Source organism: Daphnia pulex, chromosome 10 (assembly GCF_021134715.1).
Source record: "Daphnia pulex isolate KAP4 chromosome 10, ASM2113471v1".
NCBI lineage: Eukaryota > Metazoa > Arthropoda > Branchiopoda > Diplostraca > Daphniidae > Daphnia > Daphnia pulex.
Window position 1 is genome coordinate 11,710,145 of NC_060026.1, and position 489,691 is coordinate 12,199,835.

Genomic DNA, 489,691 nt, shown 5'->3' on the forward strand with positions numbered 1-489,691 from the left:
TACTATAAAACCCAGTTGGAATAGAGCTAGACGAACCATTAACAAACTGTGAACGTTTCCAACATCTTATAGGTATTAGACCATGTCTTTGCTTCGTTTTTTAATGATTTTGTTGTTGCTGGCCAATAACTTCTCCCCAATGACTGCCAATTCTTTGCCGACTCTGAATAAGAAAAGCACGGGCCTGAACGGCGTCCATTTGAAGTTAGGAGCCATTCATGTAAGTTGGTTGTCTTTTAGTCATTACGAGTTGATGACTAATTACTTGATTTATTTTTCTGTGCCTGGCAAGATGCCACCCTTTGATGTATTGACTTTGCGTCCAGACGGGAACTACACTCACACTGGCAGCAGCAAAGTGCTGTATGATTGGGTCGCAGAAAAGCTCAATTTTACGTATGATTTCATCTTTGTTTACTCAGAATTCATTTATGTTTTTTAGACTGACAGATTTTTATTGCCCATTTTTATTTTCTGGGTTTCACATAAATTTACGTCTAGGTTTTCTTATTATTTTGTACCTAATAAATTAATTAAAGCCAGGTACGGAAACATTAGCGACATTGCAACAATTATTATCCTTTTCATCGACAAAGTGAGCTATAGTAACTGATGACACGTAGCTGGTTTAAAATTAAGCAAAACACCCCAACATTTATATCTTATACAACTCTTCTATTATAGGAAATTGACTTGTCGGCTATGGGTATGATCGCAACTCCCGATAGAAAAAAGCTGGTGGACTTGGTGTACGCGATTTGGACGGAAGCGTACGTTATGGTGGTGCCTGCACCAGGCGAAGAGCCTCGACTCTTTGCGTTCATTCTGCCATTTCAGTCCACGGTATTCAAATAGTTCATTTGTACATTGTGTGGCGAACATTTTTAAGTGTACCCCAAATCTTTTAATTTTCCGAATTTTGTGGTTGTCTTCCCACCGCCATAGGTGTGGCTACTCATCTTAATTACTATGATCACCATGGTAGCCATAATGTAATCGTTCTCAAAAATTTACTTGAAATTCTTCGCAAAAGTCAACGCTGGCCATAATAATCTCCATCCGATTACTAGCAGAGAGGAAACCTCATTCAGGTGGATCATTCATTATGCCATATACATAATCAACACCATGACAAATCAAGGTATTTAATTGCGTATTAGCTTACATTATTACTGCGGTGCATGTTTTTAATTTTATTCCTTTTAAATATAGGGGGAGGAATCGCAATCGCTCGGCTCTCGTTTCGCATTCTTGTCGGGGCGTGGCTGTTGATCGCCATGGTCTTGGTCAACAGTTATTCGGGCACTGTCATTTCTTACTTGCCAGTTCCGAAAATGAAACAACCCATCAACAATTTAGAGGATCTAGCCAGAAGTGAAGATGTTGGGCTCATATTACTGGCAAGACTAGGCCATTTCTTGAGTATCCTTATACCATTTTGCTAAGCGTCGGCGTTTGTGGAAACAACGAAAACTTTGTGTCAACTTTCCAAGGATGCCGAAACCGGTGTACTCAAAGTTCTTGGTGACCAAGTTCGGAGCAACCCAGATCGAATAGCTAGCAGCGTACCGAAACTTTACAGTCGTTTAGAATCTGGGAATTTCGCTTTTCCATTCGTGAGTTTTCATCGTATAAATAGTATAGGAATTTGCATACGATTCTAAAAATTCTAATCTTCGTTTCCAGTTAAAAACATTTTGCCAAAATTTTGTATTGTACGATTTAAAAAAAGATGGCAAGTGTCGTTTTAAATTCACGGATCCTATCAACATTTTCGGACTTTGGTCTCTGCCTATTCAAAAGGACAGCAAATCCGTACGAAACTTTTAGCTTAAAATTTTACTGTTAGCTAATAACCGCTAATAACAGCTCACGCGGTGCTAGGCTAAAAAATCAAACCTTTTATCATGCTGCAAATACCTCAAAATTTGTCATCTCAAAATAATTCCCCTTTTTTTTAGCAGATATCACCTTTTATTTTCCAAGCTATAGGTCGTTTTCTTATCTTGCTTGAAAAAATAAACCTTAAAACTAGCTAGAATTCCCCCCCCCCCTTAAATATATTTCCTAACTGTAAGCTAATTCCACTATGGAAATTTTAATCTAGGGTTTCACTCCACTTTTTTTAGCAGATTTCAGCTTTTATTTTCCAAGCTAGGGTGTTTTCTGATCTTGCTTGAAATAATTAACCTTAAAATCAGCTAGAAATTTTCCCCCCTAATATATATGGGCGTTGTCACGCGAAGTTCCCATTCAATTAGCTGACCTGATGGGAGCCTTCTTCATGTTGGGCATCATTTTCACATTTCTTCATTTTGGCTTTCCTCGTCGAAATCATTTTTAACTACAGGGACCTCAGATCTCGACGCAAGAAAACTACTGTGCAAAAGCAAAACAGTCAATAGAAAGAATTGCTAATTAAGTAGGACAGGCTCTTACCCAAGCTTTGTCATGTATAGCCCTAAGAAATATATAATGTTTTGTTAGTTCGCTTGCTTATCGCCGAAACCTAGGCCTATAATTCCTTATAGTTGTAACTGGTTGTAAGCTCCAGTCAAACATTGGCGTACCAGCACCAGCTCCACGTTTAGTATCAGCCCCAGCTCCGCCTCCAGCATTATCTCAAGCTCAGTGTCCAGAGCCAACTTAAGCTCTACAGGAGCCACCTCTACAGGAGTCACGAGCCAACAGCAGATGCAGCGGCTCCATCCAAGCCGGCAGTTGGTCAAGGCAATGGAGCAGCGACTCCAAGAAACCTCCCGACCATGCCAAGTGAGGAGGCAACAGCAGCAGCGGCAGCGGCTCCAACCAAGCCAGCAATCGGCCCAGTCAACGAAAGTGAAGACGAGTGGAAGGTAGCCGTGCAGCGGCTCTAAGAACTCGCTAAACCCAGCCGGTCGAAGAGGACGAGCTCCTAATCTACCGGATAAGTTTGTGTGACTCGTCGAAAGACTCCATATCTACGGACGAAGACCAACGCGGATTCAACCGGGAATGGGAACGGAATTCAGCCTTCGTCGCAGCTTACACCAGAGCAGAAGAGGCTAGAGTTTCTTGAGGCCGCTTCAACGCGCGACCAGGCCTGTGCTGGAGCAGGAAGTACACCAGGGGGAGAGATACCAGGTCGGCGTAAGAATATTAATACCAACATTGTATTCTTTGGAGATGGAAGCGATAAAAGCTGTAAAATACATTTGGTAAAAATAAACATGCATCCGCGTTCTATCCTTCTTCAAAAAAAACCTTTCTTGTATAAGGAGTCCGAGTAATCGGTGTATTCAACAACAAAAAAAACTTTCTTGCATATGGAGCCTGAGAAATCGGTGTCTACAAAAAAACCTTTTGTTTGGCCTCAGTATATGGAACCACCGCACTTGGCGCGAGACCTATAGAGGGCACTCAACAGTAACCCAAGACGAACTGAATGCTGCGGTTGCAGACCAGGCGGAATGCGACGCGAAGACTGACATTACGTTCCAACGCAAGACGAAATATTAACCGCCAAAGCAATCATCAAGTTGAAACGCCAGAAATGGCTAGACACGTTGAAGAAAAAAGAAAAAGAAGAAAAGAAATAGGAGCAAAGAGAAGAGGACAGAGGCAAAATAATCCTAGCCTCATCCAACAACAAGCAATGAATCAGGCAGCGACACAACAACTCGTGACATAATCGCGCAGGTGATCGCCACCATACCGATCACTCCAGCACCAGTGGTAAACCGTAATCGCAGCAGCTCCGTCACACAATCAATGAAATTGTCACAGAGACAAATTAAACACTTCAAGGGGGAAATTTTGGAATGGACCCAATTTTGGGAATCTTCAATGCAACGGTTCACTCCTCAACCCTCACCAACGTCCAAAAGTTTGATTATCTCAAAGAGTATTTGAAAGGCGTAGCCTATTTAATTGTTAATAATCTTGAGTTAACAGGTCAAACCCAACACCTGGAAGTTCAGTTCCGGATCCCGAACGTACCGGCCAACAAAACCAAAAAACTATAATTATTAATAAAGAAAAATCCTTCTACAGAAGCATTCAAAAGATAACAGAGAAAGAGTCTTAGTCTAAGACTAAGTCTCATATGACTTACAGATAGTGACTTACGGGTGTCCTATTTCTTGAAAAACTCTAACTTCACAATAATGGGAAAGTTTGACTCAAGTGTCACGTTTGATGGCGGTTTCATTCCAATTTTAAAAGCCTTTGAAAAGTCATCACTTGAGACACTTTCCGTAGCCTATTTCCGTGATGTCAACATTCAAGTAGTCTTTCAGCTTTGCCCAAACCTTCAAATAATGACCTCTTTGAGAATTCTTATCATTTCACTGCAAAATTCGATAGAGGATGGGTAGAGACTGATCCTCAAATATTGATGCATCTGGAGAAGTTTACACTGTCAGGTGATTGTATTCTAAGAGAACATTTGATTTCGTTGTTGTCTTCGCCTACATTAGTGAAAATAGACATTATAATGATGTACTATGCTCAACGACAACATACTACACATTGTTGTTAGAATTCACAAATTCAATTGTCTTAAACAGTTAAACATTTGCAGATGCCACAGCGTGACCGACAAAGGAATAGATGTATTCATGAATGCTAATAACTCGCTCTTAAGGAGATCTCGATTTATTGGTGTGTTTTGGAAAGTAATTTTGAATGTTGGGAGAAACTAGCTAAAGAGAAAATTTGGCAGTTCTCCATTTACTTTTGAGAAAAGGCTTAGATATTTCCCTATTTTTCCCATACTTTAATTTAGTCATGACCTTTGCTGAACTGTGTCACTTTGTCTTTTATTTTTGCCATGACGACAATGCTTTCTTTCCGTTTTACAACTAATCTGCTATGTAGTCCCAATGACCAGTAATAAAATCAGAACCTAGATTTATACCGATTATTTGTTTTACTAAAATTTGCAGGAAATCACAGCTTTAGCCTGAATTATTTATCTGGTTGACTATACGATAATGTTACTTTTTATTTGCATTCGACATGATAGTCTGTTTTCAAAAACAGGTTGTGCTGGGCAATGTGTGGTGTGTGTGTCTGAACTGTAGGCCGGATGGATGATGATGAGGTTGACGCCATATTGTGGCATTGGCTTGGCTCTTCGGCGTGTAGGAGAAAGGCGAGTCGGGTGATGTCGGTCTACTATTACCGGAGCTACCGGAGTGATTGGTTCTTCTTTTTCTAAGTATCTTGCAGGTAAAATACATTATGATAAATGTCAAGTATTTAAAAATTACCAGTTTTATCCCAGATTCATACCCAACAACCCAAGTTCTAGTTTTCCTGATCCGAATGTAAAAAGTATGAAAAAAAGTTAAAACCAAATAAAGAATTCATAAGTTGATTGATATTTTTTATTCCAAGTGTCAGTTTTGTCGTGATCCCAGAACACTTGTCATTATCTACACTTGTCTTCAATAAGAAGTGGGAAAATAGCAAATTGTGATGGTTCACTGGGGAAATGGATTTTGAAAATGTTACATGCAATACAATTGATGGGCCAAAGAGAAAACACCATAGAGGCTTATACAGATCATTAATGTGCTGTGTGTTTCATCAAAATTTAACTTAGAAGAAAATTTTTGATTTGCCCCCAGCTAAAAAAGAACTTCAGTTTAACTGTAGTTTAACTATAGTTTCCATTACTAGAGTAATTTGGCCGCAAAACTATAGTTTTTTTAGTTAAATAACTGTAGTTTTTCTTTAAAAAAAATGCAGTTTTATTACTACCATTGATAAAAAACTTCGACAAAAAAAGATTCGACGTGGGCCAGGATCGAACCTTCAATTCTGGAGTTGGCAACTCATCTCGCTAACCACTAGACCAATTGACTTATTCAATTGGTAGACATCTATGAAGTAGGTTATGATTTTTGTTTTCTATAACCTATGGACTTGGAAAGTTTTCTAGTCTTTGTTAGTTTAGAAAACAGGAGTAAGAAGGTAGCGGGCGTGTTTGTCGAAAACACTCACAAATACAATTATAGTACTTAGACTTAACATTATAGGTTAGACTACTTACGTTTTAAGAAATTGGTAAAATTATAAGCAAGGGGAGATACATAAAAATATTTCAAGTTGGAAAATGTGATGTATGGCTAAGTGCAAATGAAAATTGATCTACTTGACTAAATAGGCCTAAAGTGGTTAATGGATATACTATAAACTATTAAATAGACTTTAAATAATTCTGTACCGCTGCTGCATATAGAGAAAAACTAAACTTGTCAAGTCAAGAAACATTAATCTCGTTAATTTTATGAAGATTATTGTCCCAGAATCATTTCGGGAACGGGTTTTTTTAATGAGTTAGTCATTTGTCCCAAATAATTGTAGATTTGAAATGGATTAAATGTGTTCCTGCTGTATAAAATTTAATAATTTTTTTTTCACTGTCAATTTTATAACTGCCAAGTCATATGTGTATGTGAACAATTCCTATTAAATGTATTGTTCACGTACAATTTCATATTCGTTTAACTATTTTTATAAATCAAACAACTGTTTAAACTGCAGTATTACAGATATATAGTAATTAAAACTGGAGTAAATTTTGCTGAACTGCAGTTTTTAAAATTTATACTACAGTAAACTAAACATAGTAATAAAAAACTAAAATACATTTTGCTGAACTGCAGTTTTTAAAATTTATACTACAGTTTAATAAAAAAAACTGCAGTTGTTTTAATTTTGGAAAAACAGACTTGGTAAAACTACAGTTTTACAAGGATAAACTACAGTAAAATAAATATAGTAATGGAAAACTAAAGTAAATGTAGAATAACTACATTTTTTTTGCAAAATACTGCAGTTTTCGGCAAAATACTGCAGTTCTTTTTCAGCTGGGCCACTTTGAAAGGAAGACACACTGAAAACTTCTTCATAATCGTCATTGATGAAAAAATTGTTTTGGTCAGAAATCTATTCTAAATTTTGTTGAAAACAAAGACAAGGGGAAAGTTGGCTATCATTTTTAGTTGGAGTAAATTCAATCCGAATTTGTTCTAGTGGAGATGTTAGCAGACCAAGTTCCTCTAGTTGTGCATTTACGGCAGCCATTAAATGCATTATGATTTTTTATATGTAATAAAAAGCAGTTGCCGAGGAATCACAAGATATTCCACTAATGGAAATGTAAACAGTTTTGTCTTCATACTGAATGCCGCGCCTGCATAAATCAGCAACTTCTTCTTTGAAGGCACAGAGGAACTGGTTCACGGCACCGGGTTTACCTGGTCCATGATAAATGCCGCCAAAATACGTTATACCACCCTAGAGAAAAATAATTAACGTGGATTTATTTTGATCAATTTACATAGAGGTAGTAAAATCGATTAAAAATGCTAATTACTACCAAGAATTCTAAAAAGAATCGGTCAGAATTCTGATGTTATACTCTTTCTCATTGGAATTCCATCCACGTTGAGTAAAAGCTTCAACTCAAGAGGGATTTGTATTCCTTTCGACTCTAACACTGTAGGGGGCTGCCTCTACACCAAAATGGTAGTATTTTCCTGGTGAAACATCAATAAACAGGTGTTTTCCTCGCTTGGAATGTAGTAGAGTACTCCCACAGAGTATTAGATCAGTTAATTCAGATTTGCTGTTCAGCAATTTTAGTAAACTTGAAACCTGTGTTGAGGAATGCGGGAGTCAATTGCCTAATTACGTAAACTGGCTCAAACAATTTCTTGTGAATCTGTCTTTTCTGTTGATGTATTATTACTGTTGATCAGCATCTTTTACAGTGTTGTTGTTCTCCCAGTATCCGGCATCGTCATTCTTGATTATTATCGTCGAATCTTTTTCCTCCAACAGGATAATTTCTACGTCGAATGAAATGGTCCGTTTGTCACTTGCTGCTGCAAGAAACGGGTCGGTAGTTGATATATACTGAACCAATCATCGCAACATGTATTACGTTATTCAACGAGCTATTTTTAAGTATTAAAAAAAATGCCGAAGTCGAAGAAACTCCAAGTTCAGCCCGCTCAAGCACCGAACAAAGTTGCACCGAAGAATGGTTTAAAGCAGCCAAAACCGACTCATCTGATTTCAATACCTGTACCACGATCACATCACTTGCTGGCAGTGATTCGTAGAATTCCATATTTTCCCCTATTGGGTCCACTCAAGACCAAAACGATGAAAACTGCGTACATTCAGATGCACCTTTTTCACTTGATTACATTGGGTTGGCATAAACTTTTGTGCGGCAAGGGGAAAGCGATTGCTACCGACCAAAACATCGACAGCCAACTTCTGTTGCAAGAATTCAAGAAAGAGAACAGCAAAGCCGACCCGCTGTAGAATTCTTTCCAATTGCAATATCTGATAGTGACATACAAAAATTCATTAACATACGCAACAATACTGCGCATCTGGATCTCAACGCAATAGACCAAACGTCGATGAATGACCTACCATCATTGGTACTTTTGAACCGCAGCGTCAATCAACCTTGTGTAGGAGTAGAAATACCAAACAATTATCAACCAAATGAAGGCCAGCAACTTTGATGGCCTGGTGAAGTTTACCTTCACTTTTACAACTGCGTTTAGTTTCAAAAAGGCCTTTGGTCTGTCGCAGATTGTATACGGAGTGATACTTGAGTTCCTAGCCGAGCCGATGCGGAATTTTTTAGGTACTGAAACTTAATCTGGCTAATATTACCATCTATGTCTTTGCAAACATGATAAAGTAAACAGCGTTTTCGATGTCAAAAGATCGCTCATCGTGTTATGATCCAGAAATCTTGGAGAGGCTGGATTCAGGAAAAGGAATTTAAACGAAAGAGTCGACGTAAGATAACGTCGAGTGGACGATGGAGGGTGGTCAACGAGTGGAAAGAAAACGGGAAGTGCGGGGCACGACGGCAACAGGAACGGTCGAGGGAAGAGAGCTGTTGGACCTGGTCTATGGGCTGTACTGGGCCGAGCGTAACAATCGTTTCAAGTTAAACGCTCAGAACATCTCAAAAAGGACTTGGAAAAAAGGAAGATCGTTATGATTTACATATAATATCAGTAGTAACCTGTGACAAAAACTGCATAATGTCTGTAAGTTTAACCAAAGATCATCAAGACCAATCGATACCAGTGCTATTCAACCAATAATTGGACAACAGGAAACTGATTAACTGAAGAATGTGCATTTTTTAACTTTTTCGCATAACTTAACTTAACATAATGTCTTTATCCAACATAAAATTAAACGTACTCCGTTTCATTGCAGTATTTTTATTACTTAAATACAATATGATACAGCAAAAAATGTTACTATTAGTAGTGAGACATCGAATAATAAATAACGAAAGCAGATATTAGGAAAATATTGGAAAATCATAACATACAAATCCGTTGTCTTCCGATTCCGCAAGATATTTATCGATGTAACAGGCAAACAATAATAAATTATTCGTCGTGAAAACATATTAACCATAAAGCCATCCAGGAAATCTATTTCTCTGTAGTGCGCTCTGAGATTCAACGTCACCAATGAATCTGGCTTGGCGATTTTTAATAATGGGGTAGCTTTCCGTGTACTGATTCTGCGATGAAACTATTAGTACGCAAACGGCAAAGAAGACAACAAGAATAAAGATGACCTGTAAGTGCCCTACTAACACAGCGATGTACAATGGATATGACTGCAGCGTACTCCCAAGGATAAGGGAGATACAAACAGCATATCCATGGAATGCTTCATGTTGATCCTTATTTCCCCTTCCCCGCACGTACCATTTGTATGTCCCTTGAATATACCGGTTTGTGTATACACAGGATCCTTAAATAACATCCATCTTTGGATAGGATTTCTGTTAGAAAAAAAAAGATAAAAGTCTCACCCCAGATTTGAACTACTGACCTTCAATTCCGTAGCTCAGCTCCCTGACCCCTTGGCCACCTATTCTTTCAAATGAGGGACAAAGGTTTGGGTGTAATGGAAATCGATATATTTTTTAGCTTTTTCGTTCACTGTGTACCTAAATGGTTATACTGTGATGCACATTCTGTGTATGTACCAAATGGTATCACAACAAAATCATACCCCCGGGTATATTACTTTGACGTACAATCAGTATATTAATGAATATACGCTGGTGGATCTACGATGAATATTCTTTATTTGATCCCATCCTAGATCCGTATAAATTTATACCTACGCTATACTACCGCCCCCCAATTGCGACCTGGATCTCTATTCATCCCATATTTACCTACATCTTACATTAAGTGGATGGGCCGTGTTAGTAGGGTGATGATAAAATTATAAGTTATCGTTAACAATAACGCAACAATTATAAAATTTTGCTGAAAAATGTCATCATCGATCCACCACTCAATAAGGCCTAAATCCCGGCACGAATTCCAGATCTAAATCTCAAAATAACCGTAAAAATATATTTTTTTAAAAATATCTCCTGTAGTCAACAGAAGCTCTTATCTCTTTGCTTTCTCTTGGCGAGTTGAAAAAATGTAATCTAGAATCTGATCATACTTTAAGCAAATTTTAACCATAAATGTCTCCTGAACGGGGGTGTGGGGATTTCTTTGTTCTGTAAACGCAGGCCAATCTGGCGTGCACTGGTGCACAGAAGAATTCTTGAAAACATATATTTTTTAAAAACCCCTTGAGATTAAGATCAGGAAAGACACCCCAGAATTTCAGCCCACTTGATGGTTAAACGATGGGTTTAAATGTAAAAGTTTTTGATAATCATACCTTGTTCATGTTGAAAAGTTTTTGATTATTTCTTCTATATTATTGATCCGCCGTATTTTTGAAGCCAAGTGTCGTCTGATGAAAAGCGAAATGGTTTGTCCTTTATATACTCAGCTGTCAAAGAACACCTGTGCAAAACTTTCTCATTTTCAGCAATAGTTATACGATTTTTCTTAAGATCTGGAATTTCCCAGCTAGTTGAAGGACAATGGTATTCCCCAACAAATAAAGTCATCATATCTGTATCTCGTTTTGGCAATATTGTGACGTTGAGATTAAATTAGTCCTTGTATCAGATCAAGCCGTTAAAATTTATTTATCCAGTTTTGTTTTATACTTATTTTAAAGAGTGACCCACTTATTTGGGTTTTCCCAAATTGCTGTATTAAAAACAGTAAGAACTACTTTCACGGTTTTTTCAAGTTAAACAATTGGCTCAAGGGGGAAATGGAAAGACGAAGGATTGTATATAATGCAAGACCTACTTGTTTCTTCCCCTTGTTTTTGTATTAAATTGATAGTTTTTGAAACCACGATTAGGGGAGACTGGAGTAAGCAGGGACGGTTTTCGTTTTCCCCCTTATCTCCCAAACTAATCATTTAATTTATTTAAAATTTTGTTTTTATGTATTCCATACTGTAATGTACCCCCCATATTTTTTGTATAATTCAATAATAAACCATTTTCCCATGGAAGACCTTCAAAATTTTCTAAAATTTTTGGAAGCAGCCTATTTTTAGGGGTAAGTGAGGACGCTGGGGTGGGTGGTGAGGAACGTTTTCGCCTTAAAATTCATTAAACATGTAAAAATTGAAATTGCGTTCCGCTGCCCTGCTTGCCCTGCTCCTTTCGGCGAGCTCCGGAAGCTTTACCTTACTTGGCGGTAGGGGCGGTCCTGAAGGGGGAGAACAACTGGGAAATGCTTCCGGAGCTCGCCGAAAGGAGCAGAGCAGTCGAAAAGGAGATAGAGGGGGGAAAAGTCGACAGCTGGACTTTACACAGAGTGGCCCATCTCCTTATCTCTGAGAAATACCTTGAAAAAAAAGAAGAAATATGGGAAACTCTGTCATGATTTGATTTACTGACTGTCTGAAATCTACTTCTACGATGGACAAAATAATTAGCTATTGATAGCATGTAACTATCGATTACCAAAAAACTCCTCCCTTATTGCAGCTAAAGCCAACCCCCATAACACAAAAGGAAAATTTTGAAGAAAAAAAGTTTAAAACTATTTTTAGAATTGTAACATATTATTTTCAATAAATGTTACACATTACCCGACGCGAAATGTAATTCTTAATGAAATGACCATAATAACTTTTAAAAAATTTAATTATTTTAGGATAAAAAAGAAATTTCTTGAGCTGTCCATAGTAACCCCGTGAGGTTTTAGTGTTCAACAAATAAAGGTCTTTATTTAGACGATTTGCAAGAAAATTGTGTATTGTGCAAAAACATATTTTAAAAATATCTTTAAATAGAGGACATGATAAGGTTTAAGATGAATACAACAAGTTTAATGATATTTTATTTTTAAAACGAGAAAAAAATTCGTTAGTTTTTTGGTCCCATATAGCCCCGGTCTCCCCTACCATCTTTTTAAAAAGATAGGAAACACTTACGTATTGGTATTAGCATGGTGGAAGAGATGAATGGTGGAGCCACGGGATAGGGATCTGGCCTGTCAAACTGAAGCGTATGCTGAGGCAGACCACTACGGCGCCACCGTCGTTTCTCCCGGTTTCAAGAGCTCTTATGGCACATTTACATGCAAAGGGATTTGAAATATTTATTTTTTAAAATTCTTAGACAGGTATGATGGTAAATGTACTTAACAAAAAGTAAGTTTATTTATAGTGCAGTATTTTAAAATTATCACAAAAAGATGTTCTCCAAGTCATAATGCAGAAATTTAAGTTTGAAATGTCGACGTTCAAGGCAGTAATTGAAGGGATGCTGTTTACAATATTCAAAATAAAGGATGTCAATTTCATATCGTGTGAACGTGCGGAGTGTGTTATCAATTTATTGACATAAAACTTCACATCATTAGGATATCAGAAATGTTATATCTCATAATGCAATATAAAAAATATGTCAAATACGTATCATGTATAAGATGTCTAAAAAAATCATGTCAGTTATGTGCCGAAAGCATGACATGGATGTGGAAATGGCATAAGAATATGAAAATGACATCAAAATTATATCAAATGCTACCTAGGGTCGTGCAAACAAATTAACCATAAAGCCATCCAGGAAATCTATTTCTCTGTAGCGCGCTCTGAGATTCAACGTCACGAATGAATCTAGCTTGGCGATATTTAATAACGGGGTAGCTTTCCGTGTACTGATGCTGCGATGAAACTATTAGGACGCATACGGCAACGAAGACAGCAAGAATAAAGATGACCTGTAAGTGTTGATCAAATTATAATTTCTCGTTAACAATAACGCAACAACCACAAATCTTCTAAAAAAGGATGTAATCATCTATCCACCACTTAATAAGGCCTAAATCCCGGCACGAATTACAGATCTAAATCTGAAAATAAACTTAAAAATATTTTTTAAATGTCTCCTGCAGTCAACGGAAGCTCTTATCTTTTTCCTTTGTTTTGGCGAGTTACAAAAATTTAATGTAGAATCTGATCATATGGGAAAAAAACGATTTCTAAGAGAAGAACGAGGGGAGAGAATTTCGTTGTTCTGTAAACGCCGGCCAATCTGAGACGAATTATTGAAAACATATTTTTAAGCCCCATTGATATTAAGATCTGGAAAGGCACGCCAGAATTTTAGCCCACTTGATGGTCAAACGATAGGTTTAAAAGTAAAAATTTTGATAATCATACCTTGTTCATGTTGAAAAGATTTTTATTATTTTCTTCTATATTATTGATTGAAGCCAAATGCCGTCTGATGAAAATCAACATGGTATGCCCTTTATATACTCCGCCGTCAAAGAACACCTGTGAAAAACTTTCTCGCTTTCAGCAATAGTTCAAAAAAATAGTATAGTCGTCTTCTGTATCTCGTTTTGGCAAAATTGCGACGTAGAGATGAAATTCGTCTTGTTTCAGATCAAGGCATAAAAAATTCTTTTTCCAGCTTTCTTTCAAACTTCTTTTAAAGAGTGGCCCACTTATTTGGGTTTTCCCAAATTTCTTAACAGTAAGAACTACTTTCGTGGTTCTTTCAGGTTTAACAGTTGGCTCAAGGGAAAAATGGAAAGACGAAGGTTTGTAGAAAATGCAGGACCTATTACCTCTTTCTTCGCTCTGTTTTTTGTAATAAATTGTTAGTTTTTGAGACCACGATTAAATCCGTTCCAACTACCATTTTATACGAAATCAAATAACAATTATAAAAATTTTAAAATGGTAGTATAGGTATAATAAAAGTATAAAATAATAATAATTTATTTCTATAAGGGTATAAAACCAGAAGTGGCAGAGATCGAATATAACTAAGAATGTCAGGAAAAAAAGAGGCAGTAAGGTGATCGTGTTTTCGTTTGAAACTGAGATCGTCTGGCATACCAAAATTATTATCGCAATAACAAAAAAACGTAGAAATACAAACAAAGCTCATTAGGATTTCTGTGTTCTTAATGTCTTTTTTGACTGATTGAGATCTAGCACGATCATTTCTATATGGTCAGGAAGACATACACATGTTTCAATTAAACAATACATTTCGACTATGCCACGGTACAAATACGCAAAACAAAAATGAAAACTCAACGTTTAAAATTTCAGTGATTAGGTTAATAAGTAGGGGAGAGGGGGTTATATAGTCTGTCGTACTATGTGAAACAGCAAGTTAAAAAATATCAAATTTAGTTAGAAAATTCTATAATTTTTACATGATGTTGTTCATAGGTATCTACTTCCCAAAAAAAACATTACTTTTGTACTAATAATAAAAAAAGCTCTCTAAAATTCTTAAAAAAAAACACAGGATTTTTTGGAATTTACTCAAAATTTTAAAAGAAAAGTGAGATAGCAAAAGTTTTGACATACCTTTTTCTTTAATCAAAAAAAATAAAATTTTTTACTTGTGTTTTATAATTCATGTTTTCCCAAAAGCGTTTTTGGGGGGATATTTGGGACGAAAAAGTGGGGTAGACTGGACCCAAAAGAGAGTCTGCAATGGGCGGAGCTTAGCTCAGTGGTAAACCTGCAAAAATAATAATTCTTAAAAAATGTATTTTCTTAATTTAGCAATAACCTAAAAACATAGCGAAAAACAAACACTAGGTTAATTAATTTAGAACAATATTTTAGTGCTAAATTAAGAGTGTTTCGCCCTGTCCCATATGACCCCCGAATTTTTCCACGCCCCCTTTTTTTCTACAACTTTAAAAATCGGTAGCGGGTAAGCTAACGACTCTAAAATAAAATAAAAATTACGATAGATAGAAAAAAGTAAGACAAGTACAATACAACATTTATTTTACAGATCGGATGATTAGGAAAGGCCCTACACGAGAAAAATCAAAACAGGTCCAAATAACCCCAGTCTCCCCTAAAGTGGCAAATATTATATTTCCAAAACGGATATAAATTTAAGAATTGATGGTTTCAGTAAACTATAGCGCCATAAAAATTTTGCTGTAGTCAAATTGAACAAAAATTTTGTGATCTACGTGAAATTTGGGGTCAATAATGTGAATTTCAAACGAAATCCAAAATTTTGTCAAAATCGAGAATTTTCTTGGACGTAAGGAAAAAATCATATCCCGGGTGCATGTCACTAGAAGGGAAGACCGTTCCCACTTTGTACACCTTTGGTTTTTACCCATTACCTCCCATCCCCTGAATACAATTTTATTTATTTTTTGGAAAATAAATCATTTTTGTCCTCCTCACCTCCTATTTTTTTTTGTTTCTGTAAAATAAGAATTGCCGAAGTTATAGTGATTTTAATTTTTGGGTGTTCTTTTCCTGTACCGGGGTGACTTTAGACAGACGCTTGTGGCCTGTTCCACTTTAGACGGGTTCGGGAAATGGGGAAGGGTCCATTATAAAATTCACAGAAAATTGCGCTATAAGCTATTTATGTAAGGAAAAATTAACATAATTTCTAAAAGAAATATTGTTTAATAAAAAAATTTGCTTATGCATGAAGTTTTCATTGTAGATACAAGAGAACAGAGGGAGTTTAACTTATATCAATCTTTTACGTAGAGTTTTCTTTTAAATCGATTTTGAACCATAGTCTTGATTGCGCTTTGATTTTTTTTTTTTTTTTGTTTGGGGGAGGGGTATCCCCCAAACACACCCACTTATTGTCCAAACTCACCCCTCGTTTGTATAACGAAACTGTCTGTATAACGAAACTAAAGTGGTATAACTTGACCTCGAAAAAAATAAAAAATTCGCAAAATCATGATTGCGAATAAACTTGAAGGAGTAAATACAGTAGGCACCAAAAGTGTCTCAAAAGAGCTCCGAAAGCTTTACCTTACTTGGCGGTAGGGGCGGTCCTGAAGGGGGAGAACAACTGGGAAATGCTTCCGGAGCTCGCCGAAAGGAGCAGGGCAGTCGAAAAGGAGGAGGAGGGGGAAAAAGTCGACTGCTGGACTTTACACAGAGTGGCCCATCTCCTTATCTCTGACTAAACACCTTTGTTTCAGAAAAACGTGGGGGAGAGTCAATTCCGTAGACCCGGCAGCAGTGCACGGCTCTCAGAAGTGGAATTCTTCACGAAATCAATTTTGAGGGTAGGTAGGGAAAGAACAGTAATTGTTTTAAAAAATCGTGATTCACGGGTGCCATAGAAGAAACGCAGATCTTTTTTTTAAGACCGTTTGCGTTTCTCTAGCATTTCCCAGTGAGTTACAATTGGAACCTAAAGTAAGCCCATTTACATATGGGTCTCACTACTGTCCGGACACTTTTAGGTTCGCCAAAAACCTACCCTTCCCATTATTTTAAAATTCTGAAAAAAATTAGGATTGTTCCTGGCACCCGAGAGAACCTACAGAAAAATTTTCATTCAAATCGAATGAAAATTTGATCACTTTTTCGCCTTGCGAAAACAGCGGTTTCCCATGAGGTTCTCTCGGGTGTCCGGACACTTTTGGTGCCTACTGTATTTGTAATCCTTTTGAGGCATTAATAATCAATGGCAAGACTAGAGTTTTACAATAGTTTCAACTGAATAGCTGTATAATAAAAATGAAAATTTACACCGAGAAGAGAGAAAATTTTTAAAATTTTACAGCTGTATTGCCTATGGAGAGACTCTCTATAGTCTATACCAATGTTTAATCTAATAAACATGATCTCTAAAACAGCCATGCGATATGAGTTGAGTAGAAGCGATGAGATTAATAGAAGTTCATTTAATATGTCCAAATTGTATTTAACTACTTATTTATCATTAATTGGTAAAAGCTGTAAAAATTAAGTAGCTAACTTCACCCTTGTCTTTCTTCTCCATTAACTAAATGAAAGAATCCTCTTGTTCGTAACTACAATATACGGCGAAGTTTAAAATAAGATTAAATGTTTGACTGATTTATTTTTTATTAGTTTATAACTAAAATGGGCGCAAACAAGTTCTGTGCCCTTTTATTTCTTTGCAGCACACCCATACAGTTTATTGAGCTCGGCCAAATCAAGCTAAAGAAAAAAGGAAAAAGTATTAATTACTTACATTATAACTTCTTTCATAACTGTTAAAAGCGTTTTTATTACTTCACTAAATCCATCTCGTTGACCAATCGAAACTCCGTCGGGTACGATAATAGTTGGAATGGAAGGATCAACAGCAAAAGCGTACGCTGAGTAGTGCATGACAGATCCTTTGGAATAATTGTCATGTAAAATACACAAATTTTAATGTGGGAAATTATACCACAATCCGAATACATAACAATCACGTTATTGATTATGCCTACCGTAATCATAAGGAAATCCTTGATCTGTGATTACGTCTGTGCCGTAGCTTTGGAAGTTGTTTTCATAACCTATGTACATCGTATATATAAATATTAAACTTGTTAGTTGACTGCACACTGCTGGTTTCCACTACTTAATGTACACCCTTTAACAAATAAAATTACTTAAATCTTATTATATATAGATGTGCATTGCCTTAACACTTATTAACAAACGTGAACGAAATGAATGCATCATTCGCATTACGCTACCAGGCTGAATGTTGTCGTAGTTAATAGTAACGTAATCATCACGATCCGTCCTGCTCTGCTCGTGATAGAAACCAAGGGCGTGTAAAAATTCATGTTGCGGTGTTCCTGGTTTGCATCCGGAGACTGTGCAACGGAAGCAGCCTGCGTCGAGAGACAAAGTCTGTGGCTGCAAAATTCTTGGCCGTCTACCAATGTAGCTGTAGCATCTTTATTGACGAGATCCACACGGAGCATTATATTAATCAACTGATGATTATACGAAAGTTTACGTTAAAAATATTGACCTACCCGCCACCAGTCTTTTCAACGGAGACATAATATTCTTCGGTTGTACGCTGGACAAATCTGATGCAAGAATTTGCTTCATAAATGGCAAAGGCTTCCATAAGGGTGGCTAGCTCTTGCGCAGCTACACACAATTAAAACCAATAATATTCTGTTACTTCAGAATAAAATTCAAACACTTTCATAGTGGATTAATTGATAATTTGTTCTTACTAAATGCGGGCTCATCTACGGTGTAATAAACAATGCCATTAGGCCAGAGCAAAGTGGGATCAACGACGGCACTCCTTGGCTGCCCATGAAAAAAAAATAATTATAAGTGCGAAAAGTCACGTTTCTATTGCCAAAATTGTACTTGTTCCCCTGGGGCAACACCCATGATGTCTCCTTCAAACAGGTCCAAATTGTACTCCGGATCTCTTTCTCCTAGGGCCTTACCTAATAATTTGATTAATCAAAATATTAGCTGTTTAGTAAATTGTTTGAAATATTAATATTTTTTTAATTAAATTTTACCAATAGGAGTGGCCCATCCCAAGGTAACTGCAAAGCAGAGGAGAACGAAGGAAGTCAGACGCAGCATTTTCGATGTTTGACTGAATGTCTGTGAGTAGTTTACTGCGCATTTTATATATACGACACCAAAGTTCAATGCCAAACATAGATTGGCTGCAATTACATAGGCTATCTTTAGTGCATCTTGATGCTACCTTACATTTATGATCAAAAGTCGTTGGTATCTATCCTAGCCGTAACGTTTTTGTACTGCATGCACCAGTGAATTTTAGATTCTCACGTCAAAATTTGGAAACGGATTTCAATTCAACAAGGATATCGAATGTTTTTTTTACGCAATGTATGTATGCAATATAAGAATAGGCTGGCTTGTTGCTGTCAAAATTTTATCGGCAACGACGCTATAGCTGTCAACAATCATCGGATGGATCCGGACAAAACAAGGACTTCTCGCCAGATAACGCGAGACAACAAATGACGTGTGCTATTTTATATCAATACAAGAAGGAACATGGTCTAAACTAGTCTTTAATCCCGCTTAGCTGCATCCGGGAGTTCAATAACTTAAGTTTTACTTAAGCCTATGTATGCGCGGTTAACATCGGGTTATTAGTCCTTACGGCATAACTTAAACTTAAAAAAAACTGCTAGCAACCAGATCAAACCAGAGTATGCGATAAAAGAAAAGAACGTAATTAAAAAAGATTTCGTGTTTATTTCACTATTATGTAGACGGAAACTGTCAAAGTATGAATTAGACATTTTAAGATGAAGTTAGTTGAAAAGGTTAGTTTTGTTGTTCATCAGAGAGAGACAGGTTTTTTTTTATTTTTTTATATTTAAATATGTATAGGATTCGTCAAAAAGATTTAACTAGACCGAAAAAATGCCTCGTAGAAAGCGCGGAAGAAGGCCAGTTTAGCTTCGAGAACTTCGGGAGTGTCCTGAACGAACTGCGCCGGCGCACCCCAGTTAACTTGGGGAAAGAAACTGGGTAGACCCAATATGAATCCGTTTGTAGCCGAAGCCACCGAGTTCGCCAGATTTTGATTGGCGAGAAGAATAGGCTGCTGCTGAGACTGAGAAACAGCACTGGCGGTAGCAAAAGCGTGAGCAGCCGTATGGGCCTGGCGAGCAGCGGCTACTTCGGGAGTCTCTTGAACTTGTTGAGGAACTTTCCAGGTCCAGGGCACCGAGGAATACCGGGCAGGCAGTAGGTTGGCAATCACTCCGTTTGCGGCAGCTGCGGCATTGTACGCACGATAATGTTCAATTGTCGCGGCCTTTACTTCCGGTGTGTCCTCGACGTTACGTTTGGCTCGGGCGCTGACATGAGAAGTGCGAGCTTCGGCTAAATGTTTTGCAGTGTAGGGATAAGAAAGCAAGGGGCTGTAGTTCCAACCGGTCGGATACTGAGCAGAGACAGTACAGACTGCTATCAAGATAAAACATATGACAGAAGCCACCTTCGGAGAAATTGCATATAATTAATAGAAGCAATAAGATAAAGAAAACCAAAAAAATTAGTTACTGAGTTATTCATGTCGATTCGCTGAAAATTTGATGTTGTTCGCTGCGAAAGAGAAGGAGTTGAATTGTTTGGAAATGAGCCAGGCTATGGCTTTTATAGCAACCTTATTGTGTTGTTCTTGCTGTTAGATTTGCAACACCTTCAATTTAAAGTCCTTGTGGGCATACAGTCATGCGTTTCACCAAAAACGCTGTCCTCTTCCGCATCAGAGGGGAAAAAAATTATCGGAAGGAGGAAATGAGTTTAGCGTTGTATGTCCCAGCACTCTGCATACTTTTACTTTTTCATACAAAAACGATTCATTGTTATATAGATAGTCAAGACTGTGGTTTAGGCTAGTTTTCCATCTGTCCTCCATTTGATCCGTGCGGCTGTGGAATTTGAATGGCTGATGGTTAACCTTCATTTGCGTTTTGCAACGGGCTGTTAACGGTAATGAGAGTACACGGTCGTACACGGTATATCCTTGAAGAACAAGCCTCGATTTGCCACTACCAAGATATGGTCCAGCGATCGTGATTGATGTAAAAAAGCAAACGCAAAATTTAATTACTTTCTATTGGTGTCAATTTGTGGGAGACAATCGAGAATGACATGACCACAGTAAACTCACTCAACAGCAGTATCAAACTTGAATTTGATCCAGTTCATTTGAATTTTAATTGCTATCTACGCACTAGTGAAAACACGAGCAGCCCAAAAATGTGATATCAAATAGTGTTATGATATAGAATATGTGTGTATTGTAAACCTCATGAAAGTTATGCTTTAGGATATGCAAAGTCATATGTTTAATCCAGTTAAACAAATCAGGGGGAAAGAAATTCGATTGATTGATGAACGAGTCCGGGTCCGGCCTATTTTTTCTATGATTTTTTCGGATTTTTTTCACATACGTAGGACAAAGATAAATGTGTCAATTAATTATTGTTCCTTTTTTGAAAAATTTGTATTATTAATCAAAATAATTTGAGTACCTGGTTTTTAGCAGCGCATCCGTACAAGGTGTTCACTTCGAATATATCAACCTGTAAAAAGAATTTTAAACGTTTGTTTTATCGCTGATGGCTTCTACATAGTTGCATGTTGTGTAAAGTTTAAATACCTCGCTAAAACCTTCTCTCTGTCCAATGGAGACGCCGTCTGGTACGATAATAGTCGGAATGCTGGGATCAACGGCGAAAGCGTATGCTGAATAGTGCAACACGGAACCTTAATTTTCCAAACAAAAAAATAAACAAAGAAAATTTAATCAAATAACAGAAATTTTTGAAGATCTCAAACACACAATACCATAGTCATATGGAGCTCCCAAATGTTGGATCTCGAGTTGGCTGTAGCTCTTAAAGTTGTTTTCCTTGCCTGTGTCAACGAATCAATTTGAGTAAATTATTTCAATAGCCTTTATAAAATGCAACTGTGAATTTATTTCTTCACATACCAGGCTGAATATTGTCGTAGTTGATAGTTACGTAATCGTCACGATCCGACCGGCTTTGCTCGTGATGGAATCCAAGGGCGTGTAAGAATTCATGTTGCGGTGTTCCCGTTTTGCATCCGGTGGCTGTGCAACGGAAACAACTTGCGTCTAGTGAGAGAGTCTGAGCTCCACCGGTCCTACCGACGTAGCTGTAGCACCTTTTTGTCACGTTCAAGAAGAGTTAGAATAATATTAGACGAAATATAGAAAAGAATTCAATTTACCCGCCACCAGTCTTTTGAACGGAGACGTAATCTCTCTGGTTCGTTCGCTCTACAAAAGTGATGCAGGTGTTTGCTTCGTAGAGGGCGAAGGCCTCGTCAAGAGTTGCACGTTCTTCGGCACCTGAGTTTAATAAATACAAAGGAAATCGTCGATTTAAAAGTAAAATAAGGGAGTCGCAAAAATTGACAGAATTAAAATGAAACTTACTGAATCCCAAGCCGACGGTGTAGTAGACAACACCGTTGGGCCAAAGCAAATCGGGATCACGAACTGCGTTCCTCGGCTGCTCATTGATGTACAAAATACAATGAAAAAGACGTCTTTATAATATTACCGCAAAACTGAAAAATCAATTTGCTTTAAGCTAGCGATTACCTGGTCTCCGGGTAACACACCCATAATGTCTCCCTCAAACAGGTCCGGGTTGTACTCCGGATCCCTTTCGACAAGGGCCTTTCCTGTTTATGGGTAAAAAATTTATTCATCGGTAATTAATGTTGTCTTTCTTAAAACCAAATATGGAATTAATTAAATAATACCTATAGGGCCGGCCCATCCTAGGGTGACTGCCAAAGAAAAAAGAAGAGCGAATGTGGCTAGACGTGTCTGCATTTTCACTTGACTCGACGAGTGTATTTGGTTACCGGTCGAATTTTATAGCAAACGCTCGCCAATCAATGTTTTATTATTTGTTTCCATTTTTTAATCTCTAGCCAAAATGGTGGTACTCCTCGCTTTTGATTAGCTATTACCAAACGTGTTGGTGCCGTGCGCACCACCTCCTAATTATAAAACTGTCGTGTCCAGCATGCAAGCAGAGCATGCTTGGTTTTTATTGTTAACGCGCATGTTTGTAAAGCTAAAAAGATAGGCCATAGACTTTGATTACTCATCACTGTCAAGTGTCAAAACATTAACAGCAGTCAGCAACGTTTTGCAGTCTGGTGCGAGTAAACTTACTGATGACAACAGAATGACGGACGAGATAACTGATCGTGTTTGACTTTTATATCTATTTACTCTATTTACAGAATAACAATCCAGAACGACCTTCAAGTTGCAGCACACGATTTATCTTTTTTTTTTATTGATAACCAGTATTGAAAAAAAAAAGAAAAAAACTGCGACAAACAAGTTTATATAATAGCAGAAATAATAAGGTGATGTGCATATGATTAGTCAAATAAATTTGGATCAACCCCAGCTGCTCTAAAGTTTCACGGCTATAATTTTAGGCCACGTTGCATTTGTAAAGGGCATTCAGTTTGAATAAGTCCACCTGAAATCAAAATAAGAAAATAGTTGCATTTTGTGTTGATTAATTCTCAATTGTTTTTTTTATTTTGTTTTTTAATAAGAAAGGACTTGAGAGAAAAATTTATACTTCACTGAATCCTCTTCTCTGCCCGATTTCAACACCCGGCTGTCGAGTAATGATGGTCGGAGTACTGGGATCGATACCAAAGCTGTAAGCTCCATAATGCATAACGGAACCTTGATAATGAGCGCCAAAATCCCACGAAACATAAATAAAGGTTCGCATTAAAATAAAGATAAGCGTTTTTATTTATACCGTAGTCGTATGAGGCTCCCAGATATTGAATAACGTCAGGACCATAAGAAAGGAAATTCGCTTCAGTACCTATAGAGTGTTCAACAGCATTTTTCAATTATAATTGCATTAAATTACTTATCATTAAAAATTTTATACCAGGTTGAATGTTGGAGTAGTTGATGATGACGTAATCATCACGATCAGTGCGGCTCTGTTCGTGAAAGAAACCCAAGGCATGCAATAGCTCGTGTATGGCAGTACCTGGAAGCCCACCGCTTAAGCAGCCGCTGTCCAGTGAGACCGTCTGTGCCACACCGATTCGGCCGATATAGCTGTAACATCTGAGAGAGCAAATCATTTCAATAAGTGCTCCTTAGTGTTGGACGAAATGTTTCATTTTATTACCCGGCGCCAGTTTTCTCGATGTAAACATAGTCCGGCTGGTCCGTTCGTGGTACAAATCTAATGCAACTTTTCGTCTCATACTCGTTTATCGCTTGAGCAATTATGTCGAGTTCTACGGCAGCTGTTAGAAAAGACAGGATTGAATTATTTTAAAAATGTGTTTTGTATAAGAATATTAGCCCGTATACTGTAGTTGTCTGCTATGCTGTAATAGACTATGCCGTTGGGCCAAAGTAGATTTTCGTACACTATGGCATTCCTTGGCTATCTCAAGCAAATCCCTTGACGTTAGTAAACAAATTTGATTTTATTACTAATGTAAATGGAATAACCTCTTGGCCAGCTAATACATCAAGGCCATTAATGCCGGCAATGTCTCCTTCGAATAAGTTGAGTTCGGAATCCGTCGATTCTAGCGAGGCAAATTCTATTTCATTTGTTTTATCTGTCTGACAAAAATAATTATTAGGGTTGAATTTAATGTTAGCATAATTGACAAAAATGTTCTCATTCACATACCCAGAGGTTTTGCCCATGTTATCAAAGGAACCGTGCAATGGAGCACCAAACAAAAGGCAGTTAGAAAGAACATGACTCTGATAATCCAAACAAAACTGTATGGGTGATTTAAAAGACTGCTGTGTGAAGCTGGACGCTTGATTGTAGGTTTGGACTTTTCAAAACAAAACGTTTAGCTTTTCTTTTATCAAGTATTGACATAGCTAGACGTCATCACTATTAATCGTTGTTTAAGTAGAAGAAGTTTGAAAAGAAGATAGCAATACGACATAGCAGTTTATCGAACGAATTTGGCCAGATGACAAAAATCAGTAGGAAATGATTTTTTAAAAAAAGAACTAAATTGATACTAAAGATATCCTGCCACAAACTTTAAACATAACGTAACAAAAAGACTCGATAGTCAATCCTACGTAGTTTATTACAAGAAAAAGTCATCCAGAAATGTCCCAGAAATGTCACAAATACATTTTTCAATTTTCAAGTAAGTCGCTCAACGGCTAGTGCAGGTTCCATCGTATTCTCACCGGACATTGAGCTACTAGGAGCTGAAAATCTACTTTCCGATTTCATTGTGTATCTTTCTTTCGTCGGCGGGAAATCGCGTGTTCTGCGGGCGTGGAATTCTCCACCTCGACCTCCTCTTCGGTACCCTCCGCGTCCATTTTGCCGTTGGTTGTCTACGTTGGGTCCATCCCACAACTCTTGATCCAGTTGGGAAACCCAATTCGCTTTACCGTTGTCGAACCGACTCCGTTTCCAATCACCTCGATTCTGATTTTGGCGTGGAGCTGAATGGAACGACTCCTGAGGTGGATATCGTTTCCTGTTGAAGGATGAATGTCGGTGGTGGTGGTTTTGCTGATTGACGTGTTGTTCGTCATATTCTTTCCTAAAATCAATGGGCTGCACCGGAATTGAGCGTTGAGACATGGGTTGATTCATCAAAGGATCTTGTCTGACGAAATGCCCGTTATTCGCCCTACGTTTAAAATGAAATTAATAATATTTGCACAATTCCAAAGTTTGGCGAATAACAAATTTACCTATCAGTTACATGAAGTAGATTTTCTTGAGTTTGCGCTTGAACTGGAGCAACTTTATCAGCAATTTTGGGCTCAGACATGACATTGACGGTGCTTTTCAATTTGACGGCCGAAGTTTGAAGCATGTGCCGCACTCTCTCCCTCTGTTCCTCAAGTTGCTCCTGCCCAACCTGCTGGTATTTCTTAAGTAGTTTGGCGCGCAAATTTCGCTCTTCTTCTTCCAGCTTCAATTGACGTCTAGCCTCCTTGTCCTTAAAAGAAAATGAGTCATGAAATCAAGTGTTCCAAGAGAAAATCATCAAACTAGCAAGTTACCTTCTTTAAAGACTTATCTTTCTTCCTGGAAAGGTCTTTTTTGCGCCTTTCTTTCTCTTCAAGTGCAGCCTGAATAAATGTGCTCACAGAAAAATGATTTCTTTAAAAGATTCTATTTAAAATACCTTAACCCGCTCGAAAACCGCGTCCAGCAACCGTAAACTCTCCAGCCTTCTTTGGACAAGCACCAACTTGCGCTCCTCGAGCACGACCCTGGCCTCCTCTTCAGCCTTTCTCTTTCTGGCGGACTCCTCTTCCTCTTTTAGTCGTTCTTCTGTCTGCTGACGTCTACGAAGAAAAGCGTCAACGTCATGTTGCAGTCGATGTCTTGTGATAACTCTTTGAGAGTTTTTTTTTGTTTGTTTGTTTGTTTTATGGCAATCAGCCTGACCTGCTCTCTTCGTGTTTGAGATTTTCCAGTTCCCTTCGAACTTTGTCGGCCCTCTCTTTGTCAATTTCTTCCTGGATTAATCTTTCCCTGGCAATCCTCCGGAATTTTAGAGATCTTTCGCTTTGGTGTCGAGTGCGATCAAAGTCAACCTAGAAATGAGGTAACACAGTAAGGCCATGTAAATGCTACTCACCTTTGGATGGGATCTATCACCTGTACAAGAGCTGTCCAAGCTCTGTTCCCTTCTTTGTAAAGTAGTTTCATGCCTCTGAAGGCTGTCATACATTTAAGAAATCCAACATACTCCTGGTACTGAACGAATGCTTCAAATAGTCCATCTTGTCCGAATGCAAAAGTATTTGGGGGATTAGAAACCATTTTTGGCCTGTATGGGTCCAACATGGGAATGTCAACAGTGCGAAGAGGTCCAAACACTTCAAAAATGGCCCTGAGCATAGATTCACTTGGCTTCATCTTGAAACAGTTTGTCTCCAATCTATTGGGGAGGAATTCAAAACCAAATAAAGAAACAATTTCATGTTTTCTGCTTCACATGAAATTCATTAATCATTACCCGCTTGACTGAGGGACCATAAACCATTGGCATGGCAGCAGACTGATGTGAACAGTATCGGGCCGTTCTCCTGGTTTGAGCTCATTCATATTTTTGCTTTGTTGAAAGTATGTGTCCCAGTCATGTCTTGATGGGTAGATTAGTTTGGATTCACAAGCTCTCATTTTCAGTGGTTCCGGGAAGCCGTTCAATCTTAGGATGCCTCTGTCAAGCCGGTGAAGAACTCCTGCTATCTAAAGAGTAAGTTTGTCGTTACATTTAACTTGTGATGCATATGTAGAGTTAAGTTGCTCTTACCTGATGTCTACTGTCAAGGTGAGCTTCAAATCGCACATATTGCAGCGTGCTTTTCAATACCTTAGAAACATAGATGGCATTTTTTTTCTGGAATACAAGGTTTGTATTTGTTAACAATGTTTCGAAAATTCTATACTTTCATCCCAATGATTTCATCGGGTTTTGCGGCCGTTTTGATTTTATCCATTATTTCCAAAGTGGAGACGGATTTCCCCGCGGTTTTTAGCATGTCGGCTGGCAACTGGACCGAAATGCTGATACAAGAAAGTGGTTTCAAATACAAATTCTGAGATGTGTTGATGACGACGGCATCCCTCCAGTCTTCACAGGGAAATATAGATGTCATTTTAACTAAGCCAAAATACTTTCATGTACAAAAAGCTATCGTTTAAGAACGTCAACAAAACACGTTAAGTTACTCCATTTCTTTCCTGCTTACGTCTACCAAAGGAAACCAATTGCCAACGTAGGCAATACATGCAATTTCAGACTCTACTCACAGGTGGCTCTGCCGTCAAGGCGGGTTTTACGAAATGATAAATCGTGTACCAGTGGAAAAAAGAAAAATGAGAAAGTTGGATTGCGCGTCAAGTCCAGTAAAAATTCCGTTATTAGGTAAATAATCAAGTAAGACAGGAAATTCGAATGAAGAAATTTTAATGTAAAGGCATCCGGCTGGAGTGGAGACGAAAAAAACAAATTCCTTTCTCAGACTTCGCCAGCTTTATTATCTGCTAAAACACTGTGCGACGGACGGGAATTCATTTAGTGGTCGTTTATCTAGTCGCCGTGGAAGTCATTATTCAACGAAGGTTACAGCCAGGAATTTCACCGAGATATCATCCAACAACGAAAGAAAATGGCTAGATTGAAAAAATCTAATGCTGGCGCATGTGCATCAAACCTTCCGATTACAAGGTCACAAACTGTGGTGTCTAGAGCTTCGATTGTGGGGGCTAAAGCTAAAACCCCGGCGCAAGCTCCGCCGAAATCTTCGAGTTTTCGTGACTCTGCTGGCAAGAAACGTTACAGGCCAGGATCGAAAGCTCTCAAAGAGATTCGTCATTATCAAAGAGGTATATAATATATGCGCTACATTATTCCTTTCTAAATCCTCTTCGTGATTTTCCCATTTAAGAATAGAAAAATGATGTTTTGTGTTTTTTTAATAATGCAGTGTGTTTTATGATGTTTATATAGGGACGGGGTTATTAATTCCACGATCGCCTTTTACGCGAGTCATTAAACAGATCAGCCAAGAATTGACGGGGAACTCTGCGTTTCGGTATAATAGTAACCCAATATATACTATAGAGCTTAACAGCCCCAACAGCACATAATTCATAGTCCACTTATACGTCTAAGGTTTACGAGCGAGGCGCTGGAATGCCTGCAAGTGGCATCCGAAGCCATGGTGATTCAGTTATTCGAAGATTCAGTGTGGACCATGGTCAACGCCAAACGGCTGACTCTAATGGTATCTACTATTTCTTCGTTTCTTAGAGTTAATTAAATTATCCTTTTTTTAAATATTAGGTGCAGGACATTCAGCTGGTCAGGCGCATTCGCGGAAATCTTTAAACTTAACTTCTCAACACTCAAATTCAATTTGAAAATCTTTCTAATCACCAAATTCACCAAATCTGTTCAAATCACTTTGTTAAATTATTTTTAAATGTTTGAAATTTGATCTCGAGGAAAATACAAAATTTGAATTTTTTTTTAACTGAATGGTGTCTTGTGTGTTCAATTCAGGTTTCAAATTCGATTGACCCAGCTGACTGTATACGTGTTATATCCCCTTATTTACTTGAATGACCATTTAGATGGAGATATGAAAGTGTGCCCAGTTGTATAATGCAAAAACTGTCCAAGTATTTCTTTGAACCCAAAAAACCAATAGCATTCAACCCGTGTGTTTCGTTGGAAGATATACCCTCTCGACTGCTGGTGGGATTCATTATCTTGTCTCCATGAATAATGTACGACGCATAACTTTTGTGCTGAGAAAAAAAAAATGTATTTTTCTTCTTCTTCTTCTTCATTCCGTTTCTTCGTCTCGATTCGATTCCACACAGCGCCCCGCATTTCCTATAGAGAGTTCAAACAAAAACCACATGTTCATTTGAAAGTCAATTTCATTTCAAATTCCTCTTCGAATTTTTTGGAGGTTCGTCCCAACTGTGGAAATCAAACCGATTTAAAGATCATCGCAACTTTGTTTTTTTTTTTTCTTTTCCGGCTGGGGGGCGATGGTGGTGCTGATGCTGGTATGTGTCTAGTACGTAACCTCTTTTCACCGCGGGATCGGTATCACGCCATGCATGCATTTTCCATGTCCAGTACACAGAGCCAAATTGTGCACGCGCATGTGTCCTTGGGGTTAACGGGAAACCCAATCTAGGAAGAATCATTCACCTAATCCATTAAATGCGCCCATTACCGCGCAAATGTCGCATCCAAGTAGAAAACCAAGAAAGAAAAAAACAACAAAAAGACACGAAAACAAGGAAGTTAAAAAGCTTCCAGATTTGACCAGAAGCAGCTAGCAGCAGCCAGCAGCCGGGAAGCGCAGAGGGTAAACGTTTTATGCGCATATGTACACGGCGTATTATATACGCGCTGATTGCAAAGTATCGGGCGCAATCTCTCCTTCTTCGACATGCTGGTTAACATGTCCGCGAGGATTATTATCTAAGTCTTTTTTGTTGTTGAATTATTTATTTCCTCCCCCCGCGCGACCCACCAGCAGCAACACCAAAGTTTCCAGCGCGCATAACGCCATAAACTCCACATTTTTATTTGAACACCATCTGCGTCGAAAAGGAGAAGAAACTCTCTCTAGCGCAGCGCTCTCGACTCTCTCGTGGTAATAATTTCAAGTTCTGATGAATAAAAATACACACAGGAAATATCATGACATTCCCCGGGTGGCAGTGCAATGTGTCTACAAGTATATTAGATAGACTCTATCGCTGTCGAAAGTGTCGTCTCTCTCTCTCTCTCTATAATAAATAAACCAGAATTCCTATTTCGAGATATATACGCGCAGCTCGGAAAAGGATATACAAATGCCCCGGCGACAAGCGAAACAGATTGCGTCGTCTTTTTTTTCCATCGAATTTTTTTGCGTAATGAAGACGAGAAGTTTATTTTGTTTTGTCTCGAAACGGCCATCGCTGATGGGGACCCAGTCAAACGAGAAATTGTGACAGGGCACCACATTTTATGTATATATCCATACAACAACTACAGCTAAACGCACCATGAAGGTTATACACACACACACACACACACTCGGCATTTTGGGTTTACCTCATGGGGAGGGTTCGCTGATGGAGAGAGAAAGAGAGGAGGGATTTCACCAAGGGAAATAACACACACACACACAGAGCAGTCTAAAGGAGAGAGAATAGGTGGAATATATAAAGGCGAGTTGTGATGTCGGACGATGGCAGCAGCAGCAGCAGCAGTCAGCCAGCCAGCTGGTGTGTGTGTAGCTATAGGTAGTGTTGGTGTAGAAGGTGTCGGTCTAGTGTCGGTGGGTTAGCTCCCGAACACACACAGTTCTTAAGAGGACGTTAGCCGCACCGCACCATCAACTTTGCTCTCTCTCTCACTCGGCTCCTCTTTTTTAGAACATTTTTCATTTCTTGGTGTGATTTTGTGAAATTTTTTTGCTTGTTGGGGGTCAATTTCAGTGCGTGAATTTTGGAGTGTACCCCGCCAATTTTTTGAAATTTTGAAAAAAATTGTGTGGAGGGAAATTTGAAAAAAACAAACCGGAAAAAGGAAAATTCGCCGCCCGGAATTAGTCAGAAAAAACAGGAGCACTTGAATCTTTTTGGGGGGTTGGTTGTGATATGGTTTTGCGTGGGGGCGGATCATGTCTCCGCAGCTCGGGCCGACCACTCTCCTCTCACTTGCCCGGCACTGGCACGTCCTCTTGCTCATCTCTCTCATCACGCCGATCGGACCTTTTTCCAGCAGGTAAAAAATAAATTTCTCTCCCCTTCAACTTTTTTCCTGTTGGACGTATGTACATATTTTATCCAAACATGTCGCCTCCGTTTATTTATTACGAGTGAACCCTTAGGGAGAATGAACAAAAAAGCTAATACCTCTCTACAACTAATACTACTAAAAACAAAACAACATCCAACACACACACTCACCATTTTTCGCCATTAAACCCTGCCCCACAGCAGCGAGCGCTGAGCATAAATCATTGTAATCTTTTCGCTGTTCTCGCTAAAAAGTCGACTCGTTTTTCGCCCCGGCTTTATAGTAGTAGTATATAGTATAGATTCGGATAAGAATAGAAAGAAATAAAACACACACACAAACGCACAATCTCATTAACATACGCTAATGGTCGAGCTGCTGCTATAGCCCAGCAGTCCTCGGTAGTCGTCGTCGGTGGTTGTTCCACTTTGTCGTTCCTTTTTTTTTTGTTTTGTCTTTTGTTTTGTTTCGGGAATATTTGAAAGGAAACAAAACTGGGAAACAAGAAGTATACAGTAGAAGAAGAAGAAAATGAAAGAGAAAAGGTTTATGGGACGGAGAAGAAGGCCCCCTGCTGGCCCTGGCCCTGGTTTATCAGTGATCAATGTCGTCCAAAACGGTGGAGAGAGAGACGAACGCTTTCGCTCGATGATGGCGCGTGCTGGCTGGCTGCTAACTGGCTGCTGCCGCTATGTGTGTACAAATGCTATACGTGACTGTTGAGGACCCGGGTCGGCCGGCCGGCCCGCCGTGTGTTCCATCTCCTTCTTTGGATGATGTAAGAGAGGAACGGATGGTTCGTTTGAGTGCTTTTCCCAATTCGATCGGACAGCCCTCAGGATGGATTCAATTAGATATATCAAATCGACAGTTGTCGACGGGCAACTGCTGTTCGCTGCTGCTGCTGCTGCTGCCGAGAGTTGGACTGGAGTTGGAGCCCCCCAATAACACAGTAGGACGGGCCGGCTCTCTTCACTTTTTCTTCATGACAAGGCGGACAACACCTGCCCAGCAGCCAAAAAAAAAAGAAAAAAAGTCGCAGACACACAAAGGGCAACTACTAAAATCAGGCGCAGTTATTATACGGTCGTGCAATAAATAACCGAATCGTCACCGGTCGAAACACCCTCAATAGCTGTGTGCCCAGTGTTTCTTAGTGGGAGGTCGACCCTATTGGGAGAAACAAAAAAAGAAAAAAAGAAAAATGGGGGGGCCGCACCAAAACACGAGAGGAATATAACCGTAAGAGGTCCCATTAAGAGCCCAAGAGCTCCTCTCCGAAGAGAGCGCAGTAGTTGTCAAGTTCGACTAATGAGCCGATCGATTTCCTCTTCGGTCTTTTCTCTTTAACTATTTCTTCTTTTTTTAAAATTTTATTTTCTGGTGGGGGGGTGGAAGGAAAGAAGAAATATAACGCCACCTGGATGTATAATATAACTGATGACAGAATAGGCCGCCGAAAAGGAACCGCTTCATCACTTATTTTTTTTTGTTGGTTGGTCTTTTTTTTTTTCAACATAGAAAATGGCCTTTTCGATAGTTCTTTTTTAAGATTTTTGTTTTATTATTATTATTTTCACCGTGACCAATGAGAAGAGAAAGAACATCACGCGAACATAAAGAAACCAAATTATATACCCAGTCGGAGCGCGGGGTTTTGTGTCTGTATGTGCATGTGAACATCACAAACAGAGCCCGCGATATACGTACTAAACCGTGCTGTGTACACCTGATCAGGTAAAGCACCACCACCACCACCACCACACCAATTTTCGACCACATCAAAGCGTATACATTTTTTTTTTTTTTTTCTTTTCGGGTGTTATATTTTCTCCTCGACGTGAGAACTGCTGTTATCTTCTTCGAGTTGAAGAAGGGGGGGTTCAACTCTCCCAAACAGTCGGAGAAAAGAAAAACCCCCCTCCTGCTGTGAGACATAATATAGCTTGGCTGGCTGACCTCTTCTCTTATTTTTTTATCCTTTTCTTTTCTTTTTTTTAAGTTTTTTTCTTTTTTTTTACCAATGGGGGGAGCACGCCCAACTCATCAGTCGGTGCGCGAGCAATAAGACATTTTTTTCTTCTTGTTATTTTTACCTTGTTCGTGCGGGTTTATTTCGTTTTTTCCCTTGTTTCTTTCGAAAAAAAGAAAAGAAATAACACTAAAGTCTTTTCGGGTTATTCCTCTACAAGGAGAGAAATACAAGCGGTCGAAAAACTTGAAAGAAGCTAAGAAAAAAAGGCCTTTTTTCTGTTTTGTTTTTATTTTTTGAGTTTCCTGAAAAAATGATTAGAATTGCCTAGGGGCTAAGTCATTTCACACCTGATTAGAATGCAACCCTCTCGTTCGACACCCACTTCCAGATTTTTTGTTGTTTTCTTTCAAAAAAATAAAATAAAAGAGAAAACTCCAATCAGCATCCTGTCAATGTTTTGTTTTTTTCTCTCTTTCCTCTTTTATCTGCTTTTTTGTTTTGTTGTTGGTTAAATTATCGATCGAGAAACAAAACAAAACAAAAAATTCTTTTCTATATCTCCTTTATATCTTAACCCCATTTGAAATCTTCTCCTCGCGATTGAACTGTCCAATAAATTCAAACTGCGCGCGGGGAGGGATAAAAGCCCGGGTGATTTGAACGCGCGCGCGCGCGCTTGGCATTCCACGAAATTCTTTTCTCTCTTCTCTCTAGTTCTGTCTCACTCTAGGCAAATGCAATTAAAACAAACGTGACTTTGGTTCTAATAAAATGACGTTTAGAGCAACAAGTTGTGTGTGTGTGACAGGAAATCCCGTTGAGGTTGAAAGAAAAAAGAAAACTAAATTTTTTTGTTTTACATTTCTGAAAACTTTTTTTTCGTGTGTGATGGGTGTCACCTGGGAAAAAAAAAGCCCTGCGACAAAAGAAGTGTCGGCCCTGGTCACGTACCTACGAGGTACCGGGAGTCATAAAAAGAAAATACGTTTAAAGCTTTCACGTGACCGTATCTCTGAACCCAAAGCTGCTGGGCTGATGACATTCTTCTTCTTCTTCTTCTTATTTCATCGTTCCATTTGACTTTTTGGTTAATTCGTCGTTTGTTTTTCTTTTTTTTTTGCCTTCTCTCCCAGGTCGGTGATGGCTTTGAGCGCTGACCTGATATGCGGCAAGATACCGGGATTGACGTACAAGCAGCGGCTGCTCTGCGCCGCCAAGCCCGACGCCATGGTGGCCATCAGCAACGGAGCCAAACTGGGACTAGCCGAGTGTCAGGAGCAATTCAAGTACCACCGATGGAATTGCACGGCCATCGGCAGCCGAAACGGATTCGGTCACGTCGTCGTTGTCGGTAAAATAAGAAAAACTAACAGAAAAACGTTTTTAACCAAATTTCTTCTCATTTCGTCGACTCAGACTTCCCCTTTAAATTTCTCATTTGGTGTAAAAACAAACCGCCGAACGCGGTGCCCAGCAGAGAGAAAAGACAAAACGACAAAACATTTCTAACCGAAAAATCCCGGGCGTTCAATTATAATTTAAAGACGGGCGGGCGGGCGGTAGAAGGACATAGTAGTCTGCGGCTTCTTTTTGGGGTTATGTTAAGTAAATGAGGACAATCTAAAGGAGGGAAGAAGAAATCGAAACGTCTGGGCAGCCTCCTACTATAGCTGTGGTCACCGCTGAAATGTAATTCAAATGTTTTGTGTCTCTCCCGGTGTATTACGCTCGAGTGACAAACACGGTAAGTATAAACCGCAGCTCGGCTCGGGTTCATACAGTCGAGAGAAATAGAAAGAAAAAATAAATACAAGTTTGGTCATGGCAACTGAGAGCTCGGTACTATTATATAGCGTATGTCTACACCGCGCCCAATCTAACTGGGCGGGTGGCCCGTCGTGAAAAAACATTTTCGTCGCTGAAAAAGAAACGGTCGCCGAGAATTTTCTACCGGATGAAAAAGAATTTGAATAAACCAACCGAAAATGTTTGCGCAATTTAAAAATGCCTATCAACAAACAGACGAAATTGCAATGAATTATATCGTCTCCCATATTTGTCAAGCCCAAAAGGGGAATTTTGTTTTATTTCGGCATAGAAAATAAAAATTTTCTCTTCTATTCAAATATCTAACATAACATAATAACATACCCGGCGAAGAAAGTCTGGCTAGTCCCGGTGCCCGTCCTCGATTGAAACGACGCTGGGCGACGCTCAGCGGGGAGACGCAGAGGAACATACATATCTATAAGTTGCGAATTCGCCTTTTGAATCAGATAGGGTCGTCCAATGAAATACCCAAGAGTAAATAATCTAGACGCAGCACACAATACCGCCGCTTTCGCCTTTTTTGGGCCGTCTTCTAAGAAGAAATAAAATATCTCTCTCTCAGCTCTTACTCTGTGTGCTGTGCAGTATCTAAATTGTATAAAATAAAAGCCACAACTTTATATTTTCCTTTGCGCCAGCCAATGGCAATTTTCCAATGTAAAAAAACAAAAAATCGTTTGGTGGATTCTCCTTTTTGATCTGATTATCATTACCAACACCGTCGTGGATCCTTTTTGTTTCTTTTTCTTACAGGAAGCCGAGAAGCGGCTTATCTGTATGCAGTGTGGAGCTCCGGCCTGACGTACGCTATCGCCCAGGCGTGCAGCCAAGGAGCTATCAGCTCTTGCGGTTGCGATCCGACCAAACGGGGCGGCAAGGACCTGGTCAGATCCATGCGCAGGTCCCATCGGGCGCGCAACGCCGCCAACGGAGCTAATACCAACGCAGGTAATGGAGGAGGTCCTGTGGCTGCCGGCGGAAACGGATGGAAATGGGGCGGCTGTTCGGCCGACGTCCGATCGGGAGCCTCGCTGGCCAAACGATTCGCCGACTCGAGAGAAACCGAAGGAGACGATAGGAGCTTGATGAATCTGCACAATAATAAAGCCGGTAGAAAAGTGAGTCTTAAAATATCTTATCACTTCTTTATTCAGACTGTTTCCTGGAAATGATTATAATATATACCTTCTTTTCTTTTTTGTTCCTTTATCATTTGTGTGTATCTAGATTGTCAAATCGATGTTGAAGAAGGAATGCAAATGCCACGGAGTCAGCGGCAGTTGCTCACTCAAAACCTGTTGGGAGAAATTGCCGGCCTTCAGGGACATTGGCGATGCCCTGATGAAGCAGTAAATCATCGTTTTTGAATAGTTTTGTTAAACACATTATGATATGCCCATCAGCGCTGACTCGTTTTGATGTTGAATGTGTGGTGACAGGTACCGTGAAGCCAAGGCCGTCGTCGCCAAAGAGAGTCGCAGCGGCAACGACAGCAAGCCACGCAAACTGTTGACGCTGCAGTTGCGTAGGAAGCCGCACAACAAGCCCCGTCTCTCGGAGCTGGTGTTTCTCAACTCTTCGCCAAACTACTGCGAGGCGAACCCGTCGACGGGGTCGCTGGGTGTCGTCGGCAGGAGGTGTAATCGAACCTCAACAGGTAACTGGCAAATCAACATCAATAAAAGGAGATTTAGGAGTTGCTGTACATGGTCTGGAGAACAAGTAGTGGTGGCTTACAAACCTTGTTCTCTCTATTCTGTAATAGGTGCTGATGGCTGCAACCTGCTCTGCTGTGGACGGGGGTACAACACCCACCAGTTCAACCACGTCTCCCATCAGTGCAACTGCAAATTCCACTGGTGCTGCGAAGTCAAGTGCCAGACTTGCACCATCAAGAGCGAAGAGTACACCTGCAAATAAAAATGAGAGAATTGTTCACTCGTAGACTGTACAATCTAGGACTGATAAATTTATGATAATGTGTTCGATGGGCTTGGAACGTTGAAATCTGATATGATGGATGTAGGCCTACAGTAATGATCAAGAGATTGATTCAGAGTCGTTTTTTAAATATGTATCCGAAATGTAATAACTCATCTGCACTGACCTCGTTGGAAGAAATTAATTGCCCCCAATGTTGTTATATTTTAAGATTTCAAAAAATTGCTTCATCATCGTATTTTGGACGTGCCATTTCGGAATGTGCCGATCAACTTGACGTATTGAGGTTCAAGAATATTGAGAATCATTTCCCATTGTTTTCACTGGTCATCCAAATCTCGCTGCTTTCTATTTTTTAATTTGAGATTTTCCTTTTTTTTTTTCCCTTGAAACATAATAAAACAATAACAAACCATTTTTGAATCTTGCAGCAGACGAAATTCTGTCCGAAACGAAAAGAGAGGGAGTTTCGAACGATTTTTTGAATTTTGTTATTTCCTTGATAAATAATAAAAATAAAAAGATTAAAAAAACAAAACATTCAAGACCAAACTGTTTTTAATTATTATATGGGTTAATACTGAGTGTATTTCTTTTTCTTTTTGTTCTTATATGCGGGGAGGTGTACAATTTGTGTTTTCTTTTTTTTTTGTTCTGATGGACGAGGAATTTCGAAGTGATCATGACGTCACTTCGTTTTTTTTTGTAATGTAATAAGTTTTAACTTCTTCTTCTTTTTTTGTGTTTTATTCTTTTTTTTTCTTTTCTTGCATGTTGCTTTTCTCCCCATTCGTCTGTTTGTAATTTCTGGAGACAACGAACAAAAATAATTGAACAAAAACCCCCAATTGATAAAATAATATCAAAATGTCAAATAATGTCAAAGGGCGTGGTGAAAGAAAAAAAACACAGAGAATCGCATGTTTTCGTCGTTTGGCTTGTTGAAAGAGGAAACATAATAATTAATTTAAAAAAGAGAGCGGAACGAATACAAAAAAAAATCCTAAAAAATAATCGATTCAATCAATCAAATTTTGGCGCTCTCACACACACACACACACACACGCACAGATACACACCGGCAGCGTATACACAATTACAAAAAGGCGAGTATTGGCGCGAACGGGAGAAAAAAATGATCGAATTCATGATTTTAAAAATAAAACACGGCGATGAAAAAATTGTTTAGCCCCTCAAAATTAGAAACCGACAATAATCGAAGAAAAAAAAACACACGAAAAATTTCCACAAATTAAAAAAAAGAATCGATATTTTTCTGTCCCCCCCCCTTCTCAAAAATATTAAAGCGACACTCACACACGAAAAAAAAAAGAAATTGAAAAAATCACGTGATATTTATAATACACATCGAATATAAATGGCGAAACAAAAAAATTAGAAACAGTGATGACAAATAATAATTATTCAAAACTGAAATGGTGGATTATGTAGCCAGGTAGAAAATTCAAAACGAAATTGGTAATTATCGAGTGAGAGAAAAGAACCAAAAAAAGTTGATATAATAAAATGGTATTTGTTTTGTGTTTCAATTTTTCTTTTTTTCTTTTAAGAGTTATTTTAGAGAATTGGGAAGGATTTTTATAGCTGGTTGTGTTTGTCGTCGTTATTCATTTGTCTGTTGCCCCACGCCAATAACTGTCGTTTTCAATTACTTGCAGGTGTGAATGTCGACCGTTTTGATGCAAGTCTTGCACTCGACGTGACAGCACCAGTGGAATTTGCACTTGCAACGCTCTTTGACCGTCGTCTTGAGCGTGTTGTAACCTCGTCCGCAGCACATGAGATTGCAGCCGTCCATCCCGGCAGACGTCCGGTTGCACGGCCTGCCGTAAGTACCTGGAAAAAAATTCAAAATGATTTCAAAATTTAATTTTAAAACTATTAAATTATTCTGAATGAATACCGAAAGATCCGATTGTTTTGTTGCGGAGGCAGTAATCCGGCGACTCGTCCAGGTAAACCAAATCGTTAGCTGTCGGCAAATTGTACTGGGCATTTTTCACTTGGAGGCGGCCTCGTTTGTTCACTCTCACTTCGGTGGCTCCGTCGTACTTGTCTTTCATGAAATCACCTGCAATCAAAAAAGAAATTTGTTGCCATTATTATTATCATTATTATTATTATGGCCGAACTTAAACGTGATGTGAAATTGGGTAATAAATTTAACAAATGATGATTATTATTTTCGAATTTCATTTCGAAAAATAATAAAATAAAATAAATGAACAAAATGACATTATGAATTTGCTTTCTCAATCGTTAGATGGCGTGCGACGAGGCCGTTACAAAAATCCCGCGTCCGTCGGGTCTCTCCCCGCGTCAAATGTTCGACGGACACGCGATGCGAGCGGCACTCGAAAGGACGACCGACGAAAAAAAAAATAGAAAATAAGAAGAAATCTCATGGAACAACTGCAATTGACGTTTCCCTCTCTCGTATCCATTAATCTCGAGATGACGCAAAGACATGGAAAGTTGCCCGCCACCAAAAAAGAATAAAAATGAGAAGCTCCACGTCGTGTTGTGTATAATTACCGATTTCTCTGAACGACGCCAGTTGCTGCCAGCACGTTACCAACGAGCCTATACGTCGAAAAGAAAAAGAAAAAATGAATAACATTTTAAAACAAGTTTTTTCTTTTCTTTTTGGCCATTTATTTTTTAAAATGAGCCGGTGAACTGCTACAAAGGAGTCAAAGGAAAGTACATAAAAGAGCGCAAGGATGTAACGAAAGAAAAAGAAAGAAAAAAGCTAATCATAATTCGTCTTACATGAGCCGGAGACTCCATGGCATTTGCATGTGACACGCGCTTTCTTAATCACGGCCTTTTGAAGACGTCGCCAACAGGAGGAGGAGCAGCAGCAGCAGCGGGAGCGGGAGTAGCGGACAATAACGTGAATTGAAAAATCATGTTCCAAAAGAAAAAAAAATGTTAAGACACGCTGAAAAAAAGATTGAAACATCACCAGAAAAAGCGCCAAAAATCCCCTTTCTTTTGTGGAAAGAGATACGACAATGTTATACGACATGACACGACATAAACGACCCGACAAAACGGTCATTTCGTATACATAATCATTTTCTCTTTTAAAAAAATAAAAAAAAAGGGGTAGAAAATATTTTTTTGACTGGAAAGGATTGGAAAAATATCTCTCTCCGGATGACATGGGCGGAGTAAAAAATTTTTCTCAGGTAACACAGAGATACATATATATATTTATTGTACCCCCCTATTTTTTGGGGGGGAAAAAAACCCACCCGCTGAGATAATCACGTGTTTAAAAATGAAATAGCGGCGGGTTAAATATACATAGGAGAGAAGAGATAGAACCGCTGTCATTCTCTTTCTCCCCCCTGATTTTATTTTATTTAATAAATGAGTCGGAAATGAAACGCTATATAGCACACACAAAAAAGGGGTGGGTGAGGGGCAGGGGGGACAACTACGCGCGGGCATATCTCAATTTAAAAAGGACACACGAAAAAAAAGTTCAAAGAGAAACCGGCTCCTACTTTTTGTTTTCAATTGGTCCTTATCGCTAATTATTCCGCCCATTTTTGGACAGTACACCCCCCTCTTTCCTTTTCTCTTTATATGTACTTCCTATAGATGTGTATACGTAAAAAGATACAAATTTAAATTTCAGAATATCTCCCTCTTTTTCATTCTTCATTTGAATTTGTTTGACTAAACGTGACACGGTCAGCTGTGGGGGGAAATGATGGGAGGGCGGTTATAACCCCCCAATACCCTCAAAAAATAAAATTTAACATCAAATGTGTTACATCAAGGAAGGAAGAGAGAAATCTAAACATACCCGACGTCCGGCTTCGTTATTGTGTAGGTTCATCAAGCTGCGTCCTTGTTCGCGTGATCCTCGCTTGTAGTTCTTCTCACGTTCGCGGACGTCGACGAAGCCTTGCGTGAATCTTTAGAGATTCCGTCAAGAAGGAATTTGTGTGTCGGCGAGAAAAATTCGAGGAAATAGAAATCAATTTCTTTTTCTTTTTCTTTTTCTTTTTCTTTTTTTGATTGATTGGATTTGATTTTTGTTGATTGGACTTACTTGTATCCATATTCAATGTTATCGCCGCAGCCGCCCCAAATCCATTCCTGGTTGAGATTCTTGGGTCGGAGGGCTCGGGAGCAGCCGCAAGACGAGAGTTGACCTTCTCGGCAGGCCCGTGAAATCGAGTGGACGACACCGGCGGCGGCGATCGAATGGGCGAACGCCGCTTCACGGCTCCCTATTTTTCATTTTTTTTTTAAATTCGAATCATGTCCGAAGAATTAATGATTGTAATCAAAACCCACGAATGGAAAGTAACAAAAAATATAAAAATATTCAATTATATATAGACACGGAAAATGCAATCAAATTCAATCAGACATTTTTCTTTCTCTTGGATACAGCATTCCGTGTCTAAAGAAACTCCGGGGAAACAATCAAGGCGGGTCCGTCCCTCCTATGCAAATGATCTCGTCCATCATTTGCAATGACAAACCGAATCTTTTTTTTCTTCTTCTCGCATTTTCATAATCAAGCGAGTCTGATTATATTCAATCAAATAATTTTACAAACGTGCATAATATGGAGCGCGCCCCAATCTGTTACGGCCATTAAGAATATAATACGACCGAAAACCGTCATCCTCTTCACAAAAAGTTATATAAGAAGAGAGAAAAATAAAATTCTAAAAAAGGTCTGATTGTTTCCGATTCGGCGAGTAGATGTAGTCTGTCTGTCTGTCTGTGTGCTGGAAACTCATTCCTCCTCCTACCCGTTCCATTTCTATGCTAATGACCCACTCGACAATCGGAGAGAAACAGCAGCAGCAGCAGCTCTCCGATTCTCTCTCGTGATATCTTTTTGATATCATCCCGACTATATAGTCTAAATATAGAAAGAGGAGAGAAAAAAGATCTAGACAATCATTTGATGTACAGACACGAGTATCGGGTCATCATCAGTTTGGCTTTTGATCGATGGAGCGCGCTGCCAGCCAGCCAGCCAGCGTGCGCTGGGGGTGATGAATAGATGACGATATATAATATGTTATATGCGCTGCACGATATCGCAATGCCGGAAAAATCGACGGGGGCATATACTATACTGTATAGTGTATATACTATATACGGAAATATCTATTCATTGGCCCTTTTTTTTTATTATTATTATTTTCACCCGATCCCCCCCCATTGATACGTTCAGTGGCTCTGCCAGATGACGTCCCTTATCCCCCCAAACTCCTGACTGATGTCTTTCAAAAGAAAAAAAAAAGGCAATTTTGAGCGACCATATGCTCTTGTGTAACACACGGCATCTGTTACGAAATCCAAAAAAATTTGCCTGGCCGTCCGTACCAATTTGTAAGACGGGTCCAAAGACGGTGGAATCTTCGACGGTGGAACAATTCCACCTCCTGTAGCGGAACTGCCACTGGCACTCGGCGATGCCGGCCCTGGCCCCGCGACCCACCGAGCTCATGTGATCCTGGTAGAGTTGGCACAATTTGGCCTGGCCAGGCGACAGCCCAGGGATTTGCGTGCACAGCGGCTGGGCTCCCACCATGTAGAGCTGAGGATTCCGCCACACCTCGTAGCCCTGGACGCCGAGATTCCTGACAGGGGAAAAAAATAGAAAATAGAAAAGAGAAAAAGACGTTTTATTTTTAACAACTTTTTCGGGAAGAAGTTAGTGAGCGAGAGGTGAAAAGAGCCAGTCGAGTCGACGAGAAACACGTCGCAAAAGAGGTCATCGTTAACATTTCAGAAAGAAAAAGAAGAAAAAAAGGGGAAACAACATTCTTATATAGTAGCTGATGGCCATGGCCGCGTCTGGCAGTGTGTCTAGCTGTTGTTGTTGTTACAAGAAGAAGTGGAGGAATGAATCAAAGAGTGTATATATATATGTGTGCTGGGGAGAGCAAACTTTTTCAGCAGCAGAAAAGAATATAAACAAGAGTCACACACACAGCACACACAAGCAGTTGCACATAAATCTCCGTGCAACTGCGGACGAGGGGGGAAAAATAAATTCTGGGCAAGAAAATAATAAAAATAAATAATATTCGAAATTAAAGTTGATGTGGAATTTTTTGGTGAATGCTGACGTCATTATAAGTTAGATTCTATTTTTTGGGAGTATATAAGGAACTTTGTCTCTTTTTTTTTCCCAGAAAAAACAATGGAGACTGATGTTGTTTTATTTTGTTTGTTTTTTTTGTGTACATTTCGCTGATTTCAATCAGGTTATTTCTCTGCTGGCTTATCTCTGTTGGACCATCTCTCTTTCCCAATGTTTTTGTCTTTGCGTCTCTCTGATACACAAATAGCTATACATACGAACAATCAATAACAGCCAAACAAAATGTCCTTCTCGATTTTCTTTTCTTTTTTGTGCGACTCCGATGGAATTTTCGATTTGTTTTTTTGTTTTGAAAAAGGAAATTTTTCTGTGGTTTTGTAAGTTTTTAACTTTTACAAATAAAGCTATTACACGTTGACAAAAGAGAGAGAAAGAAAGGTGTGTGTGTTTTTTTATTCACTTTTATAACATCTCAGTCCCGCGGAATTACTGCTACACAACACACATACACACAAGGTGAGAGATCCTTGGACATTTTTCTTTATTATATGGAGAGAGAGAGACCGAAGACAAGCGCTCAGACTCTCTCTCTTTCTTTCTTTCTCTCTATAGGGTGATGGTGGTTGGGAAGCAGTTAAGTCGTAAAATATAAATAAATTTCTTCTTCTTCTTCTTATTTTTTGAAATAAGAAAAAGCTGTGCCTTCTCACCATATCCGGATGACTCCTATATACTCGGGAACCCCGAAGGTGCCGAGTCAAAAAATACAGAAATTTTGAATGAAAAATTTTGTGTTTTTTTTTTCTTTTGTGTGCGTGCTAGAGATGCAACAGCAGCAGCAGCAGAAGCTTCTGCTCTTTTGTCTCATTTTTGTTACTTTTGTGTGGTGGTGTCTGTTTTTGTATATTTCACTGCCATAGGGAGGGAAGAAGAAGAAGAGAAAGAACAGATAACACCAACTGGGAAAATGTTGAATATCATGGTCGAGTCATTTGTCTGATGTTTCTCCGTTTCTTTTGAGGGCCTCTTGGAGAGAGGCCTCCAGCAGGAGGAATCCCAGAGTTCAATTGGAATAATAAGACAACTGGGAATAGCGCATCTATACATGTATATGTATATACCATGTGTGTGTGTGTGTGTCTATAGCAATTGTAAAAAAAAAAGGGTCAACTCAGTTCGTTCTTTTAAAAATAAAAAGCTATCGTCATTTTCACCTGATAGGGCTATACAAAAAAATTTTCTTATTTCTTTTTTTTTACAATTAAACTTGTTTTTTTTTTTAACTCATTTTACCCTTCACGTATTCATTCCCTCCCCGCTGTTTTTTTTCGCACTCGAGCGGGCGGCAGCGGCGGCGGCCGACAGTCAGCCGCCGCACCTTTTCTCATCTACCGCCGACACGAAAATTTGAAAAACCCGGCGGGGCCGCTCGCCACCGCGCCACCATCACCGCACCACCGGCCGCCGCCACGCCATCTCATCTCTCAAACAAAAATTAAAAAATCAAAAGAAGAAAGAAAAGGAAAAAAATCAAATTTGATCAGAAAAGCGCGTGCCGTCATGGACGACTGACAAATTGATTTTTCCGAATAAGATGAAAATTTTTTGGAAAAAATGTATAATCACACCCATTTTAGATTGAAAAATATCTAAATAGGACGCCAGACGAGCGAATAATAAAAAAAAGGGGAACGAGAAACGTCATTTCCGCCGACAGCAGCAAATGATTATTACAGCAGTTCTTGATTCTTTTTTCTTTCGGTTGTTGTTGTTGTTGTTAGGTTTTTTTCTTCTTTTTATTGCGTTCGGATTATTTGTACCCACTTTGAAATGAGGTGGGTATATATATAAAAAGTGGGAGGAGCAAATGGCAGAAGCAATTTTCAACCGCCGCCGCTTTGCCTGTATATTTTTTTTTCACGCCCGATCCCTCCTCCCACCTTTAAAAAAGAATTTAAAAAAATGAAATAAAATAGAATTTTCTCTTCGAATGATATGCTTCTTATTTTATTTTTATTTTTAAAACTTCGCGGTAGGTCCCCCCCCCCCCCATCACCTTCTTCCTCTATGTATGTAATTCAAGGAAAAGAAACTTTTACCATATCTTCCCCCTTTTTCTTTCTTAATTTACTGTCGTGTGTGTTGGCTAATTAGAGCCGCGGGTGGTTTGATACTATACTACACGAGGACAATTAACATCCTTTTTTTTCTCTTTTTCTTTTATTTTCTCGTCTTTTTTTATTGCGTTTCAAATCAAATCAAATGAAACAAAAAAATAAAGAAAAAAAGAGGGGGGATATCACACGCATGGGGGGTGATGTGGAGCGACCCGATATACCACATTACGCAATAACCGACGGTGCTGTGTGTGTGTAGTTGTGTACTTCTTCTTTGCTTTCTGCGGTTTTCGGTTTGAGAAAAAGTAAATAAATTTCACGCAGTAAAGAAAAAAAGAAAAAAAAATTTTGGTGGAAAACGGACGCATAAATTCAATTGTTTGTGATTTCTCCCGGGCAATATATCAAACAACTCCCAACCCTCGACTGTGTAAATATACAAGGATCAATAGCGGTGTTGTGTATATACGTAATATATATCGGTTACGAACGTTCAAGTCGACTTTCAACAACAACCAAAAATCGAGGTGATTATTCGATATGAAAATCAAATCGAGGCGCTATCAAAGTCGGAAATATTTTATTAAAAAATAAAAAATAAAATTTCCTTGTTTTATCCCCCCCCCCCCTCCACTCTAGACACTTTCATCGAGGATGAAAAGAGATGGAAACGATGGGTTTTCTTTCTTTTTTTTTCTCACACACACAGAGAGCAATACAGCATCATCAGAAGAGATTGAGGCGGCGGCACACACACATAGGAGAGAGAGAGAGAGGGACAATTCCGAAAAGAAAATTCCAACTCTCTCTTTCGAAAAAAGAAAATAGGAGGGATATCGGATATGTACGGTAGAAGAAGAGGCCTAGTATATCTTTTAGCTTTTGGCGCTTAATGGATGAGGGGGGTATATGCTGGAAGGTTTTTTTTTTTTCTTTTTCATGTTATTTACCACCAGCCTCTCTCGGGTCCTCTAAGATATATCTGAGCTAGAGAACTTCCTCCCCCTTATTTTTTTACCCACTCAGAAATGTAAAAATTTTTAAATAATTTAAACTATGGAAATTATTTTTCTTTTTTTGGTTTCGAAACCGGACAGAGTCATCGGAGATTTGTGTTATCGAAGGCAATGAATTTCTTGGTCTTTCTTTTATTTTCTATCGCACAAAATAATTTAATGGCCTATCAATATAAAATTTCACTTTAGACGTCTATACAGAGCTAGGGGAAATTTCAATGGAATGACACGAAAACCTTTCACCCCTCCCGCAAAAGGTATATAGACTATAAGTGTCTTTGTTTTTTTGTTTTTTTATCCATCCAAATTTGGGAGAATAGATTGATATTTTCTATTTACTTTTTATAAATTCAAACCCAAAATGAAGGAATTTACGTAACTAACTTTTTGTTTTCTCGCCGAATCTTTTGTCTCTTTTTACGGTTAAACGAATAACAACACGACGCGGATAACCGGCCAACAAACAAAGGAAATAAACGACATTGAATTTGTCTGATAAATCTCCTTTTTGACCAAATTTTCCCTTTTTTTTTCTTCTTCTTTGAACTGAGAGTGAGACAATCGGCGGGATTTTGGTGTAATGAAAAGGTTGGAAAGGGAAAAATCGCCATCACTTCCAAGTCGAGTGAAATTGACGACAACAACAACGGCGCTTAAAGGGAAATGGCCTTATTTGTGCTCTTGCGGTATCTTATTATATGTGTGTTTGTGTGTGGGTGCCTGTTGTTTTGTTTTTTTCCTCTTTAATTCCACGATCGCGTAATAAAATAAAAAGTCGTTGAAATTCTCATTTCGCTAAAGTTCATTGTTCTATAAAAAAAAGGAAGATAGAGAAAGTCTTCAATCGGTTTACACATCAAATAGAAAATTTCTCCACCCGAAAAAAACCCCGCCAAATTCAAATTGAAAAAAATCAAATAGGAAATGGGATTTGATTTGCGCAACTATCGGGACCAGTATATCGATGGCCTCCAGCAGACCCTGACGGTTTTATTTTGTGTACATCAGATGAATGTTGATGATGGCCCTGAAAGAAAAAGAAACAGACGCGACACATCAGGAGAGAATATAAAGGGACAGCCGCGCTGACTGAAAAGAAATAAGGGAGGATATAATCTCATTCACGGATGAACAACGGCCCGGGCAAATACACAACCAAGAAGAAGAATGAAACAGACAACAAATTCTTCTTCTTCTTCTCCTCATAACAGTTGATAGAGAGAAAAGGGACCCCCAAATAACCCATCATCACAGTCCTTTTTGTGTGTGAGTGCGGAGAGACACACACACAGCGCGCCCAGTCCGTGTGTGTGTGCTGTGTGTCAGTTGGGAAAATATATAAAAGAGACCAGAAGACATCAGTCTCTTTCTCTCTTCTCTTTTGTCTTGTTGTTGTTGTGGTGGTGGTGGTCGTAATAATATATCGAGACAACAACAACACGACGACAACGACACAATATAACATTTTGGAATCTCACCCGACCGGTCCCTTTATTTTATTTTATTTTTTATTTCGATGGGGATGTTGAATGTACGTGTCAATGAAAAAAGAAGAGAAAAGTGTGAAATGAATAAAAATTTCTTTAAAAAAATTATTATTTTTTCAAGAAAAATAAAAAGGAGGACGGACTTCCATTCTCTTCCAGGTCATTGAGCGTTTTCGAAACACCATTCCATTTTGATTTTTGGCCCTATATAGACACACACACACCCGGCCTATTATATAAGGGTGGCTAATTGGTTATAACCCAAAAGCAGATGCGTTTTTTTCTTCTAACAAATAATAAATAAAACTGGTGGGGGAAAAAAAATGATGGTTTTTGATTTTATAATTACATCCAGTTGCCGATGGCCGTGCTGGAAGAGGCTGGAGCGCTCGCGATCAGCAGCAGGATCGTCCAGGAGAATAGTAATAAGGAAGAAGAAGTAGAAGACGACGGCGAGCAAGAAGGGGTCCGACAGTTTGGAGCTGCTTCATCTGCTACTCTTCTCTGACACTGTTGTTGTTGTTGTTGTTGTGGTTGCACTCTAGGAGACTGTTCACTGTCCGTCGTCAATTCCTGGTTCCTCTTCTGCGGTCGAGTCATTTTTTGTAAGTCAAAAAAATTTGTTTCTTGGTTTTTGTAGAATTATTTCCGTCGGTTTGAAAAATGACAAATGTCCGGTTATATATTTTTTTTCCGGTTGGATGAAGTTATTCAAGATGAAGATGTTGTTGAACAGTCGATCACTTTTCGACACTGCACTGAAAACGAATAGACGTCGGTCGGGGCATTTTGTCTAATGTCACTGCACGTAGCGAAGCGAAGAGTAATAACATGTCAATTCCAATCTGCGATGAAGTCACTCTGTTGAAATTCAAAAATCCAAAAAGTCCATTTATTAGATAAATTCTTACGTTACTATCGATTTGAGATGATTCGCAACACGTAAAGATTTGATACCTGCAAATAATTATCAAAAACCAAAATTTCACTTCATCAAACAACACGATTCGAAAAAATAATCCACAAATTTCATATAGGCCTACACGATCAACAATTTTGTTTTTTACTATTTGAATTTCGCACTTTAGAAAAATTCGCTCACTTTATTTTTTTCGATGTAATAAATCCACAAAAAATAAATTCCACCAATCTAAAAGAAAAATTTTAAATTTTCTTTTAAAAAAATTTTCAAATCGAAAGAACAAAAATAACTGGCAAACACGGAGCGCGTAGTGCGGAGATGCGGCTCGTTCGGTGGCCCGTTTGCGACTGAAGCCACGGCTAGCAACTCTGTGCCGTGTATATACGTTCCAAGTTTTCTTCTTCTTCTTCTTGTCTATATAGCTCCCCTCTCTTTCTCTCTCCCTGGGAAATGTCTGTGTGGAGGGTCTGGCTTGATTCTTCTCATCGGTTACCCTTGGCAACGGTTGTCCTTATACTACACAGGCCTATATATACCTGGTCGTCTCTCCCTCTCTCTCTCTGCCCATCCATCCGTCCATCCCTTTTGGTTAGATTTATGTACTATATCTCGGCAACTGATATATTCTTTGACACAAAATAGACGATGAGAATAATATCATACAAGAGAGCCTTCTTCTTCTTCTTCTTCTGTCGTCATCTCGGAGGGTTCTTAGACACAATCACCTTTTATTGTGTGCTGTCCCCCCGCCTGGTAAATAATAATAGACGCAGGGGCCTGTATATCTACGCGCCGATGCGATTGAATTCTATTTTTTCATCGCTTCCTTCCTTTCTTCTAAACGTCTGCTGTTTGCTTGATGTCCTGGCAATATAGATACAACAATACCGGTAGATATATACACAATTAAATCTTTATATATATATATAAAATAAGCTCAAAATGTAATATAGCTACTTAATCTCTTTTTCTTTCTTCCGCTCTCTTCTTATATAATCGACAAGAAAAAAAATAAGGATCGTCCAGATAACAAAACTCTGGCCCTGTACTCTATTACCTGCGTCTAGATATATATTGGCTGTATATATATGCGATTCAATCGTCTTTTTGTGTACGTAATTTAATATAGAGAAGAAGGGCCAATTTATAGATATAAAAAATCGTCAACTTTTCATGTTCTATCGGAGCTGTGTAGTGTGTACCTATGTAATAATATAGTGAGCAGATGTGTCGTTAATGCCCTAGAGGCATTCCTTTATATTTCCTTTCACCATTCCGCTTTTTTCCCTACTTGCAACACTTAAAAATATGTGCGTATATAGGCGCGGACGTTGATAGATATAGAACCCCTATAAATATTTTGTCGTGTTCAATCAATTGGGAAAAAAATTAATTGTTTTTCGACTGGAAAAAAATCAAATTTCGGTTTCCACTTTGTGTTGAAATTTCGTGAGATGATTGGCCGTACACACAAAAAAACCGCCTCACCGAATTTTGACATTCCAATAAAACTAGTCGTTAAAGGACCGCAATTGCTAATGATTTATTAGTATAAATATAAGTATTTATTGTTTATTCAGTTTTTTATTTGTTGTCATATTAAATTAATTGATTTTAAAAATCTTGATAGTGAACTTCGTTGTTATCAATAGTAAAAAATTGAAAACCAAAGTACGGTGCATAGTTCAATTAACTTGTATCTTACGCTATATATGTTAGCCGCACGATTTCACCAACGTCAATTCTTAATCTCTTCTATTCTTAGTATGGTTAATAATATATTTAAAAAATTAAGTCATGTCAGAAGAAGGAAAGTCGGATTAAAGATTTATTTCTTCATTGATCTCGATTCTTGATTCCTTCTTCAACGTACCCCGCATCGGATAATTATAATAATCTTAATAAAAGCTGAAAATAAATACGTGAGCTATTTGAACCAAGTTGGTAAAATATCATTAATAAAATATCTTCGCTCAGTGAGCATATATAACTAAAGACGATTAGATCAATACTCAACGTCTATCCAATGCAAGTTAAATCAAGTTCACATGTTAGGTTCGCATTTGTGATTTAAAAAATCGTAGAAAATGACCCCGACTAAGATAACCAGGCAATTGTTCGACGAACCATGCTTACACGTGATGCACTACAAGAGGAACAGCACACGGCTGGCTGATGCTAATGATTTCTTAGTTTAAATCGGTTTAAATATATATTGTCTATACAGTCTTTTCATTTGTTATCAACTTGAATAATTAAAATTTTAAAGATATTGATAGTGAACTGCGTTTTTATTAATTGTATGGACTTGAAAACAAGAGTGCGGCGTATAGTTCAATTAACTTGTATCTACCGCTATATGTGTAAGTGCTACGATTTCACTATCGTCAGATTTCATTCGAGACTAATTAAAGTGTGGTTAATTTTGCTAATTAAATTCAGATAATTCTTCAGTGTAGAAAAAGTATTCATTGAACGAAAAAAGCTATGAAAACTGACAAATTTTCAAAAGTATTTCCGGATCAATGTTCGCCGACACTGGGAAGTCAAGTTGTTGTCAATGAAAGTAAATATTTTTAAATACGCGAGCTCATTGAACTCAGTTGGTATGTCACCATTACTAAACTGACTTCGCTTTGTGATCGTATGCCACTAAAGATGGGTAAATTGGTCTCTTTCCTAGATCCAATGCAAGGTGAATCCAGTTCACATGGTAGATTCGCATTTTTTATCAAATCACGATAGATACAACAATACCGGTAGATATACACAATTAAATCTTTATATAAGACTCAAAATGTAATATAGCTACTTAATATCTTTTTCTTATTTTTTCCGTTCTCTTCTTCTATAATCGACAAGCAAAAAAAATAAGGATCGTCCCGATAACAAAACTCTGGCCCTGTACTCTATTACCTGCGTCTAGATATATATTGGCTGTATATATGCGAATCGTCTTTTTGTGTACGTAATTTAATATAGAGAAGACGGGCAAATTTATAGATATCGAAAATCCTTTTCATGTTCTATCGTAGCGCATCGATATATCTGTGTGTGTACGTATGTAATAATATAGTGTTGTTAATGCCCCGAAGGCATTCCTTTATATTTCCTTTCACCATTCCGCTTTTTTTTTTCCTTCTTGCAACACTTAAAAATATGTGCGTGTATAGACGCGGACGTTGATAGATATAGAACCCCTATAAATATTTTGTTTTTTTTTCGACTGAAAAAAAAATCAAATTTCGGTTTCCCCTTTGTGTTGAAATTTCGTGAGATGATTGGCCGTGCACACAAAAAAACCGCCTCACCGAATTTTGACATATTCCAATAAAACTAGTCGACACGCAAGAAAATGTAATAGTAATAATAATATAATAACATTTAGTATCCCCCTTTTTTTTCAATGTCAAGCGTCATCACCGCCATAAGGAAATATTATTTGACAGGCCCAAACCCCTAAAACTCTCCCTTTTTTTATTTAATGCATTTAAAGCTTATACAGCATATAAACAGCAGCTGTGCAGCGCTACAAAAGCGTCGACACTCGATCTACATAGTCACGCTTATTATCAATCGGCTCTTGTATACAATTTTTGTTGAAAAACTTCCGTTTGATTATTATTTACACACAGTACTAATACAAATCATTTACCGAAATGCAATTCACTTGACTGTTACCCGATCTCTCAGCTATAATAAACCATCAGATTATGGAAGAACAAAAGAGGACAGTCTATCTTTTCCTATGTACATAAATCCCTCGCTCATTGAAACACTATACACATCCGAGAGAGTCTGAAATGGAGAATAGATGTTAAAAGCTCTGGCCTTTTATGAAATAAAAGCAAAAAAAAAAATTGAGACAAAAGTGGAGGGGGGAAACTACTAAAAAACTATACAATTTTTTTTCCCTATACATACGTTTTCAAGGGCTGGCTGGCTGGCTGCTGTACTACTTTCAACTACACAACGTCGAGTGCAGGAACAACAACATATCTGGAGAGGGGGGTCTCGATACAAAAGCCTCCGCATTTATGTACAGAGTGTACATATACACATCATCCATTGAATTCGGCTCCGCAAAAGTTTCTTTACAAAATAATCTATTAGAACCGGGTGGATGAGCGAGGGGGAGTGTGCTGAGAGTTTTTCTTTTTTTTTCTTCTTTCTCCAGCAGACTAAAGAGGATACATGTACTAACCATCAGGGGGTTGTATAAGTATAACATGGAGGGGCTAATCACGGACGCATATCTATATTTTTCAAGAATATAAGAGGGGGGATATGAATAAAGTAGCTACTGTTGTAGAGATGTGACCCCCTCCATGTTTGATTCGCCCACCCAGAAAGTACACACACACACAAACTAGAGGGATAATACTCAACAAGGAAATGTGAGGTACAGACGTGAGCGCTAGATAGTCCGGTGAACTGTGACGACAGCAGTGTGTGTACTGTACCTATATTGGCACTTTTTGAAACATTATTATAATAGCCCAAGGCGGCCCAAGGGGCGGGAGAAGAAGACTATTCTACTACATCTGACATTTTCACAGAAAAGATATTTTTTGGGGGGAAATATTGTATAAAACGCGCATATTTATATTTACTAACTTTTAACTTTTTGGCTTCCGTTTTTTCTTCTTTCCCCCTTTCAAGTTTTCTAAACGATTTCGGGTGAACAAAAAGAAAAAAATTCGAAAGACAAAGAAAATAATGTACACGAGAGTCTCTCTCTATACTAATATAACAAGCAGCTACTTATTATACGTGCTGAGCTGCACAAACACATTATATATTGTAACCCGAGCGTAAAAAAAAAGAAAAAAGTTCAAAAAGAAAAAATAAAGGTTGCTGGCGCGCACAATAAGGAACAAAAAAAAACTAAACTCTTTGATCTCTTCTTTTGATGGTACACATATTATAACAGCAAAGAGAGGCTATATGTATTTCTCCGGTATTTCTCCTCAGCTCTTGTTGTCCTATATAACCAGGCAATTGTTCGACGAACCATGCTTATACGGGATGTACTACAAGAGGAACAGCACACACGCATATATAGGAGACTATATACATCCGTGTATAGGCGATATATTTATAGGTCGATGTTTCGATTGGCCGCCAAACATGACTTTATTGACGCAAAACCAATGGAGACAAAAGGGGATCGACTAGACGATGTGTTGGTGTTATAGGACCGCAATTGCTAATGATTTCTTAGTATAAATATTTTTAGTTTATACAGTTTTTTATTTGTTGTCAAATTAAATAAATTAATTTTAAAAATCTTGATAGTGAACTGCGTTGTTATCAATAGTAAAAAATTGAAAACCAAAGTACGGTGCATAGTTCAATTATCTTGTAGCTTACGCTAAATATGTTATCCGCGCGATTTCATCGTCAAGTCTAAAGCGCTTCTACTTTTAGGATGGTTAATATTGTTGTACTTCAAGTCACGTTACCAGTTGACAGGTGAAATTTCATAGGAATTTTGAAGAAACGAGATTGGATCCAGTCGAATCATCACTTTAAAATTTTCAATGTTATTTACACCTTAACTGGAACATTAAATTCATACTCAATAAAAGTTTTAGATGTATACGCGAGCTATATGAACTAAGTTGGTAAAATACCATTAATAAGATTACTTTGTATAGTGAGCATATATAACCAAAGATGATAAGATCAATCCTCAACGTCGTTACAATGCAAGTTAAATCAAGTTCACATGTTAGATTCGCATTTTTGATCATAAAAATCGTAGAAAATGAGGAGAAAGTGCATAGGAAAATGACCCCGACTAAGATACCCAGGCAATTTTTCGACGAACCATGCTTATGCGGGATGTACTACAAGAGGAACAGCACACGGCAGGCTGATTGATGCTAATGATTTCTAAGAGACTATATACATCCGTGTATAGGCGATATATTTATAGGTCGATGTTTCGATTGGCAGCCAAACATGACTTTATTGACGCAAAACCAATAGAGACAAAAGGGGATCGACTAGACGACGTGCTGGTGTTATAGGACCGCAATTGCTAATGATTTCTTAGTATAAATATAATTCTTTTTATACAGTTTTTTATTTGTTGTCAAATTATATAAATTAATTTTAAATATCTTGATAGTGAACTGCGTTGTTATTAATAGTAAAAAAATGAAAAACCTAAGTATGGTGCATAGTTCAATTACCTTGTATCTTACGCTAAATATTTTAGTCGCGCGATTTCACCATCATCAAGTCGAAATCGCTTCTACTCTTAGCATGGTTAATATTTAAGGACTTTAAGACTTTAAGTCACACTTCCGATTGACAGGATTTGATGAAATTCATTAGAAACGGTGGTAATGATATTGATTATCATTGTCCTCAACAAGTTTTAATGAAAATTTCACCTTCATCGGAATGTCAAATCAATACTCAATTAAAGTCGAAAATATATACGCGAGCTATTTGAATTAAGTTGGTATAATACCATTAATAAGATTACTTCACTTAGTGAGCGTATATAACTAAAGATGATTAGATCAATCCTTTACGTCGATCTAATGCAAGGTGAATCCAGTCCACATGGTAGATTCGCAATTGTGATCAGAAACCGTAGCAAACGAGGACGAAATTGTATAGGAAAATGACCCTGTTTTTATTGCGCAGTTTCGTATCACAAGATAAACCCCCAAAGCTATTGCATAAAATTACATCATCGACGACTAGGGCTACGACGGACACCATTTTTTATTTAAATATTTCATTTGGTGTTACACTACTAAATATCTGAACAACGAACTGTTTTTCCAACATAAGTGGGTTTATGCACAGAATCAATCACCGAACAATATTGACGCCCACGATTTAATGTTGATGATTATCATTTATCGATTACATTATCGTAAAGTTGTATTAATCTAAGCTTTATATTTTGGTAAATTAATTTTCTAACCTGAAGTTCCGGCTTCGGGTACCACCGTAACGGCAATTACATTACACTCATTCTAGAATCTTTCAACTATATATCTTTAGGGCAATATTGATTACTACTTATGAAATAATCAGGGCGACTACTTTAAAACATAAATCCCAACATTTAATTAGAAATTGATCAACATCCGACTGTGCCAATCTCATTAGAGGAACTTTATCAGCGTTACTCGACGCTTGCATAAATCATAAATGGCCATTAAATTACTTAAATCGGATATCTTAAAAAAACTCTTTGATCTTTCTGTTAGATGATCAATACACAGAGATGATATGTGTATTTTTCCCCAGTTCTTATTGTCCTATACAACCAGGCAATTGTTCGACGAAGCATGCTTCTTTATATATAATACGTGGGAAGTACTACAAGAGGAACAGCACACACGCATCTATAAGGGACTATATACAACCATGTACTATAGGCGATATTTATAGGTCGTTTTTTCGATTGGCCGCCAAACATGTCGTTATTGACGCAAAACCAATAGAGACAAAGAGGGATCGACTCTCTATAACACAACAGACGACGTGCTGCTGGTGGTATACGCGACCGCCATCGTATTACTCTCTACCAGACGTGCGTCAATGATATTATAGAGCTCGCTTTTATCCCTCAATTCTCAAGGAACGCTCTAAGAAGCTTTTCACATATGTCGGCATCTTTTTTTCTTCTCCCCTTCCGATCTTGACAAAAATAAAAGATTACATGGTATATAGAAGGAGAGAGAGGCCAGCCTATATGTCATTATTCCAGCTCTCTCCGCTAGTTTTTCCCTCTATCATCAAGGAGAGAAAATATATCTAAGCCGTCAAGTGCCGCCGACGCCACCACCCAGTCTCTCTCTCTTTTTATATAATAGGCGGCTTATCTTTCTTTTTTATATATTATTAGATAGATATTTTCTATATAGGCCTATACACATCTCTATATACTATTACGATATCACATTTTGAGACCGCAATAGATTTACCAGGATTTGACATCGGGGAATGTGCTGTCTGCTGTGTGTGTTGGATATGTGCGCTTCTATATACCCCCTATGCGCGCGTGAATGATTTATAGTTGTCCGCTGCATGTATTACATTAGATTTTTCCCTTTTCCCACATACTTTGTGTTACGGATGGCCTCTGCTCGCGCGGTGTAAGGGCTATTAGCGATAAGCTATAGAGAAGAAAGTGCGTATAGATGGCTTGCTGGAGCTGGCTGGGTGGTAATGATGATGTTGAATCATCACGTCTACACAAGATCAGAAATGATGACATGTCGGAGCTAGGATCATTGTGTGAAAAATGTTATTTTATAAAAGAAAAGGGGGGGGGATATATTCGTAATGGATATTTATGTATAATACCGGAGAGCAACCTAAATATATACGGAAAGAAAATAAAATAAAAATTGTTTCCCTCTATTACCAAAATTGACTGCTGCGGATCTGCTGGTCAAACTTGATTTTATTGTAACATTACATCTTATAGCTATGTATATAATGGCGATGAGAGAGCGATTTGTTCAATATATATTTTATCCATTCCGGAGATGAAACCACTTGAGATAGATAGGCACGTTCTGTAAAGCGTGTGTATATACACACATATCCGAAATTGTCTATGCATCACGCGCGCGAATCGAAATTCCGATCACGCCGATGTGTGCTGTGCTGGTGCTGGGCTGTTGGCTGAGGGACGCGCGATTTGCTGGGTGCAATATAAAGCGACGGTGTGTTCCGCTATAGCTGTCGTCGCTTTTCCCCCCTTTTATACTAATCGACAAAGATGGTGATGTGTGTGTATACAATACACGGCACTATATATACTATACACTGTGTCTTGTTTTCTCTCTCGTCTGTTTTTCTTATCTCTCTGTTTCCTATTCAGCGCAGACAAAGCGAAATTACAACGCGCGGTCCAACAAAACATTCCGAAAGCTTCTCAGCACAGACACTTTTCCGCGTATTCCCTTTGATTCGCTTTCGTTCGCTTTGATTCTCTCTCTCCGCTTGATATAAAATATTATGCCGAATAGTTTAAACGAATGCCCACCTGCTGGCGTATATCCGTGTGTAATGTAGGTGAGAGGGCGAGGTCTAATCGGGTGAATAGATATCGAGGCATAAGGTGCGATGATTAATAATATACACACGTAATTCGGCGCGCGTGTCATTCTAATAATATGAATTTGATTCACAATAATTTCTATTCGCCGTGAAATATTTCGGATATTTGACTGCGTGTAGATGTCGAGGAATGATGGCAATCAAGACGTTGTTTAATAATGTACATCAGATGATCAAAGGAAGACATTCTCTCTGCTGTGTGTAATATAGGCAGGAGAGAGAGAGAGATATTGAACGTGCTGGAAACTGTTGTTTGAAATTGAAAATGCAATTATCCGCATAGTTTCTCATCTCTTCATCGAATGGTATATGTACTATAAAGGCGAAACCAGAGAGAGAGAGAGAGTAGCAGAGAGCTTCGGGAAAGACGTCAGGATTCCACACGCCCTAAAAAAATAAGAAGGGGGGGGGCTCCCTTCCCATATATATATATATTATACTACATATAATCCAATTCCCGATTTCATGTCGCCCTGTGCGCACGTGGTATGTATTCCTTATATACCGTCGTCGCTTAGAAAGTTGCCAGACACAGCACACATGGGATGGTTGGCAAAGCCCAGCTATATAGATAGTCTGAGACTCCGTGATGAGCATATTATTACATCGTCGGCAAAAGGAATCTTGAATAATATATTTTATACCTATAGGCTATTTAGCTTATCTACAGACATTTGAATTGCATATGCGTGGAGTCGTACAGTTCAAATTTGTGAAAAATTTAATTGTTGGATTTTTTGAGCGATCAAATTTCCGCAATGGCTTTTGGAATTTGTGTCGATGAATTGGCCTGTTTTTATTAGCGCAATTTATAATAAGAGGACTTTGTTGATTCATAAAAAAAATTATTTAAAATTAATTGATGGAATGTAGGGCACCTTATATAAATAAACTCTCGGGAAATCACACAGGCGCCGGCAGTCGATTTGGAGCGCACCGTGAAATATATGTCCAGTTGGCCAACTGCGCTTCTCGGTATATTTATGAAATACAGTATCGTCCAAAAAAATCCGAACACCATGGTCTCTTTCTTTATTTAAAAAAAATATTTGTGCATTTTATTCTTAATTCTAATAAATGAACTTTGTAAAACAATTAATTCTACACATAATATGAAGTCTTGAATGTTAAAAACAAAGAATCTACATTAAACTGGGCTTTTGAAAAAGAAGTGCGTTTGGATTTTTTTGGACGATACTGTACGATATTGAGATAGCCGATAGCTGAGCTGCCAGCTCTGTTGTGTGCATCAGCACACGGCGTAATTATTTATTTTTTATTTCGTGATAAAAAAAATACCCACACGCGGGATATTATTAAGTTAGTGCGTAATAAAGGCTGCAGGCTGCTGCAATTGCGTAAGCCTCTCTCGCGATACGCACCGCTCTATAGCTATAGCGTGCCCAGTCGCTTTTCAACGGCATATTAAATTGCGAAACGCATTAATAAAAATTAAACGAATAAATAAAATTGCCCCGACAAATTATATCTCCATTTTTCCCGTTATAACTCGAAAATATTTATCTTCGAGAAATTCCACCCAAGTTTATTTCTTGTGTAAAATAAATTCATAGAAAAAAAAAGAGTCGGGGTTCAGATTTCTTTACATAATACAGTCAGCCCGATAAAAGATAAACAGTTGTACAAATTCAGAGAAAAAAGGAAAACAAAATAGAAGAATAAGCATCTCACAAGAATTATGTTGCGTCTTGTATAAATCTCTACAAAGAAAGTTCATCAGAAGGCCAACAACACAAACTCTTTTTTTTTTATCTTTCCCTTTTTCTTATATTCCTCAACCTCATTATATAATAAAGAATACATCAGAATATATCGAATGAAATAAAAGTCCGCCAGGTAAAAACGAAAATGGAAAAATAAAACGGGACTGATAATAAAAACAAGAAAAAGAAAAAAAAAAGAAAACCCTAATCGACCGTGATAGTCTTATAGCAGTAGTAGTATAGTAAGTCTCGAGAGATATTATTATCATTATAATAAATATACAAAGACGAAAATGGCGCGCTGTGAATGTTCATGTTGGCTGGTTTTCTCGGTTTGTAACGAAAAGATGTTTTTTTCTTTTCCATCTTGAATTTTCGTTTTTTTTTTTAGCTATGCCGGTCACGAACGACCTTGCTCCCGCCATTGTTTTAAACATTTCGTGAGCCAATCTGAAGTCGTCGAGATGTTCCCAACTGAGACGAAAGGAGCTGGGCTTTTGCAGATGTTCATTTTAGGCAATAAGAGAAAACTAATGACTGCTGTGAACTTCTCCTCATATAGGTCTACACACGGCAGCCATATAGCAGCTAGCAGCAGCAGCCGTTCAGAATCGGCACGATACGGCGCATTGTTCAAGGTGTCGCTGATACACAAGGAAACATTTCTCTATATGCTGCGCTGCATATCGTTATGGGGTTAGAGAGTTTCTAACATTTACAAAGAACTGGCTGATGTGTGTGTGTGTCTGTGTGTGTAGACATACCAGGCGAAAAAAATAAAATAAAATAAATACCAACACGAAAACATTTTTCTTTCTATTTTATATATTATTATCTAGACTTTTCACAGGGAGCTGCTGCTGCTGCTGTACATATTAGCCAACCAGATGCTGCCCAGTCCATCTATAGCCTGCTGATGGCGGAGAGCGACGTGACCCACCGGCATAATATCGGTTAGTATATAATCAGACAAACTATTAATATTGGATGTGTATAGTTATAATATACATTTCTATATGTATATGTGCAGCAGCCAAAAGGGCAGCAACCGGTTTCTCCGACGTGCTGGCCCCTATTAACATTTTTTGAAGAGAAGAAGAAGTCAGGGACAGCAGCAGCACAGAGGGCTCTAATTTTCTATTTTCTACCTAACAATTCTTTACGACGTATCTCGTATCTCCACAAATGAGCGGAGGGTGCTGATGGCTATCCAGCGCTCCCAGAGAGACGGACATATATACTACTATATACCCAACAATATTCATTTGCATTATATCTTTTCCTTCGGAGCCCCCTCTCTCTCCCTCTCGCATGCAACATTTCCTCATGGCATAAATTATATTCATCATCTTCTTTCTTGTCCGTCTAGGACCTCACAAGGACTATTTCACCGACTGACTGACTTTTCGTGCTCCTTCTCTCCAAAGTCGTCTTTCTTTCTTTTGCTCGTCAGTAGACATCAGTCCGCCCCCTTTATATATAGCCAGCCACAAGGCCCCCTTTGCTCTCGTCTCTGCTGTGTGCATGTTTTGTATAGGCTAAGACACATAGCTCGTCGCGCTATATAGCTGTATACCAGTGCTGTGTATAGATCTATCGGATGATGCATGTCTGCCTTCCAGCCCCCCGCATCTTTTTTTTTTATCTGAGCGGCGGCGAGCACAGGTCGTCTCGCGTCTCCATCCGTCAATTAACTTTCAACGGATGAGAGACGAAACTGAAGTCAAATTTACTTTTTTTTTTCTTAGAGAAAATTTTTTCGCTGGAGGAATTTTCTCTCTCACAAAGTTAATACGCGCGTTATCTCGGGGAATGCGAAGAGTGAAAGGGCGATTGACCTGATGAAATTTTTCGAAAATTTCAAAAAGCCCGCGCGCGGTTTCCCTTTGAATTTTTGAAAACCGCATAGCAAATCATCCCAGGTGAAAACAAATTTCCTTCCCAAACAACAACGAAAAAAAGAAGGGTAGTAAATTGTATTATTTCTTTCCTCCTTTCTAGAAATATAATTCACTCGTCGACTCTGCTGCTGCTGCTGGCCCGGCTACAAAAAATAAAAAACAAAAATGTTTGTTTTGTGTGTGTTCTGCCTTATCCTATTATTTCCCTTGCGACATGCCCATGCTATTAAAATGGCAATATAACCAGCGCTGGCCAGGGCCAGGAATGGTGAACAAACATAAACGCCGATTCCTCCTTATTCCTTTTTTTCTTTCCCAATGTGACGACAACTCGGTAAAAGAAAAAAAAGAGACAAGAAAAACTTTGCCGACCATTTTATATATATTTTTGTTTCTAAATTTTTCTTTTATTTCAATTCCGCAGGAGAAATTTCATCCGATAGTATACAGCACGAGAAAGCTCTTACTAAATCCTTGATATCCCTTTTTAACGATCCATCTGCATCATGAGCTGCCCACCGTTGATGGCGGATGCTGCGATGCTGTTACAATAAATCGGGAGCGGTCCCCCTTTAAAATTTTCGAACCCGCAATATTTTAATGAGGACTCGTGAGATCGTCGAGCTGGCGAACAAGGAGAGAGAGAGAGAGTTCATCTGCTGTGCATACAGTATATAGCTATATTATTATAAGCTGATGAGGATATTACGATTCCAGTCGACCGCGAATAATGAAAAGGAATTAAAGAAACAAAAAAAGGTTAGATGGATTTTAGACAAATAAGGAAAATCAACCGCTGAACTTTTTAGTTTCGGCGCACCGCAAATTGATTTTTCCACGATTAATAATTGGGTTTTTTTCTTTTCTGAAATACCCAAACGAACTTGCGCGTGCATGTATAAATAACCCCGGTGTAAAAAACAATAAAACACTTGAACCCCTCTGATATTTTTCCCATAATTTTTTTTTTCGTCGTTAAGAAATTAGCGGAACATAAAAAATCATTTTATTTGAATAAAAAATTATTATTCTCCTTTTTTTCTTTCTTTTTCAAACGCTGATTATTGTCTTGTATAACGAGCTGCAAGCGCGGCAGCCTAGAGTTGTTAGCTTATTCTTGGCTATATAATATACCAGCCGGAATCAATTTTCTCACGGTCTCCGCGCCGTCTTATCCTGTAAAAATGGCGGTTCTTTCTGTTTCTCTCGAGGCTTTTCTTAAAAAAAAATAAGTATTTTACACGAAAAAACAAAAAAATTAAAAGAGAAAATGGCGCGGCTTCACACACAGCACACACAGCCTTTGCAACATTCGTCTTGTGTCTTTCGGCCCTCACCAAATAAACACAGAAATGTTGGCTTGTAATTTAAGTATATATGTGTACACATTTCCATATAATTGGTTTGTGCCTTAAAAAAAAAAAAACACAACAGCAACTGTGTGGTGGTGGTGCTGGTGCTGCGGTTGTTCTTTTATTTTTCGCCATATAGCCAGAAAAGAAAAAAAAGATCCTTTGCTTTCCAAAGAGGGGGCACCCAAGAGTCATCATCTTGTATAGTCATGATTCCCATCCTAACAACGCACGCCACACGGTCCATACATCAAAACATGGGAGAGTAGAAGAAGAAGAAAAAATATACAAGTGGGCGCTGTTGATTACAGGTCGGTATGTATATAGTTATACTACATTCCCTCCCAAGTTCTTTCTTTCTTTCTCTCTTTCCTGTTTTTTTTTTTTTTTAATTCTTTCAAATGTTCAGAACCCCCCCTCTCCATGATGGAAGGAGCGCGCATTAACTCTCTCTCTCTCAGGAGCGCAGTTGGGTTGAAACAATCGTTGGAGGCTAGACAAAAATCATAAATAAAATGAAATAAAAAAGAATATTTATGGGCGAGCTCCTAGTTGGAAAAAAAAAGGAAAGACCAGTGGTGAGTAGCTAGTCCTTAATTCTTCTTTAAAAGTTATATGTGTCCGTAGGGCGTGTGCAATGATGGTGTATATAGACTGTAAGGTCATACACAGCACAAAAGACAGAACCAGTTTTCCTTACATATTTAGTGTAACCCGCTTGTTATATTATTATAAGCCCCTCTTCTAGGATTAAAACAAAAAACAAAATGAATGAAATTCAAAAAAAAATATTTAACAATTTGGCGCCTATACGTAAGACGACACGAACGAAAGAAGAAAAGGGGTTTAAGCAGAAATATATATATAGCCAGGCGTCGTAGGGATATTATGTAATGCATTAACGATCGGTCGCTGTATTATAATCTGCGAGGAAGAGAGAGAGAGAAGAGGAGAAGGTAAAGGGGGGAAAGAACACGATAAAGGCGGGGTTAGCGATGTATTTAATAAAATAACAACCGGCAAAAATGTCTATAACCGGACCGATGGGCTTCTTAAGTTACCTTTCAAATGCGCCCTCGTCTGTCCATTTTAGAGCTGGTACACAGGACAGGACAGACTTATATATGTGATGTTGGAAAACCTATACGGAATCGTCGGCATCACCGTTTCGATGATCGGCTTATCCATAAAACCCAGAAAAATGTACTAAAAGGGGGGGAGAGACACTTTTTCTTTTTTTAAATAGATTAAATATTTAAAGCCTATATAAAGTGACATGTCTAACAATGATGGGAAACGTTCCTTTTTTTCTGTGTGGATTGTGGGATCTAATTGCATTCACCGAATGCTTTGTCTTTTACAAACGCCGTACTAAATTTTATATTCAAATGTTTAGTTCGACCGGCGGTGACGTACGGTGATGACTATATTTAATTTATTCAACTGCTGTTGAAATCGGTTGAAATGAGTGAGAATCTTTTTTGTGGGACGCACAACCTTTAATCAGTTTTTGATAGAAAGAAAATTGTCACATCTGCTTTGACAGCAGAATATGAATTTGAAGCGATAATAATTGATGTAAAACATCCACTCAATAGAGGATGTAACTAAAGAACTGTCTTTCTTACACAGTTGACGAGTGATAACCACAAGATCTGTCACGAATTTGATGTTAGCACAGGTATAGACTAACATTTATGGAATTCAAGATAACCATCGTTGTTTCTCGAGGTTCTCAGTTTATATTCAGAGTACTCCTTCTCATTAAAATATTACGTCAACTTCAAGTGAATGAATGCTTCATTTCAGTAATGGGGAGTGCTCGCCGCAGTACTGCAATTAAGCTTAAATCATTGACTTTTACCGGACATCTGAAATCAAAATTGAAATTTAAGTTCAATAAGAAATTTGTTAGGTACTAGTTATAGCTAGTGTGAATACCTTGCCCGGAACAGCTCTGTTGAAGGGTACTCACATTTTCCAAGTAAAATACCATTGTGTATAATTGCATCATGCGTAGACAAACATAGCTCGCTAAAATGAATCTCAATAGCGACGAGGCAGTAAAGCCAAACGATAAAATTCAGAAGACAAATCACCCTTTCTGGAAATGCAGTCAGATTCGGTCAGATTCCATGCTCTATCTTTGAGTTAACTATCGACAGGTTCGGATGTAAATGATTTAAACTGGAGACGATTTATTTTTATTGAGTAGAGGAACGGTGGAACGCGTAGTCTACCTATCATAAAGGATAATTATATCGGATAATTATTTCCTTAACAATGCATTTTTAGTAGGACTGGAATATTTGTTGTCTATCAAACATATATGTTGATCATTGTCAATAAACCAGATTTTTTTTAAATCTTGATAGTGAGCGTCGTTTATAACAATTGTATGGACATTTAAACAAAAGTTTTATTAATCATTCAATTGCAGTAAATTTTACGCAGATAAAAAATGATTATCAATTTCATCATTATCAGCCTCCAACCGTTATCCCTTAAGATTAGAAATTTTCTATTCATTTATTAAGTAAGAGTCGGTGAATCACATTTGTTTGATCTTCTGCTTGTTTGCGAGCCAACGTCAAGGAAACAGGCAACTCAAACAACATGTCTGATGTCAAGACTCTCTTACAATCTAATTAACACCACATAAAAGGTGAATAATAAATGAACGAAATCATTGAACTTGATTGGTGAAATTGATTTTATTTAAGTTACTATGCTGAGTGGTGTATGCAAATGTAGACGTTCAAATAGATCTCTTTCGTCGATTCAATGCAAGATGAATCCAGTTCGCAATTAAATATTGGCATTTGTGCTCATTAACCGTCAAACGAGGATAATATTGCATAGGTAAGTGACGTTATCTTTTTACGCAGCCTCGTTTCACAAGAACTTCTCCCCCCAAGCCTTTGGTATAAAATTACAACATGGGCGATTACACGGAAATCGTTTCTTAAAGTGACATGTCTATAACGGTCTATAAAAATGATAGGAAACGTTCTTTTTTTCTGTGTGGATTGTAACTTGCATTCACCGAATGCTCGCATTTTAGATCAGAATCCGTAGCAATCGAGGACAACGGTTTATTACGAAGTCTTTACGAAGTCTCGTTTCACTACAAAACCCCCCAAGCCTATTGCATAAAATTACAATATCAGCGATTAGGGCTACGACGGAAAGCGTTTATTATTTCAATGTTTCATTTTGGGTTACAATAATGAACTATCTGTAAATGAGTTGTGTTTACAATGTCTTTTGCCTTGTGCACACAATAAGCTACATAAACAATGATGGTTCCACTGAAAGAGTGAGTGTGAAACCATCTTTTGATTTCATAGTCGTAATGATATATCTCTTAATACTTTATATTTTGGCAATTAAACCAATGTCAGCAGATCTATTCAAGGACAACTCTTTCCATTAAAGATATTTAAAAAATATTCATCCCAATATTTTAGTAGCTCGCCGCCTTGGCTAGAGATGTCTCGAATACAAATTAAATTAACAAAAACGTGTTTATAAGAAGGGAAAGCGATTATGTATAGTGATTATACCATCGACGTTCAAGTAGCAGTTACTGTATGCTTGACTCGAGTGATAACGACAATTCCACAACCTCTGTTTAAAATCTGCATCGAATTAAAAAAAGTTCACTGTTTCAAAATTAAAAAGAATCGTTCCCAAATACAGCAGAAATCGGAAAAAATTAAAATTGGCTTTAACGGCCCCAAAATTTTGTCCGCTTGTTGCTTCGAGCAATCGGCCCGCACTGAACGGGTCTATCGCAATCGATCGCAATCTTTTTTTCCGGTTTTAACATCAATCAAATATTTTAATAGTGCAACGCTATGAAACCTATGAAATCAATAGTTACACTGCTACGCTTACGGTTTGAAGTTTATATTCGCTGTTATGTATGGGGTTATTTCTCCTAAAAATAATATAACCCAAAGACAAAGGCGGAGCGATGACAAACTGTTCAAAAGGATACATATATTTCGAGTACTGGCCAGCAGCAAGAAAGAGACAGAGAAACTTGTGAAAGAAGAAAGCTGGGAAATTGTACCACAGCTGTAATTACCCTCTATTTTTCTTTCTTATTAGTGCCCGGTGTACTTATATAATACTCTCAGCACATCATCTCCCCCCCCCCCCCCCTTTTCTTGTACTGTTAAATCGCCTTGGGTGACTCGCTCGACAAATAGTTGATTCCACATTTTCAGTGGCCATTTTACATCACAAAAAAAGGAAACAAAAGAAAAAGAGAATAACCACGTCGTAAGTCTTGAGACTCTGTCCAACTCGCCGCTTCCGTCGTTTTCATTCTTTATACGTTCGCCCTATTTTTCCGGATAATATTGATGGGCACCACTTAATTCCCTGCGTCGACTTGATGTATATCAACCAGTCAACAGTCTCCCCGTGCTTATATTTCTCTCTGAAAAGAAAAAGAAAAAAAAGAATCTCTTTGTGTTAGTTGTCCGGTTGACAAATGGAGCACCTGACTATCGCCCACTTCTATGAATCCTGCGGTGCGGAATAAATCGCTTCTTTATATCGCGCAACAACTCATTCAGCGTGCAGAACCCGGCAGAACCCCCGTCACCGTCACCCGATGAACTGCAACCACCGAACAGATGATCCCGCTCACGCAGACCGGGGTGCGCGGGGGCCGTCCGATTGACAAATTTCTGGCTGCTGTTCCCCCACTGATAACAAATACAGCGCGGGCTGTCATTTCACAAAAAAAAAAATGTAAACGCCACACCCGCTAACATGTTATATAAGACTTCCCAAGAGAATTGATTTCGTCTATTAAAAGACTGACCGAGGTGATTATTAAACAAAATTCGGTAGAGCGCGGGAGTTTAAACTGGCTGGGGGCCGCGGAGACGTGACGCCTTTGAATTTACATTTTTTTCGTGATACTATTCGTCACGACGAGTGACGGATGGCCCCCGACGTCGGGGCACCCAATTTAAGCCGCTTTCGTTTAGATCAGCGCACGCCCCCCTCCTCGTCCACATACATACATACATCCTGCTTTCTCTGCCGGATTATTAGGCGCCTGGCCTGGCGTCGACGTCGCCAAAACAACTGGGCTACAGCCCCTTAGAGATTGACTGGTGTGGCTGGTGGCTCTCAGAGAGCGGGAAACAACGTCGAACCGGAGTCGCTTTACATCCGTCGAATTTTTGTTTTTTTGTGTGTGCTTCCAGGGGACTAATTTACAGCCCGTCAAACTACTCCCGATCCAGCTGTAAATCACCTTAGATCCAATCCTTCCACCTACCTCCCCCTCTGTTTTCATTTTGTAATTCTTTTTTTTTCTGGTTTGAAATCTCAACTGCGATTTGAACGCCATCTGTCAATCGATATTTGAAATTATTTTGGTTTGTAAATGACACCGCTAGATGGCGAGTAGATCGCTTTGAAAAGACCCAATTGTTTGGATTTTCGGTGCATTATTCAAGAAAAAAGCTAATTGAAATTGATCGTGACTTTCTAATGTTCTAGAATAATCTGCGCTTGTATATGTTGCTGGAACTCCGTGAGATCCATTTACTAAAATCTCGGATTTTAACGTTTTTTGATCCGACGTTTCCGATATAATTTTTCCGCTCCAAAGACCTCCCTATCCCCCCCGGCAAGCAAGGACCCGGTACAATACAAAATGAATCTCTCCATTTTCATTTCATCTCTTATCGTTTCGCTCTTCAAAATGTGTTTGATTTCATTATCTGGAGAGCACTTAACAATTATCTAACGTTATCTCCCTCCTCTACAACCTCAAACAACTTTTAATGTCTTATTGTCTTAAGCCCCCCTAATTTTGAACGAAAAATCCGAATTTTTTCGTGAGAGTATTAAAATTTTCCCCACGATAAAATAAAATTTTGATTAGTTAAAGTTGATGAAAATTAAGAACACGAAAAAAAAGTACGTACACAGGATGGAGATGATGGAAAAACGAAACGCGGTGAAAAGAGAAGGGAGGGGAGAGAGACCTTGGAAACCCGAACGTCGCTGGCCATTGGCTGGGTGGGAAAGGGAAGGGGGGGGGGAGAAGAGAAGAAGTATAAAAGAAAAAGGAGGGGGGAAGAAAGACTCGGATGAAACTAGAGAAAATGAAAGAGAGGAAGAGAAATTGAGGACGGGTGGAGAATGGGGGGGAGGGGAGGTGGATCGGGAGGGTTGGAAAAATAAAAAGAACCTGCTGCTGCGAGTGTGTGTAAGGTGCTGGTGCTACTATCGAATGTTTCTCAACTGCATTTTGTTTGTTACTTTTTCATCCAAAAAATCAAAACGTACTACGAAAACCGAATGCATTTCAATTCGCCCAATAACACAGTCTAGCATCTAATTAAACGAATTATTAAATAAGAAAAGTCGTGAAATAAAAGCGCAAGATGAAAGAGCGAAGCCCAAATTGGATCAATTGCGAGTTGCGTGGCGGCGGTGGATATTGAATTGAAATAGCGCCTCTAGTGGCGGCCATTGCGAACTGCAAGAATCCACCGCCAGAGGAAGTTGTGTGTAGCTCAGGGTGGGTGGTATACATTGGGGAGGGGAGAGAAGAAAAGAAGGAAGAAGAAGGAGAAGAAGATGATGAAAAAGAAAAGGCAGTTGGCTCTGGTTCTCGCCATGGTGAACATGTGCACGTCTCGATGAGAGACGCCACCGTTTCTTCTATTTCTCCACACAACTTCAGACGAACTGAAAGGGAAAAAAACAACACAACAACAACAAAATGGAGGCGACAGAGTTGTACGCCCCAAACTATCACCGAAAACAGTTGAAAGTGCACGACAACAGCAGTGTGGGAGCAGCCTGTCCCGATCAAACGACGACAACAACCGAGGAAGAAGACGAGTTGTTGTTGCTGCAACAACAACAAGATGACAGGACCCACATCAGTCGGCTCTACCCAGAGATCCTGGCCATCATTTTCGGCATGTTGGAAGTGAGGGATCGCGGGCGGGCGGCCCAGGTTTGCCAGACGTGGAAGGAGGCGGCCTATCACCGCTCGGTTTGGCGATCCTGCGAGCCGAAATTGCATTTGAGACGGGCCAATCCGTCACTGTTTCCCAGTCTGGTCCGCCGGGGCATCCGCCGAGTGCAGATCCTCTCGCTGAGGAGGAGCCTCAGGGACGTGACGCAGGGACTGCCCAACATCGAGTCCCTGGACTTGAGCGGCTGCTTCAACGTCACAGACATTGGCATCGCTCACGCCTTGACGGCCGACGTGCCCACCCTGAAACGGCTCAATTTGAGTCTCTGCAAGCAGATCACCGACTCGAGTCTCAGCAAATTGGCCCAGTACTGCCGACAGCTCCAGGAGCTCGACCTGGGCGGATGTTGCAATGTCACCAATGCGGGTCTTTTGCTCATCGCCTGGGGTCTCAAATCCCTCAAGAGCCTCAACTTGAGATCCTGCTGGCACGTTTCCGATCTCGGCATCGCCAGTCTGGCCGGACTCGGCTCAGACGCTGAAGGCAATTTGGCCCTCGAACACCTCGGACTTCAGGTACCTGTTTTTTGTTTGTTTTCCCAGGTTTTTCTTTTCTATTTGGTGTTTGTGTTGTTTTGCTGGAAAGGGAAAGGGAAAAAAGAGGGAGGGGGAAGGTCGAAAACAACCGAAACTGGTTGGCCCATGTTTTTGACGTAACAATAATAGCAGACGACGCGTGACGCCCGCAGCACCGCTAGCGGCTTTAATCGACAACTCGGTTTAATTATTCGCTCGGTTTTTTATTATTCGTTTATTTGATCTACCCCCCGGGGAAATGATTTCATAGTCTATTTTGAAACAATCAAACGCCTGGTTTTTATTTAGAAAGTCTATTTTTATTTTTAAATTTTGAGATGATTAAATTACAGCCAGTAGGGCATGAATAAAGCGTAAACTAATATTTGAATTTCTTTTTTACATAAACAGGATTGTCAGAAATTGACTGATGATGCGTTAATGCACGTCTCGACTGGTCTGAAACAACTCAAATCCATCAACTTGAGTTTCTGCCTGTCCATCAGCGACAGCGGGCTCAAGTATTTGGCCAAAATGCCGTCACTGGCCGAGTTGAACCTACGATCCTGCGACAACATTTCCGACGTCGGAATGGCCTACCTGGCCGAAGGAGGATCGAGGATCACATCCCTGGACGTTTCGTTCTGCGACAGGATCGACGACCAGGCCGTCGTTCATGTAGCCCAGGGACTGGTCCATTTAAAGCAATTATCTTTGAGCGCCTGTCACGTTTCGGATGAGGGTCTCATCCGGGTGGCCCTGTCACTCCTCGACCTCCAGACGCTCAACATTGGCCAGTGCAGCCGCATTACGGATCGGTCCATCCAGGCCGTCGCCGATCATTTACGCAAATTGCGATGCATAGGTAACGTTTTGATTGATATTTTAAGGTTTTTATTTGAATTTGATATTTAACGTTTAATTGAATCGTTTTTCAGATCTCTACGGGTGCACGAAAATCACCACTTCCGGATTGGAAAAAATCATGAAACTTCCAGAGCTCAGCGTCCTCAACCTCGGACTGTGGCACATTCGATGACAATTTGGCCAATTTTTTTGGAAATTTTAGGAACGAAAACAAAAATTATTTTGATGCATTTCCATTCGAGTTGGAAATGCTTTATGTGATACCAGGAAAACAAAATGGGGGATAAGACAAAATTCGGTCGATTTAGTTTTTTTTTTAGTTTTTTTAAAAACTATTTTAAATCCCCTTCTCCCAGACTTTATACGACTAAATTTCCCTCTCTATTTTTTCCAAAATTTCACGCCATTTTTTGCTGATTGCGGGAAAACAACAACAAAATAGTGCGAGTGAGACACGGCCAACTATTTACCACGTGATAATGATAATGGGTAATAATTAATTAATTATTTTTGGTGGGACGTCTGGGAGAGGATCAATTGAATCGTTTTTTTTTTTATTATTACTATTATTAATTTTGAACTATTTTTTTATTTTGTTTCTTCGATTGTCCTGTTTTTTTTTCGTGCTCGTTTCAAATTTTTGGTCAACTTTTCCTGATTGCAATGAAAAGAAAACTGTTTTTGATTTTTTTCTCACCGATTCGAAAAAAAATTGGAAAAACAAGAAATTGTTTCGCTCAAGAGAGAAAATAGGCAAATATGAAATCTAAAAATAATAATGAAAAACAAACAAAAAAAACAAACGGTATAAATAAAACAATCGACTTCTTATCCAGTAGAGACGAAATATATTTCACCTGTCATTCGAAATTTGATTCTTGTTTTTCTCTTCTTTTTTTATTTATTTTTTTTTTTTTAGTATATTCATCCGAAATATCTAGAAGATAAAAAATTTAGTTTTTTCTCTCTCTCTTTAGGGTATAGAGTCTTAAGTACTTTCAAAATCTCCAAGTGATTGTAAAACTATGTGCGCATTAGAAAAAGAAAATCCGCCAAAAGGACCTGGTCCCCCCCATGTCTCGGAAATAAGGGGGGTTTTGGACAATGTGAAATAGAGGGTCAGAGTTTGAACATTTTCTTATATTTTATATTGTCCAGCAGCTCAAAGAAGAGGAAATAAAATAATAAAAGAAGCTTTTAGGAATTCAAAAAAAAAGAGACGGCAAAATGGAACTGTGAAAGAAGAACCCGGGGGCTGGCGGCGGCGCCATCCGGCGGAGTAGAAAAAGGAAGAGGAGGAACCCAACCCGAATCATTTTTTTTTTCCTTTTCAAACGAAATCCGAGAGAGATTTGAAATTCGAATGCTCTCCCCCCTCCTCATCCTCCACCCACATATAATACCAAGTCCTTTCTCTCTGCTGTTCTACTTTTCCCTTCGAGCTCGCCATGTATCAAAACTTCTTATTTTTCACTCGATTGGACGCCATCATTTTCTGGCAAACTTTTTATCAAATGCTGTACACATCGAAGATAATAACGTCTCAAAAGTTGGTCAATGACACATGACGGAGGGAAAGGTATATTTATTATTTATTAAAATTTCATGCAGGAATGAAATTTAACTTGTTTGAGTTTGAAGTTGTAAAATAAAGTAAACTCAAGACTTGAAATAAGAGACAGGATGGTAGTTTGGGAGAAAGAAATTTTTTTTTCTTTTAGAAAACCTTAGTCGACAATATGTTCCATTGAAAAAAAGAAGAAGGGACGGATGGATTCAATGGATGTTCAAACTGCAATCCGACCTTTTTTCCCTCCGTCCTTCCCGGTGAACAAGTGAGTCCCTTTTGGGCATTCACTAAGAACTATGCTGATTTATTTCATTTGGTCCCAAAAAAAAATTTCTACGGCCTTCACTAAAAGAAATTCCATTCCATTATAACTCAATCTCGGCAAACATTTTCCAGATTTTTTTTTCGAAAAAAAAAGGGGCTCATGGAACCAAGTCGGATTGCTGACCACTAGATGGCCGTAGCCGCCGATCAACTTTCCGGGAAAATTCAAAATAGAAGAAAAAGCCCAAAAACAAAAAGGAAACGTTCATCAAGTTGCAGATATGAAACAAAAGTGGACAAACGGCCAGCGGGGATTTCACGGTATTGATTCATTATTCATTCCCGGGTAGAAGGAGGATTTCATCACGAATGAATACACACAATATAAAATGATCTCCAACCAGTATTATATGCACCACCAAGTCTCGGGAACCCAATAAAGGAAACGAGTTCTGTCAGACTAAGTCCCGCTCATATTTAATGGTCGACCCACCACACAAAGTTTAAACCAAAATCCGTGGGCCGCCGTAAAACTTTGTGTCTATCCCCCCACCATTTCCATGAATGGGTAAAATATCAAACAAAAGGAAGAACAAGATTTTCTCCCCGGATGTCACTTTTTTTCTTCCTTCTTTTTCAAAAAATATTTAATACCTAATACAATCCACAGGCTGGTTGGGTATATATTATTCATAATCTAAGAGTTATACGATGATGACGATGATGATGATCCATTTTTCATTGGGCGTTCCAGATTGGTTTGTTCCGTGTTTTTCATCTTTTCGTCTTTTTGTTTTTTTGTTCCCATAAACAAAAATAAAAATTCGTCCAACTCTTTTTTGTGTGTGTTGTTGTTGATGTTGTTTTATGTTTCATTTGTATATGTATCTATCCAATTCCATCTTTGCTTCCCACTCGACTCTTTTGTGAAACTGATTGACGTGCCCTCTCTCTCCCCCAAGGTTCCCTCCTCCTCCGATCCGGATTCCGGTTCAAAAAAAAAAAGGAACGGGAGTGGAACATTGCGTGTGCGTGTGGGGTCGATCTGTGACTGCTGTGCTGCTTGCGTATAGAGCTCGAGCTGCTGTATTTTGTATTTTTTCCCCCCAAACTCTTTTTATTAAAAAAGTAAAAAAGAAAGAAACGAACTCTCTCATTAATTCAACCGTCGAAAAATCCGGGTGGGCTTGTCTCCATAGCTCCTTGACGTTTTTCCTTCTTCTTCTTCTTCCTTTTATATTGTCTATCTGCTGCTGCTGCTGAGCGCTGGGTGCAACATATGAGCATGAGCTGCTGTGTGCTGCCTGCCCATCAACAAGTTCAACTTTGTCACGACAGTTTTTTTGTTTCTTTATTCTTTGTATGTCCGTGGAAAAAATAAAAGGATAAACTCAAAAGAAAACGAGCTATAGCTTCTATATAGTTTCCCTTCAGACCGCATCAGTCGAGTTGATATTTTCTTTGAGGTCGTGTTCTCTCTAATTTTATTTAAAACAAAAACCAAACAAAAAAGCAGATTGATATGAGTGTCGACCTTGATAGAATCACACACGGCTGGCCGGAGGTAAAATAATGAAATACAAAGTCGTTCTTTTTGGGGTTTTTTTCAAACACGAAATTCGAACGGCAACTGGTTCAAGACCATATCAACTTAACACGTCGTCCATTTAGTTCATTCGGTCAGTTATTCTTTTTTGTTTTTTGGTTAGTCAAATTAAATGAGAGATTTGCTATTGCTGGGTTATAGTCTCGTTAAATTTATGCAGAAATGACTTGATTTCTCTCACAAAAGAGAACACAAAAATAATCAAAATCAGGCACGCAGCACGACGACGAGCGGAGAGACTGCGCTGTCCGCGTGCGTAGAAAACTTTTTTATCATTGTGAATAATTCCAAAGTTTTTCAAACGGAATGGCGCTCGTCTGCCCATGGGCAGAGAGAGAGAGAGAGAAAAAAAAAACAAGACGAGCTCCAGCCATCTCTCGTCCTATATGTGACACGTCTACTATATATCCATACAATATGGAGAGATAGAAATAAGATCTAGGGAAAGTGATAGTGACAGAACGTTTTGTAAAGCTCTCAAACTGTTTTGTGTTTCGGCTACTATTTATGGACAAGAGTGCTTCACCTTTAAGAATTTCTTTTATACAATACAAAAGAGGAGGATACCAACAATAAAATAAAAAAAATATATTTCTTTCTTTATCATTTGTTATTTTTTCACGACCCTCCATATTTTTTTCCCGCGTTCAGAAAAATCGAAACGAAAATATTTTTCAACAACAACAACAACAACAACAAAAAAAGGGAAAAAGAGAACTATCCCCCGTTGATTGAAAGGGAGTTGTTACAAGACATATTGAAATGAAATACATCAGGCCCGGCGGTTAATGGGAAGGCGTGTGGTTCGAATAAATTAGCATATTACACTATAGGGGGAGAGAAAAAAAAAGAAGGTAAGTGAGTGTATAGATAAAAAGAAGAAGAAGAAAAAAAGCTTGCCCGGTGGTTTTTCTTTATATTCCCCTTCTTTCTGACCGCGGCCACACACAGCTCACGATCGACACTCTCCGCGTGGTGAATATTGATGGAGCCATATCTATCTATCTGCCACAGGCCCCGTCAATATTATATTTTTCATCATGGCATAGAGACATATATGTGTATGTGTGTGTGTGTATAGTCCAGATGAGTATACAGGACGAATTGATTGAAAATTCCGATCTGCACATTCCACACATCGAGAGTCTTATATCCATTTTTCTGACCGACCAAATAATGTAAAGAAAAAAAATCGATCGATACTGTACGTCTTCTTAAATAATATCGACCAACTGGAATTTATTTCATTTTATTTTTCTCGATTATGTAAAAAGAAAATAAGAAAACAAAAATCCAATCCAAATCGGAAAATAGGGAGCAATCAATCGATCCCAATAGGTAAAAGTCAGACAAACCAATTACTCTTGCGTGTACATCAACCCCTATTCTCTTAGCCCTGGATGTAAATAATCGTCTAGCGGTAAAATAAAATTTCCACACACACACAAAGGATCGATGTGATTATATTTTTGTTGGGTAAAAATATTGAAAAATTCCTTTCATTTCTGGATTAGAAATGTGTTCTTATTTATCTTTGTCTTTCTTTTCGAAACAAAACAAAAAATGTGGAAGAAGTATAGCGGAGACAGGTGTTTCTACCAGGTTATATATATATGTAGTTCCCCCCCCCTTCCCCTTCGCCGCCCTTCTGATGTGGGATGCTTGCGTAAAAAGTATGTTTATCCATTTGATTTCAATTTAAAAGCGAAACGAAATAACAGAATCTAAAGTGAGGGACTAGCGAGAAGAGAGCTGGAACCGGTATGCGTCTCTTATAAACAACGACAACACACACACACAAAGTTGTTGTTGTTGTTGTTGTCGGTTGTTAGATAAAAATAATTCTTGTAGAGAAAGGAGAGAATTCTTTTCCTGATTCCTCGTTTGAAAATAATAATGAAAAAAAGAAAAAGAAAACGACCGTGTAGAAGAATTGGAATTGTTCGAAAGGGTGGGTTAGACATGTGTCAACCAGCGCCTCTCTCTCTCTCTCTCTCTCCCACAGACTTTAATTTACTTAAAGACTTTTAAAAAGAGCGGCAGGAAAAACAATGGCATTTTATTGCCCTTTGTAAAATAGAGAGAAAACAAATCCCTTTTGGAGTTGAGTTTGAAAAAAAGAAAAGATTTTCGGACGTGTTCATCAACCGCTGCGATTCACATCGTCGGCGATAAATACAATCAAACGTAGTGCTACATAACACACAGCCCCCCTACTACCCAGTATATACGACTACCATCTGATAAAGTTAATTGAATACGCAGTTGTGTGGCGTAGTCTATCCAGAAAGAAAGAGAGAAAATGCCAAGAGCAATAACATTTACAGATTTTCCTTTTTGTTTCTTTTTCTTTTTTAGGAATCAATTCTAATGGATATCTGACGTTTGAAATCTAAGAGCGCGCCACTGCATGGGCTGGGCTCAAATCCATCCATCATTGGGCGGGAGAGTTAGAAGAGTCTAATATTATACGCTCACCGAGCCGCGATAAATAGAGCTACCGCTCCTGAACTGTTACAGTAGTAGTAGCCTAGTAGATATATGACTATCCTACCGTCTATTATGCCTATTATACCTTTTGGCAGCATGTCGTTAAAAGGAGAAAAAAAAAAACCGTTTCTTTATTATCTTTGGCACACGCGTCTAGACTCCGCCAAATACAGAAACACCTGAGCCTTGTTTAGGCAAATCTTTTATAACAGGTTGCACGGGATTTATAGCAACAGTCGTAGATTATAGTCTATATGGAAAATCGCTAATGACATAAATATGTGCTGGGGCAACGATGATGCCTGCTGGAGATTTGAAATAAAGATTGTTGATCGTGAGCCATAAAATTCAATTGATATCTTTTATCTCTTGAACATGTCAACGAAGAGAAATACCACACATGATGATGGTCGACCGTCTGTCGCCCATCATCGCGCATTTGACGATATTATTTGGTATGCATAACACACTTGGCTGCCTTCCCAAAAACAAAAAATAAATATCCAGTCCGGAAACAACAACCAACAAACAAAGTCAGCACGAAAATAAATAAAAGAATTTCCCCCACACAAAAACAAAAATATAAAAGGGCGTAGAGTTCTTACCGTTTAAAAACCGCACGGCTCTGGTAATAATCCGGAATAATCGTTTGAAACAAAACGATGTTATTGTTCTTCCACTTGTTGTTGCTGCTGCACCATTGCCCCCAAAATATATCACGGTCACCTTGTTCCTTTTTCAAAGTCCGGCAGCCGAGCAGAGACACATGATTATTTCAAAACACCGAAAAATATTCCCGAAATTAATTTTCCACAGTTCTTTTCTTTGCTTTTCTTTGATCTAACGGAATGACGAAACTTGAGCCGAAGAACTGCCGAAAAAGGCAAGCGGAAAATCAAAACTAAAACTTTCACGAGAAAACACACATGGAAACGAAAACGCACAGAAGTTATTTGTTGGCAAATCAAAGATGGAAAAACAACGCGGAACGAACGAACGAACGAAGTTGATGAGCGAAGGATTCGTGCGACCGCCGGCCTAGACGGCAGCCAACTTTCTGATGTTCAGTCCCGAGCACACAATATAATAGTAGCTCTCTGCTGTGTGGTGCAAGGGCAACTCTATAGCCACCTCCAGACATGCCCAGACCCCAGTCCCTTTCGTTCGTCCATATCACCGCGATATATATATAATAGACGAACAACCACAGAACCGAAGAAAAAGCCCCAGAAATTCTTTTCCGATAGGAATTGGAATAGGCTAAATAGTTTTGTTTTCAAACTTTTCCTCGACGGCCAGGGGATAAGAGACTATGTCATAAATAAAAAAAAAAAAAAAAATGGGGAAATACTACCACACTACTACACAGCAGACAGACACACACACGTATGTATATAAATTCCCGAACGTCACGGATGTTATTTTCTTCCTGGAGAAGGGATCAGGAGAGAGGCTAATCATTTACGAATGATTTTTTTCTTATATGTATTGTGTATTTCTTTTTCTCTCTCTCTATAATATATCCCGGCGCGCTTGTTTATACTATTTACACCACATTTGCATAAGTGTATAGAAAGTGGGTGGGTCCGCGTCTATACCCGGACCTTGATCAATCTCGTCGAAAAGGAGTCGCGCTGTCTGGTTGCTCTTTTTTGGCTTTTCCACAATAAATTGGGATTTCGATTAGCGGGAATTTAATAATCAAACGCAAGAAAGAAGAAGAAGAAGATGGACGGTTATATTGTGTGGGTGGGGGTGTAGAGATCCTATTAAATATACCAACATGTCTAATTTGTTGTCCAACATGGGCTCTGCTGTGTGCTCTCGGCTGTGCTGGGGCTTTTTAGATATTTCACCGCGGCTGATATTTAGTCGGAGATGTATAATATGTTGAGGTTATATCGAAAATAGGAAAGAAACAAAAGGGGGACGTATAATGTAGGCTGAACCAGAGATTTTGGAAGGAAAGTCGAAAGACCATATGGACGCCGGGCCATCGCCTTTCTTAATATGGACAAGGGAATTCCAACATTTTGGTATATATATAACTTGTCTTCTTCTATATAATACAATGACTTTCATTGAGTTTAAGGAGAAAAATATCTTCTCCGTTTAGCCAATTGAAAAAAAATTAAAAAAAAGGGAAACTATACAAGAAAAAGAAAACCACTCAAAGTGGGGATATCATCGGGACAAAAGGCTCATCACCATCCGTTTTTTGAAAAACAAAATAGCACGTATTTCAAATCAACGTGAATCTTTTTATAGCTACATTTTAAAAAGGAAAAAAATCCTCAAAAAAACGGGACTGTAATAATACAATAATGCGTCATTGAAATCTATAGAGAAAACGCGCTTATATGTGATGTGTTCTTTGGTATCATTAGGTATGCGTGCCAAGTATATCTCTCTCTTTCTCTCTATCCCGGCGCATAACTTAAATAATTTTTTTTTTTCATTTTCTTCCTTTCACAGCACAGATGACTATTTGGTCTCTAACAAACAGTTTGAGCGCAAGTAGGCCCCTATAGCGCGCTCGCGCGCGCCCTGTCTATATTTATATGGCTCTTCTTCTTTTTTGTCTCGTATCGAGATTTGTGCGCTGCCGTGTGTTGCTCAGAAATGAGTAGAAAATCAGGCATTCCGCGTTCGCCGAGTCCTTATTTTTGGATAAATAGGATGTATAAGAGACGACACACTATATAAGCGCGCCACTCGGATCGGCCGCACTTTGCTGCATCCATTATTCATCCGCGCTCAGAAGCATTCTGCGCGTGTCTCTTGCCGGATTCAAAAAAATAAGTCGAAACTTTCCTTTTTTTAAGACAATTTTTGTTTAGGGGGGTTCTATTCGATATTCTATTACATCGGCGTTTGAATAATATCCCTACAATATGCAATTGTATTTATATAGGCCTATTCTGTTTATTTTGTATATAGCGCTGGGGCAAGTTTATATTTTCTTGTCAAGTTGAGACTTTCTCGAGGAGAGTTGATGACGAGGTTGTTTTTTTCAACAGACGATCTTTCCTTCGAGAGTGTTTGTCCGTTTTTTCTTTTTCTGGGTGTTGCTGGTTCATTTCCTTTGAGATTTGTGTCGATGGGCCCCCTGTTTTGTTTCGCCTTTTATATTCGTGTGAGAATTAACGGGTCGACACGTTTAGATTGCCCTTTATATGTATATACGAGCGAGAAAGCTTTGTTTAGATATTTGCCCAGTCATTAACAAACAAATTTATCGCGACGATTATTAGAAAGAAATGTGCTGCTGGGATGTCCTTTTTGTATATTTTTGGTGTGCGTGTGTGTGTGTGTGGTTCGACCAAAATAAGATAAGAGCTGGAATACATCAAACAATAAATAAAATATCTGCGCTCCGTTTTGGCCGGTTTTGGCGAAGATGAGGTCAGCATCAGTGTGGAGAAAGAAGGAGAGAGAGAGAGATAGATGCACGCGGGCGCACGTATACTATAATAATAATCGATTGCAGCGTGATGGATGTGCAAGTCCAATCCATCATAAATGTCATATGCCCGCTGCGCAAAGCGGCTTTTGTATAAATCTCCGCACCGCGACTTTCTATAAACCCAATGGCCCTTTTTTATTTCATTTTCTTTTCTATTCTTTTTTTGCCCTCTCAAAAACAACATCTTTGTCTCTCTCTCTCTATTTTTCTACCTTGCACTCACTTTAGGAGACCAACAAAACAAAAAAGAAAATGAAGAACAAGAAGAACTGCATTTTAAAGTGGCATAAAGATAATAGAAGGAAAAGAAAAACGAAAGAAAGAGAGAAAAGAATTCACGGAATAATGGAGTCGTCGTATATTATATTCAAAAGAAAAAAACAAAACCTAAAAAAGAGAGTCGGAGGAATTCCACGGTCCTCAAAAAATCTTTTTTTTCTTCTTCACTTCACGGTCGTCCCGCTCGTCTTTAGCAGCAGCCAGCCAGCAGTCAAGAATATCAGAATAAATAATAAGTGCTGATTCAGCCAGGTTGATTCGGAGAGGCCCGTAGTATAGCTCCGCTTATATATGTATGCATGTTGACTCTGACCAAACAATAAGTTCCAACCATCAGCTGCTCGTTTTCGTATTATTATTATATCATCACCTATGACTTCTTCTTATATGTGTGCTATGCTCGAGCTATTATTCTCATCATTTACATATTTTCGTGGGGGGGGGGGATAAGGAATAGTTTGCGCCTGCGTCTTGAATAGGTGCCAAGTTATTCTGGATAAGAGCTAGAAAAAAATACTTGAAGAAACTTTCATCGTATCCTCTTCTCGTCCACCTGTGTTACAGGGCTGCTTATATTTTACACGCGTCATCGGTTTCCCTCATCTTATAGACGTACATGTTTTCAAATTTTGGCGCCCGCGCTCTACACAGCTGGTGATGGGCGTGTGTATGTAGATAGTCTCATTGCTGTCGTCACGTGAATACATCACGCATCAGTGGAGAAAATCCGCGCGCGGTATAATGCGACACGTTTGAAATGAATTATAATGCGCGTGATCGATCGAGAAACAAAAAAACAAAAGAAATAAAAAGGATATTTTGATCTTTCAATTGATATTTCCGAGAAATATTGAAGTAGAATGGGCGCGACTTGTCCATTTCAATTTAAAATTTCAAATGGAAAAAAGGTGTTTTTTTCTTTATAAATAAACCGCGCGTGAATTCGAACCTGCCCATATCTGGATTCATCCGCAATTGCGCAGCACTGGCGATGATACTATATGTAAAGAATAAATCATTAGTCATGTTCTTTTTTTTAATAAGAAATATACTTAACACGTAAACGCTTATCAATGAATCGCATATATATAGAGGCGATGACAGTGTACCACATTTTGACAATCAAATGTACACACATCCGAGAAGCATAATACATTTAGATAAGGCAAAGTATAAAAAAGGAATGAACAAGAAATGTCTTTGCTGGTCTATATGTGACCCAAATATGGTCGACGTTGGTGCTGCATGCAGGTCGCCGCCTAATAAAAATGAATAAAACAGCCAAAAAAATCTCTGAATATCATTAAGAGGGAACAAATAATAATAAATACATAGTCGACAAACGCGAACAAATTTGCCGGTTCAGTTATGTCGGCTATATACTACTATATTATAATATTGCGTCATTTGCAAATGTTTTTGGACGGTTCAGCACACGTCCATTGGGCGTTATTGAGGTAATCACGAACGACCGTAAAAAAACCTCTTATGTATTCAAGTATATAGAAAAGTGGCCAAGTTTGTTTTTTTAACCTTTTCCATTTGATGCGGTGGGCGACTGCATCTGATTTCAAGTGCTCAAAAGTCATGGAATGTGTTTGTTTGTTTGTTTCATTATTACATTTTCTCCGCATTATGTTTATGACTTTTTATATACTATGTGTGCTTTTTGTGATTTCATCGATTCCGTGACTGGGTCAAAAAGAGCTGACGGATGTAATTCCGCACCGGAGAAACTTATGCGCGTTGTTTTATTATTTATTGAGTACAAATCGCGTGTCACGCAACGCCAAAAGTCGCACAAATTTCCGACCGACCGAAAAAAACCGACCCGACCAACAAACCAACAACCGCTGGTCGTTAGCGATAGTTATGGTAAAACGCACGTGATGCACTTGACGGTCCGTCAGGATAAAACCAAAAGGGACGAGAAAAACAAAACAAAAAAAGGGAAACGAAATAATATGCTGGAAAACAGCTGGTTGACCCTAATGAACTGAAAAGACTGGTTTTTTTGTCTATATTATTTGGTTCTCTCCGCGCGCTGACTCTCTGGACGACAATCTTTTAGCCGTCATTATAATTAGACAGATTTAGTACTGCTGATATATAGCGCGCGCATTTATACGAGCCGGGCAGCAGCAGTGTGGGCTGTATCACGGTCGCATGATTCCCGCGAGGCCATGACAAATAGGTTGAGACATACACAACAAACGTCTAGTCGATTTATCGAAATTTAGGAGTTCAAGTTTTTGTAGATGTCCAATTTTGTTGTCCATTCAAGTTGTTTTTTTTTCCTTTGTTTTTTTTTTTATTCTCCTTGTGATGAATGTCTGATCGCCCTCCCCACCCGTGCTGCCGGTTATTTATTTCCATTGTTTTTTTTGTTTTTCTGGTTGTCTTTTTCAAAAGTTGGACAGAGTGCTCTGCCATTTGCATATCAGTTTTCTAAAGTCGATCTTAACTGTATATACAACCGCGCGCCATCCACATCAGTTGTTGAGACCTCCCTGAGCTATTATAGACTCACTCAATAGGTTCAAAAGTGTTTCCTATACATTTATATAAAATAGTTGAAAATACCTAAAACGGAATCGCGGCAGTCAGCAGCGGTGCTGGCGCACGTTTTCTCCAACCGACCCGCGGAGTAGGATATCGTGCAGTTCAACCGTATACACACAGCATTATAAACTATACACCGCAGTCGATTAAATTTTTGTTTTTTCCATTTTAAAATGTTTTCTTATATTTCCCATCTCGTGGACTAAGTGACCTACCTATACCTGACCGATCCGTTACTATTGAGACGGTTTACAATTACAAATTATTATGTATTATATGTATATATACTAGACAACGACCCAACTGGCCTCTGAAGAGTCTCGTATAAATATCGGATGACTCTAGCTTTTTTTTCTCTTTAGCTTTTTCGAGTGTTGTCTCGTCGTGAGTTCCATTTTGGAAGTTCACTCGAGTCGGAGGTTACATAACTGCGTTCTTTCGTCAGTATAATAATGTTTTAAGAAGCTGTTGCTAGGCGCATTACTTTTTTTTATAATTCTAGGAAAATTGTTAAATTTATTAGAAACAGTAATTTTGTTTCGGATTTTTTAAAAGATAATTTAAGTATAATTCTGGGATTTATTATATTGAAGGTAAATCAATAAAGAAAATGAAAGCTCGATTCAGGATTTATTGATGTCAATTTAATTTCAAAAAGATTGTGAAGGTTTTCTTTACACATTTCCTATGGCGCCACATTTGAACTATTGAAAATGTGGGAAAATTTCTCGTCAAACAAAATGCGCCAATGTACACAAATTTACACCATCATCATGGCCAGCACTTGCGAAACGTTAAGTAAACAATGAAAACAATTCTCCACCAACTCAAGGACGATATGATTTGCAAAAATTAAAAATTTTTTTATCCTGCAGCCAGCACGTACACGCGTATACGAATTCGTCCTTAATACCATATAAGTATGAATCCTTTTTTTTAATAAAAAAAAATCAAAAATCAAATAAAACAAAATTTATACTGTTGTTATTCAACATCTCCTGTTACGTTCGGACGAAACAAATATTGACAAAATAAATAAACTCCGACTACATTATAAAAACATGTTGAAAATTTGATTCCCGAATTTATAGCTATACAACTTTTTTTTGTTTCTGGGAAATAACATTCCTCTCACTTTTTAGATCTCCACAGCAGCTCGGCAGCAGCAACAGCAGCTGGTGAAATGTAATCTGTTGCATTGCAACATGCCATTTACCAGTTTTTCTTTGTAATGAAACCCCCAAAACCCCTATTGTACACCCATATCTAGAAGAAAGATTGATTGGGTTCATGTAGTAGTCGTCTCGCCTCATCTAGCTGGCCAGCCAAGCACGTCCAGTGGGTACATCCCACTGGACGACGCACATTATAATAATGCTACCACTAAAAATGAGGTAGTCGAAAAAATGTGACTTTCACCTATCTTGCTGGATGGATCGATATGAGTCGAGATATATAGCATTTTCGCTGCCTAGATACCGACGAGAGGAGACGACTGGATGAGCATTTGGAATTCTTTGTGCTTGGCCGCGGCCAGCATATCATGCTGACATGTTGTTGTCACATGTCAGAGCCGGGCAGCCATGAGAAAAAGGTCTCCATAGAGTTTCTTGCGTGTTTGTGTCTAGTATATAGTATGGATTCCCAAACTGGCTATAGGAAGAAGAGAAAGCTCCAAAAGTCAGCACATCGTCATTAATTCAACCTGCTAACACATTTTTATTCTCTTATATAGGCGCTTAAAAGTAACTTTGGGCTGATGTATCCAACTCCAATTTAGCGGAAAACCTATTATATCATATACTTAAATCATTTGATCATCTCCGATTTGATTTTGAAATGATTTCAGGCTCAATCGACGCTCAACCCTTACTGAGCGATTTGCGAAATTTAAGTCATTAAGATCAAAACAAAATAAACTTTCATGTCCGTATATACTGTTTCAACGTTGTAAGCGGTTCCTTGTGACACTCTGTACAGTCGCTCTAAGCATTTCTCTCTCCTTATATTTTTGCTATAAATAAGTGACCGCCCACGGCGTCGTCTATAAAGCATTTTGGCCACGGTGCTGGCGGAACATGTCAGTTGTTAAACACGGAACGGTTACGGGGCGTTAAGACAACGCCAAAAAGGACCTCTAGATACATTCAAGTCATTGCCCTGATGACATCTCCCCTTCACCGCGAGCTGTAGAGCGCAAGTTATACATGGCAGTGAGTCAGGTAAATCTTACAAAATAGCAGCATGGTATAGACACAAAGTTCTTGTATACTCTCACAAAAATAAAAAAAAAAGGAAAAAAAAAAGGGTCCAAGACAAGGCTAAAAAGACAGTTTAGATATATAGAACTCGTGCTGTGAGGTCTTTCTGGAGTCACTCTGGCCATCGTAAATCTTATTCACAATCTCAGTCGAGTGAATGGGCCATTTTGGGTGTCGTGAATGGTGTGACGCATTCCCAGCTCTCGACGCCAATAGATAAGAATTCCGAGAGTGTTGATTGTTGAACGATCGTATATATTTATATATATAAGAGTCGATTGTGTCATAACACACATATATCCTACGTCGCTTGCACGTGTAGTCCATTAAGGAACGCGTTTTCGTCACAACAAGCCATTGCTTGATTAACATCGTTAAATGAGCTATATATTTTTCATTTGAATCGAATAGGAATTTGATTTCCATTTCGTATAGAATTGACATCGTCAACTTGGGACTCCGCCCTTATTTTAATATATACGTGTCTACTAGATTCATGAGCGTGATAGGTTGTGTACGTGTTTTCACCAAAATTCACGTTCTGTGTGCGCCTTAGCGCGATGGGTTTATACGCAAACATGTCGCTGAAATATAAAAATCCGGGAGAAAACTTCATATCATTTTCGAGCTTTTGGCAGGTCACACTGCAGCAACTGAACATATACATTTATTATTTGAGAAAATATGTCTGTATATATGTATATTTCAAGGATCTCGCTAATACCCAAGTTTTGCCGTGCCAGTTGGACAACCGCACAGAACTTGTTTGTTCAACTTTAAACGGGCATGGTGAGAGGTGTTGGTTTGTGCTTTTGTCGCGTTGATCATTTTTTTTTTGTTCTTCTATAAATTTAATTTGATGGCCGATGGAAATATTTGATGAATGCCGTCGAGAACCAACAAACTTGTTACTCATCTTCTCAGACGAGAGATATAAATCCAATGAAAACTTGTTTTGAACTTTTGGGATGACCACATCGCCCTGCTGATGATGTGGCCTGGAATTGGGAAGATTTTTTGTTTTGTTTATCTATTCATCTCTTGTAGATTCTTGTTCCCTTGAGAATCCTCCCCATCATGTTCAGAGATATTCCTAACTAATCAGTTTTACATGCGCAACTCTATATATGTTATTTATAAAATGTGTAACATTTTGTGGGGAGGTTTATTATAAGGCGATTTGGGTTGAACCATTTTTGGTTCCTTTTTATCTTAAATGAACCGAAGAAGAATCGTTCGTATATACGTCGATGTGATAATAATAATAGATATATCTATAAGGGAATAAAACCAGATGTGGCTGAGATGGATGGATATGTTAATTCAGAATAAAATTAATAAATTCAGCTCTTGGACCTGTTTTCAGTGTTAACGTCTGACGAATTTATAAGGGTCCTTTATAATTTGTCTTATTTCCATTCCATTGATTCACATGACATTCTATTGATTAATTGAACTCGATTGATTTCCTTCCATCTAACGGGTGGAAAAACTGGAGTGATGATTGTCGTAAGAAAATTTTGATTTCATTATTTACGTTAGGCTACGTTACGTACACAGTTACCCGATAGATTTTCATCTTATTATGCGACGATTATCACCAAATTGAACACGTAATTCAGACTACATTGAATTCAAATTTTTTAAAAATTTGGTTTTCTTGGCCTACATTTCCGCTTTACTGGCATTTGTAATGAACAAACATCTGTGGGTTACTCTGTTTAAAAAAAAAGCCGCAATTACTCTTTATCAGCATGGCACCACCTAGTAGAGAAATTACGTACTGCTTTAACGAATTTTGACTGCTTGTGCTTGTCGTTTGCGTCATACCTCATGCTGCTTAATTAAAACATACTAATTTTTAAATATGAATGGTGTTGCCGTGTTGGTAATTTTAATATTTGGGGAGAGTGGGGCAATTGGAGTAGTGTGCAAGTTGGCACCCACTGTTTTTCGTCCTCTTGTGATCGAGGGATTGGATTTCAAAAATTACCAATTATAGTCTTTAATAAAATGCGCATTTTTAAAAATAGTTATTAAACCGTAGTTATTAAACTATACTTTAATTAATTGTATAGTGATACTAGACTCTATGGCAATAAAGTATTCAGTGGTCGATCCACACGGTTTTGGGTTTTACCTTCAAGCATATGACTGCCGCATTAATTGGATTCAGTCTTTGTTTTTCCCAGTTCTTTTCGAGCTAGAAATTTTCTCAATCTTGGTATGACAACGATAGAAGAGCAACTTATCTTGATGAAATCTAGCAGTTAGACCAACGATCGGTAGTTGCAAACCAAGAGAAAATCATAATCCACCAACAATCTTGTAAGGCACAAACTGTATTAATTAAGGTCTGATGGCACACCCCTTTAGCTTAAACATGCTTCATATCAACAAACGGGAATGTAAAAGCAAAATACAATGAGAAGCAAGCTGCTTCGATTTTTTGGGAGAAAACAGGAAAATAAATGTTAATCATCAAACAAAAACGTTTAGCAACATTTTCAAATTTAAACTTCATCTATCCCGGCTTTGTTCCAGCGCAATAATGCGGTTTGGTTGAACCGTTCAAACGTCCAGCGCTGTGTCGGGGACTCACTGTTACAAGTAGCAACAAAAAGCTCTTTGCGTCCGGGATCACAATCCAGGCAACGAGGATTTCCACCATGAATCAATTGCAGAGTTTCCTTCATAAAAAAATTTCGTATTTTTTAAATAAAAGATTTGTAAAATAAATTGAATTCAAATTCCTACCGGATCGTAACGCCAAAGTTGATTTCCTTGGGAACCATGACAACCCCAAAGTAGAACGGGCGCCTGAGCATCAAGGCTTGAAACGTCCCAACACATGGTTCTCTTGTGCGGTCGAATATCTTTGTGCCACGTCAAAGCAAATTGCTAAAAGACACGGAGCTCAGTTGACATCCGACTTCATTTTCTTTTTATTGGAATAAACTTTTAAAATATTTACCTGTTCACCTGATCTCCCAGAACCATCTTTAACGCACTGCTCTAAATTAAAGCGCTCGTTTTCCTTTTTGAATTGAGTGTCCACACACAAAGTGGAATCGGCTTTGCTTCGAATCTAGAACCAATAAAACTTGATGAATTTCGGCTCAACAATAGTTTCCCTTTAAATTTAATAAAAAACCTCTCCGGAAGCGAAATCTGGAGGTTCGATGGGCGGATATTTCTTGGGCAAATCGAAGGCAATGTGGTTCATGAACCACTTGAATGACTGAAATGTCAAACGAAATTCATTACATCGTTGCGTCTCGTTACACACATGAAGAACATGAGAATCGTCTACCTTGCAATGAAGACGCTCACGAATTTCGGTCTGGGATGATAAATCACCGACTTCTAGGTTGCGGTATTGGGGACGACGCTTGTACAAATATTCTTTGTACTCGTCCATCCAGACTTCGGCCACGCGTTTGTAATTCTGAAAACCGAACCAAAACCGCAAGATTAACAGATCTGTTGGGATCCCATCAATTATAAATGCATCTACTGCAACATACCCTGCCAACGAAATCGCCTTTGGCGCTGTTTGGAAAGGGAGCATATTTCCGGTAAATGTGCCCGATTCTAGAACAAGGGGCGTCAAACATCTGACCACCGCACTGCCATATCTGATAGTTTGGAATAAATAGTTAGCAGCTTGAAAGAGCAAGTGATCAACCACAAAAAGAAAAGAAAAAAACAGACGGGAAAAATAAACAAATCGCATTACTTTGAAAGAAAGTTCGTATTGTTCGCCGCCCCAAATTTCCAAGCCTTCGTCGTAACCGCCCAGTTCGAAAAAGAATTTCTTGCTTATGGCAAAGAGTCCGCCAGCCATGACAGGGCTTTTGAACGGTCGTGCAGGATGTTTCAAATCATCTGGGAGCAACGGCAGTCGTTTGTAAAAAAATTCCCAGTCGAAAGCTCCACGGGCCCCTTCATCTTGAGCTCTGGCATTGAATTACAATATATACTGTTATATTATTTCCGTGGAACCAACTGTAATGATGAGAAACGGCTCCTATTTGTACCTGTAGGCGAATGTTTCAAAATCGATAACGTCTATAAAAGGGCAGACGACCGTCCGGTAGTCTTCAGCAATAGGATCTAAATCAATATTCCAAAATCGATCCATCAATTCACAATACGGAGGGGTGGGAGAAGGAGTAATTGGGCGATTACCTAATAAAGGAGGAAGCCAATTGACATTCGCCTCCGAATGGGAATCGAGAAAAATGATGACGTCGCCTTTTGCGCGACGAGCTCCTGCCATTCGAGCGCGGATAAGACCGGATCTTTCGGCCAGATGAATGACCCTTACTCTGGGCATGTGCTGGGTGACGTAGTCATCCAAAGGTTTTTTACTGTGCTCTGTAGAAATGAATAAATCATTAACTACTATATATGGAGGCTCATTAATAAATTTTGCTGGGGAAAAAAAATAGACGGTATACCTTTAGTAGATGCGTCGTCAACTAAAATGACTTCCAAAAGATTGGCAGGAGCTCGGTTCAATGCGCTGTACGCCGTCCGAAGCAATACTGAAAAGTGTTCATTATGGAATGGTACGACAATACTTGCAGTTGGGAGATCTTCTAAATAATTTTGCGCTTTGCAACTGTTAAAAACAAATAATATCTATTTAATATAACCAAAATATACCAAGCCAACAAATGAAGAGAAAGTATACATACTCTGGATGTCTGATGTCTTTCAATGTTCGGTTGAGATTGATTCTATCACTGACAAGTGCATTGAAGCCATTGACCTTGTACAAAGAGTCTTTGATTTTTTCATCTTCAGGTGAAAGGTAGAAGGCCAGTCCTTGTTCTCCAGGGCCTAGAATTAAGACATTGGTTAGAAATGTACAATTTTGAAACGATTCTGCAATTTATACCAGTCTGTTTGGATTCTTGTTCAATTTGCTTGTGGTTGTGCCAGTCAATTTTTTTCGAGGAATGTGTTTTCTACAAATTAAAAAACAAGTGGTTATTTGAACATGCTGCGTAAATAAATGATGCTTAGACAATTTACCTGCCAAAATTCTCTAGTATCCTCCTGATATATGGGCAAGTTGGCTATCGAGTCTTTGAGCCAGGCAGCTTTACCTTCGATATCAACCTTATTGACAACATCTCCCCCTTTCGAAAGTACAAAGACCAACACAAGCCCAGATGCCACACAGAAGAGTAAAATTCGAATGGCCAAGCGATGATGTCTTCTCGAAAATGTGATGGCGGGCATTCTCTACCTGAGACGAGTTAGACTACAGCCGGCGCATAAAGACCCGAGAGTCAGACAGGTTTCGACAACACACTGGGCTGGAGAAGTCTAAACTGTCACTAAGCTTACGTGTATTTTACGACAAATATTCAGCTGGTCTCCAGACACGCAACTGCGGTGCACATCCCCCCCTCAATTTTCGTTTTAAGATCACGGTCGCAGATAACAGACATACACACACAGCGACGATGTGAACAGGAAAGTCTAGAATACACAAACACACACACCAAGTTACGAATATCAACAGAAACAGGTTTTTATATTGTTGGGCAGAGGAATGGAGTACAGTTCATTGACTGGCCGCTAGGCTACCATGACAACAAAATAGAAATGAGAAAAGAAGTTCCTTTTTCAACTGGTGCTGCACTTGTCGCCCACTTTCACTCAGGTTTTATTGAAAAAATGGATGATTAAGCAAGTTACGAGCCGTTTCCGCAATTAACTGTATATCCTTTACTTACTACTAAGAGCCACAGCTGCAGTTGCGGTTTACCAATGGAACACGTTCACACGTTCAAAAGGGAAAACGGTGCGATTTTTATTGACCGTGAAGTGTTCGAACCTAGTCACACCTCATACAACGTGCTGGTTGCTTATACTTATATCATCTGTTTTATTGCGTGATATTTTCTCATCCACGATACAAAAAAAGATTCGCATATTTTTTCTTCCAAGAACATAATAAAAGTTAAGGCCAAATAGTTTGGAAAACAAAAAAAAAAGGCACACCATCACCACATTTTCAAAAAAATTCAAAACACAAATGAAACAAAACGGCGAAATAAAGTTTCCAGCTCCACTCCCCGATGATTCCAATCGCCACACGTACGGCAACAAAATTTTTAAAAAATTATAACAATTGATAAAGATAAATCCTGACTCGCACTGTGAGCGGATTAAATCGTCCAGAGGTATAATAAAGGAGAGATATTACAACACTTATTATTTTCTTTTGTTTGTTTAAAAAAGACACATCGTGATGGATTTAAAATAAAAAAAATTATTTGGTTAAGACTGCTAACTGCAATCTTGACACACGAGATATAATATGACGACGGGGGAGGAGAAAAATATAAAGATATTTTCGAAATTGTTGTGGATAATAAAAACCAGAAAAATATGTGAATATAATAAGACACTTGGGAGATAATGCGGGACAACTTTGTCGGGGTTATAACACAAGTGAATGCGGTTGTTCATGGAACTTACCGAACGCAATATATCATAGATATATGGGACACAGAAAAATCGCCCATTCTGAAACAGTCGATGCCCCCCGACATCTAAGCAAACGACAATCGATTCTCTCCCGTGACAAACTTGCGCAAATCGACCGATCAGATTCACCCACCCCGAGCTGCCGATGGAAGTAAACACCAGCGCTACAAAAAGGGGGGAAAACGTGCGGAAGAAATGGGCCTATAGTCACGAGATAATAACGAATGGATGACGTTCAAAATAGAATTGGGGGTAACGAAACGGTCAGTAACCGGGCAACAATTTAAAAAAAAAAAAATCTGGAAACACGACACACAGACGAGACAGAAAAGGGAATTCGGCGACGACGACGCGGGACAAAAACGAGGAAGTTGTTTCAAACAAGAGATGGAAATTACCTTCCACCTGGACAAACGAACGGGTTCAAAATAACAATTGAGGGCATATTTTGTTTTGCAAAATTTTAAGAGCGCAACACAATTTCTTCTCTTTTTAAGGGAAAAAGAGAAACCAGACGAGCAGACGACAACCAGATCTTTGAAAAAATAAAATCAAGAAACGAACTAAAAATTTTGTAAACCGCTGGTAATCTTTAACTGTCAAACGAGTTAAAGAGCGGTACAAAAAATCTAATTAAAACTACACGTAAAAATGGAACCCTGGTTGTTTTCTCTCTATCTCGTCTTGGTTTTATCGTGCGTGAATTTTTGTTTTTTTAGAGAGCGTAAGGCTGGCAGAACTGGTAGACGAGTCTCTGCGACCGCTCCGTCTTTTTCATGATGCCTTTACGATAGTATTGGCGGATGGAGCGGCTGAGCTTGTCGTAGTTCATGGCCGGCCGGTTTTTACGCTTGCCCCACAATTTGGCAACCCGAACGCTGTCCTCGATTTTGAACACGCCCCTCTGTCGGTCCAGCCAGCGAATGGCTGAGCCGTGAACGGTCGGCTGCGACAGCAATTCTTTTAGAAACTGCCACAGGTGAATGTGCGAACCGTTGGGAGATGGCGCTGGCGCAGTGGCTTGTCCCGTCCGGCACGAAGCCGATGATCCTGCCCGTTCCTCGTCGTCTTCCTCGTCTTCAATTTCCTCCACTAATTTCATTTATAAAAATTTAATTAATTTCAATTTAATTTAATTTTTTATAAAAGTCAAATTTTTTAAAAGTCAAATTTTTTCGACGTACTTTCAGAGGCCATGTCTTCCGAGCCGGAATGCGTGTGATCCGAATAGGGAGAAAGGGCTCCGCGTTGAGATGAGGTCGATGCTGGACTGGGAACGGCCAGCAGGTGCTGTCCGACCGAGAGCATGTTGTTGTTGCCGGAAGAGCATTGCTGCGGTTGTTGGAGATCCTGCGTGGTGTTGATCCAGCACGCCAGCAGGTCGCTCATATCCGCACAGGGTTCGTCCACCTGGATTGTTGGCACGCCCATGGGGGTCGATGGGGTGGCGGCCGCTTTGGCCGCCGCAGCCGCCGCCGCCGATCGCTGGTTCCAAGCCGAGCGCCAAATGTCCAATTTGGCGTAGAGAGTGTCTCCACCTTGTGGCGCTCTGGAACGGAATTCTTCCTCCGTCAATGCCACCAGCACGGCTCCTTCCATGTGGAAACGTTCCAGCGGGAAAGGGCCCAAGGCGCACTGTCTAGACGTCCACAACAGCCAAGCTCTGACATCATCCACCGACCACTGGCTCGGATCTATTTCATTCAAAAATTAATCAAATAATTATTTCACCGCTAGATGGCAATATCGTACAGACTAGGATGGGATTTTTAAAAAATAAAATATCCGAGGGGCGTGAATAACCGCTGCGGATAACCGACGGCACGTCGCCTAGGGGGCGTTTATATTCTGTAGCTACGAATCTCTTTTTTGTTTTCGGGGGGTTTTTCCGAACGTTATGTCGAAAACAGACGATGACGACATGGTTAAAACGAGGAGAAAAAGAGAGAAGGGAGCGGTTCTAGAATTTAATTTGTTTGCCCATTTGTGTGTGTGTTACGTAGAATGAAAAAAGACAAAAAAAGCCTTGACTCGTTCATGCCGTGTAAGGCCTCGCAAACGTAGCGCGCAAAAAAGAAAAAGGGACCGACCAGTCACGGCCATGCGCGCGTATTTTCAAAAGTAGCCCCAAAAAATTATTATTTGAAAAAACCCATCAACCTTGGGATAGATAAATTTCAATAAAATTCAAATCACATCCCACAGCCACACAAATAAAGAACCAGTTTTTGTTTTTCTTATTCGAGGGGAGAGTGGGTGAGAGAGCTGTGCAAGTGGGCGTTGCTTTTTTTTTTATTTTTTTGCACGCGACTATCCCCTTTTGCAGACACCATTTTTTCTGTTTTATTCACTATAGACCGCCGGGAGCGCTTCCATCTTTTTTTTTCGCCGTGAAGAAGATGGACAATCTAACCGAGCGTGAATTTTGAACGAAGAAAACAAAAAAATCTGAATCTTTTATTTTTTTTTTTTTTTTGTTCTGTGCTGATGAATTATTCAAAAGTCGAACGAGGGCGGTTTCGTGAGCCAAAAAATATAAATCTGTTCACTTTTGGGTTCGTTGGTTGGCTGGCTGGTTGGTTGGTTTCACGCATCTGATTGACCTTCCCTTTGGGCGCCCTTTTGTTTCGTTCGAAAAAGGAGAGAAGAAGAAGAAAAAGACGAAAGAATAAAAAGGGGGTTCCCGCACGGAACGCAAGGCGATTGAGTTTTTTGGCCGCGGGATATACAGGACCTTGGCCCGCCATCAAACGCCAAAAAGACTCGAGGGCGTTTGCAAAGATTTTGATCAAAAAAACAGAATAATAATAAAAACTCGTTTACCAGGAGAATCAAAGTGAACGCAGAGAAGAAGAAGAATTGAACGAAAAATGAAAATAATAAAACTTACTGGGAGAAACGCCGAGGATCTCGCAGGTGGAACGGACTTCCTCGTTGACCTGTTCCATGACCAGACTGAGAACAGAAGCCAATCCCTGGGCCGTGTTGGGATTGCCGTTGGGCCAATAGCTGCCGCCGCCACTGTTGCCGTTGCCGCTGGCCGGAGAAGATTTCTCCGTTTTGATGCTCAACATCTCCTGTTGTTGTTGATGTTGTTGTTGTTGTGGCAGAGCTGCGATGGCCGATCCGATCTGATTGAGGAATTGCAAATGGCAGCGCTGCTGGTAATCGTCGGCGGCCGGGCGGAGGCACTGGCGCAACAGGGCGTGACCTTGGCTGCTGGCCTCTTCCTGCTTGATGATGATGGGCTTACTGATGTGCTGCTGATGGCTGATGGCGCTGCTGGCCGTCTCCAGACTCTCCTGGATGTCGCTGCTGTAGTAATCGAACGTGTAGTCGTCGAGCAATTCCTCCAGCGACGAATCGGCCACCGTTTCGTCCACCTGGTGGCATCCGACCGGCTCGCTCTTGATGACCAGAGGCGGTGACCGGTTGTAATTATTATCCGACCAGTACGACGGAGGCGAGTAATTCCACGTCGAGAATGTCGGCGACGAAGGCACCGTCTGACCGCCGGCCGTAGCGTAAGGCACTTCCAGGAACGAAGTGGAATTTTGTTGTTGATGGATCTGGTGAGTGTTGTTAAAATCCGCCAATGTTGTTGTCGTCGTTGCCTGATGGTTGATGCTGGCGGCACCGGAATTGAGCGGCTGCTGCATCAGAGGCTGCGGGAAAGTGGAGCTGCAAGGCACCAACTGAGCCATCTGTTAGCCGTCAACATTCCATATAAAGCCAACAACCAATTTTTGCACAATCAAATTGACCAAAACTGATTTATACGATCCCCTTTGATTTGCCAACGTTTAAAAAAATTCTTTTCTTTTCCAAACTTTTGATTTTCAACTTGTCTACGCCCACCACGAGGAACCAAGAACTTTGGTCCTCAACAACAAGATAAAAACATCAAAAACGGGGTGGTGGTGGTGGTTGGGGGGGAATAAGACAATTCTAAAAGAAGGGGGGAAGTAGTAAAGAGAAAGTGGGTCGCTGTTGACGTCAGAATCGGAGAAATAACACCGAAAAAAGCTACACAAAATAAAAAACCTCTCCACTAACCCCCCCAAAGGCTTTCTTTTTGAACAGGAGAAAGCTTCACCTGTAGCTGCATCAGCGATGAGAAAAAATTTTCACATGGACATTCCAGTTAAACAAGTTTGAGACTTGCCAAAAAATAAATAAAAACCCCCAAAAGAATTTTTAAAAAATACAAAAAAACTTACCGAATCTGATGGGCTGTGAGGATAGACGAGCATTTTTCGTGAGCAATCACCAATAAGAAATCACGAGATGGGCGAAAAATTGTCTTTTTTTGAAGTTCGATTGAATTTCAAAATGGTGCGGAGAAATGTGTAGTAATCCACGATTGATTCAAAGGTGAATAATCTGTCTCGTATATAGATTCGTTTGGTGGTGGAGTAAATATTAGAAATGTGTACTATAAAGGAGAGAGAGATTTGAAGCGACCTGCGCTCATGACGATCCAAACTCGACTGACGTCACGGTGGGCGGCAGCCAGCAACTAAAAGCTAACTCTGGAGAAAAAAAAATTCTCTCTCTCTTTGATATATTAGTGCCCTCCCATTTTCTAACTATACACAGTGTAGTGCCTGGTGCCTGGTGGTCAGGGGTACCAAGTTGTGGGCCGGCGGCTAAAACGCCCGTCGAGTTAAAACATTTTTTTTATATGTATAAAAAGAAGTTTTTAACGTCTATAACAACCGGAAAAAAAAAATTTATAATTTTGAACTTTGATCTTGTGTGTGAAGGATTTGGGTTATATTATACCAACAGGTGCCGATATGAAGTCAAAAGAATTTTCTTTTTTCTTCCAAATACATGAACCATTGGTATATGCAATATTGATCGGATATAATACATAATCCAGTCCCGAGATTTCCATATATTGCACGATACAGACGCAACACATCTGCACAGTCTAGCAGACCTTTTTAAAAACGACATCTAAGCAAGGACATAAGCCCCCCCCCCCCTTCCTAAAAACGTTATGTGTTCACCTCCCCAGCCGTCCTCCCTGGACGTCTGTTTGTTTGTCTTTTCACCCACTGGGCGGACAAGTGTTTTCCTCGCCTGCAGACGCCATGAATAAAAACAAAAAAAAAAGGCGTTCATGTTTAGACATTCTTTTCATTTTATTCTCAACACGAGAAAAAAATCGGCGAAAAATAAAATGTTTTCTAACTCCCGACCGAAGCCCAAATCATTTTACAAACAAACTCCTGTGTGTGTATATATCCAAAAGGGTCACGCGCGCGCGGACCGATTGGTGTGTTTATACGTACAGATTGTGGGCCATCTAATATAAAAGGAAAGAAAAACTTTTGAACCCCAGGATAAATTTTTTTTCGTTTCGTTTCAGATATTATTGTTGACGTCAAACTATTTTCAACTGATGTTTATGTGTGTGTAAAGATTAATAGCCACACGTAGGCAGGGTCTCTAATCAATGTGTTGCTGCTGCTGGGCTAGGGCTGCTATCTTGCCCCATGTGTACTTTCGTACAGTGGCCCTATGTGTGTATTTGATTAAAATGCAACGTGCGACCTTTCGATTAATAACACGTTGTTGCGCCATCCTTTTTCGATCGGAGACATTTTCACATTTTCTAAGGGAAAAAGAGAAGCGCATCAGGTTGGAAATGAATTCGGGTTTGAAGCGATTTTCCTTGGCAGTGAATCAAATGTTGGCGTCCAGCTCACACACACACACGTTTGACTGGATAGACACACACACACAGCACACACACAAATACTGAAATACCTATCAGGTGTGTTCATCATGGCCGCCATTTGCACACACAGCGCAAGTTACCGTTGGTCGCCCAGCTTTCTAAAACTCAAATTTTCTAACTTTAATGATAATTTCGACGTGGGTTTTTTCCACCCTTATGAATGTTTAATGGCCACAACTTCCCTCGTACGCCGACTACTCCCCTACTTAAAATCATTAAATAATAATACTGAACTGGATGTGCGTACGGGGTCTGAGTATAACCTGTACCCATTTTCACTTTCCTTTGTGGGTGAGTATATTACATGTTGGACGGAAATGTCGGGATGATATCGCCTCAGGTCCTCAAAAATTAAATTATTCAATATTTTTAAAAAAATTTTTACCTTTTCCTTTCCGTATTTTTTTGTCATGCGTATTACTTTATAGAGTGTCTTCCGGGCGAATATTTATACATAAGAAGCGCCGATGTAATATTACAATAAAGTCAGATGACTCGGCGTGTTTTTGATTCTTTTTTTTTTATTATTATTTATCAAAAAATCTGGCGTGACTAATTCATCGCACAAAAGGACAAATTATTTAGGGTATTTTCGCATTCTTCTCTTACGAATAATAATACAAAATAAAAATTTTTATTTTTCCGGCGAAAATGAATTTGTCATTTTTCCACGAGATTTTTTTTATTTTTTTTCAATCGTAATCATCGTGGTGTTAATAATATGTGTAACTGTACAACGACTCCGGATCTTTTGAAAAAAAAATAAAATAAAAAAATCTAACCAAATAAAATATTTTGTTATTTCGATAATCCTGAATTTCTTTATTATAAATTGAAATCCGGACTCCTACGCAAACACCAGAAGTGAGCTGTATGTACCCTCTGTGCTGCTGTTGTTGTTGTTGTTGTGTGCGTACATTGCGGTTTTACTACGACAAGTCGCTGTGCTGTGGACGGCGCGTCACTTCCCTTGGAAACTACACAGGCGAGAAAACCGAAGTATATAGAAACCGCAAGGTTTTTCATAATAACAACTTTGTTGAATTGTTGCTCTTATGATTCTTCGGAAGGCCTGTATGGTGAAATTGGAATGTGTTTTTTCCCAAAAGGAGTAAGTTGTCGACCCTGTCCTGAATTCGTCCACTTGGGTTTACGCAACTTCGCCAGCATTTTGAACACAAATGGCGATGTTATATGGACGCCAGCAGCAGGGAATTGGGTCCGTCGTTGTAGAGTTGAAGGCATGCACACAATCCAAAGAAATAAAAAATAATATACAATAGAACATAGCCAGAGCCTTTGTGAGTATCAGCTGGTTTTGCAAATTGTGTCAACACAGACTTATTAGACCAACTGGTTGCCAAGGTAAACAAGCTACTATACCTGCAATCAACGGGTTGTACAGCAGTCCCAAATTGGGGTGATTGAACGTTTTTTTACCTTCGTCTGTGTATAGTGTTGGCGGCTGGATATTAGGTATAATTATTTCATTCCAAAGTCATTCCAAAATTAACCTAGATTTGTTTCGATACATAAAATTTCAAAATAATTTATTCCACCCACACACACACGAGCGCTCGTCGTCACAGCGTCTATACGGTCACGCCAGCCAGTTTTGCCTGTTAAAATATTTAAGTAGGCCAGGAAAAGTTTTTTAAAAAAATTATTTGCGCAACACTACTGCTGCTGCTGCTGCCGCCGTGTGCAACCAGCGAAATAATAAAATATATAAAGAGAGAGTTCTCTTTTGCTTTGTTAACAAAAGGTGCGCTCTCGTGATCTTTCGTGGAAGAAAGCCAATTATCGTACATTAAAAAGCTTTAACTATATATTATACTAGATCCCCCACACACAGCACACACACAACCGGTCAATACTATACGGATGAACCGAGAGCTCTAGGAGAGAGAATTTAGGTCAAGATGCGTAGTAAAAAGAAAAAGGACTTTCTCAATCAATGTGTTAATCTTCTTTGTTGAGCGGTTGGCACATAGCATCAGCGTACGGAAAACGATGGTGACATCCCCCGGGCCCCTTTTTGATTTGGCTGTGGCGCCATGTAGCCCATAGAAGAAGAAAATTTTTGGCAATAATAATAATTATGTTGATGTCAGCTAGAAGAAGCGGCAGATGAACGAATGACTATTATCAGATGACCAGCAGGTAGCAGTTTTGTCGGTTCTTTTCAAATCATTTTTTTCTTCCAGTTTTATACAGACGAGGATATGCCGATAATATAAAAGCGTCTCCGGGTTCAGTTCATCACGGGTAACACATTCCGCAGTAGTTAAATTATATATCCTAGCGTCTCTTATCTTATATTTTAAAAAATAAAGATGAACGGGATTTTCCTCGTTCGCGGCTTATATTCCCACCTTTTGAAAAATTCAAATCTCATTTTTTTTATTTTGTCAGAAAATTGAGTCAATAACAATTAAAATAAATTTTAATTAGATTCCAATACAAATTATATGCGGGCGGATAGCAGCTAGTCTGTTATTAAAATCTAATCAGATATAACATATTATTTTTTAAATTTTTTTTGGCTTGGAAAATAAAATAAATAAATTTGGTTAAATCCCTTCTGGCAGGTTTGTTATATCTGATGGCCATCAGACCAAAAAAAAAAAAGAAAAATGTCTTAAAGCTCTCTCCGACTGGTTGTGAAATTATTCACACCAGGTAGCTATATAACAAGCTCAAACACCCTGTCTCTCGGCGGATGCATTCGCATTCTTTTCGATTAAAAAGACATATAATAATCTTCTAAAAATATACAAGACAGTCATTTTAATGCTCTCGGAGAGATGAAAAAGAGTCCGCTTCTTTTCTTTTTTATTACTCCCCGAAAAAATATCTAAAGCGAACGTCTATTTTCTTTTTCGAGCTGGGCAAAAGAATTAAAAGGAAAGACCAAATTTTTGACCTTGCTGGAAAAGGAATGACTGCGAAAGAGCTCGTTTCAATGCCACGTCCTTGTCCTCTGCCAAACTTCTTCTTCTTTCCGCTCTTGTCCTATTGGATTCCTCCGTTTTCGAGTTGTCGTAGCTAGCGCATTATCTCCAAGAGCTGATAAGTATGTCGAAACATCGCATTTATCACCGTGTCCGATGGCATCTGCCCAAATGATCGTCTGTTTTATATTTTTTCACCATCGCTCGTCGCCCATATCCTGATTAAGGAAAAACCATTTTCGAAAAGTAAAAAAGAAACGAGAAAAATCGATTGATATTCAGGTGACGCAAATGTCAATGTCCAACTGAATTCATTTATTTTTTTCAAATTCGAATTGCATCAGCGTAAAATTGTTTTTTACATTGATCAGATAACATGAGGTAGTATCATGTACTCTATACCCTTGTTATCTCTAAATCTCACCAGATAAAAAAATTAAAAATTTCAGACAGTTTCACATGTGTGCGAACACAATTTCGGCTTTTGTTTCATCTTGTATATATAGCTCGTGAGCACACATAAAAAATCAGCCAAAAGAAAACCGGTTGAAACGGGTTTAACCTGAGGGGTATTATATTTTATACATGTGCAGCAAGCACCAAGGTGCGGTTGCGATCGAATAAAAAACAGATCACGTGACGACGGCGAGAGAGACTTGGAAGACTTTTGGTTATCTGACCAGAAAAAAAGGAGAATATCAGGCGATCTTTTTTTATCAAAATGCCAAGGACACACTGTCGGTTCTATTGCAACATTTTTTGAAAAAAACATTCTATAACATTACATACCTGGTGTAAAATAATAATCTAACGCGTAGATTATGTGTATACATAGTATAGTATAGCTAACCAAATAAGAACTTGGGCGATGATGAAGTGTCTCATTTTTCTTTCGGGGGGGAAATGATTTTATCCGGCTGGATGGGCAGCAGCAGAAGCAGCACCACACACACAATAAGGAGGAGATTTAATAGATCTTTTTTAAGTGCATAAAATAATAATAAACGGTGATTACGGCGGCGCACCTGCGTGTCAATAAAAATAAAAAGCTGTCCGCACATGTAGCGGACGAATGTGGCGGTCACGTTGAAGCCGACATTGTTACATGTGTATCAACGTGACTCGCAAAATAAACAAATTTAATTTTCTCCTTTTTTCTTTTTTCTTTCCAAAAAATGACGTCAGCTTTAATTACAAATGCCGACGAGATTTTTTTTTTCTTTGATTCCGTCGCACATGCATATATATAGTTACGCCTTTTTCGTCTACATCAAGGGCAAACGAGATTGTGGTTTGGCGAAATAGAAATGGCGCCATGTTGGAAGAGAATTTGAATTTTTTCGCGTCTCGTTGGTGATTTTCGAGTGTCCTGGACTGTTCACTCGTCTGGCCAGGATCAAAACAAGCGAATCGCATTCGCAGACACGACCCGCTCGTAATATTAACAGGAAAATAAAATAAAATAAAAAAGCTCTTGAATAGCAAAAAAAAAAAAGTTCAAACGTTTTTTTTTTTCAAATTCTTTATAAGGAAAAAGTCAACAACAACCAAAAAGAACCAGAAATACCCCCACTCGGAAAAGCTTTTAAAACTATCGCCTGTAGAATAATGCCCTTTCGAGACATTTGGCCAAGAAATCATTTAATTGGCAATTCTTGGAAAGAAAAAAAAAAATTCATTGTTTACTTTCTGAACGTAATGTAATGTCGGCACGCTCTGTGTGAGACGGCAAACAAAAAAGGGACCCTTCTCCAAAGTCTAGCAACTCATCCTATATACAGTGCTGTATCCATCTGTTACTGTACAGCCATAAAAAAACGAGAAAAAGAAGAAAAAAAGTGGAGAACTTTAATGTCAAATTTTTTGTTTCGTTCGTTCCACAGACACACAGTGTGTGTGTGTGTGTATATGCGCCGTGAACAGCGTCTACCTTGGCAACGAGAAAATTTATAGACTCGCGAGAGAGGAGGAAAAAAGATAGCTCCGGGCGTTACACTCGCGGGAACGTGATGATGCAATCCAGCAAAAAATCAAAAAAATTTGTGAAAAAACAAAAGAATATCACCAGTTTACCACAACCATAAGTTGTTATACACTGATTATGAATAAACAATTTCCTGGTGCATATTTGATTTCACGCTCACGTATAGACCTATTGTTGTTTGAAAGCTTGACTTTAACGACCGCAAACACCTCCCTTTTGATTTTTCTCTTGCCAAACGTGTAAAAAACAAAAACGAAGTGCGTCATCCATTGAAAATGACTGAATTTTCTCCGGCGGATGCATGTGTACGGTTTCCTGTGCGGTTCTCTTTTATTTTTTTAAAAAATAAGACAAACGAATAGAATTTTATTTCCTACTTTTTTGTTAAACCACTTCAAAAAGTCCATAACTGAAGAAGAGAAAGATGGATCGGATGTTTATCGCATTCCTATGACCCCGTCAACGCGAACTGCGTTTCATTTTTCTTCTTTTTCAAAGAAAAATCTAAAAAAAACATTTCCAATAAATCGTTGGGTAGGAATCCAACAGATGGCATTGAAACTCGCCATGTTTTTAATGCGCAATTTTCTTGGCATTGGCAATCGAAAATGATCGCCAGTGGGGGGGAAACAACAAAAAAGAAATGGAAGAAAGGGAATGATCAAAAGAATGTCAGTAGCGTTCAAATCAGAAAAGGCTTGAGGCGCACGCACCAACTCGCGCTGAGTCATCACCCGCAAACGCATTCTTCCCCGTCGACCGGAATTTAAAATGTAAAACATTTCTGTATTGAGAAATAATGCTCCGAGCGTTCGCATTGCCTCACTCTGTGGCATCCGCGCACCCAGCAAATCAACTTTGACGTTTACAACACACACGTACACAAAAGAGTGTCAAAAAACACCCCACAAAATCGGATGGAGGGAAAAGAATCATGATCAACCGCAACAACAACAAGTTGTTGCGGTTCCAACCCCCCATGAAAATGCTAATTAGAAAAAAGAAGATTGTGTTTTTAAACATGATGGGCAATTAATATAACGGGCGATCGAGGCACAGACGCACTTAAAACATTTGTAAATTGTTTAGTTTGGTTTTTTTAGAACCACAAACCTCCGTCGTCATCCTCATCACGGGATGAATTTGGGCGGTTCGAGTGGTGACGACTACGACCTTTGTTATTGGCGCTGGCAGCAACGGGTTGGTCATCGCGAATTTCACCTTCTTCCTCCGACTCGCTGACTTGCAAATCGTCGCGAATGTCCTCGTCTTTACTGGGCCCGCACGAAAAGAATTCCGCTTCCGGATCGTAATTGGCGTCCACGTCCACCACGTCCATGGCGACCTCTTCCAACTCTTCGTCGTCGTCATCCTCGTCTTCGTCCTCCTCTTTTTCACTGGCCGAGTACTGAAGGTCGTCCAGCACGTCGGTTGCCTTCCGCTTAGATCCGCGTGGAGACGAGAAACTGACCCGCGGAGAATTTCCCTTTGGAGTCGGTGACCTGTTGATAAAAATGACATTAATTGATGACAAATAATTCCGGATGAGAAAATATGATACCCTTTGTTTTTGGCTGGACGGCCTCGCTTGCCCTTGGGTTTCACTGCGCCGGAAGGCCCAGGTTGAGCGAAATTATTCGAGGCCGATTTCCTGCTTTTCTTAGTCGGCCGGACAGGCGATTCGGCTTCGGGATCCCATTCGTCCTCACCGGGACGATCTGGCGTTTCCATCATGTCCATCGACTCCATCATGTACTCATCCTCGTAACCTTCTTCACCCACGTCGAGGAAATCGTTTTCGGCTTGCTCCATGGCCTTCTTCTGAGCAATGCGGATATTACTCTCCAATTGAGTCAGGTGGTCGTCGTACTGCGACGTAATAAAATAGAAAGGGAAAATTAGCATTTCTTGAAAAGAACCAAAATGGATGACATTACCTCTTCGAGAGTATCTCGACAAATACGTCCAAGGGCACGGGCCTTCTCTGTAAACTGCGACTCCTCTCCGTTGTAGGCGATGCTGTTCTCCAGGATCAGGTCGACGTCGTAGAGGAACTCTTCGCGGTTGTGGTACTTGTGCGCTTTGACTTTCTTGGCCACCGTTTCCAAATCCATCGGATTTTTGACGATGGTGTAGTAATCTTTGACGAATTTCTTGTTGACGGGCTTGAGGAACGGCCAGGCCTCTGGCAGAGGCTTCAACTTTCCGTTGATGATGTTGTCGAGGACGTAGGAAAAGGCCACCTGATCGTCGTCATCCAGCAACGGATTGATGGCCTTTTCCAGCCTCATGAACCTCTCTTCCTTCTGGGAAAGCCTTTCGATGCAGAGATCCAGCATCCGCTTGGCAGCTGTGGTCAAAATGCTTTTATCTCCATTATACAACGTGGAATTCTCCAGGATGAGGTTGACGTCGGACAGGAAATCCTCACGGCTCTGGTATCGTTTTTGCCGGATGTTTTCCCGGATCGTCTGAAGGTCCATAGGTCGAGTAACGATCCGGTAATAATCCGGCACTGTTTTGCTGCTCACCGGGAACAGGAAAGGCTGGACATCGGGTAATTCCCTCATCTCATTGAGGATTTCCTCCAACATGGTGGAAAGTGTCACGACAGGGTCAGTCCTTCGTCGATTGGCCGTCTTAGTTGTATGTCTGCTCAGGTAGTCGCAATGCGTCACTGTACCTGCTCGCCTTCTCTTTCGACCCGACATGGCTTCCTTGGGCACTGTGAACAATCAAAAATCAATGTCAGGTAATCCCCCCCAAATATAAAATCAATAATAAACAAACCTTTAAGAACTAGCGAACGTCGCTTGATTTCCTCGGCGTGTTTGACCAGCTTGCCGGACAATTTCACTTTGGTACCGTCGACATTGACCAATTCTTCATCTTCGCTAAAGATTTGCTTTTCAATTTCCTCCTCTTGATCCTCCGTCATGGCCACAACCATCGGTGGCAACGGGGTGGTGTTTTGATAGAGCGGGCAAGCTTTATTGGTCCTCATGTGACCCACCTATCGATACATTAGCATAATTAATAAACAGAAACAAGGCCGTTAATTACAAGGAAAGTTACCTGTCCGCAGGCACCGCATTTCATTTTCAAATCGGGCTTCATCTTGACTTTACGACGGCGATTGTTAACGATGCCTAATTTCTCTTTTTCTTGATTGCGTTTGAGTCGTCTGAGTTGCTCCTGGATTCGACGTTTCTCACGTTTCATTTCCTCCTTTTGGTGCTCGTCGGGCGTGGCAAACTGTTTGATGAAGGCGTCATCTTTGGTCGTTCGTATTCGGACGTAAGTGTCGATGATGGCCGGTTTGCGAACCAATTCAACGCGGGTGTAGTCTTTGCCCTCGGCGTTTTTGAAGGTCCGGAAAATTTTGAGCACTCGACCGGCCTGTCCGGCTCCTGCCAGCGGCGGTTGAGATGAACTGTCTTCTTCGTCCAGTCCTACACGGCTCTTATCTTTCTTCATGGAGCCCGATCCTTCGCCGAGGATCATCTTTTGCAATTCACGACGCTCCTGTTCTTCCCGCTCTCGGCTCAACTGGCTGGACGTCTTTTTATTGGCCAGCATGTTTTCAATGTTTTTACCCATTTCTTCGATATCAGAAATGTCTTCCTCCTCTTCGCTTTCGCCTTCGTCGGTGGACAAAACTTCGTTCGAGGCCAGGACTCGGTTTTGAAGATCAAAAATGCGTTGACACTCCTCCTTGTATCGCTCCTGATGCTCGGCAATGGAGAAGCGATTACCACGGGAGAATTTGTCCATGCCTTCCTCGCCGGCCTTGGCCTTTTCGGTGGAAAGTGTTCGGACGACGTCAATAACTTCCCAGCGGGAGAGTTTCTTGATTTCCTCCTCAGGTACGCCGTGTTTCCTCAAAATTGCTTTTGCGTTGTTGAGTGACAATCGACGCAAATCGGCGTCGGTGCCCGTCACAATACGTTTAGGTTGAGATTCCAGCTCTTCCTTGTTGATGGTCGGTTTGTTGGGAACGCGGACGTAGGAGAAACCTTCGCCACAACCGGTAGGATCTGCCGGACCTGTTAATTGCAGGAGACATTTGTTTTTCATGGCCTGGACGTAGGCGCGGGTGGTGTTCCATGGGGCTACTTTGACTTCGTCGTCCATTTTCAGTTGCTGGTCTTCGTCGTCATCCTGCTCAGGTGCGAAAAGGAATTTCTCACCGTAACCGGCGTCTTTCAAACGCTGTTCGGCCGCGATCATACTGAAATAGGCGCAACATTGCTCCGGCGACACTAACGCTCGAAGCTCTTCTTCCGAAGGTAACCGGAAATCCGGCCGCAATACCCACCTGTTGAATTTGTCGGTAACCAAAAATGAGCAATTTGGACATCCGTTGGAGTATGAATTATTATACTACGAAATACCAATTGGAGTCGACTCCTGTTCGCTTAAAGTCCGCGCATAGTTTCAACCGTTTGCGGATACTGCTTTCGGAATGTGCTGGGAAAGCTCGTTTAATGTCATCCATGCGGATACGACGTGGAGTGTCGGGGCTCTTCCAAAACAGTCGGTAGATAAAGACCTGAATTAAAATAAACATTTTGTTTGGATGTTTCATAGAAGACTATTAGAATGACTTTAGTTGAATACTTGTAGGAAATCGCGGGTAAAGTTGTTGGCTCTTTTAGAATTCGGACCGGGCACTTCGTACAGTGGACATTCCTGACCGACAGTGTAGAATGCATCGACTTCACGGACATGGTACGTTGTCCGCGTTCGAATTACTAGGAAATCCGTCGACGGCAATTGATGTTCGTAGATTGGTGCACGGTACATGTTGTTTTCAATAGCCTGGATGGACTGGCCCGGATGGAGGGTACCCAAAAACGGTGAGGTGTGAGCGTAAGCTGTTTCACCGTATTTGTATTGAGGCGGCCCTGTGTCTTTGACAGCCCTGTGAAATAAATTAAATTTAAGTCTCTCGATCAAATTCCGTTTTAAAAATGAAAACTCACTTCCGTTTGTAATAATTTTTCAGCCTGGAGGACATGCCCACTTGACTGATTAACGGCGGGTGTTCTTCGCAGTATTCCAGGAGAATGAGATCACCATCTTTACCGCTGAGATCATCCGGTGTTCGCATGAAAAAGATATCACCACCACCGGCAGCCATTCGCTCGAGTTCACGCTGTTTGGCCATTTTTCTGATGTGGCGTAGGAGCGGGTGGACAGGATGAGGGCCAGGTGTCGATAACGGTCCATGGGAGTAGCGTTTGAGCGGTGGTCGATGGAAACTGCGCAGTTTCATTATCGACAGGTGCGTGGGAATGAAAGGTGCCTGGAGTTCCACCACGGGCGTTGAATGTTGAATGATATTTCCACCCGTGCTGACTGTAATATTCCATAAATTCCAATTAATTAAGTTTTTAAAATTTAGTTGTGATGGATTAATTTACCTTTGATAGCCGCCTCGGTCGCTTTGGCTGCATAATATTCGTCATTGGAGATATTGTAAGGATCTTTATCGTTATTTTCCGACGGTGGAGGAGGTGAATCGTCTTCCAATACGTTAATGACACCGGCTTTTCCCAAGAGTAACTTGGATTTTCGGACGTGAGGATGAGGAATCTTGACTTTGACAGGCTGTTGAACGTATGCTTGTTTTGTGGCAGGATCAATGTCATCAGGAATGGTCAAAATGACGTTTTCATCGTTAGTGTCTAGTGTCAATATCTTGGGTTTGGGCATCTCCTTCATGTTTTCGCTGTCCCAGATGATGTCATCTTCCCACTGGCCAAACACCAACTCGTCGTTTTCGACTGGGAAAATCGAATGCCAAACGTCGTCGGCTGCCTCTTCGACGGCTGCAGCAGCAGCAGCCGCAGCGGCGGCGGCAGCGGCTGCTGCGGCCGCTCCTCCGGGTTTGTTTGCAGCCGATTTTGCGCCACCTTTAGCTCCAGGAGTTGCTGCTTTACCGGTGGCTGGAGTGGCAGCAGGGGTGGCTTTCTGTGTAGCCAAGCGATTGGTAGCCGTCGGGAGCCATCCTGAGGCTAAGCCACCTTTTGCATTCAATTTTTGCATTACTTTGTGCTTGATATCGTCGCCATTCCAGACCACGTCGTCTTCCCAATTTAACTGCGTGATCATGTGAAAGGCCTCGTCTGGAAATTTGAACCCGGGCAGGTCTTTGCCATCTTCGTCAACATTATTAGGATCTTTCCGTTTCACTTTGAAACCGTAATCAAACTCTTCTCCTATAAAAAGCAAGGAAACGTTAATCAAGTTCAAATAAATAATTAATTAATTGTTATACCTGATTCTGGAACTCCAAGGATGTCATACCAAAGCTGAGCCGGCCCAAACCTCCAATCCGCTACATTGGGTCCTTTGTCATCATCAGAGTTCTTGATATTATTGAGAGCATTAGGATCTTCTAGAGGCTTTAAGAAACGTTCTTCGTCATCTGGTCTGCATTTTTCCGGAGGAGGAGGTGGGCCGAATTTGAAAGTGATTTCTACATGTTCAATTTCCTCTTCAACATAGTCTTCTGAATCTGGAGATTTCTTCTTCTTTCTCTTCTTCTTTACACCTCTCCAGATTTGAGGAAGACTACTGGGTTTTCCAGGCCCAAAGAGTCTGGAAAAGCACAAGACTTTGTCAGGCCGAAAGTCTGGGAATAGCTCTCTCACATCTATGTTAGCGTATTTGGAAGGAAGCATGGCTGCCAAAGGCGTTTCCAATCGTTTCTTTGCCTCACTTGCCGAAAGGCTCTTGGATGTTGGTGTAGGTGGTGGTGGCATGAGGATTGAGTCATCAAGATATGGTCCTCCTTCGTCTTCTGCCAGTTCGTTGATGTCAGAATAGTCTTCAGCAGTTGGAGATTTTGCTCCATCATCTTCAGAATCTGTACTTTGATCTTTGCTTACAGAATCGTCTTCTCTAATGACATTTTGAAGTATTGACATCAAGCCAAATCGTCCAAGGGTGCCCAGCTGACGTTTAGATTCCTCATCAAGGATATCTGCTTCAAGTTTACCCTCTTTGTCAATATTACCAAAGAGGAACCCAGTAAGGTTTAATCCTGATGTTCTTCTACCTCCTCCACCTCCGTCTTCTTGAGATGATTGCGAATCGTCATCATTATTATCGGGGCTATTACTCAAATCTCCATCATCATCACTACTGTGATTTTCGTTTTCTTCATCACTGCTTGGCATTTTGGATGTTTTAAAATCCTAGCTTTAGAAGAATCACGCAATCATAACAAACACAAATTTAGTTTTACTTTTTTTCGGTCATCAAATCAACACAAACAGGCTGACGGGAAGCCGAAAATTGTCTTGATGGTAAATATGAACAGCGTTGCCAGGTTTAGTTTCAACTCAATTTCAACTTGATTATTTTATTTAAGAATTGTTAAATGACTAAATAATTCCAGAAAAGATCATTGAATTGTTTACATAAATAATTAAGAGAAATAACTGGCCAAACTACGTGACAAGATTCCGTGTGAATTCAGATGACGTCATTCCATAGAGAAATATGTAGGTTATACGGCCCAGTCGAGTTGGCAACTATCCATCAAACTTTCCATTTTTGGTTTCATCCAGATTTTTTTACCCTTTACAACTGAATTCATTTTATGCATTTTCGGGAATTCATTCATTTCGCAATATCGATGAGATGAGATAATTACATAATTCTTGATTACATCAATCGGGTTCATATAGGGTCATTAGGGTCGAAGTACACCCCAATGGGGATTCCTCCCCCTATTTGATAATCTTCTAACATAAAAAAAGTAAAAGGCGCCAAAAGGGCGGCATTTTCCTATCCCCGTCACGTGAAAATGCCTAAGGCACTTGTAAAATCCGTTACTAACGGATTTTTGGATTGGTCCTTAGAAAAATCGAAGTCCCAGTAGATTGGCGAAGGCCTTTCATATAAGCTAACTGAAGTGAATTGATCACAGGTGGCGTTGCACAAAACTACATTCAATTTTAATTAAAAACTGCAAATAACTGAAAAATTACATTTGTAAAATTCTCTTGAAAATAGCACATTATTATTAAGGCAGAGAAATGGTCAATTAAGGTTCAAGAAGTGAAGAAATGATATTGTAAATTATGATCAATTCCGACCTAGCGGTCATGACTGGAAACTTGATTAAATGCGCAATCTCAATCGAGTTGACAGGCCTTTGAATTGTGGCCGTAACCAAGGCACCTTAGAGGGCACCACTGAATTGTTAAAAGACCGAAGGTAGAAACTCAGAGACCAGACTCGTACTCTTCCCTTTCGTGCTCGAAGTCTCAACACGTGCACAATCTGCCCGGCTCTCCCATCGTTTCTGCTTGTTGAAAAAAACCACTGAAAATGTCTGGTAAAACCGCTGATCCTCTGTCCTTTGCCAAGGACTTTATCGCTGGTGGTGTTTCGGCTGCCGTTTCCAAGACGGCCGTCGCCCCAATTGAACGAGTTAAGCTGCTCCTTCAGGTTCAACATGCCTCCAAACAGATCACGGCCGACAAGCAGTACAAGGGTAAGATGGCTGAATCCCCTCCCCCCCCCCTTCTCTAGTTACTTAATCGGGAGAGATATTCTACCGTTGGTTCCGAACCGGCTCACGCCGGCACGGCGCCATGTTGGATCACAAAAAATCCTTAAGTTTTTCTCGCAAAGTTTAAAAGATATTTTTACATTGTTCTTGTATGCTCAGCTAGTATGTTCGTTCGCCTCATGGGCTTTTGATCATGTAAACCAGTTTTTGCTAGTTCTGGAATTGAATGTGTGTGACTTGAAAAGATAAGATTTTGGATTGTGAAAGTAACCATATATGAGTTTTACATGAGACTCATAATTGGGTCAACACCTAGTATCTATATCTTGTGTGAACTGGGTTTTTACAATAATTTATGTTTCTTTTTCCAGGTATTGTGGATGCCTTTGTCCGTATCCCCAAAGAACAGGGCATGACAGCCTTCTGGCGTGGTAACCTTGCCAATGTTATCCGTTACTTCCCCACTCAGGCCCTCAACTTTGCCTTCAAGGATGTCTACAAGAACATCTTCATGAAGGGAGTTGACAAGAAGACCCAGTTCTGGGCCTGGTTTGCCGCTAACTTGGCATCTGGTGGTGCTGCAGGAGCTACCTCTCTTTGCTTCGTCTACCCCTTGGACTTCGCCCGTACCCGGTATTATACAGAATCATACGTAAAAACTAAAAGTACAAAATATGCTAACTAATTGCTTTATTGACTAGTTTGGGTGCTGATGTCGGCAAAGGAGCTGCCGAGCGCGAGTACAGTGGTTTGGTTAACTGCCTAACCAAGACCGTCAAGACTGACGGTATTGTTGGTCTGTACCGTGGATTCAACGTCTCCGTGCAGGGCATCATCATCTACCGTGCTGCCTACTTCGGTCTCTACGATTCTGCCAGTGGCATGTTGCCCGACCCCAAGAAAACTCCACTCTTGATCAAGTGGATGATCGCCCAGGTTGTGACCACCGCTTCCGGTATCATCTCTTACCCCTTCGACACTGTCCGTCGTCGTATGATGATGCAGTCTGGACGTGCTAAGGCCGACATCATGTACAAGAACACCATCGACTGCTGGGCCAAGATCTACAAAGCTGAGGGAGGCAAAGCTTTCTTCAAGGGAGCTCTTTCCAACGTCCTCCGAGGCACTGGCGGTGCTCTCGTGCTCGTCTTTTACGATGAGGTCAAGGCCCTGCTTGGTTAAACACATCAACTCTTGGCTTGTTCATTTTTTTTTTTCGTAGACAAAACTTCCCTAACATCTGTGCAAAATATTCCCATAAAGGAATACGGAATACGAGACCCAATTAGAATGTTATCAAGCTCTGTAATAAGTAAAAAAGAAGAATTCCATCAGCTGTGTCCATTACACGATCGTTGACATCCACCTCAGCATTTGCGAATCTATTTTTCATTTCCTGACTCAAATTTGTTTGTGAAACATAATGAATGGGGAAAAAAAGTACAACTAAAATATAAGGTTCACTGCCCTGCTCTGTTGAATATGTGCAACCCAAGGGCTGGTTAACCGAGATTTTTAACGAATGGCGGCCTTGTAAGACCGGAAAACGTTATAAAAATCAATACAATAGGCAAGAATTAGTGTACATATTTGTTTGGTATCGTGTCTTTTTCTGGTCTTATTCCAAATTTTCTATCCATATGAAAAGTGAGTGACCACACGCCGAATTGGTGTTTGGCAGGTGAACAAAATGGGGTTTTATTCTTAGGTTTGACCGATTCTGCACTTTTTCGAGCTGAGCTTCTCGTTTTTACAGTCTCGGAATAACACGGTAGGGGCATGTGATTATTTTAGTTTCTATTTTTAAATTTGTTTGGAAGGAGCTGCACTCCCTCTGACGTCTTGGGAGTTTGTCGGAGTCGAAGACATTCGACATTTTGGCTTCACACGGTCCATCTTGAATGGAAAAGATGAGGGCCCGAATATCTCCAGCCGAGTTACATTTAGCCGTAAGAATTCAGTCAGAGTGTGTGTGTGTGTATTCAGTTAGAGCGACCACATATTTTATTATCTATCTGATTTTATTTTCTAGGTCAGAGTCGGACAGGTCGAGCACGTCAAAAGTCTTTTTTCATCGGGAGCCGATCCCAACGCCATCTATAGAGGGATGACCCTTTTAGGAATGGCCATATCCTCTCAAGACAAAGCTCTTGTCCAAGTGATTTTAAGCGCAGGCGCGGACGTTTGGTGAGTTCGATTTTTATTCTTTCCTTTTTTTCTTTCCTTTTTTGCAATGGTGTCAAGTATTTATGCAAGTCAGCGAACACTTACTCCGTCTGCATCGATTTTGGATTAGTACAGTCTCCCGAGCCATGGCTCCAATGGCCGGCTCGAACCACCCCTCTACACCGCGTGCAGGTTAGTTTTTTTGCGACAAGGTGCACGAGTACTAAAAAAGTTTCCACATTGATTTCACAATTGGGAAGCTTGACATTGTGACATGCACAGGCTGAAAGACGACGAATTGGCAGAGCTTCTCATAAGATCGGGAGCGAATTTGAACTCGACCGACTTCTATGGGCACACCCCGCTATGGTATATATACTACGCCATTGGCCAGCCAAATTACCGACTTGCATGTTACCTCTGATTTTTGTTTTCTCTATATGCACGTCATTTTGTAGGGTGGCCACAAAAGGACAAAGGCCATTGCTCGTCGCCAAGTTGTTGGCTGCTGGATCGCGCGTCGGCTCCGTCGACGACTATCCGTGGAGCCAATGTCCTTTATATCTGGCGGTAAATTAAATTCATTAATTGATTGAACTAATTTTTATTTTATAAATTTTATTATTATTTTTTTTCCAAAAAAATAGACGAAATATCTTGGATATAGAGGGCGGCATCAGTTGGCCATGTTCCTGATGGCTGCCGGTGCCGATCCAACGCGAATGGATTCCAAGGGGAGAAGTGCCATTTATTGGAGTTTGAGAAATCGAGATCACGACCTGTTTGCTTTCATGATTGATTCGTTTAATCCTCGTTGTTGGGATTCCATGCTTCAGAAACGGGTGGAAGAATTAATTGGGGAATTGCCGGAAACTCATTTGAAGACACTTCAGAATCAGTTGTATAATCCGCCAAGTTTGGCCAAGCAATGTCGACTGGTGATTCGATTGCATTTGCTACAAAAATTCAACTACCGTTCGCTGTTCCTACTCGTTCCTCGGCTTCCACTTCCGGTTCTTATTCAACGATTTCTACTTGTAATTAATTACAATTAATGATTAATATGTGGGATTTTAATTTGTTATTTTTGAATATAATTTCAGTTGGATCAAGAACTGCCCGACGAAGAAACAACACCTTGCTACATGAAAGACATAAGTATCAAAACTTAGACGAGCAAATATTAGTGATTTTTAGAGAAAAATCCAATTCCAAGTGTCGAGATGTAATGCAATATTTTGTACGAACACTGCCAATGAAATACAAAATTTACAATATTAATGGAATGGAATTTATAACTAAATATCTGAACGTTATCGAAACTTTCACAAGATTTTATTCTGCAAATTCAAGTGAAAAAATGTATTGTGCTGTAAGTTCTTTTCGGTAAGAAGTAACAAATAAGCATTTCTCAAGACAAAAAATTTAACTGCTGGTTAATGCAGTCCGGAATTGCGTCAGTCTGAGTAAGCGGAGTCATACAGGTTAAAATTCATTAGGAATTTAAATTTGACTCGATTTTTATTTTATTAACGAATTCATTTTCACTGCCAGAAAAGAAAGAAAGTACGTAGAAGTACAGTATTTTTAAAATTTTCCGTTGCATTCTACTTTAATTTTATAAGTTGATAATCAACATTACTTTATTTTTATTTTCGACGTCTAAATTTTTTACAGATGGAAATATTCAAAATGCACGCATCTGCTGAAAACCAACAAAAAATGAAACACTTCGTCTTTTGTAACATTAAACATTTTTAAAAGTAAAAGGCGGTCAAAGGAAACAGTGAAAATTTCTTCAGACCAAGTAGATATAGGGCAATGTATTCTTAACATTTTCGTGTTTAACAAGTTTGTGATTTTAAATTGCAACAGGCGACAAATTTGAAAAAGAAATTCTTTCTTGATTTTCTTTGGTAAATCTGGCAATCAAAACGGGTTTTTCGTAACAAATTGCCTTATTTTGGGAAATAGACATGCAAATTTCTGTGATTATTATCATTACAGCTCCAATTAAATACAAATTTTTGTAGAGAAATTCCCAGCCCTTAATGAATTACATTCGAATAAGTTTATTCCTTCCATTTTCTTACTTTTTTACGTTATCCAATTCAACAATTCATTTTATTCCAACTGTCTGCTGATTATTGTCGTGAGCATTTTTTAAATGATCAATACAAAATCTCAAAGGGACGCCACAATGTTCTCTTCCAACATGAAACCTGTAAAATGACTGAAGTGGTTTTCTCTGTCTTCGAGCAGATATACATCGTTTGACGAGGCATAAATCTGCAACCAGACTTTATCGCCATTATCCAAGTTCAACGTCGACTGGAATGACAACGGGCCCCGCTTATTACTATGATAATAGGAACTCCCCTCTTCAGTAAAATCCCCTCCGATACGAACAACCCCGTTCAAAAAAAGCCCAATGTACATGAAAACTTGATTTTTATGTAAATGTGAATACTCTGCTATTCCCGAAAACGAAAAGAAATAAGTTCCCGGTCGCGGTGCTGTGAACTCCCCGGATGTCAAATTCATGGCATTTCCTTCGTTTACCCTCGCGAAGTGGAACGGAATCGGAGTGTATTTTGTGTTAAATGAAGAATTTCTCTGGACGTAGAAATGGACGGGGTCTGATTTGACGTCGGCGTATCCAATCCGTTTCTCGAAACCTGATTAAAAATTAGTTCCATAAAACAAGTAGTAGTTAATGAATGAATAGTAAAATTAAGTACTCTATAGACTCTATACTCTATACCGTTTTCATTGGGCCGTCTGTTGAAATCACAGTAGAGACTTTCGATGCTTTTACTTCCCTTTACAGCAAAAATTCCATTCAGGGTGTGTCCCATTCTCCATAAGTCTTCACACGACTTGGGCATTCCCTCATTTTTTGCCTTTCCTTCACACTCTATTTTTCCCAGCGTGTGCTGAAGGGATCCTTTTAAGGTGCCGCCAAAATTTAGACGATTAAGAATTTGTTGATAATTCACCAATCTTCCTATACCAATAAATATATTTGTATAAAAGCAGACAGAAATACTTGGTCACATAAAAAAAACTTTTATTTTGTAAATTATATTTACCTGTGTCTTGTGTTCGACTAGAGTCACAGTTTGTCAACCAGTCTGAAAATGTTTGCTTTCCATCGCTCTTCTTGCTTTTAGTATTGTACCAAGAGTACTCAACACCACCGACATTTAACGGCGCATTATTGCAATTGATCTATATAAGTGCCATGCATTAGCGCATTCAATAACAAATTCATAAATTATTCAAAACAGTTGCAATATTCGAGAAAAAAATATTCAGATTCAAAACGTCATGTCTCATGTGCTAAAAGAAAATAACGTACCAAAATCCTTTGACTGCAATTATTGGACAATCCGATCAAAGATTCAATTTGCCTATCTGTTGCGTAATAATTGATTTTCCTGGAATAACATCCAGGCTCGGCGCATTTTCCGACATCTATTTTCGATTCACTGTCGTGTCCAATCAACGTTTTGCCTAATATAAAAAAAAAAATTAAATCAAGTAATACTTAATGTTTTATCTTTAATACTATGGGCTTACCTGATTTCATATCACAAAAGACATGGATAGCATCATCGCCGACTCCTTGGCCGTCAGGATCAATCCAATACATGCCGGACTCCAACAGCGGATTTGATGAGCGAAGCTCTTGACATGTCCTAAAGATGGCGTTTCGTTTATAATTTTGATTCAATTCAACACTCATCGTAAACTTCTTGGTTGAAGAACTCTGGTCTTTCTCTCTTTCCTTCAATATCAAGGCAGCGATTTGCGATTCTTGTTGTTCCACTTTGGCCTCTAGTCGAGCCACTTTAGTTTCTAAAGTCACAACTTTAGCCTCCAAAGCTTCTTTGACATTCACCTTGAAAATATTACAGAATACAATTGTTACGAACGATTGTAAGAGGTTATTATAATAAAGTGGAAATCCTACTCACGAAATTTTTTTCAAACTGCAAAAATCTGCCTTCCAAATCCGTTCCAGCCGTCAAACAGATGTAATAAGCCAAAAGAAAAAAACACACTTGAATAACTGCTGAATAATAAGCCATTCTTTCCTACTCTCATCCGAGCACGGTCAATTCTCGACTAATATAGAAAAGAGTTGCCTGACTTGAACTAAGGTTGACTTCCTCTTGGTTTTCCCCAGAGATAAAAGAGTAACATGAAACGCTGAACCAGTGATAATGATATTACAAGCAAATAAATTTCCGGGAATTTCACTATTAGCTACATTTTCAAATATTTTCCTATTTTTTAAATCCAGTATTTTTTTTTTTTCATTCTTACTTTTTGCTCTTTTTGCTTTTTGCTCATTTTGCTACATCGCTTATTTGATGTAGTTTTAACAATCCCATGCAGACATAAATTCGATTTTATTATTATTTTTTTCAAATAAATAGACGAAATATCTTGGATATAGAGGGCGGCATCAGTTGGCCATGTTCCTGATGGCTGCCGGTGCCGATCCAACGCGAATGGATTCCAAGGGGAGAAGTGCCATTTATTGGAGTTTGAGAAATCGAGATCACGACCTGTTTGCTTTCATGATTGATTCGTTTAATCCTCGTTGTTGGGATTCCATGCTTCAGAAACGGGTGGAAGAATTAATTGGGGAACTGCCGGAAACTCATTTGAAGACGCTTCAGAATCAGTTGTATAATCCGCCGAGTTTGACCAAGCTTGGCGGGTTGGCATACTTTTCGGGTTGTTAGATGTTGCTCTACTAATTGAGGTACAAGACATTTGACTCGCCTAAATATTTTATTTCGTTAATTTTTATTACATCATTTTGCAGAGCTAAAAAAAAACGAAATCAGAAAACAGTATTCTAACATTTATTTTTTTTATTATCCGCTGTATATTAATTCATTTTATGTCTGACAATCAAATTTTTTTTTAATTTCCAAAAAATATGGGAAAAAAATCCCATCCTCAGCTGAAATCCCGCGAAAAGCAAATAATTCGTAATTTATATTTTGCCAAAATAAGTTAAAAGAAATTGTGAAAACATTTGGCTCAAATAAAGGAGAAAGTGAAAAATATAATCTCGTTTTATGTTTTAATTTTTTGTCGTTGTTATAAATGTATTTAAAAAATCTATTTGGATAAATATACACAGTAAAATATTTCAAAGAAATTCCCGTCCGTTAATGAATTAGAATTGGAGGAATTATCTACCAATCCCTCTTCTAAATAAACTCGAAAGAAAAATGTCTGGTTCGACGATCGTTTTGCGTATTTTGAATGTTCAACACCAAATCTCAAAGGGACGCGACAATTTCCTCCTCCAACATGAAACCCGTGAAATGAGTGAAGGGGTTAACGTTGTCAAACAAATACACCCCCGGTGACATGCCATATATCTGCACCCAGAGTTGATCGCCTGTTTTCAAGTTCAGCGTCGACTGAAGGGTCAACGGACTCCATTGACCAGCGACGGTGTTTGACTCACTTAAGTAACCTATCTCGACAAATTTGTTGTTCAAATAAAAATCAACTTCTAATAATAGAACAGTTGATGATGAAGATGGAAATCGCGCATGCCCCGCAAATGAGAAGAAATAAATTCCATTGCACGGTGCCGTGAATATCCCTGATGTCAAATTCATGGCATTGCCCTCGTTCACCCGCGCCAAATCGAACGGAATCGGAATTCCAGTTGAGTTAAAGGAAGAATTTCTATGGACGTAGAAATGGACGGGCGCTGATTTGACGTCGGCGTATCCAATCCATTTCTGAAAACCTTTTCCCCAATTATATAATTAATGTTAATAATTGAATTGAATTGAATAATTCGTAAAAATAAACATTACCGTCATTGCCAGGGAGTTTAGTGAAATCACAGTAAACAGATTCCATCATCGCCGATCCCATGACGGAATAAAATCCATTGAGGGTGTGGCCGACTAACCAAAGATCCTCGCAAGACGTGGGCATTCTGGTCAGGGCGACCGTTCCGGTACATTCGAATTTGCCTAGCGTGTGGATGCCTGACGAAGTTTCGAGCTGAGTTCGCCCGAAATTCAGGCGAGTGACCGGCAGAATATTTTTGTTAGTGATGACTCCTGTAGAAGTAGGGATAGAATAGAGATTATTATTCAAAGAAGACTTCGATCATTTTTTTCAGTTCATAATTTCTGAAGATTTTCAAAAGGACAAATTGTTGATGCATTCTCTTATTTATAGATCGTATTATTGATTATATCGCCATAATACTTACCATCATCGACTAATTGCGCGTAAACAGCCGCATCGCAATTGCACTTTGCGTAATTATCGACACAATTTCCGTCAATTCCACACTGACAAGTGTGATTTTCCTCCGTGTTATCTCCAGCCCAAAAGTATTGGGGATTTCCGTCTCTGTCGTTCCACCAGGCGTAGGGGATGGCATTAAACTCGAACGGGGCGTAGTAACAATCGTACTTATAAATAATAATTGTTGTTATTAAATTAAAGTGCAGATTAAAATATCCAATGACAGACTTTAATCGGTTGGTGACATTCAAACGATAATTCGGCCAAAGCTCTAATCTGCCCGATAGATGCGTTGTATTTGATGGATCGTGAATAACATCCGGGATCGGCGCAGTGTCCCACGTTGATGGCAGATTCGCTATCATGTAGAATTGAAGTCGATCCTAACATAATATATTTAGAAATAAAAACTTTTTCCTCGTTTCCATTTAGGGAAAAAAATTAATTAAAATCTGATTATACCTGACGTCATGTCGCAGTAAACGTTGATTGGGTTTTCGCCTACGCCTTGGCCGTCCGGATCGATGGAATACATTCCGGATGGAAGTGACGGATCAATTACGCGGAGTTCCTTGCATGTCCTTGGGGTTCCACTCTTACTACTACCAGTCGATTGAACTGGAATTTTAAGATTATTTGGAACTGATAATGAATCAGCTATTGGAACTGGGCGATTGCTGGTTTTTCGCAGCAGGTAATTTAAAAGTTTTTCCTGCTCTTGTATCTTAAATTCCAGTTGAACATTTTTATCCTCCAATTTTGTTACTTGAAACTTCAAATTATTTCTTATTTCGTTCTGGTATACAAAAAACAAAATGTTACGATTTTTTTTTTTTTTTTTTTTAATGTTGTCAATGCCAAATTGATGCAAGTTGATGAGACTTACATTTAGTTCAAGTTGAGCCTCTAGTTGGGACACCTTTTCTTCAACTTGGACACTTCTGGCCTCTGTCGTCTCTAGTCGCAATTCTAAATCTCGAAATTTTTCTTCCAATGTAAGAGCAGCAGCGGAGCAATTCGTCCAACGGCAACTCATCAAAATTAATAATAAACCTATAAAGGCAATGAAATGTCGAACCATTTTTGCTCTTATTTGCTCCGAATGTCTTCGAACTGCCGTCGACCTCGATCTGTTTCACAATAGGAAGAGCTTCGCAATTGATATCTTGGGAGTAACGATGATTTAAAAATACATTTGGAGCTGTTATCTTTTCGCTGCTTTGATAAACGAGTTTATATATCAACGAACGTTGTGTGCTGGTATGAGACATTTTCTGAATGGATATAATAAAAAATTACATTTGATTACTGTTGTCAAGGTCAATGGCCATCTTTTGTCTTTCAAATGGTGCAATGAATCACACATCACAATTATATAATAGTAATTGATAATTGGCAATTATCATGTCGGAATATTCAGATCACTTATTTAGATAACTGTCGCTGCTTTACACGTGTGCTGCTAGCAGTGCTAGGCTATTTTTATATTCTTGTCCGGTGTAGCCCCAGAAATATTTCAGCTGCGAGCGGGATCGCACTGATGCCGTTCTTATTTCAAAATGCGACAGGAGAAAAATTTAAAAATACTAATACATTTTTTCTGTAAACTATGAAATCAAATCAGGTTTTTCTTTTCATGTCTCCAACCTTATTTTTACGAATAGACATGCGAGTTTTTGTGCGACAATGCCATACGCATGTAACTGCGAAAATAATTTTTGAAAATCTTAATCCATATCTGAATTAGACGTGAAAGAATTTTCTTCCAATTCTAGTCCTACCAGCATTTCGTATAAATCCGGCAATCAAAATCAGATAATTACTTACCGTTTATATTTTTTCACATAAAATATTTCTGTATTCAATAAATCTATTTGCATACACAGTCAAATTTTTGTAGAGAAATTAGCGCACCCCTATTAATTATATCCTTTTACAATCTTATCAGTAAATTAATTTTCGTGACATATTGCGCATTCCGGATCATTAACACTCAAAGTGACGCGACAATTTCCTCCTCCAACAGGAAACCTGTAAAATGGATGTTGTGGTTATTGTTGTCATACAATTTCACTCCGGGTGTTACATAAACAATCGCCACCCAGACTCGATCGCCTTTTTTCAAGTTCAGCATTGACTGGAGAGTGACTTGTTCGTCTTGATCGTCTACTGTGTTTCCCTCTTTAACCCAACTCAACCCGATTCGACCCCCGTTTAGGTAAAGATAAACTCCTAAAAAAACACGATTTTGTGATGAAGATGAATTTGGAAACTTGGCCAGTCCGGTGAACGAGAAGAAATAAGTCCCCGGTCGTGGTGCCGTGAATATCCCTGACGTCAAATTAAAGGCATTTCCCTCGTTCACTCGGATCAACTCGAACGGAATGGGGGTGTTGAGTGTGTCGAATGAAGAATTTCTCTGAACGTAGAAATGGACGGACGCTGATTTGACGTCGGCATTTCCGATCCATTTCTGCAAATCTGTGCAAATAAAAGAATTAGGCAATCAATAAACAGGAAAAGTAGACATGGAATGTCGTACCGTTTTTATCCCTATTTTTATTAGGATAAAAGTTGCAGTAAACCATTTCTATCTTCTTCGATCCTTTCACCAAAAAGAATCCGTTGACTTTTTGTCCCATTTGCTGCAGATCTGCACAGGAGGTTGGCATTTGACCGATGTCAACTAATTCACTCGTTCGGGCTGTTAAATTCCAATTCCTTTATTTCTCTCTTATGAATTAAAAGTTTAAAAAAAAATAATTTTACCATTTAATTTGGTCGCTAAATCCGCAACGGCAGACTTCGTACTGCCCAATTCCGTTCTCGTTGAGGCCAAATTAGTTTTTGTGGTTTCCAAATGACTTAAAGTTGCTGAACCACTTTATTCGATTAAAATTTAACCAATTTCAAATATTAAAAAAAAAATATTTATACCTCTCAAATCTTTTTTTAGATTTTCTTCAGCGACTTTTAATTCGATATTTGTTTTTAACAAGTTGTTCACGGTTGTGTTTAAGAGCTCAGTAGTGGCTGAAATTCAGTAATTTAATACAATAATTTAATAATAAATATATTTTTAATTTTTTTTTTTCAAAATTCGTTTTGAACCTTTGAGTTCTTCCTTCAAATTGTCCCATTCGTTAATGACAGTCAATTCTGCATGTTCCACAAATTTAAGGGGCGCCGACAATTCAGCGTTCGTGTAACGGACACGGACATTGCGATCCTGAAAGGATTGAGAGTCGCGAAATTTGCCCAAATTGATTCTGCTCAGTTGCAGGGGTTTTGGTACGAATTTCTCTCCATCCCATTGGACATGGTCTCTACTTCCTTGTAATAACATTAACACGTCGTCTTTCAAAACTTCTACCTGGCGAGAACTGTCGGAATCGTTTGCTATTTTCTTTGAAATTTGTAAACTTATTCTGTCCACGTAAACCCAACTACTTGAGTCGTAATTATGTTGGATAATCTCCTTCTTTTCTAAGTTTCTATTTTGTTCAGCATTCGAATTATTCTTTGCAATAAGGTTCCATTTCTGGGCGGTGTATTGTTCCTTATCCGCTTCTTGTGTTTTTTCTACCATTTCTGATTGCCCCTCCGCTTTTTGAAACAAATCCGCCAGTTTCTTTTGAGTTTCCGGGTCCAGTTTTTTAATGATTCCATTCAAAGTTTTCGTCGTTTTGTCCGGTCGGTAATTGTCCTCATTCCAGAAAACAGAGTCCCACGTCTTGTCGCTTTGCTCTTTTATGGTCGTCCTAGAAGTGACTAACAAATCCTTTAAAATATTATAAATTTGAAATTCCGTCTCCGGAGTCACGACCTCCGAGTCATCGAATGTGTCCATTCGGATGTTGGTGGCCGTTTCCATCAACATTTTCTTCTCGTCGTTGGCCGTCAGGAAAAATTCGTTTTTGTCTCTGAATTTCTGTAAAAGAGTAGTGACCATTTGACCGGAAGTGACACTGTCGATGGTGATGGTCGTCTGTTTGGTTTGCGACTTCTGCGATGACAAACTGTAGAGGACATTAAAGTGGTAAAAATGTTTTGGATCAGATCGCATTTCATCTGCCAGTTCGTCACAGACTTCCCGGTCATAACAAGACAGGTGAAACCACAGGGTTTTTGTCTTGTCATAATTCGTCCACTCCGGCGATATCGAATAATCTGCTGTGGGTCTTTTGCTGACGAGAATGACCTTTTCGAAAGGTAAGACTCTCACGTTATCGGATTGTATTTCTTGACTGGCGATTTTGTTTAAATGTCTGACAACTTCATTTTCGACTTTGTCGTTCCACATTTCCACACGGAATCTCATCTCCGATTGTTTCGTTACCCTATTGTATGTGCTAATGGCACTTTTGTGATCCAATAGCGCAATGGGAGAGTAGAAATATTTTTTTCTGGCTGTCAGTTGTCGTGGCCTTGTGATTGTTAACATGTTCATAAATTTCAATGAGAAAGTTCCCATACTTCATAGAACTTAAAGTATCCGGTGAGATTTGTAGTTTCGTCCAAGAAGAACAACCGCCAGGATTCTCTGATTGGCAATTACGACAAACGGCAAATAAAGCCAAAAAGTGAATGAAGATTGACCTCATCGGAATCGCAGCCATTTCAATTCAGTATAGCTGTGTAAATTAGTTATAGGGAAATGGAGATATTATATGTGTTTTTAATATTAACAACTGTAGGAATAGACTTTTTCAATAAACTTTACAAAAAATATGTAGCAAATAGACCCTTCTATAGTAGATGAAAATAAATGAGGACAGATACCCGTCGGTGAGACGATATTTAACGATATATTGGCTGTATAATTTTGAGACACGACTGTGTACAAGACTGTTGACTACACGACTGTTGACTGTATTTATGGAGAGATATGAAGACCGACTCTCGCTCATTCGAATTGGGTTTTTCCAGAGTATCGCCAGTGCATACGTGTTGGTTTGACATACTATGAAAACATGAAGTCCAGCATGGAGTGGACGATAAAACCCAAGCGTAATTTGATATTCCTATCGATTAAATGTTTGCGGGTGGATGGCAACTCCAGTAAAAAAAAGAGACCGGATGCATGGGATGCATAGCATATCGCGTTGTTTTCCGGACATAAGTATACTTTAAAAAAAAAATGTTTGCTGTTCTCCTTCCTTTCTTCCCGAAAAACTAAAATAATATTTCAGAAATCTCGAATGACAGATATTTCAATATCAAACTTGAATTATAATAAGTAACTAATAATCACCAATTATTCATTTATTTGTTTATTGTCAAAATCTGGCAAAGTTTTTGTTTCCTTTTTTCCGCTAGATGTCGTCTATTCAAACTGTTACTTTCTTTTCACTTTTCAATTTTCATTTTGTACACAAACCAAAATAAGAATTTATAGCCCGCCCTACCCAAACTTAAGTATGGATGATAAAGTAAACAATATGATTTTATATTCTAATCTAATGGATAAAAAATTAAAAATACAACTCAAAAGAGAATGATTGGCATCATCAGTGTGTTTCTCTGCGTGTAAGAGCGATGTGCCGTTGGCCCTGGGACGCTTGACAGATTTCGCCAATTTGGACTGAAAGGAGCTATTCTTTTTATTATAGAGCTGGATGAAAAAGGTTTTTCCCCTAGGTTTTCCCCGATAGGATTTCCCCCCTAAATGTTCTTTATTAAAACAACCATGTTGAAAAGGGAAAGGTTTGCCCTTGACGTCCCGAATAGAATTTTTAAAGTACAACAATAATCGTCGGGCTACGTAAGTTAAATCGAAATGAATTTACAGAATGAAGTCTACAGTTTCACATGAGTCTACAAAATGCTTACTTTCTCTTGAAAGCAAGGGAAATTCAACTGAGCAAACGGTATAAAAACGAATGGTGCTGACGATTTAAAAGCACAGTTGACCATCGTTCTCGGTGTCAGTTAGTAAACTACTCTTTCAGCATGGTTAAGGTACTAACACAATAACTATACTGATATTCTCAATGCTAAAAGCCTAAAACTTACATTTTATTTATGTTTTGAAATGTAGGTTGATATGATTTCGTTTAAATGTTTTGTGCTGCTCGGCTTAGCGCTAGTCCATGGCACTGATGCGACCAAAGGAAAAGGACGAGGTTGGTCTAAACTGCCCTTTCACACAAGAATTGATTTGCATAAAGTTAGACTATTATTCAGATTACAATCTTTGAACAATTTTAATTAGGCGGAGGCTACGGCGGAGGTATGAGTCACGGTGGAGGCGGATACGGCGCTGCTCCTCAGCAAATCATTTACGTTCCCGCACCACAGCCGGTGATGGTCTATTCACCACCACCTGTCCATCGCCCACCAGCACCAAGACCAATTCCTGCTCCCGCTCCTTCTTACGGTGGAGGAGGTGGAAGCTATGGCGGAAGCCACGGGCCATCAGCAGGAGGCCCTGGTTACGGAGGATCTTCAGGAGGTGCGCCAGTCCACATTCATGTTCATTCAGCACCTGCTCAATCGCATCCGCAATCGATTCCATCATCTCCGTACGGAGGGGGACATGGAGGTAATAGCCAAGCTGGGGGCTATGGAGGATCGAGCGGGGGTCATCATGCTCCTGCTCCGATGGCGCAATCTTATCATCAGCCAGCCCCAGCTGCCCAGTCCTATCAACAGCCGATCCCAATGTCTTCTTTCGGAGGATATGCTCCTCCTATGGCGCAATCTCACCAGCCAGCCCCAATGCTGGCCTCTTATGGCGCCCCTCCTCAGTCTGCTGGAGGTTATTAGAACTCCCAATTTATCCAACATATCTTTAATGAATATTGACAAAATGTATTCTTTTAGGAAATATACTACTTTCGATCAAACATTTATTTTCATTGTAGTCGATTTGTGTTGTCACCATTATTATATGCATCGGCATTCTGCAATGTATAGGAATCTCTTTCTAAGGGGCACCATTGATACTACTTGCCTCACCTAGAAAAACATTAAACGTATAACCGCATTTTATTTGATTTATATTTTGCGGCACTGAAATTCAAAAAAAAAAAAAACAACTAGCTAACATTTCATGCGTTAAAGTATTAAAGCAACTATAGGTCGCACGGGTATTTGGTGTTTTACGTAAACAAAAGTTTAACAAGACAGAAACGGATAGTACAATATGGAAAACATAATAGTCCTATCCAAATCTCAAATGTTGCTTATTCAAAGTCGACGAAAAGTACGAATGGTAATCAGATCACATCGTTCCACTACGAAATTAAGACAAAAAACCAGAACCTCTTTGGAATTGTCTCGTTAATAACAGATAAATATTAATTACTGTATTAAGTTATAAAGACCAAAATGAAATTGTATCACTGTCGACTGTCTACTTCTCTTGGTAATCCAAGCAGAATCCAGTGTTGTGTGTATCAGCTGGCGCCGGAAGAATATTCGTTCCGGTAACCACCGCGCCTTCCGTCCCATCCGTCCGGTAACTTATCTTGAACGGCCTAATCAAAGCTGAACAAAATAATATCTCTCATTGGTCAAATTATTATTTTACTGTCAAACAAATCTAACAACGTCAAACTTACTACAAACTTGGACGTTTGTCGACAAAGGGTTGGCGGCTGGATTCAGGGCGTTCCCACAGTAACGATCGGCTTCATCATTAGCAGCGTCTCGGGCACCGGCGATGACAAGAAAATCATAAAGGCAGGTGGCCATGTTAACTCCATTCACCGGGGCACTTATGCCCACACCAGAGAGAGAAGCGGCCGTAGCAGTCGCTGTAGCGAAAGTAGTTTGGGCGGCTGAAAGGGCCGCTTGACTGTCTCTCACGGCGGTGTTTGCATTGATAACGGCCAGGTACTGGGCTGCCGTTGGTAAAAGTGGATTAATACCGGCCTGGGTAACAGCTAGCTGAGCTTGGGCAGCTGCGAGATTTGCTGTGGCTGTAGTAACAGCAATGGCGGCCAGAGCGGCTGCAGTGCTGGTGGGTGTAGTAATAGAAAATGCGTCCCCGTTCGAGACCGAGCAGACTGAAAAGCACATCTGGGCCGCTCTCTGTCTCACCTCAATCAAATAAAAAATGTTTTGAATATGAAACTCGATAAATTTGTGCTTTGTAAATAATAACCTTTAATGAGACAAGTTCAGTTCTGAAGCAGATGTTGTAATGTTGGTTGTTTAGTTGACGGGTTGCACTAACAGGGACGTCTTGCCAATTAAAAGACGTGACTCTTCCAGTAGGATCAGTGAAATACTGAAGACAATCCACGGGAGCTATAGCAACCAAATAAATAAAATAATCATTAGCAATTAAAATTTGTTTGATTATTTGAATGAATACTGGTTTACCGAGGTAGGAGGCGCCACAGGGGAGCATCGCAATTTTGATGTTCCATGAACGGGTACCTGTCACAGCTCCAAAACTGAACATGAGCTGGACATTGCTAGGAGTAAGGGCCGACGATGGAAGGTCGAGGTACACTGAAATATAATAAAAGGTGATTCAATAAAATGCGTTCGTAAGTATTTCAAGTAGCATTTTATTGATATCTGTGCTTACTGTGCTGTCCAGTGTTGTCGCCACAAATAATGGGTGCCACTGTTGTGGCCCCGCCAACTTGAAAAGTGTCCGTGCACGTTCCAGCTGTCGGCTGGGCGGTATTGAATGATACAAAATCCAAACTAATGGTAAAATGATATTAGTAGTTGGATTTTTTTGTTCAGGACAGCGAAATCAAAAAGGACTTACCGAATTTGACAAATTGGCTTTTTCATTTGTTCCGCGAGCTTGTAATCTGTTCTCACGGTCAGTGCGCAAGTTGAGTAATCAGATATGGGCGTGGTTGGAGAATGCCAATACGTGTTATTGAGTGTGACAGCTCCACCACATTTGTTGACCGTATCTATCAAAAGGGAAGAATTAGAAACACAAAATATGAAAACGGAAAAGAAAAATTGGTATTCTTACTGATGCAACAAATTTTGCCTAAGGGGCAAGACCCGATTGGCCGACCACTAAAAAGGGAACAAACGGATCCTGGTACACAGATTCCCGCATCACCACTCGGACTCGGTGACGTACAGGAATCAAAGGTTTCGAAAGAATTTTCCATGTTAGGGTTGTAGGTAATTGAAATTCGATTAGAGAGGCCGCCGAAGGGTCTCCATTTACTTCCGGGTAAAAATCGATTATTGAAAATACCGGTATTGAACGTACCCAAACTACCGAGGGAAAAACGGCTTTCTGGTGACTGATCGTTATCTTCTTTAATACAAAAACACAATTATTGTTAGCTTATTATTTTAGCTGCGTGAAATGGTATTTTAAACGAAATCATCACTACTCACTTTCATTGGGTGCTGCCACAGCATTATTGGCGATGGACTGCTGCCTGTTGATAGTTCGACCTTCGTACGAGCTGGAATTATCTGTAGAAGATCAATAAACCCACAAACAAATTTTTAATAAGGTTCAAATCAGAAAATTCAAAACGAATACCTAGAACTGGAGCTCTAGGCTGATAGTAAAATGCGTTCCACGGAGAAGGCAAGAATCCGATCGCATTGACAAAATACTCGTCTGAATCTTGTCTGTAAAAATCTTCTTCGCTACTAAAGGACCGACTCAGTTGTAACATTAGCCAAACAGAAAGAAGTAAAACTTTTGTCATCTTCTCGTCGAAAAAGCTTCAGCAGTGGTGTCACTAGTCGGATACCCTACCGATGTCTTCTGAAAGATTGTCCGAATGACGTCGTCTTATATACTGCACACAATTTCTGGATGTTGGACTTTTGGCAATTCCGCATTTCCCTTAAAATAGTAGAAAAGTGGTTAGAACAAAAGCGCATAAGTCACGTACGCGCATCGTGTACCTCCAAGTGCAATTCAATCTACATCCGAGTTGAAAGAGTTCAGCTGGGGTGATTGAACAAATATAAAAGAGAACCCGTTTTATTACCGGCTAAATTGTTTGGGAAGATTCGGCGCAATCTTGAATGTCGGATGCATTTTCCTCTGATGCAAACGCTGGCGCAATACACAAAAACATCAAGGGTTTACGAAAATGTCCGTATCAGGACTAGTAGTAAAAAATTCGCAATATCAGAGGGATTTCGAGAGCCAACACCTAATCTACTGATAATAAAGAACACCAACAAGTCAATAAACGTAAAGGACTGGCATGTCTAAGGTACCGTGAACTGCAGCTGTAGGCTATATAATTGCCGCTCTTGTAGAGAATTTCAACGATCAGTTATCGTACGATCGCCTATACCGTGCGACAAGATTTTCCCCTAATGGATAATGGTAGTATCTGTTTTAATGAAATTCTGGTTTTACGTTTAATAATAAAAAGGGTTGTTTAATGCACTCCCTCGACGTGACCGTTTCACCTTGTCCTGCTTCTTCCTTGCCAATTTAAACCGCTTACATTCTGCTGCAGGTTGTCAGTGATGCATTTATCTTGGGTCGAACTGATTCACTAAAATGGTCTCAATAAATAACTTGAAATCAAAACAAGTAAAAACAACATTTGTAATTTGCATTTTACCGACTAACTGAACCTGTTCAGGAACGTCACACAACCGTGATAACTGCTGTCTGCTACACCGGCTACACGCCGGCTACACTTCAGGTGCTTGTAAATACATCTGTATGAGCAAGAAAAAGAGTTTATCGCGTCTGTTATTTCCATTGGAAAATTACGATGAAATATTAGCCAAACGAGGAGGCAAAAGTGACTTTCGTCGAGTTGAATAGCAAATGAGAGATTAAGAATTAACATGTAAATTTAGTTGCTCCTGCTCCGATGGCCAAATCTTATCATCGGCTGATCCCAATGTCTTCTTTTCGGAGGATATGCTCTTCCTATGGCGCAATCTCACCAGCCAGCCCCAATGGGCTCTTATGGTGCCCCTCCTCAGTCTGCTGGAGGTTATTAGAATTCCCATTTATCCTAGAAATCTTCAATGAAATTGACAAAATGTATTCTTTTGGAAAATATACTACTTTCGATCAAGCATTTTCATTGTAGTCCATTTGTGATATACCATGGGAATGATATGGCATTATTATTCATTATCATTTTTTATAACTGATCTTCATTGAATAATGCTGATAAAAAACAGACCCTGAATCTATATGCCTCCCTGAAGCTCGTGCACCAAGCGGAATTTCAGGGAACCATAAAAGTTTTATGTCCATGACTATTCTGCTCTTATGGCGTTTGTCTACCTCTCCTGGTAGACCGTGGATGAAGCCTGTAGCCTACTAGCCTTGCAGGAATTAGATTCTTATTAAAAACTTGACGCACCCTAGGGGGAAAGGGAAAGGGCCTAACCTTATAAAAAGACCAGCTGCTGCGTTTCATCTTCAGTTTCTCATAACTTGTATCATAAAAGCGGAGTCGTAACATACAGTCCGGCAGTCCGCTATCTTGATTTTTTTAAGTTTTTAATACAGACTAGATCGCGTAGTTGAATCAAGTAACTGTCGATATGCCACGATTAAAGAAGATTGAAAATATTTTATGTATAATATTAAGAATTTGGAAAATATACTACTTTCGATCAAACGTTTTCCTTGTAGTAATGGTAGAGCCATTTGAACATTGACGCCCACAAAATATTATGCATCTGCATTCTGCAATGTATAATCTCGTTTCTATGGGTGTACCATCGATTCCGACTTACCTCACCACCTAGAAAAAGGTTACACGTATAACCGCATTTTATTTGATTTATTTATGTAGCACTCAAAATTAAAATTGGCAAAAAACAAAAACTAACATTTCATGCAAAGTATATGACGGTTATTCGGTGTTTTACGTACTGTAAAAAACAGTTTAACAACACAAAAACGGATAGTACAAAATGACAAACACGGAAAAACAGACTATCCAAATCTGAAATGTGGTTCTAATTATTCAAAATGGACCAAATATTATTCAAAGTCGGTGAGACGATAATATTTCCTAGTACTGTAAAATATTTAGACACGACTGTTGTTTGAAACTGAATAGGAACTCAAAATCTACTGTGTATTTATAGAGAGATATGAAGACCGACTCTCGCTCATTCGAATTGGGTGTTTCCAGAGTGTCGCCAGTGTATATATGAAGTGCTGGTTTAGCATGTATGAAGTCCAGCATGGAGTGGACGATAAAACCCAAGTGTAATTTGATATTCCTTGCGCTTCTCAATTAAATGTTTGCCGGATGACAACTCCATACCGCATACACAATCGCGTTGTTTACCGGACAGCGGACACAAGTGAGAAGTGACAAGTCGTTTATTTTAAACTATATGCAACAAAAATAAATTATTTTCTTCTCCTAGATCTCGAATGGCAGATATTCCAATTTCAAAATAATATTATAATAATAGCTAATCACCATTCACCAATTATTCATTTATTTGTTTATTGTCAATTGTCAAAATCTGGCAAAGTTTTTGTTTCCTTCTTTTCCGCTAGATGTCGTCTATTCAAACTGTTACTTTCTTTTCTTTTCGCTTTTCATTTTGTACACAAACCAAAAATTCATAGCCCGCCCTACCCAAGAGTAAGATGACATTTTCCACGGTTTTTCCCATTGCATATTGCACGTTTGTTATTACACTGAGTGGGTTTACAATGTGGAAGGTGATGTGGTCCGTATCAACCATTCAGTCATCAAGCGAAAATGATAGTCAGCCTGGCCAAGGTCTTTTCTTTCCTATGTGGCTAAATGCGGGTTTAGTTGCATTATTTGTTGCTCAGCACAGTTATTTGAAAACTAGTCAAATTGGAGATTACTTGCGTCGACACCGTATCACTTCGTCTATTTCAAGAAGTATTTATGTCATCCTCACTTCGGTGGCTCTTCAGGTTGTGAACTTTTTTAAGTCACTACTTACAGCTAGTTTAAACTAATATTCATTATTTTTAGATCATCATGGCATTGTGGACTCCAATTACCTCATATAGTTTGTGGCGGCTAAATACTGATGGCTCACTACTTTGGTGGATCTTTGCTACAATTCATGTTTTGTCATGGGCTAGTATATATGGAGGTTCAGTACTCCTTGATCTTCCAGATCTGATTGGCATCAGACAAGTAAGTACATTTTATTAACTGTGTTTTTCTATACTATATTACATCAAACTATGCATTTCTGTTTCAGATTTACTATTTCTGCCTTAATCTGGCTGAGACTTCAGATCTGAAATCAACTGAACTTCAACGCCTCTACAAACACAAACGTCATCCAGGGTTTATGAGCATTGTAGTTCTGCTTTGGATCACTCCTTTTATGAGGTACTGTATATTGTATACTACCGTTTTTGTTATTACCAACAATTACACCTATATTATTACCCCTTATATGATTTGGCATTTTGTTTTTAGTTTGGACAGATTCCTTTTAGCTTTGGCTTTCACTGTTTACATGGCTGTAGCTTGGGAGCCAACAGTGGATGACAGACGCTATCATCAAAGACAGCTCGAACGCAAACAACATGAAATATCGTACAGTAACCGAAGGAAACAAATGCAAAACTCTGAGTTTAGAAATTTCAGAGGTTAATGGCGTGAACAAATCAAATAATTGCAGTGATTCATATGTCTGAAAACATGATCAAATTCCTAATAATTGAGATACCCTAACCTTAAATAATCTAGCACACTAAGCCATAAGATCCGTGTCTACCTGATTAATGCTTTTTTCTTTTCGAAATTATTTATAAAAACCACAGAATATTATTTTGTCCTTCATCCAAAGATGGTAAACTTTCAACAAGCGCTACAATAACTAATTTATAAATTCTATTTCATTCTGTTTAGTCTTAAGGGAAATGTTTCCAGTACTAACACCTTTAAAAGGATCTCTTCACTGTTCCTCAAATCAAATAACTCCTTGTGTAACTATTTTTTTTTTCCAACTTGCTATGCATGTCATGAATACTGAATTCGTCCATCCTTTTTGATTACTTAATTGAAATACAGCAAACTCGTTTTCAACAAAAACACTCGTGGTCTATTTGGTCCGTTATTACATTTCCTTCATCCATTTCTCGAATTTCTCCTCTTTCAATTTCTTTCTCGACTGAACTGAATGATCCCCCAAAAGTATCGAAATTATCTGGGAATTTAAAATATTTAATTATTCTTTTATTTTCTTTAAAGAAAAATATACAGGTCTGTCTATATTAAAAATTTGCAACGCAATGAATCGAGTGTCGGGTTAAAAGTTGATTTATAAAAATGGTTATGTATTCACAGACGCGCATGGTATAGTGGTTAGCGCGTCGGTTAAACTATATGAGGATTCGTAAAATAGAGATGGATGGAACCAGTGAGAAAGTCATCACTGCCTAACACAAGGGATACGACATATCAGGTGTGGATTGATCCCACATTGTGGAATATGTCATTATAACATGTATCATGTGAAGGAACCCGTTGGGAGTGAAGCGGGAGCCTACTATGAGGATAGCAGGACCCAGTAGTAACTTGAGTGAGAAACCACTTAAGAGGGAAGTCTCCCAACGCTCGCAAAAAGCAAGAGCTTGTCTTCGAATCCATCTTCGAGTCCATCACTCTGTATATTTGATTGAAAATTTATTTTCAAATTAATTTATTTATTGCCAATATCATAGATAAAGACAATATTTTTAATTTGAGTTTTATTTGCCCAGATCTAATAATATGCAAATCAAAACCTACTGTACTGTCCGGAAAATGGATCAATCCTGGTTTCATGCATAACTTTTTAAAGCCGTAATTAATTTAACAACTCTGACTTTTAATGATGGCCGTCCATTGGTGGATCTTCCTTCGCAAGTGCGCAAGTCTGAACATGCAGCGAGCCGTTCCAGGAAATGTCATAGTACTTTTCTCCGAAAAAAAAAAAAAAATAACCGTGGCGTTCGAGCGTACGAGTGGCCAGAAGTTGAGCTGGCGGAACTAGTCTGCTTCCTATTTCGTCAAGGGTCACATGTATCAGACGTGATGATGATGAAGGAGGACCACTAGGAAATTACAAAAGGAATTACGATTGAATGCACATAAAAAATATTTGACATTTGATTCGTGCTAATAGTCTACTGCTGTGATCTTTAAAAATATGTCTATAATGTTTCAATTAATCTGTCGAAACATTTAGAAATGAACAAATTAATAGGAATAGGTTTTTACTGCGAAAGCTAGCCTAGGCGAGTATACGCCTTTTGGTAAGTCAAGTTCATGTAGATTAATGGATAAGTGCGCATGGGCTACAGGGCACAGGCGTATGCCACTCGAGATATGTCCGGAAAACATATGACTGCCTACCGCGTAGAATGAGAGAGGCTAGTTGCGTTTTTTAAAATTTTGGATAGATAAATGTTTTATAGAGTCGACAGTGCAGTTTGAGAGCTACTACCAGCAGATATTGTAAAATGATTTGGTTTATCATCGTTGATTTGCGTAACAATCAGTTTGTACTGAACGCCATATTTCACTTTTAAATACACTAAATGTTATTGAATGCAGATTGTATTCAAATCCAAAACTAGATACAATTGATGTATTTATTTCGATAAGGCAGATCATATTAGTGACCATCCTGTCAAGTCTAGACAGGGTTTGAATAAATCAGAATATATGTTGACGAGGTCGAGGCCTGGCTGATTGCCTGATTTATTGGCTTATTATAATTCGGTATATCTACTTGGCTTTATTTGCAATAACAGTTCGTCTTTGTGGTTTCATTTTCTCTTCTGTGGGGGTCCCATTTGGACAGTAATAATAATAGCCCGTGCTCATTACATCTTTGCTGTCCTCCACTTATGAATGATGATTAGTCCAAGTCTGGCGCGTCGTAGACACTTCTCGGTATAGAAGAACTGCAAAGAATCGATCTAGCGCTATGGTTTGGAAAATCGATGTTCTTCGAGGATACATTTGGCACCAGCGTCTGCATTTATTACAAGACTACTGGTGGTGGATGGGAGACGAGGAGCTAGCGCAGTTGTAGGTGGGGGAGAAGAAGGATATCTTTGGGTCTTGTAATCCAGCCAAGTTCAGTCGTCCACCGTTACTCCCGACCTATCGACGTTGGCCTATCCAGTGGGCGGTTTCTGGCGGCAACTTCCAACAGTGGCTCGTTATATCGCCATACAGGGCACATATATATTGACGGTCGCCTCTAGTATTTCTTTCAGTTGTGATCATACTAGCTGACGTGAATTATCTCAGTTTGCTGGCGTCCGTCAAGTTACCAAAAAGCGACGGTTGTTTGTTTTTTAAGTTTGAAATAAATTGACTAGAAAAAAAAAAACATGAACTCCGGACTTTCCAGCGGACCCCATGGAGGGGATGACAGCACTGACAGGGAGAAAAACGCACTTTACGTAAGTTTTGAAATTGAAATGATTTATTGCACATCAAAGTTTTATCTGTCGCTATTTTATGGCTGTCAGCGCGCGCTGCGCTGTCAGTTGTTTCAACTGATTGAATCACGCGTTTGTAGTTTGGCGTGATTAAAGCAATGCGCTCGATCTAATATTTTAATTGACGACGACCTGGAACTAATTAATGCACGCTACAAAACTTTGACAAAGAAAACCGAATTAACGGCAATTTCCTGCTGTATTAATTACAGTTTGGAATATGATATCTCTAATGTCTAACGTTTTATGACTGCCAATAGATGAAAGGTCCTTTCATTTAGACGTGGCGAATAAGTAAGTCGGATTTATTCTTCCGGCAAAAGTGGTCTATTTATGAAAATCTACCAAGAGCAGAGTCAGTCAACAGTAAAAGAAACATGGCCCGATAGCAGCAGCAGCAGCGGGTCTTGGATGTGGACGAGTGCCAGAACGCGTCGAACGTTGGCCATGTATAAGAACCACTCTCTATCATGTTCTTCCGTTTCCACTAGAAAGTTAAGCTATATAAAGCCTCAAAAAAGAGGAACGTCAGGCACGCCCTTTCCCTTTTCATCGGAATCCAAACAAAGCTTAACTATTGATCGCCCTTATAATTAAAAAAGGTTCTTTTGGGAGGAATTGCAAATCAGTATAAAAACATATACTATAGACATATACTATAACATCTATAGTGCTGTGTTGTGTGTGGATCCAATGTAACTTGAGACTGTGCTGATTAAGTGACGGGTAACTCAATAAGTTAATAAAAACTCTTTTGCAGAAATTGCGTTGGTTCCGCGAGCGTGATTATTCGGGAGCGCAAGGAAATGTATACGCCGCTATACTTCCCTAAGGACGTGGATGCACTAAGAATAATTAATTTGACGTTAATTTGTTTGGCCAAGACATTCTAACGCAAAACACGACCAGAACTTATACCTGTGTCTGTACATCAAAGTCGTAAGACCTTCCATAGCAAATAAGTCCAGTTTGCGTTAAACATTATGCGAAGAAGTTTTATCGATTGGTTTTATATGGAAATGTAGAACTATATATAACGAATAGTTGACTTAAACATTATACTACACGCGATTGTATTCAGGTACACTTATATGGACGTCAATAAGTTTTCAGTCGGTCAATTGATTGAGCGACGTGTATAGTATACAGTTGAACACGGTACGGGCTTGTACCGTATTGTTTGGCGAATGTAGGCTACATAGAAATAGTATACCCTATTCTATTGTGTGAAGACCATCCAACAATGTGCGAAACAAAAGGTATATATAGCAACTGTCTAGTATTGCAGAATTGAATCTTGATAACTTACATAAATAGTGGCTGACTTTATCTTTGGACTTGTGTGTAGTGTACGTATCTTTCAATGTTAGATTAACAATGAAATTCACTGGCGAAAATGTTATATGGATTTTCTTTTGTCTCTTCCATATCCTGACGAGATACTATTATATGTACGTTTTCTTCTTAAAAGATGTATATCACTATATCCTACTCTTGTTTAAACATAAATGATAGCTAACAAGTCAGGAGATCCGGGTTAACGATCTCATGAATACACTATTCATGAATCAGCAGCTCGGCGTTATACTACAAAGAACAAAGTGACGACTGCGCATCATTCAGTGTGTATGCTATAAGAGTGGTGCAGTAAGTATAGAACAGCCTACAACCATTACATAGGAATACTTAAAAAAAGGAGAAAAAAGCCCAGACTCTATATATGTTGTTTTCATGAAAGGACGCCATTTTTCCGCCCAAAAGCTGCTGCTGTAGTCTATATTGCATCGTCAAAGTTTTGTATTCCTTTCAACGGCAACTCAAAGCCGTTCCGCGTATACATGAACATGAACGAAAGTATAGGATTTTTTAGTTATTTTTAAACTAGCTATATCTTGCACCACCACCACCAGCAGGCGTTCTTTTTTGAACAGTCAGAAACCGTCAGAAACGTCATAATGTTACCTAGGCTACACACAACACTCTCAGTATAGAGAGACGTTTCTATCTCAGCACAGACTATAAGCGAAGAGCTTGTTGTTTTTTTCTATTCTGAAAGAAGAAAAACATTTTCAAATAGCGCGCTATCATGTAAGCTTTCTATAAACGGACGGCTGGGCTCGATGGTTTGGCCAGATTTGATCGCTAAACATGGGCCAATTCCCACAAGACCATCCACTTGACAGCGATTTTATTACACGCTTCCATCCCATCCAGCTGAACCCGGAACCCGGAAAACTTTCTTTCCCCATTTTCTTGTGATGCACAAATCATAGCCACATAATCGAAAAAACTGTAGCGACAGGAAGACGATCAAATCCACCAATGTTGCACAAATTTCGTATTTTCTGAGCATATAGGATCTTATTTAAGTCGACATTTTCGAAAGTCAAGTTAACTGTAACTGGAATAAAATTCAAACGTTTCAAAAATGAATTGAATGATGCGCTTGATGCGGAGTAGAAATATGAATTCTGACTTTAAAGTAGATTGAAAAGTTCTTCTTTTTTTCGAATGTTTCATCACGTCAGGAAAAAGAGTTTGCCAGATTAATAACGTGACGACGTTCAAGGGAAAAAGCCCGCCCGTAATAAATTTTGTTTGGACATACTAAATCTTTTGAAAACAAACTTTTATATAATGCCCGCGCAAAAATGTTGCGCAGCAGCAGGGTGAGTTTATTTGTCTACAAGTTGCCTGCTGTCATATTTGCACAAGCGTTAGTCAAATCTTAAAAGAAAATTTTTTCTTCGTTGTATATAAAAGGACTAACATTTTTCCTTCTATGCGACGTGGCCTTTTTTTTTAACTTTCACTTGGTATTCAAAAGCCGAATTTCTTCTTTTTTCTTTGTTTAGTAGCTCTCGAGCACTTGAATTCTCAAGTTTTATGCTTCATTTACCTTTTATTTAAATGCACATTCACTCAATCAAATATTCAAGTTGTATAACACAGCACACACACATTCAGCAGCTCTCGTGTTTTAATGACGTTGTGTCTTAGTGCGCACCATTTCAACTGACGGGTCGATCCGTAATAGTAGCTCATTGTTTTCAATCTCCGACACATCTCCAGCAGCAGCTAATACGCGCGTATATTGATTGTCATTCGAGCGTGACGTCCGAGCTTTCCATCGGGAAATCGTCACAGTCAGAAACGGACCCCATCGCCCTGCGTATTACTTTGGCGAGAAGCACAGCATTGCGTCGGTGGCGTACACACACACACACCCGCACCATATATTTGTGCTGCTGGATTTACTACTGAAAATATCACCGTCGCCAAGCCAAGATCGGAAGGCAGGTTAAGATGACGCGGGACGAATTGTACACGCTGCGTCAACAAGGAAACGAATCCGATTGCTGTGAGATGGGGGAGAAAAGGGGGATCCCATCGATCCTTAGTTCCGACCGGTCGTATTAGAGTTCTTATACAAAAGACTGGTGATCCAAGAGAGCTACCAGTTTCTTCCATCTTTTCTGTGTAGTGTGAAATTCGCATAAAAAGTTGTTCCTGGCAACACCCCACCACACGTGAAACGGAGGCCAAATTTTTAAGTGACAGGATCGTGTTTCTAAAGTTTTCAGCGTTCTGTCAAAATGGCTGCCATGGGTGAAGAGGCAAAATTCTATGCTGAAGAGGTACACAGCACTTTTACCCACGTCAATATTATTATTTTTTTGTCTGCTAAGATCCATCAGAAGCTAAAAAATATTCGAAATAAATTGCAAATTGTGATGAGAGTAAATCTTACTACAATTGCAATACCTGTACTATATAGTCGTCTAAAAAGTAGACGTGTGGGAAAATGGGTTTTGTGCATTATTATTGTCATTGTGTTATTCCTACAAGTTAAACATGAACGTTGTTCGGACTGAAATTTTCTTCGAATAATTTCCTTCGAATTCCAAAGTAGAAAATTGCCTGTTTCGGAAGGGCATAGCTTTTGGCCTCAAATATATACAACACGAGCAAAAAGCATTGACGTGTAACGTAAGCAGAGTTACTATAATCGGACTCGTCGGGGCCACTGCTCTTCGCGTATATCGTAAACATTGGACGACTGGACGAGGAATCGATAGTTCCATGACATCGCATACTATGCATGGCTCTCTTGGTATTTCGTGCCGCTAATGATACTATGTTATGCTGCAAAACGATAGCTTTATATTGGATGATACAATTTCGTGAAATTACTTTTAGCCAAATTCGATTGTATTCAAAGAGTTATTCCGTACATTTCTATGACCGAATATTCTCAATTAAAACTAATTAATAAGTTAGACGAAATATAGGTAGGATCAAATAAGTGAGCGCGCAACATTCGCCCACCCACTTTTCTAATTACAAAAATGTCGGCTGTAACTAAGATATACGACTGTGTGGACTGTGTCTAGTTGTATTAGTACTATCTAAAAGAAAAAAGAATAAAAGCGGAAACCCTTTTTTTTGTGAGTGCTTAATAATCATACATCAAGTCGTGATAGATGTTATTATTTTTTTTTTCTCGTTCAATAGGAATTGGTGGCGTCAGCTCCCAGTCGGAAAAACTGGAAAGGGATGCTTATTGCTATCTGTGTCATATTTGCTATTCTCGGTACGTGAACAAAATTCCACACGAATTGGTGTTGAAGATTAAATTTAAAAAAAATCGTTTTTATCCGTGATACACTCCAGGTTGCATTTTGGCTTCCGTGATTGTCATGACTCCTGTAGATGACGGACCTCGTGTAAAAGGTAAGATTAGAATTTCCATATGCATAAAGCGCGTCCATATAGATATATATTCCGTTTCTTCCTTTATAACCGACAAAAGAGCCCCGATTTGAATTTCACATGAATCTCAATAGCAAATGCAATAAAATCCCTTTTGATCAAAGTTGTGCGCATTGCGTACAATTTTGGTTTCCTATATATAGTCCGTTATATAGCTTTTAAGTTTTGTTGCCTTCACCAATGTCTGCTGGCATATCTTCGTTGATATGCGCTGGCATACATTAGTTCAGAGTAGTTAAGATGCACTAAATGAGAACAATGCTCGAACAATGTACTTGATCCTTGAATGGGAGAAGATGAGGTTAACACCGGATGTGAGACATTGGAGCGGTGCCAATGTCAACTTCTTGCCAAAGGACGCCGACAGCTGCAATGATTGAGGATTAGTTGTTTGCCGCAATTAATCGTGGTTGCCGATGACAGAATTTCTAATTAATTAGCGGTTTCATTATTATACCGAAATTCTATTGCAATATACATACAGCGCCATAAATTTATTAGAAAGGATTAATTTTCTCTAATTAATTTCAGGCTCGAGATTCTCTTTGGAGGATGTGCTGGGCGATAAATTCCAACCGCTGAAATTCAACGGGTCCTGGTTGAAAAACAACCAACTCTTGATTACCGACGGAAATGATAACCTGCAAATATTGGATGCTCCTAGTGGGACTCTTCAGCCACTCTTGTACAACGAGTCTATTGTGAGTCAAACAAAATTGCTATTAACTTTTAGAATTAATGGATCAAATATATTTGTTCTTGTTTTATTGCTCAATTTTACCATCAACAGCCGGTGCCACCAGGATCAACATATTCTTTATCGCCAGACAATCGATTTCTCCTTCTCACAACTGATTACAGAAAGGTTGGTTGATCAAGTTAACCGAGTAAGATTTAAATGAATATAATCTTACTCTTATCGTAGAGACCCGGAAGCATCGAGGAATTTGAGGCGAAAGTTTACGACCTTTCCACAGGGTAATGATTAGACTTTTGGGCTGGCGACGTTAATTACATCGCGTGGTGGTGATATTGAGCAATAATTTAACGCCACACTTTCTTAACACCAACAGAATCGTTTACCCCATACCCTCCGCCTCTCCGGATGAACGTGTGCCGATTCAGGCCGTCATGTGGAGTCCCTCCCCCCGTAATGGCGCACTTGTGTACTGCCACCAGAATGACATTTATTACATTCCGGATATTACTATTGATCAAACCGAGAGAATAACTTCAGATGGATCTTTTAATAGCATTTCTAATGGGGTGCCAGACTGGACCTATAGAGGTTAATACCACATATATACTCTTATAGAGAGTTAAATACTTTTTGATGGAATATCACTCAAAGGCTATATTGGTTTCTTTTAGCAATGGCAAAGCAACCAGCAATGTGGTTCTCTGAGACCGGTGATCGCCTGTCATACATCGCATTCAATGACACCGCCATACCGGAGATCAAACTTTCGATTTACAGCGAACCTGATTCTTTTGAATTGTACACTGAGCAAGTTCTCATACGCTATCCAACGGTAAGTTCAAAATCCTATTTTAAAAATATTCACTTTTGAAAATCACTTTTTAAATATTTAATTGTTCTATTGCATAGCCTTCGTCACCGATCCCCAGAGTCAGTTTGCGCGTTGTTGATTTGATGGAAAAAGATATCGTCAAAGAATTGCGGCCGCCATTAAGCATAAGAGACCAGTAATTTTGAATTAATTTTAATTTTAAACTGCCAGATGATTAAATTTATTTTCCATTTTTATAGGGAGTATTATCTAACAATGGTCAAATGGGTTAACGACCAAAGAATATGCGCCATTTGGACTTTACGCTCGCAGAACGTTTCTCTGATTTCTTTTTGCGATGCCGGACCGTGGCATTGTCAAACGGTAATATTTTTTAAAAATTCATTTTTTAAGTTAAAGGAGGCTTAGAGAAAAATCGATCGATATAGGTATCTACCATTGAAAGTGGTTTGGAAGGATGGCTTGATGTGGGTGCTGATATGCTTTTCCATCCCAACGGAAACTCCTTCCTTCACTTGGCGCCAGTTCAAATAGACCACACGCAAGATTATTTCACCAACATCATTATGGTTGACGCCGTCAAGAGACATTCGTGGCCTGTCACCCAATACAAATCAGAAATCCATCACCTGCTCGGATGGGATACGAACAATGGGCGAAACCTTGTGTGAGTGCGATAGAGAGACAAAGCACATCTGTACTTTTCTTGTATCTATTTTCATCCCATTTCATTCAATAGGTATTACTCGGCTTCAGCCGAAGGTGGCCGATCGAAAAGACAAGTCTACAGGGTTGAAATCAACGGCCAAAAAGCCGATCAGAACACCGTCGAGTGTCTGACGTGCTCTGTCCAGGCTCGTCATCTGGCCGAGCAGTCCTCACATTCAGTTACTTCCTCTACTTCCGGTTCTTCTTCTTCTTCGTCCAAATCTCAAGCGAAAAATTCGACTCCTTTGAATTTCACGAGTTCGCATCCGAACCAGTACCACTCGAACTCTACGTGCCGTTATTCCAACGCCATACTGAGTCCGAGCCTCGAGTACTACGTGCACGAATGCCTAGGACCTACTATACCCTATGTTGAAGTTCGATCGCTGCCGACCAACAAATTGGTCAAATTGATTCAAGTCAATCGACAGTTGCAGTTGGATTCGATGGACAAAGCATTCCCCAGAAAGATACAACTCAAAGTCCCGTTGCTCGTCGACAACACTCCTTGGAAGAGGAGTCAACCTGATTATGTGGCCGTTGAACTTTATTTACCACCCGGCTTAAAAGAGGAAGAATCGACAGTTTACCCATTACTGGTTTGGACGTAAGAAATTATCCGATTTCGTTCTATATTTTTGGATCTGAAAATGTTTTATTCATGACTGGTTGTTCCGCTGACAGAACCGACGAACCGGCAACGGTCAGTGTCACAGATGAATGGAAAATGGACTGGGTAAATGGCATTTTGAAGGATCAGCAATTTTTTTTAAATAATTCTAAAGAAAATCATTTTTCGGTTCAGGCAACTTACATGGCTTCAGGCCGGGACGTGATCGTAGCGAAAATTGACTTGCACGGATCGCAAGGAAGTGGTCATCTGCTCCGGAATTCCATTTACCGGCAGCCCGGGGTTTTGGAGGCGGTAGATTTAATTCAAACAACAAAGTATGTTCCATCTAACACGTTCGTATAGGATAACATTTAATCGTGATTTCTATTTTGCGGTTGACAGAATATTGCAAGAAACATTTGCGTTCATCAGTCCGATTAAAACCGCATTAATTGGCTCTCACTATGGTGGATTCCTTTCTCTTTATACTCTGGCCAACGACCCAGGGGCAGTTTTTGGCTGCGGGATTGCAATATCACCCGTTTCGTCCTGGAAGACACTAAGTAATTTGCGCTAAAATCAATTCCAAGTTAAAATAATTTTGTAATTATTTAATTAATTGCTAGCCGCTCCTTACGCCGAACGTTACCTCGGCCTTCTCAGTGAACGCGAAGGACAGCGCCACTATTTCGAAGCTGATTTGACTACCTGCACCAAGAATTTACACGCTAAAAAAGTCTTCCTTTTGCACGGAACTTTGGAGGAAAAGTACCACGTAACTCATTCGATGCTGATCGCCAAGAGTTTGATCGAGAAACGGTTTTCATTTCAGCAACAGGTAATTTTCTCGAATGAACTCCCGTTAAAACCTCATTACGAATTCCTTATTTTTCCTCATAGTTGTATCCGGATGCCAACTACCAGATGATGTTGCGTAACGCCCAGATGTACGAGAGCATAGACATATTTTTGAACGGCTGCTACGACGGAAGAGAAATGCCTGAACTAGATAACACACTCCACAAGGGAGATTAACATTCGACTATCTTGAAAGAAAGATTTAAAAAAAAAATACTCTTGATAGTACATCATCAATACTAGTCATTCTATAATTACTTTTAATTGAACTTACAATTGCACTATATTATTCTTCCATAACTTATTCTTGATCTCACGACGTCACAATTAAGTGATCCTTTTTTAACACTCCATCAAGACATGACAATTAACCAAATAGCCTAAATATAATTGACGACGCACAAAACTATTCATAAAAGCTCTCGATACCAAATATTTTAGTTTGAAATTTGTTTTGACAAATCTAATAATCACGTTATCCCTAGACAAGAAAACATTTCGCCGATAACAGTATATACGTGTATATCTATTTCGTTTGTATTTATTACATTGTTATTGGTTTTACCTTATAATTCTGATTATACCCTTGCATATAATGCCCCCCAAGGACTCTTGGTACAAACTCTGTGGAATTATACGTTCAAACTTTAAACCCATTGAATTTGTTCATTTTAGAACGGTATTTTTTTTATTATTATTTGTCATGTACAATTATTTGTTCAAGGAGGAGGGAGCATCTTAAGTAGTGGCTCGTACACCAATTTTGAGGCTTGAGTGGACATGAAAAAATCGCCGTGACTAAAGACCGGAGCGTTCACCTCGACGGACCCTTTCAAATTCCCTAATCGCATTGCCAACCATTCGATATCCTAGATAAAAAAAATGTTTCGTAAATATATTAAGCATGTAAATGCGGGCGGCAGTCTATTAGTGAGCACTAATAGAAAGACGCCGACTCATTTGTAAATAAAATACCCGAGGGGTTGAAACCGGATCCGTTTTCGACCACAGCAGATAGGTAGGAGCAGTGACTAGTTCCATCTGGTATTTGGGAGCTTCGGCTGTTCCATAGCGTTCCAAGTTACCACTTTCGCCGTAGTCAAAACGCGTAAAATTTCCGCCTAAAATAATAACACCAAAACATAATTAATGTCAACACGAATTTCATCAGAATTATTAGAAAATACCCGAGTTGTAATTGTCGAAGAACTGTAACATTGTCTTTGGAGATCCTCCGGCGGGGTAATGCCCGACTAATACATGGACCAAAGACTAAAAAACGTGAACATTATGCAGCTCAAGCATCGATACATTAATTTGAGAATGAAAGAGAAATCATACCAAATCGGTTGTTTCCGAATACCCAAAAACATAAAAGTTTATAGTTTGACAAGTGGCGCTTCCAATTTGACTGGAATTGCACACGAACCGTAGAAAGCGACTTGATAGTCCGTCGCTGGGAAGGAATAATCCGGTTTTAGTCCACTGCATCACATACTGGAAAAAAAGAAACTCAAATATAAACTTTTGCCGATGGAATGATATGTGCAATCATAGGTGAAAGTATCTCTTTCAAAACTGCTCTATTTATCACTGTGGAAGAGCAGTCCTGAGGTGATGGCTCTATTCTCCAAAACAGCATCAATCCAAATGGAAAAGCTTTGCTTTAAGACCAACACCGGTTATCGTACACACTTTCACCATGAATTGAGCACGAATTATATGCGTTTCAATTTTCCTTAAAACAAAAAATTCATGTACGTAAATTTACTTTAAGTGGATTACTCAACGGTGCGACAAGTTTAAAAGCGTTGTCCAAAACTTGGACAGTGGATGTTGGAGCTAATCCAATCATCACTTCAATCTTGTCGTTTAGTTCCGGTCTGAGGTTAGCGCCAACGTAGAAAATGGCGCAACCGAGCGAGTAACCGACGTACGACACTTTTTGTTGGCCAGTTACTTTCAGGACGTAATCAATCGAATTCGGGAGATCATATTGGCCAAGTTCTTCCCATCTATAAAATGGATAAAAATTTTAATACCAAATAAAAGTTACATAACAGTCAAATTTACGTAACAGTCAAACTTACGTGAAATCCCAGTATTTTTCAGAATCAGGATCCAAAATTTTATGTTTCCTAGAGTACGTGTTGCCTCTTGAATTTCCCATCCACACATCTAAAAATTTAAATTCAAAAGAATTTATAAAAGTGAAAAATATGCTGATCAATCAAAAGAACTACCGTAGCCGTGATCCGCCAAGATGTAAGCTGAACAAATTTGCAAAATATTTTGTTAAAACGTCAAATCAATTCAACCGACTGACATTAATCGAATACCTAGAGAGCCGTTGGACGGTCCGACAGCCCACACAAAGTCAGTCGCGAAGATGCCATGCTGTAGAAAGACGGGCTTCTTTTTATGTGTGCTTTCCGTGTTGACGGGCTCGTTGACTGATCCAGGGATCCGATGCAGCTCAAGGATGTAACCGTCTTCCGTAGTCACGTGATGAATTTCTACCGGATAACCTCGACTTTGAATAATTTCCGGCTAGAAATGAATTCGAATATTTTTTAACAAAATATTTGAGTTATAAATAAACACAACAGCCATATTCTAATATAGAAATATAACGGTAGTTTTGCTTACAACTGTCATAAAAGTCTCGGGTGGCGCTCTCACGCTACCGTCCAGCTGCGAATAGAAAACGAGCCTTTGAAATTGGTTGACTGCGATGTCCATCGGATCGTATTCCACCAATTGAAAATGGTTGAGCGTCATCCATGCTAGCAACACGGTGACCACAGCATTGGCAACCAGAATTACAGTCGCCATGATGATGGTAGCTAAAAAATGATACCGGGGTCCGAAAGTGGTGGAATTTTTGGCTCGCACCGAGAAAAGCGCGGCACAGACACGGTAGACAACACACAACACCTGCAAGAAACAGACTGAAGAGCGCACCCAAGTTACCTGTTGCCTATATCTCCACCTCTACGCTCCTCCTCCTCCTTTCCCGTCCTCCTCCATCTGTTATTTCAAATTTTCTTTCTTACTTCATGCGCCTTTGAATACGGTCAAAGACCTTGACTGAGCCCTGCTGCGCTTTTTCTACGAGAAAGAGAAAGCGCGTCATCTATATGGTGTTTAGGTATCACCGCCGGAATATATTTCCCTTTTTTTTTAATTTCGTGTTCAATGGGAAACAAAAAACCCCCCCAAGGCTGTAGAGGGTATATTGAGTCAGGTCATCGAAAACTCCCCCGACGAAAAGTGTTTTCCTCCTTTCTTTTCTTGCTTTGATTCACTAACCTTTATGGGATGAAAGTCTTTAGGTAGACATCGAAGGTCATCCATTCATCACCAATTAGTTACCTAGAAAAAATAATTCAAATTAATTTCCTGTTGTTTTATTTTTTCAAAATAAAAGAAAAGTGACTTACGTTTTTGATTGACAATCGTCCGACGCAAATGTCATTGGCCTTTTCGGCTACCACCAATTTATGTGGGGCATTCAACTGTGTCACAGGAAGCGACAGCAGCAGCAAGACAGCAGACCGCGAAGAAATTCCAAAGCGCTCACGACGCCATCTAAGGCTACTAAAACCACACACACCCAATAGAAACTCGGGGGCTTCGATGAGACTGACGGGCGGAAAAGACAATCGGAATTCAGGTTATCGTCTGGTTTGAGAGCGCAACTACTAGACTGTGAAACCCATATGATTTTGACAAGACATTCACATTGACCCAGCAGGGAATTTTTTTTTCTTCAATTTGGGCACATGTGTATTACAATCATATAAACAAATTTGTTTGGATGATTTTCCGTCCACGGTTCTTTTGATACTCCAAGAAGAAGAAATTTTTTTCAAAACTAAGGATTTGAAATATCCTTTTTTTTTCCATTTGTAACATTGAATTAACGTGAAAAAAATAAATTGGGGAGAAAGGGATCACTGCATCTGCATGTTGCCGGGTCCACCTTGACCCATTGCAGGGCCGATGGTGTTGTTAATAGGCATTCCCATGACGGGTGTCATTGGGTTGGCGCTCATCGGTGCCTGGCCATAAGGACTGTGGATTGGCATACTGACTTGACCCTGAGTTTGAACTTGTTGCGGTAGCCCTCCACCCATCGACATGGGACCGGCTTGCATCTGCATCGGATTGATTGGCGTTCCGGGACCCATGTTGGCCATTCCAGGACCGCTTCCCAAACCCATTGGCACCATTTGATTGGGTTGTTGTTGCTGCTGCTGCTGGAGCTCGACAGGGTTTCCGGCGCCTACAGCCATAGCGGGAGGCTCGTTGGGCAGTGTCAAATTGGCAAGGAGATATCGAACAGCTAAGTAGATGGAACACTCGCCCGGTTGCAGGCCCATCATGTGACTGCATTCGCCAAACCGTTTGAGCATCACGCTTGCGGTGTTGGTCACAGGGCCTAACCCTCCCATGTTACCAGCAGCCGGGTCACGACGCTCTGCTAATTGCGTGACGTTATTGATGGAGTCGTAGACAAGAGGCAGCACTAATGAAGCCCCTTCAGCTTCTGGCAACATCCCAAGGCGTCTAAATTTACAAAGAAAAAACAAGACAGATCAATCACACAATTCTCATTCAATTAGTTAATCCGCCTCTTCAGCTTACCTGATGTAGAGGAAAAAGAGCATTTTGTTACGAGCTGTCAAAACAGAGGAGGCACCAACCGGCACGATGGAAGGGGCTGAAGGAGGGACAGTCAGGCAAAATTGAACACTCCATTTGAAGGTCTGCTGGCCGAAAGCGTTGGGCATAAGTTCAAGCTTCATCAGTTGAACCAGATCGCGGAGGATGTGATGAGATGCGTTCAGCAGGCGACAAAAAGCGTGGATCGCCATCGGCTTGAACGGGATGGCCATGACACGGACTTCAAAGAAGCGTTCAAGCACCTGCAGTTCCTCGAGCGCCCACTGCTCGCGGTACTCGGGCCCACTGGGGCTCAGCTTCAGTATCAAGCTTTGCATGTGCATGGGGTTGACTGTTACGCGGCCATGTAGTGATTCACACCTGGACGCGATAATAAAACAAAAGGGTTGCGTGAAAATAAAATTCCCTAAAAAACAACAGGATAATAAAATGAAAGTACCGGAAAGCAATGACTCCGGGCTCGGTAATGGGTAGCGCGGACGGGCAATCTTGTGAATCTTGAATGATACGTTGTAAACTTCTTCTCATGGAGATGCAACCCAGAAAGCGTTCAAGTGGCGCCATCATACTTCCAGCAGAGAAAGTCTCATCCATTTCACCTGCGGCAACAAAAATGTGTCGATTAGTAAAAAATCGTTTCGTCTTTCATTCAATTGAAATACCTGGGAGAGTACTTGGAGTACACAGGACGTCAAAAGCTTCGTGAGTCAAGATTGTCGGGACAGCTCCAGCCCAGGAGCGTTGCGGTAGGACACGAGAAACGAATGAGCCACCAAAACCACCGCCAGCAGAGCCGGACGGTCCTCCATGGGGGCTATGATGACTGGCAGCTGCAGACGGAGGGCCTCCCGGTCGGGCGGGTGAAGGGCGCGGCATTCCAGGCGATCCGGGCCAATTATTAGGAGCTGGCGAAGCTAAACTTTGCGGTGGGAATGGGCTGCTTTCGATATTATGACAACCACCACCCATGCCGGCTGGATTAGGTGAAGGAGTGGGCAGCATACCGGCTGGACTGGGAGCGTGAAGCGGATTGGGAAGTGGAGAGCTGGCAATGCCGAAGGCACTTCCGGGGCCCACGGGTGACGGATGAGGCAGCATTGAAGGTGATGGATTGACTCCACCGGAAGGTGGAATAGAGGGTGGTGAAGCCAAAGAAAAAGAAGACGTAGCTGGACTAGAACCAAATCCATGCTGTCCTTGTGACTGAACTTGTTGCTGCAACATAAACGCATAAGGTTAAAATCAATTGATAAAACATACATGTCTAATTAGATTCTTACCTGCGTGATATTGCCCATGTGAGGGCTGGCCGGAGTGTGCGGATTGCTGGTTCCCGAAGGAGTCAACGGAGTCTGGAATCGAAGTCCAGCAAGATCTCCTCGTTGCTGACCCGCAGGCGAAGCTCCGGCTGCTCCGGAAGACCTCGAATGTCCAAGAAAATGTGACGGTTCATTGGTATGTTCCATGATGGGCGAAGGTGGATGGTCGTCTTCAGATTGAGACCGTCTTCGTGACAACGCCGCTTCGTCAACATATTTGGAGAGGAAAGCCTACGAAATTAAAATTAAATAAACCGATTGAACTGATTTCGGGTATAAATTGATTTACCTTGAGACCCTGAGTTGGGCCAAATTCTTCGATGACTTTACTCTTGTCAAAAACGCTAAAGGCTCCATCTCGGATTGAAACCTGTCCGTCCGACTGAAGGTGAATGTCTAGACAGTAGAGGTTGCAATACGCCAATCGAATATGTGTTGGCGAATGAGCCATGACAGTGAACGTCTGAACGGGAATAGGAGGCTTGGTCGATAGGAGACCCACTTGTAGAGTTGAGGGAAGTTTGGCAATGGATGCAAGTGGTTCGTACGTCTCGTGAAGAACGCGGGCCAAGTAACCGCAACTGCGTTCCTTATTGAGGAAAAATTCCAATTGCTCCCGAAGTGGGCTGTGAGGATTGGAGCCCAACTGGCCGGAACAACCCAGTCCCAAATGGAACCGACGTTCGTGGGATTTCCAAGTGACGGCAGCCGTGGCCATACGAGCTGGACCATAACCCAGAACGAGCTTCTTAAAGTTGTAGCTCTTGACGCTAAAATGTTGTCTCTCTTCTCTTGTTTGCATCACGCTGGCTAAGCTCAGGACGGAGGCGTACAAGTTGGCAATGTGAGCCCAGTCCTGCAGGATGGCATCCACAGTTCGACCAGCATCTTCAGCCGTTGTAACGTCGTAGGACAGGTAAACGGGAAATCGTGATCCTTGTTCGGTGGGTGAAACCGAGCCGAGTGGCGAACCGTGGAAGAGAAATTCCAGCATCCAGGCACGCGATCCTTTGACTTGCATCCGAATTGTGGCCGTCAACATGCGACGGTTCAGGTCGTTAAATGCTTCACGGCTTACACCTTCTACTGGAGGCAGACTAACCAGCTTGAGAGATAGCCCGGCTCCTAGTGCTTCAACTGTCAATCCCTGGTGAAGGATGTCTCGTTTAGTCAGCTGACTGGCAAGAGAAGCGAAGGGGATTCGCTCGTCACACAGAGCCACCACGTGCGAAAGATCCGGCAACAAGTACGCCGGGTGTTTGCTGCGTTTGCAAGGTCCGGGAGTCGAATCACGGGCTACTTCTAGAGCACCACCTTCTCTCTTACGTTTGTTGGTTACGGCAACTTCCTGGGTCTCAATAGCTGTGCAAGGGCCGTGAGTCAGCAAAAACATGTCTAACTCATTCACTTCCATCACCTAGACAATTGAAATCACAAATTAATGAAGAATAATTTTTTTAATTAAATTAATTTTTCACAAACCTTGTAGTACATCTTTGGTAAGTCAATAGGAGTCTCATCTGTAGGCATACTCTCTTCAATAGGTACAGGCTTGACGATTACCAAATGACAGACATAATCAATGTCTTTCGCTTTTTCCTGAATATCGACCAAGTTTAGTTAGATTTCAAACATGTGAATTTCAATTGAATAATGAATATACCTTAAATTCAACTACGATCCATGAGTTGGGATGTTTGTGAAGTCGAAGAAAGAATTTGTGCTTGCTCAAGCGGGTCATTGGACTGTCGGCCGCAAACATGATTGGCAATTTGTCGTAGACAGAGACGGGCAAATGTTGGAGGGTTTTCTGACAGCGACGCTGAGTGATCCAGAATCGAAGTTCTCCAATGGCTGCTTCAAAGCGACTCTTGTCTCCATTTAATGTGTTTTGTAATTCATTCATGAGCGGTGCTGGTGGATCGTCCTGTGAGAAAAAACAATTTCCTTACAATAAAATTTAGAAAATGCAGATGATTTAGAAATTTATTACCTGGGGGATGTGAGCTTGTAGGCTGCCAGTGCGTGTATCGACAGTGATGAGTAGCTGCTCGGACCGAAGGCAAGGCGATAGAATAGGAAGATGGAGGACTGGAGGTGATCCCTGAACAACGCAGTCTGTCTGCTGATGTCCCAATTTGGGTTGCAACTCCACTTTGAGCTCGGAAAGGCGAGTACGTGTTCTCATATAAATGGTGTGAGTTAAAAGCTTTTCCAGTGAGAGGTGATCGGAACGGATCGACTGTTCGGCCATTTCAGAGTCCTTGGTTGACAGCGGTGGATTATGGAGGATCTGCAGAGGTTTGCCAATCACTTCCGAGCCACCCGAATGCGAAGTGCATACTTGGGCTGTCACCCTGTAACCCAAATCCGACTTTAACTCGCGACTTGCGAGATCCTTCCAATAAGAAATGGTCAGGCTACGCCCTGTCACGTATTCCTCGACGCGAATCAATTCGCCCAGGCGCTCCTGGCACAGTCGTTTCGTTTGGGAATGGAGCACCTCCAACTGAAGAGACTGGCTAAATGTGTGTAAAACTGTGTACAGTTCGAGCAGGGGATTGTCGCAGTCCCTGAGGCGAGACTGGAGAAGTTCGTGGATAAATTGAACTTGAAATTGATGCACAAGACTTTTCCCATCTCCCGTTTCCTTGTCTTCCACCAGGATGTTGATGTCTAGCAAGCTCCAGGGAACATTAGGCCCATCACCCATGAGAGTCAGAGTAGCCTCGAATTCGTGGTCCACCGTAAATTTGACACGACCATTCTCAATCTTGTTTTTGCGCATTTGGGTCGGCAAAGTCGTGGTGGCAAGTCGATATTCAATCACCTGATAAAAAACAAAAACATTAAGTAGGCTAATACAGCAAATAAATTTTTACGTTCTGGATTTACATACCTGACTGAGTCTTGATAGAGTGTTTTTCTTCTCTACTGCTGTTATTGGATCTGGTGGGATGATTTTGTCACGAATTACTAGTGGCAGGCGAGAGTAAGTCCCAAGAGTCAGCACCTCAACAGCTGCTGGCAAGTGGAAGTTGGGTAGCCTGGCATGGACAAGTGTTTCTCTGGCCATTCTTGATAGTGCATCAGCAGTCTCAATGAAGATCATAGACTGCTTATCAAGAAAAGCCATGATGTTTGCTGATTTGTCAACTTTAGACACACTGGCTGCCCATTTGACGAGAGCCAGTAGCCTGACGAATAACTGTCTTGTCCGAGAAGCAAACTGGTAGATTTCAATTTTCCTTTCCATGTCAGTTTTCCTGGGAAGCAATTCGGCGAGCACAGAGAGTTCATGGTAAGTCCTTTGGATAATAAAGTCTATCAACACGGTCAACGAGATGGATCCGCCAGGTCCTCCTCCACCACCACCTTGGCCGGCAGGAACCATCATCCCGGCCATTTGATGACCTTCCAGAGGCGAAGGTATGGGTGCCATGTTATGAAACTAGTTCACGATTTAAAAAAAAACGTTCCCATCGACGGTAAACTATATGGCGTGTTTAATTGGGTGATAATAAAAACAAGTGATACCCAACGAGCCGCGCGATTTCGTCAACTATTCGACCGCCATGACAGCAGCCGTTTGGTACACACTCGCGCGACAGCCATCTGCCGGATGGCGGGAGACTTTCTAAAAAGCATGGCCTACTATAGTCACGGCCCATCATCGTACGCTTCTGTGTGGGACCAATTTTGGGTTCCCTGCCCCTTTCCTGTTGCCATAGTACATAGCCAGAGGGTCGTAAGTATCGGTTTTTGTTCCACGTTTCCGCAGATTCTGTGTCTGGCTTGCATAGTGCTATGGTCAGAGTCGATCGAAAGCAAACGATTGTTAGTCTAGTTGTTATAGCTGTGGATTCCCACCAGAGAAGTGTTAGGTTCAAATTTATGCAAGTCATAATCAATTTTCATAATTTTTCCTTGTTTTTTCTATATTTTTAAAGCAAATTAGATGGAATGCCTAGATTGTGTAAAAAATGCGAGTTTTTTTCACATTTTTTAAAACAAAATCTGAATTTGTTTTCTTTGGCAAGGACTTAGAAAAAAAAGCAAATTCAGATTTTGTTGAAAATAATGTGAAAAAACTCGCATTTTTTACACAATCTAGGCATTCCATCTAATTCGCTTTAAAAATAAAGAAAAAACAAGGAAAAATAATGAAAAATTGATTATTACTTGCATAGATTTGAACCTAATACCACTCTAGTGGGGATCTACCGCTTTAACCACTAGACTGTCAATCGCTTGCTTTCAATCGACTCTGACCATAGCACTATGCAAGCCAGACACAGAATCTGCGGAAACGTGGAACAAAAACCGATACTTACGACCCTCTGGCTATGTACTATGGCAACAGGAAAGGGGCAGGGAACCCAAAATTGGTCCCACACAGAAGCGTACGATGATGGGCCGTGACTATAGTAGGCCATGCTAAAAAGAAACCAAAGCTATGGTCAATAGAGTAGTCTAACGTCCGAAGTTGCCAGTTCGCTGAAATTGTGAAAAATCGATTGGGCACGTAAAAGTAAAATGTCTTGCATGGCGGCTTATGGAGTTTCGCCCGTTTTAGTTTTAGTTTTTAATTTTCCCATTTCAGTCGTCTTCAGTTGCTATTCTTAATTAGATAACTACATTCCTTAGTTATCAGGCAATCTTTTAAGATTTAATTCCCCTCGATAGTCATTGTAGTTTATTTATTATGAATTTGCGTTTAAAACAGCCCCTACAGAATCCCTGATCTTTCTCTCCAATCTGCTTCCTCTTGACCTCAGAATTCTTGAAATTTCCACCTTGCGTCTCCTCTCGAGTTCGACTGATCTGTGCTTCTCCAAATCATCGCGCAATTTCATTTCCCAGCGTCTCCCCTTCATGAGCAAAGGCTACACGTTGTCTCGTACCAGTCTCCCTTCTCTTACCAACTATCCACCATGGAGAATTCTCCTCTACAACTCTCCACTTTTTTCTACGGTTGTTCCTCTACATCAGCTTGTCCCCAGCACACTCCATTGTTTATTTGTGTCTACCACAAGCGTGGTATAGCTGGCTTTTGCGTTGTGTTCACCGACTCGTGTGCTGTTCTAGATATCCTTAATCTCTCATTCCCTCCATCAATATCAGCCCGCACCGCTATGAGCCTTGCCTTTTCGGCAGCCCTGGAGAGAGTGAGCGAGTTTAGGCAGTCGTTCTCTGCGTGTGACATCTTTGTTTCTGAAATGCTGGCATTCGTACAACCAGCCACTTCGCTCAGTTCGACCGAAGCGAGCAACCTCACCCAGCTACTGGAATATGGCAGTTTCTGTCATGTTTTTACGGCCACAAATGGTCAATCTCTGGGTCTTGATTTGGCTCGACACTGGGCTCAATCACCCTCTCTACTCATTACTTTATCCGTGCCTTTCTCTTCAAACCATGTAAAGCATATGATCAGGTCGAAAGTATGGAGCACCTGGAATGATGAGTGGTCCTCCTTGTCTACTAATGCGTGTGCCAAAGCTTTTTTCCCGTCAGTATGGTCTGCCAAAGCACTCTTGAACCGAAGGACCAATGCAACTACCACCCAAATAATCACTGGCCACTGCTACTTAAACTCGCATCAATTTCGTTTTGGATTCTCCCTCTCAGCCTCATGCCAATGCGGCGCCCCGGTGGAGTCTATTCATCACTTCATTGTTCACTGCCCCACCTACTCCTCTTTCAGGCTAAATTTAGTCAGCGCGGTCTCTTCTAGCGGCCACCCATGGCCCCCCAATTTCGAAATATTCTCACAGTGCAACCTTCTCTGGAACGCGTTAGTCGATTTTCTTCTCTGCACTAAGCGCCTATCTCGCAAGACGAGCAAAATCGAACAAAAAAATCGTAATTCTCTTATTTACATGAATGTAGGCCACTAGTTTCTCTGTATTTTATTTCTGCTCGGTCATACGGCTTGGGCCCAGAAACGCCTGTTTCTGCTCTGGCCTCAGCCCGCGGACGGACAGACACCGTTCTCACTGCACTTGCGGCACTGCTCCCGCACACAGACCGGCACTGTGTCAACGGGATGCCGTCGCATTTTTACTTCTCCGAATTTGCTTTTAAACATTTCTCCACGGCCAACCCTCCGCTGTGGCCACGTTCCGTCCTTCCGATCCGTTTACTCTCCAAACATAATAGATGTGTCAGGACGGGGCTTCGGTAACTGCAGCCGTGGTCACCTAGGGGGTACTGTAGCTATGCCGGCGACGACCGGCCGGTGGTCTTGAAGGTTCAACCAAGCCGGACAGGTACGCCTTCTGTACATCCTGGTGTTGCCACCGGTCTGCCTGACCCGAAGCTGCCGTCAGGCCCTTTTTCCTCACAACAATGTATATGTATTATTACTTCGACGATCACCCCATGTACAAATGTAAAAACTGCTTGAACCGGGTGCAATACACTGGGCAATACTCGGCCTCCTAGTCCATGCCCTTTATAAAAAAAAAAAAAAAAAAAAAATCGAGCAGACAAATCACAAAATCTGGAATCTTCAGTTTGACAGTTTAATTTTTGTTACGCAGCCTAATAAGAGGCTTATTTCAAGAAGGCATTCAAATAAAGTTATTAATGGCAGGTTTAACTCCTAAATCGGGGGGTTTGCTAACGAAAATTTTGTATTGTTAAATGGGACCTACTGGGATTCGAGAGAAAATAGAAGGGGCGTCAAAGTCCACGCCTGGCTGTTTGAATTCGCAAATATTCTCCTCGAATGGATAGGAAATCGAAAGACCACTTGGACAGGAAGTCACTTGGATCCAAATACAAACAAGTGGGGAACTAAGAGTGTACTCCTTTCGCAGAAAGGTCCACTTGAAATTATAAGATATTCCGATAACAATGCAAAGCTTTTCCTGTCAGCCAAACAATTAAAAAATCCGAAATTCCTGAGAAGTATTTATGTTCATTTTAGCAGAATAATAGTTATCAGGAATGAAACTACACACAATTGTATCAAAGACACCCAACCTTTGTTGGATTTACTAGACTCATAAAGAAGATTTGCCAGTAAGTATTAAAATTTCATAACCTATTGAGACTGAAGTTGAAAGAACTATGTCGGTCTTTATTAGATTTTCATCAAAAGCGCGTCAGCGTGATTTTGCTGCTAGATGTACAGCAGAATCTCGAAACGCAACCCAACTTTACGCTGATTTATAATGAAGAAACAATGCCAGAACTAAAACTGCCGATTTCCGCATCATAGAAAGTCACTTAAGAAAATTTAATTATCGAGGGGAATGTGATGTGCTTCTGGCACGGTAAATAGTTTCTATAATATATAATGTTCAACATATTATACAATGTTGTTGGTTTAATTTGAGGTTTCTGAATTATAAATATTTCCAAAGAAATGGAAAATGTCTAACAGGTGTTACTACAATGCGCGTGATTCGATTAGAATAATTGTCACTGGAATGAATGGATACTTTGGATAGACCATTAGACCTAAAGCGGGCTGTTTTTTAAATAATTTATAAAGTAGAATTGTATATTGATAATGAGTAGATTCTTTTTTATTTTTAAGTCAGTAAATTAATTGTGAGTACAAAAATGGTGATTGTTTTGAAATGATTCATTTGAATGCCTAAATACATGTAAAACCATCACAGATTCAAAGCTATCAATTTCTGTAAAATTTCTAAGCGTTGTCGTAAAATCTAGAGATGGGAATCACGGCTCCGAGAAATATTTGTGTTTCAAAATGAGAGGTGAAACACTTTTAAGATAAGGTCCTACGTTGTGTATTTTTAAGATGAATTCGCTAGGTTAGAACAATCTGAAATTGAGAGCTCAGAAATGTGCGACTGATCGTTGTCGAAACGAGGGTGCGGACTGAACAATTAGGGGGGGAGAAGAAGGGGTTGAGAAAGGACTCGACGTGTTGAACGTCCAGACAAGACTGATAAGACAAGTTCAGACAAGGTGGTGACAAACGTTTAGACAATAAAACAAAAGACAGGCGAATCTGTTATAGCTAGAGGGTGTTGAAGACAAAGGAGGGGGTTGAGCAACACGGAAGGAGAGGGGTGAATCAAGAGGGATTAAAGTTAAGTTAAATGAAGTTAAGTGGGGAGAATATTATTTGACATGAAATACGGAAAAATTCGCAAACCAAGAAAGCCTGGTATCAGTAAAAGCCTTCTGGTGACAAATCTAGCCGCCAGATCTCCTCATAATAATAATTTTTAAAAAAACGTGTTACCATAGTTAAGCTTCTAGCAAATCCCTCAGACTAAGTTCCGCATCCACTCCAAAGAAAGCTATCCATGCGAGTGCTAGTGAGTGCAGCGAGTGCTGCAGGTGAGTTATGATCTCCAGGAGAGAACTCGGGTACCCAAAGTGCCCCGATCACTAATCAGCGCCTTATTCGACTCACCCACCTGCTCCCCCCTCCAGCAGCAGTTCTATAGTCAACAATCACCTCCGGTCTATCAACACAAACAAAAACACAAGCACAAACTCAGAAAGAAAGAACGCTGTTGCACTCCCTCCTTCCATAACGGCATAACGAGATCAAACACGCGACTAACGTCCAGAGCCCAGACGACGACAATCGGATATCATACCCAGCCCCAGGTTCCACCCTCAGCCACCAGAGGCGGGCCTTCCAGCCCTCTTGACTTCCTGTCATTTTCATCTCATAATTTTTAATTTAATTTAATCTCATCAACTACCCCAACAAGAAAAAAGAAAAAAATCAAAGCTAACTCACATTTGCCAGTGCAAGAGGATCTGCGAAAACGACACCTGCTACCCGCGACACTGGCTACCTGGGGGGTCGACACTGGCTACCCCGACACTGGCTACCCGACACTGGCTACCCATAAGGCCGACACTCGCTACCCCCCATTTGCTACCCCTGGAAAACGGTAGTTAAACAGAATGCTCTCCTGACCTTATGTGTTGTGGCTGGTGGCTTGTGTGTCCGTGGCCCCACATGAATTTTAGCTAGAGGAAATAATTTTATGTATTTGAAGTCCGTCTTTCCACAACTTCCATGGTGTAGTGGTTATAGTACGCGGCTGGTAGTACATGTTGAGCAAGCATATTCCGAGTTTGATTCCGGTGGCGGGCAAAAATTTTTCGAAAAAAGGCTCTCAGGTACCTCGAAATAAAATAGGGGTGATCCCTCAAGGGACGAGGGGTGGGCTCAGGGGTGCGCAAAGGGGCGGCCAAGGACGCTACGGAAGCCCGGTAAACCAAAAACTTTAAAGTCGATTTACTCAGGGATGCGTTCATTTGCACAAACTTTCCCATACACCATTCGAATCGGCTTAACGAGCTCTATCGAATGGCGTTATAATTAGATGGAGATGATTAGATTGGAGATTCCGTGCCACTCTAGGCCACTGCCGCACTTTGTATTGGGAAAACACAGTTTCAGCCGATACAGACAACCAAAACAACCTACTACAATGGCGGACATCGAAACAATTGACTCGCGAAACCGCGAGGTGAATAGCCTCTATTTTAACCGGTACCGGGAACAAATTGCATCACGAGATTTTTTTTTTCGTGAACTTCGTTATTTTTAATTATCTATATTTGTAGTAAAAACCCTCCTGTGAAATGTTAATGTTTACTGTTTAAAAATTTCAAAACAAAATGTAAAAATTAGACAATGTAATTAAATTGAGTGAATGTACGGAAATATAATTGTTTTGAATGCAACGAAATGTTCCTCATATTTTTATTAATCATACTGCTAAGTTTGAACATGATAGCATTAACGATGTTCTAATAATAAAAATAACTGCGAACTGCGATGGACTAGGCCTAAAATTTAAATTTCATCAAGTTACCAAAAGGCGCCAAAGCCCAAAAGGTGTTTACAAGGGACTTTATGGCGGATAGTCCCTCCGTAAATTCATTATACAATATAGTAATGGAATGGTCCTAAATTTTTTATTTTTTTTTACAAAAATTTTTAAGATAATAATTTACAAGAATTTAAAAGTTGCTTGCCAATTTGTTTAATAGTTCTAAAGTTAGGCCTATTCAGCTTTTAAATTCGCAAAAAAAAAATTTTTGCCACTATGGTTCACAAAAAGGCCGCCGCATACACATGGCGTTAGTCTGTTTGTTTTGTTTACGAAACGTCATTTAACGCTGCGGCTTGTTGCGATCAGTGCACCCATGTTAAACACTTGCGTGCTTGCGTGATGATCTTATCCAGAAATGTTGGAAAGTGAGCCAGAGAAGCGAATTACATCTACAGATGTCACTCAGCAACTCAAACCAACCAAAGTAACTAAATGTTAATAAACATATTACAAGAGTTTAGACCAAACACTGTTTTCTAAACTTTTCAGATGTCAATCTTCAATAAAGATACCTATCCAAGTGTTGAAGAAATCAAATTACTGATTCAGGAAGGAATGGATATTAACTTAGTAGATGAAAAAGGACTGACTCCACTTCTACATTTGGCAGATCCGGAAAAGAATGGCAATGAAAATTTGGTGGAAATAGTTCGCATACTAATCCAGAATGGGGCTGACGTCAATTCTAAGAACAAAGACGGAAAGAATGTTCTGCATTTATTATGTGGACATTATCAAAAAGAAGATCTAATTGATTTGATAATCCTTTTAATTGAAAACGGAATAGATATCGATTCGAAATCATTTAATTCAGAGAATGCACTCTTTTATCTATTTAAAAGTGACGTAAAAAACGTCGTACGAGATGAAATTGTAAAACTGTTACTTCGCCATGGGATTCAGTTCAGTGAGAAATACTATAAAATGCTACGAAAAAGCGGAATGGAGAAAAGACACGATCAATTGAATGTGCTTAAATACATGGCCAAAGATGGAATAACTTTTGGATGGCATCCTAATTGTGGCAGCTGTTGTTATATTCTGTAAGAAACCAAGAGAACCAGCATAAAAATAACTCTTGTTGTCATTTTTAACCATGATTTTTATTTTTTATACATAGGTCAATTGAGGAAAGTTATCGAAAACAAGTGATACACCACACAATGCGTGAGGACACGTTCATAGCCTACCATATGATACTAGGGCATTTAGAAAAATGGGAGAAATCCAATGAAAAATCTGCTCCAACTCATCAGGAAGTACAAAATACAGCAAAAAGATTATGTGAAAAGGCTGAAAAACACTTTCTTGCCCCTGAAGATAAAGAATGCTTCAAGACAATGATACAAATTTCAAAAGAAGTTAAAACAAAAGAGACAAATCTTTTTCAATGCGACCAGTATGAGCATTACATGAGAAGTTTGAATCATATCGCTGGTTTACTCGGAGCTGAAATATCAAAGAAACAAATTGATTTTTATTATCTTCTTACATTTGATTACCCATTGTTGCTGCCCCTAGATAAAAAGGATAACCCTGTTTTTGAAAAAGCACTAAGGGAATGGGATCAAATACCTTTCACTTGGATGCACAAGCCAGGAGATGTCTACAGGGGAAAAGAATTAAAAGAAGTTTGTATGATGGGCCTTTATTCACCATTGAATGATTCTCTAAATTGTCACGGGCAACAACAGAAAAATTTAAACAAACTAACAGTGAATTAGAATGAAAAATACTGTTAGGGATGTTAAGCTTGATTTAATGTGCCCTGTTGAAATTGTTTTGAGAGTTTTGGGAAGAAGGAAAATTTGGGGTTATAAAATACATTTATTTTATTTCTCATTTCATATTTAACAATAATTTGATTTTTTTGCATTCATCCACAAGATTTATTAGTGCTACCTGATGTCAATTCAAACAACTGATCATTGAATTCTTTCTAGCAGACAAAATGGGGATTGTACAAAATTAGACAACCAATGTGAAAATTGAGCATGTTTATTGCAATAGTGAAATTACATTATAAGGAATGAATCAAGCTGGTATGAGCAAACTAGTGTCGGCACTCCAGAATTGCAGTAAAACCTAAACCCCGGCTTTTCGCTAGTCCAGAAGGTTCAGTGGTCGTCTAAGGAAATTGAAGGGCTGACTGCTCTGTGCTCTTGTCATTGTCAAGTATGAGCGAATCGAGTTAAACTATCCAAGGGCGGAAGAAGCACAAGAATACGCAGAAATAGTAACTCTTTTCCTACAACGAGCCGCGCGATTTCCTCTACTATTCGACTGATTCGACATGACAGCTCAGTCGTTTCGTACACACTCGCGCGAGAGCCATCTGCCGGGTGGCGGGAGACTTACTTTAAAAAAATATTAGACCTATGATGCAATTGCTGTTATCACATAAAAATAGTGCCCTCGAGGTCTTCTCCTAGGTTTTTTTAACATCGAAGGACATTGGGGGGATGATGTTGAACCCAAAAGGGGTCCCAGTCCCTTCTTTACGATTTCACGAGAATAATATAAACGCAAAGGAGTCGTCGAGTCAATTCTGTTCCGTCATAAAATAAATAAATGTAAGAGTCCATAAATCTCCGTCTCGTCCATTACTTAACTTGCGATAACGTCGCATTGCATGGTATGGGGTGGTTTCGTGTTTGCGGGCGATCGCGAATTTCGTTCGCATTGAGGCTTATTAGAAAGGAGATATTGGTAAATGCGGCTCTTTCCGTCAACCCGCGATGACGGCAGGTAGACACACACGTGCCAGTTAGCTAGCTTTGTTTATGATTACACCAAGCGGTCAATCACACTTGTGGCCTGTCCATTATCTCATAGTTGGTTGGTCGATAATTACAGCAACGTCAGCAGCGAAAGCGGGCATCAGTTAATAACCTCAATCTGGAATTTTGGCCTTGGAGGAAGAAGAACAATATCGTATAAACAGAGTTAAAGCTAGAAACTAACCAATGTGCGCAAGCCACCTAGTTTCGAAGACCGAGAGAACCCACTTTCCCTTTCGTTATTATTATTATATTTATTTATCCTTTATTTTTCTATTTTTTATTTTTTTCTTTCTTTCTTCTTGTGAGTGTTTGGTCTTGTTTGTTGCAAGCCCAGGCGGCCAAGAGTGGCGTTTTCTTTACCAAGAAGAATGTATGCGGGGTACGGTGCACCCATGGAGTCCCCGAGATTCGTGGCTCCTTGCCCACTTTCACTTCAGCCTTGAAAAACAAAATTCAGAACTACTATAATATTTATAGGGATTTCGTCAGTTCAATTCAACCTATTATTGCGTCGATTCAACGCCTTTATTTAGTAGCTCATGGGAGAACAGGATATTGATGAAATAACACGCCGTTTCATCGATGTTTCTGGAGAAAAAAAATTTTTTTTCCTTGTTAATTAAGAGGAACGAAGGACACGAAACGACAATATTTGCTCATGACGGTGTTGTTTTTCAAGGGGTTCGCAACTCAAATTTACTCAATAAAAAAGGAAGAAAAGCAAAGAAAATTGAATAATGGAAAGAAGAAATGGAAATTTACATTAAAGGCTAAAAGAAGGGAGGCGCGTGAACGACTCTTCACCTTCCTCCTCATCCCTATACTCTTAACCTTCCTTACCTTTTATTTTTGCTTGAAGGAATAAAGCCTATCTCAAAATTAAAAAAAGAAAAAAAATTAACAAATAAAAACAAAAAGCAAATTTGAGTTGCGGACCTCTTGTGTTTTTTCTCCCTTGATAATCGGTACGTTCTATTACGCAATAATATTGATACCCGATATCTTTATATCTGGCTGCTGTATTTTAGGTGCGTATAAGGCATTATAGTGTTCACTGATAGTGTTCATTACTTTCCATACAAATTTACTAAAATACCATCAGGTGAGATGACCTCGCCCTCATTTGCGTGCATACGGACTAGAGGAGCAGCACAGGCCGGCACAGGCTTGGTTGCGAGAAGACAAAGGGGAGGAGAAAAAAAGGGGGAGGATATCTCAGGTGGTTGGTTTAACCGTTTTTTTTCTCTCTCTCTCTCTCTCTCCACGGCACATGCCTCTCTGCAAGAATTCTCGTATATATAGATATTAAGTAAGTAAGAGTGTTTCCAGTCTCAAAAAAATCACTTCGTGGCCAGCAGTAGTCTAGGCGAGAGTCTATACACAAGTCTTGATCTTATTGGGCTGGAAGCCTGTGCTGGAACATTTGTATCGTCGAGGAAGTTGTTACGTAACATTTTGTGTTCGTTTTAATTTTTGAAAATGAAGAATTCGAAAACTTCGACATTTTTCCAATCTCTTGCGAGTTTTATGGTTGTGTACTGTTTCTTGACTCTTGACACCCGCACTATTTTGTCGCCCTTTATCAATAACCCCTTGACGCAAATCAAAGAAATGTTCCAGCACATCCTCCACCCCTCGCTGGAGCGCAGCGTGATCAAAGAACCAGAGTGCTTCATGACAACAGTAAAAACAAATAACTTCTTTTCATTACGAGGCTTTAATTTGTGTTGATTGAATGAATAGTAAAAGTTTATTTGCTTTCTAAATTGCAGCCAGAAATCATTGCCTATCGAGGCTATCCCATAGAAATCCATCACGTTGTCACCGATGATGGGTACATCCTTGAACTCCATCGTATTCCTTTCGGAAAACGGGAAACTCGATTCGAAAACAGCACAATTCACCGAAAACCCGTGTTCCTCCAGCACGGCATGATGGCCACAGATCATTTCTGGCTGTTGAGCGCGTCCAACAATTCACTAGGCAAGTCCCCCTTTTTAAACCTATTACATAATTAAGCTGCTGTATCTTCTTAAAGTATTTTCAAATGTGACTTGATCAAAATTTCACCATCTAGCCTACATTCTGGCCGATCACGGATATGGTAATTTATTTATGATGATTTGATAATTCGAATACTAGTAATTAAATTTGTTATGTAACTTTATCGTTAAGATGTATGGTTGGGAAACAGCAGAGGAAACGTTTATTCTAGGAAACACATTTCTCTGAATCCGGACACTGACAGAGAATTCTGGAACTATTCGTAAGTTGCTAGTCAATAATTCGCCGATAGTTTTATTCTAATTCGGTTCTAAAAAAACATCATGTCATAGTTGGGATGAAATGGGTAAGTATGACATCCCTGCCAGCATCGATTACGTCTTGAATGCAACAGGACAAGAAAAATTGGCCGCCTATTTTGGATATTCGCTGGGCGTTAGCGCGTTTTTCATGGGCGCCATCGAACATCCGCAATTGAACGACAAAGTGGAAGTCATGTTTGGGCTCGGGCCAACTGTCAGTGTTGCCCATTTAAGTAACTTTTTTCGATTCATGGCGCCATTCGTAAAGCCCTATCAAGTAAGTTCTACACACAATGCATTCAATTTTTTTCGTACACCCCGTTTGTGCAGTGTCATAGAAGTTTGTGTTAGTTAAACACGAGTCCGACCTTGGCTAAAGGAAAGCTCATGTTGTAACGTTTGACCGCAGTTTTTTCAGCAGCTGCTGGGAATTGGTGAGGTCCACAGGAACGACGGTTTTGTACACCAAGTGACTCGTCTCATCGGAGAGACTTCTCACTTCGGTATCGAATTCGGCAGACATATTCTCTTCCAGATATTCGGCTACTCGGAGCTGTACAAAGAGGTCTGTTTCGCAAAATAGAAAAAATGGTCAGGTAACGAAATTTTTTAAAATTTCTCACGGGGTTCTTCTTTTGGTTATGTGTTGCAGGCTGACGTCTTTCGGTTGGCGGGACATTACCCAGCCGGTGGTTCAGCCAATACCATGGCCCATTTCTTTCAAAATTATAACTCCGGTACAGAATTGTTATTTTTGTAATAGCCAATCCGATTTCTTTTAATCTCGATTTCTGTTTTATTTCTTACAGGGGAATCATTCCTTTACTTCGACTACGGACCAGCGGAAAATTTGGAGCGGTACGGAACGACTTACCCGCCCGAGTACAATCTCACCCAAGTGACCGTGCCCGTCTATTTGGTTCACGCCGACAATGACCCGTTTGCGCCAAATGAGGTATGTGTTGCAAATTTTATTTTCTATCGATTATATTACAGCAAATTTTGATTTCATTATTTTTTAAACAGGACGTGGCTTGGTTGATCCCGAGATTGGGTAACTTGAAAGCCGCTATTCGGGTGGACAGTCCTACGTTCAGTCACGGAGATTTTATATGGTCACCTCGCCTGGCTGAATTGGTTCACCTTCCGGTTATCGATTTGTTACCGTCACCTTTCGCCTACAAGAAATCCGTTCAGATGAAGTAGAATGCGAATTACCTCATTTTGGGAATCACTCGATTGCGAATTGCTCGTCACCTCGAGAATTCGGCAGTCGCATCTAAATTTCCCCCCATATCTCTTGTTGCTTTTACATACGCGTATCAAATTTTATCAAATCTAAATGTTCTGCTTCTCGAGTCTTTATTAGAAACGTCTATGTAACAAAGCCAATCATATGAATGAAATTATGCAATCAAATCAAATAAATTCTGATTAAAAATATCTGATTTGCACATTTGTTTGGTAATTCTTTTTTTTACATTAAATTGTAGATGTCATTCAAGCGGGAGATCATCGAAAAAAAATGAACAGTTTTGACTGCGTGCAACGTTATTCGGCTTAAATGGCTTCAGAAACCCGTAAGATTGTATCGCAACGGGAATTCTAATTCGTTTTGACTTGCTTCTATATAGGTGTGAAATTCGTTTCAAAACCGCATTCACAAATATTACGCCAGGCACATATCTCCTGTAATAAATGGCCATTGGCTTCTGTGCCAATATAGTTATAAAGATGTGAAAGCATACCATTACTTGTGTGTATGGCCTTTTCTTTTCACGTTGTAATTCTATGTTGTTGGTAATGTGCTCATCGATCATTTCTCGTCTTCATGGAAGTGTGTCGACGTCTATTATGCTGCGATATCATCACTTCTACTTAATCGACGAGCTAATAGGAGCGGCTGGAACCGGTCTAGACGGTTGGAGGACTAGTTCTCGATGCATAACATTAGGTTATAGTATAGTGGTTCTACTTGTATACATAAAAAGAAAATTTCTACTCAACGTTGACAAACCAAATTCGAATTTAACTCGAATCTCCCTTCAAGGTTCGTTACATTTTGTGAATGCATTCGAAAATCTCTTGGGTAACACAACATATGAACATGAGAAAATAACACGATTTGTTGTCCTAGAACCATTGTCTTTTGTAGCGCTAAATTGGCAATACATAATCGAGCTATGCTGTCTGTGTTCAAAAAATTGTAATAGCTGTAATCATCCCGGCAGATTTATTCCGTACCTGGTACAGTCTAGTCCCGGATGTACGGTAAACCCTAGCCTTAAAACGCTCACATAATTCTTTCATGCCTTATTCCAAGCGTGAAAACCCACCAGTGAAATATCGAGGAAATCCCAAAGCCCCCCCCCCCCCCCCCATCATGGCCCATGCCAAAACAGCAGGGAAATTATTTTTGAAGGTTATCCGTGTTTTTTTTTTCAGATTCCTTGATAAGATAACAAAATTGATTATTTACGCGCAGCTATTGACATCCATCTTACACCGTTACTAGGACGTCACCCGTTTCGAATTTCTATCATGAGTTGAGCTAAAAAATAAAAAACCTCGACCGCATTTTCGATTTTATTCAAAAAGATTGAATTCTTAATTAGTAGAAAATACCAGTGGGGCCTTGATTGAAAGTTATTTTGAAATAATATAGACTGCACTTCTTAATAGGGGTTTGCTGCAACGGAGTGCATCGTGCTTTATGTGTGTCAATGTAGAATATACACACATGTGTGGACTAACCGACCTCAGAACTATGCCCGAAGGAGAAATATGAGCGCTAAATTTGAAATGGAAAGATGAACACGCAATTTTTCCACGTCCCGGACCAACCACTTTCTACTTAAGAAATATGTGAATAGCGATTATTTCACGCGATGATGACTGACCGCTACTCAGAAATAAATATGTAGCTCAACTTGCGATATTTTGCGACATTTTTTTGCTTAACATGCGCAATAGTTTACTTGACGCGCTTGTTTTGTAATTTATGTGCAGCAGTTATTTGCCTTACGGCTATATTCTTACACTTTATTCGTCGTTAGTTTACCCAGAAAACATTGTCGAAACAAAAAAAGGAAAACCCCAAGGTATTGTACACTATTTGCCTTGCTATTTGCCAATTTTAAATTTTTGTTTAAATCGATTACACCTTTCAGATAATCAAAAGTTGACACTGTGCAGTTATTGCGGCAAATTTGATCGATTGTTTTATTATGAACCCAATTAAATCAAACCGCGATTTAGCCAAAATGTGTTTAGAATTTTCTTGGCACCGCCAGAAAAGAATATCTATCACGTCATGTTGCATGATTTATGGAGGAGACATACCGCATCAAGCCACCTTTGGTATTCCACAGTATGACGAAATGTATATAACCTTCAAAAACATTTTCGGGACGGATTGCACTTTCGATAACCAAAATCAGCGTTTCGGTTCCGACCGTACTCCAGCGAGTGAAAGCGGCGGGGTCTCTTCAGTCCGTCAATAGCTAAACATAACAGAACAGCTGTTGTCTGTTAGTTGTTTACTGCACATAGTAACGTGATGATATTTGGTTATTGATAGTCCCGTTGTACTACTTTTGGCTGTTCCACTCTCGACTGCGTTGCAGCACGTAATTTACGTTGCCAAATAGCTATTAGGCTATGCGGTGCAGATCACAATGCTTGAACGTCGTTAAGATTCGTGAAACTTCAATTCATCGCCTGCACAAGCGATGAGTTTATTCATTCTTTTTGAATTCCCCCAGCCAATAATTAATCAGAATGTGCCGAGCTGTATATTTTCAAATTTGTTAAAAATCGCTTGACTTTGTACGAAGACGAATTACACATTGTTGAAATCACTCTCAAACGATTAGGGGAAATTAATGCGCGCTAAAATTAATGAATTAAGACAATAAGAATTTTTTATTTATAATAAATGACTTTTGTTCTAGCGAAAATTCAATGTCAAAATGAATGAATGGTGAATCCTTCAGACGAAATTTTATGCGAATCACCCATGGTAGCTTACCATTCCCTATTAATAACTATACATGCGAATTCGTTCCGTTATCTGTTTTCACCTACATCCGCGCTATACCGTTACGTACCACTTAAAATTATGTGATTGAGCGTTTCAAACTAAAAAGGTAATGGACGTACAGAGTAAGTTGATGAACCTATATACTGTGTTGTTTAATAAAAGTCTAAAAGATCACGTTAAAAGATTACAATATCTCAGTCAAGGTAAAGTATGAAAGTCGCCTCTGCACAGCGAAGCATAAAAAGAGATTGAAAGAAAGTGGCGACAGATGAAACGTACTTTCAAAAAGAAGTCTCTACTGTGGGTATATACTTATGCACTGTCCAGCTTAAGGGCAAAGACATTTCAAGTACGAGAGTTGTATAACCATGGAGAGTTGGGAATTGATGGAGGAACTGGGTACGTATGGAAATCGCGGACTTTGCATATTGCATAGCTGGAAGCAAGAGAGGCTATATTTATCTATATATTTAACCGTGTTTTATTCCCAGATTGCACAACCACATTCGCCATTAAGGTCTGGTAAGTAATAAAATATTTGCTCATAGCCATACCTCGCAGAATGTTCATCAAAACTAACGGGAAAATCTGCATAACCCAGGAAGGTAAACTCGGGCAAGTTAATAACGGTTTGGTCTTCTCGAGGGAAGAATAAGAATCTTAGTTCACATATGAAGTATAGACGTTGAAGTAACCAGTCGCAGTTTGACCAAAGAGCTTGTATCCTATATTGAAGGAAAAAATGAAGAAAGATGTTCTCGCATTTGTAGGGACGTAATTTGGCTAATGCCTAGACAGGGCCATTTGAAAGGTTCCATTCGGGTGGACAACCCTACGTTCACTCATGGCGACTTTATTTGGTCATCTCATCTGGCTGAATTAGTTAATCTCCCTATTATTGATCTGCTACCATCTCCTTTTGTAGTTTAAGTTTAACGTGCACATACAGCAGCAATTTGTTAAATGGCAAAGGATACGCTTACCCAATAGGTTACCCTGTCAATAAATTAAGGTTACATTTCAAAACATTTTAATGCATTCACTACAAACAATTCGAAACAAAATAGAGGGTCAGACATTAAAATTAACTTCAATTGCTACATACCTACATTATGCAGTATAGGCCTACATACACAGAATTGGAACTTAATTTTATACTGCAATTAATAATTATTTAAATATTAGAAAGCAATACAAAAAAGGCAAAGTAAGAAAGTTTTTGCAGCTAACCTACAGTATAAAAAGGATGAATAAGAGAAATGAGGGGAAAATGAAAATGAAATCGCTGTTGGAAACTCAGCCAGGGGACAGAGAAATTTGTAAAATTAATTCTTAAAATTTTAACTTGAAGAAGAAATTTGTAAAAAAATAGGCACGAGCTACCAAGTAATTGAATGTAACTTCTACAACTGAAATGTAACTCCCCTCGAAACTTAAAGGAACCATATTTTAAATTATTAAACCCTATAAATGTAAAACGAATATCGACAAGCAGCGTTCACTACGGAAAAGAGGAGATTACTTGACGAATACGTAACGGTACGTGATGTGGTTTACACTTTCCAGGCAGATGAGCTCGAATGATGAGCGAATGCGAGCGAATGATATAAGGCAGTAACGTGGTTTTGTCTGCAGGGAAAGAAATGTAGGCGAAATCGGGCGCAGGTATAATTTCTGTTGGTGCATGCGAGTTAATGCGCTTTGTAAATAATTTCTACCTTGCTTCACATGCAACAAGAACGTGATACTCATCAGTCGATTCATTATTTGGAGCAATTGTGACTGCAGTGAAGGAAGTTATGTATGCATCCACAAAAGATGTTCTCATTGTTTCGATTGTCTGTTACATTTTAGCCTCTCATGGCAATGAAGAAAAAGTGATCAACTTTGTTACCAATTCGTTCAAACTAATCACGGACCTAATTCAACATACACTCCAACCTAGGATTGAGCGCAACGTGTTCCAACAGCCGGAAAGCTTCATGACCACGGTAACAATAACACTCATTTTTCTTTTGGCCTTATTGGCTTAAGGTGCAGCAAGTTCACTTGAATCCAAACGTATCTGATCACACAGCCAGAAATCATTGCCTATCGAGGCTATCCCATAGAAATCCATCACGTTGTCACCGATGATGGGTACATCCTTGAACTCCATCGTATTCCTTTCGGAAGTTGTGAAACTTGCTTCAAAAACAGAACAATACGGCGAAAGCCTGTGTTCCTGCAGCACGGGATGATGACAACAGACCATACCTGGCTTTTTAGTTCGTCCAACAATTCACTAGGCAAATTTTATTATTTGTTGTATTGTTTCATTAATTTGTGCAACTTTTATAATATGTTTTCCTACTCATTAAAACACTCAGCTTACATTTTGGCGGACAACGGATACGGTAATTAAAATTATTAAATTATTCCAATACCATTATTTTCCTATCAAATATCATTCAGACGTATGGTTGGGAAACAGCAGAGGGAACGTTTATTCCAGGAAACATGTTTCTCTGAATCCCGACGCTGACAGAGAATACTGGAACTATTCGTAAGTTACTACTTTATAGCTCGTCTACATTTTATTCTAATTCGATACTAAAACTATATGTCATAGATGGGATGAAATGGGCAAGTATGACATCCCGGCCAGTATCGATTACGTTCTGAATACAACAGAAGAAAACAAATTGGCCGCCTATTTTGGATATTCTCTTGGCGTCGGCACATTTTTAATGGGTGCAATCCAGCATTCGGAATTAAACGACAAAGTGGAAGTCATGATTGGACTTGGACCGACTGTCAATGTGGCCCATTTAAATAATTTTTTCCGGTACATGGCGCCGTTTGTTAAAATCTATCAAGTGAGCACTACACATATATTTGGGATGATTCTGACCTTTAAAAGTCTACCCGTTACTGGGGTGCATTTTAATTTCTGTTTTGTAGTTTTTGCAGGAACTATTGGGAATCGGTGAAGTTCATAGGACTGATGGTCTTTTTCACTTATTGACTCGCCTTTTATGTGAAACTTCTCATTTTGGTGTAGAAATCGGGAAGCATATGCTCTTCCAGATATTTGGCTACTCCGAAACTTATGAAAAGGTTTTATTAGTTAACAAAATATTTGCTATTAAAGGACAGTTATTAACATTTGTAACATCTTTAGAATTTCGCGTTTCGCTCCAGCGGTCATTATCCGGGCGGTGGGTCAGCGAATACTATGGCCCATTTTTTCCAAAACATAAACTCTGGTAAAACAATAATAGATAAGTTGACATGCGTTTCAAAATTGCTCAAATAACCACTTACAAAGTTCGACGAAGGATTAAATTGGTAACGTTTGATTCAGGTGATTCATTTCTTCACTTCGACTACGGATCAGCTGAAAATTTGAAGCGGTACGGAACGACTTACCCACCCGAGTACAATCTCACTAAAGTGACCGTACCCGTCTATTTGGTCTATGGCGACAATGACCCGTTTGCGCCAATTGAGGTGTGTTGTATATTATTAATCCATACATTTATTGTGGCAAACAAACTTTAGCGAATTATTATTTTATTTCATTAATAAAGGACTTGTCTTGGCTGATAGAAAGATTGAGCTGCTTGAAAGCCGCTATTCGGGTGGACAGCCCTGGGTTTACCCATGGCGACTTTATATGGTCAACTCGTCTCGCTGAATTAGTAAATCTTCCTGTTATCGACCTAATACCATCTAATTTTCACTGAACAACCCCAGAGGCTGTGACACGATTCCAAAAAATAAAAATTGTTTAAAGAATTGCATTCGAGATGCAAATCTGAACATTTATTGCGTTCGAAATTGCACGATAAATTGTATAGTTGAACCGCACCATAAAATATACAAATACCCATACGTGAAAGATCAACTTCAAGTGGATCAACTAACCACAATCACCAAAAATAATTCATAAGACAAATTGCGCGTAGGTTAACAATATTCACTGAAGAGAGGAATAATTTTTTTTCTTAACTGGTATACTTACGACTGCGTATGATAACTAGACAAAGAACCAACAAGGAAATAATCCAAGCAATGCTTATTAAAATTCCAGCGTAGACATCAGGTCGTTCAATACCCCAGCCGCGAGCGAAAATGGATCTTAAAGATTCGATGGCATACGTCACCGGCATGGAGTAGGCAATATTGCGGAGATAAAAAGGCATCCCTATTAATAATTTAAAATTTTAAAAAAATTAAATAACAAGTTTCAAAATACAGGTAAGTCAATAAAAATATCAACCTTCGATGGGCCAGCAAATCCCTCCCATAACTAAAAGCGGAATAAAACTGGCTTGTGAAAGATTGAGAGCTGTGGCTTCGTTGTCGCATATAGTGGTTATTAGTAAACCTAAAATTGTTAAAACGTTTAAAACTATGATGAAATTTGGAAAGAAATTTGAAAAAAATTACCAAAGCACATGCCGACAAATCCTTGAAGAAAAGTAATAAAGACAGCCAGGGCCAGATTGCCTTGGCAAGGAATATTGAAGATCAACAACATGCACACGAAAACCAGGGCAGTTTGGCCAATGATTATGGTAAACATGTTGAACGAATGACCGATAAATATTTCGGTCATCGTTACACCTAATGCAAAAAAGTGGACCATGAATTATCCAAAGAAATTGGTCACAATATCGATGAACGCACCAGCCACTAAACTTCGGTCTAGAAGACCTTGCTTCCGTTCGGCAACGAAGACTCCGGCGGTTAACGAAACAGCCATAAAATACACAATCCTTGGGTAATGAAATTAAAATTCAATTAAAGGTTTTTTTTATGAGATTATCAGACTGGAATAATTAATAAAGTTAAGACATTTTACGAAATAATAAGGCCGGGAGCCATAAATTCTGTGAATGGAGTATCTTTCTTTCCGTATACAGGATCAAGGAACTGAAAAGAATTTTGATTTTTGAAACCGGTTAGATTACCATGTAGCTCTAAACACCTAAAAAAAATTACCACGACAGGGATGTAACCAGCCTCTGGCTCATGCTGGCAAGATTTCATAAAATCTCTAAAGAAGTCCCTGAAGGCCTCCAAAAGCCATTTCTCGATGAAAATATCAATTTGATGGTCTTAATGAGACATCAAAATTGCCGCGTTATTTATTATACGTTCCCTGAAACAAATTTAGAAATATTTCTCAACTCACTGGAGGAATCAACGTTGACGCTAATTCGACTGCGGATAATGTTGTCGACATTTGTCGAATCTCCTTCAGTCTGGCGAATCTCAAATTCTTCCGTGAAATTATGTCCGAAGTGGATCACGCCCCAGACTTGGCCATTTCTTCCCGCTTCCATTGCATCCGGCAAACTTTGATAAGGGACCTGCATTCACCAATACAATTAAGATTTATATTCTCTTCTAACTTAACAAATTAGCGAAACAAAATAACAAACTTGAACTATGTTGTCCTTAATGTATCGTAAGTAGCGGCAGCTGAGCATCGAATACGCGCAGTCCGTCGTGTAGTTGCAGACGCGGCCCTGGGTTGGATCCAGCTCTTCATTGACGATGGCCATTTTCAGGCCCTTAGGTTCGTGTCCGAGTGTAACATTAAAGACCGTCGCTTGGAAGGCGGGCAACAAGTAGATGAATACAAATATCCTTTTAAAGCCAAACAGTACAATTTGCTAAAGAGAAACAGCCGGTAAAATTAGAAAATGTATGTACCCAATGTTCCGAAAGGATATCAAGTAATTTTTCCGAATGAGCGCACCAAGGCGATGAAGAGACGGAATTTTCAAAGGATGACCTTGGCGTTTTCGTTTCACAACACTGGCAGTTCCGGTAGGCTCCCGGGTGTTGCTCGTTTCACTGATGCAATTCATCATGTTGTTGGCCCCACGAGCGTTCTGCATCACAAATTAAAGAGAAAAAAAAAACTTCATAAAATATAGATTGGATGTTGAAAAACCAAGTGATTGAATTTACATGGTCAAGTATAGCAATTGGGGGCTTTCTTACTGAGGAAAGGTCGACCGGAGTTACGGGGGATTCATTAGAGTTTATGCGATTTCGACGTTGAACATCATTTTCAGGCAGATCGACTTCGTTGACGCTGTAGTCAAAAGCCACATTTTCATGTTCTCCAGCCTGCTGCTGAGTGCGAGGTACAATTTGATGCGTCTCATTCGAAAGGCTGACGTTTGCCATGATCTCGAGTTGTTCGACTCCTTTATTAACACCTTGATTGATGCAAAGCTTGAGGAAAACGTCTTCCAAGGAAGACAAGTTGTAGTGCGCTAACAGTTTGTCGGGAGAATCTTCCGCCAACAGACGGCCGGAGCGCATCATTCCGATCTAATGCAGAAAACAAAAATTCAGATAAAACGTACGATTCATTTCTCCTTCTTAATGTTTATTATAATACTGTATTAGCCTGTCTGGCTTCTTCAATGTAGTGGGTAGTTACTATGACAGTCCTCCCATGGTCGACACTCTGACGAATAAGGTGATCCCAAATACTAGGAATAAAAAAATTAGGATTAGAAGTTTTGTTCGACGTTCCATCGCCACTAAATCGAGTGAAAAGGTTCCAAGAAACTTATTAAAATTCTTGCGAAGTCACCTGCGCCGGAGTAAAGGATCAACGCCAACAGTTGGTTCGTCCAAGATGAGCAATTCGGGCTCGTGGAACAAGGCGACGGCGAACGAGACGCGCCGCTGCTGACCGCCGCTCAGCGTCTTGACGTAACGATCGCTGGCAGGCAGGTCCAACAATTTGGTCAGAAACGCTAACTGCGAGTTGACAAAGGCGGCCCGCAAATTGTAGATACGACCAAAATACTGGAGAGTCTCCTTGATGGTGAAGTCGCTGTACAAGGCCAACTCTTGTGGCATGTAACCAACTCGCGGACCAGGTACGCCGCTCTCCGGAGTGCCCGGCTCGTGGCCAAGGATCAGTACCTCTCCGCTGTTTAGGCTTCGACGACCAACCAGACAACTTAACAGGGTGGTCTTGCCACAACCGCTCGACCCGAGCAATCCATATCTGTCGAAACATTGGACCATTAATTTCTAAATTACTTTTGGAAGGCCAACTTATTTTTCTAATGTCTAAATTGTTGTTTCGAATGTGAATTACAAATACAAATAAAAGCAGCGCAATACAAAGTTATTTTGGTATTTATTTTTCTTACATGCTTCCCCTATTAACTGTCATGTCCAATCCTTTAAGCACGGCGGAGTGGTTGCTTCCAGCTCCGTAAGATTTAGTTGCGTTGCGGACGAGAACCGCCTGACCAACACCTGCTCCATTATTCGTTTCGACATTATGCGTCGAAACAATCACTTCTGATCCTCCAACACTTTTGCCCATCATTTCGGATTCACGAGATCAACTTTGCTATAAAAAATTTAAACAAACAAACAGCAGATGGTTTGTCTCGGGACACAGGTAAGAAAAACAAGTCAACAAGTTTTGAATGCTAGACTCTGAATGACGGACTGATACTGTGAATTGGGCGTATGGGAATAGAAACACTGCCCCAAACTGGAAATACTTGCTAGATAACCTTGCCAGAAGCGGCAAAGCCATGTAAAAAAAAAAAAGGAAAAACACTTTTTTTTTTGTCTGGTTCTCCAAGGCCAGATAACATTCTGCGGATATATGAGAATTGGTTTTTTTTGGGGGGTTCAAACGGTTCAAAGGGAAGGTTTCCGCATTTGTCTTCCGCGCCCTCCGCATTTCGATTTTTGTTTTTGTCCCCTCCGTGATGGCCCAACCCTCGTACCTTTATTTTCAAAATATCTCTCAACGCATTTTAGGCGACTGTTAGTCGTTTTGGTTAAGGTTATTCAATACGAGCCTTATATATAAAAAGAAGAATACCGAGAACACAAATTTCTCTTTTTTCCAGCTGGCTGCTTTCACTGTATTTGCATGTTAGTGAAATTGGTGGATGCGCTATTATGTAACAATCGCCATTCACACACGACCATACCTCTAGCGGCGGGTCTAGCCATCTATGAAAGGATGATAACATCACGATTTGCTTTTCTGATGAGCGCTTCCTCTTTCCGAATGAAAAGGCAAGGTTAAATGTTGATCACTTAATAACGTCATACGTGTGACATAAATTTTGCAAAACGAAATGATAAAGTTATCGAAAACAGACTTGGGAAGGTGCAATCAAACATAAAATTACAAGGTTTTTTTGCAATCATAGCAAAGAACAAAATAGTTAAAAAATTCGATGCAGAAATAGGCGTTGTCTACTAACGTGCCTCGGGAAGGAAAGCACAAGCAGAGCGCAAGCAATAGTGTACTAGCAAATATAGGGCGTCGCAAATCACTTGTTACGCAATCATAATATTGGTGCGCAATTTGTGGAAACCTCAGTAATATTGAGTTTCAAGGTTTTCGTTCAGAGCAATGCGCATTGCTGCACTAGTTTTTGAAATTCTCGAAACCGCTACTTCGGTATATCGTGCGTTCTGCATTTTTCTCTAACGAAATTTCAAGAAATCTGATGGATTTCTCAATACGCCTTTCTTTTCCCACAATCTATCGAGCGGGCGATTAAAGACAAGAAAAGAGTCGATTCGTCATGAAACACGCTTGTTTATAGATTAGTTGTTACCAAAGGCTATACCACTTTCCAGATAGGGTGTGCTTTAAACCCACACATACTGCTGTGTGTTGAACTATGACAAAATCTCATCTCTTCAAATTAAAAAAAGGGGTTAGTTATAAGGCGTACGTAAGCGACACATTTGCAAATTTGGGAAGCAGAGAAAATGAAAGAATCAAATGAAGCTTCACTAATTGCGAAAGTCGTTACTTCATCAGAGGCTACTATGCTGTCTGGGCTGTCTGGAAACAATGCGGTAAAATGAGAAAACGTACGTAAGAAATCTGGTTGATGAAATTTATTCTGGCTGACTAAACCAACAAACCAGAAAGGGATTGTAATAGTCATGTAAAAAAACCAACACCAATGGTTAAAGGAGGAAAGAGAGTAGTTATAATTGAATACAGCAGGAGTAAAATATGTCATGAAATAGAATAGTAGGGTTGTAAAGAGTGCATAGAAGGCAGCAATATAGGAGAGTTACTTGACTAATTTGCAACACTGTTCCATGGGCAAGTCCAAAGTTCGTTTCAAGGTCCAGAGAATGTCGAAGGGGGTTTCCATATCGTCCGTTGGGTTGGATGATCAAATTGAGTTATCTCGATTTAATCACGGACATGAATGGGACGAGAGCCGATAATGTCGCCCAATTCGCGAGAATTGAAAGAGGCGACCAGTTTGCGCTCGCCGCTGAATCGCGGAAGGAACTTGTGGGCGAAGCTGATCATCTCTCCCGGTTTCACGTCACTGGCGAATAAAAGAAAAGAAAAAATTAATAATTTAAATCAATCGTCTCTCATTTGATAAGTGATGACTCACCGATATTTGACAGTCTGAGCGCGAACCAGACCGGGTCCTTCGAACGTGAACTCGCACTCGGTTAGAGTGACGGAAATGGGGTTCATGAAACTGAACGTGGCAAAGCAATCCTGGCCCACCTGCGGGTTTCCTCGGATCTGCAAAGAGCAATTTGATGTAATTCAGAACGTAATTGCAAATTGCTAATCGTATTCTGATTTCTAGCTATACCTGAACGTCCAATTTGGGTTTCTCGAGCTGGAAGTCGTCCTCTTCGCTCCACGACTGCTTAGTCTCTTGCACGGACGCCATGGCAAAGATCTTGATGTGGCCGTAGTCGACGATTTTGTCGCGGTATTCGTCCCAGCTGATGCGCACTTGCAGAGTTTCGCCTATTATTGCGTTACAAATGACAAGGAAAGGTGTCGGTAAGAAATGGAATGGTGAATAAGCTACTGGTGAATAAGACAAAACTCAAACGTACGGCCTCCGGGTTGAAGAACAAATTGACGATCGCTGCGACCAAGACGACGAGCGGTGACTCCGGTGTAGTAAACAGAGTTGGCCGACAGGATAGTCGTGATGGTCCTCATTTCTTGGGAACGGTTCTGAGATGATAAATCGGACCAGTCAGTACGTTTATAATTCAATCAAAAGACGAAATTTAAAAATGTTTATAAAGAAATTAAAAATTACCTGAATGAGAAATTGGAGATTGAAGGGCTGTCCCCAGGCAACTTTCTCTTGCTCAATCAAGTCGAAGTAAACATCTTCGTTGACGGGACGGTTGTCGAACATTGGCTGAGTTCGTTCGACGCTGCGAGCCGCGTTCATGGCCGAAACGCGTTCCGCCGCCGAACTGCCCGAGTCGTTGGGGTGACGCGACTCATCGTACCAGGGTTTGCGGTTGACGTCGTTGATGCTCAAACGGCGCACTGATGCTCCTGGGTAATGCATCATGTCCCTGTTTTCTCTCAAATCTCCTCCTCTCATGTCTCTCCTTTCCAGATAGGGTGACGACATTCCCTGGTCTTTTACATGAACGAGTCGCCGTTAGAAATCAATAGTTCTAATATGCTAAATGGATTCAAATTGTCTAGGGCATATTACTGAAGTGGTAGTTGAAGTCGCCTTGCTTCTGGTAGCGGGACATGCCATCGGGGTTCTTGTAAAGACTAGTGATATCCTCGGCGTCGGCATCGCTGACGTCATCGTCCGCTCCCGGTCGCTTGGTCAAGATCATGCGGCCGACCCTGTTATGTAATCAACTTTATATAGGTCTGAAAGTGAAACTGTAAAATGTTGTTTAATTACTGGTAGTTGTTGACGTGAATCTTCCTGAATCCCCAGTGAGAAGTTTCGTCCTCCTGGAAGTGACTGACTTCAGCGTTGACTTCGGCAAACAGCTGAAAATGGTTGTTGGTTATTGTTCAAATCGCCAGTTTCTTATAGTAAAATGATTTCAACTGAAATCTTACGTATGGGGTATCGAAGGCGAATCCGATGTCACCACGACGAACGGACTCGACGGAAGAGGGGCCACGACGGAAGGCTTCAACGGCCAAAGGTCCACGGCTCTTTTGGTCACCTGAATGAATTGAAAAATGAATTAATCCGCGTTTCTATATAGATGGGGGATTCGTAGTTTATTTTTAAAAAATATACCTCCGGAGTTCTTCTGCCAGAAATGGGGTGGGGGAGTGGGGTCAATTGCTTGCCATCCATTGCAGTTGGCTTGGAGATCGGGTCGGGACATCCAAACTTCAGACCTTCTCAGTCAATGTCGTATAAATGATTGTGTTATCCTGGCGCAATTTATAAAAATGTTTTTAAAATTCAAAATTCATACCAAGCGTGGAAGTTCCAAATGGCATCCTGATTGTCGCCATCTGGGCCACCCTTCATCTCATCTCCGAAGATGTCAAAGTACTTGTCGACGGACAGGGTGTGGTTGGTATCGCGTGCGGAAACGAAGTTGGTCACGGGACGAGATGGAATACCCAAAGCGCGGAAGACTGTCGAAATGTATCAAGTGGATGATTATTTTCGATATTTTAATTGTCATTTAAAAATAAGAATTACTGGAAGTAGCGACGGCGGCAAAGACCCAGCATTGTCCGTATTTGACTGGCTTGGATCCGTTGCGCAAGTAGTGCTCGAAGATTTTGGAGCTTCCAGTCCAGACCCACGGGCAAACTCCATCCTCGAACGAGCCCTCCCATTTGCCTTCCAACAGACCAAAGCCTTCGTTGGCGTTGATCTGTGTGTCGTAATTACAAAATGGTCAAGAAAATGCTTTATTAAAAGTAATTTCAACGACGTTATATTTGAAAATTACGATGGAAGCAATGGCGCGGACGACTTGGACGGGGTTGCCTCTCTCCGTTGGGTTGAGACCGGACTGTTCCAGCAAAAGTTGAGCTGCTGGCAAGGCTACGTCAGAGAACTGTCCGTAGACCCAACGGCGGCCTTTGGGGCGATGGTGAGTGCCCACGAAGACTTTGCCAGTCTCGTTCATGAGGTACTCCCTGCGGAGCTCCTCGTTGTCCAAGTAAACTGGGTCGTCTGTTTGAAAATAATTTGGCGTGTAAAACATGAAATGTTTTGAATAGCCGATCATTTGACATTGAAAAGGTAATATATTGGCTTGGAGAACAACGTACCGCGGCAGAAGGGGTTGAACAAGATGTAAATGTCATCCTTGAAACGGAATTCGTCGACGCGGGCGCCTGGCGTCGTCGTGGTCGTTTCAATGTTCACTCGCCATAATCCGACCAAAGCGTTGGCGGGAATGTGAACCTATATACAAATTCATTTTTGTTTAAATAGTCTCCGTGATTAAATAATTGAATTTCGAATGATTATACTTGGAAAGTGATGTTGAATCCCTCCTGCTGATGGAGACGCATATCCCACTTTTGCGGGGCCCGGCTGAATTCGCGCTGAGTCATGCGGAAAGGCAAAACCACTTTGGTTCCCTTGGTCACCTGAGGATTCGGGCCTAAAAATAATAGTAATATCTACAGTTATTTCTGACTATCCCTTTCGTAATTCTCTGTATAACATACCAAAAGTGAACGATGCCCTCAAGATGTCCCGGCGAGGATCAAAGTTACGATCCTTCATGCGCACAGCAAAGAAGAAAGGCTGGCCACGACGAAGAACGGTTGTCGACGGAGCGCAAGATGAACGGTAGTCCATCGACAACATTGGCGACATCGACGACATGGAAGCCATGTTGGTCATCGACCTGGACATCATCATCGATGACGGGGATCCAATCTCCTAATTAACGTTTGAAAAATACGAAAAATAAGTTTTTTGTGGGCGAAATGGAATCGGAATCAAAATTCTAATGAGTTGTATTTACACGGCCGTTGTCGAAAACCATTTCGTAGCGATCAGTGCGATGCTCACGGGCGTTGTCTCGGGGGAACAGCTCAACAGACTCGATCTTCAAGTTATCTGATGGCACTTTTTGAAGAAAAAAAATGTTATTCGAAATAGTTACAATTGTTTAGCGGAAAATATGAAATCAAATGTACTACTTCCGTCGGTACGGATCTCTTCGACAGCTCGCTCGGCGCGGCGACGTCTATCCAAATCTTCGGCGTAGTGCGAGACCAATGAGGCGCGGTACGCCGCGTTGTTGCCACCGGGACTGACTCCGACGTTGTTGCCCATTCCGTCGCGGTCGTTGTTGCGACGAACGAAACTTCCGGAATGGGACAGATTGTTCAATCCGGAGCTGCCGCTCATTGAGCGACGCAACATGACTATGAAAGATATTGTAATTTTTAATTCAATATAGCGCTTAATTCATTGAATTCTTAAAAACTGTATACCTGGTGATCCTTGTTGACCCATATTCGAACGACGCAACATGCCTAAATAAACAATTTCAATGAGTTTTAATGCTTCTTGGTTATTTCTAAAATTCACAATTTATTACCTGGAGATCCTGGTTGATTCAATGGAGAACTCATTGTGCCTGTAATAATGCGAAATTCAAAAAAAATTAGTTGGTGACAAGAAACCGTTACTTTCAATACAAAATTTTAAAAATTGGTCCCAAGGGGGAAGATTGAACCCCCAAAATTCATGAATTCGCCTCAATCATCAATATACTTTGACTCGGAAAAATGTTGCCCCCAAGAAAAATAAACCTACCAAGTTCAAATTTGTTTCTTTGGTCGAAATCAGAAAGAACGCAGCAAGATAGACCGGAGCCCGTGGTTTAACAAAACGTGTCTACCTTTTTGGGGAAGACAGATCAGCGCAAATTATGTCTCAAGTCTAAGGAGACGAATAGGCTGAATGGATTTGGGGATATAGACTCGACGTTCCCGCGACCAACGATGTGTTTGCGCAACGACTGCAAAACCAACACGAATTCATTGGCTCTTTCGGCTCGCTATTTATGCTCATTGCACGCATCGTTGCTTGTGGACTCGCACTCGTCTCGTGGCTGTCGTGAGGCGCGAGGAGTTGGAACAAAAGCGGATGGGATTACTCCACTACTATTGCCTTTCCTACTTGTGATACAATTTTACCATAGACGACTTTAAACACTATTCAAAACTATTGCCTTTCCATTGCATGTGTAGAGTTGGATATTCAATTTCACGGTCACACTCTATGCTCCGTACATTGACTACACTTGCGCTGGGATTATGCTTGACAGTGCCGAACGAAAGCGAAACTTAGGCTAAACTTAGTTTTTAGGATGATTAAAATATGTTTTTGGAGTTTTAGAAAAGGGTGAATTTGGGTACACACTGCTATTGCATACATCAACGTACTCTAATATTTGATATGTTAAAACTATTTCACTGGGTCGTTAACTTATTAGTATTACAGTCTTCTATAGTTTGAAATATAGGATGATGACTATTTAACTATACTTCTTCTGTATTTTTGTCTTTACTTGTTAATGATGGTTCAGATAATTATAGGATTTTTCAGAACTAGAGAATTAAACCTGCAATTTTAAAATGTAAGTCTTTGCTCCAGGCGAGGCTCGAACTCGCGACCTCGGCATATCTCAACAGTTTATATCAATTCTATACTGTCCATGAATACTGTCTTATAAGTACCATGCGCTAGCCAACTGCGCCACTGGAGCGGACTTTGCGTAACAAAAGTGCATTATTAATCAACAAAATGGTTTTCTGCGAAGATTGCGTCCGTTCGAAGTGCTTGTTAGTAGCAATTCATTACAAGTAATTCATTTACAATACGTGTACCTTCAATAAGTAAATTCAAAATCATTACTGCTCCAGGCGAGGCTCGAACTCGCGACCTCGGCATTACTTCAGCGAATCAGGTTTTATTCATAAATACTGTCATATAAGTACCATGCGCTAACCAACTGCGCCACTGGAGCTGAAATTTTGGGGCTCTATTAATCGGTATATTCTATTAGCATTTTATTATTCTTTAATGTTGCTATTTTAACTTCATGTTAGACTTATTAGCCAGTTGAGAGTCAAGCCGACAAGAGAGGAGGTTTAAAAAAGTTTGATGCATATATGTCTCGACGTTCGCGATATCCGATATTTTAATTTTAATAATGCAACTGAAAACGCATCCTTTTCCGAAAGGTATTAGTTGTTACACTGCCCGACACGGGCGAAGTCACCTGTGGAAGTAGGAAAGGCAATAGTAGTGGAGTAATCCCATCCGCTTTTGTTCCAACTCCTTGCGCCTCACGACAGCCACGAGACGAGTGCGAGTCCACAAGCAACGATGCGTGCAATGAGCATAAATAGCGAGCCGAAAGAGCCAATGAATTCGTGTTGGTTTTGCAGTCGTTGCGCAAACACATCGTTGGTCGCGGGAACGTCGAGTCTATATCCCCAAATCCATTCAGCCTATTCGTCTCCTTAGACTTGAGACATAATTTGCGCTGATCTGTCTTCCCCAAAAAGGTAGACACGTTTTGTTAAACCACGGGCTCCGGTCTATCTTGCTGCGTTCTTTCTGATTTCGACCAAAGAAACAAATTTGAACTTGGTAGGTTTATTTTTCTTGGGGGCAACATTTTTCCGAGTCAAAGTATATTGATGATTGAGGCGAATTCATGAATTTTGGGGGTTCAATCTTCCCCCTTGGGACCAATTTTTAAAATTTTGTATTGAAAGTAACGGTTTCTTGTCACCAACTAATTTTTTTTGAATTTCGCATTATTACAGGCACAATGAGTTCTCCATTGAATCAACCAGGATCTCCAGGTAATAAATTGTGAATTTTAGAAATAACCAAGAAGCATTAAAACTCATTGAAATTGTTTATTTAGGCATGTTGCGTCGTTCGAATATGGGTCAACAAGGATCACCAGGTATACAGTTTTTAAGAATTCAATGAATTAAGCGCTATATTGAATTAAAAATTACAATATCTTTCATAGTCATGTTGCGTCGCTCAATGAGCGGCAGCTCCGGATTGAACAATCTGTCCCATTCCGGAAGTTTCGTTCGTCGCAACAACGACCGCGACGGAATGGGCAACAACGTCGGAGTCAGTCCCGGTGGCAACAACGCGGCGTACCGCGCCTCATTGGTCTCGCACTACGCCGAAGATTTGGATAGACGTCGCCGCGCCGAGCGAGCTGTCGAAGAGATCCGTACCGACGGAAGTAGTACATTTGATTTCATATTTTCCGCTAAACAATTGTAACTATTTCGAATAACATTTTTTTTCTTCAAAAAGTGCCATCAGATAACTTGAAGATCGAGTCTGTTGAGCTGTTCCCCCGAGACAACGCCCGTGAGCATCGCACTGATCGCTACGAAATGGTTTTCGACAACGGCCGTGTAAATACAACTCATTAGAATTTTGATTCCGATTCCATTTCGCCCACAAAAAACTTATTTTTCGTATTTTTCAAACGTTAATTAGGAGATTGGATCCTCGTCCTCGATGATGATGTCCAGGTCGATGACCAACATGGCTTCCATGTCGTCGATGTCGCCAATGTTGTCGATGGACTACCGTTCATCTTGCGCTCCGTCGACAACCGTTCTTCGTCGTGGCCAGCCTTTCTTCTTTGCTGTGCGCATGAAGGATCGTAACTTTGATCCTCGCCGGGACATCTTGAGGGCATCGTTCACTTTTGGTATGTTATACAGAGAATTACGAAAGGGATAGTCAGAAATAACCATAGATATTATTTTTATTTTTAGGCCCGAATCCTCAGGTGACCAAGGGAACCAAAGTGGTTTTGCCTTTCCGCATGACTCAGCGCGAATTCAGCCGGGCCCCGCAAAAGTGGGATATGCGTCTCCATCAGCAGGAGGGATTCAACATCACTTTCCAAGTATAATCATTCGAAATTCAATTATTTAATCACGGAGACTATTTAAACAAAAATGAATTTATGTATAGGTTCACATTCCCGCCAACGCTTTGGTCGGATTATGGCGAGTGAACATTGAAACGACCACGACGACGCCAGGCGCCCGCGTCGACGAATTCCGTTTCAAGGATGACATTTACATCTTGTTCAACCCCTTCTGCCGCGGTACGTTGTTCTCCAAGCCAATTTACCTTTTCAATGTCAAATGATCGGTTATTCAACATGTCATGTTTTACACGCCAAACTATTTTCAAACAGACGACCCAGTTTACTTGGACAACGAGGAGCTCCGCAGGGAGTACCTCATGAACGAGACTGGCAAAGTCTTCGTGGGCACTCACCATCGCCCCAAAGGCCGCCGTTGGGTCTACGGACAGTTCTCTGACGTAGCCTTGCCAGCAGCTCAACTTTTGCTGGAACAGTCCGGTCTCAACCCAACGGAGAGAGGCAACCCCGTCCAAGTCGTCCGCGCCATTGCTTCCATCGTAATTTTCAAATATAACGTCGTTGAAATTTCTCTTAATAAAGCATTTTCTTGACCATTTTGTAATTACGACACACAGATCAACGCCAACGAAGGCTTTGGTCTGTTGGAAGGCAAATGGGAGGGCTCGTTCGAGGATGGAGTTTGCCCGTGGGTCTGGACTGGAAGCTCCAAAATCTTCGAGCACTACTTGCGCAACGGATCCAAGCCAGTCAAATACGGACAATGCTGGGTCTTTGCCGCCGTCGCTACTTCCAGTAATTCTTATTTTTAAATGACAATTGAAATATCGAAAATAATCATCCACTTGATACATTTTGACAGTCTTCCGCGCTTTGGGTATTCCATCTCGTCCCGTGACCAACTTCGTTTCCGCACGCGATACCAACCACACCCTGTCCGTCGACAAGTACTTTGACATCTTCGGAGATGAGATGAAGGGTGGCCCAGATGGCGACAATCAGGATGCCATTTGGAACTTCCACGCTTGGTATGAATTTTGAATTTTAAAAATATTTTTATAAATTGCGCCAGGATAACACAATTATTTACACGACATTGACTGAGAAGGTCTGAAGTTTGGATGTCCCGACCCGATCTCCAAGCCAACTGCAATGGATGGCAAGCAATTGACCCCACTCCCCCACCCCATTTCTGGCAGAAGAACTCCGGTGGTATATTTTTTAAAAATAAACTACGAATCGCTTATCTATATAGAAACGCGGATTAATTCATTTTTCAATTCATTCAGGTGACCAAAAGAGCCGTGGACCTTTGGCCGTTGAAGCCTTCCGTCGTGGCCCCTCTTCCGTCGAGTCCGTTCGTCGTGGTGACATCGGATTCGCCTTCGATACCCCATACGTAAGATTTCAGTTGAAATCATTTTACTATAAGAAACTGGCGATTTGAACAATAACCAACAACCATTTTCAGCTGTTTGCCGAAGTCAACGCTGAAGTCAGTCACTTCCAGGAGGACGAAACTTCTCACTGGGGATTCAGGAAGATTCACGTCAACAACTACCAGTAATTAAACAACATTTTACAGTTTCACTTTCAGACCTATATAAAGTTGATTACATAACAGGGTCGGCCGCATGATCTTGACCAAGCGACCGGGAGCGGACGATGACGTCAGCGATGCCGACGCCGAGGATATCACTAGTCTTTACAAGAACCCCGATGGCATGTCCCGCTACCAGAAGCAAGGCGACTTCAACTACCACTTCAGTAATATGCCCTAGACAATTTGAATCCATTTAGCATATTAGAACTATTGATTTCTAACGGCGACTCGTTCATGTAAAAGACCAGGGAATGTCGTCACCCTATCTGGAAAGGAGAGACATGAGAGGAGGAGATTTGAGAGAAAACAGGGACATGATGCATTACCCAGGAGCATCAGTGCGCCGTTTGAGCATCAACGACGTCAACCGCAAACCCTGGTACGATGAGTCGCGTCACCCCAACGACTCGGGCAGTTCGGCGGCGGAACGCGTTTCGGCCATGAACGCGGCTCGCAGCGTCGAACGAACTCAGCCAATGTTCGACAACCGTCCCGTCAACGAAGATGTTTACTTCGACTTGATTGAGCAAGAGAAAGTTGCCTGGGGACAGCCCTTCAATCTCCAATTTCTCATTCAGGTAATTTTGAATTTCTTTTTAAACATTTAGAATTTCGTCTTTTGATTGAATTATAAACGTACTGACTGGTTTGATTTATCATCTCAGAACCGTTCCCAAGAAATGAGGACCATCACGACTATCCTGTCGGCCAACTCTGTTTACTACACCGGAGTCACCGCTCGTCGTCTTGGTCGCAGCGATCGTCAATTTGTTCTTCAACCCGGAGGCCGTACGTTTGAGTTTTGTCTTATTCACCTGACACATTTCTAACCGACACATTTCCTTGTCATTTGTAACGCAATAATAGGCGAAACTCTGCAAGTGCGCATCAGCTGGGACGAATACCGCGACAAAATCGTCGACTACGGCCACATCAAGATCTTTGCCATGGCGTCCGTGCAAGAGACTAAGCAGTCGTGGAGCGAAGAGGACGACTTCCAGCTCGAGAAACCCAAATTGGACGTTCAGGTATAGTTAGAAATCAGAATACGCTGAGTGATTTGCGATGACGTCCTGAATTAAATCAAATGGCTATTTGCAGATCCGAGGAAACCCGCAGGTGGGCCAGGATTGCTTTGCCACGTTCAGTTTCATGAACCCCATTTCCGTCACTCTAACCGAGTGCGAGTTCACATTCGAAGGACCCGGTCTGGTTCGCGCTCAGACTGTCAAATACCGGTGAGTCATCACTTATCAAATGAGAGACGATTGATTTAAATTATTAATTTTTTCTTTCTTTTATTCGCCAGTGACGTGAAACCGGGAGAGATGATCAGCTTCGCCCACAAGTTCCTTCCGCGATTCAGCGGCGAGCGAAAACTGGTCGCCTCTTTCAATTCTCGCGAATTGGGCGACATTATCGGCTCTCGTCCCATTCATGTCCGTGATTAAATCGAGATAACTCAATTTGATCATCCAACCCAACGGACGACATGGAAACCCCCTCGACATTCTCTGGACCTTGAAACGAACTTTGGACTTGCCCATGGAACAGTGTTGCAAATTAGTCAAGTAACTCTCTTATATTGCTGCCTTCTATGCACTCTTTACAACCCTACTATTTCATGACATATTTTACTCCTGCTGTATTCAATTATAACTACTCTCTTTCCTCCTTTAACCATTGGTGTTGGTTTTTTTTACATGACTATTATAATCCTTTTCTGGTTTGTTGGTTTAGTCAGCCGGAATAAATTTCATCAACCAGATTTCTTACGTTTTCTCATTTTACCGCATTTTACCAGTTTGTACAGCAGCCTCTGATGAATCAGTGACTTTCGCAACCTTGGAATTTTCCAAAATAGATTATTCCATGTCTTCTACTTTTTTTTAACCAAAACTAACCTTGCTCTTGCTGCGCACGTTTACAGAACATGTTTTGTGCATCTATCGCGCGCTTCATCCCGAATGACGTAACAATCAAAAAGAAAAAAGAGAAAAACCTATTTTAAGTTAAACTTTAATTTGCAAATTCTAGTCCTTTGTCTTCATCAGTTATTTATAATATTGTCCAAATTTGACATATTTTACGGAGAAGAAAAGCGCGTTTAGTTAATTATCAAATGCTTGGATTTTCGCTTTAGAAAATGTAGTAGTTAATTGAGTAAAATAGATAGATTAGAAAAATAGGATGTGAAATAGTTGATTCACAGGATATCTTTATTTACGGAAAAAATAAGGCAATCAATTACTAACTAAGTTTTCGTGCGAGTGCGCTTCAACAAGGCCTGTCATTACATACCAATAGGATATGCCAGTATATACATGTATCCATTAAAATAAAAATTCCCATTTCCAATTTCGCAAAGCTAAAAATTAAACTTTTTTTTTCTAAATAAAAAGCAAATAAAAGTCTAAGCAATGCATATTGTAAAGGCAATGTGTCATATAATGTACCGAGAACAAAACAACTGAGCGCCGTCTGCTGCTGATTAAAAAAAAAAATAATAATACGGACAAAGTTATGAATCTTAATGTTCTTTTCCTTCCGGAATGATTTCGCAAAACGCTTTCTCTTCCGACTTCATATCTTCCAAAGTGTACTGACTATCTTCCAAGGAGAACGGATGGGAGCCGTCTCCTGTTCGACGAGCTCGACTGCGAATAATTCTTTCCGGAACGGTCTTCAGGTCGTACGCCCAGCCAATCCAGGCGAAGAAATCGATAACCGCTTTCGTCGTGTTCATGTTGTAATTTCCCAATTCGGCTGCTTTGTAATCCCATGGGAAAACGTGGTGATAGTTGTGCCATCCTTCACCGGAAGTCAGGAAGGCCACCACTCGGTTTTCGGCCGGATTGATCTCCCTGTTGTAAACAAGTCAATTCACATTAACGGCGGTTCTAATTGGAAACGACAAACAACAATTTATAAATTGTGAAAACTGACTTGTCGTAGGGATGGTTTCCCCAAATGTGGGCGGCGCTATTGACGAGCCAGGTAACATTCAGTGTGAACACGTATCGGAAGATGGAGGCGACGAAAAAAGCTGTTTTGAATGACTCTCCCCAAAAGTACCAGGGAACGAGCGCTGGCATCGCAAAGGAGAGTGTCAGAACCAAAGGAATGTAGTACCTTGAACAGAAAACGAAACAAATTATACTATCACTCTTCACTTTTTTACATGGGGAATGAACTCACTTTCGTTGGAAAATGACGACCGGGTCTTGCAGAACATCGCTCATGTCGACGGTTTTTCCGCGCCGTTTGACTTCGGGATGCTTCTTGCACAACAGCCATCCGACGTGGGCGAAAAAGAAACCGCGGCGGGCGTTGTGCGGATCAGCGTCCGTCTCGCTAAATTTGTGGTGGACGCGGTGATCTCGGCTCCATTCGTAAATGTCGTTCTTTTTTGTGTGGGAGGAACAAATAAAGCGCATCATTATATGTCGTCTTACTATAGCTATTTGTCTAGTTGGCCATGTTGGCGGATAATAACCGTTATATATTCTCACCTGGACAGAGATTGTTTGCCCAATGGCGGCGAAGACGCGGAGAGGCCATTTGGCTTTGTAAGCGCGATGCGCCCAAAGTCGGTGAGCTCCGCCCGTTATTCCGAATCCGCCAAAGATAAACAAGGCGAAAGCTAAATATTACAAAATCAACAATATAGTAGGCCAAAACGCGGGATTTGAATGTATAGTATAGCGGACGCTAATCAAATCAACTTACACCAGCTGAGAGTCGCTAATTTGGCCGCCGCGAAGCAGAGATAGAAGCCGTAGAGGGCGGCTGCATGAAGGTAAACGAAAATCAAGACGTTTCGCCAGACAATCTGCAACGGTGGTTCTTTATTGCTATCATCGACAGCAGCCGGGCTGTTGCTGATGCTGTCCTTTAGAGGTGCGGAATGTGACACGCTCACGGCTTCAGGTGCCGTCACCCGACTGGTCACAGCGGCAGCTTTACGACGTAGGAGAGACGCTTGTTGCTTGGAGTCATTGTCCTTCTCCGTCACCACTCCGAGAATCGACAAACCAACCAAATCCGCACTGGGATCCGCCGTGGTCCACATACTGCGGAAAAATCCGGAATAACACACATATATAAATATATAAATAATTTCGGTGAATAGATTTACAACGTCGTTATATACTCGAGCAAAAGAAAATTGAGGAAAAACAACAAAAGGAGGGAATCATAATTGTATACAGAATTAACAAGCGAAAAAAACAATTGTCAACCATTGCCAGTTTTATTATTATGCTTCCAACTCTCCCAGACTGTAAAAGGAAAACAACCAACTAGATTGTCTATCGAGATTGTCAGAGCGTGATGCATGCGATAGAATAGACGCCGGGTATAGTTGTGTATACTATACGGTCAAAGTTGTAAAAAATGAAAAGAAGGATATTATGAAAGAAGTATGAGGACAATCGTCCCCCCTGCACCCGCATTGAATTAATAAACAGTTTCCATTAAAATATTTAAAGGAAAATGTTCATTTGAATTTTTTAACGGGCACAGGCATAGGCCGTAACGTCGAGGCTATAGAGTACAATGCAGTTGAACCAACTAATTCACTAGAAACAACTTAACTCGATACTATAATTTATTCTATGACTAAATAAGCTCAATCCCGTTTGACGAGAGAACTTTCTGTCCGTTCGCGAAAACACCATAAATCTTAGAAATTCACTTGGGAGAAATGAACGCAAAATCGGTACCTGATAATCGATTGAGTTTCGATTGTTTTTGTTTAGTTAGTTCCCGGAAGATAGACAATCAATGTCTACTTTAGCCCTTTCACCGACGGCGGTCAATATAGTCGATAACAGGTATAGAAAAACAAAACTTGCAACCAACACGCTGGGCGCTTTAAGAGAACACGAACGAGACGCTTCCAGACCAGTAATGATAACTTGGTTCGGGACTATTCCCGTTTTATATATTTCCACCTCCTACATCACGAGTGGGTTTTTTCGGGGATCCGGGTTCTGTTGAATCCAGTACAAGGAGGTAGGACCTTAGAGTATACACGAAGTCCCAGCTGTGTGGCGTAATGGTACTACACAGTAGGGGGATTGGGTGGGAGAGAGAGAGAGACTGTTCGGGCGTAGGATAGAAGCAAATAGAAAAAAGAGAAAAAGAAAAAAAAAGAACTGGGAAACTGTCCCGCTTTGTAGAGGTTAACGCCGTGCCTTTCGGCTATTCGGCTGATAGTCGCACACGGTCGGTCCAGCAGCTTTATTAGTATTTCCACTTGTATTTGTAATACAACATGCGCGTTCCGCTTTTGGACCGCGCGCTTCTCTCCCCTGTAATTAACTACTACCCCCTTCTTTCTCTCTCTCGTCTTCCCTTTCGTCATTTTTAGTTTCGTTTCGCACCGTTATCCCAGGAGTGAACGCACCTTAAGTAGGCCTATATTTTCTTCTTTTCTCTTTTTTGTTTTGTGGACCACATCAGCAATGAGACTTTTGTTGGAGACCAAAGCAATGGACCGTTCACCTCTCTTGTATCGGTAAAACTGGTGTATTAGCCCGTCATTGTTTTCCCATTTGCTTCAATAGATAAAATGTAACTGGTATTGTGGTATGCTGGACTTATAGATATTTAAGCTAGAGTCATGCGCTGTAGGCTAAACTAGATTCCGAAACGGTTTTTTTTGGCAATCACTTTCTTTGTTAGTCATTCCCCAGTTCAATTTTAGGATTTAACAAAAGGATTGTACCTGGCCTTTTGACCTCTATTTGACTGTTTCAAAACGGTTGAAAATCTGGGACGCAATATGCAAGTTCACCTAGACAACAAAGACAGAGAGACCGTGATAAAGGGCTTCGGGGGCCGTTTTCGAACTTTGGTACGACTTTTGTTGTGCATCGGGTTTTTTTATTTTTTCACAGTCGGCCTGTATGAGTGCGCTGTGACTGAGAATACATCTATGGATGTCATGGCTACACGCGCTCCCCAAAACGAATTCACCAAATAATAATTTAACCTTATTATCTGCTGAGGCGATTCAGCAATAATGGAAGAAATGGCAATTCTCCAATGGTATTTTTAGATGTACCCTACGCAGCACAGGTGTCGGTCATATTTCTTTTTAATCTGCCCAATCAGTTAGTTGAACGAGCTGAGCGCCCGTTAACTTGCATTCCACCCATTTGTTAAGTCAATTCATCCATTCAGGCTTTTGTTACAGATATTTCACATTGTTATTCTTAATCATCTGCGGATGACTGGCCTCCTAGCGCGATTAACTTTTTCTGCTTGTCTACACTCCCCAGCGATCGGCTTCCAATCTCCAATGATCTCCAATAAAATAGAAGCGGAGAACCGAGAAAAAGAACGACTAAAGCCGTTATCTTTTAAAAGTCCTATTCAAAATTCTAGGCAATAAAAATCGAATAACATGGTAATCTTTTGTGACCAGAGGGCGACCATATAGGCGTATACTGTAGATCTTGGCAAAGGCTTTTAAAAGGCTTTGTTTAGTACACCATCCACTGATTATAGATATTAAAAGGGAGGCGACAAGAAGTGTAAACCCAAAACTGGAAAAAGGCACCCATATACAGACCTTAGGTTTGTAGCGCATATAGCCTATATAAGAGAATTGAGTAAAAACATTAACCTTAATTCCGTTTCCAGCGGAGGCATTTAGCTTCAACATGTGTTATTTACAGTTCCTTAGAAAATAATGGAATCGTTCCTATTTCTATCAGGTACAGCTTTTGTGTGGCACACAATGCGGCACTCTGCCACCTAACAGCTAAACACACCCTTCTTTTTTTTTTAAGAGGAAGACAAAAATGTTACTACTACCTTTGGAAAATTCTCGGATGGCCAACTTTCATTTAGCACAAAAACGTCAAAACGGAAGCGTCTTTTCTTTTTGCCACGCAATTATGTTTCTCTTTCGGGAGGGAAAAAAAAGTTTTCTTCAAAAAATATCCTACCTGTGCTGATTGCTGACTATTATTGTCGGTTGGCAGAAGGAAATCAAAGCTTTTTTATGGCTTTGAGTTGACTGTCTTCAAAGATTTAGGTGAACGACAAAAAAGAGCACACTAAAAATACATCTAGGCTAGCTTAGCGATGATTTCAGTCTGAAGTTTCAACGCTTTATACGCGCATGAATCCACCAAATCGTGAAGGTATAATTCTCTTGGTCGGCCTGAGTTTGTATTGGCTATTTCTGTAATTTTTTTTTTGGTAAGAAAAAGAAAGGAAGAAAAAAAAACCCACAAATGGGGTGTACTGTGGTGTGGAATTAGCCATATGTGATCACGGTCGTACCCTTCGGAATCGTAAAAGTCTGCAGGATGTAAAGAGTTAGAGTCAAATAAATTTCGCCGCATTTCTGATGGCAACAACCGGTGGACCTTGTCGTTTTCACATATGGCTTAACAGTCTATCGCTTTATAGTTTTATTCGCTTACAATCATCGCCAGAATCCATGCCATGACGACAAGTCCAAAGATAAGATGACATCCTTTCTTTCTTGTTGGATTGTGAACCGAATTTTAGAAAACGGAAATGACGTCAGCCACGGATTTCAGGTTTCAGCCGGTTTCAGCAGATGAGTAATATTATTTTCTTTGTAGTACAGTTCAAGAAACGTGTTATTCTTGTACAGAACTTTCCCTTTCTTCATGGCCAACATTTGTTTCTTTATTTTCCGGTACACGGCCATAGCTATACCGAAAAAGAAAAAAGGGAATTCGGGAGTCCCCAAGCTAATAACAATGGGAAATATGAGACCGCAGAAAAATACGACAGGCTTGCTCTAAGCTTAAGCTTCATCAAACATTAAAATTTTAAAAATGTTCCTTTTTCATTTCCTGTTGTTTGCCCTTGAGCGAAATCGATAGATCAATACCCAATTTATGGGAAAAAAAGGTAGGCCACAAAAGAACGAACATCACATTGACAAAGGCTGGTAATGAAGTAATTCTGAATAGTCGGATTTTTTTAAATGTAAGCACAACTTTTAAAGCGACCTGTCTTTGTTTTGTTTGCTATTATAAATCCAACAACGCAGTGATTCTGTCTATTTACTATATACAGATAACACAGCAATTTTTCTAATGTTGGGACACCATTCACCTACGAGTGCTGACTAAATTTCAAAGAAAATTCGGCTTAATTGATTCGGATAAAAAAATGTCTGAAATTTCTAAGCTGAGTTTAAAGGCAGCATACTCTTATTGTTAATTGGTGAGATTATTCCGATGTTTTGGCTAGCAAACGACTAGTTTGAGTGCATGATACTTCTTAGATCAATATTATAATATTAATAAAGAATGTGATAGAATTACCTGCACAAAGAATGAGATGATATTTGAAGAGGTATTTTAATCTCGTAGTCAGGGTAGGTTCAGCTAAACATTCCTCAGTCCTCAATGAGGAATGTTGATGGCATGGTTAGTGACTTGGGTTGATGACTTGGCAACTTTTACACTTAGAATTATAAACCATTCTCTCTTGAAACCTCATGATAAGAGGTAAAATTGTCTAGCTATTCATATTCAAAGTTGTATTCTGAATAATACAAATGTTTATTATTTCATATTTATATGTTGTGACGTGTCATGTATGATAGAAGACACTCTAGTCTAATTACCTTTGAAAGATGGTATGGTTTTAGTTTTTTTAGTTCTTTGTAAAGTTCTGGGCAAGATATACAAGCAATCCATTCTTCACTGCTACCTAATCTCGAAGCATCTCTGGCAAGAATGGAAAAAATTTAGGTCATCATACCAGAATTGGACAAGTAACTCAGTTGCTAATTATTCAATAAATGATTAATAAATAATCCACTAAATTCAAGAGATCATCGCGACTTGCCTCATCTTCTTCTCAATTTCCCAAAGAACTTTCGTCGAGAATTTGACTTACTTCAATATCAGCTGATGTGACCGTAGGTGTTCTTCTCTCTTTTTCTTTAAAATTAAAATAAGGTAGCAAGAGTTGAAAGAAAATTCCATTCATCATCACCGTCGTCGTATTTTTAATTACCTTCTCTTCAATAGATAATTTGAGCGAAACGGAAACTAAATCTAAACTATACAAGTTTACAACTGACATTTGTCTCATTTGACACATGTTGTAGTGTTGTTTTACTTTGGTAGCAGTTCGTCTGCTTCATTTTATTTTCTGCATAGACCAATCAAGAAGATCTTTCGTTGAATTAACTCTGCGCCAGCAAAACTTGCAGCAAAGCCCCGCCACGGTGCGCATTATAGTCGAGAAGTAGGCAAGTAGCACAACTTTTGGCTCTGCGGATTCGTTGTGGTTGTAACTTTCAAAAGCACTGTTGTTATCACACTGACACTGTTTATCTTGTAAGCTCTGTTACTATATCTCTCTAGTTTGATGTTATGTCTGATAATATGAATATCTGTTATAAATATATTTCGGAGAAGTCTGTTCTCTGGTGTGTTAGGACTTTTCAAATGGCTGTCGTGACCCGCGTTGTTAGCGGTTGTTATAGTCGTCATGTAGGTAGTAGGTCTCATCGATCTCATGTGTCATTCTCCTCAGCCAGTACCGGTAGCCTTATAGATGTTACATACGTCATATGTGCCACAGTAGACCAGAGTAATAGATATTTATTTTGTTTTTGTAGATTTGGCAATGAAATCAGGTTTTTCCGGGTTTTTCATGTTTCCTGCCCTTATGTTATATGTTATACTTGTTTTTTACTTTTCACGTCTACATTTTTGCAGATAAAAAAATTGGAAATTGGCTTATGTATTCATTAAGTTCATTTCGCGTACACATTCAAATTTTTGTAGAGAAATCCCCACCCCTTAATGAATTAGAACCGAATTAATTTCTTTCCATTCCCCTTTAAAAATACAATGAAAAAATTCATTTTTGTGTCAATTGCCACCAGACGATTATCATTTTGCGCATTACGGTTGAGCAAGAGCGAGCAAGAGCAACACTCAAAGAGAGGCGATAATTTCCTCCTCCAACATGATACCCGTAAAATGGGTGAAGTGGAGAACGCTGTTAACCAGATACGCCTCTTCCGTAAATGGAAAATCAATCGTCACCCAGACTTTATCGCCTTTTTCCAACTTTCGCGACGAATGGAAGGCCAACAGACGAAATTCATTAGCGACGGTGTTTGCCCCCTGAACGATATCACTAGTGAATGAAAACTGGTTCACATGAAGTTCTACTTCTAAATAAAATCCAGGTGATGACCTTGGAAATAACAACATTGCCGTGAATGAGAAGAAATAGATTCCCGGCCGTGGGGCCGTGAATATTCCAGATGATATATCCATGGCGTTTCCCTCGTTCACCAGCTCCAAATTGAACGGAATCGGAGTGGCAGTTTTTTTGAAATCAGAATTTCTCTGGACGTAGAAATGGACTGGCGCTGATTTGACGTCGGCGTATCCGATCCATTTCTGCAAATCTGCAAATAAAAAAAATTAGGCAATCAATAAACAGGAAACGTGATCATCGAACGTTATAATATGTATAACCAGCATTTTGATTTGAGTAAAAGTTGCAGTCCACCACTTCCATCATCTTCTCCGATCCTTTCACCAAGAAAAATCCGTTGACTTCGTGCCCCATTCGCTTCAGATCTGCACAGGAGGTTGGCATCTTACAAAATTCCGCTCTCGATGTGTTTAAATGTGTTGTTTTAGTTTCCAAATGATTTAAAGTTTCTGGACCATTTCGTTCGATTAAAATAATTTCACACTTTTTAACACGAATTTTTAAAATACCTTTGCGATTTTTTTTCAGATTTTCTTCAGCGGTTTCTTGTCTGTCACCTAATCCTTGTAATTTAGCTGAATCTAATCTCAGAAAAGAGAAAAACAAATTTATCCTTCACAAATTTTTAACATAGGCCTATGTAAACCGAATAAAAATAAAATTTAGTCTAAGAGTGGGGGTCTACTATGTTTTTATTTAGATAGTCCTGCAATTTCAAAAATATTTTTATAAAGATATAAATCTAGTTGTTCTAAAATCTCAGCAACGTCTTATATTACTCTTATTAACCTTTGAGCTCCGATGACGACGAATTTCCAGCTATGATCGTCATTTCTGCCAATTTATTTTCCGTAGCTAAATCAAATAAAAAATATACCTAATACTTTTTAAACGTTTTCGAATATTTCAGTATAAGAATGAAATACCATTTAATTTTCCTGATAAATCATCGACGGTTTTGCTAAAATCGGACATTGTTTTCTCCAACTCGATTTTTGTTTTCACCAACTCCTGTCTAGTCCCTGTGTTTAATCACATCATAATTTTGTTTAATTAGCGGCCATATTTTTGTCCAATTTTCAAATTTTTTAATTGAAATTACCTTCTAGTTTATTAGCCAAATCGATTTTCGTATTGGTGAAATCACTCTTCACATTACTCAGTTCGGTACTCGTTTCCGTCAACTTCATCACAGTTGTGTTTAAGAGTTCTCTAGTGTCTGCAACGAAATGGCAATTATTTAGTTTTAATCAAATGTTTTGTTAATCACAGAAATTGTGTAAAACCTTTGAGTTCGTCCTTCAGTTTGTGCCATTCGTCAACGACCATCAATTCTGCATGTTCCACAAATTTAATGGGCGCCGACAATTCAGCGGTCGTGTAACGGACACGGACATTGCGATCCTGAAAGGATTGAGAGTCGCGAAATTGGCCCAAATTAATTCCGCCCAGCTGCATGGGTTTGGGCACGAATTTCGCTCCGTCCCATTGGACGTGATTTCTGCTTTCTTGTAATAACTTTACTACGTCGTCGTTCATAACCTCTACCCGGCGAGAACTATCTGAATCGTTTGCTATTTTCTCTGAAATTTCTGAGCTTATTCTGTCCACATCAACCCAACTGTTTGAGTCGTTATGTTGAATTCTCTCTTTATTCTCCAAGCTTCTATTTCGTTCATCCGAATTATTCTTTGCAAGTTCCCATTTCTCGTTTATGGAATGTTCTTTATCCAATCCGGGTGATTTTTCTATTATTTCCGATTGCCCCTCCACTTTTTGAAACATATCCGCCAGTTTCTTTTTGGTTTCTTCGTCCAATTTGTTGATGATTTCATTCAAAGTTTTCGTCGTCCTGTCCGGTCGGTTATTGTCCTCATTCCAGAAAACAGATTTCCACATCTTGTCGCTTTGCTCTTTAATGGTCGTCCTGGACGTGACCAGCAAATCCTTTAAAGCATTATAAATTTGAAGTTCCGTGTCCGGAGACCCCACCTCGAATTCATCAAATGTATCCATTCGGATGTTGGTGGTAATTTCCACCAACATTTTCTTCTCGTCGTTGGCCGTCAGGAAAACTTCTTTTTTATCTCTGAATTTCTGTAAAAGAGAAGTGATCATTTGTCCGGAAGTGACACTGTCGATGGTGATGGTCGTCTGTTTGGTTTGCGACTTCTGCGATGACAAACTGTAGAGGAGTTTCAAATGGTCGAATTGTTCGGGGTTGGATCGCATTTCATTGGCCAGTCCGTCGCAGACTTTCTGGTCATAACACGACAGAGAAAGCCTCAGGGTTTTGCTTCTGTCATAATTCGTCCACACTGGCGATAGCGAATAATCGGCTGTGGGTATGTTACTGGAGAGGATGACTTCTCCAAGGGAATGACTCTCACTGTATGGGATTTAATTTCATGGCCGACGATATCATTCAAATGTTTGACTACTTCATACTGGACTTTGTCGTTCCACATTTCAATGCGAAATCTCATCTCTGGCTGTTTCGTTACGTTGTTATATGAACTAACAGCACTATTGTGGTCCAATATCGCAATTGGGGAATAAAAATATTTTTTCTCGTTTGGAGTTGTCGTTGTCTTGCGATTATTGGCGTGTTCGTAAATTTCAACGAGAAAATTGCCGTACTCGATGGAACTTAACGCATCCGGTGAGATTTGCAGTTTCTCGCAAGAAGAAGAAGCGCTGATGGGGTTGTCTGATTGGCAGTTGCAACAAACGGCAAAAACCAAAAAGATTGCGATGAGGGTGTGCTGTGTAATCGTAGCCATTTTCATTCAAAATAACTTACTTTATCTTTTGAAGGAAATATAATAAATTAGTTTATGGTTGTTATTCGACTGAAAGCTATTAGAATTTTCCTACCTTATCTGTAGATGATAAAAATATACGGTGACAGTATATACACAGACACAATTATAGCCGTTCCATAGACGATATTTGCTATTTTAGGCCTACTATGATGTATAATTTTATTGACACTACTGCAGAGTACAGATGTATGTTTGAAACTGAATAGGATCTCACAGTTTACTGCGTATTATTACCGAAATCTGAAGACAGACTCATTCGAATTTCGTTTTTCCAGACAGAGTCTCGCCAGTGCATGCACGTACAAGTTTGTTGAGTTGGCAAAAGTCCAGCACCAAGTGGGCGATAAAATATATAGACTAGTGCCATTTGATATCACTGCTGGCACTTGTTGATGAAATGTATACGGGTCGAGGCAGATCATATTCATTCCGGATATACTGACAAATTTACCAACTATTTTAAACCGCATTTCGAGCAAGTAAAATTTAAAAATTCTAATGGCCACAGCAAATTTCAAATTAAATTTTTTGCGACACAGTAAAACAATATCTAATAATGCATTATTGCTGCGGCAGGGTTCTGTTGCTGTCAACAATATTATTGTTCCTTCCAAATAGTTGGCTGGCCATATCTGGCGGCCTAAAACTGGCGCAGTGCCGCAGTCTATGGCGTGTGGATCGAATTCTACGGCTCGTCTCAATTCAATTCGAATTCTCTCTCGTGTGGTTGGTCTCAAGAAGGCTTTAACGTCCAAGATTTTCTTTAATGTGGTCATAATATAATAACTTATGCGCATATACGCCAGCGACCCCTCTCGGAGCTGAAACATTCTGACGTTAATACAGCATCGGACAAGAAAATTAAAATAGAACACACGTGTAAAACACCGAAAGCTATCTAAATAGGACAGCATCATGTGTAATAACGAACGATAACGAATATAATCTGACATGATAATAGGTGCGTCAACTGTCAATCAAATAGTCATGATACATTCATTGCGCCATTTGGAAGAAAAAAAAAATCGGGGATTTACCTTTTAGAACATGTCTCGCACCATATGACGTTATCGTTGATTAAACTCGTAACTTATCAATAACAACAAAAGATAGCCTCCAAATGTATTTGAAATCATAATTACACTCCCATATAAATTGCGAAGCTCTTCCATTGTGAAAAACAGATCAAGTTCACGGCAGTTCGAAGACCTTCGAAGCAAGTAAGAGCGAGTAAGAGCAAAAATGGTTCGTCATTTTAGTTTCTGTATAGGTTTATTAATAATTTTGACGAGTTGCCGTTGGACGAATTGCTCCGCTGCTGCTCTTTTATTGGAAGACAAATTTCGAGAATTAGAATTGCGACTAGAGACGACAGAGGCCAGAAGTGTCCAAGTTGAAGAAAAGGTGTCCCAACTAGAGGCTCAACTTGAACTAAATGTAAGTCTCATTAATTTGCATCAATTTGGCATTGACTACATTTAAAAAAAAAATCGTAAAATTTTGTTTTTTGTACACCAGAATGAAATAAGAAATAATTTGAAGTTTCAAGTAACAAAATTGGAGGCTAAAAATGTTCAACTAGAATTTAAGATACAAGAGCAGGAAAAACTTTTAAATTACCTGTTGCGACAAACCAATCGCCCGGTTCCAGTAGCTGATTCATTATCAGTTCCAAATAATCTTAAAAGTCCAGTTCAATCGACTGATAGTAATAAGAGTGGAACTCCAAGGACATGCAAGGAACTCCGGGTGATTGATCCGTCACTTCCATCCGGAATGTATTCCATCGATCCGGACGGCCAAGGCGTAGGCGAAAACCCAATCTACGTTTACTGCGACATGACGTCAGGTATAATCAAATTTTAATAATTTTTTCTTCCCTAAAAAACGAGGAAAAGGTTTTTATTTCTAAATATATTATATTAGGATCGACTTCCATTCTACATGATAGCGAATCTGCCATCAACGTGGGTCACTGCGCCGATCCTGGATGTTATTCACGATCCATCAAATACAATGCATCTATCGGGCAGATTAAAGCTTTGGCGGAATTGTCGTTTGAATGTCACCAGTCGATTAAAGTCAGTTGGGATATTTTAATCTGCACTTTAGTTTAATAACAAAAATGATTCTTAATTAATAGTACGATTGTTACTACGCCCCGTTCGAGTTAAGTGGCTACGCTTACTCCTGGTGGAATGACAGAGACGGAAATGCGCAATACTTTTGGGCTGGCGATAACACGGAGGGAATTCACACTTGCCAGTGCGGAATTGACGGAAATTGTGTCGATAATTACGCAAAGTGCAATTGCGATGCGGCTGTTTACGCGCAATTATTCGATGATGGTAATATAGGCCTAGGGCGATACAATCTAAGAGAATGCATCAACACTTTATCCTTTTGAAAATCTTCAGATATTCTTAACTGAAAAACAATCGAACAATATGTCTACTTATTAGTTATTTTGTATGTATATTCTTATTCTTTCCCTACTTCTACAGGAGTAATCACTAACAAAAATGTTCTGCCGGTCACTCGCCTGAATTTCGGGCGAACTCAGCTCCCAACTTCGTCAGGCATCCACACGCTAGGCAGATTCGAATGTACTGGAACGGTCGCCCTGACCAGGATGCCCACGTCTTGCGAGGATCTTTGGTTAGTCGGCCACATCCTTAATGGATTTTATTCCGTCATGGGATCAGCGATGATGGAATCCGTTTACTGCGATTTCACTAAACTCCCTGGCAATGATGGTAAAAGTTTATTTTTACGAAAAATTCAATTGCAATTATTATATCCATTATATAAATTCCATACTAATTGTTGAAAAGGTTTCCAGAAATGGATCGGATACGCTGACGTCAAATCAGTGCCCGTCCATTTCTACGTCCAAAGAACTTCGAATTTTAACACGACTAACATTCCGATTCCGTTCGATTTGGCGCTGGTGAACAAGGGGAATGCCATGGATTTGACGTCGGGGATATTCACGGCACCGCGGCAGGGAACTTACTACTTCTCCTTCACGGGACTGGCGCAATTTTCAGCTTCTTCATATACACTTGCGTTACAAGTTGCACTTAATTTAAATGGGGGTATAATCGGAAAGGGTCATGTCGATATGTCAAGTACCGCCACAACTCGATGGAATCAGTTGACCCTCCAGTCGACGCTGAGCTTAAAATCAGGCGATCAAGTTTGGGTGGATATTACTAGCGCATCATCAGGGGTGGCTTTGCATGACAACGGTAACCACTACACCCATTTCACGGGTTTTGTGTTGGAGGAGGATATTGTCGCGTCCCTTTGAGTGTTGATGATCCGTAATGCGCAAAATGATAATCGTCTGGTAATTGACGCGTGAACTAGTAGTGAAAAAGTTGGATGTGAATTTGTTTTATATCGGGTAATATAAGGAGAAATAGAATGAAATGCATTTGCCTCTAAATCATTAAGAGGTGGGGATTTATGAAAATTATATTGTGTATTATGCAAATGGACTTGCTTTGATAAACACATTTTCAAGTTTCTATTTGGAAAAATGTAGACGTAATACGATAACACGATAATTCATTCGCGTCTAATCTTTTTTGCTTTTTTACCTTTTTTATTGTAGTAAATTTGAGTTGCGGAGACCCCTTCGTCTAATTCAGTTTTGGATTGGAATTTACAAAATATTTTTAAGCTGTAACATGCGCATTACCACTGGGCATTTCTTCTCAAAAACTCGCATGTCTATCTCGTGTCTATCTGCAAAAATAAGGTCAGGAGACGTAAAAAATCCGATTTGATTAACAAATTTATTCAAATGAAATTATACATATATTTTTTTTCAATTTGTCTCTTGTCGCAGTTTAATCATGAAAAAATTCAAACATAAAAATGAAATTAGATTTTCCACACATTTCCTTTATTTAAGCTTAATGTCTTTCACAATTCCCTTTTATTTCATTTGACAATTAATTACTAACTACGAAGGAAATCAGCCTCGGATTTGGTTTAACTAGATGTATATTTTGTTTTCTTTCCTGTTAGTACGTGCCATTTTGTACAGAACTTTCATTTTCTTTCATGGCCATCATTTGTGTCCTTTTACCGGAATCAGCTCTACTGATTTTTTGAAAAAATAAATTTAATCCAATAGGTCCCATTTTAAAAAAGGAGAAAATGTGACCATAGAGAAAGGCGAACCACGGCTTGCGCTTGCCTTTGGGCTCCATACATTCCAAATTTAAAATTTCTCCTTATTTTATTTTGCCCTTGAAAGAAATCGATAGGGCAGTGGGTAGGGTTCACAAACGGACAAGTATGGGAAGTAACAAAGGGAGGAAGTCATTTTGAATAGTAGTCAGATTTCTTTTCAAATGCGACCACAACTTTTACCTACAACCTTTCCATGTCTCGTTTATTTTTAGAAATCCAAACACGCAGTGATTCTGTCTACATTTTATTGTACATTCATTCCAAACGCATCCATTTGCTACATACAGGTGTATAGCGGACGACCCATATATCGGCCGATATGGGGGGGGGGGGGGGTACCTGCGTGATGATTAAATTTCAATTACACTCTTTCTTTTTAAATGTTCAACTGTCCCCCAACTTATCCCGCATACCGCAATACAGCTCAACCACAAAAAGAAAAAGTGTAGGAAATGCCAATTCACAAACTAAAAAAAAGACAATATTTACCATAATAAGAAAGTGCGTCGTCAATGATAGGTATAATATTGCACTAGAGTATAATTATACCAAAAAATATCAGGCCACCACGACATCATAATTCGGGGAAATTCAAAAATAAAACACGCGGTAAACAGTAACGTTTTTGCACGAACCGAAAACAAAATTATCCAATCGACTTGGATGAACGAAATACATCCACCCTCTCCGGTGGGGAACTTATAAACGCAGTTTTGCATGTACGGAGGTTTAAGGTTTTAACTGGCGTATTTGCGGACTCGTATGATTATCAAACACATAGTCAACAGGGCGAAAATCCAAGCTATGCTGATCAAAATTCCCGCGTAAACGTCGAGTCGTTCTATGCCCCACCCTCGCGAGAAAATCGATCTCAACGATTCGATGGCGTAAGTCAGCGGCATGGAGTAGGCGATGCTCCGGAAGTAAAACGGCATGCCTTCAATCGGCCAGCACACTCCACTGATAACCGTGAACGGTAGAAAACTGGCCTGAGACAGTAACAGGGCGCTGTTTTCATTATCGCATAGAGTGGCAATCAACAGACCTGTAAATTTTTTTTAAAACAAAATTTTTTTATATAAGATAAAAAATAAGGTAGTAGTAATAATTACCGAAACACATGCCGACAAGACCCTGGAGAAGTGTAATGAATATAGCTAGGACCAGATTTCCGTGACAGGGGATGTTGAAGAGCAAAAGCATGCACATGAAAACCAAGGCCGTTTGGCCCATCATCACTGTACACTGGTTAACCAAATGGCCGATCAAAACTTCAGTCATCTGCACGCCTGTATAATAGAGGAAATAAAATAATTAATAAATTATAATTCAATTATTTAAAAAAAGATAACGATGAATTTTACCAGCCACTAAACTACGATCGAGGAGACCTTGCTGCCTTTCAGAGACGAAGACTCCGGCAGTTAGCGAGACGGCCATGAAGTACACGATCCTTTTTATTGGAGGCGGGAAATAAATTTATTATACGGGGTTATTATTGAGTTGTGGTCCGTCACGACATTATTTCGTGAAAACACTTACGAGATAATAAGACCAGGGGCCATAAATTCAGTGTACGGAGTGTCCTTCTGTCCATATACTGGGTCTAAAAACTGTTGGAAAATTTTTAAGGAATGCGCGATATGAAATGAAATTCTTGGCTGTTGTATATACGCACCACTACGGGAAGGTATCCCGCTTCCGGCTCAAACATGCAGGCCTTCATGAAATCTTTGAAAAAATTACCGTAGGCTTCCAACAGCCATTTTTCGACATACACATCAATTTGTTGATCTGAATTTAAAATTTAAAAAAACATCGTGCGTAGATTTTAAAAAATAATTTGTTTAGATATAACTTAAATTGTGTTTGATAACTCACTGGAAGAGTCCATGTTGATGCTGATTCGACTGCGCATGATGTTTTCTAAATTGGCCGCATCTCCCTCCGTCTGGCGAACCTCAAATTCCTCGGTGAAATTTCGCCCAAAGTGGATCACACCCCAGACGTGGCCTTTTTTGCCCGCTTCCAAAGCGTCCGGCACACTTTCGTAAGGGACCTACATTCGCCAAAAATTAACCCATTTCTCGACATCAAATTACCCGTTCATATAGTCTCGTATATAAAAATCAGCAATAGCAAAAAGCCCAATCCAACCTGAACGATGTTGTCCTTAATGTATCGCAGGTAGCGACAGCTGAGCATCGAATAGGAGCAATCAGTCGAGTAATTGCAAATGCGTCCCTGGTTGGGGTTGATCTCCTCGTTGACGATGGCCATTTTCAGGCCGGTGGGTTCGTGTCCGAGGGTCACGTTGAAGACGGTCGCTTGGAAAGCGGGCAAAAAGTAGAGCAGCACAAAGATCCTTCATCATCGGTGAGAGAGAATCAACAATCAGACCGTCATCATCACAGTAATAATAATACACAGCAACGCATTTGCTACGGTATTGGAAAGTAGTATTTCAAACCGCACCCAATGTTCCGAAACGTTAGCAGAAAGTTCTTCCGAATGAGCGCGCCGAGCCGGTGCGACGATGGTAAGGCCACTCGGAAGGTGTGCGAACGACTTTTGCGGCCCGTCGTGCGGCCCCCCGATGCTGATGCCATAGCAGCAGCAACACTTCCCGGTTGTTGACTCATAGTGATGTCCGCTTCGCTAAGGTGGGTCGTGTTGCTCGTGCTGCTGATCAATTCGACGTTGACTGGTGGTTCCTATCATTTGGCGCAAATGAGATATGAGCGTTATAAAAGGGACACTTGAATTCAGTTGTGTGGATTTCTTACTACTGAGGAATTGGTTGGCGAGGCGGGGAATTGGGGGTGTTCTACTTCCGAGACACTGATCTGACTGATGGAATCATCAAACGCCATATTAACGTGGTCTACTGAAGGCTGTTGAGGTCGGGCCGCAGTTTGGCACGTCACAACGGGGCCAGTGGTGCTGGTGGTGTCCGCCACGACCCCAATTCGTTGTTCGACTCGCTTTTTGACGCCGTCCCTTATGCAGATCTTCAAAAAGACGGCCTCCAATGAAGGCAGTCGGTAGGAATTCAGTAAATTTTCGGGCGACTCTTCCACCAACAAGCGACCGGAGCGCATCATTCCAATCTATAATGCGAAAATTAAAAATTAGTGAAATTAAAATGTAAAATAAAGGTGCGGTTTTTTTAAATCGTTTGATACCGTGTTGGCCTGTCTGGCTTCTTCGATGTAGTGGGTGGTTACTATGACTGTTCTTCCATGGTCGACACTCTGGCGAATAAGGTGATTCCAAATGCTGTATCATATAATTATAAATGGGAAAATTAAGTCAATATAACCGAGAGATGCGCCCAGGCAAGATATTAATTCAGCGACGAAGGACCAAAATAAAATGGCCTTTGCAACTTTTGTAAACACGCACAAGTATAAATAATAATACAGAGAGAGAGAGAGAAACACGTCTAAGAAAAGGCTGAAAAGCTATTCGAGATTCACCGATTAAAGCTTAGGCAACTTTCATTATTCTTTGAACAAATAAAGAAAAATGTAAAACGAGCCAATAAAAAAGGCAGTCCCCTACTTAAGATTCGAGGCCATTGATAGAGAAAAGCATCCGCCGGCATCAATGAAAATACAACAGCAGCAGCATGCAGATAGAAACTCTCACCTGTGTCTGAGTAGAGGGTCGACTCCCACCGTAGGTTCGTCCAAGATGAGCAATTCGGGCTCGTGGAACAAGGCGACGGCGAAGGAGACGCGCCGCTGTTGTCCACCGCTCAGCGTCTTGACGTAACGATCGCTGGCAGGCAGGTCCAACAATTTGGTCAGAAACTCTAACTGCGAGTCGACAAAGGCGGCCCGCAAATTGTAGATGCGACCAAAATACTGGAGAGTCTCCTTGATGGTGAAGTCGCCGAACAAGGCCAGCTCCTGTGGCATGTAGCCAACGCGCGGGCCGGGCACGCCGCTCTCCGGAGTGCCCGGCTCGTTGCCAAGGACCAGTATCTCGCCGCTGTTCAAACTGCGACGGCCAACCAGACAGCTGAGCAAAGTCGTTTTCCCGCACCCGCTGGCTCCGAGCAACCCGTATCTGTGAACGAATTATAGAGTAGTTGGAAATTTTAGCTATAACGGTTAACGTGTCTATAACGATGAGATCAAGACTCATTCAGGAATGGAGAGGGTTCAATCAAATTCCTCGAAAACTAAGCGTCTTGGAACGAGTTTTCATCGTGTCTGGGTCACACGCACGAATCAAATAACTTTTGAATTAAAGAATTCAACGTCTAAAACCACATGTCTATGAATTTAACGCTAATTCAATTTTCTTTAAGAGTAGGACTGTGGATTATTTGCATGTCCAAAAATTTAAATTAAATTAAATAAGTGAAAGTATAATCGTTAAATAATAGTTAATTGACTTACATGTCTCCTTTTTTGATCGTCATGTTCAATCCTTCGAGGACCGCGCATCGATTTTTGCCAGATCCGTACACTTTAGTCGCATTCCGGACGACGACCGCCCGAGCGGATGCTGATGACGAACCACCTGCTGATCCGTTGTTCATCTCGTCACTAGTCGTCAGACGATGTGGTTCCACAATCACCTCCGATCCTCCGACATTATCTTCTTTCATTTTTATTTTTATTTCAAATTCCCACTTTCGGATTTTTGTTTTAAATTTTCCAAATCGAAAACGGAACAATCCGAGTCGAAAACAGCGGGTGAACTTTTTTCGATGCACTTTTCGGAGCAAAAAACCAATTAACCCACAAAATAAAAAAAAAAATAAACCAAAACAAGTTGAGATGTTTACGGGAGAGGCAGATCTAATAGAGGACTGGGTTTGTAGCTGGGCTACGAGTGACTACATTGTGTTTGGCTCGTGGAAAAGAACATATAATACATGTAGTCCATCGCCCGGAGCGTTACACCGCTCCGAAGCCGTCTTCACTCTATGGTATTCCCTCTCACTGCTCCTGGTGGTGGTGTTTGCTGCCGCTCCATCCAGGAGGAGTCTCTAGGCACTATATAGGCAGTACACTCCCTTCCGTAATCAGGTAGACTTTACCCTCTTCCATCTCAAAGGCAATATTGCTGCGGCATGATGGCCGCAGGCAATGGGCTACATCTTTGTGGCCACGGGGGCTTTGTGCGTGTTGGTGTATATACACAGGTGAGAAGTAGGCCTAAAAGTCTGGAAAGGAGTTGTTTTCTTTTTCTATCGATTTTCTCTTTCCTTTCTATGTATACCTGGGCGCTAGTGGTGGTGGGGTGATGGCAGCAGCAGCCAACAACCTGCAAGCTCCACGGCGGATCTACCTGTTAGTTCGTATCTCCCGCATCCCAAGGCCGAGCACACATACCGTAAAATTTTAAAAAAATATCTAATAGAAAGAAGATATAGTGACAGCTGTTTTTTGTCACCATGATGAGCCCCGGGAACGTATCTGTATATATATACATGGGCGCCCGACATCGAAAACTTTTTTTTCCCTTTCTATTGTTGTTATATATGTATATGCCTAACCTTCACCGGCTGGCTTGACTGGCTTCCTTAACAATACTCACCTCGATGGAGAAGACCGAAAGAAAGTTTCTTCTCCGATGGATCACATGATGGAGGGGGGACCTTGGAATACCAGACATTCAAAAAAGAAAATGCCTATGCCTATAGTTGTTGATTAGTCTCCCCCAAGAAGGGCAATGCACTCTTTTGATGGATCTCAACAGGTAGATCGCTATGAAGATGTTCGATATACATAGGGACACACAAAAGAAAAAAAAGCTTGGCGCTCACCTGCGTACCGCATTATCAATCCCTCGCTCTGTACGGTCCCTCGCGGAGAAAATGGAGTGCAGCAGGGGAAATTCGATTTTCTGTTTCACACAGTTTCGCAGCGATGCGCCATTGAATTGAATTGTGATGAACTGATTGAGGTACATCGACTGGTCGATTTTGAGGCTGCATTACTCTTTCTTTGCGGTTGGAATCAGCAGACCCCAATACCGTGATGGTTAATAATTTGTAAAAGTTTTGATTGTCAAAACTTCCCCATACATTAAACAGGTGAAAGCTAAAGTGCTGTATTTCATCATTCCCCAGAATATACAGCTTTCCATTTGCGTTCTGCCGGATATGGCAATATTCAAGGTAAATGTATATGCAAGGTAAATTCCGACTCATCAATAGGTTCCAACATATTTTTTGGCCATGTTTTGCGTTCGCCATATAAAGTTTTTTTGTTTTTTATTTTCACAGCATATGCTGACTATTGTTTACGAAATTTTCCCCCTTCACGTGTCAGGGTCGCATCACGAGAATGATTTATAACGATGTGAATTGGAATTACTCGGCGGAATGAATTGATGGTGCTTTTTTATCCGTTATTATTTTTTTTTTGAAACCTTCTACCTTGTTGATCTCTGGAATATAAGTATGCGCCCTTTTCTTGATCTACCCAGGAAAAAACCAAAAGAATTTCCGTGTTTTTGAAATGATGATTATGTGCGTGTTGTGAAGGTGACCGATAAGCACGTCCAGGTTGGGGCGTGCTCAACACCAAATACCATCAAAAAATTTTTCCTGCAGGGATTACGAAGACAAGATAGCGGTACTTCATAGACCCCCCTCCATTTTTAAAAGATTATAGAAATATATAAAAAAAAAGTGAATGGGGTAACTTAATTTTTAATAATATTTTTAAATACGCTATTTAAACACACAAAAGCTTTTAAATGTCCGCTTAGCTCATTGGCTAGAGCGGTCGGACCTATACGCGCTCAGCTGATGTGATAGTTTTGAATGAGAGCACAACTGGTAGGAGACTGAGAGTAGGACTTATTTGTCGACAATGCGCTGAATTCCAACCCAGACATTGATTCCATTTTGCTAAAAATTTGCATTTTTATACATTTGTTTGATAATAATCTTGAAAAGAAAATGTTCAGACTCCAGCGTAGGCTATACCATATTCAACTGTGTCAATGGTTCAATTTATTGAACACGCAAAAATTTTCCCGTTAGTAATAGTTAAGTAATCAACACTGCTGTTGGACGGTGAAGTGAAGAGAGTATGGCGATGAGTATATTGATACAACCTTTAACAGCATTCCATTTTCCCAAGCATGAGGCATTTAAAGCTTTGACTTTAAGCTGCGTTATAATGATTGACAGTGACCTAACAGATAACAGATCCTACCTAATAATATGCTAATAATAGTTATACTGCTGGTGTGAGTTTCCTTCGAGATAAGTGTATGCGCTTATAGAAACCACCATTTGAAAAATTTAAATATGTTTAAATAGCCGTTGAAATTTTGACTAACGAGAATCTTCACACGACTAGCCAGTGCTAAACGATCCATGACGAAAAGAAATGAGACGCAGTGCGACGCAACTGACTAAGAAAATGAAAAATGAAATTTTCTTCTGCGTCTCAATGCCTGTTTGTTAACGAAATCCGAATCCCGCCGAAATGTGCGGGGAGATGAATCGCTCCAACCAACCTGCAACCGAGGACGCGTCAATTTTACGAGCGCTCAACAGTCGTGGAGAAGGGCGACAACTTGCGTGAAGGTCGAAAACATTCTGGGACCTAGCCGTTTGATCGTTTGGAAATCGCTAAATAGTTTGTGTGGGCGAGGTATGCTCGGCCTCGAAAAGAAAAAGACGTTGAAACGTTTAGCCATTATCTTTTCAGCCTGCACGTCCGCCAAACATCAAATGGTGAAAGGAAGACGGACTGTGCTGTGCTCTTTGAAACGGCAGTCAAACCGTCAGCCATTTGTGCTGGTCTGTAAATCACGCACTCCACCGCTTCGGTAACGCTGGAGGAACACCTGACTTTTTTGTTTTTATCGGATAGAGTTTCCTTACGCGTTTTTTATACGCGATAGCAGGGAGATCACATTTGCATTTGGCGTCGCTTTGAAAAGTTTCCAGCTGGGCGAACCCGTCGTCACTATGCGGCCAAAAAGGACTTTGCAAAATGTTGGATAAGATTCACGAAAGATGTCACTCAGGTTGCTCGTCGTCACTCGAAGGCGGTAAATTTCAATTTGTTTAAACAATTGACCACAAATTGATATCGACACCAATTCCAAGAGTTCACTGAACTTCGATTAATCACGGCCGAGAAGCGCTTGAGTGATTCGGTGTGATTGTCTGGCATTCTGTGTAAAAAGGAAACTATTTATGAAATCGTTTAATTGTATTGTTATGAGAATACAAGGGACAACTTTACGTGTGTCTTGGAAAGGTTTAATACAAACACACGCAAACACAGGACAACCCAGTGACCAACCGTCTGATTAACGAGAATACGAATATTATGCGTTCAATTGGCTAAATCAAATTGCGACAACTTACGAGCTCCAATGTGTAAAAATACATAAATAAAATACCATAAAATTTTTACAAATAACAAGAATAAAATGCCAATAATACTCGAGTCATCATAAAACGTAAAATCCATTACCCTATAATGTTCAAAAATTCTACACATAGATCTACATCTCAATACCCAGCCATAAATATTTCCACGTAAGAAAAAGTTCATATAAAACTCAAATGTAGAAATTAAGCTGTTTGATGAGGAACGATAACTTAAAAAAAAATCAGGTACGTCAAATTTATCGCGCATACTTGCGGATGCGCAAAACAATCAGGCACAGAATTAACAAGGCCAAAATCCAAGCTAAGCTGATAATAATTCCCAGGTAGACGTCAGGTCGTTCTATGCCCCACCCTCGTGCGAAAACGCACCTCAAAGCCTCGATGGCGTACGTCAGTGGCATTGAATAAGCAATTTTCCGAAGGTAAGGCGGCATGCCTTCAATCGGCCAACACACACCGCTGATAACCGTGAACGGTAGAAAACTGGCCTGAGACAGTAACAGGGCGCTGTTTTCATTATCGCAGAAGGTGGCTATTAGCAGACCTGTAGGCGTAATTTAAAATCACATTAAAATCCGAATAAAACGAATGCAATCAAAAATGACGTGCTCACCGAAACACATTCCAACAAAGCCTTGAAGAAAGGTGATGAATACAGCTAGCGCCAGGTTGCCATGGCAGGGAATGTTGAAGGCCAATAACATGCACAAGAAAACCAAAGTGGTTTGACCAATCAATATAGAAAATTGGTTGATCAATTGCCCAATCAAAATTTCGGTCATCGTTACACCTGAAAACAAATGGTCGATCTTATTCAAGAAAACAAAAAGGACCATTTAACACATTTTGTTTAAACCTACCAGCCACTAGGCAACGATCGAGGAGTCCTTGTTTTCTTTCAGAGACGAAGACGCCAGCAGTCAAAGAGACGGCCATAAAGTACACGATCCTTGAAAAATAATTTATTGTGGGTTAGTTGAATGATGTATAGAATTTTTATGTATGGGCGATTGGGCGTTTCCATTTTTACAACAGTATCTTACGAGATAATAAGACCGGGGGCCATGAATTCAGTAAACGGAGTATCTTTTTTGCCGTAAACTGGATCGAGAAACTAAATAATGGGTAAAATACAGAAACATTAAATTTTGAATTAGCGAATAATTATGAAAACCAATTTAAAAATATTGTATACCTCGACAGGGATGTAACCCGCTTCTGGCTCGTGTTGGCAAGCTCTCATAAAATCTTTGAAGAAGTCACCGAAAGCTTCCAAAAGCCACTTTTGAATAAAAACATCAATCTGTTGATCTAATAGTGTGAGAATTTAATCAAAACGCGCATGATATTAATAATTTAGAAACATATTTTATAGATTATTTTCATCGACTATTCTTACTGGAGGAATCCATGTTGATACTGATTCGACTGCGTATAATATTGTTTAAATTGGCCGAGTCTCCTTCAGATTGGCGCACCTCAAACTCCTCGGTGAAATTATGTCCGAAATGGATCACACCCCAGACGTGGCCTTTTTTTCCCGCAACCAAAGCGTCCGATATGTTATCGTATGGGATCTGAATTAACAGAATTATTCGTGAATGCCAAAAACAAAATGTTACTTGGATATTTTTTTAAATTCAAAATAAACAACCCGCTCTGTGAAATTTATGAAACCTGAATGATGTTGTCTTTAACGTAGCGAAGGTATCGACAGCTGAGCATCGAATAGGAACAATCCGTCGTGTAATTGCAAATTCGGCCTTGACTCGGATCCAGCTCGTCGTTAACGACGCCAATTTTAAGGCCTTTCGGTTCGTGTCCGAGAGTAACATTGAAGACGGTGGCTTGGAAGGCTGGCATCAAATAGATGAACACGAATATCCTTTGATAAATAAAAAAAAAAAAAATCAAACAACTGTTATTGGATTTACAATCTAGATGAAATATATCTAACCCAAGGTTGCGAAATGTCATCAAGTAATTTTTGCGGATGAGGGCCCCGAGGCGATGAATTGACGGCAACGATAATTTCAAACTGTGATTTTTGCGCTTGCGTATTTTTGCGCCTGTGGTGTCGCTGATGCCGAGATTAAACGTCGTACTCTATAGAGATAATATTTATGAACAAATTTCCTTAATTGATTTAATTATAATAAAATTTTGATAAGCAGAATTTTTTTCTTACGGAGGAACTGGTCGTTGAATCAATCGAACCACGGCTAGTACTGTGACGTTGACGATGTACGCTCGTTTCAGTAACATCCGTTTGACTTACGACGCCCTCCGCATAGTCCACACTATCTCCCTGAGGTTGTTGTTGTTGGGCCTCTTCTGTGTTCTGGATCGTCGCATTTGAAATGGAAGCGTTTACCATCGACTCGGTCTGCTGTTCGTCCATGCAGAGTTTCAAAAAGGCATCCTCTAAGGATGGACGTCTGAAATTTCTCATCAGATTGTTGGGCGACTCTTCCGCAAGCAAACGACCGGAGCGCATCATTCCAATCTATTATTTTGGCAAAAAGAAAATTCACTTTCACGTAAAACGGTAATACATTCTCGCTTTTCCAATGTTGCGCATAATACCGTTGTTGCCTGTCTGGCTTCTTCAATGTAGTGGGTAGTCACTATAACGGTTCTTCCATGGTCGACACTCTGCCGGATAAGATGATCCCAAATACTACGACAATAATCAAATGAACATAATTATTTCAGGTTGATGACTTAATAAATATAAAGAAATTTAGACAATCGAATAATTTAAATTTTGAAGTCACCTGCGTCGGAGTAAAGGATCAACGCCAACAGTTGGTTCGTCCAAGATGAGCAATTCGGGCTCGTGGAACAAGGCGACGGCGAAGGAGACGCGCCGCTGTTGTCCGCCGCTCAGCGTCTTGACGTAACGATCGCTCGGAGGCAGGTCTAAAAAACTGGACAAGAATTCCAACTGGGAGTCGACAAAGGCCGTTCGCAGATTGTAGATGCGGCCAAAGTACTGGAGCGTTTCTTTGATTGTAAAGTCGCCGTACAGCGCCAACTCTTGCGGCATGTAACCAATTCGGGGACCGGGCACGCCGCTCTCCGGAGTGCCCGGCTCGTTGCCAAGGACCAGTATCTCACCGCTGTTTAAACTGCGACGGCCGACAATACAACTTAAAAGAGTGGTTTTACCGCATCCACTGGCACCCAGTAATCCATATCTGTTCAACAAATTGGCATTCATTAAAAATTTGTCCAGTTGAAAAAAAGTCTAAAAACATTTTTATCAAATCGTGCTTTTTGTCTTAAGTCAGCATAAGAACACTATAAATGAAGTCTTACATGCTTCCTCTTTTAACTGTCATGTCCAATCCTTCGAGAATAGCGCAGCGGTTTTTCCCAACTCCGTAAGATTTATTGGCGTTCCGGACGAGAACCGCTTGATCAATCCGACGAGAGCTGCCGCTCGGATTGACGTTCGTTTCACTTTCGTGTCGGCGATGAGATGAAATGGAAACCGTAAACTCTTCCACGTCTTTCTCCATTACGTCGAAGTGTATAATTGTCTCGCGATGGTGGGGAAATTTACGCAATTGCTTTTGAAAAACGTTCGGTTAACGAGGTCGATCTTTAGCCGCACGCTCCGAACACAGCACAGAAATAAATACAAGTCAGAGAAAGTGGGAGATGGTAAGACTTAGTCTGCGGCTGAGGAACAAGTGACAATTTTCTGCTTTTGGGTGTCGTAGAAAAAGCAAATCTGTGGGGGGATCTAACCATAATGGAGAGTGAGTATATCGGAGCCACAACCCACAAGCGGCAGGGTGAAGCAAAAAAAAAAAGGCGCACAATCATGTAATCGTGCGCTCATGCTGTGCTGGTTTTCTCAAGGCTATAGCGAAATATACCACTTGCGCAATTTTTTTTTTTTTTTTTTCAAAAACCCATTTGTGATGAGTTTGTTCAGGAGTTTCAGGGTTTTTTCTCCAGTATAGGCAAGTGTCCTTCTTTGTTACATACCCCAACTGCGCGTTTCAACCGACTAGAGGCCGTTCAAGAACAAATGATAAACCCGGGAAATATAAAGCGCGCTAAAGAATAAAGAATTTACCGAATTTACTATTTCACCATCGGGACACGCGCAATACGTAATAGGACAGTGAAAAAAGATCTTTTTTTTTCTTTCTTTCTTTCTGGGTCAAGATCGTGACTTGGCGTGAATCTTGGTGCAAATATACGATGCTAGTGTCAAAGTCTTTGTCTTGATTTGTTCTTTTTTTAGCCGTGGCCGCCAACAGAACGCGCACAGTCATTAGAGCCTTACTCGTATCGTCCTCGAATAAATTCTCTGGAACATCTCAAATTGTTCGATATCCTTTTTTTCTTTTATACAATAAAGTTTGATGCGTGGGATAACTGGTATTTATAAAAATTGTAATTAACATTTTGTTACCTGAATTATTTAACGAAAATAACGACTGAATTATTATAACGCTAGAGTGTTATTGATTCTATACTCGTCATCGAGAAAAATTTGCGCATGATATTTAAAATTTCTTTTTTATTAGAAAACTTAGCTTACCCTTATCAGAGTAGCGAAAAATTTAACTTAATGAAAATCGAATGCCGTCTTTGAGATTTGAACCTTGGACACCAATATGTCTTTTCAAGCCTCTACCACTGAGCTACTAGATAAGGTCAATAGAAAAGAAAAATTTGTATATTATATAAGCCAATACTGTTTTAGGATATGATCTACTTCCGGAAATAGTAAGGACCGGATATGCGGCCATGGTATAATGAATATAGCATCTAGCGTTGTATGAAAATGTCCCGTGTTCGATTCCCACTTCCTCCACATTGTTGTCCCTCATATCGCCCATTCGCCCTGTATAATATAACTATAACTATGCATGTACTAACCCTAACTACTTAACCCTAACTCTCAACGACTAATACTAACTTCTAACTACTTAACCCTAACTCTCAACGACTAATACTAACTTCTAACACTAATAACGACTAAATAACTAACACTAACAATAACTGAATCACTAACTAACACTAACTATACTAACAACTTATATGCGCGGCCGCGGCATATAAAAAAAACATGAGATAAATTCGTTGGGGCAAGTCAGATCGATTATCATTGTAAGACGTGGGACAATCTTGTACGCCGCAGTACTCGAATGTTGGCTACTGCTGTAATAGACCGGTATGAGAGATGACGAACCCTGAACGACAAAACCTTTTTTTTTTTCTTTTTGAACGACGACATTAATGACACCTTTAACTAATTCGGAAGAGGAGATGCGCTGGGAGGTTTATTAATGATGATGACGACGCTAAAGGCTGGCGTTGTCCCATTACCCATTTAGCCCATTTTTTCATTCTATAATTTCTCCTCTGGCTTTCATCTAATTAGCGCTAATTAGAAAATAAGAAATAGGGAAAAAATCGCTATGAAAGTAAATGCGAGAGCCAGAGAATAAAACTCCGACCGTGTATAAGAATATATAGAGGAAAAGACGAACAGGATACATATATCTCGGACACAAAAGAGCAACAAGCGGCAAAAAGTTCTGGCCATTTTTCTGGACTTCCTCCGGTTTTCTTATACAGAGGAAACCTAGATAGAAAGTAACGCTATGTTATTTGTTCCGGTGTTTATTAGAAGGTCTGTAACAAAATAATATTTCAACAGCTGGGGAACTCAGGAGTGTCAACACGGTCGTTTTCTTCCGCATTTGTTCAGTTCCCCAGTTTTAATGGTGGTCCGAATGCAAAGGAAAATCCTCGCCGTAAAGGACAATGAAACCTTGACGGTGTAAAACGTTATTGAGAGGCTTGAACGCTTTTATCGGCGCCATTAAAAGTCTCTACGCGGTTTATTCATTTCACTTTTAAAGGTCAATTAAAATTCGAATTTTGCACTAACATTGATTGGGTATAAGGAAACAATTCCATCGCGCCTTATTGCCTAAGAATAACGTAAGCGATTTTCCGTTTCAAGGATTCAGTTACCAATAAATAAGGGAAAATTTTCTTTAAAGCGAGAAGAATGAAGCTGAACAAAAGAGAACGAACAAACAGCTGTGCCATGCGCAGTCTAAAAAAAAAAATAAAAATAAATACACAGTCACTAATTTAATATGTGGAACGCACTCTGGCTTAATTGAATATTATTATCTGCTGTAGTATACCTGCCAAGGTTTCTCTTAGCGATCGACAGAGTGGAAATATCGTCTTTGAGAATAAACCTCCGAGTGCCCAAAACGTAAACGTCGAAATACTTTTTCCATTCGATTTCGCGAACATCAAAGTAAAATATTTTCCGATCCTGGTCGGACATTTCTTCCATCAAGGGGATGTAGTTGTTGCTGAGAAACCGCCACTGATGCGTCGTGAAGAATTCAAACGGGAAAAAAGCTTGCGATGCCTTAGCGTACAGACGAACCTACAATAATACAAATATGCGGGAAAATAATTCAAAAAAATTAGCGCTAATATAATAGCTTATTTCGTTTAACGTTTCCCGCATCTCCTTTTTCCCCCAAAAGAATTAATAAATTTTGTTGGGGAATCATACCCATTTAGTTCGTTTGCCCGTCACCGAGTTGAACAAATCCATCAAGCGGGCCGGCAGGTCATGAAACAAAACTTGGTTAACTTTTAGTGAAACCTTGCCGACAGTCATATGGCAGCTGGGATACCACATCATGTCTTTTGTAGGGTATTTTAACCAAGACTCCATTGTTAAACGTTTGAGAAGACCCCAAGTAAGTGGATTTTGATGGCTGGTTGTGCAGCTGTAAACTTGAACGCCAGACTGCCTGAGAAAACGGGAATAATAACCATTTTCATTCGACCAACATGTCGTTACGCACTTTTGAGTTTTACTTTAATAAATACGATTTAAATAAAATCGTATTACCTTCGAGTGGCTTTGTACCAAGCCACAGCGATCATCAAATTAATTGGATAGTCGACGGGTATTATATCGCTGACTAGATCCTCGTTGGTTTTTATGATTCGAAAGAAGCCTTTCCCCACCCCAGCGATCGTTCCTATATAACAAATGACATTCGTCACATCTTAATGAATACAATTAATTAATGCAAGGCTAATAGGAATAGTTTTACCTGTCGTTCCGTTCATGTTGTCAACCCATCCGGGTACAGGTTCGCTCAGTGCTCCGGTAACAATAGATGGCCGGACAATCGCTAGAGGAATGTTTCCGCATTTCTCTTCGAGCAACTGCTCGGCCAAGGCTTTGGTGTAGGTATAAGTGTTTGGACAATTCCCAATAAGTCTAATTTAAAAAAAAAAAATAATATAAATTTTTAAAAGTGGACCTTGCAAATCTTTAAATCATATCATTACTGCGCTTCAATATTCTTCACTGCGTCGTCATCAAGGCTGTCGAGCAGTTCAATGAGTTTGAGTGGATCAACTTTCGGATTCACGTAAATTTCTTCCTTTATTTCGTCCCGGTCGAGATTGTTAAAGGCAGTCGATACGTGGACAACAACCTATTTTTCATCGCGATTGTTGTAAGAGAATAAATAAGAATAGTTTATGATTCAATGAGTTTTGGTAATGCGTTATGCAAGTTAGGGCAAAGGCAAACCTCAAGACGTTTCATCTGGCGACAAACTTCGAGTAAATGCATCGGTCCCTTGACGTTCATCTCCATGGCCGCTTTGAGCTCTTCATTGAATTTGATAGTGGCTGCCGTGTGAAAAACAACTGAAACATTTTCAATCAACAACTGCAAATCGGACGGGGAGAGTCCGAATCCCGGTGAAGTGACATCGCCCGTTACGGCCGTGAATTTGGCCATCGCTTCTGGTTGCTTTTGTCTCACATTGTCGAATATCTGCGTTAGAATGTGTCATTGAATAAATGAACTAACCCAAATTACAAGTTGAATAATTGTTCGTATAATATACCTGATTGCTGATTAGTCCCTGAAGACGGCTTAGAACACTTTGGTCCTTAAACGGCCTCATCAGCAGATAGAGATGCTCAATACCGGGGCATGAGCGCAACAGCTTCTCCACCAACACCTTGCCCATGAAACCGGTTGCACCCGTCACAAAAACCGAACGACCCTTGTAGTATTCAACGATGCTTGAATGCTCCATGTTATAGATTTAAAGGCGCAGATCGCCTTTGCGAACACCAATTGTCTATATAGTAAAACTGCGTCTGGCGAGATTTTTTTTTCTTACGGGTTCCAACGTTTTTATATTTCTCATCCTATATATTCCGTTAGCTTATGACATCCGGACGCTAATTGGTGAAATTCTGGCGAGACCCAAAAGTCAAATTTCAAGCCACGCCTTGTTATCTTCTGTTACTTAACTAGACACTACACAGTCGACTGGGGCGGCCGTTCAAAGAAGATAACAACCCCCTGGAACACAGCCGATAAGAAGCGAAAATATCATAAATTTCTCATTTTTTTGTGGCCACTTGCTTATGGGTTTAAGATGACCGTTATTAACTTATTGCGTGGTGGCAGTGTGAAAAATAATTTTTTCGGAGATTATGCTGTTTGTGGGGGAGATATCTTGAGTAATATACTCATCAGAAATAAGCCAGGGGGTATTTAAGTTTTTTTTTTTAAGGCTTGGGCAAGATTGTGCTGGTTAGGTATAAGCCAGTCCGACAGCCGATGAAATCGAAGTCAGAAAATGTGTTTTTTTGATCCAGTGTTTTTCTTGATCCAGTGAACACGACGTACTGATGGTAAATCGGCGTAAATCCAGCCATAAATTTTCCACGCGAACTTGTTGGGTTAAAAAATGATTTAAAATGAGAATGCACCCAGAAGGAAAATTGTGCGTTGAATTTGTGTTGTTTTCATAATGGGAAATTTCAGGGTCTCGGAAGTCGCAACTGGCAAGATGACGCATATAAGCCACAATTTTCACGATCAAACGCTCACGCTTGGACGCGCCTGTTTTTTCGGCTTTTTAAAAGAGTTGACCACTAGAGCCACTAGGTGACTGCACTCGTACGATAAGCTGTGGGTTACTTTCTCTTTTTCACGGTCATGGCCATTAAATTTCTCACGTTCCAAAGAGTCTAGACTTCCCCATAACGCGATGTAGGCTGGTTGAATATGAAATTAATTTTAATGCAGTAAATAATTACACGCCCAGTAGTTTTTGATTAATCCGGTCTGTCAGTCCATTACATTTTTTCCAAACTGTGCAACTTTGTTTTGCTGAAATGCAAACATGATGAATTCCCTTTTACGTCATATGTTCTCCTATTTGCGGAAATCGACCAGGTTAATTGATACAAGTGTAAAATACCGCTGTATATTGCACTTTGCATTATAAACGTTTGCACTGGGGCGATTGATACAGTACCGGTTGTGTGAAGAAGCCAACATTCTATCAGGTAATAACAGAAAGAAGGCGTTTTGTGGAGCTTCTTTTTGTCTAGTAGGACGATGTTGCCATGTTGGATGGAGTGGGTGAGCGGACGTCCTTGTGTCAGTAACCCAGTGAGACTGTATATCTGTCACCCATCATGCGTTGGTATGCGTCATCCGTTTTTTTTTTTAAGCGGCAGACATTAGTTTGGGAGTAGTTTTATTTTTTTCGATTTTTTTTTATGGAAATTTTTGTTTAAAATGTTGGCCGTACCAAACCGGGAAATGCGCATGGAAATTCTTTCGGGGAAAAGTAACTAAACAGCCGTATATTTCGACAACGCTGTATTATCACAAATGAATTAAATTTAAGTTTTTAGTTAGTATAGATGTTATTCCAACCAAAAAGTATTAGTCGAGCAAAAAGTCGTGCGCAGTTTTCGCCGATGCGCACCACTGCGGCCGATAGCAGAACGAAAATTTTTATTACGCTTAACAGATGACGTAGGTACAATCCTTTGTTCGAGAAGCAGACGGTTCATGAACAAAGGATTGTACCTACGTTCGATACATCATCTTAATTTATCGATGGGGATTCCCCGGGAGGGACGATGACGCAATGAATGATGGCTGAACTCATTAGTTCTAAGTGTGAGTTAGGTTAGACTATAGGCTATTCATATACAATTCAATTCAATTCAATTTAAAAAATTGTGGGTAGCCAATCATCAATTAATAATCTACTAGGACTTCCGGAACTCGACACTTTCCAACCAGAAGGTCATGTAATAACAAAATTATTCCATTTTCAATTTCTATTCTAATTTTATTAGCATTTAATAGGAGTCCAATCGAGAACCGAACGGGCCAAGAGCCGTTCATCAAGGCCGTTTGCATAAAGTCACCAACTGCTGGGCGACGGGCGATCGGATTCGTCTGCTGGAACAGAGCGACGCCGTCATCTTCCACGGCGGCCTGGACTACGCCGTCTACTTCTCTGATTATATTTGAAGCTGCTGGACCAGAACGCGGCCCTCTACCTCAAATACTCGGAAAAAGGACTACGACATGCTGAGGGGTCCGCTGGATGGCTGGTGCGACCTGTGCGATAAGCTCAACGATCCAGCAGAGCCGGCCAGAGTTTCTATCCACGTTACGCCAGTATGGCTCTGTTATCCCGAAGAATCTTTGATCAAAACTCAGAAGTGCTGGTGGTCGGTAACTTTGTTGACTGAGAGTTCATCGCACCCATCAAAAGAAACATTCAAAAGAACAAACGGCGTGCGTCTCTTATTTCTACCTCGCATCAATTTATTCAATTCAACATTTTTTCCGCATATTGTCTTAAAAAATCATTCTCGCATGTTGAGTGTAATGTTTGAAAAAATTAGTAAATTTTTCCTTCTTCATCCTTTATTCCATATATTCCTTTCGATAATAAAGACATAAGTTCAAACAATTAAGTCTTAATCTGTAGTTACAAAAAAAATTGGATTGAGAAAGGAAATTGAGACGGATATAAAATTCGAAATAAAAATTTCTTTAGAGCAGGAATTACATTGCATGATATAGAATACTGTTGTTTACCACATATCAATCAGGTCACCTCCCAGTTAAACCAAAATACAAAATGTGGCGGGGCAAGATCAATTATATTAGAACGATAAACGAGGTTCTAATCGTTGGATTTCCAACTAAAGCAGGCCTGCAACTTTAACTCGCGTATTTGCGAACGCGGATAACAATCAAGCACAGAATTAACAGTGTCAAAATCCAAGCTATGCTGATCAAAACTCCCGCGTAAACGTCGGTTTTTTCGACACCCCACCCTCGTGAGAAAATCGATCTCAAAGATTCAATGGCGTACGTCAGTGGCATTGCATAGGCAATATTACGGAGATAAAAAGGCATACCTGAATACAAAATGTTTTCAAACATTCAAACAATTGAAAACTTAATTTAAATTATCTACCTTCGATTGGCCAGCATACTCCACTGATAACGGTGAATGGCAGAAAGCTGGCCTGAGATAGTAACAGGGCACTGATTTCAGTATCGCAAATAGTAGCAATCAGCAGGCCTAATAAGAAAATGATATTCAAATAGAATGAAAATTGAAATAACAAAATTTGTTCAACAATTACCGAAACACATCCCGACTAAACCTTGAAGGAAAGTGATAAAAACAGCAAGCGCTAAATTTCCTTGACACGAGATGTTGAAGATCAATAACATGCACATGAAAACCAGCGCTGTTTGGCCGGCCATCACGAAGAATTGGCTGATTAATTGACCGAACAAAATTTCTGTCATTTTTACCCCTGTGAAAGAAAGTCACGTAATTAATTGATTATTTGGTTTTTTCTGAGGTTTAAGTTTTCACTTGAACGTACCAGCCACTAAGCAACGATCGAGAAGACCTTGCTTTCTTTCCGAGACGAATACACCAGCGGTTAACGATACCGCCATGAAGTATACAATTCTAAAACACAGAAAAGATAATAAACCACAATTAAATTTCTAATGTAAGCGCATTAGCGTTTTTTCCCCCCTGTAGAGCGAATAAGTAACTTACGAAATGATAAGACCAGGAGCCATGAATTCGGTGTACGGAGTATCTTTCTGGCCGTAAACTGGGTCGAGAAACTGTTGGAAAATAAAATAAAGATTCAAAGCAAACGAAAATAGATTAGAAATGGAATTCGTACCACAACAGGGATGTAACCCGCTTCCGGCTCGAACTGGCACGATCTCATGAAATCTTTGAAGAAATCACCGTAAGCTTCCAGCAGCCATTTTTGGATGAACACATCAATCTGCTGGTCTATATAAGAAACGCACGAGGATTCAGCTCAAAAATGAATTCACTTATTCGTCACGTTTGGTGTAACCTACTGGAAGAATCCACGTTGACGCCTATTTGGCTGCGAAGAATGTTGTCGATATTTGCGGAATCGCCAATAGACTGGCGTATCTCAAACTCTTCCGTGAAATTATGTCCGAAGTGAATCACGCCCCAAACATGGCCGTTTTTCCCCGCTTCCAAAGCGTTCGACATACTTTCATACGGGACCTAAATAAAATTAAGAATCCCAACTTATTATTATATTTTAATGGTGCAAAAATCAACTATCAACTAAATAAAATGTCAAAATACCTGAACGATGTTGTCTTTGATGTATCGTAAGAAACGACAGCTGAGCATCGAATAGGAACAATCGGTCGAGTAATTGCAAATGCGTCCCTGGTTGGGGTTGATCTCCTCGTTGACGATGGCCATTTTCAGGCCGGTGGGTTCGTGTCCGAGGGTCACGTTAAAGACGATGGCTTGGAAAGCGGGCATGAAGTAGATGAAGATAAATATTCTGCGCCAAAGAAATATAATAACAATGAAATATTTTCCATCCACAAGTTACGCGTTTAAGAGGGAAAGCGTGAAAACCTCACCCGAAATTGCGAAACGTCAGCAGGAAATTTTTGCGGATGAGCGCCCCGAGGCGATGCAGAGATGGGAGGACCGTTGGAAAATTGCGACTGGACTTGTTACGCTTGCCGCTTCGTGTCGCTGTGGTGTCGTCGAAATGAGTTGGGCTTGTGCTACTGACGCCAAGATTCAATAGAGCATTCTGGAGAATCAGAAAATGTTATAAGATGATGTTGGAAGAAAGAAATAGATCAGATTTATGTGTTACTCCGAAGCGATCAGCAGGGGAAGCAGAGAATTCACGGCTATTGCTGCGATTTTGACGGGTAATTCCTGTCTCAGAGACATCAAGTTGGCTGGTGCTGTGGTTAAAGGCCGGATTGACATAACTTCCTGGCAACTGTGCTGTTCGAGCCGCGTGAAGCGTCACAGGTCTAACGGGGGTTGCGGTTGCCACGATTTCAGTGCGATCTTCATCTCGATTTTCAACGTCGTCCTTCATGCAAAGCTTGAGGAAGACATCTTCCAAAGTAGGCAAGTTGTAATTTGCTAGCAGCGTGTCAGGAGACTCTTCCGCCAACAGACGTCCGGAGCGCATCATTCCAATCTATTGCAGAAAACAAAAATCCAGATCAACGTAAGAATAATTCATCTTTCTTAATGTTTATTATATTACCGTGTTAGCCTGTCTGGCTTCTTCAATGTAGTGGGTAGTCACTATGACAGTTCTTCCATGGTCGACACTCTGCCGGATAAGGTGATCCCAAATACTATCACAATAATAAAATGAGCATGTTAGTTTTAGGTTTGATGATTTAAAAAAATAAAAAATAAATTTAGACATTAGAATCATTGAAATTTTAAAGTTACCTGCTTCGAAGTAAAGGATCAACGCCAACGGTTGGTTCATCCAAGATGAGCAATTCCGGTTCGTGGAACAAGGCGACGGCGAACGAGACGCGCCGCTGTTGTCCACCGCTCAGCGTATGGACGTAACGATCGCTCGGAGGCAGGTCCAACAATTTGGACAAAAACTCCAACTGCGCTTTAACAAAGCTCGCCCGTAAATTGTAGATGCGACCAAAGTACTGGAGGGTCTCCTTGATGGTGAAAAAGCCGTACAGCGCCAACTCTTGCGGCATGTAACCAACTCGCGGACCGGGCACGCCGCTCTCCGGAGTGCCCGGTTTGTGGCCCAGCACCAAAACCTCTCCGCTGTTGAAGCTCCGGCGACCGACAATACAACTCAAAAGTGTAGTCTTACCGCACCCACTAGCCCCGAGCAGTCCGTATCTAAAAAAAAAGATTAATCAAAATTAGAAAATAAATGTTAAAATCATTTGGTAAAAGATTCATGGAAATTAGAAACTAAATGAAATCGTTTGTGTTGTCAGACACGCAAAAATCAACGGTATGATGTCAGTCTATTTATGTCGAATGTGTTAGTACGGTGTCAAAAATGACGTTCAGCACTGACTCGTCTGAAAGGAAACAACCATTGTGAGCGAGCCACGCCTTGACGTCAACTTTAATTGACACATAATGCTCAATAGAAAGTTTTATGTCTGAGCCCCCGCCACCGCAATAAAACAAACAGTTTCTCTTTTTTTTCTTTCTTTCAATTCAATTTTACCGCGCTCAGACTTGAACTGAATATTTGTTAAATCAGACTGATTCAATCAGAAAATAATTCCATTCAATAATTGACAGTTTAATACTTACATGGTTCCTTTTTTGACGTGCATGTCCAAAGCTTCCAGTACGGCATGGCGGTTTTTTCGCACTCCGTAGCTTTTGGTTGCGCTGCGGACGAGGACGGCCTCAGCCGGGCAAACGTCACCCGCGGCCGTTCCGTTGGTTTCACCACTGACCCGGTGCTGGGGAGACGAATCGAATGTCTCCGGTCTTCTGGCATTTTTCTTCATCTTTGGAATTCACGTGTTTCGATTGGCGAATCACAACAGACGGTTGCAGAGGGAAAACGAACTTTGGTGTTGCACTTTTTTGGAGAGAGATATAAGAAATGAGAGACAGAGACAACATCAGAGCTGGTCAGCAGCTGGGCTACAAGTGGCAATGTTGTGAAGCGCGGTCGACAAAGAATGAGGTAACTTCAAAAGAGGCTACAAGTTAACTGTCGAATAAGAAAACTTCTCTTCCTACGGGACCAGAACGATTACAGAGTAAAACGGCCGGGCGGTGAGTTTGTTAGTGTGTTGTGTTGGGGGGAGATATCGTCACAGTCTCTCCGCCTTTTCCACGGGTTCGGCAACCGTCGAGGAGTTCGTAGTAATAAAAATTCGCAACCCTCTCTAGTAGAACCGAGAAAACAGACTGAAAAAAACTCTTCGTGTTTACGTAATAACCCGAAAGCGGCGGCTATAACACAGAGAGATGTGAACCCCCCTCCTCGCTTTCACACGGCACGTAACGAGACAAAACGGGAGGAGGTGGTGGTGGTGGTGGGCTGGGAGTGAAAAGATCCAAGTGAAAGCGAAACGAAAGGAAAAGTTCGAAAAACCAAAATTCTTTTAAAAATCCCCTTTTTTTTTATTTGGCCTCGGGTGGAATTGTGTCGCTTCCTAACTCATTTTCATTCTTAACACAAAGATTTGTGTGTGTGTGTGGAGGCCCTCGGTCTATACACGTGAAAGAAACATTTAAAAAACAGCCTCCGGAGAGACATAACAATTTTTAAAGGACTGAAAGGGAAAAGAATAGCAGCAGCTCTCATCAGCCAGCAGCCAACCCGGAAAGCCTTTCATTTTCATTGTGTCCTACTTGCGTGAAAGTTTTTTTGTCCGTGCGCTTGTGTGAGCATCACCTGCGACTATTAGAGAATAGAGATCGGTGCATGTGCTGGCAACCACCAGACGAATCCGGTATATAAATAATAAGCGAAATCTTCCTTCCACCTCTAGTCAGTTTTTTTGGCGAACGGACAAATGGAAATTTCCTGTTGCGACATACGTACGCGGTAGATGACCTACTTGGGTTTCTCCCTTTTCCCCTCGACATTAAGACACGTGCAAATGAAGAGTTATATTGCTAGGTCCGTGAACAAAATTTATTGCTGGATATTAGATAGAACTGTAAAAACATAAAGAATTTCCTTTGAATGTCGATCTCTGTGCGCACATATTTAAATCCTGACCTATAATACTTTAAAATTTTTTGCGTAATTCACGGGTGTGGGCGATGGCCTCTCGTCTTCTTTTGGGCAAGTGACTTGTAGGTTACGTCATTGCTAACTTTATCGTGCATTGTCTTGTTACAAGTTGAACGGAGACAAGGTTATTCGTGAATAATTTGGCAATCTTCTTGTCGCATTCGGTCAGAGAAATCAATTAGACAAGCTGATAGATGTACCCGTCATTCCTGTAAGCGTGACCAGCTGGACACGGAACATGTCGATTGTCAAAGGCGTCAAACATCACACGCCACTCGTCTTCACGCCCCATCATAACGAACAGTCCACCGCAACTGAAATATTCCAGCAGGAAATGCGTACTTCATCTGACAAAAATTCAATTCGTTTTTTTTTTTCCACCGGCAAGGTGGAATAGTGAAAGTGTTTATTTCTTTATTTCTTTTCGAGTCGAGCGCTAGGCCTTATCACGATATGTCTTTCGAGTTAAAAAATGTACCGAAAGAGCGTGTAAAACTTTCCCTTTTTTCTTTCTCATGGCCAGCCCTTTATGTCGGTACTATTTCTGACGACGGCGTGACGAAATGGTTTCTCCCATCCTCGATACACTTAGGATAGGAAACCTTGAACCTCTTCTCGAAACAGCGTCGGGGAAAAAATCCTCACCAATTCTCTGAATGTCTGGAGAGATGCCGTCACCATTATTATGTAGAGGTCGAACGTCGAATCTCTATGCATCGTAGACGAACATCCATCGACTGCAAGTAATCGTTAAAAGAAAAACCCCAAAATGAATAATGGGGTTTCCAGTCAACTATGTGTAGCTATCCTAGCTAATAAAGTAATAAATACGAAATACCGATGCGGATAATATATGGACGCTCTTTCGTCTGGGCCAGTCTGGGCATTTTTTTTTGCGCATTTTTCAGTCCGCGGACCGGGCGTCCTTGTGTTGGTGACGAAAGTATTTTGGCATAATATAATTCTATTGACCTCTTCAAGGAAAAAAAAAGAGAGAAAGAGCACTTTGAGACGGAATTTCCATTTAATATGGTATAATGTTATGCAGGATTGCAGGTTGATGGCATCCCGATTCCCGCTATATAGCCTAGTTCTTGTGCAGATGGCGAACAATCATTTATAAATCGGTCATAATAAATCAAGAAATGGTCTCACCTTGAATTGGTCGCATAACTTTTACAAACCAAAGCGACCCTATTTTGAAGCACTAAAAATCGGCCAGGCAAATCACTTTTCCTCTCGACATCCACAAGCCAAAAATTTGACTCTGGGCGTACAATTCTCACGTGTTAGTCAAATCGTTTACGCAATAATAACGGTAAATTTTCTCATCAATTACAAGTTTACGATATGAAACCGTTATTTGACTTTCTCGTGACCCACCGTGATTTCGGCAAGATATTTTTAAAAATATAATCCGCAGCATTTGTTCAGTTATATGAAAGAATTTGGTATTACGACCTCTTTTTGGTATTGTGGAATAACAGGACGCTCCTCTGTATGGCGAACTTTCTTGTAGTTAAAAAATTCGCCTATATTTTGCTGAATCCCAAATAGAGGGAATATACGTAACGGTTCGGATTGTTATCCCTTTCTCGCATATTAAATTTTGTAATATGTATTTTTAAATTTGCAGAGAAAGCGCGCTTTAAAAAAAATAATAAAATACGAACCTGTGTGAAGAATTTTCTGCGAAATAGCTATTTAGGCTCCCACACAAAGGAATGAGGCTGTATAATATCAACGCGAACGTTCAACTTTGCGACCCCAATAATTTGACATTTCGCTCCTTTCATTTCTTTCGCAACATATCGCGGAATATTAAAAAGAAAGTGAAATTCAACTCGCAAATGAATATAGATTTATCAGCCAAAATTTAAACTTTGATTTTTTCTTTTTTCTCCAGAGGACACTCTGCTGAGAAATGTGATTTTATTGTTTGACGATCATCGAAAATGTTTGAACTTTCTCTTTTCATGGCCAGCTCCGGCCATGGCCTGCTCGTATAGGTTTTTGTCGGTCGACACAGCTCGCTCAAATAAGGGAACTTCCCTGCGTCTTTAGCTTCGCCCTGGCTGTGTATACCATGCTGGCCCTTGCAGGCCGGCTTCTATGTGTACACTTTGCCCTTGAGTCATGGTGGGGGGATTGGGAGAATAGCGTTTTAGACGTCTTCTGTTATAGCTGGTGCGCTCGTGAGATTTGTCCGCTCTGCCTTCAGTTCGAATTCGGGTGCAGCTGACGGAAGATATCCTTTTGTGTTTCGGAGCTGCGCTCAGTTATATCATTATTTTTTCTCAACGAGATGAAGGAACTTCATTCCACTTTTGTTAAAACTGTCATCAGTTTGGCCGTGGTTTTCTCGTTTTATCCGCCCGATAACTTGAGAGAATTGTGGTCTCCGTACAATCCTGTCGACCAACTTCAGGAGTGGTTCCTGCAGACCATCAAGCCCAACATTGAGCGTCATATTACCCAAGACCCAGAGACTTTCATGACAACGGTAACGCTTTAAATGATTATGAACATTAATTAAATAATGTTTCTTGACTTGTGATTATTATTATTTCATTTATTTATTTATTTATTTAAATTCTACACAGCCGGAGATTATTGCTAATCGAGGGTATCCGGTGGAAATCCACCAGGTTGTTACTGATGATGGATACATTCTCGAGCTCCATCGAATCCCGTACGGACAACGGGACGGGCATTCGCACAACAGCACATTCCAGCGAAGAGCCGTTTTCCTCCAGCATGGGATGATGGGGACGGATCACTTCTGGTTGGTCGGCTCCACCAACTCATCCTTGGGCAAGTGTTAAAGTAAAAATTGTATTGGCGATTAATTCATTTTCTTATTTGATTGCACAGCCTTTATCCTGGCAGATCATGGATTCGGTAATTATCGAAAATAAAACAACAGCTAAATTCGACATGATAATATGATTATTTAATTTGAAATTAAAAATTTTATTCAGACGTGTGGCTTGGAAATGCCAGAGGAAACACGTACTCACGCAAACACGTCAGCTTCAATCCCGATCAAGACGAAGCATTTTGGGATTTCTCGTATGATTACATAAATTATTAAATTATTTGAAATTTCTATTTTATTTTGGATTTAAAAAAAATGAACCAGGTGGGACGAAATGGGCCAATACGACATTCCGGCCAGTATCGATTACGTCCTCAATGCAACCGGACAAGAGAAACTGGCGGCTTATTTCGGTTACTCGCTTGGCTGCAGCGTGTTTTTCATGGGCGCTTCCCAATACCCACGCATAAACGATCAGGTGGACATCATGATCGGTCTCGGTCCGACGGTCAGCGTTGCGCACCTGAATAATTATTTCCGCTACATGGCGCCATTCGTCAATATCTATCAAGTACGTAAATAACTTCAGAATAAATTAATCATTCGTTTTTAAGAGAGAAGGTATAGTTTAAAATTTTTAAACCTAGCTATTTCAACGATTATTCGGCATCGGAGAAGTTCACACGAACGACGGAGTTTTACACTCTGTCACTCGTTTGATCTGCGAGACTAGCGAATTCGGAGCGAAATTCGGCCGACTGTGGCTCTCTCAAATTTTCGGCTACTCTGACGTATTTGACCAGGTTTGAACAGATTTGAATTATCCACTCATGGCTGATTAATAGATCCTTAATAATAATACGCAATCTGCAGTTGGAATATTATCGCTTACTGGGACATTATCCAGCTGGTGGCTCAGCCAATACCATGACCCACCTTCTACAAAACTACAACTTTGGTCAGTCTTTTTTTTTTTTAATCATAAGAGATCAAAATTAACTGAGATAGAAGCGTTTTACAGGTGAATCGTTTCTCCGTTTCGATTTTGGCGCCGAAAAAAATATGGTCCGGTATGGCACAGCTTACCCGCCCGAATACAATCTGACCAAGGTGACCACACCCGTGTTTTTAATTCACGCAGACAGTGACCCATTCGCTCCACCAGAGGTATAAGTTAATTATTTTATTTTAAATATTATAACAGTATTATTAATTAAGTTGGCTTGTTTTTCTCTCTCTCAAGGATGTGGCCTGGTTGAAGGAAAGACTTGGAAATTTGAAGGGCTCTTTGCGGGTCGAGAGTCCGTCGTTCACTCACGGCGATTTCGTTTGGTCGCCCAGGGTGGCCGAGCTCGTTCATTTTCCCGCCGTCGATCTTCTGCCCTCGCCTTTTCTATACAAGAAAAATTACGCTCAACTACAGCCTCATTTACACTGAGCTTTTGTAAACGGGTTCTGCAACGCTCATCATGTTGAGTGCTCGTTATTTTAATACCGGCTCATTATTTGCTCTTGGCCATGCACCCGCCGGTTGGAATCGATTACAAGAGAACGATTATTATTTTATTACAGAGTACCATAGGGGATTTTAATAGGGAACATGTAAGAGATGTTCTAAATTGTATTTTGAACGCTGTTGACTGTAGCCTTAGATCTGTTCATTTTACAGCATTTAAAAAAAAGGTCGTTATATGTTGTTACTATTCTGCGTGCACTCCTAATATAGACTATGTGTAACGCGTACAAATTTAATATACATCAAACTGCGCATATATTTTACAGTCATATTTATGAATTTCGCGAACGTGTACAATTATGTTGATAATTCCATAATAAAATGCAGGTGTAAAAAAAAAATAACGAATAATCTATGCGAAATTTTCTCTTGCGAATTTTTTTTTTCCAAACGAAGTTTCAACAGCGAAATGATCAACGAAAATAAAAGTCACACTGACGAGGCGAAATATCCTTTTATTCCATTCTTTTTCACAGGTGAACGTACCCTCTTAGTCTCATACTGGCTGCGAGTGAAAGTAGGCGACTGTATTGTTGTCGTGTGGACAGCAGCAGCAGCAGCAGTTTTGGTGAAGCAATATTTGCCAAATCAGGTAATGTTGGCGTCGCAGGCGCCCAGCAATATACTCGAGTACCGATTTCGAAAATTTGTTACTTTCTGTTCGCAGCTTTCGTTTGATTGAGGCTAATATCTTTTTTTACTCTGCCCTTTCTGTTTTGTTCACCGCCAGTTATTTGAGATGAAGAAATTATACTGTTTCTCCGGTATAAAAGCCAAATTATATTGATTTTGTGGTGTATACAATAATGTTAAATTAAATCCAATGTGAATTAGACAACCCCAACTCTTCGTCGTCACAAGAACAAGATTGCCGATCGCCCACGTACGCCCTATAAACCGTTAATCGGCACGCAGACAAGGACACGAGTCCTTTTATAGTTCATAACCTCTCCTTTGAGGATACCGTATACAAGCATATGCAAAGTATGCATATATTGTACAGCTATAAAACAAAGAGTCCTTGGCCCAGACTAGCTGAGAGGCCAACAGACATAGCATAGCTAGCATAACAGACTAGGCAAACTTTCCTCATGTATTATGTTTTAACTAGGATCTAACATTTTTATTCACTTAGACTGCTATGTTATATAGCTAGAAGTTGTTTTATTAATCTCGTTCCATTCAGCATGGAACGCGTGACCCGCCGTCTGTGCTCCATCTGGGACTTTCTCCTTTTACGCGCCCTTGAATGTTTCCTTGGCTGTTTGAAATCAAAAGGAAGGCTTTGGGTCACGAGTTAGGAGTTGGTATCGCTTGCGTAATGTCACTTTGTGGGCGTTAACTTCTGCTAGGATATACTGGTGTGATTTCAAGGTCAAGACTAACGTTTCAATTTCAGGTTTTTCAACTAATGCCATTCAAACAAACACTTTGAATAATGAAAATGCCGAAAGAAAAACCTGAAACCGGATTGCTGATAACGTGCTGATGGAGAGCGCAAGATAGTTAATGGAAATCCCAAGTTATATCCTTTGATAGCGTTGGCTAGTATTATGTATGTACTAAATTTTATTCCATATCTTTGGAAAGAAAAAGGTGGGGGGTCGCTGTTTGGATGTTTTAGCCGGACTTTACGGATGAAGAAGAATTCTGTCATTTTCCCTACACATTAACAAAAACTTCGGATATTCTTTGTTGATTTAAATCATCATCCGCACCGATCCTCGCTTGGCCGATTGATTTCAACCACTTGGATTGTATTACCGCAATTTGCGGGTTTCGCGCTTATCATCTTATCATGTAATGTGGCTTGCGTTTTCATAGGGTTCTTACCGTGTACCTATACCTTCCCAGTTCCCACAATCCGTTATTTCTCCTCTGAAGAATTGAAATTATAATTCAGAAGCTAACACGACGATTATGCGGAATGCGGTGTACAAAGCTTGTATTAAAGAAGATGTTTTTCCAGTTTCATCCATTTTGACACGAAGTGATATGATAATCCTTTTGAAAAGACAATAATATTGTGTTTTTTTCCGTTATAATTCCAGTTATAATAAATCGTAATAACTCAAGATCTACATTTCTTTGACACGGGTTCATGACGTTTAAGTAAACATACGTTTACATGATTTAGTTTCACATTAAGCAAGAAATGCGCTCATTAAGTCATTTTCCCTTTGAAAAATGTGTAAGCCTTTTATTGGGTTGTTGGCAGATCAAGGCTTTGATAATTCAGATGAAAAACGCAACGCAAATATTTCGAATCAGAATTCCGGCAATCAGGCATTTTGTGATGAGAAATTCCTGAGGAAAAAAAAGTAATTCGAGAAAACATCAATCGCTCATCCACCAAAAGGACCCATAAGGGAGTATTGGGTTCGTTATTAATTGACGAGCCTCTATTATTGGCCCAAAAATGCTTATCTCAGATTTGAAACGTCCACCGTTTGATATTTTCTGGTTTATATGCTGATTTCAACAATTTTAAATAAATGACAAGAATCAAAAGCCCCAGGGCATCCATTCAAGTTCGCCTCTTTGCAATTGAATGGCATCTCTGCGCTTTTGTGCATGCAGCAGAGAGAAGAAGCAGTGATGAATGGTGAGCACATTTATAATTAGGAACGTCGACTTCATCATCATCTGATGCTGTGAAGGAGAACGAATAACTTGTTTTTCAATTTCCAGGCAATGTGGAGGAGGGAACGTCTGAATTCGCTGCTGGTCGACATGTACATGATCGGATTATAAATGGAATGAAACAGGAAGAAATCGCGGACAAAAGACCCGACACTCAGAACGACCGCACAATCACCCTCCAGGCGGATGCACCAGTACATGGCGATCGCGTGAACAGAAACTGGAAATGTGCACAGCCAAAACGGCAGGACGTTGACGGACATGCTAAGGGCCGCCCGCACTTCTAGACGGTTGACGTTATTGGAGTGATGCCGTTGAATCGTCCAAGGAAAACATTCGGTCGAATCGATATTTTCTTGGGCGGCGAATGAAGCGATTGGACCACCGGTGTTTTTATTTCTGACAGCTACTGATGAATTATTTCCAGCGTAATCGACGAAAACTCTTTTGGCCGAATGCGAAGTGTCGTCCATCGTCAAAGTCGGTCCTTCTAATGATATGAAAAATACAATTTTGACGAGGTTATAATTATGCGATCTTTCATAGAGAAAATAAACAAATGCACATTTGCCGAAAACCATTAAATTCCAAGTTGTTATGAGGCTCTTACAACTTACACATTACGCATGGAAATGTGCGAGCCATTAAATAAGCCGATAATCGGCCATTCAAATTCATGAGCAGAATTTTGAGAGATTCGTGCAACACGCAACAACTCTGTGCGCTAATGGATTACTGATTTCAAATGTAAGCTTATTTGCCTGTAGTAAAACCCAACGTTAGCATTTATGTTCAACAAGCGATTCGTGCTTCTCTTCCTGCCAGGCGGATTATTATTATACTGTGCAATAGAAATTCAAAAAACGCTATACAAATACAATTTTAATACCAGCCAGATCCGTGATGGATGGTTGAATCGTTGAGTGGTTGATGAACCTGACGGTCATGGGCTCCCGGCGGTAACTCGACTTGTACTGTCGGATGAGATTCTTGGACTCGACAAAGATTTTGAAGTGGAGGATGACGCAGAGAATGCCCAGGCACAAGTCCTAGGCGAAAACATAGTAGACGTGAGCCAAATTGACGGTGCAGGTGTGGATGGAGAGATAGCCGGTCCAAAACGGGCCGGTGACAATGACGAACGTCAGGAGCGAGGCCAGGGAGAGCAACCAAACCACTCCGCCAACGGTGACGCTTTTCTTGTACCATTCGTAGCGAACGATGGACAAGTAGCGATCAAATGCGGCCAGCGACAGGCAGACCAACAGGATGGAGTAGTCGACGGAAGCTAACAGGACAAACACTCGGCAGGCTGATTGGTTTTTATAGACGATGACGGCCAGTTCGAGGACGCACTCGGCCAAGAAGAGGCACTCGAACAGAGAAATGGCGGCCCAGAAGACGTGACGTGGGTAGCGCAATTGTCGCGATCCGCTCACCACCAGAACGACGAGGGTATTCAGAAACAATCCAACGACGACCACCAACATACGGAAGCGCTCCTGAGCTACGCTGACGTCCTGCCTCATGATGGGCAGGTCGAATGTCTTCCAGAGGGTGTCGTTGACCGAGGGAGATGAATAGAGTTCGTCCATCTTACGAGGTGCAGTAGTCGGGGCAGACTAAAAGGGCCGAGAGTCTAGGTGTAAAAATGCTGGGTCGTCATCAGCGGATGGGAATACTCGATTTTTACTTCTCTGTCATGCGCGCAGCAGATTGGATTACGCATTCAAACGAAAGTAGCTATATAGCTCAATCGACTCGGCTAACAGGTGGCGATGCCACAGTTGCTTTTTCTCAAGTTTCAGCTTGAAAAAAGAAGAAATTTGAGACTCGATTTGCGCATATGATGATTGTAACGTTATTTTTTAAAAAATTTCATTGCGTATTAGACTTACTATTTTTAGAGAAATCAAAGGAAACAAAATGAATTGATGATTTGAATAATCACCAGGGCAATTTCGGTCGGGAGCTTCCAGAGAAAAATGCTTGTATGCGAGGATAACAAAGACGAACCGACTAGTCTATCGATCACTCTTTTTTTAAATTGTACACAGTGAACCGCGAAGAAGAGGGGCCCTACTTTCCTTATATTCATCGCGAAATTTTGTTCGGTGCCGCATATTGGAGTAAAAGCAGCACGGCTCTTTGTGCGCAAAGCTCTCAAGCGCTGTCAAGTGGATTCTTTATTGCATACGCTACAATATTTCATGGACTAGATTTTGTTTTTTCGTTGAAGAGAAAACGTGATGTTCTTGAACTGTGTAACCCGGGAAAAAAATATGTGAGGGGATTTCAGGTGGTCTCGATGGAATTAAGATAGATTTTCAAGAAAATTGCAATAGTTCGCTATACAGGTATTGGTTGTAACTTTTGTTTCAAAGTTATTTCAGAGCTACACGGTAAATTTCCCTAGTGATCTATAACTAGGTTATTGACGTGAGAGAGGTTCCAGAAGTGCACGACTGCATTTACCAGATTAAACTGGTAATGTATAGCGCGACTTTTAGCTATGACCGTTATATGACATTGATATTATATTAAAAATAACTGAATTATAGTCCTGGTTCCTATAGGAAGGCCGATGAAGCTCCTGTGATTTGATTTCAAGAAAATAAGACGCAGGCCTTTTAGAAAATGGAGTTGGGTAATAATGTAGCGAGATGTATCGCTTTGCTGTCTTGCTGTACGACTACGGTGAAGAGAGAGCGAGATAAAGCCATAACTTTTCAGTCTCCCATGAGGTGCGAAACAACTGCATTTTGTATGGGGTGCGGAATGAACACTTTTTCCAAAAAAAATGTTCAATAATCGATTACCATATTTGATGTGAAAACAAATTGATAATCGATTTGAATATTGAAATCAAGTTGAAAATATATTCAAAAATTGAAAATCTTTTGAAAACGATTTCATAAATTGAAAATGATTTTGAAAAATGAAAATGATTTCGAAAAACTAAAAATGAATTTGAAAAACTAAAATGATTTCGAAAAATGAAAACGAATTTGAAAAATGAAAATGAACTTGAAAAATGAAAATGAACTTGAATATCCATACAATTTCGGGAGTGCGATATGACACCACCCTACTCTATCCCCAGCTCTCTCCGGATGCTATAGCCACCCCGAGACAACCGACTAGCCATTGATGGCTATGTCGCTGATTCCAGCCAGCTAGGCCGTCAGCGATACTGTCAGCCCTTGCCGGGCGGTGCTGGCCACCGCTGCCGCCACAACGGCAGCCGCTAAAGTCTCTCTCGACCGCAGGCCGAGTATTACCCTACACAAAAATAGATTACACGATCCAACGTGAAAAGTTTCATGTTCCTGCAGTAAATGACACACAGCCTACCCAGCAACGATGAAGACGGAACGGCCGAATGGGTGGCTTTCACCTGAGAAAAGTTCCAGTCACGCCTCCGACGGTATGACGTTCTCGCGAAGTTCTCGTCATTCCACTAACTGCCAACTGCCCGGAAAGAAGTGTTCTGGTACGTTTCGCTGGATAGGCCTATGCGTCTTGTACTGCTGCGATACTCTGCCGTTCAATCCGACGAGAAGAAGAAGGCGGACACGCCTTCTTGCTGACGTGGATCCTCATGTTGGTGCTGGCCCTGCTGGAAATTATCCGCTATCTAAGCGGATTGGGAAGCTGGACTTCTCTATTGTCTCTACGTCTTTGCCATGTGGTCCACTTGCGCCGGAAGTGTTACCTACCCGATACTCTACGGCATTTATATAAAATTGGGCCATTCCAAGGAAGAGTTCATTGGAAGGATGGCTCTGTCTCAGCTGCAGCGACGGATTGAACACCAAAAATTGGCGCAACGTCTATCTTTTCTACCATAATGGAGGCAGCGGACATGGCGGTGGAGGCCAAAGAAGAGGATCCAAATGGTCATGTTGCCCATGTCCGTTTCAACAGAAAAGCTTTTTTTTTTCATGGCCGGCCTCAAATAAAAGTAGTCGTATAGGAACATGAAACTTTTCACGTTGGATCGTGTAATCTATTTTTGTGTAGGGTAATACTCGGCCTGCGGTCGAGAGAGACTTTAGCGGCTGCCGTTGTGGCGGCAGCGGTGGCCAGCACCGCCCAGCAAGGGCTGACAGTATCGCTGACGGCCTAGCTGGCTGGAATCAGCGACATAGCCATCAATGGCTAGTCGGTTGTCTCGGGGTGGCTATAGCATCCGGAGAGAGCTGGGGATAGAGTAGGGTGGTGTCATATCGCACTCCCGAAATTGTATGGATATTCAAGTTCATTTTCATTTTTCAAGTTCATTTTCATTTTTCAAATTCGTTTTCATTTTTCGAAATCATTTTAGTTTTTCAAATTCATTTTAGTTTTTCTAAATCATTTTCATTTTTCAAAATCATTTTCAATTTATGAAATCGTTTTCAAAAGATTTTCAATTTTTGAATATATTTTCAACTTGATTTCAATATTCAAATCGATTATCAATTTGTTTTCACATCAAATATGGTAATCGATTATTGAACATTTTTTTTGGAAAAAGTGTTCAATCCGCACCCCATAATTTTGCATGTCGCTCCTAATATTTTTTCTCTATACTTTTTACGACAAAGGCCAATGCACTCGACATTTTTGAAAATGTACAGAGGTCGTCTGCGTCAGTCTGTTCATTTCCCTTTTTGAACCATCTCATGCCTGATAGATGGATCATCAAAGTCTATTTTATAGACAGGATTGTGATTTGATCAAGGATGATATGATAGATGACGAGTTGAGAGAGTTGAGTCTTGATCATCAAGGCTCAACTACAAGTAGGCCTATGGCCTATGCATCCACTCCAGTCTACTCCAGTGCTCTCACTCTCACACTATTCAAATCCACAATAAAATTTATTCTCAAATTATGCAGCAGTATATAGATGCTGAATATTTACCATCAAAGGAAGTGAAACTGAACAAACAAAAATTACCAAATAATATTTTGGGAAGAAACTGCTTTCATCTTAAAAACGAAGTCAAATTTAAAACCTACATGTCCACAAATTATGGAATTATAAGTGGTGTTTGAAGAAGACTGTATACTAAAAAAGAAAATTAATACATATGTATTTTCTTTTTTAGACTATAGTCTAAAGAACCAATTTTTTCTTGCTGAGAAAGGTTAAAGGTATCGAGCGAAAAAAAAACTATTTGCTAGTTAGCCATTGATCGATCCGGATCGATCGGTCTGTATAATAGTACAGAGGCCCCGAATCAACCCAAAGTCTATTTTATAGGCAGGATTGTGATTTGATGTTTTCTTCAAAAGTAGAAGTAAGAGTTCCACTTCCACCCTTTTCAACTCCCTCTCTCTCCTGTCTCAACCTCACAATCTACGCATTTTTTGGAGAAACCGAGTCCTAGATATTTCTTATTGTCAGAAAGACGTCACTCTAAGCAGCAATAGACTACTGCATCTCGTTTCCATGTTATCGCTTCTCATTTCCGCTTGGCACAGCATTCACGTGAAATCATCTTCAAGGGGGAATATGACGTAACTCTGAAGAAGTAGATCCGAGAAAACTTAAATTAGGTGTAGGCGTGAGCGGCACAACTTTCACACGTTAATTGCTAGCGTTGTATATGGTGCATGAACCTTGTGTGCTTGACGGAATTGTTTCTAGTTTTTTTTTCTGCCGACACTTCTTAAAATGACGATGTTACAAGCTGAAATGAATATAACTCAATCCGCGTTCCTATCGCAATAATCGATAAACAGCAACTCGGTACTCGGAGCTGAAAAGGTCACGCCGGAGACTGTATGAACCCACATTCAATCAAGACAGAAGACAGAAGTTTGAAAGTCAAGAGTCAAGACTGTATTAAACAATAAGTTTGATACTGCTGACTCAATAGAACACAGCTGAACCCAGGGTAATTGACTTTTTACCTTTGAATGATGCAGCTACCGGCTATACTTGAAAGGGAAAAACTCGCGCGATGCGCTTATAATCAGTCGACGCATGCAATTTCCTCCGAGTAGAATAAGATGTTTGACTCATAATGCGGCTCTTGTCTTCTATCCGGCGGGTCTGAACCACCTGTCATCCCCATAAAATAACAGTCGAGAAAGTCACAAACCGGCGAAGCGTGTAGATTGTGTGCAGATTGGGAGGTCTTCAGCAACGAGACAATCTCTCCGTCATTCGCAGCGCTATATATGTTGTCGTTGGCATGTTGCCAACCAGTATATAACTCAAGTCGTCAGGGGAATGCACAATGTTTAGTTTTTTACTCGGCTGCTACATTTCAGACTTGACAGTAGCCCAGCAGAATAGTTGGCAATCCACACGGTACATTTTCCGCGCTTAAAGAAGAAGTTTGAACTCGATGACTTTTGATGAAATTTGCCGTTTACCTTCGAATGTTTGGGTGTGAAGGAATAAAATGATTCGTTATTTTATTTTATTGCGCCACGATTTACATTTCCTTTTGCCATTAAATTCAAAGTAAAACAGGGACATATTGATTTGTCTTGCAGCGCCGTGGAAACATTTTGTTAGACGACTCTCTCTCTTTATTGATTAATTTTATTGATTTTCAGGCAAACTAAGTCAGTTGTACTTGTTGTACTTCTGATTTTTTATTTTTATTTTGCGCATTGAGTGATTTACTATTCGTCTCTAATAATCTAGAAGTTTCTAATACCTAATACAAAATCACAGGAAATAATAAGCAACTACCTACCTCTACTTAAGAGAGTTGGTCGTTACTTTGACCGACAACGGAAATGCGCAGAATAAAGGAACACCAACGAGGATAGAGGAATCCATTAAAAGTATAAGCACCTGTAAAAGAAACAACACATCCAACGTAATAAATAATTTCATGGGATGTCACAATCGATAGAGAGAAGAAAGGTCAGTGTTCCCAAGATTTTAACGTTCCATATTAGACAGAGAGCGGGAACTCTTTATCAAACACACCGGCAGCTGCTGGTGGAGGAAGGTAATAAATAATTTAACAAAGTTAAAAGGAAATTTAGTCCCCTGACACTTATATGTAAAAAAAAAAAGTCTTATTGCACGCTGGGGGAAGCTACATAAGACGGAGCAATTCGAAGAAGCTTTCAGGTCTTTACCAATATTTGACCAGCTTTCTACGCTTGAAAGAAACGCAAGTCGATTAACAATTTTTTAAAAAAGGAGAAAAGATGCTGAAACTCTGCCTAACACTTTCGGTCGCTTTTGTGCTACAAGGCAGTCGCGCTTGTGAGGAGCAACTACCAATATTCAGAAAATTCATCCCAGATAACTGGAATTATGGGAAATCCTTTTACTATCAACCGAATTTGGTTGTTCCAGGTATTTGAAAAAGCAAAATTTAATTCCAGACGAAGTTAGTAAATTATGTGAGCTGAATTTGATCGATTGTATTTTAAATTAATAGAACATGCCGGTCGATACGAGTGGCAGACTCCACTAAACAATCACGGATCGCCCTTCGTAAACCCGTTTCTGGAATATTATTACAGTGAGTAGCGCAATTGTAATTTTCCCATATCTATTTCTAAATTATTGGTGGTAAAAGTACGACTTCAATTTAAATAGACGGAGAGAGAAACCGAAATCGATTTGCCAATATCTACGGCGTGAATTCGTATGAAGAAGAGAGTCTAGAGGGACGTGCAAAAAAGCCGTTATCCAGCAGCATCAATTCTCTTCAGAAATATTTTGTCAACAGTGAGTAAACCGCTAATGTATTTCATTAATTTTATTATTCCAGTATTACCTACGTCCAGAAAAACATTCTGAGCCATTACGTCATAATTTTAAATGTCGTTCTTCTTCATTATTCTGTAATTCACTTTTTAGAGAATGTGGTAGACGAAGAGGAGGTAAACCAAGCGGAAAGCGAAAGCCGCTTCATTTCAGGCAACGGAATATTCAATGATCAATTGAGGCCAGGAAACAAGCTCGGGTTTCTTTTCAATCTGGCCAACCGGATTCCATTTTCAATAATTCCTAATTCTGGACGCCCATTCGATGCCTGCACGACGCAGAATGGAGACACCGGAATCTGCACTTCAGGTTTCGTTTGCTCACTGTTCGGTGGTCGACCTAGCGGTTCCTGCTTCTTAGGGAACATTTGTTGCGTCAGTAAGACAAATAAATTTTTTTAAAATTGCGATGGGCAAAGGTTTTTAACAGCGGTTATACTCACAACAGATACGGTAAATCAGTGCGGTGGTACGGTCACACTTAACAATACATATTGGCAATCGCCAACTGTTGCGATAAAATCTCCTACCATATGCGCACTGAATATCAAACTGGACACCAACTATGTGGAACAGCTAGGGAAACCCATTTGCCAAATCCGGTAAGTTGTTTTGCTATAAAATTATTTCACGTTAAGTAAATTGTCCATTTTCTTCGCTTTTGCTGTGTCTATAGATTGGATTTCGTTTCGTTCTCCATCGCCCAGCCGTCAGGCGGAACTTGCACCGACAGTTTTCAAGTTGGTGGGGCAACTACCGTGGCTCCCATTATCTGCGGTGACAACAGTGGGCAGCACAGTATGTATTCACAAATTTTGTTTCTACTTCTAAAACTAATATTTGATTCATTTTAGTGTACCTGGATGTCCCATCGTCAGACGTTACATCCACCGATGTTCAGCTGATGTTTAGTTTTGCCACTGGAACCGCTGCTCCAAGTTCACGTTCATGGAATATCAAAATTGCTCTACTGCCCTGCGGCGCGGACTATCTTGGTATAGAAAAATAATTATCTTTTTTTATCAACTACTTAATTAAAAACATTTAAAACACCCTGTTTTATATTGAACTTAAGCACCAGTCGACTGCCTCCAGTACTTCACGGCTCCCACAGGAAGAGTCAGCTCGTTTAATTGGAGAGATGTCCCAGTTAGTGCTATTCGCCAACTCAACAATCAGAATTACAACATTTGTTTCAGGACTGAACTTGTCGACCGCCAGGTTTATTATTTCTCTTTCTCCTGCATATCGATTTCAAATAATCTGACCTATTTTGTATTAAACTGCTCGGTGATTAATTCACGAGTTAGAAAGCAACCCAAATCTGTTTATCAGTTTGCGCGACGTCCAACGCTGGGGCCGGCTATTCAATAACCACCAATGCCGTAAACGCCGGTAACTCTTTGCTAGGAGTTGGTAATAGTGCTAACGGTTATTGCACTTACGACTTTCTTGCTATCGTTGGAGCAACTGATCTCTCAACCGGCCTTGTGGGAGACCGTTTCTGTGGAGAGAAATTGAGTACAGCACGGGCACCGGGTGTGGCGGTCAACGGTCAACTGTGCAGTAAGTTGACAAACTCTCTGAAGTATTAATTTCTCTCCGTTGATAATATGTTGCTATAACGATGTAGCCAAGATTATGCCATTCAAACTTATCTACGGAACCGATGGTACCGAAGCGGAAGTGGGTGCTCCGGCATTGGTGTCAACGCCTGCTGACACCAATAACGTCGGATTCTGTCTTGATTACCAAGAAAGAGCTAACTGAGTTGATGGGGGGAAACTTATTTCTGCAAATTAATGTTAACAAAAATTGAGTAATATTTAGAGACCAACAATAATTCCCCAGAAAAAATTTTTAGCTTTTAGTATGACTGTTATTGGTTGGCTGGTTTTGTGTAAACGCCGTAAGATGACTGAATAAATATTATGAGTTTATGACCCAACTTTAAAATTATAAATTGTGATATTAGATTAGGTTTTTTAACCAACTGAAATGGCGACCGAATACTATAGTAAGAAAAGTAGCAATTTCACGGTTTGGATAACGAACAACACCGAATAAAAGAATAAATAATTTAAAATAAAGAATAAAAATATTGTGCGATTGATAATGATTTATATTCAAATGACTCAATATGGTACATAAGTTGAGCATCTGAGAAACTACAAGGTCAACAGACTCGTGCTATTGGATATAAAAGTAAGAATAAGTGTTGATAGCTGGGTCTTTCTATACCTCAGTCCTTAATGTTTGAAAAATTATAAGGACGAATTAGGACTGCAGTTCCTTGTCATACAGGAAGACACCTAGACCATCTCCAACACGGACCAAGTTGGTGTGGTGTTTGGCCAACTTGTTGATAGACTCCACTTGTTCATCCAAGAAATGCTCCTCCAAATAGTTGGTAAGATGGGGGTCTTCATGGCTACTAGCCACCTTGTGCAAATCTAGCAGAGACTAGAAAAGAAAAAAAAACATTCAGTCCCTTAATTCTGAAATAAAATCTATAGTGTGAAAAATGTAATACCTGGTTGACTTGTTTTTCCAGATTGAGAACAAATTCAATTGCGACTAGAGGAGTTGCCCATTCTTGTTGAGCTGGACGGTTAATAGCAGAAAATACAACTCGTCCTCCACGAAGATTCTGATATTTCATGAGTTTTTCAGCATGTTCGTGTTCTTCTTCAGAACTTTCTTTGAAAAATTTGGCAAATCCTTTGAGAGCTACGTCGTCACGATCGTAATAGGACGCCTATAGAGAAAGAAATGGTTGATTGAAAATGTAAAGACGCAAAAAAGAAGAACGCAGTTTTGATAACTTACCAGAGCCATGTACTGGTAATGAGCATTGAGCTCAATGTTGATCTGCTTGTTGATGCAGGCTTCAGACTCCTCATGGTAGTTTTGACGAACTTTGTTGGCCATTTTTTCTTGAGTTTGAAGAAATTGGGTCGCTTAATTGGAAAATATTGTAAAAGAGAGTTGGAAATCCTGCTTGTTCGTGCACTGACGAAGCTAAACAGACGAATGACAGGAGATGCGTCAAAGCAGCCTTATATACTACATCCCTTCGATGTTGCCAAGCAATCGATAGCGCGGGCGTTGGGTTTCTTTTGAAAACGCCAACTCACGCTCACTTGCAACTACTGCGCTGAAATACGTCATTCGTATTGCACGTGATAGCTATGCTGTGTACACGTCGCAGAACGCGTATAGAACCGGCTTCAACTAGTTTTTAATTTCGTTTAACTTTTTTTCATTTATTTGCAGCGCATTTGAGTAGAGTTGTTAATTTTACTTGATTTTTATTTTTCACAAACAGACTGTGTTATGTCTTCTAAAAATTCAGCCATCTATAATATGATGAAAAAAGTAAAGCGAAAAAATGATGCAAAAAACTGGCAAATTGCGCAGAATGTGTACGTGACGTTTCAACACTTTTGCCCAGTTCAGTTTCGAGATAACAAGCTCGTATCCTTTACCACCGAGTTTGTCACCGTTCAAACAGTCTCACATTTAACATTTTTCCCATGATATTGCGCCATAAAGCAATATGCTGCTTGAATACGTCAATCAACGGAAATCCAAGCAAACAGACGCATTTGGCATTTCGACCTGAAACAACAACAGGGCTGACGGTAAGTCGACGAAAGATAATCGTGTTTTGACGTTTAAATTTATTATTTTATTATGTACTTAATTCGTGGCGGTTATATTGTCAGTCAAATTTTGAAAAAGTAAAAATTAACAAAATTCTGCATTTTGATAACTGATTTTATTTTAATGCCCCACTTTATTTAATGATTCTCAATTGTATTTTGCGAGATTCTACTATACATTTAACACACACCGACGAGAATTTCGACTTTTTATCTGCAATAAGTTTTACATCGTTAATCCATCAACAGATTCAGTCGTATTATTGCCATCAGTCATAATAATAGGCTAGGCCTAGTTAACTGACTTTAATTTATTGATTTCAGTTTAACAATGCAGTTCCTTGTCATAGAGGAACACTCCGACGCCATCTCCCAAACGGACTAAGTTGGTGTGATGTTTGGCCAGCTCGTTAATAGACTCTACCTGATCCTTCAAAAATTCACCTTCAAGATAGTGGCAAAGGTGAGGATCGTTGCGCTTGGATCCCATAGCGTGCAAGTCCAATAGTGACTGCACATTTAAACACATTTATGACATTTAACCGTTACAAAGTTTAAACGTTACAAGTTGGGTTATAATTGACTAGACACTCAATAGTGACTTACTTGATTGACTTTCTTTTCTAAATTGAGGGCGAATTCGATGGCTGCCAGAGGAGATGGCCATTCTTGTTCAGCGGGAGGGCCAACTTCGTTCAAAACCACACGCCCTCCTCGAAGATTCTGATACTGGATCAGCTTCTGAGCGTGCTCATTTTCCTCTTCGGCAATTTTCTTGAAGAATTTTGAAAAGCCGCTCAAAGCTACATCATCACGACCGTAAAATGCGCCCTGTATTAATTTGAATTAGTAAGATTTTTAAGACTTGAAGTTGAATGACTTAATTAGGATTTCAACTCACCAAGGCCAAATATTGGTAGTAAGCGTTCAGCTCGACGTTGATCTGCCTATTCACGAGAGCTTCAGACTCTTCGTGATAGTTTTGGCGACTTTTACTGGACATTTTCTTGTAGAAATTTGTTTCAAATGTGGATGTCAAGCTTTATTATTTAAGTTCTGCTCGTTCACTCACTGGCGATGCAAAACAGATGAAATCATGACAAACGGTATTGCTTATATGTGTGTTTCAAATGCCATCGTCATGGAAGCCGCTAGGATCACACCATTTATTATAGATGGAAGTACCTAAAGTCTCCTTGTCGCCATGGGAGCTGCGTTTAAATTTGAACGACAACAAACGACAATAGTTCGGCTATTGGTATCCAATGGCCATTTAAAAGCAAACAAAATGTTTGTTTTATCAGCCATTATTACTTTTAACCTTTCCAAGAAACAACAGCAGTTTAAACTAGGCATAATCAAATAGCTAAAAGCGATTTGTGAACATCATCAAAACTAACTGATAATACCATTCGGAAATCGGAAGCACGAACACCAAACATTTAAATAAAACATTCAATTGTCCCAGCAACTCTTATTCGTTTGCTCTCAAAATGCATCGTCACTGCAAACCCTTGAACCCAGATTTCAGAATATAATTTCTCGACCAGGAAAAACTTTCAGGCCATTTCCCAACTTCGCAGTTGCGCTGATGATCTCATTTCTGCTCCCGCCAACATTTTTCGGGCGTAGTTGGCCGTTGACTCGTGATGCATTGCAAATTCCAATCACGTTGTTTAATTACCTGCTGTCAAAACTAGTTGTTGTATCCCGTATATAAGTATATGAAACTGCCGACATAAATGTTTTACGCACTCGCCTATACCTGAATCCTGATAAAGAGCAGCTTAAAATTTTGAGCTATAATACTTTCATTTGACTAAACTTAAATCAACCCGTCCAGAGCCATTACATTTCACGCCACGTAAGACAATGACATTATACCTACGTGAGATTTTTGTAAAATCAAGGCGAGACGTAGACCACGTAGACACTTTGATGCATTAAAACAGAAAGTTTATACTCTCGAATTCGAGAAGTATCAACCCAGATAAGGTATATTTCAACACACAGTGGTTATTTCGTCACGCGCTTGAACAACCGCTACGTACATAATAGATAACAAATATATTCAGCGCAATCCTTGATCTTTTTCGGCCATAAGAATTCTTTTCGTTTAAATTTATTTAGACATGTATACCATAAACGATGCACGGTAGCTTCCATCTGAATCTGCATTCAACTCGCAACACGATTTGCAATGGGAATATGAAACGCCTCCGACGCCACTGATGTTCGGGAAGAAAACTGCTCGGCAGAGCAGAGCACATTCAACCAAAACGCATCAAGCTGAATGTTTTAGCAAATAGCGCGAAAAAGACTATTATATCGTCATATTGAATGTAAGGCGTGAATGATGACGCAACTCTGCCGCTCCCTCGAAAGGATATGAGTAACCCATTGGATCGACGTAATAAAATAACAGCACTCTAACTGTGCAATTACCGACGCCTATAGGTGCTACACTTGGTGCTACATAGCGTGACTGTTTTCATGTCGGAGAAGTTAAATAAAAGCTATCAGTTATAGAGTGCTTAGTGTTTGTCGAAGAAGATGCGCTTCCTTAGGTCTGACTCAATATTCCCGACCATTAAGGCCGAGCGTGTGTGTGTTTGATAGCCGACGAACATTTTGCTGAAAGTGCTTTTTAACTTAACGCAACACTTTTCGGCCATCACAGATATACTTTAACAGCTGTTGTAAAGCGAAGTTGTTTGTATGGCTATCGATTGACAAGCCTTTTTGGCAATTTGGGACTATATAGTTCTCGTCCGCTTTTATTTGCCTTACATTAAGCATTTGGCCTATAATTTACTTGTAGGCAACCAATAATTCAGACAGAATATTGAGAACAAGTTTATTTGATTATTCTTTCTGCATGTTGAAATAATAGATTTACTGTTCCAGGATTATGGACGAACAAATGCGGAAAAGAATTGTAAAGTAAAGGCAGCGGTGGATAGATCGTACCATAAGTATAGTACAAGACATGTCCTCGACCCGTATACGGCATTTTATTGCTACCGCAGTAGATTTCGCTTTATTTGTCAACATCTGCTAAGGTCCGAATTTGTTCCTGATGCTGGCTGTCGGCTGTACGCTAGTAAAATGGAGATGTGTATTACAACAGACGGCGACATGGGTTGTTTTCTATACCTGCTTCCAGGGTCGGATTAGGTTTTCTCAAAAGGGACAATGAACCACGATGAACTGCTAACGCTTTATTGCAACAACTGAAGATGGGCCTTTTTGGGCATGCCATTTCTCTCCAAAGAGAATAACAAGAACGTCTTCATTGTCTTGAACAATGCAGACTCTCCTTATCTTCTGGTTCTGCGGCTGGCCATCGGTGCATACGTATCGCTCTGATATATACGAAACAAAGTTAAAGACAACAGTTTAGTACTTCAGGATCTAGTATATAGCTGTAAGAAATGAAGTGCAAAGGTTGCCATTAGAATTTCGCAAGGCAGCTTGAATGACCGCGGCCAGACTTTTCCATAGACAAACGGTTGAATAAAAATGGTTTTATTACCTCTTTCTTATAGGCTTGTACGAGTCGTTTCAGTACTATGTACAATTGAAATAAAAAGAAAGAACACGTGCGTGTAGACGGCAATGAACGCGGCACTTCTTTTTATGTGAGGCTGAATCTAGTGGTGCGTCTGAATGGCTCTCGAGTCTAGACCGATTTTTACCGCGTCCACTTACTAATGTATTGCGCAGGTTTAGCATATGTACTGTGTCACGTATACACTCTCAGTCGTAAACTGGCGTTTTGGTCTCTTTCCAATAATGCAGCGCAGGCAGCCGAATGCGTTAAGTGGAATGCTGATGTTGGCTTGGAATGTATGCAAGCAACGATATTTACATTGATCAGCTCACGGTCTTCTTATTTTGTTACTAGAGTTGGTTCCTGAAAGTAGAAAGAATACAAAGTAACTGCGTTTGTGGGAGCATTTTATTATTCAGATAGGAGAGCGAAGCTTTATATTGGTTTTTGCCGTGATAACGGGAATTTAGCTAATGTCCCGGTAGTCTGGTTTACGGTAACTTATTCCCTATTCGTTTCCAACAGGGGTTCTGGAGGATCTTATTGTGGTGTTTTCGTTCTTTAAAAAGTAGTTATCTGCGGGATACGTGCAAATTATGTTTTGGCCTATCGTGGTGGAGGCTTGTTGAGACGAACTAATTTTATTCTAAAATAATCCCCATCCGTTCAGTGGCTGTCAAGCGCGCGAGCGAGAAAACCGCTTTTATCGTTTTTGCGGTTTGGATTGGAAGGGAAGGGGTTTGGTTTGTCAAAAACAGCTGGTAGAAGAAAATTGTCGTCTGCATTTGTTTTGTTAAAAAATCATAGTGAAATGGATTCATTCGAAATTCAGCTGAAGGTAAAATTCAATTTGAAATGGTTAAACTTTAAAAATGTATCGCTATTATTGCAATTTTATGTTTTTTTCGGAAAGTAATAATGTGGAAATGCGAAAACATCTTGTGCAAACCCAAAATTTTCTATTTGTTTTTTTTTTTTTGTGTTTAGAGATTCAAGTTAAAGCATATTTATTGAAAATCATTTTAACAATCCAAGCTGTGAAACAAATTTAAGTTCTTTGTCAGCAAATCATTCCAGTGTTGTTGTTTGCAGGAAAATAATAAGTTTGTGCATGGGAAATGATCATCAAAATGTTGATATTAGAAACTTGGGAAGCATAAAGTGTCATATTTTCCTGCAAATTTTCCTGAACTGTTTCATGCTGCATGAAGTTAACATGAGTCAAAAGTTTTACTTTCTAAACATATTGATTGTGATTGTGATTGTTTTGATTTTCCTTCAAGGAAAAACATTCTGGAATGATTTGCTGTCAAATAACCTATGTTTTGCTATTTAGATTTTTTATTTCTTTTAGCTATGCGCCAAAGAAACGAGAAATAGTCCGTATATTAGGGTCAGACGGTCACAGTTCACAAATTTCAAGGGCGAGAAACGCGAAAAAAAAAACAACAATAAGCATGATTTCGCAATCACTTAAGTAGTTACTTCATAAAGCGAGAAATGCGTGGATACAAGGGTAATAACCTAACCAGGAAACAAGTAAAACCCCTTAATAATAGCTGGTTCCAAAAAACTCCTCCTATAACAGGTCAAAGTCCAACCTCCGGAGTGTAAGCTACATAAGACGGAACAATCCGGGAGATCTTCCACAATGGTTCACGACAAGTTCAGCATCTAAGACATTGAAAAAACTATTCCCAACAGCCTGCGCGGTCAACAGCGAAGATGTTGAAATTTTTTCTAACCCTTCTTTCCATCTTTTTAATACTTTGCAGCGCATGTGATAACAACAACGATGAGCAACCACCAGCAATTGCGAGAGAGGATTCAGAGGACTACTTCGACAAATCCCACGAAATACTTCTTGACACTTGGAATTATGGTAAACCTCTTTACTATGAACCAAGCGCACTTCTTTCAGGTAAAGTTTAAAATTTCAAAAATTCAATTTCTTTCTTATTTCTATTGATATTTAATCAAATAGCTGAGCCACCTTCATTTTTTTTTCTAACAGTGTATGACAGCTTGAATCGCCATCCAGAGGGAAGAACTCTTTCCAACACGCACCAACCCTTTATTAACCCATTTACAAATTATTTCCTTAGCAGTAAGTAGCTATAATTGCTGCGTGTGAATTCATTTAATTTAATATTCTCCCATATTTCATAATGAAAGAGCAGTTATTTATTCAAAATTGAAATTCATTCAGGGAGAAACTATCAAGTGAAAAACCAGCATGTTGAAAGCCGATTCGTCCTCGGTAATTTGATGAACACAGCTTTCTTCAACAATAGATTTAGTCCCGCCAACACGTTCAGACCCTTTGGCCGCTTTTCCGTTCGTCAGCCTTTGCTCGATTCCTGTTTAACGTCTAGCGGCGACTCCGGAATCTGTGCACCAGGTTCCGTTTGCTCACTATTTGGTGGCCGACCAAGTGGTTCCTGTTCTCTAGGGAAAACCTGTTGTATCAGTAAGACAAAACATTTAAAAGTTTTACCTGTAATTAATTGCTGGCACATTCTTTAGATGCAATCAATACATGTGGAGCCACAGTCACCCTTAACAATACATATTGGCAGTCACCATCCGTGGCAGTTAATGCACCTACAATTTGTGCACTGAATATCAAACTGGACAATAATTTTGTGGAACAGTTAGGGAAACCCATTTGCCAAATCCGGTAAGTGGCTTTGATAAATGAAAAGCAAATTCATGTTCATTTTCTTCTCTCTATAGATTGGATTTTGTTTCGTTCACCATCGCACAGCCGACAGCCGGAACTTGCACCGATACTTTTCAAGTTGGTGGGGCAACTACCGTGGCTCCCATTATCTGCGGTGACAACAGCGGGCAGCACAGTATGTATTCACAAATTTTGTTTCTACTTCTAAAAATGTAATAATTTATAACCTTTTCATTTCAGTGTACCTTGATGTCCCATCGTCAGACGTTACATCCACCGATGTTCAGCTGATGTTTAATTTTGCCACTGGAACCGCTACTCCAAGTTCCCGTTCATGGAATATAAAAATTGCTCTACTACCCTGTGGCGCGGACTATCTCGGTAACAGAATAATGATTTTCTTATTTTATAAACGATTTAATGTTAATGGTAACTTGTTTTCTTATTGATCTTCAGCACCAGTTGACTGTCTCCAGTACTTCACGGCTCCCACAGGAAGAGTCAGCTCGTTTAATTGGAGAGATGTCCCAGTTAGTGCTATTCGCCAACTCAACAATCAGAATTACAATATCTGTTTCAGGACTGAACTAATCGACCGCCAGGTACGAATATAAATTTCGAATTTTCACCCTTTCTTTGTCATTTCCTTATAAGAAACCATCGAAATCTTCTTGTTGGTATTTTTTTTTTTCAAATCCGCGAGACAGACTGGAACTCAGATGTGTTTTTCAGTTTGCGCGACGACCAACGCTGGCGCCGGCTATTCAATAACCACAAACGAGGCCATTCCCGGTAATTCCCTTTTAGGAGTTGGGAACAATGCTCAGGGTTATTGCACTTACGACTATCTTGGAATTGGTTCTGCAACTGATTTGGCAACTGGTCTTATGGGAGACCGTTTTTGCGGAGAAAAACTTAACACGGCACGAGCACCTGGTTTTAATTCCAGCATTCAATTGTGTAGTAAGTTTTCAGACAACGCTAAACTATTATACGTACCCTACCGTTATACATCTCTCTAACGACGGATATTATTTTGCAGCCAAGAGTAAACCATTTAAGGTTAATTTTGTAACCGATGGGACCGAAGCAGCAGTTGTTGCTCCGGCCTTGGTGATGGTGCCGACCGACACCAATAACGTTGGATTCTGCCTTGATTATCAAGAGAGAGCCAATTAAGCAGAGAAGACTCAAGGACTGATTTGATGGAACGCGTTCCTCCAAGCGTATTTACTTCCAAAATGTTTTTATGTAACCGTCCATCAGCCGTTGTTAGAATTATTTGTGACGCCATGCTATAGGTCTCTTGATTCTGCAGAGAGCATTCTTTTTGAGACTATTGGCTTTTTTCTACCGCGCTGTTCATTATCCAATTTAAAATTCCACACTTTTTCATGTTACTAATTTACTCGTTTTGTTGTAATCATGATAACTTGGAGGATAACTCGAAGTGGGTAGCTTCGAAAAATTGCTCAAAATCAAATTACCTTGACAATTAGAAAATCAGTCATATCATAGTATGTGTTTTCGAATAATGAGCTACACCCGAATGCAAATTAATTCACCGGGAAGTACATGTCTAAATTCGTCTAAATTACGTTCATGTTTTAAATACATAAGCTATATGTAAACATTTTGTATTTTCACTATCCGTTCAGAAATTTAACTCCAATAACATAACATATTACTTCTTAGATTTAATTTAGCGTGTATAATAAAGCCATAAAGGCGAACACACGGGATAAGACACCGTCACAACGAACAACATGATAACACTAGATTCGTAGTACCTTTGGTAATAATTAATAAGTAGGAAACAGACCGAATTCATTCACCTCAGATGAAAATAGAATATAATAGAAATGATGTCAGTCAAAACTTATGGTAACAGACGATCCTGTCATTTTAGCCCCATAATGTCCAGCCCACAATTGACGATCAGTTCCTCCGTGATAAAATTTTATGAAACGTACATTGTCTGGATATTCACTGAAGCAATGTCCTACCTGAAAAATGATTGTATTTATTACTAAAATATAGCTATCACACCAGCTAGCTATCAATACTATATTTAATGTAGCCCTAGAAAATTTAAGGATAAAGAGGAATTCTGACCTTATGCCATTCCCTGCCTTCCCACTGATTAATGGTGGAACGAAATTTAAATTCACCAATAACATTTTTGGACTCATCTAGAAGTGAAAAAACACATTCATAAACACATCCACAATCAAAGCGACCAGCATACCTGAAATGTAAGGCAATTAATGGTATACAATATAATGCATTCACAAAGTCTATGTTAAATGAGTTTTACCAATCTTTCATATGAATCTTTGGCTTGCATTGTTTGATGACTTCAGGGGGAATTCTCAAAGCTGATAAATCAATTATTTGCTCTTTAGAACAAGAATGATATGATGTTGCAAAACAAGCATTTTCAACTAATTTGCTTTCATTTTGAGCTTCGACAGGGACTTCGTTAGAGCCAACAGGAGGACTTTCATAAGCAAATCCATCACCACCCTTACTGAGGACTATCCAATGTTTTAATTTGTCTGGGTTCAAAATTCAACAAGAAAATACCTTTCCATATAAGATTGAACAGTTAAAACATTTGAAAAGTAAACATACCTCTTCCACTGGGATTTAGAATTAAGTTTCTACCAATAGGATTGTCAAGGTAAACACTGGCATAGAAACTCCATGGAATATGTTCATTACGTGGAACATTGGGCCATTTCTTATTTTCTGATGCAGTTTTGTGCTTCCAAAACAGCGGATCTGTAATAATCGAATTCCATTGTTTACAAACAAGTCGGCAGCTGCCAATTGTTGTTCTGTAATCGACGTGCAATAGAATAAATGACACTAGCTCTTTTGCGATGTATAGATCACGAAAATACAACCCGTTGCAATCTGCACTTATGCAAACGGCATCGGTAACGCTCATTTTGAATTAACGTCTTCAAAACGTCTTCAGGTAATGACTTCTGAGTTCGGACCAGTTGAATGACAAGTACAGGTGTACTCAAATGCGCGGGTGTGTCTAAAATGCGCGTGCGCGCATGCGCGATTTGTGGGCACTAAAGTGCGCGGAATTTTTCTTGCGCGCAAAAAAACAAAATGCTTGTCGAAAATTTCTTTAGTTTTTGCTGGTTTTCCGGTTTTTCCGAGCGAAGCTATTAATATGCGCGCACGGCAAAGGAAAAATGTGCGAAAATTCCTTTCTGTTATTGCGCAATGTCTAACAAAACGATTCGTTTCTCGTTTTCACTTAAAGTTCACATTCATTTCATTGTTTAACTTGCCTGTTGCCTCAAAGGCTCAAACAGAGACGACTTGCACTATTATTTATAAAATGGCATTTTGGATTGTTGTATACATATTGTGGATTTTATAGCCTAACTTAGACATGAAATTAAAGGACTAAATATTGGAATCATGTTTCTATGACACAAGGAACTAAGAATATAATCATTTTGCTTGATATCTGTGTAATTGAGTTGCCATGTATCTGTCTTCCTATTTTACACTGATTTGGACTCTGACTAGTTTTGATAACGGTTATACATTCAAATTGGAAAATTGAAGTTGAACGATCAGCCAACGACCAATGAATTAATTAAAGACGAAGTTTATGATTTGAATTGGCGATTTCATACGTGGTTCATTGTCAAACAGCACAACAACGCTTGCTAGAGTAAAAATATTAAAATAATTCAAGTGTCTATAACAAAATTGAACATATCTAACACTTGAAAACTTCAATTAAGTATTTGAAAATATTGGTTAATTGACTTTCTTGGAGCCGATCTAGAAATGCACATAGCTAACCTATGATTGGCTATAGTAAATTGCAGGAAAGTGTCCCCCTTTGTCCATTTAACTTAGTTGACGGGTAGGAAACATTTCCTGCAACATACTGTACGACGTTCTTGAGACATTGTGTGCTCACTAGCACAGGCAAAAGTGATTGACCGTGGGCTTGTCAAGTTGGCCCCGCCTCCCGCGTCGTCGTCGTTTCCTGTAAACAAATAAATCAAATCTCGTCATCGTAGTAATCGACGGTTCACCCCCCAACGACTTGAAAAACAAAATCTTAGATTGCTCTAGTTAGTTCTTCACAGTGCCACCACCCCTTAATTTTGGTGGAAAAAACTGGTTTTGTAATCTCCATTTGGATTTATTGGTATCAAGTATTGCCCAGTGTATGGGGTAGTACGCATTAGTTGAAAAATGTTCATCAAAGTTTAACTGCCGTTGGCCTTAATAATCACGTCCTCTGATACGGGATGCCACGTAATATTTCTCTGTACAGTTTCTTCGGCTGCCGGATACTCTCGTCCAATCTCCTTAACCTTGAAAACAAATTCAATCGCAAATAACATCCGCAAACGAAAAACGCTTATTTTTTTCTCTTACTGCGCACCGTTCACGGGAATCCGGGGCACAGAAACATGAGGAAGTCGGATTACTACGCGTCATGAAAGAGGTCGCTAACATTTAAGAAACGGTCCAGAAATTTCTTTTCACGAAAAAGCCATTTAAAATAAAAACGGGCAAAATAAAAATAAAATAGCAGAAAAAGGATTTGACCCGGGTACGCATGCTTCGTCTGGCCGCTTGCTCGAAATAGTCGTGTTGACGACGAACGAACGATATTTTTGCAATAGAGTTAGACAGCAAAAAAGAGAAAAGCGCAGACAAACACGATGAGTAATCTTGTAAAACACGAAACATCAGCACTATCCACCAGCAGCGCCAAAACTGAATCCGTAAAAAAAGAAAAATGTGTTGGTGCCCGTTTATTAAGCGCCGGCTACGAGTTCTTGGATATGATTCGGCTTGGCTCAAAAGGCGAACTTCGAATGAATATGTCACTAGTTCACAGAGCCTCGAAAGAGTTCACAGCTACCCATATCTTGATGTACACTCTGTTAACCTTCTCGCACTTTCATCGCGAAACAGCATGCATGTCTTCAATCAAATTCAATTGATCCGATGAATCAAAAGTTCGGTTGTAGGGTCAAGAAAGCCAGCGAAGCTTTCAACAAAATTTCAAACTAACGTGAGTAAAAGGCAATAGGCTAGAAGGCTATCCCAGAGTAATGTGCAAGATATTCAATACGCACACTTTATCGTTACTGCGCTACCCATTTTCTTTTTTGTGAGACACATTTTTTTGGAAGTAAACAATCAAAAGGTCACTGACTATTTTGAAATTTTTGAATGATTTCATCTCAATTGGCGTCATTAACTTAATTCTGTGAAAAGTCATCATACGAAATGATATCCACTGCATCGATTACTCGAATTGAGAACACGGTCGTTTATTTAACAACGTCACATTTTTTTTTTTGTATTCAGTTGAAACGAAATGAAAAACAAACGAAAGATGGCAATTTTTCAAATTAAACTAAATACTTATTTTTTACGAATCTTTTCCAACATTACACCTGTCACAAAATACATGCTGCGTGATCTACCTGATCAACTGTTGGTTTTTCAAACTAAGTAGGCAAAAATGTCAGCGTACCGCCATTTCCATCGTTAATAAAGATACATTTTCAAAATAGTTTTGATATAGATATATAATATTATTTATATATATGTATACGAGAGAATTTGTTTCGTTTCCTAGGAGTCTAAGCAGCTGCAACAATTTCCACCGTGTCTTCCAGTATGAGAGAATTATCTGTTTAAAAAAAAATGGTGAAATTAAACAATCAAAATCTTTATAAGCTAGATATTTAATTACCGTCTTGATGAGTATCGTTGTTGAAAGGGCAAAAGACAATTTCCATTCGTTGGTTGGCCTTGCCCCTGACGAGGTAAAATCCGCTGAGTGAATGTCCAGCGTGCTGGAGGTCTTGACAGGACTTTGGTCTCTTCTCCTTGGACTCTGCTCGCCTGCCGTCAATTTGTTGACTTGTCGAATCCGCCGGAATCTGGATCGCCTCATCTTCTTCTCCCTGTTGACCTCTCAATCGCCCTTGTAGATCTTGAATAGCCTCCATCATTTCTTGCCTGACTTTCTTGCCTTGTGCTATCTCAGCCATTATGTCAGCGACCATCTTGAGAATTGCGGCACTGGCAAACTCCTTCCGGGTGGCCTTTATTTTTTAAAACAAATACCAAAACAGGATTACACCCCGTTGCCCTCGCACCGAACAAAAACCCACTGCACTCGCCAACTGCCAAACATTGCTGTCTACGTGCGATAATAAGATCTCAACTTACCACGGCTTCCTCCAGACTGATGGAATAATCTTCAGGAAACTCGTAAGGAACGCCGGAACTATAACTGTCCTCGGCAACAGTCTGACCCATGGGCTCCTGTGTAGTCAAAACGAGTGGAGCGGCGTCGATCGCAGCAATCACAAAACAGCTGGCCAGCCAGCCGAGATAGACGACGCCAATAGTAGAAGGCCATCTCTTCGTCGTTGGGCGGTGGTGGGACATGACTTTGGGGGGGCTCTTCAGTCTGTGATGGTCTCAATCGGACGACTGGAGAACTGCTACTGTTGCCGGCTTCGGCACACTCCTACCGATTTCTAGGAACTGACTTCCCTTTACAACACACACACACACTCAAGCCAAGGCAGAGGCACCTCCCCAATTTATATACAGTCATCCCCGAATTACGACACATTTGATTCTCTACCCCTCGCCTTGGCATGGAAACGAGTGAGAGAGAACGTTTCAAAAACAAAACCCAAAAACTAAACTCAGCTCTCCCACAAAGTTGACCTAAACATCCGACTGCCCGGGCTAGAGAGGTCAACATCTTTGGATTTCCCCTTGCCCCTGATGATCAAGACAAATCACGTGAACAATTCATGACCAAACACGCCGCTTTCTTCTTTTTCTTCGCTCCAAGAAAAGAACACATTTCTTTTTCTCACGTTGTTTCCATGCGCGGCGCGTTAATAGAAAAAAAAAATGGCAATCGAAATAAGAAAATGTGAACAAAACAACCAATTGATAGGAAGCATTCTTGTATTTGTTTTGTTTGTTTGTTTTGTTTTTATCCTCGCTGAAATTTCATGACGACAACGGAAACGTGTAGGACTTCGTCGTCGTCTACACACTAAGAGCAATTTTGCTTAGTACAAGAAAGGGCGGCCTTCGACGTACAATAATTTTTTTTTTTTTTTTTTCCGTTATAAGAAAATGGTACAATACGAATGACAGAAAATGTGTGTTCTGCGCAGAGGAGCAAGAAGGGGAAGAGAGAAATTAACCATTAAAGAGATATGCAACGGGATTGAAGGGAGAAAAAAAAAACCAAGAATGTAACGTGGGAAGGAGTTACAAATCGTAATGAGGGGAAATTCAAAAGAAAAAAAAATTAATGAAAAAAATAATGTGTGAAAGAGATGCATCGTACCGCACTGCGCCTAAAAAAGACTTGACTTTGGCAGAGAATAGTTATTTTCTTTTCTTTTACTTCTTCATATCGAGAGCTTGGACCAGAGAGAAAATTTAAAAATAAATGTGTGACAACACGGTGGAGGAAGATGGGGGAAAAAACTCATTTCCTTATTGTGTTCAGCAGTTTTTTTTAATCGAGTCTTCCGCCGAGCCATAGAGCCTTCTTCCAGCTACGAATGAAATTCTTTTTTGAAATCTTTTTAAATAGGCAAAAGGGAAAAAGAAAATAGTATCAAAAACGAAAGGCGGGGATAGAGAGAGAGAAATAGTGAAAGATGGGAGATGGCGAGAAAAAAAATGAAGGAAGGAAACGTACAACCCGTTTTGGAAGGACACGCTTTGGCGTCGGCGGCGGATGAGAAAAATATTCTTGTGTTTTCAATTAATTACTAAGAGAAAAAAAAAATTGAATTAAAAAGGAAAATCATTTTCTTTTTTTGTTTTACTGGTCTATGAAAGAGCGTTACTTGTTCGACGAGGCACTGGGGCACCCAAGACGGCCGTACCACAGGTATCAACATGAAAGGAAACCCCGTACAAACCCCCTCATCGTGTCTATTGTGTGTGTGTGTAATCATCGCGTGGGCACGGCCCGCAATGTCACATCATCATTTATCCTGAAAGACGTTTGTCAACTAAAACTTTTAGAGATCAGACGCTCGTTGAAGACGAGAGGACGAGTGGAACGAACAAACATGTTTCGACGACCGGCGCTCAGGAGGAGGACGAGTAAATAGAGCGGGTTTTCTAGATCCTCCACATCAAATTTTTTCTCATTTGTTACGCTGATATCTTCAGAGGGAATTGTTTTAAAAAAGAGAAGACACGAGAGAACACAACCGACGAATTAACACACCAACCCACAAGTGCACTGGCAACCGAATACTCTCCTCCCCCACAAAGACAGGAAAAACAACAAACCCATAACCAAAATAAACAAAAAAAAATTGTTAAGTTGGAAAAAAAAACGGGAAATTGAGAAATTTAACCTCCCTAATGTTTTTTGGCAGTTCGTTACGTTTGATTCTCTCACAAATTGTTATGGAAAAGATTAAATAAACCCACGACTTTCGCAAATTTAAATTATTTCCTAAAACCCCAAAAACCCGATTTTGGTTCTTTTTTCCCACACAAATTTGCCTTTTCAATAATCTCATCAGATTTCGTTCAAAAATAGCGAGACAAACGAGGATGGAAACGCACGGAACGATAAGAGAACAAAAAGTGGGCGTGCGGGATTGATTGTTTCTTTTAATTAGGGCCTACTAGCTGCAAAGAAAAAAACTCGACGAAAGACTGGAACCTGCCCAGCAAAGAAGAAAAACGAAAAACAGATTGTTTTCTTTCGAGGGGGGAGTGTGTGCTTCAGTTAAGTTAATCGGGAAAAAGAAACTACACAACAGGGTTTTTTTTTCGATGAGACTAGACTTTTGCGTGAGGGATTGAGAGGGAAGGGGTTTTGGTTGGAACCGCGCGAAATTCAATCTTTCGAATCGACAGAAGGCAAAAAATCACTTCCATTCCCGTTGCTATGATAAAAAAGATGAAAAATTCAATTCGTCTTCTTAAAAAATTGAGAAAAAAAAAACATCCTCAAGAAGCGCGCAAAAAGTGTGTGCCGATTGAATTTCATTCGTTAAAATAAACAAGTCCCTTCGACATTTCCCTAAATATAAGTGTATGGTCGTCAGCAGAGCTTTGGAATGCGAACAGGCAACTACATTTCCTTTCCTCAATCAATCAGTTTAACTTGACACTTTCATATTTCGCTTTCAAGATTAGCAATTGTTTCTTCCTCAATCAAACAAAAAAAAAACGATTTACTATATTTGGAAAAATTGGGGATGGGGATGAGTTTCAATGTGAAATCATCCTTTAAGTGTGTGAGGGAAGGTGAGGAGGATTTGTGGCATGTGGGGCCGAAAATGAGGGGGCAAAAAGAAAAATGCTCACATAAACGCAGCGCGACCTGTGTGTGTGTACCCGGTATAACAAGTCTCTCCCTTTTTCTCGCATTTACACTGTCGTGCCCGACGTATCACAGCAGTTTGGTTTTGTATTCTTTTTGTATCTTCTTCCTCAACGAAAAAAGAAATTAAAAAAGACCACAAAAAAAAAAGAAAAATATAGTTTCTTCTTCTTTCCTCGTCTCTGATTGGGCAACAATGAAACAACAACTTGGCCTTTGGGAAAATTTTGTGTGTGTAAAAAACAACATCTTGTTAAGTTTACATTAGGCAAAATTTGTTTGATGAGAACGCTTAGAAATTTCGCGGTCTCGGGGTTGTTTCGACAGAACAAATTCGAGGGAGTAGTTACTAAAGCTGAAATTCAAACACAAAGAGAGAAAGATCTATAATATGGACGCGAGGCGACGATTGGGAATAAGACACAAACGATATTGTATTCACCCACCCAAAAAAACACCCAGCCCTGGCCTTTCTCAACTTTTCGCTTCTAGGCACGACACCCGTGGTACACAATGTGCTTCGTCTCGTTAAAAAAAAAAAAAAATAATAAATTTATTAATTATTTCCCCTATAGTAGTAGTAGTAGTTTGTCGCTTTCTTTTTTAACAGCCGTCTTGATCTCAAAAAATCTGAGAAAAGCCCATCAGTGGTCGAAACTGCAACTCGTCTCTTTCAAGGAAAAAAAAAATTATATATAGAAGAAAAAAGTTTGAAAACCTTGACGATATTAACTGGGATTCAACATCTGCTGTGTGCCAAAATCAAAATAAATTGAATAATTACGAAGTAAGGGAGAGGGAGTGGAGAATATAAGGAGGTATGGTGGGAGGGACTGAGCGTATCCATCCTCAACTAATCTTTTGTTGTCAAGGACGTCACGTGGGGCGAGTAATGCCATCATTGTGCAGAGGGTATCACACGCGGACATCCACCTGAAGGGACGGCAAAAAGAGAGCAGAGCGGCGGCGTACGATACATTTGTTTTAGAATAATTTGTTTGCTTAAAAAAAATTCGGGAGAGAAAAAAGATGGTGCTGAAAAATAGGGAGGCTATTACGAGTACAAAAAAAAAACACATTGAGGAAACAGGAGATAAAGGAGAGTGAGAAAAAAAGGACAAAATAGTTCTAAATCACTACCAACGTCGAAGTTGTTTTTTTTTGTTTGAGAAAAGCATTTTTCTCGGCTTTTTAGACCAACCTCATTTCCATCGTCGCTTTGGGGAGAGAAAGATAATCCAATGGTGTATCTTGGGGATTTCAACACCTTGAAGTCGCCGCCGAGGATTTCTTTGTCTCCCGTGAATCATCTACTGGCCCCACCAATCTGGAGCGGAGTGATGAGGGGGTGCGTAGCCGTAACCACTTGGAGCATAACCGCCATATCCTCCTGTGAAAATGGGCATAGAAGGCATGGGCGCCATCCGAACGACTGTGATTAAGATAAAAGAAAAAGACAAAAAATCCCAGTCTTATTTGCTTAACGCTGGTCCCGCCGACAACAAAAAAAGTAAAAGTAAAACAAAACCGTTTCATCATATTGTTAGAGCATTATTGGGGTGGGTGGTAAGGAGCCTTCGTACAAAGGCTCCCACCTAGTGCAGGCAACATCAAAGATCAGTGGGTGCAGAGCGTTTCGAAATAAAAATAACGCCCTGAACCCGCTGAATATTTTTCCGCTCCAGACAGTCAAAGAAATGTATAAAACGCCACAAAACCCAATAAAGATAACTGAAAATCAAGGGGTGATGGAAAGGTTTTGGTGATTTTTTTTTGTTGTTTTCGAACGGGCCGCATTAGCAAAAGAAATAGGGAAGCGTGCAGAAGGCAACAACAACGAAAAGTAACAAAGAAAACACTTGGATTTGAACCAAAAGTATAGCCAAGGAGTTTTGTTTCTTTTTTTTTGTTTTGTACCGTGAGTTGGAGGTGGAGCGCTGTAGTTGGGGTAGGATCCACCGCCGCTTGTGCGTGGACCACCGACCGAGCCGCCAGGACGAGTGCTGCCGCCGCTGCCCGATGTAGAAGTACGGTAATCTCGGGAACCGAATCCGCCAGAGAATCGTCTTTTGAAACAAGGAATTCGATTAACACAACGGCTCCAATCTAAATTTGTCGTTTCGATCCACTTACCCTCCGCCACGACCACCACCACCGCGACGACTTACACCGCCAGACTGGTGCTTGATGTCCATGGCCATGCCTTCGAGCCAAGAGGGAAGTTCTTGCTTCGTTTCGATAATCAATTCAACTAAATCGCGGATGAGATTGCGGTTCTTTTCATTAAAGAACGACGTTGCAACACCTGGAATAACATCATGAGATTTAGTTTCATCCAAAAAACCGTTGGTACGGTCTAGTAACTTAGGCAATTAATCAGATAAATATTTCCACATAATATAATGATACACTTTTCTCAGCAGGAACCATTGAATTGTTTGTTACATCATTTAATTAAACTACATTGGAGGCGACTGATGAAATTGAACTTACCGAGATTGCCCATACGTCCGGTACGACCAATTCGATGAACGTATTCTTCAACGTCAGAGGGAAGGTCAAAATTGATGACGTGCTTGACGTGAGGGATATCAAGACCACGAGCAGCAACGGCCGTAGCCACCAAAATGGGTGTTTTGCCCGAACGGAACCGTTTAAGAGCGTCTTCGCGCTCCCGTTGGCTGCGATCTCCGTGGATGGAAGTCACCGGATAGCCGTCGCGGTACAAGAACTCCTCCAGAGCGTCGGCTCCGCGCTTTGTTTCGACGAACACCAGGGTCAGCTGCTCATGCTCAGTGGACTCGGTTTCAACTTGACTGTTGAACTTATTGAGACCCGAAGCATTGAGCAGATCGAGAAGGAAAGAACGCTTGTCGTGTTCCTCTACCCAAACGATCTTTTGCGTAATGTTTTCTGAAGTAGATCCAACACGACCGACTGCCAAGAAAATGTAGTTCTCCAAAAAGTCACGGGCCAGCATCTAGTCATTACAAAAACAAAACCGAAGAGTTAGACAACACGTCCTTTTATAATTCAAGACGAATAAAAAATACTGACCTGAATTTCCTTAGGAAACGTGGCAGAGAACATGAGCGTCTGACGGTCTCCAGTTTTAGGCATCGTATCTTGTTCAACAATGCGGCGGATTTGGGGTTCGAAACCCATGTCTAACATTCTATCTGCTTCGTCTAACACCAAAAAGCTGGACAAAAAAATTATATTTAAATACATTACGTAAGAGTCTGAAGGTTGAGACTTTGCGCTTTCACTTACTTGCAGTGCTCGAGGCCAATCTTGCCACGTTCCAACATGTCGACAAGACGTCCGGGTGTGGCAACCAATAAATGGCATCCCCGTTCCAAATCCTGCATCTGTTGGCGGACATCCGCACCACCATAACTAGATGTCGGAAAATTTAAAGTTTAGTCAGAAGTTCTGCAGTATTAAAAAGCTTAATTAAACTAGTTTATGGAAAGAGCTCAGTAAGATATAGTGTCCACCCAGTAAAATTCAGGTTTCAAATGTCTGTAAAAACATCATTGCAAAAAAGAAAGGCACTTGACAACAGGAGTAAATTTAGTTGAAACTTACACGACGCATGGGCGGACACGAGAGCGGTATGCGAACTTCTTGGCTTCGTCGTAGATTTGTGTGGCCAACTCACGAGTAGGTGCTAAAACTAAGGCCAACGGATACTGCTTGCGACGTCCGTACGAACGTTGTCCAGCTGACTGGTTCACAACGGGCCCACGCTCAAATAATTGGTTCAATATCGGAACCAAGAATGCTGCGGTCTTTCCCGAGCCTGTCTGAGCGCAAGCCATTACGTCTCGTCGAGCCAGAATAATCGGAATGGCGTATTTCTGAACTGGCGTTGGCTTGTCATAGCGAGTCAAAGCGATATTCGAACGAATGATCTCAGTCAACTTCACGTCTTCAAACTAATAAGATAAAAAAACAAAAAATATATGAAGTTTCATTCATAAACCACTGATGCAGTTACATAACTCAATAATTGAATCAGATAAATATTTCCACATGATATAATGATACACTTTTCTCAGCAGGAACCATTGAATTGTTTGTTACATCATTTATGCAAATCTAAATTAAGAGTGATAGAAGATTTATGCTTACCGTGTTGATGTGAGCTGGCACGTCATTGCCCGTCGCCTCCACGGGAATATCTTCATATTTATCGAAGTTAATACCGGAGTTGCCCGTGCCAAACATTTCCAATTCAAGTCTATCGTCTTTAGCAGTAAGTGTGGTCCAATCAGATTCACTCGATTCTTTCCAGCGAGCATTTCCTCCGTAACCACCGCCGCGACTATCCGTTGTCGCCGAGCGCCTTTGGGGTTCTTTCCAGCGATCGTTGGCAACCCATTGACCGGCCGGAGGAGGAGGCTCTTGCCAACGTTCATTTTGAATGACAGGTGGTGGAGCATCAGCATTCCATTGTGGTGGCTGAGGACCTCCATTCCATCCTCCACCATTTTCATACTCTCCCTCCCATCTCTGTGGAGGACAAGCAGCATAGCTCCCACCACCACCACCTCCATTAAATCCTCCCCGCCTGGGGTAACCACCACCAGTGCTGGGCACTCCACGTTGGGCACTACCACCTCTGTAGGAATTTGTTGCTTGGGTAAAACCCCTTCCAGCGTCTCTGTTAAAATCACGATCGTTCGGAAAATCTGCTAGTAAAATCCGATAAAAAGAATGATTAGGTGGTAATTACACAATATATTACGTAATCAATAATACCTCTTTCTTGTGGGACAGGGAACGGTTTCTCTTCAGATCCTGGACCTCGGGTAGATCTCAGGTGAGGAGGCACATAGCGACTATATGAAAAAAAATTATTTTAACGAAACTGTTCTCAACTTATGTGACAGAATGACTCTTACCTTCCTCCAGGAGCAATAAATTGACCGCCTTGCTGCTTCAAGTCCAGACCAGCAAACTGAAAGAAAAGTCACAAGAACAGAACATGAGTATGGTGAGGTAGATGACTCATAATCAAAGAAATAGTACACAAAAAGTTAAGCCGACATAGATTTTACTGTATCAAAAAATATATAATTACTTGCTGCTCTAGACCCGTTCCATTCTGAATCTGTACACTACTCATAGTACGCTTGCAGATATCGAATAAAAGCTTCCTTTTTCCGCGATGCGAAAAAACCTTGCAACACTTCTCGTCTCACAAAGAAAAGTATGGCAGCAGGAAGCGCAGTGGTGCCACCTACGAATAACGGCGATTTTTTCCAGCCATCTTAGCCACTCCCTAAATACTCTATTTTCATTTTTTATCTTAATATTACTTTATGTAATGAAAACTTATATAAGCTAAATACTGAAGAAAAACCATAGTTTTTAATAATGAAAATCGTGTATAATATGCAATATACAATTTTCAAAAGTTAAAATTTGATTATAATGCAACGCATTCAGCGATGCACTTAGTAGCTACAAAAACAAAATGAATAGAGTAAAGGTCTTATGTACTCGATAATTCGTATGATACAATAGTAAAGCATTCATAAGTAAAATGAATTTAAGAACATAGCCGGTGAGATTGAATTCAACTTCGCTAGCTCTTTCTTCCTAGCGCTATTTTTTGTTATGAAGTAAGCCAACTACATGTACAATTTGAAAAATGTCGTGTTATTTCATTCTAAATTATTTTCAATTCTGTAACTCAGTTACAAGACGATAAGAACGGACTTTTAAATTAAATTTGAAGAAGTTTAGTTAATGTGTTTAAGGATTCAACTTAATATCGATGCGTAATTGAATCGATCCTCGATGAAGGAAGGCAACGTAGCCAGCTCCATCTGTCTTCTTCTAGCTCTCGTTGGAAAGGTTGCGGCATTTTGGTGAGTAAAATTTGTTTCTGAATCCAAGTAAATGTTAAACATCTATTTCTAGACATTGCGAGAAAGAATTCTAAAAGATTCGTCTTGCTCTCAACTCGTTGATCGCATTGAAATAATATAGGTTGTCTTTTTTAATTTGACAGGCTGAATTTACTTCGCCGCTTGTAACCTTCAACATATAAAACCAAGATGGGTCGTGTTATTCGTGCCCAACGTAAAGGTGCCGGAGGTATTTTCAAGTCCCATACGAAGCATCGTAAGGGAGCACCCAAGTTTCGCCCTGAAGATTTCGCTGAACGTCATGGATACATCAAGGGAGTCGTCAAGGTATGTTTCTTGGATCAGAAATGAGTTTGACAATGTGGGGGGAAAGCAGTGATGTAAACATATAATCCAATGCTGAGGGGCTATGATATTCATTCATCTAGAGGTTGTTTCTGAGAACTCTATTTAACTTGAAACTTTTACTGTCAGTTCTGACAAGTGGTTAACGAAAAACATTTTCTAAATTAGGATATCATCCATGATCCTGGTCGTGGAGCTCCCCTAGCTGTGGTCCACTTCCGTGACCCCTACAGGTACAAGACCAGGAAAGAGAACTTCTTGGCTGTTGAGGGCATGTACACTGGTCAATTCATCTACTGCGGCAAGAAAGGTATGCATAACACCTTGGTTTTTAAAATATGGGAACACAGTGATGTAAACTTAATATCCAATGCTGAGGGTCTATGATAATCATTCATCTAGAGGTTGTTTCTGAGAAAATTAAATACTTTTATTTTTAGTGTTTGTCTGAAAGGAAAAGAGTAAATTTGTTTTTTATCTTAATACAGCTACCCTCCAGATTGGCAATGTTTTACCTGTTGGCACCATGCCTGAAGGTACTATTGTCTGCAACGTTGAGGAGCAACACGGTGACCGAGGTACCCTTGCCCGTACATCTGGTAACTACGCCACCGTTATTGGACACAACACTGACACGAAAAAGACCCGTGTCAAGCTGCCTTCTGGAGCTAAGAAAGTCGTTTCTTCCAGCAACCGTGCCATGGTTGGTAAGTTGAATTCGAAAAACGCGTTATAAATACTTGGGCTATGATGAAATGCAATTCATCCATCTATGAGAATAATGATCTTTAACTAGAGGCTGTTACTGAGCAGATCAAAATATTATTAGTCTTGATCTTTTCAAGACCAATTCTTAATCACTTTCTGTTTTCTCGGTAGGTATTGTTGCTGGTGGTGGACGTATCGACAAGCCCATCTTGAAGGCTGGACGTGCCTACCATAAGTACAAGGCTAAGCGTAACTGCTGGCCAATTGTCAGAGGTGTAGCCATGAACCCCGTTGAGCATCCCCACGGAGGTGGTAACCATCAACACATTGGTAAAGCTTCCACCGTCAAGAGGAGTACTCCTGCTGGTCGCAAAGTTGGTCTTATCGCTGCCAGGCGAACTGGTCGTATTCGTGGTGGCAAAGTTGAAATTAAGGGTGATGATTAAACATGTTGTCATCTTGTACCTCCTACCAATACACGTCGGAGCAGACCAAAATATTTTGTTAAATTTCATTCGCATCTGATACATTACATTCGTTGAAAGAAAAATACTGAAGTCAAACGTTAAGTTATGTTGTATTCATTCATCCAATTTAAGAGTTGGTTCATAGTTCTTATTGAAACTTAACTTGAGGACAAGAGTACAAGACATGTTTTTCCAATAGCGAAAAACTTTATTTACAAAAATCATCGCGCAGCAAACCAATGTCTTATCGAAAATTCAGTTAGGCAATTGGGAAAACCAGTTTAATTTTAAGGAAGCAAACTCGAATTAAACTAGGCCACATATGTATACACTTTCCTATAAAAATATGTAAAAAATTTTTTTAGCTCAAGTCTTTTTGATAAAATAAAATGTTTCTTATAGCACCTGTCCTCAGGAGTGCGAGCCAAGTATTCACGTTCAATTAAGCCTTCAATTCGTTTCTTAATAATAACTGGCGAAGGCAGAAACCGGCTTTTCAATTGTTCAGTAACTTCGCTTACCAACAAGTTGTGCTAATAACAATAAAAGTCAGCGACCCATCCCATTTCAAATTTTACGGTGTAGTTTACCTGCATAGATTTTCTTGCTTTCATAATGCGTACAATGGCTGCTTCAATTTCGTGTTTTCGGTCTTCGTCGACCTTGGAACGCGTCTCTTTTCTTTCAGGCTCTGATTCTCCCTTGGCTGCGACTGTCTGGATCTTCACTCTGCAATTCAATATTGTTGGTCGTCAAATAATAAATTTTCTAGATCAATTGTAAAACAAACCTGTGGAGTTTTGACGTGAAACTATCGTTGACGGCAAAGATAGAACTCGGGAGGATGTCTTTACCCTTGGGACTTTTGACAAGAACGCGTTGAGTCGGTTTGCCCATCGCAAGCGATTGCAATGCACGATCCAGATCTTTTTTCGGAACGTCAGTTTCATTCATGATATCCTATAAACAGCATCAAATATGATGAATAAGAAATCATTAAGTTCTACGTGCTCTTACTTCGTAAGTTAGCCTATCTCGGGTGTTAAACAGCATAAGAATACACATCTGATAGGTTGAAACGGAGATTATGTGTTTTCGCGGTCCATTAGCTGATGACGAGGGTGTTGACGAGCTGGGGCCATCACTTCATGGAATCAATCGAAACATTCGATAAGATATGCTCAGTATATAGAGACAACATATAAATGTTCTTACGTTTTTTCTTTTGTCTCAGACTCCTCTCGTCTAGGTCCATAAAAGATTGCGCTCAGATCAGCCGACCCTAGAGCGGGTTGTAGCGTCAACTGTCGCCCACTGTGCTTTGCTAAATAAAATCGGCGAAAGACCTCAAAAGCGTTGCGTGGTGCCAATGGTAGTGTACAAGTAGCTGACGATTGTGTTGGCCAGAATCCAGTTGTTAGTACGCGAACACTCAAGTCCACTCCGTAAAGGGAGGTCTAATCAATAATCGATGGTTGGAAGGCCGTTTTATAATTGCATTTTTTTACTGGATATTTCTTACCCCAGAAGTTTGAATGTGATTTTTGAAGTCTTCCATGAGCATGTTGGAGATAGACATATCCTTGAACATGCCCTCTAATTTCGAGGTAAATTGACACCCACATTCAGTCTAACAAAGTAATTAAAATGTTAGTACGAGCTCAATAAATTGGAAATGAATAAATTACCTTCAGCTTAGAAATCATGTTCTTCTCGCTATCATCGCTAACAGATTTGTTCAGCAGCAGGCGCTTGGCCAAATGTTGTTTATAATAACGCTCGAAAATATCCTTTTCCTGGAGAAAACGGAACAAAACCATGGTTTTGTCGAGCACCAGTTCTATGTCCTGCTCTGTCATTCCTTTAACGCCCTTCTTGAGCTTGTCATCGATAAAGAGTGATAGATATTCGGGAGATTTCAAATTCAAATTAAGAAAATATTCAAAATCTGAAGAGATCATTTTCTTAAAGATTGGATCGTTTACGAAGGATTTTCCCAGAAATGTATCATAGCGATCCTTAAGATCTAATAGACTCTATAGTGTCATTAGAAATCAAAATGAAAGAAATCATTATTACAGAGAGAAAAAAAGGTAAATTTTAATAAAAATACCTGGACAAAATTCAATGCATTGGCACCGGATTCGTCGACATTAACCAGTGCTTTGCCTTCTTCTCGTAAATGCGCGCTGACACAACTAGCCATGGTTCGCAAACCATCCGCTACACGACCCAACAACTTGTACATACAGTGTAAGTCGTCAGTTTTCTGGCATTTTAACATGTGTACTACACCAGAATTTTCCATCTAGTGTGAAAACAAGAATTATTTTTCTGTATAGCATTTTTTAAAACACACTAATCTAAGTTTTACACACCTCAACAATCGTTTTCATGTGTTTCTGTATAAGTTCCTCTTCAACTACTGCAACAATACGCTGCTCGGTCGACTCATCCAAATAATGTTTGGCTCTTTCCGATTCTTCATTAATGCGCGCCTCGACTTTCTTTATGTAAACTGAAGCTGAATTCTCCCCTAAAAACCGCTGACTCTCAGACTGTGAAAGCAAAGTAAAAAAATAATTAAATAAATTGTAGAAAAATTAACAACCAAGTTTTTGTACCCTGTAGAATTCTGCAGATTGAGAAAGAAAAGGTCTTTCAAAATCCTCTTCATAGACAGCTCGACTGTCTATACCCAGCACCATGAGCATTTGACAAGCTGCTCTAACAGAAAGCTTATCTGCAACTTCTCCTTTACGCTCTCTGACAACCATTTCCAAAAGAATATGCCTTAGGTGGTCACGAATGCCTCCATAACGAACAACCTTATAGAAAGTTCAATTAAAATCAAATCCAACAATAAACTATTGAATTAGGCACTTACTTGATCACGAAAAATAATCAATCCAAGATTGTAAACATTATCAACATTATTTTGTTGAACATAAACTCTGTCCATGTACATGAGGATGTCACGAATCATAACCATAGATGTTTGATGATCACTCCATGCTTGATTTAGAATGTGAAGGAAATTGTTGTTCAAGGAAGAAAGCACATCTTGACGAACCTATGTGAAAGTGATCAGGCAAAATCTTTAGTAAAATTGAAAATTTTTTGAGCAAGAAAGATATTACTTTAGATTCTAAATGATGAGTAACAACTTCTCTAAGGCCATTGTACAATCTCTCTCCATGTTTGTGTAGAACCATTGTGTATGCATTTCGGTAAAGTTCTTCAAAACTAAGACCAGAGTTATTCTTCTTCTGAATTTCTTGAATGGCATTCTTCAGTAAACTCCAAATATTTTCCACATACCTCTCGTCCATCGTCATCTTTATTGAGAAAAACAAGAAAACAATAACAAAGATATTCTAATGCCAGAATGAAGTGTTATAATAAACTTTACAGGGAATGCACGAATTCGCATTTTTCCTTCTTTCTTTGAACCGCCGCCGAGACCACCTTTCATCATCGTGAAACTCACTCAAATTTAAATAACGAAACGAAAAAAATACAAGTATCGGCCAAATATTGATAGTTCCGAAACCTTTAAAACGTTTCCATCAAACTAGTTGGCCCCCCTTGTAAGCAAAAAAAACAGGGCAACCTAAAGGCTAACCTCTCTTTCCTTCTCTTCCTCAGAAAACTCAACGTTGTATTTTGCCATCTAGCGGCTAAATTGAAACACATCCATCTGAAGGACAATGAAAAATGGAAATCACCTCCACGCATTTTTTATTCTTTTTAAAATACGCATCGACATTGGCCACTCGCAAGAAAAAGACTTTATTAAATATCATTGATAAAAAAATTATTCGTTTGTTTCATTTCCGTTCAAAAAATGCTCATAATAATAGCTAGGGTTAAGGGTTGGCAGAAAATTGTGTTGAATATTTAAAAAAAAGGCACTAAAAGTAAAAAGTCACATTCACTGGAGAACTCGTAATGAATTATGCGCTTTGAGTCAGACAGTAGCATGCTCCTTGCTAATTTTACTAATATAAATGTATTTATGCATATCTGTGCCTGCCACAGCGCCGTGCGCATTGTCGTATTCTTAGGGAAATCTTAGCTCTTATCTCTTATTAAAAAAGAAAGGACTTAGGAAGGACTTACATAATTCGTTGTAATCTCGGATTCAAATTCTCTCAGCTTCGTTTCATTGAAACCCAATATCGCAAATAAATTAAGAAGGATTTATGCTTAGCCACCACGACAACGTCCAAAGACTTATTTATATTCTGAATAAACTATTATATAAGGAAAGCTATAATCAGGAGCTTTGTTTAACTTTAGCCAGTTTACTGTTGTTTTAAAACCAAGAATATCCATAGACTAGAGGTTTTTATTTACTAAAATGGAATGAAGAATGGAGGATGGGGGAAAAAGTGTTAGATTGTCATTCATGTTCTTATACAAAGCACTTGTGTAGGTAAACATCCGATCGCTTCCAGTAGTTTCCACTACTTTTTAAAGGAATCATCATATCTACAAAGGCTAAAGACTCAAACAAGATGTAACAATTAACACCACACCACACAGCACACATTATGAATCCAAGCTTAGTTGGGGGCTAGCCATATTCAGATGGTTATCAATCATCTGAAAAAGTTCAGGGGGTTGAGGAACTCTACCAGTTTCCATTTTAGACCAAAGTGGAACATCTGTAACAAAAATAATGATAAGTAGGTAAGTTAATAGGGAAGTAATGAATTCAATGAAATCTCACCATTTAATGTGATTTCAAATGCTCCAGTTGAAATTAATTGGCCCTCAACAGCATTGCATAGAAAGAAAGTCATCAAGCACGCATAAAATTTGTTCTGCTGAGTCCACTCCCAAACTGAGGGAGTTTGCACACCTAAATGCTCAAAAATATTGGTTCCCGACACCACTACAAGGATGAGCAGTATTTTCAAAATTCCCTGAAACAAGCAATTATATCATGATAAAGAAGGGAGTTTGTTAACTGTATGTTTAAAACAGACATACCAAAATAGATGCAATCTTTTGGTTTAAATAGGGTGGAGGATGGTTCTCTCCTTCGATTGCCAAAGATGGGTATTTCTGTTGCAGAATTACAGCATACTGCTCAAATACCTTGCGGTAACCTCAGGAAGAACTGTTAAAGTTGATTATTAATTTATGAACATGAATAACAGAAAAATTCACATTATTTTTACCAAAAGGTGAACTTTATTGAAGGCCCAGCGAATCGATTAAAATGCAAGCTTGGAATTTCTTTAGATTGCACCGAATTTTCTTCTGGCTGCACATCAGCCGGGAGAAAAAAATCTTTCATTGCAAATGCAATGAGTAGAACTCCCAAGCCAATAATTGGCGCACGACTTCGATCAGCCATTTTTTTTAGCTGAAAGAAAAGAGTTTCTTTTATTAAAAGATGATTCGCTTCGTTATAAGACCATAATCCCACTGATTGAATGTATGACTGCCACACGCTGATTAGGCTCTCGTTGTCGTAACTCGCACTAACTTGCTAGTCATTGTGTCAATAAAATACCGGACGACCAGTGGAACGTCGTAACGGCGGCGCGTGGTAAGTAGTGACATCTATAATTTTGGTTTGCATCCATAATTAAATTTCACGCAATAGTAAATAACGCATAAAAGTCAGCTTTTAATGTATGTAGAAAGTTTTGTGTGGCTAAATAAACAGAGAAAATAATGGTGTTAGTTTCTATAAATCGTCCTTGTCGCCCTGTCCATCAATTTAAAGGTTTTTAAGTTGCGCTTTTCTCATTAGCCAATAACCGGTCAGCTGCTCGTGTGCCAAAAAATTGGTGTCGTTGATAATATGTTTGATAGATTGAAAACGGGCGCTTGCCGGTTGGGTCTCGAGATGGTATAGGATAGTGACACAGTTGATTTATGGACATTAATGGACCAATATTGAAGATTAGCGGTCTTGTTCAATATAGGCTAAGCTGTAAGTAAAGTGAATAATTAATGCGTCAAACAAAATGAGTTTTCAACGTCGTGCTTATTTCTATCAAAATTCAAATTTAGCGAAAAAGTCTGCGCTGATTCTCATCACCTCAAGTAAGTCAATAATCTTTCGTGTTCCGAATCTTCCGTGCTCTAACAGAATCAAAGGCTTATTACTATAATAATTACCAGTGAATATCATTCAATTTTAAATAACTTTTCATTACATTTATCGTCTACTATACCGAATTTTTGAAACACTCAGTATGCTTGTCATTTGGAGTAGCCGCGCCACCGCCGAAACCATCGTTGCCTAACAATTTAGAAGATCATAGAATCAGTGAAAAACCATTCACAATCAATTGTATAAGTCACGATACCAGCTTCACTTGTCCGATAAATTTCAATCTGGAAATCAAGGTAAAAAAAAATAACACTAAGACTCTTTCAAAAAAGAACCTGCGTTATTGTCTAGCTTGATCATTACAAACAGAATAAATCCCACAACGGTCGTTTTTTGGTTAGCATTAAAAAAATTAATGGTATCTTCAATGTCAACTTGGCAGTACAAAAAGGAAGCTATTTAAACACGGGGTCGTATAGTTGCCGAACAAAGACGTCAAATCATTACATTTACATTTTAGTTGAAGGTATAAAATATTCCTTTACTATACTTAAAATGTATTATATCCTTGATTGACTCAGAAGTAAGCAGAGACACTTATTTTGTTAGATCCGTATCATTTGTTTCCAACCATGAAACCTGTTTACCAAATTGATGGGGTTGAATCCGTAATTCCGTGCAAGCCGACACATCCGGTCGTCAGGATTCAGTTACTCCAAAAGATTTTCCTGAAAAACACGACGGACTTGAACACGGTAAGTTCATCTTCAAACATCATCTGATATTCAGCGGCACTTTCGTCCTAAACAGCTAATCGAAAGTTTAAGTGGAACAAAAACATCGTGTTGTTGTTCGTGAAATGTGTAACCTGTTGCATGTTTTTCGGCACTCAGACGAGGATCGTCTGCCCGCCTAAGGAAAAGCAGGATGCCAAAGATAAGAATGACCGAATTTCGACACATGATGCGCTTCAGGGATTCCGTTTATTGGACCCAGCTCAAATAGCGAATGTTGAGGGTATCTATGAATGTCGGGCGGAAAAACGATCATTTAACGTGTCAGAAATTCAATGGGGTGTACGATTTAAAATCATCCCCTGTCCAGACGACGGTATAAACGAACCTATTTTGTATATTGTATCAAATCCTTCCCAACCTATCTGAGCAATCTACTTTTATTTTTAGAACGACCTCCCGCAACAGAATCGGAAACGGGCAATTTTCAATTTTCGACGTCGTTTATTCTTTCTTCAACAATTGCATTTCTTGGATTTATTACTCTGTTTAGCTTGGCGATAGTTCTGATCAAGGTGCAATAAAGAATTTTTTCTTATTCAAATTAAATCAAACATTTTACGGGAAAATTAATAACATTTAATGAATTAAAGATTAAATTAGAATCGCGAGAAAAAGAAACGGCTGAAGACCCTCGCTGGGAATTCCCTCGATGTCGTTTGAAATTACGTAAGTGAAATTGTATACTTAATTTTCGTCGTTTTGCTTTAATTTTTTTAATTGGAGTATTATAACTAATTTTAATGAATAATTCAACAGAATCTCAATTGGATGTCGGTTGCTTCGGACGCATCCTGAAAGCAGAAGCAAAAGGGATCGTACCCAATGAACCCGTGACTACAGTGGCGGTAAAAACTGTTCATTCAAATGACGACTTCAAAGCTAAACACGGTCTGCTAGAGGAATTCAAAATTTTGTCCCAACTTGGACGTCACCTCAACATCGTCCATCTTCTAGGCGCCTGCACAAAATACACGAATAAAGGTGAAGCATATAATTATTGACAAAATAACAACTTTTGAAAATAATAAAATCATTCCTGATTTGATTTCGCAGAACCTTTGTTGATCGTCTTCGAGTATTGCCCGTTCAGTAATTTGCGTGCACATCTGATAACTTTCCGTCACAGATTTTTCAGCGAATTGAACGAATCCAGGAATCTGATTCCTCGGAATCATTTTCACGGTCAAAATAATACCGAGAACCGCACTTTCAGCACTCGCAATCTCATTTACTGGGCATATCAAATTTCTCGCGCTATGGCATATCTTGTTGTCAAAAAGGTATTACACTTAAGTCGTTAATATGTCAAACAGTAAATGATTGTTGAAAACGTAGGTTTTACATAGAGATTTAGCGTTACGTAATATCCTTCTTACCGCTAATAACATTGTTAAAGTGTCGGATTTCGGCATGTCACTACAAACTCATTCCGGCATCGAATCACGAAATAACGAAGTATGTAGCACTGCTATTTTCAGTATATTCTTAATTCAAAATTGTCATATTACTTAACCAGGAATTGTTACCAATTAAATGGATGGCGATTGAATCGCTGAAAGATGGGCTATTCAGCCACCAGTCTGACGTGTGGTCCTTTGGTGTGGTTCTGTGGGAACTGTTCACCTTGGGGGAAACACCATATACCGTGTACGCCAAGGCGAACAAAGATTTCTTGGTACGAATTTTGTTGATGGGGAGGCGACTCAAAAAACCCACAAACGCACCCGAGTTTGTCAGCGCGATCATGTATTCCTGTTGGCGCTCGGAACCTCTACAACGACCCATTTTCCACGAGCTGGAAAAGATGTTTTACGCCCAACTGGAACCTCATGCCGTGCTCGAGCTAATGAAATTGGATGAAAATTACATCAAAATGAGCAGGGAACGAGATATGGAAACGGATACTCCCTGTTGCATTACCGTGGCCAAACATGATTCAAATTGTTTTGATTGATTGTAATTGAACACCGAAGCTGGATCTTGGTTTTCTCTTTCTTCTCTTATTTGAGCTTATTGCATACCATATTACGTTACATGCAGATATCTTTTTTTATTTCATTTTTAACAACACCTTATATGATTTCTTATATAACGTTTTATTGATTCCCTATCTACGTATATAACCCTAGTTTTCAACTTGCTTTACATAATTCCATTATCTGATTTTCAATTATTAAGTTCTTATCAACCAATGCAATCTTACGAACAAATTATACTTTACGGACGATTTACTGGTATAGAACTTATACAAGTGACTTCAGACGACCACAAATATAGAAACCATTTAATATCGGACGATCCTAGAAGTTCAGTGCCAGTCAGTGACTTTGAATAAACTAATTGCAATTATTTCTTCTTAAACCCCAGTGGAAAAAATAGTGCCATACAACTGCAGATAAATGTAAGTAAGTCATAAGTTAAGTTTATTGCGAATATTTTCCAATTTATTTTTCTGCGCAGGTCGGGATCGTACGGTTACTGACCTATGGAACGATTGGGAACGTTGACCTTTTGCGGATGCTGACCTGCCGAACGCTGACCTATTTTTAGACCGTTTATTTTCCAGAACCTCATTGACCTATCTCAACCATGCAGATCACTATCTTGTCTGGTTTCCAGTGCAAAAGGGGAACCTTTTAGGATCTATGTCTATTCAGTCAAAAACTTAACATAAAAGGTCGCCCATATACCTTACAAATATCAAGCCGAACGTGTGGACTCCAGTCGCGTTTGTGTAAATGATCTTGTTGAAGAACGCGAGTCTTACTTCTTAAGAGCGAGCGGATTGTCCGCGAAACATATAGTACCTGTGGTATAAAAGGATAGAGAGTCAGTCGCAAGTGTCCTTCCCAAGAACACTATAGCAGAAGTAAAAGCTCGTTAAGACTTAGTGCGCTGCAATCCCATTTTAAAATGGCCAACAATTCCAACTTGCGAACCGCGGGTTTCGTTCTATTGTTCGTGTTGCTGCTGATTGTGACTAATTCAGAAGGAGCAGTTATTAAATCCATCGATTCCAACAAAAGTATAATGACACAATCAGTTGAATTGTTACAGCGGTTTTATAGAATTGTATTTTTTATTTCAGATTCTTTATTGGTAAAACATGGCGAGAAAACCAGTAAAGATCCACTGGCAATTGAAAATAAAGCGGCCTCTGAGGTCCTTGGCATAACCGATCCTACTTTAGCCTCAGCAAGCGATATGGCAGAGTTTCTTCTATCGATTGTTGCCAACGTATTGACAATCTGGGGATTCGGACAACAGCAAGATTCTAACAGGCAAGCAGCCATCGACAAAGAAACGGAAGAAACTCAAACCACTAAATTAGTTGGAAAATGGAACTCTACTCTGGATGATCTAAACACTCGGATGGACGATATTAAACGGTCATTGCGGGAATTGAATTGCCGTTTGGAAGCACCCCAAGCGATCAAAACTAAAGGCGTCGTCAGTCAAGAGTGTTTGCCATTTGTTCAACCACTTGTTTCACCATCGACTAGAATCCTGTTGGCGCCGAAGCAAACAAGTTTGTTAAAGAAAACCGATATTCTGTCAACGCCTCAATATTGGTTAGGACTGAGGAAATGATTTCAGTTTATTTAGAATGACTTTAACTATTAAATACTATTTGCATCTAATGTGTAATGCAGTCGTGGAAGTTATTTCTTTGGTGAAAATATACGAAACGAATTTTAAAAATGTAATACAAAACTGAAAACTCAAATCAATTCTTGGCGCTTTTTTCTTTTTACAGTTTAAATTCAATACTAGATGGCGCTGAACGCACTGCAACATGTAAACAAACTGATGCAACCATCACAGTGATGACGATAAGTTGTGTTAAAACTTAAAATCATTTTGTCAGTGTGTATGCTGCCCAAAAGACTAAAACACTCACACACACGTTGAATGATACTCGTTTAGTTATAACTGCCGGAACGATATCGTCTTTCAAATCCGAGAAATGGCAAGACAACGGAGAGGAATCGAAATGGGTGTGTTGTTACTCATGTGGCAACTGCTCAACACTGGGCTGGAAACATTTCCACCAGTTACAATTTTAGTGGTGGCGGGCCAGGTAATGGTTTATTGATTGCATAATTACATTTGGTTGATTAATATTGTTACCTCTTTTATTTCAGGTTTGCTTATATATGGGTTTGATACCGGTTTCATGGGATGCTGGTGGGGTCTGCCTTAGTGCCCAGGCTGTTTTGAAATGGAGGGAGTATGAACGTCTAGTGCTGTCTGCCTTGGAGCATGCTGATGATCTTCATCTCTACTACAATATGCTCTCATTCCTGTCGAAAGGTAGATCATTGGAGAGGCACTTCGGAAGCCCCTACTTTGCTTACCTCCTGAGTGTGTTCACAGTGCTGACTAGCGTCACCTATGTGGGACTAGAAGTGCTATTAAGTGAATTGCTTCATGACAAACAGCACTATAAAACATGTGCCATTGGATTTTCTGGAGTCATATTTGCCCTTAAAGTCTTGACGACATCTTATTGGGAAAGCGGGTATCGTAGGTACTTTGGTATCCGCGTCTCTGGGAAGTACGCTGTATGGGTGGAATTGATTGCAATTCAGCTGATGGTTCCCAACACCTCGTTTGTGGGCCACTTGGCCGGCATTTTAGTGGGCGTTGCCTACACTCAAGGGCCTTTAAAGTTCATCATGGATCTTCCCATTCACGCCATTGGATTTGTGAGTGGCCCGCAAATGGCTCAGCCGCGTAGTTACAGTGATTGGGGTTCGGGAGTGAGTGGATACGGAGCTGCTCAGCCGAGTACTTATGGGTGGAGAGTTGGGAGTGACATCAACGATGCCGATTATGATGAAGCAATGAGACGAAGCTACGAGACTCTTCAAAATGAAGACACACCCAGAACTTTCAACCCGGATGATATGCAACCAGATCAAGATGAGATCAGAAGACGAAGGTTAAATCGTTTTAATGTCTTATAATTAATTTTATCATTATTTAGGCGCGTACACTCAGCTGGTCTAAACTGTTTGATTGATGTGATCTGTAATATTTGTTTCTTCCATCCTGTATACTAATTGAGCCAATACATTTGTGATAATTGCAAAACAAGTTTTTATTTAAATATCAGAACAGGACATTAGTTTTCTTCCAGTATTATCATAGCAGTTAACATAGTGATAAATCCTTAAAATATTAGAGGTCATCGTGATAAAAGGAAATTGTTGGAAGCAATCTTAGATAATATTTGTAGTCGCTTCTCGTTGAGCTTCTCGAACTTCCATCTGGAATGGCACTACCGCAACGTACTGAAAGTCGCCATCGGTAGAAAATGTTGAAGTGAAATCATTTCTAGATGTAAAGGTCGTAGAACATGACTCGTAATTTCCAGTAGTTTTGGACTGGGCTGACGATTTGCTTTTTGATTCCATCGGTCGGCTCTCTGACTTGCCAAGACCAAAACATTTCAGCCACAGTTTACGTGCAGATGGATCCCTACCAACATAGAGGACGAAGATGATGAAGCCCTGCAGAGATGATGTTATACAAAACAAATAGGAGAAAATCACGGCATTGGTTGCGCCGATAGCGAAAAATCCAAAAATCCAATTGAGTCCCAACAAAACAAAATTCAGGAAGGAAGCCAAAAGTTTATCTCTCATCAGTTTACTTTCGGTTTGATTGGTGCGCAGTCCACGTCCGGCGGCGATAATGCTCCTAACCACCAAGACGAATATGGTCAGATTTATTAACATGAGAAAAACAAGAGGGCCCAGCACTGCCGAATAAAAGGCGATTGGGTGACTTAACCAACAATACTCTTCGCTTCCTGTGTACGAATCCACGTCATAAACAAGAACAGAAGCGACGGGAATAATTGGAAAACCCCATGCTACGATTGACGCTTTTAACAAAAAACGAGGCATGTAAGACCCAAACACTTTGACGAATCGCTGATATTGATGATAAGCTTCAACCGTCATCCAGCAAAAGCCAGACAACAGGAAGTAGTGCAAGAATATGCCAACTAATCGGCAAACGTCAACGTTTTTGACTGAATTTACACCGAAGAATGTCAAGAGTAAAAATATTAAGGCTGCTGATAATTGAAACAGGATTTTGTGACCCAAAGGTTTCCGCCATGACGGGAATAAGATGAATGTCGCCAAAATGAGTGACAGTCCTAATATAGAAGCTGAAGAACCGATAATAGTTATGATATTTAAGATTCCTCCATGAACAGTGCACTGCAGTTCTTTCTCCGAGCGACTGATGAGAAGAGTGAAGGTGGACAAGTGATTGCAAAGACAAATTTCCATGCCGTTTTGATTTGTGCCATTGTACCAACATCCGTCGGTGGACCAACCACCCTTTCTTAAATCCATTTGATTGTCCCAATACACGCAGCGGAGGAGGTGTTTGTCTTCTTCCGGAGTCGAACAATTCGGCTTGAATAAAATTTTAATCGGTTTATCTAGTCGGGCTGGAGCAGGATTCAGACAAACTTGAACCATCCCGCCATTTCCAGTATACAAATCCTCACTTCGCGACCATCCGTCTCGTTGAGATGCATCAGGTGTAAAAACTTTGGATTTAAATTCTCCGGTCGCTGCTGCAGCGTCAACTAATCGGGTGTTGGGATAAGCGATGAACGTAACTTGTTCCTTTTCATAAATTTCTTGGAATGGAAGATAGACAACAGCGTTTGATTTCTCGATCTCTTCATTTGTCGGATATGACGAAAGAATCCTTGCTTCAACAATGGTCTTTTTGATGGTTGTCACAGTAAATCCGATAACGTCGCTATCGTTCACACGATTCCACGATCCTGCCGCTATGCATGGCTCTTTCACTGGGAAATTTCGCTGTGATGTAGTACTTTCGACTGAATCTGTCACGTCGATTGTAGCCAGCATTTTTTCGGTCGCTTGAGCCAAATTCGAAGAAAATGGAGACGACTTTTGAGCTCCAATTAGGATATCCGTCTTTACATCGTTTATCTATAATTAAATGCAAAAATATACGTTGATTGTGGGAATTCCTAAAAGTTAAATACACACAATGTTGCTAAAACTTTACTTCCTTAATGATGGCTATCATGTTGCGGAGGTTATCTTCTTTTGGGTCCTCACTAATGTAAGAACAGCTTTGCACTAAAGTTTTCCCAAGTAAATCTACTTCAGCTACAATGGGATTCCAATCGCTGATGTTTTGACGAATGATCTCTAGAGTTTGACTTGAGTTATTCGTGTTAATGTTAGCAAGTATCTGGAAAAATCCTGAGGTTTCAACACATAGTGATCCATTTGCATCCGACTAAAATAAACAAAGTTAAAGACAAATGTATAAATCTTTGTTTGGAATTTATGAAGTAGGCTAAAAACCTTATTTGTATTCCTTTCTAGCGATTCCCAATAAAGGCCACTGGAACGATCACCAAGGCATCGCCGTCTTAGCATGAGCCCGTCCCGAGTGACACAATGTGGAGCTGAAGCGACTCTGGACCCCACAGTTGATTGCGGCCAATGAAGTTCGTCAGTCCAGTTCCGCGGTTGACCTGAAAATCCAATTAATTCCCCTTTTGTCGACGTTATTTCTCCATGGCAGAAATCTGTCGATCGCACGCTAAGAAAATCGAGATCGGCTCCGGGTGGTCTAACATCACTACTGCTGTTGAACTTTTCAGAAAAGAACTTGCGAACATCCTCCATAATAGTTGCCTCGTCGTCGGGTGACCAAGGATTACCATGCCCGTCCATTCTTCCCATTAAGGAATTCAGATTTATGAGAATGCGATACTTGACAAATAAATGCTGGTTGGGAAAAGGTTCAGATTCAAATGCCACGGGTTCAGAAGCAGAGAGTAAACTATCCGTGTAAAGAGGATAGAGTTTGACGAATTCTCGGACGAACATGTCATGTAAGGATCGTTTGAATGCTGCCCTTTGACTGCTACTAGCTTCAAAAGTTGCGTCGTGAATTTCACTTGAGTAATTTACAGTTCGATGTCGTAGCCACACAATTAGAGAAGAAAAAGATTCGTTTCCGTATGGATTGCCAGAGATAATCCATGAAGCACGTATAGTTTCAGGTGACCATTCGTCCCAGGTTTCGCAACTAATTTCTGCCGTTTGCCATTCCATAGCGTCAGGAATATCAGACTCGTTTATTTTGTGATTGATCACGGCGTCGCTAGAATTGAATATATCTGTTGAGATGGAATTGTCAAAGAAACAAATTACCCCGGATGGAGCGGATTCAGACGAGGTTTTGTTTATTTCACTTATTTCTATCGGTGGAGATTCAATTGGATTTTTATCTTCGGTATTGAGTAAATCCTTTTCCTTGTTCAGCATTTCAGGCCGATACGTTTTGTCCAGACGAATTTCAGGAACTTTTTCTTGCAGGGGAATTATTTCCTTTTGGCAAATAAACGCATTAAGGTGAGCCTCAACGGGCCAGACTTTCCACTTGATCCTAGAAGATGTGTGGATCTCATTGGCAGCAATCTCCGGCAAAACTATTAAAGAGACTCCGTAAGTGTCGTTATAAAGGCTTGCATTTCCAATATCCAGTCCAGTTTCTTTCCCGTAATTCCAATCAGATTGATCTATCCATTTGAATCCGTTGTCGCTCCTCTTTAATCCAATCCAAAAATCGGACGTTTGAATAAGATCGTCGATAGAGAAGATGTTGAATAAAACTGCTAGTGCCGATGGCTGACTGGCTGTAGCAAGTCGCGCACCGTGATGTTTTTCACATTCAGTTTCAGCTTCGTCGAATGTTGAATTTGTTTCGGAGCTGTTAAATATTTTATAACACAAATTCCTGTCGGAAATTAACGAAGAAGTTAACCAGCCCGACGGGCACTGGCCGCGCAATGCAAAATTCCTGTTCGACTCTTGGAAATGAGATTCGTTCCATTTCATTTTGGGTCTCACGCAAATCATAGGGAAGGCGTTCTGGCAAGAGACGCTTTTCAACGATTTGGTTTCGGTGTCTAATGCCAAACAAGATAGCGAAGCATTGAGCTGGCTCCAATCAGCCTGCAATCCCGAACGATTGACAATCGATTTCATTTCATCACCCCACGAGCTTCCTTGAAGACCTGATACAATTAATACGCCAAATTAATTACTGGATATAGTAAATAATATTTTTAGCATTATTATGAAGGCTACTTGTAAAATTCCAGGGCCAAACAGGCCAAAGCGGTCCAAGAGTCGTCCTTCTTTGCACCGGAAGCCACAATTCTTTAAATTTTATGGTCGAATACTTGCTGAGGTGTTTGTTCTGGTCCAGCCAATCAAGTGAGAACTTTATCCAACCCAATAAATCCCACGAAACGTCCGTTTCGTCATTTTGGTAATCAGCTGTGCATTGAGTAATACTCTTGGAGAAATGCTGGGGAGGAATTATTTTAACACATCGTTTCTTGTACTTGTCAAAAGGAGTCATGCAGCTAACAAAATTCTAATTTTGGTCCATTAAATAATAATTACATTACACATATGCATAAATAAGGTAAAACAAAAAGTGACTTACTATAGCGGCCTGTTTCCTGTCATTAACCATAGACATTGTAATGTTCGTAATCCAGTCAAAAGTTTGTTTTTCTGATTCGTCGATAAAGTCGATATTCCTTAGTAAATAGGTGGGCAAATGTTGAGGAATATCGTCTTCGCCCTTGCGTTAAAATAAATGTCGTATGCAGCGTTACAATCACAAATTTAATATAATTTAGTTTTAGCGCTACAGCTACCAGAGGTCCGATTCGAGCATAGAAACGGAATGTGTCGATAAAACTGTTGTTAACATGCGGAACGAATTGCGGTAGGTCAATATGAATAGATGGTACCACTTTACTTATTGAATATTGATCTTTCAGCTAAACATGAATCCGGGTTAATGTGGACAACATACAATGGACAAAAAATTAATTTAGATATTGCAGAAATGTATGAAAAAATACAAATAATAATTTAAAAAAAAATACCCGATTCTTCATTTTATTTTTTATGAATATTTTGGCCTGCGCAAAATCCATAAGAATAATAGACCTATTCGTAATCAATTCGATTCGTACGGTAAGAAATTGTCGTGAAGACAAAATAATTTCTTCTGATCGGCATGTTTTCCCCGTAGAAAAACAAAAGATTTCACAGGCTACTTTTCCGAGCCAGTTCACAATCAAAGTATTGTTATCTGTGCGTGCTAAAGTCTCTTCGCCAAACAAATACTGGAACGAGGATTGAAAAATATGTTGTAGGAACAATACATAATAATTAATAAACAATAAAAATGTACCTAAAGTAAAATACTATATATAGATAGAACTACTCGATACCTTTTTTCCATCACCATCTGGTTTGTAGGCTCCGTTTTTAAGCCAACGGTAGTGCGTCTTTGAACATTTTGCCAGCGTATCGTTTGATACTGTACAGTGCAAATTGAAATTGGATTCGCTTGATGGCTCGATTAAAAATAAATCCGAATGTTTAATCCTCGAAAATTCTCCCATCGGAAGCAATTCAGGCAAAGTATTATTTATTTCTGTACGTATCACAAAAATTAGATGTTAGAAAAATCAATTATTCAAAAAATCGGACACAATTAAAACTCAATAAATTTGACAAATATCTATACCTAGTAAAGTCGTATTTTTCGGAAAGTATTCCTCGTTGACTGTTAACGGCCTGAGGCAGATAAAATTGAGTCGTGATGAACAGTTCATTAACTTGAGGGAGTTGTCTTTATTTTGCGTGTAGCAAAATTGGCCCTCAAAGCTTTTCGTTTTCAAGTATTTAGTTTCCTCACTAATTGCGGTTATGTTTGTTTCTTCATCTAAAGCAGGACGAGAAAATATTAAATAACAAGAAGTCCTCATTCAAATAGGTATTATATGAAATTACGTGGGACATGAGTCATCCACTGAAGCCGACTTTCTACCCATCCCAAACCTATCCACAATCTTGTTGATGAAGACGGGGAACTACGAATTAACTAAAATATACCAAACAAATTGCTATTTCGATAATGCGAAAAAAGTAGCCTAATCAAATAATAACGAAACAATTTAACCTTGAAATCGTTTGAATGACTTAGACCTCCACTGCGCTGGAAGCAGTATGCGGAAGCTTCGTGCCAAGAAAGACGCATTGGAGGAATCAAGAAGCAAAGATCCGTTCCTGTTGAACAATTCCAAGGTTGAGCCACTTCCAGCGGTTCTGCCGCACTAGAGATTACGATGAATGCGATAATGTAGCAGAACAGATCCAGATTAAGATGATTCATTTTTTTTTTCAAATTCTAGCAACTAGGATTGTTATTGAATTAAGTAAAGTAGTAAACTGTTACTGGCGAAAGTTTTTGAACAACTGTTCACAATTACGGAATGGTTTCTCATTTTGTCTGTTTGTTTCTTGGCTTTGATTAAGTAAATCTTTGGATAGTTCCTTGATGTCAGTTATCAAGACCACATCCTTCCGCTTCTAATGTTTAATAAAAATCAACCTTCACGACCAGATTTTATTAGAGCAAGGTCTCCGTTTTAAACAACATGAAATAAAAATTCTATAACACAGCGGCAGAGTAAATTACAATTAACCTATTAATACTAGATCTGTATTCAGGCGCGTTCTATTATCTTGAGTGGTATCAGCGGGCAGCGGCGTCTACACGTAAAATTGCAGAAATTCAATGTATGATTCAAGACACACAGTAGTTTTGGCATGAATACAAAATTTTGTTGAATGTTAATTACATCAGTTTGCATTCTTTGTTGGTTGTCGTTGAGCTACTCGAACTTCAATGCTACAAGGGACTGCCATAACGTGTTGAAAATCAGAAAAAGATGTTCTCAGTGGAGAAGTTGGACAATTTTCTGTTGTGGTAGTAGTAAGACCAGATTCGGACGTTACATCATAGTAGAAGGCACTATTTCCAAATTTTGAATCAGGGGATTTGGCTTGGAGGATATTCGACCAATTCCTAGACTTTGACGCGATAACTCCGATACACATAAACCAATGTTTACGTGCAGATGGATCCCTACCAACATAGAGGACGAAGATGATGAAGCCCTGCAAAGATGATGTTACACAAAACAAGTAGGAGAAAATCACGGCATTGGTTGCGCCGATAGCGAAAAATCCGAAAATCCAAGTTAGCCCCAACAAAACAAAATTCAGGAAAGAAGCCAAAAGTTTCTCTCGGATCTGTTTACTTTCGGACTGATTGGTGCGCAGTCCACGTCCGGCTGCGATAATGCTCCTAACCACCAAAACGAATATGGTGAGGTTTATTAACATGAGAAAAACAAGAGGGCCCAGCACTGCCGAATAAAAGGCGGTTGGATGACTTAACCAACAATACCCTTCGCTTCCTTTGTACGAATCCACGTCACAAATAAGAACAGAAGTGACGGGAATAATTGGAAAACCCCACGCTACGATTGACGCTTTTAACAAAAAACGAGGCATGTAAGACCCAAACACTATAACAAGACGTCGATATTGATAATAAGCTTCGACCGTCATCCAGGAAAAGCAAGACACCAGAAAGTAGTGCAAAAATATGCCAACTAATCGGCAAGCGTTAACGTTATCGACGGAATCCACACCAAAGAATGTCAAGAGTAAAAATATTAAGGCTGCTGATAATTGAAACAGGATTTTGTGACCCAGAGGCTTCCGCCATGACGGGAATAAGATGAATGTAGCCAAAATGAGTGACAGTCCTAAAATGGAAGCTAACGAACCGATAATAGTTATGATATTTAAGATTCCTCCATGAACAGTAGACTGCAGTTCTTTCTCCGAGCGACAGACAAGAAGGGTGAAGGTGGATAAGTGATTGCACAGACAAATTGCCATGCCGTTTTGATCGGTGCCTTCGTACCAGCATCCGTCGGTAGACCAACCACCATTCCCTGAATCCATTTGTTCGTTCCAAAACACACAGCGGAGGAGGTGTTTAGTTTCTTCCGTAGTTTTAGATTTCGGTCGGAATAAAATTTTGATGGGTTTATGCAGTCGTGGTGGAGCAGGATTTAGACGAACTTGAATCATTCCGCCATTCCCAGTGTACAAATCCTCACTTCGCGACCATCCATCCGGTTGAGATAAGTCATATGCGAAAATCGGAGAAGAAAACTTTCCGGATGCTGCCGAAGCGTCAATTAATCGGGTGTCAGGACAAGCGGTAAACGTTATTTGCTCCTTTCCAGTATCGAACTGTTGAAATGGGAGGAAGGTAGCGACGTTGGAATCTTGAATATCTGCATAACTCGTTGACGAAGTCAAAACAGTCGATTTAATAATAGCGTTGTTGTTTGTTGTGATGGTAAATCCCATAATGGTCTCATTCTCATTCCAACGATCCCACGATGCCGCCGACATAAACGGCAATTCTAATTTGGTTCTTTGAGATGTCATCTCTCTATCAAATGGGTTGTTGACTTTATTCGTATTGATTCGGGCAAATAGATTTTCAATTGCCCCCGCCAAATTCGAAGAGAAGGAAGGAGAATGCTGAGCTCGAATCAGTGTGCCCGTGTCCAAATTGTTAATCTATTTAGATATTGGAATTAGTATAGATGGAATTAATCTATTTTATTGTTTTACTTGTTGAATGATGATTTCGAGATTCAAGAGATCTTCTTCGTTGAGATCGCCCTCTATGTAGTGAACGCTTCTGAATAAGGACTGAACCAAAAGATCAATTTCTGCTATACTGGGATTCCAATCGGTGATGTAATGCCGAATATCATGCAAAATCTGGCTCGAGTTTTCCATGATCATCGAAGCAAGAAGCTGTTTGAAAAGCAAAATTTTTATTTGGACTATCGTCTTCCTTGAGACAGTAGTTAAGCATAACCGCACTGATATTTTTAAACAATCCCTTAAAATCGTCACGTCCTTTGTTATGAAAGTTAATCCAATAATTGATTGGACTGAGAAGGCTTATGCTCCTCAAAAACGTATTCAAACGGAGAGTTCCTTGTGGGTCCTACAGATCGATAACTTTGATTAAGTGAAGAATAGAAATAGGAGTAATATACGACATAATATACAGCGTACCATGTTGGCCAAATGAGCATAGAAACTGAAGCTTTTAGTAGAACTTTCAGGATGAGAAAGAAATGGTAGAGAATCTAGTTGAAAATGTGGTACTTGTGAAATAGTTGTTCTATTTCGAAGCTAAAAAATTGATACCGAATGACATTACTCAATAGATAGTAATCGGCGCTCCAATAACATAGATACCTCTGAATGAATGACTTTCTGGAAAAAATTATGCGCCACGGAGAAATCGATAACGGAGTTGAATTGAAATTCCACGCGTAGACTAACAGATTCACGCAAAATTAAAATTGCTTCTTTAGATCTGTACGCTTTTCCTGAAGAAGAGCAAAATACTTCACAAGCAACTTTCCCAAGCCAATTCAATATCCAAGATTTTCTTCCTTCTAGTGAAATCTCTCCAGAATCTGAAATTCTCTGTATGAAATGATTATTAGTACGCAAAAAAATATTTTTCGTTTTTTGTCACTACTATATACCCTATATCCATAAACTTCCGGTTGATAGGCTCCATTTTTCAGCCATCGGTAGCGAGTTGAAGAGCAGTTTGTATTTGTAGGAACGTTACAAAACAAATCAAAATATATCTCTGTCGACGGTTCGACTACCAAGAACGGGGAATGAGTCTTGAATTTTCCAGAAGGGATCAATTCTGGTACAATCGCACCTAATATCAAAACTCCGTTATTTCGCTGTGATGCTTCTTGTGCTATGAAATTGTAATAACCCGAAGCCATTTGAACTTCTGGAAATTCTTCTCCCACGCTTCTCTTCGCCGGCACGAGTGCTGGCATGATGCACATGTAGTGAAGTTTTTGCTTACAGAAACCCTCAGTAACAATTCCGTTCCGGTTCATAAAATAGCATAAATTAGCAGGATCGACTCGTCTTCGAGCATAAAAGGTAGTTACGTTGATATTGGTTTCCTCGTCTAAAACAGTAGCGCGAACCATTGAAGAACAATGCTTAGCTATTTAAAAATTTAAATTACGTGGTATATGAGACATCCATTGGAGCCGTCCATCTACCCACCCCAAACCTGTCCACACCAACATTTCTGATGAAAACCAAATCGAGGAATGAAGGATCAGCTATTATATGCAGAAAAATTACAAGTCTTAATCAATATAATCCCAAATAAAAACTTAATCAATCAAAGTAATACCTCGAAATGGTCCGAATGAGCAAGTCCTCCATGGCGTTGGTAGCAGTGATCGGAAGCGTCGTGCCAAGAACGGCGCTCTTCAGAAATCAAGATGCAAAAACCCGTACCAGTTGAGCAGTTCCATGATTGCGGAGCCGCATGCGGCGCACCAGCAAAATAGATTAGCAGCAATTTAAAAAAATTGGCGATTAGATCCATTTTGGCCATAAGATGACTTACAGACGACCGACGGTAAGTCACTAGTATTTTTCGGAAAACGACGGTTACTTTAACCACCAACGTTCCCAAAACAGATTAAAATTTACTTCGTACTACGTTGCATTATCCAAAAACAAACAATGAGAACCACAATTATCAGCACACAGTCATTCCCACATCCTTAATAAAACTATGCATTACAACTGTAACCAAAATAGGTAGAAGAAACCATAGCCTAGAGCGCAAACCACAAGTCAAGGTTGCGAAATGGGTACTATAGGATAGATAAATATATGGTTTTTTACTAAGGTAGGCTTAATGTTTTCCATTTGAAAATCAGAAACTTCCATTTTTACTTGCACTTTGCACACTGTACACAATGGATGAGTATGGAATTCGATGGATTAGGGCTTTCGATTCGCCTCACAAGGTCGAACAGACAACCCAGAATCTGATTCCTCCACCACCATGCCTAGATCTTCTAACAGGGAAGGCTGGACTACTCCTTGCCGAGTCATGGAGCCGATCACTTCTTGATTTGCAATATTCTTCTCACACAAATTTCGAATTGCCAGGATTGACCATTGTTGAATGAAAGGGTTTCGGGCGTCCAAGTTGCAGCACTCTAGAAGTGGGGCGATGGCTTCGAGTTCACGGATTCGATCTTGAGCAGAAGGATTCTTGTAGCTTAAGTTGCCGAGTAAACGAACCAAATTACATTTGAAATTCAAGGCGGGATGAGGTTCGACCGATCCAAAATGATCATTGATAGTCGTAAAATAGTTTGATCCTGATTGGCCCAGACTATGTATGCTCCGTAGTAAGTCTGACAAAGCGAAAAGAATATTATTCTTACGACAATTTTAAAGGAGTTATAAGTTATACCAATAGTTGTAACTAAGAGATCGTCATCCAGAAAAAGTTCTCGATGACAAACATCACCAGAAGAAGATTTAGCTAGGATTTCAACAAGACTGGTCGCTTCCATGGCTTCCAGATCCAACGAGGGATTCTCGCAAGTTCGCAAAATTAGGCTAGCTCTTTCTAAAAAAAAAATTAATAATTTAAAATTGTGTAACCAAGAGGTAGATTTCCTTCAAACCTTGAAATAATCGGCTGAAAAATTGCCAATTTTGAACGTCCATGTCTTCGCATTCTGGAGAGAATTCTGAAATCTGGTGAAGAAGTAAGAGTCTTGTATGTATTTCTTGAAAGTTATACATATTTTCCAACATGTTTTGGTCACACATGAAGAGTTTGATTGCAAATTGTCTGTAAAAAAATGTAACCGATATTTATTAATGTTTAACAAAAATGTTGAAACTGTTTTACTCTTACGAATAAAGAATTCCTTTATGAGAAGACAAAATCAACTCAGCTGTCAGATCTCTCCACTTGTGGTTTGTTAACTCTTCTCTAATGGTGAGGGAATTTCTCAGCACACCGAACATGACAGAAGATGAGTATAAGCTTATTTTTTCATCTTCATGGGAAAGCAATTTACTACAGATAATCTGAAATCATATATCTAGATAGAATAATTTTGTTTTTCATAAGTCATACCTTAAATTAGATTGAAAACTTTCCCATATGATGTGGGATAAATTTGTATGTGTGTTCAATATGTTTCCAACACATTGAAGAATTACACGGGCAAGGACAATCTCTTCCACTGGAAACTCTTTTAATATGAAGCTTTCTAGTAGCTGATTGCATTTACTGAGCAACTGATTCCAAGTGTCAGGAAAGCTTTCCCAGTTTTTCCCACAACAATTTCTGAGAATGCGGGCACATTCAAGCACCAAGGGAACACCTACTGGTCTCTGGATGATTTTCAACAAAAGCTGCAAAATTTCATTTGGGATTGAAGACCTAAACTTATTTAACCAAAAATCAATCAAACAGTTAAGATGTGAGTATGATAAGACTTAATACCTAAAGTCATCTTCAACTGTCTGCTGAGTTAATGCCTGTAACTGGTTAAGTATGGGCTGATGATCGGTAGGGGACGAATTAAGATTAGCTAACCCTTCTTTTAACTTGAATTCTAATTCAGTCCAAAATGAATCTTTTGAGGAATTGCTCATATCGATTTTTTGGTTTTGCAGTAATGAGAGCAGCCGAAACCAATTTTTATGAAATCAAAATAAACACTTGTTGTGTTGAATTCCAACGTTGCCAACTGGTTGCCAATTTCACTCCTAATGCACAAGCAGCGCTTGAAATTTTGGTGCGAAATTTGAATTCGAGTGATTCGAGTACTTATTTTAATTAACTAAAGTAATTTCATAACCTTCGGACAAGTCCAAAGTTTAAAAGAGATGGGTAAACAAACTGTAAGCTACGCTTATGCGTGAGTGTGCAATAAACTGAAAGGAATTACTAGCCAAAGTAACCTCGAATGGGTCGTCTTTAATACCCACTCATTTTTCTATATCGATTACGAATTACTAAACAGTAACAATATTTGACTGGCTGTTCTCAGAATTATATACTGATGAATGAACTGATACGTACCCGGAACCCCATACGGCCATACATCGATTCACTATATATAGCGATCAACTATGGGAACTATAGTGAGTTTAACGACCGAGCAGAGCAGTTAGTTATACATTGCATCAAGGGTTGCATTTCAATGTACCTGTTCACTTTGTTGACTCTTTCCCAAACTTACCAAAAGGCTGAACGCTAAAAAATTTGTTGATACAATAGTCAATCCCAAATTCCCAACGTCGCGATAAACTGTATTTCAGGATATCTGACTAATATTTACAGTATGTTGCGTAACTCCACTATTAAAGCAAAAAGGAAATTAATGAAAAAAATTTGAATGTGGTAAATGTTCAAAGGAAATTACTCCAAGATAACGCTGAAGTATAATATATTTTGATTATTTTGAATCAGAAGCAGTTATGTTAATAAAATGCCAAATTAATATAACAGTAAACGCAATAACAAAGATAAATATTGCACTTTTTGGGATCGTTAGTCTTATTTTATGTAACCCAACATTGATCTGCAATAAATTAATCGAATTTCAAACATTTAACCTCGCTAATACAATTTAGGGCTTAGCCAGTTATGGAGGTTGTAGATATTGGTGTGCTGGTCTAATTCAATACTTATGTGTTAGTGTGTTGATGAAGGAATGGCTCCCAGCTCTCTGTTTAGCAGTATACAAAGTCGAACAATGATGGTATTCGCCAATTTATGTAAATCTGCCAGCAGATGCACTTATCTGAAAATATTTGTTACAACAGTGTCACTAAATAATCAGAAAATATTTCCTAGTAAGTAACCGACATGTTCACGAAGGGCTGTTGTCGTGTTTTGTCTCAGGCGACGATGGAATATTCCGACGGACCGCTGAATTTTCATCGGTTTTCTCGTTTTTCAGATCCACTGAAATTTGGTAAATTTCTTCCGGCGGAATATTATCAATTACTTTATGGAATGGCAGCAAATGTCCGCGTTTCTTGAAGGAATACGAAGCGAAGAAACTCCATCTGTGCAATTTTTTTTAAGTGAATATTTTTATACATGTATGAATTATGGTTAAAAGGAATTAAATCAGGATTACCCTGCACAGATAGCGGAAAAGGAGATACAGACGAGAATGCCAAATGTCTGTGGCCAAGGACAAGCGATGACTAGAAGAAATTTGACTGTGTCGAAGATCATATTCATTGAGCTTTGTACTCCGTTGATTGATCCACGAATCTGGTCATCCACTTGCTGCAACACTTGATTCACGCTCAAATCAGCTACCCACAAGCCTGAATAAGAAATTAAATGATATAACATTTTTCGAAAAACAATTAACTTAATAGCACAAGCTATTACCAAATCGAGCTAAAATGATGCCAGCCATCAATAGAATCACGGAAGTGTATGACTCCGGGCCAACTTCATAGGATCCAGCAGTTGAGTTTCTACTGGAATTTTTTAAGGCAAACGGATTGTCGATGTTGGATATCGATACAGAGACAGGATCGAAAGGTGTGCCAGGGGCCCAGACGGAAGCAACGCACAACGTGAGACAGGTTATTTCCAGAGAAAATCCATACAATCCTGTTCGTATAGACAACAGTTGATAAGAAATTCACCCAAATTACATCGATGATGTAAGAATAATTACCTGTCCGCTCGACGCCCATGAATCGAACGAAAAAAGGGAATGCAACACTTCCTAGAAGTCCTACTGCGGCTCCCGCAGCCAAAAGGACGCCCAGAATACTTTCGGGGACACCTTGTGAGTAAGCAAATCCCACGGTAATGGAATCAAAGCCGAGGACTGTCATGTAGAGACAAGCCAATCCGATTCCGGCGTTTCGCACTTCATGGCTGAAGTAAATTTCCCAACTCTTTAGGAATCCTCCGAAGCGTTTCGCGAAAAAGCCATTCCCGGATTCTTGAAAAAGTGAATTGGTCAATTTAATTTTAATCAAGTTAATTTCAAATTGAATCCATACCTATTTTAACATTTGCGTCATCGGCTGTCGGTTGATCTCCTGGTTCTGATTCTTTCTCCCCCGATTCTAAAACTAAAAAACAAAAATCATATAATAACATACACTTAAATTGAAATTGATACGTGAGGTATACCAGTATACCTTGTAATGGTTGCTTTTCACAGGCTGAAGTCTTTACAGCCAAATTAGGGAACTCCTTGTAAATTCTCCACAATAAAAAGCACTCAATGAAAAAGGACAAAACATTCCACGAAGCGATTGTGACAGCTGCTACGATGTGCGAAAGAAAATACATGACCTGTCCAACCGCTATGGGAGCGATCATGTTGGTAGCCAAATCAATCGAGCGACAGGTTGAATTCATGCCTAAATTCAATAACATGTTAAAATGTTGAAAACTTTGAAAAAAAGTTCAAATTGAACTTACGCGCCAGTGTTTGACTGTCCCCTCCTGCAATAATGGCAATCCAGTCTTTGAAGACGGCTATTGATGTACCAACAGAAGCCAAATGCGCCACGGTGCCCAGAATGACTATAACACTGCAAGCGGCCGTTAAACCCCATCCATCAGCTGTGAAATTATAAGTTTTCGCTTAGAAAAATTCAAGTTCATGATCGATGATGCGCATTGCGCAGTAGCAGTAGTATACCTTCCGCCACAAGTCGCTCCTTGAAATAAAACGTTACCGCAACACAAACTGCACAAATGACCACCAGAACATTTTGCGCAGCAAGTGATATATGGGCCGCTGTGAAAATAAGAGCTATGTATCAGCACTGAAACATTTAGTTTTTAAAATTTATCGAACCGTTCCATCGAGATGTACGGTCAATCCAGCGACCGATGCTCGAACCCAAAATAACAACAGCCAGCGACTTTGTTAGTCCGTAGATAGCCGGCCATTTCAGCGATCCTGACGGTGACAACTCTACCTGTAAATAATTAATATAATGGCGTGAAATTTCTACAATACTGATTGAATAAAATCAAGCGGAAAACCATAAACAAGCCGACGGCAAACATCCACATGCGATCGCCCCATGCTGATATCATCCGGCTCGAGTAGATTTTCCACGGAACATCTTGGAAGCAAGACGCCATTTATTCTACAGTGTTCCTAGAAACGATTGTAGCCTAAACAGCCTGTCGAACGGCAAACAAACGATTTAAAGCACTACAACAGCCAACAGTGAATGAAAAGTAATGCTTGAAATACATGCAGTGATATATTGCGTACGCCTGGACACAAGTGGCCCAAATTCTAACTGTTGACTGGCGTATCTATAGCTACCGTGTTATTGCTATGACAACTAGCATTGCGATAGACATCACAACAACATGCACGCTTTAATATTTCAAACGACCTGGCATTTTTGTGTTCACCTTAAGATTTGGTTTTAAAACTCAGGTATAATTTCGTTTAAATGCTGAGGTCTAGAATGGATTTTACCGGATTTTACACAGCGTTCACGCAATACTAATTAAATTCAATTATGTATATGTATTTTTCGATTTGGTCGATATTCCACTAACTTGTAATAAGTTACGTCTTCAGTTTCTGTGGCTTTCATAATGTTGTGTGAACCAAACATCGTAGTATAAAGATGGATACTGCAAACTGTATAGTAGCCACCAGATATAGCACCATCACAACTTGATTTTTCTTCTTTTTGCCGACTTTCCGTTGCCAAATTGGCGAAATTGCCACTTATTGCCATTAGCTTATTATTACTTCAAGCTTCAAGGACAGCACCGCTTGGCTGCTCCCCAGTTCTAACGAAGTTTGTCCATGAGTTTGTCTGCAATGCGAATAATTTAGATGTTAAAAATGTCGGTCTCTGATTTTGAAACTCAATGACAATCACTTGATGGTCGTCTTTTTCACACGGAGCAAATAGATGGCCCATTTCATGAGGGGCCACCGCCACCACATTCCGAGTGGCCGGCAGCCACGGGTAGACCGGTAGACTCGTGAAATTCACATTTTATTTAATTAAACCGGAACAGTGGAAAATATTCATTAAAACTAAACAAAATACGCAGGGAATATAGGTGTTTCATTTTCGTGTAGATTTTCTGTGATTTTGTTTGATAAATCTGGCAATCAAAGCGCGGGTTTTTCATGTCCCCTTATTTCAATTTTCAGCCTTATTTAACAGAATAGACATGCCAGTTTCTGCAGCATATGCACAACTGTAATGCGTATGCAACAGTAGCAAGTTTGTTTATTTTTTCAAATCCGATCCGTAAATGAATTAAAAACGAACGAATTTTCTTCCATTTCTATCAGATTTTAACCTGGCAATCAAAATCAGTTTTTTATACTTGTGTCACGTCTACATTTTCGCTGATGACACTTACAAATTTGTTTGTGTATTCACTATTCAGTAAGTCTACTTACATAAGCCAAATTTTTTAAAAGAAATTCCCACCCTATAGGCTAATGAATTATTTTCCATTCTCCTCTACATTATCCAATGAAAAAATTTATTTTTGGGCCGACGATCATTTTGTGCATTTTAATGTTCAACACAAAACCTCAAAATGACGTCACAACTTCCTCCTCCAACATGAAACCCGTGAAATGCGTGTAGTGCTGGGAACCATCTTCATACAAATAAAAACTCGCGGTTGCACCAGAATAATTAATCGTCACCCAGACTTGATCGCCTTTTATCAAGTTCAGCGTCGACTGGAGGGTCACCGGAGTCCTTTGATTAGCGACGCTGTATGCATGGTCAATGCGACCCCTCCCGATTAGATTCCCGTTTAATATAAGACTAGAATAAAAAGAAGAAGACGATGCAAAATGCGCCGATCCTGTGAATGAGAAATAATAAATTCCAGGTCGTGGTGCCGTGAATTTCCCCGATGTCAAATTCATGGCGTTTCCCTCGTTCACCCGCGCCAACTCGAACGGAATCGGAGTTGATTCTATGTGAAATGTAGAATTTCTTTGGACGTAGAAATAGACGTTCGCTGATTTGACGTTGGTGTATCCGATCCATTTTTGTTTGTCTTTGTTTGTGTAAATCAAAATTAATACATCAATAATCATTTGCAAAAGTAAAATAAGTCCTACCATTTTGATTAGGATAAAAGTTGCAGAAAACAGTTTCTATCTTTTTCGATCCTTTAACAGAAAAGAATCCACTCAGTTTGTGTCCCATTCGCTCCAGATCGGCACAAGAGGTTGGCATTTTACCAATGTCAACTATTTCACTCGTTCGGACTGTTGAAAGGAAATTCTTTTTTTCTTCTTTTTACTGCCGACAATAAATGATGTAGAATTTTACCATTAAATTTTGTTGCCAAATCCGTAAGGGCGGACTTCGTGCTGCCCAATTCCGTTCTTGTTGAGGCCAAAATTGTTTTTGTCGTTTCCAAATCATTTGAGGTTGCTGAACCATTACATTTGATGAAAATTATGTGAAATAAAATTATATGATTCATACATGAAAAACTAATTTCATATATTTAAAAAAATTAATCTTTATCTAAAGGTTAAAATTGTAACGGGAATGGGTTTTAAATTTTAATTGATTTAAAATATTTTTTTGTTCGAATTTTTTAAAATTTTTCAATATAGAAATAAAATACCGTTTAATTTTGTGGATAAATTATTAACATTGGTCCTCGTTTTCTCTATTTCGATTTTACTTTTCTCCAACTCCTTTTTAGTCCCTGTACATCCAACCACTCCTTTTTCAAATCAGTTTTCGTCAATTCTTGAGTGATTCAAAATACCTTCTAATTTATTAGTTAAATCGATTCTCGAGTTAGTTGAAGCATCCTTCACCTTACTTAACTCAGTATTCGTTTTCACCAAGTTGTTCACGGTAGTGCTCAAGAGCTCTGTAGTGGCTGCAATTCAATCCAAATTATTTGTTTATCAATTAATTAGCTAAATGTCTCGTTTTTCACAGAAATTGTTGTAAACCTTTGAGTTCGTCCTTCAGATTGTTCCATTCGTTAACAACAGTCAATTCTGCGTGTTCCATTAGTTTGATCGGTGTTGACAGTTCGGCGTGCATGTAACGGACACGGACGTTACGATCCTGAAAGGATTGAGAGTCGCGAAATTTGTCCAAATTGATTCTGCTCAGTTGGATGGGTCTTGGCACGAATTTCTGTCCGTCCCATTGGACGTGGTTTCTACTTTTTTGTAATAATTTTTTTACGTCTTCCTTCAAAATTTCGACCTGGCTAAAACTACCGGAATCGTTTGCCATTTTCCCTGAAATAACTGAACTGATTCTGTCTAGGTTATCCCAATTATTTGGAAAGTAATTGTGTTGAAATTTTTCTTTATTTGCTAAATTAATATTTTGGTCATCCGAGTGATTCTTGGCAAGTTCCCATTTCTCTATCTGATTACGGCTGGATTGCTCTTGATCCGTTGACTGGGATCTCCTCATTTCATTTAAATCTGCATCTTTCGGTTGATTTTCGCAACGAAGTTGTTCCTCTTGTCTTTTCTCTTTATTACCCGAAGTTAATTTTTCTATTATTTCTGATTGCTTCTCCGCTTTCTGAAACAGATCCGCCAGTTTCTTTTGAGTTTCCTTGTCCAGTTTGTTGATGATTTCATTCAAAGCTTTTGTCGTTTTGTCCGGTCGGTAATTTTCCTCATTCCAGAAAACAGAATCCCACATTTTTTTGCTATGTTCTTTTATTGTCGTCCTAGATTCGACCAGCAGATCCTTTAAAATATTTGAAATTTGAAACTCCGTGTCTGGAGATCCCACATCGAAGTCATCAAATGTGTCCATTCGGATGTTGGTGGCCATTTCCGCCAACATTTCCTTCTCGTCGTTGGCCGTCAGGAAAACTTCTTCTCTGTCTCTGAATTTCCGTAAAAGAGTAGTGGCCATTTGGCTGGAAGTGACACTGTCGAAGCTGATGTTCACCTGTTGTGTTTGCCACGTCTGTGTTGAAAAACTGTAAAGAAGTTTTAAATGGTCTAAATGTTTGGGATCGGATCGCATTTCACTGGCCAGTTCGTCGCAAATATTTTTTTCAAAACACGACAGAGAAAACCAAAGGGTTTGGCTTTTGTCATAATTCTTCCACAGTGGAGAAATCGAATAATCATCCGTGGGTGAGTTGCTCCTGATAATGACCTTCTCAAAGGGAATGACTCTCACTTTATCAGATTTAATTTCATGGCGAACGATTTCAATCAAATGTTTTTTCACTTCATTTTCGACTTTGTCGTTCCACATTTCAATGCGGAATCTCATCTCTGGCTGTTTCGTAAACCTGTTATAAGTACTAACGGCACTCATGTGGTCCAGTAGCGCAATAGGAGCGTAGAAATACTTTTTGTCGCTGGCAGTTGTCGATGCTTTTTTATTATTGACGTGTTCGTAAATTTCAATGCGAAAGTTCCCATACCTCATAGAACTAAATGCATCCGGTGCGATTTGTAGTTTCGTCCAAGAAGAAGAAATCTCGATGTTGTCTGATTGGCAACAACAGCAAACGACAAAAGCCAAGAAGACAGTGAACGATTTTATTGGAATTGTAGCCATTTCGCACAAAACCTATCTATTGGCGGATTCGTATTCAAAACTGCAATAATTGAAAGGTACCGGAATAGAATAATAGAAAGAATAGAATAAAAATGAAATTCAGGATACCTTATATGTAGACAATAAAAATATGTGGACACAGATACAATTGAAACGTAACGATTGGCGTAAGTTTGAAACTGAATAGGGAATCACAATTTACTAGGCTACTTATTTATGCAGAAATGTGAAGGAGGACAGAAAAACCCAGAATTTCTGGGTTTTTCTTGGGGTTTTTCCAACAGCTTTTGCATTGGCGCGCATAGAGTCCAACGTCGAGTAAACGATATAAAACAGGAAGTGTCATCTGATATTCCGGCCAAGGTTGTATATAAAAGGAACAGGGAGTATACAAACAAGTTCTCGATTCTGAAACAAACAGATTAAAAGAAGAAACAAAAATGAAAGATATAGAGAAATCTCGAATCGACGTAAACTGACATCCACCAACTGTTATTACGCTCAATATTTCAGAGCAGTTTGGTGCTGTCGCGCAATTCGCCAGCAAAAGAAACGGTCTACAGCATTCATCACTTTTCCACAGTCGGTTTGAGAATATCTAGAAATGACCAATGAATGGCAGTTTTCTTATTAATTCTATATAATTTTGCTAAAAATCCCCATGTAAACGGATACATGTTGTACGTCACGTCCCGCAGCATCCTGGTTGTTTCGTAGCCGTGTTTTTTACCGGCGTTTTTTTTTTGCAAGACTGGATTGCTTTCGAGTTGCACGCAGATAGGCTATGCGGAGGCTACTACGGCGATACCAACACTAGATGACGTTCAGATTTAATCATTCAGAAACAGGAACCCATCTGGGTCAGAAATGAATTATCAACTTTAAGTATTACTTGTCCACGGTTTTACCGACGAAATCACACTAGCCACGTCACTTTGGTGAGTTCATATCGTGACTGATCAGACGTCATAACAAATTCGCTATAACCGTCTGCATTGAATGGATTTCCATTACACTTTAATGGGCTTAAATAAAATCAACTTAATGTTCCTATCGACATGCGTGCGTTGAATCGTTCATGTTGAAAAAAGGCGAATTGAACAAAACAAAATTTAAAAGAGTTCAGTTTTGAGTTGGACATTCATATTATATTTCTACATTATTTGGTGTACATTATAGGGTGAATAGTGCGGAGGAAATGGTTATTTTCAATATTCAGATAGGAAAACATCCTAGGTTTTTTTTGTATTGATATATTTATAAGCAAGGGTTACATATAGATAGAAAAAGTGGTATAAAAACTTGCTGTTGTTCGACATATTGGTATTAAAGGAGCTGCTTTCACGCTACTGGTGCCGATGGAATATTCCGACGGACCACCTCACCCTCGTCATTTTTAGGATTTTTTACTTCCATTTTGATTTGATGAATTTCTTCCGGTGGAATGTTGTTAACAACTTTATGGAATGGTAGCAAATGTCCGCGCTTCATGAAGGAATATGAAGCGAAGAAACCCCATCTGCAAAATTTTGAGAATCGACATTATAGGTGTCGGGTGTATGATTAAAAGAAATCGACTCAGTATACCCTGAAAAGACAGCCGAGAAGGAGATACAGACGAGAATGCCAAATGTCTGTGGCCAAGGACAAGCGATGACTAGAAGAAATTTGACTGTGTCGAAGATCATATTCATTGAGCTTTGTACTCCGTTGATTGATCCACGAATCTGGTCATCCACTTGCTGCAATAGCTGATTGACGCTCAAATCAGCTACCCACAAGCCTGAATAAGAATCATTCAAATCAAGTTGAATCATTTCACCGGAAAATAAAAACAAAATAGCACAAGCTACAAACTATTACCAAATCGAGCTAAAATGATGCCAGTCAACAAAAGGATCACAGAAGTGTAGGACTCGGGGCTATTTTCATAGGATCCGGTTGAATTTGTACTGGAATTATTAAAGGCAAACGGATCGGCGATTGAGGACACCGATACAGAAGCAAGATCGAAAGGTGTTCCAGGTGCCCAGACAGAAGCAACGCACAACGTGAGACAGGCTACTTCTAGAGAAAATCCATACAATCCTGCAGATATCCAAAAAATTTAAACACATTCTTGGCAATAGTTAAAGAATGCATGAAAGCATAAATTTGTCGGAGAAATCACCTGTTCGTTCGACGCCCATGCAACGAACGAGGAAAGGGAAAACGACACTTCCCAGAAGACCTACTGCAGCTCCCACCGCAAGTAGGATACCCAAGATACTTTCTGGCACACCTTGCGAATACGCATAACCCATGGTGATGGAATCAAAGCCGAGGACTGTCATGTAGAGACAACCCAATCCGATTCCGGCGTTCCGCACTTCATGACTGAAGTAAATTTTCCAACTCTTTAGGAATCCTCCGAAGCGTTTCGCGAAAAAGCCATTCCCGGATTCTTGAAAAAGTAAATTGGTCAATTTAATTTTTATCAAGTTAATTTCAAATTGAATCCATACCTATTTTAACATTTGCGTCATCGGCTGTCGGTTGATCTCCTGGTTTTAAATCTTTCTCACCCGATTCTAAAACTAAAAAACAGAAATCAAATAAGAGACACTTAAATTGAAATTGAAACGTGAGGTATTATACCTTGTAGTGGTTGCTTTTCACTGGTTGAAGTCTTTACAGCCAAATTAGGAAACTCCTTGTAAATTCTCCACCACAAAAAGTACTCAATGAAAAAGGACAAAACATTCCACGAAGCGATTGTGACAGCTGCTACGATGTGCGAAAGGAAATACATGACCTGTCCAACCGCTATGGGAGCGATCATGTTGGTAGCCAAATCAATCGAGCGACAGGTAGAATTCATACCTAATGAAAAATAGGATTTAGTTGAAAATTAGCTGACAACAGTTTATTGTACCCAACGTTTAACTCCGACTTACGTGCCAGTGTTTGACTATCTCCTTCCGCAATAATGGCAATCCAGTCTTTGTAAACGACAATTGATGAACCTACGGAAGCCAAATGTGCCAAGGTACCCAAAATGACTATAACACTGCAAGCGGCCGTTAGACCCCACCCGTCAACTGTAAAAATGAATCTAACAATGAACACGAAGGATGTTTAATTAACGAACGGATGGGTAAATAATATACCTTCCGCTACAAGTGTTTCTTTGAAGTAGAATGTTACCGCAACGCAGACAGAACAGGTGACCACCAGCAGATTTTGCACTGACAGAGATACCCGAGCGGCTGTTGCGATAGGCGAGGGGAAAAAAATAAGTTAATCCTTCAACTAAAAGTAATTATTATTCATAGAACCTTTCCATCGAGGTGAGCGATCGACCCAGCGACCGATTACAGAACCCGTAAAAACGACGGTAAGAGACTGCGTCAGACCGTAAATAGCCGGCCATTTTAGCGATCCTGGTGACAGCTCTATCTGCAGAAAAAAAAATTTCATATAATTAAATTTTAAAAGTGAAAGTAGTGAGTGGATAACAAACAGAGCTAACCATGAACAAGCCGACGGCAAACATCCACATACGATCGCCCCAAGCTGAAATCATCCGACTCAAGTAGATTTTCCACGGAACATCTTGGAAGCAAGACGCCATTTTATGCTAGAGTGTCCCTAGAAACGACTATAGCCTTCAAAAGCCTAGTCGTTTCGTGAGCAAAAATTATTTAGGCAATGGTAAGTCAATATTGAATGAAGTTTGTTGTAAACCGAACAAAGGGTTTTATGACTATGCAACAAATCCGCGCTTGATGACTATGCAACAGCTTTGCGCTCTATGCCCATTTTGAATGCCGGACTTTCTACCCCTAGGGTATTACCAAGTTTTCTATGATAATGTACAGCACACGGTAAATTTAAAGATAAATTAAAGTACGGTATTTGAATGATAAGTTGTTTTTTTCAAATATCGGCGCATGTTGCAGCATCAGCTGTGATGCGAGTTATCCGGCCAACGAATGAAAGAAAACCTTCATAGATTTTTTAACGGACTGAATTACGTGGGCCTATGGGTTGCGACAGATTGCCTGCGGCGTCTTCAAACGACAACGAAAATTCATTGCGATAAGTAAAAACTTTGTGAACAAATAGAAAATGTCTACGTGAACATGAAAACGTATCGAAAATTCATTTCTGTAAAAAAAGATAAAGTTTCCTTATCCATTAAAATAGTAAACATTTAAACAATTAACTCACCTCTTGCTGCGGTAAGTTTAGCTTACCTCCACGAACAAAATCCAAGCCACACTAAACGCATACGGACGTACCGTGCGAACTTTATGTCGTATGGTAACGGTAGAAACGTGCCGCCCTTAGAGATGCAAACATTGTGTTGAAATCCCAATCAGCTGATTTCATTCACGCTACTACAAAGTCGGTAGCAGAAACACGAGATGGCGCGAACGAGAAATTTAGGAATTTTTGACGTCTAACATCTAACCAGAGAATTGCTATGAAGGATACAATAGGAAATTAGTAAATTAGTTGAGAGCGACTGGCGTAACTTAAGAAAAGTCATTCATTTAGTTTTATTTTCAAATTCTTTTAACACGACGCAATCGAGAGCAATTTATGTCTCCATTTCATCGTCGTCGTCTTCTTCTTCTTCGTCATCTGACGCTTCATCCTCATCTTCGTCCGTATCTTCAACACTCTTAATAGCAGCAACGGTTCGCTTTTGAGCGGTACCGCCTAATGCTAAAAGGTACTGCAGGGTGTAGCGATTGTGTTGGCATAACTTGGAGATATCCTCAAACTTGCGACCCACCGTCTTCTGGATGGATCGCAGGACCGAAACAGTGGAGGGTGTCCTTTTCTGCAGCACGGTGCCGTGTTCGTAGAGGATGGCAACGATCCACTTCAGATGGAATTCGATATGAGGCGAGGTGTCCATTTGATGGACGATGAAACTCAAAACGCGCTCGACGAACGAAGTGGACAGTGTCTGAACGACAACGGCAACTGAATCGGGAGGGATCGTCTCGTACACCTCTCTCGTCAACTTGGACTCGTTGAGTTTCAGAGCCATAACAAATGCGCGGCTGTAATCTTTCGACTTCAACATATTCCGGATAGTCTTAGGAGTGATGTCCTCTGACAGATCAAAAGGCTCGAAAACCAAGTTATTGTCGAGCGAGTAGACAAGTAATCCTTCGGTGGTCGTAGCCGCGAAAGCTCGTCCTAGAATACATAAAAACTTACAATTAAACTACTGTAACTTACAAAGTTGATCGTTAAATAAAAAATTTACCGTTTGGCGAAAATTGCAAATGTGAAACCCGCACTTCTGGCTTGAAGGATCGAGAAGCCATGTCCCCTGATCGAACGCCAGGGAGTCGTAGTGTCACTGGGCCATTACGGCTGTCTTCACGTTCCTCAACCAAAGCCATATTGCCGAATTCCGTCATCTTCTTCCGATTAACGATGTCGTCCATAGCATCAAGAGACCGATTTTGTGTGATTTCGTATTTCTTAACCAACATTTTCTCAGACACCTGGCGCCAAAAAATCAAAATGAATTTCTATCCAAATTATACGTCTCAACTCAAATAACAATACCTGATAGATGCAAATATTTTTAGACTGACCGGCAGCTAGAAGACACTGGCCGTCGGCCGTGTAGCAGAGTGTGTTGAAGGCTTTTCCTTGCAAATTTTTTTTTGCAGTAACCAAATCAGTGTCTCCTCTTCCACTTCCCAAATCGTTACGTCCTTCAATGGTCGATAATTGAGTACCCTGCATAACAAATTGACGTTAATGAAATATAAACGGGAAGGATTCATTATAAAGATACGTACTTGATGCGGATCAAAGATGGATATGTGTCCATCTAATGAAGCTACAGCCACTTGTTGGCCGTCAGGTCTAAAGCAAACTGCTAATCCATCAGATGTCAAGTTGATGGCCTCTCGAGTAAGAGAAGCGGCTGAAGACACAGCGTCCCAAATCCGCAAAGTTTTGTCCCACGACACACTGACCAACAAACTGCTCAGTGGACTTGGACTAAAATTCAAACTGCTAACTGGTCCTTCATGGCCACTAAATAAAAATACCAACACTGTCAAGTCAATAAATGGCAAGATAAACTTCATTAAGGAAAAATTTTATACCTCAACACTTCCAGTAATCGGCCAGTTTGAAGAGACCAGAGGTAAACATCGAAAGTGTCTTGAGCGCCGGCTGCGACCAAGTCACCACTAACGTCAATAGATAAACAGGAAAACTGGGCGGGTTTGGGCGAAGTAAATGTCCTGAAATTTCGGTATCGAGCCATGTCGAACGCCCTAACGGTGCCGTCCAACGAAGACGAGAGCAGGGCGCGACCCGTCTGAGTGAACGCCACACCAGTGACGGTTGAAGTGTGCTCAGTAAACGTCACGAAGGAAAATCCAGTATTCGTGTCCCACACTACATTATGAATGTAAAAAGAAATTAATATCAATCGGTTACTAATGACAAACAAAAGATATACCTTTGACTTTGGAATCTCGACCCCCAGTTGCCAAATAGGAACCGTCGGGAGAGTAGGCAACTGAACTCATTGTGTCAAAATGGCCCTGCTGCTTCATAACGTATGTCTCGCTCTGCCATTCCCACACCAAGAGTTGGCCCATATCGGCGCATCCGAGTGCAATCCAATCACCAGTTGGATTGACGGCTATGGAGCTGATGAGTTGCTTGGATATTTTCAGTGAATGGATGAGGTTGACTTCGGGCATCTCGTGCAGTAAAAAAGCGCCATGGCTGAAACCTGTGACTAACAATTTAGTGGACGGCATGTAGGCGGTCGAGGTCACAGTGATGTTGTATACTGAAACGCCTTTCTCTCCTTTGAATGAGTCTGCTAGAAAGTGTTTGCCCAGTCGCTTGTAGAAAAGATTTTTTGATTCTGCCGTCTCTTCTTCTTTTTCTTCAACTTCTTTGGGTTCTTTACTGGGGTCCTCAGGATCCTCTTCAAAGTCATCCTCTTCCATTGGCTCAGAATCATTCATAGGTTTAAAAACTTTCTTCTTTTTATCTAAAGAGTAAATAACATTATTGAAAATTGTTTAAATGATTTAATTGATTGAAAATACCTTCAACTTTAATGAGATTTTCTATATCTTCACTGAATTCCCATGTAGAGACGGTTCCATTCTTGGCAACTGTGTAGGCATCCATGGAGTCCCGTTCAAAGAAGCAACCAACAATGGCATCAGTATTCCCACCCAAAAGAAACTTCTTGAAGTGCAAAATCTTATCTAAAGCGTAGACACGTACAGACATATCTTTGGAACCAGCCATCAGGAATCTAGAGTCTGAAGACCAATCGAGGCAGGTGGTTTCATCAAAGAAGCCATGGAAAACCCTTTCCAGTGTGAAGGGATTGTATTCCCTTTTGCTTCCAGGTGATCGGTAAACAAACACGGAATTCTCCTTTGTGAGTGCAAAGAATTTGCCATTGGGACTAAACTTGACTGCCAAAATAGGCCGATTGAAGCGGAATTTGTGTATGACAGTCTTACTGAGCAGGCTGATTACATCGGCTTCACCGTCTTCGTTAATAGCTATAAGAATTACACCATTGGGTGACAGCGCGATGGCTGTGTAATTGTAGCGACTCTCAACTGACAGAGTTTCTGATTTGTTGTTTTTTAAATCGTAGACGGATATCTTGTTGCCAACAGGAGCGATGACACTGTCTCCATTCTTGGAAAATATGATGTTGCCTTTACGATACACTGTTCCCAATAATTGGGAGAAATTATATGAGAAACGCATGTTTCGTGTTATTTCTCCCTCTAAAACCACGTGCTGTCAAAATTCACAATCGTCTGCTAGAACGAACGTAGCGGAAGGCCTGCCAACTACACAGTGGTTAACGCCATCTATAAACAAGTTAGCCAAGGCCTTCAAAATTGTATTGAGCCTCTGCAGTCGTGAAAAAATCACTCACAATCCACTCCACCTGATGCAGTTTCAATTTCTTAGACTTAGATTTTTAAAAAATTGACATGAGAAAACTTCTCGACATTTTTTGGGGGGAAACAAGGGGAAGAGCTAGAGAAAGCATCTTTTTACACACAAAAACCTCGAGTCACGAGAAGAGTAAGATCGTTACTAAAGAATTATTAACGCTGAGATGGACAGAGAGTCGGAGCGAAGAAAAGTCGAACCGAAAAATACAGCTCATCGATGGCGACGTTTGTAGACTCTTTGATTCGAATCGCGGAGACGGAAAGAGACGAAGGAAGCGAGACGGCAGAGTTTTGAGTGGATCGAATCAGGCGATCGCGGTTGAACGAGTCAGACGGCTATTACTACTCGGCTGATTCCTCTGTGTGTGGGGATGGATGGGAAATCATTGAAGATCAAAACCATGATGCCGAAAGCGAAAGCCACGTGTGTCGAATGTGAACGAGTTGTGTAAAGCGACAACTTTATGAGACCCATGTAAGAATAATAACACAATTGTGATCCCCAAAATCAAAAAGTATAGATCGAAAGCGAACAACATTTTCTATAACTACAACAATTCAGTTGGAATTCACTTGGCTAAACGAAATCCAAATGGGGGATGGTGAGAGATCGGCCTGGAACATTCAATTTCGTCGCACTAGCAATTTCAATTTGCTCACGGTATTAGATTTAAGGTTTTTACAGAAAAGCGGATGATGGAGGGGTTGAGCTCAATGGTCGCTCACGCTCCAACGAGTTTTACTTCATCCATTCCATTTTCGTCCCCCAGCAAAAAAAGAGTAAAGTATGTAACGATGAGTTGATGTATTCCATTCTGCGGGGAGTCTCGTGCGAGTTCATCTATACATCAATGACCGCAGGAGTGAAATCAATGAAACATCCAAGATTTCTCTCAATGGCTCTGCTGATTGGTCTACATGGCGGAAGTCGAAGCTGAAAATAAAATAAAATGAAAAAACGATTGTTGATTTTTAAAAAATTAAGACCAAAGACATGATGAACGTCTTGAACACACACACACACACACACGTGAGACGCAGGCGTCGTAGCAGCCAGCAGAGGATCAAAGGAATATATATAGAATGCTCCAATCCTGGCAGTATATACTACATACCCAGTCAAAGGTAGTGACTCCAGCTGATGGAGCGGGTATCCCCAACAGTCGACATCGGTCCGCACTCTGGGTAACAACTCTGTCGCAAACCAAAATCCAATGGAGTGACACTTATTGCACGAAACGTGTGTGTCGTGTTGTTGTTGTTAGGACAATGGCCGGTGCTGATCAGCGGCAGGCGGAGGCTTCTTCTTCCGGCGGCCGCTTTTACTGCCTCCTCCCACTACTGTTGGGCTGTTTGGTTTTTTTGAATTCATTAGGCGGGGATTTCGTGCACGACGATTTGAGTGCCGTCAGGTACAACGAAGATGTCACGGCCGGCAGCGATGCTGACGGAAGAAGTAAAAGCGGAAGCATTTGGTCCAACGATTTCTGGGGTACGGCCCTCTCCGATGTCAAAAGCCACAAATCCTACAGGCCTCTCACCGTCCTCTCGTTCAGGTACGAATTTAACAAACCCTGTGAAAAAATGATTGAATAATTATAATAATAAAAGATGAGAACACATTCTTTTCTTTTCAAGGTGGAATTACTTGGTCGGCGGGTTCAATCCTGTCGGGTATCACCTCGTTAACGTCGCACTCCACGGCGCCGTTGTAATTATCTTCGCCCAGATTTGCCGGGATCGACTCAAAAGTAGTCTGAGAACTAGTTTGATCAGCGCCAGTCTCTTCGCCATCCATTCCATCCACACCGAAGCCGTAATTAACTGATGAAAATCCAAGAGAGATATAATAAATCATTATATAGCGAGCGTCTCCCATTTCATTGCTGATTGAATTCGTTTTTTTGTTTGTTTTTTTCCAGGTAGCGGGAATCGTTGGCCGGGCTGATATCCTGGCCACTCTCTTTTTCCTCCTCTCCTTCTCTTCCTATCACAGGTGTGTATGTCTACGTGTGACATGTCTATTATAATATATGAAAAGGAGGGAGACTGAACACTCTTATTACCAAGAGTGAAAATCGAAAGTCAAATTGAATTTCTTCTCTCCATGGCGACGTCTGTCGTTTGGCCTCGAGCCGATTTTTATATCTCCCGCCCCCCTACTCCCTGTAGTAGCACATTGGATAATGTGCGGTTTTTAGCGCTGAGCGCATCGATTTCTTTTTCCGACTTGCGTAACTCGATTATATTGTTCCCTGTGCGTATATATAAATGTGTCTATAGATTGATGGAGGAAAGCGAGGAGCGTGTCGGACGGCAATGCTTTCGCTGGGCGTCGAGCGTCGTTCTAGCCTGGGCATCGTTGACGGCCAAAGAGCACGGCATCGCCACTCTACCCGTCGCCGTTCTTTTTGACGTCACCAGCACTTTTCACGTCAAGTCAGCTTTATTTCCTCAAGTTCCCCTTTTTTTCTCTTTTTTCCCCAACTGCTCTTGCTGCTGCTGCCTCTATTGTATTTTTAAACGAAGCTTTGAAATTTTTATTTTTTGTGTTCAACTTTTTTTCTCACGATCAAATTGTTTCACGACGAAGCTGAAAATTGATTTTTTTTTTTTTTTTCATTTTTACTTTTTCCGGTTGGGTTGTTTGAAATCCGATCATATAGGCATATTAGATTGGCGGATAAACGAGTTCACCGTGTCGGAGATTTGTCGCCTTCGGCATCGCCCAAGAAAGTCAACCAATTTCACCGAATCGTCGGCACGAGCCTGGCGGTAAATAAAAGTCGATTCGATCTGCATTTATTTAAAAAAAAAAAAAAAGCTTAAAGTCAAAGATTCTGGTTGGAGATTTCATATCTCTTTATAAAACTATAGTTAAATAATTCAATGTGTACCATTATTATTGATGTGTTACGTACAGCCTCAAAGAATTCGATTCCCCCCACTGTTATTTGATCGTTTGTTCTCTTCTTACTATTACACAGGTCGTTTCGATGACTCTCTGGAGACTTTTGATATTGAACGGACAACTACCCACATTTTCTGACCAGGATAATCCGCTGGCTCTTTCTCATCATCTTTTAACAAGGTGACATGAACGCGGTTTTTCGTGTAGTACCGTATACTATATCCACATGTCAACCCAAAAGTCCAGACTTTTCTTATTCTGACAGATATTGCTTTTCTGTTACAAAACGCACATAGGGTCTTAAGTCTTCTCTATCTGCCGGCTGTCAATATGGGACTACTCTTGGCTCCCGTCAGTCTCAGCTACGACTGGCAGACGGGCTCCATTCCGGCCATCGTGACATGGACCGATGGGCGCAATGCCGTTTCATTTTTATTTTACGTCTCACTCGCCGCAATCGCAATTGTCGGATTCATCCGGACCAACGTGCGGTTCAATTCCGATAACTTTATTTTAAAAATGAAAACATTTAACAAAATGAATTTCGTTTAACTTTTAAAATAGAAAATCGTCATTTGGAGCGTGTTGGTGATGATTATTCCCATGGTGCCGTGCTCCAATCTCTTTTACGCCGTTGGATTCGTCGTGGCAGAGCGACTGCTCTACATGCCGAGGTATATTTTTCTTTCTTTTTTTGGAAAAGGAACTTGAGAAAAGTCAAAAGTTTAATTGACATTTGAAACTTTTGACCCGAGTGAAGTTTGGGGTTCTGTTTGCTGGTCGGTCACGGACTGGACAACTTGCTAATCATCTTGGCGACTGCTGGCGGAGACCAGCAGCAGCAGTCGGCCAATAATAATCAAGGGACTGTACTGCTGCGGACGGGATTCAATCACAAGATCAAACGATCCAAAACAGAAGCCGGCGAATGTTCCTGGCCGAAGCTAATGAGGCGATTGATCCTCATCTCGACTGTGGTCACGGCCACTTCGTTACTAACCAAAACACTTGTCCGCAATGAGGAATGGAGTTCCAGGAAGACACTTTTCTCGTAAGTTTCACGGGCATTCGTATTATAAAACAGCCGGGCTAAAACATCATTCACCCTGGATAATTATTTAACGAAACGTTGGCCACCGATGAGAGCCTTCCTACCCATAGAAACGACATTGATTTGTTTAACAAACATCACGGTTTGTTATTTATTTATAGGTCGGGATTACGGACGATGCCAAACAATGCCAAAATTCACTACAACTACGCCAATCTCCAAAGAGATATGGGAGACTGGGACCAGGCCGTCTACCACTACCGTCAAGCCCTCCAGTATATAATAAAACTTTCAATTATTTACTGCGCGGTTGGTTGGGGGCCATTTATAATGATTTAATCATTAATCGCTTTTCGGGATGGAATAATAAATGAATGGGCTTTAGACGGCCATGAGCTATAATAGAATTTTAGATGAAGAAAAAAATATATTGACCATCTTTTTTGTTGTTGTTGGAGGGAGGGATCATGTAATATAACGTCTGAAAAAATTACCAGGTTATGGCCGAGCTATTCGAGCGCTCACAACAACTTGGGCACGCTGCTACTGGGTCGGTCGGCCGGTCCGGCAGTTGAGGCGGAACGTAATCGCCTGGTCGATGAAGCGGAGAGACACTTCCGTCAAGCGCTGGCCGTCCATTTCAAACACGTTCACGCCAGATACAATTTGGCCGTCATCAGCATGTAATATTAACCCTAATAGAATTAAATCGTTTTTCTCCCACCCACCCATCGCGCTCATTTTGCGGATTGATGTGCATCTAATTCCATTATAATTTCCACTTTTTCCCTCAATTTATAGCTGCCATCGACACGATTTGGATCAAGCCGTGTCGCTGTTGATCGACTGCCTGGCACTCGATCCTCAACATAAACCGGCCAAGAAACTACTGAACTTTTTAACGGTCGGTCGTTATCGATCACCTCCCATTCACGACAATCAAAGTATATAAGGATTTAGCGATTGACGCAACACACAACTCTGTCGAATTACGTCTTTTCATTAAAAAGGCATTGGTTTTTCTTCTTCATATTCATGGATTTTATTTGTCTTTTTATTAGACAGCCAAGGCCGTCAAATGAACGAGACCGTGGAAGAAGGGCGTGGCGGTGATTTGCGTCAGAAGAATCCCATCACTATGGACGATCTTCTCCTGATTCTCCTGGAGAACTAAAAAAAACGACGTTTCACATCTACCTTTTTCCTGTTGTGTGTTTTCTTTTGTAAAATAAAATAATAAAATAAAAAAAAAAAGAATCGCCGAGAGAATAAATCGATAGAGAAGCCCGAGCTCGACTTTCGTGCGGTATCCAGAGTATACTATACGCACAATGTTCTTTAATTCTTTATCGACTTTCGTCTACTCGTCGGACTCGGTATAAAAAAAAATGGGTAAAATATTCCGCACTCGTGTCGAGTCAATAGGTACAGGATTCCAACCATCTTCGACTATAAGTTGACATCTATTTTTCGAGAACTGAAAATTTCACAGCCGAAATGACAGACTGGCTATCCAGCACGCGGCCCCGCGACCTAACTTTTTTCTCTTTTCCCCAACATAGAATGGCTTTCGTCGCCGATTTTCTAGTCCCCAGTATTAGACCCATGCCTCCTCTCTCTACACACAGTATAAATGTATAAAGTCCTTTACAAATTCAGCCTCTAAAAACTTTTTTTCGTCCGTAGTAAATATCGCGTCAATCAAAAAAGTTTTGCCCCACTTTTTTTTTCAGTTTGGCTGGAGTTTTACCCGGTGGCATTTAAAAAACTAACTTTTTTTTTTTAGCCTCAGCATTCATGTCCGACTGTCTCATATCTGTACGAAGCAGCAGACTTTAAAAAAAAAAAGTACTCCCTCTCCTTATTTCAACGAGGAGTCCTCCCATTATCCATCCTGGCGTCTCGTCTTGCGCGTCGCAATTTCACTTTTTTAATGAGATGAATAAGAAAGCCAAAAAATAGAAAACTGGGGGGACTCTGCTGTATAGAGCGAGCAGAAGTTTCGATCGCAAAAGAGAAGCTAGAGTTCTCTTTGTAACATCAAACCCGGCAGAAGGCCATAGCATATGCTACTACGTCACACACCATCCCGTGCATAGGAAAGGGGTTGGATCGTATCGAACTATATGGCGCACGTGGGAGTGTCTATTTAAGGTACTTGAAATGAAGAGAAGTGATCACATCATTATTTCGATGCTGGCTGGATTACCTTGGCGCCTCCTCTTGCTTTCTTCCCTTCATCTCGTTAAAAGCGGAATTAAGGCGAAATGATGAACAAGAAAGAGCAGAGTCATCTCGTAAAATTTGACTATATGCGATAACAATCGAATTCCTTGGCTGCTTTTGTACCATTTAATTAGCGGCGAAGATGGAAGGGTCGGGGATTGAAGAGTGAACGAGGAATGGAAAACTGATCTAATTACCTTATCAGAAAAGCTAGACGGATGATACACGACACACGGCGACGATGAACTTCGATGCCGAGGTAATATTAATACGATTCCTCAGTGTGTGTGTGTGTTATCCATCCGCTGGATGGAAATATGCAATACCCCCCTCTCGTATTTTGAACATCTGGTGGGAGGAGGATAAAAACAAAAGTTGACGTGACGACCAAAGACAATATGATATGTATGCGCTCGGTATTCCGATTACTTGCCGAGATTACTTGCGAGGTGAAGTAGAGACACCGTTCGGTTCCGGATGGAATCTTTAGGTATGAGAGATGAGAAAGGTATGAAGGTTATCTAGCGGATTCAAAGTGGAACGTTTATTAAAAAGGGAAAGACGATCGATATAGGTTCCCCCCGAGAAACCAAACGTTAGAAGGTCCTCCGAATCTTGTTACGTCTTGTTTGTAAATGATTCTCAGACTGTCGTTATCGGAACAAATTCAGACGTCAATGTTTTTTAACAGAAAAGATAAGATTTGCTGAACTGTCAGTTAACAGATTCACCCGGCGGTTCGACGAACTGCTATCGCTAGATCTTTTCGTTCGGCGCGTCATAATTTATTCAGTTTCCGATCTATCGGATGTGGTTGACGCCCTTCCATCGCATTTTCGAATTTCTTTTTTTTTTCTTTTCTAATTATTTGGGTAGCGCGTGGCAAAAGAACCGATTCCCACCTTGGCTCTGTTTAAAATTAGACGGCGAAATTAGACTTGCAAAGTCGGTTGACAGACTAGAGGAAGTGAGTAGGACGAAAATGAACTCATTTCAAACATCGAAGTGAAAATGGGCCTAGAGCTGCCAGTCGTACAAGCAAAAAAAATGATTACTTGAGCGCTCTTGGCTTATAACTGGTTGTCAAGACTCGGCGGGACGAGCTTATGCAAATTAGCAGATTCTAACTCCTTACGGGACGTCGCTACTAGTCGAGACTTTGGACGATAACGAGCGAGCGCGTCTTCAGAACCAGGAAAATAATCCGACAACAATTTTTTCGGATCTGGCTCCCGAGAATGGGGAATCATTTTTTTATTTCTCGCTTCCCAGTTTTCAGAAATAATTGAGGCGCTTATTCCAATTGAAAAGATTCTCAACAGCATTTATTTCTTTATTCTTTTTAAATCTCACAACTCTCTCACTCTGCATTTTAATTACACGATATCACGGTCGTCTAAAATCTGTCAAAAAGTCTGTTTTTAAAATTTTTTTCCCATTTAATTAAATTTCAAAAAAATTTGACAAACATTTTTATCACCAATGCACATGTGTGTGTGTGTGTTTTGTGTTCAACATTAATTACCAAAATCACTACTGGGGGGAGAGAGACTACATGAATCGAATAAAATCATAATAATAATTTTATAAGGAAGCGCTATTTTTTAAAAACCACACTTTTTTGTTACAGTGATGTGGTACGTGTGTGTGTGTATGCATCAAACGCATGTGTGTATGCATTTCTTTTCAAGTTGAGCGATGTTTGAAATCGGAGGCTACAGATCGTTAGACGACGACCAGCTGATTTCGACGGAAGAAAAAATAATCCGACGAACAATTAGGAAAAAAAAAACACGCAACTTTTGAAACTAAAGTCTACGATTGATATCGACCGGGATTTGTTTTTTTCTTGGTAGAGAAGAGAGTAGAGAGAAAAGCTGGAACCCACAGTATAGGAAGGGGGAGACATATGTTTAGGCCGCTAACACGGAAAAAGGAATTCTAAGTCAACCCATCATAAAGGCAACCGAGAAATGATTTCTCTACAAGCGGACGACTAAGAAATATGCAATCAGCTCGTTAAAGGCATGTAATATCATACATCATTATCGTGCTGGGTGGGTGGACTTTTTTGAAAATTGGCACGACTCACAACGTCCAAGACTAAAAATTGTAATTTTCTATGGCGCCTTGAATCGACACGAACAAACGGAAACCAAAAAAAAAAAAAAAAAAAAACCTAAAGATTAGGAATTTATGTGCGACTATGTATATAATTAAATTCCCCCACACCTAGAATTATGGACTTTTGATAGATATGTAATGAAGCAGATCTGCCAAATAAAATTTCTTCCGTTTTTTTCTCTTCAAATTTTGGGCTTTGAATTGTTTTTCTGTGACTGCGCCGCATAAATATAAATTCGCTATGCATCAAAAACTTATAGAAAACTTTTTAAGAGATTGCCACACCCCCCTTAAATGAATTACCTACGAGTCCTGACAAGAGGAAAAAATTAAACAAGTATTTTACAATTTAACAAAAATTAAGCGTTTTCCAAGGCGAGAGATAATGGCTGGACGTTGACAATGTAACAGGATGTTTTTACATGTTTTTCCGTTTTTAGTGAGCTGATCGGAAGACGGGCAATTCCTTCAAAGCGTTTTGACAAATGTCGAACGTGGCGAAACTGATACCGACGGCGATCGGACCTTTGATCCAGTTCATGGACAAGCCCTTGTAAAGGCCACCGATGATCCCTTCCGTCCTAAACGACGAGGCGGAGAGATCAGTTTACGGCAACAACAATGAAAGTAAAATGTCAAGTTGGGGAGTTTCCTACCTGTAGACGTAGTGAATGGTTCCTCGAATGGTGTCGTACGGATAATTGCAGCCGTTGAGACCTGACGTTTGCATCCGCCTTCTGACGATATCCAGTGGATAGGAAGCTGTCTGTCCGAGAAGGCCGGCTAGCGCCCCAAAGAGCAATCTCTCGAGGGGATTGGGGGCTGATTTTCCCGTCAGTTCTGCAAATAAAAGAAAAACATTGTGAAGGACGACGAAAGGTAAAAAAATGTTGATGACGATGACTTACCTTTATGTTTGTGTTTTAAAGTTTCGAAGGTACAGAAACTGACACCGGCATAAGGGACCACTCCCAGCATGGTGGGAGTGAATCCTTTATAAAAGGCTTTGGGTCTTTCAGCACGCCACATTTTGACGAAGACCTTTTTGGATTGAAATGGAAAACAATAACAATGTTAAATTCTTATTTATATTAGTTCTTTGCATGTTTCATAGATATACCTGGACGATGGAACCGTACATGTCACGGTGAGTTACAGCCATTCTGAATCATACAGGGAATTCGAAAGACAAGGATTAACTTAAAAGAACTTGACATTGTGGTCATCATCTGTAACATCATAAGTTTACAAACGGTGTGTTTACCTGGCTCGCGCTAAATCTAGCGGATATGTGATGGACTGGGCCGTTACTCCGGCCAGAGAACCAGCCAAAAAACGCATCCCCGTCGATGACGAGCTATTTATGAAAAAGAACAATCGTGAATCGTGGAATTCATTTTGACATGTGTCAAAAACGACTTACTCTGGTCTATCTGTGTGTAAAAAATGTTTCCACTGTTCGTGCGCCGTGAATTGGATGGCGGCGTACGGAACGATTCGGGCCATGGTTGCCGAATTTCCTCGCCATAAGCTAAGCAAACCTGAAACGAAAATTACAAAACGAGAATTGAGGCACATGTTTGAAAGCTAGGGAGGCGGAGCATCTTCATACCGGCTTCCTTGTAGCTTTTTACTAAGAAGTGAAGTGCCCCTCGGGCGCTGAATGACATCTTTGTCACCTTTAAAAAACGAAAAAAACAGGTTTTTAAGTAAAAACAAAAATGAAACTGCGCATTTACCCCCAAATTTTAATTTATACCTGAAAAATAATTTTTGTTCGATCTAGTGGAGCAATCACCGTCTTTGCAAGGGCACCCGCCATGGCTCCGGCGGTTAAACTTGCCAAAATCGCAGGACTAGCCGTTTTGATCTATAAATACAATTTTCAAAAGGTATTGAGGTCAAGTTATTTCATTCAAGATCCTTGAGAAGATATGAACAGACAAGGGGTTGTTGTGTGTATAGGATTTGATAAGAACGAGATGAGAAAAAACAATCTAAGCTGGGTTTTTTCTTTTATGATAACAAATAATAGTGTGCATGTTCTAAACACAAAGGTTAGTTTACAAGCTATGCAATCACAGTTATCGTTGAAATAAATACAATATTACCAGTAGGGGATTTGGTGTGTTCTCTGTCGTTGTGTTTGATTTTGTATGTTGGGATGAGGATTCCATCGCTCTGATTCTTTGGAGTGTATGTGCAGGGTTACTAATACGCAAGTCCACTTCCATTGACCTGCTCATAGCAGCAAAATTCCGAGCAGTATGCTCTGCTGCCTGTGAGTTTGGAAAAGACGACATGTGAATTGATACTTTTGATAAGAAACATGAAGATAAATATGAATGACAAAATAATAAAAATAATCAATGGCTGAATCAAAACAGATTACGGAAGCTAAAATCATTAAAATGAAAGTCATAAACTTGCATAAACTTGTGTAGTTATCACTGTGTAGGTCATTGGGTATGAAAATTCAGGAAATGATTGACACTAAGAACTTAAAATAAGAAAGAATATTAAAAGATATACCATTTTGTCAATGCAAAATTGTCTGCTTTAAGATGGTTGAAGTTAATAAATGAACACCAGGAAGTAAGCTATATTGCACTTTTGAAGAGCGACAGAAGAAACGCATACGATCCAACACGTTGTTTACGAAAAACTGCGCTGTTTCAAGGCTTTTCTACGTATTAGACTTTGGGATATATCCTACCTGATGCCCAGAGGCAACTTTTCTGTTTACCAACAGATATTTGGTCGTGCTGCGGGCTTATCATTCGCTTCGTGGTCTTGTCTCATTCCTGGTTTTTGGACCGCCCTCTTTGAATTCCAATTGATGTTTTCCACAGCCGGCGTTCGTGCGTTCGTTACTATCTAGCGTGACCTTCGGTTATTCGCAACTTCTTTTTTTTTTTGCTTCGTCAGAACAGCTCGGCAAACGGACGACGGAAAAGATGAGAAGTAAACAGTAAATAGCTCCGGGCTAGACTTTAGGACAGGCTAAACAGTAAGACAGAACACGGTCTGGGAAGCGCATACTCTCTAACCTAATAATTAACTCCCGTTCCCGGCGCCCTGTCTTGTCGTTCCAGATCGTTCATGGCCTTGGGAAATCGAAATAGAAACAATTTTGAAATAACAAAGTTGGAAATTGGAATGTTTTGGCGCTAACGCCAAAAATGTTATGTCACTGCATCAGAGATTCAGAGTAAACAGGATTTAATTTTTAGTCGTTTTCTTATTAGACGACATAACTGGTATACGTGCTAATAAGAAATGCGTAGACTGTGCGATAAAGTTCCGAGAAAAATTAAACAGATAATACAATGTCCTTGGTCAGTGGTTTTGATTTTCACGGAGTGAATGATAACAAGTTAACAACATTTTGAAATATTAGATATTTGCTTATGTTAAATATAAATTAGTAAAACTCTTCATCTCTAGTTGAGTTTGTACAAGCTGGACTTGCATGGACAGTATTGTTGCTATTATTAATCTTTGTAAATTCAAAAACGTTAAAAAGCGTGTGATGTACGTATGGGAAAACATCTTTTTGCATTGTTTCATAGCTGGGTTAAGACGGAAGATTCCAGCGTAGCGTAGCGGGCAGCCATGGAGTCGTAGAGCTATATAGTAAAAGAACAATGGGAAATTCATTTTTAACAATTGAAAACGAATGTATTCCTAAGCACATAGTACCTGAGCTGCTTCAAGTCTAGGACGGCAGAGGAGAGAAAAATTTGGCCGACGATCAGCCATGAACTCGTTGAATGGAATGAACACGTCAGATTCTTTCACAGCCAATCCATGGGCTGCCCGGTAGGCCGAACCCAGACATGTTGAATTGGCCGTATCCTAAAAAAAAAGTAAACTTGAATGTAAATTATTTGTGCTGAAATGTCTCTATTCTGATCAAATTACCTGAGTGTAAACATGTGCATTGAACACGTCGCTTAAAACTTGTAAAATGGACTTGTTGTTTGATGCACCACCCGTGACGAACACTCGACAGCTTTCACCTTGAATAAATTACGGATGAATTCACATTGTCACGCTGAGCTGGTCAAATTCATTCACCTGTACTGAATCCCAGTCGTTCGGCGTGAACCCGTTTAGCCAAGAGTTGTCCCTCAACGAGAGCCCGAACTTCCGTGGCGGGTTCTTCGAATGCGTTGATTCTTTGATCGGATGCGTTGAACCGGAATGTCCCTTGAATCTTGGGCGTGATCTCTTTCTCGTCGAAAAACATGCCAACGTAACCGTGATTCCCTGGTGGCGTGCAAGCCAGCAAAGCGTCAAATTGATCCCACGATCGGTTTGCGTAGACATTTCGGATCCTCTCGCGAGTCAACGAGCCGTTTTTGAAACTGCGTAATCAACACAGGAAATTACGTACTTAAGTATTTTGTTTTGTTTTCAATGGTTAAACACTGTTTTCCTACCACAACAAGGCCATGTATGCATCTGGATCAACAGGGTTGCAAAAGACGTGGCCCTCCAGCGAAGGTGTAGGTTTCCCGCTGAGCCAGAGAAAGACTGTATCACTCGTTCCCAGGCTAATGGCGATGTCTCCCGCTTCCAAACACATTCCTAGCAATAATTAGAAGACACAGAGTTGTTAAAAAAACAAAACAAAAAAAAAAACAGACCAGTTTAACTGTTTTCTGAAAATGATTTCAATTACCGGCTAGGGAAGCAGGATTATCTCCCGTAAAGGCTACGACCTGGCAACTTGGGTCGAAGCTATACCGCTCAACAAAGTAGGATGAAATGGGTCCAAGACATGTATGGGCAACGACTGGTTTGTCCAGTTTCTCCTTTAAATCAGGAGCACACATCTGCAAAAAAAAAATCGTTAAAAAAGAAGCTGAATTTACCCATTAACCCTGGGCTTATTAAGCAAATTATGCATGTAATAATAATAACATACGTGAAGGCACTGCGAATCCCAGTCTTTTGAACTGATGTCCAGTAAGTTCATTCCTGACGCATCAGACCAATCGATGGGGCTGTAAGATCCCAGAAAAAGGGAGCATCCGAAACTGCTGACTAAAGAAATTCGCTAAACATATTAAAATTAAAAATGGGGAAAACAAAATGATATACTAAAAAATTAAAAAAATTAATTAAGTGGTTTATACCTCTGTATTGAAGTAAAGTTCTGCTTTCTCAGTCAAAACTTTCGCAATTTGATGCCCCGTGAATCTTTCGTAAGCCCTCGAACCAGTCAGGTCAGCCAATTTCTGTAAAAATCAATTGAAAGTTAGTAGGGGATACATAACACAGAAATTTACTAAAGTCACCTGAGGGCCACCAAGCTTTTTTTCCATTGTCTCACAATAACTTTGAGTACTAGAGTCCATCCATACTGGTGAGTCTTGCACACTGAAGCAGTTGGCCAATTGAAGGAACATGAATTTAGTGGGGTCTAAAGTACTCAAAACCTTCTCAGCTCCCTTTCGCCAATAAACACTTCCATGTTGCTAAAATCCAAATAAGAAAATTATTAGCCATCCAAATATGACAATATTTCATTTTTTAATCATACTTGACCAGCTCCAGAGATTGCTGAGATATCTTGAAAATCCAAACCAGTAATTTTCAATTGATCCATCAACAAATCAAGTGCTTTTACCCACATGACTGTTGGGGCGGTGATGGTTGATCCATTTTTCTTAACTCCGCCACTTGTCCTGATTAATTAGGAACAATTATAACAATGACTCCACTTTAAGAATAAAACATTAAATTTTTTTTTATCTAACCTGTATTCAGGTAGGTTTCGGTCAAAATTGACAGCTGCTTCATGAAGGACTTTTAGCTTCTCATCGACTACAACTGCTTTCAACTGTGAGACAAAAGCAATAAATAAGCCAGTTGGCAACCAGAGAAATGGAGTGAAAAAAAAAGTATGAATTCTCTACCACCTGTTGAGTGCTGAAATCTAAACCGAGGAAATAGTTTCTCCTGGGTGCGACTTCAGACAAAATATCTGGCACGCCCGACATTATTTTTGTGGTGAGCTTTTATTAGCACTACAGCTGCTCGACTCTTAAGCAAGTCTCTCGGAGCGTGACAGGATGATGACGACGTACGGAAGTTCATGATAAAGAAGACGACTCACCGCACGCATCAGGAAAAACTGCTTACCTTTGTTTATGTTTTTTTTTTTTCTAGGTGTGTTTCGTCCGCCGTTGCCATGTCGCTTCTTCACGACGTTTTTGTCGTTCGTCCGTTCAAAATTTAAACGCAGAAAAATTCAAAATTTATGTTTCGACACAAAAATAATTGCTCAATACATCATTTTTTATAAGTTAAATAAATAACTCTTATTTTTGTGTGTGAACCCAACTGGAAATTTCACATAAATTCAACTTTAAGTCGCAAACAATTTTCCATTTTTCATCAGCTATGAATAAAAATGGAATTTCAATCAAAGTTCCTCATGAACATTTCGTATCGTATCATGGAGCGTGGGTGGATGAAAATAAACCAAAGATTATAACAGAATATCGCACAAATAGCAATCGCTAAAATGTGAAACTGACACCAATGCGAGTTCTACAGAAATATTGGAATAAAAAGAGTTCTCATCAACAACGAATTCAATTTAACCAAATTTTTGGAAAATTCTCTAAGGGCACCTCCACCAGTTGAGGTTGTAGCGCTTGCACCGATCCAAAAAAGCAAATAGTTTTTTATTGGATCACAGCAAGCGCTATCGGAGAAGCCATCGGAGATACAAGTAATGAAATTAAAATTACATTCACGAGGGATTAGTTAAAAGATAATTTCCTCTTATCTTAATATGTACATAGAATACGATCGCGTTGACGTGTACGGTAGTTGTCTTAAAAATAAACCAATCCAATCCGAGCCGGCAGTGTTTTATTTGTCTAGTCGATATTATCGGCATATTGGAAATCCCAACTGGGTGCTGTAATCTCGATACTCCAGTCCTTGAGGGGGGGGGGGGATCGTTATGTGAGATCGCCTTTACTGTGTCGTTCGTCTAGTCAGCACATTGCGTAAAACAAAAGAAATAACAAGAGTGTAGTACTTAAACTCATAGGCGCTTTTGTAACAACAAGGCGTCGAAATGGTTAAATTTCCGTTTAGCTTTCGGTATTTGTAAATGGCGCCACACGAACTCTTAAAAGTTTCATAGGGTACGAAATCGAGAGTTTCAAATGTTTTCTCAATCAGAGAAATTCCTTGTTCGCTTTCCCTCGCTGCGATTTAACGACCCAATAAAAATCTCAATTAAATTCTCTTGCCCAACCGCATTTTCATTTTTCTTTCGTACATTATTCCGCAAGTTACGTAAAGAAATAAATTTCTAGTAGCCCAATAGGATAGAGGTCTCTCGATAAAATTCCTGATCGGAAATGATTGGAAAAAAAGGTGAACGAACCCCCGCCAAGACATCCGGGAACTTGTCATCCAATACTCACGCGAACTCATAATTCATCATGCTTAAAGATACGTACACATTTCCATAAGAGATTTTCTTGTCGTCCATTCGTGTACACTATATCACGCAGTGTAGATAGATACCACAGCAGACGGTTACGCCAGACATAACACGGACTTGTTGTTTTGTTTCGAATGCAAATCTATCCAATGACACGCGTCGGCCATGCGGGATTTTACCATATTCCGATAACAAGGTATAGCACGCATATGTGCCTAATGAGATATTGATATTATATAGTTCCGGTATAGGGATGATATATGTGGCTGTCTGGGTTTATTCATGTCAATTGTATACTAGTATATACTGGATTCATATCTTTTGTGGGCTCACGCGTGTCTGTCGAGAAGATCACGTTGGTGGACTTATTCCTGACCTTCACGTATAGGAATGAAATGATGAAATGATATCTGGGTTTTTCCTTATGACTCCTTATGACTCCAGAGGGAATTGGATATCACATTTTAATAATAATTATCTCGTTTTTTGTTTAAAGTGGTGACCTATTAAATTTAAGAGGAAAATGACATTCTCCTTGCTCAACTAGGTAATTAATTCAAAGCTCGACCTGTCGTAGACTCGTTTCTTGGAAATTGAAATAATCATTGCGATATGTCGAGTTGCATAATAATGCTGAAATCGTGCAAGGATGATGACAAGTGGATCACGCCGTTATAAAGCTTAAGTGGTCGAAATAGTATTATATTATTCCTCTGAAAAATTGTAAATTCTAGCGCGATTTTATGGAAATAAGCGATTGGGGGAAAAAAAGGCCATTTGCCGACTGATTTTACGTTGCCACTGCCATGTCAACGTTAAAGGTTTAATATTTGACGGCCACGTGATTACCATCACATACAACTAATATTAGAAATGGCGTGATCCTCTTTTGTATGCTATACGGCCGCTTTTGCCAAAGAAAAAAAGTTTCAGGTTACTTGGTATGAGGGGGACGCGGTTCTATTTTTCTCTGAATTCATCAAAATAAAAATAATGCGCGCTTTCGTTTGCTATTTGCAAATAAGAAACGATCTATATTCAACACCAGCGTCGCTGATAAACCCTGTAAACAAGATAGAAACTGTATATAATCTTCTTCTCCATCAAACATGTAGGCTGACGTTCAGATTAGAGAGAACATGTCGCCGAAATAATGGCGAAACATATACGTAAACATTCGAGTCTCGGTCATGCAGCTTTGCAGTCCTCCCATCTTAATCGCATACCTAATTACTTTTCAAAAGAAAGTAACTGGACTTGTAATCTTGCCGAATGCTAATAATAATTCCAAATACGGCAGGCTCGTCACGGACCCAGCAGATGATGCGCAAATACATGCCCAACCGAATCTCCGTTCTGAAAACGAAGAAGACTTCCGCATTTGAATTCTGTTGAAAAAATAAATTACAGATTATTTAGTTCTCTCTATGCCGTCATCAAAAAACAGTTTTGCGACGTTCCCACGACGGCCTTGCATGTCCTTCGCGGAATGGAAATATGCTGGTAGGAGGGGCGTACGATTTCTTATAGTCACATTTTAACGACACCGTATACGCAAATGAACGCGCCTTTAAAGGGAAGGTGGAAAATTGGCCAATATGGTAATACGGCCATGGTGATATAAGAACATAAGGACGTTCTATTTAGTTTTGCCAGTTGAATTTAAAAAAAAAAATAATAATAATAACAGCGGGTCCTTTTTTTAAAATGAAATGTCGAATAGCTTCACTGCTGATTAGCATACGCTCTGCGTCGTAGTATCCTATGGCTTGGGGCTATATTTTCCTACGTCGGCCTTTTTAGTCTTCTACGTAACATTTTTTAAATTTTAAATGAAGAAGAAATGCATATTAATATTCACCTTAACCCCACAGTATATTCATTAGAACCAGTTGAAACTGGATGGGAAATAGAAAACAATAACTTGTGTTTTTTAAAAGTTGAGTTGCCAGGAGCAATCCATCCAACAGGTAAAGATGGAAAGAACATTTATTCGTGAGGGTTGATACACCAGCACGGCCGGTGCCTACGTGTTCGTTTTTTTTTTTTCTCGGCACCAAAAAAAGAATGTTTGTACATGGCGCCACGCGTCCGGAGACAGAGAGAAGTGGGAGGAGTGAAGAGGGAGCCTGGGAGGAGGGATCTGACTGTATAAATGTGGACTAGTTGGATAGGTTACCCTTCATTAGGCACCATTGCATCGTTGAGTGACAGCTGCAGTTTCTGGGTTGTCGAATCGAAGCAAACATTTTGTCTTTGACCACTGCACAAATTCCCTTTGTGAATATTTTTAAAATCCACTACGTGATTGTCATTCCCTCACAAGTGTCTTATTTTGTCTGATCTTTGAATTTTTAAAAAGCAAAAGAGAAACAAAACAAAGTAGAGAATATCACATCATGGCGTACAATGTAGCCACGTTGGACGAGCTCATCGCCGAGTTACACAAAGCGTTCGAAAGTGACTCGGTGGACGTGGATCACGTCACGCAGCTCATGCAATCCTACAAGAGCAATCCGGCTGATTGGGGGAAATTCGCTAAATTCGATCGCTACCGGTAAATATCCAGCAATTTAATATATTTTTTTTATTTTGTCAAAATGATTGAATCAACAAAAATGGTCCCATCTCAATTTCCTACGCTCCCAATTCAATTTTCTGTTGAAAAACAAGTTATAAAAACAAATGTCTGCTGCGTCAGCTTTAATATATAGTCCCCCAATTTCTCAGAACTAGAAATTTCACTCATTAACAAGTTCTGTCCCATCGCTGACCTTTAAAGAAAAAACCCACATATGTTTTTGCCAAAACTTTCTCTATCCTCCCCACATTCTTTTGGCATCTTTTTCTTTTTTATCACATTGACCCGAGCAGCCGAGCTTTTATTCTTATATTTTACCAGCCTCCCCACGATAAAAACATATATTTTTGGGTTTCGTAGCTGTGTCTGAACTACTACACTTGGTGTGTAGTAGTTTTGAACCAAAATCTTTTATCAACCCCACACCCACACCGGGACGTGTGTGTCCGATAATGTGCCAACCGCATTAGTATGGCAGTGCCAGACCTTTTTTGATTTTTAAAAGGTTTTGTGGTTTTTATCATTTTTTTATTTCAAGGTTCTAGAAGATTTCGCACCTGATGTTGTTGTTGTTGTTGCATTGTTCAAATGTGAACTTTATCGATAAGTTGTACTCTACCCACTTGTTTGTTTACCGTCTTAGTGTAAATTGTATGTTGAACTGCGCAATCAAAAAAAGTTCTGGAACTATACGTCACATGTGGACGGAACCGGTTCGAGCCGAAGTTGTGACACATTAGCCCGCGTAGCCTGTCAACAACTGATACGAATATGCTAATTAATAACATTAAAATTTATTTTTATTTTGCAGATACACTCGAAATTTAGTGGACGAAGGTAACGGCAAATTCAATTTGATGCTGCTCTGCTGGGGTGAGGGTCACAGTTCGGCCGTTCACGATCACGCCGACGCTCATTGCTTCATGAAAATGCTGGACGGCACGCTCAAAGAAGTCCGCTTCGCCTGGCCGTCTGATGGCAACAACAGCAGCCCAGCAACAACCGAAAGCGGTGCCGGAGACGCCCAAGAACTCCAAACCACCGGTTCCACGCTGCTGGAAGTGAACGGCGTCTGCTACATTAATGGTAAAAAAACATTTATAATCCCGCTTCCAACATTTCGTTGAAGGTTGAAGGCCTTTTTACCTTTCAAATAGAGAATGTATCGAAACTTTTGTAGATTTAATCTTCCAATCTAAATCTCGACCGTGTCGACATTTTTATGAAATAACAACCGAAACTTTTGGTTGTTTGTCGTCTCTCCAGGGCAGGGTTATCTGTTTGTCGGTCACGTTAATATTTGTATGATTTTAGAGAGACACTTTCTTATCTCGATTTTGTTCGCCCATAACATGCTAAGTAGTCAAGAGCGTGTGGGGTGATCGGAAGATGTTACGGGGGGGCCATTCAAGGCTCCCGTCTTGTTGCTATGGGTGACGTCAACGCGTGAATCCATGGCCAGCGGCGAATAATATGGAAACAAATAAGGAAAAGAAAAATAGTACGTACGATAACGACACGATAAAAACTAGCTTTATTTGCATTATGGCGGACGACGAGGGGAAGTAAATGTTTAGACTGAAAAGTGACGACTCAACATGTTATTGAGCGAATGCGCGTCTCACGTTGCCCGATTTCTCTCATTTCGTTTAGATTCGCTCGGATTGCATCGAGTGGAGAACCCGAGTCACGTGGACCGCTCCGTGTCGCTGCACCTGTACAGCCCGCCTTTCGACACCTGTCACATGTTCGACCAGCGGACGGGCAAAAAGACGGCGGCCAAAGTCACGTTCTGGAGCAAATTCGGCGAGCGCGTTCCATCGGTAAAATTTCGAAAAAAAATTAATAAATTATAATCAATTTTTGTTTTTAATTTGATTAAATTTTCTTAGACGGTGGTTCCTCATTCGTGCTCGATTCCGAAGGTGACCGAAGGATCTTCCGCCACGGCGGCAACCACCAATTGAAAATCATTTCGTGAATTAGAAGCAGCAGAACGCGCCGTCGGCACCCAGCATCCGTTAAAAAGCTAACGAGAGAGACCTGATTACAATTAAAACTCCCAAAAGCCATCGCCTTATCATCCAAAAGAATTTTTTTTTTACAGTAGCTAGTATCGAATCGAAACCATTATTATGATTGTTATCCTTTTACGTAAGATGAGAAGTTCTTTTTTCTCGACGTGTCTGTCGCTGACTCGGATATTAATTTTCCTTCTACAAATTTTACTACAGGTGTCTGTGTATGTTAGCAACAGAGACCCAGAATGAGTATAGCAGCGCCATACATATATATATATATCCGTGTACACTTACATATAATCTTCAACTTCCAGTCTAATAATTTTATATCAAAAGAAATTTTTTTTTACTATCTGAATATATAAACGACAACGACGACCAAACAATCGTCGGCATTGATTCACATTTTTTTTATTTTCTTTTTAAATCAAATTTTACTGATGATTGTATAACGTGGCGACAAATCTGTTCAAACTGGCATTTATTGGAGAATGTGATGGAACTAAATATAAATGACTGATCTGCGGGTGCTGGGCACTGGACCGGCGCAATAAAAATTGTACAAATTGGAAAATAAACGACACTTGAAAAATATTCTCTGTTTGTTGCGTTCTAATATTTGATTGGAATTTAGTCGAATCCATTGTTGAGACTTGAGATATTGTTTGTCCAGAAGGGATTATTATTACATGATTCACGATGTCTATTACGTATCGACATTTAGTCGCGGTGAGGATGTTGTATAATAAAATGCGGTTATAGAATTTGATCGTCACATTTCTTATCTGTTCAAAATTTAAACATGTTGTTTTTCTCTTCTTTTTGTTGTTTCGTCATTTTTCGAATTGATGTTCCAGCCTAGTTTTTTTTTTCTCTCGTGGACGTAGTTGGCTCCTCCCTTTTTGGCTACCATGAGAGCATCGACATCTATACACCATCTGGGAACTACATGTATCAATATTTTCAATTAAATGACACTAGGAAGCGTTTATTTTAAAGAGGGAATTTTGAATGGAAAGTCAGCGGTCGACAGCCAAGTGGCAAGCAAGCCGCAAACACCGTTGAGCGGTGTAGATTATTGGGACGTTCAAACTTAATACTTGGTACTAACCCATTAATGAATTTATAAATGAGTGATGTTAAGGCAATATGCAAGTTAATTTTCTAATTATCAAAATTAATTGTTTACCGCCTAGCCTTCTTTTCATTCCCGATTTATAGGGACCTAATTTATCAAGATGTAATGAATTTTGGGAATTTGAAAATAAAAAAATTTCAATCATCCCTTTTTGAAAATTGCGCCTGGAAAAACATTGCATATTTTTTTTTAAATTACATTAATCAACCTAAGAATTCATTAGGTTCATAATTCATTAACCAACCCCACCGACACTTATTATTAGTACGAGGGTGACGATTATATTAATTGTATTTCTAATATTTGGCGAATGACACTGCTGTCGCTTAAATTTCGACAGCTAAGTCAATCTTAAGACTTGAAGTCTTAACAGCCGTGTCTAGCTGTCTATCTACCATGTATACTAGCGGCTTACAATTATAAGTGACGTGATCGCGCCTTTGTAGGCTATATATTGTGGCCGCCCTTGTGCAAAGAACAATAGTTACATTATACCGTATAGGTTACTTGATGTGGGGGTGTCGGTTTTTTCTAAGAACTAAATTTCATAAATAAATCTAAAGGTGAGGTTTTGTTATTTGCAAAGAGGTCTTTCGACTCCGCACCATAGCTCCGTCACCGCTGATAATAGACCCACAGTAAAGTGTAAATAAGATAGAGATATTTTCGTTGTCACCCCAAAAGATAGACTGACGTGAGGGTCGCCGAATAAATATAGTAAAACATATGAACAGTCGAGTCGCCCATTATGAATTGCCTCATCTTAATCACGTCAACATAACAGCTATATTGACTCTCCAAAAGCCATTTTGAACGAAATGATGAAACATTTATACGCACAATCTCTCCCCCCCCCCCCCCCTTTGAAAATCTCCAAGTTGCTTTCCAAGAATTACAACGCCGCTGTCCAACACGATTTTATATGGAGATAATCAACGCAATAAAGGGGGTGAACAGAGACATTTGCTGAAAAATGAGATAGGTAACCCATGGTTACCCGAGTTACCCTTCATTATATAGGCAACATCGCAGTTTGAGTAACAGCAGCAGTTCGATAGCTGAATCGAAAACATCTCCACTGAACACAATTTCTTTGCAGTTGGGGTGAATATCGGTGAATATTTAATCTGCGCCTTGATTCAGTCCAATTTAAATTTTGCTATTCTAAAAACAGAATCGTCATGGCTGGCAACACGTTGAACGAGCTCAAAGCAAATTTACACGAAGCGTTCCAGAGCGACCCGGTGGACATGGATCACGTCAAGGATCTCATGGAACGCTACAGTAGCAATCCGGCTGATTGGGGGCAATTCGCTATATTTGATAGCACCCAGTAAATATTAAATTTTTTTTTCAATCAAGAAACAAAAATACTCTTTTTTCAATTTCTTATTTGCTCAAAATTGATTTTGTGTGAGAAAACAAAAGTTTAGAAGACCTATAGAAGACTTATAGGGCTACCCAATTTTTCGTAAAGCTTTGGGGAATTTTTCATTAAAACATTTTTTAATGGAATTATGGAGGGAAAACTTAAACTGTCCCAAAAGCCACACCTTTTCCGACTTGTGTGTAACTTTGAAGTTTGAATTTTGAACCAAATGTTTCACCACAACCCCGCCCACACCAGGACTTGGTAAATAAACCGCATCAGCACGACGGCGATATACAAAGTTGAGAATATTTCTAGTTTAATCGTTACTATATTTTTGAAAAAAGATTGTGCATCTGAAGTAATTTTTTTAAACGTGAACTTGGTGTGTAATATAGACGGAACCGGTTCGAGCCAAATTTGCGACACGTCAGCAACTGACTCAAATATCGAGTGTTATCACAAAATTGTTAATTAACGTTTTGATTTGTTCAAGTTACACCCGAATTTTGGTGGACGAAGGTAATGGCAAATTCAATGTGATACTCCTCTGCTGGGGACCGGGTCAAGGTTCGCCCATTCACGATCACGCCGACGCTCATTGCTTCATGAAAATGCTGGATGGCGAGCTGAAAGAAGTCCGCTTCGACTGGCCCTCCGGTAGCAACGCACAAGAATTGCACGAAACGAGTTCTACGGTGCTGAAAGTGAATGAAGTTAGCTACATTAATGGTAAGAAGCTTATATTTTTCAGAATATGGTAATAGTATTCAGAATATACGGTACGATTCAAAGCTCCCGCCATTGTTGCTATGAGTGACGTCAACGCGTGAATTTATAGCCAGCGGCGCAAATATTAAAAAAAAAGGAGAACACTATAAGTGCACGATAAAGGCAAGATAAGAACTAGCTTTGTTTGAAACTTCGAATGTTTAGGTTGAAATGTAACACCGGATGACTTTACTTTAACACAATGTTACTATAAGAAGGAATTTCATTTTCACGACACTCAATGGCTCTTTTTTATTCCGTTCAGATTCAATCGGATTGCATCAAGTGGGAAATACAAGTGACAAAGGGGCAGTTTCGTTGCACTTGTACAGCCCACCTTACAGCAAATGTCACACGTTCAAGCCTCAGACGGGCGAAAAGTCTGAGGCCAACATTACGTTCTGGAGCAAGGTTGGCGAGCGCGTCGTTCCACCAGTAAAATTTTTAAAAATAATTGATCAATTCGAAAAATTAGTGAATTCAATGAAAATATTGATTTCTCAGACGACGACTCATCAATCGTGTTGGAGCCCGGCGGCGACCAACTGCGACGGCTGCAAATAGGAATCATTACGTAAGAGAAGAACGCGCCGTCAACACCCAGCATCAGTTGAAACTAACGAGTGACCTTTTACTACTACAATTTTTAATTTGTGGACCAAGCCTTTATCATAAAAAAGAAATTTTTAGTAGCTATTAGTGAATCGAAACCATTTGATTGTTATCCTTTTTTTTGTCTTACAATCAATGATTTTCTTTTATTTTAAAATTTGCTGGTGTTTGTCATGGTGTTTTTAGCGTGGCGAAAAATTGCGGGTGTTGGGCAATGGACAGGCGCAATAAAAGTAGAACAAATTAAAATAAACGACCCTTGAAAAAAAAATACTTCACTTTTTCTTACGCTAAAAAATTGGATTGGACACGTTCAAGGTGAAATATACAGTCTAATCCGTTGTTGAGATATTGTTTGATCAAAAGGGTATTATTACATGATACGCGATGTCCATATTGCTTATCGAAACAATCGGTGAGGATGTTCTATAATAAAATACAGATATATTTAATATTTGTTCGTCACACTCGCATTTCTTATGTCGTTCGTATCTTTACAAGCAGAAAAATATAAAACGTCGTTTTCCTGTTCTATTTAAAGTTGTGTCATTTTTTTAATCAACGGAGTATGCACACGTTATTACTTTGAATCGAAAGTGTCGGTTCCTGATTTTAAAATCAAGTGCGAGTCTCATCGTCCGTCTCAAAAGTCCGTCAGTTGGAAAAATAAAGTAGTAGTTTTTCGAGTCGAAAAAGTCAAGAGTCATTCGTGTCACATAATACTATAATAATAATTGTATTGCGTTTATCGTAATTCCAGGATTAAGCTCTGTGATGGTTTGAAAATTTAAATGAAAAGACGAGGGAAATTAAAAGCGACGAGGATTGCGTGAATGAAGTTTTACGTTTTTCTGTTGGAAATGAAACCAAAAAAGAAAAACAAAATTTAGTCGGAAAATATGTGTTAGTAACTCCCGCCCATTTCCTCACACGGCCAGCGTGGGAGAATAAACATCGAATTAATTTCGATGAGTGGGAGGAATAACTGAAAATATTTTCTTTGCGGGTTTTTTTGTTTCGATCGAATGGTGTAGATGCGGATTAATCAGGAAAAGGGTCTGCGACAATCGTGGCATATGTTTTTTGTACACACGTTAACCTACTTATTCACGGGATGGGGCGGGGGGAGAGAATCTGAACTGATGAGAAAATTGTACACGAAACAAAATTCGTTGGTCAAAAAAAGGAGGACAGTATGACACAGAAAAGGCACAGAGTGGCGCATGCGTACGTCTTTTTTAACGGTCTACTACGTAACAGAGTCAATACCATTTCTGGAATTATTTCAAACATAAAAAAAAAAAAATTAAAATAAAAAATCCGTTACGGGTTACGGTAATCTTGATTGACGTCGGCAAAGTCCCTAAAGTTGGAAAAGAAGTCATCGTCGTTGAAGAACGAGCTCGGGAAATTGGGAAGGTTGGCGTAGTTGTTGTTGTTGTTGTTAATCGACGGCTTGACGGGCGGTACGAAAGCTCCGAACTGATCGCCAATCTGCGGTGGTGGTGGTGACGGATAGTTGGACGGGAAGAAGGGCTGATGAGGCCGGAATGTGTCCTGGATGATTGGCGACGGTGTCGGAGAGCTGGCCGGGAAGTACTGCGGCTGACTGTTGACGTACGGCCGCTGGTAGTCGTTCGTGTCGCGGAAGACTCCGCCACCGAGAATGTCGAAATTGCCCGAACCCAAAAGGCTATTCTCCCCGTCGACGAATTCGTTGAAATTATCGGCCACGTAGGGCGTCCGTTGATTCTGTCGGTTGTTCTTGGTGGAAAAGGAACCGACGGATGACGGCCGACGGGAACGGAACGACGAAGGGCCCGGCAGTGGAGGACTGGGCGCCACCGTTGGGCTGACTCGTGTGCCATAAGGGCCGCTGTTGGGCAGGAAAGAAGGGCTGAAACGCTGCTCCTCTCCGACAGAATCGGCGATGATGTCGGCAATGTCGGTCGGCTGATGATGGCTGCCGGATCTGTTGACGGGCGAAAAATCCGGTTCCAGCATCGCTTCGTCATCCTCCAAAACGATGGGCTTCTCTTTCTTGTTCTTCAGCAATCGCTTCGATGAATTCTTCGACGTCAGAGTCTCTTCGGTCAAGTTGCCACTCGCTCGTTTGTTTTTCTACGTTCAAGGAAAAATACCCGCGAAATTTGAATTCAATAAATATATTTGAAAAAACACAATTGATTAAATAGTTAAGAAAAGCGCGAAAAAGCCTCGACGATTTTGGAATTAACAAAAGAAAAATGGACAAAACAAAACGTCCAAAAAATCAGCGAAATGTTTACAACAGCAGCAGCAGTAAGATAAAAAGTTAGAAGTAGGTAATAAACTTACCTCTGTGATCAGTCAGTCAGTTTGTTTTTGCTTCGTTATTTTATTTCGTTCTCTTTCTCTATTCGTGTCTTTTTTTTTTAAGGTAGGGGGGTCCGCCGTTTGTTTGGGTTTGTGCGTGTTACAATTGTATGCTCGTGTGTTAAGTCATCACTTAGTCGACAGTAGTAGTGGTAGTAGTAGTAGTAGTGCCATAAATAGTCTCGTCGGTCATGGGTATGAAAGTGGGGGTCAGTCGCAGTTCGTCCGTTTTTTTTAAAGGTTTTTCAACATTTTTAAATTATCTTTTTTTTTTTAAACATGGAACGATAAAATAACTAATAAGCGGAGGAAAAAAAAACTCGATGCGTAAAGACATGGATAATAAGAATAGGAAAAACTTCTTCATTTCAATTTCAAATTTGAATTCCAATCAATGGAGTCGTCGTGAGTTGGAGAGTCCGGGACAGTACGAATGTTGTTGTTGTTGTTGTTCTGTGTGTTTTGTTTGTGTGTGTGTGTATGTGTGTTTTTTTAATCTTTGGGCAAGGGGTTTAATTGTTTTTTTAGCTGGAGTTTGTAATTTTTTTTAATTGGCTTGTTGCCGGAACTGCAAAAAAGAAACACACACAAAGTCAAAGAAAAAAATATAGTCAATATTCAAATATTTAAATTTTCTGTTGGTCTTACTAAAAATGATTACTTTTTTTTAAATTACGTTTTTTCTAATAACTACTGAAATTACTAACGAAAAAATCAATTATAGCGGGATGATTTGATTATACTGCTGCTGCTGTCAGTCGAAAGTCTATTCCAGTCAGTTTCCAATGTTTCCAAGAGCTAACTAAATTTATTACGTTTCTGATGATTCTCGTCAATTTCGTAGTTTTTAATTTACAAGTCAATTTTTCGTATTTTACAAGTCAAGTAATGTGGAGTCGTTGAGTCTAAACTTCCGTATCTAGTGACTAAGAGTCTCTCTCATCCCTACCTAACATTACGTTTCGTTTTTGATTAAAATTATTTTCTTACCTGAGCGCTGGGTCGGGCAGGTCGGTTCTGGGCTGGTCTCTTGGCTGGGGCATCTGCTTGTCCAATCAAATCGAATTACAATCTGAGTCTAAACGAATGTGATTTTTTTGGGAGGTGTTGTGGTGTCAATTACCTTCACGGCCAGCCTCGGGGAAAGCGTCGAATCCGCCCAAAGCTTTCAAGTTGGGGAAATCGTTGAGAGCGCTATCCATGAATCCTTCGCTCTTGGAGTCGGGCTCTGAAAATGTCCCACAAGGATTCCTTCATTAATCCATTCGTAATTCACCAAACAGTTGAGATTCTACCTGGCATGCGTCCCTGGAAGTCGAAGGAAGGAAGTCCGCTGGTGAAACCGGAAGGGAATCCACCGGTGAATTCGGGTTGCCTTTGGGGACGCTCAGCGGATGATCCAGCGGAAGGGCGGGCTGGGCGCTGGGCTGGTTGCTGGCGAGCGGGTCTCTCGACTGGGCGTTCAACTGGACGTTCGATGGCATCCCTGGATGGGGCGAAGATCTCCGATGGAGTGGATGAAGGACCGAAAGATGGCGGAGCTCCACCACGGGTGGAAGGATCGATTTCCTGCTCCTGTTGGGGACGCTCCTGAGCAGGGCGTTGATCCGGTTGAGCGCGCTCCTGGGTACGTTGAGCCTGAGGGCGACGCAATTCAGTTGGAGGAGAAGCGCGGAAAGCATGCTGGAGAGGTACGCCGGCTGGCTGCTGTCTGGCGGATGGTCCGGCACTGGGGCGGTTTCCAGCATCGAAATCCACCTGTCGCTTCTGTTGGTTGACGTTCCTCTTGTTGGGGAAAACTGGGACTTGCATCGGCTTGCCGACTACCACGCCGCTGCCTGTGAATTCAACCCATTAAAAGATAATCGAAATTAGAAGGGGCATAGTAATTATGATAACACAAAATTTGAACAAAGGAAACAGTTGTGTCCCTGTGACCCCGATGGCGATCGGAGCGCAACCGGAGAACGGCGAAATTCTTTTTCTTTTTGGTCAAAAAGTTCTATTCATAATAGCGCACATGTTGTATAGCTTGAAGGCGTATGTAAACCTTTCTCCTGTCAGTTGTAAGGGAAAAAGTAAACAAAAATACAATCGACACTGACCTTCCGACAATTTCTAATTGTTTGGCCACCGCACAAGAAAGGAAATGCAACCTCCGGAAAAAAGAAAAAAAAGACAAAAAAATCTTACCATCGTTCACAATCAACGAAATGAAAAGTTCTTTTATTTTAGAAATCTAAAAAAGTTTCACCAAAGATTAAGAGAGAGAGAGACGATTGGAGCCCAGCGGATTCAAGACTTTCATCGCCTTCGGTGTAGCGCCCAATGGTTTGTTGTTCTTACTGCCAAATGATTGCGGGCATGATGGGTTTTTAGTCGGCGTGTGGATGAGCGATCATGTACATAATACTGCGCATGTGAACCAGTTTCCTTTGTCTTCAGGGGGAAAACTATATGGCGGAAGAGGGAAATTCAAAAAAAAATCTGCTTTGCCAAAGGAGGAAAATGCTGTTTCACATTTTGGTCAGAAAACGGACGGAGGGGGGGTGAAAGTTAGACGATCTGTCGTTACGCATCAACACGGATAACGTTCGCAGTTCCTTTTGAGGACTTTCTCTCGAGAATTCTCTTTAAAAAAATCAGAAGAAAGAGAGTCGAGGCGACAAAAGAATTTTCTTGGAGGGGGACAAGACAAAATCACAAAACTTTTACTCTCTAGTGTTACGACCTCCCTGTGAACATGTCGACTAACTCCGAGAGAAAGAATTCGTCGTGTCACGCAAACATCTTCAGAATAGAAATTTCTTTACGACCTGCACGTACACTCAAAAGGTGACAAGCCCCTTGTTGAATCAAATTCGAGCAGCGAATTAAATAAAAATAAAAATTTGTGGAATAAAACTTACGTCGTCTAAGGTAATCGACTTCAGATGTAGCGGAGATGACGGCGACCAGGCACATCAGGATCACAACGGATTTCATTTTGGTTTCGAATGGAACTGTGCTGTCTTGTATATAATAAAAATGTAATGCGTCACTCGAATCGAATCGGAGGAGAGAATTGGAGGTGTTACTCGTTGGAAGAGTAGCTGGAAAGTGATGTCGTTTACAGCGGCTGCTCACCTCTTTTTATATGAAATTTTTTCCGTTCGGGAATACAGGGCAGGCCCAGTTGGCCCCTTGTGCGAGTGCACAGCGCAAGGAGGGGGAAATAATCCACCAGAAAAAAAAATTCACCGCTTTTTTTCGCCATGTTAAAAAAAAAAACCCTCCTCCTTGTCTATACTTTTAGCCTACTTCTGCGCCAAAGCGCGTCGAGAGTCCGCCTATTGCCCCCTCCCACCTGGAAGCTAGTATCATTTCGGGCTGCAGCAACAACCGCATTTGCGCTTTCTACCGCCCCTTTTGCCTTTTCTCTCTCTATCTGCTTCAACCCGTCTCCTTTGTTGTTGTTGTTGATATTTTGGTTGGGGTAGATGTTTTGCCGATGTATGAGTTACCAAATGGTGGCGCTAAACACGTGACTGGATCCACGGGATCCCAGGTGTTGGACGAGCTGTCTCGGGTCGGTCACTCACATTACACACCTTAATAGATCGCCCGTGTTTCATCTTCTCCTTTGTTGAATGGTCTCTCTTCTTCTTCTTTCTCACACGTCATTGAACACGAATAACTGTCCCCGCCATTTTCTATTTTTTTAAGGACTGCCTAATAAAAAAATGGGAGATATTATGTGACAAATAGAAAATCTAAAAGAAGAAGAAGAAGTATACCGCGACATTATTTTAGTTCTTGTGGTCTCGGGTGTGTGTTTGAGGTCATCTGGGCTTCCTATATTCGGGCTCCGTTATTATCTCAGCGAGCAGCTAGAGGTCCTTGGTCCTTTGGCCACCTGAAAATAAACACACGACGTCCGTACCAGTATATTTTCACCCGCCAAGTTCACCTGATTTTTTCTTCTTTTCCTTCCTTACTCGGTAGAGGTGTACATACTGCGAATTGATTGCCGTGCAGAGTGCCCAGACGGTTCAGGTTATTAGGGCGACCCCTGTTCTCGTTTCGGTTCCGTTTCCTACACACATACACACACACAAGGCAAGTCAGCCCATTATTTATGACTTTGCCGCCACGGCACGACGGCCACCTTCTTCTTCTTCGTGCTGGCGTCAGCCCATTTTGTCTCCTTTTTTCCTTAAGTAATACGTTTATGACTTAAGACTCATAAAATTACAGGGGCGAATAAAAAATAAAAAAATCTCGCGAATCGAAACGGAGAAATTTTCGAATTTCTTTTTTTTTTATACTCCCGCCAATTTCTAATTGTTCGCCATTTCGATGTATACAATTTAAAGACCGGCTTCATTTGGCCGCTGCACGTTATTTTCATAAAGATTAAAAATGAAAAAAAAAAAAAAAAAAAAAAAAAAAAGTTCAACGGACCACCACCAATCTGATCACGCGGAAAAGACACGCAATGTAATTCGGGAAGAGTGCCTTGCTCCACATCCGCGAGCGTGAATCATCCCATCGTTGCTCGTCTATGAGTAACGGGCATCTATTAAGAATTCAGCAATTTTTTGTTTTCTCATCCACCGCCCTATCTCTCTTTCTCTCTATCTCGTGTGTGTGTGTGTTGAAAGATGACACGCTAAGTGGGGCCGAAAGCAGCAATCTGCCCTGGCGGCCAATTGTTCCAATAGTCTGCTGTGCCACTTATTTCGTGAAAGAAGAAAAGAAATGGAATAAACATTTTGTACGGCAGTAAATATGTAGCTAAAGCGGATGAGAATGTCTGGTTTATTAGTAAATTATCAAAAAACAAAAACTGGTTCGATAATACTCAATTTTCTTTTTTAATTATTTGGCCAAGTCAGAAATGAAAAAAAAAAAGATAAGGCGAGGCAAATTTAGGATCTGTGTCGTCCCGCGCGAGGTATTAAAAAAAAAACACTATTCTCCCGGTCCACCACCCCGCCCGCCTCCCACTCTGCGAGGGGACGGGACAGTAAAGAAATAAAAAAACGTATATATACACGTGAAATAGAAATCGTCTTCTTCTTTCTTTCTTCTGGGTATCTGAATCAGAACGAGGTAAATAATCCCTATAAATAATTCTTCATGCATAAAGAAGAAGCCAAGAAGAAAAAAAGAAGAATAAACGAACATGTTTACGATCAAGTCGATTTTGGATTTTCTTGGCCGAGGTAGGAAAACGAACGGGGATAAGAGACAATGAGCAACCGCTCAACAATAATACATGAAATTACGTAAGAACGTGTTAACTTGAAGGGTCGAGACGGAACGGTGACGGCACACATTTTTTTCCCCCCTTTAGCCACGAAAAACTAAAAAAACTTTGTTCGAACAAAAGGACGTACTAAATGCGCTTAAGAACATGAAAAACCATGCCAGGTCGCGACTGTAACATGTTCATCCTATTCCCGACTTGTTCTCGATTCTTTTCTCACGAGCTCTTATAATTCTAATTCAACGACAACGATTCACGTTAACCACGTCGTTTATCATTCTCAAGACTTTCCATCAAAGCAAACACAAATAATCCCCGCAATCAAAACTATCAAGTCTCACCGTGAATGGCTCACGTCATCTCTTCTTTCTCTCTTTTGAAGCCAATCTTAATTCCCACATTTGGCGTTCATCATCAAAGTCGAGGTGCGTTCTACATAAAGGTCACGGTTAAAGCTTGAGAAAACCGCGCGAAATTCAAAATGATTATTATTTTAGTATTTTTTTTAAACCCCCCCCGGAAACCAAACATGTTGTTGCCCTTCAAGTGCCCTACCGTGTTCGGGGCAGTCACGTTCTGCATAAACCGTTGGAGCGTGAAGGAGACCGACGCCGAAGTTTTAACACAGCCAAACTTATAAAAATTGCAACTGTACTATTTCGCGAACCCCTCCCATTTTGTAACCCCCTGTCGTTAGTCACGGAACAATCTCACGTGGAAAAAAAAAGAGAGAAGTTTTTAAATGTTTCTTTTATAATAAGCCCGCAAAAAGAAAAAAAGAAGGTATAGATACCGGGGAAGTAGATGATAATAACAAGGTAGAATGGAACAGTTAAAAGACCAACGGGAAAGAGAAAAGGAGTGGGGGTTCAATTGAGGAAGTTTTTAACGCAACAACAACAACAAAACAGCAGTCGCCGTTCGGTTTGTGTGTTGGCTAATGAAATGTTGAAACACACGATGTCGCCGGTAGAAAAAAAAAATCCCACTTTGGGAACTAGACAGCGCAAGTGCGCACGCATAAAGCAATAATTGGACGATAGCGAGTTGGATCGAAACGGGGAGAAAGCCATCGCATCTTGAGGCCATTTGGAATTCTTTTTTTTCGAGCAGACCCAGCTTTCACGGTCTGAATTGAGAGAAGAAAAGGAAGAAAAAAAATAATAACGAGCTAACGCTCGATGCCCCGATCTAAAACGATGGCGGTATAGTGGTGGAATGAGGCTTGAAGACGCGTTCTATCTCTGTCCCCCTCTAGACGCTCATGCAAAACTACCGTACGACTATATGCCGTTGCCGCGTGTCGGGGAGCGAAAATGAGGTCAGTGGCGATAACAACATTTTCGAAAATTTTGTAAATTTTGTTTTTTTAACGGGGGAAATTGAAAATGAGAGAAATTTTTTTTTGTCTTTAGGCTCGTCGGTGCGTCATTTTTTTGTAGGCCGACAAAATAAACGGGAGGAGGTGGTCGGTCAATTTAAAAATTGCGCTCCCATGGTTCTCGATAAGTCAATTTGAGATGATGGAAGACGTCTTGCTCTGTTTGAGCTGCTATCCAGCGGTTCTGTGAATCGTTACCAAGAATGGCTGATTTAAGATTATCGAATGTGTGCGCAATGCATGGATGCCACCCACCTGGCCATTGTCGTGCAGGCCCATGCTGCTCAAAGAGTAGTTGAGGCTATCCTTGGCGTACTGCCGAAGACTGCGGTTGTACTGTTTACTGCCCGTCCAGCCGACCTGAGCATAGGGATACTGCGCATTCGTTGACCCGACTAGATCCACTCGTATAGCGCGCCATTGTCGGTTCAAATTCGCCAACTGGAAAGGTCCTAAATTTCTCTCACCTAACACAAGGAAACTGATACGTAGGCAAAACAAATGTGGCACAAGTCGTCAAAAAAAAAACATACCAGAAAAGTCGCGCCGTTCGAATTCATCGAATCGATCGTCAAGCGGGTACTTAAAAATGATCATCGTCGTCGGCAAATGTTCGTTTGTCGAACCAGAGGAAAGTGGGCTGGAAATAATTTCGATAACTTTCCGTGGCCCGTCTGTGTGCGTGGCTCGTGACCAAACGACCAGACCTTTCTTGTTCAATTCGTCTAGAACGGCTGCAATTAAACCGTAATCGCCATCCTCGCGCTCCGGATACGAAAATAGCACATCCAGATCGTGACCAGAAGATTTCCCGCTAACATGAATTCCCCGAGAGGAAAGAAACGCGTCGTTATTTATACTTTTCGTTTGTCATCTTTAGTTGGGATCGTATTAAAGGGATATCAATCTCAATCTTACCGGCGAAATCCTCCGTTCATGCTAGTCACGACAGACGGCAGGATGAGCTTTGCTAAATCTGTGATGTATTTGTACGTATTTTCGGCCTCCGCCCGCAACAGCGGTCGATTCAAATCGTCGTAGAAAGCCACTCCTATATAAAATATGAAATTAACAGGCGCCATGTATAAAACGCTTGACTAACAGTGAACAATCCCAGGAAAACGGTACCGTGTGCTATCATGTCGTTATTGGCAATGTCGTGTTGATCAAGTTTCTTTACGTCTTCAACCGTGCGTAGACCCTGGGCATACCATTTCTCAGCAATAGATGGGCCAACTCCGTAGACTTTACAAAATATCTGGAAAAAAATACACATTAAAAAATTTCAACAATGCAACAATCGCATGGGAAACAGTGGCGAAAGACAAAAAACCTGGAGTGAGAGAAATTTCTTATCGTTTCTCTTTTCTTCCACTTCCGGACAATATCCAGATTCGAGAATTTGGGTTGCAACTCGCAGCGCATGACCATTTCCGAGACCTTTAATCCCTTTTAACTGAATGAAAACATAATTAAGTTAGTGATTCGAAAGAAAACATGCACCAATACTGCGAATTGTCATTCAGTAAGCTTCTAACGCTTTACCATAATAATATTACCTGTTGTGAGTTAGTTGCCTTGAAGGGTAAGCATTTTATGGCAGCGGCAGCTCGTGCGAAAGCAAGAGCACGATTTTCGTCAGTTTTCGTTTGATGACAAATTTCCCAATATTCACTTAGTAAATCAAGGGCTGCCTGTAATATATCATGAGATAATTAAGTGTGTCATTGTGTCAATAGGATTCTTTAAATTCTGCATTCCTCATTGTTGTGCACCGGCACAGACACAACAACAGAGTGATGATTCAGACTCATTTTTCTTAAATGCAACCATGCATTGGAAAATGCTAAAATGGTATACAAATACATAATAATCTTACTGCTATTTCTTTGTTCTGGTGATCCAAGATAGCTTTTCTTTCAGGGATGCATTCATTAAATGCCTTCAAGTCAAATTCTGGAATTGGGTACAAAGGAATCTCTTCATGTGGGACAACATCGTCAGCTTTCTTTTCATGAGAAGGTATGGAAGGTAGCAGGAACCCAGTTTCTGATACCAAAGAATGACATCTGTGCAAGAAAAATATGTTGCACCAAAACAAACTTGCTAGATAATTTTAATTATTTCCATACCTGACACATTCAGCAAGCCATTTAGCATGTAATATATAACCTTTCCAGGATTTGAATTTCGAGAATTCTTTGCTTTCCAAGACATCCTCTTTAGTTTCAAGTTCTGATAAGACATGAGTTACATTGGCTCTATAGATATAAATTGAACATTAATGAAAATTGGTGACACAATTTTAAATTCTTGAGTAGTAAAATTATCAATAATACGTCATTCTGGTTGATAGTGTAAGGCCCATTTTGTTAACAGACTTCTCCATAATTTCAAGTCTTCTGGGTCCAATACAATCAGGGAGAATGTAAATTATTTGTTTGTTATTGATACTAGTAGAAACAATTTTAGTTGGTCTTGAATCTTCTTCATCTTCATGCAGCTTTCTTTTCTTCATTGAAATCGACATTTTCGGTGTCTTTTATAGCAATTAACCGAAGAAATTTACAGAAGCTTATGATAAAATATATGTGGGAAGCCTGTAAGGTATTTGAAAACAGATATTCAGATTTAGAATTCAGACGTTTTGTTTGCATGAAATCGGGTTTCCAATTTTCCATCGGCGAACAGCTGATAAACGCACGTGGGATTGTTTTTACTGATGAAGTGGTTTTACTGATATCCCGACTTCGTTCACACCCTCTATGTTCTATGAACAACATCACAAAATGTTTGATAGCGTCATCTACACAAAAACCAACCAACTAAATTATTTTGAATTTTCAGAGGGAATTGAAAACAAAATTCATGTTAATGTATTTTTATATAATTCAACGATTAGCAATTAGATAGCCCATGAGATAATCGCTTCCACAGATCGAACATATCATCTTCCTTGATCTCATGCACTGCAGCTAGCTTTGCCATAGCACAGGTATCACGTATTTTTTCAATTTTTGGACGACTGTTCGAAAATTGGGGGTAATGGTGGTGCTCTATGTTAGGCAGATTATTAGCTATCATCCCAGTGATGAAAATATCCTCCAGTTTGAAAAACGTTTCATTCAACGCAGCTCGATAAAGTTGCTCGGCGATATCGCTAGTCAGGACGTAAGCGGGCCCCGTGTGGAAGTTGGGGTATTTTGACTCACTGAATTGAGTTTTGGAGATGTAGTACGGGGAATGAATGTCACGAGACGGTCTCCAGCCCTTTGCCAAATGACCCAGGATAGTTTGACGGCGATTGACGACCTCGTCCAGAATAGCTAATAACACCGGCATGTGAATGTAGACATCATCGTCCGTCTTCAACACGTATTTGACACGATTGCAGTAAGTCCAACTCCATTCCAGTGCCGATATCGTTTTCAGTGTTAGGTTGTTATACGTGTCGACGAACATACCCTTTTCACAGAAATGTATATAATACAAGTTTTAAAAAATGTGATGAACTTAATTATTTTTACCTAAATTATATCGCCGTAGAGGAGGTTCTCTCGTTCAATTTGTTCATTTATCGAACTGTTTTTAGAAATGCCTAGCATGAAAGCCAAGCCAATATCTTGGTGGAAGGCAACATTTCCCCAAGTGGAACGTACAGTGTTACGTCGTGAAACGTGACTAGTAGCAGAAGTCACCAAAATCATCAACTTCATTCCCTCACCTTGCTGTGGACATACGTCATTAAATGGCATATAATGTCCAGTTTGATACAAGATACTGGTTGTTATAGTAGGATTTTCTTCTCCAGAATTTTCTTAAATTTATATTGGTGAGATATTTTGTAATTAAAATAAATTAAGCATATAAGATGGATCGTTATTTATGATTTCATACCATAGTGGTCGAGATTGCTGTTCTTCATTGGACGCGAGACCCTTGCGTTCCGTCGGTTCAGACAGACTATTGCTGCAACTAGTATTAGAAACCATAAAGAAAAGAGCACACATGCTATTTTTTTGTCTTCCCGTGTGGGGGATTTAATCTTGCATAATGAACGGCAAAGTCTCATATCTATAAATAGAACACCAAATTAAGAATGAATAGATTATAATTGACATGATATAATAAACGTTACTGTTTTAAATAAAAGCTATTTGGATTTTTGAATAATAATATGATGCTGATTCGAAATGAATTACGCGCGGTGCGGTTTATTTAAGATTTCACCTAATAATAATGTTGCGGTCAAATTTAATAATATTTTGTGTGGCGTTTTACCTGTTGAAGCTTAGTTAAGGCCTATAGGATAGCGAAAAGGAGTTTTGCAGGAAATAATGTCGGTATTTACATTGGAGAAAATCGGGAATGAAGTTTCGATACTCGATCGATATAGTTGAAAACGTTGCTGCCCATTTGCCTAATAAATCCTAGGCTGTGTTAAAATTCGTGCAGTCTCGTTAATTGTTGCCACTGATAAGTCAAGTTTGTCGAACAAATGCAGGATACTGAGGTTTTGCTTCACTTTCTCTTATCAGGACAGTTAAAAAAAGTAACGCATTGTATGTATGACCACATCATATGTCTCGCGCATATAGCTTATCTCTCACATTCGAAAAGCGAACCATAACCTAGATCTAACCGTTATCTACAGCAAATATTTATCCGTTTCTGCGGGAGCCCATGCCCCATGCTGACGCTGGAAAATATTTTATTATGCGGACCATGGAATAACCATGATTGAATTTCAGGATCCATCACTAGATTTTCTTCAAGTAACACATTTGGTTGACGTGGAGACAATTGACAGCCGATCAAACAATAATTATGGAGAGTAAAGTAAATAATGTCGTGTCGTCTGAAGTTAAAGTGATAACAGCCATCTGTTAGTGACGAGATCAACAAATAAATTTTTAAACAGAAATTTTGAATTTCGCGGCTATTTTATGGGATAATTTCCTCTCTCCAACTTCATTTGTTAGAACTTAGAAATAGTTTTTAAGTTATTATTTTAGCTTTGATATAATGGTAGGATCGACTTATTCTCGAACAGCTTCACTATACACCTAATCATCACGTCAGAGATCAATTTCAAATTTACTTTTGAAATACCGGTAAGCAATTAAGGTGTTCCCCGTTTTCCCTTTCCGCCATATAGAGTCAATCCATCAACTTCCTTGTAATCAATCGTCGATTATTAGCATTATATAACCGTTCTTGAAAGGAAAACAATACAGGCTATATCCGTAGTTTCACTATAGTTTCCTGTACTACAGCTTATAAGCTGTAGTATATGACACACACGCTTTATTTTACTTATTACGAATTTACGGTATTATTTTTTATCTACATTTCACTAGCCTATTGTAAAATTTTACTATTCGGACCAGAGTAGCCAAATATTGCTGTAAATTTGTTATGTTGCTCGGGAGTGTGTTATACATACACTGTTACTACGCAAATCAATTGGATTTATAGATTTTTCACACGCCCCTTTTAGTACCGACTTTCATATCCATTTCTATATATGTATTAATACATATGCTGTGGCATTACTGATGCGCTTTTGACTTCCGAGTTTCAGTAAAAAATGTACCACATAAAAGACTTGCTGTGTTCCACGTTTACGTACCATTTAGTTGTCGCTCTTCCTCGCCAATAGTTGACGCTTTTTTGTCTTTCATCATCAAATTGTCGATTTGATTTTCTCACAAAGGCGAAGGATATAGAGGCCATCACTATGAATTGCGTGAAATGTTTTCTGTTGTGCGGATTGTTCTTCGTTCATGGTATTGAAGCATTCAAAGGAAAAGGTTGGTTCGTTTGCTTTCAATATTAAGGCGTATAAAATTATTTCATAATATTATTGACTCAAAATTTTAAGGCGGAGGTTACGGCCCATCTCAACGAGTTATCTACGTTCCAACGTCCCAGCACCCAGTATTCTATCCAGGCCCAGCTCAGGGCGGCTATGGAGGATTTGCAGGGGGCCCTCCAGTTCATGTTCAATATTATTCACCTACTGTTGGTCCAATTCCATTACCGTATCAATCATTTTCAATGCCCTTTTACGGTGGATTTACGGAATTTAGACAGCAGCATGCACCATATTGTCATCTTTCCTCAGTTGGAGCCTTTGGTCCTCCTCCTCATAAAATTAAGGGGGTTTTGGAAAAGTTCAAAATGGCGTGGTTTTGCAAGTTGTCTCAACTCCTGTTTTAGACATGGGCCAACGAATGTTGTGTATAGTTTTCAAATTTTACCGCCCATCGCTTGAAACGTACACACAGAACTGAACCCTTCTTATATTCTCCTTAAATAAAAATTTCCTTCTTTAATTATTAAAACATTTAGTAGCCTAGCGTCCTAATTATTATACTGAGCATCAAGTTATTATAACATTCGCAAAATGTATGCTGATTGATATTTCACAGCGAAATAAATTCAAACAACTATATGAAAATATTTTTTTAATCGCGAGCACCGGTGAATTCAAAAATGTCGCCCTGTATTACAGCATTCGTTATTAGAAAACGTTATTTTCCTAGAGATTTTCTGTCATGTAAAAGCTCAACTTTCAAAATTTTTTCTAAAATTTATTCTTCTTAATAGTTGTATCGCCGTAAGCCTTATCTCCAACTCCAACTACAGCATATCCGCTGTCTTTCATTTGATCATGTCTTTGCGCACCTTGTATTTTGTTGTTTATCTTTTATATCGTCTTTATCGATGCATATAATCATCAGAACATCTACAACAGTCAGGTTTTTTCCCGACTAAGTAATTTGTAATTGCTCGACCCAAATTTCCCTTGCCGTTTCATTTTAAGAAATGTGAAATTTTGAAGTGAAGCATGTTTGTGGAAGGCTGGTTGGGCATATGGACTGGGACAATCGCGGGGTTTATACGCACACAGCTGGTGAAAGGGAACAGTCGCAGTCGGTAGTGTTTACTAATAACTTGATCGCGTTTAAGTTGCGGAATATCCCTGTGTAAGTGCCGGGAAATCCTAGGGAAAAAGAAAAGAAAATGTGATGTAAACATATCGCAAATAACTTTCATCTTTTTTTTTGTAATGTTTTATAACGAAACATTTTTCAGCTGTAACCTATATATAAGAACACAGCACGTAGCGCTGAACAGCAGTTGTTATTAATCGTTGTCGGTGCCAGCTTCTATACAGCATACATTCCGTTTCAACATGATAAAGGTGAGTTATGTACATACTCTCCATATACGTATGTGGTAGTAGACCAAGTCGTATATTTATGCAGTAACTTTCATCCCAATCTAACCGCCCATTATTCTTGATGTACCTAAAAGTTTTTGCAGATTTGTGTTCTGACCATTGGTTCACTGCTATTACTTGCGAAACTTGAACATAATAGCGTTGAAGCAACTAAATCAAACAAAAGTGAAAAAGGTGAGGAGGCTGAGTTTTCGAATGTACTATTGATTAATCCACATTACAAAAATTAATTTAAATCAGGGTTTGATTACGACGGTAAAGAAAACGGAGGTGAATCTGATGTTGGAAAAGGTAAGCTTGAGTAACTTAATGCCATTTATATACGCTGATTACGAAGTCACTAATATTATTGTAGCTTATTATATATGAACAACGTTGTTTGTGAACTTTCAATCGATTACAGGTCAGCATCACAAAATCTTGTTTCAAGAGCCAAAGAAATACCTATTATTAACCAGAGACCACATTAGAGAAGCCACTGCTTACGGAGCTGGCGGGGGTTATTCCCTTCAAATACAAGTTGCAGTTCCGTTACAGACACCATATTCATCAAAAAGAGGTGGTTCCGGAGGTTACGAGGGATCAGCATCAGCAGGAGACAGTGAAGTTCCTATTCCTGTGCCTGTTTAATTTGAAATACGAATCTCTCCTTAAAATCTTATAAGGAGTATAGGCTAAATTCAACCATTATTACAGTTTACGTATAGGCCTTCTACGCCTTCTATATACTCTAAACTCTATCAGTCACATCCTTTTGCCAATTTCGACGTCCTTTTGGTCCTTTTTCACATGTGTTACATATCTTCGCATATCTTTTCATTGTTTCTTTATATACGAAACATTATTTTCTAAAAGTTATAGAGCATGTTATCAAGCGGAGCTATTGTTCTTGATTTTGTTGTAGTATTTTTGTGGATATATTTTTCACCTTTGAATCGCGAAATACATTCACAATTCCATCAGTGATACCGATTTGAGGCTTGCTTTTGCTTTTACTTCTTTGTTGATGTTACCCTTTTCCGCAGGCGCCGCACACGGCAACTCTTCCCATAAACATACAATTCGATCATCAATTTTCTAAAAAAAAAAGTCAACTTTCTTTACATTGACGCAGCTTCTAGTAGCTACGGCTTGCTGGGAATCTCAGAACCTATAAATGGGCACGATATATAACAAACAGAAATGTATTTCTACTCTAAAAACGATGTAACATGACTGAGCACCTTCTCTTTACATGACGTAACGCACTTCTTGTCTTTTTAACAACCATAGCTATACATCGATATTTATATGTCAGTCATTTAAGCGACATGGGGGCTAGTCTTGGTCTTCGTCGTCATCACAACCGAAACTATAAGAAAAATGTTGTCACTTGGCTGCTTAAGTGCTTAGCTATAAAATAAATACAAAAGAAAATGAGAGAAAGTCTTTTTCTGTCTTGAGATGATAGAAACATCTCTGTGGGAATAAGATTGTTAATAAATAAGCGGATTGATTCAACTGCGGTTGACTGCGCGGTCAACTGATGGTCATGTACTATTAATTTCTTATATTTGGCATAATATAATGTTTTCTCTATTTTGGGCACGATCGTCACATTCCTCAGCTATAGACTATATTATACAGTGCGCTTTAACATAGTTAATGGTAATATAACTCAGCAGCATCCCATTGAACCGGAAAATCTCTGATTTCCTGACATTAGGCTACTACCTCATATAGGTGTAAACCCCTGCTGCAGCTTAGTTGCCCGGTCTATAAATCAGCCAAAGTGTTGGCTTTTGTAGCTTTACTATTATGCATCATTATAAACTTACTTGAAAGTTGTTTAAATCACGCACAGCTATTAACGTCGATGGAGTTGATGAAAAATTAGCATTAGATTGAAAGCGTTTATACGACAGTTTGGACTCGTTCACAACATTTCAGCAGAAACTTCGCTGACATTCTAGATCTTATATCTTATCTGCTTTTTATTACCCACGATTTAACACTAATTAGTAGACAGTTTTCACAATAAATCCTTACTTCAAAACACTATATAGTATGATAATCATTTAAAATTTTGCGAGAGAAACCTTTTTGTTGAAGTCGTCTCCGGTCGTCTCTTATAGTTTTGTGTAAAAGGCTTTAATTGTTTTATTTCGTTATTAATAAGAAAAACGTCTTGCGTTAACGTCATTTTCTCATTACTTGCTGAAAAAAAACTCTTAGCATTCCTCCCAAATGAAACCACGATCAGAATGACGAGGAATACTGTAACTGTGTTACTAGCCTATTTACTATAAGACGGCACCCTTAAAAGAGTTGAAGACGTTAAAGAAAGAAAGATGTGAGTCATGCAGTTTGCCAGATGCTTACTCGGCAAAATAAACTTTTCGGTGCCAATATGGTTCTTTTTGTTATCAATGTCTGGAAGCGCAGGCTACCTTTCTCTCATCCGAACGATTTACGCTCTCTAAGTTACGATTTCACTTTCGTAGGATAATCTTCTGGATTGTTTACCGTAAAATATATATATTTCTCCATTAGTAGCTATTTTAACTTATGTAGGCCTACAAATCTACAATATCGAATTAATGTTAAAAATAAATTGTGCTGGCAGCAGTCCTAACACATATATTTATGTATATGTATACGACATAACTTTATAGATGTTTGCCACTCTGTATTTAAATGGAGAGATATTCGAACCTCAGCTTATTTTGGCGTGTCTTGAATAAAATGCTAATGTCATGTTCCACCGTCCATCAACGACGCACACCGCAGCGCTTCTTGAGTGAGGTCCAGTACTGCATGACTTGAAGGGCCAAAAAATTCTAAAGAAAAAGAGAAATGATGTCAAGTGTCAACTTATTCGACAAAGATTCGCTTATACCTACTTTTCACTGGACTGAGTCGGGTCCACTTTCTTTCCTTTCACTCACATTCACGATAACACGAGGAGATTTCTTCTTTTGCCCATCCTGTTCCATCCTATATTCGCCTATAGCAGTAGCCTACTGTAGCACTCATTAACACCTTGTGGGTTTTCCGTCACGTGACTCTGCAGCTCACGTTTAAAAAGCGAGCGCTCTGCTACCTATAATCAGCAGTGTTGGCGTTTCAGTGTAGTAAGAAACATCTTCCATCAGGTAAATCAAAGAACACATTTGCGAAAGGTTTAATTTAAAAAGATAAAAATGAATTTATTATTGCTGTGTTTAACTTTTCATAAAGTTTTCCAGACAAACTTACATGTTTACTTGATTTGTACAGATAATTCTGCGTCAATCAACTGCCAAGAGAAATTGGGGATTTAGAGGACCTATCATAATATTTATACAGCAATGAAGGCAGTCGTAAGTTTCTAAATTCTAATTTTCGGTGGTCAGAATAGCATTTAACGAGATTGTATTTCACCACGGTATTAGGCCATCATCCCATTTTTAGTTGCAGCAGCATTTGCTGCCCCGCAATATGGATCAACTCCAGAATATGGATCTGCTCCACAGGCGGTTGACACAACTAACCAAGTCTCACTTGAACAGTGGGCAACTCAAAACTCAGCGTCGGCATCGGCCTTTGCTTCTTCTCATGCCCAGTTTCAACCTGCTGCTCAAAAATGGCCGGAGCAGACAGCATCCCATCAGATCTCCACTGGACATGGATCATCATCAGTCAATCTCAATATCCAACCGAGGCCACAAATTGAGGAAATCCAAAGACAATGGGAACAATTCCTTGTGTAAGATTCAGCACCAATTTTTTATTTTGATTTTAATAAACTTACAAATTGATTCACGGATTTTCACAGACACCTTCCATGGCTGAACGGTCCTCCTGGTCCACCTGGTCCACCCGGATCTGCTGGTGCACAAGGAAGTGGTTTTGCCAGCCAACCCCAACCAACAACTGTTGTCGGACCCCCTGGAGCACCTGGAGCCCCTGGATTACCTGGACCTAAAGGAGAAGCTGGAAATCCAGGCAGTCCAGGATTTCCTGGAGGTCCTGGGCCACAAGGGGCAGCTGGACTTAATGGCGCACCTGGTAGTCCTGGACCGGCTGGAGAGCGTGGCTTGAACGGAGCTCCCGGCGCTCCTGGAGGACCCGGATTCCCTGGAGCCAAGGGGGCTGCTGGGCTTAATGGCGCACCTGGTCTCAATGGAGCCCCAGGAACACCTGGCCGAGATGGATTCAACGGATCACCCGGAGCTCCTGGACCCAAAGGACAACCTGGCGCCCCAGGACAAACTGTTGCTTCAAGCGGCACTGGCCCCGCCGGTCCACCGGGAACACCTGGAAGAGATGGGGCTCCTGGCACTCCTGGTAGCCCTGGAACGGCTGGCCCAGTTGGACCTGTTGGTAAATGAAATAATATAATGTGTGAATAACAATATGAAAAATTCAATATTGTTTTGCAGGGCCAGTTGGCCCAGCTGGCAGACCCGGAAACAATGGATTATCCGGTACTCCTGGCCCTAAAGGTGAAGCTGGAACTCCTGGATTTCCTGGAGGACCGGGCAAAGATGGACGCCCTGGTGCACCAGGAAATTCAGGACCAGCCGGTTCGGCAGGTAAAGTCTCATAATTTTCTACGTGGAAAAAAACATTCATCATCATGATTTTTTTAACATCCCTTCTTTTTTTCTTAATATTACTTATTTATTTTTAGGCCCAGTTGGACCTCCAGGCACTCCCGGAGGTCCCGGCAGAGATGGTTTTCCTGGCGGACCAGGTGCTCCAGGAAAAGACGGATTCCCAGGTGGACCTGGATTACCAGGTATAGATTCATTACGGAAATAATTGTGTTACATGCTGTATATCAAAGTCTCATTTCAATTATAGGTGGTCCTGGACAACCAGGTAAACCAGGAAGAGATGGTCTTAACGGAGGTCCTGGAGCTCCAGGTTCTCCTGGTGGGCCGGGATCTGCTGGACCTCAAGGAAAACCAGGCGCCCCAGGATTTCCAGGTGGACCTGGCGGCCCAGGTCCTGCGGGACAAATAGGAAACCCGGGACCTCAAGGCCAACCTGGAAATCCAGGTTTCCCTGGAGGCCCCGGCCCTGTTGGGCCCCAAGGAAGACCAGGCCCTCAAGGTGGCCCTGGACCCGCAGGTCAACCAGGAACACCAGGTAGTCCAGGACCTGCTGGACCGGCTGGACAAGCCGGAATTGCCGGAACTGTGACGCCAGTTCATGCCCCGGCATACGAAGTACCTGTTCATCAACCTGCACCAGTTGATCAGCCATCTTACCAACAACCAACTCAAGCACCATTTTGGGCAGCTCCGACTCAACCGTCGTGGTCGACTCCTGTCCAGCCCTCATTCCAACAGCCGCAGCAATCGGCCTACGGACGATGAACTCTACCCGCATTCTTGAAACAACAACTACACTGAAAAGAAAAACTTTCCACGGTGAAAGTCGCTTCAAGATGACAAAAGAAGATAACACACCTCTATTTTCGATTATTCATTTTATAAATTCCTCATCTTCGCAACATGGTGATTTCCAATTATATACTTATATTTTAATTCACAGTGCTATATAAATAAACTGCTTTATTACAAAATTCAAATTATACCACCCACATTGACTTACTTGCGCTACCTCTCTCAAACTCATGGAAGCGGTGTTTCACAGTTCCTATGATAAAAAGAACTGAACGAGATGTAGGGAAAACGGAATCTGTATTTAGACGTTACCATCGGCCATAGTAGAGCACAAGAGACTGATTGACAAAGGGGGCTTAAGGGCCGAATTAGATTCTGTAAGGGGATAGGAGCTGTGATGCCAGATGGCATCATTACAGTTCCTGGAAGATATTCTCGGGGAGTTTCTATGAGCCATTTTTTTCTAAAACTATTCCTTCATGATTTGTATTATGAATTCATTGATTCAATGAACTTGAAATGGTGTATTGTACAGTACCCTACAAAACAATCCAACAGAGATTTTTTTTCAAAGAGCCCCCTATGTAGACTGCGGGGAACTGTGTTTGTATTTAAGCCTAATATATGAATTCATAATAAAAATGAAGAAGGAATTGTTTTGGAAAAAAGGGTTCATGTGAAATATTCCAGGAACTGTGAAACACCACGTCAATCAGTTCGAAAATTGATTGTTTCTCGAATACAAAAACTTTCTTTCTCACAGGATATGTAAATCGATGTCTAATACACCATTTCTAGTCAATTGAATCAATGAATTCATAATACAAATGATGAAGGAATAGTTTTAGAAAAAACGGTTCATGGAAACTCTTTCAGGAACTGTGAAACACTACTTCAATGAGTTTCAAATTGCTATATTGATTGTTTTACGAATAAAAAACATTTCTTTATTACAGGATGTTTTTATTATAGATGTCTAATGCACCATTTGCAGTACATTTAATCAATGAACTCATAATACAAATCATGAAGGAATAGTTTAAGCAAAATAAAAGGCGGGGTTCATAGAATCTCTTTCAGGAACTGTGAAACACTACTTCAATGAGTTTGAAGTTGCTATTATATTGATTGTTTCACGAATACAAAACATTTCTTTCTTACAGGACATGTTAATCGATGTCTAATACACCATTTCTAGTCCATTGAATCAATAAATTCATAATACAAATGATGAAGGAATAGTTTTAGACAAAACGGTTCATGGAGACTCTTTCAGGAACTGCGAAACACTACTTCAATGAGTTTCAAATTGCTATATTGATTGTTTCACGAATAAAAAAACATTTCTTAATTACAGGATATGTTAATCGATGTCTAATACACCAGTAAAAGTCCTTTGAATCAATTAATCCCTGAGGTATATTTATATACGAAGGTCCTTAACAATATAGGGTGTAGGGTATAGGGGGTAGGGTAGTAGTAGCTAGTAGTGAAATTCAGAGGGTTTAATGTCCATTTTGTAATCCTTTATACGTTTCTTCCCTGAATGACCAATCGTCACCAAATTTTGTACATAATTCTGTCAAAATTTGATACATTGCGTAACGGGGTTTTCATTTGTTTTTATTACTGTTTTATAAATTTAATTTGCGTATTTGTTACCTAGCTGGTTGCCGAATCCTAGTTAGTGAATTCGCTTTTTTTGCGTAACCTTCCAACTGTCAGTGCATGCTCAGCAGTGTAAACAAAAAGAAAAAAAAAGATTGGATCTTCCCTAGCAAGACAAGTTTTCTGCTATGGGAGTGGAGAGTATTAATTATTTTATTTGGTTTTTATGTTCAATTTCGATTTTGTCTTTATTCTTCTTTTTACTTTGTATTTTCCCACTCTTATTTTTTTAATCCTTTTTGTTTTATTATTACCTCTTTTTGTTTACTATTTTTTATCTTGATTTTAATAAATTTGGTTGTCCAAGTAAAATTTCTATGCCTCCTTTTTTAACAAGTTAGTCATCAACCAAGAAGTTGAGGAACATTTTAAAAATGTTAGATTATATTCATTTTGAAGCTCTGGGTCATCTCTCTCTTCTTCCTCTGTCCTCTCCTCGGTCATCAAGATCTGCTTGCGGTCGTGAAGAGTTACCACCGATCTTCCACTTCCATTAACCTCCGAAAGCTTATTAAGAGGAATTTTTCAAAAATTACAAACTTATTTTCCTTTCCGACCTGATAGAGATTCGAACCGCGAACCATGCGATTGGCAGCCTGGGTTGGTGACCATTAGACTATCATTGTTATCTGATTGGAAGGGAAAAAATAAGTCGCACAAAGTCGCAAAAGAAACCTAAGTCGCACCACACATAATATTGAAAGATTATTAGTCAATTAGTTAATAAGAATCAAATCATTTAAGAGAATAAAGGGAAACAGAATTTTCCAAACATAATAGTATGTATACTATTTACTTTCTACTATTTAACCTTTATTGTCTGTCTCTTTAACGTTTAAAAAAATTCCCGAAGGACATTACCGAAGGAATCTTGTTCACAATACAAATGATGAAGTAATAGTTTTAGAAAAAATGGTTCACATTTTTTAATTTCATTCCACATTTACATCGAAAATACTTGCGCTACCTAAAGTTTGGGAACGCGCGAGACAACCTTATGGAAAAATGCGTTTTTCTCGGCGTTCCCAAAAATAAAAATTTTCGTCGAAATTCAACGAATTTTTGTTGAGTCATTAGGGTTGAAGATGGGCTTATTTTTTTTTTGAACTTTTAATTCACGGGAAGGGTAGCTTTTTGGGAACGCTCTGTAGACACCCTTTTTTTCCCTATGCGAATCACTTAAAAGCCAACATGGCGGATTCCGCAGGAGTCCGTTCACAAACCAGGGGGGGGGGATGTAGGGGAGACCGGGGCTATGTGGGACATTTTTTTTTCTTTACGCTGCCATTTATATAAAAATAAGAATTATGAAAAAATAAAAGTATAGGGGTGATTCCCTGGCATTTATTTACATTTGGTAATTTTTTTAAATTTTTTTCGTTGTTACGTTTAAGAGTTATGTGATGAAATGCCAACATGAAAAAATTCCGAAAAAACAAAAAAATTAGGGTTAAACGGAACAGAGCCAGGGGTAAAATTGAACATCGTTTTTCTCAGCAAAGGCTTAATTATATTTATTAAATCATGCACTGGTGAAAAGGGAATTCCTTTCCCTTTCAGAAGTGCTGAATTTTTATTTATTTTATAAAGTAGAAGTGGCGATACTATCAAAAAAGTTTTTTCGATCATTTTTCCTTTGTTTTTGTTGCCAGGGGGCGTTTTTCTGGAAATAACGTTGATCTGGCAATACCTGTTTTACCCCGTTTTCCATGTCCCGTTTAACCCGAAGCCAAACAACATTAAATAAACTAAAATATGAATTACTAAGGAACCCATTACAAAAAAAAATATATACCACCTTAAACTAGAATAAAATTGCTATAAAATAGCGAATACAGTACGATTCGGCCAGAAAATATTTGGCCGAATGCAACAAAAATTATTTGTATGATTCGGCCGCTGTCCGAATGTTACAGAAAAATTTGTATGTTTCGGCCAGTGGCCGAATTACACATAAAAATTTATATGATTCGGCCATCCTTTTTCTTCGGCCAGCACAAGTTTTTCGGCCAAAAAAATAATTTTCGGGGACGTTGAAAAAATGTAACTGGCCGAATCGTATATTAAAATTTTTATGATTCGGCCGGATTCGGCTTGTGGCTGGGATCCACGCCACTCGCGGATGGTGTTGGAACCATAGGTATATGGGAGGTATTAGAGGCCAGGATAAGGGCAAATAACAGGGAACGAATAAGTTGAAAGTGAAAAAGTTAGCCATTAAGTGATTACAGTCTTACACTTATCGCTATATTTGTAAGTGGAAAATACAATGAGTATTACATTTCATTCATGGCCAACTTTATTTAATTAAAATTTATTTCGGCTGTACATATTTCGGCTCAATTGTTTGTAGGGTGGATAGTCCAAAACATGGACAAACAGTGTATAATCTACATCCAAATGTGGCCAGGGTAAAATTTCAAACGCGTCCACATCTTGTCCATTTGGATATCCTATAAAAGTAAAAAGTTTACGTAGAATGATGTGACATTAGGATAGACATTCAACGTACCATGGATGACCCAAATGTATATCCAATCGTCCAATATGGATAGAAGGGTACGTTGTTGAGATGTAAGCGTGCTAGCAGGGATGCCTCAAAAGGTTGGAGGCATACACACAGCCGTAGCCGTATAGCCAGCGTCAAGCTCAAGAAAGACACAAATACGACAAGTTAAAAAACGGGGAACGAGCAGGCCAGTAGCAGGTCGAATAAACGGCCTGACACTTGACTCGCCAAAGGGTGTCAATCAACACTAGACTGGGTGAACAGCCTAGCATTGACTAAAGAAGAACTGCAATTGATGGGGTTTTATACGACAAACAAAGCCAACGCGATCACCAACGCAGGGTGAGCGTAATGAAAGGATGGAAAGGAAATGACTTGTTTCCAGAAAAGAGGGGGAGGATATTTTTTCAAGAAAGAAGTAAGGAAGAAAGAAAAAAAGACGAAAATATTCCGTAATTTTGCCCCATATAAGGCTTTATGAAAGAAAAATCACTCACTGATCCATACCCTTTAAAATTATTGTGAGAGGGGCATTTTTCCCATGAACACCTCCCTGGTGTTCTGGTTGCCATACAGGATGCCCATTCCACCATTCATGTGGGCCACCAACTTTCTGTGGTATGATATGGTGAAATTGATGGTGCATCGGTTCCCCTGTCTTGGGGTTCGGTGTCGTCGGCCAAGGGCGATCATAATGCTCTGACCATTCTTTTTTGAGCCTTTCTTTTACAGCCGGTGTGTAGCCATCCTTATGCAGTTGTTTTGCCTCCCCTTCCAATTTTCTGTACTTATTTTGTTGCAGGTTTTGTTTCAAAAGTCGGCTGTGCTCGGGTCTCATCGATATCCCAGAACGTGCCTCTACATCCCTCATGCAAGCCCTGGCATCTCTCGAAAAGGCCGTCGTCAGCAACCCGGAAGAATTTACCACCGTGGTCTCCACATTTCTACCTCCTTTTTGGAGGTGCCCGTTTTTTTCATAGGCAGCAGTTAGTTGGTTGACGCTGACGCTGGAAGTTAAGCTCGTACTTGCTCCTGGTTTTGGGGGGACAAAAGGGGGCGTTTGTTTTAGTTTCAACGGAGGCAATGATGGAGGCGTGCGTTTTGGAATTACCCCGGAACTGGGCTCTGCGGATTTCGCTTTTCTTTTTGGAAGGGGCGGAGGCGCTTGTTTAGGTTCGGCGATTTTTTTAAGAGCGGGGGTCGTTGCGCTTCTTATTTGTCTGGTGAGGAGCTTGCGGCCACCTCGAACCATGAGAACACCCGCCGTAAGCTCCAAAAATTCTCCGATTGTGGGGCTCAACGCGTAAGCCTTGTTGAGAACAGCTTCTGTCGCTGCACCAGCGGTTTGATCCAGCGCGTTCGCCCCGATTATGCCCAAAACCCCGCCCGCAATAGCCCCAGGAGGACCACCAAGGATTCCCCCCACAGCCACACCCGTAGCCGTTGCTTCCGCATATCCCCAGAGACAAAGGCCTGTGCCCACAATCCACAAAATCTCGTTTTTAGCCCGAGAGACAAAAGACGCCGTGTCGGGATATTCACGCGCAAACCGCCCGTAAGCCCGGCCCAACATCCCTTGTGCCACCACCACGTCTTCATACGCCGCTTGCACTTTCATCTCAGTCGTCACCCTGGATACACCGGAAACTGTCACTTCAGGCGTTCTTGAGGAATCTGTATTGGGGACAGAGATGGTTTGTGCTGGAGAAGGTCTTGGGTGAAGAGTGCCAGCTGAGGGGCTTCCCTGAGACGCTTTAACAACACGGGTTGGCTTTGAAGGAGCTGGAGACCTCTCTTGAAAGTGGCGCGCCTCTGCTTCCACCCGTGCTTCAATCAGCAGGCGTTTGGCCCGAACCACAGTATGAAGCGCTTCTTTCACCTCTGCATCAGCCATAAACATCTTCACGGATGCTTCTGCTTGCGCTTTCTCCTGAACACTCAAAGGTTCTCTCTGTGGTTCATTGAGGGTTTCTGAGATGATTTTCTTGCTCGTCTCTTCCGCCTCAGCACGTACAATGCGTTCTTGAATTGAACTCAGTTTCTCCCGAATCCACATTCCATCCGAAACCATCCCTCCAATCGTACTCAGGGGAATCGAAAAAGCGGTGTGGTCCTCTCTGTCAAATTCCTCGAGTTTTTCGTGGGTTTCTTGCGTGACGGTCAGATGCGTGCTTGCCTGGGTTGTGGCATCAGATGTGAGGCTTGTCTGCGCTGTTTCAGCGTCCAGCGTTCCAATCCCTGTCTCCTGGCCAATCGTGCGGAGCTTCTGGATTCGCCCTGTCAGTGGATGAACACTGAAGATCCCTGCACCAAGTGTTTGAATGCGCCGGCAATGGCTCTTCTTCTCTTGTTGAGCCGAAAGGGCTGTCGCAGCTGTAAAAGCGGCTTGGGAACCAACGTAGGAGACGGGATTAAGCGAGAGATTCACAGAGAATCCCGAGCTTTCTCTCTCTTCATGGTGCTCCCCACACACGCCTTGAAAGACCATCTCCCCAATTTCTGCACGTCCTCTGTGCGTTTGAATCTCAAAGCCTACGAGGTCCATCTGAGGCGCTGCTAAATCCAGCTTCTCGAGCCTGAGCGTGCTCAAGCTGGGGAATTTCTGCGACCTGGAGCCCTGACCCTGATTGCGTCCAATGCCTACGCCTCCAAAGGGGTTGATACTCATTGTCCGGGAAGAGCTGGTCTGGACGTGCTGCCCCTCATCCAGACTGAAGGTGCCTTGAAACTGCTTTGTCCGCAAATACCAATTGTGCCCCGTAATGTGACCCTGCAATTTTACAAACGTGTTGTTGGTGATGCGGGCATTCTTGATCTCTAATTGCGAGGGAATAGAAGATTGTTGATTAAAACTGTTGCTTGATTTCTGCTTCCCAAAGGTGGTCGTTCCGTAACGTTGAAGAAAAATCTGAGAGATTGAAAGTGCGGGAGAGAGAATTCCCTTACTTCCTGCTTTCAAAACGTCAAGAATCTGACTCGCTGCTTGCACAACGCCAAAAGCAGCGTGGAGAATTTCGGCGCTTGCAACCGCTTGAAGGAACGGATGTGCGTCGCTGTTTCTATTTTGAAGCGCACTCGCCAACGGTTCTGCTTGAAAAGGACCACCCACCAGACCGGACGTTGTGGCCATCTCGTTGCCCCAAGCTCCTTGCGTCGCGTCGCGAACCGTCAGTGCCGCATCTTTGAGGTCAAGGCGTTCGATTTTTCCACATACCCCTTCTAAAACAAGGACCCCGGTCGTATTTCTGGGTACGTCTCGGACCCAGTTTCCTATCTGAGGCCTCGGTTGTAAAAGCGTGTCAATGCCCCCCTCCTGGATCACCTCACGGTCTTGCAGCAATTTGGAAGACTCATAATGCCGTTCGATTGTATTTTTAGTTTTTGCCGTCAGAATCTGCGTACCGTCACGCGTCGTATCCTGAACAGTTCCGGGAATCTGGATAACAGAGCCCGAGAAAATGGCACCTTGTCCTTTGAGATTCAAGTCGTTGGTCTCAAGAATCGCTGGAACGAGGCGATGCTCAACCTTCCGCTCGCTCCCTGAACTATTGGAGAAGGTGCCACTCTTGTCCCAGGAATCAACAGACGACTGCACGTTGATCGCATGCAGCAGGTGAACAGGCCCTTCTCCTCCATCCAACGTGAGGAAAGACGTCTTGATCTGTGGGGCCACCAGCGTAGACCCTTTCGCTCCTGCAACATAAACGGCCGTCTCATTTGCGAGCTGACAGGGCATCTCCAAGGTCGTCTCCATCACGTTGGTTTCTGTTATCCATCCTCCGCCCACTCCTCCACGTTTGTGACTTTTCACTGTGGCGATTTTGTCGTGAAGTGTCTGTGTCTCAACGCGCATTTCCCCTTCTGTGCTCCGGAGAAAAATGTGTTTTTTTGTAGCAAAAAGCGTCGCTGCCTGGGTGTGAAGCCTCTGGGTCTCCACAATCGCTCCCCCATAAGGCGCCAAGAAACCACTAGGTTGATCCAGAATTTCCGAGATGCGCACACCATTCGAGAGTGCGTGCGTTTCACTGTGCGTTGCCGCACGGACGTTGGCTGTTCCACTCTGTACTCTAATGGCGTCTTCTGCTTCCCCTTCTGTTGCGACCACGACACCCTCAAAATCAGTGTGTTCTTGAACAGTGATGTGCGCATGCTCTTTGCCGTACAGAACTGTCGTTGCGGAAGATTTTCCTGCCTGTATCAGATTTTGTTGATGAGGAGAAGGCTGAAGCCACACATCACGTCCCTGCGTAAACAGGAAACTGCCAAAATTTGCGGCCACGCGTTGCAAATCGACGCAAGACGGAAGTGCGAGAGAGGTTTCCTCGCCAACAGTTTTTTCAGCAGCTGTTGACCCTGGAGGCAGCGCTTCGAGACCTTCGCGTGCAGCTTGCTGTCCGTTGTTCGCCAACTGGTCTAAATTTTCTGGCATGAGCGCATCGAGCCCCAGATAACCGACCAGATGCGGCATGAGGAATCGCATCAAAGAGGGTGCAAGACTGATGGACGTCTCAGAATGTCCGAGCCACGCCAAAGTTGGGAGTTTCGTTTCGTCACCCCAGGGAATCGTCAAACGCACTGTGTCTGTATCGTCAATGGTTACAAAACCAGGAAATTTCTTACATGCAAAATCGTTTAAGTTAAGGGCTTGGGTTTCGACGTTCTCTCGACGTCCCGAACGTCCAATTAAATTGCGCACATTGATGTCTAGGAGGACTCCGCCCACAAGGGCACCATCTACCCGAAAATCGTCAATATTAAAAGAGACGTTCTGACCTCCTGTAATCTGAGAGACTTCAGCGCTTTGAGCACCACTGGTCCCGTACACAAGAATTGTTGAGCCTTTTCCATGATGCTCGACACCGTTAACGTTGAGATTGCATCCTGCTAGAATTTTTGAGCTTTCGACGCAGCCGTTTATGAGTCCCACAACCTTGCAGTTTCCTCTGATCTGCAGTGTGCTTGCTTCTGACCGGTCATGGGGTGAGGAGCCGCTTACAAATGTCCGGTGCCATTTCCATCTCCCTCCACAGAACGCCTCCACATAGCCGCGGTAAGGACTCCAGTAGAGCTGATCACGAACAATCCGCAGTACTGGCGTCTCAATCAGGGCTTCTTGAGCCATTACGTTTGTGGCGATACACTGAAATTCCTGGGCTTGCAGCGATAAAAGAGCCTCACTCGCCAAAGTTCCGTAATTGGCCCGCACAGCTCCTGCGGGTGTACGCAACGTCAATGGCCCCTGGCTCGAAAATCCCCCTCCATTGCTTTGGCCACCTTGATACGTAATCGGGAAGCACAAGAGTATGCCATCTAAATTCGTTCCTGTTCTGGTGCGGTTGCTCGTTGAATGTGCGCTTCTTAGAGGGCCAGGCATATAATCTCCGACAAGAATATCCCCTTGTTCAACAACCACCTCCAAGCTTCCCTGCACCGTAATCTTTCCCCAGCGGCTATTGACAAGCTCCCGGACGCAAAAAAGCATTCCTCCTTCACTTTGAACCGTTGTTTTTAAGGAAACAGGTGACCGTATAGGTAAGGAAGTCGGAGGATAGACAGGCTGAGCACACAGTTTCGTTCTCTCAACGCCAAAAACGGGTTCGGCGGCCCTTTCAGTGCGCTCTCTGTAAGGCGCATTTGACGGCACAAGACCATTGATGAAACGCAGACCGTTGAAGGTGAAGACGCTGTCGGATCCAACACCTTGCATAGCTCCACAATGGGTGAATGCTTCAGCTTTGAGCTGATGGGTACCATAGGTTGTAAACAAAGCGTTGTTTAGGAAATGGTCTGTGATCCTCCACTCTCCTGACCCAAACAAATCCCTGTCGTTTTGAAGACGCTGACATTTCAATTTTTTACTGCAGGTGAAACTGCCTGTGTTGAGAACCGTGCGCCCCGAACCCTTCAAAGTCTCCACTTGTAAAACCCCGATGTTCTCGAGATGAGCCTCCAAGGTAAGTTTCCCAATCGATAAATCAAACGCCCCAACTCGAACAGGTTTGAATTCTCCAGGCGTTTCTTGAAGCGTCATGTGCTCCACATACCAGCGGCCTGTCTTCAAGAATTCTGGGAGGTGTGGCGAACTAAAAGGAGGGAAATGGAAGGTTCCACCACCTGTGCACCTCAGAAAAGAGACAGGAGAGCAGCTCAAAAAGACCTCTCCACTGTTTTCGATCTCATTGGCCTCCACCCGGGATAGATGTGCCTTTCCAAGGTTCAGAAGTCTTTTAACACGCAAATTTTCTACAAACAGGGCACCGTCGTTGCAGATTTCTTTCCCGGGACTCGCAAGAATTTCGGCCCGCAATTCCCCGGTGTTTTCGACCCCATGATCACGAAGGGTGAGAGTTTTTGCTTCGAGAGTCCCGGAATTCTGAAGAAGGATTTTCTCGGCACTAACATCTTCCAGAACCGCCCGTCCCGCATTTGTGAAAGCTTCAGAGCCATAAAGGCATGTAACGCAGAGCGTCTCAAAATTAATGAAAGAACCACCCAGTTTCAGAAAAAACTCTGGAGCTTCTTTCCAAGGTGCGATACTTCCACGGTTGATGGAGACTCCTTCCAAAACAATTTTACCCGATCCCATCCAGTTGCCCGTGTTCTCAAAGTTTTGAATCACCAACCGATCAAGTTTTTGGGCTCTGATCTCTCCCGCGTTCTGACAGGTAGAAAGTGTTCCGCCCCAGCCTTCAAGCACTATTTTCCCGCGGTTGAGAAGCCTGAGTTCATCCACCTTCCAAAGGGCTTGCCCTTCAAAAACCCCTGTTTCTTCCTGGCTGAAAACTCCTGGGCCGGTCCATGTTTGAGGTCCCAGAAGACCCCAAACACCCACGTTTGTTATCTGCGCCTTACCTAAGCGCACAAATCCATTCTCGAGGCCACGCACGGTTCCGTGATTTTCTAGCGAGACTTCCTTTGCGAACGCCAGGTTTCGGTAAATAAGAACAGCGCCCGGAGCAACGCTCACTTTGGAAGCAGTCTGGGTACCTTCTAAAAAGGAGATGGTTTCAAATTGGGCGTCTTCCACCAACGTCTGCCCCAGAAAAGTGGTTTCGGAAACAGTCGTGGACAATCTGGCCAGATTCAGACCCACTAAACTCAGCAGCAAGGCTCCCTCCACCACCAGATGATGGGGCTCTTTGAGCTTTCCTTCGAGATGAAGCCGGAAAAATTCCCCTTCTTGAGTCCAGAGAGCGCTCAAGCCTTGGGTTTTATCTGCTCCGTGAAGGAGAATTTTTTTACCTATGGCGAGATACTGCCGCGTCGTCCCTTGCAGAGGGCTCCGGAGGGGACTTTGTGTTGAACCGTCCGTGTCAGAGGCGAGGTCGTCTCCAAAGGAACTCTTCGAAGAGCCGCTGGCAGAGAGTTTTCGGGAGGAAAAAGGGGAATTTGAGAGGGAGCCATCACCAGAATCCTCTGATAAATATATAAAATATTTATGGTAAGGTCTTCTATTTAAGTCGTCATCGACTTTTTGAATCGGGTAGAATGTGGTGGCGGGAATGAGGACGCAAATCAACTGCTGTTGCGGCCTGGGATGGGCTGGCTCGACCCCGCCCGCCATATTTGCGCTCCAGCAGCTCGATCTGCTTGTCCAGCAGGTTCTGCGACTTCTCGTACATGCGTAATAATAAAAACAAATACAAATATTTCAATCTCATTTTCAATTTCAAATTAATTATATTAAATGAAACTCAAAAAATTTGAAAATGACAAATGTCATAGAGCTAACAAAGCTCTTTATTTTGCATTTGTTGGCGTCTTTATAGGGTTATTTTTTTTCTATTTAGAGAGCGGCAAAGTAGCCACTTTTTAATACGCTTCTACAGCGTGTTTCCAAACTTTTACATCCATTTGTAGATGCCCCCCTAAATATAAAAATCTGAAAAAAATTCAAGAAGTAGCCAACTATTATGGCTACTTCCAAAAAAAATTTCAATACTCTCCGTGAAAAACCTGATTTTTGGGAACGCGGCGAAAATCGGCTTTTTACATAAGCTTCTCTCTAGCGTTTCCAAACTTCTGGTAGGTACTGTATATACAGTTTTTTTTTCTTGTGAGCATTGTTTTTATCATAAAAAATTTAACAATATAGTTATGATTTAACAAGCAATCCACCACTCAACCGCACCAAATCCATGGACCCCACTTTTTTTCCCATTCCGCTATGGGACCAAGAAATCTGAAATAATTCAGGCATATTCAGTTTTTTACTCCGGATTCACCTGTGTTTGCAGAATTTAAATATTCCCTGCCGTTCGGGAGATATTTAATGTTAAAGTTTTAGTTTATTCAAATTTTAACAATTTTAGGGGGTCTTTGGCATCGCTTTTTGGGTAAATCCTAACCTTTAAAAAAAAACTAATTGAACCAAAAGTTTGCTCGACCATCCCTTAATACCAATCCAAAAGGAATTTACATTCCGAATTAGATTGGCCGAGTTATTTCTAATCTACTAAAGTGTAATTTTGACCAGTTTCCCACCCAGCCTAGTCGCCATTTTTTATGACTCTCCCTCGCGTTCCTAGCGGATGACAGACGAAGCTACGCTTTCCTGGCCTTCACTTTAGACCGGGGGACGTACTGTAGGCCTTTTCATATAGTCTAGTGGCCGGCAATATGAAGCCCGAGGTGTAGAGAACTCGTATGCTTCGTCTGTCATCCGCTAGGAACGCGAGGGAGAGTCATAAATAATGGCGACTAGGCTGGGTGGGAAACTGGTCAAAATTACACTTTACTAGATTGGAAATAACTCGGCCAATCTAATTCGGAATGTAAATTCCTTTTGGATTGGTATTAAAGGATGGCCGAGCAAACTTTTGGTTGAATTTGTTTTTTTTTAAAGGTTAGGATTTACCCAAAAAGCGATGCCAAAGACCCCCTAAAATTGTTAAAATTTGAAAAAACTCAAACTTTACCATTAAATATCTCCCGAACAGCAGGGAATATTTAAATTCTGCAAACACAGGTGAATCCGGAGTAAAAAACTGGATATGCCTGAATTATTTCAGATTTTTTGGTCCCATAGCGGAATGGGAAAAAAAAGTGGGGTCCATGGATTTGGTGCGGTTGAGTGGTGGATTGCTTGTTAAAAATTCCTGGTCACCCATCCAACTACTTCTTTCATCGATACTGCTGCACTTTTATTTATTCGCCACATCTTCATCTGATGTGGCACTTGTACAATGAATAGAATAATGACCTAGTTCTTATATGTGCACTTAGTAATAAAGTTCTAGATTGAGTTATTGCAACAATATTTTAAGGAGGAAAGAATATTAAATATGGAATAAAGCGAAGATTTTATTTCAATATAATATTTACAAAAATTAATGTATTTGTTATAATTACAAAGAAATCATATCGTAGATTTACAAATAATTAAGTTAAAATAATGTTTTATTAATTACTTCACCGCTCATCTCCAATATGATATTTATAGACTTTATCATGTATGGATTATATACGGTGGGAACTGGGAAGGTAGATGGATGTCAACAGAACATTCAATATTTATTGTCCTAAATGCGTCCAACTTTTACGTCCTTAGGACGTAAAAATTGGACGTCTATTTGACGACCAAGAAAAATAATCCTATAGATATCCCTAGTTGTTCCCAAAGGGACGTGACGTCCCTTGGATGAAGGGACTAACATAGGAAGTCCTAGGATATCTTATGCTAGCAGGGTAGTTGAAATAAAAGATGTTAAGCAATATAAAATGGTAGGAAATCGTTCATTCTATAAGTGCCCAAATTTTGGTGCAGTTATGTAGAGATTTAGTATTTAAACAAAATTAAACGTAAAACCCATTTTTTTCTGCGCTAAAAAGGTTTTCTGTTTTATTACACAGCGGCTTATGGGAAAAATGGGTTTTTTAAAAACATTATTTCCATTACATCTTAGCACATAGAAATCCGCCCTTGGGTTCATTCGATAGCTAAATAATCATTCTATCACTATCATTCGTATTTTCAAAAAGGGGGCATCCCTGGTAGCACACTCACATCCATCGTCTATCATATAGATGTCTTAATGTCTAAATCAAATCTTATCTAGCTACAACCTAAATTGGATATCACATGGATAATCAATTTACTACGGCCTTATGCTATCTTCGTATAGATGTACTATAGATGTACGTTTATCATACGATCACGGACATCCATTTGTACTAGAAATCAGACGCTTAACAGACAGACGTAACATGACGTCTGTGAAATGTCCAAATTATCTGTCCACAGGATAGATGATTTTAACAACGATTTTTCAACACGACAAGGACTTTAAATTTTCATAATTTTAACTGCTAATATTAATTTAGAGCCTTTGAACCAAATACAGTTGAAAGTATTAGAATGTGGTGTAGTGGGTAGAGTACTGGAGTACCACTCTAAAGAACGTGGTTTCGCGCCCACCGAGGAACGTTTCTTTTTTTTTCTTTTTGCTTAAATTTAAGTATTTTGAAGACGGCTGTAAGCCGTACCCATTTGGATGTCTTACAGCGCGACATTAGTATAGACATAGGCAATCCTATGGACGTCGGGTTAAGATATCTCACTCGGCTGAAAAGATGGGCGACGTATATCCTATAGATAGAGGCGTGCTACCAGGGATTCGTTTAGAAGTTATAACCGATATTCTAGGCCCAAATTTTGCATATTTTCCCAAGTGTTTTGCATTAGTGAGTAACACACCCGCTTGGTGGTGATTAGCACAGCCGCTACCCGCTAGAAGGGGCTAGAAGAGCAGCACTCCAAGACGGGACGGGACGGGACGGGACGGGACGGGACGGGACGGGACGGGACGGGACGGGACGGGACGGGACGGGACGGGACGGGACGGGACGGGACGGGACGGGACGGGACGGGACGGGACGGGACGGGACGGGACGGGACGGGACGGGACGGGACGGGACGGGACGGGACGGGACGGGACGGGACGGGACGGGACGGGACGGGACGGGACGGGACGGGACGGGACGGGACGGGACGGGACGGGACGGGACGGGACGGGACGGGACGGGACGGGACGGGACGGGACGGGACGGGACGGGACGGGACGGGACGGGACGGGACGGGACTCTTCACCTATCTCGCCGTTTTAAAGCTAGTCGGGTGGGGTTTTTTCATTAGATAATTACTGGAAAACATCAATAAATGTAGTTTTTTCGCTGATTCCAACTATGTTTACGAATCTAAGTAAAATAAGAAAATTAAGAAGGTATTGTAGTTTTACTTTCGGCAGGAGTGGTAATAAGTAAAAACACCAGTGCCATCTAGCAACCAAGCACTCTAAGCTCTTAGGAATATACGTTACAAGGTTATAGTATAGTAATTTTAGCCGAAAAAGGGGGTGTACCTCAAACAATTAGTAATGAGAAGTTTTATTAATGAGCACTATTTCTACATACTTTTTAAGTAAGTGTGTAAAAAAATTCAAAAATCGTACTTAGGGATCACATATAAATTTTCAATTAAAAATCAGAAAATAAGAAATGGGGGTCTAATTTTAAATATCTTTTTGTTTTTATTACATGTAATCAAACTGTATGTGTTAATAAACGTGTGTTTCTAATTTAAATGTTTTTTGAGTAGATTTACTATTTTTTTCTTAACTTTAAAGTTACTGAAATTGGTTTCCGCGTCGAAATTTTTTCGCCGTGTTTAACACGGCGCTTATGGCGCTACGCGTCTTGTTAAAATTGATGCTACATAAAAACTAAATAACCTAAAAATCCCAAAATAGTCTAGTTTTGTAGCCAATATAACCTAGTTTACTTTGTATTAATTATATCTTATGAATATAGCACAGTAGAAAAGTTATAACCATTACCAAAAAAACTACCCTTTTTTAGGTTTTTCCAAATTCCGCAAAATTCAAGTTGCTTTTACAACACACCCGCCAGGGTGACATTTTCGGGGGGGGGCGCTGCAGGCTGCAACTTTTAATTGACTACAACTCTACAATTGATTGTTATTGTTATTGATATCAAAATGTGTCTGCTAGCATTTTGAATTTTTTGATAACAATAACAATAGGTTTCAATTATAGAGTTGTAGTCGATTAAAAGTTGCAGCGCCCCCCCCCCAAAAAAAAATGTCACCCTGGCGGGTGTGTTGTAAAAGCAACTTGAATTTTGCGGAATTTGGAAAAACCTAAAAAAGGGTAGTTTTTTTGGTAATGGTTATAACTTTTCTACTGTGCTATATTCATAAGATATAATTAATACAAAGTAAACTAGGTTATATTGGCTACAAAACTAGACTATTTTGGGATTTTTAGGTTATTTAGTTTTTATGTAGCATCAATTTTAACAAGACGCGTAGCGCCATAAGCGCCGTGTTAAACACGGCGAAAAAATTTCGACGCGGAAACCAATTTCAGTAACTTTAAAATTAAGAAGAAAATAGTAAATCTACACAAAAAACATTTAAATTAGAAACACACGTTTATTAACACATACAGCTTGATTACATGTAATAAAAAAAAAAAAATATTTAAAATTAGACCCCCATTTCTTATTTTCTAATTTTTAATTGAAAATTTATATGTGATCCCTACGTACGATTTTTGAATTTTTTTACAAACTTACTTAAAAAGTATGTAGAAATAGTGCTCATTAATAAAACTTCTCATTACTAATTGTTTGAGGTACAACAGCTATAATGACTATACTATTAAAGATAGTTAGGCAGCTATGTCAGAAGACTAGAGATAAGAGAGTGGTCTCTCTTACTCTAGGCATGTATCTGCTTGCAAACTCAAAAAACTTTCGAAAAGATAACATTCTTACAAGAACCAAACCAGGAATGCTGAAGTGGCACAAACACAAGTCCCGGGCTGTCACCAGAATCCTATTTAGACTACGAACAAACCAAAACAGGCTCAAAGCCAATCTAGCAAGATTTGACACCGAGATCAACCCCACTTGCCGAGACTGCGACGAAAATGACGAGACAACTCAACACATACTACTAGAATGCCCAGCACTAAATTCTGAGAGAGAAGAAATCAGCAATTATCTTGCTTACAGCACACAACTTAGAGCTCAACTTACGAAACCTCCTTGGACTCAACCCAAAACTCAACAGCAGCACACAGCATGAAATCCAAAGATGGCTATTAAGATACCTAAAAGAAACGCAGCTCATCAGCAAAATGTGAACCAAAACAACCAAACCCTACCCACCAATCAGCTTAATAACAGCAAAATAAGCAACACAAGAAAAAAGAAAACCTCCAAGACGCTAACACCACGCTTATAGATACCAAACGAAGTAATGAGACGGAAAACAAAAGAATGACGCAAGAACAAAGGGCCAATCCACGCCCATCACCTGGTGACAAATCCCAAATCTGGCCGCCAGATGTCCTCACCAGTGCCTTATAATCAACAACAAACAAAAAAAATCACATTGCTTCTACTAGTATAGACAACGTTAGGATGCTGAGTTGCCAGGTCTGGAAAAGGTCGAAAATCTCGATTAGGGACAACATGCCTGAAATTAACGCAGCCCTCTTATGGAGCTTCATTTTCGATTACATAATACAAAGTGAAAGAACAGGTTGTTTTATTGTTTTATATTCTTAAAGGATTTTTCATCATCTGGCAAGTTACTTATTGTTTTCTGACTTCACTTGACATTGTAGTTTATTTATTATTAATTTTTTTGTAAACGTTCTAATCGTATTTACAAAAAAATATCGCCATTTCCTGCCCCAAGGGAAGAATGGAAAGAAGAGACGAAGGAAGAAACTAAGAGGGGACAAAGGGGTGGCGCGGGGTTCTCTTTCCTCGGGGCAGGATATAGTCTTTGATAACAAAATGCCTTATGTTGCAATCTGCTCAGCCGACGAGCGGATTCGACCAATCAGATTGTTTACGTTACACGAATAAGTAACTACACGACAAATAAATTAGGGTGCTTACACGAATATATTACTCACAAGAAACACGATACACGCGATGGAGCCAGGTATTTAGCCAAAGCTCTCTCTTAAACTTGCTTACGACAGTAAGGCTTACAGAGACACACACTTGTCTCAACTGCTACACCAGGTCTGACTCACTAGTCACTTTCTCGTGCGCCGGCCGTCTTACATGACAGTCGCGCCCACTGACGGTCACAATCACATTCAGAATGACAAGGGCCCTCAGGGCACCCAAACAATACAAAAAGGAGCTCATAGGTGGAGTAAGGAGACAGACGGGGCCGTCTGCAACACTTACAAATTATAATAAATTAACTGCAATGACTATCGAGGTGAAATAAAAATTAAAAGATTACCTGATAACTAAGGAATGTAGTTATCTAATTAAGAATAGCAACTGAAGACGACTGAAATGGGAAACATTAAACTAATACTGACACCGGTAAAACTCCATAAGCCGCCATGAAAAAACTGTTACTAGTTCACGTCCAATTTTTTCTTCACAATTTCAGCGAACTGGCAACTTCGGACGATAGTGCGTTTTAATGAACTAATAAGTTCATTAAAGCTCGTTAGCAAACAAATGTTCTGTCGAAGCAGCCTGATCTAGATGTTTTCCCCGTTTTCCCAAAGTATTGAAAATTGAAATTCCACGTTGACTACTTCAACGACATAACACATAAGATATCGATGGCATTATTAGCAAAAACGAAAAATCCGAAAAAATCGAGCAGATGATTCAGTCTATTACACACAACTTCAAGAATCAAACCCAAAAATCTGGACTTTGACATTTTGGTAACTTCGAATTTGTGATTTTATTTTTTATTTTTGAGTTTTCAATTGTTTTCTTTGATATATATATAAGTAAGTGAATGATTTATATAACTGAACTTTGAATTTATTTTTCAATTTCAACCGAGCTCTGCCAGACAGTTGTTGAGTTCGATTTCCAGGGCCGAGTACCGGCTGCGCTCTTTGCGCAACTCCTCCTGAGCCATGTCCACTTTGGATTTGAGCAAATAGTTGCCCTTTTTCAGTGTATTGAGCGTGTTGTCATGGTGACGTAATCGGTCGTTATACTTGTCCATCCTCGTCTCCATTTCGTCGCTCTCCGTATCTTCATCACTTTCTTCTTCTTCCACCTGCCGGTCGAGAAATCAGAGATCAATCAAAAGATAACATTTAAAAGGCTCGACAAATTAACGTACATCTTCGATATCGTCGTCGTCGTCGTCCTCTTCTTCTTCATCATCTTCATCTTCTTCCTCTTCTTCTTCGCTGTCCGTCACTTCGACTTCTTCGACGACAAATTCTACTTTTTCATCTTCGCCGACTTCGTTCATCATAACGGCCATGCCGTCGACCTCCTTCTTCAACCCGACGTACCTAGGACCAATCGATCATTCATTTGAGTTTGACGCGTCACACGACATCAAAAGAATTTCAAGATAACAAAACAAAAAATAAAACAAAGAATTCTACCAACTTCTTTTTCTCGTCCTTCAAGTCGATGCGGAATTTCTTCAACTGGAGATGAAGGGCGATTCGCTCATTCCGCACATTCTTCTCCTTGTCCTTGGTTGAACGCAATCGAGATGCCAACAAGGCCAGTTCTCGTTTTTGGGCCTTGAGATAAGCGGCCGCTTCGTCCTCTTCTTCTTCTTCCTCTTCCTCTTCTTCACTATCCACTGGATTGTTGTTGGCCGAACTGACGTTGCTTCCGCGCGAGTCCTGCCGAGACATTTGCTTGCGCAGGTCACGTTTACTATGCGATCGAGATGGCCGGCTCTCGACAACTGGAGGCGGCGGTTCTATCGGGTCCGTTTGGGTACCGAAATCGCGTAATTCCGCCTCTTCCGGCTCTCCGCCGCCGTTCATTTCCTGGGCTTTGCGGAGTTTCTTCTTTAAAACGGCCACTTTCATTTCCAAATCTTCCATCTCGGCCTGAGTCGTCACCAATTGATTGGCCGTTTCCTTGTAACGGTTTTCGAATTCTTCGGCAGTCTTACGGGCCAATTCGGCCTGTCCTCTCAGGGCGTTCATTTCTTCTTCTACCGCGTCCAGATCGCCGAAATCCTCGTCTGAATCTTCGTCTTCATCGCTCGAATCCTTTTTGGCTGATTTTTTATTCTTGTTCATCATCATCATTTTTGAAGTGGATTTCTTCAGTATCGAAGAAGTTTCCGGTGCGAAGTGGTTGGTCGAGGAAGATCTTCTAGTCGAGCCGTAAGAGGGAGCCACAGAGGATGAAGATTTCAGACCACCACCACCACCACTGGCAAGTTCTTCCTTCAATCGGCGGATCTCTTTCTGTAGGTTGGCATTTTCTTCGTCGATTTTACGACGATTAACCAACTCAATTTCGAGTAGCTGCTTGGTGGATTGCAAATCGTCCCGGACTTTGTCAATATCGTCGTAATCGGCCTCTGGTTCAATCAAAGGAGTTGTCGGTTCGGCTGGATCCACTTCCACGGTGCTCACTTGTCTCCGGAACACTCCCAGACCTGATTGATCAAACGTAATTTTAATAGTTTGACCTATATAGAATGAAGGGAACAAATTAATAATAGACCGTTTAAAATGGGTCTCGATCGGTCGTTGCATTTTGTCTTCTTCAGTCGAACACCTTTCTGGATTTCCAACAGGATCTGGTTGGCTACATTATCGCTGGCTGGCTTTTCTGATTCGTAGACGAACTAATTTGTGACAATCCAAAGTACGGGTTATACTCATTTGTTCAAAATAACATCGTGGAATTCCACCGCAAAAAAAAAGATATTCACACAATTTTTAATTTTTTAGAAGTCAAAGAAGGTAAATGTACAAAAGTAATTGAAGTGCGATCACGGGATATCATGCGAATATAATTACAGGTGACAGGTGCACTAATCACTAATTAAAAAATGGAAAATGCATTCTGCCAGCAGACGATACCAAGCGGTTCAAAATTACCATCTCCGACTGCGCGCGTATACTTGAAACACATTCATGAATTACTCGAAGCTTTACTTAATTTTTTTTTTATATAGCCAAAGTGAATCAGTTCTAGAAATAATTTCAATTCAGGTGAGAGAGCGGCATTCACAACTAAATGTGGTGCGATTGTGGTTGGTGGAGGTCTCTCCCTCGATTGTTGCTTTGAAATTTTGTTGCTAATGCTGCTCGGTTATAATTTAATTTGAAAGGATTTTGTCTTTTTTGTGTGTGTTGCATAAACGAGCCGAGATTGGTTATTTACCACTTCTTTCGTGTTTGCTTCGTCGTCTGGGCAGGTGATGGGCGTAAACGTTTGACCGGGAAGTACCTTTCCTTTGGCTTTGGCTTGGGGCAAGATGGGCCGGCTCCGGTCGTTGGTCTGCACCCGTTTCAGTTGTTTACCTACTTCAATCTCTTTCATCATCGACGCCCAATCGGGCCGTTTCCGAGGCGTCTTCTTGTACTTTTCCAGTTTGACTGCGACATGTTCGGGTACTTCCCGCTCTTGAATTTTTCAAATCCGGCCGGAAGGAAGGCGTGAAATGTCAAATGTATCAACACCGCACATTTGGATGAAGACAGCAACAACACAAAAAAGGAAGACTTACTCTGAACTGCTGGAGCTGGTGGTGGTGGCGGTGGAGGAGGTGGTGGCGGAGCCATGGCTGATGGCGGAGGAGGCGGAGGTGGAATTATAAGACGAAGTCTTGTGGAATCCATTGCGTTATTTTCCTGTCGAGACACTCTACGCCAAGGCGGAACGACGGGCTCAGTACTGGCCGGCTGCTGCGGTTGACCAACGCCGCTGCCTGTGTTTCGGCTACTGCCGGGCCGAGACAGCGATAAGCTCGCAGTGGATGTCGGCATCTGTCCAATTCAGACGAGAAAGCAAAATGAGAAGTTTTCCTTTTTTTTTTTCTTTTGAAAAAAGCTTTGACATTTTCTACCCTATGTTTTTCACGACAACAAATCGCAGCTTGGCATTGGCAGAAATTTTTATGAACGACTGCCAGGAAAAATTGTTTTTTGCCCCGTCTACCCTTTTTCTTTCTGTACTACGGGAGGGAGGTTTGTAGAAGCCAAAATGGTTTGGCCTAACGTCTCAAAATGATAGCCGACCGTTTTTTTTTTCTGTGATGTCATTGCCGTGTTCTCTGTGATAGGGATGCGCTCAAAATGCAGCGCCGCACAGAAGATGAGTTGCCGGGAGTGGGTGGGGTGGGGCGACGGCCGGTATAGTGGGGGGAAGCATTCTAAGTTTAGCTCACAGCAAAGCGGGCAGCGAGTTATACTCGTTGGGCATTTTTTGTTTCTTTTTCATTAACTCTTACCTTCTTTTTTTAAAACTTGGTCTTTTTTTTGGTTTTTTCTTCTTCCGCTGGCCGACTGACTGGCGCTCCACAACAACCTATTTTCTTTTCTTTTTTCCTATTTGCTGGCTGCCTTCTTATAACTCTCGGCCGCACGTGTTTACAGATGACGTCACCAGCATCGACGGGCGCGGCGCAAACGGCCAGTTGTGTGATTGATGCGAAGTTTAATGGCGTCTCGACTTCTCTAGTCACCTACGAAACTACTTTTAACGTCTGCCCCAATCGCAGCCGAATGTTAATGGCGTTAAAATTGTTTTTAAAAGAGTTAAGAGAATTGAAACTGATTTGTAACTCACGTTGTGTGTTGCTGAGGGAGATTTCGATCATCACAATCAATCCGGCAGCAGGAGAAGGTGATTGGCTAATTAGCAAAGTAATTAGAGACAACACAGTGGCCCACGCACAATTGTTGGGGCTCCGGTGTTTGTCGTTCTTGGCCGAACAGAAATTTGCGAGACGAATAACTGGGAACGACGTATACTACGACGAAGGGGAGGAGGATGAAAGTGCAGAACGCTCTGAAAGTGTTGGCCTCGACCTGGAAACTGAGGGAAGCGACGCCTTGAAAAAGACTCCGGATAACGCACGCTCCCGAAATCTATAAATAAATGGGATCTTCTGAATATTGTCTCGTCGCTCAACACCTCGGCAACTCCTCGCTCTCAACCAAGAACTGCTGGTTCTTTTACTTCCATTTTCCTTTCTTTAAAAAAAAAATTTGGTTGCCTCATGTTCTAAACTGCCAACTAGCGTCGACGACGACCTTGGTGACTTTGAAATATTTGAAAACAATAACACGTAGGCCCGTCTCTTTAATCACCGAGTCATCGTTCAACTTATTAGATTGTTTCGCTGCGCTTGCTCGTGGCCTAAAGCCAGACAGAATGATTGTTACTACTACGTTCTTTGACTTGTATTTAGTCATGTGGGCTGGTTTTAAACTCACTTTTTTGAAGTTCGTGTTCCCCGGGGAGAGCGCTGCAGACTCATCCTGGACCGTCACCATCTCAACAATAATAAACAAATCCGCCTGACGTCGTCACTCAGGAATGGCAGGAATTATTACACATCCCCCATAATGCCGTGAAGATGAAGTTGACGTCACCGGGAACGATATGCCTTCGTTGCGCACGAAGCCTGTTTTAACTTGAAGGCTATGCTTAGTAGCTCGCATGATAGAGGGAACGTTGAGGGCGGCCACTTGAGGTTATCATTCAGAAGTGTGGATTTGATGTTATGTCATGTGGTAATAGGCATTTTTGCATGGCCACATATTGAAAACCTCCTATTCTGCCAGCTCAAATAACATTTAAGAAATGAGTAAAAAATTGAATTAGTGATATAAAACTAAAATCTACTCACCGGAGATGCACACTACTAAAAAGTAAACACACGAACATGATTAAGTAAACAAGCGAATATATGTAAATCAATTAAAAATTTATGCGACTCTTAAAAATCTGTCTCAACAGCAAGATTTGAATCTTTTGCCATGCTTTGTCCTCTCACATTCTACATGACAGACAGAGAGAAAAGAGAATCGCTCTGGCGGAAGAAAATTTAAAAAAAAACTTGGAGGGCCCCAAATAAGCACAAGATGGCGTTACGATTGATTAGGACTTGGATTTCGAAGTAAAATTTGGCGACGGAATCGAACAAGTTAATCACGCTAAATTTCTGTGCTACACAATAATTGAATTCTTAGATATTATGCCAGTTCAAGTATGCCTGTGCTTGCTGTGTATTGTACCTATCGTATTACATATGTTTGTTCCACTTGGGATTTACTGTTAGTCATCTTTAACATCGTCAGTAACTCGCTTAAAGTGGAATGCGTGGAACTTGACTCCCTCTCCCTTGTAGAACTTGCTCTGGAACTCAACCCTGAATGAAGAAAACCATACAGCAATTAACACAATAGTTCTAAAAATAAAATTCATTTGCATACCAGTGAAGACGTAAGGTGTGTAAGAAGGCCGACATGCCCTCCATGGCGATCAGGATAGACACGGTAGCGCTAGCCCAAAAAGCGAACGTCAAGAAAATCGAAATGCTGCCATAATAACCTGGAAGGGCCTTGAAACCAATTCTCAATACCATGAACCATAGTACTTCAGACAACTCTGCAATTTAAAAAAATATCACACAAATGTATTCGTAACTTCGAAACCCGCTGCACAAATAACCGGCTTTACTTACGAGAATGGGCAAGACTGAGGGCCCAAAGACGGAGATATGATGCGGTATGCGAAATACACTCCAAAACAAATTCAATCGTGTGGATGGACTGTAAGTGATTTGAAATAACAATTGTGCCATGGTTAAATTGGCAGAATGCGCAGGTTATACTAAGACTAATATGTCAGACACAGGCTGTTCAGTTAATTAAAATAGAATTTAATTTTCAGTTTAACGAATAACAAACCTGGTAGATCATGACATCTCCGAATGTGTTGTGCTCGTCGTCGTGACTGCCACCTTGGTTTTGATCGTAATCACCGATGGGTTCCGGGTGTTTCCCGCCAGATTCAACATTCATCGTGGAACTATTTACAATGGGCTCCCTATCTTCTGGCTCATTTCCGTCACTTCTGCTGCTTCCACTGTCGTTGCTGTAAGAGGCCTAAAACAGCGTCAAGAACATTGTGTTATAACCAATCAATTTCTGCAGGTTAGCCTTCTCATCCCGCTATCAAGTGTACTATATTACCCTGGCTTTTTTCATCCTGTTTTCTTTCATTTTAAATTGGAGGGGCGTGCCAAGAAGCAAAACTGGGACTGAGAGAACAGCAATAATCACGAAGGCTATTTGAATGGTTTTCTGGGGAAAAAAAGAAAAAAATTCAAGTAAAAATGATGAACAAAATTTTTTTGAAAACCAACTTATGTACCTGGGTAGTACCTTCGTCGTCACCAAACATGAAAACCGTTTTGCACTCTTCGTTCGGCGGTTTCGTCTTATCTTCGCCGTAGCTCAAAAGCATCATATTAATGAAAGTGATTAGAATCGATGGGGCACAATCAGATTTCAGCACACCTGTACGGACAAATATCTTTAAAATAAAACGTTCTTATTTATCGAAATCAGGGGGAATTTTGAAGTAATTACGATCTTCTTTGTTGGCTCCGTACTTGACCCACTTAAGGAACATAAGCGACATCATGTAACCAAAGAGTGGCCAGAAAAAGAGAATTCTCGGCAAGAATTCCACTAGAATGGCTAAACGGCGCTTAAAGTACCTATTCATTCGAAAAGACGCCACATTAGTTACTTAGTTCGACAAAGAAAATATGAACGTAAACGCTATTACGTAAAGTTCCATAGATTCAAGAAGATGCCGAAACTCATGTGAAAGACACCGAAGATGATGGACAATTTCATTTTGTACGAGTTGAGGAAGACGATCTTGTTTTCGGCTATGACCCACACGGGATCCACGCCGAACGGGTAGGGATCCTGCCGATAATGTCCGCACGCCTGAAAATCTGTTTCGTTGTCTAAACCGAATACCCTGGTTGTGGTTTTATTCGGACAGACATCGTAATGACGATCGGGTACGAGCATTGCGCTCTCCATACTGCCCTCGCCAATCAGATATTCACCACCAGGATGTCGTTCACTTGGGTAATTAACGACCCAAGCAGAGCCGAATATGTTGAACGCTTTGGCGAAGAAGTCGTTGTAGATAAATCCGGTGTAAATTGAAAAGAAGCCCATCAGTAAGATAATGTAACGGCCTCCAAAGATGATGCTAAACACCTGTTGGTAATATGAGAATTACAATTCGGTTTTTAAAAGAATACCGACTGTCCGTTTTATAATGTACCTCTTCCTTGATTTTAGACAATTTCTCTTCATTCAAACACATCCAGGAGGCAAACATAGTCACGATAAGCGCATGCCCTCCATCGCCAAACATGACAGCGAAGAGAAACGGGAAAGTGATGATGGTGTATAGGCCGGGATTGACTTCGCGGTAGTTGGCAATTCCGTACGCATTGACTAGAGCCTGGAAACCGTAAGTGAACTTGTTCGTGCGGAAATACGTTGGCGGTTTGGCGTTGGTCGGCAACTCGTTCAAAATTGGTGGGAAAACTGAATCACTGGCTTCCTATTTTTATTTTAAATATTTGTATATTATGCTTCCTGTTGCCTCATCAACCTCAAACGCTGTAATCGAGTTTGATTTTTTATCTAGACTAGCTAATTAATCTCTTTAAATGGTGCTTTAGTGATTAGTTAATGGAACCCCCTCATCATTGAGGTTTTGGGTTTGCGAAATTACTCGATAATAGACAATTCAGTTAGCGAATAATTTAGCTAATGTGTTCAGACTTAATTTTCCCCGAAAATGAACCCGATTAGCTGATTAAAGGCAATTGAGTTCGCTAATCCAAAACCTCTGGGGGGAGGGGGTATATTAGCTTACCACACTTTAGTAACATTAAGGAAGATAAATTAGCTAGCGTAACTGTAGCTAAGCCCCAAACCCCGATGTAATGTAATTCGTATCACTTACACTTGCTTGTTTGAGAGCCAAACGAACTCTCGGCTCATCAGCGTCAGGAATCCAGCATTCCGCAATCAGTGCCTTAGAAGTGACGTCAACGCTGAGCATGTTCAGCGTATGAAAAATACCCTGCAATCATTACCAGGTATTTATTAGTTTTATCTGGTTTTATCATAATTAACTGCAATAGACAGGATCAGAAGAGAAATATTGAACCTTGATCTTGCGAACTTTGACGACCCAGGAACGCAAATGCTTAGCGGAAGCTTCGAGGACCCGGTGACGATGTTGCTTGGTTTGATCGAGGATGGTTGTCAAGTCTTGAAGGCGTGAAAACACGCCAATGCTGGTCTCCCGGCGTTGAGCAGCTGATTCCGGACACGGATACAGGGCAGCGTGATAGCCCTCACAAATCTTTTTGACTCGTCCTTTAAGTTGATCGCCTTGATAAAACGCGATGAATACTGATTTAAGTACGTCATTGCCCTACGAAATATAGTGGTGGATTAGATCAAGAAAATTGTGAGATTATTTGGATTGGTATTACCGTTACTGGATCCTTGAGCGGTTCGGGCAAAGGAGCAATGCGCAAGTAGATATTTCCACGACCTTAGTTGGGACCAGTTAAATTTCAGTATTTCACATATTATTCGAAACAATTTGACAATAAAAAGGGTATACCAGCTCGCCATAACATGCGTTCAAATCCTGGGGCTCTCTCTTGGCTGATCACGCCCGTGACGAACCTATAATAAAATTAATAAATGTGTTACGTAATTTGGATATCTACGATTGTGCATCCGATTTCATCTTTCAACCAGTTAACCGAGTGAAATTGTACCCGTATAACTGAAAATCTTACATAGACATCGTTAACCGGTGAAAAGATAAAACCGATGCAACAATGTTTCAAAGGTCGTGTGCTGGAAAGTGAGTGCACAATTTCGGTGTTCGTGTATTACCTGAAGCGTTGCATGGCCTGCTGCTGGGTCAATCCATCCTCGAGAGTCAAAGCACCGCTCGTATCATTGACACTGGCTGCTCCAAAAATGCTTTCCCTCTGTTCGTCCCAAACATGCCCGCCAAAAAAAAAGGAGAATGAAGATTTCACTTATTATATTAAAATAGAGAGTCGTTTTTTTTTTCGGGTGTACGTACATCACCGAGAAAGTTTTCGGCATTTTGGAGCGTAAATTTCATTTCTGTCAGCGATACAAAGTTTTTATTTAACGCCTTTTAAGGAAACGGAGAAAGAGAAAATTATTGCAAAGATATTCAATTAATTCACGCGTGATTAACCGATAATGTTACCTCATTGTTAGCGTTGATTTCTCGCAATTCGCTGTCCATCTTATCCAGTGCTGCTTCAAGATCGACCATTTCCTTTGGCAACGGAGCAAGCGGCATATCATCCAACTCGTCGATTTTGACGCCTTCTTTAATGATTTGCGCTTCCAGATAGCGCAGCTTTCGCTCCATCTCGTTGCAGCGGGTCACTTCGGCAGAGAAAGTTCGCTGGAACGCCGTGGCTTCCGAATTCAACTACAAATTAGAATAATCCAGAAGTAAGAAAAAAAAAATAATTAGCGACGGATTCAAGTTTGTCCACTTATGAAAAGTGGAACAAGTCAAAAAGATGAGAAATACTTACGTCACGGAACTCGACGCAACCCAGTTCCCCCAGTTCGGACATGCAGCGATATGCAGATTCGTTCTGCAAAAAGAGCTGGTACAAGCTCATCTTTTCACTCCTGAAGATCGACATTTTCTCTTCTTGTTGTTCTTTTCACTTTTTTTTGGGTTGCCTTTTCACCTTTTTTCTTTTGCATAAAAAACTCCAGCCAGGACTGATCCCAAGTATGGCCGACGGTCTACTAGTCACAAGGTTTTCTTTCTTTTTTTCTGTCTCTCAGTCACGAGTGTTGTTGCAGCAATAATCGTTATCGCAGCTCTAGATAACGCGGGCGTAATGTTTACCTTATTGCTTGCCCAGACATTTGAGCCCTCAGTCGCGCAACAGTTTGAAACTATGAACCCGAACCCGACACGAATGTTTATCATTTCATCGACGAATAGACAAATGTATTCAACAAAATGGATTGGAGGGACATGTATGAGGAACAGTTAAGTGAAGAATGCCAAGAATGTCAACATCTTGGTTCACTCGGGTATAATAACAAGAATAACATAAGAAAATGCTAATTTAGTTCGTTTTTGCAGAAGTTCTCGTTCCACGCTGTCTGTTCGTCGGGAATCCAGTGAAATACATTACTTTGAGATGACGGGGACCGGCTTCGGCAACCTTATCAATTATATACCCAAACGGTTACATTTAATCTTTTATCGTGATTCAATTGCAACAATTTTTTTTTTTTAAATCGTACCTGGTAGAAATAAACTTTCGGTGAGTGTTTGACATTAACTACCGCAATAACATCATCTCCGGAGACGTCTTCTACGGGGGTGCTGTAATTTTATAAATAAAACCGATGAATTCAATTCGAATTTCTGTCAACAAGTGACGTATAAAATAAGCTAGATAAGAAATCATTATACCTAAAAGAGTAGCTGTAATATTCGTTTTTCTGGTGAACCCTTTCACCCTGGGAAGTTTTAGAGTCGCCACTTCCCTTGCCACTTTGAGGGGTTTCCGAGTATTCAGGGAAATTATTTCCAAAGTCGTCGGGAATTTTGAAATCTTCAAAGTAGTTGCGATTCTTGTTGAAGGGACCGCCGCGATTTTGGATGCTGCGAACTTTATTGACATCGGAATTGCCAGTGGCCGAGCGTAAATTTTCGCTGGTAATACTCCGCTGTACCGGAGGGAGGCTGCTGAAATAAGTCTCGAAGGGCTGCAGGAAATTTGTTGGTGTAGGAGCCGTGATTGCAAGCTGGAGCACGACGGCCAAACTCAGAAAATACTAATATCCATACAACGAAAAGTGAACGAGGAACAAAAGAAAAAAAAATTAGACGAATCAGTTAATTAAAATAAGTTACAGAAATGTGAGGTTTGTTGGTAAATAAGTAATCCAATTTTACCCTGAGATAATACATCTTGTTGGGTGGTGCGTCGAATGACTGGGGAAACCACGAACGGGTCGGCGTCTTTTATACATTTCGGGCCTCAACCGGATCGTGAATCAGTCGGGAAAAAGAAGGAAAACACTTCGTCGCCAACGGGTTCAAACCATTCACTTGTTGGATTTGAATATAGTCCACTTGAAAACCAGATGACGACGATGGGCGGCGTTTCCTGGACTTGTTTGTGGAGAAGCTTCATCGGATTGTTTTGGACACGACTGATTTCTCAAAGCACATCAATTTAGGTAAATATCAATTAACCCTTGAAACAATGCAGTACCTTAGCGACAGATTTTTACCAGTCATTTATTGGCCTTGATCGCAATCTCAAATTTTAATAACAAACAGCTAGTGTCTGTGCTAACAATTCATGGAAACTGAGCGCGGTAGTCAAGGCGGTAGTTTCATTGCGTGATTTCTAGGATTTTTTTTCTCCCTACTGGTTTTCAATGCGAACTAGGTGTTAACGAGTGTTAGAGGTCGTGTTATTGGAAAAGATATTCGGTATATAGGGACACCTTGAAATGCTGCATACACTTAACCTTATTACCATTTCATGCCCCCTCGCCCTTTCCCTCGCAACCAAACAGAAAAATATAAAAATAGATAAAGAAAACAATTTCAGAGCATTTGGCAAAAAAAAAAAAAGAAAAAAACTTGGCCTGTTAGCCTTGGGAAAATTTTTGAAAAGAAAATATTCAAACATCGGTGGTTAAATCAGCCCGCACTATATAGTCTTTTATTTCAAGCGCCGTAAGAAATATGTAACGCGTGTTTTGAGCAATAACAACAAATAAAATAACGAGGCGGTACAGCAGCAAAAAACAAACAAGCAAAAGTAAATGTTACCATGAAAATGGGATAGAGCCGCCGAACCAGTTTTTCTCAATAGAATATAAGTATATAACAGATTCAAACGCGCGTTTAAACTTTCTTCGAAGTAAAAAAAGACTGAAACTTAGCCTAGTTTTGCGGAACGGGTATTTCCACTTGGCGTCTGGATCCGATTGCCACAAGGGAAGTCATCGGGTTGGTTTGACGCAATCATAATTCTCTAATCTCCCCCCCCCCCTCTCCTTAATCGGAATCGACATGTATGCCATCTCCGGGGAAAGCGCCCAAACTACTTTCTCCATAAATTGCAACTAATTAAGAGATGGTAACGAGCGGCAGGAGAGGAGGGCAAACTTGTGTCACCCGAGCCGAGAGAAAATAAGAAAAGGCGACGGGTCCAACGAGTTGGCAGCAGCACGACAGACGCAAAGTGAGAGAAAGCTAATCTAACTGACCTCACTTATTGGCTATATAAGGCACATTAGAGAAGAACTCGATTCCAGGAATTCAAATCACCTACTACTTATTCACTTCACACACAAAAATGCTGAACCAAAAAAATCATCGACTATTACGCGCCAGTCTATATAGTTCACTTTCACGTGCTGCAGACAAAAAAAGAATACGCCTTCCCTAACGTAATCCATCAAAATAAATGTAATCAAATCGCACGGAAGGTGGGGGGTTATTTTCTACGGTTGGAAAAAAAAAATAATCGAGGGAGAGAAAGAGAGCGAGAAAAACAAAAGACAGACTATCTAGACTCTAGAGGTAGGGCCACAAAAAAAATGAAATTCTTGTAGACAATAGAATGACGTCAGGTAGGCAATTATGATCGGAGGCTGGGTGACATCCGCCACCAGCGCCACCCACGTCTTCTTCACTCGGCAGCGATGGCCCTGTCAATCAGAACAAAGTGAACTTTCGTTGGGAAATGGTCGACTGAGTATAGGCAATTTTCAGTAAAGATTTCTTGTTATTTTCGGAAAGTAGTGTTGCACACCAATCCATTTGATTGTTCATGTATCACCAGCTGATTCTCCATTTAATTCGAGAGCGCGTTATGCTCAAGCATCCGTCTTTCCGACCCAATTCAACTCGCCGTCGCGGCTGCAGCCGCGCCCTATCGCCGTAGATAATATCCATTTCCCTCGATATTTTTATTTTGTTCTTGTGTTTTAATTATAAATCGAATTTTGACGGCTGATAATTTTGACGGCACCGCCCAGTCGTTTGACAACTTGAATTATTTTATTGACGAGCCTTTGACTCGATTTACTAATTCGACGCCATGGAAGCTGCCGTTCTCAATAACGACACTGCTTTGCTGATGTTGCTGGAAGCCAAATTGGCCATCACTCAGAGCAATCTCAACGACTTTTTCATCACCGTCTCGGCCATCTTGGTTTTCGGTAATTATTTTTCAATTGATTCTAAATTATTATTCATTGCCTGACTGGCTTTAAGCATGTGATTTGTGTAATAATTTAGCCATGCAAGCCGGATTTTCGCTGATGGAAACCGGATTGGTTCGTTCCAAGAATGCCACCAACATCTTGATGAAGAGTACTTTAGATGCATGTGAGTTTTTGTTTACATTCGTGAGCTCGTTTTCTCCGGAAGATTAATTCGTTCTTGTGTTTATTTTGTCTTTAAATAGTTATCGGTGCCACCGTTTATTGGCTGGTTGGCTATGCATTTGCGTACGGTGATGGTAACGAGTTCATTGGCTGGACAGGCTTTGCTTTGCAGGGAGTTTCACCGAGCAAGCTTTCGTTTTGGTTTTATCAAACTATTTTCGCCAACACTGCTTCCACTATCGTGAGGTATTTGCATTCCTTTTCGCAACTTGATTGTGCATGACATGAATTCTTCTGGTTTGGTAAATTTTTTGTGTGTAGTGGTGCAACAGCTGAAAGAATCAACTTGCCTGCATTCTTCATTTACGCCTTTCTACTGACCGGATTCTTTTATCCGGTTGCCAGTCGCTGGGTCTGGCATCCATCCGGATGGCTCAAAATCCGAGGTTTTATTGATTTTGGCGGCAGCGGTTGCGTCCACATGCTCGGTGGCGTTTGCGCTTTGGTAAATGAATTATTTAATTAATTAAATATAATTAACTGTAATGTGAATTCATTTTATAGGTGGCATGCGTTATGGTGGGTCCGCGAACTGGACGTTACGAGAATAAAACGAAGAAAAAATTCGCCTTTCGTGGCCATTCAAATACTTTGACGGGCGTCGGAGCTTTCCTCCTCATGATGGGCATCCTGGGCTACAACATGTCGGCGCAGCTGGACTTGACGCATCATGGGGACGGAGTGACGGTGGCTCTATCGGCCGTCAACACCATCCTGGCCGGTAGTGCTGGATCGATTGTGGCCACCATTTTGGGCCGGGCTACTCCAACCGGCAGCTACCGTTGGAGTTACAACACGATGTTGAATGGTGCCATCGCCGGAATGGTTTCATCCTGCGCTGCCTGCAACGCTATGCCTTACTGGGGCGCTTATCTGACTGGAGCCGGCGCAGGATTTCTCTTCTTTGTTCTCCGAGCTTTAATCAATCATCTGCATGGTAAGAACCAAAAAATGGGAGAATTAAATCGTGAAAGTATTCACTTTCCAGTTAATCGACACGTTTTTCTTTTCTTCTTTTGCTTTTTATAATTCGTAGTTGATGACCCACTTGACGCCTTTGCGGTTCACTTTGGCGGTGGCTTTTTCGGCATGTTATCTGCTCCAATCCTTGTCAACAGCGGAGTCATTTTGACTGGAGATGAAAGCTCTGCCGAGGTAATTAAGGTTGAATTATGCTTTCAAACTGGGTAATAATTATTTGCGTTTCGTCTGTAAAGGTTTTGGGCTGGCAATTAATTGGCATTCTGGTGCTGGTCGCTTGGGGTGTTGGATTTTGCTTGGTGCTGTTCGGATCGCTCAAGTATTTCAAGATCCTTCGCGTTGACTCTACCGTCGAGGTCCAGGGCATGGATTCGATGAAGCACGGCGAGCCAGCCTATCCGGCGGAATCGTGGGAGGAGCAGCAGTACTGGGATCACCAGGTGCACCGCTTGATTCACTTGATGAGATCCACTTCGATTGAAAGCCTCTGCGGTAATCAGAAGAATTCCATTGCCACTGTCGATTTGGGCGTGAACAACAACTTCCGTTTGACGGGCATGCCGCCTCAAATGAATTTCGCTCACCTGGTGCTGACGGATTACTTTCAAAAGTGCGTTTTCCCGCTGGATAGTCAGCGCACCTGTGAGAGATTTCGAGCTCAGACTGTCACTGGTGTTAAGGTTCTTAATGCTGAGCCGGCCCCTTAAGCGACTCACCTTAAGGTTTGTGTCTTCCGTGGTGTTTTTCCTTCCTTTTGATCCGCCAGCTTCCGATCGCTGGGATTCGTTCAGAGCCTCAATTTCTGAATCGTCTGAGTTTTTGGAGTCGCTTGTGATTCGACGACGTGATTTCGATTTAGATTTTCCATCCGATGGGCTTGAACGCTTCTGCTTCTTCTTCTTCTTCTTTTCTTTTTCGGTTTCTGAAGATGTCCTATCTGAGTTTGATGAAGTGCTCAGCCAATTCTTATTCGTTTCTTATTTGACTTCCTTGCCTTTCTGTGATTTATTCGAGTCACATTCGGCACCTGAATCGGAGGATGATAACCATTTGAGAGATTTCGAGCTCAGACTTGTCACTGGTGTTCTCAATGCTGAGCCGGCAGTGGGGGATGGTGTATTACGTTCGAGTTGAAATGTGATTGCGGAAAACTCAAAATCGGAATTATTGTCGGGGGATGGTGTATTACGATCGAGTTGAACTGTGATTGCGGAAAACTCAAAATCGGAATCATTGTCAGATTTGGTGTTAGCGCAACGCCCAATCTCGGGTGAATGCGAATTTAACTCATTCTTATTCTTTTCTTTATTGGCTTCCTTGCCTTTCTGTAATTTCTTCGAGTCAGATTCGGCATCTGAATGGGAGGATGGAAGAACATTCCAAGAAGGTAAAAGAAAAAAAGATTTCAGGTGCACAAATATTTTTGAAATGTTGTATTCGAATTGACTTGTATGAAAGTGAATGTTTTTATAACTCTTGGAATATTTTTGGACTCGAAACTTTTGAAAGCGATTATTTTACGAACAAATTCCTAATGTAAATAGAAATGGAAGTTATTTTATATTTTTAAAATACACATAAAATGAGCGACGGCAACCTTGTGTTGCGACTGTCAGTATTTTTGAACGAAACGAAAAATTTGTGTCCGTGAAATCTTTATTTAGAATTTGGAACGGGTTAGATTTTCCGTTACCAATTTTGTTTATTTAGAACACCGGCTGAGTTTTTTTGTCGTCAACAACAAATGAATCCGGTCAAGAGGAAGACGGAACGTAAATTTTTGTAAGTCGATGTAACAATATGACATTATGCAAGGCTAGCGGAGCAGAGCGACTCCTGACGGCCAGAGTGGCAAACTCTGCGTTCAACGGCACCGAAGGGTCGTGGGGAAAACTCTTGGGGGTTTCAGAGAACGTTCAGACTCTTCTCTGTATTCACACAACAGTTTTCAATCAAGTTCCCGAATTGTCTGATTTATTGATAGAATAACCATGTTTAACTTGTTGGCGTTGACATTCTTGGCCGTCGTTTCTCGCCAATCGTGCGGGTCGGTGCCGCTGCTGGATCAGACCGCTTCATCCGCCCTAAACACATCGACAATTCCAGCTGAATCGCGACAAAGTGAGTCAAAATAATTTTTCGTTTCATTTTAAACTTTCGTGATTGTAAAAAAAAGTCATAAATTTATAGACCCACCGAGCTATTAAACAACATTTTGTGAGTTCCTTGACCTTTTTGAATGGGTTAGCAGAGTCAACCTTAATCGACACGGGTTTATATAGATCCAACGTGAACCGTAAGCCAAAAGTCCAACGCGGAAGACAATTATCTTTCCATCCAGCAGCAGCGGCATCGGCAATAAAATGCTAATGTTTTTCGGTTTCGACCCCGGTGGCATTTAATTATCCCGCCGTTCTTTTTCCTCGGTCGTTCAAATGCCAGTTATTTCGAGCTCCATTGATGATGGTTTCGTGCCTTTTGGCGAGAAGATTTTTATTTTCTAAAATAAAAAAGCGGAGACAAAGCGGAAGCCGAAATTGCCCTTGAAAAGATTTTTTTTTTTTCTTTTCAGAGTCTACTGTATAAATAAAGAATTAAAATAATTTTCGTGTCGGATGATTTCCGTGACGATGGCGTCATATGGCGTCGACTTTGCTGACGCACTTTCCGTTTCTTTGTTTGATTCGGCAAAATTGCGTGACCCAGTTCGCGTGTCAGAACCGGTGCGAATTTCAAAAATTCTCACTTGCCCTTCAAGGACCATAAACAGTTTCAGATGAAGACGTTAAACAAGCGTATAGATAATAACCTGCGGTAATGCATAATTCCGAATCAAAAGTATAGACACACCGGATCGAATGGTAAGAAGATAAATCAGGTCTCTTATTTCCACAGTATGTTATCGGAGCAGTATATACATGCGGAAACAACCTTCTTTCTTTTATTGTTCGTCAGTATGTAGTGCTCTAGTGGAAAGCCACACGTAATAACGACAATAGAGACACGATGGGAAGAGGAAGCATCTCGTCATCCATCTTTGTTCCACATTTATTCGATTGTTATCTTTTTCTTTTGAACAACAAAACGTCACTATGTAAAATTCACTTATTTTTGTTTTGTTACCCCATAAGGTTCGTGTTGGACGCTCATCATCGACGGCCGTCGTCTCGATCCGCAGTTCATCGTCCGCTCCGTTTGGGCGGCCTCCTTGACGGATTGCCAACGGGAGTGCGAGGACGTACTTTTCAACTGCGAAACCATCGCTTATGGGTATTACGATTTCAATTGCCTAATCACTGAATTGATATTCATAAAAAAAAATTTTCTTTGAAAAAGGAAAAGCGCGCTGAGAAACACGACTTGCGATTTGAGCGACTGGGAAGCGGCTTCGCTGAGTTTCCAGTCGTATTCGACGGACACGATCGTGGCTCCCAGTTTCAACGTCTACAGCCGCTACGGGCGCTATCCGAACGAGCCGCAGGACCAGCAGCGGGGCTGCAACCAACATTTGAATGCCGATGCTGACCCCGCCTTTCACGGTGATATCACCCCGTATCACTACCGCCCGACCGAATTGCAAGCGGAGACTCTCTCCGAAGACGGTGAGTTGGCAACAGGAAGGTTCTTTTGACGAAGCTTTTATGATCCTTTTAGACTTGTGCACGGAGAATGGAGTATAAGAAGATTGTAAAAACCATGTCCGATCTCCCAGTTCAGTCGTAACAAGGGAGAATATGACAATAGACCGACAATCTGGTTCGTGATAAGTCAATAACAAGATGGCGTCTCACTCTGAAAGACAGTTGTAAAATAAATAAATAAAAAAATTATAACATAAAAAGGGAAATAAGGGCGTTGACCGTTATGAATAATATCCAATCCACCTGTCCCTCCCAGCACCTGCTGCCCCGGATGGGATACTTTTCATTCTTCTTTCAAATGTCTAAAAATATCTCAGTAGATTTGGACGGGAGGAGGAAGTCAAGAAGTAACTATAACAAATAATTTGACAAACAAAAATTGGCAGTGGTGATATTATATTCTACCGACCGACCGACCTGTCACGCTGATTAGATCACTGGAGCGTTCAGAAGTTGCGGCGGGTCGCTGACTTGAATCTGGTCACAAAAGTGAAGGATGCCCTTGGCGGGAGCCAAGTGATTTTGTCATCGTCTTTATTGTTTGACGCTTTTTTGAAATCCTTATTGTCGTCGTCGTCCGTGTGGAGACCTTGAAACGAGCAGAAAGGACAACGCAATTCGGCAGCCGCACACGACGGGCTGGGGACGGAAAAAAACGTGATGAAGACGGGCCAGTCAGATCGCATCCCTTTCAATTCCGTGTTGTATCCCTTGGCGAGCGGATGCTTTTCCAGTTGGCTTTATTTTGAATTTTGAGAAAAAAAGTTGTTGAAATCTCATGAGCGTTATGGGTGTCGGCAGACTGATTGGGCATTTGTTATTCGGTTTGGTTATTTTGATTCAAGTCATTGGCGCTTACCTAACCGCCGATGAAGAATTGGTGCTTATCGATGAGGGTCCTGGTAGGTGGTCCGGATCCGATCGTAACAATCTTGAAATTTTGATTCATAAATTACATTTTGATCATTTATTTATTTATTTTTTTACTTTTTACAGTATGTTATTCAATCATCTTTAATGGTCGAAGATTGAGCCATCGATATATCGAACGCTCTGTGGCCGTCATCAGCCTTGACGAGTGCAAATTGCTCTGTACCCGAGAAACTTCTTTTGATTGCAGATCCTTCAATTACAGGTATAAATGTCTGTGATAAATTGGCGCAATAATATTGTTATTATTAAATTTTTTTTTTCACGTAAAAGACGAAGATTATCGTCGACCAACTGTGATCTGAGTCGAGAAGACTCGGCCAGTTTGGACGTCACCAGCAGCCGCGTTTTCTTTTCAGATTCCGACGTGGATTTCTACCAGCGCGTCGGTCGCGGTCAGAGTTGCTACCGTCCCTATGGCCGCCCGCCCAGCCTATCGCCCACTTCCTCCTCATCCGGGAGCGAGTATTACTACGGATCCATAAGTAATTCAGGATCGCTCATCCAGCGTCCCAGCTCCTCCGTCCAACCTTCCATTACCAGTTCATCCATCAACGGTAATGTTATTATTATCGACATTTGAGCCTTTCATTTCAGCTTTTTATTTGTTGATTTGTGATCAGAATGTTACCGACGCTTGAAATCGGGTTATCGCCTCGAGCCGAGAATCATTCGTGACTCCCTAAATGTCCGGACCTTGTTCGAGTGCCAAACGGAATGTCACCGCTCCCGCATTTTCGTTTGCCGATCGTTCAGCTATCGGTAATTTCCTTTCAAAAATCCCGAAAATTTGATTCTTTTAGATTTTTGAAAAACGATACGTGTACATAGTCAAGCGATTAACGGATATCATTCGGGAGGAAACAATTGCGAATTGAGCGACTTGGATCCGCGCGAATTCGACCCGGTTAGACACTTGGTAATCGATCGCGACGCCGATATCTACGAGCGCAGTTTGGTCGGCCGCAATTGCCGCGACACGCCCGTCACGACCTGGAATAATCGGCCCACCATCAAGCCAACTTCAACATCTCGTGAGTGATTGATTACATATAATACTCGGTCATGTTATTCAACTCGATTCTCATTTGGTTATTATTAATTAATCGGAATCGCCTATACAAAAGTCTGTTTCCTGCGCACCAAAAGCGGAATCCGGCTGGAGCGTCGTTCCATCCGTCATTCGGTGACTGTGAACTCGCCCGTCGAGTGCGAGCAAGAGTGTATCAACTCTCATTCCTTTACCTGCCGTTCTTTCAGCTACAGGTAAAACCCAAAAAAATAAAACAACAAAAAAGGAATTCAATAATTGATTAGACCCGTTTTGAAACGATAAATCAACCGGGAAATTTGAACGGCCTGTCACTTTTTGTTTTGTATTTCTTGGCAAGGTTTTCGAGCACGGCTACTCTATCGGATTTGTATCACAAGACTTACGAGAATTGCGACTTGAGTGACATTGATCTCAACTCGCTGGACCCGTTGCGTGATCTCATCGACGACCGACTCTACGACTCTTGGCAGAGGACCAGCTACAGTCGCGACTGCGACATTGGCAGCTTTCGACTGCCAGATACCAGCGGTAATAGACCCGAATGGTCACAAGGTTACTTCAGTCTGGGTTAATCCGAATAACTCACAAGCGCAAACATAATAATTATATCTACAACCAGTTTTTGCTGATATTCTAATTTTTTCGTTACATTTCCGCTTACTAGTTCTAGTTTTATATTCCTGTTAATGCTCGGATTGGAATATTACCATGTCACATTTTGTATTACCAAAACTTGCTGATTTTTCAGTGGAAAAATTAACCGATTAATCTCTAAGAAATTAATCATGTTATTTGACTTATAACAATAATTATTAATACAATTAATTCAACGGAACGTTTGTATCCTCATCCGAAATGCCAAAAAAGGTGACGGTTACATCAACCGCGACGACGAAGAAGACCTTCATTTCAGCTCGTTAAACCCTTGGTTTTCCTTCGGCAACAGCAATCAACGCCCTTACCCACTACTAACCAGTACGGCTACGGCCTCATCGAGTAAGATAATAACCGCAAGATTAAATCTCTCTCTTTTTTATTTCACCCCTCCTGATTTGATTGCACACCCAGCGCACAATCACCGGATTGATTATAAAAGAGCACACACCGCACCGATTTTTTGTTTCCGTCTATTATACGTTGTGGTTCACCGACTTTATTTTTTCCCGCGGTTATTTGATTTGACACTCACGCGCTCTGATCTATATTATATAATATTATTATAGGATGCTACATTTCCTACCGGCTCGGCTTCCGCATGGTGAAGCGTCTGATACGCGAGTCCATCCACGTCCGCAACTTGGCCGAGTGCGAGTTGGAGTGCAGCCGGACGAGGCCGTTTACCTGCCAGGCGTTCCACTTCAGGTATAAACTAAATTAAAAATGGGTCGATTGATTTAATTGAACAAAATTCTTTTCATTTGTACCTTCTTCTGGAATGTCACGACACGTTTTCGATTGTTTTCTTCTGTGTAGATACACGAATCTCGATGGGGGTTACGACCGTAACCCTTACAATTGTGAGCTAAGCGATTTGTCGGCCAGGGATTTCGATCGATATCGTGACATGGTAGAAGACCGTGACTACGAATTGTTCACCCGCTCTCAATTCTCTTCTTGCATTCAGAGTTTCAACAACCTCGGTAAGTAGAGTCCTACAATACCAATTTTCTTCTTTGTTTAACAATTAATCTACCTTGACTTGGGTAAACACCGTGCAGAAAACCAATTCGATTTGCCGGATTTGGGTAAATATATTTTTCCGCGTGAATAATTTTGTTGCGATTGGATTCGAGTCGGTCGATCGGTTCTCGGAAATCAAGGTGGGGGGGAGGGGGGGGGGGGGTCCTGCCAGAAGCTGATTCATGGAAATTCTCGTCATCTCTTAATTTGAAACTGACCCCACCCTCGTTTAGTTTATTTTGGTTTATGTAATGAAAGCTATGTATTATTGCCAGAGACTTTCCAATTCTAACATCACCTTGGCCTTTTTCTTTCTTTAAAAATGTCATATTCAAAAATTATATGTATATGGATCAGAAAAGTTGGCAAAAAACAATTGTGTTAACGTTCCATATTACCACAAGTCGAGCAACTGGTATAATTACGGAGAAAATTGGTTCATGTTTTTATCAAGATTTTTCTAAGTAGCGGTATGATTGCGGGTCGCCGTCGTATGACAACAGCAGATTGGGCGTTTAGCGGGGAACTTATTGGACTTAAAAATAATAATAATAATGAATAAAAATGAAAAATGAAATTTGAAATGGCAGCGGATCGAGATATACTCAAAACAAAAGCAAAAGTTGAGCCAACATTAGAGAATAGCCCAAGGACGTGTTTTTTTGTAATTATTATTTCAGATTGAAACTCGATCTCGGTCGCAATTAAATTTGATCCGCAATTCTCAGTATACCCTAAAGGTCGCCGAGATAAAGATTCAATAAAAATACCAACATTCTAAAAAAGCTTTATTCCTATCTTAAACATATGCAGCACTTGATATTCTTGCCAAAAAATTTAGCTTACGATTTGAAATTTTATTTCGAAATAAATTGTCAATTGCAATTATTTTTATTGTCTATGCAGAATCGGGCAGCCAGTTGAGTCCGATCCTGGCCATCAGCAGTTCGGAAGTGACGGTCAGCGGGATTCGTTGCCGGGCCGGTGCAAAATGCCGGCCACACCGTGAGCTGGGCTATTGGTACTGCAATATAATAAATAAAATTGAATTTTATTTATTTATTACTTTAATTGATTTTATTTTAAGGTACTGCGAGATCGACCAGACCAGCTACTACAAATTCAACAATAACTGGGATTACTGTTGCCAACCGCAGTCGCGCTGCGGGTATTCAGACGGCTACACCTACCCGTGGTGCATGGTCGGCTCGGTAGCGTCGGGCCAATGGCGACCTTGCTCCGACCGTTACGCCGAGCGTCCATACGCTTACCTGCACCGTCATTTGCCGCCCAACGCCACCGAACCCACCGGTGTTTCACCGCCACTCAAGAGCGACGACGACGTCATCCGGCCCATCGACTCCAATTCGGCCGATTACTTGCGAACCGGCTCCCACTTTATCGTCACAACTAATTGCACCGACGCCGATAAATGATTCCACCCATTTGCGCTTTTCCTCGTAAAATAATTCGAATTTTTAAAATTTTTATTGAAGGGCTTTATTTATGATCAACGCCGTGACGGCCTCGCCCTTTTTTGGGGATGTCATAACTGTGTGGTGGAGGGCTATGATTATTTGAAGTATACTCTGACATGATTGTAATCTTGGAATTGTGTATTTTATTTGTTTGTTTCGTATCTTTTTTTAAATATTTTTTATTGTCACTAAACTGGTCGATTTCACAGTTTCCAATTTTGTTTTTATCATCGCACCTGTCGGACATACATGGCTCATTCCGATATTTAAAAAAAAACGAAAAAATGATTCAAATGCAAAAAAACCAGGTATCGTCCAGTGAAACATCTCAGCTGACGGGGAATGGAATATGTGAAAGATTTTCAATTTCTCGAGAGAAAACGTCATTATTTCAAATGAGAGGGATCAAATCAAACACTGGAATATAAAACGAGATAGAATGATTGAGAGTTGGACACAAGCAAGACGTCATTTTAAAAAAATCACGCAATCGGACAGGCGGCGTCACAGTTGTAAAAATGGGGTAATATAAGGCGGACACCGGTGTCTATCTCAAACATGATTGGGGGATAATATTGAGGGATTCGAAGCACCTGATTATTTTTCGAAAAACAAAACAAAAAAGACAATTTTTAAAAAAGGAAATTAAAAAATAAAAATGGTGGCGCTATTTGCATTCACGTGTTATATCGATGGGATACAAAAAAAATTTAAAGAAAAATAGAATTAAGAGAAGATTATTATCGAAGAAGAAATGATGAAGTCGTCGACGCCACTTGGGCGGCGTCACGAGATCGCATACGCACACAACAAAAAAAGAGTTCACGCACAAAAGGGGACGGGATTAAACCCCCCACCCCTAAACTAAAAAAAAAATATTCAAACAGACGAAAATGTACACAATAAAATCACTGCGAAATATAAGCATCATTATTAATGTTTGGACGGAACATTATCAAGGGCGTATTTCAAAAACTTGTTCGAAAAGTCATAATTTTGTAATATGGATTATTTTTTTGTTGTTTTTCTTCCATCTTGGAATTGTTACATAAGAAAGAAGATTTGGAATTATATAAGAGCGAAGGGAATAATAAGAAACCCGAAACAAAAAATGAAAAATAACCCAAAAGTCGGAAGGGAGTGATGATTCGTTTCGTCGTTTAATTTTATTCCGGGCCGGGTGGTTTGCCACAGTCGGTTTCATCGGCTCCGTCGGCGCAATCTCGCGTGCCGTCGCAGAGCTGCTCGAAGCGGATGCAAGTCGAGCCGGACATGCACAGCAGTTCGCCCAGCGGACACTTGTCCGGATTGAAAGTCGTGTCGGCGTTGATGGCGGTCTCATTACCGCCAGCGGCTAGCGGATCTTCCATCTCATCAATCAGAACATCCGATTCAAAGTTAACTGAATTCAATATAAACCAAACAATTAATCAATTAATCATTTTCAATTTGATGGCAACATTTGAGAATAGGACTCACGTTCAGCTTCTCTGGCACACTGGGCCTCATCCGATCCGTCCTTGCAATCCACATTGCCATCACACACCCTATGGGAATAATTAATGAATTCATTAATCATCTATTCTGTCAGATATTGTATACGTCAGAGCGGATATCAAATGCGTACCACTTCCGGGAGATGCAGACACCCGTGTCGTTGCACTTGAAATCCTCAATTTGGCACGCTGTCATTTACAAACCAAAAAATAGATAACGAGGGTGAGCAATCAAGCGTTAATTAGAGATTTGTTTTAGAAAGTAGGTGAAATTCAGTCAGGTTTATATTGTTTACGTACCAATGGAGCTGCAATTTGTTTCGTCGGAATTGTCACGACAGTGATTGGATCCGTCACAAACTCTGCGCAGGGGAATGCAAGAGAGACCGTCTCCGCACCGAAATTGACCATCTCCGCATTCTGTTAACGAAATAAATGGAAGAAATGAAAGTTTTGTTCGTTCCAAATGCGGAAGAATCAATAAAACAAAAAAAAAATGGGGTTCATCGAACTGCTGCAATGTCCGGCTGGAAAACCAACCAACCGGAAGAGAGCTTTGCTACTGGTGTACAGATTTTTATTTTACAACGCACCTTGAGTGGATGGGCAATCGCGTTCGTCCGACCCGTCGGCGCAATCCCGCGATCCATCGCACCTCCATCTTTTGGGCAGGCATCGGTTCTCGTTCTCGCAGCGGAATTCCTCTTCACGGCACCGGGAGCAGGCGAATTCGTCGTCTCCCAGGCTGCAATCCTGTCGGCCGTCACAGACCCAACGTTCGGGAATGCACGTGTTGTCGCTGTTGCAACGGTACTCGTTGGGCAGGCATTCACCTTCGGGAGCTGCACACATCCCATTCATGGTTGATTTCCGTTTGAGTGGAGGTTTTTGACAGAAAGTTGGGAGTTTTTCCGAGGAAAACCAGTCGAAAAAGATAAATAGAGGATGGCAAACAAAAGAGCAGAAATATATAAGAATCCAGTTTGAGAGAGATTTCCTGTTTGATCATTTCATTTATAATAACGGTTTGTGCCAATATTCATACTTGTCGAGGCCAAATTGAGGCAGACGTCCGGGTCGTTGGACTGTGGGAATTGGTCGCAATCCAGGACCGAAGCCAATGTCAGTGCCGATAGAACGTAGCTGGAACAATCCTCGGCGATAGCTAAAATACAATGAAATGAATGTAATTGACAATTTCTAATTTGATGATGATTGTCAAATTGCGATTTTTACCTCGGCAGAATTGACGGCATGGTGGCAAACTGATTCCGCTTCCACGGCATGGAGGTTCCAGAACGGCGCATGCGTACTGTTGCACTCTTGGGTGGCTTGTTTTTCAAAATTATAATGAAATTAATGATCTGGGAAATTTGAATAGAGATTTAATTATTGATACCATTCTGATTCGGCGATAATTTCAAAGTAAGGCACGCTGAAATTGCGCTCGGCTTCCGTGTTGTCGCCGACCCAGTTGGGCAGGATCGTCTCCGAGTAAGGCAGGACTCCGCGACAGAAAGGCAACTGGCGGCGGATGCACTCCGGTTCGACCGGAATGACGGAAGGCACAGAAACGATGCTGGGGAACTGCTCGGTGGTGGTCGAAGAAGAAATGGGGACGATTCCGCCTGGCTGGCTGGTGCTGGTGGAAGTGCGGATGCGATCCTCCGGCAGGAGCAGAGCCATGTTACCCAAATCCTGCATCTGGGCGAATTCCGTCGATTCTTCCGGCGTTTCCCATTTGACAATTTCCACCGGCACTTGGCTGACCTCTTCCGGCAATCGACTGCTTCCGGATGGGCTAGTCACAATCGTCTTGGCAGTCGTGGAAGTGGTTGTTGTTGTTGTGCTGGAAGTCTTTTGTCCACCTGTTGGCTGGATCTCTTCTTTCTTGTTGACAATGACGGCCGGAATGGCGACAGTGGCGTCGATCGGCTTCCAGGGCGCCGTGTCAATGGCCGGATCGACCGGTTTGGCGGACAGGATGTCCGGCAGAGCTTCCGTCTGCGAGTCGGTCGACTGTTCCGGATCGAAGTCGAGATCCTCTTGAACTTTGACGGGAACGAAACCGCTGGTTTCCAGTTCCTGGACGGCGACGACAACAGGATCCGGAAGTGGAACTGGAACAACAGCGGCGGTGGTTGTGATTTCTTTGGTCCGCTCGGAGCTGCTGACGTCGACGTCGGCCACCGTCGTCGAGATGGTCGACGCGGTTTTGACGGTTGTCGTCGATTCCGGAAGGAGGACGACCGGTGGCGCCGGATCCGTTTGCAGTTGACCGGAAGTGGAGTCGGTGTTGGCGGCCAACGAAGGCGTCTCGATGATGACGTCGTCGTCGGGCACAAAGAGCGTCGTCTGATCCTTGCCTTCAATTTCCTGACTGTTGGCTTCAATGTCGATCGGCGGATTCAACTCATCGTCCTTTTTCTCTTCTTCCGCCGGCTGGATGGGATTCTCGGTCGTGCTGGATGTCTGCTGGCCACCTCCGATCTTGTACGGTGGATAAACGGCCTCGCCTAGAATAAAAGAATCAAAATTTTGGTATGAACTTTCGACGGTCGATTAGATTATTAACCTTTAGCGTGATATAGAAGGATAAACTAACCTTTGACGTGGAATTCCGGTTCGTGAATGCCGACGTCTGGTAATGAGGTGCTGCTAAGTGACAGCTGATCTTTGGCTTCACTGCTGTCCAATTCGTGACTCTCCTTTAGCGAGTTGATCTTCTTTTCCTCCTCTGAAACGTGTCGATTTTGTCGGTAGCGCACAAGAGAAAAAGTCATCATCATTAACATCAGTTATAACGACTATAATAATAAAACAAAAAACAGATAACACACACAAAAAAAGAGAAAAGGTCCTCCCCCCCCCCCCAAACCAACGGGTCAAATTGAGACTTTTTCACAGATGCCAAACTTTCCACTCCAAGTCAATATAATCAAATCACAGCGCCGAGTTATTTCGAGTTCCAGCTGGAAAGAAAAAAGAGGCGGAACGTCTCAAAAGACGTTCGTGACACACGTCGGGACTTGTACGGAAAGGGGGAACTGCGATAGTGTCTCTCTTTTTATTTAGGAAAGGAATAGTAGTTTCTTTAGATTATTATATTCACGTGTTTAGATGGTCGACTACGTATATAGAGACTAGGTCGATGCCCTGGTGATGGTGCCACCGCAAGGCAGTTAAAAAGGAGAAAGAGAAGAGAAAGAGAGTCCTCCTTTTGTTGTTTTACCTCTATCCCGTGTCAGAGGTGAAGAGTCGAGTGTGCCATTTTGCTGGTCGCCATCGGATGCTGAGCTCGGCGGCGCCCGACTGGCTTCGTCCGTCCCTGCTCAACGTCGAATTTAAATCAATCACGAGATGGAATGAAATTGTATTTTGCATACCGTTGACGACGTAGAAGACGACGAGGAAAATGGCGACGGCAGCGCAGATGACGGCCAGGGCGATGAGGACACCGCAGAGGAGATCTTTGCCGACTCGGCCGCTCTTGCAGCAGCCGGGCCGCTTGCCGTTGCCGCCCGCGTACTGCGGCACCGACTCCACCGACACCGTGTACAACTCCTGCGAACTCTGCAACGACATCCAAAACAAGACAATAGTTGTTAGTTGAATCAAAGTTCATCGGAGAAAATCAAAAGAGAAAAAAGAAACAAACAATCTGATTATTTAGATAGGAGAGAAGAACAACTTTGGTGTCGACGAGAGTCAACTGGGTCAAAGATCGAATCTTCTCCCGCGGTCGTTTTCTCTTTGGCTCCTTCTTCTTTTGTTCGGTTGTACAACAACAACAACGACGACGAGGGGGCATATAGGAAAATCGGGGCAACAAACGAGTCCAGGGGGGAGAAAACGCAATCATTGATGAAGAGAGAAAGAATTAAAGAAAAAGTTTCAACGCAAATTGCTTGTCTGCTGTTCCAAATGCGGAGCAGTTAACAATTTTCTCTGACTAACTAACGAACGAATAAACGTTTGCACTAGAAAAATTATTTTACGCCTGTGACACATTCAGACGGTGGTCACATAATATTCTCCCCCGGAGGTAAATATCCTTCGGGTTCAATTTATAAAAAAACCAATTTTCTTTTCTTTTATACTTTGAAGGGGTGTGTGTTATTTAGCATTTTGATGTTTGTTACGGTAAAAGAAGATGATGATGGGGCGGCTCTCTGGTGGCGTTGACTCTCAACTGTTTTTTTTTTTTCACGCCGGTCACGAAGAAAAAACAAAACAAATGAAAAGAAAAACAAATAATCCGGAAAAGGCAAGAAGAAGAAGATGGGCGTGTTTTTGAAAAAAAAAAAAGCTCCGAAAACGGGCAATCTGTTTTTTTTCCATTCTCGGGGATCGAGTTGATAAAAGAAAACACACACGCATATTTAAACACACACACAAAAAAGCCCTAATATCTTTTAGTTACAACTAGGTTAGATATCTACGTAAGAATTTTTGCATATTGAGTAGGCGTCTCTCGGAGAAATGGATGGAATTCGATTATTGGTGGATCATCCATATTGACCGATGGCTTTTTTTTTTACCCCATTGATCAATAAACCATATCATCTGTTATTGCATATATCTTCTTTTCCACGTGAATCGAGGAATTTATGATTTCAAAAAGAAAACGGTCACGAAATATCCCGCTGATCAATATGTTGTTGGTATATTTTCCTCCTGGTTTCAAAACATTTCTTTTTTTACGACGTCGCATCCCTTTTGGAAAAATGTATCGAATGTCGGATCGCTATCGTCTCAAAAGAAGTTTGAATCAAAAATCCACCACATCTCAATAGAAGATCAAGGAATTTTTGGTAGAGAAAAAAATAAATAAACTGGGAATACTAGGCTAGTGCACCACCAGTTTTGAAACGTCTCTAGCGTGATAACGTGAACGAACGAATCTGCTGCTGCTGACTTTTCTAGATGTTCTGCTGCCAAAATGTCCTCCAGGCAAGTTTAACCTTGAAGGTTCACTATATTCCTACCTACCATCTTTTTTGAGGGAGGGGGAGATTTTCTACACACTCACGCTCGAGCACGGAAAGGAAAAACAAAATAACAAAAATCACGGATGGTATATAGAAAAGGAAAGGAAAAAACATTTGCGTCACTTCCTCGTTTTGTGTTCATTCCGGCAGCACGACAAAACCGTTCCGGTCACTTACTTGACAAAAAAATGTGTATGTGTAAATTGTTGTTGTCTTTGTTGTTGTGTACACGATTTTTCAGAGGTAAAATGAACGAAAAAAAAAATGTTTTCATCGGGCTGTTGATCCCTTTTTTTTCGTCTTGTCTTGGCTACTTTTCACACGCTATCGTCTGCGGGAATGAACGAACGAACCAACGAAATAAAAATTGAGAGCTGGCCATTTTTTCCTTCACCTCCTCGGGTGTTGCGTGAAAAGATTTTTTTTTCTTTTTTTTTTTCTTTTTTTCTCCAGAATTGCCGTCATCTGCCGACCGTCTCCGCTCCACCTGCTGGCGCCCTTCCCGCACGTTTATACTGAATGGGCGGACATTTTTTGGTTGATGGCGGGTGTGGGTGCTGGGAGGATGAGGTTGGCTTTATATTTTTCCTTTTTATCTCATCCCCACCCGCTGACTTGTCCGGAATTGTCACGATTTTTTTGGTATACTCACCCTTTCGTTTTTCTTATGGACGACGCTATACACACACATCGTTAGTACGTTACCCTGTCCCTTATTTGTCGTGGGGTAGAGCGGGGGGGGGGGGGGGGAGGGAGGGAGTCAAATTATTCTGCGGGAGTCGCGTTGTTAACAACAAACGAGGCGGGGATCATCGGCCATGGCACGCTATATCAGTCATATCGGTACGTTATTTATCTCTACCGAAAAGAGATCGAGGTAGACTCTATTGAGTCACGATAGCCCAAATTGGTTGGCTCGGCATTACATCTAAAGTTGTGTGTAGTTGTTACATATATCCAACGTCGTATTTGTCGGATTGGATTTGATGTAACGTGGAAGAGCATCAGAGAGAATAAGACCGGAGGGTCGTCGGTGGTCGCCCCAACGAGGAGTTACAAAAGAGACTCCGGAAAAGAATAAAAAGACTGCGGGGTAGGGAGGGGAGAGGTTACGAGGAGGAGGAGGAAAGAGACCGATCGGACACGCCAAGTCACGAAGGGGGTGAACGAGAAAATGGGAGGTTAGGTTTTAAAAGGAGAGAGAGAGAGGGAGAGAGAGTTTGCATATAGATAGAGAGAGTGAAGTTTAGCCAGAGGGCTAAGGCTCATATATAATAGGTGTGTAGATACATACTACTAGACCTCGAGGGGGAGAATATCTTACTACCCAGTACTCTTAAGCTACTAAGACTAACGCACACAAGGCAGAGCCAAACACGCACATTGGAGCTGTGTTATAAGAAAAGAGAAAAAAGAAGATGGAATATCTAACAAAACAAAAAGAAAAAAAGGGTCTAGCTTCTCTCTTCTTTTTTTGGGAATATCTGCAGCCTGGAATGTCTGTGAGGATGACTCCAGGTGAGATGATGATGCCTCTTTTTTCTTCCTTATCTTCTCGGCGATGTACATAAGAGTTTAGCTTCTTTTGTTATTCCAAGCAGACCCTATGAGCTTCCTTTCGATTTCAATTTCCCATCCAGTAGGGTCCGTACAGGACCTTGGTAGATCTATACAAGGTTATACATATGAGATTCATTTTGTTCTTTTTACAAAAGGCCCACCCAAGTGGGTTGTGTCGTACGAGTTGCGGGACCCCATCAGCAGGAAAAGCGAAAGTTTTATCGTCAATTCGCCATTTTTATATTTTGTCAAAAAGTGTCGTGCAACTTTTTGAGACAATTGCCGAGATGGATGGATGGATGGGAAAGAGCGTGATAAGCGAAAGCCACCTGGGAGCAGAGAGAGAGAGAGATGAAGCACTTTGTTTCGTAACGAGAGATTGGCTGGCTCACGTGTTTGATTCTATCGTGAGCGCAGGAAATGAGGGTTCATCAAATCTGATTGGATACACACGCAATCAAGAAGGAGTATATGGTAGAAACGTCTAAAACACCGGAATTTTCCAGCAGATTTTTTTAAACGAAAGAGTAGAGAGAAACGCCAACGTGAAAAAGAAATTCTTCCAAGTTGCTCACGATCGGCAGCGTCAAGGTTAAGGTGTAGATCGTCGACAGCCTTTTCGTCTCTCTCCTTTTATCTCGGTCTATCGTTTTTGTTTTTGTTTTCCACAGGATTTGGTTTGAATTTTTTGTTTTCCTGGGTATAATTTATTCGTATTTTTGTTTTACCTTTAGGGTATTCCCTTTTAAGGGCGGGGGTCTGAAATCTATTTTATCTGGTGTGTTTTATCTATTTAATAATAAGGGAAAACGCCGAGGAGTGGCACTCTTGGAATTTCGCATGACCTAATAGACCATTTACGAAACGTCATTGTCATCTAGATTCCAAATAGAGTTAGACATCTTTTAGTTTAGAATATAACCTCGACAGCGGGTGACAGTAACACAAAAAAAGCTCGCCAAAATGAATTGCGCAAGGTTAGAAAAATCAAATCATTCTTGAATGGATAAGATGAAAATCCGGTCTCACGAACAAGGTCAGCGAAAAATTCTTGAGAAAAATAACTTTCGCAACGCGCATTGTAAAGCAACTGACGAGTGACGTAAGAAAAATGTGCACACATGCTTTTGTGTGTGTTTACACACACTCTGCATCCATATTTCATCTCTCCCTCGATAATTTTGTTCTTTTCTCATAAATATTCATGGGATTTTGTGTTTTGTATTTTTCTTTCTTTTCCATTAAGAAAACAAAAAAAAAATGTGGGGAATGGTGATGAGGTCGAGGCACCCGCCAGACCGGAAGAGAGACCGGACTAAAGCGGGTTGCAACCGAGCGTGACTCATTTGGCATCCAATATATAAACCTGTCTAGCGGCCGCCCAAGGGGGTTAAAAAACAGAGAAGAGAGGCTAGGCTTGTTCAGCATCTTCTCGACATCAACTACATACGGAATACGAATTTATGATCACTGGGGAGAGTTTGTCTACCTTCGGGACTCACGAAGAAAATATAAAAAAATTTTCAAGCTCTAAGAGAAAAGATTTGAACTCGTCGAATTAAAAATTAGAAAAAACGAAAAACGCCATGACGAAATAAATAGAGAGAGGAGAAAACTAGCAGCCAGATCGTGCCAGTTTTATTTCTTTTTTTTTTTTCGGGTTGATTAAAGCGAATCGCATCTGTCGTCGGGCTATTGCGCAATAACGTATAAGGACACGCGCGTACCGGTCGGAGATGTCCCAACTTTTCGACCGGAAGTCCAACTATTTTGCCGGCCCCTTTTTTTCTTTCCAACCCAATTAGTGCTGTGCAAAGTCACCTATACTACACCGAACTCGTCAAATTATTGCGGTACTTTTTTTTCTCGTCTCTCGATGAGTTGAAAAAACGAACGGATAATAATAAATAAAAGCAAACAACAAAAGGAAACAGTTCCGTCTCGTTTTTCTTATTTTCTGATGGATGGCCGATGATGGTGCCGGTACGTAACAGTTCCGCACACCCGACCGACAGGAAAAAAAAACGTGATGGAACTTTTATTATAGACACGTTAGCACATGTACCGGTTCGTCTTCTATTATATTCTTCTTCTTTTTGATAAGCCATTTTGAAGTCAACGTGAAAAGAAGGGCGCGGATTTTTCTCTGTGGTCTCTTGCTTCGAGTGCTGGTTATATTTATATTTTCTCTTCAGTAGAACAAGTCGATTACACACTGAAGTAGTAGTAGCACCGGTGTACTGTTAATAGTAAATTGCTACTACTGCTCCGGTAGCGCCTTTTTTTGTTTTTCTTGTTTTGTTTTGTTCTTTATTATACTACATTCTCGTTTCCTATTATTTGTTTTGTTTTTTTTTTCTTTCGGGTTGGCGCATTTCATGTAGAACTAGTGGAACGAGTGGTACCACCCCCGGATAAAGTTCAATTCAACTGTGGGCTGGGTTTTTGTTTTTTTCAAGAATAAAGACAACTGGAGCGCGGATATAGCGAATGTAATAATGTATCCATCCCGACTAATAATAATAACGAATAGACCGCGGGTGAATTCGAAATAATTGTGATTGCGCCCATCGGGAATCAAAGACTCGGGGCGATTCCATAAGGAAAAAAATAAAAAACAATTCGCACCAATAAATCGAATAATTTTCACATCGAAATGAAGACCAAACAATTAATTGCATAACATTAAAACAGAAATGAATGAATGAAAATAAACTCACCCCAGGTATTCTGGCTTTGACCATCTTGTCGAATTCCGCGTTTATATTTATTCAAACCGCACCGATTCTTGGATCAAAAAATCAGTCGTCGAGTCAACAAAAATCCGAAATTGACTTAATTGTGCTGTCGGATGGACGAAAATGGATCAACTTTTTTTGTGTTTTTAAAAACTAAAAAAAAAACTTGGAGCGCGGGAGGAAAGATTTTGTGCTGCCGCACGGCCCACAATCACAAATTCGACTGGTTGAGTTTTGCAGGCTCTAATGCGCTGTTATGGGGCTCGGCTCGGTGGGCTCTCTCTCCTAGCTCTCTACTGAGCGTGCATATGTGTGTATGTCTATCCTCTATCTGGTATTTCGCCCCCCTCAGAGTTTTTGACTCCTCCTACCCTCCGGTTAGTTCTTTTCTATTTCTTTTCCTTTTCCTTCTTCTTCTTTTTCTTCTTCTTTTCGTTCGCTGTTGTTGTTGTGTTAGCAACCGACTGAGAATTGAGTGAGGGGAGGAATCGACCTGCGAAGAGGGAACATAGCCAAGGTATATTCACACAGAGGAGCTAGAAGCGCCCGAGGCAACACACCTCCGCATCTTTTTTAAAAAAGAACTTCGCCCAAAAAAAAAGAGGGAAGGAAGAGGCGCAGGTTGAATAATGGCCTGATATGTACGTATAATATTACTGGAACCTGGAGAAAATAAAAAAAAGTATCTTAAGAGTTATAAGATAGAGAAGAAGAAGAGGCTCAACTTCTTTTCGACTGCTACCTCCCCAGCAGCTCTTTTCCATTGTTTTCTTGAGCGCTATAGCTTCTCCCCTTTCTATTTTCATTTAAATATTCCAATTTGGTTAAATGTTTCCAGGTACATTATTTCTTTAGTTGGTCAGAGAGAGTTTCTCTTGGCAATTGCAAATAAAGAAGTTGTATAAAATAATGGTGAAGTGATGATGAATTAAGTCAACAAAGAATGAGGGAAATTTGACTGCGCTGACGTCACACGCAGACTCTCCCCCCGGAAGCTTCCCCCCACTAAAAAAAAAACGTCAGTCATTCTTGTTTCCTTTGTGCATATCATAAATTCGAGGGAAAACCTATTCTCTGCGTGTGTCTTATGTAGCCAAACTCGACGACCGCAAAAAAGAAAAAAAAAGTCTCATCTATGCCGCTCATTATAAATCTCTCCGTGCAATTATGAGAGTCGGCCACTTATTTGATGTCTTGTCGTGACTGTGTCAGTGTAACAAATTGACCTTTATATCTGTGTGCTTACTTAACTTACGAATTTTTTAATAATCGGTTGTGCATAATATCTAGCCCACACGACGAGAGAAGCGCATTCATTTTTCCCAGGAAAAAAGTGTCAAAACACGGAAGGCCGTGCAAAAGCAACACGGTCTGATTACGCGCGTTCTATCCGCAGATATATACGTATAATCGGCGACTGGATAATCACAATGGTGCAGATAGTACTCAGCGCGCTTATATTCTTCTCCATCTCAGTCATAGTGTAGATTGTCGTCGTCGTTTTTTGGCGAAGAAAATGTACACAAGGACTCCGCCCGTCATGCGGAACAGTTTCGGATGGTAACAGAAGAGCAGCGAGAAGGAAAAAGAAGAGCAAAGAAGCTTCTCTAGCTGCACTATGTCACGATGGATACAAAAGAGACACTTTTTTTGGGGAAAAAAAAAGATATAAGGAGATATCTCTACCGATCACGACACGATCTCTACAAGGAACTGGAAAGCTTTTAGCCTTTTAAAATCAAATTCTATTGCACAGATGCTGGGCCGTCTTCATTTTTTATTTGGTAATATAATGATTGTTTTCCAACTTTTTATTTATAGCACCTAAAAATCGAACAGACATAGTTCCGAGAATTGGTGTTTGCACCTTTTTCCTTCATCTTATATAGTTTGAATTTTGTTTCTTTGTTTTTTTGGGTCGCTCTTGTTATTTGTTTTAAACGGATGGGAGGAAAACAGAAACAAGAGTGTCTTCTCTGTTCAAATATGTAAAGTCGTCGCGGAGAAAAGAAGAAATTTTGGGTTGGCTGATTTTGAACGTTATTATTTCTTTTTTCTTCTCTCTCCCGCACTGACCGCAACCGGGTTTTTTTTTCTTTTCTTTTTGGCTCCTTCTTTTGCTTTGTGACTATCGCCTGGCGTATAAAATTCAAGAAATATATATAATGAGTCCGCGTATCCAATTTTCGGTGGAGCCGGGGAGCAGCAGCAGCACAGCTATATAGGGTTGCACACAGGAGAAACAAAATTCAAATTTCGAGGAGAAAAGAAGCTCATCAGATTTTTTTTTAAAGAAAAGGACAATAATATAATTGAACACGCGTTTTTTTGGGTGGGTGCTGCGACTTTCCTTTATATGAACGGATACATGGGCAATCGCCACTTGAAAAAAAGGTCAAGACCCTTGTCGTATATCGCCAGATAATTATCTTTACTTTTTTTTGTTTTTTGTTTAAATGAGGTTTTATTATTTACTTTTTATAATTACAACTTCAAACTTTCATTTGGATATTCCGTAGAGGGGGTACAACGAACCCGTGAAATGGCGGGGTTTTTTTTAAACACCACACATATAATGACGTATAAATGAAACCTGAATGAAAAAACAAAGGGCGAACGCGGATCTTTCATTGATAAGAAACGCGGGGGCTGTCCGACAGTATTACCAAATTGCGTCAGCACACAGCGACATTTTGTGTGTGAAATCCAACCAGGACCTTATTTTCGCTTATTTTTGTCTCCAAACAAATATAGTACGTATTATAATAGGGGAAAAGCCGGTTTGAATTTGTACCATTTTCGGAATTGATTTTGGCCGTATTCCAATCCAACGTGTGTATATGTGCGCATTCGACCGTGAACCGGCACCGCATCCAGGAAAGCAAATATCACATTTTTTATTTTTGTGTTCAATAGTTTTTAAGAAGAAAATAAAATTTAAAAAAAGGGAAAAACCACAGGAAAACTCCGTTTAGGGGGAAATCAGAAATTCTTTTTTTCCGACAGTGTCGACGTCAACCCCATGCTGTGACGGTCGACCAAACCGACAAAAAAACTAAAGAAACGTAAAAAAAATTTTTCCAGCTGCGACCATATAATCTCCCGCGTGAGTGGTGAAGATCAGGGACACCTGACGGCGTGATGTTACACTACTTGAACTCAGGTGCGCCTGCAGAAAAGTGAAAATGAAAGTAGTAGCGCTAGAATAATCAAACTAGGGCTGGAGGTCGAGATCTCACGAGACGGCCTTCTCTGCTGTCACCCGGTACTGTAGCTCTTTTAGAGGACAACGGGAATTCGATAATTAAAAATCGGGACTTGTAATAACGGAAGGAAATATAAAGAAAGAAACCAGTTGACAGATAAAAAGACGTCAGCATATTTCAACAACGAGATTCTTTTGAGTTTGTTTCCAGCTATTTGTCCTAAGATCCGGCGCAAAAAATAAAAAAGACACTCAATTTGGGCGCACAAGGTCTTTTGTGTCGTTTTGGGATGTGGTTATTTTTTTTTTTAGGAGGTGGGTTTTATTTTGGGATTTTATGGCCACCGCAAAAAAAAAACAGAGTTGAATGGGGAAGCAGATGGGCGTTGCCCAAATGATGTCCGCAAAACCAATTCGGATGTCATCAACCGAACATTATATCGAAAATAGACAAAATAATCAAAGAAATTCAAAATTCGAACTGGGGAAATTGCAGAATCACTGGACACTTTCATCACCTACAAGAGTTCGATTAATGTCTTTCCATTGAAAAATCGCAGACGGATATTTCCGAATCAGGTGAAGGTTTAATATAGATACACGTCCTTGATTGTCTGTCCCCAATTCATTGATAGTCTATCTATAGGCTGCGCATGTGCGTATCTATCTCCTTATTGATGTTGGATTGACGCAGGTGAACGAGTCTGATGCCCATAAAAGTTTAGGTGCTTAATTTCGTCAAATATGCGTTCTATTGCTACATGGGTATTTTTTTTGTTATTTTCGTATTCGTGGCGTCTGATGGCCGTCAGTTCGGATGGACGACGGTTGAAAGCCTCCATCATCCACAGGCACTTTGCTCTGTCATCCGGTAACGAAGGAAACCACAACGGACGGCATTGTGGACACGAATCCAACGAGACGGGCTCTGCTCTGATGTGACGGGACCGGTGCTGTGTAGGAGTGTCGGAAGAATTCGGGTTGGGTCATTATATGCAGATGTCGGCGATGCTGAAAGCGAAACTGCTATGTCCAGACGGACAGACGTCATTCACGGTAACGATATATGTGGCAACCTACTGATTCTATTATTCCACGTATCGCGTGTACATTAAAAGTTACTTGTATTATGAAAATGTTGAATCAAATTCCATCACAATTGACCGTATAAATAGAATTGAATTAGGATTATGTCTTCATTGGTCCATTTTTTGGGGCTGGTCGAAATCACATAGCGGTTCGTCTATTATCAAGCGGCCCCAAGACCAGCAATATAATTATAGACTGTGGATAGAGCCTTGGCATTTGCGTTTGGGGACGGCCGAGTCATTCCGGTTTGGGTATAATCGCCCAATGAATGTAATAAACGGCCGGAGCGCATAGGGAAAATATACACCGTGACCGAAGTTATAGTTATACACAATCCGGAATGTCTGCATTATATAGACAGCGCTGGATTTCCAAGAGCTTCAAGAGTCCGAGACGAAAGTGATGACAGCGGCTGGATCACTATAAATAATCAAAATCAAAGGCAGCCTCATTTTTCCTAGACCGCTAATAACACTCGATCATCAATTTGATGGATGAAGGTTAGTACACATTTTTTGATAAGTAAAAATAGAAATAAAGTTTAAAAATAGCTAACACGAAATGTTAAGTTGGTGAGAGTAACAGCTGTTTCTATACTTCATTCACGTAGTTCTGACTTTGTCTACGTCATGGCGGTCGATTCGAAAATGTATTTTTATAAATAGCAGCTCCGTGATGCTTTGCAAATGGGCATGTAACGGTACAGATCACGACGGAGTTTCGGCTCTCCACAGAATTACGGCACGCGCAGCCAGTTTCCTTGTAGTATATTAGGCACCGTGTTTAATTAGATCCGGGGCCGAAAAAAGGATATTCAAACAAATAATATTGTTTGAACAAAAGAATTGAAAAGAAAGAAGTTATTGTTGTATTAAAAAATCCAGCGCGGATTTATTTAGAAAAGCTAGTCAACAACAGCATATAAAATGTGCATTTACCTTTTGAAATTTCAAATTTGAATGTACAGCAGTAAATATAATATCCATTTGCGATGCCGTTTTACGAGCAGAGAGTAATAATAAAAGTATTCAATTCCGTTAATTTAATGCGGGGTACTCAACAAGTGACTATAGAGCCGCTAAAATTATTCGTGTGATTAATCGCGCAAGCTCGTCTAGCGTTACATGATGGAATCAGCCTTAGTCACTCTAGTCCGCGTGCCTGTTCATATAATGAGGTGAAAAAATGACGCAGCATAAAGCGTGTGCTGATCGGACTGAACGGAAACGAATATAATACGTAACGAGCTAGGCGATCAGCAAATGACCGTATATGGGGAATCTTTCAACTTTTATTGGACGTCAGCAGCGCTCGTCAATATTGTATGCGCAACGATTTTTATTACCCAACAACGACCCATATTCCTAGTCCGGACATGACCAGAGAAAAACAAAAGAAGCTGAAATATAATTCCGTATCACATATTAGGCTGGCTGGCTATGTGTCCACATCCGGCGAGAGAAATGTACGTATAATAAATGCGTTGGCCTTATTTGCTTTATCGGTGGAAAAAGAATTAACGGGCTAGATTTTTAGATCATTTTTTTAACCCCCGGATTTTGTATGCCAATCTTCACATGGTGAATGGACACACCTAACAGCAAAACGGGTTGGTCATGATAAAAAGGCTGTGCAGCTGGTATCAACTTGTCGAACCGGAAATAAATTTTGGTCCACAATGGTCAGACAGATTTTTAATTGCTGGATGGCCGAGTTCCAGCATGTCCCGTAATACTGCCGGACATATACATTCGTTGGTTATGCACGAAGCTCTTGCGGTAGTACTACCGCCGGTCGTTCTCAGCTTATATGCCGTGGAAGTCTGGCTTAATTAAAAATACTCTGCGCATCTTAGGGACGGTTGTTCACATCAAATCAGGTTGTGACTGACAAGCAAAAAACTCCCGGAGCAAATAAATGTAGGACGGTGTCCTGTTGTAAAACAAATAGCAAATACACGTTGGGCATCGGTGAGGGTTTATGCTCAACGTTACCGTCATTTTCAATAACAAAATTTGAATTAAATTATGCGTTTTTTTATTAAATGAAATAACAGTATATAAATGATGTAGACATGATGAAACGTGTGACACAATTAAATAACTTGCAAATTTCTTTTATTAACTATTTGTTGAAAATGTAAGTTATTAGGTTATGGTCGCCAATAGATACCGCTAGCTGCTAACGTGTTTTGAATTTCTTGATTCAACGCAGCCGTCCATGCCGACCAGTATCCAGTTCCAGCGTGAGTTCCAGACAGAAAAGCGTTAAGAGGGTCATTAAGAGCTTTAGTGTTATCGGCAATCGATTCGTACGGGTCGCCCACCACGCAAATACAGACATCGCCATCGACGCACGTTTTAGCAGTCGACGTCGTTACACCACCCGCTCTGAGATAATCACAATCATCGTCGTCGTATGCTAAATCGCTGGGGGAGGTGACGCACATGACCCCCACACTGTTGAAGCGTCGACTTTGTTCGCACAATTGCTTCCGATAACTATGCGAATCAAACACATCGGAGTACATATTCATCTTGTGAAACCTGACGAAATTCTCAATTGTCAAACTGGGACTGATTTGCAATCGTTGGTTGTCTGCGGCCCAGCAAATTCCGTATTGCTGGTAGCTGTTGGATGAACGGCAACTTGTTCCAGTGACGGCCGCACTGCTGGGTCTAGCAGTGCTGGTGGTCGGTGCTGGTGCTGGACGGTAGTTGGTGTTGGAAGGAGCTGCTGCTGGCCTCTGAGGACGCTGGTAATGGTAGTTATTGTACGTAGGACGTCTTACCGGATAGGCTGGACGTCGATTGTAGTTGTAATAAGGACGATAGTACTGAGCGGACGCCTGTTGCTCTCCAAGTTCGGCGTCTTGACTTGCCACCAAACCGAAGAGGAAGGCACCACAGCAGAGAAATAAAAAGACAGCCTAATCAAATTAACAAATACTTGATTTTTAATTTAGTTTCTAGCATTGAAGATTGAACTTACAGCAATTCAAAACATACAGTAAAGCTACTATTTTCTGGCATCTTACCGCTAAGATAGCGCCGACGAGGTTTTTAAAAGCCATATCTTTAAACTTAATTGTCTTTCGCTGAGGTTTAACGAAAATCTGAAATCGCAGCAGCTTGCTGGTCTTCTTCAACTTCCGTAGGCAACAGAGCGAGAACTGAAGGTCAGCTCGGTCAAACCAACGAGTTTTATAAAGGTAGCTAAACTTCCCTTAAGGCAAGTTTTAGAAAAACGTCTTGCGCAATGTTGGTTGGTACGGACATCTCCGAAGTGATGGGATCGTTTATCGTTTTCTACACTACTTCCTTGCTTGGGCATTCACTTCGTTTGCTTCCGCACATCTCTGTAAGGAACGAAATTCCTTGATTTTGCACAAAATAAGTTGAGAATCACGTTTGCTCCGATCGGCTCCGGTTGTTTCCAGCTCCGCGTATAATTCGCAGTCTCCTGTTTAATAATACTTTACAAAATCAACTTGGCTAATTCTTTAAACAAAATTGCACTCTACCAACATCTACATTCCAAAAAAAAAAAACACAGAGTAGTAAGGATACCTTTGACAATTAATGGGTACCATGTTTTACATCCTTATTTACTTCATCGTTCATCTATCCAAAAATTATTATTAGATGAAGGCTATATTGCAAACCTATCAAGAGTCTTTTATTGTGTTGTCTTTGTATATTTTGGTTAATATGTTTTTACTATCATATTGCATGTCGGACACAACTCATTGCAATATACCGAAAATGAATTAATACTAGTTAAGAATTATAGAGTCGAAATAATCTGAAGAAAAAATAGGAGAAATATTATTTATTGTAATATAGGCCTATAGATGAAAAAAATAACAAAAACAAAAAAACAAACATAATTTCAGGGAAAATTTAGGATTTAAGAAAAAAGAACGAAGAAAAATAAATCCATTTATACGGGTCGATTGTCATTCGATGATCGTTCTGCGCATTTATGATGAATACAGTATTTTTAAAGGGAGACGACGATTTCCTCCTCCAGCATGAAACCAAGGAAATTCGCTTCATACAATTGCACTTCGTTTGATGAATAGGAAACTATCCTCAACAAGACATAATCATCTGTTTTTAACGACAGTATCGACTGGAGGGCCAACGGACTTCTTTGAAAATCGACAGTGTTTGCCTCACTAACATAACTCTCTTGACTTCCAGACCCAGCAGCGTTCGATTGAAGCGAAATTCCTAATCGAACATCAATAGATGATGAAGCTGGAAATTTCGCCAGTCCATTGAATAAAAAGAAATAAATTCCTGGTCGTGGGGCTATGAATACTCCATTCTGAATATTCATGGCACTTCCTACGTTCAGTATCTCGGAATTGAATGAAATCTGATAAGGCCAATCAGCGGATAATGGAGAGGTTCTCTGGACGAAGAAATAGACGGGCGTTGATTTGACGTTGTCGTATCCGATCCATTTCTCGAAACCTTTTCATCACAAGTTATAGAATTAAGTAAAAGATAATAATTGTAATTGAATAACTCGTAAAAACTCATAAAAATAAAATTCTTACCCGCATCATCAATGGGTTTTGTGAAATCACAGTAAACGGATTCCATTACTGAAGATCCCATGACGGAATAAAATCCGCTCCAAATGTGGCCAATCATTTTTAAATCACTGCATGAAGATGGCAGTCCGCTTATGGCCACTGCTGATTGATTAGTGCTAATTGGGACAGAGTCGAAATCGGCGGCTACTGCGCGATCGTTTTTCTCTCGTAACAAGGAAGTTAAAAGCGAATCTTGTCGTTGAACTTTGGTCTCTAGTTCAGTCACTTTCGACTCCAAACTCTTAACGAGTTCTTTCATTTGAAACTTTGGCAAATGGAATACAAAACATTAAGCCATCATTTAAAATCGATGAACTGAATTGGCTGGACAAATAAATGAAGTGTGAAAACAAAATTCAATTGTTCTTACATAATTCTCCTTAAGTTGTAGGAATTCTTCTTCTAAAGAAAAATCTGCGCCAGTCGACCCAGTCGTCAAACAGATCAAAACCAACAACAAACCTATTCCAATGGGTGAGGCAGAAGACAAATTGGCCATTTTATTGTGACAAACGCGTCTTGCGGATCAACTGTGTTTTCAAACTGGACGTGCGTTTCAATTTATTGGACCGGCCATTTGTTTGGTTTAACTCAAAGGTAAATAATAAATCGAGATAAACGAATCTTTGTGTTTAAATTATCTGCCGAAAGAATAAGATAGTAACTTGAATGTCAGTTGCACAATTATTAGTTTTATACGCGACTATGGGAATTTTTTCATGAGATGAAAGAAGCGAGCTAGCCATTTAAATTCTGTACGTTTTTTTTTTTACTTTTAGGGGGATTTAGAGGAAATTTCTGTTTTCCCTGTTCTGATAGCATCGCATAACATCAAGTGAATTAATTGTACTGACTGTCAGAATTTAAATTTTTAAAATTAAATGAAGATTTTCTCGTTTCGTTAGAGAAAAATTACACAAACGCGGTTTCGTTTGTTTAAGATAATCAACGTGCGACAGGCACTCACGCTATTATGTAATAAGCTTCGATCAGCGCCACAATCAGTTTTTCGTTTTTCTACTTCTGTTGGTTTTATTGTCTTTTCTTACTCCAAATAGATTTTAGTGTACGGGCTGAAGTTGCTTCTTTTCTTTTTTGACATAAATGCATTTCGCTGCTGTTGCTCCTCTTTTTTTAAATGTAATGCAGTCACCGGCAAATAAAAATAAATTTCATACATCGATAAAGCTCCAGTATATATTTGATTATACAAATACAAATATTTCACTAGATCGTTTCTGGCGTCATCTCAAGGCCCCTTGGAAATAGTAGCCTACCGGTAACACAAATTTAATGAGGAAGTAATGAACAGCATGTTTGGCTTTGACTTACAGTAGAGACTAGAACAGGCAAAAAATTTTTGAAGCAAAGAAATAGAACATGTCCTAGCTGAGATAAATTCGTGTACGCTCAATGTTATACCAGTACGCCACTTCCGACAACCGAAACATGTTCAAATATTTGAATAACCATGTAGGCTAAAAGTATCAATCAATAATGGTCAACAATAGTCAGACAGATTTTTAATTGCTGGATGGCCGAGTTCCAGCGTGTCCCGTAATACTGCGGACATATATATTCGTTGGTTATGCACGAAGCTCTTGCGGTAGTACCGCCGGTCGCTCTCAACTTTCCGTACAAGTCGGGTTTATTTAAAAAATACTGTGTGCGCTTCTTAGATAGGGACGGAGTCCTGTTGTTATTGAACCAATGGCAAAATTTACGTTGGGCATCGCGGTGAGAATTATTGAATGAAATGTAACAACTTCTAATTGACGTACATAATGAAACATGTGACACAAATAAACTTGTGAATTTCTTTGTATTAACTTCTTGTTGAAAATGAGTTACCATAAAGGCTAGAGTTTAAAATGGAATAATTAGTTATGATACATTATGGTCGCCAGTAGATACCGCTAGCTGCTAGCGTGTTTTGAATATCTTGATTCAACGCAGTAGTCCATGCCGGCCAGTATCCAGGTTGAAACACAGGAGCGTCAAAAGGGTCATTGGGAGCTTTAGTGTTAGCGGCAATCGATTCGTACGGGTCGCCCACCACGCAAATGCAGTCGTTATTGATGCACGATTTAGCAGCCGACGTATAAGTACCGCCCGCTCTCTGATAAAAACAATCATCGTCGTCTTCGTGATTGCTGGCGCTGGTGATGCACAGAATGCCCACACTATTGAAGCGTCGACTCTGATCGCATAGTTGCTGCCGGTAGCTAGTCGAATACAGGACATTGTCATACAAATTAATCTTGTGAAACCTGACGAAATTCTCGATTGTCAAACTGGGACTGATTTGCAATCGCTGGCTGTCCGCGGCCCAGCAAATTCCGTATTGCTGGTAGCTGTTGGATGAACGGCAACTTGTTCCAGTGACGGCCGCACTGCTGGGTCTAGCAGCAGTGGTCGGTGCTGGTGCTGGTGCTGGACGGTAGTTGGCGTTCGAAGGAGCTGCTGCCGGTCTCTGAGGACGCTGGGAATGGTAGTTATTGTACGTAGGACGTCTTACCGGATAGGCTGGACGTCGATTGTAGTTGTAATAAGGACGATAGTACTGAGCGGACGCCTGTTGCTCTCCAAGTTCGGCGTCTTGACTTGCCACCAAACCGAAGAGGAAGGCACCACAGCAGAGAAATAAAAACACACCCTGAAAATCAACAAATTTGTTGTTAATTTGTTGATTTAATAGTAAATAGGCTACATCTTCAGTTTCTATCAGCGAACTTACCAAGTAATTAAAAATGTGCAAGCTAATTTTCTGGTATCTTAATACCGCTAACATAGCGCCGACGAGGTATTTACAAGCCATATCTTTAAAGTTAATAGTTCTTCGTTGCTTTTCGCCGAGGTTAAACAAAGATCCGAAATCGCAGCAGCTGGCTGGTCTTCTTCAACTTCCGTAGGCAACAGAGCGAGTACTGAAGGTCAGCTTGGTCAAACCAACGAGTTTTATCCAGGTAGCTAAACTACCCTTAAGGCAAGCTTTAGAAAAACTTCTTGCGCAATGTTGGTTTGGTTGGTACGGGCATCTCCGAAGTGGGATCGTTGATTGTGTGTTTGTTCCACTTCCTTGCTTGGGCACTCGGTTGTTTCCGTACATCTTATCTCTTATAAATTTCTTATTTTGGAGGCTCAAGAAGTCATAATTATAAATTAAGGTCAAACCGAATCAGACTAATATGCCAACGTATTTTTGACAGTTTAAAACAGCTGAATAGTGAATACTTTAAATAAGGAAAGCTAATTACAATTAGTATATATAGTCAATTATACGTCGGTCTACTCTAGGACCTTTCAGTCTTTTTGCTATTGCTTCCAGAACAAGGCATCGTGTTTTCAGAAATTTTATGTTAATCATTGGAATTTAATTATCCTTGTTTAATTCTCTTGGCTCCAGCTAGCACTTCGTTGCCAAGTCATCTAATATCGCCTGGGAAACAATAAATTTGCGAGTCTATGACCTCTAGGATTGTTTTGCGCATTTTGGGCGATTTGTGCGCAATTAATGTTACCAGTTCCAAAAACAATAAAAAATCTCTCAAAGAAATGAAATACCGGTAATAACCGTGTGTGTGTATTTGGGATCAACCAATAAAGAAACGTGCAATACAACATGTTAAGTTCTATTTTCCAGTAAAATTTGGACTGATCAAAGAGCTGAAACTAGATGGAAGTTGTAATGGTTTCCAGTTGATACCGTTAGCTGCTAAATGGGTTTGAAGATTTTGATTCAGTTGAGCATTAAATGCCTCCCAGTATCCAGGTTGAAATACAGGAGCACTAAAAGGGGAATTGGGTGAATTAGTGTTGGTGGCAATCGATTCGTACGGGTCTCCCACCACGCAAATACAGTCGTAATTGATACACGATTTAGCAGCCGACGTTGAAATACCGCCCGCTCTCTTATAAAAGCATTCTTCATGGCCGCTGGAATCGCTGGTGGAGGTGCACAGAATGCCCACACTGTTAAAGCGTCGGCTCTGCTCGCATAATTGCCGCCGATAGCTAGTCGTGTATACCAGAGGGCCATCAAAATTCATCTTGTGAAATCTAACGAAATTTTCAATTGTCAAATTGGGACTGATTTGTAATCGCTGGCCTTCCGGAGCCCAGCAAATTCCGTATTGCTGGTAGCTGTTGGATGAGCCGCATGATGATCCACTGATAGCCGTACTGGGTCTAGCAGTGGTCGGTGCTGGAGCTGGTGCTGGGACTGCTGGGGCTGGGGCTGGGGCTGGGACTGGGGCTGGCGCTGGCGCTGGTGCTGGCCGGTAGTTGGTGCTAGAAGGAGCTGCTACTGGGATCTGAGGCCTCTGGTTGGCGTAGTTATTGTAGGCAGGACGTCTCACTGGATAACCTGGTCGTTGATTGTAATTATAATAAGGACGATAATTCTGAGCAGAAGCCTGCTGCTCTCCTGACAAAAGCTCGGCGTCTTGACTTGCCACCACACCGAAGAGGAAGGTACCACAACAGAGAAATAAAAACACAACCTGAATATATTTAAACAATAAATTTATTGAATTTAATACACTTCCAGTTTCTATCAATGAGCTTATGCAGCAATTAACAATGGAAAAGCTAATTTTCTGGCGTCTTACCGCTAAGATAGCGCTGGTGAGGTTTTTATAAGCCATATATCTTTAAAGTTATAAGTTTCCGTTACTTTCACTAAGGTTAAACGAAGATCCGAAATCGCTGCAGCGCTGGTCTTCTTCGTAGGCTACAGGTCGAGTATTACTGGAGGTCAGCTCGGTCAAACCAGCGAGTTTTTATACAGGTAACTGAACTACCCTAAGGCAAACCTTTAGAAAAACGGACGACTTGATGCGCAAGGTTGGTTGGTTGGTACGGACATCTCCGAAGGGGGGGATCGTTTATTGTTTTTCATACCCTACTTCCTTGATTGGTCATTCACATTCATTTTGTTTCCGCGCATCCCTTTAAGGAAGGAAATTTCTTTGATTGAGCACAAAATAAGTTGTGAATAAATGTTAGTAATAGCTCCGGTTGTTTCCTGCTCCGCGTACAATAATGACAAAGTAATAGTATAGTTACCAGCAGTATAACCGATCGTCGATTTTGAAATGTTTTTCTCGTGTAGCCTAAATAGAATGACGACTTTTTATGTTTGACAATGGGGACCGTTTTCCGCATCTTTAAATTGTACTCATCGTTCATCTTACTTCCGAAAATTTTTAATTGAAAAGCTATTCAAACATCTTCTCTATGTAGTCTATTCACTGACCCTTCGCTGTTACAAAGTCTATTCGTATTATATTATTAGCGTTTCGAGAGCCAGCAGGTCAGCACGGGTGAGACAACTCTCTATATATATCTGTGTCACGTACACCAGCCCTGGAGGCTATATAGGGAATTTTTCGAGGTTTTTTTATTGCGTAGTTTTCAAATGGTACGGAGATCTCCGAACTCGCTGCTTCCTGAAGATTTACTTTCGTACTCGTCGGCTCATTTAATGCCCACGCTATGAAAAAAAAAATATCCAACGGGCTCGATTTTGAGATCGCTTTTCCTCGGATTTTTGTATGCCAATCTTCACATGGTGAATGGACAGACCTAACAGCAAAACTGGCCGGTCATGATAAAAAGGCTGTGCAGCTGGTATCAACTTGTCGAACCGGAAATAAATTTTGGTCCACAATGGTCAAACAGATTTTAAATTGCTGGATGGCCGAGTTCCACCATCTCCACCATGTTCGTAATACTGCGGACATATATATTCGCTGGTTATGCAATTTTCGGGTGTACCGCCGGTCGTTCGCAGCTTTCCGTGCAAATCCGGTTTAATTAAAAATGTGTGTGCGCTTCTAAGATTTGGACGGTTGTTCACATCAAATCAAGTTGTGACTGACAAGAAAAAAACTCCCGGGGAGCAAATAAAAATAGGACGCTGTCCTGTTGTACCTGTTGAACCGTTGGTTGAACCACTGGCCAAATTTACGTTGGGCGTCGCGATGAAGGTTTAATATGCTCAGCTTAGAAAAATCTAGTTAAATTATTAAATGAAATATGACACCGACGTATATAATGAAACATGTGACACAAGTAAACTTGCGAATTTATTTGTATTAACTTCTTGTTGAAAATGAGTTACCATAATGGTTAGAGTTAAAAATGGAATAAGTTATTATAGATTATGGTCGCCAGTAGATACCGCTAGCTGCTAACGTGTTTTGAATATCTTGATTCAACGCAGCCGTCCATGCCGGCCAGTTTCCAGTTCCAGCGTAAGTTCCAGACGAGGTTCCAGACGAGGTTCCAGACAGAATAGCGTCAAAAGGGTCATTGGGAGCTTTAGTATTATCGTCAATTGATTCGTATGGGTCGCCCACTGTGCAAATACAGACTTCGCCAGTGATGCATTTTTTAGAAGCAAACGAAGTTACACCGCCCGCTCTCCGATAAACACAATCATCGTCGTCTTCTTCGAAATTGCTGGGAGGGGTGACGCACATTACCCCCACACTGTTGAAGCGTCGACTCTGTTCGCATATTTGTTGCCGATAGCTAGGCGAATCGAAAAAACCAACATACAAATTCTTCTTGAAAAACCTGACGAAATTCTCAATTGTCAAACTGGGACTGATTTGCAAGCGCTGGCTGTCTGCGGCCCAGCAAATTCCGTATTGCTGGTAGCTGTTGGATGAGCCGCATGATCCACTGATAGCAGTGGTCGGTGCTGGTGCTGGCCGGTAGTTTGTGTTGGAAGGAGCTGCTGCTGGCCTCTGAGAACGCTGGTAATGGTAGTTATTGTACGTAGGACGTCTTACCGGATAGGCTGGACGTCGATTGTAGTTGTAATAAGGACGATAATACTGAGCGGACGCCTGTTGCTCTCCAAGTTCGGCGTCTTGACCTGCCACCAAACCGAAGAGGAAGGCACCACAGCAGAGAAATAAAAAGACAGCCTAATCAAATTAACAAATAATTGTTTTTTAATTCAGTTTCTAGCATTGAACTCCAACAATAAGCAATTCAAAACATACAGTACAAACTACTTATTTTCTGGCATCTTACCGCTAAGATAGCGCCGACGAGGTTTTTAAAAGCCATATCTTTAAAATTAATAGTTTTCGTTGCTTTTCGCTGAGGTTAAACAAAGATATGAAATCACAGCAGCTGGCTGGTCTTCTTCAACTTCCATAGGCTACAGAGCGAGTACTGAAGGTCAGCTCGGTCAAACCAACGAGTTTGATACAGGTAGCTAAACAACCCTTAAGGCAACTTTTAGAAAAAGAAAAAAAAACAATGTCTTGCGCAATGCTGGGTTAGTTGGTACGGACATCTCCGAAGTGGGGATCGTTTATTGCCTGTTTGTAGCTACTACTTCCTTGATATGACAACAACTCAGATGTTTCCGCAAATCTATCTTTTATAATAATTTTTTTTTGTTGCTACAGTTGGACGCTCAAAGAATAACTATTAAGGTCAGACCAAGTAGTCAGACTGATTCGCCAACGTCTTTTTGACAGCTAATACTGCTGACTTAACAGGCTTAATAAGTTAATAAGAGAAGCTATTTGAAGTCAATAGTATGTCTATGTATGCACTCTGGGACGACCTTACAGTCGTGCGTGTATTCAAGAATTCTATATAGCCTATATTAATGGAATTCAGATATCATTTTCATTCTCTTATCATTTTTTGGCCCCAGCGCATCGTTTTCATATTGCGTTGGAAATAATTACATTTTTTAAGTCGACGATTGTTTTGCGCATTTTGGGCGACAGAAATTCTAGCTCGAAGGGAGGCGACGATTTCCTTCCTCTACGACACAAAATTTGTGAAATGAGAGTAACATATAGAAGTTATCAAACAAACTCACCCCATATCAAACGCTGGCCTAATTAACCTGCCACCGTCTGACACTTGACATTGTCGCCTGATTTCATGCAGTCCCGAGGTAAATTCACTCTATTCACTGACCCTTCACTGCTACAAAGTCCATAGAATATATTATATCAGCGTGTCTAGAACTAGGTCAGCTCGGTTGAGACAACTCTCTGTATTTCTGTGTCGCGTACACCATGCAGCCCTGGAGGCTATATAGGGAATTCCAAGAGGCTTCTTATTCCGTGGTTTTCAAATGGTACGGAGATCTCCGAACTTGCCGCCGCTTGCCGCTTCCTGATGTTACTGGGTATACAGGCTTTTTTTGCAGATGGAATGTATTCGTGTATTCAGTAAGTCAATTTGCATACACATGTTTAAATTTTTTAGAGAAATTCACCCCTTAAAAAATTAGAAACAAATGCATTATTTCTTCTTCTTCATACACTATAATCTAATTTGTTTAAAATCATTTTCATGTTAGCGGTTATTAGTCAAAGATTATGTTGCGCATTTCGAGTGATATTAGCTAGTTCATAGGGAAGCGACAATCTCCTCCTCCAACATGAAACCGGTGAAATGAGTGTAATGGTTACCGTTGTCAAACAAGGTCTCCTTATCTGGTGATATCACAGAAAATCCACCCAGACTTGATCAGCACCTAATTTCAAGTTCAGCGTTGACTGGACGGTCAACGGACTCAACTGAACATCAACGGTGCTTATTGGCTCTTCAACATGACTTACATGACCCAAACCGAGTCGACCCTCGCTAAAAAAAGACCAACTTGTAAATAAATTACCGGTCTCGATGTCATATTTGAGCTATGTTCGTAATTTGGATATTTTGAAAGTCTATCAATCAAAAATCGTTTTTTACTTTTTGCGTTTACATATCTGGTAACAGAAAAATTGAACAGAACAAAAATGTGTTCCTTTATTCAGTGAATATATTTTCATTTTAGAATCTAATACCTTATGTTTAGTCAAATAAAACTCATGTCTGTTCAGTTTATATTATCATTTGGCGCATTTCGTTTCGAATGATATCAACACTTAAAGGGAAGCAACAATTTCCTCCTCCAACACGAAACCAGTGAAATGAGTATGATGGCTTACATTGTCAAACAAATCCACCCCTGATGCGGAGAAAATCTCCAGCCAAACTTGATCGCCTTTTTTCAATATCAGCGTCGATTGGAGGGTCAACATACTATCCTGACCAGTGACGGTGTTAACATCTTCAGCCCAAGCCAACCCCATTGAATTATTGTTCAACTTAAGAAAAACTCCTAATTGAACAAAAGATGATGAAGTTGGAAAACTTGCCAGTCCCGAGAAAGAGAAGAAGTAAATTCCCGGTCGTGGTGCCGTGAATATTCCCGTTGCCAAATCCATGGCATTTCCCTCGTTAAGTAGTGTTGAATCAAACGGAATCGGAATTCCAGTCGAGTTGAACGAAGAACTTCTCTGGACGTAGAAATGGACGGGCACCGATTTCACGCCGACGTACCCGATCCATTTCTGGAATCCTGTCGATCAATAAAAAAAAATAATACAAATATTTATTGCAATTGAATTATTCGGAAAAATTTGAAACATTTATACCCGCATCATCAGAGAGTTTCGTGAAATTGCAATAAACGGATTCCATCATCGTAGATCCCATGATGGAATAGAATCCATTTAGGGTGTGACCAATTAACCAAAGATCCTTACAAGATGTGGGCATTTTTGTCATGGGGACCATTCCAGTACATTCGAATCGACCAAGTGTGTGGATGCCTGACGAAGTTTCGAGTTGTGTTCGGCCAAAATTCAACCGAGTGACAGGCAAAACATTTTTATCTGTGATGACACCTGTACGGATTTTAATCCAAAAAGAAATTATTGAGTTATTTTGATAATTATCATTACGAGAAATGCTTGCTGCTCGTTTTTACCGTCGTCGACTAACTGAATTGGCGCCGCAGCATCACAGTTGCACTTAGCAGAAGAATCGACGCAATTGCCATCGATTCCGCACTGGCAGGTGTGAATTCCGTCCGTGTTTTCTCCAGTCCAAAAATATTGCGCATTTCCGTCTCTGTCATTCCACCAAGCGTAGGGGATAGCAATAAATTCGAAAGGGGCGTAGTAGCAATCGTACTGGAATTATCAGGGAAATTGCAGAAGTTCATTTCACTTTCCTCAACGAATAATTTACCTTAATCGACTGGTGACATTCTGACGATAATTCGACCAACGCTTCCATCTGCCCGATGGACGCGTTGTAATTGATAGATCGTGAATAACATCCAGGATCAGCACAATGACCCACGTCGATAGGGGATTCACTATCGTGTGGAATGGATGTAGATCCTTTTATGGAAACATTATTTAATTATTTTGAATTCAAAGAAAAGATTAAATTTTGAATCCATTTTACCCGACGTCATGTCGCAGTAAACGTAGATCGGGTTATCGCCGACGCCTTGGCCGTCCGGATCGATCCAGTGCATTCCGGACTGAAGAGAAGGATTCGCCATCCAAAGTTCGCGACACGTCCTTGGCATTGCAGCACTCTTTGTAATTGACTGAATTAAATTTGGGCGATTATTTGAAACTATTTCTGACTCAGTTTGTGGTTTTGGTTGTCCGGATTGAAGCAACAGGGAAGTCAAAATTGTTTCTTGTTTTTGAACTTTTTTTTCCAGTTGGGCATTTTTGGACTCTAATTGCGTTAGTTTTTCTTCAAGTTGAATATTTTTTTCTTTCAGTTGATAAACTTCCGTCTCCAGCTTGATTTCCACTTCTTTTAATCTGCCTTCCAAGGAAACAATGGTTCCAGCGGACGACGTACTGAAACACATCAAAATAAAAAATAGTCCTGTCTTGATAAATAATGGCCCGGTGTGGAAGTGTACCATTTTCGCTTAACTTTTGTTCAACGTTTGAACTGGATTCGTCTAAGCGATGTATTCTCATTTATTGGGCTCACTAATAGCTACAGCGTCAATATAATTCAGATACCGAATATCTAAATCTCTTTCACAAGAAGATAACCTCACCTTTTGAAACTTAGGGTTAAAAATAACCTTTCTAGTTTACTCTGCCTGCTTTGTTTATTCTTGATAGTCAGTCTCGGCTAAACCAAACGCAAGCGTATGTTGGTTTTACTTTGACCGACCCTTTAAGGCTATATCTTATCAAGTCTAGTAAGGAGACCTTCGTACTTGTTTTGTCTTGGGTTATTAGTGAAATATTCACCTGCTTTTATTCCAATAAAAACGCAAAGTAAGACTTAACAAGCGTTGTCAATGATTTATTTTACCGTTGTACCAACGCACGCAATACGCAAATACAGTTGTCATTGAAACACAACGGGTAAGAAGAAGCTGTGCATCATCGTCGTTATAGGACTTTTGGATATCTTGTGAAAGATGGTCGATATTTTTTGCGATAATAAAAGCCTTGATATGCTGTCGAACAGCTCGACCATTGTTATAGGAGAAAAAGTACTGGGCAGATGCTATATAGAAATTTTATTGAAAAAAAAAAAAAAACAACTAATAATCCATGTAGGAAAATGAACCCATCAATAATTAGACGTTTAATGTGCATTCAACAAGGCGGTCGATGTAAGTTACGTTATATGTTCGTGGTTTGTGTTTTGAATATTCCTATCCCAGTATCCAGGTTGAATTAAATAACAATGTTTGAGTATTTTTAGAAATAAGAAACATTAAGATATAAATGTAATTGAATATCAAATACTTGTTACGGATAATATTGAAATTTGGCAAACATAAAGCATAGCTCGATTTGGGTAGTTATTCAGGGGGATTGGTGAGGTTGACTTGAGGGCTGTCAAAATAGTGTCAGTGGAGACGAAGCATGGCCAATTCGCCATGAGACAAAGAAATATCATATAAAAGTAGTTTGTGAGGATTTAAAAAAAAGATTTATAGACCTCATCTCAACTCTCACTGCTGAAGAACTGCGGTTGCGTCTCCTATTCCTATGCTCCGATTTTTCTGACAAGGTGTTCGCGGTAACAATAACAAACAATTTTATCTTCTAAGTCTTCTCTTCGCAGTCTATGTTTTTTTCGTGTTGCCTACTTTTTACTAATCTAAAATGTCTGAAAAATCATTTAAATGTTTTGTGTGCTCAGCTGTAGTTAAAGTCGGTATAGTATGTTTTAAACAACAGGTCATTTTCATCTTTTTCATGGATTCCTTAAAACAATTGGGTTTGGCAGGGTTTGGTCTTAGAACTTTATCATGTGGGAATGAGGATTGCAAAGCTGAGTTCAATAGTTTTTATAGTGAAGATCATGTTCTTAATTTTGCCCATTAAAGAAACCCAGTCAAGAATTAAGCAATAGTTGTGAGCCTTGCAATCTCCTAACGAGCCATGTATTGTTCATTGTTAATGATATGGGCCTAAACAATCATTTTAGAGTCATACGTTCACTTTTCATAACATATGTCTGAAATAGACAAATCTGTAACAAATATTGAGCTAGAGCTAAAAACAAAATCAGTCAATCTGCAATTGATTATTCATTGTTTTAATTTATTAGTGGGATATTTAATGGTATTGCTCAGGTCTGTGATTTAAAAACATGATTGGAAAGTAGGGCTACCAATTGCTAAGGACCACTCAGATTTAATTCTCAAGTGAAAAGGAATTGTTATAAGTCAATAAGGCCTTATATCGCCCCAAATTCCCTTTCGCTTTCAAGAAATGGATAGTGGATACAGCTTAATTTTCTTTCCATCAACTTTTTCCTTCGCAAAAATAATAAGATTAAAAGAAATGGAGGTGCGAAGGGTGAATTCTCGGGAATCACTTTTGGCATAGAATCAATACAGAAAATACCGAGGGAATAAGTCACGCTTAAACGTGACGAGTTTGAACGACAGGCATGATGGGCATCCATCATAGTTATTTTACTGTTACACGTTACAGAATGAAAAAGGCTCACAAAACCTCCATTAATGACTCGACAATATTTTCTCTTGTAAATTTCTGTTAGGTTTTTCACTGACCGTGATGTACTTTCACGATTGAACAACTTGTCTGTGGACCTTAATCGTCCAAACTCAACAGGTTTTCTCTTGTAACTTATATACATCCCCCAAAAAAGAGTTGTGATTCGGCAGTTTCCGGGAAATAGCCGATTCTGCACAACGTTTTGTATAAACTTAATAGACTGTCGGCCTTGTTAATGTATTTATTGCGTATGTACTTTATCTTCTACATAGGTATATATATCTGTTACGCAAGAGCGCAGCATCCCCCGCTGTTGTTCGTGCCCAAACGGACTCTTGCTTCGGGCATTGAAAGTCGCTGTCCTCTTTTTTATTCCGTAAAGTCGCGCCAAAACCATCCGAAAGCCGGAGAAAAATCTGCATCGGAACGACGGCTGTTCACGGGAAGGAAGTATTTAGGACGAATGGAAATCAGGTAAGAGCTATAGTGCCGATTGAGATTATTATTGAACGCGAACACGACGAGAGATCCAAAGTCTGGCCACACATTAAGACAGGGATATTTTGACTCGACATTTTCCAGTCGTGAGTGTGTAGTACACAATTGCGTGTTATCCGCCAGGAAAATAGTTTGCCGGGATCATATCGTCACGAGATTAAATAAGTGAGCCACTTAAATTCCGCGCGTCCTTTACCTTGAGGAGGATATAGGGAAATTACTTTTTCCCTATTCAGATAGGAAACCTTTTTAATAATTTGTTGTTTTGTAAAACAAACATTTTCTCGTTTCGTTTGGGAAAAATTCCACAGACGCGGTGCCGTTTGTTTAAGATATTGTCAAATATTCAATGTGTGACAGGCAGCACACTTAGGCTAAAAAACAGAAAAAACTAAGTGGTTGACGAGATATACGTTGCAGCAATAGGTCACGTTCCTTTAGAGATACAACAATAATATCAGTTTTATCGCCAAACGAAATGTCAGTCGACGTTTTACTTGACCTGGTACTTAGAGTTGTTTGCTTTCACGAGCTGAACGCATCACAGTTTTCGAAAATCTATAAAAGAAAATCGAATAATCCTCTCCTTTCTCATTTCACATCTCGGTGAGCAAACGAAATTTGGGGTCGAAAAAACAACAAAATGAAGTGCCCGTCGACATTGGCAACTGTTGCAACTCTATTTCTCTTCCAGGGTGAGTTAATTCTGAAAACTCAATTTGATTGTTTGCCAGTGGCTTAACTCTGTTACACTTATTTGATTACAGTGTGCCTAGGGCAGTTGGCGTCAGCAGGCTTGCTGCATGACCGCCTCCTAGCAAAAGAGGTAAGACTGCGCAGAATTACCATTTCTATTTTAAACCAATTTTGCGATAAAAAAAAGTGCTATATTCGACCAGAACAGCACCGTCGTACGCATTTTCCTTACCAAAATAATAACAATAATCTAAGTCGTTAGTACTTATACAACATCTAATGGTAATACCTAGTCGTAAGACGTAACTTCCTTATCTTGTTTGTCAATTTGAGCCGGTGCTTGGTGTTCGTCTCTCGTCATTTTTGACGAGTGACTCCTAATTATCAGCTGATGCATTATGTTTACTCACGCAATTCTACATGGTGAAATATACACCCGAATTACATCATCTTACTATATTTCAATCTTAATTTAGGATTTCGTGTGCCCTTCAGACGGTTTTTATGCAGTTCCCGGAACCTGCTCCGGCAATTACTACTCGTGTGTTAATGGATTTCCCTATGAGATGGTAACGTATAATTAGTTAAATGAATTTACAGTTGGAATGCGACGTTATTGCGCAATTGCGGAAAGTGACTCAACTTTGATCTAGACATGTCCCGGCAGTGCAGTTTTCGATCCAGCGTTGGGCGCTTGTGTCCCACCGTCCGATGCATCATGCAAATGTAGGACGAATTTAATAAATTTAGTCTGATTACATTTTTTTAAATTATTTTTTTTTTTCGCTATGAAATGGGGGTACAGCATTCCAGTGCCCTGCTCAAGGTGGATTTTACGCCATTCCCGAAACCTGCGGTAGTAGCTACTACTCTTGCGTCAACGGAGTTGCCTATGTGATGGTAACGTCTAGCTATAGATTAACGACGTCAATCTAATTGGCGCCATAAACAAATCTAATGTTTCTCTATTTTCATGATTCAGAACTGTCCTGGGTCTTCCATTTTTGATCCTGCGGTGGGCGTTTGCGTCCCAAAAGAAGTTGCGTCATGTTTTGATGGTACGTTCTAAAATAGGAGTGTATTCAATTTAAGAGTTTTAATAACAGTAGTTAACTTCATATCCATGACTAATGCTAAAAATATATAACCAATATAGTAACAACTGTACCGCCTACCCCTACGCCTACCCCTAACCCAACCCCTACGCCTGTATCGACGACGACTACTACTCAATCCCCCGGCACATTTATCTGTCCCAGTGAATTCGGATTCTTCCCCACTGGTATCCCATGCGACGATGATTTCTGGAGATGCTCCAACGGTCTATCTTATCTCATGGTAAGGTTCTACGAATTAGCAGATTTTTATTGCCCAATAATATAATTTCTTGCTATAAAACTTTTATTCTGTTTATAGAGCTGTCCACCAACTACCATTTGGTATCAAGACAAGACAGGTAAAGACAAATCACTTTATAAACTACCAAATAACTGGTATCAATTAACGGTGGTGTTATATTTATTTTCTTTCTCTTACAGTCTGTGACTACCCGTACAACGTTCCGGGCTGCGCTTAACCAAAATTGGCACTGGTCGTCGCCATCATATAAGCCCCTAAAGATTCAATTATAAAAGATTCCAGTACGAAAATAATTCCCAAAAATTCAAACGCCGATCAATAAAGATTTGACATTATAAACATAGTATGCAGAACAAAAAGAGGATTTTTAAAAAGAAAACATTTATTATTAGATTTGGTGCGAAGCTTTTATAAAATTCTGAATACATGTGAGTCGCTCTTCAAGAGACGCCGAAACATGTTAATAACCAAAACTGAATTATAATCGTAATTTCAGCTTGTTCAATGGAATTTAAGGATTGAATTGGACATGCTGATTATGCGAAAGAGTTTTCTTTTATTTACTTAGCGGCAAATTTCCAGTTCCAAGTCGGAAAAGCTTGTCGAAGCTATACGATTTTTCACTCGGTTCTTCCACTTCATGCTGGAGGTTGATTTCACTGGCTAAAGGACTTTCAGCGAAGTACGATTTCGGGAGTTTAAAATTTGATTCCTCGACTTCGTGACGAAAAAGAGCGTTCTGGTCGAAATTTCTGTAACTTTTCTGCCGAGAAGGGATGGAGTTACCGCGCAAATGAGGAATGATCACCTTTTCAAAAATGGACTCGCCTTATAAAATCAAGAAATTCAATTAACACTTGGTATTCAGTATAAAAAGGGAACAGTATTACGGAAGCCCAGAAAAGGCGTTCGAAGTCCGACCGGTAATTCTTCCGGATGAAAAGGCGATCTGGGTGGTTCTGGTCTGTCATAGTTCCACATTTTTCTCCCGCGATATTCGTTCCTCCAAGGATGAAAGAATGGTCGCGAGGGTAAGTTCAACCACGAATAGTCATCATGTTCAGATCTGTTAATCGAAAAATGTAATTAAATCTGGCAGAACACATTCAACAGTTAATAACGTAATAAAAAGAACAAATGATTACCTCCTGTTTGACGATTCTAAATTCTCCTTATCAAAAGGATTACACAATGCATAGTTGAAGGTAAGGTAAACGAGTAGCGTGTTAACAATCTGTAATAACAGTTCGCAAGACAAATGAAGGCTGTAAATGGGTCGGCAAACATCACGTAGCAACTAAAATTCATAATTAAATTGAATCAACTTACCCAAAAGCTGTAATGTTCCATCGGGCGTTGAGGCAATAACTTGAGCTCCGTCCGCAACTGAGCTGGACGTCGGCGAGAGCTGAAAAGAGAACTGTGAAAAAAAAGGCGAGAGCGTGCTATCTTATATAGAGGTCCGAACAATAAAATCACAAGTTTATTGTTTAGACGCACGAAAGTTGGCTCGCTCTGTTGAAGAACCCCCGTCGAACTTATGGTACATATATCATTTTCCGTGGTAATATAGGCGGGCGCAAACCCCTGGCAGCTGTCACCCTAATCCTCCAGAGCGCGTATCAAAACTAGAAAGTGTTCCATTTCCTCTAGGCTGTAAGCGATTTTCCTGAAGCAAACTACCAGCATCTATCAAGGAGATTTTCTCCACCGGGAGGCTCGGCTAGGCTTGGACGATAATCAACAATGTTACTCATCACAAGACTCAAATGGTATAGAGCGCACTTCATTTCCTTGACCCGCATGATTGATTTTTACTAAACGTAAAATAGAAAACGTAAATTATTTACCAGTAATAGACTTAAAGCACTATTTTTTTAGACTATACTTTTTCAGTTTCTCTAGGAGATTTTTTATGAGATTCACTTCTCCTAAAAATATATGTATCTTCCACCCACCGAAGCTTCAGCGATAGTTGAGGTAATGAATAAGGGTAACTTGTTTAACCAATAACTAGATTTAACCTACTCTAGTTTGACTTTAGATACCCAATGGGGTTGAAAATTATAAAGAATAATAATGCCAAGATGGTTTGGCCGTCTTACCGGTTAGCCACCAATCGGTATCGATGATCGTGTTGTCTCCTATCTTCCTCCAAATAGGGGTACAGCGTTCGCTATCAACGGATCCTTTGCCAATTAGTTCGTATTAGGTATTACGAGCCAGGGTTGTTCAGACTAAGGATCATTACGTTGTCTTCCAGTCACCTTGAGAACCTGGAAACACGACAGACAATTCTTAGATGAAGGGAAAACAATTGAGACATGGAAACACATCAAACAATCTCACAACAAGTAAATCATTTCCTTTGTCACCATATTACCATCTGTTAGTAGATACAGCTCTACTACTACAAAGATGTTAGGGGGGTATCGGGGCTTCGACAATGATTCGTCAGATTTTGAAAAGTTTGCTGTTCCCGCCACTTGGCGAAAAAATGGGAAAACATTTCTCTTCATGCCCCGATTGTCATACGCCTATTGGTCACTTAATTTTTTTTTTTTAGCTCAATAAAATTTTAAATAAAAAGTAAAAAAAAATGGGGAACAAATGAATGTTGATGACAATGTTGAAGACTTAGGTAAATAAATCGGCAATCATCTTTCTAAGAGTATGGAAGAAATTATGATTAGGAAAAACAATCGTTATTAAGGAATCTAAAAATACACGTGATAAACATGAGGATGGAAGCGTGAGCGGGTTGAAAGAGACAAAGACTGAAATTGCTATGTGTTCTTACAGATCCTAATGGAGATCATCGGAGCTGCGATTTAATCTCTGACGTACTCCTACTCTTTTGGAAGGTGAAGTTCCAGGTTGATGTTTCTCTTGGTGATCGGCTTGTTTTATCCAACACGATATCTCATTCTTGTACACGAAGCTGAGAAGAACAAGAATATCCTTTTTTTCGTCGAATGACACCAGTGAAGTCCGTAATCCTCGTGAAATGGAATCCAATGTAAGCAAAACATTCCATACCTCACTTCTAGCACTAATGTGATTTGGGCAAATGGGCTGTTCCGACTGCTTTGTTTCAACCACGTTAGGCAGCAAAACTTTGCGTGAACGAACTTATTGGCTCACTATATGATTGAATGAAACTTTGCAACAACATGCTGAAGGCAGCTTCACGTTCACTCCATCTGCGCTGTGGTAAAAAATATAAAAACTGCCGAAGTAAAACAATTTAACCGTAACAACTTTTGACACTGCAGATTGGATTGCAGAATGCACATGAACTTGTGAGAACTGGAGGCTCGGTTGCGGAGTTGCCCTTTTACTCTTAAGCTAATAAGCTCATTAAATTATTGTTTTATTACGGCCATTAGCGAGTTACTGAACGTCATACCCTAATGCTATTTTGATTTTAAAATATATAAAACAAAAATGTACCTTCGGGGAAGTTCAGGCAGCGAGATTTTTCGTCGTTCGTCCTTATAGTTTTAGAGTTCAAACTACAATCACTAGGTGGCGAGATGTTGACAAACACAAAGCTGTCGTCAACAGCATTATACTTTGAAAAAATAAAACTTGCTTGAGAAGTCTTTTTAATGTTGTAAAAATCTAATTAAAAAAATTACTCAAATACTAAAATAGTAATTTAATGGCCTCCATCGATATTGATAAAGTACGAATCATAGTTATTGGAGATTCTGGTGTGGGGAAAACGTCGTTGATCCACACTCTCTGTCATGGAGAACCAATAATCAATCCAACATGGACAATTGGCTGCTCAGTTGATGTGAAACTACATGAATATCGTGAGGGTACTTCGGCCCAGAAGACGTTTTTTGTGGAACTCTGGGATGTTGGAGGAAGTTCTGGCCACAAGAACACAAGATCTGTATTTTACACACCTGCTCACGGTGAGTTGGTTAAACATAAACTGCCAAGTAAACTAAACTAAATTTTCTAAACTTTTACTTAATTTCTTTTGAAGGCATAATTTTAGTCCATGATCTGACAAACCGTAAATCAGAAGGTAATTTGAGAAAATGGCTTGCTGAGGTTTTAACCAAAGAATGCAATGGAAATACTTTGTCATCTGTGAGGACAGTGAATCCTTCAAGGAATCAAGATATTGATGAATATGATCCAGAACAGTTCATCGGTTCATCACAGGTCTAAAATATATTGTGGACTAAATACTGATATTTTTCAGAATTTACAACCTTCATTTTTACTAAAATATTTATGTAGATTCCCATACTAGTTGTTGGAACTAAGCTTGACTTGGCTGAGGAAGTGAGAACTCACTTTAATCGAAGGTTATCTCCCATCGCCGAGGAATGTGGTGCTGGTGAAATTTTCGTAGTAAGTTACAGTTAAACGGCTTCTTATTCCAATAAGATTAACATTTCACGGACTCTTACAGGACTGCACCACAGCAAAAGCAATGGCTCCCGGTTCTAGTTCCTCTGTTAAACTATCTAGGTTTTTCGACCTAGTGATCGAAAAACGTTTCTACAACAGAGATCGACCTAGTCCGTTTACAGACAAGCGTAGACTGATGTCAGGATACTCCGGAAATACCATAAATCACAAAACATTTCATTTTGAATAATCTGATTACATTTATTGGATCTATATTAAATACAATATCAACTCACGTTATTCAGCGCCTGATTTATAAGGATTGGCGTAATTTTCAATTGTAAGCGATCGGTATCTCTTCAGCAAAACTAAGACCTTTTCCAAGTCAGGAGTGTAATCCGCTTTTAGTATTATAACTCGTCCCACGTCTAGAAACGCAGGATTCATCACATTAGGCCCTTTAATCAAGTCAACTTCATCTCCAATTTCCAACTGTTAATTGAGATAAAGATTGGTTTAACAAAGACACAGTATAATTTGACAGTATAATTTCTTACTCGTTTGCTTTTCTTCAGTAGTTTATCTCCATTCACTCTAATTTTACTCTCATAGAAGGCAGTATCTATTTTACTAGATGGCATTGGGGTTCGAAGATAAAATTAGCTTTCAATGTATAGGTTGTGTTTCTAATAAAATTACTTCTTGGCAATCCCAAGCCCTGCTTTAAGAAGGGTGTCCAGTCTCAACGAATTCAGTTTCTTCTTTACTATTTTTATATCTTTGTCATCCACATCAGAAAGAATATCTGAATCCAGTGCCTTCAAAATTCAATAAATAAGGAAATAATGTCAGTTGTTAACATAATATTTTCATACTGAAATATCTGTTGATGATGTATCTTCATCATCTTCCTCATCTTCATCGGCAGCTTTCTCTCCTTTTCCCCTTGAAAATTTAGAAGTATGTTTTAAAGCTCTCAGTGAAAGGCAGGCATTATTGGTGGGTAGCACTGTCAGTTGATGCAATAAGCCGGTGGGAATCTGATATAAATTTCGTTTCGTAATTGATGAGGTGAGTCTAATGTGCTCAACTAGAACTTTTCCTTTTTTTAATCCAGCAAAGGGAATTAGGAAAACACGAGATACAAAAGCACAATTAGACATTTTTGTAGTTTCCCAAAATTTTAAAAAATAACTTTCTCTCGTTGCACAGTGCACACAGCCACACACACAGTTCTAAAGAATGAGTCTAGCAGACAGCTCTTGTAGCAGACAGCCAGACAGCAGTGTCTTCTGCAGTTTGTTGTTGAATTCGAAATCGAACCGCGCGTAGCCGCCAAGTTCTTTACTGCGGTTCGTGTGGTGTGTTCACTGTGTTGTCTCAGTTGTCATCAAGACGGGAGTTGAACTTAATTAAGGGATTACAAGCAATAACCTAAGTTAAAAGACACTGGCATTCATGTATTATACCGGCACATCGACTTGAATGTGTTTGCACTTGTAGGGACGCAAACGAAGGTATAGTAGCCAAAGGATCCATTTTAAGTGCACGATATATACTGTATACGAATGTCTAATTTATTAAAAACGGGCGAATATGGATTTTCTTAGAAATAAATATTTTCAGATAACTTTTGGATTTTGGACTTGGTTCCCTAGATCAGCTACACACGGCTTCACATTTCCCGCCGTAAAACGATAGGAAGTCAGAGTTCAAAATTTATTTATCTCAAAATTTGAAATAACTTATTCCGCTGTAAACGCTCATCGTGAGTTCGTGACTGTTTGTTGGTCCGCGAGTGAAGAACCAAACAATGACTCTCTTTACCAGCGTAACAGTTATTCAATTGTTTTTTCTTCTTTTGGCTCGGTTCACTTGTTTAACAACGGGAGCATATTTGGAAGACAAAGTTTTGCAACTTGAAAAAAATTATGTAAGTTCATTACTGCAAACCCATTTATCTATTTGTTTTCATTTAAAAAATGAACATATTTTCAACTATTTTCAAGATAAAAATCAAAGAAGATTTGGAAGCCAAAGTGGTTAATTTGGAAACAAAAGTGGCTCGTCTAGAAGCCCAAGTTAACCACCAAGAATCGATTTTCACTGCTTTGATAAAGAGCGAACGGGACAAAAAGTTCGCATCACAGAAGGGCATTTCGAGAAATGTTGAAACGAATGAACATTACAAAAGAAATGCTGCCCCTAGGACATGCGGAGAGGTATTTGCAACAAATCCTTTGCTGGATTCCGGCATGTATTGGATAGACCCCGACGGCCAAGGAGTAGGAGACAATGCCATCAATGTCTATTGTAACATGACAACCGGTGAATACTACTAATTAACCATATCAAACAGCAATAAATAAAAGCATATTTTTTTTTAACACTACAGGCTCGACTTCAGTTTTGCATGACAGTGAACTTAAAATAGACGTGGGGAAATGCTCTGATCCTGGGTGCTATTCCAGGAAAATCAATTATTACGCAACTGAAAAGCAAATTGCAGCCTTGGTGGGATTGTCAAATAATTGCAGTCAAACTATTATAGTAGGTTATTTTTTTAATGTAAATGTTGACTGAATGCTTAATTTTAATTGATTGCTGATGTACTTCTCTACAGTACGATTGCAGCAACGCTCCCTTAATAAATAAAGATGTCTCATATTCCTGGTGGAATGATAAAAATGGAAATAAGAAAACATTTTCATCTACCGGAATGGCTAACTGTGACGGTAGTCTACGTATTCAAGCCATTGGTATGATATGGATGGGACTTTATTAATACTTTATATTTAGTCTGTCCTTTATATCGCCATTTTCACATTACAATAATCATATTTTCAACGTGGTAGGAGTAATTGAAAGTAAACAGGATCTCCCAATGACGCGCTTAAACTTTGGTGGAACCTCCCAAGGATCGGGTCAGCACACGCTGGGAAGATTGGAATGTACCGGAAAAGTGAAAGTTGAAGGAATGCCGACGTCGTGTGATGACCTATGGCGAATTGGCAACACCATGAACGGAATTTATTCCATAGTGGCAAATAAAAAAGTTCAAACTGTCTTCTGCGATTTTAATAAACGGCTTGGCAGCGAAAAAGGTATAAATATTACCATATTTTATTATTATTTTTATTGCGTTGCTGTACAAGCCTTAAACAACTTATATACTATGTATGTTACTGTCGTCAAACACTAAACAGGTTTTCAGACATGGATCGGATTTTCCAACGTTAAATCAGCGCAAGTCCATTTCTACGCGAAAATGAGTGCTGCGTTCACCAAAGAGAAAACTCCTCTTCCGTTCAAAGAAGCGCGGATAAACGTGGGAAAGGGCATGGACTTATTGACAGGGAAATTTACAGCACCTCGAACGGGATTTTACTTTTTCTCATTCACAGGACTGGCAGAGTTTCCACTTGCATCGACTTCTAAAACTTTAGGAGTTCGCCTACTGTTGGACGGGACTTCTGTCGGAAATGCTTGGGTCAGTGAGCAGCACACCTTCAAAGACCAATCAAGTCCGTTGACCCTCCAATCGATCCTCTACTTGAAATCAGGCCAAAAAGTCTGGTTGGAGATTGATACAATTTCAACAGGGGTGAAATTGTTTGATAGATTCTACACTCATTTCACGGGTTTCCTGTTGGAAGAGGAGGATATGAGCCTTTGAATGGGTGCTGAATTGTCATCCATGCACAAAACGACGTAATAATTCACCCATGATTTTTTGTTAGATTTAGACTTAAGGGAAATGTATTAAGAGAGTTAATTCGATCCTAATGCTTAGAGGATGATAATTTTTAATAAAACACTTTTTGTATGCAAAGAAAAATTTGTTTCTATTTATAAAGTGTAGATGTGATTTGGAAGTGTTTGTTGAGCTTGTCATGTATTGTTGCATTGAACAAGTCAGTAGACTGGCTATTCCAAATCTATTAAAGAGCTCGATACGTAATAAATCTGTCGTGGATTCCGGAATAAGTCTCAAAAGCAGCCGACAGAGCAACAGCAGCCATATAGTTTATCAAAAGTCTTGGGTCGGCGGATTGGGGCATTCAGCAGCAACAAACAGCCCCAACAAGAGCAATCTGCCGTCAGCAATGATGTGGCTGCCGTTAGAAAGTTAGTTCAAACACTTCATGAACACATTGATTTTGGTGTAACATTCGTGGCGATTCGTGATTTGTAAAATAATCTTTCGGTTTTGTTTATCTTATTTGCTCGCGGAGTAACTTAAAACGACTAGAATATTTGTTTGTATGTCTGGAAGGGTTCTGCTTCGACCCACAAAAATTTTATCAACAAGCAAAATAACCTCACATGAATATTAAATTACTACAACACTGCTCGCTCTTCCCGCTGGACTCGACTGAACTCGGCTGGACTGCTAATTGCTAATCCTGCGAAGTCAACACACTTACACATGCAAAGCCAAAGTTGTGGAGAAACTCAAGTCTCAGCAACATATATCGAGTCCCTATTCAGTTTCAGACATACGCCAATGCCCAATAGTTTAAAAAAATGACACGTAAAAGCAACAGAATAACATGTTTAAATCGACACACTGAACAAATATTGACCGTAAAGGGCAAGCAGCAAGATATAAAATGGTCTCCAAGTACTAGTGAACTGTTGAATGGTTTATATTATACATCCCCATAACATAAACTCGATATAAACTTCCTTACACAAATATTTACTTAAACATGATGATAACACTGGTGACTTGGACTTTTATACAACCACGCACTTTGTTGAAGACGCGTCAAAGAAGTTAGAAAGTCGGCGTTGACTCGCTGTTATACTTGCACTTCAAATCCCTCAAATCACTATATTTTATACGTGAATATTGTCAAAGTACCAATAATCAATTTTCAGAACGTGAACCGCTTTGGTGAAGTGTGAAGGAGCATACACGGTAAGTCAACACAATAATTTCTTTCATTCGCTTTCATTCACTTTCATTCGCTTTCATTTCAATTGGTGGATTCTACTTTTGATTACCTCAGATAGAAGATAGAGACGGTGAACTGGTGATGGTTGGTAACAAATGCAAAAGCACCGGGTAATTTAAAACATTATTAATTTTTAAATATTTTACATTCCAGCATAATACGTTACTGTTTATTGAAATTAGGAATGCACGAATCGTCCACAAGATCATGTCCAATTGGAACGAATTTAAATGACAAAAATTTGAAATAATTTTTATCAAAACAGGAACACAAAGAAGACAACAATAATCGAAATGACTCTTGAATTTCAGCCAGTTTCTGAGATTGGACAATTGTTGCTAGGTAGTCCATTCTCCGGAAATGTTGACGATATTCTTGCAATTGATTCAAAACTAACTGGCGATAAAAGTATCGTGCGTATCTATGTACGTCACGGTGCCAATCTGGTGGCATTCAATGTATCAACTACCAGCACCAGCAGAAGCAGCTCAACGAACCGAAATAATCCGACAGGATGGACTCTACTCTGGAACCACCAGATTTTCAAAGACGGCCAAAGGACATCTTATCCTTTGCGAGCTTACCCTTGGCTAGTCACCGACACCATGTTGGATGACGGCAGCGACGGAATTGTCCTCCGTAACGAAGACGGTCTGGGCTTCTACCGGTTTGATCCTCAAGATAAGAACAGAACATCAACTCAATCAGGACCACTTCAAGGATTGACTAGCGATACCACCTTTCGCGATTTGTACGGATGGAATAACCCAGACCAGTCACTCATTTTAATCGGCCGATTCTATCGCAATACTCGGTTGGTTGGAGTCTTGAGTCGCCAAAAGAAAGAACAAGAATCGGAAACTGTAGTTCAATTTTATGCGGCAGCCAAGGATCGATTGACGTCACGAAAACCGCAACCGCTTTTCCCCTTACAGAAAAGCAAGATTTCCACCGACACCCTTACCAGGATATCCGGAGCAATTGAACTGTACACGGCCGATATCAAGCGTAACGGACAAGACAGCATTATATTGAGGACGGAAAATCAATTGGAAATGTACACCTTTGATGAAAATTTTGCTCTTCCGCAAATTGCCAAAGTGTCACTTGTAGACGGCCCATGGACTTCCGGATTAAAGGAACGATTCTTCTTTGTCGATTTGACCGGCCAGCCTTATCTTGACGTTGTCCAATTCAATCGGCACGGACTGTTCGTGTATCAGCGGAATAACAAAACCACCTCAGCGGCTGTGATCCAGGACTACAATTTCGTCCATTATCACGCTGGTTTTACTGATGCCAACGGCTGGATACCAGAATATGACGAATCAATTAAATTAGTCGACACAAATGGTGACGGCCGTGATGACCTCCTCTTTACTGGTCCGAAAGGATTGACGGTGCTCGGCTTCGATCCCGTTGCTTTGATTTGGGAAACTCTTCTGGACCCGATGTCTCAAATAGCAATTCCGCACCGTTTCGCCACTGTAGTTGGAGCTACAAGATCGGTAACAAATGGTTTAAAGAAAGAATCCATCTTGCTGACAGTTGACGAAAACAAAAAACTTTACATGGGGAAATTATTGGCCAAGAAAATTCAGCCACCGCCGAAAAAATCTTCTAACAAAACTAATCCTGTCAAAAAGACTCCTGCTGTTGACAAGAGCAAGTCTCAGGTAAAGATGCCGCCGCAAGTGACAAGGACAACTCCGGTTTCGGAGAAGCCTCTGATGAGATGGACAGAGCAATGGGCGGAACCGGTGTCGATTCCGGACGTTGCCGATCCCGTAAGCGGTTCCGTGCATTTCCCGCTACCCGTTTTTGAACCGAGTCACTCCGATCCTATTCCGCATCGAATTTCGCTATCGTACAACAGTCAACAATCCTCCAACTCCAATCTTGTTGGTTTAGGCTGGACAGTTTCGATGCCGGAAAATTACATTACGGTGGATTATCGGGATAGCATTTTCCTGGAGGATGCGGCATTTTATTTGATGGTGGACGGGGTGTCGTTACAACTGAAACTTGTCGTTCCCGAAGGCCAGCAGGGTAGCAGTGAGGTCAAACTTTTTAGCGAGCCTTTTCAGCCTAAATGGGCAATCGAATTCCATCAAACAGAACAACGATGGACTGTCGGCACTGAAAAGGAAACATTAATTTTTGGATCCACCGGTAAAGGGGCGAAAGAAGCCATTCGCTGGAATCTGAACTGGCCTCTATGGCGAGGACCTGGAAAAGATGTGAAATCCTTGAAACGAGTTCCAGTCGCCTGGTATTTAATGAAGCGCCAGGTGAAAGCTACCGGTCGATCGATTATCTATCATTACGACATTGATTCTGAAGATTATAAAAGTTCCGATCCTGTATCTAGCTGGACGGCGGCCATCCGGTTGAAACAGATCAGCGTCGAATCATCAACGACAGTCACATTTAACTACAATTTAAAAGGACCTAAGGAATACAAATTATTTGATCACCCGTTTGATTCTCGAAATAACCAGAGCACTTCACTGATCTTCCCGGTGTCGTTGAGAGAGTCTCATTTCCTAGCGGGTTGCGACATTGAAACCGAAGATTACAAGCAAAGGCTAGAATTCAAATATCAAACGGACGAAAAAGGTAAACGATTGTTGACCGCCATCGAGCAGCCGATACAAGCGGAACTACGTGAATCCATTTTTCAGTTCAGTTATCAAGAAGAGGATCCATCAGTTGCGGGACGATTGCTAAGAGAAATCCAATTGCCCAGCGGATTAAAGGCTCATTTTCAATACGACACTGCTCCAGAAATTGAAATACCAGATCCGCATTCATCTGTAGCGCATCCGGTTGATGAGCGCCCAGCTGTTGACTACAGTCAAGATTATGCGGTCATGGTGTTCCGACAGCGTCAATTACCCGACAAGATTCAAGTGAAAATTCTGGACGCTGATTCCCTACGAACATCTGCGGAACTGTCGCCCATACCAGCAGAAACCCAGGCGGAAGGTAAAGTCGTTTCCTATGGCGTACGATCCTTTGAAGACTTTTGCGTCGTCACACTGGAATATGAAAAAGTGAAAACACAAAAAAGTTGTTTGTTTCATCATAGCAGTGAGAAGGGAGAGAGAAAATGGTCCAAGGATCCCACCTGCTATTGGTTTAATCCCGATGCGCAGATCCATTTCACCGAGGCAGGTGTCGCCACAATCAACGGTAAATCGACAGACGTCATTCAAATATTTCAATTATCTCCCAATCGTTCTAAATGGACTGAACATCGTTTGAAATTACCGTCCGGGCGGGAAGTCGTCCGTTTCGAAATGCTGGGTCATTTAATCGTCGGTTACGACGACAGAAGTCTTTTTATTTGCCATCCAGACGGATCGAAAAGACAATGGCAGATGCGCGTGATTGAAGAATTGCCCGGCTTGCTGAGCGGTGGATCGGCCATTGTCAAAAAATTCCAATTGCCAACCGATCCGGAGAAAATATTGAACGACATTCTCAAAAAAGACCTCTTGCAATTGTCGAGCAACGCCATTGCTCTTAGTTCGTTACACCTGAGCAGTCAGCAACAATTGATGTTGCAAACTCGTTTGTATCTGCTGGACGCCACTTACAACGTTGCCCGCCGCAAAGAATTCAACGTCAAAGGCCAAGATATTCTCAAAATAAGAAGCGAATTAGACGGTGGTGATGGTACTAAATTTACATTGGGTTATTACGTTACGAAAAGCGGTTTCTTTCGAGCGAAAGTCGTCAATGTATCAGGAAAACTTTTAGCGGACGTTAGAAAAGCTTCGAAATCCTCTCCCAAAATGGAAGATATTTTGAAAGAATTGAATGCGAGAAAAGATTTTCAAAAGATATTTGATCAGTCCTTCTTGGTCGATTGGTCCGTACATCGGACATTGTTGACTCAAGAGGGATTTCACGCTGGAAGCGGAACATTTATACGAATGACGGGTGATGACTGGCAGCTACAGGAAACTAAAAAACAAGAGACGTCCAAAGAAACAAATAAAATTCCTCCCAATTTAATTCCTTTGGGTAAATCATTTGTCTTAGAAGATTTGGTTACCGACGACAAAGAAAAGGAATCGAAAACTTCAAGGAACTTTACGCTCTACGCACAGGATCCTATGAAACCAAATCATAAAATTGGCCCGCTACTGCACCGGTTAGAAATTAGTCCTCAGGATCGGGTCGTCAATCGTCATCCAGTGTACTTGGCCTATGGAACGCGAGATAACAGTACGGAAGTCGTCCTCTTTTCGGAAGGAGGACTCAAATTTGGAAAAGTTCAAACTTTCCCGAACGAAGAGCTCTTGAGTGAAAGCAGCTCTTATGAACGGATGACAACACTGGCCATTAAATCCAATCGAGACACTTCAACTCCGGAGAAGATGAAATTCTTGGCGCGATCCTTGCGTTCAATCAACCCCAATATGTACAAGCCCGTCAAACGGAGCACTGTTAATCAAGTAAAGCTGAGCAACAGTGATGCTAGTCTGACGCGCATGACTGGCTATCAGTGGAAAAATAACGCCAAGGGTAACGTGACTGTAACAATCATCCCCGGAAACGATCAGAAATTGGCCGGATGGATCCAGCAAACCTGGACAAACGACGGAGGCCCTTCCGGTTGGAATCGAACTGGAATAGAATTGTTTGACGCAGACAAAAATTCAGTTAAAAATGAAAAGAAAACCCAGAACGAATCTGAAGATCAATCGAAGACGAGCAACAGCGTTTTGTGGGACAACAAAAAGGAGCGGATTGTCAGCGATTTCACACCATTTAATTTAACCGATCAAATGGTGTCCTACTTTGGATTTGAATCTTATGAAGTCAACTCCCGTTGGGTATATTTTGAACCCAACGTGGTGAAAAGAGGATTTGCGCTTACTGGGGCCAACTTCTTACGGTTAACCGACGACCAGCCGCTGCTAGAAGGAACGTTCCACCCGACTATTCAACAATCAACGTATCTTGCGTCTTGCTGGGTTCGCCCATCTGACGGAGTGGCCAGTACGACTGAAGTGGATAAAATCACGGGCCATTTGAAAGCCACCATCAGCGTTAAAGAAACGCACGAAGAAATTGTTGGCCTGTTGGGACGAATCATGCGCAAGGTCGGTGATTGGTCCTACATTGAATTACTGATCGATTTCGATATTGTCAAGCGTCTTTTTATCGACAGTATAGTCGATAACAGTGGAAAAAATGCAACAACAATACCTCAGTTCACCATCACATTAAAGGTTGATGCCAAACAAGACGGCCGGACATCCGGCCTTGATGTGGATCACGTGAGATTCACACCAATGGTGCACGACTTTAAAGCGACAGTTTACGACTCAGATAACGGCCGACCCATCTCCGTGATTGGCTCTAGTGGTTCCATCAGTCGAACCGTTTGCTACCGTGGCCGTGAAATGGCAATTGTAACGGACGTGACTGTCAGTGGACAGCAACAACTGGAGCAAGTGGCAACATCTAGTTACACCGGTCGTTTAATCCCCACGCCAAATGGATCAATCGTCACCGGAGCTAAACGGAGTCGCACCGTTTTCTATCCGGAGAATGGCGGACTGTACGAAATTTTCGACTCTTACGCTTGGCGGAACCGCTGGAATGATTCATCTAATGATTCGTCGGTCTGGACGACAGCTCCGGCTCGACTGTGGCACAATCATCAACAATCTCATCAACTCCTCAGTGTTGATCCTTCCATTCTGTTTGGTGCGGAATCGTCGTCGGCAGCTATCCGCTGTTATTATTCGCTGATTTCTCCGACCTCATCCATGACGTGGAAAATGGCAGGTGGACAAGTTCAATTTGCCCGAAAATCTCCAAAGACATCCAGTACATTGACGTTTCAAGTCCAGCCGGACGCACCCCACACCACCGTGACCGATTTACCCAATAGCGGCGAAATTATTATGATGACCGAAGGAGGTCGTTTCTTCATCTGGATCGACAGTGTCCTTCTTCTAGACCGTCTAGTTGCTTCTTTATCCGCTAAAAATCCATGGACTTTTTTCGCTTTTGAGGCTCAAGGAAACACCTTCGTCGAGGATTGCATTTTCATGGGAAATCCACGTACCGAGATGGAATACATGAACGAATGGGGCGAGAAGATGCAAACAATCCAGTTGGAGTCGGATAGATCCGTCCTTGTGTCGCAGACTCTTTACGACGCGTTAGGTCGGTCCGCTATAACGTCAAAAATAACAAGAATCACAATGGATGACCGGAAGCCCGGAAGTGCGCTGTTGGCATATTACTCTGATTTTGTCAGCGGACCCATCGATCCGGCTAATCCACTTTCAGTTTGGCAAACCCATCGTCTTCAAGGTGAAGTAGATCGTTTGAATCCATTTGACGGAGGAGTCCCTTACTCTCGCACAGAATATGAAACTAATCCGCTGAATGAAAAACGAGTGGAAGGGCAGCCTGGCCTGGATTTCACCGTCAATGGACGATACGCCAAGAAATTCCGGACATGGGTGAGCAATAAAGATAAAATTGATGTCATCGACAATCATTTCCCGACGAGTAAAGGCTTCCGGCATAAAATGGAAGAAATGCCGAATGGAACTAAAAGGGTTGCCGTCTTTGATAGTCAAGAAAACAGAGTGGCTCTTTACATCTACGTGCCTGGTTACAACCACCTGCTGAGCACTTACGAATACAATTCCAAAAATCAGCTGATAAAAATCCTTCCGCCCATTTATCACGATCGTGCTGATACGTTTTTGAAATCCGGTCCTTTATGGCCTATGACGAATACGGAAATGAGCGGTCAGCAACTGTCACCGGATGAGATTAATTGGCAGAAAACTATGGGCACTTATATGACGTACGACAATGCCGGTCGACTTAGTTGGAAAACGACGCCGGATACTGGTACTTTTGAGTACTATTACAATCGAGCCGGACAAATCCGTTTACAGGTACACTTCAGTTCAGAAGAATCCGACGAAATCGACAGCGTTGTCTTTTATGAATACGACAATGGCGAAAAATCTGTCAGCCGGACAGGATTTTTGGAGCAGATGCCAATGTCTCGCGAAAAATTCCAAAAATCTTTAGCCGAGGGAACGCTAGCAAACGTCAAAGATTACCAATTGATTGATCGAACAGAAGCGGAAGAACGACATTATGATCTTTCCTTCTCGAGAGGTGAACGTAACGCCACCTTTGTGACGCACAATATCGATTACAATGTAGTGGAAGAGATGCGCTGGGACGAACAAGACCGTCTCCTGAAATCCAGACGAATCGTATCCGATGAGCAGTTCGATTCAGAAGTCCACAGGACCTACTATTCACACAGTAATAGATTACGGACTATTCAATATCCATCAGTCAATGGCGACAATAATCTGGCCATCAAACTGGAACATCATTACAATAAACTTGGACAACTGACCGGATTGAGTTTGGATGGCCAGTTTGGTGAAATTGTTCGTTTCAGTTACCACGGAAGTGGGCAATTGGCCAGTGAATACGTTCTACCTGGAAGCCAACACAATTTCAATCGAACTTTTAATTACAATTCACCTGGCTTCCTAGAACAGATTTCTGATCCTTTCCTTACAGAATTGGTGTCATACACGGACGGTGGTTACGGCCGAGGCGGATCAGGTGATGGATATGTTACGCAGACTACATTTAACGCTACGTGGTCACCCAACGCGGACTGGCGTTGGTTTCAAGTGTCTGATAATTCAAAACTCTTATTAAATACCAGCACCTCTACAGGCGAAGTTTGTCTTAATGCTCTTAAAAGAAATGGTTACATGACCAAAACAGGGCGACCTCTCAAAGACTATTACCCAATTATTGACAAACAGAATAAATCATGGATGCCCTTGATTTGCGGAGGACGAACTGGCCAACAACTGGCCAAAGTTTTGGCTCAAAAGCGGATGCCTCGAGTCTATGGCCACCGATATTCTTACGGAAACCACCGGGAACTTGTCAAAGCCAAATATTTTACAGAAGAGACTGAAAAGGTAGCCGTTCCGTTCCAGCCAGACACATTGGCTGAACTGACGGTTCTGAGCAAGCAACAATCACGTGACATTTGGAAGAAACTGGAAGAAGCTGGATTCATCTTTACAGATCAGCGGAAATCCGACTGGTCGACAGCCGTTGCCAACCCAGGCGTAACATCTTTGGTGAAAAGTCAAGAATTAAACACTCGTCTTGTTGCGGCAGTTGCTAATTCCACTCAAAATGACGTCACACCTTACCGATATCTCATCGAAAAGATGATTTTGAACGACATCGGTCAAAAGCGGAATGAAATACAAAAATTGGAAGACTTTGAGAAAATATTTATCCAGTGGAAAGGCTTCGACGATGGATTACTGACCTCAGGAATCGATCAAATTAAGCAGACAGCTGATTTAATCCACCGCAATGTTCTGGGACAAGTTAAAGACAACTCGGAATGGTTAGATGCAAAACTGATGGAAATCTTTCGTCCGGTTCAGTATTCAAAACACTTGGCCGATTTCATCCGCATCCTGAACCAGCATTTTACTTACGGTTTGGGTCAGCATCCGTTTGATGTAGCCTCGTATGACATCGACGCCAATGGGAACCACCGTAAATTCTACACGGGTTTCAATCGCTACGAATTTTTTTACGGTGACGACAAAGCAAATCAGATCCGGTCTGTCAAAGTGGAAGGACCGGGTCAACTCGACGATAAGGAAGCGAAGAAAGCGATGCTTCACGATACCCGTGGAAACGTCATCCAAGCGCTTCACAAAGGCATCGACCGGATCGAGTACAACAGTGCATCGATGAGAACAAATGCCATTTATCTGAAAGATGGGCGAACGGTTCGATTCGCCTATGACGCCCACGGTGAAAGAATTCAGAAGCGACTGATGGCCAAAGATGGCAGTCTGATACAGGAAACACGTTATGTTCGTGACACAGAAGGTAAAGTTCTTTTCGATCGACGAACTACTTATTCCTCGACGAGTTCGTCGTTACTTCCGGAACTGAAAGATGCAGCGGCTGTAGTCGTGTCCACGTCTTACATTTACGGCCCTCGCGGACTCCTCGGCTTCGTTCGCAACGGCGCTTTCCACAGCGTGTGGACTGATCACATCGGCTCGATCCGGTTGGTCTTACGAGATGGCCAAGTGGTGGCCGCTTACGATTATCTTCCTTACGGCCAATTAATGCGCTCCCACTGTAGTGATCCGGCGGCTGAAATTTTCTATCGTTACACCGGGCAAGAATGGGACGAAGAAACGGGACTTTACAACTACCACGCCCGACTCTACGATCCGGATATTGGGCGGTTCTATCAACCGGATCCTCGTGAACAATACTTTAGCCCATACAAATACGTGGGCAATTCGCCAGTCTCACTGGTAGATCCTGATGGAGAATTTGCTCTCACAACGTTGTTGGTCGCTGGTGCTTTGGCGTTAGCTGGTGCTTATATTGGAGGAGCATCCGCCAACAAACGTTGGAATCCGCGAAAATGGAATTGGAGGAGTAAGAAAACTTGGATGGGCATTGCTGGCGGTGCGCTTGCTGGAGCCACGCTCCCTTATGCCGCAGCTTCGGCTGCTGCTGCTATCGGAGTTTCGAAAGCAATAGCTGTTGGTGCTGCAGCCGCATACGTCTCGGGGGCTGCCCAAAACAAGAGTTGGAATGTCGCCAAGTGGAATTGGAAGGATCCGAGTACGTATAATGCACTTTTTACAGGAGCTGCTACCGGATTGGGCATTGTCGGATCAGTAGCAGGCGCTCATCAGTTGGCCAACACGTTCGGATCGGTTGGCAAAAATCTGCTTTTAGGTTCAACTTATGGCCTAGCAGGTGGCATGGCTTACCACAAGGGTAGAGAAGAAAATGACGGCAAATGGGCTCCATGGAAGTGGGATTGGAAAAATCCTGGCACTTACAATGCGCTAATGGAAGGCGTTGACAGCGGCATCAGTTGGCCTACTGATTTGACCGAATTGGGTACGGGATTGTTCAAAATGGCCAAAAATACTCCGAGAAGTTTAGGTGCGATTGTTCCTATGTTGGACAATTTGAAATTGAAGAATTTAAAATCAACGTTCGCAAGTATATATAACGGGCCGATTGGTCAAGCTGCATCAATTGGTCTCACAGCTTATATGATGATGAATGAAGTCGACGACGATTTCGAACCTAGCGGCGGGAGTCGCTCATCCTTTGCTACGTACGAAACATTTCTTAATGGCCTATCTTTTAGCAAGACTGGTCGAAACATGATGAGAGCGAGCGCAAGGCAGCAACCGCAGCCGACTTATAACTATAAATTTGACGCGGGAAATTTTGAAAATTCAAACGAGTTGAAACTCACCACTGAAAAGATGGAGATCGTCATTGGCCAGGCGTTTGATATCATCCGGAAAGATATTTTGAAGTCTTCCTTGGGAAATCTTCAAAGACCTGCAGACAAAAAACTTTTAGAGATTCAGAAGACACGCTCATTAGTTCTGCCAAAGGACAAATTGGGCCTTCAGTTTTCAATCAAACATCAGCAGAGCACTAAGAAACCACAAGAATTACCCAAGACACCGGTTGCATCGCATCGCCTGGTGGCCATGGAAGATGTCAAAAGTCGAATCAGAAATCGACAAAACGAAGTTTTTACAGACAGAGAGATTGGGTCGAGCGGTTGTCGTTCGGGATTGGGAAATCCTCGTCCTAAATCGGAAACATCAATGGCAACCGTTTGTCGAGTTCCAGTCCCCGACACAGGAAAATTAAGTCAGCTCAAAGACGATCCTGTTGGTTTGATGAAAGAGACGGCCGTTGGCACCTTTTCAATTAAAGGGGTGGTTCCTAAAGATGGGCGTGCAAGTTTCGAATTAATTCATGCCGATGGGCCTGGCTACTATTTGACGGTGTCTAAAAATCCTTCCGCAATTTCCGGCTACTGGTTAGTTCCGGAAGGCGGCCAGAACGATGGAAAAATCCGCATCAATCCTGTGGGTGAAACTCGGCACATTTTCACCAGTGAAATGCAAGGAAATTCTATTTACATCAAATACGACAAAACAAAATCTGAAATGGAAGTCTATCATCACAATCGAAAACGTCCAAACGCCATTTATCTCAACAACAACCCAAAAACGACTCTGAAAATTAAACGGACAACCGACAGAGGTGGCGATTACGTCAACGAATCTGGCCAGACAATCCCAGAGCTGACTGGTGCAAAAGAATTATTCGACGCCAAAGGAAAAGTCATAGACCCTAAAGGTGGTGTTATTATTCCGTTGGAGAATATTTACCGCAAAGATGCAAAAGGCGCTTTGCAGATGGTTAAAGGATTGAAGGGAAAAAATATGGAAGATTTAATCAAAGAAAATAAAGCAATTAAACAAAAAGAAGACATTTTGGCAAAAGAATACGACACTATCGTGACACAAAAAGATTACCTCGGCTTCCCGTTCATCTGGCCCCTGTTGACTGCTAACAAACAATATCCCCAAATCTCCGCAACGTTGCTGCTATTCCGTGACGATTATTTCAAGTGGCATGTCGTTTCTCAGAAAATTCAACATCCACAAACATCAGCTAACGCCACCATAGAGTCGGCAAAGGAACAATTTAAAATACCTTTCCAATTGCAGGAGTTGACGTCTTTGCCGTTTCCAATCGGACCCTTAATGTATACAAATGCGCTAAATATCTCCCAGGCTTCTCTGGCTGTAGAGATGAAGCCATCCTTGCATGATCGTATAAAGACAACGGCGGATATTCGCGATTTGGACATGGGAAATTCTACCAAAGGGAGATCACGACGCTCCACCTTGATGGTAGAAAACAGCAATACAAATTATAACTACAAATGTCAATTGAAGAATGAGGATGATAGTCACCATAACAATTATTTCAATCAAACGGATGATATCCTTCAGTCTCCTATAAATGTGGCCTCTAGCGCAACTCGCCCTGGCAGCTGGATCGATTTCTTTTCTCATTTGACCGGCCGTCAAGTTCTCTCATCCATGGCTTCAGCCGTCTTACTTGATTCAATTCTCGAATTTATGTCTCTACCTGATGATAGAACTGAAAGCAGCCATCAGCAATTTGACGAAGTACCAATAGTAGAACTATCATCACAACTTTACTCTGGCCGAAAAGATTACCGTGACGCGGTGATGGGAAATTGTTATTCCTTTTCATCGGATACTGACTGCTTTGATGACACCATTGTTTGTTACGGCCATCGGGGACAGACAAAAGTGTTTTCCCATTCACCGTCGATCGACACTTGTCCTCCTCCGTTGCAACAGGATCAAGACACTTACCGCGACTGCCGACCGATCGAGTGGCACGGCCAACCATCAGTGACCTGTCGTGGCGACGAAACCACTTTCATTCACACCCCGTACAACACGAATTCGGCGGCTGCTAATTTCTTCCGTGCCGTCGACAGTTGGCTGATTTTAGCTTACGTCACACCAGGAATTTACAGAGAAACGGTTAAGTTTGTCAGACACGTTAAAAATGTTTGGACAAACAAAGGAAGAATCAGTGTCCCTATCAGCGATGAAGATAAGGAATCGTGGAAACACCAACTGGAATTACTGGAGAAACTCTTAGCTGAACAACAGATGCGACAGCCGAAACAAGTCACTTGGGCGTTGCCCTTGATTGAGGAATTGCGTCAACAGATTGGTTTGTTATGCAAAAAAGACAATGCTGAAACCATGGACGATATCCGAGCAGTCAAGACGATGACGGAAAGGCTAACGGCACTCGTGGAAGATGTGGAAGAAACAGCCGAAGAGCATATTACGGAAGAGGACGACGAAGAAATCTTTTACGATTGCATGGAAGAGTTCCCATCTGCAGACGGGCCTGTATTTGATGAGGCCATAAACCATGCAGAGTTGATTTCGACTCGGTTATATCATTTGGTATTTCATGCCGATGAGTTTTTATTACAATGGAAACAAAGTATATCGGAGTTTTAGATGTGGATGCAACTATATACTTTCTTCTCATGTATTGACCTATTATTGTTGTTGGAATAGACTCATTTTTATTGTTGGTGAAAATAAAATAGTGGTATATTGAGGACAAAGTATTTCTTTTTTTACATCAGTCTTTAAAAGATACAGAAAGCTGCTCGTGTGCTGAAGACTAAGAAAAATTCATATTAGAAACTTCAAAATATTTGTTCTTGTATTCAGTAATTCTATTTGCATTTATTCGTTTATTCATGCGATGACCGCTTGGTGCATGTTGGATACATGTTGGATCTTTCAAAACAAAATCTCAAAGGGATGCAAGAATTTCCTCCTCCAACATGAAACCCGTAAAATGAGTGAAGTGGTAATTGTCGTCATACAATATCATCCCTGATGTCTTGCTATCAAGGTGCACCCAGACTTGATCACCTTGTTTCAAGTTCAGCGTTGATTGGAGGGTCAACGGACTAAATTGGTTATTAACGGTGTTTGCCCCATCAACCCGACCCTGACCGATAAGTCCGTTCGTGAAAAACAACCCAACTGCTAACCACGAATGTGATGATGTAGCTGGAAAATTCACCACCCCCGTGAACGAGAAGAAATACCTTCCTGATCGCGGAGCAGTAAATATTCCAGATGCCAAATTCATGGCATTTCCTAAGTTTACCCTCGCCAAATCAAACGGAATCGTTGCAATTGAGTTAAATGAAGAATTTCTCTGAACGTAAAAATGTACGGGCGCTGATTTGACGTCGGCATATCCGATCCATTTCTGCAAATCTGTTGAATTCAAAACTGTAACACAAGGTATATCGAGTGTTAAAATGAATCTTTTATACTTTGAGCGTTAGTGGTAAAATCGCAATAAACATTTTCAATTTTATTTGCTCCTTTGATCTGAAAGATTCCGTTCATTTTATAGCCAATTGATTGGAGATCCGTGCAGGACGTGGGCATATGTCCAATGTCCACAACGGCAGTCTCGTTCTCTAAAAATAAAACTAGTAAAATCGATTTCTTCTGTGTAAAGAAAGATTTACAATGAATCCTATTTTTAAAAAATTGTTTGTCACCGACCGAACGCTTGGGTCAATCTCAAAAGATTGGAATCAATTCCTCCCACAGTCGTGTTCATGTTATCCAAGTCTAATTTGGTCGCTAAAATAGTATAGTTCATTTTTAATTTTAATATGAAAAGTAATACAATTTTTAGAAAATTTGATAGGAAAATTGTACTTTTAAAAATATTTTAGCCTACCACTCAATTCAATATTTGTTGCTTCTACGGCCGAGCTTGTTTGATGCAATTTAGTTTTCATATCATCCATCTCCAACTTGGTCGCTAATTTAAAAAAAAGTTAATTTATCAAAAAATTTATATTATAAGATATTTTATAAGAACTATTCTTCTCGGGCACTTAACATTATTTAGACATGTTTTGTCTATAAAGATATTTCTAATTTTCTAAAATAAAAAATTTTCTAAAATAAAAAATTTTCTATAATAAAAATTTTTCTAAAATAAAAATTTTCTAAATGAAAATAAAAAAATATTCAAAAATAAAAAAATTCAAAAATAAAAAATGTTAGGCCAATTTTTTACCAAATTTCGTGGTTATCATGTGAAGATTGGAAAGAATTTTCTCCGCAGCATTTTGAATTGCATGATGCAAATCTGATTTGGTTGTTAGTTGCGCAATTGCCATTCTTATTTGTGAGAGTTCTCTGTGTAGTTCCGTCATTTCAAATTTTTCAATAATGCCAGCTGACGATTCTGAAGCGAACGAAGGGCTTACAGCAATATTATTCGTCGGATGCGGGGAGTGAGGAACGAAATAGTAGAATGGGATGTGAGCCGTCCAGCTAACAGCCGGAATTTGTACGGCTAGGATACAGATGCTCAGCCCAAGGACAGGCATAATGAGTTCAAACTAATCAAATTAATTGTACAGTTTATATTTTAATGTTAGAGGAAGAACATTAAACAATGAAATTCATGATAAAAAAATGGAAAAGAAATAAATTGTGAATCAAACAAAATAAATAACCACAGTAAAATACTTACAATGTTTTTCATGTTGGTTTTGAAAAATAAGATTTTCGGAACTAGTAGTTGCCGTTAAAATAAACCAATAGAACTGAACTTCAATTTTTTCGTATATCTCGCTATTTATTGGTCCAGCTTGCCAGCAGCATGAAGCTATTGAAGCAGCTTGCCAGCAGCATGAAAAAGCAGCTTGACTACGCCCCTGGTTACATGTCTTCACCATATGCAGACTGTGATAGAAGATATTCTGTTTTCTTTTTTTCTTTTATTTACATGTCGTTGACTCGTTGTACACGTACAGACAGAAAATGTATTTCCCTCATTAGCATAATTCGAATCGTGCTGATCTTCATTCAAATAACTCCAATCAACGTCCAAACTTTAGATAATGAAAACGGAAAAATTTTAACAAATTCAAACCAGACACCTCACACAATAAAAGTAATCAAATTTTTCCATTTGAATGCTGGTGTTGCATGCTGGTCGTTTCAGTCAACAGTTGTGTTTCATCATAGAAAGTTTCTTTTTTGTCTCCTAATTGTCGGTAAAATATGAATGAAGGAGATAACGAATAATCTCCCGTGAGCGTGAAGGTATATTTTAATATTTAACAAGTGAAAATGACCTTCTCCAAGAGAATTAATGACTCTGATGGCCGACCATTTCTAACTTGAGAAAATTCAAACCAGAAATTTATTCTGTTAGGATAGTTTACTGTGGGTATAATTTTTAGCCAAATTAAGGAAGTGGCAAAACACTGGAAGAGACCAAATATGTACCGGTATGATAATTAGACAAAAAAAAAAAACGTTACCAATATAGTATACGTTCACTTTATAGTCGATATGTTGATTTGGAAAATGGCGATGAACAAGAAATACTGGTTGGAGATCTTTGACTCGATAAACAATTTTTTATTTAACTACTTCGCATAAATCTCTTTGTTCATTCAACTTGTTTTCTGTATTGGAATCATTTGCTTTGCATCAAGGTTAAATTCATTTTAGAAGAAGAGAACTACAGAAACGTTCCAAAAAGAAGATGCGTACTCCTGATCGGACCATATTCAATTATGAGGTGATGTGCAATATACATCGCTATAAATCTTCAGAACGAAATAAAGAATAAATGAGTGAAATTAGACGATTGGACGGAGTGCGTTCGCGACTCGTATAAACCCTCATTCCTTATTTACAAATAAATTTCACTGGAATAGAAATTAATTCGATGATTTTGGAACTAGAAATACAATTTTAAATAATTAGTATCTTTCACCTTCACTTCAAGGTTACCAGCGTTGTTCTTTCATAATGAGATGATAACTTCCGAGTGGCTTTTCGAGACGTATTAAGTTGCGTTGACTGCTCGTACGCGCTTACCAGCTTACCTCCATTACCTCAGTGGAAATTAACCAGGACGGGTTTATCATAGGAGGTACCTAGTGAAGAACATCAACGTTACCAATAGAATACGCTCACTTTAGTCGGTATGTTGACTTTGAAAACGGAGGAACAACAAGTAATACTGGTTGGAGTTTTGGGAGGTGGTCTGGAGGTCGAGCGTCGATGCGCATTTAAAAAAATTATAATAATATTCACTTCGTTCATTCAACTCATTTTCTACTGGAATAATTTGCTTCGCACCAAGGTTATTCCGGGTTATTCATTTTATTAGGAGAGGAGAACTGCAGAAACGCGAAAAAGGAAAATCAAATACGTCGTGATCGGACCGTGTTCAATGCGGTGTGCAACATGAATCTATAAATCAGAAAGAAATAAAGGAATACAATTACATACTCGATCGTTGATTCGTTGTCGATATTTATAATTCGTTCCCGACTCTATTATTCGAATTAAATTTCACTTGATTAGAATCTATTAATCCTGTGATACACCACCATTGCATCCTAAAATCTCCTCCGTTTTCCGCTGAATTTCTGTCCGTCTCCTCCATCCTTTTCTCCCTCGTCCCCCCGTTACGTCGTCTACACCCCCACCGTTGCCAGATTTTACCCCTCTTTTTTAACCTTTGGCTGGCGCCGGTGCGCCACAAATCCGATTTTAACCAGAAATGTAACTGTTACCGAAAAATAATGTTCATATTCCACCTTTCATGCTTCACTTCAAGGTTACCACTAACCAGCAATCGTGAGACGATTATATCAGTGAAAAGGGACGTAAAGCGTTTGCTATATCGCTCCAATGCATACGGACAACTCAGCATTCAAATGGTCGCAGACAAGCCATGGATACAGAACTAGTAAAAAGAAATTCAGTCTGGCTGTTAGAAGTCTTCTTAAATTCTCTCAGACTATGCGCGATGGTCTGCGTTTCGTTAAAATAAAATAAAGATCGAATATACTGGTTTATTAGAAGGCAAGGACCAAGCAATGGCTAGCCTAGTGGGTAGGGCAGCAAGACGACGAGGAAGGAATATATGATGAGAGCCAAATGAGGAAGATGAAAAATACAATTATTTCTTCTATCAAACAATCCTTCTGGACAAGTAGACAATGCCAAATGTGGAAAAAACGATCTTGAGTGAGAATCACAAGAAGACGACCAAATGTATTTTTTAAAAAATATAGTCGTGATCGATAAAATCAGTACCTTGTTATATACTTGTACACCTTGTTATAACCTTATTATGCAAATCGGTCTAGATCACCGCATAGAAGACATACCTATAAAGGATATAATATAAGCGAATATGTATATTAGAAGACCAATAGTTGGAACGAATAATTTATACTTCAACATCTTGTTAAAGGATTTTCGTGACTTCCGATTTATATCTCCTCTCTTCCACCGACATTTACTTATACATTTTTCTTTTCCTAATTAAAACTTTGGATACTACATTTTGCATCTGTAAGCATTTCTTTAGCTCTCTGCACTCGGAAACCTCAAGCAGTTCGCAAGAGTAACACGCAAAAGGACACATTCAATTAAAGGATCGAGCATTGACAACTGTAGATCACCGCAAAGTTAAACCAATGTACACTAGCTCCTAGATTTAATTCGCAAGTCAAGCATTTCCTTTTAGTGGTACCATTTGACAAAATTTAATTTGATAACTGTCGTCAAATAAAATTCAAGGCCTCTCATTTAACTTAAACGTTCCCATTTACAATGGCTGATATCTTTAAGAAAAACCATAATTAAGCCATTAATTTAAATATGGTATTCAAAGATCAATGTTAAGTTACATTACAATTAAAGGTACAGGTAAATTGAGGTGTCAAGCATCGTATATTTCAACCGTCACTCGACAGGCATTCCAAAATGGACTTAATCCTTAACGGACAGTCACTTGCCAGACTCGGATAACATTATCAGAATATCCAGCAAAGAGGGTCTGGCCATCAGCGGACCAAGCCATTGACAAGCACTGAGGAGGATCAGCTTTGCTGTTCTGTGTGTTCTGCGAGATGACTTCGTTTTTGAGCTCATCGACCATGGTCTTGCCTTCAAGATCCCAGATCTTGATGGAGGGTCCGGTAGCAGCGCAGAGCCAGTAGCGGTTGGGGGAGAAGCACAGGGCGTTGACGATGTCGGTGTGGTCGAGGGTGTACAGCCTCTTGTCGTCGTTCAAGTCCCACAGCATGGCTTTGCAGTCCTGCATTGGAATACATATTAAAAATCTGGCAAGAACAATGTTTCAACTATTCATACCTTGCCACCAGAAGCACACAGGGAACCATCAGGGGAAACTGTGACGGTGTTCAGGTAACCAGTGTGGTCATCGTGATTCTTCTTAAGACGGCAATTGGCCAAATTCCAGACCTTGACCATACGATCCCAGCCACAGGATACAATAACGGGGTTGTTGTTGTTGGGGGAGAACCTCACGCAAGAAACCCAGTCAGTGTGACCTTCCTCCTACAAAGGACTGGTTTAGATGGAATTCAACAAAGTCTAAATAAATAAATCATACCTGGATGGTGTACTTGCACTGGGCAAGGGTGTTCCACAGCTTGATGGTCTTGTCTCGGCTTCCAGAAACAATCTGACGGTTGTCAGCTGAGAAGGCAACACTGAGGACATCCTGTAAATTTAATCATCTATGAATACCCTAAAGTCTCAAAATGCTAACAAATTAAGCTAAAACAAGTAATTCAGTAACAGATGTTCAAATCCTTTTAGTTCATATGTCCCTATCTGTTGTGGTTCATCATAATTGACTGAAGAGAAAATGTGGATGTTCGCTTACCCAATGGTGTCATCAAAATTCCTCTTCATTCAAAAATAAAAAAAATTCTCAAAAAAAAAGCTTGCAATGACCTTGGTGTGGTCTTCGAATCGGCGAGTGGATTTTCCAGCGGAGAGATCCCACAGACGCAGAGTCTTGTCCCATGATCCAGAAAGAGCAAAGTGACCATCTGATGACAGGACGACATCGGAAACGAAGTGAGAGTGGCCGTACAAACGCTTCTGGGGAACGCCAAAGTTGTTCTCCTCGCGGGTCAGCTTCCAGACAATCAAAGTCTTGTCTATAACATAGGAAAATTTACGCATTAACAAAATTGCATGAAATATGAACGCGTTTTCGAAATTTAAGGAAACATCAGTATAGAAATTCATATCATAGAACTATCATCGAGCTGGGTTAATAGCAAGAGTTCATCATTACCACAAAAATTTACGAGTCAAACGTGAAATGGCGAAATCTTACCTCGGGATGCCGACAAGATCATGTCGGGGAATTTAGGATTCGTGGCAATTTGGGTAACCCATCCATTGTGACCACGAAGGGTTCCTCGAAGTTTCAAAGACTCGCTGTTCATTTTACCGATTTGTAGAGATGTTCCTGATATTCAGCAATGAAGCCGTCAACTCCAAACGTGCTTAAGACTGCAACACGAAATGAAAGAAGAGAACGGCAGGAAGTTCTAAAGAGAGCTTGGCTGAGACGTTGTCGGATTGTGTTACTCGACATGATACGTGGCGCGGATTTTTTAAGATTTATTTTTATAATGAATTGAAATTGGTTTTTGGTTTACATTAATTTAATACACAATTCATTTTATAATTAAAGTAACTTGAATTCTTTAAAGAATACAATACAAAACTAATTTAGGATACCAAATGGCAACAGAGTTCCAATGGCGCCAAAAACAGTTTCAGATGTTAGTCACACAGATAATGTATGGACCAAGTTCCTTTTTTCGTGTTATCCTTTTACAGGAATTAAAAAATGTATATTAAAATATATTTTATTTAAATTTGAACAAATTTTATTGAAATTTTTGGTTTCAAGGTACTCATCGCTGAAATTTATATAATGTATTTTATTCGTGACAATTGCGATCACTCGACTCTTTACGGAAAAATTGTGTATACAACATTAGGTTCAGATCATAGTGTATTTCAAATTTAGGAAATCAAACCATCAATCAAATGCACATAGTCATCGGGAAGAGAATAAATTATGATAGGTTTAATATCAGTTCTTCCGACAAGATTGATTTTCTTTATACACGATAAATTTAGATTGAATAATATGTTCATCATGTTCACTGTTCAGGAATTAGGAATTGCAAGGGGCCTACAGGAAAGAATTAAACATTGGACGGATGAATCCTACATAAAAGGGAGGGATAATCACTTGAAAGATGTCTCATCCTGGCCTGTAATTTCAAATTGGCGCACATGTAAACACACACCACGGGACAAATACAATAATGAGCATTAAGATTTTTTCATTTAATATAAAGAGTATAATTACTATGACACCTAAGGATAAAAGAATAAGATAGGTTCTTTATATACAGGAGTGCCAGAATCCTGAGGATAACCAGACAGTCACGCTTCGCTATCTTCAAATCGGGGTTGAGTCAGATCCAGACGTAACCTTCCTGAATCCAGAGTATGACGCAAGGTACCAACAACAGTGGGTTCTTTGATTTCTGTGAAAGTAATAACTAAGTTAGCGTTACAATTTTTTTCTTCTTTACTAATGAATACCATGATCATGTCCATTGCTGGCCAACATTTCTGTTGGTTCTTCATTGCGCACAGTAGAAACTGGGTTGTCCCAGTTGGGGAAAAATTGATTAGGCTGAAATTCGCTTGTATTGAACGGCGACTGCCAATCGCCGAGAAGCAAAGATTCGTTCGGACGAGCATCAAACTCAAGTAGAACAGCATTCTGTTCTTTGCCGTCCTCTTCTTCGTCAGATTCATTCTCTATACCACTTAAACGGTAAAGCATGTTGCTGGTCAACGGATTAGGAGGCCGAGGAATGACTGATGTTGTTTTATGGTCATCGAGATCTCTGCAAAAATAGGAAAAATGTGTGAACTAATTTTGATTAAAACCTTTTTTTGTAATTTACTTCGAATTCTCGTTTTCAGGCTCACGATCTTCGTCGGTGTTACCAAAATCCCAATCTGCAAAATCAGCGTATGCAGATTCCGATTGTTGTATGACAGGTGTCGGTACCCCCCATTGCCGTCGTACTGGTGGATCATATTCCTCCACTTCAGCAGGGTACTGATAAATATCCTTTTTCTTTTTCTGAGAAAAAGAAACGTTCTTCTTATCGTTGTTATCACGAGGTGAATTTCCTAAGCTCTTTTCTGGGGTTTTAATTGCTGGACGAGTTGGTGTTGCATCAGCCCTCCAAGTTGAAGGCACAAATGCCTCTTCTTCGTCATCCTTAATTTCATAAATCAAAATTTAAGTTTAATTCAATTTCAGCCAAATTTATTTTTACCTCTTGGTCTTCATTTTCCGATTCTTCTTCGATAACTTCCATCGAAAACGATTGGTTCAATTTGGCCGGGTAGCACGCTTGCCATCTAAAGTTACTCACAGCAATACCTTCATCACCTTCTTCTTCGTCGTCATCATCGTCATCTTCAAAGTCGTTGACAATTTCGCCATCATCACCTTCTTCCTCTTCTTCTTCTTCTTCGCCCTGAGCTCCTCCTTCATCTTCATCATCGTTGTCTTTTTCACTTTCGTCGATGGCCAAAGCGCCATTGGATGGCAGTGGATCTTTCCTATTACTTAAAGGAGATTTCCCGTTTTCCTGTAAAATCAAAAATATGATTTATAAAAATTATTTTTAAAAGAAGTTAAATGAAAAATTACCATAATACTGTGGGCGTTAGTTGGGCGAACGACAAAAATTTCTTCGTAATTTTGCGAGGCAATAGCTGCTTTTAGTTTTGGACTTTGCCCTTCCATCATAACGGCGCGTTTGTTTTCTAAATCTACTACAAGCACTTCCTCATCATCGTCACGACAATCTTCGCTGCCATCCGAGTCTGAAGATCCCGACAAATCTAAATGGCGTTGCATTCGATTTTTGAGCTGCAGTTGCGACAACAATCCACGTCCCGTTTCTGCGTTGTTGTTCGGTGTGTCACTTGAGCTGACACTTTCACGTTCTTCTCTGATGGTCGAAAGATCTTTCCTTCTGACTGCTCTCTCCTCTTGTTCACGAATATCGTCGTCTATCTTGTCATAGGAGAAGTACGTATCCTCGCGTTTAGATGGAGATGTGTAGGACAAGTCGGTCGATAAACTGGAAGCATTGCCAACCCCATCTTCCAGATTTGGATCGGTATCTGTTAGGGAGGCGTTGAGCTGATGGGGTTGCTGCAACAAACTATTATCAAGAGCCAAGGCGGCTGCCAACTCTTCATTCCACATTCTTGCCACCAGCGACAAATCATCCATCCATTCACGATTGACGCTGTCTTCGTTTCCTAATGTACTTCCTGCAGAAAGAAAAGAAAAATCAATGAAACGTCATGTCATCCAACGAATGGAGGACAAGTTTGTGTAATACCCAGGACATCAACAGAGGTACTGAAACTTGGTCTTGCGATTCCGCTATCCTTGAGCTGAAGAGGCGTATCACTGACATCGTCGTCATGATGTTCAGCATCGGATTGATGTTGAGGGTAGGACTGTTCTAGGAAATTGTTCCACGCTTCCAAATTGACAGCCAGGCGAGCTGGCTCTACAGGAAGCGCAGGATCTGCAGTCGTCAAAGAATTGGTGGCAGCGGCGGCGGCACCATCTTGCTCATCAAATGGATCTTCGTCCTCACTCTGGGTTGTTGACGTTACTCCTTGAAACACATGGAGACCTAAATCGTCCGACGGACCGAGAATCACGCTCTGCAATAAAAACATAATTCGTGAACATTAAGGTTTAACAAATGAATGATAATTTTCTACCGTGGAGGAGCTCATAGTTGCTGGCGGTCGGAGAGCCGATCCTTGGTCCTTTGGAGTGAAATCAGTGGCGTCCAAACTTTCCGGTGAGAAAGGAGCGTATTCGGACGGCTTGCTTCGATCTCTGAAACTGTGCAAAAGTTTGCAATGTAACGAACCAACCACAATACCGATTGATCAATCAATACATACCTCGACTCCATGGCTTCAAAGTCGGTGTCTTCACGCGGGGTCGAAGTCAATCGATTGCGGTTTCGTGTCATGTAAGTTCCGGTATCCAAGGAATCTTTCCCGTTGCTGTTGACAGAACGTTTCAATATTAGACGATGAAATTTATATGAAGCAGAATCAATGTTTTACTTTGAATCATTCTCTAACAGAGGCACATCCGATTCCATCATGGGTGACCTAACAGTAAACGAAGGTGATGTCACGGATATTTGAGGCGCCATCGGTTGCGAAACATTTTCTGGCTGATCCGGCTTTGAAGGCTGATTGAACGACAGAAACTCTATGTCGCTCATGGGCTCAACGGCTGTCAAGACCATAAGATCCTGGACGCTACGAGATTTATCACGAACCATAGCTGTCAGCTCACCGCGTTCCACTTTGTCCTGCCACGACCGCGATGAAAAAAGACTCCCGCTACTGTTACTAGAATGATCCGTTTCTTGGCCAGTTTCGACTTGGTCAGTCTGGAGATCGCCGAACACGAAACTAGGTTCAGGTAAAATATTATCATCATCTTCCTCGTCCGTGTCTTCGGCAGCTGCCAAAGCCTCGTCCAAACTCCGTAGAGCGGCTGAAACTATGTATAAGTAGAACAACAGAGTTATTTTAGTCGAATGAAACCATAATCTACGTGGAGGAGAGATACCTTTCGCCGAATAACCGCTCTCGGACTCTTTATCGGTGCCGGGAGAAAGTATTTCTTTGCCATGCTCTTCAAGATTGTCCAGCGAACCGTGAAGGTTATTTAAACTAGCCGAAGGCGATTCTTCGTCCAGTTCCGAAAGACTCGACTTGCTTGGCTTAGCCGCGTTCCAGCGTGAGTCAAAAGCTCTTTCCAAATCAAGTTCCACGTCACGGTTGACACCGGCGCACGCGGCGGCCAAATGAGAAGCAACGACTTCTATGCGAGGCCGTAACGGCGCATCAACCTCCCAACAGTGGAGCATCAACTGATACAAGGACTGACTTTGTTGATAGGTAAAACTCGGAGGATTCAAAATGGTCCGCTTTTCCTGGACTACTTGTTGCAGTACTTGTTCGTCCGATAGGGCAGCGTAAGGTCGACTACCTATAGATAAAATCTCCCACAGGACGACACCAAAGCTCCAAATGTTCCCGGCTATAAAAGCAAATCATTCATTAATACATCAAAGGGCTTAAAAACATATATATGAACGGCAAACCTTGGGTTTGGATAATTTCACCGGGTGAGTCAAAGCATTCGGGGGCACACCACCGAACGGGTACCAATTGATGGCCGGTATCGAGAAATTCCTCTCGATATGTAACAGTATGAGTGCCGTAGTCTCCAATTACAACACTCATATCTCCCGTCACCATGAAACTCCTGGCCGCCACATCGGGATGGGAAAACCCGGTTTGATGCCATTGGGACAAACCCTCGGCGGCCTCACAGGCCATGCGCAGGAGCACGTTCTCTGGTAAGGGTGGAACACCTTGCGACCTATGGAATACATTTTACATAACGAGCAATTTTCCTAAATTTGCAAGTCAAAATTTACCCTTTTGAAGGGCTATACGCCGCAAGAAATTGTTTCAGATCTCCATTGGCACAATGCTGCAAGAGAACGAGGAAAGGAGATGTCTCGAGACAACACCCATAGAGTTTCATCACATGAGGATGATCGAGTTTCAACAAAGGCTGAACATCCTTCAAAAACATAGAATGCTGCGAGACAGAGGCTTCGGGTCGCAGTATTTTTACGACACAACGAGAAGTTACTTGATTTGCTATAAGATCTTTAACCTCTGCTTCTACAACCTGAGATAGGGAATAAATATAGTTTTTATTTGATATACTTTTAGAAGTATAAACACAGAATTGTACCTGTCCAAACCAACCACGGCCGACTTCTCGTAAATATTGGATGTTACACCTAGGAAACAAGCCATGGCCATTTTCTGGAATGAGAAAAAAAGGGATGTCAAAAGAGAATTGATTAAGTGATTGTCAGGTGGTGTGGTAGAGCTCACCTATCCACTCGGTAACTTCCTTTGGTCGATATGTATTAACAGCTTGATGCTGTGGCCTCGGCAGTGGTTCAAAGCTCACTTCAAGGTCTTCACGGTTCAACAATAAGGAAGGTGGTGGAAACAAGGTAACTTCTGCTGGTTGAGCTGAAGAAATCTCTGCCAACTGAGTTGAGCTTCTAAATTCTGCAAAACCTTTTGGTTTTCTGCAGCAAACACACACAGCCAGGCTCACAGAGACACAAACAAACCCAGCAGCTGCAGCCACCCACACTCCTAACCCTAAACGAGCTCCATTTTCACTTTGAGTATCTGGATGGGAATAAAAATCAATAAATGTCATAACAATTTCCTTGTTTTACAGTTACATTTTTGCTATAATATACCTGAGCTCAAATTTTCAGAGGGTCTTGCATGAACACAGCAAAAGAAACAGATCCATAAGTAAGTGTAGAGTAGACAGGTACTTGGCAAGATGTTGCTGAGCATTCCCATTTCCGTAGAAATTCAAGTGAATATCATACGTAGTCTGATTACAAAGTAATATTCACGAGTTGCACTAAATCAGCAATCCTAATTAATCTAGGACTATCCATTTCGTCGTTGTCCACATTGATGATGATGCAGAATGACGATTGAATGTAAATAACATGCGCCCACAAAATTTTTTGACAACTCGATGATCAGCTGACTCAAGTTCTTGTTCGTGACGCCCTTGCCAAATCTCGTTGTAGTTTTCGAGGGAGTAGAATTTCTACTTCGTCGCGCCACACCGGCAAGTCGGCAACACCCGTTATTATTACAACAAGATTTGCCTCTGGGTTTTAGAATCCTGCTGGTTTGGAATACAAAATCAAAATGTTATTGTTGCCTTTTCGAACACTGTGCTCAGGCCCGAGGGGGGCACTATAAACGAAATTAAAACAGCTTAGGTTTAACGGTGTAATTTATAGGAGCCGTAAATCATTATAATGAATAATCGATCGAGTTTTTTAAGTGCCGACTGAGTGTGCACAATTGCGTTTCAGACCTTTTCTTATGTTTTAAGCCTTTCGTGATGGGTGATACTTAAGCGCAGCTCACAGTCCATCAATATGAATTTTCTGTGTAATCAGTCTAGGAGTAAGAACGTCTAAAAGCCCTGTCCATTTCCCACAAGCAGCCAATGAGACACATCCCCCTTCCAACTCTTATTTCCGTTTCCCAAGGCATGTCATTTTCCTTCAAAATTCCCACGGAATTCTTAAAAGAGTTTCACCACCACTATTTCCACCGATGCTACTCCAGCGGTGTATTGCCGTTCACAATCGAACGCCGACAACCGAATCGTCAATGTTCCACATTGAATTAAGAAAAGAAAAGAAAAAAGTTGTAGAAAACTCGTTCAATCTGATCGAGGCGATCACACGCGGTAAAAACAATATTAATTCTTTCTTTTTTTATCTTTTTTTTTGTAATTTATCGCGGTACATTTAACTTAAACGTCAACACGGAAACATGTGAGAACACTTGTACAAAGGTAAATGACCCAGCTAGTCAATTAGATAGGCTGAGTCTGAGAGAGGTTGGTCGTCGAGTCGTCATTTTTCAATGTTTTATCCATTTTCCTACTTCCGCCTTCCTTCGGAGCAGCAAGTTTCGCGGAACGGATGCTTTATTAAACGCTGGACTTCTTCCACGAATAAAACATCTCTAATGGCTGGTTGGATTTCCAGTATTTCTCGTTGACGTCATCTAGTGTTTGCATCCCACTGAGAACGACGAACTGATTGGGGCCCGGTGAGATGTAAATACAAAAGTTAGTGAGCGAATCCGGTATTTCAGATTCCAGATCCAGAGTCAATCTCATGGCAAGATATTTGCTCAGGTGTTCAACTAAAATATAAAGATGCAATATAATAAATAAGAGATGAAGTAATCAACAAATGAAAATAAATGATTGTAACGCACCTGTAGCGTTTGATGTTGTTTTGATATATCTGATGGAATTTTCTTTGAGGGCTTTAATCAGATCATTGTCGTTTCCCATTTCAACTGGATGCGGCTTGAATACCAACTCAATCTCGTTAAATGATTTGCCACCGGAACACGAAGGTCCGCTTTGCTCCTCGCATAGTTTTTCAGTGGCACCGTGATCGCTTGGCCCTTCAGCTCCTGAGCCAGTAGATTCATTTTCAGATAAATTAGTGGATAATTTTGGTTTCTTCTTTGATGAGGGCACAGATTCTGTTGGAGTAGGAGTGGAAGGAGCACTGACATTTGGCGTGGTTGTTATAGAATTGGCTGTCTCATTTTCTGGTGCATTCTTTCTGATCCTGGTAGCCCTGTTTTGAGATTGGATCTTCATTCCTTCTTCAATGGAATTTAGCAGGGCTGACTGTGAGTGACTTTTGCTGAGGTTGGCTAGTACTCTCTCTTGGTGTGCTTCATATTCGTCACGGCTGGGGTAGATTTTTGCAATGAGCATGTCAAAGTTTGGATCTGGTCTGAGTGAACGTTTTGAAACTAGCTTCTTGCGGCATGTTGGGCACTCTTTATTTCCAGATCGCAGAGCTGTGATGATGCAGTCAGAGCAAAACCTGTGTAAGCATTCCTTGGTGGTCATGGTGTTTTTCAACATGTCGAGGCATATGGGACACATGAGCTCACTGTGGAGACTTCTGGGTGAAACAGCAATTTCGGTGTTGTCGGTAATAGCTTCTTGAGGCGTTCGTTGTAGCTCGTACAGTGATAATTCCCATGATTTGTTAGCGCCAGATGCATCAACAGACGCCATGTTTATTCTGGATTTGTTATTACCTCAAGATAACACAAGGAATTTGTCTTCTTTTAAAAGCACTACGTCTTGGGTGTGCCTTAGTTTAATTTCCGTCTCATTCAAATTGCACTGCTTTACTTTTACACACGCGGAAAAAAATCTTCTTCTTGAAATGTGTGTGTGCGAGCGTGATTTTATTTGCAACTCATCGAAAAAGAAAAATGTGTTGACGAATTTTTGACGATATTGATTAGACAGTACGAGTTTCGGAATGCCACTGATAGATGGCGTTTTAGCAACAATCAAACCAAACCCAGAAAAATTTTCATGGCCACTGAGGGGCTGAGGGCGTTTCGTCTTTCTAGAGTGTAGTCTAACGTGAAACGTCAAACGTGTTGGGTGGGGTGTGCGTTTACGGCTTCATAGCAAAACGAAAAAAATTGCTGTAAATCGAATTTGTGTGTATTGATAATGTGCTTCAATTGATTGTAATAGACAAACACGTCTTCTCACCACACAATTGTTTCATGCAAATCGTGTAACCCTCTCAACAATTATTTTTTCTCGTGAACCATCCCTTCTGGCTAAGTCTATCTCAAAGTCATAGTGATTTAAAAAAAAAAAAGAAAAAAAGGAAGAAACAATTCAGCCATGACCGTGTCGAAAACCATCATCAGTTTGCTCTCTGCTGACTCACAACTGGTGGGAATCATCGTTACCAATGGATAACTAAAACAAAACGAAACTCGCCTACTAGACGTAAAAAGAAACGCCATAAATCTAAGAGAAAAAACTAGAATAATAATAATAAGCCTTGAAAACAACAACATTGCAGAGTTTTGTTGGAAGAAAAAAGAAGAAAAAAAGTTTCATCCGGAGGGGAGTATATCAACATTTCCGTGGCCATTTTGATCCTTTTTTCGTCGTCTGCGAAGTTGTGTGTGTGTTTGTCTATCCCTCGTCTTATTTTATTTTTTTATTATTTCGTCGTGTGTGTGTTGTTGCTCGTCTCTCTGCCATTTCCGTTGGGAATTTTTCTGACGTTTTCTGTGAAAGTAACAAACATCCGCCATGCCGGGATTAATCAGCGTCTCGGAATTTGTGGAAGAAAGCCGCGAAGATGTCGACTCGCCCACAACGTCGACGTTCGTTTCGCGCATGTCGCAGTGTCGACAAACGGTCGCCGCCCTGGAAGAGGTTCGAAATTTTGATTATTATTCTAGAAATAGTTTGCTTAGATATCAACTAAGTTTGTTGTTGGTCTGTTTATAGTTACAAAAATGAGAATGGAAGCGAATGTGACGTGCTGAAAACGCACAAACACCAGGAGTAGTTTTATCATACGGGTGTGACGGACGGGTAGGCCCTGGATTAAGATGGATTACAGACCATGGTATAGTCCTAAAAAGAGTAGTGTGTGCTGGTAGAGATTCCCTGGCAGGCCAACAGAAAAAGATACTACAAGAAAACATTTTTCCCCGGCCGTTGATACACACACACACGATCGATCCAGGCCCCTGCCAACTCTGTGCGCATATGTACAGTCTGCCAATGACGTCAATATGTAAGAAAAACAACAACAACCGAGAAACCCAATTTCTATTCTTTGTTGGCTGCTGTTGTTATTTTCTGCCACTACTCGATCACAAAAAAAAAAAAGTTATTTTGTCACGTTCCTCATCAGTCCGGAAGCCTCCGTAACTACACTCTAGTATATACATACGTACGTAGTATGGCGGGAATCGATCCAAGGTTAGATGGTGGTCAGCCCTTTCTCTTCTGGTGGTGGTGGGGGGCGGTTGTATAATATTTGGTTTTATTATTATTGTTCCGGTCCACCTTTTATTTTATTTTTATTTTAAGGATTTATGCCTTTTTGATCGGATCACGGACGCGTCGTAACCTTATTTCCGGTCGTTGTTTATCTATGTGACGTCTATCCAATTGGGGATTGGGGTAAATGGCTGGTAGAGGAGGGGGGGTAGGTCCCGACAATCCGCTATCGTAACCGGAACCTTGGAACGTGTGTAACTATTTACGAACGTGTACGAAGCGAGGGTTTATCCGACTAGGAAATGGAGCGAGGGAAAAAATAAAAGGGAGAGAAATCGGATCCGTGGGCATTCCGAACATAACGTTAGATATCCCTTGAAACAAAAGAAGGACGGCCATTACACACACACACACAAAGTTGGTTAGTTTCTTTTTTTTTTGCGACTTGTTGATTGTAATTAAGCGCCCAGAAGAGAGAGAACTTCCGTTTCCTGGGAGAGAGAGAGCCCTTCAACAAATTGTCACAATGTTCACCATTTTTCCAGGTAGATGTTCTCTTTACGAGCAGCTGTCATTTCCTACCAATTGATACGAGCAGAAATCTCTCAACTTTTTCTGGGCGTTTTCTATTTATGATATTTTCTTCTTCTTTTTTTCTTCTCTTTTGTATGCGGATGACATTTCCCCCCCTCAAAAAATTTTTTTTTTCTTCTTCTTTTGAAGTTGAGAGACGGTTGGGATGGCCGTCGTCTATCTTTGCCAGTGTAGGGGGGCATACACCGAAACTAATCGGCGGAAGTGGAGTAGATGGGGACTGGCTTCCGCTCTGCTCCCTTCTATTTTGTGTTACCTGTCTCCACTCACTTTGAAATGAATCAAAGTCAGCGACTGTTGGAAGGAGAAGGAAAAAAATATACTTTGCTGGAGAACTCATTACGTCATTGAAATCGATCCCTCCTCCTCTTTTTTGGGGGGGCATTTAAAAAAAAATAAGTCTAAGCTCTAAAGTCCAGGGGAGTGTATATGTATAAAGGATATCGTGTAACAATTGTCCTCGACTGCAGCTGGTTGAGAGATTTCTCGTTTTTTATTTAAAAAAAAAATAATTCTAGAAACAAACAAAAAGAAAGCGGATCAGTTTTCCACTAGAACAACAAAAGGACAACAACAAATAGATGTGTGTTCTGCCAGGCCTCTGAGCCGCCGTATAAATAAAACAAAACAAAAAAAAAAGGTTTTTTTCTTCTTCTATGGTTTATTGCGTGAGATGATGCCAGCAGTTGATTCCCAAACGGGAAAAGAAAAAGAACCTTGTAAAGGTCGACCGTTTCATTTTATTTTCAATTTCCCTCTTTTTTCTTATTCTGTAGTTGTCCCTTTTTGACTGAGCCTATCATTTCGGTCGTAATTGAGTTATAATGAGTTGTTCGTGAACGTTCATCCATCTAACTCCACCTCCTACTACTACTATATAACGCCAAGTTTTATTCCTTTTGGCGCCCGTCAATACCCTCCCCGAGAAAAAAGGAAGCCAAGACCTTTATACTATTCTAAATTATTCTGTACTACCGAAAAAATAAAAATAAAGATCTTTTGGTACTACATAAAATAATAATCTGATTTACAAGAAGAAAAAAGAGAAATCTAGTACGTTATTATTAGTTTTATATAACCAGATGGCATAACACAGCCAACGGTATGTGGGACTTTTGCTAAGTCATCGATAGCAAAGTTTTCCGGACCCACTGGGAATGTGATAGCAGGAGGAGGAGGAGGAGGAAAAAATAAAAAAGAGCTTGAGAGAGAAACTATGGCATCGATGTTTTAAAAAAGAATGCCAGAGGGGGCGGACGGGAATGTTACTGTACTCTCGTAACTAAGATTGTGTGTGTGTGTGTTATGCTCGGTGGACTTTGTGGAATTTGTATTTCTTATGTTATGTAGATGTCTAATTCTTTTTCTTTTTTTTTTGACAATCAGATCCTCGATGTGGACCGAGAAGGACTTACCAAGTTGAAGAAAGCTGTCAAAGCTATGCACGCTAGTGGCAACGGTAAGAAAAGAAATTTTCTTGAAAATATTTTACATAACAACTTTTTTTTCGGAGGGCCCTGGTAGAAGGAGGATTTATTCCGACAAAACGGACGGGGTCTCTCCATTCTAGTTTCCCTATCAAAATGTAGAAATCCAATTTTGGTATTCGGTAGAGAGAAAGAAAAAAAGGAGAAGAAGAAATTTCTTTTGTGTGTCTAATCCCTGGAATTAAAAAAGAAGCGAGAAGAGAGCTTTTTTGGCCAGTGATTTTTTCTTCTTCTTTTATTCTTGAGCTGGCGATGTGTATAATATAACGGTACTACCGGTCTATAGTAGTGTATATAGTAGATGATATTCCAAAAAGGCGGCGGCGTCATGATCCGATATAATAATAATAACAACCCGGGGACTCGTAACTTTTTTTTTTCTGCCACACGGTGTTAACCTTTTATGTCTGAATCGTTAAAAAAAAACACAAAAAGGACTTTTTTGGGCGAAAGAATATAAAGGGAATATAATGTAGTTAAATGCGCTCACACTATAGACCGAGTCTTAATTCTGATGCCCTTTTGTGTCTGTGTGTGTTGTTTTTCTTTCTTTCTCTCTCTTGCATTTAACTGCGGTTTGTTCATTAGCGTTTGCGCCCAGGCCAATGGCGCGTTAAAAATTAGTACCCGACTTTTTTGAAATAAATAATAATCATAAAAGAGGAGGAGGAAACATTGATTGGGGATGAAAGAACTGGTTCGCACGCTCCCCAAAGTGTCTCTCTCTTTTTTTTTACGACGTTGTTGTTGTTGTTGTTGTTGGGCAACCACCATTGTGTCTAGAGATCAAATCTTTTTTTTAACAAAAATTGAAAAACCTGAAATTTATTGTCACATTCACACACAGCGCACACGGATAATGAGAACTACCTTTCACGGGCGCTGGAACGTCTTGGAACGACGGCCCTGAGTAAAGACCAAGAAGCCGAAATCGGAGCGGCTTTCATCAAGTTCGCCGTCGTCACCAAGGAGCTCTCGGCTCTGCTCCGGACCCTGGTAAGATGAGGAGAAAAACTGTTGAGATCCCAGCATCATTTGTATTGATTCGCCTTTTTATTCGTTGCCCTCCCCCCGGTGGTGGTGGTGGTTGGGTGAGCGTAGATGCAGAATTGTGCCAACATCGTGCAGTTCCCCCTGGACAGTCTGCTGAAAGGCGATCTGAGAGGCGCCCGCGGTGATTTGAAACGGCCTTTTGACCGGGCGTGTAAAGATTACGACACCAAGTACGGCAAACTGGAAAAGGAGAAGAAAGCCCAGGCCAAAGAAGCCGGATTCATCCGATCCGAGATCACGGCCGCCGAAGTGGCCGAAGAGCTCGATCCCGAACGCAAAATGTTTCAACTACAGATGTGTGAGGTAATTATTTAGACACTTTTCCTTTCCAATTTTTGACATTTTTGATCTTAATCTTTTATTTTAAAGAAAAGAAAAGAAATTAAAAGAAAAGAAAATTGAGAAAATGGGAGGGAAAAATGTTTGGAGGAATGACGGCACGGATAGCGCAGCAATTAGTCACCCTCGAAGCATACTTCCGCTTTTAGTTTGTTGTTGTTGTTGTTGTCGTTGGATAGAAAACCTTGAAATGTTGTTTGACAAATTTCTCTTATTTCTTTTCTTTTTTCTTTTAGTATTTGCTGAAAGTCAACGAAATCAAGACGAAAAAAGGTGTGGAACTGTTGCAGCACCTCCTCGAGTACTACCACGCCCAGCACAAGTATATACAAATCGATTTGTTTTAAATTTCTATCGACTCCCCTTTACGGAATTAATTGCGGGGCTAATTGAATTGACGCAATTCAAGATAAGGCATCAGTGACTTTGGCTTATTGATACCTACCCGGGTGGCCTTAGAAGCCCCAAAAAAAAACAAATGAAAGACGTGACTTTGAGAGACCGTAATATAAACGTTACGCAATAGGTTCTAGCTGGTCTCTCCGGATGGAAATCAATCAAGCGTTTGTTCACGATATTCTCGTTGTTGAAGGGCGGCCGCAACTTTTTTAAAAATGGGAAAGAATGGATCCCGCAAGTAATCGCCATTGCCATCCATCGTGCGATTGATGTGCTCCACTGATCCAAATGATGGATGGATTGATGGCTGGCGGGATAGAAAGAGAGAAAAGGTTATTTTATATTTCCGTTTTCATCATTCGTTGTTTGTTTTGCTTTGCTTGCAGTTACTTCCAGGACGGACTCAAGACGATCGAGCATTTCGGCTCGTACATTACGGATCTGTCGCAGGGATTGCAGCGGATCCGCCAGAAACAGGACGAGGAGCGCAAACAATTGGCCGACCTGCGTCAATTGCTCAAAAGTTCTCACGTTTTCGACAAAGAGGTCAGTTTACGTCAACCAAAACAACGACGACGACGACTCACGGACGTGCGTCATCGATGCGGTTTGAGCGAGAGAGGCTTCGGTCGTGAACTGTCGTGACCGTCAGTGTCACACAGTTCCAAGAAAACCGGAGGGATTTCATTTCAATTGCTGTGCTGGGGGTAGAAACAATGAAAATGCAGACACGCCGCGCTGCCTGTCCAATCTATTTAGACTTTGCCAGTTAGTCGATTGTTGTTGTTGTGTGCGCGTCCGAAAAGAGCCGAGCGAACGCCACGAAACGAGTTAGAGCAAAGCCCAGGAGGATTAATGTGGTTTTCTTTTTGTTTACGTGGCAGCAGCAGCAGCAGCAACAGCAGCCAATTGTGCAGAGTCACGCCGGAGGCGCCGGCGGTAACGGCGGAGGGATGGCCGGCGGAATTGGTGGAAACGTCGCCAACAACAGCGGAGGCGGGAGCAACAACGGCGGCGGAGGGGGAAACAATGGCGGCGGAGGGGGTTACTCTCGCCACCAGCTGCAGGGCAACAAGCAGCACGGCTCGAGCCGGACGGGCTTCCTGCTCAAAAAGTCGGAAGGCAAAGTGCGCAAGGTGTGGCAGAAGCGCCGCTGCGAAGTGCGGGCCGACGGATTTCTCTCCATCTACCACGCCGACGAGACCAAACCGCCGACCCGGGTCAACCTGCTCACCTGTCAGATCAAACCCGTGCCCAATCACGCCGAGGATCGCCGCTGCTTCGATCTCATCTCGTGTAAGGACTATCTCCCATCCCATCCTATCCGTATAGCTTCGTAAATGATGATGGATATGCTCACCGTCGTTCCTCACGGGCTCAGTCACGAACTGAAGTGAAACTAAACGCGCCATACGAGTTGTTTTCTTTTTTTCTTTTCTGGTGTTGGAAGACGATGGAGGAAGGTCTTTTTATTTTCACGCTCCAGACCTTTTTTCGCCGCAAGGTTATTTGACTCTTTCATGGGCGGCCATCCGCGCCTTCACCAAAAAATCTCATTTCTTTTTTTCTATTTGGTGTCCTTTGTTTTCAACCACCACCATCACCACCACAGAGAAAGACCTTGCGGCCATTTCGGCCACATATACACAAAACAACCATTTCCATCTTATTTATGTAGTTTCATTTCTAGTACTTTTTCTTTTGTTTGTTGCTCCTGTCAAATTGTATAATCCAATTTCGACCAGCCAGCAAATAACTAAACAAAAAACAAGGGCGCGTGATCCGGTTGTTGATGTGCATTAACCATTTTTTGATAACAGACGAGCAAGGCAGCAGTTGAACCGGGTTCATTTTAAAAACATTTCTTGTTTTATTTGGATTTTCTATTTGACCCAAACGCAGACAATCGAACCTACCACTTTCAAACGGAGGAGGAAGAAGAAATGGCGGCCTGGATTTCGGTGATGGTCAACAGCAAGGAAGGAGCCCTGATGAAGGCCTTCGACGACAATGGCCGTCACGGTCCCAAAGTCAATCAAGGCTTCCTCGAACTGCAGCAGGCCATTATCCGATACGTTTTGCGACTGCCGGGCAACGATCGCTGCGCCGACTGCTGTTCTCAGAACGGTACGTCAATCACGTCACGTCGTGGAAAGAAAAGAATAAAAGAAAAGAATAAGAACAGATGATGATGATGACCTCTCGACGTTCAAACGTCATCAACGAGAGAGATGATGAGAGTATTTATCTTTGGCCAGCCGCTAGCCATTTGTTTGTTCTTTGGCCAAAGGAATTTCCAAATCGTTTGATCGTTAACCATTATTCTTTTCTTTTTGTTTGAAAAATTTGACCCTCTGGATGAGTTCCATTATTTTCTTTTTCCTAACGAAAAAAGAAAGAAAATGTGTCGTGGTTTCTTTTCTTTTTTTTTAAAAATGGCGCCATTTTGTAACGGTCTGCTTAATTGGTTTATTTTATTTTTTTCTGTGTGTGTCATTTGGCTCAGATGCGACGTGGTTGTCGACCAACTTTGGCGTAATCATCTGCATCGAATGCTCGGGCGTACACCGTGAAATGGGCGTTCATGTGTCACGAATCCAGTCGTTAGTGGTGAGAGCTCCGTTCATCATCTTTCATCAGCGTTTCATTCACTCTCTCTGTCGCGCGCGCACACCCCAGCCAACGCCATTATTGACTTAACGTTTTTTTTCTTTTCTTTTGCCTTTCCTCTTTTAATGAAATGACAGCTGGATCACGTGCCAACGTCACAACTGCTCATTGCCCGGCACATGTCCAACCACAGTTTCAACGAGATTATGGAAGCGACTCTGCACATTTCAAAGCCCAACCTCAACAGCACCATGTAACTATTTTGTATAAAAGCCTAAAATTTTGTGGACATTTTTGTGTGATGACGTTTTGACTTTATTCTTCAGGGAGGAGCGGAGCGAATTCATCCGGGCCAAGTACATTGACAAGAAGTTCGCCATCAAGACGAGTACGGACATACGTGACTTGCACAGTGACGTCGAGCACGCCCTCAATAACAAAGACATCCATCAGCTTTTACAAGCCTACGTCGAAGGAGCCGACTTTTCGAAGCCCTTCATTGACAGCGTAGGAATTTAGTTCCTGGCCGCGCGTGTGTTGTGCTCCTCCTGAGCCTCCTGAAAAATGTTTTTCTCTTTTTCTTTTTTTACCAATTTAGAACGCGGGAGAGACGGCCTTGCACATGGCGATCCGTCGCGAACGAGGCCATTCCCTTCACATTGTCGACTTTCTGGTGGAGAACGCCAGCAATCTGGACGCGACGACCGTCGATGGACACACGGCCGTCCACTATTGCGCCCTCTACAACCAGCCGGAATGTCTGAAACTTTTGCTGCGCTCCGGGGCCAACGTGGTGGCCGAGACCAAAGATAAGAGAACGGCCGTCGATCTGGCCAAAGAATACGGATCCACCGTCTGCGAAGACCTGGTAGTCACAATTGCCCAATCGATTGAAAAGTCCAACAATTTAAAAAAATCGAATTTCTTTTGTCATTCAGATTCGCCAGTCAACGCAAAACCGGAAATCACAGTTGGAAAATGTCAGCATTGATTGGAACTTGTCACAGGATGAGGCCGGATCCATCGACTTGTCGGACGAGGATATGACAGTCATTGAAAACACGGTGGTAAATTTAGTAGAAAAGAAATCAAGTCGCGAATCGAGCTGATTGACATTTTGATTGATGTAGAATGGAATTCCGACTCCTGATCGACGCGTTCGATCACGACCGCCCAGTTTTGCCGGTCGAGAGTCACCAGTGCAACTCCGCTCGCGATCCTCGACTTCCGACAGTTTACGTTCCGGTTCCAGTCCCAACAGCGGAGGCGGAGGAGGCGGAGGCAGTGGGGGAAATCAATCATCACGTAATGCGGCTTTCTTCCCTCCGGCAGTGACGACGGGCAACGGAAGTGGGGGGTCATCTGTCAATACAGCCGCCGCTCTTATGGCCGGATCTGGCAACAGCCTCTCTGTGCTGACCAATAAAAAGAATAACAATTCCTCCTCTACAACAACAACAACAACATCTTCCGCTGCTGCTGCAGCAGCTGCAGCTGTCACCGCCGCCAATGTCGGAAGTTTGAAAAAGAGAGCGGCCCCACTTCCTCCTCCGACGTCGACCAATTCGTCGACATTCACCAGAGATTCGTCGCAAAACACGCACAGTCGCAACGCCTCCGACTATGGCGTCTCTTTCCCAACGCAGCGGATGAAACCGCCCAGCGAATCTCATTCTCAGTCGAGGAAATCGCTCGTCGCCGATTATCTCGACTCGACAAAGACCCGCACTTTCCACCATTCGGCCGCCCATCTCCGTAGGTTTTTCCTTCACGTAGCCAAATTGTCGTCGGGATAATTATTTTGTCTTTTTTATTTTTCTAGCCGGGGCTAAACTTGTATTGCCCAAAGGAGAATTGCCGCAGTTGAGGAAATTACACGGCTCGGCCACTAGTCTGGCCAGCACTACAAGCTCTAATCGGCCTCGGGGTCCGCCCCCTCCAACTCCGGCTAATGTTAGTGCGGTCGTCAATTTATCGAAGCCGCTCAACAGTCGCAACGGCCGTTCCACCGAGAGCCTATCATCGGCTCCGTCGGATGGAGAATTCAACGATAAGCCATTACCACCCGCCAGAGGTATGGGCATCATATCTTATCCTCTTAACTTATTGATTGACGTTCCTCATTTGAATTGCTAATTTTCCCGTTTTTTCCGCTTTTGTCCAGGACGACGGTGTCGGGCCCTTTACGATTGCGAAGCGGATAATGACGATGAGGTATCGTTCCGCGAGGGTGAGATCCTTGTAGTCATGATCGAGAAGACGGAAGACGAGAATTGGATGGAAGGCTACGTGGAGAGTGACCCCAAACGGCGAGGCGTCTTCCCGGCTAGTTTCGTTCACATCTTAAACGAACGGGATTAAAACAAACAAACAAATTAGTGTTTGCTGGGAAAAAAACGGGAACCAAGTTCAAATCAAACTGCCACAACTTCTCCTAAATTTGTCTTTTTTGTTTGTTGGTTTTTTTCCTCGCGAGATATATCCACTGACGACACCAAACTCATCGACCAGTGGGGGAGAGATTTACGTCATTTATGTCCAGTGACGCACAAAGTTATCACACACATACGAGTTTCAAAGGAATAACAAAGCTATCCCTCTCCCCAATATACTTGTAATATTTAAAGAGAAACAAAAAAGGAGAATAATTGTTGGATTTTTGGTGAATGGCAAATGAAGATTGTTTTACACTGGAGTAGTTCCCCCTCCTATACCAGGTTTGATTGAATTCCATTTCTTGTTCTTTTTTTTTTGGCTCCTAGTCACTCTTCTCATCGCTGTCTCTGTTTTTGAAAGAACCCATCCACTGAGAAATGTTTTGCTCTTTTGTTTGTTTGTAATAAGCCCATTTTTCCCCGCTCTCTTTATCTATCTCTGTTCTCTACTTACATACTCTTTACCTTCTCAAAATCTCTCATCTACATATTATATTATATATTATTAGTTAACTTCTGTGATATATGCTTCCTCATTTTTCGCTTCCTTCCTCTATATCTGTCTTCAGTTTCTCAATGAACTCTTGCCCAATCATCTCCTGCTGTTTGTTGTCACATCTGTTTCATTTTGTCTGGGAGGAACTGATTCACAAAGAAGATTCATGCTTACTTCGACCAGTCTCAGTCCCCACACACAAAACTGGAAAATAAGAAAAAAAAGAGTATCCCCGATTCCCACAATGTTTGAACCAAAATGATCTGTATACTATTATTATTACATACTCTGCCATTGTTTGTTTTCTGCCCCCCCAACCCAAAATGTTTCATTCTTCTAAATATTCTACTTCAAGCATTTCTTTCTCCCTCCCTATTTTTTCGATGTGGCTTTGTCGTTTACTGTTGTTCACGGCTTCCATTTATTATTGTGTGTAATATTTACGTGTGTGTTTTTCCTTTTTTTTGTTTTTTTTTTGAAATGTCAAAAATATTTTCGTTCTTTTTCTCCCCCATAGAGCGCGCTTGCGAGGCCGTTTGATGTGCAAGTTCATTGGTCGACTCTGCCTTATCGTGTTTTGCTCGCGCGCGCAATTTCAAACAAACTAAAAAAGAAAAAAAGCTAAAAAACCTGAAAAACTAACAAAAATCAATACACACACACACACAAAAAGATGTTACACACACACACACACAAAAATGAGTGAGAAAAGAAAAAGAAAAATATTTATCCTTGTTGTGTTTTATTTTTTCTCTCTTTTTTTCGTGTGTTTCAATGTCAAAAAATTCGAAGAACGTGTTTAATCCAATTGTACGGGAGTGAAGTCGACGACATCGAAATGATTGCGGTAAAAAGATCGTGTAAAGTCGTCGCCCGTTTCCACCAACACGAACCTGTTTGAAAACAAAACAAAAAATAAAAAAAGATTTCAATCTATTTGATTCCTTTTTTCCTATATACTCTGGGCACTTTGACAGACCCCCACTCCTAAAATAGGAGGAGAGACACGTCTCTTTGGAAACTATTGCGTGAAAGGAGCAAAGTTTTGGCCCAGCTTTTAGTTTTACGTGTGCTGGGCCGGAGCAAAGTGCCCGACTTTTCTTCTTTTTTAGGAGCCGGTCGTTATCGACTTTAGGGGGGTGTTTCAAAGGTTGAGGGGCTGCTGGCGGGAGCGGGGGCTTGTCATTTGAAATTCAAATGTGATCAATTTGAGCTCGAAAGCGGAAGGGAGGGACGGGCATGGATCTATAAGGAGAAAAGTCGCTTTTTTTGTTGTGTTGGGCTGGTTGAATGCTCCTTGAATGAGACACGCAAGCCCAGGGGAACCATTTTGGGTGGCTCCTAAACAGGAGCGGGTTGGTGGCTCCTTAAAAAAATAAAAATTTTGCCCAAACTTTGTACGTGTTGGGGGTGTTGGGAGTGGAACTTACCGTCGACCGTGAACAGAAATGACATTGGCCAGCATCAAATCCTGCGGGTCGTAGAAGGTGATGTCAGCCGCATCGGCTGGCGATGTCATGATGGGTCTCGGTTCTGCAATGGAAAACACGTTCATCCGGTTAGTGGCGTCGCCAAGCGACTGAAGACAAACTCCGTACAACAGAACAGACTTGATCGATGAATAATTCATAGGCCAACCAAAAAATAAAAGAAAAACAAGGAGCCCCCCTCTAAAAAAAACAACCTTTGGGTAATCTCTGGCGTCGCAACAGAACCGCCTCCTGGGCTCGGTTGGAGCTGTACAGGCCTCGCTTTTGATTGCTCTCGAATTCCGCATCGGTGATCTGGATCGTGTCGTCCACCAGGAAGTAGCGCATCACGTACGGTTTCAGTCGCTCATCCAGCCCTACGTTCTCTTCATTGCGCCGGTCCCAGACGCAGCCGAATCTTTTTTTTTAAATTCCGCCAAAGGAAAAAATAAATTAAAAAAATGTTGCGGCAATTTTATGCAAATCTTTTTTCTATACATTATAGTGGGGAGGGGTTAGATATCGATCGGGAATATTTTGAATGCAGTTGGCCGACTATATACCTGAGAATTTGGCCGTCGTGTTCTAGAAACTTTTTCAGCGGATGGTTTCGTCGCTGCGGTGCAGAACGGGATCGTGAGGCCGCAGCGGCGGCGTCGTTCTTATTCTTCAAAGGCGGATGCGATTCCGGCACGTCTTCCGGCGCGTTGACTTGTATTCCGGCGCTCATCAGGAATTCCTGTTGTGCGATTTCGACAGAAATACACATACACATATATCAAATATTGAAATTCTTTTAGGGGGGAAAACAAATTCAATTATTTGAATTTTTTGGCTTTATTTACTCTGGTCCATTGGTTGCAGTTGGTCAGCCGGAATCGACGTCCAAAGATGTCAACGTCTGACGCCACATTCAAATCTTTCCAGTGCCAGTATTTGTCAGGGCTCTCGTCGTCTCGTCCAGCACCACCACGTCCGTCTTCATCTTTCGTTTCGTGACCGGACTTGAGAACTTTATGGCGGCGGACAAGTTTCCCTTGCGGACGCCCGGAATTCTTTGAATAAATAAAATAGAAAAACTTAAAAGTTTTGCGTGGGCCGTAGCTGAAAATTGAATCTCCACACACCCGCGCAACGTTCCGCCAGAATATTTTAAAAAAATCAGGAAAATTCACGCGGGATTTCTTTATAGATACAGCCCACAGCACTATGTGCGTGTTATATAATATATATAAATGTATACCTAACGTGATTATGGTAATTTAAGCGCAAAAGAGCAAAAAGAAAGAAAAAAGTAAGAAGACGACTGTCGAATAAACGAACCGGAGTGACGGGCTCGTGAACCGAGATCGTGTCGTCCTCCAGATAGTAACACAACTTGACCGGGTGGACGGCCCTGCGGGAATAGCCCCAGGCAAGCGAATCCTCAAAGTAGAACCCATCGAAGCGCAGAGTCTATACGAAGAAATTTGAATTGCAAATGACAATTTCCGTTAGATATTTATTCTATCTCTCCGCGCCATTTTCATCTGCATTCAATTAACCGGATCGAGAGAGATATAACAGCACGCAGGCCCCTCTCTCTCCCCCCAAAAAATATATATCAAGATTTAAAACACATTTGTTATCATTATACATCTTTTGAAACATATAATTGATTACCAGTCGGTCGTAGAGGACCGTTTTGGGTATAAACGGTCGGCTGGCATCCGCCTTGTAAGGAGGATAGATTGGCGGTGATAAACCAGCCAGCTCACGATCCATGTGTTTGGAATCACGTTCGAAATGAACGGCCGATCTTATTTTGGGAATACAAAAAAAGAAAAGACGAAGAAGAAATATATACATTTATTCTTCTTTTTATTTTTCGTGAAATAGAAGATATAGACGAAAAAAGAAAAGAATAAGGAGCCAGTTGATATATAGGAGCCGGTGTGTGTTGTAGACAGCCGGACATGTTAAGGAAATTGATCGACCGAAAGGGAGTCTAGAACTACTACACTATATGGACTAGCTACTCTATAGACCAGATGGGAATTTTCATATGATGTAGATAAATATTATATAACATATGCGCTGGGTGCAGTGTACAATAGTCTATTCTCCACTTGTGTCCAATCTCGTATATAGACTTTTCTTTATATCATTGTGTCTCTTTTCTCGCTAGCAAGAAATGCTTTTTTATTTCAAATGAGATTTTCATGTATGAAATGGATGTGTGTGTGTATAGGATGGATGGATTTATACCTGGCAGCGACAAGTTGAGGCGGCCGGAATCGATGTAGATCGTAGTCATAGTCATCCTCCGGAGACGGCGGGATGAAGTTTCCGGATGATGACGACGTGCTGCTGCTGCTGCTGGCTTTAGGCAGAGGCACTCCGTCGTGGAAGTGAAGCGTTTGACATTTGCGATAGTTGGACTAACATACGAAGAAAAAACAAGTTCCCAGTAGAGCAGACATCATTTCACGATATGTTTGCAAAGGAGATTGATCAATAAACTTTGATTCATCGCCAACCAGCAGACTTTTGTATATATTTACTTCTTCTTCCACCTAGTTTTTCTCATACATTTTCCTCATTTCCCCTCTAGGCTTTTGAACAAGTCATTTCCATTTCTTTGAATAGGCCTATTATGCACGATCGTCTATAGCTCTCTAGCTCCTTATTTAGCCCTGAAATCTTTTCATCGATCTACTATAGCTGTGTCTGACTGGATGGAGTGGATGCTGCTCCTGGTTCCTGCGGTAATAGAATTGTACATCACTGGGCTCCTAGCCGTACCTCATCACTTGCTTCCACCCTTTACTGATGTTGTATATACGCGTCAGCTGCGCCGGCCTGTGAAGAATCTGCCATCGAGTGACTGAATATTATAGATACCTTGTGCCATGTGCCGCCACCGGGTGCAATATTACGTGCAATATTGCGATGAAGTAACTATGGGCCGCCCTATGCCTTTTCATCATTTCATCAAAAGATTTCTGATGTGTAAGATGTTGATGACTATTATATATGTGACTCAATGGTCTTCATTCTTTTCTCTGCCCGGTGAAAAGCGTTGCCGAGTGAGAGATCTATGGGGGTTCTAAATATAGATACAAGAAGAAGAAGGAAGTTGCTTCTTTTCATCGCAGCGTAGAATGTGTGTGTGTGTGTCTATTTAACCGGCCGCACACGCAACTGATTGCCACCACCGAGTGTCCTCAAAGAGAGGCTGTAGCTCCTTTTTTGGGAGGGTTTGTATTAACTGCTGTATAGTAGATATGCTCTGCTGTTAGATGAGAGACCGTTTCTATATATATATTTAATCTCAAATAGCGCATAGTATATATATCTCCCTATCCGTTGCTGCTGTGCTGGGCTATCAGGGCCTCGCCGTTTTTGCGCAGATCAGATTTATGACTCGCATTCACTTGACGCTTTTGGGGTATATCCCCGACGACGACGAGGCTACTGCTGCTGCTGCTGCTCTTAAATACAGTACACTAGACTATAGCTCCATCCTTTTCACTCTCGGTTTATATAGATATATATTTATTTATGGTACACAATCAAAAGAATATAAGGCCCGGCAGGGACTGCAAATCTAAGAAGCCCACCACCACCACCATCATCAAAAAGAATCGTCCACGGGTGTATATAGACTAGAGACTAGAGAGAGATATCTAGAGAAGACCTATAGCGATCAATAATGCAGTGCGGGAAAAAAAGCATTGCCCGATATATCTATACTCTATAGCTGTCGTGATTTATTTATATAAATAAATAAATTTGATTTGATTTTTTTTACCTTGATGGTCTTTTGGCCGATTCCCGGCAACATCCTTTGATTCTTTTTCTTCCTATTGAAATCGGTGTCTCGTTCAAAATCAAACACGATTATTCACGCTGCAATAGGTCAAATTTAACACAATTTAATTTGAGTTTTTTTCCTGATCAAAAGAAGAAGAAGAAATAATCGGGACGGGATTGGAGGAAAACTTTCTCCGGATGACTTGTCCAACCAACTGATGTGTGTTATGTGTGTGTAGAGTCTACAGCCGAAAAACTGTTATATGACGTGTCCACGGCAACCGATATCCCTTTCATATATACTATATATACGCTTATATATACTCTGTTGTTGGATAATATACTTATTTAGACGGCCAGCCAGCCCCTTTTTTCTCTTTCTCTTCCAACCCCCTTAATAGGGTGTGGTGTTGCCGGCCTGTATCTGTATCCATAGCAGAATGGATATACAGCCAAGCCGAGCCAAAGTTGGTCTGAAAAAGAATAAGAAGAAAGTTGTATTTATTTATTTCGATATCAAATATATATATTTTACTGGTAACCGTTGACGATTCGACCAAACTCTGATAGCTCCGGGCTTTCTCTGTGCCGTCACGTCTGCTGCGTGTTTCATCAGCCGTGCCGTGATGATGATGATGATGATGATGCCAAATCAATAATTCCCATTCGGATATATATACAACAACTGCAGCTAGCAGCAACAGCCGGAGAAAAAAGGCGGATGCAGAGCTGTTATAAGAAGCTCTCGGCGTCGTTTGTGTGTGTTATATATTATTATAGACGTGTCATTCACTCGATTTCATTCCCTATGTATGGACTAGATATGTATAGTCCCCCCCCCCCCCCCCCCCTCTTTATATAGTATAACTCATCGGCCCAACTTTGTTGGGCGTCTTGATCTTTATGTGCATATAATATCTCCGGGCCCCCAAAAGTCGTCGTCGGAAGGAAACTTGGGATTTCCCAAAAGTCGAAGAAACTCGAGAGTCTAGAAACAATCGTCTTGTATATTCAGAAAAGGATCGTCTCTGCTCTCCCTTGTACAACAATAGGACACCAACTTTATTCTTGGCTGCCAGCTGGATACAATATAGAGTAGTATATCAGAACGCAGATGGCCATTTATTCTACTGCATTATATATAAATATACTATGTCATTTATTTAGATATTATATATACATTTCCTTGGCAACCGAAAAATGGAGGAACTTTTATATTTCTTCCTTTAGAAAAAAAGCTTCCGGATGTGTATAGGTTTTCTTCTTTTATATCCGCTATATAGATATGGAGAGGCTAATGTGAC

At 40.5% G+C, this 489,691-nt stretch overlaps 92 protein-coding genes, 7 long non-coding RNA genes and 2 other non-coding genes across 167 annotated transcripts; 34 read left to right on the forward strand and 67 right to left on the reverse strand.

The window, feature by feature from the left end:
• Window positions 1-689: 689 nt before the first annotated feature.
• On the forward strand, window positions 690-1,397 carry LOC124204434. Its single transcript, XR_006878881.1, has 3 exons — window positions 690-843; window positions 946-1,141; window positions 1,213-1,397. It is a non-coding gene; the product is annotated as an uncharacterized LOC124204434 (long non-coding RNA).
• A 5,916-nt stretch (window positions 1,398-7,313) lies between these two features.
• Window positions 7,314-9,228, reverse strand: LOC124204413. The gene is made up of 3 exons (XR_006878868.1): window positions 8,553-9,228; window positions 8,440-8,475; window positions 7,314-8,346 (listed from the first exon to the last, which is right to left on the reverse strand). It is a non-coding gene; the product is annotated as an uncharacterized LOC124204413 (long non-coding RNA).
• A 3,526-nt stretch (window positions 9,229-12,754) lies between these two features.
• On the reverse strand, window positions 12,755-13,878 carry LOC124204418. Its single transcript, XR_006878870.1, has 2 exons — window positions 13,600-13,878; window positions 12,755-13,157 (listed from the first exon to the last, which is right to left on the reverse strand). It is a non-coding gene; the product is annotated as an uncharacterized LOC124204418 (long non-coding RNA).
• Window positions 13,879-17,095: 3,217 nt separating this feature from the next.
• On the reverse strand, window positions 17,096-18,866 carry LOC124204178 (hatching enzyme 1.2-like). Its single transcript, XM_046601226.1, has 8 exons — window positions 18,708-18,866; window positions 18,547-18,629; window positions 18,405-18,483; window positions 18,195-18,315; window positions 17,907-18,112; window positions 17,655-17,723; window positions 17,452-17,558; window positions 17,096-17,376 (listed from the first exon to the last, which is right to left on the reverse strand). Exons 1-8 carry the CDS (start codon window positions 18,772-18,774, stop codon window positions 17,326-17,328), a joined length of 783 nt encoding a protein of 260 aa, XP_046457182.1. The 5' UTR covers window positions 18,775-18,866; the 3' UTR covers window positions 17,096-17,325.
• A 536-nt stretch (window positions 18,867-19,402) lies between these two features.
• On the reverse strand, window positions 19,403-20,324 carry LOC124204179 (cuticle protein 18.7-like). Its single transcript, XM_046601227.1, has 2 exons — window positions 20,239-20,324; window positions 19,403-20,173 (listed from the first exon to the last, which is right to left on the reverse strand). Exons 1-2 carry the CDS (start codon window positions 20,248-20,250, stop codon window positions 19,577-19,579), a joined length of 609 nt encoding a protein of 202 aa, XP_046457183.1. The 5' UTR covers window positions 20,251-20,324; the 3' UTR covers window positions 19,403-19,576.
• Window positions 20,325-20,958: 634 nt separating this feature from the next.
• On the reverse strand, window positions 20,959-22,641 carry LOC124204177 (hatching enzyme 1.2-like). The gene is made up of 9 exons (XM_046601225.1): window positions 22,483-22,641; window positions 22,319-22,401; window positions 22,151-22,226; window positions 21,943-22,063; window positions 21,680-21,876; window positions 21,532-21,600; window positions 21,344-21,450; window positions 21,216-21,266; window positions 20,959-21,104 (listed from the first exon to the last, which is right to left on the reverse strand). Exons 1-9 carry the CDS (start codon window positions 22,553-22,555, stop codon window positions 21,096-21,098), a joined length of 786 nt encoding a protein of 261 aa, XP_046457181.1. The 5' UTR covers window positions 22,556-22,641; the 3' UTR covers window positions 20,959-21,095.
• A 431-nt stretch (window positions 22,642-23,072) lies between these two features.
• LOC124204116 (zinc metalloproteinase nas-13-like) lies at window positions 23,073-24,618 on the reverse strand. The gene is made up of 8 exons (XM_046601127.1): window positions 24,423-24,618; window positions 24,236-24,348; window positions 24,092-24,167; window positions 23,904-24,024; window positions 23,655-23,839; window positions 23,517-23,585; window positions 23,328-23,437; window positions 23,073-23,222 (listed from the first exon to the last, which is right to left on the reverse strand). The coding sequence occupies exons 1-8, from the start codon at window positions 24,493-24,495 to the stop codon at window positions 23,175-23,177; spliced, it is 795 nt and encodes a 264-aa protein (XP_046457083.1). The 5' UTR covers window positions 24,496-24,618; the 3' UTR covers window positions 23,073-23,174.
• Window positions 24,619-24,824: 206 nt separating this feature from the next.
• Window positions 24,825-27,391, reverse strand: LOC124204115 (A-kinase anchor protein 17A-like). Its single transcript, XM_046601126.1, has 9 exons — window positions 27,182-27,391; window positions 27,046-27,105; window positions 26,749-26,981; window positions 26,388-26,670; window positions 26,175-26,323; window positions 25,909-26,071; window positions 25,784-25,852; window positions 25,469-25,719; window positions 24,825-25,404 (listed from the first exon to the last, which is right to left on the reverse strand). The coding sequence occupies exons 1-9, from the start codon at window positions 27,389-27,391 to the stop codon at window positions 24,903-24,905; spliced, it is 1,920 nt and encodes a 639-aa protein (XP_046457082.1). The 3' UTR covers window positions 24,825-24,902.
• A 94-nt stretch (window positions 27,392-27,485) lies between these two features.
• On the forward strand, window positions 27,486-28,769 carry LOC124204117 (histone H3-like centromeric protein cnp1). Of its 2 annotated transcripts, XM_046601130.1 has the most exons (5): window positions 27,486-27,660; window positions 27,713-28,121; window positions 28,246-28,330; window positions 28,411-28,522; window positions 28,582-28,769. In XM_046601130.1, exons 2-5 carry the CDS (start codon window positions 27,905-27,907, stop codon window positions 28,624-28,626), a joined length of 459 nt encoding a protein of 152 aa, XP_046457086.1. In that variant the 5' UTR covers window positions 27,486-27,660; window positions 27,713-27,904; the 3' UTR covers window positions 28,627-28,769. The 2 variants fall into 2 exon arrangements, with proteins under 2 accessions (XP_046457086.1, XP_046457085.1); XM_046601129.1 differs by having other exon boundaries at window positions 27,486-28,121.
• A 1,729-nt stretch (window positions 28,770-30,498) lies between these two features.
• Window positions 30,499-37,334, forward strand: LOC124206063 (protein Wnt-7b-like). Its single transcript, XM_046603691.1, has 6 exons — window positions 30,499-31,035; window positions 34,159-34,376; window positions 35,609-35,973; window positions 36,083-36,204; window positions 36,295-36,512; window positions 36,621-37,334. The coding sequence occupies exons 1-6, from the start codon at window positions 30,932-30,934 to the stop codon at window positions 36,773-36,775; spliced, it is 1,182 nt and encodes a 393-aa protein (XP_046459647.1). The 5' UTR covers window positions 30,499-30,931; the 3' UTR covers window positions 36,776-37,334.
• LOC124206064 lies at window positions 35,849-36,736 on the reverse strand. Its single transcript, XR_006879543.1, has 3 exons — window positions 36,597-36,736; window positions 36,041-36,516; window positions 35,849-35,946 (listed from the first exon to the last, which is right to left on the reverse strand). It is a non-coding gene; the product is annotated as an uncharacterized LOC124206064 (long non-coding RNA).
• Window positions 37,335-37,364: 30 nt separating the features above from the next.
• Window positions 37,365-77,931, reverse strand: LOC124206062 (protein Wnt-5b-like). Of its 2 annotated transcripts, none has more exons than XM_046603690.1 (9): window positions 77,472-77,931; window positions 47,878-48,389; window positions 42,185-42,441; window positions 40,887-41,067; window positions 40,638-40,749; window positions 39,590-39,644; window positions 39,353-39,400; window positions 38,721-38,888; window positions 37,365-38,653 (listed from the first exon to the last, which is right to left on the reverse strand). In XM_046603690.1, the coding sequence occupies exons 2-9, from the start codon at window positions 48,126-48,128 to the stop codon at window positions 38,466-38,468; spliced, it is 1,260 nt and encodes a 419-aa protein (XP_046459646.1). In that variant the 5' UTR covers window positions 48,129-48,389; window positions 77,472-77,931; the 3' UTR covers window positions 37,365-38,465. The 2 variants fall into 2 exon arrangements, with proteins under 2 accessions (XP_046459646.1, XP_046459645.1); XM_046603689.1 differs by lacking the exon at window positions 77,472-77,931 and adding an exon at window positions 48,486-48,812.
• On the forward strand, window positions 69,133-71,806 carry LOC124206061 (F-box/LRR-repeat protein 14-like). The gene is made up of 3 exons (XM_046603688.1): window positions 69,133-70,069; window positions 70,481-70,934; window positions 71,008-71,806. Exons 1-3 carry the CDS (start codon window positions 69,293-69,295, stop codon window positions 71,106-71,108), a joined length of 1,332 nt encoding a protein of 443 aa, XP_046459644.1. The 5' UTR covers window positions 69,133-69,292; the 3' UTR covers window positions 71,109-71,806.
• Window positions 77,932-87,763: 9,832 nt separating the features above from the next.
• On the reverse strand, window positions 87,764-91,052 carry LOC124204287 (putative polypeptide N-acetylgalactosaminyltransferase 10). Its single transcript, XM_046601334.1, has 13 exons — window positions 90,478-91,052; window positions 90,341-90,410; window positions 90,138-90,282; window positions 89,898-90,061; window positions 89,626-89,814; window positions 89,475-89,550; window positions 89,174-89,393; window positions 88,962-89,072; window positions 88,748-88,882; window positions 88,589-88,675; window positions 88,409-88,522; window positions 88,192-88,335; window positions 87,764-88,124 (listed from the first exon to the last, which is right to left on the reverse strand). The coding sequence occupies exons 1-13, from the start codon at window positions 90,685-90,687 to the stop codon at window positions 87,948-87,950; spliced, it is 1,842 nt and encodes a 613-aa protein (XP_046457290.1). The 5' UTR covers window positions 90,688-91,052; the 3' UTR covers window positions 87,764-87,947.
• A 267-nt stretch (window positions 91,053-91,319) lies between these two features.
• LOC124204288 (protein c-ets-1-A-like) lies at window positions 91,320-96,473 on the reverse strand. 3 transcript variants are annotated; one of them, XM_046601335.1, is made up of 4 exons: window positions 96,165-96,473; window positions 94,835-95,648; window positions 93,129-93,638; window positions 91,320-93,036 (listed from the first exon to the last, which is right to left on the reverse strand). In XM_046601335.1, the coding sequence occupies exons 1-4, from the start codon at window positions 96,195-96,197 to the stop codon at window positions 92,660-92,662; spliced, it is 1,734 nt and encodes a 577-aa protein (XP_046457291.1). In that variant the 5' UTR covers window positions 96,198-96,473; the 3' UTR covers window positions 91,320-92,659. The 3 variants fall into 3 exon arrangements, with proteins under 3 accessions (XP_046457291.1, XP_046457293.1, XP_046457292.1); XM_046601337.1 differs by having other exon boundaries at window positions 94,835-95,625; window positions 96,165-96,458; XM_046601336.1 differs by having other exon boundaries at window positions 94,835-95,639; window positions 96,165-96,457.
• Window positions 96,474-103,396: 6,923 nt separating this feature from the next.
• Window positions 103,397-109,959, reverse strand: LOC124204286 (transcription initiation factor TFIID subunit 1-like). Its single transcript, XM_046601332.1, has 10 exons — window positions 108,915-109,959; window positions 108,058-108,855; window positions 107,617-107,992; window positions 107,252-107,555; window positions 107,026-107,183; window positions 105,707-106,949; window positions 105,422-105,644; window positions 104,569-105,356; window positions 104,193-104,500; window positions 103,397-104,133 (listed from the first exon to the last, which is right to left on the reverse strand). Exons 1-10 carry the CDS (start codon window positions 109,816-109,818, stop codon window positions 103,731-103,733), a joined length of 5,505 nt encoding a protein of 1,834 aa, XP_046457288.1. The 5' UTR covers window positions 109,819-109,959; the 3' UTR covers window positions 103,397-103,730.
• Window positions 109,960-110,830: 871 nt separating this feature from the next.
• Window positions 110,831-112,526, forward strand: LOC124204291 (ADP,ATP carrier protein 1-like). The gene is made up of 3 exons (XM_046601340.1): window positions 110,831-111,143; window positions 111,533-111,794; window positions 111,863-112,526. Exons 1-3 carry the CDS (start codon window positions 110,978-110,980, stop codon window positions 112,341-112,343), a joined length of 909 nt encoding a protein of 302 aa, XP_046457296.1. The 5' UTR covers window positions 110,831-110,977; the 3' UTR covers window positions 112,344-112,526.
• Window positions 112,527-112,749: 223 nt separating this feature from the next.
• Window positions 112,750-114,608, forward strand: LOC124204289 (serine/threonine-protein phosphatase 6 regulatory ankyrin repeat subunit C-like). Of its 2 annotated transcripts, none has more exons than XM_046601339.1 (7): window positions 112,750-113,127; window positions 113,194-113,348; window positions 113,463-113,519; window positions 113,610-113,696; window positions 113,786-113,897; window positions 113,975-114,364; window positions 114,431-114,608. In XM_046601339.1, the coding sequence occupies exons 2-7, from the start codon at window positions 113,269-113,271 to the stop codon at window positions 114,497-114,499; spliced, it is 795 nt and encodes a 264-aa protein (XP_046457295.1). In that variant the 5' UTR covers window positions 112,750-113,127; window positions 113,194-113,268; the 3' UTR covers window positions 114,500-114,608. The 2 variants fall into 2 exon arrangements, with proteins under 2 accessions (XP_046457295.1, XP_046457294.1); XM_046601338.1 differs by having other exon boundaries at window positions 112,750-113,110.
• Window positions 114,609-115,132: 524 nt separating this feature from the next.
• LOC124204371 lies at window positions 115,133-117,465 on the reverse strand. The gene is made up of 6 exons (XM_046601423.1): window positions 117,308-117,465; window positions 116,910-117,231; window positions 116,689-116,843; window positions 116,420-116,558; window positions 116,092-116,334; window positions 115,133-116,005 (listed from the first exon to the last, which is right to left on the reverse strand). The coding sequence occupies exons 1-6, from the start codon at window positions 117,419-117,421 to the stop codon at window positions 115,512-115,514; spliced, it is 1,467 nt and encodes a 488-aa protein (XP_046457379.1). The 5' UTR covers window positions 117,422-117,465; the 3' UTR covers window positions 115,133-115,511.
• A 1,000-nt stretch (window positions 117,466-118,465) lies between these two features.
• LOC124204397 lies at window positions 118,466-120,738 on the reverse strand. Its single transcript, XM_046601453.1, has 6 exons — window positions 120,517-120,738; window positions 120,093-120,426; window positions 119,859-120,013; window positions 119,593-119,797; window positions 119,186-119,437; window positions 118,466-119,115 (listed from the first exon to the last, which is right to left on the reverse strand). The coding sequence occupies exons 1-6, from the start codon at window positions 120,709-120,711 to the stop codon at window positions 118,634-118,636; spliced, it is 1,623 nt and encodes a 540-aa protein (XP_046457409.1). The 5' UTR covers window positions 120,712-120,738; the 3' UTR covers window positions 118,466-118,633.
• A 728-nt stretch (window positions 120,739-121,466) lies between these two features.
• LOC124204170 lies at window positions 121,467-124,577 on the reverse strand. Of its 2 annotated transcripts, XM_046601206.1 has the most exons (6): window positions 124,413-124,577; window positions 122,742-124,264; window positions 122,568-122,663; window positions 122,400-122,504; window positions 122,173-122,334; window positions 121,467-122,111 (listed from the first exon to the last, which is right to left on the reverse strand). In XM_046601206.1, exons 2-6 carry the CDS (start codon window positions 124,102-124,104, stop codon window positions 121,624-121,626), a joined length of 2,214 nt encoding a protein of 737 aa, XP_046457162.1. In that variant the 5' UTR covers window positions 124,105-124,264; window positions 124,413-124,577; the 3' UTR covers window positions 121,467-121,623. The 2 variants fall into 2 exon arrangements, with proteins under 2 accessions (XP_046457162.1, XP_046457161.1); XM_046601205.1 differs by having other exon boundaries at window positions 122,742-124,577.
• A 455-nt stretch (window positions 124,578-125,032) lies between these two features.
• Window positions 125,033-133,611, forward strand: LOC124204174 (nurim homolog). Of its 2 annotated transcripts, XM_046601216.1 has the most exons (5): window positions 125,033-125,048; window positions 132,171-132,477; window positions 132,539-132,706; window positions 132,774-132,907; window positions 132,998-133,611. In XM_046601216.1, exons 2-5 carry the CDS (start codon window positions 132,178-132,180, stop codon window positions 133,173-133,175), a joined length of 780 nt encoding a protein of 259 aa, XP_046457172.1. In that variant the 5' UTR covers window positions 125,033-125,048; window positions 132,171-132,177; the 3' UTR covers window positions 133,176-133,611. The 2 variants fall into 2 exon arrangements, with proteins under 2 accessions (XP_046457172.1, XP_046457171.1); XM_046601215.1 differs by lacking the exon at window positions 125,033-125,048 and having other exon boundaries at window positions 132,093-132,477.
• LOC124204175 (skin secretory protein xP2-like) lies at window positions 125,513-126,478 on the forward strand. Its single transcript, XM_046601217.1, has 3 exons — window positions 125,513-125,591; window positions 125,671-125,755; window positions 125,845-126,478. The coding sequence occupies exons 1-3, from the start codon at window positions 125,583-125,585 to the stop codon at window positions 126,396-126,398; spliced, it is 648 nt and encodes a 215-aa protein (XP_046457173.1). The 5' UTR covers window positions 125,513-125,582; the 3' UTR covers window positions 126,399-126,478.
• LOC124204172 lies at window positions 126,504-129,891 on the reverse strand. 7 transcript variants are annotated; one of them, XM_046601210.1, is made up of 11 exons: window positions 129,807-129,891; window positions 129,486-129,639; window positions 129,112-129,423; window positions 128,961-129,041; window positions 128,581-128,877; window positions 128,362-128,515; window positions 128,173-128,294; window positions 127,962-128,093; window positions 127,741-127,886; window positions 127,196-127,676; window positions 126,504-127,121 (listed from the first exon to the last, which is right to left on the reverse strand). In XM_046601210.1, exons 3-11 carry the CDS (start codon window positions 129,281-129,283, stop codon window positions 126,988-126,990), a joined length of 1,719 nt encoding a protein of 572 aa, XP_046457166.1. In that variant the 5' UTR covers window positions 129,284-129,423; window positions 129,486-129,639; window positions 129,807-129,891; the 3' UTR covers window positions 126,504-126,987. The 7 variants fall into 7 exon arrangements, with proteins under 7 accessions (XP_046457166.1, XP_046457163.1, XP_046457164.1 ...); XM_046601207.1 differs by having other exon boundaries at window positions 129,486-129,744; XM_046601208.1 differs by having other exon boundaries at window positions 129,486-129,747; window positions 129,807-129,865.
• A 1,947-nt stretch (window positions 133,612-135,558) lies between the features above and the next one.
• Window positions 135,559-145,156, forward strand: LOC124205429 (prolyl endopeptidase FAP-like). Of its 2 annotated transcripts, none has more exons than XM_046602875.1 (17): window positions 135,559-135,981; window positions 140,536-140,614; window positions 140,695-140,754; window positions 141,325-141,494; window positions 141,584-141,658; window positions 141,719-141,771; window positions 141,867-142,081; window positions 142,165-142,325; window positions 142,403-142,500; window positions 142,565-142,688; window positions 142,754-142,992; window positions 143,065-143,640; window positions 143,718-143,769; window positions 143,839-143,981; window positions 144,049-144,209; window positions 144,273-144,484; window positions 144,547-145,156. In XM_046602875.1, the coding sequence occupies exons 1-17, from the start codon at window positions 135,910-135,912 to the stop codon at window positions 144,679-144,681; spliced, it is 2,625 nt and encodes an 874-aa protein (XP_046458831.1). In that variant the 5' UTR covers window positions 135,559-135,909; the 3' UTR covers window positions 144,682-145,156. The 2 variants fall into 2 exon arrangements, with proteins under 2 accessions (XP_046458831.1, XP_046458832.1); XM_046602876.1 differs by lacking the exon at window positions 135,559-135,981 and adding an exon at window positions 138,812-139,658.
• Window positions 145,157-145,169: 13 nt separating this feature from the next.
• LOC124205431 (lipase lipl-1-like) lies at window positions 145,170-148,050 on the reverse strand. Its single transcript, XM_046602877.1, has 10 exons — window positions 147,948-148,050; window positions 147,154-147,879; window positions 146,844-147,054; window positions 146,748-146,774; window positions 146,595-146,682; window positions 146,276-146,519; window positions 145,846-146,001; window positions 145,692-145,776; window positions 145,480-145,625; window positions 145,170-145,373 (listed from the first exon to the last, which is right to left on the reverse strand). Exons 2-10 carry the CDS (start codon window positions 147,337-147,339, stop codon window positions 145,224-145,226), a joined length of 1,293 nt encoding a protein of 430 aa, XP_046458833.1. The 5' UTR covers window positions 147,340-147,879; window positions 147,948-148,050; the 3' UTR covers window positions 145,170-145,223.
• Window positions 148,051-148,275: 225 nt separating this feature from the next.
• Window positions 148,276-154,138, reverse strand: LOC124205428 (mediator of RNA polymerase II transcription subunit 14-like). The gene is made up of 10 exons (XM_046602874.1): window positions 153,412-154,138; window positions 152,506-153,342; window positions 152,176-152,439; window positions 151,995-152,111; window positions 150,802-151,929; window positions 150,474-150,743; window positions 149,856-150,408; window positions 149,633-149,792; window positions 149,155-149,553; window positions 148,276-149,076 (listed from the first exon to the last, which is right to left on the reverse strand). The coding sequence occupies exons 1-10, from the start codon at window positions 153,952-153,954 to the stop codon at window positions 148,461-148,463; spliced, it is 4,887 nt and encodes a 1,628-aa protein (XP_046458830.1). The 5' UTR covers window positions 153,955-154,138; the 3' UTR covers window positions 148,276-148,460.
• Window positions 154,139-160,612: 6,474 nt separating this feature from the next.
• Window positions 160,613-162,199, forward strand: LOC124204253. The gene is made up of 3 exons (XM_046601298.1): window positions 160,613-160,781; window positions 160,847-161,400; window positions 161,478-162,199. The coding sequence occupies exons 1-3, from the start codon at window positions 160,713-160,715 to the stop codon at window positions 162,079-162,081; spliced, it is 1,227 nt and encodes a 408-aa protein (XP_046457254.1). The 5' UTR covers window positions 160,613-160,712; the 3' UTR covers window positions 162,082-162,199.
• A 2,258-nt stretch (window positions 162,200-164,457) lies between these two features.
• LOC124205834 (gastric triacylglycerol lipase-like) lies at window positions 164,458-166,889 on the forward strand. Its single transcript, XM_046603356.1, has 9 exons — window positions 164,458-164,823; window positions 164,913-165,123; window positions 165,218-165,244; window positions 165,316-165,406; window positions 165,477-165,723; window positions 165,856-166,011; window positions 166,099-166,183; window positions 166,256-166,401; window positions 166,473-166,889. The coding sequence occupies exons 1-9, from the start codon at window positions 164,620-164,622 to the stop codon at window positions 166,650-166,652; spliced, it is 1,347 nt and encodes a 448-aa protein (XP_046459312.1). The 5' UTR covers window positions 164,458-164,619; the 3' UTR covers window positions 166,653-166,889.
• A 4,287-nt stretch (window positions 166,890-171,176) lies between these two features.
• On the forward strand, window positions 171,177-173,371 carry LOC124205835 (gastric triacylglycerol lipase-like). The gene is made up of 9 exons (XM_046603357.1): window positions 171,177-171,479; window positions 171,566-171,776; window positions 171,858-171,884; window positions 171,943-172,033; window positions 172,100-172,346; window positions 172,432-172,587; window positions 172,652-172,736; window positions 172,835-172,980; window positions 173,061-173,371. Exons 1-9 carry the CDS (start codon window positions 171,288-171,290, stop codon window positions 173,214-173,216), a joined length of 1,311 nt encoding a protein of 436 aa, XP_046459313.1. The 5' UTR covers window positions 171,177-171,287; the 3' UTR covers window positions 173,217-173,371.
• Window positions 173,304-176,994, reverse strand: LOC124205825 (ABC transporter G family member 20-like). Of its 2 annotated transcripts, none has more exons than XM_046603346.1 (13): window positions 176,664-176,994; window positions 176,093-176,515; window positions 175,895-175,988; window positions 175,489-175,824; window positions 175,195-175,376; window positions 174,921-175,128; window positions 174,671-174,848; window positions 174,478-174,593; window positions 174,338-174,408; window positions 174,163-174,251; window positions 173,923-174,099; window positions 173,753-173,860; window positions 173,304-173,677 (listed from the first exon to the last, which is right to left on the reverse strand). In XM_046603346.1, the coding sequence occupies exons 1-13, from the start codon at window positions 176,843-176,845 to the stop codon at window positions 173,478-173,480; spliced, it is 2,364 nt and encodes a 787-aa protein (XP_046459302.1). In that variant the 5' UTR covers window positions 176,846-176,994; the 3' UTR covers window positions 173,304-173,477. The 2 variants fall into 2 exon arrangements, with proteins under 2 accessions (XP_046459302.1, XP_046459301.1); XM_046603345.1 differs by having other exon boundaries at window positions 175,456-175,824; window positions 176,664-176,987.
• A 1,386-nt stretch (window positions 176,995-178,380) lies between these two features.
• Window positions 178,381-183,295, reverse strand: LOC124205823 (hemocyte protein-glutamine gamma-glutamyltransferase-like). Of its 4 annotated transcripts, none has more exons than XM_046603341.1 (20): window positions 183,151-183,295; window positions 182,848-182,886; window positions 182,741-182,782; window positions 182,441-182,671; window positions 182,266-182,369; window positions 181,964-182,180; window positions 181,763-181,896; window positions 181,559-181,694; window positions 181,234-181,460; window positions 180,978-181,155; window positions 180,745-180,910; window positions 180,561-180,664; window positions 180,374-180,483; window positions 180,210-180,301; window positions 180,006-180,148; window positions 179,592-179,926; window positions 179,380-179,503; window positions 179,127-179,287; window positions 178,917-179,053; window positions 178,381-178,844 (listed from the first exon to the last, which is right to left on the reverse strand). In XM_046603341.1, the coding sequence occupies exons 2-20, from the start codon at window positions 182,879-182,881 to the stop codon at window positions 178,703-178,705; spliced, it is 2,817 nt and encodes a 938-aa protein (XP_046459297.1). In that variant the 5' UTR covers window positions 182,882-182,886; window positions 183,151-183,295; the 3' UTR covers window positions 178,381-178,702. The 4 variants fall into 4 exon arrangements, with proteins under 4 accessions (XP_046459297.1, XP_046459298.1, XP_046459296.1 ...); XM_046603342.1 differs by having other exon boundaries at window positions 182,444-182,671; window positions 183,066-183,295; XM_046603340.1 differs by having other exon boundaries at window positions 183,066-183,295.
• Window positions 183,296-183,900: 605 nt separating this feature from the next.
• Window positions 183,901-184,020, reverse strand: Trnai-uau. The gene is made up of 2 exons: window positions 183,983-184,020; window positions 183,901-183,936 (listed from the first exon to the last, which is right to left on the reverse strand). It is a non-coding gene; the product is annotated as a tRNA-Ile (tRNA).
• Window positions 184,021-184,169: 149 nt separating this feature from the next.
• On the reverse strand, window positions 184,170-184,281 carry Trnai-uau. The gene is made up of 2 exons: window positions 184,244-184,281; window positions 184,170-184,205 (listed from the first exon to the last, which is right to left on the reverse strand). It is a non-coding gene; the product is annotated as a tRNA-Ile (tRNA).
• A 397-nt stretch (window positions 184,282-184,678) lies between these two features.
• LOC124205830 (hemocyte protein-glutamine gamma-glutamyltransferase-like) lies at window positions 184,679-187,909 on the forward strand. Of its 3 annotated transcripts, none has more exons than XM_046603350.1 (14): window positions 184,679-184,910; window positions 185,090-185,128; window positions 185,194-185,235; window positions 185,305-185,535; window positions 185,607-185,710; window positions 185,796-186,012; window positions 186,080-186,213; window positions 186,282-186,417; window positions 186,511-186,737; window positions 186,816-186,993; window positions 187,061-187,226; window positions 187,307-187,597; window positions 187,670-187,761; window positions 187,823-187,909. In XM_046603350.1, exons 2-12 carry the CDS (start codon window positions 185,095-185,097, stop codon window positions 187,464-187,466), a joined length of 1,629 nt encoding a protein of 542 aa, XP_046459306.1. In that variant the 5' UTR covers window positions 184,679-184,910; window positions 185,090-185,094; the 3' UTR covers window positions 187,467-187,597; window positions 187,670-187,761; window positions 187,823-187,909. The 3 variants fall into 3 exon arrangements, with proteins under 3 accessions (XP_046459306.1, XP_046459309.1, XP_046459308.1); XM_046603353.1 differs by having other exon boundaries at window positions 185,305-185,532; XM_046603352.1 differs by having other exon boundaries at window positions 184,682-184,825.
• On the forward strand, window positions 187,833-189,252 carry LOC124203521 (hemocyte protein-glutamine gamma-glutamyltransferase-like). Its single transcript, XM_046600194.1, has 6 exons — window positions 187,833-187,965; window positions 188,045-188,379; window positions 188,467-188,590; window positions 188,669-188,829; window positions 188,903-189,039; window positions 189,111-189,252. The coding sequence occupies exons 1-6, from the start codon at window positions 187,833-187,835 to the stop codon at window positions 189,250-189,252; spliced, it is 1,032 nt and encodes a 343-aa protein (XP_046456150.1).
• Window positions 189,253-190,002: 750 nt separating this feature from the next.
• Window positions 190,003-196,945, reverse strand: LOC124205836 (acyl-CoA Delta-9 desaturase-like). Of its 3 annotated transcripts, XM_046603361.1 has the most exons (9): window positions 196,823-196,945; window positions 196,703-196,746; window positions 196,428-196,530; window positions 196,123-196,345; window positions 191,531-191,874; window positions 191,314-191,444; window positions 191,000-191,205; window positions 190,748-190,933; window positions 190,003-190,665 (listed from the first exon to the last, which is right to left on the reverse strand). In XM_046603361.1, the coding sequence occupies exons 5-9, from the start codon at window positions 191,871-191,873 to the stop codon at window positions 190,332-190,334; spliced, it is 1,200 nt and encodes a 399-aa protein (XP_046459317.1). In that variant the 5' UTR covers window position 191,874; window positions 196,123-196,345; window positions 196,428-196,530; window positions 196,703-196,746; window positions 196,823-196,945; the 3' UTR covers window positions 190,003-190,331. The 3 variants fall into 3 exon arrangements, with proteins under 3 accessions (XP_046459317.1, XP_046459316.1, XP_046459314.1); XM_046603360.1 differs by lacking the exons at window positions 196,123-196,345; window positions 196,428-196,530; window positions 196,703-196,746; window positions 196,823-196,945 and adding an exon at window positions 194,761-194,912; XM_046603358.1 differs by lacking the exons at window positions 196,123-196,345; window positions 196,428-196,530; window positions 196,703-196,746; window positions 196,823-196,945 and adding an exon at window positions 192,526-192,806.
• Window positions 196,946-197,539: 594 nt separating this feature from the next.
• Window positions 197,540-201,126, reverse strand: LOC124205829. The gene is made up of 8 exons (XM_046603349.1): window positions 200,924-201,126; window positions 199,333-200,854; window positions 199,149-199,265; window positions 198,973-199,068; window positions 198,836-198,901; window positions 198,556-198,627; window positions 198,307-198,495; window positions 197,540-198,236 (listed from the first exon to the last, which is right to left on the reverse strand). Exons 2-8 carry the CDS (start codon window positions 200,276-200,278, stop codon window positions 197,755-197,757), a joined length of 1,968 nt encoding a protein of 655 aa, XP_046459305.1. The 5' UTR covers window positions 200,279-200,854; window positions 200,924-201,126; the 3' UTR covers window positions 197,540-197,754.
• A 915-nt stretch (window positions 201,127-202,041) lies between these two features.
• LOC124205831 lies at window positions 202,042-204,402 on the forward strand. Its single transcript, XM_046603354.1, has 6 exons — window positions 202,042-202,308; window positions 202,390-202,720; window positions 202,798-202,952; window positions 203,015-203,219; window positions 203,376-203,627; window positions 203,706-204,402. The coding sequence occupies exons 1-6, from the start codon at window positions 202,114-202,116 to the stop codon at window positions 204,182-204,184; spliced, it is 1,617 nt and encodes a 538-aa protein (XP_046459310.1). The 5' UTR covers window positions 202,042-202,113; the 3' UTR covers window positions 204,185-204,402.
• Window positions 204,403-205,308: 906 nt separating this feature from the next.
• LOC124205824 (ABC transporter G family member 20-like) lies at window positions 205,309-210,016 on the reverse strand. Its single transcript, XM_046603344.1, has 12 exons — window positions 209,487-210,016; window positions 208,729-209,151; window positions 208,263-208,356; window positions 207,864-208,187; window positions 207,553-207,791; window positions 207,235-207,442; window positions 206,959-207,136; window positions 206,756-206,871; window positions 206,620-206,690; window positions 206,442-206,530; window positions 206,190-206,366; window positions 205,309-206,122 (listed from the first exon to the last, which is right to left on the reverse strand). Exons 1-12 carry the CDS (start codon window positions 209,696-209,698, stop codon window positions 205,815-205,817), a joined length of 2,439 nt encoding a protein of 812 aa, XP_046459300.1. The 5' UTR covers window positions 209,699-210,016; the 3' UTR covers window positions 205,309-205,814.
• Window positions 210,017-213,254: 3,238 nt separating this feature from the next.
• Window positions 213,255-217,310, reverse strand: LOC124205828 (ABC transporter G family member 20-like). The gene is made up of 12 exons (XM_046603348.1): window positions 216,782-217,310; window positions 216,238-216,660; window positions 216,047-216,140; window positions 215,649-215,966; window positions 215,418-215,566; window positions 215,138-215,345; window positions 214,860-215,037; window positions 214,656-214,771; window positions 214,504-214,574; window positions 214,321-214,409; window positions 214,074-214,250; window positions 213,255-214,004 (listed from the first exon to the last, which is right to left on the reverse strand). Exons 1-12 carry the CDS (start codon window positions 216,982-216,984, stop codon window positions 213,697-213,699), a joined length of 2,334 nt encoding a protein of 777 aa, XP_046459304.1. The 5' UTR covers window positions 216,985-217,310; the 3' UTR covers window positions 213,255-213,696.
• Window positions 217,311-219,270: 1,960 nt separating this feature from the next.
• On the reverse strand, window positions 219,271-221,720 carry LOC124205832 (putative fatty acyl-CoA reductase CG5065). Its single transcript, XM_046603355.1, has 8 exons — window positions 221,395-221,720; window positions 221,073-221,321; window positions 220,826-220,974; window positions 220,585-220,754; window positions 220,377-220,509; window positions 220,032-220,275; window positions 219,646-219,899; window positions 219,271-219,551 (listed from the first exon to the last, which is right to left on the reverse strand). The coding sequence occupies exons 1-8, from the start codon at window positions 221,587-221,589 to the stop codon at window positions 219,416-219,418; spliced, it is 1,530 nt and encodes a 509-aa protein (XP_046459311.1). The 5' UTR covers window positions 221,590-221,720; the 3' UTR covers window positions 219,271-219,415.
• Window positions 221,721-224,349: 2,629 nt separating this feature from the next.
• LOC124205826 (ABC transporter G family member 20-like) lies at window positions 224,350-228,686 on the reverse strand. The gene is made up of 13 exons (XM_046603347.1): window positions 227,977-228,686; window positions 227,125-227,547; window positions 226,931-227,024; window positions 226,523-226,861; window positions 226,278-226,456; window positions 225,988-226,195; window positions 225,726-225,903; window positions 225,539-225,654; window positions 225,406-225,476; window positions 225,224-225,312; window positions 224,975-225,151; window positions 224,803-224,910; window positions 224,350-224,743 (listed from the first exon to the last, which is right to left on the reverse strand). Exons 1-13 carry the CDS (start codon window positions 228,177-228,179, stop codon window positions 224,544-224,546), a joined length of 2,385 nt encoding a protein of 794 aa, XP_046459303.1. The 5' UTR covers window positions 228,180-228,686; the 3' UTR covers window positions 224,350-224,543.
• Window positions 228,687-231,540: 2,854 nt separating this feature from the next.
• LOC124205837 (lipase lipl-4-like) lies at window positions 231,541-234,013 on the forward strand. Its single transcript, XM_046603362.1, has 9 exons — window positions 231,541-231,926; window positions 232,027-232,237; window positions 232,298-232,324; window positions 232,405-232,495; window positions 232,566-232,812; window positions 232,889-233,044; window positions 233,115-233,199; window positions 233,263-233,408; window positions 233,485-234,013. The coding sequence occupies exons 1-9, from the start codon at window positions 231,729-231,731 to the stop codon at window positions 233,677-233,679; spliced, it is 1,356 nt and encodes a 451-aa protein (XP_046459318.1). The 5' UTR covers window positions 231,541-231,728; the 3' UTR covers window positions 233,680-234,013.
• A 1,499-nt stretch (window positions 234,014-235,512) lies between these two features.
• Window positions 235,513-238,096, reverse strand: LOC124205838. Its single transcript, XM_046603363.1, has 2 exons — window positions 237,290-238,096; window positions 235,513-236,890 (listed from the first exon to the last, which is right to left on the reverse strand). Exons 1-2 carry the CDS (start codon window positions 237,345-237,347, stop codon window positions 236,400-236,402), a joined length of 549 nt encoding a protein of 182 aa, XP_046459319.1. The 5' UTR covers window positions 237,348-238,096; the 3' UTR covers window positions 235,513-236,399.
• A 5,393-nt stretch (window positions 238,097-243,489) lies between these two features.
• Window positions 243,490-246,082, forward strand: LOC124205840. Its single transcript, XM_046603369.1, has 10 exons — window positions 243,490-243,718; window positions 243,804-243,887; window positions 243,965-244,096; window positions 244,229-244,513; window positions 244,583-244,736; window positions 244,811-244,932; window positions 244,989-245,129; window positions 245,210-245,355; window positions 245,445-245,700; window positions 245,768-246,082. The coding sequence occupies exons 1-10, from the start codon at window positions 243,568-243,570 to the stop codon at window positions 245,902-245,904; spliced, it is 1,608 nt and encodes a 535-aa protein (XP_046459325.1). The 5' UTR covers window positions 243,490-243,567; the 3' UTR covers window positions 245,905-246,082.
• A 156-nt stretch (window positions 246,083-246,238) lies between these two features.
• Window positions 246,239-247,250, reverse strand: LOC124205843 (soma ferritin-like). The gene is made up of 3 exons (XM_046603373.1): window positions 246,964-247,250; window positions 246,668-246,892; window positions 246,239-246,597 (listed from the first exon to the last, which is right to left on the reverse strand). Exons 1-3 carry the CDS (start codon window positions 247,063-247,065, stop codon window positions 246,412-246,414), a joined length of 513 nt encoding a protein of 170 aa, XP_046459329.1. The 5' UTR covers window positions 247,066-247,250; the 3' UTR covers window positions 246,239-246,411.
• A 653-nt stretch (window positions 247,251-247,903) lies between these two features.
• On the reverse strand, window positions 247,904-248,834 carry LOC124205844 (soma ferritin-like). Its single transcript, XM_046603374.1, has 3 exons — window positions 248,701-248,834; window positions 248,406-248,630; window positions 247,904-248,310 (listed from the first exon to the last, which is right to left on the reverse strand). The coding sequence occupies exons 1-3, from the start codon at window positions 248,800-248,802 to the stop codon at window positions 248,125-248,127; spliced, it is 513 nt and encodes a 170-aa protein (XP_046459330.1). The 5' UTR covers window positions 248,803-248,834; the 3' UTR covers window positions 247,904-248,124.
• A 1,387-nt stretch (window positions 248,835-250,221) lies between these two features.
• LOC124205841 lies at window positions 250,222-255,666 on the forward strand. Of its 2 annotated transcripts, none has more exons than XM_046603370.1 (10): window positions 250,222-252,190; window positions 252,941-253,273; window positions 253,367-253,459; window positions 253,562-253,822; window positions 253,879-254,032; window positions 254,089-254,210; window positions 254,276-254,416; window positions 254,492-254,637; window positions 254,743-254,998; window positions 255,078-255,666. In XM_046603370.1, the coding sequence occupies exons 2-10, from the start codon at window positions 253,078-253,080 to the stop codon at window positions 255,212-255,214; spliced, it is 1,506 nt and encodes a 501-aa protein (XP_046459326.1). In that variant the 5' UTR covers window positions 250,222-252,190; window positions 252,941-253,077; the 3' UTR covers window positions 255,215-255,666. The 2 variants fall into 2 exon arrangements, with proteins under 2 accessions (XP_046459326.1, XP_046459327.1); XM_046603371.1 differs by lacking the exon at window positions 250,222-252,190 and adding an exon at window positions 252,707-252,868.
• On the reverse strand, window positions 255,657-257,081 carry LOC124205842 (F-box only protein 6-like). The gene is made up of 4 exons (XM_046603372.1): window positions 256,670-257,081; window positions 256,353-256,593; window positions 256,151-256,283; window positions 255,657-256,041 (listed from the first exon to the last, which is right to left on the reverse strand). Exons 1-4 carry the CDS (start codon window positions 256,986-256,988, stop codon window positions 255,904-255,906), a joined length of 831 nt encoding a protein of 276 aa, XP_046459328.1. The 5' UTR covers window positions 256,989-257,081; the 3' UTR covers window positions 255,657-255,903.
• A 1,124-nt stretch (window positions 257,082-258,205) lies between these two features.
• Window positions 258,206-258,989, reverse strand: LOC124205845. Its single transcript, XR_006879486.1, has 2 exons — window positions 258,461-258,989; window positions 258,206-258,396 (listed from the first exon to the last, which is right to left on the reverse strand). It is a non-coding gene; the product is annotated as an uncharacterized LOC124205845 (long non-coding RNA).
• A 358-nt stretch (window positions 258,990-259,347) lies between these two features.
• On the reverse strand, window positions 259,348-268,697 carry LOC124205839 (ATP-dependent RNA helicase DDX3X-like). Of its 4 annotated transcripts, none has more exons than XM_046603367.1 (13): window positions 268,531-268,697; window positions 268,352-268,407; window positions 268,209-268,288; window positions 267,579-268,138; window positions 267,033-267,382; window positions 266,715-266,840; window positions 266,499-266,643; window positions 265,935-266,421; window positions 265,575-265,746; window positions 265,359-265,507; window positions 260,279-264,831; window positions 259,797-260,151; window positions 259,348-259,733 (listed from the first exon to the last, which is right to left on the reverse strand). In XM_046603367.1, exons 1-11 carry the CDS (start codon window positions 268,573-268,575, stop codon window positions 264,752-264,754), a joined length of 2,250 nt encoding a protein of 749 aa, XP_046459323.1. In that variant the 5' UTR covers window positions 268,576-268,697; the 3' UTR covers window positions 259,348-259,733; window positions 259,797-260,151; window positions 260,279-264,751. The 4 variants fall into 4 exon arrangements, with proteins under 4 accessions (XP_046459323.1, XP_046459321.1, XP_046459320.1 ...); XM_046603365.1 differs by having other exon boundaries at window positions 260,279-264,873; window positions 268,531-268,693; XM_046603364.1 differs by having other exon boundaries at window positions 260,279-264,873; window positions 267,579-268,141; window positions 268,531-268,687.
• Window positions 268,698-269,208: 511 nt separating this feature from the next.
• Window positions 269,209-270,873, forward strand: LOC124205853 (60S ribosomal protein L8). Of its 2 annotated transcripts, none has more exons than XM_046603384.1 (5): window positions 269,209-269,323; window positions 269,467-269,650; window positions 269,837-269,978; window positions 270,157-270,375; window positions 270,548-270,873. In XM_046603384.1, exons 2-5 carry the CDS (start codon window positions 269,513-269,515, stop codon window positions 270,820-270,822), a joined length of 774 nt encoding a protein of 257 aa, XP_046459340.1. In that variant the 5' UTR covers window positions 269,209-269,323; window positions 269,467-269,512; the 3' UTR covers window positions 270,823-270,873. The 2 variants fall into 2 exon arrangements, with proteins under 2 accessions (XP_046459340.1, XP_046459339.1); XM_046603383.1 differs by having other exon boundaries at window positions 269,289-269,350.
• A 61-nt stretch (window positions 270,874-270,934) lies between these two features.
• LOC124205847 (cullin-3-A-like) lies at window positions 270,935-274,499 on the reverse strand. The gene is made up of 14 exons (XM_046603377.1): window positions 274,256-274,499; window positions 273,984-274,181; window positions 273,731-273,916; window positions 273,468-273,671; window positions 273,222-273,401; window positions 272,957-273,151; window positions 272,532-272,879; window positions 272,366-272,473; window positions 272,059-272,300; window positions 271,861-271,987; window positions 271,634-271,803; window positions 271,434-271,572; window positions 271,249-271,376; window positions 270,935-271,179 (listed from the first exon to the last, which is right to left on the reverse strand). The coding sequence occupies exons 1-14, from the start codon at window positions 274,319-274,321 to the stop codon at window positions 271,155-271,157; spliced, it is 2,316 nt and encodes a 771-aa protein (XP_046459333.1). The 5' UTR covers window positions 274,322-274,499; the 3' UTR covers window positions 270,935-271,154.
• Window positions 274,500-275,176: 677 nt separating this feature from the next.
• Window positions 275,177-276,349, reverse strand: LOC124205855 (thioredoxin reductase-like selenoprotein T). Its single transcript, XM_046603385.1, is given in 4 exon segments — window positions 275,177-275,513; window positions 275,579-275,774; window positions 275,842-275,960; window positions 276,033-276,349. Coding segments are annotated over 4 exon segments (525 nt in total). The 5' UTR covers window positions 276,127-276,349; the 3' UTR covers window positions 275,177-275,397.
• A 331-nt stretch (window positions 276,350-276,680) lies between these two features.
• On the forward strand, window positions 276,681-279,735 carry LOC124205849 (fibroblast growth factor receptor 4-like). The gene is made up of 11 exons (XM_046603379.1): window positions 276,681-276,909; window positions 277,061-277,215; window positions 277,289-277,445; window positions 277,529-277,674; window positions 277,813-278,029; window positions 278,104-278,228; window positions 278,307-278,382; window positions 278,473-278,697; window positions 278,770-278,996; window positions 279,052-279,171; window positions 279,233-279,735. Exons 1-11 carry the CDS (start codon window positions 276,831-276,833, stop codon window positions 279,668-279,670), a joined length of 1,965 nt encoding a protein of 654 aa, XP_046459335.1. The 5' UTR covers window positions 276,681-276,830; the 3' UTR covers window positions 279,671-279,735.
• A 1,753-nt stretch (window positions 279,736-281,488) lies between these two features.
• Window positions 281,489-282,813, forward strand: LOC124205852 (rhomboid-related protein 4-like). Its single transcript, XM_046603382.1, has 2 exons — window positions 281,489-281,797; window positions 281,862-282,813. Exons 1-2 carry the CDS (start codon window positions 281,684-281,686, stop codon window positions 282,684-282,686), a joined length of 939 nt encoding a protein of 312 aa, XP_046459338.1. The 5' UTR covers window positions 281,489-281,683; the 3' UTR covers window positions 282,687-282,813.
• LOC124205846 lies at window positions 282,805-289,116 on the reverse strand. Its single transcript, XM_046603375.1, has 11 exons — window positions 288,787-289,116; window positions 288,618-288,708; window positions 288,352-288,549; window positions 288,053-288,258; window positions 287,702-287,944; window positions 287,468-287,593; window positions 287,251-287,391; window positions 286,887-287,178; window positions 285,090-286,813; window positions 284,785-285,021; window positions 282,805-284,705 (listed from the first exon to the last, which is right to left on the reverse strand). The coding sequence occupies exons 1-11, from the start codon at window positions 288,997-288,999 to the stop codon at window positions 282,942-282,944; spliced, it is 5,235 nt and encodes a 1,744-aa protein (XP_046459331.1). The 5' UTR covers window positions 289,000-289,116; the 3' UTR covers window positions 282,805-282,941.
• A 103-nt stretch (window positions 289,117-289,219) lies between these two features.
• On the reverse strand, window positions 289,220-291,547 carry LOC124205848 (adhesion G-protein coupled receptor G6-like). Its single transcript, XM_046603378.1, has 3 exons — window positions 291,330-291,547; window positions 289,469-291,275; window positions 289,220-289,379 (listed from the first exon to the last, which is right to left on the reverse strand). The coding sequence occupies exons 1-2, from the start codon at window positions 291,504-291,506 to the stop codon at window positions 289,470-289,472; spliced, it is 1,983 nt and encodes a 660-aa protein (XP_046459334.1). The 5' UTR covers window positions 291,507-291,547; the 3' UTR covers window positions 289,220-289,379; window position 289,469.
• LOC124205851 lies at window positions 291,547-293,160 on the reverse strand. The gene is made up of 7 exons (XM_046603381.1): window positions 292,954-293,160; window positions 292,780-292,879; window positions 292,516-292,719; window positions 292,268-292,455; window positions 291,972-292,205; window positions 291,786-291,905; window positions 291,547-291,728 (listed from the first exon to the last, which is right to left on the reverse strand). The coding sequence occupies exons 1-7, from the start codon at window positions 293,158-293,160 to the stop codon at window positions 291,690-291,692; spliced, it is 1,092 nt and encodes a 363-aa protein (XP_046459337.1). The 3' UTR covers window positions 291,547-291,689.
• A 74-nt stretch (window positions 293,161-293,234) lies between these two features.
• LOC124205850 (ataxin-10-like) lies at window positions 293,235-295,378 on the reverse strand. Its single transcript, XM_046603380.1, has 6 exons — window positions 295,087-295,378; window positions 294,715-295,023; window positions 294,490-294,654; window positions 294,254-294,423; window positions 294,037-294,195; window positions 293,235-293,977 (listed from the first exon to the last, which is right to left on the reverse strand). The coding sequence occupies exons 1-6, from the start codon at window positions 295,236-295,238 to the stop codon at window positions 293,556-293,558; spliced, it is 1,377 nt and encodes a 458-aa protein (XP_046459336.1). The 5' UTR covers window positions 295,239-295,378; the 3' UTR covers window positions 293,235-293,555.
• A 618-nt stretch (window positions 295,379-295,996) lies between these two features.
• Window positions 295,997-298,904, reverse strand: LOC124205856 (solute carrier family 40 member 1-like). Its single transcript, XM_046603386.1, has 11 exons — window positions 298,627-298,904; window positions 298,436-298,559; window positions 298,277-298,375; window positions 298,054-298,197; window positions 297,768-297,992; window positions 297,627-297,698; window positions 297,293-297,565; window positions 296,998-297,225; window positions 296,735-296,930; window positions 296,458-296,660; window positions 295,997-296,392 (listed from the first exon to the last, which is right to left on the reverse strand). The coding sequence occupies exons 1-10, from the start codon at window positions 298,726-298,728 to the stop codon at window positions 296,462-296,464; spliced, it is 1,662 nt and encodes a 553-aa protein (XP_046459342.1). The 5' UTR covers window positions 298,729-298,904; the 3' UTR covers window positions 295,997-296,392; window positions 296,458-296,461.
• Window positions 298,905-299,980: 1,076 nt separating this feature from the next.
• LOC124205857 lies at window positions 299,981-303,413 on the reverse strand. The gene is made up of 7 exons (XM_046603388.1): window positions 303,270-303,413; window positions 301,568-303,201; window positions 301,375-301,491; window positions 301,228-301,311; window positions 300,924-301,028; window positions 300,710-300,859; window positions 299,981-300,645 (listed from the first exon to the last, which is right to left on the reverse strand). Exons 2-7 carry the CDS (start codon window positions 303,159-303,161, stop codon window positions 300,167-300,169), a joined length of 2,529 nt encoding a protein of 842 aa, XP_046459344.1. The 5' UTR covers window positions 303,162-303,201; window positions 303,270-303,413; the 3' UTR covers window positions 299,981-300,166.
• Window positions 303,414-304,287: 874 nt separating this feature from the next.
• On the reverse strand, window positions 304,288-307,581 carry LOC124205860 (solute carrier family 40 member 1-like). 2 transcript variants are annotated; one of them, XM_046603392.1, is made up of 11 exons: window positions 307,400-307,581; window positions 306,673-306,818; window positions 306,479-306,599; window positions 306,311-306,409; window positions 306,098-306,241; window positions 305,799-306,023; window positions 305,666-305,737; window positions 305,332-305,604; window positions 305,025-305,249; window positions 304,749-304,944; window positions 304,288-304,680 (listed from the first exon to the last, which is right to left on the reverse strand). In XM_046603392.1, exons 2-11 carry the CDS (start codon window positions 306,772-306,774, stop codon window positions 304,503-304,505), a joined length of 1,635 nt encoding a protein of 544 aa, XP_046459348.1. In that variant the 5' UTR covers window positions 306,775-306,818; window positions 307,400-307,581; the 3' UTR covers window positions 304,288-304,502. The 2 variants fall into 2 exon arrangements, with proteins under 2 accessions (XP_046459348.1, XP_046459347.1); XM_046603391.1 differs by having other exon boundaries at window positions 307,374-307,580.
• A 96-nt stretch (window positions 307,582-307,677) lies between these two features.
• Window positions 307,678-311,006, reverse strand: LOC124205858 (periodic tryptophan protein 2 homolog). The gene is made up of 7 exons (XM_046603389.1): window positions 310,253-311,006; window positions 309,649-310,194; window positions 309,287-309,584; window positions 308,975-309,215; window positions 308,736-308,912; window positions 308,428-308,671; window positions 307,678-308,357 (listed from the first exon to the last, which is right to left on the reverse strand). Exons 1-7 carry the CDS (start codon window positions 310,935-310,937, stop codon window positions 307,747-307,749), a joined length of 2,802 nt encoding a protein of 933 aa, XP_046459345.1. The 5' UTR covers window positions 310,938-311,006; the 3' UTR covers window positions 307,678-307,746.
• A 1,258-nt stretch (window positions 311,007-312,264) lies between these two features.
• LOC124205859 (protein O-mannosyl-transferase TMTC1-like) lies at window positions 312,265-316,377 on the forward strand. Its single transcript, XM_046603390.1, has 13 exons — window positions 312,265-312,690; window positions 312,773-312,950; window positions 313,057-313,130; window positions 313,418-313,573; window positions 313,801-313,909; window positions 314,122-314,225; window positions 314,342-314,531; window positions 314,610-314,719; window positions 314,806-315,096; window positions 315,258-315,371; window positions 315,594-315,779; window positions 315,898-316,040; window positions 316,158-316,377. The coding sequence occupies exons 1-13, from the start codon at window positions 312,404-312,406 to the stop codon at window positions 316,268-316,270; spliced, it is 2,055 nt and encodes a 684-aa protein (XP_046459346.1). The 5' UTR covers window positions 312,265-312,403; the 3' UTR covers window positions 316,271-316,377.
• A 2,248-nt stretch (window positions 316,378-318,625) lies between these two features.
• Window positions 318,626-322,421, reverse strand: LOC124205862 (mitochondrial coenzyme A transporter SLC25A42-like). 2 transcript variants are annotated; one of them, XM_046603397.1, is made up of 10 exons: window positions 321,979-322,421; window positions 321,558-321,725; window positions 321,206-321,316; window positions 321,059-321,125; window positions 320,870-320,987; window positions 320,711-320,803; window positions 320,567-320,609; window positions 320,355-320,487; window positions 320,103-320,286; window positions 318,626-320,027 (listed from the first exon to the last, which is right to left on the reverse strand). In XM_046603397.1, exons 1-10 carry the CDS (start codon window positions 321,979-321,981, stop codon window positions 319,883-319,885), a joined length of 1,065 nt encoding a protein of 354 aa, XP_046459353.1. In that variant the 5' UTR covers window positions 321,982-322,421; the 3' UTR covers window positions 318,626-319,882. The 2 variants fall into 2 exon arrangements, with proteins under 2 accessions (XP_046459353.1, XP_046459354.1); XM_046603398.1 differs by having other exon boundaries at window positions 322,163-322,302.
• A 230-nt stretch (window positions 322,422-322,651) lies between these two features.
• Window positions 322,652-326,308, reverse strand: LOC124205861 (xylulose kinase-like). 2 transcript variants are annotated; one of them, XM_046603393.1, is made up of 12 exons: window positions 325,377-326,308; window positions 325,215-325,297; window positions 324,998-325,142; window positions 324,753-324,932; window positions 324,591-324,692; window positions 324,380-324,511; window positions 324,134-324,287; window positions 323,892-324,039; window positions 323,527-323,816; window positions 323,371-323,468; window positions 323,149-323,304; window positions 322,652-323,075 (listed from the first exon to the last, which is right to left on the reverse strand). In XM_046603393.1, exons 1-12 carry the CDS (start codon window positions 325,455-325,457, stop codon window positions 323,013-323,015), a joined length of 1,632 nt encoding a protein of 543 aa, XP_046459349.1. In that variant the 5' UTR covers window positions 325,458-326,308; the 3' UTR covers window positions 322,652-323,012. The 2 variants fall into 2 exon arrangements, with proteins under 2 accessions (XP_046459349.1, XP_046459350.1); XM_046603394.1 differs by lacking the exon at window positions 324,380-324,511 and having other exon boundaries at window positions 325,377-325,617.
• A 2,693-nt stretch (window positions 326,309-329,001) lies between these two features.
• On the forward strand, window positions 329,002-332,119 carry LOC124205863 (cysteine dioxygenase type 1-like). Its single transcript, XM_046603399.1, has 4 exons — window positions 329,002-329,480; window positions 330,316-330,590; window positions 331,158-331,327; window positions 331,397-332,119. Exons 1-4 carry the CDS (start codon window positions 329,323-329,325, stop codon window positions 331,469-331,471), a joined length of 678 nt encoding a protein of 225 aa, XP_046459355.1. The 5' UTR covers window positions 329,002-329,322; the 3' UTR covers window positions 331,472-332,119.
• Window positions 332,120-333,659: 1,540 nt separating this feature from the next.
• On the forward strand, window positions 333,660-335,760 carry LOC124205866 (cysteine dioxygenase type 1-like). Of its 2 annotated transcripts, none has more exons than XM_046603405.1 (5): window positions 333,660-333,777; window positions 333,838-333,996; window positions 334,529-334,764; window positions 335,069-335,238; window positions 335,308-335,760. In XM_046603405.1, exons 2-5 carry the CDS (start codon window positions 333,845-333,847, stop codon window positions 335,365-335,367), a joined length of 618 nt encoding a protein of 205 aa, XP_046459361.1. In that variant the 5' UTR covers window positions 333,660-333,777; window positions 333,838-333,844; the 3' UTR covers window positions 335,368-335,760. The 2 variants fall into 2 exon arrangements, with proteins under 2 accessions (XP_046459361.1, XP_046459362.1); XM_046603406.1 differs by having other exon boundaries at window positions 333,691-333,767; window positions 335,308-335,634.
• A 375-nt stretch (window positions 335,761-336,135) lies between these two features.
• On the reverse strand, window positions 336,136-341,123 carry LOC124205864 (synaptojanin-1-like). 2 transcript variants are annotated; one of them, XM_046603401.1, is made up of 5 exons: window positions 340,680-341,123; window positions 339,066-339,608; window positions 338,894-338,998; window positions 338,761-338,813; window positions 336,136-337,536 (listed from the first exon to the last, which is right to left on the reverse strand). In XM_046603401.1, exons 1-5 carry the CDS (start codon window positions 340,753-340,755, stop codon window positions 336,739-336,741), a joined length of 1,575 nt encoding a protein of 524 aa, XP_046459357.1. In that variant the 5' UTR covers window positions 340,756-341,123; the 3' UTR covers window positions 336,136-336,738. The 2 variants fall into 2 exon arrangements, with proteins under 2 accessions (XP_046459357.1, XP_046459356.1); XM_046603400.1 differs by having other exon boundaries at window positions 338,761-338,816; window positions 340,680-340,883.
• A 60-nt stretch (window positions 341,124-341,183) lies between these two features.
• Window positions 341,184-347,143, reverse strand: LOC124205865 (DNA nucleotidylexotransferase-like). Of its 4 annotated transcripts, XR_006879488.1 has the most exons (12): window positions 346,742-347,113; window positions 346,535-346,663; window positions 346,282-346,471; window positions 345,962-346,096; window positions 345,736-345,858; window positions 345,531-345,660; window positions 345,321-345,453; window positions 344,936-345,216; window positions 344,658-344,869; window positions 341,748-341,845; window positions 341,547-341,665; window positions 341,184-341,481 (listed from the first exon to the last, which is right to left on the reverse strand). XR_006879488.1 is itself a non-coding variant. In XM_046603403.1 (10 exons), the coding sequence occupies exons 1-10, from the start codon at window positions 346,930-346,932 to the stop codon at window positions 344,500-344,502; spliced, it is 1,611 nt and encodes a 536-aa protein (XP_046459359.1). In that variant the 5' UTR covers window positions 346,933-347,143; the 3' UTR covers window positions 342,540-344,499. The 4 variants fall into 4 exon arrangements, 2 of the variants coding, with proteins under 2 accessions (XP_046459359.1, XP_046459358.1); XR_006879487.1 differs by having other exon boundaries at window positions 341,547-341,845; XM_046603403.1 differs by lacking the exons at window positions 341,184-341,481; window positions 341,547-341,665; window positions 341,748-341,845 and adding an exon at window positions 342,540-344,586 and having other exon boundaries at window positions 346,742-347,143.
• Window positions 347,144-347,255: 112 nt separating this feature from the next.
• LOC124205867 (beta-1,3-galactosyltransferase 1-like) lies at window positions 347,256-348,070 on the reverse strand. The gene is made up of 2 exons (XM_046603407.1): window positions 347,930-348,070; window positions 347,256-347,867 (listed from the first exon to the last, which is right to left on the reverse strand). Exon 2 carries the CDS (start codon window positions 347,862-347,864, stop codon window positions 347,301-347,303), a length of 564 nt encoding a protein of 187 aa, XP_046459363.1. The 5' UTR covers window positions 347,865-347,867; window positions 347,930-348,070; the 3' UTR covers window positions 347,256-347,300.
• An 8-nt stretch (window positions 348,071-348,078) lies between these two features.
• On the reverse strand, window positions 348,079-349,088 carry LOC124205868. 2 transcript variants are annotated; one of them, XR_006879489.1, is made up of 3 exons: window positions 348,541-349,088; window positions 348,300-348,476; window positions 348,079-348,219 (listed from the first exon to the last, which is right to left on the reverse strand). It is a non-coding gene; the product is annotated as an uncharacterized LOC124205868 (long non-coding RNA). The 2 variants fall into 2 exon arrangements; XR_006879490.1 differs by having other exon boundaries at window positions 348,684-349,080.
• A 2,230-nt stretch (window positions 349,089-351,318) lies between these two features.
• On the forward strand, window positions 351,319-352,621 carry LOC124205869. Of its 4 annotated transcripts, none has more exons than XM_046603410.1 (5): window positions 351,319-351,394; window positions 351,504-351,612; window positions 351,726-351,825; window positions 351,892-351,942; window positions 352,055-352,621. In XM_046603410.1, exons 2-5 carry the CDS (start codon window positions 351,604-351,606, stop codon window positions 352,279-352,281), a joined length of 387 nt encoding a protein of 128 aa, XP_046459366.1. In that variant the 5' UTR covers window positions 351,319-351,394; window positions 351,504-351,603; the 3' UTR covers window positions 352,282-352,621. The 4 variants fall into 4 exon arrangements, with proteins under 4 accessions (XP_046459366.1, XP_046459365.1, XP_046459364.1 ...); XM_046603409.1 differs by having other exon boundaries at window positions 351,325-351,438; XM_046603408.1 differs by having other exon boundaries at window positions 351,325-351,612.
• A 2,012-nt stretch (window positions 352,622-354,633) lies between these two features.
• LOC124205870 (collagen alpha-1(III) chain-like) lies at window positions 354,634-357,211 on the forward strand. 2 transcript variants are annotated; one of them, XM_046603413.1, is made up of 7 exons: window positions 354,634-354,785; window positions 354,910-354,992; window positions 355,065-355,378; window positions 355,448-355,995; window positions 356,055-356,207; window positions 356,306-356,413; window positions 356,479-357,211. In XM_046603413.1, exons 2-7 carry the CDS (start codon window positions 354,981-354,983, stop codon window positions 356,994-356,996), a joined length of 1,653 nt encoding a protein of 550 aa, XP_046459369.1. In that variant the 5' UTR covers window positions 354,634-354,785; window positions 354,910-354,980; the 3' UTR covers window positions 356,997-357,211. The 2 variants fall into 2 exon arrangements, with proteins under 2 accessions (XP_046459369.1, XP_046459370.1); XM_046603414.1 differs by having other exon boundaries at window positions 354,669-354,812.
• A 3,708-nt stretch (window positions 357,212-360,919) lies between these two features.
• LOC124205871 lies at window positions 360,920-375,283 on the reverse strand. Its single transcript, XM_046603415.1, has 3 exons — window positions 375,153-375,283; window positions 361,207-368,813; window positions 360,920-361,147 (listed from the first exon to the last, which is right to left on the reverse strand). Exon 2 carries the CDS (start codon window positions 368,765-368,767, stop codon window positions 361,697-361,699), a length of 7,071 nt encoding a protein of 2,356 aa, XP_046459371.1. The 5' UTR covers window positions 368,768-368,813; window positions 375,153-375,283; the 3' UTR covers window positions 360,920-361,147; window positions 361,207-361,696.
• Window positions 375,284-375,946: 663 nt separating this feature from the next.
• On the reverse strand, window positions 375,947-380,708 carry LOC124205875 (DNA ligase 1-like). 6 transcript variants are annotated; one of them, XM_046603429.1, is made up of 9 exons: window positions 380,436-380,586; window positions 379,786-380,358; window positions 379,448-379,702; window positions 378,725-378,983; window positions 378,445-378,620; window positions 377,713-377,836; window positions 376,627-377,644; window positions 376,349-376,526; window positions 375,947-376,282 (listed from the first exon to the last, which is right to left on the reverse strand). In XM_046603429.1, the coding sequence occupies exons 4-9, from the start codon at window positions 378,981-378,983 to the stop codon at window positions 376,052-376,054; spliced, it is 1,986 nt and encodes a 661-aa protein (XP_046459385.1). In that variant the 5' UTR covers window positions 379,448-379,702; window positions 379,786-380,358; window positions 380,436-380,586; the 3' UTR covers window positions 375,947-376,051. The 6 variants fall into 6 exon arrangements, with proteins under 6 accessions (XP_046459385.1, XP_046459382.1, XP_046459381.1 ...); XM_046603426.1 differs by having other exon boundaries at window positions 378,379-378,620; window positions 379,448-379,681; window positions 380,436-380,580; XM_046603425.1 differs by having other exon boundaries at window positions 378,379-378,620; window positions 380,436-380,580.
• A 498-nt stretch (window positions 380,709-381,206) lies between these two features.
• On the reverse strand, window positions 381,207-385,887 carry LOC124205872 (V-type proton ATPase 116 kDa subunit a1-like). The gene is made up of 17 exons (XM_046603416.1): window positions 385,652-385,887; window positions 385,312-385,542; window positions 385,159-385,233; window positions 384,963-385,060; window positions 384,682-384,746; window positions 384,548-384,609; window positions 384,217-384,486; window positions 384,010-384,129; window positions 383,317-383,601; window positions 382,801-383,249; window positions 382,599-382,729; window positions 382,381-382,526; window positions 382,200-382,310; window positions 381,915-382,112; window positions 381,689-381,776; window positions 381,438-381,612; window positions 381,207-381,373 (listed from the first exon to the last, which is right to left on the reverse strand). Exons 1-17 carry the CDS (start codon window positions 385,763-385,765, stop codon window positions 381,280-381,282), a joined length of 2,712 nt encoding a protein of 903 aa, XP_046459372.1. The 5' UTR covers window positions 385,766-385,887; the 3' UTR covers window positions 381,207-381,279.
• Window positions 385,780-386,259, forward strand: LOC124205878. Its single transcript, XR_006879491.1, has 2 exons — window positions 385,780-385,885; window positions 385,994-386,259. It is a non-coding gene; the product is annotated as an uncharacterized LOC124205878 (long non-coding RNA).
• On the reverse strand, window positions 386,061-388,360 carry LOC124205877. Of its 2 annotated transcripts, XM_046603434.1 has the most exons (5): window positions 387,365-388,360; window positions 387,043-387,302; window positions 386,557-386,921; window positions 386,385-386,466; window positions 386,061-386,302 (listed from the first exon to the last, which is right to left on the reverse strand). In XM_046603434.1, the coding sequence occupies exons 2-5, from the start codon at window positions 387,055-387,057 to the stop codon at window positions 386,204-386,206; spliced, it is 561 nt and encodes a 186-aa protein (XP_046459390.1). In that variant the 5' UTR covers window positions 387,058-387,302; window positions 387,365-388,360; the 3' UTR covers window positions 386,061-386,203. The 2 variants fall into 2 exon arrangements, with proteins under 2 accessions (XP_046459390.1, XP_046459389.1); XM_046603433.1 differs by having other exon boundaries at window positions 387,043-388,032.
• Window positions 388,361-388,754: 394 nt separating this feature from the next.
• LOC124205876 (ammonium transporter 2-like) lies at window positions 388,755-392,177 on the forward strand. Of its 2 annotated transcripts, none has more exons than XM_046603432.1 (7): window positions 388,755-389,330; window positions 389,410-389,499; window positions 389,579-389,744; window positions 389,820-390,003; window positions 390,063-390,495; window positions 390,595-390,713; window positions 390,776-392,177. In XM_046603432.1, the coding sequence occupies exons 1-7, from the start codon at window positions 389,210-389,212 to the stop codon at window positions 391,244-391,246; spliced, it is 1,584 nt and encodes a 527-aa protein (XP_046459388.1). In that variant the 5' UTR covers window positions 388,755-389,209; the 3' UTR covers window positions 391,247-392,177. The 2 variants fall into 2 exon arrangements, with proteins under 2 accessions (XP_046459388.1, XP_046459386.1); XM_046603430.1 differs by having other exon boundaries at window positions 388,812-389,330; window positions 389,386-389,499.
• A 240-nt stretch (window positions 392,178-392,417) lies between these two features.
• LOC124205873 lies at window positions 392,418-399,533 on the forward strand. 4 transcript variants are annotated; one of them, XM_046603417.1, is made up of 14 exons: window positions 392,419-392,660; window positions 393,671-393,809; window positions 393,876-394,141; window positions 395,177-395,315; window positions 395,384-395,667; window positions 395,734-395,872; window positions 395,942-396,144; window positions 396,238-396,376; window positions 396,502-396,692; window positions 397,032-397,160; window positions 397,388-397,526; window positions 397,638-397,804; window positions 398,751-398,865; window positions 398,932-399,533. In XM_046603417.1, exons 1-14 carry the CDS (start codon window positions 392,531-392,533, stop codon window positions 399,278-399,280), a joined length of 2,529 nt encoding a protein of 842 aa, XP_046459373.1. In that variant the 5' UTR covers window positions 392,419-392,530; the 3' UTR covers window positions 399,281-399,533. The 4 variants fall into 4 exon arrangements, with proteins under 4 accessions (XP_046459374.1, XP_046459373.1, XP_046459376.1 ...); XM_046603418.1 differs by lacking the exon at window positions 397,032-397,160 and having other exon boundaries at window positions 392,418-392,660; XM_046603420.1 differs by lacking the exons at window positions 392,419-392,660; window positions 393,671-393,809; window positions 393,876-394,141 and adding an exon at window positions 394,813-395,082.
• LOC124205874 (flocculation protein FLO11-like) lies at window positions 399,443-410,435 on the reverse strand. 2 transcript variants are annotated; one of them, XM_046603423.1, is made up of 12 exons: window positions 410,090-410,435; window positions 404,205-404,391; window positions 404,051-404,146; window positions 403,424-403,555; window positions 402,218-403,334; window positions 402,055-402,149; window positions 401,864-401,983; window positions 401,412-401,660; window positions 401,119-401,238; window positions 400,950-401,007; window positions 400,802-400,869; window positions 399,443-400,724 (listed from the first exon to the last, which is right to left on the reverse strand). In XM_046603423.1, the coding sequence occupies exons 1-12, from the start codon at window positions 410,111-410,113 to the stop codon at window positions 400,489-400,491; spliced, it is 2,502 nt and encodes an 833-aa protein (XP_046459379.1). In that variant the 5' UTR covers window positions 410,114-410,435; the 3' UTR covers window positions 399,443-400,488. The 2 variants fall into 2 exon arrangements, with proteins under 2 accessions (XP_046459379.1, XP_046459378.1); XM_046603422.1 differs by having other exon boundaries at window positions 404,051-404,149; window positions 410,090-410,405.
• A 5,986-nt stretch (window positions 410,436-416,421) lies between these two features.
• On the reverse strand, window positions 416,422-417,601 carry LOC124205879. The gene is made up of 2 exons (XM_046603435.1): window positions 417,439-417,601; window positions 416,422-417,330 (listed from the first exon to the last, which is right to left on the reverse strand). Exons 1-2 carry the CDS (start codon window positions 417,472-417,474, stop codon window positions 416,554-416,556), a joined length of 813 nt encoding a protein of 270 aa, XP_046459391.1. The 5' UTR covers window positions 417,475-417,601; the 3' UTR covers window positions 416,422-416,553.
• Window positions 417,602-418,224: 623 nt separating this feature from the next.
• LOC124205880 lies at window positions 418,225-419,556 on the reverse strand. Its single transcript, XM_046603436.1, has 3 exons — window positions 419,378-419,556; window positions 418,969-419,272; window positions 418,225-418,882 (listed from the first exon to the last, which is right to left on the reverse strand). Exons 1-3 carry the CDS (start codon window positions 419,504-419,506, stop codon window positions 418,404-418,406), a joined length of 912 nt encoding a protein of 303 aa, XP_046459392.1. The 5' UTR covers window positions 419,507-419,556; the 3' UTR covers window positions 418,225-418,403.
• Window positions 419,557-420,810: 1,254 nt separating this feature from the next.
• On the reverse strand, window positions 420,811-423,762 carry LOC124205881. 3 transcript variants are annotated; one of them, XM_046603440.1, is made up of 2 exons: window positions 423,618-423,749; window positions 420,811-421,663 (listed from the first exon to the last, which is right to left on the reverse strand). In XM_046603440.1, exons 1-2 carry the CDS (start codon window positions 423,651-423,653, stop codon window positions 420,902-420,904), a joined length of 798 nt encoding a protein of 265 aa, XP_046459396.1. In that variant the 5' UTR covers window positions 423,654-423,749; the 3' UTR covers window positions 420,811-420,901. The 3 variants fall into 3 exon arrangements, with proteins under 3 accessions (XP_046459396.1, XP_046459394.1, XP_046459393.1); XM_046603438.1 differs by lacking the exon at window positions 423,618-423,749 and adding an exon at window positions 421,745-421,934; XM_046603437.1 differs by lacking the exon at window positions 420,811-421,663 and adding an exon at window positions 422,558-423,509 and having other exon boundaries at window positions 423,618-423,762.
• Window positions 423,763-425,072: 1,310 nt separating this feature from the next.
• On the reverse strand, window positions 425,073-426,201 carry LOC124205882. The gene is made up of 2 exons (XM_046603441.1): window positions 426,055-426,201; window positions 425,073-425,945 (listed from the first exon to the last, which is right to left on the reverse strand). Exons 1-2 carry the CDS (start codon window positions 426,088-426,090, stop codon window positions 425,172-425,174), a joined length of 810 nt encoding a protein of 269 aa, XP_046459397.1. The 5' UTR covers window positions 426,091-426,201; the 3' UTR covers window positions 425,073-425,171.
• A 1,654-nt stretch (window positions 426,202-427,855) lies between these two features.
• LOC124205883 lies at window positions 427,856-429,833 on the reverse strand. The gene is made up of 5 exons (XM_046603442.1): window positions 429,295-429,833; window positions 429,073-429,227; window positions 428,810-429,014; window positions 428,475-428,726; window positions 427,856-428,398 (listed from the first exon to the last, which is right to left on the reverse strand). The coding sequence occupies exons 1-5, from the start codon at window positions 429,773-429,775 to the stop codon at window positions 427,923-427,925; spliced, it is 1,569 nt and encodes a 522-aa protein (XP_046459398.1). The 5' UTR covers window positions 429,776-429,833; the 3' UTR covers window positions 427,856-427,922.
• A 2,527-nt stretch (window positions 429,834-432,360) lies between these two features.
• On the forward strand, window positions 432,361-434,855 carry LOC124205888 (chondroitin proteoglycan-2-like). Its single transcript, XM_046603451.1, has 9 exons — window positions 432,361-433,039; window positions 433,112-433,170; window positions 433,517-433,609; window positions 433,694-433,766; window positions 433,846-433,940; window positions 434,023-434,098; window positions 434,197-434,378; window positions 434,457-434,496; window positions 434,579-434,855. Exons 1-9 carry the CDS (start codon window positions 432,988-432,990, stop codon window positions 434,614-434,616), a joined length of 708 nt encoding a protein of 235 aa, XP_046459407.1. The 5' UTR covers window positions 432,361-432,987; the 3' UTR covers window positions 434,617-434,855.
• On the reverse strand, window positions 434,764-437,898 carry LOC124205890. Of its 5 annotated transcripts, none has more exons than XM_046603453.1 (6): window positions 437,439-437,898; window positions 437,200-437,340; window positions 435,729-436,675; window positions 435,545-435,633; window positions 435,290-435,465; window positions 434,764-435,227 (listed from the first exon to the last, which is right to left on the reverse strand). In XM_046603453.1, exons 3-6 carry the CDS (start codon window positions 435,747-435,749, stop codon window positions 434,956-434,958), a joined length of 558 nt encoding a protein of 185 aa, XP_046459409.1. In that variant the 5' UTR covers window positions 435,750-436,675; window positions 437,200-437,340; window positions 437,439-437,898; the 3' UTR covers window positions 434,764-434,955. The 5 variants fall into 5 exon arrangements, with proteins under 5 accessions (XP_046459409.1, XP_046459410.1, XP_046459411.1 ...); XM_046603454.1 differs by having other exon boundaries at window positions 435,729-435,819; window positions 436,505-436,675; window positions 437,200-437,898; XM_046603455.1 differs by having other exon boundaries at window positions 435,729-436,216; window positions 436,505-436,675; window positions 437,200-437,898.
• A 42-nt stretch (window positions 437,899-437,940) lies between these two features.
• LOC124205887 (rab-like protein 3) lies at window positions 437,941-439,073 on the forward strand. The gene is made up of 4 exons (XM_046603450.1): window positions 437,941-438,325; window positions 438,400-438,581; window positions 438,660-438,773; window positions 438,835-439,073. The coding sequence occupies exons 1-4, from the start codon at window positions 438,064-438,066 to the stop codon at window positions 439,021-439,023; spliced, it is 747 nt and encodes a 248-aa protein (XP_046459406.1). The 5' UTR covers window positions 437,941-438,063; the 3' UTR covers window positions 439,024-439,073.
• LOC124205889 (mitochondrial transcription rescue factor 1-like) lies at window positions 439,014-440,069 on the reverse strand. Its single transcript, XM_046603452.1, has 4 exons — window positions 439,649-440,069; window positions 439,473-439,591; window positions 439,331-439,403; window positions 439,014-439,265 (listed from the first exon to the last, which is right to left on the reverse strand). Exons 1-4 carry the CDS (start codon window positions 439,934-439,936, stop codon window positions 439,071-439,073), a joined length of 675 nt encoding a protein of 224 aa, XP_046459408.1. The 5' UTR covers window positions 439,937-440,069; the 3' UTR covers window positions 439,014-439,070.
• A 5-nt stretch (window positions 440,070-440,074) lies between these two features.
• On the forward strand, window positions 440,075-442,733 carry LOC124205885. 2 transcript variants are annotated; one of them, XM_046603446.1, is made up of 7 exons: window positions 440,075-440,290; window positions 440,432-440,706; window positions 440,783-441,101; window positions 441,169-441,323; window positions 441,397-441,532; window positions 441,629-441,877; window positions 441,980-442,733. In XM_046603446.1, the coding sequence occupies exons 2-7, from the start codon at window positions 440,587-440,589 to the stop codon at window positions 442,447-442,449; spliced, it is 1,449 nt and encodes a 482-aa protein (XP_046459402.1). In that variant the 5' UTR covers window positions 440,075-440,290; window positions 440,432-440,586; the 3' UTR covers window positions 442,450-442,733. The 2 variants fall into 2 exon arrangements, with proteins under 2 accessions (XP_046459402.1, XP_046459401.1); XM_046603445.1 differs by having other exon boundaries at window positions 440,125-440,706.
• Window positions 442,734-443,519: 786 nt separating this feature from the next.
• Window positions 443,520-456,821, forward strand: LOC124205884. 2 transcript variants are annotated; one of them, XM_046603443.1, is made up of 3 exons: window positions 443,520-443,697; window positions 443,789-443,844; window positions 443,917-456,821. In XM_046603443.1, exon 3 carries the CDS (start codon window positions 444,028-444,030, stop codon window positions 456,715-456,717), a length of 12,690 nt encoding a protein of 4,229 aa, XP_046459399.1. In that variant the 5' UTR covers window positions 443,520-443,697; window positions 443,789-443,844; window positions 443,917-444,027; the 3' UTR covers window positions 456,718-456,821. The 2 variants fall into 2 exon arrangements, with proteins under 2 accessions (XP_046459399.1, XP_046459400.1); XM_046603444.1 differs by having other exon boundaries at window positions 443,793-443,844.
• On the reverse strand, window positions 456,783-459,000 carry LOC124205886. Of its 2 annotated transcripts, none has more exons than XM_046603449.1 (6): window positions 458,783-459,000; window positions 458,321-458,648; window positions 457,976-458,059; window positions 457,795-457,875; window positions 457,557-457,706; window positions 456,783-457,497 (listed from the first exon to the last, which is right to left on the reverse strand). In XM_046603449.1, exons 1-6 carry the CDS (start codon window positions 458,792-458,794, stop codon window positions 457,022-457,024), a joined length of 1,131 nt encoding a protein of 376 aa, XP_046459405.1. In that variant the 5' UTR covers window positions 458,795-459,000; the 3' UTR covers window positions 456,783-457,021. The 2 variants fall into 2 exon arrangements, with proteins under 2 accessions (XP_046459405.1, XP_046459403.1); XM_046603447.1 differs by having other exon boundaries at window positions 456,784-457,497; window positions 457,557-457,718; window positions 458,783-458,862.
• A 2,996-nt stretch (window positions 459,001-461,996) lies between these two features.
• On the reverse strand, window positions 461,997-463,678 carry LOC124205892 (guanine nucleotide-binding protein subunit beta-2-like 1). The gene is made up of 5 exons (XM_046603458.1): window positions 463,439-463,678; window positions 463,048-463,256; window positions 462,701-462,811; window positions 462,439-462,645; window positions 461,997-462,382 (listed from the first exon to the last, which is right to left on the reverse strand). The coding sequence occupies exons 1-5, from the start codon at window positions 463,548-463,550 to the stop codon at window positions 462,062-462,064; spliced, it is 960 nt and encodes a 319-aa protein (XP_046459414.1). The 5' UTR covers window positions 463,551-463,678; the 3' UTR covers window positions 461,997-462,061.
• A 432-nt stretch (window positions 463,679-464,110) lies between these two features.
• Window positions 464,111-469,907, reverse strand: LOC124205893. 2 transcript variants are annotated; one of them, XM_046603459.1, is made up of 15 exons: window positions 469,566-469,907; window positions 469,183-469,491; window positions 469,037-469,110; window positions 468,711-468,970; window positions 468,372-468,652; window positions 467,834-468,307; window positions 467,317-467,764; window positions 467,149-467,253; window positions 466,960-467,086; window positions 466,566-466,899; window positions 465,863-466,494; window positions 465,483-465,800; window positions 465,102-465,424; window positions 464,731-465,041; window positions 464,111-464,687 (listed from the first exon to the last, which is right to left on the reverse strand). In XM_046603459.1, the coding sequence occupies exons 1-15, from the start codon at window positions 469,672-469,674 to the stop codon at window positions 464,569-464,571; spliced, it is 4,224 nt and encodes a 1,407-aa protein (XP_046459415.1). In that variant the 5' UTR covers window positions 469,675-469,907; the 3' UTR covers window positions 464,111-464,568. The 2 variants fall into 2 exon arrangements, with proteins under 2 accessions (XP_046459415.1, XP_046459416.1); XM_046603460.1 differs by having other exon boundaries at window positions 464,111-464,672; window positions 469,566-469,906.
• Window positions 469,908-470,445: 538 nt separating this feature from the next.
• On the reverse strand, window positions 470,446-472,211 carry LOC124205897 (E3 ubiquitin-protein ligase RING2-like). Its single transcript, XM_046603468.1, has 2 exons — window positions 471,130-472,211; window positions 470,446-471,054 (listed from the first exon to the last, which is right to left on the reverse strand). The coding sequence occupies exons 1-2, from the start codon at window positions 471,953-471,955 to the stop codon at window positions 470,837-470,839; spliced, it is 1,044 nt and encodes a 347-aa protein (XP_046459424.1). The 5' UTR covers window positions 471,956-472,211; the 3' UTR covers window positions 470,446-470,836.
• A 75-nt stretch (window positions 472,212-472,286) lies between these two features.
• On the forward strand, window positions 472,287-484,059 carry LOC124205894 (arfGAP with SH3 domain, ANK repeat and PH domain-containing protein-like). Of its 6 annotated transcripts, none has more exons than XM_046603462.1 (17): window positions 472,296-472,696; window positions 472,773-473,134; window positions 475,691-475,763; window positions 476,639-476,787; window positions 476,893-477,147; window positions 477,420-477,505; window positions 477,969-478,128; window positions 478,467-478,878; window positions 479,485-479,709; window positions 480,089-480,192; window positions 480,330-480,445; window positions 480,519-480,699; window positions 480,791-481,060; window positions 481,131-481,259; window positions 481,323-481,947; window positions 482,015-482,266; window positions 482,357-484,059. In XM_046603462.1, the coding sequence occupies exons 2-17, from the start codon at window positions 473,009-473,011 to the stop codon at window positions 482,551-482,553; spliced, it is 3,360 nt and encodes a 1,119-aa protein (XP_046459418.1). In that variant the 5' UTR covers window positions 472,296-472,696; window positions 472,773-473,008; the 3' UTR covers window positions 482,554-484,059. The 6 variants fall into 6 exon arrangements, with proteins under 6 accessions (XP_046459419.1, XP_046459418.1, XP_046459420.1 ...); XM_046603464.1 differs by having other exon boundaries at window positions 478,470-478,878; XM_046603463.1 differs by having other exon boundaries at window positions 472,287-473,134; window positions 478,470-478,878.
• Window positions 483,890-488,641, reverse strand: LOC124205896 (EF-hand domain-containing family member C2-like). The gene is made up of 9 exons (XM_046603467.1): window positions 488,386-488,641; window positions 486,840-487,012; window positions 486,255-486,390; window positions 485,916-486,047; window positions 485,438-485,647; window positions 485,156-485,331; window positions 484,808-485,010; window positions 484,554-484,656; window positions 483,890-484,016 (listed from the first exon to the last, which is right to left on the reverse strand). Exons 1-9 carry the CDS (start codon window positions 488,416-488,418, stop codon window positions 483,923-483,925), a joined length of 1,260 nt encoding a protein of 419 aa, XP_046459423.1. The 5' UTR covers window positions 488,419-488,641; the 3' UTR covers window positions 483,890-483,922.
• Between the last annotated feature and the right edge of the window lie 1,050 nt (window positions 488,642-489,691).

Excerpts from the sequence above, each read along its gene's own strand:
- LOC124205857 (XM_046603388.1), bottom strand. The coding sequence starts at position 303,161 with ATGGCTACAATTCCAATAAAATCGTTCACTGTCTTCTTGGCTTTTGTC. Across the intron at positions 301,492-301,567 it reads TCTGAAGGACGAACTCAAAG|CCACTACAGAGCTCTTGAGC; the intron begins GTTTACAACAAT and ends ATTGAATTGCAG. Across the intron at positions 300,860-300,923 it reads TTTGGCAACAAAATTTAATG|TCCGAACGAGTGAAATAGTT; the intron begins GTAAAATTCTAC and ends TCCTTTCAACAG.
- LOC124205897 (XM_046603468.1), bottom strand. The coding sequence starts at position 471,955 with ATGGCGTCTGTTGATGCATCTGGCGCTAACAAATCATGGGAATTATCA. Across the intron at positions 471,055-471,129 it reads AACAACATCAAACGCTACAG|TTGAACACCTGAGCAAATAT; the intron begins GTGCGTTACAAT and ends TTTATATTTTAG.
- LOC124205872 (XM_046603416.1), bottom strand. The coding sequence starts at position 385,765 with ATGTCGATCTTCAGGAGTGAAAAGATGAGCTTGTACCAGCTCTTTTTG. Across the intron at positions 385,543-385,651 it reads GTTGCGTCGAGTTCCGTGAC|TTGAATTCGGAAGCCACGGC; the intron begins GTAAGTATTTCT and ends TCTAATTTGTAG. Across the intron at positions 385,234-385,311 it reads AAATCAACGCTAACAATGAG|GCGTTAAATAAAAACTTTGT; the intron begins GTAACATTATCG and ends TTTCCTTAAAAG.
- LOC124205866 (XM_046603405.1), top strand. The coding sequence starts at position 333,845 with ATGGCTGGCAACACGTTGAACGAGCTCAAAGCAAATTTACACGAAGCG. Across the intron at positions 334,765-335,068 it reads TGAAGTTAGCTACATTAATG|ATTCAATCGGATTGCATCAA; the intron begins GTAAGAAGCTTA and ends TATTCCGTTCAG. Across the intron at positions 335,239-335,307 it reads GCGAGCGCGTCGTTCCACCA|ACGACGACTCATCAATCGTG; the intron begins GTAAAATTTTTA and ends TTGATTTCTCAG.
- LOC124204288 (XM_046601335.1), bottom strand. The coding sequence starts at position 96,197 with ATGCTCGTCTATCCTCACAGCCCATCAGATTCG. Across the intron at positions 95,649-96,164 it reads CTCACAGCCCATCAGATTCG|ATGGCTCAGTTGGTGCCTTG; the intron begins GTAAGTTTTTTT and ends GACGGCTAACAG. Across the intron at positions 93,639-94,834 it reads GATCCTCGGCGTTTCTCCCA|ATCCGAGCCAGTGGTCGGTG; the intron begins GTAAGTTTTATT and ends TGAATGAAATAG.
- LOC124204286 (XM_046601332.1), bottom strand. The coding sequence starts at position 109,818 with ATGCCAAGCAGTGATGAAGAAAACGAAAATCACAGTAGTGATGATGAT. Across the intron at positions 105,645-105,706 it reads AATGCGGTGCCTGCGGACAG|GTGGGTCACATGAGGACCAA; the intron begins GTAACTTTCCTT and ends ATGTATCGATAG. Across the intron at positions 105,357-105,421 it reads ACGTTCGCTAGTTCTTAAAG|TGCCCAAGGAAGCCATGTCG; the intron begins GTTTGTTTATTA and ends GATTGTTCACAG.
- LOC124205890 (XM_046603453.1), bottom strand. The coding sequence starts at position 435,749 with ATGGAACATTACAGCTTTTGG. Across the intron at positions 435,634-435,728 it reads TGGAACATTACAGCTTTTGG|ATTGTTAACACGCTACTCGT; the intron begins GTAAGTTGATTC and ends CTGTTATTACAG. Across the intron at positions 435,228-435,289 it reads AACGCCTTTTCTGGGCTTCC|GCGAGTCCATTTTTGAAAAG; the intron begins GTAATACTGTTC and ends TGATTTTATAAG.
- LOC124205876 (XM_046603430.1), top strand. The coding sequence starts at position 389,210 with ATGGAAGCTGCCGTTCTCAATAACGACACTGCTTTGCTGATGTTGCTG. Across the intron at positions 389,500-389,578 it reads GAAGAGTACTTTAGATGCAT|TTATCGGTGCCACCGTTTAT; the intron begins GTGAGTTTTTGT and ends GTCTTTAAATAG. Across the intron at positions 389,745-389,819 it reads ACTGCTTCCACTATCGTGAG|TGGTGCAACAGCTGAAAGAA; the intron begins GTATTTGCATTC and ends TTTTGTGTGTAG.
- LOC124205880 (XM_046603436.1), bottom strand. The coding sequence starts at position 419,506 with ATGGCCAATTTGTCTTCTGCCTCACCCATTGGAATAGGTTTGTTGTTG. Across the intron at positions 419,273-419,377 it reads TACAACTTAAGGAGAATTAT|TTTCAAATGAAAGAACTCGT; the intron begins GTAAGAACAATT and ends CATTTGCCAAAG. Across the intron at positions 418,883-418,968 it reads AAAACCCATTGATGATGCGG|GTTTCGAGAAATGGATCGGA; the intron begins GTAAGAATTTTA and ends TGTGATGAAAAG.
- LOC124205852 (XM_046603382.1), top strand. The coding sequence starts at position 281,684 with ATGGCAAGACAACGGAGAGGAATCGAAATGGGTGTGTTGTTACTCATG. Across the intron at positions 281,798-281,861 it reads TTTTAGTGGTGGCGGGCCAG|GTTTGCTTATATATGGGTTT; the intron begins GTAATGGTTTAT and ends CTTTTATTTCAG.
- LOC124205861 (XM_046603393.1), bottom strand. The coding sequence starts at position 325,457 with ATGTCGGGCGTGCCAGATATTTTGTCTGAAGTCGCACCCAGGAGAAAC. Across the intron at positions 324,512-324,590 it reads AACTTTACTTCAATACAGAG|CGAATTTCTTTAGTCAGCAG; the intron begins GTATAAACCACT and ends TAATATGTTTAG. Across the intron at positions 323,469-323,526 it reads ACGACTGGGATTCAGTACAG|GTGAAAGCTGTCGAGTGTTC; the intron begins GTGAATGAATTT and ends AATTTATTCAAG.
- LOC124204117 (XM_046601129.1), top strand. The coding sequence starts at position 27,905 with ATGGCTAGATTGAAAAAATCTAATGCTGGCGCATGTGCATCAAACCTT. Across the intron at positions 28,122-28,245 it reads GATTCGTCATTATCAAAGAG|GGACGGGGTTATTAATTCCA; the intron begins GTATATAATATA and ends ATGTTTATATAG. Across the intron at positions 28,331-28,410 it reads ACGGGGAACTCTGCGTTTCG|GTTTACGAGCGAGGCGCTGG; the intron begins GTATAATAGTAA and ends TATACGTCTAAG.
- LOC124204175 (XM_046601217.1), top strand. Across the intron at positions 125,756-125,844 it reads GACCAAAGGAAAAGGACGAG|GCGGAGGCTACGGCGGAGGT; the intron begins GTTGGTCTAAAC and ends AATTTTAATTAG.
- LOC124204177 (XM_046601225.1), bottom strand. The coding sequence starts at position 22,555 with ATGCAGACACGTCTAGCCACATTCGCTCTTCTTTTTTCTTTGGCAGTC. Across the intron at positions 22,064-22,150 it reads CACCGTCGGCTTGGGATTCA|GTGCCGAAGAACGTGCAACT; the intron begins GTAAGTTTCATT and ends TATTAAACTCAG. Across the intron at positions 21,601-21,679 it reads CTACGACAATATTCAGCCTG|GCAAGGAAAACAACTTTAAG; the intron begins GTATGTGAAGAA and ends TCGTTGACACAG.
- LOC124205428 (XM_046602874.1), bottom strand. The coding sequence starts at position 153,954 with ATGGCACCCATACCTTCGCCTCTGGAAGGTCATCAAATGGCCGGGATG. Across the intron at positions 150,409-150,473 it reads ACATGGGCAATATCACGCAG|CAACAAGTTCAGTCACAAGG; the intron begins GTAAGAATCTAA and ends TTTATGTTGCAG. Across the intron at positions 149,793-149,855 it reads TACTCCAAGTACTCTCCCAG|GTGAAATGGATGAGACTTTC; the intron begins GTATTTCAATTG and ends TTGTTGCCGCAG.
- LOC124205839 (XM_046603364.1), bottom strand. The coding sequence starts at position 268,575 with ATGAGTAGTGTACAGATTCAGAATGGAACGGGTCTAGAGCAGCAA. Across the intron at positions 267,383-267,578 it reads TGCCAGCTCACATCAACACG|TTTGAAGACGTGAAGTTGAC; the intron begins GTAAGCATAAAT and ends TTATCTTATTAG. Across the intron at positions 266,841-267,032 it reads CGTGTCCGCCCATGCGTCGT|TTATGGTGGTGCGGATGTCC; the intron begins GTAAGTTTCAAC and ends TCCGACATCTAG.
- LOC124205888 (XM_046603451.1), top strand. The coding sequence starts at position 432,988 with ATGAAGTGCCCGTCGACATTGGCAACTGTTGCAACTCTATTTCTCTTC. Across the intron at positions 433,040-433,111 it reads AACTCTATTTCTCTTCCAGG|TGTGCCTAGGGCAGTTGGCG; the intron begins GTGAGTTAATTC and ends ATTTGATTACAG. Across the intron at positions 433,941-434,022 it reads ACGGAGTTGCCTATGTGATG|AACTGTCCTGGGTCTTCCAT; the intron begins GTAACGTCTAGC and ends TTCATGATTCAG.
- LOC124205824 (XM_046603344.1), bottom strand. The coding sequence starts at position 209,698 with ATGAAAGAAGATAATGTCGGAGGATCGGAGGTGATTGTGGAACCACAT. Across the intron at positions 207,792-207,863 it reads CGCCAACCAATTCCTCAGTA|GAACCACCAGTCAACGTCGA; the intron begins GTAAGAAATCCA and ends GCCAAATGATAG. Across the intron at positions 207,443-207,552 it reads CTAACGTTTCGGAACATTGG|GATCTTTGTGCTGCTCTACT; the intron begins GTGCGGTTTGAA and ends CCGATGATGAAG.
- LOC124204170 (XM_046601206.1), bottom strand. The coding sequence starts at position 124,104 with ATGGGAACTTTCTCATTGAAATTTATGAACATGTTAACAATCACAAGG. Across the intron at positions 122,505-122,567 it reads TCTAAAAAAAGATTTGAGAG|CAACTTTAAGTCATTTGGAA; the intron begins GTATAAATATTT and ends AAAGTGGTTCAG. Across the intron at positions 122,112-122,172 it reads TAAAAATAGGGATAAAAACG|ATTTGCAGAAATGGATCGGA; the intron begins GTACGACATTCC and ends TTATTTGCACAG.
- LOC124205847 (XM_046603377.1), bottom strand. The coding sequence starts at position 274,321 with ATGATGAAAGGTGGTCTCGGCGGCGGTTCAAAGAAAGAAGGAAAAATG. Across the intron at positions 274,182-274,255 it reads TGCGAATTCGTGCATTCCCT|ATGACGATGGACGAGAGGTA; the intron begins GTAAAGTTTATT and ends TTCTCAATAAAG. Across the intron at positions 271,573-271,633 it reads TTCACGTCAAAACTCCACAG|AGTGAAGATCCAGACAGTCG; the intron begins GTTTGTTTTACA and ends ATTGAATTGCAG.
- LOC124205896 (XM_046603467.1), bottom strand. The coding sequence starts at position 488,418 with ATGTTGCCGGGAATCGGCCAAAAGACCATCAAG. Across the intron at positions 485,011-485,155 it reads CACGACGGCCAAATTCTCAG|ATTCGGCTGCGTCTGGGACC; the intron begins GTATATAGTCGG and ends TTAAAAAAAAAG. Across the intron at positions 484,657-484,807 it reads ACGCCAGAGATTACCCAAAG|AACCGAGACCCATCATGACA; the intron begins GTTGTTTTTTTT and ends TTTCCATTGCAG.
- LOC124205862 (XM_046603397.1), bottom strand. Across the intron at positions 320,804-320,869 it reads TTACACACAGATAGACCAGA|CTCGTCATCGACGGGGATGC; the intron begins GTAAGTCGTTTT and ends TTTCATAAATAG. Across the intron at positions 320,028-320,102 it reads ACCATTCACTACGTCTACAG|GACGGAAGGGATCATCGGTG; the intron begins GTAGGAAACTCC and ends CTCGTCGTTTAG.
- LOC124205881 (XM_046603437.1), bottom strand. The coding sequence starts at position 423,653 with ATGGCTTATAAAAACCTCACCAGCGCTATCTTAGCG. Across the intron at positions 423,510-423,617 it reads TCACCAGCGCTATCTTAGCG|GTTGTGTTTTTATTTCTCTG; the intron begins GTAAGACGCCAG and ends AAATATATTCAG.
- LOC124204371 (XM_046601423.1), bottom strand. The coding sequence starts at position 117,421 with ATGGCTTATTATTCAGCAGTTATTCAAGTGTGTTTTTTTCTTTTGGCT. Across the intron at positions 116,844-116,909 it reads CTTTTGTGATATGAAATCAG|GCAAAACGTTGATTGGACAC; the intron begins GTAAGCCCATAG and ends TTTTTATATTAG. Across the intron at positions 116,559-116,688 it reads ATTGCAGTCAAAGGATTTTG|ATCAATTGCAATAATGCGCC; the intron begins GTACGTTATTTT and ends GCACTTATATAG.
- LOC124205893 (XM_046603459.1), bottom strand. The coding sequence starts at position 469,674 with ATGGGAATGCTCAGCAACATCTTGCCAAGTACCTGTCTACTCTACACT. Across the intron at positions 467,087-467,148 it reads TTTGAAGCCATGGAGTCGAG|TTTCAGAGATCGAAGCAAGC; the intron begins GTATGTATTGAT and ends ACTTTTGCACAG. Across the intron at positions 464,688-464,730 it reads CAGCAATGGACATGATCATG|TTATTACTTTCACAGAAATC; the intron begins GTATTCATTAGT and ends ACGCTAACTTAG.
- LOC124205841 (XM_046603370.1), top strand. The coding sequence starts at position 253,078 with ATGTTGAAATTTTTTCTAACCCTTCTTTCCATCTTTTTAATACTTTGC. Across the intron at positions 254,638-254,742 it reads CTGAACTAATCGACCGCCAG|ACTGGAACTCAGATGTGTTT; the intron begins GTACGAATATAA and ends TCCGCGAGACAG. Across the intron at positions 254,999-255,077 it reads TTCCAGCATTCAATTGTGTA|CCAAGAGTAAACCATTTAAG; the intron begins GTAAGTTTTCAG and ends ATTATTTTGCAG.
- LOC124205858 (XM_046603389.1), bottom strand. The coding sequence starts at position 310,937 with ATGCGTTTCTCATATAATTTCTCCCAATTATTGGGAACAGTGTATCGT. Across the intron at positions 310,195-310,252 it reads AAATCTCATTAAAGTTGAAG|ATAAAAAGAAGAAAGTTTTT; the intron begins GTATTTTCAATC and ends TTTACTCTTTAG. Across the intron at positions 309,216-309,286 it reads CGATTACTGGAAGTGTTGAG|TGGCCATGAAGGACCAGTTA; the intron begins GTATAAAATTTT and ends ATTTTTATTTAG.
- LOC124205863 (XM_046603399.1), top strand. The coding sequence starts at position 329,323 with ATGGCGTACAATGTAGCCACGTTGGACGAGCTCATCGCCGAGTTACAC. Across the intron at positions 329,481-330,315 it reads GCTAAATTCGATCGCTACCG|ATACACTCGAAATTTAGTGG; the intron begins GTAAATATCCAG and ends TTTATTTTGCAG. Across the intron at positions 330,591-331,157 it reads CGGCGTCTGCTACATTAATG|ATTCGCTCGGATTGCATCGA; the intron begins GTAAAAAAACAT and ends CATTTCGTTTAG.
- LOC124205844 (XM_046603374.1), bottom strand. The coding sequence starts at position 248,802 with ATGTCCAGTAAAAGTCGCCAAAACTATCACGAAGAGTCTGAAGCTCTC. Across the intron at positions 248,631-248,700 it reads ACTACCAATATTTGGCCTTG|GGCGCATTTTACGGTCGTGA; the intron begins GTGAGTTGAAAT and ends AAATTAATACAG. Across the intron at positions 248,311-248,405 it reads TAGAAAAGAAAGTCAATCAA|TCACTATTGGACTTGCACGC; the intron begins GTAAGTCACTAT and ends TTAAATGTGCAG.
- LOC124205838 (XM_046603363.1), bottom strand. The coding sequence starts at position 237,347 with ATGACCGTCAGGTTCATCAACCACTCAACGATTCAACCATCCATCACG. Across the intron at positions 236,891-237,289 it reads ATCCATCACGGATCTGGCTG|AAGGACCGACTTTGACGATG; the intron begins GTATTAAAATTG and ends TCATATCATTAG.
- LOC124205887 (XM_046603450.1), top strand. The coding sequence starts at position 438,064 with ATGGCCTCCATCGATATTGATAAAGTACGAATCATAGTTATTGGAGAT. Across the intron at positions 438,582-438,659 it reads AGTTCATCGGTTCATCACAG|ATTCCCATACTAGTTGTTGG; the intron begins GTCTAAAATATA and ends ATATTTATGTAG. Across the intron at positions 438,774-438,834 it reads GTGCTGGTGAAATTTTCGTA|GACTGCACCACAGCAAAAGC; the intron begins GTAAGTTACAGT and ends GGACTCTTACAG.
- LOC124204289 (XM_046601338.1), top strand. The coding sequence starts at position 113,063 with ATGGAAAAGATGAGGGCCCGAATATCTCCAGCCGAGTTACATTTAGCC. Across the intron at positions 113,898-113,974 it reads AATGTCCTTTATATCTGGCG|ACGAAATATCTTGGATATAG; the intron begins GTAAATTAAATT and ends CCAAAAAAATAG. Across the intron at positions 114,365-114,430 it reads TTATTCAACGATTTCTACTT|TTGGATCAAGAACTGCCCGA; the intron begins GTAATTAATTAC and ends ATATAATTTCAG.
- LOC124205825 (XM_046603345.1), bottom strand. The coding sequence starts at position 176,845 with ATGATGGGCAAAAGTGTTGGAGGATCAGAAGTGATTGTTTCGACGCAT. Across the intron at positions 175,989-176,092 it reads GATCCTTTACTCCGGCGCAG|TATTTGGGATCACCTTATTC; the intron begins GTGACTTCGCAA and ends TTTTATTCCTAG. Across the intron at positions 175,129-175,194 it reads ATATCCTTTCGGAACATTGG|GATATTTGTATTCATCTACT; the intron begins GTACATACATTT and ends TGGCTTTAAAAG.
- LOC124206061 (XM_046603688.1), top strand. The coding sequence starts at position 69,293 with ATGGAGGCGACAGAGTTGTACGCCCCAAACTATCACCGAAAACAGTTG. Across the intron at positions 70,070-70,480 it reads TCGAACACCTCGGACTTCAG|GATTGTCAGAAATTGACTGA; the intron begins GTACCTGTTTTT and ends TTACATAAACAG. Across the intron at positions 70,935-71,007 it reads ACGCAAATTGCGATGCATAG|ATCTCTACGGGTGCACGAAA; the intron begins GTAACGTTTTGA and ends ATCGTTTTTCAG.
- LOC124204174 (XM_046601216.1), top strand. The coding sequence starts at position 132,178 with ATGACATTTTCCACGGTTTTTCCCATTGCATATTGCACGTTTGTTATT. Across the intron at positions 132,478-132,538 it reads TCACTTCGGTGGCTCTTCAG|ATCATCATGGCATTGTGGAC; the intron begins GTTGTGAACTTT and ends CATTATTTTTAG. Across the intron at positions 132,908-132,997 it reads TGGATCACTCCTTTTATGAG|TTTGGACAGATTCCTTTTAG; the intron begins GTACTGTATATT and ends TTTTGTTTTTAG.
- LOC124205830 (XM_046603350.1), top strand. The coding sequence starts at position 185,095 with ATGAGTTCTCCATTGAATCAACCAGGATCTCCAG. Across the intron at positions 185,711-185,795 it reads TGGTTTTCGACAACGGCCGT|GAGATTGGATCCTCGTCCTC; the intron begins GTAAATACAACT and ends AACGTTAATTAG. Across the intron at positions 186,418-186,510 it reads GTTCAACCCCTTCTGCCGCG|ACGACCCAGTTTACTTGGAC; the intron begins GTACGTTGTTCT and ends ATTTTCAAACAG.
- LOC124205867 (XM_046603407.1), bottom strand. The coding sequence starts at position 347,864 with ATGTTCGTCGACACGTATAACAACCTAACACTGAAAACGATATCGGCA.
- LOC124205874 (XM_046603422.1), bottom strand. The coding sequence starts at position 410,113 with ATGGTCAAAGCCAGAATACCTGGG. Across the intron at positions 404,392-410,089 it reads TCAAAGCCAGAATACCTGGG|AGTTCGCAGGAGTTGTACAC; the intron begins GTGAGTTTATTT and ends ATGTCGTTGCAG. Across the intron at positions 401,008-401,118 it reads AACAAATTGCAGCTCCATTG|CGTGCCAAATTGAGGATTTC; the intron begins GTACGTAAACAA and ends TGTAAATGACAG.
- LOC124204116 (XM_046601127.1), bottom strand. The coding sequence starts at position 24,495 with ATGTTCTTTCTAACTGCCTTTTGTTTGGTGCTCCATTGCACGGTTCCT. Across the intron at positions 23,438-23,516 it reads GGGAGCCTCATACGACTACG|GTTCCGTTATGCATTATGGA; the intron begins GTATAAATAAAA and ends CTCATTATCAAG. Across the intron at positions 23,223-23,327 it reads AGAGAAGAGGATTCAGTGAA|GTGGACTTATTCAAACTGAA; the intron begins GTATAAATTTTT and ends TTTTGATTTCAG.
- LOC124205889 (XM_046603452.1), bottom strand. The coding sequence starts at position 439,936 with ATGTCTAATTGTGCTTTTGTATCTCGTGTTTTCCTAATTCCCTTTGCT. Across the intron at positions 439,404-439,472 it reads GGGCTTGGGATTGCCAAGAA|TAAAATAGATACTGCCTTCT; the intron begins GTAATTTTATTA and ends AATGCCATCTAG. Across the intron at positions 439,266-439,330 it reads TACTGAAGAAAAGCAAACGA|TTGGAAATTGGAGATGAAGT; the intron begins GTAAGAAATTAT and ends CTCAATTAACAG.
- LOC124205871 (XM_046603415.1), bottom strand. The coding sequence starts at position 368,767 with ATGGCGGGCGGGGTCGAGCCAGCCCATCCCAGGCCGCAACAGCAGTTG.
- LOC124205834 (XM_046603356.1), top strand. The coding sequence starts at position 164,620 with ATGAAGAATTCGAAAACTTCGACATTTTTCCAATCTCTTGCGAGTTTT. Across the intron at positions 165,407-165,476 it reads AGAGAATTCTGGAACTATTC|TTGGGATGAAATGGGTAAGT; the intron begins GTAAGTTGCTAG and ends ATCATGTCATAG. Across the intron at positions 166,184-166,255 it reads CTTTCAAAATTATAACTCCG|GGGAATCATTCCTTTACTTC; the intron begins GTACAGAATTGT and ends TATTTCTTACAG.
- LOC124205877 (XM_046603434.1), bottom strand. Across the intron at positions 386,467-386,556 it reads TATTACAGCTACTCTTTTAG|CACCCCCGTAGAAGACGTCT; the intron begins GTATAATGATTT and ends ATAAAATTACAG. Across the intron at positions 386,303-386,384 it reads CGAAAGTTTATTTCTACCAG|GTTGCCGAAGCCGGTCCCCG; the intron begins GTACGATTTAAA and ends ATAATTGATAAG.
- LOC124205886 (XM_046603447.1), bottom strand. Across the intron at positions 458,060-458,320 it reads CATGATAACCACGAAATTTG|CGACCAAGTTGGAGATGGAT; the intron begins GTAAAAAATTGG and ends TTTTTAAATTAG. Across the intron at positions 457,719-457,794 it reads GAGATTGACCCAAGCGTTCG|TTTTATTTTTAGAGAACGAG; the intron begins GTCGGTGACAAA and ends CGATTTTACTAG.
- LOC124205865 (XM_046603403.1), bottom strand. The coding sequence starts at position 346,932 with ATGTCGATTTCAATGAAGAAAAGAAAGCTGCATGAAGATGAAGAAGAT. Across the intron at positions 346,472-346,534 it reads TGGCTTGCTGAATGTGTCAG|ATGTCATTCTTTGGTATCAG; the intron begins GTATGGAAATAA and ends TTTCTTGCACAG. Across the intron at positions 345,859-345,961 it reads AGGCAACTAACTCACAACAG|TTAAAAGGGATTAAAGGTCT; the intron begins GTAATATTATTA and ends GTTTTCATTCAG.
- LOC124205828 (XM_046603348.1), bottom strand. The coding sequence starts at position 216,984 with ATGGAGAAAGACGTGGAAGAGTTTACGGTTTCCATTTCATCTCATCGC. Across the intron at positions 216,141-216,237 it reads GATCCTTTACTCCGACGCAG|TATTTGGGATCATCTTATCC; the intron begins GTGACTTCAAAA and ends TTATTGTCGTAG. Across the intron at positions 214,410-214,503 it reads GCCCCCGGTCTTATTATCTC|GATCGTGTACTTTATGGCCG; the intron begins GTAAGATACTGT and ends TTATTTTTCAAG.
- LOC124205869 (XM_046603410.1), top strand. Across the intron at positions 351,826-351,891 it reads ATCAAACAAAAGTGAAAAAG|GGTTTGATTACGACGGTAAA; the intron begins GTGAGGAGGCTG and ends AATTTAAATCAG. Across the intron at positions 351,943-352,054 it reads TGAATCTGATGTTGGAAAAG|GTCAGCATCACAAAATCTTG; the intron begins GTAAGCTTGAGT and ends AATCGATTACAG.
- LOC124205831 (XM_046603354.1), top strand. The coding sequence starts at position 202,114 with ATGGTTCGTCATTTTAGTTTCTGTATAGGTTTATTAATAATTTTGACG. Across the intron at positions 202,953-203,014 it reads AATGTCACCAGTCGATTAAA|TACGATTGTTACTACGCCCC; the intron begins GTCAGTTGGGAT and ends CTTAATTAATAG. Across the intron at positions 203,628-203,705 it reads TAAACTCCCTGGCAATGATG|GTTTCCAGAAATGGATCGGA; the intron begins GTAAAAGTTTAT and ends ATTGTTGAAAAG.
- LOC124205836 (XM_046603361.1), bottom strand. The coding sequence starts at position 191,873 with ATGTGGACCACGGCGGATCCCAGTGCGGATTTGGTTGGTTTGTCGATT. Across the intron at positions 190,934-190,999 it reads GTCGTCATTTTCCAACGAAA|GTACTACATTCCTTTGGTTC; the intron begins GTGAGTTCATTC and ends TTTCTGTTCAAG. Across the intron at positions 190,666-190,747 it reads GGAAACCATCCCTACGACAA|GGAGATCAATCCGGCCGAAA; the intron begins GTCAGTTTTCAC and ends TGTTTACAACAG.
- LOC124205851 (XM_046603381.1), bottom strand. The coding sequence starts at position 293,160 with ATGGCCAAAATGGATCTAATCGCCAATTTTTTTAAATTGCTGCTAATC. Across the intron at positions 292,880-292,953 it reads CTCATTCGGACCATTTCGAG|CTGATCCTTCATTCCTCGAT; the intron begins GTATTACTTTGA and ends TGCATATAATAG. Across the intron at positions 292,206-292,267 it reads CGGAAGTTTATGGATATAGG|AGAATTTCAGATTCTGGAGA; the intron begins GTATATAGTAGT and ends CATTTCATACAG.
- LOC124206062 (XM_046603690.1), bottom strand. The coding sequence starts at position 48,128 with ATGACTCGACCGCAGAAGAGGAACCAGGAATTGACGACGGACAGTGAA. Across the intron at positions 38,889-39,352 it reads GGCGTCGTTCAGAGAAATCG|GTGATTTCATGAAAGACAAG; the intron begins GTAATTATACAC and ends TTTTGATTGCAG. Across the intron at positions 38,654-38,720 it reads CAAAACAATCGGATCTTTCG|GTACTTACGGCAGGCCGTGC; the intron begins GTATTCATTCAG and ends ATTTTTTTCCAG.
- LOC124205864 (XM_046603400.1), bottom strand. The coding sequence starts at position 340,755 with ATGAAATCCGTTGTGATCCTGATGTGCCTGGTCGCCGTCATCTCCGCT. Across the intron at positions 339,609-340,679 it reads AGTCGATTACCTTAGACGAC|GCAGCGGCGTGGTAGTCGGC; the intron begins GTAAGTTTTATT and ends TTGAATTCACAG. Across the intron at positions 338,817-338,893 it reads CCCCGAGGCTGGCCGTGAAG|CAGATGCCCCAGCCAAGAGA; the intron begins GTAATTGACACC and ends TGATTGGACAAG.
- LOC124205848 (XM_046603378.1), bottom strand. The coding sequence starts at position 291,506 with ATGATCATGGAAAACTCGAGCCAGATTTTGCATGATATTCGGCATTAC. Across the intron at positions 291,276-291,329 it reads TCGAAATCATCATTCAACAA|ATTAACAATTTGGACACGGG; the intron begins GTAAAACAATAA and ends ATATCTAAATAG.
- LOC124204397 (XM_046601453.1), bottom strand. The coding sequence starts at position 120,711 with ATGGTTCGACATTTCATTGCCTTTATAGGTTTATTATTAATTTTGATG. Across the intron at positions 120,014-120,092 it reads TTACTGCGACATGACGTCAG|GATCGACTTCAATTCTACAT; the intron begins GTATAATCAGAT and ends ATATTATGTTAG. Across the intron at positions 119,116-119,185 it reads TAAACTCCCTGGCAATGACG|GTTTTCAGAAATGGATTGGA; the intron begins GTAATGTTTATT and ends ATTGGGGAAAAG.
- LOC124206063 (XM_046603691.1), top strand. The coding sequence starts at position 30,932 with ATGTCTCCGCAGCTCGGGCCGACCACTCTCCTCTCACTTGCCCGGCAC. Across the intron at positions 34,377-35,608 it reads CGGTCACGTCGTCGTTGTCG|GAAGCCGAGAAGCGGCTTAT; the intron begins GTAAAATAAGAA and ends TTTTTCTTACAG. Across the intron at positions 35,974-36,082 it reads ATAATAAAGCCGGTAGAAAA|ATTGTCAAATCGATGTTGAA; the intron begins GTGAGTCTTAAA and ends GTGTGTATCTAG.
- LOC124205823 (XM_046603341.1), bottom strand. The coding sequence starts at position 182,881 with ATGAGTTCTCCATTGAATCAACCAGGATCTCCAG. Across the intron at positions 180,911-180,977 it reads TGCCGCCGTCGCTACTTCCA|TCTTCCGCGCTTTGGGTATT; the intron begins GTAATTCTTATT and ends ACATTTCGACAG. Across the intron at positions 180,484-180,560 it reads CTGGCAGAAGAACTCCGGAG|GTGACCAAAAGAGCCGTGGA; the intron begins GTATATTTTTTA and ends CAATTCATTCAG.
- LOC124205843 (XM_046603373.1), bottom strand. The coding sequence starts at position 247,065 with ATGGCCAACAAAGTTCGTCAAAACTACCATGAGGAGTCTGAAGCCTGC. Across the intron at positions 246,893-246,963 it reads ATTACCAGTACATGGCTCTG|GCGTCCTATTACGATCGTGA; the intron begins GTAAGTTATCAA and ends CTTTCTCTATAG. Across the intron at positions 246,598-246,667 it reads TGGAAAAACAAGTCAACCAG|TCTCTGCTAGATTTGCACAA; the intron begins GTATTACATTTT and ends TTTCTTTTCTAG.
- LOC124205829 (XM_046603349.1), bottom strand. The coding sequence starts at position 200,278 with ATGCGATCCAACCCCGAACAATTCGACCATTTGAAACTCCTCTACAGT. Across the intron at positions 199,069-199,148 it reads TTTGGCTAATAAACTAGAAG|GGACTAGACAGGAGTTGGTG; the intron begins GTAATTTCAATT and ends GATTAAACACAG. Across the intron at positions 198,237-198,306 it reads TTACTCAAATCAAAATGCTG|ATTTGCAGAAATGGATCGGA; the intron begins GTTATACATATT and ends TTTTATTTGCAG.
- LOC124205856 (XM_046603386.1), bottom strand. The coding sequence starts at position 298,728 with ATGGCGTCTTGCTTCCAAGATGTTCCGTGGAAAATCTACTCGAGCCGG. Across the intron at positions 298,560-298,626 it reads TTGCCGTCGGCTTGTTTATG|GTAGAGTTGTCACCGTCAGG; the intron begins GTTTTCCGCTTG and ends AATTATTTACAG. Across the intron at positions 297,226-297,292 it reads CATGGGCGTCGAGCGGACAG|GATTGTATGGATTTTCTCTG; the intron begins GTAATTATTCTT and ends CTATACGAACAG.
- LOC124205431 (XM_046602877.1), bottom strand. The coding sequence starts at position 147,339 with ATGGCGACTGTAATTCTGGTTGCCAATGCTGTGGTCACCGTGTTGCTA. Across the intron at positions 146,520-146,594 it reads GAAAAATACTGGGATTTCAC|ATGGGAAGAACTTGGCCAAT; the intron begins GTAAGTTTGACT and ends TCCATTTTATAG. Across the intron at positions 145,777-145,845 it reads ATTCGGAAACAACCGATTTG|TCTTTGGTCCATGTATTAGT; the intron begins GTATGATTTCTC and ends CACGTTTTTTAG.
- LOC124205429 (XM_046602875.1), top strand. The coding sequence starts at position 135,910 with ATGAACTCCGGACTTTCCAGCGGACCCCATGGAGGGGATGACAGCACT. Across the intron at positions 142,082-142,164 it reads GCCAGACTGGACCTATAGAG|CAATGGCAAAGCAACCAGCA; the intron begins GTTAATACCACA and ends GGTTTCTTTTAG. Across the intron at positions 142,326-142,402 it reads TTCTCATACGCTATCCAACG|CCTTCGTCACCGATCCCCAG; the intron begins GTAAGTTCAAAA and ends TCTATTGCATAG.
- LOC124205860 (XM_046603392.1), bottom strand. The coding sequence starts at position 306,774 with ATGGCGTCTTGCTTCCAAGATGTTCCGTGGAAAATCTACTTGAGTCGG. Across the intron at positions 305,738-305,798 it reads TGAAAAGCAACCACTACAAG|TTTTAGAATCGGGTGAGAAA; the intron begins GTATAATACCTC and ends TCTGTTTTTTAG. Across the intron at positions 305,605-305,665 it reads TGACGCAAATGTTAAAATAG|AATCCGGGAATGGCTTTTTC; the intron begins GTATGGATTCAA and ends TACTTTTTCAAG.
- LOC124205846 (XM_046603375.1), bottom strand. The coding sequence starts at position 288,999 with ATGAATCATCTTAATCTGGATCTGTTCTGCTACATTATCGCATTCATC. Across the intron at positions 288,709-288,786 it reads GTCATTCAAACGATTTCAAG|TTAATTCGTAGTTCCCCGTC; the intron begins GTTAAATTGTTT and ends GGTATATTTTAG. Across the intron at positions 285,022-285,089 it reads TAGAAAGGAATACAAATAAG|TCGGATGCAAATGGATCACT; the intron begins GTTTTTAGCCTA and ends TGTTTATTTTAG.
- LOC124205885 (XM_046603446.1), top strand. The coding sequence starts at position 440,587 with ATGACTCTCTTTACCAGCGTAACAGTTATTCAATTGTTTTTTCTTCTT. Across the intron at positions 440,707-440,782 it reads TGCAACTTGAAAAAAATTAT|ATAAAAATCAAAGAAGATTT; the intron begins GTAAGTTCATTA and ends ACTATTTTCAAG. Across the intron at positions 441,102-441,168 it reads CTATTGTAACATGACAACCG|GCTCGACTTCAGTTTTGCAT; the intron begins GTGAATACTACT and ends TTAACACTACAG.
- LOC124205873 (XM_046603417.1), top strand. The coding sequence starts at position 392,531 with ATGTTTAACTTGTTGGCGTTGACATTCTTGGCCGTCGTTTCTCGCCAA. Across the intron at positions 396,145-396,237 it reads CAAGCCAACTTCAACATCTC|TCTGTTTCCTGCGCACCAAA; the intron begins GTGAGTGATTGA and ends CCTATACAAAAG. Across the intron at positions 396,377-396,501 it reads TGCCGTTCTTTCAGCTACAG|GTTTTCGAGCACGGCTACTC; the intron begins GTAAAACCCAAA and ends TTTCTTGGCAAG.
- LOC124205875 (XM_046603424.1), bottom strand. The coding sequence starts at position 380,495 with ATGGTGACGGTCCAGGATGAGTCTGCAGCGCTCTCCCCGGGGAACACG. Across the intron at positions 378,984-380,435 it reads GGAACACGAACTTCAAAAAA|ATGCCGACATCCACTGCGAG; the intron begins GTGAGTTTAAAA and ends TGAATTGGACAG. Across the intron at positions 377,837-378,378 it reads AAGCAAACACGAAAGAAGTG|TTCGTCTACGAATCAGAAAA; the intron begins GTAAATAACCAA and ends GTCACAAATTAG.
- LOC124205850 (XM_046603380.1), bottom strand. The coding sequence starts at position 295,238 with ATGAGCAATTCCTCAAAAGATTCATTTTGGACTGAATTAGAATTCAAG. Across the intron at positions 294,655-294,714 it reads AGTTTTCAATCTAATTTAAG|TAAATTGCTTTCCCATGAAG; the intron begins GTATGACTTATG and ends GATTATCTGTAG. Across the intron at positions 294,424-294,489 it reads CATAAAGGAATTCTTTATTC|ACAATTTGCAATCAAACTCT; the intron begins GTAAGAGTAAAA and ends ATTTTTTTACAG.
- LOC124204287 (XM_046601334.1), bottom strand. The coding sequence starts at position 90,687 with ATGCCCGCCATCACATTTTCGAGAAGACATCATCGCTTGGCCATTCGA. Across the intron at positions 89,815-89,897 it reads TGACGACGCATCTACTAAAG|AGCACAGTAAAAAACCTTTG; the intron begins GTATACCGTCTA and ends TCATTTCTACAG. Across the intron at positions 88,676-88,747 it reads GTGAGCGTCTTCATTGCAAG|TCATTCAAGTGGTTCATGAA; the intron begins GTAGACGATTCT and ends TTGACATTTCAG.
- LOC124205870 (XM_046603413.1), top strand. Across the intron at positions 355,379-355,447 it reads CAATGGGAACAATTCCTTGT|ACACCTTCCATGGCTGAACG; the intron begins GTAAGATTCAGC and ends GGATTTTCACAG. Across the intron at positions 355,996-356,054 it reads TGGCCCAGTTGGACCTGTTG|GGCCAGTTGGCCCAGCTGGC; the intron begins GTAAATGAAATA and ends ATTGTTTTGCAG.
- LOC124205840 (XM_046603369.1), top strand. The coding sequence starts at position 243,568 with ATGCTGAAACTCTGCCTAACACTTTCGGTCGCTTTTGTGCTACAAGGC. Across the intron at positions 244,097-244,228 it reads TCAGAAATATTTTGTCAACA|AGAATGTGGTAGACGAAGAG; the intron begins GTGAGTAAACCG and ends TTCACTTTTTAG. Across the intron at positions 244,933-244,988 it reads TGACAACAGTGGGCAGCACA|TGTACCTGGATGTCCCATCG; the intron begins GTATGTATTCAC and ends GATTCATTTTAG.
- LOC124204291 (XM_046601340.1), top strand. The coding sequence starts at position 110,978 with ATGTCTGGTAAAACCGCTGATCCTCTGTCCTTTGCCAAGGACTTTATC. Across the intron at positions 111,144-111,532 it reads GGCCGACAAGCAGTACAAGG|GTATTGTGGATGCCTTTGTC; the intron begins GTAAGATGGCTG and ends TTCTTTTTCCAG. Across the intron at positions 111,795-111,862 it reads TTGGACTTCGCCCGTACCCG|TTTGGGTGCTGATGTCGGCA; the intron begins GTATTATACAGA and ends TTTATTGACTAG.
- LOC124205835 (XM_046603357.1), top strand. The coding sequence starts at position 171,288 with ATGTATGCATCCACAAAAGATGTTCTCATTGTTTCGATTGTCTGTTAC. Across the intron at positions 171,480-171,565 it reads CGGAAAGCTTCATGACCACG|CCAGAAATCATTGCCTATCG; the intron begins GTAACAATAACA and ends CTGATCACACAG. Across the intron at positions 171,777-171,857 it reads TTCGTCCAACAATTCACTAG|CTTACATTTTGGCGGACAAC; the intron begins GCAAATTTTATT and ends TAAAACACTCAG.
- LOC124205879 (XM_046603435.1), bottom strand. The coding sequence starts at position 417,474 with ATGGCTTTTAAAAACCTCGTCGGCGCTATCTTAGCG. Across the intron at positions 417,331-417,438 it reads TCGTCGGCGCTATCTTAGCG|GCTGTCTTTTTATTTCTCTG; the intron begins GTAAGATGCCAG and ends TAATTTGATTAG.
- LOC124205849 (XM_046603379.1), top strand. The coding sequence starts at position 276,831 with ATGAGTTTTCAACGTCGTGCTTATTTCTATCAAAATTCAAATTTAGCG. Across the intron at positions 276,910-277,060 it reads GCTGATTCTCATCACCTCAA|TATGCTTGTCATTTGGAGTA; the intron begins GTAAGTCAATAA and ends TGAAACACTCAG. Across the intron at positions 278,030-278,103 it reads CATCCCCTGTCCAGACGACG|AACGACCTCCCGCAACAGAA; the intron begins GTATAAACGAAC and ends TTTTATTTTTAG.
- LOC124203521 (XM_046600194.1), top strand. The coding sequence starts at position 187,833 with ATGATCTTGACCAAGCGACCGGGAGCGGACGATGACGTCAGCGATGCC. Across the intron at positions 187,966-188,044 it reads CGACTTCAACTACCACTTCA|ACCAGGGAATGTCGTCACCC; the intron begins GTAATATGCCCT and ends TTCATGTAAAAG. Across the intron at positions 189,040-189,110 it reads GCTCAGACTGTCAAATACCG|TGACGTGAAACCGGGAGAGA; the intron begins GTGAGTCATCAC and ends TTTATTCGCCAG.
- LOC124205892 (XM_046603458.1), bottom strand. The coding sequence starts at position 463,550 with ATGAACAGCGAGTCTTTGAAACTTCGAGGAACCCTTCGTGGTCACAAT. Across the intron at positions 462,812-463,047 it reads GATTCGAAGACCACACCAAG|GATGTCCTCAGTGTTGCCTT; the intron begins GTCATTGCAAGC and ends TTAAATTTACAG. Across the intron at positions 462,383-462,438 it reads TGTGTGCTTCTGGTGGCAAG|GACTGCAAAGCCATGCTGTG; the intron begins GTATGAATAGTT and ends ATTCCAATGCAG.
- LOC124205894 (XM_046603461.1), top strand. The coding sequence starts at position 473,009 with ATGCCGGGATTAATCAGCGTCTCGGAATTTGTGGAAGAAAGCCGCGAA. Across the intron at positions 475,764-476,638 it reads TATGCACGCTAGTGGCAACG|CGCACACGGATAATGAGAAC; the intron begins GTAAGAAAAGAA and ends ATTCACACACAG. Across the intron at positions 481,061-481,130 it reads CCACCGTCTGCGAAGACCTG|ATTCGCCAGTCAACGCAAAA; the intron begins GTAGTCACAATT and ends TTTGTCATTCAG.
- LOC124205832 (XM_046603355.1), bottom strand. The coding sequence starts at position 221,589 with ATGGAGCATTCAAGCATCGTTGAATACTACAAGGGTCGTTCGGTTTTT. Across the intron at positions 220,276-220,376 it reads TGGTACAAAGCCACTCGAAG|GCAGTCTGGCGTTCAAGTTT; the intron begins GTAATACGATTT and ends CCGTTTTCTCAG. Across the intron at positions 219,900-220,031 it reads CGGGCAAACGAACTAAATGG|GTTCGTCTGTACGCTAAGGC; the intron begins GTATGATTCCCC and ends GTATTATTGTAG.
- LOC124204172 (XM_046601210.1), bottom strand. The coding sequence starts at position 129,283 with ATGACAAAAGTTTTACTTCTTTCTGTTTGGCTAATGTTACAACTGAGT. Across the intron at positions 128,094-128,172 it reads CGACAACACTGGACAGCACA|TGTACCTCGACCTTCCATCG; the intron begins GTAAGCACAGAT and ends ATTATATTTCAG. Across the intron at positions 127,887-127,961 it reads CTGTGGCGCCTCCTACCTCG|CTCCCGTGGATTGTCTTCAG; the intron begins GTAAACCAGTAT and ends TGGTTGCTATAG.
- LOC124205882 (XM_046603441.1), bottom strand. The coding sequence starts at position 426,090 with ATGGCTTTTAAAAACCTCGTCGGCGCTATCTTAGCG. Across the intron at positions 425,946-426,054 it reads TCGTCGGCGCTATCTTAGCG|GCTGTCTTTTTATTTCTCTG; the intron begins GTAAGATGCCAG and ends TAATTTGATTAG.
- LOC124205837 (XM_046603362.1), top strand. The coding sequence starts at position 231,729 with ATGAAGGAACTTCATTCCACTTTTGTTAAAACTGTCATCAGTTTGGCC. Across the intron at positions 232,496-232,565 it reads GAAGCATTTTGGGATTTCTC|GTGGGACGAAATGGGCCAAT; the intron begins GTATGATTACAT and ends AAAATGAACCAG. Across the intron at positions 233,200-233,262 it reads TCTACAAAACTACAACTTTG|GTGAATCGTTTCTCCGTTTC; the intron begins GTCAGTCTTTTT and ends AGCGTTTTACAG.
- LOC124204253 (XM_046601298.1), top strand. The coding sequence starts at position 160,713 with ATGTTGGAAAGTGAGCCAGAGAAGCGAATTACATCTACAGATGTCACT. Across the intron at positions 160,782-160,846 it reads AGCAACTCAAACCAACCAAA|ATGTCAATCTTCAATAAAGA; the intron begins GTAACTAAATGT and ends TAAACTTTTCAG. Across the intron at positions 161,401-161,477 it reads GGCAGCTGTTGTTATATTCT|GTCAATTGAGGAAAGTTATC; the intron begins GTAAGAAACCAA and ends TTTTATACATAG.
- LOC124204178 (XM_046601226.1), bottom strand. The coding sequence starts at position 18,774 with ATGCTGCGTCTGACTTCCTTCGTTCTCCTCTGCTTTGCAGTTACCTTG. Across the intron at positions 18,316-18,404 it reads CGTAGATGAGCCCGCATTTA|CTGCGCAAGAGCTAGCCACC; the intron begins GTAAGAACAAAT and ends AATTGTGTGTAG. Across the intron at positions 18,113-18,194 it reads GTTGAAAAGACTGGTGGCGG|ATGCTACAGCTACATTGGTA; the intron begins GTAGGTCAATAT and ends TCGTCAATAAAG.
- LOC124205826 (XM_046603347.1), bottom strand. The coding sequence starts at position 228,179 with ATGAAGAAAAATGCCAGAAGACCGGAGACATTCGATTCGTCTCCCCAG. Across the intron at positions 226,196-226,277 it reads CTGACGTTTCGCAATTTCGG|AATATTTATCTTCATCTACT; the intron begins GTGAGGTTTTCA and ends TCTTTGGCGCAG. Across the intron at positions 224,744-224,802 it reads AGTATGCTGGCCAATCGAAG|GTATGCCTTTTTATCTCCGT; the intron begins GTAGATAATTTA and ends TTTTGTATTCAG.
- LOC124205842 (XM_046603372.1), bottom strand. The coding sequence starts at position 256,988 with ATGAGCGTTACCGATGCCGTTTGCATAAGTGCAGATTGCAACGGGTTG. Across the intron at positions 256,284-256,352 it reads AAGATTCATATGAAAGATTG|GTATGCTGGTCGCTTTGATT; the intron begins GTAAAACTCATT and ends CTTACATTTCAG. Across the intron at positions 256,042-256,150 it reads AAGGCAGGGAATGGCATAAG|GTAGGACATTGCTTCAGTGA; the intron begins GTCAGAATTCCT and ends ATCATTTTTCAG.
- LOC124205883 (XM_046603442.1), bottom strand. The coding sequence starts at position 429,775 with ATGGTACACTTCCACACCGGGCCATTATTTATCAAGACAGGACTATTT. Across the intron at positions 429,228-429,294 it reads TTACTGCGACATGACGTCGG|GATCTACATCCATTCCACAC; the intron begins GTAAAATGGATT and ends TTTCCATAAAAG. Across the intron at positions 429,015-429,072 it reads AATGTCACCAGTCGATTAAG|TACGATTGCTACTACGCCCC; the intron begins GTAAATTATTCG and ends TGATAATTCCAG.
- LOC124205884 (XM_046603443.1), top strand. The coding sequence starts at position 444,028 with ATGACTCTTGAATTTCAGCCAGTTTCTGAGATTGGACAATTGTTGCTA.
- LOC124205859 (XM_046603390.1), top strand. The coding sequence starts at position 312,404 with ATGGCCGGTGCTGATCAGCGGCAGGCGGAGGCTTCTTCTTCCGGCGGC. Across the intron at positions 313,910-314,121 it reads TCGTCGGCACGAGCCTGGCG|GTCGTTTCGATGACTCTCTG; the intron begins GTAAATAAAAGT and ends ACTATTACACAG. Across the intron at positions 316,041-316,157 it reads TCCCATTCACGACAATCAAA|ACAGCCAAGGCCGTCAAATG; the intron begins GTATATAAGGAT and ends TCTTTTTATTAG.
- LOC124205853 (XM_046603384.1), top strand. The coding sequence starts at position 269,513 with ATGGGTCGTGTTATTCGTGCCCAACGTAAAGGTGCCGGAGGTATTTTC. Across the intron at positions 269,651-269,836 it reads ACATCAAGGGAGTCGTCAAG|GATATCATCCATGATCCTGG; the intron begins GTATGTTTCTTG and ends TTTCTAAATTAG. Across the intron at positions 269,979-270,156 it reads CATCTACTGCGGCAAGAAAG|CTACCCTCCAGATTGGCAAT; the intron begins GTATGCATAACA and ends ATCTTAATACAG.
- LOC124204115 (XM_046601126.1), bottom strand. The coding sequence starts at position 27,391 with ATGACATCTATATTTCCCTGTGAAGACTGGAGGGATGCCGTCGTCATC. Across the intron at positions 26,982-27,045 it reads ACCTTGACAGTAGACATCAG|ATAGCAGGAGTTCTTCACCG; the intron begins GTAAGAGCAACT and ends CTTACTCTTTAG. Across the intron at positions 25,720-25,783 it reads AAGATAAGTCTTTAAAGAAG|GACAAGGAGGCTAGACGTCA; the intron begins GTAACTTGCTAG and ends TTTTCTTTTAAG.